Raw genomic sequence first — 556,377 nt, forward strand, 5'->3', positions numbered from 1 at the left:
GCCAGGAGTTTGAGAAAGTAATCTCATATTTCAAATACATGTACCTTTTCCCCCTCCATGATTCACATGGTAGTAAATAAAATCTAACAGAATTTTATCATCTTAACTGATTATACCTGTTCATCTTGTATGTTCTCACAGGTCTTATGACCAAAGGATATTTATGTAATATGAGATCACTCACTTGGTAGCTGCAAACTAGAATTGTGACTTACTAGTCATTACATGCTTTAAAATGTGTTGTTGAATTAAAAAATAATACAGGCCCATACTTTAAAAACATAGAGTACAAAATTATATAAAGTAAAAAATGAGCATTGACCTTCTTAGTCATTTTTAAGTTTCAGATATTTTCAATATAGATATTGACATAAATCGATATACTTAATATGCAATAGACATTTTTATGAAACATCACATAAACATATCCTACTCTAATTTCCACAAATAATTCTATTGATTGGATAGAGTATAATAGTTTAATCATTATTAATGGACATCTAGGTTGTTTCGAGGTTTTTGCTATTACAAAATAAAGCAAAACAATGCGAAACAAAACACACAGTAAGCATCCCTGTACATTACCTTTGTATACTTATATGAAATGTATCTGTAAGGTAAATTTCTAGAAATAGAAATACTGAGGCAGAAGATATATGCACATTTTGAAAATTGATAGATATTGTCAAGTTGCCAGTCAAAATCCTTACACTATTTTATGTTTCACTAACAGAGAATGAGGGTTCCTATGTATACACATCTCAATATCCTTAGGGATTATTAGACTGAAAAATCATTACTATCTGAGCTGAATGTGTCCCCCCAAAATTTATATGTTGAAGTCCTACCCCCCGATGTGTGGAAAGTGATTGGGTCATAAGGGTGGAGCCCTCACGAATGGGATTAGTACACTTATGAAAGAGGCCCCAGAGAGCTGCCTGGCACTCTCTCTGCCATGTGAAGTTACAGGGGGATGATGGCCAGCCACAACCTGAAAGAAAGTCCTCACTAGAACCCAACCATGCCAGCACCCTGATCTTAGACATCCAGCCTCTAGAACTATGAGAAGTAAATTTCTGTTTATAAGCCATCCAGCTTATATTATTTCTGTTATAGCAGACCAAATGGACTAAGACACTCTTTATACATTACTTTTGAAACCACTATGATAGTAAATAGAAGTGCTACAGATGAGCAGAACCTCAAACTCCATTCATAATGAAGTGTGCATCTAAAAAGTTAGGGTGGGGGGTGGGGCAAGAGTGAGTTCACATGAAATTACCCTGGCTTAGATCTCTTGGGATAAATTCCTCCTAAAAGAAAGCCCCAAAGCCCCTGCTAAACTGGCCTGCTGCAGGTTGCCCTAATAATTTGCAAAGCCATCAGAAGTAAGAGACTCACAGGAGAGCTGGTTATATTCCTACCATGGTTACACAGGGGTGAGTGAACCAGCAAGCAGCTTATATTTACCTCCTAGTCACACTAGAGAAAAACACTGCCACCTCCTTACTAAATTCTGCAGATTCTAATCTGGAATGATGCCCTCTAGAGATGAAAGAACAGCTTTATTTTCCTGGCCTATCTATGACCTCTTCTGTGGAACGACAGTACATTGGCACCCTGATTTATTGGTAGGTTCTTATTATATGCCTTGCACATGGTAAGTGTTCAGTAAATGTTAGCTATTATTATTTTTACTATTATCATTTTTTACATTATATTGGAAGCTTCACGCTTTATTCTGTATTTAACTGAAATACCAAATATCTTGAAGCTTCTAAAATCAGACAATAGTTAGTCTAAGAATTTATGAGTACGCAGGCATCTGACTAGAAGCTTGTACAACTGGCTACAAACCAAAGCAGGGCAGTTAGGTGCCAATATCGGAACTTCAGATAAGGCTTCCCTAAATATGAAAATATAGAAGTGTCATGCCTGGAGACCAAAAAAGACATGATAAGGGGAGATGGGATTGTAACAGTTTTTGTTGTCATTACTTTGATTTCAGTATTTTGATCAACCTCTATATGAACATAGCTTAAGAATCAAGCTTAAGTTTCATAAGACTTGCTACTAAATCAACATTTCCTGTTTCCTCTATTCCTTTTTCCCCTCCCTGGAGACATCACTTGGACTCATTTAGCTGAATCTTTTGTTATATTCCTTTACACATTTAACAAAATGTCTACATTGCTCCTTCCTGATTTTTCATTCATAGGCATCATTTATTAAGCTCCTATCCGGGAAGATGAGGCTTTAATTCTCTTTCATCTAAACCACAAGCCTCACCTCCTGCACCTCAATAAAGTTCTACACATATAATTCAGAACTCAATGTTTACATTTTTATGATTAGCAAAAGGCTATTCACAGCTGAACCCTATAAATTATGATTATTTTTCTTTTCCTCTACAAGGGCTTGTTTTTCTGGAAGTTGGTATTTTTCTCCATTTCTTTTATTTTCTTCCTTGGCTTAATTTTTTTCTAGACAAGTGGTGTCTGAGAGAGCTTTCTGCAATAGTTGAAATGTTCTATACCAGCACTGTCCAGTACAGTAGCCACTAGCCCCATGTGGCTATTGAACACTCAAAATGTGGTTAGTGTGACTGCAGAATTGAATTTTTAGACTTTTATTTGACTTAAACTCAAACAGCCACATGTAGCAGGTGGCGATGGTATTGGGCAGAATAATTCTAGACACTTTTAGCACTAACACCTCAAACTTTCTGGCTAAGTCAAGTCTGCTCTTGGTGTTTTCAAAGACATTAAGTAGTGTTCTATAATTCTACCCATTTCCTCTTCTTAGATCTCTCAGGGAGTCTTTTCTTCCAACTGGATCAGTTCCCTGTGCGGCTGGAACTCAGTTCTTTTCTTGAGCCCCCTCCACTGTCTTTCATTCTGGGAATTATCCTCTTCTCTCTTCTGAATTAGATCTTGGGTTTCCTGGATCCCATGTCTTTCTCTTGCTTACCTTTCCTGTTTTGATGGAAAACATCCTCCAGTAGTTTCCTGAGAAAGGATACATATAAGGTATGAACCCAAAAGTATCTGAGACAGGTCTCAATAAATTTAGAAAGTTTATTTTGCAAAAGTTAAGGACGTGCCTGTGATACAACCTCAGGAGGTCCTGATGACATATGCCCAACATTTTTAAAAACTTTTCATCAAAGTATAGTATATACATAGACCTAGACTTTCAGAACTGGAACCAGATGCTCATCCAAAGACTTCTTGGTGGCTTTTGAGCTGCGAGTGTGGGACTGAATGCTGGAGTGTGGGACTTGGGATTTGTTGCTGAGCTTTGGGGCTGGATGTGGCCTGCAGTATATGGCTCCATTCTTCTGGTTCCCTTCATGACTATGGATGTGAATTAGATGAATAAAGGCTTGTGGCAAAAAGACAGTAATGTGGCCCCATGATAATCCCTGCCTCCTGGTGATCATACTTTGGTGAAATCCTGTGCCTGTGCCCTGCTGCTAACCAGTAGAATTTGGTAAACCTGTTGAGATGGCACTCCTATAGTTACATGCAACATATAAGACTCCATCTTGCTAGCCAACTTGCTCAAGAGACTCTTCTTGCTGGCTTGATGAAGCCACGTGGCCTTGATGGGGAAGCTCACCTGGCAAGGAACTGCTGTTGCCCTCTAGGAGCTGAGGACAGCCCCCGGAAGAAGAGAGTAAAAAGCTGGGCTTCCAGTCATACAGCTGCAAGGAAATGGTCCTGCCAAGAATCAGACTAATCTGGGAAGGAGATTCTTCCCCAGTCCAGCCTGCAGATGAGAACAGCCTCACCAACCCAATAACTTCTTTGGAGCCTTGTGAGATCCTAAAGAGGACCCAGGTAAGCCAAGCCGAAACTCCTAATACTCAGAAACTGTGAAACAATGAATATGTCTTGTTTAAACCACTAGGTTTGTGGCAATTGGTTATGCAGCAATAGATAACTAATATACCCTTTAATCAGTAGAAAAGAGATCAAGAATATTCACAAGAATTTGGATATTTTCTTTTTAACAAACTTTATTTTTTAGAACAGTTTTAGATTTACAGAAACAACTGAGGAGACAGTACAGAAAGTTCCCAGATACCTTCCATTCAGTTTCCCCATCGTTGACACTTTACATTAGTATGATACATGTGTTATGATTAATAAGCCAATATTGACACATCATTATTTTTAAAATGGCATAGTTTATTTAGAGATTCTTAGCTTTTATTCAATGCCCTTTCTCTGTTCCAAGATTCCATCTCAGATACCACTTTACATTAAGTTGTCATGTCTTTTTAAATGTGGCAATTTCTCACACTTTATTTTTGATGACCTTGTTAGTTTTGAGGAGTACAGGCCAAGTATTTTATAGGTTGCCTAGTATTGGAATTTGTCTGACGTCTTTCCTCATAGAAAATACTCGGGTTATGAGTTATTGGGAGGAAGACCACAGAGGTGAAGTGCCATTTTCTTCCCATCATATCAAGAGTAACTGCTATCCCCATGACTTACTACTGTTGATGTTGGCCTTGTTCATCACCTGGCTGTGGTGTTTGGGAGGTTTCTGCTCTGTAAAATTACTCTCCCCACCACCTCTCTTCATACCACACTCTTTGGAAGGAAGTCACTAGGCACAGCCAAAACCTAAGGATTGGAGAGTTGTGCACCCCTCCTTGAGGGTGGAGTAACTACATAAATTATCTGAAATTCTTCAGCATGGGAAAATTTTCTCTTTTTCCCAATTTATTTATTTAATCACTTATTTATATCAGTAAGGACTAATGGATATTTATTTTATACTTTGTGTTACAATCCAATACTTCTTTATTTTATTACTCAAATGGTTCTAGCTTTGACCATTGGCAGCTCTTTTAGTTGGCTCCTGCATTCCTTTGACATACCCCCCATCAGTGTGTGTGTGTGTGTGTGTGTGTGTGTGTGTGTGTGTGTGTGTGTGTGAGAGAGAGAGAGAGAGACAGAGAGAGAAAGTGCATTTTCTTACTTTCTGGAACTGCAAAATGCTCCAGGACTCCAGATATAAGTATGCATTCGATCTATAAATTTGAAAGTAATACAAGTTCATTGTAAAAATTTCAAGCAATAAAGGTTCATGTAGATTATAATATGAAATAAAGGTTTATATACACTATAATATAACAATTCTAATTCATTCTTTTAACTATTATTTATTATGTACAATATATGAGGTTCTGTTCTACATGCTTCCTTCATGCAGCAGACATCATTAGTTGCTTAAGCAATATACAGCCCTCCCCCAGTGGGTATTGGGCAGAACAATTCCAATATCCATGGAAGGTTGGTTCCAGGACCTCTAGCAGATATCAAAATTCATAGATGCTTAAGTCCCTGATATAAAATGACACAGCATTTGCATATAACCTGTGCACATCCTCCTGTACACTTTAAATCATCTCTAGAATACTTGTAATACTTAATACAATGTAAATGCTGTTTAAATAGTTGTTATACTGTATTGTTTAGAGAATAATAATGCCCCCCCAAAAGTCTCTATGCATTCAGAATGTTTTCTTTTTCCAAAATTTTCTATCTGTGATTGAATTCGCAGATACAGAACCCACAGATACAAAGGGCCAACTCTATGTGCGTCCCTTCTTGTCTATTAACAGAACCACAGTTTAGTGCAACCCAGAAATACGCCCATTTTAAAAATACACTCCTCAGATTCCCTAACAGTTAGGGGTAACCTGTGACACTGTTTTGCCAATAAGATTTAAGTACAATTCTTGGTGCTGAGGCCGATGGGAAAGCTGTTTTTTGACTGACGAGCAGGGTCAGACTCACCTGGCATGCACTAGTTTTCTTTTGCCATTCTTCCCTTTACTATGCCTGGAACACAGATGTAATGCCTGGGCCAGGGCAGCCATCTTGAGACTAAGCATATGGATCATGCACTAAGAAATGGTGAAGCTAGAGGAGTCTTAGCCTTTACTGATTTTCTTAATTTTTGTATTTTAAATTACTTTTTAATAATGTTAATGTATTATAATTATACAAGTAATTACAATGATTATATGACTTCTCCCTACGTATCAAACATTTTTTCTATTTTTACTTTGCCAATTAATAATAAAGTTGGTTATTTTTTCATATGTTTATTGACCATTTATATCTTTTATTCTGTCTACTATCTGCTCATATCTCCACCCCACATTCATTTCTGGGCATTTGTAATGTACTATAGAAATGATTATTTGCCTCTTGTGTATGTTGTCAATATTTTCTCCAAGTTATTTGTGGTGTCTTTGACCACGGAGATGAGTTGAAATTTATCGTCAGTCAAATATGTCAATCTCTTCCTTCCAGTTTCAACACCATTTATTGACTAAATTGAATTTGAAATACTGCTTTTAACATATATTAAATTAACATGTATTTCTGTTTCAAGAGTCTCATGTCTTTTCTTGTTTTCTTTTCTTTTCTTTTTTGAGACAAGGTCTCACTCTGTCACCCAGGCTGGAGTGCAGTGGCCCGATCTCAGCTCACAGCAACCTCTGCCTCCTGGGTTCAAGCGATTCTCCTGCCTCAGCCTCCCAAATAGCTGGGATTACAGGTGCAGGCCATCATACCTGGCTAATTTTTGTATTTTTAGTAGAGACAGGGTTTCACCATGTTGGCCAGGGTGGTCTCAAACTCCTGACCTCAAGTGATCTACCCGCCTCAGCCTCCCAAAGTGCCAGATTAAAGGCATGAGCTATGGCGCCCGGCCTTCTCATTTTCTTTTCTTTACTTCCTAGGGTTTTTGTTTTGTCTTTGACTTTATTTGGTTTTGCTCTTCTTATGAAATGTAACATGCAGGAAATTATGTAAAACAAGCATACAGTTCAGCAAATGGTGGTAAATGGGGGCAACTATTAATACTACACTAGTACAGAAAGGTCATCTCTTGATCTTGGCAGTAATAATTTCCTTGCTTTTATTTACCACGTATGTATGCATTTCTAAACAATATAGTTTCATTTTGCCTGTTTTTAGATTTTATATAATGGAATCATGCCATACGCAATTTTTTTTTTTTTTGAGATGGAGTCTTGCTCTGTCGCCCAGGCTAGAGTGCAGTGGCACAATCTTGGCTCACTGCAAGCTCCACCTCCCAGGTTCATGCCATTCTCCTGCCTCAGCCTCCCGAGTAGCTGGGACTACAGGCGCCCACCACCACGCCCGGCTAATTTTTTTGTATTTTTAGTAGAAACAGGGTTTCACCATGTTAGCCAGGATGGTCTCGATCTCCTGACCTTGTGATCTGCCCGCCTCGGCCTCCCAAAGTGCTGGGATTACAGGCATGAGCCACCACACCCGGCCTGCAATTTTTGTAACTTAATTTTTTACTTATATCATGTTTGTTGGTTTTTATTATTGTATAACATTCTACCAAATGGCCATACTTCTGCTTACACATTCTGCTGTTGAAAGGGAATTAAGTATTTTCAACTTTTGTCATTTAAGAACAAAGATGAAATGAACATTCTTATACACTGTATTCTTGCGTGGAGGGGTGGAAAACTTTTCCTCTACCCTCTTAGGTTCTGTGACTTGGCTTGAGAATTAAACTAACAACAGAGAGATTAACAGGATAAAAACATATAAATTATACTTGATGTTAATATTCTTACATGTACATGGAGGCCTTCATATTTAAGAAAAGAAGACCCGAGTTCCAAGATGGCTGAATAGGGACAGCTCCAGTCTGCAGCTCCCAGCATGAGTGACGCAGAAGATGAGTGATTTCTGCATTTCCAACTGAGGTACCGGGTTCATCTCACTGGGGCTTGTCAGACAGTAGGTGCAGCCCACGGAGCAGGGTGGGGCATCGCCTCACCCGGGAAGCACAAGGGGTTGGGGAATTCCCTTTCCTAGCAAAGGGAAGCCGTGACAGACGGTACCTGGAAAATCGGATCATTCCCACCCTAATACTGTGCTTTTCCAACGGCCTTAGCAAACGGCACACCAAGAGATTATATCCCATGCCTGGCTTGGAGGGTCCCAGGCCCACGGAGCCTCGCTCACTGCTAGCACAGCAGTCTGAGATCGAACTGCAAGGTGGCAGCAGGGCTGGGGGATGGGCGTCTGCCATTGCTGAGGCTTGAGTAGGTAAATAAAGAGGCTGGGAAGCTCAAACTGTATGGAGCCCACCACAGCTCAAGGAGGCCTGCCTGCCTCTGTAGACTCCACCTCTGGGGGCAGGGCATAGCTGAACAAAAGGCAGCAGAAACTTGTGCAGACTTAAATGTCCCTGTCTGACAGCTTTGAAGAAAGTAGTGGTTCTCCCAGTAGGGAGTTTGAGAACTGAGAACGGACAGACTGGCTCCTCAAGTGGGTCCCTGACCCCCGAGTAGCCTAACTGGGGGACACCTCCCAGTAGGGGCCGACTGACACCTCATATGGCCGGGTGCACCTCTGAGATGAAGCTTCCAGAGGAAGGATCAGGCAGCAACATTTGCCGTTCTGCAATATTTGCTGTTCTGCAGCCTCTGTTGGTGATACCCAGGCAAACAGGGTCTGGAGTGGACCTTCAGCAAACTCCAACAGACATGCAGCTGAGGCTCCTGACTGTTAGAAGGAAAACTAACAAACAGAAAGGACATCCACACCAAAACCCCATCTGTACGTCACCATCATAAAAGACCAAAGGTAGATAAAACCACAAAGATGGGGAGAAACCAGAACAGAAAAGCAGAAAATTCTAAAAATCAGAGCGCGTCTTCTCCTCCAAAGGAATACAGCTCCTCACCAGCAACGGAACAAAGCCAGATGGAGAATGACTTTGATGAGCTGAGAGAAGAAGTCTTCAGACGATCGGTAATAATAAACTTCTCCGAGCTAAAGGAGGATGTATGAACCCATCGCAAAGAAGCTAAAAACCTTGAAAAAGATTAGATGAATGGCTAACTAGAATAAACAGTGTAGAGAAGTCCGTAAATGACCTGATGGAGCTGAAAACCATGGCACAAGAACTACGTGACACATGCACAAGCTTCAGTAGCTGATTTGATCAAGTGGAAGAACGGGTATCAGTGATTGAAGATTAAATGAATGAAATGAAGCAAGAAGAGAAGTTTAGAGAAAAAAGAGTAAAAAGAAACGAACAAAGCCTCCAAGAAATATGGGACTATGTGAAAAGACCAAATCTACGTCTGATTGGTGTACCTGAAAGTGATGGGGAGAATGGAACCAAGTTGGAAAACACTCTTCAGGATATTATCCAGGAGAACTTCCCCAACCTAGCAAGGCAGGCCAACATTCAAATTCAGGAAATACAGAGAACACCACAAAGATACTCCTTGAGAAGAGCAACCCCAAGACACATAAATGTCAGATTCACTAAAGTTGAAATGAAGGAAAAAATGTTAAGGGCAGCCAGAGAGAAAGGTCAGGTTACCCACAAAGGGAAGCCCATCAGACTAACAGCTGATCTCTTGGCAGAAACTCTACAAGCCACAAGAGAGTGGGGGCCAATATTCAACATTCTTAAAGAAAAGAATTTTCAACCCAGAATTTCATATCCAGCCAAACTAAGCTTCATAAGTGAAGGAGAAATAAAATCCTTTACAGACAAATAAATGCTGAGAGATTTTGTCACCACCAGGCCTGCCCTAAAAGAGCTCCTGAAGGAAGCACTAAACATGGAAAGGAACAACCGCTATCAGCCACTGCAAAAACATGCCAAATTGTAAAGGCCATCGATGTTAGGAAGAAAGTGCATCAACTAATGAGCAAAATAACCAGCTAACATCATAATGATAGGATCAAATTCACACATAACAATATTAACCTTAAATGTAAATGGGCTAAATGCTCCAATTAAAAGACACAGACTGGTAAGTTGGATAAAGAGTCAAGACCCATCAGTGTGCTGTATTCAGGAGACCCATTTCATGTGCAGAGACACACATAGGTTCAAAATAAAGGGATGGAGGAAGATCTACCAAGCAAACGGAAAACAACAAAAAAGCAGGGGTTGCAATCCTAGTCTCTGATAAAACAGACCTTAAACCAACAAAGATCAAAAGAGACAAAGAAGGCCATTACATAATGGTAAAGGGATCAATTCCACAAGAAGAGCTAACTATCCTAAATATATATGTACTCAATACAGGAGCACCCAGATTCATAAAGCAAGTCCATAGAGACCTACACAGAGACTTAGACTCCCACACAATAATAACGGGAGACCTTAACACCCTACTGTCAACATTAGACAGATCAACGAGACAGAAGGTTAACAAGGATATCAAGGAATTGAACTCAGCTCTGCACCAAGCAGACCTAATAGACATCTACAGAACTCTCCACCCCAAATCAACAGAATATACATTCTTCTCAGCACCACATAGCACTTATTCCAAAATTGACCACATATTTGGAAGTAAAGCACTCCTCAGCAAATGTAAAAGAACAGAAATTATAACAAACTCTCTCTCAGACCACAGTGCAATCAAACTAGAACTTAGGATTAAGAAACTCACTCAGAACCGCTCAACTACATGGAAACTGAACAACTTCCTCCTGAATGACTACTGGGTACATAACGAAATGAAGGCAAAAATAAAGATGTTCTTTGAAACCAATGAGAACAAAGACACAACATACCAGAATCTCTGGGACACATTCAAAACAGTGTGTAGAGGGAAATTTATAGCACTAAATGCCCACAAGAGAAAGCAGGAAAGATCTAAAATTGACACCCTAACATCACAATTAAAAGAACTAGAGAAGCAAGAGGAAACACATTCAAAAGCTAGCCGAAGGCAAGAAATAACTAAGATCAGAGCAGAACTGAAGGAGATAGAGACATAAAAAACTCTTCAAAAAATCAATGAATCCAGGAGCTGATTTTTCGAAAAGATCAACAAAATTGATAGACCACTAGCCAGACTAATAAAGAAGAAATGAGAGAAGAATCTAATAGACGCAATAAAAAATGATAAAGGGGATATCACCACTGATTCCACAGAAATATGAACTACCATCAGAGAATACTATAAACACCTCTATGCAAATAAACTAGAAAATCTAGAAGAAATGGATAAATTCCTCGACACGTATGTGTCCCAAGACTAAACCAGGAAGAAGTTGAATCCCTGAATAGACCAATAACAGGTTCTGAAATTGAGGCAATAATTAATAGCTTACCAACCAAAAAAGTCCAGGACCAGACAGATTCACAGCTAAATTCTACCAGAGGTACAAAGAGGAGCTGGTACCATTCCTTCTGAAACTATTCCAATCAATAGAAAAAGAGGGAATCCTCACTAATTCATTTTATGAGGCCAACATCATCCTGACACAAAAGTCCGGCAGAGACACAACAGAAAAAGAGAAATTTAGACCAATATCCCTGACGAACATCAATGTGAAAATCCTCAATAAAATACTGGCAAACTGAATCCAGCAGGATATCAAAAAGCTTATCCACCACGATCAAGTTGGCTTCATCCCTGGGATGCAAGGCTGGTTCAACATGCGCAAATCAATAAACGTAATCCATCATATAAACAGAACCAAAGACAAAAACCACAGGATTATCTCAATAGACGCAGAAAAGGCCTTTGACAAAATTCAACAATCCTTCATGCTAAAAACTTTCAATAAACTAGGTATTGATGGGACGTACCTCAAAATAACATGAGCTATTTATGACAAACCCACAGCCAATATCATACTGAATAGGCAAAAACTGGAAGCATTCCCTTTGAAAACTGGCACAAGACAGGGATGCCCTCTCTCACCACTCCTATTCAACATAGTGTTGGAAGTTCTGGCCAGGGCAATCAGGCAAGAGAAAGAAATAAAGGGTATTCAATTAGGAAAAGAGGAAGTCAAATTGTCCCTGTTTGCAGATGACATGATTGTATATTTAGAAAACCCCATCATCTCAGCCCCAAATCTCCTTAAGCTGATAAGCAACTTCAGCAAAGTCTCAGGATACAAAATCAATGTGCAAAAATCACAAGCATTCCTATACACCAATAACAGACAAACAGAGAGCCAAATTATGTGTGAACTCCCATTCACAATTGCGTCAAAGAAAAAAAAATACCTAGGAATCCAACATACAAAGGATGTGAAGGACCTCTTCAAGGAGAACTAGAAACCACGCTCAATGAAATAAAAGAGAACAAAAACAAATGGAAGAACATTCCATGCTCATGGATAGGAAGAATCAATAATGTGAAAATGGCCATACTGCCCAAGGTATATTATAGATTCAATGCCATCCCTATCAAGCTACCAATGACTTTCTTCACAGAATTGGAAAAAACTACCTTAAAATTCATATGGAACCAAAAAAGAGCCCACATTGCCAAGACAATCCTAAGCCAAAAGAACAAAGCTGGAGGCATCACACTACCTGACTTCAAACTGTACTTCAAGGCTACACTAACCAAAACAGCATGGTACTGGTACCAAAACAGAGATATAGACCAATGAAACAGCATACAGCCCTCAGAAATAATACCACACATCTGCAACTATCTGATCTTTGACAAACCTGACAAAAACAAGAAATGGGGAAAGGATTCTCTATTTAATAAGTGGTGCTGGGAAAACTGGCTAGTTATATGTAGAAAGCTGAAACTGGATCCCTTCCTTACACCTTATACAAAAATTAATTCAAGATGGATTAAAGACTTAAATGTTACACCTAAAACCATAAAAACCCTAGAGAAAAACCTAGGCAATACCATTCAGGACATAGGCATGGGCAAGGACTTCATGATTAAAACACCAAAAGCAATGGCAACAAAAGCCAAAATTGACAAATGGGATCTAATTAAACTAAAGAGCTTCTGCACAGCAAAAGAAACTACCATCAGAGTGAACAGGCAACCTACAGAATGGGAGAAAATTTTTACAATCTACCCATCTGACAAAGGGCTAATATCCAGAATCCACAAAGAACTTAAACAAATTTACAAGAAAAAAACCAAACAACTCCATCAAAAAGTGGGCAAAGGATATGAACAGACACTTCTCAAAAGAAGACATTTAAGCAGCCAACAGACACATGAAAAAATGTTCATCACAACTGGCCATCAGAGAAATGCAAACCAAAACCACAATGAGATACCATCTCACACCAGTTAGAATGGTGATCATTAAAAAGTCAGGAAACAACAGGTGCTGGAGAGGATGTGGAGAAATAGGAACACTTTTACACTGTTGGTGGGACTGTAAACTAGTTCAACCATTGTGGAAGACAGTGTGGCGATTCCTCAAGGATCTTGAACTATAAATACCATTTGACCCAGTCATCCCATTACTGAGCATATACCCAAAGGATTATAAATCATGCTGCTATAAAGACACATGCACAGGTATGTTTATTGTGGCACTATTCACAATAGCAAAGACTTGGAACCAACCCAAATGTCCATCAATGATAGACTGGATTAAGAAAATGTGGCACATATACACCATGGAATCTTACGCAGCCATAAAAAAGGATGAGTTCACATCCTTTGTAGGGACATGGATGAAGCTGGAAACCATCATTCTCAGCAAACTATCGCAAGGACAGAAAACCAAACACCCCATCTTCTCACTCATACGTGGGAATTGAACAATGAGAACACTTGGACACAGGGAGGGGAACATCACACACTGGGGCCTGTCGTGGGGTGGGGGGATGGGGGAGGTATAGCATTAGGAGATATACCTAATGTAAATGATGAGTTAACAGGTTCAGCACACCAACATGGCACATGTATACATATGTAACACACCTGCACATTGTGAACACGTACCCTAGAACTTAAAGTATAATAATAAAAAAAATAAATAAAATAAAATAAAGAAGACCTGAAGAAGTGGATAGGCCTGAGAACCTATACTTCATTTCAATGAAGGACAATATGTGGCGGCGACATGGCAAGACAAGGGAAAGACGGGTTTGGGCTATGGATGATAACCTGTGGGAAAGTGACCAGGAAATATATGGGAAAGACTAATGAAAGATAAGCATTATTATAGTAGGTTCATTTGTACAGATTCATCTCAGTGTTGACTTTCCCACCTCAAGTGATAAAAATGTTCTGTTCCTGGTACAGGAAGGACACCTTTTTCATAAGAAATTTATGCTCCACTTCTAGGTAGGAAAGGGTTAGTCAGAGAGCCCTTTCTGCATCTGCTTTTCTTCAATTATCTTCAACTCAAAATAATCAATATGTGCTGGGTGTGGTGGCTCACGTCTGTAATCTCAAAATTTTGGGAGGCTGAGGTAGACGGATTACCTGAGGTCAGGAGTTCGAGACCAGCCTGACCAACACGGCAAAACCCCGTCTCTACTAAAAATACAAAAATTAGATGGGCATGATGGTGGGCCCCTGTAATCCCAGCTACTCAGGAGGCTGAGGCAGGAGAATCTCTTGAACCCGGGAGGCGGATGTTGCAGTGAGCCGAGATGGTGCCACTGTACTCCAGCCTGGGTGACAGAGTGAGACTCCATCTCAAAATAAATAAATAAATAAATATGTTAAAGTAGTATATTTGTGGTTGGCATGTTCTGATCACCTTTAGGAACCACTGACAATGAAATCAGTAAGATATGCAAGTAGAAGTGGAAATTATAGGTTATAGAATATGCTAATCTTCAATTTTCTTAAATAATTCTATCTGTTTCTCAAAGTGTTGGTACCAATTTACATTTTTTCAGTCATGCATGCTCCTAACCTGGCCAACACTTAAGATTAGGCTTTCCTGCAGGGTGTGGGGGGTCACGCCTATAATCCCAACACTGTGGGAGATCAAGGTGGGAGGATCACTTGAACCTAGGAGTCTGAGACCAGGCTGGGTGACACTGCAAGTCCCTGTCTCTACAAAACAATTTAAAAATTAACCAGGTATGGTGGCATGCACCTATAGTCCCAGCTACTCTGGAGGCTGAGAAGAAAGGATCACTTGAGCCCAGGAGTTTGTGGTTACAGTGAGCTATGATCACACCACTGCACTCCAGCCTGAACAACAAAGCCAGACCTTGTCTCTCTCTCTCTCTCTCGATATATCGAGAGAGAGAGAGAGAGAGAGAGAGAGAGAGAGAGAGAGAGAGAGAAGCCAAGGGTTTTATGTATTTTGCTTCCACTCTTTCAATCTCTACAGCCAAGGGCAAAAGTGCTCTTTTGACCCACTATCCACAGTTATTCAATTGTTACAGAGTAAATTATCAAATTTGGCCACAATTTACTCCCCATCCCAAAACAGACTTTGCAAATCATGCAAAATATAAATATATATATTTATATTTATATATATAAATGTTAAAATATATAGATAAATTTATATATATATATAAATTTTAAAAATTAGGCTTTCCAAAGTTTGCCTAACGGGTGTGTAATAGTATAATTGTGACATTTTAATTTGCATTTTCATGACTACTGGTGAGGCTGAACTCCTTTTTATATGTTTGTTAGCCAATTCAATGTTTTGTTGTTGTTTGAGAAGTGTCTGAGTCTCTTAACCATTTTTCTGTTGAGTTGTTGACCTTTTGTTTATTGATCTATAGACCTTCTTTAGTCTGAATATCCTTTGATCATCACATATTCTGCAGATGTCTTCGCCTCTCATTGGCTTTTCTTTTCATCATTTTCATACTGACATATGATGAAAAGTTTTTAATTTTCATGTAGTCAGCTTCATGAATCTTGTTTTTTGTGACTACTGCTTTCAACAAAAAAATACTTTTTACCCAAGGTCACGAAGATATGTTCCTATATACTCTTCTAAAATCTTTAGAGTTTTATGTATTACATTTAAGTCTTTAACCTACCTGGAAATTATTTTTCTATGTTATGAAGGAGAGATTTAATTTTATTTTTAGTATATAGATAGCCAATTGTCTCACATTTTATTGAGAATTCCATCATTTCCCAACAGGATAAAGTTCCTCCTCTGCTATCAATATTTTCTGTTACCAAAATTGTGAGTTCTTTCTGAACTCCCTGTTATATCCACTGGTCTATTTGTCTAGCCTTGCACCAATACCACACTATTTTAATTCTGTAGCTTTGTGGTATGTCTTGATTTCTAGAAGAGCAAGTCCTCTCACCTCATTCTTTATATTCAACAGAGTTTTGGTTATTCCTGTCTTGGATAGTCCACACAAATTTTACAACCAGCTTATCAATTTCCCTGAAAAGTGTAGTCTCTTTCCTCAATCAATCTGTTTCATTGTTCCTAAGTCAGTATCACACTGTTTCAGCTACTGCAGCTCTTTAGTATGCTTTGATATCTGTAGAGCAAGCTGCCCCCATTCTTCTAAAATTCATTTGGATATTTTATATTTTTGTTATTTGTGATATATTTAGCCTATCATGTTTCATTAAAATTATCCTTGGATTTAAAAAAATAATTGCATTTAATTTATAGCTTTGTTTCGCAAGAATTGGTAGTTTTATAATGTAATCTTCCCATTCACTTCCTTTTTTATGTCTATAGCAAAGTGTTAAGGCTGTTCTCTTCTACATATGTAGTGCTTTAATTCAATCAGATATTAGCAAAGTAGAAATATATCAATAATACATTATACAGTATGTAATGAAACATATTCAACTGTGAAACATGCAGATTCAATAACACAGCAGGAATATAGGTATGAATACAAATCTATATCAACATTGAAAAGAGCTTTCTCAAATTATCAAACCTCCCAAGTGTTATCTACTTTTCAAAATCCATGTCAAACACAATAAGTTTCACTAATGCTGCCCCCTCATCCTTCTAAATACTCCTACCTGCTCTTACTGATGTTCCCTAAAATCAGACCCCAAGAAAAACACATCAACATGGAAGAGAAAGGAGAGGTTTCAAAATATTAAATTACCCTCGGATCCATTTCTAGGTTGCTTTTCTGCTGTCGGTGATTTCTTATGGGACTTGGATATAGATTTATCTTCTAAGTGAGGTATTTCATTCAGTTTCATTGTTTGGAGGGTCCTGACTTTGGAATTCTGTGTCTCTTGATTTCTGTATTGAAATCAGAGAAGCCAAGGGTTCTATGTATTTTGCTTCTACTCTTTCAATCTCTACAGCCAAGGGCAAAATTGCTCTTTTGACCCACTATCCACAGTTATTCAATTGTTACAGAGTAAATTATCAAATTTGGCCACAATTTACTCCCCATCCCAAAACAGACTTTGCAAATCATGGGTCTCAAAAAACACCACTCTTAAATTGCTGACTTCTAAGGAGCTTCCAATATGAGATAGAGCAATGCCTATTTCTTGTATGGCTTGTCATCTAACTTTATAGGCAGTACCTCCAACCCTTGGCCTCACACACAAATTATATGTGTGTGTGTATGCACACGTGTGCATATGTATGTATTTGTACATTTTTTTCCAGGAAAATGGCCTCCAGATTTAAGTTTGAATTGATAAGTCCTTACACTGTTGTTAGTAGTAAGTCTTAGTGTTTGAAAATTACACATTGCATGTATCCAAGTATACACATATATGTAAATATGAACATAGAGGATCTGCAATATAAAAGGTGGTTCTAGCTCAGATGACAATTTTTAAAATAGAATATATATTTCCATGTTTATTAATTTTCATAGAGCTGGTCTTGAGGGAGGAAGTTGTTGCATAACCTCTAGTTAGCAAGAGAAGTCTGCGTGGAGTAAGTGGCATTTTATGAAGTCCTGTAGATGCCAAACTAACTCACCTGAGCCATCCTTAACAATCATTTTTTAATATTTTTTTAAAAAATTGATTAAATAGTTCTAAGTGCTTTTCATAAGAGCAATCCAGAGATGCTTAATTCCTTTGACAGACTTTGAACTAATATCTAAGTCACCTTTCCATCATTATTACTGAAAGTATCTGGGACCAAAATGGTTGTTTCACAAGAAAAAGAGAGTAAAGAGGAGAGACTTTGTCAGCAGTAACTTTTCAGGATCCATTATATAGCATCTGATGCTGAAAGTTTGACAACAGCAAATACAAGTAGGTAAATAATGAACAATTGTCCCATTGATTCCTAGATCCATTTCACTCACAGGACACTCTCTGGAGTGTAGGTCCTTTCCTGAAATCTAGTTCACTGTGGACTGTACAGTCTAGCTGACTCATTTAACATAGTTTGGAGGCCACTGAAAAACTAGGTCAGTTCTATCATCTCCAGTGACCTTAGATATACTGAGGAAGGGCCAAGATGGCATGATGGGCCCTGAATTAACAGATAATATCAGACACAAACTGAAGTCCAACTTGATGCATTCCTGGGATTATCATTTCAGTAGACACCTATCCAGAGTGGGCATGACCTGAAACTTGGTTAAACTTGAGAATAGCTTTTTCCAAAATGTAAGACTGGTTCCATAACACCTTTCTGGCTTCCTTTCCTCTTAAGTGAACAAGGGTACTGGGACTGGCCTTTCCCAATATGAGTTCTTGAGAATCATTAGTCTCACAAGTTGGTCCATGAGAAGAGGTTTCCCATTGTTAGCAAGTGTGGGAAATTCTGAACATTAAAACATTTCTGTGGGATTTGTAAACACATTCAATTGTAATGACCCCAAGAAGCAGAGCCTTGAAGTAAAATAAACCTACTGGCTTTGTTCTACTTTGCATATCTGAAAACTACACAACTGCAAAACAATGTATTTAAGTAATATCAGTTCATTTTGTTCCATAGCATATGCTTTGTGAATCCCTACCTTAACACTGTCCAGAGTGGCAACTCCAGACCTGCCCTGGTCTAAACCCAAATCCTTGGGACAGAAAGGGCAGAGGACAGAAATGGCATCCATGGCTGGGGAGAGAGGCTCAGATTACCATCCTCCCCACCTCTGATCTGCGTGCCATTTAATTTACAACTAAATGTGTTACTCTTAGAAGTTACTCCCCTGCTTTGGGATTCATTTTCCTCATCTGTAAAATGAGTGAGCTGAATGACCCTTTCAGCTCTGTCATTGCACCAAATATCCTTCCCATGGGTGAGTTTACTTTAGAATTTGACCTCTTCCCAGCCCCTTGGGCTGTTGAGTGACAGACAACACAGCTAATCCTCCATAAATAGATGTTCCACATCTTGGGTCTCAGGATGAATTTATAGCTGAAGATTGACACTTAGTAACTTTTAAACAAGACTAATTTGACCTCCAAGAAAAAAATGTTATACTGTTTCAAAACCATTATATTATGTTACATTACATTACATAGCAATGTTATATGTCTTATTTAAGAAATATGAATGATACTCCAGATTATTATTATTTATTTATTTATTTATTTTTGAGACAGAGTTTCACTCTTGCCACCTAGGCTGGAGTGCAATGGCACGATCTCAGCTCACTGTAACCTCTGCCTTCCGGGTTCAAGTGGTTCTCCTGCCTCAGCCTCCCCAGTAACTAGGATTACAGGCGCACATCACCATGCCCAGCTAATTTTTGTATTTTCAGTAGAGACGAGGTTTCACCATGTTGGCCAGGCTGGTCTTGAACTCCTGACCTCAGGTGATCCACCTGCCTCGGCCTCCCAAAGTGCTGGGATTACAGGCATGAGCCACTGCGCCCAGCCTGGATTTTTATTTTTTAAAAGTGTTTAAAGCTAACCAATACTTACTGGTCAACTTCTCTGGACAAGACAACATGCAAGAAGAATTTCAATGAAACTTAGAGCTATTCCAGGAACCACTGGGGCTAATAACGACTTTTTACCTAAAATATTTGTTTCCTTTTGCTTTTCCTTTTTGTGAAAAGCAATAAAGGGCCTTTCAACATGACTAGTACATTTCCTCATTGGTCACAGGTGTGCATCATTTGATCACCCCAGGAGCTTAACACGTAGCAGAAATATTTGGTTCCTCTGTCATTTTGCTTAACTCTAAATGGTGGCAAAAGGAATATGATTCCAGCTGATTGAAAAAGATGATTCCAAGGCTGTAGAGACTTGGAGGAATCAAAAGTAAAATGAAAACCCAATTTAAATGCCCAGGAAAATATGAGTTTCAGGAAAGAGTATTTGTTATGGACTGTATGTCTGTGTCCCTCCTAACCTCTAATGCAATGGTATTCGGAAATGGCAGCTTTGGGAGGTTTAGATAAGCTCATGAGAGTGGAGCCACCATGAAGGGATTAATATATCTATCAGTAGAGAAAGGACTAGAGCTCTCTATCAAGTGATGAATTAATCAGAAGACTGCCATCTGCAAACCATGAAGAGAGCTCTCACCAGACTCTAAATCTGCCAGCACCTTGATCTTGGACTTCCCAGCCTTCTGAACTATGAGAAATACATTTCTGTTGTTCAAGCCTCTCAGTCTATCGTATCTTGGTATAGCAGCTCAAACTGACTAATAGTATTCTAAAAGACTATCCAAGGTATGGTATTTTTTAGTGAGAAAAATGAGATAATAAACTAGTAATGTGCTAATCTCAAGTGAATATCCAAAACAAACCCAGGACCTGATTAGCAGTTTGGAACTGACTTCTACTTCCTGGAATAAGAAAAATAGTCCCACATGTAAGGAAGATTAAAATGCACTATTTCCACAGGCTAAATACCTGACATCCTTAGAATACCAAAAGGAATCCTCCTCCCCATCCCAGCTTAACTCACCTTAGTGGCTTTCTCTTTCTCTAGTTGCACAAAATGAGAATGAACACAGGGTCACAAGGCCCATTGTTGCTTTGCCATAGCCACTTAAAGGTTCAGACCAGGAGCCCTAACAGAGACCATTATTGGCATTTAGCTAGAGGTAACCCCAGATGGTGTTTATGTACAGTCTTCCCCTGGACCTTTGAATATATTCCCACCATTTATAAAGCTAGCACCTGCATCTCTGTGCCTGCGGCTCTTTCCCCAGGACTCAGGGAAGCAAGCTGCAGACCAGAAGTGCTAAGGAATTAACACACCTCACCTGTCACCAAATATAGCACTCAATCATGACTCTCAAGAGTTATTGTATTAATACCCCAGCAGCCTCCCACCTTGGTTGGGATCATTTTGAGCTTTGCACTTACCCCAGTTTTCCTGTGGCTTTGTGACTCCACCTTCTCTTCCCTGTACAACATGCCTTTCTTTTCTGGAGTTGCCTGCACTTCTTAATTTCATTTAAATCCTCTTGGCATCTGAATCTGAAACAACTCACACTAAGACTCATTAAATCCAATGGCTATATCACAACATGAGCAAGGGAAGCGCTCACAAACAGATACACTGCAAAGGCACTGGTTATTTAAAAAGTCTTATCTCTACCACACTCAGGCCCTCAAGAGGCCACTTGAACAGGCAGGACACAGTCTCATATTACTGACTGTCCATGCCATTTAGCCCACCTAACATGCTTTCCTCCATCTTCTCAGCCCATCTGCATCTAATTCCTTCCTAGAAGCTACATTGAAACCTAACCACGCTGTTCTCTAGGATAGTGGTTCCTGATAATGTTCCTGGTCTGAACCATTAGGTGGCCATGGCAAAGCAGCAATGGGCCTTGTGACTTTGCATTCACTCCCATTTTGTGCAACTAGATAAAGAGAAAGCCAATAAAGTGAGTTGAGGTGGGGTGGAGAAATAGAGATTGCTGAGCCCCTACCCAAAAGAGGGGCCCACAAATTTGCATTTTTTTAACAAGTTCCCAGGTGATCCTAATGCTGCTGGTTCTGGGACCACACCTGTGAGGATACAAGAGGAAGATGGCTGTCTTCGAACTATGAAGAGAGCCCTCACCCACTTTTGGGTAGGGGCCCAGCAATCTCTATTTTCACAAGCCCACCAAGTGATTCTGATGTTAAAACAAAAAAAGCTTGAGAACCGCTGCTCTATGAAGTATTTCCTGTCAGCTCCAACCCCAGCTCCCCATTATCTTCCACATTCATTCAGTCAACTCTCAGCACTACCTCCTACCTCTCCTCGTGCTAGCCTCTTTTCTTCTCCTCCATTGCTAGTGCTTTAATTCAGACCAATCAATATTTCTCACCTGAATTATCAATACAGCCTCCCTACTCGTCTCCCTGAATCCAGGCCTCCAACTATTCTCCATCAGCTGCTAGAGTTACCTGTCTAGAAAGCCAATGTGTTAAGTTCCTCAAGTGTTTCAAGAAGTGCCTGAATAACTCCATCACAAGTAAATTCTGCAGGGTTTTTGAGGTCCCTCCAGTGGCCCTGCTTAAACAAGCAATGGGCTTGTGAAAAACAGCCCTTTACAGCAATATCAGAGCTCAGAGGGGACCATAGCTGAAAGCAATTCAGGCTGCAGCAGTGAAGGGTGAAGGGGGGCAGAGCTAAAGACAGATTTTTCTCATCTTTCACAGTATTCCCCAGGGCAGTTCTTACCCTCCAGGCTTAGTCAGCCCACCTGGCTTCTGCATCTACCATCCCTGGCTCTAGGATTTCTCATGTTCCTGAACTCTTCGAAATGAACTCCTTTGTAAACTAGACATAAATATTTGCCTTGTCTACTACATGGCACTGGTCCAGGCTCACATGAGAAAACATTTCCCACAGGCTTTGAAAGGTTTGGCATAAGGCAAAAGTAAGGTATTGTTGTTAAAAAAAAAATGTAATAATTATACTAGCCAACATTCAGAGAGCACTATTTTTTTTTTTGCCAGACCCTTATCTAAGAGATTAACAAGCCTATTTTTTTTTTTTTTTTTTTTTTTTTTTTGAGATGGAGTCTCTCTCTGTCACCCAGGCTGGAGTGCAGTGGTGTGATCTTGGCTCACTGCAACCTCTGCCTCCCGGCTTCAAGAGTTTCTCCTGCCTCAGCCTCCGGAGTAGCTGGGATTACAGGCATGTGCCACCATACCCAGTTAAATTTTGTATTTTTAGTAGAGATGAGGTTTCACCATGTTGGCCAGGCTGGTCTTGAACTCCCAACCTCAACTGATCCACCCGCCTTAGCCTCCCAAAGTGCTGGGATTACAGGCGTGAGTCACTGTACCCAGCCTCAACAAGCCTAATTTTATTTACTTCTCTTAACATCTCATGAGTAAGATATTATGATAATTCTACCTCTCTACATAAGAAAACTGAGGCACACAGATGTGGAAAAAACTGGCCCCAGGTTACACAACTTGCGAGTGATGGTACTGGGATTTAAACTCAGGTAGTGTCACTCAGAGTCCAAACTCCTTGCCCCTGTGTGCTGCTCCCTCACAGGCATGTCTGTGACTGTGTGTACTTGAAGGGCCTGACATGTCCTTGAGCAGGCCAATCAAGCTCTCTGTGCCGGGATCAGTCTGTTGCTCTATTGTCCATCCATCCATCCACCCATCATCCTCCATAGGTCATCATCCATCCATCCACTCATCATCCTCCACAGGGCAAGTATGGTCTGAATGTTTATGCCCCACTAAATTCACGTGCTGAAACATAATACCCAGTGTAAGGATATTTGGGCTGGGTGTGGTGGCTTATGCCTTTAATCCCAGCACTTTGGGAGACCGAGGTGGGAGAATCACTTGAGGCCAGGAGTTTGAGACCATCCTGGTCAATGCAGTGAGGCTTCATCTCTATTAAAAAAAAATTTTTTTTTAAAGGATATTTGGAGATGGGCCTTTGGGGGTTGATTAGGTCATGAGGCTTTCATGAGTGGGGTTACTGCTATTTATAAAAGAGGATTGAGGGAGTTCACTTGTCCTGTCTGCCATGTGAGGTCACATTGAAAAGATGGCTATCTCTGAACCAAGAAGACTCTGAACTAGGGCCCTCAGCAGACACCAAATCTGCCAGCACCTGGATCTTGGAACTCCCAGCCCCCAGAACTGTAAGCAATAAATGTTTGTTGTTTTTAAACCACCCAGTCTATGATATTTTGTCATAGCATTCCCAAACAGAGCAGGACAGGGCCAGAGTGATGAAAATTCCTGTTGCTGGGGTCAGAGCACCTGAGAGTGGGTTGCCAGGGTCTGCAAAGATACTAACAGTGTTGGATGGGCATGGTGGCTCATGTCTGTAATCACAGCACTTTGGGAGGCCAAGACAGGAGGACCACTTGAGACCAAGAGTTCAAGACCAGCCTTGGCAACATGGGGAGACCCTATCTTTACAAAAAAAAAAAATTAGCTGGGCATGGTGGTGTGTACCTGTGGTCCTAGCTACTTGGGAAGCTGAGGTGGGAGGATCACTTGAGCCTGGGAGGTCAAGGATTCAGTGAGCCGTGATTGTGCCACTGCACTCCAGCCTGGGTGACAGAGTGAGACCTTGTCTTAAAAAAATAAAATAAAATAAAAAAGATACTAACAGTGTGGCCTTATACAAGTAACCTACTTGCTTTGGGTCTTGGATTCCTTATCTGCAAAGTGAGGATGATATTTGTTCCTGCCTCATAATGTTTTCTGCAGATTAAATGACAGGATTCATATAAAAAGCCTACCAGAGTGCCTAATACACCACAGTAATTGCTCAATAAATAGTGGTTATTGTTGTTATTTCTCTGGGGCAGTAGCAGTGGGGTCAGGTAAAGCAGTCCCTTGCCTTCAAAATGTGGAGAGTATATTACAGGCACAATGCCTCGGGGGAACACTGGCAGCACTGAGAAAATGGTTCTGAGCCCTGAGCCCTCTCTGGGTCACTGGACAAGAACAAACAGGCTTAAGGCCTGGGGTAAGCACAGTGTTGTTTGCAGAGCTCACTGCTGCAAATAGCAGCCACCTGCGGGCTGGACAGTAGCACGTCCACCCTCTGGCAAAGGACGGGCGAGATGCGGATGAGAAAAGGACAGGAGACAGCCAGGCACTGCTCTGAGTCAGGAGCATGAGGACATGAACAGAGTGATGTCAGAGGAAAGGCAGCGTGTGTTGGCTCAGCAGGTAGAAGGGAAGGAATGGGGCACATGTCAATTCAAAAATGGCTTCTTCCTAAGTGCGAGCAGGGTTATCTGTGGGGAGCCGGTCCCTTGGCCCAGCCTCACTATCGCAACAGGCCTCAAATGTAGGAGTCTGAAGTCATGACTAATGAGGCACACGATTGCTGCCTGAGATAAACCCACAGGATTAAAATAAATTGTCTTTTCTTAGGGAGTTGAAAACTTGGATCCTACTTCCAAGAGTACACTGTAAATTAATATTTTCAAAGTAAATTCTGTAATTATCTTGTGAATAACATAGTTGTGTTGCACTCTATTTTTTTTTTTTTTTTTTTTTTTTTTGAGACGGAGTCTCGCTCTGTCGCCCAGGCTGGAGTGCAGTGGCGGGATCTCGGCTCACTGCAAGCTCCGCCTCCCGGGTTCACGCCATTCTCCTGCCTCAGCCTCCCAAGTAGCTGGGACTACAGGCGCCCGCCACTACGCCCGGCTAATTTTTTGTATTTTTAGTAGAGACGAGGTTTCACCGTTTTAGCCAGGATGGTCTCGATCTCCTGACCTCGTGATCCGCCCGCCTCGGCCTCCCAAAGTGCTGGGATTACAGGCGTGAGCCACCGCGCCCGGCCGCACTCTATTTTTGCGTTATAGATGGTTAAAACATTTGAAGTATCCCACAATATGTATAATCCCACAAATCTTGCTACAGCATTTTTTAAAAATTATTTTTTAGTAAGTCAGGAGGCTTCAAAGAGGAAGTGGAATAAGCTAGGAGATGAATCCTGTGAAACTTTGAAAATCCTTTGAAACAAACTGGACCTAAGGGTGTTACGGGTTTGTGTCCCCCTAAAAGATATGTTGAAGTCCTAATCTCCAGGGTCTCAGAATGTGACCTCATTTGGAAATAGGGTCACCGTAGATACAGTGAGTTAAAATGAGGTCATCCTAGAGCAGCACGGGTTCTTAATCCAATATGACTGGTGTCCTTGTAGGAGGAGTAGAGACAGAGAGGAGAATGCCATGTGAAGAGACAGAGACACAAAAGGAGAAGATGGGGTGTGACAATGGAGGTAGAGCTTGGAGTGAGGCATCTACAAGCCAAGGAACTCCAAGGATTGTCAGCAACCACCAGAAGCTGGAAGAGACAGGAAGAATTCACCCCCAAGTTTCAGAAGGAGCCTGGCCCTTCTGACGCCTTGATTTCAGACTTCTAGCACCCAGAACTGCAAGACAATAAATGTCTATTGCTGCAGGCCACCCAGTTGGTGGTACTTTGTTACTTTGTTACACTGTCCCTAGGAAACTGATACAAACAGTTGTTTTTTCATTTGTTTTCACAGATTCAGGCATCTGTTAGAACAAGGTCCCTTGCATTGTATTATGTAACTCAGCATATAATAGTTGCTCAGTAAATGCATGTATGAATGAATGAATGGATCTCAAAGAGCCTCTGGGATTCACCTTGACTGCCTATTTACCTCCAGCCTCTAGCCCTTGAATACTGAACTGCTTCCCAACTTAACAGGAATGCAAAGGTTCCCAGGTGTGAAAAACCAAGGCAGCAGCAAATAGACCCAGAGGGTACTGGGGCATCTGAGACACTGAGTTGGCCACACAGCCTTGGCCTCAGATCTGCCCCTTACCTCTGAGCAGCCTTGAGCTACACACTTGGTCTTTTGGTCTTTTTCAGACTGAGTGTCACTGTGTTGTCCACGCTGGCCTTGAACTCCTGGGCTCAAGCTTCCCAAGTAGCTGGCGCTACAGGTACAAGCCACCATACCTGGTTTCTTTTCCATCTTTTATAAAGTAAGTCATAGACGATTGACTTGACTGGTTGATTTGCCTGGGAAACAATTCCTTGTAATTAAAGATGAGTATCACTTCAATGTTAAGTGCACATTTTGGGTGATAAAAGCTGTAACTCAGTGTTTCTGCTTCTCCATACACTACACACAAACACTTGTACATATACATATGTAGAGTGTGTGTATGGGTTTCTGATTTTGGTGTAAACACCATTTGATTTGATATACTATGATCTTTACAATTAGTCTAATGCAACTCTTACTGTATATGCAACCATTAGATTGAAAATATATTATTAAACATGTCAGCTATGGAAAGATGACATGTAACAAAAGGAAAAGAAATAGTAAAACAAAAATCAACTCATTAAAGCATATGTGTTTTCAGAAGTATTGGACATTTACAATTCTTCAAAATGTGTAACTTCAAACATATCCAATTTATGCCTCACTAGAAAAAGTTGTATTTTGTTATTTATCCTTAGATGGAAATAGGTTAATTTCTAACAAAGAACCATCGTGACTTAGAACTGGCACCCCCAGTCAACCACAGACAGTTGCTGGGAGGATCAGATGGGAAAGAGAATGACTATGTGCTCACCATCTGTTTCCCATATTGCCTGAGAGAAGATCCAGATAATCTGAGTTTTCAGGGCAGCTAGCCTTCACATCAGTTGCCAGAAAGAGAAATGCTTCCTGCCACTTCTAAACTGACCACACTACCATAAGTATACCTCACGTTCAGTGGTCAGAATCTCCATTGCCTGCTGTGATTTGAATAATACGATGCCAAAAAATCTAGAGAACTATGACCCATCTAGATTGTACACTTTTGGGTACAAGTGTTTTAGATGTGACACTTGGTTACTCTGGGGCCTTTCTCTCTGAATTTACACAGGCCTGTCTACCTGCCAAGCAGTGTGGATTTCAGTAGCTTGCCAGAGGGTTAGCCAGACTGGGGTTTAAATTGGGGGCATGTTGCTTAAAATCAGATATTGGCATAGACCTGACATGAACATACTTTTGTAAACATTTAAAAATAATCTTGCCTAGAGGTTTTCTGACCATGGTCTTTAAAGCCCTTGTGGTTGTACGGAGTTCACTTGGGGTTACTCCAGTGGAAGCTTACTGTAGAATTGCTCTATTTCCCGCCCCTCTCTTTTTACGTATCGCGATTTTTCTCTTGAAAGGCAAAGCAGAACTTGGTTTCTAAAATTTTAATGCATGATAGCAGGCATTCGGTAGTTATTGAATGGCCTAAAATATTAAAAATATATGTACTTCGTGAATTTTGGATTAGCAGATGCTAAATAATGTCACTGCTTATGAAAGTGGACCAGACGAAAAGGCCTAGTCACTGAAAGCTGTGTGAATGGTATACAGGTATTCAGGTATACCTTCCTCTTGACACGGTCTTGTGGGTATTTCACACAGCATGGACTGTACCCCCTGGGAAAGAAAGAGGAAACCAAGTGAAGAGAACTCAGAGGTCTTGAGGTCTCTTCATGACCTTTAACTGCTCCTTGTAAATAGGGAAACCAAACACACATGCAATCAAACAACTCCCCAAGCCCATGTGGCTGAAGCCACAAGGCCCAGCTGCCATGAGGGGGTGGGTGATCTGGGTCCATATGTTATTATTCCCATCACCACCAGCTCTGGTGGAGCCCCTCTCTGAGACCCGTCCTCAACACTGCCTAGAGACAAGACACATCACAGGCAGCATCTCCCTTCTGTTGTAGCCAGGCTGAGACCACAGAGAGGTATGGCGGCCCACCTCACTGGGCACTAGGGGAAACCTGCAAGGCCTGAAGTTCTCAAGTTTCCCTCTGTTTGCTGGCCAAATGGGCTCCTCACCTTGTAGTCATGGCTATTTTGCAATTTTCAAAAATCAAGTAAAAGTAGCACTTTTACTAAGCAATTCTTATGCAAATGCACACACATACATGCACACACACACACACACAACCAGGAGATATAATCAATGCAAATGATACCTGCAGGCATGTGAAACGAGCTTGTGCTGGAGACATTGGGTAGACCAGCAAGTATGACTCTGCCCCACAAATCAAAGCATTTTTCCAGCAAATATTTATTAAGTGCCAACTATGTGCTAGGAACCATTTGCAGTGCTACGGATACAGTGATGACTAAAATAGACGACTTCCTGTGCCTCCTGTGCTTACATCCTAATGAAGGAGATAGACGATATGCACACAGACAGATAAATATTCTTACAGGAGGGACAAGCTATCTGGGAGAGCCAGAGAGACCCCAAGAAGGAGAAGTTGGAGCACGGTCCTCAATGAAATGAGAGGGAGCCAAGTGCATGACTGAGGGAGACCCTTCTGGACCAAGGAAACAGCAAATACAAAGGCCCTAGGGAGGAATGTGCTATTCAAGTAAAAGAGAAACCAAGGAGGCTGGGAGAGAACGATGGGAGAAGATGGGCAGGAGACAGCTAGGAATACCACCTGGATCAAATCTTACTGGCCCTTATGATACTTTTGAAGGTTTTGAGTCAGGGAGTGGCATCTATGTGCAGTGTGGTCCACATGGATAAATCTTGAAAAGGGCATTTATCTGTACTGCTGAGGATTGGGCAGTGTCTTTGGTTGAGTATTTAGGGATGGCCAGAGGGCCACTTTTGCTTACAGAAAGCAAGTTCAAGCTCAAGTCTCAGACATTATGGAGCTAATTAGGGAGTGGGCATCACTCTGTCCACATTTCTGTCCTCCCTCCTGCTCCCCATCCTCTGGGACTCACCCTCCACTCCAGGCTTCTAGGGAAGGTGAGCTGTGAGAAAAGACAAAACAAAAGCCAGTTAATTCGAGTCTTTCAACTTGGCCCAAGTTTAGGTAATGGAGGGGCTGATGCTGATTGGAGGTCTGGGAAGTAGCTGAGCAATGTGGGTCTTTTGTGTTTGCTCTTTGCTTTCTTTAGATTCATTTATCCAGCCCCAGCCTTGCTCTTTTATTTGCTTATTTTTTTATTTTATTGCTTCTTTATTTTTGAGCCTTTGAACTCACCCTTCTGGAAAATAGGTTCCCACTTGTACCAGCCCACCCTGTCCACGCCACACCTCTGCCACCTCAGGAAAAACCTGAGGCCAGGAGAGTTGTGATTCTCTTCTTTGATTTCAAAAGGTTTCATGGAAAAAAATGGCTTTGGGAGATAATACAGGAACACTTGATGCACAACACATAATCATTCAGCCTTGCAAATACTTTAAAAGTTAGCTGAGAGACAAATCATAGGCATTGACATCAATTCTCTCTGTGTTCTAACTCCAGGAGAAAATACAAGGGAAAAGGGAAAAGTGGAGGAAATAGGGCTTATCTCCTTCTTCTAAATAGTGACTTCAGAGCTTGGAAATACAAGATGAACTGGAATGCATGCCCTTTCCTGCCTCTTTCCGCTGCCATCAACTCCACATGCTCTCCAAGAAGCCCTGCCAGACCCTCTCCATCCTTCCCTCCTCCTCACCCCAACCTCCGGGTTCCACCCTTCAGTGTCAAAACCACCACCACCACCACCACAGAGTGGGGAAGGAGATGGGAGGAGCAGTGTTTTAACCTGCTGCACATGGACTGAAATACAGCTCTGAAGGCGGAAATAAAAACAAAGCCCTCCCATTAGAATGAAATCCAATCTCCTTGCCTCAGGCCCACTTCCTGCCCCTCCGTGCTCAGGCCACACTCTGGACTCACTGCCTCAAGTGCTTAAGCTCCCTGCTCAAACAGCGCCTGCCCATCGCTCTCCACGCCCCTGCCTCGCTGTATTGCCGTATTGCCTGCATGCTGCTCATCACCTCTACCTTCCGTTGTAGAGCTGTCTATCTGGGTGTGACCTGACCTCTCCCAGGGGGAACGGGCTGCTAAGAGTTGGGACTGCAGGGGCTTGTTTCATGCTGTGAATTAGTTCCTGGCATGCAGAAGGTACACACAAAAACAAATGAGAACAGAAGTTTGAGTAGCATAATACACTAGAAATTACTTCTTATTTATGGTATTCATTTTAGACATGGAGAAAATGAGGCCTAGAAAGGTTAGAGTGGCTTCCCCAAAGCCACATGACCAGGGAGCAGTGGGGTCAGGCCTAGAAGTCCAGGGGTCCTGATTCTTCCAGACTGGTGTTCATCCAAACACCCCACCCTCACCCACAGTGGCCTTTGGTGTGTTCTCTCTGTGTCTCTCTCATGCACACACACACACACACACACACTCCTTCTAATGGGCCACAAGGGAAATCTCAAGTAAATGATATTCAGTAGTAGTTTCCTGCCCCAACATTCAAAATTTGAGCCAAGAGAGAAAGGAAGTTGAGAGCTACTAAGTAAACATTTAAAGCCTACAAGGCAGAGATCTTCTCCAAATTTGACAGATAAAGCACTGGGCCTTGAAGAAGCAGAGAAGGTAAGAGGCTTTGCTCAGTAGCTCCACCAACAAGCTGCGTTGCTGACTCAGAGCCCTTTGTCATAACAGCACTGCTGGGCCCCTCATTAGACTGCCTGCACCAAGGCTGAGGTCTCCTGTTGGTTGTCCCCATCTCTGGTGGATGCCCTTGTGACTGCATGACCTACAGTCTCTCAAGTTCTTAACAAGCCACATCGGCTTTGGGGCAGCAGCCCTACCTTTGATTCAGAGCTTAGGGTGTGTGCCTTCGAGGCTGAGAGGAGTGTGCAGGCATAGCTGGCACTTTCTAGAATGACAGCTCATCTGCCTGCCCACCCCCCCGTGAAGGTGCCAGGGACTGAGATAACCCAAAGGCACTCACCCTCCCAGGAGTACCTCTCATCCTCCCCTGTGCATTAGCTCCTAGGGTCAGTGGATGCTCCCAGCTAGAGATTACTGGGCAAAGCCACCTTTAAAATGAACAAACTTGCACATATAGTTCCCCCAGCTACTCAGGAGGCTGACGCAGGAGGATCACTTGAACCCAGGAGTTGGAGTCCAGCATGGGCAACATGGCAGGTGAGACCCCCATCTCTAAAAAACAAAAAAGAAAAGAAAAATCAATGAGCCCAGCTAGCACTTAGCAAGTGTGGGCATAAACATGCATGTTCAATGTTCAAGCACCAGAGGACACACACGAACACCCCTCACAGTTTTATTTTAGGTCAGAAGTAGGCAACCTTAGAGTTGGAACTTGGAAACAGGCATATGTTAGTGTCATACAGAGGACAGATGAGACAGAATCTGAGGGCCTCCACAGGGCAGAATGAGGCTTAAGAGAGTTCCAGGGAAGTTAATACAGAGAAAGACTTCCTAACAACTAGAGCTGCCTGAAAAAGCAGCAGCCTGTCTGGCACGGCAGTGGCTGCTGTGGCTCAAAGGGTATGGAACATGAATGCACAGCCCCTGAGTAGAAACGCTGAGGGGACTTCAGCCTCCAGGATCCTTCCAACACTAAGACTCTGAGACATCTTGAAATAGTTCACTTACTGCTGTCTGGTGTCAAATCATCATTTCCTAAAGTCACTATGACTCATGGTTCCTGAGGACAACTTTTGTCCCCATATCCCAGAGGTATTCACTTTGAAGTTTTAAGAAAGAAGACAAACTTGTAAGCAGGGAGTTTGTGTTTGGCTGTCAGTGATAACTTACAGATATTTCTCATCTCCCTCTCCCTGTGATATATTTTAAAAGTATATTACTATAGGGAGTATACTTGGAGGAAACTGTCAAAACGTCTTCAAAACCCAAGGAGTTAAAATTGATGTCCTGCTTTCAGAAACAGCCAGGTAAATCCTTCCATTGACTAAAACTCTCTGCTCAGCACCCTCACTCAACTGTCTGGGAGCAATAAGGAGGACTTGCTAATCCTCTTCAAGGAGCAGAGAAATATTTGCCATTACACTTGTGAGCCTGCCATGTGACCCTGGGAAAGCTGCTTAGCTTCTCTGAGCCTCAGTTTCCTCATGTGAAATGTGGAGGTTAGACTAGTGCCTACTGTACAGAGTTACTGGTAGCATTAAATTAAATAATGCATGGAATGCACTTACACTATCAGACACACAATAAATACTAAAAAAAGAGGTTAGCTACCGTTATTATTAACATCATCAGCATCATCCTTATTAGAAATTACTACTGTAAAGAGAGTACAGTACTTATGAATACAACCAGGTCTCTATTCTGGATTTGCCACTCGTAGCATTAGAATAGCACAAACATGTCAGGTTCATCAATGTTTTTCTTGTTGTGCCTGGGATGTCATCCAGGCTGGCACAGGGTGCATGATACTAAGATAAAACACTTCTGAGACAGGTGACATTGCCTACTCTTGCTACCCAAAGTGTGGTCGATAGACCTGCAGCATTGGCCTCACCTGAGAGCTTGCTAGAAAATCAGCCTTGAAGGCTGGGCACAGTGACTCACCCGTGTAATCCCAGCACTTTGGGAGGCTGAGGCAGGAGGATACCTTGTGCCCAAGAATTTGAAGCCAGCCTGACCAATATGGCAAGACCCCGTCTCTAGAAAAAATTTTAAAAAATTAACTGAGTGTGGGTGACATGTTCCTATAGTCCCAGCTACTTGCGGGTACTGAGATAGGAGGATTGCTTAAGTCCAGGGGGTCGAGGTTGCAGTGAGGTATGATCATGCCACTGCACTTCAGCCTGGGCAACAGAGTAATACCCTGATGAAAAAAAGAAAACCAGCTTGGGGAACAACCCTACCTTTGATTCAGAGCTGAGGGTGAGTGTGGGGGAGGGAATAGAAGGGGAGTTGTATAGAGTTGCTCCCTGTGTATTTTTTTAACTGAGCATTAGAGATATTGTTTCCCTTTAAAATGGTCCAACCCCCAACTCCCCACTCAGCCAAACACTCTCATCAACTTGGTATATTCTAGGTGCTCTTGGGCAGTGAAAGACTGTCTTTCTAATAGCATGTGATGAGCCAAAGTAAAATGGATGACTTACTAGATAGAGGAAGCTCATTTTAGAGTTTTAGACCAGTGAAAGGATTTACCTGGCTATTTCTGAAAGCAGGACATCAATTTTAACTCCGGGGTTTAGAGGATGTTCTGACAGTGCCATTCAAGTACACTACCTATACTGATGTGCTTTATAAATATATCACAGGGAAAGAGAGATGAGAAATATATGTGAGTTCTCATTGACAGCCAAACATAAACTCATATTTAAATGAACCACAAAAGCATCTCTGTATTGTGGCCTTCAGAAAATTAGCTGAACATTCCTCCAACATCTGCCACAATGTCTGACATATAATAGTTGCCCAAAATATAACTGATATATTAATTTTTAAATTGTAGCATTTTTTAGTCTCTAAAGAATTAAAGTAATTTATTCTAAAATTCTAGGCCTACCACAATCTGGATACATATGACAGAAAAATACTAAATAACTGTATCTTAAAATTTAAAATTCTCTCTCATATAAAACAAGTGTGGAGATAAGCAGTCTCAGGCTACTTCAAGGCATTATTAATAACCCAGGCTCTTTCTTTTCTTCTCTATAAACTTCAACATATGCCATTCTCAAATCACCTCCTAGCACAAGACGGCTGCTGGAACTCCAGCCACCCCATCTGCAGTCCATGTAGCAGGAAGAAAGGAGGAAATGGATATGCATCTTCCCAGAGTCCCCCAGAATATTTCTGCCTATATCTCATTGTTTAGAGCCAGCCATGTGCCACACTTAATTGCAAAGGAGGGTGGAAAGTGTTATCTTTAATTCTGAGCATTAAGAAGCTCAGCTAAAAATCAAGGTTGGGTGATTAAGGAGGAAGAGAAGATATTGGGATAGGCAACTAGGGATGTCTGCCAAATCTTGAACCCCCTTCCAGCTGAACCTGCCGTCTGCTCGCTCTCATCTGTCCTGCCCTACAAAGATGCTCATGTACTTGTTGTCTTCTGACACGGCACTTCGGTGTCCTGCTCATCGTGTTGTCCTGGCTTGGCATGCCTCTGGCTTCTCTTCGCTGCCAGCGGCTTCCTCCTTCCAGGCTCCTATCAGGACCCTCCTCCTCCACAGAGCATCATGACCTCATTTTCCAGGAGATGCCACTCCTTGCATTTTACCTTGTTGTTAAAAATTTACCTCTAATGTCAGGTGCAGTGGCTCACACCTGTAATCCCAGCACTTTGGGAGGATGAGGTGGGCAGACCACTTGAGGTCAGGAGTTTGAGACCAGCCTGGCCACCAGGGTGAAACTCCATCTCTACTAAAAATACAAAAATTAGCCGGGCATGGTGGCATCCGCCTGTAATCCCAGCTACTTGGGAGGCTGAGGCAGGAGAATCACTTGGACCCAGGAGGCGGAGGTTGTAGTGAGCTGAGATGGTGCCACTGTACTTCAGCCTGGGTGAAGGAACAAGACTGCCTCTCAAAAAAGAAAAAAAAAAAAAAAAAGAAAAGAAAGAAAGAAAATTTACCTCCAAAATGATAGGATGAGCTTGTCAGGCCCAGGACCAATTTTGTTTTTTAACAAAGTTCCTGTCACAGTAAGCTCACCCCTTTTTGTGAATATGCCATACATATTTGGTTTTGTTGTCAATGGCGGTGATAAGCAAGAGCTTGATAAGCAGAGCTGTAAGGTTTGGGTAATATTTCGGTTTGTCAAACTCCCTCGGCTCCTACGAATAATATCACAAAACTGTACTGTCTCTCTAACCCTCTTTGGAGTAGAACTAGTCCAAGGTGCTGTTAGCTAATCTTAAAGGAATATGGAGATGTGGAGAGTGATAAAATTATTGTATAGACTTTACAGAAGACATTAAAAAAATTTTATAAGCCCTATTTGTGGATGAAGTCTGGGTCTCCGGGGTAGTTTTTGGTCTCTGCTTAACTTTGCAGAGTATTGAAGCTCTTAGAATCAGAGGTTAGAAAATTAGAAAATTATCATATTATGAAGTCTTATCTTCCTATTACACAGATGAGCAAACTGAGATAAACTGGGCTTAGAGAGAAAATGTTATGGCCAACATAGAACCAGAGTTAGGAGGCTCTTCTCCAGACACACTCCAGGTTCCTTAACACTGCACCACATCACCAAGTTAGACGACCTTTGTTTCCTTCTCTAAAGACATCTGAGACAAATACTCTATTGGGCCATTTCAGTACCCATTGTTCTTTCTTCTCTAGCCTCTCCTCCTTGTCAGAAGCCCAGACATAGACTCTCCAGTTGAGCAAGGGTAGAGTGAAGAATTTACATGTTAAACTAATCTAGGCCTTTGAAGACCTCGATTTAGAAATGGGGACCCTCAAATCTTGGCTTAGCCTCCCTTTCCTGCCTAGGGCCTGGACACTATGAAGCATTCCCATGATCTAAGCCAACAAGCCATTGTCATTGCCGTATTACATTTACATTTAGACCTTGCCATTGTTTTGGTTTTTTTCTTTTCTCAGATCTCTATTTCTGGACTAAATAGAGAAGTGACATGAAACAGTTCAGCAAACACAGCTGTCTGGGGCAGCCCCATGCCTCTGGGAATGCAGTTGCTTCTCCTCCAGTAACACCAAGGAGCCAGCTCGCACTGAAAGATCATTGGCTACCAAGCTGGCTCTGAGGTGTCTGAAATGCGACAGTTGTTTGGCGTCCACTAATGCTGGTTTTACTCATGAGTTTGGCTTGTTTCTGGAAGCAACCACGGATTATTATGACTACCGAGGCATACTATTTATTGAGTGCTTACGGTGTAAACAAAAAAGGGAATATGCCTGCTTCAAAAAGAAGCTAGCGAAGGCAATGCACATGTCTTGGGAAGAGAAATACATTTCATTTTGGCCGCTCAACAAATGATCCCACAATAGCTCTTGGAGGTCTCCCATCTCACACAAACCTATTCCTCATTCCCTGCCTGAACCAGGGAGGGTGCTGGTACCTGTGAGAGACAGAGGAGGTGTGAAGGAGGTTGGCCACAGCCCGAGTCACACGTCCCCAACCTCTTTTCTTTCCAGAGGGCCACATGGGCTTACATCTCAGCCAAGACAGAATCTCCCTTACATCAAACACTACCCACAGGACATTACAGGGATTCAACAATGCTCCTTCTGAAAGACTGAAAAATGACTCCAACCAGACTCTTCATAGCACCATCAGCTTACTGAAAAGTGGAAGAACTCTAATATCTTCTAATCCAATCTTCCTGGCTTCCACACAACATTCCTATCAGATAATTTTTTTTCCCAAAGACTGGGATTCCCCAGTTTTGTGAGGCAAATTTATTAGCAATGCCCCAGTTTGGTTCTGTAATTGTTCAACACAAAATCTTTGAGTGGCAAAGACTCAGGCTAGAGTAAGAAAGAAACTTAAGACAAACAAATTCTACAGTCTTGTAACTTAAAGATGAGGAGCCAGCTAAGGCTTTTCAGCAGAGGAGTCTCTGGTTCTATCCCTTGCAGCACGTTAGGATCACCTGGGATCTTTGTTCTTCATCTTGCCATTGACGATACGAAGCTTGTACTTCTTCTAAATACAGACTTCTCAACTATCTGGTCCAAGAATGGAACAAAAATGGAAGGCCTCATGTGCTACAAAAGAGGGTTACATTCCATGTCTTTAAAGAAAACCTTCAAACACCTGAAAGTCTCTCTATAAAGCTTCCTCTACTATCTTCCTCAAATGGAATTGACTATTCTCTGCTTTGTGTTCCTAGCATGGCCTAAGAATGTTTTTCATAGCACAACAACAATACTTTATTTGGTGGTATACCAGAGCCGGCTAGTAGCTACTCTCTAAAAAAAAGTAAATCTGAAGAAACTAGCCATATTAGATATTAAACCATATTATTAAACTACAGAAATTTAAAAGAGTTTGTGATATTGCAAGATGACTCAGAAGATCACTGGCTCAGAATAGAGGATAAAATAGAAATGATAAAAGCAGCATTTCTAAGCAGGGTAAGAAAGATTATTCAGTAAATGCTGTGAGGACTTACTGCAATGAAAAAAAAAGTTAGATTCCTATTTTGTTTCTTACATGAATATTAATCCCAGATGAATAATGATGTAAGTACAACATAATGAAACCATGAAAGTACTAGAAGGAGATATTCTTGGCCTGAGGAGATACTTTCTTGAATAAGATACAACCCAGAAATCATAAAGAAGATTGACAAATGTACTACATAAATTTTGCATTAAAAATGCCATAAGTTAAAAGAAAATGAAGTGGTAAAAGATAATTGCAATTCATAGGAGAATGGAGTTAATTTCCCTAATATATAAAGGCCCTTATATAGCAATTTGAAAAAGGGGCATAAATGAATCTTTAAATATATTTTAATGTTTTATTTCATTAAGAATATATCTGTAATATTCTTTAAAAATATTTAGAGGAAAAAAAAAAGAATAAAAAAAAGGAAGACTCATTTGACTCCAACACCCGTTAGTCTTTATAAAAGGGGTTCAATCTTTTTTAAAAATGAGAAAAGGCTTTGAATATGCAGTTCAAAGGGAATAAAAGGGCCAATAAACAATGAAAAGAGTTTTTATCTTATATAAAATTAAAGAAATGCTAATTAAAATGCCATTTTTCACCAATGCTTGTCTAATGTTAAGTCATTTGATAATACCGAGAATATAATAGACAGTCAAACTTTTTGAAGAGCAATTATGTCTTTAAAAATATAAACTGAACAAATCCTTTGACCTGGCAGCTCCATTTCTAGTAATTTAGTTCATATATATACATATATATATATATATATATATATGTATATATATATATATATATATGTATATATATATATATACTTTTATGAGTACATGGAAACATCTTCAGCAATATTTGTAACAAAGAAATGATTGCAATAGGGGAAAGTAAACAATTAAATGCCCATCAATAGGAAGTTGGGGTAACAAATTAAGGTACCTCTAACATGAAATGTACAGCTATTAAAACAAATGAGGTAGATCTGTGTGAATATAAAAAGTTATCTAAGATACAGTAAGAGAACAACACAAGGTGTAGATACATAGAAGCTTATTTCATGTAAAATAGATATGTATGCTTGTATATTTGTAGACATTTCTATAAGAAGACACGAATTATTAGCAGTAGTTACCATTTTTTAAAAATTTAACGTATGCAGAGGCAGTTCTGTACTTCATTTATTGATGCTACATATATAGCAAGTAGAAAGCATACTTGAAACTAAGACATAATATAGTTTATTTTAGGGTGAAAAGAGTGGAATGAAATTGGAGAGGGGCACATAGAAATCTTTAAACATACTTTAATTTTTTTTAAGAATATATCTGTAATACTCCTTACAAATATTTGAAGGGGAAAAAAAAGAAATGACTTACTTGACTCCGACACCCGTTAACCTCTATAAAACTGCTTAAAATAATCAGTGATACAATGATGACTCACTTTTTTTTTTTAATGTGAAAGCCTTTCATGCGTAGGGATTAACATTTCCTTTGAGAAATTGGATCTACTTGGTGGAACATTCTTGTACTGATCTTTCTTGTTTACCAGATTTTTTCTATTAATACAGTCTGAAAGGAACAGTTGTGGTTTTATAGTGTGTCTCTGTTTGTTGTCAAACAGCAGCTGATATTTTATTAAGTTACTAGTAGTGCTGGGGAAATAGCCCCATGAACCCCTTACCTCCCTCACCTGCCTTGGAGATCTCTCACCAAAATTACTGGATCTTTTATAAGACATGGTTCTCCAGCAAAATATTACTGGTAGATATTCTTTGAAACCTAGGAGGGTAAGTCTTCATGTTCTGGAAAAGTTAAAAGTTAAAAATTGTTCACTCTGAGCTGTGGGCTGGGCTCTCAGATCTGCACGGCAGAATTCTCCCTTAAATATTAGGAACTTCTTCCTGCTTACAAATCCCCACTGACACCTTTGGGAACTCTCTGTGCAGGATGGTTCAGAATCCATCACCCAGACTGCTCCCTAAGTGCAAAGAGGAGGGCTGGGTGATGTGGCATTCACTGCCCTCTTGTCTCTCTGATTCAGAAACTCATAGCGACAAAAGATAACAGCACCAAGCAATGAAACTAACATTAGTCAAATGTGGGTGGGAGGCAGCTATTGCTTTGGATACCAAATTAAGTGGCTTATCTTCTTGCACGACACACATTTTACCCTCATAGCATTAAAACGGAGTTTTAAACATGCACGGTGGATTTTCTCCCAAGCACTGTGTCATCAGTATGATGAATATTACTTAGTGAGGGGCACACATCTAAGTCACTTTTTGTATTGTTTTGTTTTGTTTTGTTTTGGAGACAAGGTCTCACTCTGTCTCCCAGGCTGGAGTGCAGTGGCATGATCACAGCTCACTGCAGCCATGACCTCCCAGGCCAGTGATCCTCCCACCTTAGCTTCCTGAGTAGCTGGGACAGAGGCATGTACCACCACGCCAGGGTAATTTACTTATTTTTTATTTTTTGCAGAGATGGGGTCTTGCTACGTTGACCAGGCTGGTCTTGAACTCCTGGCCTCCCAAATTGCTGGGATTACAAGCATGAGCCATGATGCCTGGCCCCTAAAAGTCACTTTTAAGGAGACAGTTTCCTACCCAGAAACCTGGGACAAACTCATTTCAGTAGACAGCCCAGTTGGCTAGTACCAACATCCCAATGGAAAGCATGCTAGCCACAAATTAGCCAAAGAAAGTATTATCGGAAGAAAAAAATTACATTACATATTGCTAGCGTCTGAATATGTCCCCCCAAATTCATATGTTGAAACATAATTACCAATGTGATAGTGTTGAGAGGTGAGGCCTTCAGGAAGTAATCAAGTCATAAGGGCAGTGCCCTCACGGATAGGATTAGGGCCCTCATAAAAGGGCTTAAGGGACCAGGCCCTCACCAGACACTGAACCTGCCAGCACCTTGGTCTTGGACTTCCCAGCCTCCAGAACTGTGAGAAATAAATCTTTATTGTTTGTAAATTACCCAGTCTGTGTTAGAATGTTACAGCAGTAAAAAATGGACTAAGACACATACCCTGCCACGACAAATCCCAGAACAGTACTGTCAGTGAAAAGAGCCAAAGTCTGTAAAATATTTGAAGAGTTTTATTTTGAGCCAAATATGAGTGACCATGGCCCACAGCACTGTCTCAAGAGGTCCTGAGAACATGTGCCCAAGGTGGTTGGGTTGCAGCTTGGTTTTATATGTCTTAGGGAGACAAAAGACATCAATCAATACATGTGAGGTATACATTGGTTAAGTCCCAAAAGGCAGGACAATTTGAAGGGTGGGGACTTACAGGTCACAGGTGGATTCAAAGATTTTCTGATTGGCTGAGAGTTAAGTTATTATCTAAAAACCTGGGATCAATAGAAAGGAGTGTCTGGGTTAAGATAAGGGGTTGTGGCTCCAAGGTTCTTACTATGCAGTGAAGCAGGCAGTTTCCAGTAGTCTATAGGTGGCAGGCCTTTCAGACCATAGATGGCAAATGTTTCCTATTCAATCCTTTAAGAGGTGCGAGACTCTCAGTTAATCTCTTCAAGACTGGGAGGACCTGGTAGAGGAAAGACCTAGTTATGTTAATGGAGATTCTTTACAGAGGCAAATTTCCCCCCCAAAAAAACAGCTTTACAGAGCTATTTCTAAATATGGTGATGAAACATATTTTTGGGGTAAAACATTTTGGTTTCCCTCTTCATCTGTCATGTGATGTTATGAGAGTCAAGTTGGAAAGTAATCCATGTTACATAGGGTTAAATAAAATCCATCTTCTGAGACTTTCTGTTTGTACTGTGTGACTTCTCTGACCCCTTAGGTAGGGATTTAGACAAGAGAGAAAAATGGTCAGAGTTTAGTCCTTGGTATGTTTTGGTGTCTGGGTCTTGCTCTGTCAGCCAGACTGGAGTGCAGTGACACAATCATGGCTCAGTGTAGCCTTGACCTCCTGGGCTCAAGTGATCCTCCCACCTCAGCCTCCCAAGTAGCTGGGACTACAGACACATACCACCATACCTGGCTAATTTTAAAATTTTTTTGTAGCAACAAGATTTTTCACTTTGTTGCCCGGGCTGGTCTTGAACTCCTGAGCTCAAGTGCTCCTTCCACCTCAGCCTCCCAAAGTGCTGGGATTACAAGAGTGAGCCACTGTGCCCAGCCTGGTTTGCACTTTGAGATGCTCTGTTGGCAGACTCCTCAGCAAAGCCTGCTGCCTGCTGTGTCTTCCCACTGGTGCAACAAGCCTGTTGCTCTTTGGGTGTCCTCTGCTCTCCTGTCTCTTTGGGGCTCTGGGAGACACAGGCTTTTGCATATTCACCTCACTCCTGGTCCAGTGTCCTTACTCATTCATCATGGGCACTTTAGGTCTTTCTGCTGTTCCAGATGTTAACAGGTGAATGAAGTCTCATAGTCACCGTATCAACCAGTGGGTACGGCAGCTTTCAGAATAAAACTTTCTTTCTCCAATTCTTTGCATTGTGCTATTATCTATCAACTGGCATATATTGAACACTAGGAGGCTCCAGACCTGCCCTGTCCAGTACAGGAGTCATTAGCTACTTTAGGCTATGGAGCACTTGCAAGGCACCTAATACAAATTGAGATGTGCTCTGAATGTAAAATACACGATGGATTTTGAAGACTTAACACAAAAAAAGTAAAATATCTCAATAATTTTTATACTGATTACATGTTGCAGTGGTAACATGTTAGATATATTGGGTAATTAAAATGTATTAGTAAAATTAACTTTATTGTTTCTTATTACGTTTGAATGTAACTACTCAACAATTTAAAATTACATATGTGGCACACATCTTACTTCTATTGGACAGCACTGCCCAGGACATGTTTATTCAAATGTCTGTTGAGTGCCTATGAGGGTTTAGTCACTAAGCCAAGTGCTAGCTGCATGATGGGGCTTATGAAGAAAATCAAAGCCTTTGCCTTCATGAAGACAGATAGTAATGTAAACACCCTGTGGGTTCTTGCCGGCTTCCCAGATAGAGCCAATTTATCAAGGCAGGGGAATTGCAATAGAGAAAGAGTTTACCACTGCACTCCAGCCTGGGTGAAAGAGTGAGACTGTCTCAAAAAAAAAAAAAAAAAAGAGAGAGTTCATTAGAGTGAATAGGCAACCTACAGAATGGGAGAAAACTTTTGCAACCTATCCATCTGACAAAGGGCTAATATCCAGAATCTACAAAGAACTTAAACAAATTTACAAGAAAAAAACAACCCCATCAAAAAGTGGGCAAAGGAAATAGACACTTCTCAAAAGAAGACATTTATGCAGCCAACAAACATATGAAAAAAAGCTCATCATCACTGGTTATTAGAGAAATGCAAATCAAAACCACAGTGAGATACTATCTCATGCCAGTTAGAATGGCGATCATTAAAAAGTCAGGAAACAACAGATGCTGGAGAGAATGCGGAGAAACAGGAACACTTTTACACTGTTGGTGGGAGTGTAAAATAATTCAACCATTGTGGAAGACAGTGTGGTGATTCTTCAAGGATCTAGAACTAGAAATGCCACTTGACTCAGCAATCCGATTACTGGGTATATACCCAACCCAGTGGATTATAAATCATTCTACTATAAAGACATGCACACGTATGTTTATTGCGGCACTATCCACAATAGCAAAGACTTGGAACCAACCCAAATGCCCATCAATGATAGAGTGGATAAAGAAAATGTGGCACATATACACCATGGAATACTATGCAGCCATAAAAAAGGATGAGTTCATGTCCTTTGCAGGGACATGGATGAAGCTGTAAACCATCATTCTCAGCAAACTAACACAGGAACAGAAAACCAAACACCACATGTTCTCACTCGTAAGTGGGAGTTGAACAATGAGAGCACATGGACACAGGGAGGGGAACACCACACATGGGGGCCTGTTGGGGGGTGGGGGGCTGGGGAGGGATAGCATTAAGAGAAATACCTAATGTAGGTGACGGGTTGATGGGTGTAGCAAACCACCATGGCACATGTATACCTATGTAACAAACCTGCATGTTCTGCACATGTACCCCAGAATCTAAAGTATAAAAAATAAAAAAAAACCTAAAAGATTCAAAGAAACTAGTTAAAAGGCAATAGCAGTCATCCAAGCCAAGTGTTGATAACTTATACTAAGGTGGTAGCAGTAGACATGCTCAGTGGGGAAGTATGTTTCACCTGTCCCCAGTCTTCCAGTTATCTGGGCTCAAATAAATACAAAGACAAGAAAATGTAAATAAATTGATAACGAGGAGAAGCTCAGCTCTCTCTCTACTGTTTCCAAGGAGCTCCAGAGAGGAACTTACATTTTCCCGGTGATCTCGCTCACCCTCGCTCCTGTTCCTTGCTCTAAACTCTGTACTTGATTCTCTGTTCAGCTTGCTCTGAATGTGACCTTCCCGTGCTAATACAAGTCTAGGCGGTGCTAATACAAGTCTAAGGAAGTAGTAAAGCTTCACTGAAGACTAGGGAAAAGGTAACAAAAAACCAGAGTGTGAAAGAGAAAACAACCTTTACTTCATCATCCAACAAGCCTGTTGGCAAAGATCACTTTGGCCATTTCCTCCTCTCTCCTTTTCCTCCAGTTCCAGGGTCCAAACTCCTTTTCTTGAGTTTCAAAGAGAAAATGTAAAAGTCTCCCACCTTCTTACTCAGAGCCAGTTAGTGTTACTGCCCTCTTTCTCTTGACCTTACATCCAGACGCAGCTGGGGCTTTGCCTTCTAGAAGTACATGGCCCCAAAACAGAAGGATACATTTTCCTTGGTCGAGTCCCTTTAACATGAAATCATCTGAAATTAGGTTTTTAAAGAGAATTTTCTTTTTCCCACATTGGTATGACCTCATTTAATCCTCATATGAAGTGGATGTTGTGAAGCAGAAAAGAGAAGCTAAGAGAGGTGGCAGAGTAAGTTGCTCCAAATTATATAACAAGATCAAGAGAAGATTCAAAACTGAATCCAGCTGAAACCCTGGACCCATCACCACCAGCCTACACCACCTCCCCTGCAGAGATGGGCCCAAGGGCAAGGTCATTATTATCTCCTCACAGCACCACCACCTACTCCCTCTCCCTTTTGGAAAGCCACTTTTCACCTTGATGACTAGAAACTCAATAATAAATTTTGCAGAAATTGTATAACCAAAACCGCATTCTAATTTAGTGCCATTTTTCCTCTTAAGGTTGTTATTGTTGTTTTCTCTAAAGGACAATTATCTGTGTGCCCAGGAGCTGGTAAGTCACTCAAATTTATTCTATTTCAATAAAAAGCAATAGTCGGCCGGGCGCGGTGGCTCACGCCTGTAATCCCAGCACTTTGGGAGGCCGAGGCGGGCGGATCACGAGGTCAGGAGATCGAGACCACGGTGAAACCCCGTCTCTACTAAAAATACAAAAAATTAGCCGGGCGCAGTGGCGGGCGCCTGTAGTCCCAGCTACTCGGGAGGCTGAGGCAGGAGAATGGCGTGAACCCGGAAGGCGGAGCTTGCAGTGAGCGGAGATCGCGCCACAGCACTCCCGCCTGGGCGACAGAACGAGACTCCGTCTCAAAAAAAAAAAAAAAAAAAAAAGCAATAGTCACCTATGGAGATCCCAGGTGAAATTGTAACAGAATTCTTTGAATTCTCCTAAACAAGGAAGAGACGGTCAGAGTTCAGAACACTTCCTCTAAGTAGGCAAGGATATACTAGCATCTTAGTGGGAAATAGAAAACAAAAAATTGCAAAGGCTGTGGTGGTGGTGATAATGGTAAGAAGAAGAAAGAAGAAGGAGAAGGAGAAGGAAGAAAGGGAGGAGGAGAGGGAGAGGTAGGGGGAGGGGGAGGGGGAGGAATCATCAACATTTATTGTCACTTGGTGCAAGCAGGAGGAGGAAAAGTCATCAACATTTACTGTCATTTGGTGCCATGCACTGCACCAAGCACTTTACATTCATTGACTCATTTAACTCTCACATCAACTCTGTGAAGTTGTTCCTACTGGTATCCCCATTTTACTGCTGAAGAAACTGAGTCTCAGACAAATTTACCAACTTGCCCAAGATCACAGAGTCTAGATGTTTTATTTTTAAAACATATGAACTTCTGGAGCATTTTAGTAAGATAACCTGGACAGAAACATGTGAAGACTGGTCCTCAGAGCCTCTTCCAGATAACAGAACATCTAGAAAAGACAACATCAATTGGGTGTTACTGAGAATTGGTGTATGAACCAGATGCCACTGCCACACCTACTGATAAATTAATTAGGGCAGCAATTAATTTAGTTTTGGTTGCACCGATTTAATCATTGAATATTTATTCAAGTCATCACAGTGGAATGAATTTGGTTGATGCATTCATTTACTAATTTATTAATTCATTGATTAGCTGACACATGCCAGCTACTGCAAGGCACTGAGGATACAAAGATTCATGAGACTGTACCTGTCTTCAGGTCGTTCAGAGCCTAGAACGGGACCATAGGCTTGGCAGGGTGGGATTTTTCCTGTCTCTGCCCTCTCAAGCTGGCACCTTCAAGGCTAAGGTAATAGAAGGAGTCCTTGTGTATTGCCACAGAAATGCATTCTTAGCATCAGAGAAAGGATTGTGTCAGCAAGTGTGTAACCTTCCCCATTTGTTTTTCAGACTTTGTATTCTGAGGTCAGACCTATACGGTGCTTCCTTTTTCCTTTCTTTTCCGTTTTTAGGAGCAGAAGCTACCTTTCCTGCGTATCCAACAGGAGACCTGTGTGGAGCATAAAATGGAGACAGATGCATGTGGCTGAGACACAGCAGACAGCGAACCTTTGCAGGGGATGGCAGTGAGGATCCAGGAGAAGGGAAGGACCATCCAGGAGGGGAGAGAGGCCTTGAGAGAACTACACTTGGTGCCAGGTATTGGGGGGTGGCCAGGAAGGTGGTCCTGGGGAAGGAGCTGTACCCACAAATGTTTTACATCCAGCAAAATAACATTGTCCATCTTATTAAATAAATGTTGCTTCTTTGAATTGTATTGAATTTGTGGTGTTTAAAATTTAATTTGTAAACGTATTTTGGTTTAAACGTATCAGTAATAAATCTGATTTATAAATAAAAATATACTTGACTTTATATATACAGATAGTCTTCCCTTATCTGTAGTTTTGCTGACCGACAGACAACTGAAGTCCAAAAATATTATACACAATAAGACATTGAGAGAGACACCACATTCACAGAACTTTTATTGTAGTAAATTGTTATAATTGTTCTATTTTTTATTATTCATTTCTTACTGTGCTTAATTTATAAATTAAATTTCATCATAGGTATGTATGTCTAGGAGAAGCTTAATATATATGGGTTCCATACTATCCATGGTTTCAGGTGTCCACTGGGGATCTTGGAACATAACCCTTGCAGGTAAGGGTGCACTACTCAATGTACTAGGATGTGGAAATTTAGTAAAAACAACTCTGGTATTCATAGACTTATTTGAATAATTTTTCCATTTTCAAAATTACAGTATAATTAATATATAGTAAAACGTACCCTCTAGTGTACAGTTCTGTGAATTTCGACAAACATGTATAGTCGTGTGGCCACCGCTGTAATCAAAATGTCAAACGATTTCATCATCCCAAAAATGTCCCCCATGCTACTTTGTGGTTAACCCTGCCTATCACCCTGGCTCCTGGCAACCACTGATATGTTTTCTGTCTCTATAGTTTTGCCTTCATAAGAATGTCACATTAATGGACTTGCACATTATGTAGCCTTCTAAAAAACGAAAAAATCTTTGTTGAGGTATAACTGACATCTAGTAAATTGCACATATTTAAGGATACAATTTGGTGGTAAGTTTTGACATATGTAAACACTCATGAAACCATCATCACTATAAAGATAATGAATATATCCATCATTCCAGAATGTTTCCTCACACCCCTTTGTAATCCCAGCTCCCATATTTCCCTGGTCTCCCATTCCCACTAATCTGCTTTCTGTGACTATAGATTACTTGGCATTTTCTAGAATTTCATATAAATGGGATTATTCGGTATGCAATCTTTTTTGTCTGGCTTACATTCAGCATAATAATTTTGATATTCATGTGTCTTGTGTATCAATAGTTTGTTCCTTCTTACGGCAGAGTAGTATTCCATTGTAGGGACATAACACAATTTGTTTGTACTTGCATGTGCTAAGGGACATTTTTTTTTTTTTTTTTTTCAGTTGTGGACTATTGTAAATAAAGCTCCTATGAACATTTGTGTACAAGTCTTTGATTGGGCTTTTTTCACTTGGGTAAATACCTAGTAATGAAATGGCTGGGTCATACAATAGGCACAGGTTGAACTTTTTGAGAAGCTACTTATTATTTCCCTAATAACTAATGCTGTTGAGCATCTTCTCATGTGCTTATTTGTCCTCTGTATATCTACTTTGTTGAAATGTCTGTTCAGATCTTTTGCCTTTTTTTTTTCTTTGAGACAGGGTCTCTGTCTGTCACCCAGGTTGGAGTGTGGTGGCACGATCTTGGCTCACTGCAACCTCCCCTTCCTGGGCTCAAGCAGTCCTCCCACCTTAGCCTCCTGAGTAGCTGGGGCCACAGGTGCATGCCACCATACCCGGCTAATTTTTTCTATTTTTTGTACAGACAGGGTTTTGCCATGTTGCCCAGGCTGGTCTCAAACTCCTGGACTCAAGCAATCTGCCCACCTCATCCTCCCAAAGTGTTGGGATTACAGGTGTGAGCCACAGCACACTGTTCTATTTTTTTAATTGAGTTATTTTGTGATTTTTAGATATAAGTTCTTTATAACATATGTGATTTGCAAGTATTATTTGTTCCAATGTGTGGCTTATCTTTTGATTTTCTTATACACATCTTTCAAAGAGCAGAAGTAAAATAGCTCCCCCTCATCCAGGAGGAATACATTTCAAGACTCCCAGTGGATATCTGGAATGGTGGATAGTACTGAACCTTACATACTATGTTTTTTTCCTATATATAATACCTACGATCAAGTTTAATTTATAAATTAGGCATAGTAAGAGATTAACAATAATAAATCAGAACAATTATAATAAAATGCTTCTATAAGTTATGTGAATGTGGTCTCTCTCTATCTCAAACATCTTACTGTACGTAACAATTTTGGACCATGGTATTCACTGCGGGTAATGAAACCACAGATAGTGAACTACAGATAAGAGGAGACTACCATACTTAATTTTTATGAAGTTTAATTTTTTTTCTTCTTTTATGGCTCAAATTTTGGTTATACAGCTAACAAATCTTTGCCTAACCCAAAGTCACAAAGATTTTCTTCCGTGTTATCTTAAGAACTTTTATAGTTTCAAGTTTTACAGTTAGGTCTATATTCCATTTTTAGTTATTTTTGTATAGGTTACAAGATACAGAACAAGGTTCTTTAAAAATAGTTTGGGTGAACTCAAGTTTCAGAAACATTATAATGTTTTCTCAAGGCGCTTGGTTGAAAAGGGAAGGGAAGAATCAGGTAGTATCAAGAAGGAGGTATAACATTAAGAGAGTCTAGGATTTTATTTTTTTTATACAGCGGAAAAGTTGGAAATGTCTTAGATCACATAGACCACTCGAGGGGAAGAGATTGAAAAACCAATAAAAAAGATTCTCCTCATTACAATGGAAGCTCAACTTTGACCATCTTAATTATGATGACTACATTCCCAGCATCAGCACAGTGGCATGCATATAGTAGGTGTTCCATAAAATGTTATGGAAGGAGAAAAACAAGGCATGAATGCAAAAGGAAATGGAACTAAGAGTATAGTTATGGAAGGAGACTTGAATCAGCCTCAGTGACTAGAGAGAACAAACTCCCAGAAAATGAGCAAACGGAGATAAAATGGTAGAGAAGTCCAGGAGTTCACACCGCATAGCCTTTATCATCTTTTAAATTATGAAGCAAGGCTGTCTGCTGGGGATGGGGAAAGGAATATGGAGGAGACCTGAGGAGTCCGCAGCAATACCCCATGCGGGCAGGGAGGAAGAGCATCCACTGTGTGCTGAGTTAGGTGTTTCAGGAGACACTGTGCAAGATGGGATTCCCTACCATTCAGCCTTAAAAAAGAAGGAAATGCTGTCATTTGCAACAACACAGATGAACCTGGAGAACACTACACTAAGTGAAATCAGCCAGGCACATAAAGAGGACTACCACATGATCTCACTCATATGTGAACACTCTATTTAAGGGTGTTGCTACTTTGCAGGGCCAAGATCAGTGGTACCAAAATTTGAGAAATGGGAAAGAAGGAGGCAGGAGGTGGAGGGTAGGGAAGATGAATTCACTTTCTGACACACACATTACCTTTCAGACATCATCTGAACAATCACACAGGCAGCATGAATCTGTAGGTTACTAGGGTCTAAATAAACACTGAAAGGTCAAGGATGGAGAGGGAAGTTTGGTAAAACCCTGAGTGACTTGGGGTAGCAACAAGTGGGGGCATGTGATAAGGAATGTCCCACAATACAGAGGTGAAAGAGCAGTAGGCACAAATAAGAAAAGAAGAAAACAAACCTACCCTAATAGAAGAACCAAGCTTGCTACTGACATCTAATAAAAAGTGGAGATGCCCTGGCACTGACCTATTTCTTACAGGCCTTTAGGCTATTTCAAAAGTATGTATGTCAGGAATTTGATTACTAGAAGCAGAAATACTTACCTGTGATATATTTCTAACACCACATAAGCTATTTGTTCATAAATCTGTCCCACCAGATTAAGCAACTGGCAACATACATGGTTTCATTCTCTACATCCCTGACTGCTAGCAGTTTCTAAGTCAGAGTAGCTACTCAAATGTCTACTGACTTTTATTTTGCTATAAATAAAATTTTGCTATTATACATAAGAAGCCAAATGACACAATTTTGGACTCCCTAAGGGGGATGGGGTGAGGAGATACATACAGCATCAAAAGAATCATTTGTAGCTAAAATATTGTCCTCAGAAAACTGGACATGCACTTACTGATTTTTGCCCTGTTGATTGGTCCATTGAACGCTGTATAGTTCACTTGCGTTTCCATTGAGCCAAGGAGGGTAGGAACTCTTGACTGCTTTCAGGCCACTGGGGCTCCTGCATTTATATGCTTGACAGTCTTACACTGCGAGGAAACAGACAACTAACAAATGCCTCTGAAACTCATTTCTTATATGTCTGAAATGAAACGAGCAACGTAGGTTTAAATTCCAGACACCCAAATAATTTTTTTACCCCAAAAGATCTATCTCCAAGGAACTTCTCCAAAAAGTAAAGTAAAATTTTTAACAGTGTCACCTTTTTCTGAATTCCCAATATGGGCTATGCAAGCTGGTATAGCTACACTTTGAAGAAACAAATATATTGAAAAGAAAAAAAAGCACAAGGTTTCCTTTGACTTTAATGAGTAGACTTTCAGCTCATTTCCTTTAAAATGCTGCCCCTGAATTGCAAATTACTTCATGGTCTTTATTTAGTGAGCTCTCTTCCTAGACTGACAGAGCCAGCTGCAGAATTGTACTGTCTATGGAAATAATATCATCAGCACTTTGTCGCTGAATAAGACCACAATCATTACATTTGGCTTCTTTTCACACAGGAGGAACTGAATATATGCTTGTTTACAGCAACAATATTCAGAAAGTTATCACTTTTGTACTCTATCAGTTGGTAACTTAAAATCAAAGGAAAATTTAGCATGAAATACCTGAATCCCTTTTTAAGGTCATTTTAATTTTAGTACATTACTAATACTTAAACTATTAGCTTTTTTTCTAGGATTCAAAGAGCATATTAATTAATTTTGATATTCAGTCAGAGTAGAAAGTATTAAGAAATCAATTTATATTCATTATACATATTTATATTTCTTATCTTTTTCTGTTCCAACTTAGAAATAAAATTTTTGAGAACCACATTCACTGTGAAAAATGTTGTATAAATTTATGTGACATATTTTATTCAAGTGAAGTTCTTATCTAGCAAATATTAGAAAAGTAGCCCATTAAACTATAAATAATTTTAATTTGGCTCTCACCAAGTATGAAAATAAGCAAGTAATTTTATAATTTGAAAAAAGATTTTACATTTTCTTTACAAAATAACCACCACTCTCTCTGACACTATTTAATAAAAGCTTTATTAAAATGAAGCCAAAACATTAACACCATTTATATGTACAAGACCATTAAACATTTTTTCTATCTTTAATAAATGTTCTTCCATTTTTGTCATTTATTACTTTCCTAATTTGAAAAATTGATTAATGTGAAGAAACATTACTAAATTAAACAAATGTAAAGTTTAAATTTAATTATTAAATGGTTGAGTTTAAAGTTGACAGCTAGTTTAAGGTAGAAGACCTTCATAATCCAATTACTTTTACTTGGTTTCAGAACTACCCCTAGGCAAATTCTCCTAAAATAGAAACTACATGCAAGAAAAACACAAGCGATGTTCATCATTTAAGATAAACTTTAAAAGTTAAATTTTTAAAATTAATTTTAATAAAAATTGGTTTGTTACCAGTTAGCTATATAACCTAGAGCCAATCAATCTCTGTGTGTTTTCTCTTTTGTTAAATGTAGAACTTAATTCTTGCTCTATATACCTCTCAGGATTGTGAGAATAAAGATGATACATGTCAAATCAACTTGGAAATTATGGCACTATTGTAGAGGTGGCAAGAAATGGGAAATACTTTAGCAGACATATTGGACTAAGTTCCCAGCCAAGAACCAAATAATTTAAAAAATATTTAAGTGCAAAGAAACCACTAAGGCAACATGTAACCTCCTTTTACTAACAAATAGATGTAGTAATAAGACAAATCCAGGCATATAGTACTTACATCACTTTATGATAATACATGCTAAGGAAAAGTAAAATTGGCCAAACCCTGAAAGTTTCTGTTCTGTATATGTATGGACACCCCCAATGCATGCCATGCTGGTAGTGGGGATATGGAGCTGAATGGGATCGAGTCACTGCCCTCCAGAGGCTTGCAGTCTGGAACGACCTGCTGAAAATAGACAAAAATCCCGCACTATGGCAACAGAGAAAGACGTGCTGAACCGTCTTCCAGATCAGGCCAGGCCTCCCAGGCTGATGGGAGAGCTCAGTCTTCAAGGATATGTCAAAGATTGCTATGTGAGAAAAGGAAGGAAAAGGCATTCTAGGTGGAAGGAACAGGCTAGATCAAGGCATGAGACAGAAAGAATAGATGTTTAGAATACATTTAATTATAATAACCAGTATTCAATATTTTAGAAATTGTTAAAAAGACAATCAGCAAAACCACTATTTATTGAGGTTCCAAAATATATTGGGCTTGTGTTAAGGGCTCTGATACATACTTAGTTAAAAATATAATGAAACTAAGGTCCAGGGATGTTACTTAGCTTGCTGATAATGTTGTGGGCATATTAATAGGGTGTCTTTTTTTCACAGTATCAGGCTGATGATTTTTCTTGGCACCATATCCTACTTACAGTTAGCTTTCTAAGAAAAAGATCAGGTAAAGTTAAAACATTTTTAAAGTTCTCCAGTTTGATTCTTATCTGTAGGCACATCTTTGTAATAAACGTAAAATAGCAGCATTCTTTACATGGCATAAGGTAGTTACAATTCCTTCCAAAGGAATAAGAACTAGGAAATTCCTGGGAATAGTCATTATAGGTCAATTTGACTCAACCAATTGTCTACTGTTTCTGAAGAACTTTTAAAAAGCTTTATTGCTAATCATTCTTCCCTGCCACTTGCCTTCTTACCTCAAATGTAAAAACTGAGTAACAAAAACTTTAAGGCAAAGCTCTTATTTTACAATATCATTTCAGGATTAAAAACAACAACATGAATTGAGTCACAACTATGTGCTTGGATCATAGAACTAGTTTACTTTCTTAATTGAATTAACATAACAGCATCATTTTAAGATTTGTGTAACTAGAGCAGGGTATGGTGGTGCAGGCCTGTAGTCCCAGCTATTCAGGAGGCTCAGGCAGGAGGATCACTTGTACTGAGGAGTTGAAGTCCAGCCTGGGCAACACAGTCAGACCTTGTCTCTAAAACTAAAATAAATAAATAAATAAATAAATAAATAAATAAATAAATAAATAAATATGTGTGTACCTGAGGCAAAGAACAGGCAGAAATACTGATGATCATTCTGCCAAGTTGGCAAAGAAGCCTTGCCCTTTTTTTTTCTATTAGCAGTACTTAATGTTCACTACATTCATTCATTCACGAGTTATTTTTTATATAAAGGTCATTAATGACATTAAATTGCCTATTATAATGGCCCAATGTAAACATCAGCAGTTTGTCAGCAAGAAAAGCTTCATTATTCACAAATGCTGGTCAAGTCTTGCTACTAATTCATTTGATGACAGAATGACCAACTGCCCCTTAAGCTGACAACCCTTCCCCTCCACTGCTATCACTGCAAAAACACATTGTCCCCTATCTGAACATGATAACCGAGTGTCGTTTCTGGGTAACACTGAGGTGATTCAAAACACACTTCATAATTAACAATGTGAATTATTTCACATCATCCCATCTCTTTATCATACCGTCATTCTTCCAGGCAGCAAGCTCCAACTGCTCTGTGCCTCCTTCCTCTCTTTCTCCTCATATCTAGTTACCACAACTCCTCTTCTGCCCAGACCAGTCCTGCAGGAATGTTTTTCTTCTTCTTATCCCCCTTTTTCATGAATTAAAAAAAAAATTATTTTTAGTTGACAAATTGTATGTATTTATGGGGTATAATGTGGTATTTTGATATGCTGGAGTAATTATTAATAGTGCCTTCTTTGACTCTTAAGCATGTCCCATTTTGGCTGATAACTTATATGGTTACTTACCCATATTCCATTAGATATCAAGTTTATCTTTGCCTTCTCTGCCTTGTTTCAGGCCTTCATTTTCTTTCACCAGGGATAATATAATAATCTATTTATGATGTTATCCCCAGTTTCCTCTCTTTTCAACCCATCTTTTAGAAGTTGCCACAATAACTTTCATTTTAAGAGGCTGGCCTTAAACTGTTATTCCCAGGCCAGGTGCAGTGACTCATGCCTGTAATCCCAGCACTTTCGGAGGCCCAGGTGAGAGGATCATTTGAGTCTAAGAGTTTGAGACCATCTTGGGCAACATAGCAAGACCACATCTCTAAGAAAAAAAAAAAAAAATTAGCCAGGCGTGGTGGTATGTGCCTGTAGTCCCAGCTACTTGGGAGGCTGAGGTGTGATGATCACTTGAGCCCAGAAGGTCAAGGATGCAAAGAGCCATGATCATGCTACTGCACTCCAGCCTGGGAAACACAGCAAGATCCTGTCTTAAAACAAAATAAAACAAGCAAACCTTCAGTGGTTCCCCAATGCCTACTACTACTGCCACCTCACTTTAGTCTATAAGGACTGTTGACTCTTGCTATCACTGTCTCTCTTCATATAGCCTCCAGTACACCTGATGTGAACTATTCACTTTACATTTGGAGTGGGTTTTTGTTTGTCTGTTTGTTTGTTTGTTTGAGATAGTCTCATGGTCCCCTGGGCTGGAATGCAGTGTTGCATGTTGCAATCATGGCTCACTGTAGCCTCAACCTCCCAAGATCAAGTGATCTTCCCACCTCAGCCTCCCAAGTAGCTGAGACAACAGGCACATGCCACCATGCCTATTTTTTTTGTTTGTTTTTTGTAGAGATGCGGGTCTCACTATGTTGCCCAGGCTGGTCTCAAACTCTTGGGCTCAGGTTCTCCTCCTGCCTGGGCCTCCCAAAGTGCTGACATTACAGGTGTGAGCCACCACACCCAGCCCCTTTGGGTGTTTTTAAATATAACTTTGGCATTTATAACAAATGCAACCACATGTTAGATCTTATTAGAAGTACTAAACTTTTAGGACACCAGATCAGGTTGAAGAGTATTTTGAGTACAGCAGTTAAACCATTTAAAAAGACCATTACCATTTACAACTAATTCTCTGCGGGCATTTGATGTCATTACTACACAGCCAAAAAGAACCTATCCCACAAACCAACCAACCACCAAACCATCTAAAGCAAAACACATAATATCAAGGCATAAGCTAAAAAGGTAATCTCTTTACATCTGCAATAATTGGTAAGAACTCTGTCAAAATCAGACTTGCACTGAAGGTTGCAAATGGCATTGCATCAGTGAATTTTTACCAATCACCTTTTGTTGTTGTTGTTGTTGTTGTTTTTTAATTTCAACTTTTATTTTAATTTCAGGGGATTTATGTGCAGGTTGTTACCTGAGTGTATTGCATGAAGCTGAGGTATGGGGCATAAATGATCCCATCACCGAGGCACTGAGCATAGTACAATAAAGCTTTTCAACCTTTGGCCCCCTTTCCCTTACCCCTCTAATAGTCCCCAATATTGCTGCCATCTTTATGTTCATGAGTACCCAATGTTTAGCTCCCACTTATAAGTCAGAACATGTGGTATTTGGTTTTCTGTTTCTATGTTAATTCGCTTAGGATAACAACCTCCAGCCACATTGCAAAGGATATTATTTTGTTCCTTTTTATGGCTGCATAGTATTCCACTTACCAATCATCTTGATCTCTGAACTGAGAGCTTCATCCCATTTACTTAATACAACTTTTGTATTCCTTCCCATCCCTATTAGATGATTCTTTAAAGACAAAATGATTCAGCAATGTTTTCTGATTATTGGTATAATGCGCTCAATATAGAATATCTGTAACATACAAAATCGTAATCAGAAAAATACTGGTTGTAATGTTGCCGCCTACAACTCCTAATGTTATAATACATTTCTTTCTTCTTTTTTTTTTTTTTAAAGACATAGTCTCACTCTGACACCTAGGCTGGAGTGCAAACACAGCTCGCCGCAGCCTTGAACTCCTGGGCTCAAGTGATGCTCTCACCTTAGCCTCCTGAGCAGCTGGGACTATAAGGTACCTGTCACCATGTCTGGCTAGATTTAAAAAACATTTTGTAGAGACAGGGTTTCGCCATGTTGCCCAGGCTGATCTTGAGTTCCTGGGCTCAAGCAGTCCTCCGGCCTCAGCTTCCCAAGGTACTTTCCTATCTTTTTTCTATGTTTTTTGTTCTCGCATAATTCAGATGATAGATGTAAAAGTTTATATTATAAAAAAATTGTTTATCCTGTTTAACATGTCACAACCATTAATAATTTCCTCATATTATTTAAATCTGTTAAAATATTTAATGGTAGCATGTTTTATCATATAACTCAACTGTTTTTAATATGATGGACATAAATGGATGGACACTGGGTGACTTTTCTGAATGAACACAGGACTTCCTACACAGGACTGGCATTTAGGGCTGACAGCATAGATGGACACATTGGTGGGAGAGCATCCTAGAAGCAGAAGACTGGCCGTCTATGGTAGATAATAAAAGTTGTTCATTATTCTTCCCCAACATTAAAAAAAGGTCAGCTGAGAGATTGTATACATCTTTTACCTTCTACCCTTCCCAAAAGGAGTCAATGATTAGCATAGGCTGAATACATTATAAGCCGGTTAACAAGTAAACTGCACAATAAAGGCTAAAGATCACAGAAACCTTGTGGGCGGAGGGAAGCTTTGCACTGCCCACTGCTGGAAGGACTGGTGAACATGTAGCATGACCTGAAGATGCCCAGAGTGGTGGTGGCCTGTGACAGTAGTCAACAGGTTTACAAATCTTAATATAAAGTGTCTTAATATAGAGATGGCCGTGTATATGCTGAAGAATTGACCAGGATGTGGGGAATCTTTTCGGAAGACAATTAGGCAACAGGCTACCAAAGCCTTTTAAAAGGCCATATGCTTTGACACAGCGATTGGACTTGTGAGAATTCATTCTATGAAAAATAAATCCAAATGTTAACTACAGTAAAATTACTGCAATGGTAAGAAATAAGGAACAACAATGTACATCAACATTAGACTGGTTAAATAAATTATGTCATGTCCAAACAGCAAACACAATATATCCATTAAAATGTTTTATATGTAAATGATGTTTACAGTATATCATGGAAAAATAAAGAAGTTTTTGGAATTCTGTATTCAAAACAAACTAAGAAATGTATACTCATTTGTTGCATAAGGATGGGGATTTGTTCTAAGAAATGCATTACAAGTGATTTCATCACTGGGTGATCATAGAGTCTATGTATGCAAACCTGGATGGTATAGCTACATGGTATAGCCTATTGTTCCTAGGCTACAAACCTGTACAGCCCGTTACTGTACTGAACACTGTAGGCAATTCTAACACAACGGTTATGTATTTGTGTATCTAAACATAACGTAGGTACAACATATGTTACTTGGGTGATGGATACACTAAAAGCTCTGACTTCACCACTATGCAACCTATAGATGTAACAAAATTGTACTTGTACCCCATAAATTTATACAAAATTTCTTTAAAAGATAAAAAAAATGGTACACCTGTATAAGGCACTTAATGTGACTGCAGTTTGCAGGACTGGAAGTTGCTCTGGGTGAGTCAGTGGTGAGTGAAAGTAAAGGCCTAGGACGTTACTGTACAGTACTGTAGACTTTATGAACACCCTACACTTAGGCTAAATTTATTTTAAAAACAAACCGTGCTACAATATTACAACAGTTACAACATCACTAAGTGATAGGAATTTTTAAGCTCCATTACAATCTTACAGGACCACCACCGTGTATGTCATCCACTGCTAACTGAAACCCTGCTATATGTCCCAAAGTGTTGGTAACGGTTATCTCAATTTGACTTATGTCTCTTTTCTGATTTTCACTCAAAAGAGTCATGTATATCTTATGTAATTTTTTAAAAATTTTATTTATTTATTTTTTTGAGATGGAGTCTCGCTCTGTTGCTCAGGCTGGAGTGCAATGGCACAATCTTGGCTCACTGCAACCTCCACCTCCTGGACTCAAGCGGTTCTCCTGCTTCGGCCTCCTGAGCAGCTGGGATTACAGGCACGTGCCACCGTGCCCAGCTAATTTTTGTATTTTTAGTAGAGACGAGGTTTCACCACGTTGCCCAGGCTGGTCTTGAACTCCTGACCTCAGGTGATCCACCCGCCTTGGCCTCCCAAAGTGCTGGGATTACAGGTATGAGTCACTGCACAAGGCTGATTTTTTTTTTTTTTTTTTTTTTTTGAGACAGAGTCTCACTCTATCATCCAGGCTGGAGTGCAGTGGTGTGATCTTGGCTCACTGCAACCTCTGCCTCCCAGGCTCAAGCGATTCTTATGCCTCAGCCTCCCAAGTAGCTAGAATTACAGGCGTGCACCACCATACCCAGCTAATTTTTTGTATTTTTAGTAGAGAGGGGGTTTCACCATATTGGACAGGCTGGTCTCAAACTCTTGACCTCAAGTGATCCGCCCACCTCAGCCTCTGAAAGTGCTAGGATTACAGGTGTGAGTCACCAAGCCTGGCTGTAATTTTTTAGGCCAGGTGCAGTGACTCACAACCGTAATCCCAGCACTTTGGGAGGCTGAGATGAACAGATCACTTTAGACCAGGAGTTCGAGACCAGCCTGGCCAAGATGGCAAAACTCTGTCTCTACCAAAAATACAAAAAAATTAGCCAGGCATGGTGATGCATGCCTGTAATCCCAGCTACTCGGGAGGCTGACGCAGGAGAATTGCTTGAACTTGGGAGGCGGAGGTTGCAGTGAACCAAGATCACACCATTGCACGCCAGCCTGGGTGACAGAGTGAAACTCTGTCTCAAAAAACACACCACTTTATATGCTGAAAAGATAATTATAAAAATTTAAGCAGTATACTAGGATGTGTTTTGCACACACATCTGCAAAAACATGACAAAAGATAATATATTCACTATTTAAACAGAGCTCCAGTGGTGAAATTGGTTAGCACATGATACTTATATTTACTGTTTTAAGAATTTAATTTATTCACAAGAACACCAAGATTATAATAAATGAATAAAGCAAAAGAACAATTCAGAGGGTATTAAAACAGCAAAGAAAAATAGTCTCAATAACTAAATAGGTGCAAAATATAACAATATGCTTATCTCTCTATTAAATCGGAAAGGGTTTTGTTGTTTAACATATAGTGAAAATTTGAAATAGGCACCCTCAAATCCCATCCTACCATTTAATCCAGTAGTTTCACCTGAGATTACAGCCAGAAGAAATAATTTTAAATATGAAAAAACACACTAAGTAGATGGCCATTGCAATGTTATTTGTAATAATATAGGAAATACAGTAGAATATAATTTGGGGATCTAAATATATTGGAATTGTTTCAAAAAGATTTTTTCAGTAAACATCTATTTTGGTATAGAATAACTGGCTAGAATGCAAAGTATGTAATGATGAAAATAATGGGTCACCTAGGCATCCCAACTCATGGAATCCCAAAAGGGTGGTAATCAATCATAAGGAACACATTCAAAAGGACTGTTAGAGGTTATTCTAATGTTGTGAAAATCTCATCAATTTCATGGGACAAAAGTTATTTACTAGCAAAAAGGGGATATTCCAGATATTAAAAAATGAAGAACAAGCATAAAAGATGAATAAAATGACACAGCTGTTTTTCCAAAAAAGCTGGTATACCATTTACTATTTCAGTATCTGCAGATGCTGACAACAAACTCTGGTATGTTACTTACATTCCTTGATGTAGGCCCACACAGATTTCAAATACATAAAATTTGTATATATCTGCCACTGCATGATGCTTTTAGACCATTTTTAAGGAAATAAGTGCTATTTCTACTGAAAGAATGAATGAGAAAAACATACAGTCACCTAAAAACTCTTTTGAAGTTAGGCAGAATTAAATGAGAATTGAGGTAAGTGTTACGTAAGAATTAAACGAGGCAGTATGCTGCAATCACATAGGTCAAAAAAAAAAACCTACCTATGAGAACAAAAGAGGTAGAAAAAAACAACAAAAACGTTAGTAGTCCATTCATTCATTCGTCAACACATATAAATTGAACACCTGTTACATACCAGGCACTGTGTTCAGCACAGAGAGATATAATTGCCATCCTGGGGCTTACATTCTAGCGGAGGGGACAAACACAACATTCAAGTCAGCATGTCACTGGGGCTGACTCCTCTCTCCCTGCTTTTTTCCCTTTTTTCTTCTGTTTACTATCAACTATGCTCATGAATGTTCGCTTTAATAATATTCATTTTAAATGACTGAACTTTTCTCAGATTTTAAAAGAAATCAACTATGCAAACTGATCATTATTTGTCAGGCTCATTTCCAATTCTAACATTCAGAAATACAAGATAGAGAGCACTCTATAAATTGACCAAGTGCCAGAAAAGTTTCCTAGAGAAGATCAAGACAATCTTTCTGTCATTTGTACAATGCAGCTGTCATACCTTTTCAATTACCATGTGGATCCCAGTCTTTCCAACACTGAATCTGTATGTTTAGAGAATAAACCAGAATAAAAACACTGACAACACAGAGGTGTGAATAGTAATTATAATTAACCCTTTCTAAAAGAAAAGGTATATGTAATAGTACATAATAGAGTAACAATTGTAACTCAAGTCTTTTTTTTTCCTTTTTACTCAAAGCATAAACCAGACACAATACGTTATACCAGATTAACATGCAACTTAAAAAGAGGTTAATGTACATACTAAGCATGGAAATTCACCAGTAAAATCTCATTTGTCATTTTACCCCCACTACCTTGACATTATTCTTCCATTTCATAATCAACAAGGTTCTACTTCTGGTCACCTGATAAATGCCTTGCATTCCTGGAGCTTGACATTTCAGTCAATTATGGACACAAGAACAATGTTACAAGCATAAAGAAAAAATGCATCTACGAAACAGCTGACTGCACTGCTTTCAATGGAAAGGTCCCCACTCCAACCTGCCCACTCCCTCCCTTTTCTCAGCACAAACATAAATATCCCCCAGTCATTCATGAAGCTGTGTTGTCAAAAAGGTCCTGAAGCATTATTTCCCTAAACACCTAACACATCAGCACTGACCAAATAAAAACCACCCAAGCACTCTAAAATTCTCACTTTTTCAAACATTCCTTGTGTGTAAAATTTTCTAAGCATACAGAGAAACACAAGTTCACAAAATGATAAAAAGATAAGACAAAATTTCTGCCTCTTCTTGAATGCAAATCTTGAGTCAAAACCTTTTATTGTTTTGGAAATTCAAATACAAGAAACCTAAGGTTTTCTTATTTGCTTGTCAATATGCATAGAGCCCAATTGGCAGGGATGGAGAGGGGACGGGGGAAGGTGTTATACAAACAGACTAGGTGGAACCCATTTTTACCTAGGCTTCTCTAGGACAATATGATAAACAAGAAAGATTAGTATCTACTAGAAGAATTTGTCATATTTAAAATCAATATGATTAGTAAAATGTATTTTAAGTACAAATTAAAATGATTAGTATACATTTCTCTCATCTCTAGCAAACAAGAGAGCCCTCATTAGACATAGCTGCCTCCTCAATGCTGTATCTTGGACATTAGCCTAAAAAAATATCTTTAAAAGTGCTTTGCAGGTATCACCTCATCTCATGGAACCATAGAGGGATCTAAGAAAAGGCTACTCCAATCTAAAGGACTATTTTCAAGCAAAAATAGAGGAATTCTGTGTATCATCAATGAAAGAAGTTTAGGGGAAGGGTATAGTACATATTACAATAATTTAAAATCATACGCACATTTCACTTTCCATGCACGATGATTTTAACATGAAACAATGTAACTATACATCACTGAAAATACAATCAAGCTTTGCCCCAGAACTTACAGCCACTCTCTATAGTCAGTTAAGAAAAACCCTGGAAGAATATATGATAAATGTATTCAGATTCTATTAGTTTTATTTGTAAGCAGATTCTAAACAAAGAGGATGAATTTGGGCACATATACACATGCACAAATGAAATGGTTCAACATCTAAATGATATGACACAAAATTACCACTATGAGAATCAAGAGGCTACTCTTATGCAAGCAACAAACTTTTACTTATGATTTCAAACATACAGTTTAATTTTCTGTTAAAACTGTTTTAAAAAACAGTACTAGGGTTCAGTTTTCTAGTCTCGGCATGAACTAATGCCAGGGACCTATTTGAATTAGGAAAGAGACAAAATGGTGTGATTCGTGCTTCATTACATCATGGTTTGTTGAGGGTTAGGTGAATATCTTCCATTTCAAGACTTTTTATTTAGGCCAGGCGCGGTGGCTCACACCTGTAATCCCACCACTTTAGGAGGTTGAGGCGGGCAGATTACGAGGTCAGGAGATTGAGACCATCCTGGCTAACACGGTGAAACCCCATCTCTACTAAAAATACAAAACATTAGCCGGGCGTAGTGGCAGGCGCCTGCAGTCCCAGCTACTTGTGAGGCTGAGGCAGGACAACCGGCGTGAACCCAGGAGGCAGAGGTTGCAGTGAGCCGAGATCGCGCCACTGCACTCCAGCCTGGACGACAAAGTGAGACTCTGTCTAAAAAAAAAAAAAAAAAAAAAAAAAAGACTTTGTATTCAAATAAAGCACAAATTGTGACAGAAATCCTCTAGGCTGTGTCATCAGTTAAGACAAGCCATACGATACCATAGAAAATACATATAATTTATTAGATGGGCTTAAAATCAACACAAATCCATTTTTAGGCACTTCTTGAGTACAGACTATGGGAATTTTCTACCAAAGAACAGGATATCTAGCAAGCAACAGCATAAAGATTTAAACTTTAGTTTTCAGAACAATACACAAGGGCTAGACATTGATAAGAAATACTGCATAACTAATCCAAGTGTATCCTGGAACATTTCTTCACAATCTGACAGGACTTTAGGGTTAACTAGAAAGTTACTTTTTAGCATCCAAAATTGTAATTTCTGGCTTTCTTTCCTTTTTACTCTATTATCATGGTCTTAAAATAATCTATCGCACATTCTTTGAGGGAGCATGATATACAAGTTTTATTTTTGTGTAAGTGGAGCTTCAAAGACATATTTCTCTATCTGCATTTACAGTCAATGCATGACAAGTGATTATTTCGATGTCTTTAAAGCCCATTTCAACAGGTTTATTTTTTAAGGATAGGCTTTTCATTACTAACTCCTTTAGACATCTAATGTTTATCTCTGTTTTGTAAGTAAACATGAAAAAAAAAATGGGATGTGGGCAATAGTTTCAAGAATGCCCTTAGATTATAGACTACATATAAATTTGGTTTGGCATCTTTTTCCAAATCAAACTGAACTGGTATTCTGTGAAACATAACCATTCTTGGTAGTGGGAAGATAATACACATAAAACTTAATCCTGCCCATGCCTAACTAGTAGCTCACGGAAGTGGTAGAGTCTGGGTATTTCTCCTATCTTTCTGAATCTACTTCCCAACATGTGAAGTTAAATTAAGAAGCATGAAAATGTTAAATATAATTTAAAGAATTCTAATATTGGCATCTATATGCTATACACACTGCAAGCTGGTCTTCTGATGGACTCCACATCTCTGATAATGCTCTCTAATGAGCAAAGTCCAAATCACTACCTCAAGCCAGTGGTGAGAAGATAGCAAGGAACTAGAAAAGCTACATAGAAACCACTGGTTTGGAAACCATTGTCTATAACAATAGTTACAAAGAAAGTTTAGAATAACCTCCAGGACAGAGATCTCTTCACTAATAGTAAATGAAGATACAGGAGAGCAAAGGATACCTGAGCTATGGGGAAGCTGACCTTGAAAGCAATGAGGTCCAGATTACATTTGGAGAGTGGGAGAGGTCAAAGTTACGAGGAGAAACTTGTCTCTACCCAGCCTTGAAAAAGTGATTGATGACAACATACAACTGGGCAGTTGAGAGAAGACTGGAGTTTGGAGATAACCGATGATGTGGTATTATCTCCTGTATACAAAGCAGAGCCTATTACACGTACATTCCCAAAAATGCCTCCAGAGAAAACTAGAAAGTTGTCTATAGATTTTCTATTTACACTAATATAAACAGGTTTGGAGGTTGTCTGTACTGTATGTGGTTGCTGTAGTGACAAGAAATGTAAAGTGCCTATACAAGAGGGAACAATAGAGTCCTATTTCTAGGCATCTTAATACTATATGCTGAGACAAAAAGGAAAACAATGTCAGGGACTTCATGCCTTTGCTCAAGCTCTGTGCATTTCTCTGGGTCTCAAATGACCTACTAGGCACTTTTTAAAGGCCAGAAAATAAAAACTCTTCTTCCCTCTATTTCATCCCATGCTTCTAAAGTCACTTTCACTGCCTATATTAAAAATGCCAGCCATCAGTGCTAAAGCACTTTTATATTCTTAAGGCAAAATGTCACATAAGAAAATGAATCCCCTATCCACTTCCCCACTATAACCCCTATACAACCTGCCTTCGTTGTATCCTTTGCCCATTATGAGGACCAAGAGGTACTGGGAAGATAAAGAGAACTGAAAATTTCAAACAAGAACCCTCTATATAATGTGTAAGATGTACTTTTACAGATGCTATTATGATAAAATTAAACATATTCAAATGCTTATAGCATATGGTTACTTTTGCCCAGATATCAAAAGAAGTTACATGACTTTCAAAATTAGTATCAAAAACAGGATATTTAAATCCAGCCACATGTACAGAACTATGAATCTTTGTTCTTCTCAGAGCTGAACACAATGACTCCACGAGATGTTTTCACTCAGAAGTGGCATATTAAAAACCCAAAAGCATCTCCCTCTGCTTAATTCCACTTAAACTACATAAAAATTGCCAATATGACTTTTCACCAGCTTCTCCATTTTATTTGAAAATAATACTTTTAAAATGATTTTGACATTTTCATATATAAATTTATTTTTTTCCCAACTATAATTTTGGTTTTATGTACAAGTACACAAGTACCACCTTATTTTTAATGTTTACCTTGAAGGGTAGAAAACAAAATCATGTTTTATAAATGTGGTATAAAATTACACATCTTCTCATGATGTCATGTCAATAATCCACTACACTAAACCAACTGTAACAAGGTAGTACATGCTTTAAACATCCAATTAAGAATAAATCTGAGCCAACACCTTGATGATGACAAGGGAATGTGCTGATATCGTGTTAAACTGATGTGGCAGTAATCCAAGGGACTAAGCACATGATTATTCAAATTAAAACATAAAAAGGACAAAAGGTGTGGATTTTCTGGGCTACATCACATAATATTTGTCTGGCGAAACCATAATACAGATTTGGGTAAAGGAGATTTTTAATAGATAACAAGTAATTCTTTATAGGGATTTGAGAAAGTACGAGAACATATGGGAAAAGCTTAGTAATTTAAGATTTACTTTTGTAAAACCATGTGGACAAATATTAAATGTTATGCTTGCATTTTGAACATTATAAATATAAAACATAAAACATCCAATGTTAAATACTGATATCCCATGCCTGACCTGGATTTAGATATTGAGTATTTCCCATTTTAAAGAAAGAAACTTTCAAAGTTTTGTCAATACTTAAACTATATACTATTATTCCTCACCAAAATCTTCATGAAATTTAAAAGGCTGATATTGAAGGTAGTTTTTTTTTCTCAAATATGCTAAAACATGTGAGTTTGGATTAACCTTCAGATTTTCAAGGCATGAAAGATACATAAATAGAGTACCCAAGAATATGTTTTAACACATTTAGGATAAGTTTGTTTACAGTTGTGACAGGAATACCTTTGACTTTCAGACACTGAAAAAATATACCCTAAGCAAACATAAAAGGTGTTTTGGGTCAAGTTACTTCTTAGTACAAATAATACGTTGTATCAATCAATTTTTAAGCCAAATTCTTAAAATCATTCAAAAAACACTTGCATTTTATAATTGTCAATGCATTTATGTAATAGAAGATACAACAAAATTTAGAAATAAAAAATCTCACACTATATTCCAAGTACCAAAATAAGAAGAAATTTGCAAATTAAGAAATTATCAATGTTGCTCAGAAACATGCCTTACTTTTACTCTGAAATTCACTTTAACTGCTTGACATATAATTTAATACTTAAAAATAATATAGCTAAGTTGTTTAATAGTATTTATAGAATGCTACTTTTCTGGGTAGACATGTTTCACAAAACAGTTTTCAATTAATGCTGAGCATTCATTTGATAATTGTAATCATAATTTGATTCACTGATTAATGGATTAATAATTTATTCAGTAATTTAGATGCCATAAGAACCACTGAAAGGAATAATCTGATAGTTGCTCATTGTACAATCCTGCCTATTAGTAATACTAAGCCAAGAATCTGCTAGCTTTCCCACTCTGTTGAATTACATGTTTCCATGTGTGTGATTTTGGTCAACAACAAAAAATCGATACACAATGTCATGCTTTTTCCTTTTCCTTTTTTTTTTTTTTAAACAAGCAGCTCAGCGATTTGGGAGGTTGGTTAGTACAATACAGAGAACACAGAGAGAAAGTATAAAATGGCACTGAACACTAATGCCAATACTTATCTCATTGTGGTTATAACGAAGGATATTATTATTTGTGTTATTTTTGTCTGGAACATAAATCAATGCCATTAACTTGAACTTGAGGTATATACACAATACACACACAACCTTAAGCAAAATACTTTTCATAAGTAACATTACATTTTAAAATATTGGAAACATTCGAATATCTGTGCTGATTTGTATTCTGACTTAATGGAACAAGAAGAAAATAACATTCAACTAGGGAGGGTTAAACTGATAATAAAGCTCTTAAAATTCAAAATGTCTTCCTCTCCCTTTGTACTTACCATAGGCTACACAATGTCCTGAGAGGATTCATTATGAGAAAAATGTCAATCACAGCTTCAATAACTTACTTTGGAAAAAACTAATGAGAAAGCAAACTGGAAGGTGAGACTTCATCTTTGTTTTCAAATAAGTGGTCTTAATTTTTCTTCTTATAGAAAAAGTTTAAATCAGTTTATTATAAATATATCTAAACCATTAATTTTTGCAGCTTTCAGGTAAAGTCCAGCACTTCATTTATACAAAATCTATGAGAAGAGGTCAGTAGAGATCATCTAATCTTAAGTCGTGACATCATCCATTCAAGTCCTTGGCACAATCTATAAAGAAAACAAAATCATTTGATTAAATTCTGAACTAAGAAGCTATGAGCAGCAAACTATGAACAGCAAACTAAAAGAGAGCATTTTTCATTTAGCTAAATAACAAAGATTTAAAAATCAATAATATTCAGTGCTTGGGCTGCTGCAGTGAAGCCATATTCTCATACACAATACATCTGTGCTTTTTTTGTCTTTCCTCTTTTTTAGACAGGGTCTCACTCTGTCACCCAGGCTGGAGTGCAATGGCACAATCAATGGCAGCCGTGACCTCCTGGGCTCAAGCGATCTCCCCACCTCAGCTTCCCCAGCAGCAGGGACTACAGGCGTGTGCCACCACACCCAGCTAATACATCTGTGCTCTTTTGGTTCAGTTATATCTCTAGCACCCAGAACGCTGTCTGACACTTTAAAAAAGCTTTATAATTATGCAATGAGTGCCCACAGAAAGCAACATATGTCAAAAATATATCTGGCAATACGTATCAAAAATATTTAAAATATCAATACTCTGCATCCTTTTTTCTACTTCTAGAAATGTATCCCAAAAAAGAAAATCAGACATAAACATAGACTTACATACAAAACTGTTCATTAAAGTACTTTTAATAGGAAAATAATTTTTGTCTAAAAATACAGAAAAAAATAAATTACAAGACATTTGTATGATGAAATATTTAAAATTTTCCTTTAAAAAATGATTTCATAATTCTCATCACCAGGAAATGGAGGAAATAAAACCATTTTATAATAGGATAAAATGCTCATGATATAAATGAAAAATGGCAGGATATTCAACAAAATATATATTGTAGTTATTAAAACAAAGTATACACATGTTACATAAATATTATAAAATGTAAGTATGTAAAACTTTTGAAGGCAATAAAATTTCTTATCAGTAACATCAGTTATCACTGAACAACTGGTAATTGAACATAACCCAAAATATAGAAAACGATGTTCACTGTGGGAAAAGAAACTAAAAGTTGAGCAAGAGAGAAATGGTTGTACACATTAAGTTGCAATAAAATGAAGAACTGTTATAAGTATTAACTATTATCTATGACAAGCTTTTGCAGACATAAAAAACTATGTTACAATATTAAATTTTTTTCAATTCAGAGTTTTGTTAAGTATGAGTCTAATAACGTAAAAGAAGACACAAATAGAAAAAAGATGGCAATGAGGTAAATAAATGGTTGTTTTGGGGTGGTTGTCCCATACTTTTCTCCTGTGACTAGATTCATTACTTTTAAACTACTGATAGGAAACAGTACACAAAAATAATAGATGAAGAGATTGTTTAACTCCAAACTGATAAATGAACAGTAGTTACCTAATAGCAAACTAGAAACTAACTTAATATCCATTCTCTTAATTAATCTTTACAACACTGAGATCAGAATCCTTCCAATGTTACAGAGGAAACCCAGGGTTGGCAATGTTAGCAAATGGGAAAAGTAGGAGTCAAATGAAGCCACACACTGAAGTTTGTGATCTCCAATCCACTGAATCAAAACGCTAATCAATACTAAAACCAATAATTTAGATCAAGGTAGCTGAACTATAAAAGAAAAACAGAACATTTCTCTCAAAACCAAACTCATCTATTATTTTCCTATTTTTAAAACAAAATTGCTTTACCTCTTTTTAAAATGAAATTGAGTTAATATCTATACTAATGATACATTTTCCATACAATTATCAAAGTATATAAATTAAATCTTATGTCAATCCTAGATGACGTGTCTTTATTGACAAATATTATAAATCCATGCTTTTGCTTGACAAAGATATATATATTAGACTATTTGACAAAGAAATACTTAACATATTTTTACTTAAATGAATACATGGATAATTGGTATTATCTGTGATTTTTTTAATGAACAGTTTTTTTTTAATTAAAAAACCTTTTTTAAGGTTCTAATTATGCTCTTCCAAATGTCAGTAACAGTGCCTTCTATTAAGATTTGCCTTCAATAATTCGTTATATTTGGTTCACCCTTCATCGTGGTCTTGAAAGGAAAACAATTTCTCCCACTTCAGCTAATTCATCTATACCCCATGCTTTTGTCCTTTCCTAACACCTCAAGAACCTCAACCCCAAACTTAAGACTTCTATTTAGAATTCACCGCTTATTTCTCTTTTCCTCTGCTTTTAAATGCAATCATGCATCATTTAATGACAGGGATACATTCTGAGAAATGTGTCAGGTGATTTCATCATTGTGTGAACATCAGAGTGTACTTACACAAACCTAGATGGTATAGCCTAGTATGCACCTAGGCTCTGTGCCATACAACCTGTTGCTCCCAGGCTACACACCTATACAGCATGTTACTGTACTAAATTCTGTAGGTAACCATAACCCAATAGTAAGAACTTTTGTACTGAAACATATCTAAAAATAGAACAGTTATTGTAAACATATAGTATTTTAATTTTATAGGACCACTGTCATATATGTGGTCTATCACTGACCAAAACATCATTATAGGGTGCATGACTATATATACAGATGCACCATATTTTGGAAAAACAGCAACAAAAATTGTACTTTAGTTTGGTCCTCCTTTTAGCTTTTTATCCTATTTCCAACCTCCTCTATTTTATCTTTCCTTCCTCTTCTTGCCACACTCTAGAGTTTACAAAGCTATTTTTGCTTCCTAAAATCTACCTCCTCTTTAAACTACACTTACCTCATGCCCACTTTCTCAATGCACAGAATTTGTTCTGACAAACTGGTTGAATGTACTCATTTGTTGTTAATTGAATGGCATCCTCTCCATCTTCCTGGTCCTTGACCTTAGATTTGACAATGCTGACCACACCACTTCCTTCTTGAAATACTTTCATCTCTGGGTGCTAGACAGGGCAAACTTCTACTATAGGCACACACTTCTCTTCCAACATCTATCATTCCAGAACCAAGGACCATCATTGCTACACTCTCTCCAATTCCCCCAATCCTTCTTTTGTTTAAGTGCATCAGTTCCAACAGTAAATAAACCCAAAGTAGTCTCAGACATGAATTCTCTTTGATTTGAGCTTCTTTATGCAGAAAATATCACTTAAAAACAATTACTCTGTAGGACTGTTATGGGGATTAAATGAAGCACTATATGGAAAACACTCCAGACATAGGACATGCTCGGCACATGTCAGGTCTTCAGTTCCACTATCATCGTAAAATGTATTTCCTAACTTCTCCAGCTCTCACTGATACTCCCATTTCTCTGAGCTCCTATAGCAATTATAACAGCTACATGCTTCCATGTTCAGTAGGTTTATGTGTATTATGTTTATATTGTTTTACTATTTACAGAACCACCCTAAAAAGTCTCTGATTATAGACATGAACTACAGCTTACGTCTGTCCCTTACGATGTTTTATACACAATAGCCTTAAATATTTAGGAGTTTAAAGAAGATATACATGTTACTAAGCAAAATAAATGTTCGATAACATTTAAGAGGAAGATGTCTTACCCCTCGCCAGTTAGAGCACAGCATGCCTGGATATGCCACTGGTGATCTTTAATAGAAGTTAGCTTCAAAAACTGGGAGATTTCTGCTACAGTCATGCATTCTTTAACATCTTGTTTATTAGCAAAAATCAGCAATCCAGCTTTTCTTAGGTCCTATTAAAGCAAATAAAACTGTAAAGGCCAATACATTTTCCACATATTTTTCAACTTCATTAACAGAATCTTTTTCACAATCTTAGTAAACAAGAATTTCTCAACTATGTGACATAAAAGCATCTCAGTGCCTAGGCTGATAACACATTTTTTATACTTGTATGTGTTTACATATTTCTTATAGTCTCAGACAACAATTTTTTATGGTCCTAAGTGCTGTATTTAACAGTCATGTTTCCCAGTATATACACCACCCACCCCCTAAATCCAAAATTAGGCTTAAATGGCTAAGAACTACCTTTTAGCCTAATACTTGAGAGCTCTCCAAAATTTTATCTTGCCTATACTTTTCTGCTTTACCTCACATCACTCCTATATAAGTACTCTGCTGTAATTAGCAACCTATCCTACTGCTCTCTAAACAGTTTTGGGCACTGCCATCTCTATGTTGTTCAAATCATTTCTCTTGCATGTATTTCCTTCCCTCCAACCTCCTAAACCAGCCTTTCCCAATCAGGATTCCACAAGAGAATTAAGCTCCAAAGAAAACGATGAGTGACTACATTGCAAATCTCCCAATAATGTACACAGCTAGTACCTTCTAGCTGCATAGGAAATAAATGAATTCATTACAATGTATGCCTTAAAACCTTAGGGCTTAATTCTCAGTTGAAGTTCTATCCTAAACCAATCCTATTCACCCTAATTTCTGTCATTGTATATGAAGATTTCTTAGATTTGAATATGTAATACAGCCATCTTGGAGTGGCATTAAACTTATCAAGTTTCCCCAATTAGAAGTTCTATCACTTCAATGCTATGACTCAGAGGCAAGTTCTTTAAGCTTTCTGAATTTGTTCCTCATATCTTTTACTGAGTATCTGATCTGAGCAAGACACCTACTGCATTAACCCTTTTCCGAATGTAATTGTGCACACTCCAAATAACTGGTATAATGTTTTACTCACTAAACAGGCCAAAAGTTCTTAGTCTCTTCCTGCCCCACTCCTCTCTACCTGCCAGTTTTAAAGCCAGGGACTTCCTTGATAATCTGTTCAAAATCACAGATCTTTCCCCCCAAAACACACATATGCATATACACAAAATTTTTTTAAGTTTATGTACAATTTGAGGGTGTTAATAAATAGCCTAAATTCCCTACATGGATACTGGGCCAAGAATCCATGAAGGATGTACTCAATTAGCAAGTGAAACCCTCATAAAATTCTGCCTGTTACATATTAAGAGATATAAAATTAAGGTTTTGGTGCCACACTTGCAAGTTTTCACAACTGTTGAATGGCATTTGTCTTCTTAGGGATTTTACTGAGATATTTTGGTTTCAATAATGTATGTGTTTGAATAAATAAAATCTTCAGCAGATACAAAATGACTTTTGTTAGAATACAGTTTTGATGATTCTTTCTGATGCAAATAAAAACATTAGTAGTATATTTGTATTTCTTATTTGGTTAAAGGAGTTATGTAAAATATTTATATAACAATCAAGACTGACTTTAATTACAGTGCCCTCTGCAGGATGGCAGCTATTAATGCTACCACAGTTTATATAGTTATCTCATTAAGTATGGTCAGAAAGGAATACTGCTACAATGTTTGCAATTTTAAGATTTCATGTTCAACTAGTTTCACCTATATTTCAGTTCACCTGCCTATATCAAAGGCAAAAAACTTGAAGAGATAAAGTATAACTTGTATACATATAGTCATTATCAAGGATATACAGTAAATATTTTTTCTTTTCTCCTAAACAGAAAATGAAACCATTCATCAGCCAGGTGTGGTGGCTCACACCTGTAATCCCAGCACTTTGGAAGGCCGAGGTGGGTGGATCTCTTGAAGCCAGGAGTTTGAAACCAGCCTGGCCAACAGGGCGAAACCCCGTTTCAACTGAAAATATAAAAATCAGCAAGGTGTAGTGGTGCACACCTGTACTCTCAGCTACTTGGGAGGCTGAGGGATGAGAATAGCTTGAACCCAAGAGGTGGAGGTTGCAGCGAGCAAAGATAGCGCCACTGCACTCCAGCCTGGGCAACAGAGTGAAACTCTGTCTCAAAAAAACACAAAGAAACCATTATCAATAGTTGTTATGTGGCTGAGTCAATAAGTAGATGGACTTTCCATGGGATTTAATTCCTAACTTCCTATCTTCTCAGTTTCAGTACATCTTGCTAGTGTGTGCTGAAGTCTTATATAGGTCAAGTTTGCTAATGTTGACATGTTGAAGGAACAACCTTCTGACAAATACTTGGCACAAGTTAGGACACACGGTTTATATTATTATAAGTAATCTGTATTCACTCTTAATGATGAAATTATTTGTAGAAGCCCCTGAACTGAAAATTGAAAAACACAAAAAACAAAGCCATTTAATAAAAGGTCTCCAAATATCTTAAATCAGTTTTTCTAGATCTAAAAGGTTCAAACTTTAATTTAGAGTTCTTGACTTCTAAGAAGTTATTTTATCAATTTTTACATATTTAGAAAGAGAAGAAAATCTTCATTTGCTTTTTATTATATAACCTCAAAACCAAATATGTATATATTAGAACAGTAGAAAATAGATATATTAAATTAAGGCTGTTCATCAACGTGACTTAACAAGAGGTCAAAGTATAAGGTGAACAACGGTGATCTTTTGTACATAAACCATTTCAAACACTTTAAAACCACTTCTGCTACAAATTTCTAGTCTAAGATATATTTTAGTTTTATCAAGGAGATGAATAACAGCAATTGCAAGACACATTTACTTAGCATCTTCTATATACCATATATAGTTGTCAATTTGTTTCTTAAAACTTCATTTGGGGACTGGGCGCTCACGCCTGTAATCCCAGCACTTTGGGAGGCTGAGGCGGGCAGATCACCTGAGGTCAGGAGTTCGAGACCAGCCTGGCCAACATGGTAAAACCCCGTCTCTACTAAAAATATAAAAAAATTAGCTGGCGTGGTGGTGGGCGCCTGTAATCTCAGCTACTCTGGAGGCTGAGGCAGGAGAATTGCTTGAACCCAGAAGATGGAGGTTGCAGTGAGCCGATACGGTGCCACTGCACTCCAGCCTGGGCAACAGAGTAAGACTCTGTATCAAAACAACAACAACAAAAAAAAAAACTTCATTTGTGAAGGTAACTCCTAGAAGTTGAGTCATTCTGAATAAAATTTCAGACTTTGGTGTTTGGAACCATTTTAAAATTAATGAGTTCTAAAGTTGTATACTTCATTTATGATAAAACTTTGAAAATTATTTTAAAATTTTTACAGTTTTGTATTTTGTAATAATGTAAAGAGTCATTATCAGTGATGACAATAAGATTTTGTTGATTTATGTAGTATGTAAGAAACATCCAACTAACATCATGTCTACATTTATTTTTCACTCACACATTCTCACTCTTTGATCCATTTGTCTCTCTGCAGAATTTTGCCTGTTTGGCTCTTCTTGACCCTACTGAGTACCTTGCTCAAACTCCCAACTTCATCTGTAATTCCTTTCTTCTCTGGTCATCTCCTCATTCAGTCTCCTTTCACTTTCCAACTAGGCCCTACTTAGGTCTTCTTTTTACTTCTGCTAATAAAGAGTCTGAATGAGAATACTCAAGTTCAAAACCTGGCTCTTAAAAAGCTAGTCAAGTCACATAACCTTTCTGGGCCCCAGTGTAGTCACCCATAACAGATAACGTTAAGTGACCTATGTAAGTTAATGCCCCCAGCTAGTAAAAATCAAAGACTTTGAACCCTACTACTGGGCTCTTCATATAGTGATCCTGCTGCATATTGGCCAATTAGAGTAAAAATCAGATAGGGAGACTACCTGTCAACAAAGTAAAAGATATAGTCCAGAGACAAATAACATTTGTATCAGTTTTTCTTTTTCCAAAGTCTTCATAAAACCACCCTTTGGAATAAACTGAAAAATGCTGCATTTTTGCAAAATAGGAATTTGAAAAGAAAAAAAAACAAACAAAAAAAAGCCTTTGTCTTCTGCCTCTTTTACGGCTTATTGCTTGTATCCCAACTAGCAATGAATCTGGCGAATGAACACAGAATGGCAAGACGTATTTCTGTAAATCTCCAGGAGGTTTAAACACAGCTGCTGGAATTAGAGTCCAAAATAGGAAAAGGTGCATCTTGGTGGTCATAAGGAAATGAGGAACCTCAATTTACAAAACTACTTTACTAGCTTAGGTTCCCTAAAGCCCTGAAAGGTTGCCTGAAATACACAAAATTCTTAAAGCAAATCTCAAAAGCAAATCATCAAATCAATAACAAAATTAACATAAAACTTCACTACAAAGATATCCGTGTTTTCCTAAGCTTTGCAAAAAATTCCACTGAAATAAAAAACTCTATATATCTAAATATTAACTTTTCTATTCCTATCTATAAATGAGTTGAGAAAGTAGCATCTGCAATAAGATATCCAAAAATAATCAATTTTACTAAATACTATATAAACAGTATAATGTTATAGTTATCAAGTTGACTATATTATTCAGTTTTTTAAATTTATGTTACCGTAATATTTTTCTATTTAAAAAATTTTAATTTTTAAATCTATTTTTATTTCTACTTATTTATTTTTAATTTTATTTTTTGAGACAAGGTCTCACTCTGTCACTCAGGCTGAAGTGCAGTGGCAAGAACAGCTCACTGTAGCCTTGACCTCCTGGGCTCAAGCGATCTACTCGCCTCAGTCTCACGAGTAGCTGGGACTACAGGTGCATGCCACCACACCTGGCTAATTTTGTTTATTTTTCGTAGAGACAGGGTCTTGCCATGTTGCTCAGCTGGTCTTGAACTCTTGGGCTCAAGCGATCCCCCCACCTCAGTCTCCTAAAGTGCTGTGATTACAGGAGTGAGCCACTGTGCCTGGCAGGTTATTTTTCAAGGACTAAGAAAATGTGGCTAGTCATCTAGTTTTGTTTAGTCAAAGGGACAATATCAGAGAAACCTAACAGCAATTACATTTAAATATTAGTCTGCTGAGTAACAATCAAGAATTGCTAAGCACCCAGGTACTTTAAAATCTCATTTCCAATGATAATCCTCTGTATAATTAATCTATTCAAAATGCAAAATGAAAGCCACTTATAGAAATTACTTTTGCCCAGGAAAATTGTGAAACCAAATGTACCTAGGATAAGTGAAATAAAGTTCTGCAACTTACTCCATAATCTTTCTGCTGCTTCTGGATACACTTCCAAACTGGGAGATGTCAGAGTAATTGAGCAGTGTGGCCCGCAAATAACTAATTATTTTTAAAAATTTGAAATTGATAGCACCCTCATGAGAAACTAGAAAACAAAGTATCGATTCCCATACCCTTCCCCATATCTAATGTAAAAAGACTACTTACTTACCTCATGCGCTAACATTTTATAGAGTTCTTCTCTAGTTACAGAAATCCTCTCTCTGTCTGTACTGTCCACAACAACTATTACAAACTAAAATAATTACAAAAAAATTATTAGTGATTATACAATTTGGTATCTGTAAAATTTATAATGTGTTTATTTGACATACAGGCTATTAATATCAAGAAATTGGAATCTTATGGTATTGTTGGAAAATCAGAGCTACCTATACATTGTGAAGCCAAAAGGTCTGATCGATTTTAATATATTTACTAATTTTTAAGAGAAAAGAGAATATGATATTAACATTCTAACTAATATATATAACGCATGTCTGTTTTCTAAACTAGTATCTTGAATGCTAATGGACCTATATCTATCTATTTGCACTACAAATCAACAAGAAAAACATGCAATATGATCCTGAATTTATTACTTCCAGGTAGATATTATTTATTAATATCAATCTGAACACCTAAAAGGGCACGGGTATGGGAGTAAAGTAATGTGACAAGATAAAGAAATCAATTAAAAAAAAATTCAACCAACTGAAAGAATAAATCTCTATCTAAAAACAAGCTCTCTTCCTTACATAAGTATCGCCTGCTACCTGCAAGCACAACCCCTTCATAAACTGATGATGAGACTGGTATCAGAAGGTGCGATGAAAGACTTGTGATTGTTGTGCAGGACTGAGCTCCACCCCAGCTCTTCCTCAACTCCGTGAGCACCCAAAAGCAAGAGATCAGCAGGAACAGATGGAGATTTAACTTACTTACTTTATGATAACATTTATGATGCCCAAGTTGGTTCTGACTGCCTATTAGTAACATGCACTATTTATTTTTGGGACCTAGATCTTAATTTTTAAATAAATTATTATGATTTTCTGGATCTTTTCAATTATTCAGACTTCATCAACCAAAAGGCAGATGTATGAGAGAACTGCTACTTTACCTCTCCTCTCACTTGACAGCTTACTGATAGGTGGCTTTATCACTGTAAGGCCCATTTTATTCCAAGGTATTTTAATAAAACTGTTAATTTTCAGGCTGTTGGCATGAATTTGAAACCTATAGCATATGTATACAGTAGCATATATACCTTTATAATCATACATAACTTCCCTTATTAAAAAATGATTAAATGCCTAATGCAGTGTTAGGAAATCAAGTTGTCAGATACACTTAATGGTTTCTTAATGACTTAAAAGTCAGCTTTATATACTTATAAACCATGCTTTATTAACTTGTAATAATGAACACTACAAAAACAACGGTCAGTCTTTTAATTCACAGGTCTATGCAATGAAGCACTCAAATGTCAAAGGTCTGAAATTTCCTTTGGGAAATAATGTGTAAATAAAAAGATATGACTATGTCTAAAATGCCTTATAATCAAAAGAAAAACAATTATTTAATGTGCAATTGTGTTTTGTAAAAGAAAATAGTAAAACTGGCTAGGATTCAAACCATCAAAACCCTCTCATTTGGTGAGCTAAACTCAGTCAAACATAAATAGAGAGAAATGAAATTATAAACTATGAGATGGAAGTCATTAAAAAAAACTATTAAAGACAAGTTCTGAGATCAATACACAATCAGAACATAATTAACCACCAATTCTCCCTATAGAGGTTCAATGATAGTGGACATATTGAACAATGACCTTGGAATAGGAAATCAGATTTTACTCTGCTTAAACTCTCTATGTATTAACATACTGTGATATTTCAAAAAGATTAACTATAAGGACTCAAATCTAGATGTTTTCCAAGCATTCTGTTTATAGAATTTTAAATATTGTAAGAAACATTACCTCTGTGTTAGTATAGTAAGTGTTCCAGGAAGAACGAAGAGATTCTTGGCCACCAATATCCCACATTAGGAAACGTGTATTATTAATCACTATCTCTTCTACATTACTTCCTATTGTAGGAGATGTATGTACAACTTCATTCATAGAACTGGGGAAAAAAGTTTATATACATTACAATTAGCAAGGAAGCTAACTTGCTTGAACAATTTTTTAATCAAGGACAAATCAGCATGACCTCCTTTTATAATTTATACCTAAATATCTTTTTCCCACTAGTTTACAACATGAGTGAGGGTTTAAACAGGGCTGGAACTAGGTCGTAGGCTATCTGGCATATACTAGGTCATTCCAGGAAACTTTATAGTTTCTACTTTATAGTTTTCTACTTTCTTTTTTTTAATGTTACCCAGGCCGGAGTGTAGTGGTGTGATCATACATAATCAGTGGCATGAGGTTCACTGCAGCCTTGACCTCCTGAATAGGATCAAGCAATCTTCCCACCTCAGTCTCCTGAGTAGCTGGAACTACAGGTGTGCACCACTACATCCAGCTAATTTTAAAATATATATATATTCATATATATCTTATAAAGAGATGGCATCTCACTATGTGACCCAAGCGGTTTCTCAAAGTCCTGGCTTTAAGCGATCCTCCCACCTCTGCCACCCAAAGTGTTGGGATAAAGGCATGAGGCACCGCACCCGGCCATATTTTTCTACTTTCTACAAACAAAAGAGCTTTAGCACAAAACAAGTGGACAACTCAATGCCAACTATATGCTCAATATCATATAAATTTCTTGCTTTCTACTAACTATTGCTGAGATCTGGCTCCAGGTTTATAGCCAACCTGCTTTCTTACAGGGTAACTTAGGTTTCATGTAATTTCTTACTGCATTCATTGATCGACTATCACCCAGGCCAAAAAAGTAACTAGAAATAAAATAATTTTTAAAATAGTTAATACTTACAATTGGTAAAGAATGGTAGTTTTCCCTGCATTATCCAGCCCAACAATGATAACTTTGTGCTCTGAAATAGAGAAAACACCAGTGATTTTTTTTCAAAAAAGGAAAAAAAAAGATTAATTATAGGAAAAAATATACTCTGTATCTCACCCTTCTATCTATGGCATAATTCAGTGCATGGCACTTTATACTTTCTCAGAAGTCAAAAGAACATCCTAGCAAGACCAGCAGAAGTGTGCCATTATACTCACCTTCCCCATCGCCATTATTCTAGAGACAACTCTCATCTTTCCAACCACCTCTCTAGGAAGCCATGGCACTACATTTCCTCTATTCCTAGGCAAGCCTACTCTCAGTAAAGTAGACCAAACATAATCACAATTTACAAATGACTTAAAGTATAAATGTTTCACATTGGATTACATCAATGAGGTTCTAACTGGAACTTAAGGCATCAACTGGGTGCATGTGTGTGGAGTGGAGTGAATGGGAAGGAAAAAGGTCAGTTTTTTAAATGGGTAATCGTAAATTATGAGTACCTTAAAACCACAGGGCCACTGTAACATGAAAAACAAATCTAAGAACCTATGGCTATGGTGGCAGCGACTCCCTCCCCCCATTTGGCTTCTGTGGCACCACTTTCTCCAAGTTTTCTTCCTGTCTCTAGTCATTTATTTTTTTTCAATGACTCCTCTTCCTTGAGTCTTCTCTCAGACATTCACGTTCCCCAGATGTTTTCTTGCACCCTCTTCACATTTCAGCCAGGCATTTGTAAGACCCATCTATTTCCAGCCTGTCCGAAAGCAATTCCCAAAGACAGCACAGCATGTGGTAGAAGCTAGTGTCCAAGATGGCCTCTGGATAGTCATGCCCTTACGTAGCCGCCTCCTCTTGAATCTGGGGTGGCCCTGTGACTTACTTTTAACCCACAGATGCAGCAGAAATGACCAGACGTGATTTCTGAGCCTAAATCATCAGAAACATTGCAGTTGCTGCCTGGCTGTCTTGGACAAGTCCTCCTAGGGTAAGTCAGATACTATACAGCAAGCCCAAGACTGCTGTGCAATTTAATGAGTAAGCCCAAGTTGATCATGTGGTGAGACCCTGTTGAAAGGGATGACCAGTCAGCCCCTATCTCTTCCAGCCATTCTAGCTGAGATGATAGACAGACAAATAAAGAAGCCATCTTGGACGTGCAGCCTGGTTGAACCTACAGAGTACTTTAATTTTAGCTGCTATCTGACTGCAACCAAAGGAGACTCCCCAAGGTAGAACTTCCTAGCTGAGCTTAGTCGACGCGTAAGAAACATGAAAAATAATAAATCATTGCTTTAAGTCATAAAATTAAAGAATAGCTTATTACACAGAAACAGATAACTGAAGGAGATATTAATGGCATTATATGACCTTGAGCAAATGACTTTTATTATTTCTCTGACCTTAAGTTTCTTCATTGTAAGATAGGGGAAATACCACCTATCACTCAGGGTTGTTTAACAATTAAAATAGCACACAGCAGTGCCTAGCACTGAAGAGGAGAGAGTTCTTAACCTGTTTTGCTAGCCCAGAAAAAGATAAAAATTTACTAGAAACTGTACTTCAAAGTTTGAATTTTGATCTTTTCCAAGGCTAGTGATATCTAGTACAACACTCTCAAGACACTGGGCAGTAGCAATAAGCTGCAGCTCCCAGTCGGCCATTCAATAACGAGGGTAAACAACCAATACTGCATAATAGTATACACTGTGCTATCAAATGGTTTTGCCCTACTGGAGGCTAATGTCTGTGTATTGAGCACATTTAAGGTAGGCTAGGCTAAGCTATGATGTTCAGCAGGTTAGGTGTAATAAATGTGTTTTGACTTAAGTTACTTTCAACTTACAACAAGTTTATTGGCACATAACTACATCACAAGTTGAAGGGCATCTATAAACTAAAGTTCAAGTCACTCTCCCTACACAAGCTGCACATATGTTCACAGCAAACATTTCTCTACAGCTACTCATGGTATCACTAAATGTCGGAATTATCCTAATTCTCCATTTAGGGAATTAGACCAATCCTTTAAAGTCTAGCTTTCCATGTAGAATCACTTTCTCCTGCTTTCCCACACTACCTCTACTCTAGCACTTATCCTAATTATTTACATGTGCACTAATCTCCGCTTAATGAGGCATCTTCAACTGTATAGAATACATATTAATCATCTTTACATTTCTAGTGACTACAACTATTCCTGGCATAAAGTAGGTACTCAATAAATGTTGAATTAATATTCATTCTATAAGTAATAAATGTTGAGGATTATAACACCTCAGAGTAAGATCTTTATAATTCAAATGGTAGATGTTTTCCATATAATTGCCACTTACCAGAGGAAATTCCTAATGATCTATAGGCACCTCCTATTATACAAAAATAGGAAGATCAAGTAAATAAAACATTTTAATACAATCCATTTTATCCAGTCATCTATTTCTTTGTAAGAAAGAGCAGGCAGCTTAGAACCACTAGGGTCCTTAAGTGACATGACCACCTGCCCCTTTTATGAGTTATTAAGAATAATTTAAAGACCTAGGGCCCAGGCCAGGTGTGGTGGCTCATGCCTATAATCCCAGCACTTTGGGAGGCTGAGGCCGTCGGGTGGATCACCTGAGGTCAGGAGTTCAAGACCAACATGACCAACATGGTAAAACTCCATCTCTACTAAAAATACAAAATTAGCTGGGCGTGGTGGCACATACCTGCAATCCCAGCTACTTGGGAGGCTGAGGCAGAAAAATCGCTTGAACCCAGGAGGCGGAGAGTTGCAGTGAGCCAAGATCATGCCATTACACTCCAGCCTGGGCAACAAGAGCGAAACCCCGTCTGTGGTCTTTAGTCTCCCAGATCCACAAACAATTCTGCTACTATCCCAGAATAGACAGGACTCAGAGAGAGCAATTCATGGAAATGACTAAGACATAAATAAGAACAGCAAATGAGTAACATACAATAAGATCAAATGTTGAAAAATGAATGACAAGTAACAAGTCTATCCCTGAGGATATGTTACATGATGGCTGAATTAAAATCAGATGATTACTTGGGGAGCATGGAATCCCAACCACAAGGAGTGTTACAGGCTGCAATGACTGATGTGAATCCTTTCTTTTTTTTTGAGACAGGGTCTCACTCTTGCTGCCCAGGCTGGATTGCAGTATCACAATCACGGCTCACTGTTGCCTCAACCTCCCAGGCTCAAGTGATCCACCCACCTCACCCTCCTGAGTAGCTGAGACCACAGGTGTGCACCACCACGCCTGGATATTTTGTTTCTTTTGTAGAGATGGGATGTCCCTGTGTTTCCCAGGCCGGTCTCAAACTCCTGGGCTCAAGCAATCCTCCCGCCTCAGCCTCAAAAAGTGCTAGGATTACAGGTGCAAGCCACTGTACCTGGTCTGAATTCATCTTTAGAGCAAGGCCATGCCTGCATGAGGGCCAGGTAATCGAGTCCTTGGGACAAGGTACCTTTGCACCTAGAAAGTTTTTAAATAGCATGGCAATTCTGCCTAACTCCATTTTTCTATGTCCCAAAATTAAGCATTCCTTTTTTGATGATGTAACTCCTCTTCAGTTTTATTAATACACGCACTCATAAACATTTTTAACACAACTAGAATTCATTATCAGGCTATACTCTGATCTCTGACTTGGATAAGAGTTTTTAGCTTCCCAGGAGAATACTGATTTTTAATCACAGCATTCTCAAAATGTCAGCTTATTTTTAAGTTACGGGAATATATCCCGCCCCCGCCTCCACCCCATTCCCCCAATGTATTAGCTACGGGGCAGAATTTAGATGGGCTTCTCAATACTTGGGAAGAAAATACAATTACTCTGACCAATGAAATACCAGAGAAAATACAACTACTTTGACCCTAAAAACAGTACAAAATTAGCAGGAAAAGTCCAAAAGGAAACAAAAACATAGGCAAGAATCTATAATATATAACAATAAAGAATGACTAAAAAATGTGTATATGTATAAATAATGTACACAGAGACAACGAAGTAAAAAACAGTACTCTCTCAGTTTCTTACAAGGGCCGTAATCAGCTAAGGAGGTTAAACACTTATTCCAACCATGTTACCATTTTTTCAAAATAGTTTGCTACGGTTCTTTTATAATTGCTTTCAGAGCCTGAGGTACACCATTTTGAATATTGCCACCTAATGGTGGCAAATCTTTTAAACTCTGAAGATGAACTTGACTTTAAAGTGGGAGATGAGCCACCTCGTATCATCTTGGTCATAAGGTAAAAGGTATCTAAAATGAGTGCCATTTTTTTTTTGTTAAGTGAAATATGAAGAATTATTTAAAAATTTGTTTCCAAAGAACTTCTGAGTTTCAAAGAATAGATTGAATAATAGTAGGACATACCAGTGGAAAAACTATATAGCCTCCTAAAATGATAGCTTTAAAGTAAAACCTCATCTGGCTTTAGTACAGGTATTTTTTTAAGTGGTCTCCTTACTTCAGCCATGTCCTTAGGACTTGGTTACTATGTCCTAATTCCAAACCTGGTGCTTTTCTAACAGTTCTGTTAGGAAAAACTAGCTAGGCAAAAACTACTGAAAAAAAAAAAAAGACTCTTAGGCCAGGCATGGTGGCTCACACCTGTAATCCCAGCACTTTGGGAGGCCGAGGCAGGTGGATCACAAAGTCAGGAGTTCAAGACCAGCCTGGCCAAGATGGTGAAACCCCATCTCTACTAAAAATACAAAAAAATTAGCCTGGCATGGTGGCGTGAGCCTATAGTCCCAGCTACTTGGGAGGCTAAGGTAGACGAATTGCTTGAACCTGGGAGGCAGAGGTAAAATTCTTTATCATACCTGGCCACTAGCTGAACATGATCACCAAGGTAAAACTGCTGTGAACAAAACCATGTGCTATAACACACAGACAAGTCTAAGATAAAGCAGATGGCAGAAATTACTCATTCCAGGATTTCATCTTATAACACAACTTAGTTGCCTACTGAGGAAAGGAAAAGGTTAACAGTTTCAAGATGCATCATCTTTTACAACCACTGTATGGAATGAACTAGAGTATCAATAAGCTGAAATTAGATAACCTATCCTGTGGTGGATTAGGATTTAAACTGCTTTAAATCTTTCTTTAACAGTGCCTAGAAATAAAGAAGGCACACTGGAGAGAGAAGGTATAGTAGATGATACAGGGTAGGAATCCACATGTCTGGGCCAGGCACAGTGGCTCACGCCTGTAATCCCAGCACTTTGGGGGGCTGAGGCGGGTGGATCACTTGAGGTCAGGAGTCCAAAACCAGCTTGGCCAACATGGCGAAACCCCGTCTCTACTAAAAATTCAAAAATTAGCTGGGTGTGGTGGCACACACTTGTGGTCCCAGCTACTTGGGAGGCTGAGGCATGAGAATCAGTTGAACCTGGGAGTCAGAGGTTGCAGTGAGCCAAGATTGTGTCACTGCACTCCAGCCTGGGCGACAGAGTGAGATCCTGTCTCCAAAAAAAAAAAAAAAAAAAAAAAAACAGAATCCATATGTCTGGCATGGTGGAAAATGTTAATAGAGAAAAGCGTGTCGGAGACAGTGATAAGAAAGAAATGAAGTGGCTAGCCATGGAATTTGGGCCGGGAAAGAAATCCAGTCCTGCCCTACAAGGTTAAGAATGTCCGGAAGTCCTAGCAGGTGAAAGGTTAGGTTATTGTTAGGGTAGAAGGAAAGATGAAAGGTAAAATGGCTATGAACAAGAGGAGAGAAATTAGCCAAGGTCTGAAGCTTTGGAGGACCCATAACCTTCTGTCTGCACCTGAAAGTGAATAACTAAATCCAGGTAAGATCATTAGATAAACATGATGAAAAAGGATGAGTGTGACAAAGCTAGCTAAGCCTTAGCCCAAATCTTCCCCTAACTCTTCTTGACCTACGTACTAAAACTTAGAAAAGCTGCTCTACTCAGTCTCTAGAACATGTCATAAACTTTCCAATCATTTAACTTTGCTCATGCCATTCTCCACACTACAATCTTACTCTTCTGCCTACCTATTTTACAAATTCAATGAATTCCTATATACTTACAAATGCATAAATATGCAACCATGCCCCCAAACTCTTAAGACCTAAGCAGATTTCTAAAGTCAATCAAGGGAAACCAAACTAATATATTTGAACATATCATATTCTTACCAAATGGTTAAAATACTTCAAAAACAAAAAGGAGGAAAGAAACTCCAATCAAACATAAGCAGAACCTGGAAAATATCCAAAAAAACCACATGTAGTCATGTGGTCTGAGATCTCTGGAGGGCCATTCCAATGAAGAATCCATGATCCAGAGGATCTTTACCTCCTTACTCCACCCAAACACCTACAAACTACATTCATTACAAAGTTCTAGTTGCTTCCTCCCAAGACGTAGCTCTATTTGAGTTTTTTTGTATTTTCACAATAAAGCACCAATGACTTTTTTGAGACGCAGTCTCGCTGTTGCCCAGGCTAGAGTGCAGTGGTGTGAGCTTGGCTCAATGAAACCTCTACCTCCCAGGTTCAAACGATTCTCCTCCTGCCTCAGCCTCTCAAGCAGCTGGGACTACAGGCAGGCACTACCATGCCCGGCTTTCTTTTTTTTTTTTTCTTTTTTTTTTTTTTTTTTGAGACGGAGTCTCGCCGTATGCCCAGCTAATTTTTTAATTTATTTATATTTATTTATTTAGAGATGGAGTCTCGCCCTGTCGCCCAGGCTGGAGTGCAATGGCATGATCTCGGCTCACTGCAACCTCTGCCTCCCAGGTTCAAGGGATTCTCCTGCCTCAGCCTCCCGAGTAGCTGGAACTACAGGTGCGCACCACCACGCCCAGCTAATTTTTGTATTTTTAGTAGAGACAGGATTTCACCATATTGGCCAGGCTGGTCTTGAACTCCTGACCTCATGATCCACCTGCCTCGGCCTGCCAAAGTGCTGGGATTACAGGTGTGAACCACCTGCACGTGAATCATCAGAAGTTTACTGTGCCTGGCCTAATTTTTGTATTTTTAGTAGAGATAGGGGTTTTGCCATGTTGGCCAAGCTGGTCTTGAACTCCTGACCTCAGGTGATCCATCTGCCTTGGCCTCCCAAAGTGCTGGGATTACAGGCATGAGCCACTGCGTCCCGGCCACCAATGACCATTTTTAATAGCTTCCTAAATCTAAGACATAGCATGTGGGTCACAATGAGAACTATAAAATTAAGACCAAACTGTGCAATGGGCTCAAAGACAAACGTGTCATCTCAATAATAGGGTCAGATTAGTCACAAAGTTTTTAATAGTAGATCAATTTCCTCTGAACATCCTTACTCTCACCACCACAGCCTGTTCCTTTCATTAGCAAGATGGAAAAGCATCTATACAAAATGTAAATTTGTAGCCAAAAAGTGCTATAATGCACTTCGAAATAAAGACTTCATAGAATCCCAATATGCCTACTACAAGAATGTTATTGTGGACAAATGCAATAAAACTTTCAGCCATTCCAACTCTTTGATGCACAAGAATCATCAGAAGTTTACTGCTTAGTATGATTTTTCTTTTAGACTATGTCACAGCATTCCTGTATTTACTCAAATAAGCCACAACAACTGCACTGTTCTAATGCTTTGATGGAACTGTGAGTTACCAATTAGGCTTTAACATACCAATCAATACTTTACTGTTTTGTCATGAAAATTGCTTCTTGTTTCCCTTTTCCTTCATTTCCTTTTGACACAGGCAGTCTACCAGTTCCATTCATTGCCAGTTTTTAAAAGTTAATATATATTCCCCCAACTCATCAGTCAATAAATTAAGCATAATAATAATTGTTATTGTAGAGAATTACTATCTCTGTGAATCATACAACATCAGAAAACACAAAAACACCAGGGCAAATAAATGGAGAGTCCTCTTGATTCATCATTTTTACCTCATATCTGAACTATCACTAAGCCCTATTAATTCTATGTCTCTCAGAGCAAAAAATTCCATTTGTCATATTCACTATAGTTCTCTTAGTCCATAGGACAGCTCCTGGAATAAAGCATGAGCTTAATATTTTTCATGAATAAATAAATCAGATCTGGAAAATATAAAGGTTAGGAGAGAGATATCTGCTTAAGTCGTTTTGTATTAAAAGTTCAATTTTTAAAACTTAAAAGTCTTAACAATAAAAAGAAAGTTTGAAAATAAACTTGCTATTACAGTAATGGTAAATTAAGTTTCAGGGGAATAACCAAATTTTCTTTTGCACTATGAGGTTGCTGAAAAAAAAAAGCAATGATTACACATGGCAAAATTAGAGATCCAATCAGGAGGCAGAAATCACACAATAATTTGAACTTGGAAAGTTCAACATCAAAAAAATATTACAGGGGACTGGAGTAATGAGAGATTGGCTAAAAGATTATGGGAATGTCAAATTTAAGAAGCACTCACTATCCCTAGGGTTGAGATAAAGGTCCTCCCCCTCCCTCCAGACTTAAGATGCAGATCTCGTTGGAGGGCACAGATAGTGGCTCACTGAATGGCAGAGAAGTAGCTGTGGTGAGGTGCCAGTGGAACCTGCCCAAAAATCCTCCCTCTTCGGTGCTGAGGAAAACTGTTTATTGAGAGGTATTTCACTGGAGACCTTCCATTATGAAACCAACTAAGACGGGTACTAGGGGAAGCTGTTGGCTGCTGCTGACCACTATGCAGTACAAGAGCCAGGCCTTGGAGACGGTGTTCATGCTACAAGCAGAGCCCGTCAAGAAAGCACACTATAACTAAGTACAAACACCCTTTCCTCCTACAATGCCTCTCCAGTGCAGCCTACTGACAAAACTTAACATTTTGCCCAGTGGCAAAAGAAAAACGTTTAAAGGACCTAGCTCCACTTCCACAGAGCATGCAAAAAGGGTTTACAAATGGTCTCTGACTTGTGATGTTGTAAAAGCAACACACATTCAGTAGAAACCATACTTCGAGTACCCATGCAAAGATTCTGTTTTTCACTTTCAGTACAGTATTCAATAAATTACACGAGATATTCAACCTTTATTATAAAATAGGCTTTGGGTTAGATTTTGCCAACCTGTAAACTAACATAAATGTTCTGAGCACGTATAAAGCAAGCTAGGCTAAAGCCATGGTTTTCAGTAAGTCTGGCATATTAAACTCATTTTTTACTTACTGTATTTTCAATTATCTATCTATCACAAATTATCAACTATCACAAATTGAGGAGCATCTGTATTAGAAGCTAAGACACAGTCTACCCCTTGGCTACTCAGCTTCCATATGTACTCTTCTCTACACATTTAAACTCCCTAATAATAATAATAATAATAATAATAACAACAATAATAAGCCAGAAACAGAGGTGGCTTCCTCAGCATCAGGTTCCTGAAGCACAGGCAGCTTCTCCTGCACCCATTCATACTTATAATTCCTTTTCTAGCAACCAACCAAGAGAGCAATACAAGGCTATTAATGAGGAAATTCCACAACTTCTTTTATAGTTCACATCAGTCAGTTCTTTTTATCTGAGTCCTTCTTATACAAAGTCCTTCTTACACGAAGTTGTGTGCAAATGTGCGTGCGTGCATGTGTGTGTAGAACTAACTCTGGCACTAGATAATCTTGTTAAAATCCAGGTGTGTGTGCGTAGGAGAAATAACTCCGGCACTACGTAATCGTGGTTAAAATCCAGGTCTATCACTTTTACCTATAGTGCTTAAAGCAAGTTACCTGTTTCCGTACCCCTGTAAAATAAGGGGAATAATATCTACCTTGTAGGGTTGTTGTAAAGAGTAAATCAACTAAGTGAATATTAAATCAAACAACCTGTGTGAACCTTGCACAAGTGTTAACCACTATTATTTTACTTGTAGAGACAAAGTGAGTTAATTTCCTGTCTCCCAACACTACATGAAAGCTCCATAAAGGCAGTGGAATTTGTCTGTTTTGTTCCCTTATCCCACCATGTAGAACACTTCCTGGACTAAATAGGTGTTAAAATATTTGTTTATTGAGAACAAGTAAACCACTGATCACAAGCTCTTCTATAAAAAAAAGTTACTAATGGCAACTTTTCGAAGTTCTAAAGACAACTTAGAGATTAGCAACTGAAAAAGTTAATGGGGGGAGGAGGAGGGAGGGAAAAATGATGTCAATCTCTTCTTTAAGAGATTCCTTCAGGGTTTTAACTTGCCTGGCTCTGGCATATACCAGTTGCATGGCCTGGGGAAAAAAAATCATTCCACTTAAGCCTCAGTTTTCCCTTTTCAGGGGAAATAACTACTTCAAAAGATTGTTAAAACATAAAATAAAATAAAATAAAATGATTTAAATGACAGCATCTAGGATAAAGTTTGTACTCTACTGAATCTCAGTATCAACTAAATGTGACCTCTGGTTTTTCTAGTTCGAGCGGTATACAAATAGCTTTCACTGTGCACTCAATCTGAGCTTTAACTGAAAAAGCTGTTCTCGAGGGGTTTCAGAAACAGGAGATACTGCATAGTTTAAGTTTCATCAGATGGCAAATTCTGTAATCTCCCGAAACATACTTTCCAAGAGTTTCTATGAAAAGAAAGTAAGATTGCATTCTGAATCCACTGAAGGTAAAACAAGAGCATCCAACACATATCTAACTTATATATGTCCTATACAGAAAAAAAAAAAAACAACCCTGCTGGGCACCATGGCTCAGGCCTGTAATCCCAGCACTTTGGGAGCCCAAGGCGGGTGGATCACGAAGTCAAGAGATGGTGACCATTCTGGCCAACGTGGTGAAACCCCATCTCTACAAAAAATACAAAAATTAGCTGGGTGTGGTGGCACGCACCTGTAGTCCAGCCACTCGGGAGGCTGAGGCAGGAGAATCGCTTGAACCCAGGAGGCACAGGTTGCAGTGGGCCAAGATCACACCACTGCACTCCAGCCTGGTGACAGAGCAAGACTCCATCTCAAAAAAACAAAAACAAAAACAAAACCCAACAAATATCTGGCATTAGATTAAATGGTGGATATTCGGAAAAGTGACCCTATTGATAAGACAGCCACACTGTTTAGCAGAAAATAAATAATTTATTCACACTTTCACAATATTCATATCTAATTTTCTAGAACTTAACTTCATTAATTTCTCTATTAATTTCCGCCAAACTGCCATAAATGTCCCGTCAAAAATTACCACAAAATACAGGTTATAAAAACACTACTATTAGCAATTTGTAGTGATACCAGAGCACACACCCTTATTATTTACTACTCCAAGGAGCTGTTGGCAAAGTTCTCATTTATTCTTAACTTACAGAAACAAATAATTTTATCATTGACTCAAAATAGAAAGTGGTGATAACTCTTTTTCTGGCAGCACTAGAGCTCAATTCACAGTCTTGCTAAACCTCACAGCAGATGAAACACTAGCTTTGCTAAAAATAATACAAAATGATGGATGTTAAAACTAGAATAGATCTTATCTACTATAAGTACCATCAGTCTTACAGCAATGTACGTTTTAATATTTGCAATGTAGAAATAAAGTTTACAAGATTTGGAAGCTCCACAGATCCCTGGTGTTCTAGGTGAGAAAACCTAGACCAGAAAACCTGAGAGTTCAAGTGACTGCTTCCCACTCTCCTGCTCCCAACACTAACAGCCAGTCCAGTCAGAGACAGTGCTGATTAGAACTGATTTTCTCTACTTTATGAAAAATCCTCTTATCAGAAAAATTGATACTGCCCTTTCTTTCGGTATCACGTGACCTACACATCTGTGTGTGTGTGTGTGTGCGTAAAAGATACATTAGGGATCACAAGTTCTAGTTCTGCTTGCTTCCCCTAAGCTTCTTAAAAGAGCAGCTAGATCATGAAGGAGGAGGTGGTAGTAGTAGGTGTACATAATAGATGCCACCATTCACGTAAGTCTTTATTGGAAAACTGGGACGTGACACCATCAGCTTACACAACAGAAAAACACAAACTAAGTTCCTGACAGCGGAATGATGAACCACCCAACTTGAGTTAAAAAGAAACAAAAGTACACCACTGTATCTTAATAAGTATCCAGTCTTTGGGTTAAAATTGTATTCTCTTTCCCCAGTTTTAGTCATTTTGTAACAAATTTTAACAAGCCTGATAGGTATTTCATGGCCATGTCTGAAGTTGGCTGAACTTAAGCATCCCTATATAACACACTTTACACTTAGTAACTTGCTAGTTACCTATGGTTAACAAATGTTTCATATGGTATGTTTTTAAAACTTTCAGTGAAACACTTTAACATTTTTAACCCAGCAAAACAAACAAAAACTGTGTCTAATAACCCACACGAGTAGAAAAATGACCTTAAGCTTAACCTTAAACACAGATATAATAAGTAAAACAAATGGAGAGAAGTCCATCTCTATTCAGGAGGCAGAAGAACCCCCCCTGCCCCCAACACACACAAAGACGGGTGGCAGTGGAGGGCAGGCTCATAAACCAGAGGTGTAATGGACAAGTCGAGCGATTCCTCCCGTTTTCCGCATTCTGCAACCCTCGGTCGCTCAGTGGTGCGGTTAGGGCAGCAATCTATAACCTTCATTCCAGAAGACCCCAGCACTTCTATGTGGTGTCCAAACACAACTGGTGAGCAAAGAAAGGGCTGAAAGACAGGCCAGGCCGTGCTACTCAGGGACGTCGGACCTAGGGCAAGAAACCTTTACCACTCTCATTCGAAATCGGAGCAATGGGTCTATTACGGAAAAGACTTCTTAGGAAGGTCTCCTAAGACAAAGGGCTGCGAGTCAGGAACCATCCCCAAGCTCGGGAGCCGGGACCGAACCGTCCCGGGCCCGTATCCGCGCAGCCTGCACCCCGCGCTGAGCTGGCGCCCGACCGAGCCGCCCACATTCCGAAGTATTCGGAGACCCCCACCTAGCCGGCCCGAGCTGACCCTCTCCCCAACCCGTACGCCCGCGGACCGAGCTCCTCACCCTGGTGATTGAACAGTCTCCATATTCTAGTGAAGAGAATTCCCATTCTCGGGCAGCGGACCCCCCCCCTCCAGACACCCGGGCCGCCTGGCTTCCCCCGGCTCAGGCTGAGGGGGAGGAGAGAGACGCGCTGGAGCCTCCGCCTCTGCTGCTGCTCCCGCGCTGGTCGCGGGCCCGCTTCCAGGGAACCGGAGGGAGGCCGAAGCCCAGGCCGCCCTGCCGCGCGCAAGGCCCCGCCGCTGCCGCCGCGGCACTCGCCTGGCTCGCGGACATCGCCGCCGCGTTGTCTGCGACGAGCCTCGCGGGCCACCGTCCTCCCCCAGCTCCTCTCGGGCGGCTGCGGTGGCGACGACCACGCGGGCGGGGGAAGTGAAGGGGCGGGCCTGGAGGGACGTGAGTGCGCAGGCGCGCGGCCAGAGGGGCGGAGCGTAGGAAAGGGCGCCCGCCCTGTCCTCGCTTATTTGCATAACCAAGACTGCGGAAGGCGCAGGACTTTACCCTGGGACTGAGGCTGTGAAGACCGCAAGTTGGGGCAGATGGCTTCCGACTGCTTGCTGTTGCGTCCCCGAGTATTTATATTTCCCTCGAATCTTCTCCACTGCGCCATAATGTAAACATATAATTGAGTACCCCATGTCCATCCCCAACCCTTCACATACACTACACTTAAAGTTCCACGTCATGACTCTTTAAGACATTGTGTCCCCTGTGGGTCTTTGAGGGAAAAGTCTGCTGCCCTCTGACACTCAGCTGAAGTCAGTGGCCTTACCTAGATAGTCACCTTAAAGCCATTTTTGCACTTCAGGGCTCTTTTCTCTCCAATCTCTTAACTCTCACGTCAGTATTGCCCAAAACAACGATTTTGATCAAGTCACTACCCTGTTTAAAAACCTTTAGTGGCCACCAAAGCTCCATCCCTTTCTGTTCTCGTTAACCTTAGTAAAAAGGAAAATAAAGAAAAATTGGGAGACTTGTAGGAGCCATTTGAACTGCTTTGCACTCCCATCCCCAACAGCTGAATGAAATTAAGCAAAATCAGCAATAAACCGCACCTTCCCAACTCACTTCTCCTAACTACCCAGTATTTTACCTCAAAATATAGAAAAGTAATTTCGTTGACTTCTTTTGGGGCTTTATGGTTAAAAAGCCAAAGTTTAGAGGAGCCATACATGAAGGGAAGGAAAATCATAGTAATCCATATTAATTTATGTATTATCATGTCTGGATTTACTTAATATTCTGTACACTGTTTAGAAGAACAATGTAGTTTGTATAACCAATTTGCATTAACTCTGTAATATTTCCATTCTCGCACACCGTAGGTAATGCTTTGGTAGCTCTAAGACTTTTTCAGACTCCCACACAGATGTCAACTTATGAAATGGATGTCATATACACATTATGTGATGGCGGAGCTTCATATTTTACAATCTACCCAAGGAAATGGTCTCCCAGGTTATTTTCCGAGTGAAGAAAGAAGAGAGAGAGAGAGACAGAGACAGAGAGTTTAAAGACCAATTTATCTATGATTACAGAGAAATGCAAAATGTCATTGGAGAGACTTCTGACTTCAGGCATGAGAGAGTAGGATGGTTTGAATATATCCTCCTACCATTAGCAAATAGAAAACTGCACAAAGTACAGGCAACGACATTTCAGATATTGAAAAACACATCACAGTACTGTGATTCTTTGCAAAAGAGAAAGGAACAGGTGGAGTCTTACCATTTCCTGGACTTTATCCCTAAAAGCAATTCCCAGTCAACTACGGAGGAAGTGGGAACCCAAATGAGAATCTGGAAACCTCTTAGAACTGAAGACGCATATCAGCATTCCCAGAGATCAAGGTGACTAGAATTTGTGAAGCAGAGTAACTGGAAGGAGGGAGCTACACAGAGAAAAGCTCTGGAAACCTGTTAAGGGGCCATTGAGTCTTTGGCTGCATATCAATTTGTGCTCGTGCAGTATGAACCCCCAAGAGGCTGGTCAGTCACAATTCCTGAGGAAAAATAAGTACCAGGAAACTGTAATGCAAATGATTCCCAGAGATTACAACGGGTCAGGAATCATTTGAGTTCCCTTCAGCCAGAGTGAAGAGAACTGAATATATAGGACAGGGGTGTCCAATCTTTTAGCTTCCCTGGGCCACACTGGAAGAAGAATTGTCTTGGGCCACACATAACATAAGCTAACACTATTGATAGCTGATGAGCTAAAAAATAAGTAAAATCACAAAAATACTCATAATGTTTTAAGAAAGTTTACGAATTTGTATTGGGCCACATTCAAAACCATCCTAGGGCCGGGTGCAGTGGCTCACACCTGTAATCCCAACACTGGGAGGCCAAGGTGGGCAGATCTCTAGAGGCCATGAGTTCGAGACCAGCCTGGCCAACACAATGAAACCCCGTCTCTACCAAAAATTACAAAAATTTGCCGGGCATGGTGGCGCAAACCTGTAATCCCAGCTACTCTGGAGGCTGAGGCAGGAGAATTGCTTGAACCCAGGAGGTGGAGATTGCACTGAGCCAAGATCAAACCGCTGCACTCCAGCCTGGGTGACAGAACAAGACTATCTCAAAAATAAATAAATAAATTAATTAATTAATTAATTTTTAAAAAGCCATCCTGGGCTGCATGCAGCCCACAGGCTGTGGGTTGGATAAACTCGATATAGTTGAGTGGACACCACCAGAGACCTTAGAAGAGGAGCTAACTGGCCTAAGAATAAGCCCTACACAAGACCAATCCTAAAGGAGCTTAAAACCAAACCTTGAAAGGGCCAAACTAATTCACAATTGCCTGCCAAAACAAGTATAACATTCTTTAAAGGAATATGAGATCAAGTCATCAACAATGTAAACTTTACATTGTCCTAAATCCAATAAAAAATCACTAGACGTGCAAGGAAACAGGAAAATGTGATCCATAACCAAAAGCAAATCACTCTACAGAAATACCCAGGCATGGGGACATTAAGTGATTGCCCCAAGTTCATGGCTAGTTATTGCTGGATCTGGGCTTTGAACCCAGACAAAGGTTAGATCCACACTCAAACCACTGTGCTAATCTGCATGTTGTATCAAAGTACAAATGAGATGTTTCTCTCCCTCGTACATTTTATTATTGGAAATGTGCTGATGACAGGAGAAGTAGCTTCAGGCATATGGCTGGTAGATGAGTTTCAGATTGTTGGCTGAAATACTTTGATAGTTGAGACAGCCTTATATAATACCTCTCCAATAACTGAGGTACTATTCATTCAGTCAACATTTATTGTATTCCAGGCATTGTTTTGTATGCTTCAGATGATTACCTAGCTTAAAAGTAACATATCAGTACTTTTTTTTTTCTTTTTCTTTTTTTTTGGTGGGGGGATGGACTTTCGCTCGTTGCCCAGGCTGGAGTACATTGGTGCATCTCGGCTCACGGCAACCTCCGCCTCCCGGGTTCAAGCGATTCTCCTGCCTCAGCCTCCCGAGTAGCTGGGATTACAGGCATGCGCCCTCACGCCCGGCTAATTTTGTATTTTTAGTAGAGACGGGGTTTCTCCATGTTGGTCAGGCTGGTCTCAAACTCCCGACCTCAGGTGATCCGCCCGCCTAGGCCTCCCAAAGTGCTGGGATTACAGGCAGGAGCCACCACGCCCGGCTATGAGTACGTATTTTTAAAGAAAAATTCTTGGCTGCGCGCAGTGGCTCACGCCTGTAATCCCAGTACTTTGGGAGGCCGAGGCGGGCGGATCACCTGAGGTCGGGAGTTTGAGACCAGCCTGACCAACATGGAGAAACCCCGTCTCTACTAAAAATACAAAATTAGCCGGGCGTGATGGCGCATGCCTGTAATCCCAGCTACTTGGGAGGCTGAGGCAGGAGAATCGCTTGAACCCGGGAGGTGGAGCTTGCCGTGAGCCGAGATCGCACCAGTGCACTCCAGCCTGGGCAACAAGAGTGAAACTCCATCTCAGAAAGAAAAAAAAAAGAAAAATTCTTTTGAGAGAGAAGTTTCAGTGAACTTTGGTTTCCTCATTTGTATTTGTATCTCATAATCCATGCCCGGCCTACTTTCCTGGGTGATCAGATGAATTAAATGTGATAATTGTGAAATAACTTGACTCTAATAAATCACTGTATAATCCTAATGCAGTGATAAAAATCAACATAGTCCATATTTCTTTGGAATCTCCTATACAGTGAAATGACAAAAAAGTCAAATTCCAATCAAGTCTTAACATAGACAATTGACCCCAAATACATACTATGGAATTCTTACAGGTACAAGATAGCTTTGGAAATGTCTGATAACTGCAATATTAATCATTTTGGAGTGGATGACTTGCGAACAATATAATACTTCATCTAGTATATTTTTCTATATCCAATCCTATTTTGCACATGTATTCGAATGTATTTTATTTCACATGTGTGTGTATTTAACTTATAAACCCTTTCCTAATACAGTACTTATTTTGTGATCACTCACAGCACCTGGCAGAGTATTCAGAAAGTAGTCATTTGATTGAATCCCTTTTTAGGATAAATGTTTAGACTTTTTCTTTTTTTCATAAAAGAGTACCTATTGATTTCCAGTATTTCTTCAATATATTTCTAGAATAATATAAAGGAGAGGTATAACGCTGGTTTCAGTGTTTTTTTCATTTATTATATAAAAGAAAAAAAGTAATGCAGTTGTTTTGTACACATTTAAATTCCATAAAACAAATCCATAGAAATGAGGATACTCTATGCATGCACTCTGCATTTTCTTTGTTAATGTTTTTATTCACAAAAATAACACCACGTTTTTTTCTTTAAAGCCACTAAAGCAGAGGGAGAACAAAACATGCAGCACTGTACACATTTGCATAGTATATTTTACCCAGCATGCCTTGTAGAATGCTACACATACCTAGATAAGAAAAATAAAAGGGGACAAATTATTAAAATAAATAACTAAAATTTAAAGAAAGAAAAAAAATTATTTGACAAAGGCATTTTTTATCCCACTTTGTCAATGGAGATATAGCAATAGCCTGGGATTTCAACAGCCCTCAGAATAGTAGGAAAAATCTTTTTACATCATTTTGCCATATTTCTGTTTTAGTATGTTTTATGTTAATACATTTATTTTTTATTCCTTCCCACCATCCCTACAAAAACACAGCTAATGGCTTTAACTTATGTTTCAAAGTAGTATTCAGTACAAAACAAATTAAAGAATCCCTAACTAATATAATTTTTTGTGGTTGGGACATCTTTATTGATCATTCTGACTCGAGGCTGTGAAAAATACAAAAATCTCACACATGTCCAAAATTCAGAGGAGCCCTATGAGCTCACTTGCTGTGACTTTCTGCTGTTGTTATTGAAAGAGAAGAAATAAGAGGAGAAAATATGGTATGAGTGTTATCACAAAATAAAATTTAATAAATTTTATGGAAGGGAATAAAACAAAAGAAATTACATCCACAGATTGCAAGGCTATGAAATAAATTGCTGGAAAAGTATCAAGCAGCAAGTTAAAAAGATGGTAGATGAAGTAAATCTGACAAAACTTAGAACTAAATCGACATACTTTTAAAAAATATGACTGCCAAATTTAACGGTGGATTTTGTTATAAGTTTGTGCTATAACAAATGTGCTTCTTTCTCCTCAATCTATTTTTATATTATTGGCAAAATATATATTTTATAATTTTGTACTGTACAATATGTTTTTGCTACATTATTTTTCTACTGCTAATGCAGATTATAAGTAACAACATAGATTTATTTTGGCAATAAAATGCTTTCATTTTAATAACATCCCAGAAAATATTGTAAGGCATATGAAAAATAGTATGCAACGATATAGCGTTAATGATCCCGCCTCTTTATTACATCCCTTATGCATACAGAATTCACACTGATTTCAGTTAAAAGTCAAAGTGGCATGCAAGTAGGGCAAGGGTGGCCCCTACATAAATATAGACATAGCCATTTGTTGAGAAATTTAAGTGTTCAAAACATAACCAAGAACACTTATCAGGTATTGAAAAGCTAGAGGCCAGCCACTTCTGGTTCTTAGTTCCCCTTGTAACTCCTTATAATTTTCAAATGAGGAAGTATCAGTGTATTCTCCCAAACCACTCTAAATTCATTAGTAACATTTTCTACCATCCTTCTGCAAACATTTTACATACATCATGAGAAACAAAAGAAAGTTTCATATATAACTACGACTCCCCAAACCAATTGCTACTCACTCTTAATTATACTTTGTTTATGGCAAGTAGAAGTTACAGCCCTTAGGATTATCTGATGAGATACTTTCTAGTCTTCTCATAATGTCCCTCAATTACATGAAGCATTTAGAATTAATCATTACAAGTAAAAAGAGATAGCTGCTATCAGAGGATGTATTTTATTTAAGAAAGTCCATTTTAATAAAAGAAGAAACTTTTAAAAGTAATTTTTGAATGCTGTAGTTCTGGGTGCCCATATAAGCCAATTTTTCTATTTTGACTAACTTGACTGCTTAAGTCAAAAAGAAGGTTATCCTTATTGTCTGTCTAACAGCTAATTGGATTGACTTGACTGGTTTGATCATGATTATTTTAAAGAAGAGGACTGTTCTCTGCCCCATAGACACAGCTTGAGTAAGTAACTTACTAACAGTTATAGTATTGACAGTATTTAAAGGTATGAGAAACTAATAAAACAGATTTTATTACATAATTTCCTATAAATTTTTCATTCATACAGTCATTCAAGGATGAGTTTTATATAATTTAAAAAAACACAACATGCAACATTGTCATAAAAGACAAAGGCAGAAATGTAAAAGGAATAAGGGGTACATAGCATTTATTTGAAACATTGATATGAAGTTTATTCCAATTACATGGGAGTCCAAGATTATGCATATCCTTACCCAGTAAATGGCTAAGTCATGCTCTGTGGAAGTCAAGGACCAACAAAATGTGAATTTGCAAACCAGCTGCTCTTAAACATAAAGTCTTTGGACTTTTACTCCTTTAGACTTAGAACTAGATATTATAACAAGTTGCACACAAAGGCAATTCCCTTGCAGTTTGTTTTGTTCCCTATGATGACTTATTTGTTAAATTAACCTTGCCTCATGATAAACTGTGAACCAATTCAAAGAAAACTTCACTAACGTGGAAGAAATGAAAGGGTGCCAAACAGCATTTTGGAAACAGTTTAAAATCTAAAGGGAAGGCATATTTTAATAATCTATGTATTTAGCTTTGCAGCAAGGTTAGCCAGAATAGTGATAATTTTGATCACTACTTATTGACCAGTGTTTTTCCCTTTAAAGACAGATTGTCTTCTCTAGAGAAGAGGTAGTAAATATATCAGTACATAGGGTAATTTCTACAATGGTATTACATTTTTTAAGCAAATACCAAAATAAAACTGTGTAACTAAGAAAATATATACTAACATGCAAATTAAGGTTGCCAAGACACATTCTTAACGGACATCCTGGGTCTTAACAACATTTTGTGATATGTTCATTTAAAGAATTTAAATTTGCAAACCATCTTTTAGCATAATTTCCTTTTCTTACTTCCTTTCACTGCCTCCACTTCCTATTATGAATTTTAAGGCCCCCACACAAAAGACAAGTTCAAGTATGCAGGTATGAAAAGAGGTTAACATTCCAAAAATACATTTTGCAAACAACGACAATAATAATTAAATAGCAGATTATTTAAAGGAAACAAATAATTGTCTCAGAATTTGTTTTACATTAATAAAATTCATTTCATTAAAGACTAACTGCAATGACTTATATAGTCACAAAATTAAGACTCTTATTAGGAAAGACCATCATCTAAATTGTGAACAATTTCAACCTTCTCTCCAATAGAACTGTATAAAGATAAGAGAGAATCATCATTTATAAACATTTCTAAGTGTTGCTTTAAATATTAAACAAGATAATGTTGTTGGTTATAATATTAGAGTGACATTATACCCTTGAGAATTAACATCAGGATTGACAAATTGCATTCGTTTTTTTCCAGAACTACATTTCCACATTGTCACATGAGTCCACATTATTATATGTCTGTGACTGAAATTACAGAATTCTAGTATGTGGCTTATACTGTAAGTTAAAACAGCCTCAAAACAGTAAAAGACTTGTTTCTCTTGCTTATAATCATTTGCTATCTTTAAATGAAATTAATTAAAAACAAAGTATGGAGTATGTATTTTTCAAAGGTGCTTGGTGTGCTTGGCAAAAATAAAACTTTTCATTTAGTATATATCTAGATTTTAAGTATCATTTACACAATAAACTCTTAAGTCTTTAAAAAAAATAAGATGTATATCCCCTTATTTGAGGAAGATAAACTTATTACAGAAAGAAGGGGAAAGAATATTCCAAATTAAAGTAAACATTTAAATATATCCATCAATAAAATATACATTATACCCTTTCCAAGATTGTCAGCTTTTGAATAAGAATGCAAAGCAAAACAGGTATGGACATCTGATGGTAATTGATAGATTGGTTTTGTGCACAGATATTGAATGAGACTCTCTTTATCGGCATGACATGGAAGACTAAAAACAAGGCTTTGAAAAACCTTTAAAAACAAGTGACTTTTAAAAAGTTGAAAGAAGATGGTAATCTTGATGACTAGGAAATATATTTAAATGCTGTTACAGCTACCTGCCATAAAATGTAAGTATCTTAAAGTAGTTAAATGACCAAACTGCTAATGCTACTACAGAAAAAGCTGAACAGCTGTCTAGTCTAAATTTGTACACCTTGGTGCACTCTTTGCAATTAAATACTTTAATGCGCATAAACAAGAAACCAGTAAAGCATATAGAAAAATGTTTTGGCTAATGTTTTCTTTCTCATGCAAGTATGTGCTGTACATGTAATAAATATATTTTTGTTTGCTGGAAGATGCTCTTCTGTGTTCTAACAAAGTATTCAGTAATGGCAGGTTATATGTTTATTAAAGTGCCTAATGGATATAACTCTTTTAAAATGTCTTAACTGAAAGTTTTATAAGCTTCACTAGATGACAGAAGAATCTCACAAGCCAGTATCACATGTTAACTTTTAAAATTTACTAAGCCCATATTTTTTAATTGTATCAAATATTTGAAATGACTTACAGAATTATAGGTATCCTCATTATCAGCTAAACAGGTTCATAATGGGGTACAAACACTGAACATAAATGCAGGGGGATGTGGTGAGGTTGTAATGGGGTTCAAGATATATATATAACTCATCAGTAATGTGGAACTTATTTCCATGGTCAAGAAGATTACTGAACTGGTGCATGCTTTGAGTGCCTGAATACTGAAAGGCTTGGGGAGAAAAGAAGATACTATAAAATTAATTATCATTATTTTCAAAAATAGGCTTCATGACATGTACTAGCAGAAAAGAACTTTTATGGCTGGACTTATTGGGGTTTTAGAAAATGCATGCACTATGGACATTTAGAAATAAGTTTTTTTTTTTAAAGACATTTGTGTAAAAAGGGTCAATTTCAATAATTTCTTAGATCAGAGTGAATCTAAGGCTTCCTTGATAATATAAAACATAGGTCACCAATTCCATAATTATAGCCACTGGAAAAACTGTGAAGACTTAATAAGATGAAGAGGAGTGTTCATTAGAAATAAGGCAGCTCAATCTCCAAATTCTTTATAATTTTCTGCATTAAAAATGCTATAATTTTAGTCAACAAATATTTGCTGAATCTATGAGTTTATTTTTTACTGCAAGCTTTTAAAATCATTTGTTTCAACTTTTTTCAATTAGTCATTTTGTAAAAACATCTCCTGAATATCAAAGTTGAGTGTGTCCACATAAAACGAAATTCCTTAGCATGATTTAAAGAATTTGTTGAAGGGCCAGAACATTCAGATATTCAAAGACAGAGACTGAGAGAAGCAATGGAAAGATACTCAATCTTGTTGGCAGGAAATACAGACCCTGCGTTTGTGTTAAGTGAAATAGATGAATTCCCACCTGGAAGTGTTTAGCATTGCACTCGGGAGGATTGGTACCACATCCTTACTATCTGACTTCAGATTCCTGGATGTATGTAGTTGTGCTCAGATTGATTAAAGGGAGAACAACACCCCATTTTATATTTCACATAACCAGCTATGCTTGGGCCTCTCTTTACTATTCTCTCTCACTGCTGAAAAAAATTTGAGGTTTTTTGCTTGTTTGTATTTGTTTTTGCCAACTTCAAATGAGCTAACAGTACTGACCAAACAAAAAGCAAAACACTTTGAATACAACAGCTGTGCCAGGAAAGAAATAAAAATATTAAAATCTGAGGAGACTATATAATTTCTGCATTAAGATTTCTGAGATTTTTTTTTTGGCACTATCAATACATTTGGTAAGTCTGAAAAGTCATTCTGGCAACATTAACATATATTAAAATGTTTATACACTCCAACTTTAAGTGTAAATTTAGCTTCCAGCAAATAAATACCAAAGCTGGATTTGGCTTCTATTGGTATTTCGATTTTCTTATTAGTTTTTTTTTTTTCCCCCCAGATTTTTCAGTTGATTACAACATGCTCAAGTAGACTTTCTAGTCAATTCACCCAAATTCCAACAGGAATTGGTTTATAAATTGGTTCCAACTGGAACTGGTCATTTGGAATTTCCAGCATGGGAAATTATTTTATATGTGCCTTGTAAGTACCCTAAATTACAAATTGATGTGTCTAAATCTATGAAGAAAACAAAATGTACTGTTATCATGTAAATGTTGCACTTAAAAATATCTATATGATCGGGCATCTAATATCCATCTAGACTCAAGGGCATAATGTAATTTTTTTTTTTGCCCCTTACTTAGCATAAAATGACAGCAGCCCATTAGCACAGTAAATACTGTGCTATGTTAGCCAAGTTAAGATGATTGGTTTATCCTAGCACTGCTATGGCAAATTGTCAACAGATGAATATTTTTTGTTTCATTAGACTCAAAGCCTATGTCGGGAGTCATGGCTATATCCCCCAGGTGATCCTCGGTTCCTATGGGGTTTGTAAGTGTCCTGGTATGAGTCAGGGTAATCTTCTTCCACAAGAGGGTAATGATCTCGGCTATGCTGAGAACTGGAAGACAAGCGGTTCCTACTCTTCCGAGCCCTTTCATTGTGATAATTTTCATCAGAGGTCATTAGACTTCGTCTTTCAATTGGAGAGTTCTCTGTGGAGTGGTTGCTGTGCCTCATTCGCTGACTCTAAAAATATCAGATAGTTCATTGATTAAATAATGTCAGCTTCATTCATCTAAACATGTAAATGTATGTAAAATCATAGGATCTGTACAATAAGATGCTAAATATCTGACTTAATAAGGCATCCTGATGCACCAATGATCTGCTTAGAATATCTGGTCTTATTTATTTGGGACACAACATGAAAAGATGCCAGAGTGTTGATAGTTTATGAGTTTAATTCCACAGTGCTGAATGACTATGCTTCCTATTACAAATGTAGAATTGAAAGCTAACTGTTAAATGGAACTTAATATATTTAGGAAGTTCTAATAATTCCATTTCTATTGCAAAAATGAAAATTATTTTACTATTGGGAAATAAAGTTCAGAATAGCATTTATTATTTCTCTCTTGAATTGATATAATCTTTCTCCTTCTAAAGTAACACACCTCACCTTGATCTAACTGAATATTCCTTATACCTTTTAAAAACATTTTAATAAAATTATTATTTGTGCTGTTCATAAAATAAAGTGTTTCTGCATCCTACATAAATGTAATAATCTTTCCAAGGGTGTATACAATAATTATGAAGCCAGCTAATTGATACATTTATAAATCTTGCTTCCTCAACTAAAATGTCCTGCAAAATAATCTTCCAATATAAACGAAATTCCTCTAATACCATTAATTGAAATTAGCATCTTAAGATACTTATTTGAAGGCTCAGAAAATGTTATTCAACATTTTTCTCCACTATGAGAAAACATTTATCTACTTGTGTCTACTGGTTTAGGTAGGTCACATCAGTTAAGGCACAGGATCCTGCTGAAACCATGGGCCCAGACACATCTCATCTAAAGTACACTCAGATTCAGGCAGAAGGAAATTCATTTGACAGGTCACAGACTGTGCCTTTAACCTCAGGTGCCTCACAATGAAGTGTCAATTGTTACTGGGAGAAGAAATAGGCCACAGAATAAAGGGCAACACATTAACTCATTAGTGAAACAGGGAGAACCACTCTAGGTGGATGTCTTAGCAGTGATGAGTCAAGATTGTTGTATTCAATATAAAAGTGCAACATTGCATTTCTACGTACATTACAGAAGTGTATTGCTTCATGCATCTATTTCTCATTCTGTAATGTACAATTCAGAGCCAATCCACACTAGTCAATAGTAATGTACACTCAGATCAGCCCATGGGAAGTGAAACAAGGCATGAAATAGTCCTAATGCATGCGTATGTGCTGTACATTACCACAGTACATTTTTCATGTTCATTTCTAGTTTCAAAAGCTATTCATTTGCATGACAGTTTTTCTGCTTACAAAGATGCAATTTTGTAACAGAGTAATACAGCTATAATAGCATTTCAGAGAGTGCCATTTATCTCAGAGTTAACTCTGTATGATCGACAATTAAGACTATCATTATAATCCATTAAAACAAAACTCATCATGATACAAGAGGGCTCAATTGACTACATGTTCCTCAGTTTGCTGCGGGTTTGGCCACATTCCAGCAGCTACTTGATGAATGGTAAATAATAATTGATGTAGAAAGGCAGGCTCATTTTGTACCATAAGGTCTCTGGTTCCCTATCTCTACCTCTGAGTGCAATACCAGAACAGCAGAAGGGAGAACCTCTTGATCCTGTGTTCGTCACCAGCTTCCCTAAAGGACACGTGCCACAGCCACTTACAAAGGTGGGCACCTGCACAGCCCCAAGAAAACTCAGGGATCAGTTACTGTTTCTGAACAGAGCAGCTCTACTTATATCCACATTGTCTTGTGCAAGGTAGAGAGCAGGCCTAGCAACCTGGGTGCGGCAGGATTAATTAAGGGCAGCTGAAAGGCCTATCTGCACCTATATATCTTACTTAGCTATTGTGTAATCCTTAAGAAGTGGCATTAAGAAGTAATGGAGGGGCCAGGAGTGGTGGCTCATGATGGTAATTTCAACATTTTGGGAGGCCAAGGCAGGAAGATTGCTTGAAGCCAGGAGTTTGAGATCATCCTGGGCAACAAAGTGAGACACTGACACTGTCTCTACAATTTTTTTTTTTTAATTATCCATGTGTGTGGTATGTGCCTGTAGTCCCAGCTATTTGGGAGGCTGAGGCAGCAGGACTGCATAAGCCCATGAGTCCAGGAATTTGAGGCTGTAGTGAGCTATGATCATATCACTGCATTCCAGCCTGAACAACAGAGTGAGACTATGTCTCTAAAAAAAAGTAATGGGCAGGTGCATTGAGTAGGCATTACGTTTGCCAGCAGAGTTTAGACATAGGAGGAGTTAATTTACCTAAGTAAAATCCACTGTAAATTCACAGACAGCATAATTCTCAGGAAATTGTCAGTCTCTGGGTAGTTTTCTCTAGGATAGATCATAATTAGATAATATTTAAGATTTTTAAATATAATGTGCACATAGTGTTCCCTCTTCAGATTAAGGATGACTCCAGTCTCCATCCTAATCAAGTTCCCATAGAATTTTACATGTAAGGTTGTAAAAAGCATGAGTGAAAAAGTGACAATACCTGTAACCCAGAAATTGCTGTGGGATATGGTGAGAGTGCCGTGGAGCCCAAATTCCTTCCCAGCAGCGGGGTCATGGGTGTGCTACTGGTTGTGTGGGTGGCACGCCAGTACGCCTCCAGGTACTCCCCTAGATGTTCACATGCATCCTCAAGCTGATTTTCATCCAATATAACATCAAACATTTCCTGTAGATGACAAGAAAATCCACTTTACTTCCATTTTAGGTTTTAGGCAATGAAACCTAAAATTCCACTTAACACAGATAATAGCATTTTTAATAGCTATTAGCTAAAATCAAATTTGAGGTGCTATATGGGCAGTTTCTAAAGTTAGGGTCAAGTGAAGAGTTACACAGTTATCCATGAACGAATGTAGACATTAATATAAAAATGAAAGTGTTCATTCAATATTTGGATCTTTTTTTTTTTTTTTTTTTTTTTTTTTTAAGACGGAGTCTCATTCTGTTGCCCAGGCTGAAATGCAATGGCACGATCTCGGCTCAATGCAACCTCTGTCCACTGAGTTCAAGCAATTCTCCTGCCTCAGCCTCCCAAGTAGCTGGGATTACAGGCGCCTGCCACTGCGTCCAGCTAATTTTTTTGTATTTTTTTTAGAAGAGATGGGGTTTCACCATCTTGGCCAGGCTGGTCTTGAACTCTTGACCTAGTGATCCACCTGCCTTGGCTCCCAAAGTGCTGGGATTACAGGCATGAGCCACAGCGCCCAGCCGGATTTTTCATTATTTAGAAAGAAAAAGATGAAGTAAGTGTAAATGTGTTACAGGTAAAATATGACAAAAACCCACGTGTATTCACATCTTTAGCCATGTATTCCTATAGAGCTGCACTCTACACACTTTGGAATATGAGAGAAGCAAGTTTGTGGCACTGAGAAGGGAGTTCTAGACATGTTTTGGGCAATGACCACATCAATGGAATAAACATTTTTTCTCCTAAGGTAACTATGTTGAAGGGAATAACATTTACTTAGGTAATTTTCAGAATGCTTGTGAAAATAACATTATCTGTTTTATGATAAAACAATAAGGAAAGAAAGTTTAGGATTAATAACAGAAAACCACATGGCAGTGGTTTCTGCTACCACAAGATCATTTTGTGAAATGGTTAAAAAAGAACAAGGGGTGTTTAGTTAGGGAAAGCAGGGGGTCACAAAAGAAGTATCTGCTGTCCACGTTTCGGACAGTAAGGCCATTGTTCAACATCTGGTCTGTACTCAGGAAGTTGTTCTGTTCCAGAGGAGCAGGGTGGCCCCCCTGTCATTGCAGTGTGGCTGGGAACACAGACAGGATATACCCCAGACATATACTCTTCAGAGGGAAACCAGAAAACTTTGGCACCACACAAAGAGAAAAGTCATTCCACAGGTAAGTGTTAGCACATCTCAACTTTCTTTCTTTCTTTCTTTTTCTTTGAGACAGTGTTGCTCTGTGGCCCAGGCCAGGGTGCACTGGAGCAAACACAACTCACTGCAGCCTGGAACACCTGGGCTCTAGCGATCCTCCCACCTCGGCTTCCTGAGTAGCTGGGACCACAGGCATGCACCACTGTGCCTGGCTAACTTTTTTAACTTTTTGTAGAGATGAGATCTCACCATGTTGCCCAGGCTGGTCTCAAACTCCTGGGCTCCAGCGATCCTCCTGCCTCGGCCTCCCAAAGTGCTGGGATTACAGACGTGAGTCACCACACCCGGCTCACATCTCAACTTTCAATAGTAGGATTGACCTTTCCCACCACCTTCATCTGCTTTTATGAACTCATTTTACCAAAATAAGAACCTCCCAGGAATGAATCAAAGACAGGGTCACTGCCATCGGCACTGATAAAGCTGGCTGAAATTAGGTTAATGGCAACTGGATGATGTGAAGTTAGTGGTGTCTCAGTTCAGTCATTCTCTTCTGTGCTTAGAACAAGGACTCCTGAAGCAGAAGTCACCATGGAAACAATCTCTCTCCCAACATTTACTATTTAAATGTTTCATCACATCAATTTTTATGGAAAATTTTGGCCTTAAATTGGAAAGCCATTTGGGGTTCTTGGAACAAGACTAGGAAAAGAATAAGATGACTTCAGTCCAAATGGACTCATGTTTGAGAAGACTTAGCCAGTTCAACTCATGTAGAAAATTCCCCCCAACCAAGAACAGTTATTAGTAGATTTCAGATTATTTTGCATATTTTATTCATTCATAAAATACTCAGTCCCTATTTTCTTCTAGGCACTGTGGGTATACAGTGGCAAGGAAAACAGACATCTTATGCTCAAGAAGCATAAAGTGTGGTGGGAGAGATAAGTATTAAAATCCATAATAATCTATGTCACACTGGGACTTTAATTCAGAAAAATAAAGAGACTGAGCCAGTTAACGTTTGAAGCTGCAGCATAAAGTTCTGGATTTGGAAGGAGGCTTGGAGAGATGTGTGAAAACTGAACTTACAAGGAAGGGGAAGTTACGAGTAAGCCAAAGAATGTTATCTGTAGAGGGACGAAAATAAAACAAAAAAAAAGAGAAGCAGAGGCACAATGGAAGAAAGAGATCATATGGCCATGAGTGCCAAGGAAAGCAGCTACTGCCTAGAGTTTCTGTCAACATATATGCTTACAATAAATCCCCTTTTCCACTAAAGTAACCCAAGGGAATTCCTTGTCTCTTGCAATCAAAAGCCCCTCCCCAACTCATGTAAAAGTTCAACAGTTACAAATATAGAATCTCAGAACTGTCCATGATGCTTTGACATAAATAGAGGCATCGAGGTGCTGACTTGAGTGAGACAAGGACAGCTACACCCCAAAGGACATCCACAGACTCAGATGGCACAGGAGGAAGAAAGAGGAAACGAGGCAGCACCAGAACAAAGGACCAGTCTTTCCGCCATTCCAGGCTAAAGTGTGCTGCAAGTTCTACATTTTATGTGACTTGGAGTTGGTTGTTTATATCATTTTATTTATGTGAACCATAAAATTTGATTACATGGGTCTCATTCTATAATATGGGTTTGATTAGTCTCAACAAATCATTTTCTTGCTGTTTCTTAAAGTGCCAAACTGAAAAACCTTCCAAGGATACCTAGGCCGGATGGGTCCTGACATTCACAGCCAGGATTGCAAAGCCCAAGGAGGGTAAGCAGCACCTATGGCAGAATGTTATTTGAATGAGGTTTATATCTACTTGGCCGTTCTACTTGTTACATTGTCACGGTTGTAGACATAATTAGTGGCACATTTAATTGCCATAAGTTTAATAAAGCACTTCTCTTTGCCAATGAATGGATAGAATTTGTATATATCAGCACATGGTATAAGCCTCAGTCATTTCTAGGAAACTGCTTTTGCACTGCTAAAAGACAGATACAGGTTGGAAGATGACTTGAAACTGCTTTTAGGCTTTCAAAAAACACAGAGAAAAGCAAATTTCTGCTTCTGAATGAATACTGACATATGTGGCTTATTTTCATCTAGGAAGAATTTCACAGCCTGTATATCTGTGACAATTTTTCTCTTTAGCTGTTTAGGAAATAACACAGCTGAGTAGATCAGAGTGATAGAAACTCAGTATCAGGGAAAACAATTTTTAAAAATCATACAAGAAATGCAAAAAGAAGCAACCCAATGAATTATGCAAACCAGCTATGCCAATTTTTCATAAATTTAAAGGTTCAAGTGTAGTCAGCTCCTTACTATGCAATATGTGGCCTGCAGCATGGGCTATGGATGCAGAGAGCTCCTAATCAGCAGAAGTCCCGGGCAGCGAACAGTTACCCACTCGGTGATACCATGCCCTTGGTGCAGCCCAAGAGAAGGGCAACGCTGAGCTGTTTTCAAAGCATGGCCACAGGGAACACCTTTGCCCTTGTATGATGGGATATTCTCTTCAGCTGAGGTAGACAGAATGGTGTGGCTGCCAAAGTAAATAAGTAGTGAATAGGGGAATCAAAACAAACCATCAAAAAAATCAGGCACATTAGGCCCCCTTTCTGGATAAGCTCCTTCAAGAAAATTAAAAAGAAAAGCATTGTAAATAACGAAGAGTGAAAAACATGCCTCTAGCTCATTTAGTGGGTATGAAAGCTAAAATGGCAGAGAAGAAAGAAAGGGGAAGAAAGACTGAAACTGAATAAAATGGAAATGAATACTTGCAAGGTCTTTAAAAAAAAGTATTTAACCATCTGTTTGGTACTCCATTTACAGAGTAAGAAGTAATGCTCTTTACTAGGGAAGCCACCTGAATTAAGGTGACCAATGATTGTGGTTGCTGGGGATCTCAGTGTTTCAGGAGACATGAGACTATCACTGCTAAACCTTGAAAATTCTGAGCAAATGGTGGGTCACCCTACTTTTTACAGAAGATACAGTGCTCTCCGGGTCCTACCTGGAGGAAATGAAGCATATTCCATTTATTTCTTTTCAATTCTTTTTGGAGGGAAGATATATAAAGACACTGGGTAAGTCTTCCTTAATGACTATAAAATACATATTTTCTAGCATGGAGGGGAGAATCTCATTAAAACTAATGCATATTGTCTGTTTTTTTAAATCTAGGAAGCTATTGAATATTTTTAATAAAAAGTTTATAAACTGTAGAAACTAATTTTGCAGTTTAATTTTAACTTTTGTTTGTTTGTTTTTTGTTTTGTTTTGTTTTGTTTTTTGGAGATAGGGTCTCACTCCAACGCCCAGGCTGGAGTGCAGTGGCGTAATCTCCGATCACTGAAGCCTTAATCTCTGGGGCTCGGGTGATTGTCCCACCTCAGCCTCCTGAGTAACTGGGACTACAGATATGCACCACCACATCCAGCTAATTTTTTGTAGTTTTTGGTAGGGATGGGTTTTCCCCATGTTGCCCAGGCTCATATTGAACTCATGGGCTCAAGTGATCCACCTGCCTCAGCCTCCCAAAGTGCTGGGATTACAGGCATGAGCCACTGTGCCTGAACTTCACTTTTTAAAGTTGGCTCATTACTGAATATTAGCTAGACAGGGGATTAAATGTAACAAAACTCTCCCATGCATATAATAATAATTATAATGATACGCATTGCTTTACATTTATTTGTTGTACATAGATAAAACTGCATGTTGGGCATTTTTCTTATTTCTAAGTGGTAAAAAGAAATAATATGGGTGAGCACACTTTTATTTCCTTGCTATTGTAAAATATAGAGACCCTGAAACTGACACCAAAAAAAAAAAAAAAAAAAAAGATTGGGGCAGCACTTTGGGAGGCCAAGGCAGGAGGATTAGTTGAGCCCAGAGGTTCAAGACCAGCCTAGGCAACATGGCAAAACCCTGTCTCTACAAAAAATCAAAAAATGAGCTGGGCTTAGTGGCATATTCCTATGGACCCAGCTACTGGGGAGGCTGAGGTAGAAGGATTGCTTGAGCTGGGGAGGTCATGATTGCACCACTGCACTCCAGCCTGAACAACAGAGCAAGACCCTGTCTCAACAAAACAAAACAAAACAAACCATGCACAAAAAAAGACTGGCAAGTACTGTTCAGTAAAATCAAACGGCTGAATGGTACAACATGTAATGCTAATTATAAAAATAATCAACCCAATGGTTCTTTCATATCAAAACTCCATTCTTTACATTATTAAAGCTTTTGAGATTCTGAGTATTTAACTCACTGGTCAACTAATGATGGGAAATTAGACTCTAAGTTGAAGGGCTTTTAAAAGATCTATGATGGGTGCGGTGGCTCACACCTGTAATCCCAGCACTTTGGGAGAACAAGGTGTGCAGGTCACCTGAGGTCAGGAGTTTGAGACCATCTCTTTTAAAAAATACAAAAATCTCTTTTAAAAAATACAAAAATTAGCTGGGTGTGGTGGCACATGCCTGTAGTCCCAGCTACTTGGGAGGCTGAGGCAGGAGAATCGCTTGAACCCAGAAGGCAGAGGCTGCAGTGAGCTCCGATCGCGCCACTGCACTCCAACCGGGGTGACAATATTACTGGGCTCTAGCAGTTAGTTCCAGGTAGTTTCCACTTTAATGAGCTAAACAGGAAAGATAATCATAATTCTTGCCAGTAATTGGTGAGGTTAAAATGAGGGCAAAAAATATATAACTTTGATTCTTTTGACTTCCTCTCTCTTGATAATTTGTGACACTTGATGTGAACCCAAACATGTTTTCCTCCCCACGCCCCTCCATCTGTCCATTCGTATTCTTCAAAGATAATACCATCTACCAACATTAGTGCCTACAGAAAAGGTATCCCATGCTTCTGTTAAAGTCAGATTAATTGGATGTGCTAGATCATAGCATTGGTGGGAATGAACTACCCCTAACTCGATATACCCAAGTCCAGTGGCTGAAATCCCTGGAAAAGGTGTAGTCCCCTTTGGGCTGAGAGAAATTGGATCCCATGTGGTCTTATTTCATGAAGCAAACATCTGAAATTGATTACCCCCCTTTTCAAAAGCAATGTTAGGAATTAAACTGTGGACATCCAGGGGCTGTGAATAATGAATGCACCAATGAGGAGAGCACTTCAAATAGACAGGTAAATCCACACGATTCTAAATAATTCAAATAAAATGACTGGAAGAGGGCAGTGGAAAATTACTACTGTGAGAGCAATATGATCAAGGATAACTGGGCACTATCATTCGCTCCAGAATTCTTGTGTTTCATAGGATAAATCTGAGTCCATTCAGCAGTGGAAAATAAAGGGCGACAGAACAGAGTGACCATGGTTACTGTAACATTAGAGGTTTGCAAGACTCTACTGAGGAGATGAGTTCCCCTCTCCCAGAAGGAGTGATCAATGTCATTTTACACACAAAAAAACATTACACAGCTCAAACAGCCACAGGGTCAGCTTTGGGTAACACAAGCCAGATTGTAACTAAGTAGGATTAAAGGATTACATTTCATTTATATGTTCAATTGTCTGTCTCTCAGCTTTTCTTCTTATTACCATAGTACTGGGGAAGTTTACACTTGGCCTTCTTAAAAAACATACTATTTTCAACTTATCTGAAGAGAAAAAGAATATCAATACTTGGTAGAAGCAAAAAGAAATAAAAAAATGTAGTGTATAGATGTATAATGGCAATACAAAATCAGGCTGGTCATATTAAAAAAAAAATGAGATGGGTTTGCAGGTCCTGTTCCCCTAGGTCCCCTTTTGTCTGCATCCCATCTTTTCTTCTGTGAATTCCGAATGGGCAACGAGAGGAAAGTCCTTCCTCTTCCAAAGTAGAACTATCCAGTAGCCCATTTTCCCCACTCATCTTACTGTCTATGACAGATTTTAAATGGTCACAAATTCCTTGACATTCCCTCATGGAGATGAAGAGTTATATCCCCTCTCCTTGAATTTAGGCAGCCTCTGTGATTTTTTTTTCTTTTAAGAGACAATGTCTCACTCTGTCGGGTAGAGTGCAGTGGCATAATCCTGGCTCACTGCAGCTCCAAACTCCTGGGTTCAAGCAATTCTCTCACCTCAGCCTACCAAGGAGCTAGGACTATGCCCAGCTAATTTTTAAAAATTTCCTTTTAGAGACAAGGTCTCAGTATGTCTCCCAGGTTAAAGGGCAGTGGCACAATCACAGCTCAGTGCAGCCTTGAACTCCTAGGCTCAAGCCACCTTCCTGTTTCAACCTCCTGAGTAGCTGGGACTACAGGCACTCACCATGCACCCAGCTCTTTGTGAGTATTTTGATAAACAGAATGCTGTGGAAATGATGTGGTCTGGTATCTATGCCCAGGCTGTAAAAGATTGGAATCTTTGCTCATGGAGCCTGGGAGCTGCCACGTAAGAGCCTGTATTCAAAAAGAGCTGGCTGAGCCCAGCCTTCAGCCATTTCTGCTAAGGTACCAGGTCAGCCGCCAGCTGAATACTACAAGTGGCCATTGTTTGAAGTGACTGAGTTTTGGGGATTATTTTATTGCAGAGTAATAGATAACCATAGCTTGGTCCCAGAACAAGGGGGCAAGTTCAGTTTGCCAGCTAAATCAGGCCTGTCTCATGCCTCTACGAAGTTTGATTGGAACACAGCTACACCCATTTGTTTACACACTGTCTATGTTTGCTTTCCTGCTCGAGAGCAGAGATGAGTAGTTTTGCAAAGGAGTCTATATAGCCCACAAAGCCTAAGATATTACTATCTGGCCCTTTACTTAAAAAGTTCACCGATCTCTCTCCTAGAAAAATCCTTACCCATGAAATACATACTTATCTTTTCTTTTTCTTTTCTTTCTTTCTTTCTTTCTTTTTTTTTTTTTTTTTTTTTGAGACAGAGTCTTGCTCTGTCACCCAGGCTGGAGTGCAGTGGCATGGTCTCAGCTCACTGCAACCTCCACCTCCCAGGTTCAAGCAATTCTGCCTCAACCTCCTGAGTAGCTGGGATTACAGGTGCGCACCACCACACCTGGCTAATTTTTGTATTTTTAGTAGAGACGGGGATTCACCATGTTGGTCAGGCTGGTCTCAAACTCCTGACCTCATGATCCACCCGCCTTGGCCTCCCAAAGTGCTAGGATTACAGGCATGAGCTACTGCACCTGGCCAAAACCCATACTTTTCTTTCCAGGAGAATATATAACTGACCTGTTGCCATTCATCATCTAGTCTTGCTAGACTAGGAGAAAGAGATCTTAAGCTGACTTTGGCCCAGGCATACAACCTTTGAAAAGCCAGTTCTCTTGGTCTCAGTTCCATCATTTGTAAAATGAGGAGATTGGACTAAGTCTTTCCCTAGACATGTTCCACTGGACCCATAGGATGCTCAATGGAAAAGCAGATCTGCAGTCACAATTTTAGGGGAAGCTGTGCACACTATTTGTCCTATTGGAGATATAAAATACACATTGGCATATTCAGGGTTCTGTAGTAAAGAAACCAGACTACCTTTGTTCACCTAAGTGTTTTCTCAAACATTTTTGGTATCAGGATTATTTTCCCATAACACTTACTGATATCACATAGGACCCATATTATAAATAATATAGTCTAGGAAATACTATATTGGGTGCTCTTTAAGGTCCCCTTTTGCTTCAACAGTCCCTGGATCTAGGATTAATTCTGGCTACAGCGTTAACTTTTTTCAGAGCTCCTATAGGCTTCCCTTTCCAAAAACTGTTGCCTTTCATTTCTTAGCAATGTGATACTCTGCCAATGTAATTTGCTGACTTTTCATACTGGAGATATGGTGGCCAATTAAGTAAGTCGCAAATTCTCCTAAAGGAATTAAAATGACACAGTGATCACCAATCTTTGGATGACAATTATAATTATGGTCTTGAAGTAAAGCAGGGGCAAATGCAGACACATTTTAAGGTTACTACTGGTTTTTATAATCCAAAGATTTCTTCACACATGCCAAAATAGAGGATACTATTCCTCCTCAGCATTACTACATCTGTGCAGTATCAATTGAACATGTTTAATAAAGTAAACAGTGTTTAGAAAATGCTAAGTACAAGGTAACCTTATCCATCCAGACTGCCTGTTTAAAATTCCAGGTTATCTTACCAATTATATAAAAAGATAAAGTGTTTATCCTACTGAGATAATGGTAAGGCAAGGCTGTCTTTCCAGTCATGGAGCTGTTTGAAATCTCTGACCTGGGTACAAGTCCTAAGGTAGCTCAGTATATTAGTTGCTTTTACAGATGCAAATATCTTTTCTTGATTCCAGCTATTTCAGATGTAACAAACCATATTATATGTACAACTACTCAATGATCAACCCTCTCAGCAGCTAAAATCCCTCAAATTTAATAGGACACAAGAATTTTCTCTAGTAATTATTAGAATAAATGTTAATAAACTTATTTTCATAAAGATAAAATTTCTCCAATAAATCTCTTGCATTTGTAATTCCATTTAGGTGTCTGCTTCCCAGAAGACCAAACTGATATAACTATCCTTATAAGATTGTTCCAAAAATTGGAAATAATAACATAGTTCCCGGCTTTTGATAGCTAGACAACAAAGATTATCTTCCTTCAACTGTGAAACATTAGAAGGTCAGGGCTGGGCAATACATTCCTCTGTCTGTTCAGTGCCTTAATCATACATTCCACTGTGTAATTGGGCTTCACTAACAGGCAGCGTGAAGTGAAACTTAACAGAGCACGCCATGCTCCAAGCTATCAAATTATCTTCAGGGTAGGTAACCAGGTACATGTGTGTATGGGTGGATGGGTTAGGGGGTAGGAAATTGTCTTTGGAGCCAGATAGATCTAGAATAGATTGAATCCTAATTTGCTATGTCACCTTAGGGAAATCGTTTAATGTCTCTGTTTTCAGTTGCCTAAACTATAAAATGGAGATAATATGGCCTATCTCACCAGGTAACTGTGAAGATTAGAGATAATCTATGTAAAGCATCTAGCACACTGTGTGGCCAACTGTAAGCATCTAATGAAAGGATGCATTATTACTCTTATCGTCTGAACATCCTTTCATTTATTCACTCATTCCACAAATATATATTATGGGTCTACTATGATAGGGAACTGACATACAACAGTGAGCCAGAGGGGCACGGGTTCTTACAGAGTCTACTGGACCAGACATGACGTCACACAAAGTGTATCCAGTAATTATAATAAGAAAACTTAGACGGTGCTTCTTATGTTCCTGGCGCTGTTCTAACAGCTTTACCACATATTCACTCACTCAATCCTTACACCAATCCCATGAGATAGGTACTTGCCCAAGATTACATAACTAGTCAGTGTGGATTCAAAACCCAAATATCTGGCTCCAGAGTCTGTGCTTTTACAGGTTATGCTGTGTTGCCCTCTCTAAACATTTGAATCAGATTTCATGCTTCCATAGAGCTTAAACAATCCTACACAAGTGTATAAAACAATCTAGTGAATCCATTGAGTAAGAAGGACAGTTATTTCCTTTACAGAAACATAGGCACAGAAATAGTAAGTCAGTGGGAAAAGTGGAGAGACTGGCCACTGGGGACCCAGTGCCATGTGATAGCAGTTCCATCTCCCACCCCATCCCACCATTGCTCACCTTCTAACCCAGCAGCTGTTTTCTGGCAATGGCACTAGAAGAAGAGTTGCTATAATTTCGTTTTTCATCTGACTCAGCCCTGACTCTTTCATCTACTATAACCACAGGGCCTCTCTAGTTCCAATCAATTCTTGACCTTCAGTGTCATAATCTTTTATGCCTGCTGGAATTTTCTTGCAGAAGAGTTAAAGGAAGATCAAATTGGTATGTTTTCTTTTGTTCTTTTCTTAAGCGTATCCATGTGACTGGAGGCTGAATGCTAAGTGGTTTGCTGCATGTTTGCAAAGCAAACAAGGTAGCAGTGAGAAGAACAGACCCCGGACACTAAGTTCATTTCTTATTACAAGGCAAACACCATCCACATCTGGATGCCTGAATACAAGCAACATAACAGCAGCAGTTTGTTCCAAGAAATCTTTTAGATGACAACATACCATCATCACCATCATTTTAGAATGAAAACAACAATATGAAGAAAAAAAAACCCACCCTCTTCTAACTAGTCAAGAATGATGAAGACAAAAAATGATCATACTTACTGGGGGGCATTGTGCAAGTTTATCAGCTGCCACCAGTTGAACATTCAAGTGTTTACTTTGTGACTTTCCTCTAGATTTAATCAACCGCTGTAAAACCTGATAGAAGAAGACATGAACCTGAGGTATTGTAGATGAGTTGAAAGAAAATCAAATAAGCCAGGATCTTTTTAATGGTCTGCTTGGCCCTGAGTATTATCAGAGAGGAAATGCAGTGTGAGAAATCATATATTTAAACCTGTAATGATGTCATCTGCTTACATTGGCTCTCAGTTCCATGGATTTGATATGTTCATCCTATTCTAACTCTGTGTGAAGTCTCAGGAGGAGCCTGAGTTCCCATCCTAGATTTTTCCCAGAGATTTCAAAGAGAGACCTGTAAAAATGGAGGGAGTGGACTGTACCAGGTCATTTATGTTAAGTAATACTTTAATATTATTCACCTGAATAATGTTTTAGCTCACTATCTCCATGTCAGATAAATGTCAGAGTCATTTTCTGGTTATTTTTGTCACCGATTATTAATGGGACATTTCAGTTTAATTTTAAATTAATCAGACTATTCTGTGATTGGAGACCCAGGCAAAACATTTGTATTAGTATATTGCTACATGTAAACCAGTGATATATCTATGTCTTTTGGCCACTGCTGTAACTGCATTTGGTCATATACTGCCATGTCCCGTGGCCCTTCCCCTGCAAACAATGCTAATCTATGAGCTCTATAATACCCCAGGACATAGGTGTCTGGGAACTCCTGTTCTTGCACTTAAGGACACCACAGTGTCATGGGCAGTGGGAAGGGCTGAACTCTCCTGCACTGCAGTGAAGTGCTTGAACCCCCAGCAGCTCTTTCAATCCATTCTACTGATTCTCAAAAGGCCCTAGTTTGTTCAGGATTCCCAAGTCCACTGCACCAAAGCAGTGTCTGCAGAGATAGATGGAAGGCTAGGATCTCAGAACATCTGGAGGAGAGTACAGCTTCTTTAGACATTCTCCACCCATGAGAGAAGACTGCCATGCTGGTTGGCAGTTGAATTTGTATTTAGGCACCAAAATACACTAGGAGGCACAGAGAAGAAACTGATTATTAAGATAGTACTTCCCAAGGGTAACCATTTCACGTTAACTTTTTAAGAACAACATCCTTTTTTAAAAATGAAAGAACACCCAAATCAAAAGAAACCAATTTGGGGCTATTTCACTTTTATTTTTACCTCCCACAATGGCATAAAGATACAAAGCAAATTTCCCATTGTGCTTATCGTGGAATAACCACATTCTTTCAAGAACTCAACCTAAGCACAAATGTCAGGGTCTATAATGCTTCCATAGGAGATGTTTAAACAGTGATATTCTATTTTATATATGATCAACATAGATGCCTTTTTTGATCAATATAGATGTACTCTCTCAACTAGGTACAGAGTATGGATGACACAGGAATCAACAGGATCCAAGAAATTTACCAATATAGAATTCATAGTCTATGATAAGCCAGAGTCTACTTTTCCACATCTGTCTTAATGTTTTGTTTCTATTATACACTTGCATAACTGTCTTGTTTGGGATCTACAATAGTAGCTTTTAGAAGAAATGAACTATTATATTCTTCACTATCTGAAAATTCATAGAATCTGTACACTGTGGAAAGATTTTAAATGTGCTTATTAATAATCAGCAAGACGTTCTCCTTTGTCCACTAACAAAAAACCACAGAGCAAAACACATTTTTAAAAGATGCACTTCTAAACCTTAAGGCAGAAAGGAGCTAATTACCTTTGGAGATGAGACTTTTACATGAACAATAATTGGTGCTAAGGAAGTCTTTATAAGTTGTGCTGGGTGATTGATGGTGTCTGCATCAAGAACAACCAGTTGCAAAGATCTTGCCAACTCAAAGATTCTTTCAATTTCACTTTGTACTTCCGCTTAAAGGAAAAATAATAAATAGATCCCGGTTATTGTTATGAATTAGTTCTTACATTAGAAAGATATAGTATATTTTCAGATATGTTGGTCTACATTACAAAATAAAACATTTTAAATTTTCATAGTCCTGTCTAATTTAAGACATTTTCTAAATATAGACAGAGATGGGTTGAGTTTTGCATACAACCAGTTGGTAGAAACGTCTGAGATGGCTCTCTTAATTTGCTTCTTCTAGTCAATATAATATTTAGCTGTTTATATAACTACGATGATTATTTTATGTTGTTTTTGATTGTTGTTTTGTTCTAAAGAACTTTAATGTTAGCCATAGAAGCTAAAAGCACATTTAGAAAACAACTGAAATATATGTGCAAAGCAACATCACATGGAAAGCAAATTACACTGAAATATTTCTATCAACGAAGTATAAACTAATACTTTGTGGACATGCTTCTTTTAAAAAAACCCCACAACTCATCTGTTTTGACTGATATGCATATTTTTGTACCACTGGTTAATTGTTCTGAGTCTACCCTTAAAACTAATCATATTACTAAGTCTAGTTAGATTTAAGTACGAAAGCCAATGTACTTGTTCTAAGGCATAATTAGCTTCAGTATTAAAAAAAAAAAAGTAAGGCCAATTATATTAAAACGCTGCAATGCATCTAGATGCAAATCTATCTGGCTGGCTGTAATAGCCAAGTGACCCAAATCTGTGCATGAGTCTAGTCAAATGAAAAATCTACTCTTTTCAAATGTCTGAAGCAATCCAGTTTTTTTTTTTTTTAAGGAAAACAGATAATCAACATAGGACATGGCTTTCTGAAATATAAAAAAGTTTTATATATATATATATTTTATAAATTACCTGACTTATTGGATCATGCCCAAAGTCTGAATTATACTATTTGATTTTCAGAGAAATTGATTTGTTTTCGTTTTTGAGACACAGTTTCACTCTGTTGCCTAGGCTGGAGTGCAGTGGCATGATCTTGGCTCACTGTAACCTCTACCTCCCGGGTTCAAGTGATTCTTGTACCTCAGCCTCCCACATAAATGGGATTATAGGCACACGCCACCATGCCTGGCTAACTTTTGTATTATTAGTAGAAGCGAGATTTAGCCATGTTGGCCAGGCTGGTCTTGAACTCTTGAACTCTTGACCTCAAGTGATGCACCCACCTTGGTCTCCCAAAGTGGTGGGACTACAGGCATGAGCCACTGTGCCCAGCTGATTTTGTTTTTTATTTTTATTTTTTGGCTATAGGTGTGACCAAACAATGCTGTAATCTGGTCCAAAGTACATACAGTACACAAAACTATCTAACTTAAATTATTATTATTAATTTTTAGAGACAGGGTCTCACTCTGTGTCCCATGCTGGAGTGCAGTGGTACAATCACAGCTCACTGCAGCCTCAACCTTCTGGGCTCAAGTGATCCTCCCACCTCAGCTTGCCGAGTAGCTGGGACTACAGGTGCACATCACTGTGCCTGGCTAAATTTTTTATTTTTTGTAGAGACTGGGTCTCACTAAGTTTCCCAGGTTGGTCTTGAACTCCAAAGTCCAAGCAATCCTCCTGCCTTGGCCTCCTGAAGTGTTGGCATCACAGGTGTGAGCCATTGTACCCGGCCTTAAACGACCCTAAAGATGGCCTAGGGAAAAAGGTAATGTTGCTCTAAATATCCTCATTGAAAAGTGTTTGTGATTTGCTTTGCTTATTTAGTATAAATTCAAGTTCACATAGCCCACCAAAAAATTCTCCCTTCCTTAACCAAAAGGATTGACAAGGTGTGCAGGGTCATGAATACTCAAGACTATCATGAAAATCTATTTTCTTATGTTTTGCATGATTGCATAAAATTCTTATTTCCCATAGAATCACTGAAGTTTAAGGCATGATCTGTATTAAAAAGGATTAATTTGAAGAGTCAACATATCACTTTTCATGTTATCCAATACCAATGGCCTGAAAGACTTCACATTGCTTGGAAAGGTGACTAGCTTTCAGAATATTAATGAAAACAAGTGGGCTTATTTGTCAAATTCTTCTGAAATCATATTCTACATTTGTTAGTAATGTAGCATATTTGTCCCCTTTTCTCTCACATGGCAGAAACAGTTTTAAAATAAATTTTCTTCAGAAGGAAGTTTGGAAAATAAAGTCAATTTTTACTGTAGTAAATTTCAGCCTCAGGATGTCAGGGTATGTTTCCCATTTGCTGTTTTCATTAAACTGTCACTGGCTTATGGGAGCTCCTGGCCAGGACTACATGTGAGCAAGCCTATGTTTTCTTAAGCTTCAAATATGAATACAATATTTTCAGAAGCAGCAGAAAGACATTGATGTGAACTGGACTGCCCTGGTACAAATAACCCTCAAGGCACTCTGAGTTTCTGTGTAAATGACTCAGAAATACCTGGGCCTTATTTACTCTGCACCAGCAATGAGGTTAAGTGTGGTTTCTGCCAGGAGCAAGGGCAGCCATACCTACTGCTTAACCAACACAAAACTCTTAGGCAACAGGCACTTGGGCAGAGGAAGAGAGGTGCTTGGGCAGAACAAGCCAGCAGGGATGCTGGAGAAGGCCACATTAAATACTGGGGTGAGCCCAATGTTTGGATAATATGTATACAGAATGTAATAAATATATTTTATCTGTGAGGCATATTTATCTATATAGCTCTTTTTTTGTTTTTTAAAGAAAAAGATCTCAACCAAATCAAAAAATCTTGGCTACCTGGACTGATTCTCAGAGGGGTTCCAAATAAGTTTTCCTCATAATCCTATTCCAGTCAAATGGAGCCCTGGGGAGTCATGGACTATGATGCTGGAGGACCTCGATGAACACTTCTATAAACTGACCATGATGATTTGGGCCCACCTCTCTCCAGGATCCCTGTCACAAATTATATCCCTTATACTCAAACCTGTTCATATTTCTCCCATGCTTAAAACACTTCAATGGCTCCCCAGGGTCCAAAGCAACATTTCCCAAAGTGAGTACTCTGGAACAATAATCTCATAAGATATCCTATGGGAAGAAGGGGGTTTTGTGTAAGGGTTATATTGAATACTATAATAGCTTCTCTTTAGAATTTCAAACATGCATTATCCTTCATATCTTCAAGGCTCTAAGTCTTGCAGAGAAGAAACCTGTCAGTTTAATTCATCATTTCCAAATTTATTTGACAATGGAAAACATTCTGAATGTAACAACTGTTACTATGTTGTAAAATTAACATTGCATGGGATCTATTTTGGAGTTCTCTTTAGCAAGGTGCATTAGAACCCCAACACATTGGCCTCAATCTTTTTCAATCTCTTCTGTTCCTCTCAAATCACACCACCAACTTCCCTGTTCTAAGCATGCTATACACAAATCTACTTGTTTCTCAACAACATATTTTTGTTTACATGTCAATGTCTTTGTACATTCCTGCCTGCCTTGAAGAACCAGCTCAAATATAACTTCTGAGAAGTCTTCTCACACATCTCTTAACCCCTACTCTTCTTTATACCCCTAGTTCCTTGTTCATAATTCCACTGTCACAGGTATTCTAACCATCTGTCTCTTCTGTCTCTTTGCCCATGGGTAAGATACTGTGTGTGGGTTATGTCTTTATTTCCTAAGTCTAGCACAATGCATGGCACATAACAAGTGTTCAATAAACATTTGATGAAGGAATCTACAAATGTGCATTAACAAGCACACAAATGGATCACATTGTGGTTATTATAAAATTAATAGATTGCCATGAAATTAATTCCAATGGTTGTGGGTTTATGACTTTACAGAGTAAAGGTAAAAACCATGAGGTGAGATATACTTTGTTTCTTCTTGTTTACACTAACATGCCCCCCATCCACCCCACTGACTCTGACAGCAGGTGAATGGATTGTAAGGAATGACTTCAGTGAATACACATGAAGCCCTTGGCAGGTGTCAATGGTTAAAGGAGTCAGACAACCTGGCTTAAGCTTTTAATTATCTTTTAGCCTCTCACCATACATTAGAAGGAGTACTTAAAAGCCAAAGACACTATAAGGAGTTACAAAATGGGTAGAAAACAGGAGAGCAGAGAATTGATGTTTGTTTGAGAAACTTCAACCTAACTTAATGTCCCTGTCACCCATGATATTTAACTTTAGTCATTACCTAATAGGATTCACCATCAACACTGCCATTGTACCTCTTCAAGGTCAAAATACTGTGCCTTTGAGCATGTTTCCCTCTGCATGTGGAAGGCTCTAAATACAAGACAAAAGAAGGGACCACTAATCGCTGGGATCTTCCCCTCACAAGCACTGACCACTACTCTATTTGGTATGTTTAGTAATCCTTCACAAAGCAACCATCCCACATTTATTAGCAATTATCACATGCCAATCCCATGTCAGGAACACACAGATAATATTTTGTACCTTCTTTACAAATTGCACGATCTTTGGCTCAAGGTCAGTGGGTTCTTAATGTGATGTTAGGGCATGCACTCTGTCTTGGAAATCTTAATTTTATTTTTCTATTATCTATAGAGCTAATTTCAACAGTTTAAAAAATGTAAGGCATGGAAGAGCCCTATTTATCCTTCCTAGTTAAAACAAGTTGCCCTCAGAATATGAATGTAAAGAGAATCCTAGGAAGTCATGAGTGGACTACACCACCCTTGGCAATCGTGGAGACCATGAACAGGCTTTCCAGATGAACGATGTAATTCACCAGCACTATGGACTCGCTTCTGTGGGTTATGATCCATCCTCCACAGCCCTGCTCACCTATGGCTTGACGGAGCTACTCACTTACAGCCTTTATTCTTCTCCATCATGGGGAATTTTAGGATGCTTTCCAACTGGTACCCCAGGAAAGACATGTTTAAAGTCCCTGCATGTTACTAATGGTCATTGCCATTCACAACACCAAGAACACCGTTATCTAGCTTTTCTTCTAAAGATCTCAGAAGGCTGAACACCTCGTTTCCTTTTATGTCAGCTGTGACTCAGGTATGACAGATATCATTAGCCTTGTTGAGAAGCTGAGCAAAGTGGAGATGACTGGTTTCATGTAGTTAGGCAGGAAAAGACTAGGAGAGCCCATTGAGGATTCTTTCCACCAGACTACTAATTAGCTAATTGACTAAAGCTGAGAGACAGCAAGCTCTCGCTACTGCAAGACTCTGCTGCCTTCTTGTCCATAGCTAGCATTCTTTTTAGGTACTCAGTGCTCCCCCGTTCAGAATGGGGAACAAATTGAAAAAGACATTCACAAATGCACCATGTGTCAGCCCGGTCTGTAAGCACAGCTTGAAGAAGTACCACATTTGAACATCTTACCTAAGCTGGACCGGGTGTTCGAACGTTCAATTATTGCTCTCTTGCTGGGATTATTTAGGACAGACCTCTTAGCAAGAGAAATGTCAGCTGTCACTCTCGTTATTGAAATCCTATGAATAGGAACACAGAACAGAACAAGCCAGTAAAAATGTTATGGGGCTCTCCAAGTGATTTATAACCACAGTACTTAATAACCAATTTACATGCTACAGGGGAACCACAGTATAACAAACATTGGCCACAAGTATTTTAAACAGGCTCTGGCTAGTATCAGAATGCAAGCAGAGCAGAATGGAGGAAGGTTTAAACTGTTTCACACACAAAAAAACCTACTCCAGTAAAAATGTTCTTCCTCCATTATGGCCTGCCTTGCTGAATTCCCTTTATAATATACACCACACCAGGAAGGAATCAAGACATATAAATAAACCATGCTCTTTCTAGGAAGTAGCAATACAATTTGCCACAATTCATAGTTGATTTGCTCTTGAACAAGACCTTCAGGAACTACAAATGCTTTGCTCTGGCATTTAATGATGCCAGTCAAAGCTGGGAAACCCTCTTCATTTTGATTATCAAAGACAATCTACCAGTCTGTGGCTAAGCTGCATTCTTTTGTGATACACACGTGATTCTCCACAGGCCCAAAGGGATACTTCATTTATAAGAATGTGAAAAAATGGTTTTATTTTTTCTGCATGCATAAGATTCTTCAGCATATTTGCATAAGACTTTGAATGCATACGGTGGGCAGTCATAAGGCACTCTAGTTGAAAGTAATGTGAGTATTGTGCCAGGATTTTCTACGTTAGAAAGTATCCTTCGGTCATGCAAGAGAAGAATAAAGCAGGGCCTGGCATGGTGGCTCATGCCTGTAATCCCAGCACTTTGGGAGGCCGACATGGGTGGATCATTTGAGGTCAGGAGTTCAAGACCAGCCTGGCCAACAAGGTGAACCTCCGTCTCTACTAAAATACAAAAACTAGCCAGGCACAGTGGCACATGCCTGTAGTTCCAGCTACTTGGGAGGCTGAGGTGGGGGAGGTCATCTGAGCCCAGGGGGCAGAGGCCGCAGTGAGCCGAGATCACGCCACTGCACTCCAGCCTGGGAGACAGGGTGAGACCCTGTCTCAAAAAAAAAAAAAAAACTGAAGAATAAAGCAAAGACATTGCAAATAAATGCAGAGGGGCATCTATTTGCATATGATTTATCAAATGAGAATATCTGCAACTTAGAATTTAAAGACTATTTTAAACTGAGATTGCTCAACTTCCAATTATCTACCAGTAGAATTCAAAGCTTGCCTCTTTAGGCCAGTTACTGTCACCATGGGCCTTTCTCCATTCTCATCTTCACAGCATGGTTCCCAGAAAGGAGACAAGGAAAGTAGCACCCCTCCCCTTTTATACTCAGTTAGTACACCCATTCTCTTCTGTTTTCAAACTCTTTGGGGATTGAAGCAGGAAGGAGGGTAGAATTATCAATTACTGAAACATATGTCATTTCATACCTGTCTGGGGACAACACTGCCAGCTATGTCAGGAGACTGTACCTGATTTCAGTGACCTAAAGCCTTGGAGAGAATTTAAAATAGTCCTTTCCTCAGATGGTTGGAAATCATTCTTTAAAACAACAGTCTGTGCAAAAGTTCTGGTGCCATTTTAAGCAAAGCACTGCTTGCCTGTGTCATTATGTTTATATGCTGTGGGTTGTCAGGAAGTTTTCAATTCTTAAAATTTTAGAACTGTTAGACCCTTTTCATTATTTGATGCATCTTCAAAATTGTCTCCCGCAGAAACCAAGAGTTTTTGCAGATACACCTCAGGGACTGTTCTGAGGACTAAAGGGAGGTTCAGTGGGCTCCAGCTTCACTATCCTCAGTGCCAGGTAAACATGTCTGCATTTCTGTTTTCTGCATTGGGGCTTTATATATGATTTCACTATAAAAAGCTGTTCAACTGCTAAAAGACACTGGAAAACACTGGTGTAACAACTTTTTCATCTTACCAAGAGGGAAACTGAGACACACACAGAAAGCTGCACATGGTTAGTTACAGCTCAGGTCTAAACTAGCCCCTGGGTATCGGGCCAGTGCCAAGTCACCTGACTCCACCATTCTCTTACAGTTCAGTGTTCTACAAGCCCGAATCTCAAGCTATGAGTCAAGTGGTCAAGCATGGATGCACAGTCAAGTCTTCGCCTTGCTCTGAGATAGTGAGAATTTAAATCAAGTTGAGGTAGAGTAAACCCACACCTGACTTTCTATTACTCCAGTTGGCCACTGCAGCTTTCAGGCATGAAGTCTCATAGGCAGCTCCTTTCCTCTCCAGAATAGGGTTTGTGTGGTTTTTTTTTTTTAATTTAATTTTTTTGAGTCGGAGTCTCGCTCTGTCACCCAGGCTGGAGTGCAGTGGTGCAATCTTAACTCACTGCAACCTCCACCTCCCAGTTTCAAGCGATCCTCCCACCTCAGCCTCCCAAGTAGCTGGGATTGCAAGCATGTGCCACCACACATGGCTAATTTTTGTATTTTTACTACAGATGAGGTTTCACCACATTGGCCAGGCTGGTCTCAAACTCCTGACCTCAGGTGATCTACCCACCTCAGCCTTCCAAAGCACTGGGATTACAGGTGTGAGCCACCATGCTCAGCGATGTGTGTTTATTTTTGTGTTTTTGGGTTTCTGGTTTATTTAAGAATGGAGCTGCTGGATAGAAACATACAGGCATGTTTCAGAGCAATCCAAATATATGACGAGAGACAAGTCGGTGGGTTTAGGGACAGAATTCAACTTTCTAGACCAATGATTTTTGGACTAATGATGTTTGGAGGGCCCAACAACCCAGAAAGTTGAATTCCAGTCTCCTTTAGTGAAAATAAAATTTTCTAGTTCTATACAAACAAGAGACTCTTGGTTCTTCAAATCTGAAGGGATTATCATCAGATTCACACTTTTTTTTTCTGAGTTATAAAAGTACTTTTACAAAGCTATTTTCAAACACGACCAAAGTTTGAAAAAATTCAGAAAAAAACCTTTTCATGTGTTCCAATACAGGGAAAGATGCAGACAATAAAGGGCACGTTTTCTCATTTTATTTGCTAATACAAGTTAGTTTGCTAATACAAGTTATTGATTAATAAAAATACACATGCATAAAACAGAGCTCAGAAGAAGACATGCACAGCCCTAGAAAACCTTCAGTAAGACAAAATAGGAGTTTCCCTTTTCTGTGCATAGATGCTTATTATTATCAAAACCAGACACCAAACCCAAAATTCTTTTTTATAAAAGGCTCTCCAGAAAAGCAATCACATTCACAACTGAATACTATCTAGCTTATATACTTTTTTTAACTTAAAGTGGTATCCTTTCTACTTCTTTTCTTGCTATGCTGAGACCCCCTAGTCTCAGCTAGTCCCCCTAGTTTCAGCATTCCCATGTACCTTGTTTGGTATACATCTCTAAAAAGTTCCCTTGGAAAACTTTCTGTGACTTGCTGGCCAGTAGGTAAAAGACTAATAGGAGTTTAGTTCCCCAGCAGACTGGATGTAGCAGCGAATGTTCCTGAAAACTAGCAAACATCATTCCCTAAATATAGTAAATCTGAACCCCAATTGTTGCTTATTTCCACTTTAGAATTCATCCTAACTGCTGCAATCCATCGTGAGTTGTATTAGTTTTCTGTGATTTTCTGTGGAAAGATATTACTTTCAGTTATGACAGATTCATCAAAAAATAATTTGTATTTCCACGCTGGTAACGTAACAGCTGTAAGATCTGTCTATATTCTATCCTTGCTACATCCAATATGCAGCCCAGACAGTATAATAATTTTTGAAAACTTCTGGTATTAGTAGGGAAGAGTGTTCCGAAGAATGCAACAGTGCACTTTCAGGAGAATGGAAAGGCACAGGAGACCCGAGTATCTTCCTGGATCTTTGTCTTGGTAGTTGCATGAGTCATTCCATCTTTTGACCTCAGTATCCTAATCAATAAAATGGCAATAGTAGCTTTGCCATAACTATCTCATGGGGTTGCCATTAAGAGCAAATAAGGTTATATATAAAAGCGCATTCTTAAATAATTATTCATAGTGTCCTCTGTTAATAAACACATATATAATGTACACAAGGCAAACAATTATTGGAGATTTAAAGACTCGAAGGAGATAGTTTCCTTATGTCCTACTCTCAAAAGTGGGCAGTCTACCATGACCCCTCTCATTCCCAGAGTCCGTGAAATGTGGGTGAGAGAATCAGGTCAGATACACTGTACTCAAAACCTACTAATTTAAATATTCAAGTTTGACACTCAAGTGTTCAATTAATTATTACTGGTGTTTGAGTGGCTGTTTATGAGTCTGCATTTGAATAGAAAACAGTAGGAAGAATGCATAGGAGAATGAAATTGATTACGAAACGGAAGTTGCTGCTGTTCTTTTTCCATTTGTTGACTGCAATTAGAAATTATCTTCATTCTTATATGGCTTGGTTGCCTTGTGACAGCACCAATTGTTCCCATTTCTTTTTATTAATAAATACTATCGCTTTGAGTCTCCCTAAGTTGTATGTTTAGCTTCTTTTCTTTCAAATTCTTTCTCAAGCCCTTTTTTTCCCTTTATGTGTTCTTAGGCTAAAAGCATCCTTTAGCTTGAGATCCTATCTGTGTAGGTTACACGATGTTCATCTAAGATTTTTGGCCATGATCATTATCAGTTACAAATTGTCCAATAAATGTCACAGAGTTGATCTGATCCAGTTGTCAAAAGCCTAAAGTAACAACTTTTTGGGGGATTTGAAATGATTGGCATAGGTCAACAAACTGCAACTGGTTTGACTGCTGGCTGTTCAGCCTGTGAATGGTAGATTCAGCCAGCTGAACAAACCTCATCCAAATGGGTAATCCCCAATTAATATTTGTGGTGTGAAATGAAGAGAGAAGCTCCATGCCCATTGTGTATCCACTGTGTCGTCGTCAGCACAGGAATCATTGCTTCATGTAGATATTCAAAAATACAGAGGGCGCTCAGGAACTGTTTAGTATTGTGTTTTTCTTTTTCTTTCTTTCTTTCTTTTTTTTTTTTTTTATTGAGACAGAGTTTTGCTCCTATTGCCCAGGCTGGAGTGCAATGGCATGATCTTGGCTCACCGCAACCTCTGCCTCCCAGGTTCAAGTGATTTTCCTGCCTCAGCCTCCCGAGTGGCTGGAATTACAGGCACGCGCCACCACGCCTGGCTAATTTTGTATTTTTATTAGAGATGAGGTTTCTCCATGTTGGTCAGGCTGGTCTCGAACTCCCGACCTCAGGTGATCTGCCCACCTGGGCCTCCCAAAGTGCTGGGATTATAGGCATGAGCCACTGCGCCCAGCCTAGTATTCTGTTTTTCTTACATGTATTACAGTTAGGCCCCACAATAGCAGCTACAGCAATAAAATTGTATAATAAGTAGCTCTAAACTGACTCAAATAATTTCTAAGGTATCAAAAAAATCCCAAGTTTATGATTCTGCAATAGTCAAACTGTTGGACTTTCATCCAATTTGTTGAATTATTTTCTACTAAGATCTGAAAAGCAGATTAAAGAAGAAAGCCTCGTAGCCAACAGATCCCTTCTTTGTACTTTCTGAAAAATAATAGGACTTTCTCCTATTTTGTCTAACGTACTGCATTCATAGCCCATGAAACACAGAGTAGGTTTCCATTAGAACATATTGTTTATGCCGTGTCACTGTGCTAAAGCCTTCCTTGTCATTGTTCTCTTGGCTGGTTTCAATTAAAGACTATTTGTTTTTTTCTCTCCTTGTATCAATTGGTAAAACATAATGCAGCATGATGTTATAGCTCAAAACCTAACGATATTCCCCACGAAGAAGACATGTCAGAGTCAGTGTGACGCTACCAGCGAATTTCTTTCTTATCAAAGTCTCCACATACACTCAACCAAGGAACTCCTTATTGTTCATTCTGCTGCCTGGCCTCTTAATATTTGAAATCAAGTCCATTCTCTCACCCCTCACCCCTTTAATATCTACCTATCTTTCTCCTGCTGGAGAAATATATCAGATTTCTCCAGGGCTAAGTCTCTCTCTTCAGCTATTACTTTTGCTACTGCTGGGCTCTTCCTCCAGACCCTCTGCCATGTCATCAGACCCCATGAATACTTGAGATTGAAATTTGCATTCAATTTCTATTAAAACCAACTTCAGTAGTATGTGTACAGTAATGGATGCGACAATTCTACTTGATTCGAGACAAATCTCTGCTGTTACAATTAAATAAATTCCCTTTTTCTGGGCCTCAGGATTGAGGAAGAACATCAGATTCTTCATTCTTGAGGGCAAACCTTTAACAGCACTGTTGCGTATAAGTATGTTATAGACCAAAATAATCTAACACTGTCTTATGGGATGGGATTTGTTCAGATAGGGCTGTTATGGGGCCAGTGGATTCGGCACTGCTCAGAACTGCCTTAGGTAACAGCTCCACAGGTTGAAACCATGTGACTCCATACATATCTGAAGGAACTATGCACGTGCGACCAAGGCATGCTGGCTGCCTTCAATCCACAGGGACCTGCATGAGGGTTAGGGTTAAGGCCAGAGCATCAGACAGCAAGACCAAGACCAGCCCTATTAAGTTACAAAGTCAGAGTTCAGCTATTTTTTTGCAATGCTTTTTTAGAAAGTGTAATCCCAATAACCAAAAGTTTCAAACAGAAGCAGGTTGTCTATCTGATTGTGGTTATTGGAGAAATGATGAGTCTAAAAGACATTTTATGTATCCTTCCAACTCCAATGCTCTAGGATTCAGGGCTTTTAACTTATTTTCTTTGAAGCTACTTCATTATCTGCCTATTTCTTTTTTAAAGAGAGTGAAATGGAACAAATACATCTTTCTTATTAAGCCTTTGTCCAGTAGATGAATGTGACGAAGGCTATTATTGATTCAACAAATTCTATCTCCTCTTCCTCCTGGACTGCAAGAGTGCCTCCGCTGCAATTAAGTATGACCACATAACCAAGTTCTAACCAGTGAAATGTCAGTTGCGCTACCTCCAGGCCGGGCAAGCTGACTAGAGACATCGTACCTGGGCTAAGGGCCCCAAATGACAGAGGGAACAAACTTTCTGCCCAATTCTCCCCTCCCCCAACTCTATCCTCCCTCCCAGCCAAGGAACACCTGCTTCAGACTGTTAAGTGAGCAATAATAAGCTTCCATTGTGTTTGAATCACTACACATTTTGGGGTCTATTTATTAAGGCAGCCTGACCTATATACTAATGTACCTAGAAGCATTCTTATTTCTTAAACTAAAATCTGTTTACTAACTTTCTATATTGTTCCAGAAACTAATGAATATTTTACCCAATTATCCAGAAAGCTTTTATTTTAACAAATGCATACAATTTATATTTAAAGCAATACCATGCTTGTTTTTATTCTTAATATACCAATTTATTAAAATCTATCTGAAGTTTTTTTACATTTTAAAATTATTTTGTGCATTTAGTGGATTCTCATAATTTAGCAAAGAGAAAGTGAATGGCTTAATTACTGCCTTCAAAAATAAAGAATGTGATGTTTTTCTTCAATCCTACAGTAATAAACTGGATGCATTTGCCCATACTTTTTGATGCACCCCATTTAAATTTCCTACATTTCTGATAAATCTCAGGTTTTTTCATGTGGTTATTTTTACATGGACTGCATTCAGCACTGTGAAAGAGCTTAATATTTAGAATTGAGTCAATACAGGCTTTTTACCATTTCTCTGCAAAACAGAGAAACTTTCTTTAGAATTTTTCACAAAACTTAAATGATAAAATTATTTAATGGCTAATGCCTGAGCCATATTGTTGATGGATCATAGTAAAATACATTAAAAAAAGATCAATAAAATAACAAGGACATTTCTAATAAAAACAACCCACAACTATAATAAATATCCAAATAAGTACTATTCCCTACAAAATGATCACTTTGGGAGGCTTATGATTAAAATAATTCTCACTCTCTTCTTTTGAGGAAATTCAGTACTTGACATTTATGCTTTCATATGACACACACACACACACACACACACACACACACATACACAATTCCCAAATACTGCCTAGTTTGACCAGCAAGCCACTATACTCATGAGAAATATTATATATTTTAATTAATATTTTTTCATAAAAAACATTTTGGTATGAAATTATTAATAACTGAGAAAATAAAGATATATACATTTAAATAAAACAAATGGCTTATTTTTCTTCTCATGGTCCTTTCTTCACTGGGGACTCAATGTTATACTTCATATTTTCAGAGTTCTTTTATTATATTCTTCCCAAGAATACTGAGTTAACTTTTAACTAGAGAACTTCTGAAATCTCTGGAAACATAGATCTACAATTCAATTTATCACACAAGTTTGGTTAAAGGAAAATAAAAATACAAAAACATCTATATTTCTCACCTCCCATCAAACCTGTGCTTCAGGAAATCAAAGAGGGCTTTCTGCATCATGTCTGTTACCTTTGCAGAGGTGAGAAAAAAAGAATGAGGCAAACACATGCAGAGAGAGAGAGAGAAGTCAAAAGGGAGAGAGGAGGGAGGGAAGGGTACTATGAGCCAAGACCTTATTGTAGCCATTCGTCTCCTAGGGGGAGGTTACCATGGAAGGTGTTTTTCATGCTTAACCATGTGCAATTGCTAATTTCCACCCCCCTTGGTTCTCCTCCAGGGTGTTGAGGAATAAACCAGCAGTGTTCACCAGACCCTCTTCCCTCTTCCCTCTTCCCTCGTTAGGGGATAGAACTGCTGCCAGGAGACAACAGGCTGGCTTTGTACACAGGTGCCGGGTATCCTTGGCACGCCTGAGTTGTGCCTGCCTCCAGTGAGGAGCAGCTAGAGAACTGAGGCCAGCACTGGACTCAGCCTTCCTGCTAGTTTGTGTATGTTGGCGGAAATTCTCCATGCCCATGGCTGGATTTTTGTAGACCACTCTCCTGCTCATCCCTCTGACATTTCCAACTCTGAGAAAGACAAGAGAGAAAGAGAGGGGGATAGAGCCAGGATTCTTAGATCTGCCTGAAAGCGATTCATTAATTCATTCAGCAAATGTGTACTGAGTGCCTACTATGTGCCACACATTGTCCTAGCTCGATGGGAATGGTGCCCTGGAGGCTGCTCACCTTCAGAGTTTAATGTCACGTTCTACCTATTTTTTAATCCAAGCTAGCACAAAGTCAAAACAAACATCTGAAACGAAGTCTCTACTCTTTTCCTTGTCACATGGTTTTGTTTAATCTCCAAAGTTCACTAATGTTTTTAGTGGTCTTTTAAAACATGTGCCCTTTAAAATAAATAAGCAGAGAAGGATTTGGTGGCATATGCCATCATCTTAAAAACCCAGCAGGGTGAACTCTGTTTGGGCTTTAAAGGTTTGGGTTTGCTGGAAGATTGATTGTTTGTCCTCTTGTGCTGTTCATTCTCTATTACTTCTAATAATAATGAGAATGGTCAAGACAGATAAAGTCCTTTTCTTTGCATTTAATGTACAGCAAATCTTTGACCAGATCTTCCCATTGTGAATATTTTGAGGGAGGTATTTCTAAACAATGTAATACATAAAAGATGAGAAGTGTGCAAGAGAGGAAAGAAAGGGCAGAGGGCCTCATGAGCCCCACACGGTACCCCCTGCCTTCCCATGCTGAGCACTGGCTTCCATCAGGACCCACGTGGAAACAGACCCTTGAGGAGCAAGCGTCAACATGACTGTCTCCTGGGTGCTCGATCAAGAACTGAAGAGTAACAGATGATATTTGTACCTCGTAACCTTTCAGTGACGGCCCCACTAACACCACCGGACGCATTGACGGTACAACATCGTAAGGAGGAATGTGCTCCGTCTGAAAAAGATGATTCGACACGCGTGACAAGGTGAGGTTGAGCATGCCTCTCCACAGCCACAACATTCATAATTTCATAATTCTCAGGTTGAACGACAAATGATTATCAAAGTCCCCACCGAGGAGGCTCTTCCCTTATTTTATAGCCACTTGGGTCACTGAAATGGAGCATTGCAGGCATGTATATATAGGAACCTTAACAGTAGATTTAAAAAGGAAACACAACTTACCACTTTTTGCTTCTGTTTTGCTAAAAGACAATAACGAGAGCCATATCAAAATATGTAAACTCTGCAAATGACAGTACATGAGTTTAAAAGATGGAAGAATGTACCCATTTGTCCCTGTAATTATCTTCACCACCTTCCTATCGCCCACTTTGGAGAACCTGCCTTATGATTTCATTCTGGACACGTCAATTTTGAAGATGTATGAAAAACAGACAGCTTCCTCCCTGGTACAAATGACCTTATATCCTGATTTCTCACTGGGTGGGAATTGGGTACAGGAGTTGAGAGCAACACTGGAAGTTCCGGGCCAGCCAATCACCATGGGTTGTTCCCGTGCTGGACACAGCACAGTGTTGCTGGGAACAAGGTAGACAAATGCAATTTCATAAAAGGAAACAGAATAACCACTTGGGCAAAAATGACTATCACCTCAATCAATAGTTATTTTTATATTTGTTAACTCATAATTCTGCAGTCCCTTGGGCATTTTTGCCCATTTTCTAGAATATTGGCACATTTTTCCTACTATCTTGCTTCTAAATTTCAAATACATTTATAACCAGTTATTCCTCAGATAAATTTATAATGAGTTATTCCTGTTCTTTCCTGTTTGTAATAGCTAAAGTGTTCAATGTCCTGAATGTCCAACAAATGGGAACGAAGCAAAATATACTCAATAACTGATTTAAAGCGATTCTGTGGACATCCAAGCAGCTCCAGTCTAGTTGGGTACAACTCAGAAACCTGGTTTGGTTCAGTGTCCTGTAGATAAGAGGGCTTCACATGAACAAGGACCCAGACACTTAGAACCACTCCAGAACCAATCCAGTTGCCTCCAGTTTTGGTAGGCCAGAATAGGGCCTTGGACTTGCCATTCCAAATTGGTAATACAATTGGAATTGGTAACTAGGACACTGGATGCCCTAATGCAACAGCAGTTCTAGGCCAGAATGAAATTAGCCGATAGGAATCAGGGAATGTGGTAGAAGAAAAATTCCTACATGAATAACTCCATCGTTTCCAAATGTACCACAATTCCCTATTAGGCCACCAATATCTCTTCATTACCATTAATTCCAGGGCTTGGCTGTCTGCTGTCCAAATGTAAACGAGGCCCTCCCTCCTTTGGGCCCTGCCTTACTCTCTGCTTCAACCCTTCCAGCTCGGGCTGTACTAATACATCCTGAAATTCCACATGGAGACTGAAAACAGCATTTTCTTGAGAGTCTGCATCATTTTTTTCCTTTTTTTATTGGCCTTCACCATCTTAAACTCTGTCCGTTCCTTAGGTAAAATAATGAATTTTTTGAATATCAATTTACACAATGGACAGTTATTAACACTGAGGGGTAAATAAGATTTTTCAAAATTATATTCTAATGACATGAATTTTTAATACCATTTTAAATGAAATCAAATTACCATAGAAAACAAATGAGAAATGAAATATTAATTAGAGAATCTTTAAATTAAGCCTTCAAATTGTTTCCAAATTAGCAAAACTACTTGCATGTGTGTTCAAATATTTTTAAAAGGAATACAGTGTATGAAAAAGAGTTTAACTACAACCCTCACCTGTTGATGTGGGAGTTGCTCGGAATGTCCCAGATACCATTTCTCCAAGACTTGAAGAAGAATTTCCACTTGATTTCCTAGGATATAGAAAAGGAACTAAAGACTCACTCCCCAGATTCTTTGAAAATAGAACTTGAGAGTACAAAGCTTTCTTTGGCCCTCATCCTATTAAATAATTCAAAACACACCAAATTCTGCTATAAAGAATTTCAAGAATCTATCCAAATGTTTTCTTTGACCTCATTTCTAAGAGAATGTGGAGAACTAGCCGAGACCTGGAATACTCTGCAAAAGCATCTCTTCTAGTTACTCAGTGCGGAAATCAGACAAAACCATCACTGACGGGAATGGTCTTATGAACTGCTTGTTAACCTAACACCAGGCACCAATGTGCCAGTCAGATGTCAAACACAGCTCAAAACAAGCAGTTAGACCTGGAGAAACCATTTCTTCTTACAAGATGATTATGTGGGCATCAGAATTAAGAACTGATCGTAGGGAATTGGTCACGAAAAATATTATTTATTTAAATAGAAGATCCTCAACTCTGGTCTCCTCAGGTGTGCTCTGGAAGCTTCCCTGAAGCCCACAAATGCCGTCGGGAGCTGCCACCTTCCTACTTTTTGTCTTTGACAAAAAAGTTATATGGCCCATGACTGTAACAATTAAGAAATAATAATAACAATAAAACTTTGAAAATGATAATAATTCAGTTATTTTATTCAACAAATATGGATTGTACATCCCTGTTTTGGAAAGTAGAAATAAGACAGCGGCATTGGGGAGACAAAATCCTTTCCCTTATTGAGTCATATACTAGTAGGACATATCAGTACAGGTTGAATATCCCTTATCCAAAATGCCTGGGAGCAGAAATGTTTTGGATTTCCACTGTTTTCAGATTTCGGAAATTTGCACTATATACTTAGTTGAACATCCCTAATCCAAATGTCTGAAATCGAAAATGCTCTAATGAGCATCTCCTTTGAGCATCATGTCAGTCCTCAAAAAGTTTCAAATTTTGGAACATTCTGGATTTCAGCTTTTCAGATTATGGATGCTCAGCTTATACCAAACAAGATAGATAGGTAAATATATAATATTTCTGAGAGTAATAAGTGCAACAGAGAAAACTAAGTCAGGGAAGGGATGGGAAGTACAGGGAAGGGGAGTGGGTACAATTTTAAATACAATTGGCAGGAAAGGGGTCACTGAAAGGGTGATACCTAACAAAGATATAAAGCAGATGGAGTGGCCGGGTGTAAGTGTGAAGAAAAAGGTTCCAGTAAGAAAAAACAGCAAATGCAAAGACCCCAAGACAGGAACACATGCTCCCCATGTGTCTAAAAAGGGGCATGGAAGACAAAATTTTAGAAAAAAAGGGATAATATGGTTTGGATCTGTGTCCCCCGCAAATCTCATGTTGAGATGTAATCCCCAGTGATGGAGGTGGGGACTGGTGAGAGGTGACTGGACCACGGGGGCAGTCCCTCATGAATGGTTTGGCACCATCTCCTTGTGCTGTTCCTGTGACAATGAGTGAGTTATAGTGAGATCTGATTGTTTAAAAGTGTGTGGCACCTCCCCGTCTCTTCCTCCTGCTCCAGGCATGTAAGACACCTGCTCCCGCTTGGCCTTCTGCTACCAGTAAAATCTCCCTGAGACCTCCCCAGAAGCAGATGCTGCCATGCTTCCTTTACAGTCTACAGAACCATGACAATTAAAGCTCTTTTCCTCATAAGTTCTCCAATTTTATAGAAGTGTGAGAACAGGCCGGGCACAGTGGCTCACACCTGTAATCCCAACACTTTGGGAGTCCGAGGCGGGCAAATCACGAGGTCAAGAGTTCGAGACCAGCCTGACCAATATGATGAAACCCCACCTCTACCAAAAATACAAAAATTAGCCAGGCACGATGGTGCGTGCCTGTAACCCCAGCTACTCAGGAGGTTGAGTCAGGAGAATCGCTTGAACCTAGGAGGCAGAGGTTGCAGTGAGCCAAAATTGCGCCACTGCACTCCAGCCTGGGCGACAGAGCGAGACTCTAAGAAAAAAAAAAAAAAAGAAGAAGTATGAGAACAGACTAATACAAGGGACAAGAGGGATTAATATTAATAATAGTATTGGCAAGTTATATGCTAAAAAAGATTGGTAATTAAAAGTGGGGTAACTATACTTTTGTGATCTCCTATTACAGTTGGTGCGGTTCTTATTATGACAAAGGTAGGCGCCTAAAGAACACAGGAGTTTTTTGAAATAGAAAAGCATTCAACAGAAAACAGAGGTTGAGGGTCAAGAGAAAGAGCTGCTTCTATTTTAGAACTTTCAAAAAAGTGTAACATATCAAATCAATGCTTCAGTGCAGGCTGCGACACAATACATGCAGACTCAGGATGATTTGGTTTCTCTTCTGTCAAGCTGTGCTTGTGTTCCTGGGACCTTTAAATACCTGCACTCTGAGATCTACATGCCTACTTCAGTAGCTCACTAGAGGTTGATTCACCTGAAGCTGTCTTCACCCAAATACCAGGAGACAAGAGATGCCACAAAAAGCCTGGGGTGGAGAAGGTACTATCAGTGCCGGGACCTGCACATACCATCACATTTTTTTTTTTTATTGATCATTCTTGGGTGTTTCTCGCAGAGGGGGATTTGGCAGGGTCACAGGACAATAGTGGAGGGAAGGTCAGCAGATAAACAAGTGAACAAAGGTCTCTGGTTTTCCTAGGCAGAGTGTGTGTGTCCCTGGGTACTTGAGATTAGGGAGTGGTGATGACTCTTAACGAGCATGCTGCCTTCAAGCATCTGTTTAACAAAGCACATCTTGCACCGCCCTTAATCCATTTAACCCTGAGTGGACACAGCACATGTTTCAGAGAGCACAGGGTTGGGGGTAAGGTCATAGATCAACAGGATCCCAAGGCAGAAGAATTTTTCTTAGTACAGAACAAAATGAAAAGTCTCCCATGTCTACTTCTTTCTACACAGACACAGCAACCATCCGATTTCTCAATCTTTTCCCCACCTTTCCCCCTTTTCTATTCCACAAAACCGCCATCGTCATCATGGCCCATTCTCAATGAGCTGTTGGGTACACCTCCCAGACGGGGTGGTGGCCGGGCAGAGGGGCTCCTCACTTCCCAGTAGGGGCGGCCGGGCAGAGGCGCCCCTCACCTCCCGGACGGGGCGGCTCGCCAGGCAGGGGGCTGACCCCTCCACCTCCCTCCCGGACGGGGCGGCTGGCCGGGTGGGGGGCTGACCCCCCCACCTCCCTCCCGGACGGGCGGCTGGCCGGGCAGAGGGGCTCCTCACTTCCCAGTAGGGGCGGCCGGGCAGAGGCACCCCTCACCTCCCGGACGGGGCGGCTGGCCGGGCAGGGGGCTGACCCCCCACCTCCCTCCCGGACGGGGCGTCTCGCCTGGCGGGGGGCTGACCCCCCCATCTCCCTCCCGGACGGGGCGGCTGGCCGGGCAGAGGGGCTCCTCACTTCCCAGTAGGGGCGGCCGGGCAGAGGCACCCCTCACCTCCCGGACGGGGCGGCTGGCCGGGCGGGGGGCTGACTCCCCCACCTCCCTCCCGGACGGGGCGGCTGGCCGGGCAGAGGGGCTCCTCACTTCCCAGTAGGGGCGATACCATCACATTTTGTGCCCACTTAAGGGAGAGTCTCTGTAAGCGAACCAAGAGGAGCCATACTGCTGGTTCAGGTCAGCTCCCACTCACTGTGTGGAGAAAGAATGCCCGAAGTGACTCTCCTAGAGGAAAGCTTGGGTTCCAAGGAGGGCTTGCTGAGGCCACAGAAAACAGTCTCTGCCATGGAATTCATATGGTCTCCAGTGGTGTTAGGCTTCAGCATGCACAGAGGATAGAGAACTATCTGAAACTCTTCTGTGTCAGTTTCAGAAACACTTTGCACACAGAAAAGTATCTTCTACTTTGAAAGTATACACCCTTGAAAATATCACCCAATTTTCTGACCAAAAAAAAGTGCATAGAAAAGATGGGAACGTACCCTCCGTGAAAACGTCCTCTTTTTTGTTCTTGCTGGATCCGTATGTTCTCCAATCTGAGTGGACTTGGAATGAAGCCAATTTCACAGCCCTCTTTCACCAGCCTTCCTATCCACCAATCATTGTTATATTTCTGGAATTCAGAAATAAAATTGCTATCAATAGTAATTCACTTATCTTCACGTTGTTTATTAATCTTAGGGGACAAGAAGAATAAAATGCTATTTATATGATATGATATGCTATATTTTATATAAACTATATTTTATATGTATATGTGTGTATACTATATTTTATATACTATACTATAGACTATATTTTATATGTATATGTGTGTATACTATATTTTATATACTATACTATATACTATATTTTATATAAACTATATTATACTATACATTTTATATAAACTATATTGTATATGTGTATATATCTATATATCTATACTATATTATACTATACATTTTATATAAACTATATTGTATATGTATATATGTATATATCTATATATACTATATTTATATAAACTATATTGTGTATGTATATATGTGTATATATACCTATACTATATATTAATATAAAGTATATTGTATATGTATGTGTGCATATATAGATCTATATATACACATAGATAGCTATATATACACATAGATATCTATATATACACATAGATATCTATATATACATATATATCTATATATACATACTATATATATATATATCTGAGGTAGATGCATAGACTAAAGCAGGGTTCTGCAAACTTTTTCTGTAAAGGTCCAAGTAGTAAATATTTCAGGCTTTGCAGACCACGTGGTCTCTGTTACAATTAGTTGAATCTGCTGTCCTTGTGTGAAAGCAGCCACAGACAAACATCAACAAGTGAGCATGGCTGTGTTTCAATAAAACTTTTCTTTACAAAAAAGAGAGTGGGTCAGACTGGACCTGTGGGCTATAGTTTGTGAATCCCTGGACTAATGTCTGGTCCTAACCTTTGGATTCTTTTGGTCTTTGTCAAGAAGCTCTAACCAATTCTTAAAGAACATATTTTATAAGGATAAATATGCACCAATGTAACTGGAACTCTGGAAGGCAAGACAGATATGTCTGAGATGAAATACATTTAATAGTCCATAATTTGTCAAAAGCTTTCAGTTAAAAATTCCACGATACTATCTGTGGTCTAATCTCACTGGGGAAGAGTCATGATCTTTCAAATATAGATTTGCAAATTAAGGTCCATCTTACTACTTGAAGAAAAAGATGCCTACACTTACAAAGTCTGAGCGTATTATATATTTGTATGTGAAATTTTGCAAATAACTTCCAAATGCTCTGAAGCCCAAGAGGAACTCCAGAATTTCCATTTAAGTTAAGTTCCATGACAAGCAAACTCAAGTCTATGAGAAGGCTTCAACCAGTGTGGGGTGAGAGTCTGTCAATGTGGGCTTATTTGGTGGATTGGCAAAATTGCATTTCTAATTATACATTTGCTGAATTATACAGCAGAAAGCAATTTAGTTCAAGCTCCCTGCCTCAAGGAAAGGTTTCAGCTAGGTCACTTCTACAAAATAGATACCAGCTCTATTGTTTAAACTCTCTGGAGATGATTCTAAAAACTTCCTTTACTGTTTTTATCAGTGTTGGGCAAGATAATTCTCTCCTATTTTGACCCAAAATATATATATTTATAAACATATACTTTTTTCAAAATGTAACAATGATATGTAGTATATTTTGCTGAGCTCATAGAAAAGCGAAATTTATATATATGTCTGTGTGTGTATATATATATATATGATTCTGATACATTATGAAGGAGGAATGGAAGGTTTCATTGAATAATCACACCATGAAGTTCTGGGTAAACTTTAAATTATTCTGAGTAACAGCTTCACACTCATGAGAAATATGTTCTGGTAAGAATTTGGCCTTTGTTATGCACACAGCTTCTCCATGCATACTATATGAGTGGCATAAAGTATGAGATTGCATTGAAATAAATGTAAATTGAGGGCTGGCCATGGTGGCACATTCCTGTAATCCCAGCACTTTTGGAGTCTGAGGTAAGAGGATCAGTTGAGGCCAGGAGTTTGAAATCAGCCAGGGTAACATAGCAAGACCCTGTCTACACACACACACACACACACACACACACACAGTTAGCTGGGTATAGTAGTGCACCTGTAGTCCTAGTGTACTACACAATACTACACCATTAGCTAGCTATACAATTAGTGTAGTGTACTACACAATTAGCTAGTATAGTAGTGTACTACTAATTACCTAGTGTACTACACAATTAGCTAGTGTAGTGCACTATACTAGACTACACAATTAGCTGGGTGTAGTAGTGCACCTGTAGTCCTAGCTACTTGGGAGGCTGAGGCTGAGGTGGGAGGATCACTTGAGCCCAGGAGTTCAAGACAGCAGTGAGCTGTGATTGCATCACTGCACTCCAGCCTGGAAAACAGAGCGAGAACCTGTCTCCAAAAAAATAAAAAAGAAAAGAAAAGAAAAAAATGTGAATTGACCTGATATAAAACCTTGAACAATCTAGGTCTTAGTTGTTTTTCCCCACTTTCCTGTCTTTTAGTATAACAGGCCTAAAATAATAGGTCTGTTTATTTTGGAATTAACAAAGGGCAAAGGGACCCTTTTAGAATCTTGGGTGCATAGGTCTGGAATTTAAATTTTACTGTGTTGAGGACAAAACAGACCATGAGTCATAGTTTCCTAGGGCTTAAGTTACTTCCTGAAATGAAGTGGCATAGCCCACTGGAACACTCATTTGTTAAATGGCACCCAAATGACTTTAAAGGGCTTGCTGAAATGGTTAATTCAACTTCCCAAAATGTTTTAACTTAGTTCTAGGAAACAGCGAAAGCACAGTGAGAATCTGACTCAGGAGGAATGAATTTTTTGAGTTACTAGGGAGAAAGTCACTATGTAAAATCAAGAGCTTAATTTGATCATCATTTGGCTTATGTGACAAGCATAGTTGTAGCTTTTCTCTGCATTTAAGCTTTTTTTTTTTTATTATTGAGAAACTACTTAACATGGTGCATAATAGATGGCCTTCTAAGTGATGGATGAGAGGGAAGGCTATAACTTGATTATAGAAATGTATTCATTTGTGTTGATGTTCTGGGAACTTGTGCCAGCTCTCTACAGAGGTCACCTCGGTGTTGTTCCAACCCTTCTCTATTTGGATTTCCCTAAAATGATTAGCACTTTCTATATCAAAGATGTTTTCTTATCTGATAATTTCAAGACATGAAAACAAGAGGCTCTGGTCCACATAAGATTACCAGCTCAATGTCACATCAAACTGCCAGACTGAAGAGAAAATCACTGATCAACAAGCACATAGCTCAAACAGCAGCCAGGACAAATTGAGACCTTGATACAATGCAGGAAAGCAATCAAATACAAGGTTGGAATGTTGGTGTGAGTGAGTGTGCATGTCACATGTAAGAACATCTCTTACCTTTTCAAGTGGTGCTTCTCCTTGGACACAGTGGGTATTAGCAACTAATGAATATGGCTTGGGCATTTTTGATGGAAATGGTGAGACATAATCAACTTAACCATTCAGATGCCAGGGCACATGTTTCAGGTCAAGAGTTCTTGTCTTCTAGACAAATGTAGACATCCTCACCTCATATACCATCAAGAAAGTAGAGGCCATGGTTGAAGTTGATGGGTCCTCAGTTTCCTATTCCCAAGGCCCTGAAGTGTCTGTGCCTGCACTCATCTTTTCCCTGCATGTCACAATGAATTAGCATTCTTCTTTCTATCAAAGGTCTGTCCCTCCACTAGGGGTCTTGGATCCCACCCTTCTTGGCTACTCAAACACTTTACCCTTTTGCCTTTCTGTTTCCCAGAGCCCTCTGCCCTTTTCTTAGCTGTAAATCTTTCTTTGAATGATTATACACTCTAGTGTTGGTTCCATAGTCAAGGTGCACAGCACTATAGTCTACATGTCTATAATTACAACATCCCCTGTAAACAGTCCCTTCTGGGTAGGTGCCATGACACCAAACTTACATTTTCCAAAGTTGGATCCATATATTTATGGCTCTGCAGTCACAGAAGGGGATTTAAAGGTGCCCAGAGGACCATAGAGGTCTGTCAGAAATCTATGCTATAATTTTAAGGTTGACTGTGATTTAATGTTGTCAGTGTGTGATAATGCAAGCAATGATCTCAGACTTCTCAATCTTAATGAGAATGACTAGATTTGGGAGGCTCAGCAAATTAAATCATGTACTGCACTGGCAGCTCCTTGGGTCTCCTCTCTGGCTAGTTTGGCTCAGAGCTGATTCCTGGCTTCAGCTTTTTGGCAGGTGAAGGGATGCAGTATGTTCTACATTTACCTCTTTAATATGTAGAAAGTCTTTAGCATCAAAGGAGATAGCTGTGCTTGGAACAGGCACATCCTCGTCCAGGGCGCCGCAGTAGCTCACATTTGTCTTCACGGCAAATGCTACAGGTTTGGACTAGGGACAGAACCATGGAATAAGGAATGAGGAAGGGAGGAGAGAGGAGCATTTTTCATATTGAAACTCTGATAGTACCAGGTAGTGAGAAATAACTTTCCAAAGAGGGATCTCAAATGAGTTTTACATTCTCAAGCAATATCAAGAAACCTGCAGAGATGACTCTGAAAATGATTGGTCCTATCAGCCCAACCATTTTTCCTTTCCTGCAATACTTTCCAATATTCCAAATTTTAAAATGTGCTCTAAAGTATTAAGAGGGATAGACAAAGGCAGGGGAGGACAGTCTCTTCTCTAATCTTAAAATCTGTGTTTATTTTAAATGATAACCAATAGCTTCTTAACTTGGAATACAGGAAATGTGTGCAAGGTCTTTTTAAAAAGAAAAAAAAAAAGGTGGGAAGAGGATAAAATAGTATTTTTTAAATAGTCCAGATCTGAAAACGTGTGGGATTCTATACAACAGAATATCTGGTCCTGCCGGGGAAAAGAAGGGTTAGTCAGCGTCAAAGCTGATGGGCAGGGCTCTTCACAGATCACCTTCTCTCTAGCTAACGAAGCTGGTTTTGAAACTCTTTTTACACAAATGCCTCTCAGCAAAGTGCTCTCAGGCTGGCACAGCACTGTGGGGACACGTAAACCACCAGCCTAAGCAAACGGTGCTGCCACCCAAATTCGGGTGACCACACTGGTCACAAAACAGATTCTGAAAGAAAATTTTGTAACAAAAATTAGCCACAGTGAGACACAAGATTCCTGATATTCTGAGCTGCTTTGTTACCAGCTTATGTATTTGTGCTGGGAATCTGACTGGGGAACAGCAGTTAAGGCTGAAACCTCACTGATGTCCCTTCACATGTACTGCAAGAAAAGCCCCTTCCACCAACAGAGTACAGACATCATAGGTGTTGAGGCAAATGAAGACACCTAATTTGACTGCATCATTCTCCTCCCATCTTTTTTTTTTTTTTTTTTTGAGACGGAGTCTCACCCTGTTGCCCAGGCTGGAATGCAATGGTGTGATCTCGGCTGACTGCAACCTCTGCCTCCTGGGTTCAAGTGATTCTCTTGCCTCTGCCTCCCGAGTAGCTGGGATTACAGGTGCACACCACCACGCCCAGCTATTTTTTGTATATTTAGTAGAGGTGGGGTTTCACCATGTTGGCCAGGCTGGTCTCTAACTCCTGACCTCATGATCTGCCCGCCTCGGCCTCCCAAAGTGCTGGGATTACAGGCGTAAGCCACTGCACCGGCCCCTCTTTTTTTTTTTTTTTTTTTTTTTTTTTGGTAGGGTTTTGCTCTGTTGCCCAGGCTGGAGTGCACTGGTGTGATCTCAGTTCACTGCAGCCTTTATTTCCTGGGCCTAGGTGATCCTCCTACCTTAGCTTCCCAAGTAGCTGGAATTACAGATGTGAGCCACCATGCACAGCCTCTCACCTCTAAATATTTTACAATAAAAATAGAAAAGGGAAGGAATTCACTTTATTTGGGCTTCTGTTTTTTCTTCTTCTAAAAATCAGAAGACTGAACCAATATACCTTAGGAGTCTGTCACGTAGGGCAAAGAGGACAGGCCGGCCATGACCTTGTCTTGTATTTTGCTATTGTGCATAAAATTTCATTGGACAAAAAGGGTCGTGCTTCAAAAAATCAAAAAGCAAACAAACAAACAAAACAAAGTTGGAAGCACATGGAATGGGAGATCCCTAGTGACTCTTCTGGTTCTAACTTTCAACCATGCAGTTGGCTCCTTGCTGCTTCCTGTGGATGCAGCGATTTCTATGGAGGCCTCTTCTTGTGGAATATCTGAAGGTCTATTTTGGCAATGGCCTTTATTGCTTGTCTTTGCTGCACTTCTCAGAGTTGTTCAAAGTCCTGAACTTCACACTGAACTTGAGGTGGGATACTGAAAGCGAGAGAGAAGAGTAGAGAAACAAACAGGGCGATCCACAGAACAACAGCACACGTGTGGCCTGTAATAAAGGCTGAAGTAATGGATGAGGAGGGGCCAGGAATAGGCAGGGCCAGCTGGTGCCTGGGGGGCTGTCTGCCAACACTGGGCATGGGAGGTTTGATATTGCTAAGTTGGAAGACGACCAATAATTCACCACCAAACCAAATACAAAAAGGTGAAGGTTCTGAGGAAATGCCTCTTTGGAGATGTTACTAACCTCACTTAGAGGTGAAAGGATCAGAGAGCTTCCCAATCTGGAGCCTTGTTAGAATAATCACAAAATGATTATTCCAGAAATGTGAGGTAAGGGAAGAGCAGCTGGTAGCCACTGAGCAACGACCCACTTTTGAGCCAAAGAGAAGGAAAGAGACTCACCTTTGCTCTCTCAAGCTGGATAGCTGCTTGCTGTTCTCTCTCCTGTCGAATTGCTTCCCGGTCCTCTTCCAAAGAGACATCGGAGTCAGACGGCCTGCTTGTGTAGGAATCCGCTGAACCCTGGCAAAGAAAATAGAATAGTTTCAGATGATGTGTAGCTTCTTAAATTGTCACATCCATAACAGTATCCTGGGGCGAGTTCTTTTTCATTTGCCTAAAATTTGATGCACACACTCCATGCCTTATTGCAGATATAAATTTAGATGGCAGAATATAGTTAAGCATCTGAGTTATTCGGAAAGTAGCAATGTTGTGAAGAAAAATATTTTGACTAGATTAAGTGCTAGGAAGTAAACTGCAATGAAAATTATGTGATACTCAGCACCAATTCTTCTTGTTTTGTGCTATATTAAGCCCATATCACTTGTGAAACGTTAGTTTTCATCCATCTTCTCTTTTGCATATACATCTAAAGGAAAAAGAGACTCAGCTTATTACAAAAGATAAATCCTACCTGTATTTGGGCTATGGGTCATCTATTTGTCTAAGATTTCAATATAGTAAAGCATCATCTTACATTAGTAAAATGATTTTCCAGTTTCAATGTCAACACTATTGAACTCTTTCACTACTAAAACTTCAATCATTGTCCTGCAGCAGCCCAGACGTGGTCAACAAGAACACTGAGCAGAAAAACAACCTTGAGGATGAAAACAGGGATGTTCTCAGTTGAAGCCCACACTAGAAGAGCTATTTAAACAGCACTGAAGGCTGGGCACGGTGGCTCACGCCTGTAATCCCAGCACTTTGGGAGGCCAAGGTGGGTGGATCACCAGGTCAGGAGTTTGAGACCAGCCTGGCTGACATGGTGAAACCCCATCTCTACTAAAAATACAAAAATTAGCCGGGCATGGTGGGGGGCGCCTGTAATCCCAGCTACTCGGGAGGCTGAGGCAGGAGAATCGTTTGAACCCGGGAGGCAGAGGTTGCAGTGAGCCGAGATGGCACCATTGCACTCCAGCCTGGATGACACAGCAAGACTCCATCTCAAAAAAAAAATAAAATAAAATAAAAATAAAAAAATTAAAAAAGGCCAGGCGCAGTGGCTCACGCCTGTAATCTCAGCACTTTGGGAGGCCGAGGTGGGAGGATCACGAGGTCAGGAGTTCGACACCAGCCTGGCTAACATGGTGAAATCCCGTCTCTACTAAAAATACAAAAAAAAAAAAAAAAATTAGCCAGGCGTGGTGGCGGGCGCCTGTAGTCCCCAGCTACTCAGGAGGCTGAGGCAGGAGAATGGCGTGAACCCCGGAGGCGGAGCTTGCAGTGAGCTGAGATTGCACCACTGCACTCCAGCCTGGGCGACACAGCGAGACTCCGTCTCAAAAAAAAAAAAAAAAAAAAAAAAAGTTCTGAAATCCAGTCTGACTGATGTGGCGAAGTTAAAAAGTCAACCCCTTCCTTGCCTCCCCCACCGCAAAAAACCCTGGAGGTTTGTCTTATGGCTGCTACAGGAACATCATCCTTACAGTTTCCTTAAGCTGGCATTAAAAGTTGATATTTGCATAGATGGTAACATTTACACAGCAGAGGTATTGGGAGGACTGGTGTATTTGATTATGTTTCATAAATCATGCACAGGTTTTGAAAAACATAGACCTATCCATATAGCTGAGAATCTGCTGTCCACTGAGTGGGGGAAAAAGCTTTAAGAAATAGTTGACTGCTGAATCTGGTCCTTTGAAAGTTTTTCTACATGTAGAAATGTTGACTTGTGAATTTGTTGCCTTTAAGGGCAACTTTGTCTCTCAGTAGAGGCCATCATTCTAGCAAGGGTAGCATAGATTTTCCTGGCAGCCTAGAACAAGAACTCCTGGTTAGCGGTTTTATCAGAGTGCCCAGTCAAGTCCTGGTTCTAAATTTTGCCTCTGCAACATACTGCAGAAAACTTTATAGAAGTTACTGGACCACTCTGAGACAGTCTTCTTGTCTATTAAAGAGGGACAGTGCCTACTTCACAGGATTAAATGGAACAAGATATAATGAGCAGTAATATTTACTGAGTTCTTGCTATCACACCAGCATGGGCTAGATGTTTTGGACACTTTATCTCACTGAATCCTTGCAGCAGTGGGAAGGCTGAGACTCAAACTCAGGTAGTTCAGCCTTAGAGCCAGCAGATTCACATCCCACACTGAGCTGCATGTGACATTAAAATACCTACTCCAGGACCTGGCACATAACAGGCACACAATAAATCAACTTTTCATCCTCATTTCCTAGTGCTGACATTTTCACATTGATAAAAACAAAAAGCATTAATTTCTCAATGATTATATATGCACAATAACCCATCTTGAAATGTAGCCATTTTTCTTACTGTATTTACTGCATAGAAGATGTACTATAAACCTGATAACCGCAATGTGTCCAAATCCATGAACTTTATATAGTGCTTCTGAAAGTGCCCTTTATAGAGGAAATGTATTTGTTAACTGAATTATAATCAAATTCTTCTGTGCAAATCTACTAGGGAAAAACTTTGGACCTACAAAACGAGTAAGTGCAGGGTGACTTTCATAGACGTATTCATTGCCTAAAAAGAGAGCTATCTTGAAGTCCTTTAAAGCAGAGTTCTCTCAGAATACACCTTTTGTCTGAGTTTAGGTATAGCTGCATAAAATCCAGAGTAAGAGAAAAAAAAACACAATGTTTCAATTTTTATTCATTTTTTCTTTTTTTTGTAGAGAGAGGGCCTTGTCATGTTGCCCAGGCTGGTCTCAAACTCCTAGGCTCAGGTGATCTTCCTGCCTCGGCCTCCCAAAGTGCTGGGATTACAGGTGTGAACCGCTGTGCCTGACCCAGTGTTTCTAAAATATCTACAAAAACAGTTTGGAGTTAGTCCTAGGCAATGCTTTGCTGGAAATGGGATGTGTGATGGACCATTCTAAGGGAGCTGAACTGGCTGCTGTGAAGACATCAGGAACCCAAGTGAGACTGTGGTACGTAAGTCAGGAAGAAGGCACTTGCCTGGTTTTGAAAACATGTCCTGGGGATGGTTAGTGCCTACAGTTCACAAAAAAAGCAAGCTGCCTGCTGAGGTAGTGAGTCAAGCAGCTGAATACACACTCCACTACTGCCACTAGAAGACAGCTGATTTCCTGAAAGTACCTTAACAACTTTTCAAATCCTGGGATTCAATTATCTCTGAGTACACAAGAAGTGACTCAGGGACTCCTACAAATGAACTTTATGTTGAAATGTGAATGACACTGTAAGAATCTCAAATCTAATAAACTCTACTATGGCCAAATATGTAGAAGCAGAAGTTCCTGTTTACTCCCTGTTTCTAAGGATATTGGTAGAGGGAAAAATAAAGCACTGTGATACCCATTTTCATAATTAGTTTATATCATTACAACATTTACTTTGTTGTTGTTTTTTTAATGTCATCTACATTGCTTTGTATATGAAAAAGCAGAAGTCCAACATTCAAGAGCCCACATGTGGCCCATAGACATGCTCTGCTGGCTTGGTACTGGCTTGGTTTCTTGTTTTTATTTATTTTTGGTTTGGTTTGGTTTATTTTGTTTCAACTAGTTGAACATATCCCAGAAAAAAAGGAAGGAAAAGATAAAGGAAAGGATCTGTGTTATTTACAAAGGCACAGAGGGAAGAGCAAGTGAGCTAGAGAGGCCAGAAGGAAACTCCCTGGGCCTGACCACTGGAAGTATCCAGGAAGGGCAAGTGGCCATGCAAGGCTTAGTAAGAGCAGGACAGGTTGGAGAGGCGTCACCCAGATATCTGGCTAAATAGTTAATGATCAAAAAGAGAGAGAGATGGCAAGAAGGAAAGAATGTTAGATGCTAAGAGAACATAACTGAAGACGTAAAGGTTACTAGGCCTGGCCAAAGCTGAAAAGACCTGATGGAAGCCCCATGAGCTTATAATTTTCTAGCATTCTATTCATAAAACAGGTAGGAGCGAGCTACCCAATTTATCAAATGATCTAAAACTGAGCTGTTAACCCACGTGTAAGAAACATGACAGGGACTAGTCCCTCAAAAGCTCTTATGCAGACACCTCTGCAAGTCATACCATGTAGTGATAAAGTCATATTGCAGTAAGCCAAGGTCACAGCACAGCACTCCAGCCTGGGTGACAGAGCCAGACCCTGTCTCAAAAAAAAAAAAAAGAAAGGTATTTTGGTCTAGACTCTTTTCCCTTTAGGGAATCTTCTCAAGTACAAAATGCAAAATGCAGATAGTAACACTGGAAAATCAGCTAGCTGCTGTCTTCTGAGAGAAGGAAGGTGATCTCAAGTGAAACAATGTAAGGGCTTCTTCTCATTCACACAGAGAGGGTGCATAATATCAACAGGACAGCAGCCATGGCTGTTGGATCCAGACAGTATTAGGTTTGACACTGTCACCAGTTCTAGTTGGCTGTGAATCTTAAGCAAGTTATTTAACCTTCTGCATCCTAATTTCCTCCGTTAGAAAATGTAGATAATAATGTATACCTTGTAGAGTTTCCTGGTGCTTGGCTCCAGATGAAACATCATTTCTTTTTCAACATCATGGGGGAAATTCGGAAAATACCAGCAATTAAACTTTGACCCACTAATTAAAGGTTTGGCAGCTTTTTCACATTAAATTTTTGGCTGCCCTAGAGTTTTAGGATTTATATATTGTTCTTTTTTTAAAAAAATGGCTTTATTGAGGTATAACTTACATATGTAAAATTCACACATTTTAAGTGACAATTCAGTGATTTTTAATAAATTTACAGAACATAATTTATACCACAATCTAATAGAACATTTCCAATACCTCAAAAGAAACCTTGTGCCTATTTGCAGCCATTCTCCATTCCCAGCTCGGGACTAGGCATCTACTTACTTACCTTGTCCTTTTAAAACTGAAATAGACTTTCTCACTGTATAAGTAATTTTAGTATTTAGGCAAATCGTAAAATTACAGCAAGGAGAAGCAAGGGTCTACAAAGGTTTGATTTTAAAATGCAACCAGGCTGGGCATGGTAGCTCATGCCTGAAATCCCAGCACTTTGGGAGGCTGAGGCAGGAGAATTGCTTGAGCCCAGGAGTTTGAGACCAGCCTAGGTCACATAGTAAGGCCCCATATCTACAAAAAATAAATTTTAAAAAAAAATTAGGCATGATAGTGTGTACTTATAGCCCCACTACTTGGGAGGCTGAGGTGGGAGGATTGCTTGAGCCCGGGAGGTGGAGGCTCCAGTGAGCCATGATGATGCCACAGCACTCTGCCTGAAACACAGAACAAGACCCTGTCTCAAAAAAATAAATAAATAAAATAAAATGTGATCATACTGGAACAGAATCTTTCCACTGTTGGAAGTGCTGGGCTTCCTAGTCCAACAATCCCAGTCTCTCACAACCTAGCTTAGCTGTCCATTCACAGAACGCTGAGCATCAGTCAGATACTGGAGTGGCCACTACATGAAAGAGAACTGCTTATTTTTCTGGGGATTCTTGCCTCATCTGCAAAATGAGAATGAAGTCCTTCTTTGGGATAGATTTGGGAATCAATAAGATAACACATGTACAACATAGTGTACAAGAGTAATGCTGATACTACTAAACCAGCGCTGTCCAATGGAACTTTTACTGTAATGATGGACATGGACACTGTCTAATATGGCAGCCACAAGCCACATGTGGTTATTGAGCACTTGAAATGTGACTAGAGAGACTACTATGCTGAATTTTTAATTTAATTTTTAGAATTTTAAAGTGTTACTGTCTTTTAATTATTTTAAATTTAAATTCTACCTGTAGCTAGTGGCTACCATATTGGGCTGTGCGGTAGTAGACATTCAAAATGTCAGTTTCCCTTCTGGATTAGATAAACGAACGCTAATCTTGGTGTAAATTTGGCATTTTAAGAGTTGCATTTGGCCAGGTGTGGTGGCTCATGCCTGTAATCCCAGCATTTTGGGAGGCCGAGGCAGACGGATCACCTGAGGTCAGGAGTTCAAGACCAGCCTGGCCAATGTGGTGAAACCGTCTCTACAAAAATACAAAAATTAGCCAGGTGTGGTGGCAGATGCCTGTAATCTCAGCTACTTGGGAAGCTGAGACAGGAGAATTGTTTGAACCCAGGAGAAGGAGGTTGCAGTGAGCCGAGATTGTGCCACTGCACTCCAGCCTGGGCAACAGAGTGAGACTCTGTCTCAAAAAAAAAAAAAAAAAAAAAGTTGCATTAAGTGGACTAAGCGATCATGGAATATTCAGAGAAATATATCACTCCCAGTGGGTTTGTGCCCATTTTTCTCTGTTGTTTGTAATGACTTGACAATGCATTTTTCCACATTGCAGAAGGAACACAGCCCATTCTTGGTGACTTTCCCAGATTTCCCCGGGTAGATGAGTGAATATAACTCACTCACAAGGTTGTCATTAGGCTATCTTTATCTTGACAGGCTGGCCCCTCCCTTTCTTGCAAATGTGCTTCCTTTTCCTTCACCCCCTTTATCAAACATGCCCAGAACTCTTTGCTAGGGCACCTAGCCTAGCAGGGTCCAGGCTGCGTCTCCAAGTACATAGGCCCTACAGTGCCTGGCATGGCAGGACCTCGAGTTTGTTCAAAGAAAGACACAGTCACTCCCATCAGAATCTCTCTCTTCTTTGTTCCATGATTTTAAGTTCTTCTCAGGTGGTTACTTGACCAAGGTTGCTGTGTTTACTTGGTGTGACGCTAATTGTTAGCAACCTCACCCTCATGAGTTTTTTTGTTTTGTTTTGTTCTTTTTTTAATTACAGTCTTCAATGCCTTAATCCAGAGCGCTTGATAAGTATACATTCCCAGCACGTTGGTGGAGTGAGGAACTCTTGAAATTATATCGCCGAGATAACTTTTCTCTAAGGTATCTTGCATGGATTCTCACAAATAGGTTTTCAAAAATGTTGGCTGAAAAAATAAGACAAGTTCTGCTTACAATCACAGCAGCTCACTCTTATTGGATGGAAGACCTAAAATTCAGCCCCAGCTGTTAATCTGACTAAAGCTCCTTTTTAGGTTTCAAAGAGTCGTCAAGGGTAGCAAAGGAGCATGTTCATAAAAGGCTGTTAAAGGGAAGCGGAAGAGAATGAATGTTTGCTCATCCCTTACTAACTTATAGATATTATTATCACATCAACCCTAAGAAGTAAGTTATGATTATCCACCCTGTACGGATGAGGCATCTGAGGCTCAGACAGGCAACAAGAACATCCTCACACACCATTCCACACACCCTCATAGGTCACTACATGGGGAGCAAGGGTGTGGTAGATTCATTTTTTAAAATTTCCCCTATAAAATCTGGTGCAAAAACTTACATTAAAACATCAAACATTTTAGCTGCCTTCAGTAAAACAAAATAACATTCCTCAGTATTTTGTTAATATTAATCAAATACCAGAATCTCACTAATTTACAATGATAGACGTATTTTTTAAAATGCCAGTCTGAGATCATGGGAAGTGAATGGCAGACTGCTTTTCAAAAGACATGTTCACTATTTCTGCATTCACATGGTATCTGTAGGCTACCAAGGTTTTGGTTTGTGAATTTCTTTGAGTTTCTGCTCTAACCACAAAATTTTTCTTCAGCATTTTAGTTCTTGGTAGGTGATTCTAAGGTAGCACTGAGAGTTTTCTTTTTCTCTAAAATGATAATGCCTCCGATTATGTTCACACCACTTATTTACAGATTATTTCTTGTAATTAAATTATAACTATATATAAATATACAGTATAGTTCAAACTAAAGCACAGGCTTTGAATAATCTCATAAATGGAATACAAATTAATGGGTTCTATTACAACTATTTTACATAATTGATTTAACAGGAAGTAATATTAATTTATAAAAGTTGGCCAATCTCACCCTTCCTGTTGTGCTGGCTAGTTTTTGCTATAATTGCCCTGATTTCAGACAGGTTTCTTTTAATTGCTAGTCTGAGGAGACCCATGAATGGAGATAACAGCAGAAGAATTTTAATTGACCCCACAAGTACAAGGAGAGAGGTGACAAAAAGGCCCAGATAGAGATGGAAAGGAAATCTGTACCAGCCATGGCCATTTAGCCACTTCTGAGAAAGGAGAAACTGAGATGTGAGCTACAAGCAGATTTGCAAGTTAAACCAGTGGTAATGATGGTAGCAAGAGGGTAGATTCCTTTTGTTAGGTTGAATCATGAAATTGCAAACATTGCAATTGTAATTTCACGTGGTTCAACATATACATTGGGAAAGAACAAAAAACAAAGATTACTTGATATGGATGCTTTTGGGCAAAAACTGCTGTGATAATCAGCACATAATATTTTACATGTATGTAAGAAGTGCTATATCAATAAGCACAATTAGCAATAAATCAAAAACCTTCTGTGAGACTAAGGAGTAACAGAAGTTGAAAACACCCATGATCATTTTTGCATCCAACAAGAACTTTATTGTAACAGTAGGGACAGTGAGATTGTGGAGCTCACTTTCCTTCTGGGAAAGCGAAAGTGATCACCTACTGGGAGAAGGTGGCCTCCAGCAACCAAGCTTTACTATATACAGGTCACAGAATAACAACATGGGACACTGAGCAGCTGATCTAGAAACCCACCCTGCCTAGTCAAAACTTCATGAGAGCTTCTGATCAACCTACATGACAGGTGTGTGACAGGGTGGCTCCCGCTGGCTGATCCCGGCAGTTGCACTTGGCAGCATTAGACCCGGCACAAGGTCTTCATTCCAGGGTGGCTGCTCAAGCTGCACTAATCTAGTTTCAGCAGAGACGTTAAAAGGAAATCACAGTATTTGTTCAGAAAATCCTGAATATGCTGCTGGTAGAAGCAGTGCTGCATACTGATGAGGCGCTGATCATTGCCTGAAAACACGGACTTCTGTGACTTTTCTGGAAAAGTGATTGACTGAGAGACGCTTTCTTCTCACATGGCCCCCAGAGTGGTTTACAAAGCAGCACACCCAACACTACTTTTACATTGTGGTCTGTTTTCTTGAGAGTCAGATTCTTGAGAGAGAGATACGACAACAGGATATATGTTTCCCCTAAAAGTAGCTTCAGGCAATCACTTGTGTCTTAAAAAAAAAAAAAGAAAAGACTTCCTTCTGTCACATAAAAAAGAATAATATAGCTTGGTTTAGAAGACAGGAAGAAAGTAGGGAAAAGGACTTGAGCCTCGCCCATGTCATTTCTGTAGTCCCAGGAACTGTGTGATGAAAAAATATCTTTAAATAACTCTTTGGAATGATTTTTTTAAAAAACTGGCTAAAGTTTCTCATTAAGGGAATGTGTATGCATGGCTAACTGAATCCAGGTATGCCATCAAAAACAGAAGGAGATCCCCCAGAGGTGGCTGAAGACACAATGGAAACCACAGTAAAGCATCTACACTTCATTTCAGGCAGGAGTCATGTCTTACCAGTTTTGTGGTCCTCAGAGTTCCTAGCACAAAGCTTCATAGGAGCTCAAAACTATTTGCTGAATGAAAGAATCAATGAGATGGCTTCAGGGGGAAGAAGAGAACCTTAAATGGAGACCCCAATACTGCCCAGACTTCACCCAAAGGGTGTACACTCTTCCTGCCTCCAGGGGTTGCTGGAAATTATGTAGGAAAGACCAGTGAAGAATAAAATCAATTTTAACTTGACAGAATGCTACGCAAGTTGACTGAAAAAATTAAAATCCAGAAACTGTTTAGAAAAAAATGTTAAAGGAAGAATAAAAGAGAATTAGCCTTTTTAATAGATATGAAAATATATAAAACTACAAAAGTTAAACATGTTTGGTACTGGCGCAGATCAATGAAATTACAAGGAGACCACAAACTGAGCTCTGTATGGGAGATTAATGCATGATATAGGAAACACTGCAAATCAATGGGAAAAGAATGATTATCCAGTTAATAGTGTTGGGAAACTGAGCTAGCCAACTGGAAAAAAAAATAGATCCCTATTTTATATCTTTTTTTTTGAGACAGAGGCTTGTTCTGTTGCCCAGGCTGGAGTGCAGAGGTACGATCTTGGCTCACTGCAACATCTGCCTCCCAGGCTCAAGCAATTCTCGTGCCTCAGCCTCCTTAATAGCTGGGACTGTAGGCATGTGCCATCATGCAAAGCTAATTTTTATATTTTTCATAAAGATGGGGTTTTGCCATGATGATCAGACTGATCTCGAACTCCTGAACTCAAGCAATCTATCCACCTCAGCCTCCCAAAGTGCCGAGATTACAGGCATGAGCCATCGCACTCAGTCTTATAGCTTATATAAAAATAAATTATAGATGAAGAGATTTAAAGGCAATATTATATATATAACACACATATATTTTAAAAGATATATATGTATATAAACACACCTCTACTACCACTAACAGAAACTATGCTAAAGTTTTAAAATAGCATGCCAAAAAGTTCAGAAGCCATGAAAAGAAAAGATTGATAAATCTGACTACATAAAAATCTTAAACATTTGTCTGGGAAAAAAATACAATAATCAGTCAAAATGAAAATGACAAAAAGAAAACATTGTCACATAAGTGACTTGGGTTTAATATCCTTCATATCCAAAGAACTCTAATAAGTTAATAAGAAAAAGATGAACAACCTATCTCTTCACTCATTAATATGAGAAAGGAGTAAAAATAGAAATAAGGACAAAGCAAAAAAAGAAAACTACAGGCCAATGCCAATATCACTGATGAATAAGACACAAAAATCCTCAACAAGGCTAAGAGTGGTGGCACATGCCTGTAATCCCAGCACTTAGGGAGGCTGAGGCAGGAGAATTACCTCAGCTTAGGAGTTCAAGGCTGTAGTGAGCTATGATCATGCCACTGCACTCCAGCTTGGGCAACAGATCAAAACTCTGTCTCTAAAAAAGATAAAAATAATTTAAAAATCTCAACAAAATACTAGCAAATGGAATCCAACATATCAAATATCACGTGGGATTTATCAAGTGGGATTTATCCCAGGGATGCAAGGATGATTCAACATATGCCAGTCAATAAACATGACACATTGCATCAACAGACTGAAAGACAAAAGCCATATGATCATTTCAACAGATGCAGAAGACTCATTTGACAAAATTCAACACCCTTCATGATAGAAACTCTCAACAAATTAGGGATAAAAGGAACATATATCAATGTAATAAAGCCCATGTATGACAAACCCACAGCTAACATCATACTGAATCCTCTAAGAACTGGAACAAAGATGCCCACTTTTGCTACTGTTATTCAACATATACTGAAAGATTTAGCCAGAGCCATCAAGCAAGAGAAAGAAATAAAAGGCATCCAGATGGAAATCAGAAAGTCAAACTGTCCCTCTTTACAGACGACATGATCTTAAATATATAGAAACCTAAAGACGCCACCAAAAAACTCTTAGAACTGATAAACAAATTCAGTAATGTTGCAGGATACAAAATAAACATACAAAATCAGTAGTGTTTCTATACACCAATAATAGACTCGCTGAAAAAGGAATCAAGAAAGCAATCCCATTTATAATAGTTACAAGATAATAATAATAATAAAATATCTATGAATACTTTTAATCAAGGAGGTGAAAGACCTTTACAACAAAAACTACAAAACACTGATGAAAGAAATAGAAGAAAACACAAATGGAAAGACATCCCACGTTCATGGATCAGAAGAATTAATATCATTAAAATGACCATATTACCCAAAGCAATCTCCAGATTCACTGTAATCCCTGTCAAAATACCAATAACATTCTTCAAAGAAATAGAAAAAAAATCTAAAATTCATATGGAACCAGAACTCAAATAGCCCCACACACACACACACACACACACACACACACACACACACACACACACACAAATCCTGAGCAAAACGAACAAAGCTGGAGGCATCACAAAACCTGACCTTAAAATATACTACAAAGCTACAGTACCTAAAACAGCATGGTATTGGTATAAAAAACAGATACATGTTATCCACGGAAGACATGTTTTTAAAAAGCATGCCTCATTTGTGAAATAGAAGAGCATGTAGCCAGGCACCATGGCACATGCCTATAGTCTCTGCTACTCTGGAGTCTAAGACAAGAGAATTTCTTGAGCCCAGGAGCATGGCACAGACCTCCAACTAATAAAATGTGAAATCATTAAGTCAGAAGATCGCATTGTACAATAATCTAGTATGTTATTTGAAATTGTGTTAAATTTACTGAGAATCTATTATGCATCAATATACCTAAATATACTAGAGGAAGGAAACAGATTTAAGTTCACTTTAAACCCTACCATACAGCTTGAATTTTTACCTTCGGAATTTTTAAAAACAAAAACATTATAAATCTCTATATACCTATATATATTTGTACATAAATATATAAAAATATGCATATTTTTACAGAGTTATACAGCTTAAGATTACCTGCATTAACCCTAAAATAATGATTTGATAGGTGACATTAAATATTAATAATCACTATCAAAACCAATAATAACCACTATTATTTATTGAGCACTTACTATGTCCCATGATTAGTGTTAAGTACTTTTATTAATTGTGTACTTTTTTTTTTTTTTTAGATGGAGTTTCGCTCTTGTCATCCAGGCTGGAGCGCAAATGGGGCAATCTCAGCTCACATGCTCCTCTGCCTCCTGGGTTCAAGCAATTCTCCTGCATCAGCCTCCCCAGTAGTTGGAATTATAGGTGCATGCCATGATATCCAGCTAATTTTTTGTATTTTTTGTAGAGACGGGGTTTCACCATGTTGGCCGGGGCTGCTCTGAACTCCTGACCTCAGGTGATTCGCCTGCCTTGGCCTCCCAAAATGCTGGGATTTCAGGGGTGAGACACCACGCCCAGCCAACTGTGTTCTTTCAAAAAGAATATTTCCTGTGAGAGGCCCAGGGGCCCCAACAGAGACTATATTAGTATGAGTTTTTCTCTTTGATCACCAGTCTCCTAAATTTGTGAAGCCTGTAGGCCTTCTAGGTGATATCGCCTTGTGCAGTAATTTAACTTCAGGTACAAATGCTGTTTTTGAATTAGAAGATGACGAATGGTTGGAAGTCTCTGAAGGTATGGTGGGCCCCTTGTGCACATGCTGCCTCACCAGCAAACACCCAGGGCTCTAGGTAAGAGCTATGCCTACCCCTAGCTTCCTCCACAGAAGAAGCTTATTGTCACAAGACATGCACCCTAGGTTGTGCTACTCCTTACAGCACTGCTTTCCTCGTTTGACTTTTGTGGCCTTGATGGTAACCACACGATACCCACCCCTCCCATCAGCATGGAACAACCCCATTTGGAGTTTGGAGTGGTACAGGCCCATACTCTTTCCTGGGGTAGTGCCCTTCCTCTCCAATCAGTTCACAGGGCAGGAGATGACAGCAAGGCTTGCTTTTTTGATTCCTATCTGCTAATTCTGTGTTCTGTGTGTTAGAGGTCATTATGGCAGAGGAAAAGGTTATTTTTAGTTTAACCTTTGGAACTAGGAAATAGGGTTTTGATTGGAATAAAACAGCACTTTACTGATGTTATCTAATTTAGTCACAATAAAAACTTAAGAGATAGATTTCATTATCCACACTGAAGTAAACAAGGCTTAGAGACACTAAATAAGATGCCCAAGGTCATGCAGCTGGTAAAGTGTGGTGAACCCTGGTTGGACTGGCTCTAAAGCCCTTGCTAATTAACTAATAATCATGCCCAGCAGAAGTGTTGGTAGGCACTGTTGGATGAGCAGATCACTGAGGTTGAAGACATTAAAAAAAGAATCTCTCTTTCTGTCTCTGCATTTAGATTGAACTAAAAATTACTGAGAATGCTAGGTTCTCTCCAGCACATCATCTTGATTTCTCTCCAAAGCTCTTTCGAGGTCCTATGAGAGAAGTCAGGCCACATGCTCAAAGTCACTGGGCCATGATCCACTGGCGAAGCTGAGACTTGCATTTCAAGCAAGAACATCTCTTGGATGATCTCTAAGATTCCTCTGAGGTCTGTTGTTAAAGATGTCAGCCTAGTGCCAGGAATTAGGTCTTCAAGTGCTTGGTGATGGAATCGGTCATTTGAATTGACATCAAAACACATACAATCAACTATTACTAAAGCAGTGACTACCAAACCTTGGATTTTCTCTTCCCTTCCTCCAGTGAATTAGCTCATCAATAGATCCAAGGCGGTCAAAGAGAGAAGCCACGTCTGCTCATCAATTTGTTGGAAACTTTTTTGGACCAAACAAATAGAAAAAAAAGTAACTAGATGAAACCTTGATTTAAATAAGTCTGACAGAGAAGCTATAAGTTAATTTATTCTGATCATTACCTTGATTCTTCATTAGGGAATATAAGGAGAGGAGGTGGTTACTCATACGAGAGCTGGCGTACAATAAGCAGTTTTGAGTGGTGCCATGAAGCTTGACTACCTGGGCTGGAATTCTAGGGCTGCTCCTTACTAGACATTTGCTTTCAAGCACAATACTTATTCTTTCTGGGCTCAGTTTCCTTTCTGAAAGTGAGTATAATAACCTAACTCATGGAGCTGCCATGAAGATTATGCACTCAGAATGTGCAAGCACTCAGCCAAGGAATCACACAATGCAGGTTAATGAGAACACTTCAGTATATGGAATTGTCCTGGCCCTTTGTTTTTTGGGTGAGGCCAATTTGCTGTTGTAATCCCTCTCTTCAAAAAGGGATAGAAATATAAAACTTAATTAATTCAAGTGAGTAGGAATTAAATGCTCTAGTAAGAACTTTGGGACAACTAAAGGTATTGGCTGAAATGAAATATAGGAATCATGTTGGTTGTATTCCTCCATATTTCTTCTGCCTGCAAGAAGTGTGTTTACTCAGAGGCATCACCTTGTTTGGGAATAACAAGAAGACAGTCAGTTCTGGTTTTCTTGGTCAGACAGCAGCATGAATAAGACTGCTGTCCTTTGCATATGAGGCTGACACTCCTGACCTGCTGTCTCCTCTGGGCTGCGTGGCTCTGAACTCGCATCAGCTGGGATGGCTGTGGGTTGCCCCTCCTCTTTATGACCCAGTACCCACTTCAAGACGGCCAGGGCTAGGGACGGTCACCCATCACAGAGCACTGTCGCAACCTCTGCTAGCTGACCCACATACCAAAATTCAAGGCCGGCACTCTCAACAAAACGAGCCAACCCACCACAAACTTTTAGAATCCTAAACAGGTGTGAAAAGTCACCCCTCAGAGACAAAACACTCTATTCCCTCCCAAAAGCTGAATATGAGCTCTCTGGCCAAAGGATGCCCTTTTGTTGTTTCAACGAGGAAAATAAGGCAGCTATTCCTTTTACTTAGCTATTTTTTAAAAATTCTATTTTCTCATTATCTTTGCTTTTCTATGAGATGCATGCCTTAAAAGGAATAATTCCTATTTTAAAGCTAAGACAAATTTATTAAAAATAGGTCTTTTGTTATCATTCTCATGCTGCATCATTATAGATAAATTCACAAACCATATGCATATATTATCCAAATGGCTGGATTTGAAATAAATTAACAAATGTTTGAGTAACATAGACCTATACTGTCTATGGCTGGGTGTGATGATGGGCATAGAGTGAAATCCAAGTCCAGATGAAGGCAAGGGCCTGAGGACAGAGGTAAAGGGTTCAGAGCAAAATACAAGAGGCAGGCAGGATGTCCATTCAGTGGGAAAATTTTTTCCTCCCAGAATCATCCTGAAAGCTCTTCTTCTCCCACCAATATTGATCAAACTCCTTCAGTGCTGCACAGCAAAGATCAGAGAGACCCACAGTGCAGAAGAGGACAGTCCTGAGGATGACAGGTAGCATTCAGCAGGTTGAACTGGAGGAGAGAGGAGGCCCTTCTTCTAGCTGGTGTTGCATGCACCTATGCACTGGCTAGTGGGAACAAGAGAGACGAGTTCAAGAAATTCACACTCAGTACTTTAACAGAGAGTTTAGGGGAAAATGCAGACACAAAGACCAAGAACTCTCTGCTCTTGAATAAATGGTCTTAGATGAGGAAGAAACATTCCAGCAGAGTGGCCTGAGAAATAAAACAGTACTGGATCTGTGAACTATCCAGTACTGCAGAAGGAAGGTCCCTGGAATAAAGGGGCCTCAGAGATACTTCCCTTATATAACTTCCCCAGGGCAAATATGCTACCAACTCCCAAAGACAAGGGACTACAAGTTGGTACTCAACATTCTTGCAGAATCTTTGCAGCTTTCTGTACACATAGTAGAGAAACTATGCTTAATTGTTTAGTTTTAACTTCACAGTATAGCTTTAGTCATTTTTACCGAGCATTTTATTGTCTTTATTAAGTTCTAAATGAAAGAACCCCTTCAGGTGGTCGTATGTGAACCAGGTGAACTGTCGCTAGGTACTAGGTACCCCAAGAGGACAGGGCGGGTAAGTGGACTTCCATATACCAACCATACTCGGTGCCCTAACAACACTAGGTCATGTCTGATTGTCTACTATCTAATATGCAATTCAAATTGACAAATGCTTGTTGAAAAATTAGTATGTATGAGGCCTGTACCTTAGTACAATGGCAGGCAAAAAGATAAATAAGACACGGTCCTTGCCTAATAAGGGCTTATAACCTAATAGGGCTGACAGCTATGTAAATAACCACATTATGAAGGAGAGTACAAAAAGTACCATAAAAGTACCATAACAAAAATACAAATCCAATCAGTGACTAGAAGAGGACAGATTAATTCTGTTTTGGGGGAACAGAAAACCTCAGGGAGAAGGTGAGGGAGGCTTAAGCAGAATTATCAGGAATGGCAGACAGCAAAGCTAAAGGGCAGGAAAATAAAGGCAATGTTTGTAGAGTGATGAATTTGGACAACTCTGTAGTCAGTATGGGGGTAGGAGTTGCAGTGGATGCTAAAGAAGTAAAAGGCATGCTTCTTGCCTTTAAAGAGCTTTCAAACAAGTTGGAGAAATAAGATCTGTGTTCATGAAACAAGGCAGTTCAGTGCTGAACTATGTCATTTAAAAAAAGAAACGAAGGTTACTGACTTTGGAGTTGCAAAAAGGCAGAGGTCAGTCTGAGGTGATGAGGCCAAGAAAGGTGCATGGAGAAGTCAGCGCTGGAACTGTGCCATAAGCATCATCATGATCTGCTGGGGGCAGAGAAAACGTTGCGAAGGCATTTCAAGAAAAGGTGGGGGCAGCATGAACAAAGGCATGAAAGTGGTGCCTTGCCTTATGAGTCGGGGAATGAGAAGTTCAGAGGTTCATGTTGAGGAGTAGCTGGAAATAAAATTGTAGAGTAGAATAAATGCAGATCACAGCAAATCAGGAAAGCCGGGAGGAAGTGTTTGCAGCCATATGGTTGTGAGTAGATGGCTGATGCTGCACTAAAGTAAGTGAATGAGAGTTTCAGATCGAAAAGGATGCACTGGGAAGATCTGCCTGAAAGTGTGAAAAACTGCAGTCAGAGAGACTGACTGGGAGACTGATAGGATAGTAACAGTGGGAAAAGAGAGCAAGAAGTAAACCAGAAACCTATTCCAAAAAGGTCTAAAAATGATCAACAGGATATAGGGGATATACACAATTTACCTACTGCTTAACAGACACTAAGCACAGCATTAGACATTGACTAAAGGGGAAAAAACATCTTTTAATTTAACCATTTTCAACTTGAAGACTTTGGTATTTTTCAGGATTTTCTTTTCTTTTCTTTCTTTCTTTCTTTTTTTTTTTTTTTTTTTTGAGATACGGTCTCATTCTGTCGTCTAGGCTGAAATGCAGTGGTGCAATCACCACTCATTGCAGCCTTGACCTCCTGGGCTCAAGCAATCCTCTCACTTCAGCCTCCCAAGTAGATGGAACTACAGGTGTGTGCCACCACACCTGGCTAATTTTTGTAGAGACAGGGTTTTGCCATGTTGCCCAGGCTGGTCCTGAACTCCTGAGCTCAAGCGATCCACCCACCTCAGCCTTGCAGTGTTAGAATTACAGGTATGAGCCACCGTGCCTGGCCTTTTCATGATTTTTTTGGTAACCGTGTTAAATTTATCAACAAACCATCAGCAGTTTGTCTATCTTCTGATGTTCAGCTGAGACAAGGAGAAACTAATATCAGAGCTGAAAAATAAAATGTAGTAGAGGTGGGGAGGTTTTTAAATATATTGAGTTATTTACTGAAAAGTCCAGGAAATCATTAGTAACCTTAATATTTTGTGGAAAGGTTCTTCACCAATTTTAGCTATGCAGGTCCAAGACAATACAATACCATCTACAATACTACAAAATTACAATTAGAAAAAAAACAAAACAAACAAACAAAAAAAACCTCCTTACTAGAAAAGATCACGAAGGAGTTTTTAAAAATGTGCATTCCGTTTTGAAAATTGCTATTGAAATGTGGTCTGGTGCTTGTTCCAGAAGTTATTTATAACCAAAGAACATAAAAATTGACAATGATGGGCAAGCACAATGCCTCCCTGGGTAGAGGTTGAGGCTTATATTGAGAATGAGAATTTGAAAAACAAGCCTTTCCCATTTTAAGCAATCATTGTTTTACCAAAGAATTCCAGAGAACTTGGTTTTACTGCAAATTCTATTACTTCATTACAAAATTGGAATACAATGGAATCTATCACCTTGCAGAACAAACTGCCAGAAAAATAAGTCTTTTTGAGTTATTGTCAAAGAAGGACAGTCCTTGTGAGAATAAGTAGATGCAGCTGAAGTTGGCAACGTTCTCCCTAGTGGGTAACACAACATCACCTTTTTTTTTTTTTTTTTTTTTTGACAAGATCTTGCTCTGTCACCCAGGCTGGAGAGCAGTGGCACGATCATAGTTCATTGCAGCTTTGACCTCCCTGGCTCAAGTGATCCTCTCACCTAAACTTTTCAAGCTGGGATCACAGGCGCACGCCACCATGTATGACTAACTTATTATTTTTTGTAGAGACAGGGTCTCCCTATGTGGCTGAGGCTGGTCTCAAACTCCTGGACTCAAGTGATCCTCCCCATTCAGCATCCCAAAGTATGGGGATTACAGGAATGAGCCAGTGCACTCAGACTTCACCCATCTTTTGATGGAATGCCTGCATGAGAACTCTATAGCAAAATGCCTTGTACATGAAAGACACTGGAAGCACTTTATTAACCCACTGGCAAAGTCCCCTAGCGAAAATGTTCCTCAAAACATGGAAGGCTGAGTCTACTTATACCTAAACAACTAAATGAAAAAGGGCTCTTCACGATTATTAGAATTTTTCATTATGGATAATAAAAATTAAATCATATCTGTCTTGACATATTCTCTATGAACAATGAGGAGCCTATGATTAATTATATTTTGGTTTTTACATCAGCCACCAGGAAGATCAGAGCTCAGTTCTAGCTTTCTTCTTGGTATAAGATTTTCTGTCTTAATTTATATTTTCTCTGATCTTGATATTTTGCTGGTTACTAACTTTTTTGTGGCTTCATATAGTCTTCTAAGCTGCCTGAAAAACTTGTGGAATGAGTTGAGGATAGAAATTAAAAAAAAAAAATCCACCTAGTTTTCATCAAATTGTACCCTATTGTGTGCAATGAATGAAAATTTCCTCCATTATACAGATGTCTATACAGAATTCTTTTGAACCCTGGGTTGCTACTATCGGGTTAAAATAATTGCTAATAGTTTCTGTTTTCAGACAGGAAGTTTTCAATCTCTCTCGAAGGATTGCTCGCCAATTTCTCCTAGCAATTTGGAAGTTTCCAGATAAGAAATTAAGTACTTTACTGTGCTATGTGTCAGCCTAGCTCTGCTCTTGAATGCTGAGTTTGTGATTCATTTGGTATGTTTGTATATTTACTAAGATTAGGTATAAATATGTATTAATACTAAATCTACTCAAAATCTTTGTTCTGACTACCTTTTATTTCATCAACATTAAGCTAGAACAAAAATAAGAAAATATTCATTTACTTTGAGGCCGGGCATGGTGGCTCACACCTGTAATCCCAGCACTTTGGGGGGCTGAGGCGGGTGGATAACTGGAGGGCTGGAGTTCCAGACCAGCTTGGCCAACACAGCAAAACCGCATCTCTACTAAAAATCCAAAAAAAAAATTAGCCGGATGTGGTGGTGCACGCCTGTAATCCCAGCTACACAGGAGGCTAAAGCAGGAGAATCACTTGAACCCAAGAGGTGGAGGCTGCAGTGAGCCAAGACTGCGCCACAGCACTCCAGCCTGAGCAGCAGAGAGAGATTGTCTTAAAAAAAAAATTCATTTACTTTGAAAAGAAGAATAAAACCGGGAATGACACTATTAAAGTGACATTTGAAATTGTCCCTGTCAATCTCCAGGCCCATCTTTTATCTTTCTCCTCCCACATGCTCTGGCCAATAACATGCTTCTCACACTTTTCCAAACATATCTCATCCACACTGTGTGGCACATAGTAGGCACCCAGGTAAAATACTTGTTGTATAAGGTAGGTACATACTCTGAAAGCTCCCTGCTCTTGCACAGGAGACTGACTCTTATTTAAAAAGCCCCTTTTCTCCTTGCCCATCTGGCAAACTCCATTTCATCCATCCGTTGTGTTACAACTGTACGTGTGGCTATTTTACCTTTCTGACAATAACTCCTCAAGGGCAGGTAGTGTATCTTTTTCATCTTTGTGTCCCCATTGTGGGCTTGGCATATAGTAGGTGTATAATAAGTATGTATAGGAAAGAAGGGAGGGAAGAAGGGCAAAAAAAGAAGGATGGGACTCATATTTCTTTGCATTCATCCTAAAAAATGTATGGCATTTTCCTAGACACTCAGAGTTGCGTTCAATAGAGAAAAAAACGCTTGCCTCCAATTTTTCAAAACCACCGCTGCAAAAGCAGATTGAATTTTGTGTTTCACTGAATCCATCCATTCATGATTAATTGGGTAGTTAAGCACTTCTAGTTACATGTGCAGCTGGGAATTCCTCCAGCTGTCATTAATTTTACTAAAGATTCAAATCCTCACTATTTATCTGCTGAAATGGAGCCATTATTATTCCTCGGCCAATCACAATCAAGTAAATAACTGTCCTGTTATTGAGTGACAATTGAGTAATTTACAAAAGCTACAAGTATGCTAACTCCAGTTGCCCTGTTGGTTACTATCATAATAAATGCCATGTTATTCAACTTCCTATTTTATTCCACTAACCAGGTGGGAAAAAAATCCAGATATACACCATAAATTAGTGAACCCTAACATACTCAACATAAAGACAGTAACAATTAGAGATAACTCTTTTTTTTTTTTTTTTGAGACGGAGTCTCACTGTTGCCCAGGCTAGAGTGCAGTGGTGCGACCTCAGCTCACTGCAACCTCTACCTCCTGGGTTCAAGCAATTCTCCTGCCTCAGCCTCTCAAGTAGCTGGGACTACAGGCACATACCACCACACCCAGCTAATTTATGTATTTTTAGTAGAGACGGGGTTTCACCATGTTGGCCAGGCTGGTCTCAAACTCCTGACCTCAGGTGATCTGCCTGCCTTGGCCTCCCAAAGTGCTGGGATTACAGGCAGGAGTTACCGCGCCCAGCTGAGACATCTTTTAAGAACTGAATTTGAAATAAATACAGTCCATTTATTTGGCTTCCAGGATTACTTAGCTGTGTGGTAAGAGAGGAACTACACTTGAAAACTATGCACTATTGGGCAGTGAAACATTCTGAAATGTAATGCATAGTTTTTCAAAAAGAAGAACTAGAATGCTATCATTTCCCCTCATCGCCTGCAATCAAATAACAAAGTGAGAACAAGGTCCAGCTCATTTTGGCTGTCAGCCTCTCAGCATGGTTCAAGTGCGTGCCAGGATACTGTACTCTTAAATGTAGCCCAGGCCTGCAGATGAACCTAAAATATTAAACCCATTTCCCAAAGAAGGAGAAAACAGAAAGTTCAGCCACTATGCCTAGGATGCCTATAATAATCATTTTCTACCCCCAACCTGGAGTTCTCTCCAGCCCATTGCTTGCTACTCATTGCCATTTCATTTACTAACATATTGTATTATCAATTTACAGTTTCTCACATCGTACAGATAATGCAAAATACATATTGCTTCCCCCTAAAACACATCTTCCCGATGTGCACTCATCTTTCGAACTAAAAATCCAATTCTCTCTGCAGCAGAAGACAACGATTCATAAACTTAAGAACGAGATAATTTGATTGTCAAAACCAAGTGTTTGCAAGTCTTGAGTAGAAAGAAGCTTTGCTCTCTTTAATTCAGAGACCTACAAAAATAATATGATAGAATAGCCACAAATGTATTTTGTACCTGGCAATATAAAGTAGGGATCAGGTTCCGTTTATTTACTCTTTCAAGTATCAGTTGCTTTAGATCAGAGAAAGGTCTTTAGCTAACAAATGGTTATTCTTCACAACTCAAGAAAACATGACATGTAAGGCCCAGCAAGGGAAAGATGACCAGCGAGCTTGACAGCTAAAGAGATCAACCAGAAAGGCAAGGCAAGAAGGGCTAGATTTCAATAAATATTCACTGACAAGAAATGGGAATGTGTCATTTACTGTCTAAAACAATTTCATAATTAAACTTTTCACAAAACTGAAAGAATTCTCCACTTCGTCTATCAAGTTCATATTCAACTCAATGGGAGTAAACCCTGATACAGCCAGATTACCTTTAAGTAAAAAGAGTGTTTAGTCAAAACTCTAAGTTAGCTAGAGTTCCTTCTAGCTCTGTATAAGCAGCTACCTCATCCTGTCTTTCTATACATGAGCACATGCATGCACACACATCACGCTATCCTCTTCCTACTCAGTAGCCTCCAGGAACTGCAATGAAACCAGAATGTAAAACTTGACATTTTTCTCCAAAAAGTTGAGGGACGCTACATCAACAGAAATTACTCAGTTGAATTTTTATTCTTAGCTCCAATTCAAGCATGATCAACAGTGTGACAGCATTTAAAAGAAGCATCTCACCAACCCCTTTAAATAAGAACTTCTCATGTTTCATCACATGAGTTTTCAAAAATAGAAAGCAGTTGAAGCCACTGGTTGCCCTATGAGTAAAAGCAAAACATTTCTTTTGCAGGGGGTGAAAATCACTGTCTTATGCATTATTTGTAAGTAGCAATCATTGAGCATTAGTACCTATATAAACTTTAAAAATAAACCACTGTTCCCCACTGCTAGGGAAGAGGGTAAGAGCCTAAGAGCAGTTACTCTATCTATGAAGCCACTAACTTCCTTCATGGCAAGAATAGCTCCTTTGGGGTTAGCCATATTTTCAGAAAATGCCTGAGCCACTGTAACTGATGGAGAATAAAGGTGAGATGAAACTCTCTGGTCTTTATCTTTTGCTGTCCTACTTTCATCTGCTTATGATTTAAAGGGTGAAACTACAGTCTTGTCCAGCAACAGAAGGCCTTTCTAATTCTGATGGCCCTAAGTCAGGCTCTTGTCTTTTGTCCAGCTTCATCTCCCTCCACATCCTATCAGTCTTCCCTCATGCTATGCTGAAAAGCTTGTCACTCCCTAGCTCCCTGAACACATCATGTAGATTGCTACCCTGACGTGTCTCTTTGGTACATTCATCCTAACTCCTACTCATCCTGAAGGCGGAGGCATGTCACCTTTAGGATGTTTTTTCTGATAACCTTTTTCAGGCTTGCTTAGTTCCCATTAAAATTACTGTGTACATTTGTTATCATTGCACTTACATTATTCAGCAGTTATCTCTATATGTTTATTCCCCACTAGCTTGTGTACTCTGAGGTGAAAACCACATTTTATCCATCTCTTTTTTTTTTCCTTGAGTTAAACTCAGTACCTAGTTTTATAAATGTTTACTGAATGAGAAAACATGGAAATGAGTAAATAACTTACAGGTAATCAGAGAACAGAGGTAGGGAAAACAGAACAAGCAAGGACCCTAATATATGTTCAGGTATTTTCATTTAGGGACCTAGATCAGCTAGCTATAGACTTAACCATTCTTTTCTGCATACAAAAGCTTTAGTTTATGTTCATATTTTTTCCTGAATCAGGTCCTTAATATACTAACCAGTAAAGAAATAGAGGTGAATAACCCAAATTACTGGAAAGAAAAAATATAGGCTATCTTTTAAAATAATCTTATTTTGGAATAATTTTAGATTTACAGAAAAGTTGCAAAGATAGTACAGAGTTCCCATATACCCTTCACCCAGTTTCCCCTAATGTTAACACCTTACATAACCAAGGTGCATTTGTCATAAATAAGAAAGTAACACTGGCACGTTATTATTAATAAAACGCCAGTCTTTATCAGATTTCACTGGTTTTCTACTAATGTCCTTTTTCTGTTCCAGGAGCATTGCAATTCAGAATACCATATTGTATTTAGTGTGTGTTTTTTAAAATCAAATATTGACTTGATTTTGAATAAGAAAAACAGCTTCAAAAAGTGATTAAACATCTTGGCCATTCTTCCTGTTTTCTTTCTCTGACATGTGATGGATAGGCCGGCCCTCCTTTCCTGGTCTCAGCCAGGAAGAGCACAGCAAGGAAAGTCCTCTTCACTGGCTGTCATAGCTGTTCCCTCATGTGGGCTGAGAATATTTCAATCAGGTCAGCACACAGTTTCTAAAGAAAAGAAACTGAGGTAGAGTAGAGATCATTGCAAAGATAACAACCAGGAATAAAAAGCATCCTGAGTTGGTGTTTCAAAAGGGTCACAGGAGGATTGAAAGTTCTCAAATATTCTCCAAGAGGCTTTTGTCCTGAAGCCTAGCTTGCTGCCACGGATTAGAAAAAAAGAGCTGCAGGAGGAGACCGTGAGGATGGTAAGAGTCTCTGCTGCTGTCAAAGCCCAGTCAGAGAGGCAGGGCCCAGGGAAAAGGAACAAAGACGCCAGGAGGGAGTCTGATTGCAGCCAAAGAACCTGTTAAGGTGCACAGGCATTAAAAACAGAAAATAAGGAGATCATTTGCTGCTAATTTCTGTGTTCCCGGGCTTTATAAGATAGACAGTGGTATATTTAGGGAGAGGTGGTAAACTAAGCACTTTGGAAAGTTTGAAAGCAGACACCATGCAGAGACTATTCTGAAGGCAAAGAAAAGCTGACCATTTTGCTTGATGATAAAGAGAGGATTTTATTCCAGTTAGAACAGTCACTTAAGGCCAATCAGGGTACCTGAACAGGTGCTGTGAGTGTAGGCTGTTAGCTAAGGTACCTTCCTGGCATTGTCAACCCTGCTTGGTTTTAGGAATCTGCAACTCAAAGAAAAGTGAAGAAGATCCTGAAGGAAGCATGGGGGAAGCTGCAGATGATGAAAGAGTTATGAAAGTCATGGCAAAAAATCTGGACCAACTCATCTGTAGATAAAAAGCCAAGGGAAGACTTTAGATAACATACTTTAAGAATTTGAAAGGCTCAAACTCAAGGGCTGGCAGACAGCCATTTCGCAGTGAGGGCAGAGTGAAAGAAAACATGCCTTGCTGCAGCTTGAGAGATTTAAGTCAGACATAGGAATACATTTTCTGACTAAGACAGTAAAGGTTATCAGGCACAGGACTAGGTTTCTGAAGCAGGTTATCAAATCCCATGCCCTAAGTGTTTTCTCAAATTCCCTTCATTTGGGGCATATTTAAATGGAAGTAAGCTGGTATTTTAGATATTTCCGCATTTTCTTTGAGGTGCAAAGGTGACAAAGGATTTAATTTTTTTTTAAAGAAAGGGAACAGGTGTTATGCTTGAAAAATATTAATTGGATAAATTTAGAAAGAAAAAAAAACTTTAGGTAAGTTTTTACCATTGACTATCCCTGAATCCTATCTATATATAAATATATTTATAAATATATATATTTATATATATATAATTTCTTCTTTAAAAAAGAGGGGGCTGGTGGGCACAGTGGCTCACGCCTGTATTCCCAGCACTTTGGGAGGCCAAGGGTAGGCGGATCACCTGAGGTCAGGAGTTCAAGACCAGCCTGGCCAACGTGGTGAAACCCTGTCTCTATTAAAAATACAAAAAAAAATCAGCGGGGCATGGTGGCGGGCACCTGTAATCCCAGTTACTCGGGAGGCTGAGGCAGGGAGAATTGCTTGAACCCGGGAGGTGGAAGTTGCAGTGAGCCGAGATCATGCCACTGCACTCCAGCCTGGGCGACACAGCGAGACTCCATCTCAGGGAGGAAAAAAACAAAAAAAAAAAACAAAAAATGGGATACAAGTGCAGATTATGCAGGTTCGTTACACAGGTATATGTGTGCCATGGTGGTTTGCTGCACCTACTGACCCACCCTCTAAGATCCCTCCCCTCACTCCCCAACCCCCAGCAGGCCCTGTGTGTGTTGTTCCCGTTCCCCCTTCTGTGTCCATGTGTTCTCAATGTTCAACTCCCACTTGTGAGTGCAAACGTGGTGTTTGGTTTTCGTTCTTGTGTTAGTTTGCTGAGGATGATGGCTTCTAGCTTCAAGGATATGATCTCATTCCTTTTTATGGCTGCATAGTATCCCATGGTGGATACGTACCACATTTTCTTTTATCCAGTCTATGATTGATGGGCATTTGGGTTGGTTCCATGTCTTTGCTATTGTAAATCGTGCTGCAATAAACATACATGTGCATGTGTCTTTATAGTAGAATGATTTATTTTGGGGGGTATATCAAATGGTATTTCTGGTTCTAGATCCTTGAGGAATCGCCATACTGTCTTCCACAATGGTTGAACTAATTTACATTCCCACCAACAGTGTAAAAGCGTTCCTATTTCTCCACAGCCTCGCCAGCATCTGTTGTTTCCTAACTTTTTAATAATTGCCATTCTGACTGGCATGAGATGGTATCTCACTGTGGTTTTGATTTGCATCTCTCTGATGATCAGTGATGTTGTGTTTTTTTTCATATGTTTGTTGGCCGCATAAATGTCCTTTTGAGAAGTGTCTGTTCCTATCCTTTGCCCACTTTTTCGTGGGGTTTTTCTTGTAAATATGTTTAAGTTCCTTGTAAATTCTGGACATTAGACCTTTGTCACATGGGTAGATTGCAACAATTTTCTCCCATTCTGTAGGTTGCCTGTTCACTCTCATGATAGTTTCTTTTGTTGTGCAGAAGCTCTTTAATTACCTATGCCTATGTCCTGAATGGAACTGCCTAGGTTTTCTTCTAGGGTTTTTATGGTTTTGGGTTTTACATTTATGTCTTTAATCCATCTTGAGTTAATTTTTGTGTAAGGCATAAGGAAGGGGTCCAGTGTCAGTTTTCTGCATATGGCTAGCTAGTTTTCCCAGCACCACTTACTGAATAGGAGATCCTTTCCCCATTGCTTGTTTTTGTCAGGTTTGTTGAAGATCAGATGGTTGTAGATGTGTGGTGTTATTTCTGAGGTTCTTGCCCCATTAGTCTATACGTCTGTTTTGGTACCAGTACCATGCTGTTTTGGTTATTGTAGCCTTGTAGTATAGTTTGAAGTCAGGTAGCATGATGCCTCCAGCTTTGTTCTTTTTGCTTAAGATTGTCTTGGCTATATGGGGTCTTCTTTGATTCCATATGAAATTTAAAATAGTTTTTTTCTAATTCTGTGATGAATGTCAATGGTAGTTTGATGGGACTAGCATTGAATCTATAAATTACTTTGGACAGTATGGCCATTTTCACAATATTGATTCTTCCTATCCATGAGGATGGAATGTTTTTCCATTTGTTTGTGTTCTGTCTTATTTCCTTAAGCAGTAGTTTGTAGTTCTCCTTGAAAAGGTTCTTCACATCCCTTGTCAGCTGTATTCCTAGGTAGGTATTTTATTCTCTTTGCAGTGATTGTGAATGGGAGTTCATTCATGATTTGGCTCTGCTTGCCTGCTGTTGGTGTAAAGGAATGCTTGTGATTTTTGCACATTGATTTTGTGTCCCAAGACTTTGCTGAAGTTGCTTATCAGTTTAAGGAGTTTTGGGACTGAGGTGATGGGGTTTCCTACATATTAAATCATGCCATCTGTGAACAGACACAACTTGACTTCCCCTCTTCCTATTTGAATACCCTTTCTTTCTTTCTCTTGCCTGATTGCCCTGGCCAGAACTTCAAATACTATGTTGGATAAGAGTGGTAGGAGGGGGCATCCTTGTCTTGTACCAGTTTTCAAAGGGAATACTTCCAGCTTTTGTTCATTCAGTGTGATATTGGCTGCGGGTTTGTTATAAATAGCTCTTATTATTTTGAGATGTGTTCTATCAATGACTTGCGTATGTTGAACCAGCCTTGCATCCCAGGAATGAAGCCGTCTTGATCATGGTGGATAAGTTTTTTGATGTGCTGCTGGATTCAGTTTGCCAGTATTTTATTGAGGATTTTCACACTGATGTTCATCAGGGATATTGGCCTGAAGTCTTCTTTTTTTTGTTATACCTCTTCCTGGTTTTGGTATCAGGATAATGCTGGCTTCATAAAATGAGTTAGGGAAGAGTCCCTCTTTTTCAGTTGTTTGGAATAGTTTCAGAAGAAATGGTACCAGCTCCTCCTTGTATTTCTAGTAGAATTCAGCTGTGAATCCGTCTGGTCCTGGGCTTTTTTTGGTAGGCTATTAATTACCCAATTTCAGAGCTTATTATTGGTCTATTCAGGGATTTGACCTCTTCCTGGTTTAATCTCGGTAGGGTGTATGTGTCCAGGAATTCATCCATTTCTTCTAGATTTTCTAGTTTATTTTTGCATAGATGTGTTTTTAGTATTCTCTGATGGTAATTTGTATTTCTTGGGGTCAGTGGGGATATCCCCTTTATCATTTTTTATTGTGTCTATTTGATTCTTCTCTCTTTTCTTCTTCTTTATTAGTCTAGCTAGCAATCTATTTGTTAATTTTTTCAAAAAAACAGCTCCTGGATTCGGTGATTTTTTGGAGTGTTTTTGTGCCTCTATCTCCGTCAACTCTTCTCTGATCTTAGTTATTTCTTGTCTTCTACTAGCTTTTGGATTAGCTTGCTCTTGCCTCTCTAGCTCTTTTAATTGTGATGTTAGGGTGTTGATGTGAGATCTTTCTAGCTTTCTGATGTGGGCATTTAGTGCTATACATTTCTGTCTTAACGCTGCTTTAGCTGTGTCCCAGAGATTCTGGTACGTTGTCTCTTTGTTCTCATTGGTTTCAAAGAACTTCTTGATTTCTGCCTTAATTTCATTATTTACCCAGGAGTCATTCAGGAGCAGGTTGCTCAATTTCCATGTAATTGTGTGGTTTTGAGTGAGTTTCTTAATCCTGAGTTCTAATTTGATTGCACTGTGGTCTGAGAGACTGTTTCTTATGATTTCAGTTCTTTTGCATTTGCTGAAGTGTTTTACTTCCAATTATGTGGTCAATTTTAGAATAAATGCCAGGTGGCACTGAGAAGAATATATATTCTGTTGATTTGGAGTAGAGAGTTCTGTAGATGTCTACTAGGTCCACTTGATCCAGAGCTGAGTTCAAGTCCTGAATATCCTTGTTAATTTTCTGTCTCGTTGATCTGTCTAATAATACTGACAGTGGGGTGTTAAAGTCTCCCACTATTATTGTGTGGGAGTCTAAGCCTCTTTGTAGGTCTCTAAGAACTTGTTTTATGAATCTGGGTGCTCCTGTACTGGGTGCATATATATTTAGAATAGTTAGCTCTTCTTGTTGAATTGTTCCCTTTACCATTATGTAATGTCCTTCTTTGTCTTTTTTGATCTTTGTTGGTTTAAAGTCTGTTTTGTCAGAGACTAGAATTGCAACCCCTGCTTTTTTTTTCTTTCCATTTGATTGGTAAATTTTTCTCCATCCTTTTATTTTGAGCTTTACATGTCTTTGCATGTAAGATGGATCTCCTGAATACAGCACACCAATGGGTCTTGACTTTATCCAATTTGCCACACTGTGTCTTTTAATTGGGGCATTTAGCCCATTTACACTTAAGGTTAGTATTGCTATGTGTGAATCTGATCCTGTCATCATGATGCTATTTGGTTATTTTGCACAATAGTTGATGCAGTTTCTTCATAATGTCATTGGTCTTTATATTTTGGTGTGTTTTTGCAGTGCCTGGTACTGGTTTTTCCTTTCCATATTTAGTGCTTCTCTCAGGAACTCTTACAGGGCAGGACTGGGGGTAACAAAACCCCTCAGCATTTGCTTGTCTGAGAAGGATTTTATTTCTCCTTCACTTATGAACCTTAGTTTGGCTGGATATGAAATTCTGGGTTGAAAATTCTTTTAAGAATATTGAATAGGCCAGGTGTGGTGGCTCACGCCTGTAATCCCAGGACTTTGGGAGGCAGAGGAGGGTGGATCATGAGGTCAGGAGATCGAGACCATCCTGGCTGACATGGTGAAAACCCATCTCTACTAAAAAATGCAAAAAAATCGCCAGGGGTGGTGATGGGTATCTGTAGTCCCAGCTACTCAGGAGGCTGAGGCAGGCGAATGGCATGAACCCAGGAGGCGGAGCTTGCAGTGAGCCGAGATCACGCCACTGCACTCCAGCCTGGGCGACAGAGCGAGACTCCATCTCAAAAAAAAAAAAAAAAAGAGAATATTGAATATTGGCCTCCAGTCTCTTCTGGCTTGTAGAGTTTCTGCTGAGAGATCCATGTTAGTCTGATGGGCTTCCCTTTGCAGGTGACCTGGCCTTACTCTCTGGCTGCCCTTAACAGTTTTTCCTTCATTTCAACCTTGGAGAATCTGATGATTATGTGTCTTGGGGTTGATCTTCTCATGGAGTATCTTAATGATGTTCTCTGTATTTCCTGAATTTGCACGTTGGCCTGTCTTGCTAGGTTGGGGAAGTTCTCCTGGATAATAACCTGAAGTGTGTTTTCCAGCTTGTTTCCATTCTCTCCATCTCCTTCTGGTATCCCAATCAATTGTAAGTTTGGTCTTTTTACGAATTCCCATATTTCTTGGAGGCTTTGTTCATTCCTTTTCATTCTCTCTATTCTTGTCTGCATGTCTTATTTCAGTAAGGTGGTTTTCAAATTCTGATATCCTTTTTTCTGCTTGGTCGATTCAGCTATTGATACTTGTGTATGCTTCACCAAGTTCTCGTGCTGTGTTTTTCAGCTCCATTAGGTAATTTATGTTCCTCTAAACTGGTTATCCTAGTTAGCAGTTCCTCTTACCTTTTATCAAGGTTCTTAGCTTCTTTGCATTGGGTTAGAACATGCTCCTTTAGCTCAGTGTAGTTTTTTATTACCCATCTTCTGAAGCCTACTTCTGTCAATTCATCCATCTGACCCTCTGTCCAGTTCTGTGCCCTTGACAGAGAGATGGTGCAATCATTTGGAAGAGAAGAGGCACTCTTGCCTTTTGGGTTTTCAGCATTTTTCATTGATTCTTTCTCATCTTTGTGAGTTTGTCTAGTCTCAGTCTTTGAGGCTGCTGACCCTTGGATGGGTTTTTTGTGGGGGCCTTTTGTTGTTGTTGATGATGCATTGTTGTGGCTTTCTGCTTGTTTGTTTTTCTTTCAATAGTCAGGTCCCTCTTCTGCAGGGCTGCTGCAGTTTGCGGGGGTTCACTTCAGGCCCTATTCATCTGATTCACTCCAGTGCCTGGAGATGTCACTCAAGGAGGCTGGAGAACAGCAAAGATGGATGCCTGGTCCTTCTTCTGGGACCTCTGACCTCAAGAGGCACCAACCTGATGCCAGCAGGATCCCTCCTGTATAGGGTGTCTGACAACCCCTGTTGGAGGGTGTCACCCAGTTGAGTGGCACGGGGAGCAGGACCCATTTAACAAAGCACTTTGTCCCTTGGTGGAGGGGGTGTGCTTTGCTGGGGGAAACCCACTCATCTGGGCTACCCAGATTCCTCAGAACTACCAAGAGGAGAGGCTAAGTTTGCTGGTCCACAGAGACTGCGGCCACACCTCCCCCTAGAGGCTCAGGCCCAGGGACATCCAGATTCTGTCCCTAAGCCTCTGGCTGAAGTTATTGGAGTTCCTGCAGGGAAGCCTCACCCAATGAGTAAGGATGGGTCAGGGTCAGGCCTGAAGGGACACTGGCCACAAACTAACACAGCCGGTCTGTTGGGCTGTGGGGACAAGTCTTGGGACCAAGCTGTCCAGCCTCCCTGGCTCCAGCAGGGAAAAAGTACAGCCTGGACGTATAGAAATGGGTGCCGCCCTTCCCCCGCCCAGGGAGCTCAGCGTGTTAGGCAGTGCGAATCCCAGTGCAGGCTGCTGTCCCTCCCGCAAGGAGCTCAAACAGCTGAGACAGCAGGCAGCCACAGTGGGTGCTGGCTGCCCCTCCCCTGCGGGGGTTCTGTAGGCTTAAGCTGACTCCAGCTGAGAGGCTGTAAGAATGTGCTCGTGGCCAGGCACAGTGGCTCATGCATATAGTCCCAGCACTTTGGGAGGCCGAGGCGGGTGGATTGCCTGAGGTCAGGAGCTCGAGACCAGCCTGGCCAACATAGTGAAACCACATCTCTACTAAAAAATACAAAAAAAATCAGCTGGGCATGGTGGCAGGTGCCTGTAATCCTAGCTACTCAGGAAACTGAGGCAGGAGAATTGCTTGAACCTGGGAGGCAGAGGTTGCAGTGAGCTGAGATTGCGCCATAGCACTCCAGCTTGGGCAACAAGAGCGAAGCTCCATCTCAAAAAAAAAAAAAAAAAAAAAAGAATGTGCACATTCTGGGGTTGGGACGCTAGGCCCTGGTGGGTGGCTTGGGTTCGTGAGTGGAAAAGCACAGTTTTCTCTGGGGGGATAGTGCGCTCACTCACCACCTCCCTTGGCTGGGGGGAGGGGGTTCCCCTGCCCCGTGTGGCTCTCAGCTGGGCTGCGGTACTACACTGTTCTTCCTTCTCTCCGTGGGTCACGCCAGCCCTCTAGTCAACTTTGATGAGAGAACCTGGATACCTGGTTGCCAGTGAAGGATTCACACGCTTATTATGGGTTTTTTCCATGGGAGCCTCCAAAAGCCGCTGCTTCTAGTCAGCCATCTTGGCCCCACCCCTATTCCTGGATCCTTTCTTAAGGTTTTTCAGGCCTCTTTAAATGATTATATTCTCTTATCTCCTTTTTTATGCATAAAATTAGAGACTTATGGTCCTCTTGTGTGTGATTTCCTGATAAAACCCCTCTCTTTGTTATAGAGAAAACAAATAAATACATGAGATATCAAAAAAGATATAAATTGAACCAGTTTACTCTGTATTTACATAAACACTTGGAAGAATGAAAGTGCTTGAGGCATAAAATTATTCATGCCTATTTTAAAAGGTTTCCATTTATGAAAAAAAAAGAGAATGTCATAGTGGAATAAAGTATCACCAGTTTTAAAATAGTCGACTGAAAAATGTTAAATCTTATCTTGATTACAAATTGTTGAAGGGAAGGAATTATGCATATTTATATTGATATAAGGACTGTGAAGTACTTGATCACCCACATAGAAAGCCAAAATATTGAAACTACGTACAATACCTGACTGCAGAGCCACAAGAGGAAACATCAGACTACTATTCTGGTGCAAAGCAAAGCTTTTTAAACTATGGGTTTAGAACAGTGGTTCCCAGCTGGAGGCAATTTTATTCCCCCAAGGGACATTTCACAATGTCCAGAGACATTTTTCATTCTCACAATTGGGAGGAGGAGTTGGTACTGACATCTGGTGGGCAGAAGCCAGGAAAGGTACGAAACACCCTGCAATGCACAGGACAGGTCTCCCCAACCAATCATTATCTAGTCGGAAATGTCAGCGGTGCCAAAGTTCAGACACTCTGGTATAAAACCACTAGGTCTCCTTAATATGCGGTTTGCTTTTTCAAAATTAAATGGATATATTTAGAAACATGTTTGTGTTTTTCTCATTAACAAGAAACTATTTACCAACCAAACAAATATAGCTTTCCTTTAAAACAAATGCTTCAATAAGAAGGCAGCTAGGATGTGGGGGTATTAATACAATGTTAAACAATATGTATAAACTGAGTTTGGGTCATATGCCCCTTGAATATCATATCCCTGCTATGAAAGACTGAAATCATAATGGATAAAAAGATGACTGCCAATTTGGAAGGCACCGGGAAAACTCAAGCAAAACCTGTTTGGCTCTTAGTATAATCCCTATATAAGACAGGTTCTGGAGTATAAGGAATAGAAAACAAACACCTGGAAGGACTCTTCCCAAGGTGAGCTCGGGTCTAGACATGTGGGTTAATAAAGCGTACTGCCACACAGGATTGTGGACTAAGTAAGGCAATCCACATAAAGAGCTCCGCACAGGGCAGACCCAGTAAATGTTTAAAAATATATTTGCTACAGTGAGGATGATGATGAATACCAGATATACACAAGATTTCTGGCCAGGTGCAGTGGCTCATGCCTGTAATCTCAGCACTTTGGGAGGCTGAGGCAGGTGGATCACCTGAGGTCAGGAGTTCGAGACCAGCCTGGCCAACATGGTGAAACCCCATCTCTACTAAAAATACAAAATTAGCAAGGCATGGTGGCAGGTGCCTGTAATCCCAACTACTTGGGAGGCTGAGGCAGGAGAATTGCTTGAACCCAGGAGGTGGAAGTGCAGTGAGCTGAGATTGCACCACTGCACTCCAGCCTAGGCGACAAAGTGAGACACTGTCTCAAAAAAAAAAAAAAAAAAGAACATTTCTGAAATGAACACTGTAGTTTACCCCTAAACTTCTCCTTCCATATGCTTTGGCTATGCACTACTAGAAAGGCATTAAAGAGAAAGTTGGCTGGAAACCCCAATGCACTGACAACTAAAGGAGGTCTTTTATCTTAACTCCCCCTCTCAATATGGCAGAAACAAATGTTTTGAAACAAAAGTGAAAAAGGCTGGGGGGGAAAAGGGTGCTACTGAGTTCCACATTAAGATACAACAGCCACCCTCAACCATATGTACTGGTTTGTTATCTGCCAAAATATGTAGTTGGCCATTATGAAGGCATTGCCCATGCTTTCAAGTTGCCACAAAGCATATATTAATATTTATTTTTTATTACAGTAGTCATTCAGCATTGATTGAAGTCTATTATATCATTTGCTCAGTCAACAAGTACGTACTAAGCATTCAACTACAGGTAGGACACCATGGGAGTTGCAAAGATCTATACAATTTTGTCTTTCCTCCCAAATTGCTTACAATCAGGTAAAGAGAACAGTTAACCTGTGGTTAGCAAGAGACAAATCTGGGTGGCTCCGGAGACTCATTTCCTTCCCTCTTTTGCTAGCTTAGCAGAAAGCTGGCTCAGCTAAACAAATGAACAAAAAAATAGGCTGATACCAACCACTGGGCTCCAGGGGCTTTCCTTCTCCAATAAGGGCACTTCCCTGATCAGAGAGCCTCCACTGTTACACAAGCACATAGATGCTCCCTGCCTACTGACCCTATAAATAGTAGAGCTTTATCTACCAGAGCTGTGGCTATGGTGCATACAGATATCCATGCCTAGCCTAGGATGCAGGTTGAGAGTTCAAGGGATTGTGTGCGTACTGCTACATGGCTGCTTATGAATTCTCCTCCAAATCAAACCTATATCTGCATTGTGTAGCATTAGCACTGCATGCAAGCAACCCCTCGCACATAGGCAGAACTGACAAAGGCAGCACATCCAGAGATGCAAATATCATGTTCACCATATCAACATTCCGACTTCATACAGATTTTATAAAATTTTAAATGTTTCCATTTGTATAGTACAAATTTGGATAATCATTCACTGAAAGCCTTCCTAAATCAAAAGGTATGTAGGAGGGCTGAATGAATCCCTGTTCTCTGAAGTTCCGTAATATATGGAAGGTGTGATTTCGCCTAGAGCCAACCACAGGGGTAAGTTCTCTTTAGGGGTGAGCCTTGAACCTTGACCAGGGTAGCCTCAGGAGGGGTGTTTCAAAGGAGAGATCATGTTCAGTTCTACATTGATCTGGGGCCATACTAAGTTAGGCCTTCTGGGAATTCTCTCTAACAGTCCAGGTTTTGCCAAAGAGGGATGGCATGAGGATTGTCTTCTCTTTTTACTTTTCTTTTCTTTGAGTGAGACAAGGTCTCACTCATTCATCCAGGCTGGAGTACTGTGGCACAGTCATAGCTCACTGCAGCCTCACACTCCTGGGCTCAAGTGATCCTCCTGCCTTGGCCTCCCAAAGTGTTGGGATTAGAGATGTTAGCCACCGCGCCCAGCCTGTATGAGGATTCTGAGGACAAAACATGCTTTCCAAGCTACAGGCAGGCTTATATCCCTCATTACAGCCATCACCAGCCATGCTGTCACCTCCAGGGTGAGATTGAGGCAAGAGAGGTCTAAGATGCAAAATGTAACAGGGCACTCCTACCTCACTCTTAAGGGGGCACTCCCCCTCAGGGTCCTGCAAGTACAGGGATGGCTTGTGATAGTCCAGAGAGAGAGCGCCTCCTCAAATGTCTACTTAGGCTCCTCACTGCCTCGCCATACTCCCAGCCCTGTTTACCTCTCCTTTTTTGCCTCCCTCCTACCTTGACGCCCCCCTTAATTTGTACATCATTCCTCCATGTACACTTTTAATAACCAGGATCTAGCCATGCCAAAAGAAATCATTAAGACTGGATCCACCTTAAAAGAGGTATGACTTAAGTGCAAGTTTGGAAAACAAACAAACAAACAACAACAACAACAACAAAACCTGAATTATTTCCTCACACAAAAACTAGAATATATCTTGGAAAGTTCAGACGAGACTCACTTCCTAAATAGCTCATTTTTCTTCCTGTCCATGACAACCACAAAAGCCAACTATAAAGCCATTTGGCAATGGTTGTGATTTCCAAGTTAAATGCCTTGCAATTAGCTCCTCCTATATGTTTGTTAATCCTATTATGGCAACCTAATAAGTGTCACACCAATTTAGAAATTATTAGGTGTCAGAATGTGTTTTTCCTTTGTAAATAGAAATAGAACAATTTCTATTTCTATTGTAATAGGAATAGAACAATTTCTATTTCTATTGTAATAGGAATAGAACAATTTCTATTTCTATTGTAATAGGAATAGAACAATAGTAAAATGATTTCATTTTATGTTTATTTTTTACTTTACCAGTCTAGAGTCTTTTCTTCTTCTTCTTCTTCTTTTTTTTTTTTTTTTTTTTTGAGACAGGTTCTTGCTCTGTTGTCCACAACGGAGGTACAGTGGCACAATGTTGGCTCACTGCAGCCTCGACCTCTTGGGCTCAAGTGATCCTTCCGCCTCAGCCTCTTGAGTAGCTGGGACTACAGGCACGTGCCACCACACCTGGTTAATTTTTGTATCTCATTTATTTATTTATTTGTAGAGACAGGCTCTTGCTATGTTTCCCTGGCTAGTCCTGGCCTCAAGCAATCCTCCCACCTTGTCCTCCCAAAGTGCTGGGGTTACAGGCATGAGCACTATGCCAGGCCCAGTCTAGAGTCTTTGTAGTAACCTCAGCATGTATCAGTCTATTGTACTTTGTAATTTGGTTCCCTCTTTACCAAAGAAGAATTTCCATCTAAACATGCAACCATATTTTGTGATCAGGATCATAATTGACAAGTAAGACAGTGTTAAGTGGCAAGGTCATAATGTATCTTCAGGATTTTGAGAGCTGCCTTAGAATCCTTAGCTTTTGCCATCTTAAAACTTACTTGAGGCCAGGCACGGTGACTCACGCCTGTAATCCTAGCACTTTGGGAGGCCAAGGCGGACGGATCACGAGGTCAGGAGATCAAGACCATCCTGGCTAACACAGTGAAACCCCGTCTCTACTAAAAATACAAAAAGAAATTAGCTGGGCATGGTGGTGGGCACCTGTAGTCCCAGCTACTTGGGAGACGCAGGAGAATGGCGTGAACCCGGGAGGTGGAGCCTGCAGTGAGCCAAGATCGTGCCACTGCACTCCAGCCTGAGCAACAGAGCAAGACTCCGTCTCAAAAATAAATAAATAAATAAATAAATAAATAAATAAATAAATAAATAAGTTAAAAAAAAACACCTTACTTGATTGGTTTAGGAATTTGAGAGCTTCACAAACATTATCCCATGAAAACAAGGCATAGTTTCATCATCTAAAAAATGATGACAGCTGCAAATGCCAAATAATGAATATCAAATGGTGAATCTTGGTTTAAAACAACATGAACGACAGCAGATGAGCCACACTAATCTAGTCATGCCTCACTGACCTTTCTTCATCTAAGAGTTTATTACTTACCTATTGCTGCTGTAAGAATGACCACAAACTTAATGGCTTAAGCCAACACAAGTTTAATATTTTGTAGTTCTGGATGTCAGAAGTCCAAAATGTATCTCACTGGCCTAAAATCAAGGTGTCAGCAGGACTGTGTTCCTTCTGGAGGCTCTAAGGGAGGATCTGTTTCCTGGCCTTTTCCAGCTTCTAAAGCCAGCCACCTCCCTTGGCTCATAGGCCCCTTCCTCCATATTTGATATGGTTTGGCTCTGTTTCCCTACCCAAATTTCATGTTGAATTGTTATTCCCAGTGTTGGGGGAGGGTTCTGGTGGAGGGCGATTGGATTATGGGGCTGATTTTTCCCTTGCTGTTCTTGTGATAGTGAGTTCTCACGAGATCTGGTTATTTAAAAGTGTGTGGCACTTCGCCCTTTTCTCTCTCTCTCCTGCTCCACCACGGTTAAGATGTGCCTGCCTCCCCTTCCCCTTCGCCTTCCGCCATGATTCTAAGTTTCCTGAGGCCTCCCAGCCATGCTTCCTGTACAGCCTTCAGAACTGTGAGTCAAACCTCTTTTCTTCATAAACTACCCAGTCTCAGGTAGTTCTTTATAGCAGTGTGAGAATGGACTAATACAATATTCAAAAAAGTAATGTCAGACTGAGTCATCCTCACAATGCCATCTCTCTTGTTCTCTCTCTTCTGCCTCCCTCTTCCACTCACAAGAACCCAAGTGATTACATAAGACTCACTGGGATAATCCTGTACAATCTCCCCATCTCAAGGTCAACTGATAAGTAAATTTACCTTTTTATTTATTTTATTTTTGAGATGGGGGTCTCCCTCTATTGCCTAGGTTAGAGTCAATGACATGATCATAGCTCATTGCAGCCTCATCCTCCTGGGCTCAAGGGATCTTCTCACCTCTGCATCCTAAGTAACTGGGACTATAGGCGTGTGCTGCCTTGGCTGGCTAATTTTATAATTTTTTGTAGGGATGGAGTCTTGCTGTGTTGCCCAGGCTGGTCTTGAACTCCTGGCCTCAAGCAATCCTGCTGGCTCCACCTCCCAAAGTGCTGGGATTAAAAGCGTGAACTATGATACCCAGTTAATAAGCAACTTTAACTCCCATTTCTCATGAAACCCAACATATTCACAGATTCCAGGGATTAGTATGTGGACATCTTTGGGCAGCCATTGTTCTGCCCAGCATGAGGAGTTTAGATGAAATTTGCCCTGTGTGAGGCAGGGGCTTATATGATTCATGACATTTCCAGTATCAGATCTTTGGCATGTATAGTCTGAAGTTTTCTGACAATCAGAACTTTCCAAAAGATATTTACCAAGACAGTTGCAGTTTGTGGACTCCAGCAGCTGGTAAAACTCACAAATCCTGTTTTCATTCTAATATTTTTTAGACCTTTTGAATTTTGCAAGTCAGTTTCATAAAACATTGAGTTGATTCCTAAAAGATCAAATGTAGTCAATACTGAGCGTTTGTTGATTTTGCCTACTGCAAAAGAACCTCAAGTTGGAATCTCTCTACATTCATATTTGTGAGTCTATGAGGATTGCCAGCTTGTCTTAAGGAACTGTGCTCACTCCCTGCCCAGTTGTGCAATACCCAGAACTCTGAAGAAACAGCAAGGCTGGGCTCATTGCGGACTTGTCTGAATGGGTGTGAGGCAACAGGTGGAACCATGGTGAAATGGAGAGCACATGAAAGTATTTCAGGTAAGCATTATTTTAAGAAATAATAACAACTATGCTCAACCAAACAAAAGCAACTGCAAGTCAGAGTTAGCCTCCAGACTATGTGGTGGCTCCTCCTCCTAGCTATTGCTTCTATTCTGAAACTGGGTCCAACACCTAAACTCCAGAGGACTCCACTACTTTGCTTTTAGACCTCACCTCATTTGCCCTCTCAGTTGCATAGGGCAGGGTGTCCTTAAAGACTCTGCCATCCCATCTTGGTCTTTATTTATGTGCTGGATCTCTCACCTGCTAGCTTGGCTTTCAACACATTGCTGTCTAGACTTGAACTTCCATGCTTTGCTCCCCAGTCTTGGCAGCAGGCCCATGACCCCGTGTAGCCCCTTGCTGAGCACATGACTTGCTGTTATAGAAACTAGGTGCAGGGAGCTGGAGGAAGCCTGGGTGGAGGCCCGGATGGCATCTAGCTGACATTCCATTCTTCAAGTACAAAATATCAGTCTTGGCCAGATAATTTCAGACTGGCCTACAGAATTCTAATGGGAAACGTTTTTGCTAAGCATCAGCCAATAAAAGCTCATTTACAAAATGCAAGAAGAACCATAAGACTAAGGAAACTTGGATTCTATTCCTAACCCTCTTGCAGATTGGCTGGGTAACCCTAGGAAAGTTCCTCACCTCTAAAAATTGATCTGTTTCCTCACGACTAAAATGTGGAAGACTGGGAAATTGTTTCCTGATTTCATGGACCCAACACTAAGTAAAGTAAAATTAAAGCAAGGTAATACTTTCACATACTCAGGCAGTATAATTCGGTAATTTCTAGTAATTCTCCATGAGTTTCCATCTCATCTCCATTCAGAGGGACTGGTTTTTTAATGTGACTCTATGATACATTATATACCTACATAGATACATGCATTTATACATGCATACATACATACGTGCGTGTAATCTATTCTGAAATCTTTTTTTTTTTTTTTTTTTTTTTGAGACAGAGTCTCGCTCTGTCGCCCAGGCTGGAGTGCAGTGGCGCAATCTCGGCTCACTGCTAGCTCCACCTCCCGGGTTCATGCCATTCTCCTGCCTCAACCTCCCGAGTAGCTGGGACTACAGGCGCCCACTACCACTCCCGGCTAATTATTTGTATTTTTAGTAGAGATGGGGTTTCACCGTGTTAGCCAGGATGGTCTTGATCTCCTGACCTCGTGATCTGCCCGCCTCGCCCTCCCAAAGTGTATTCTGAAATCTCTTAAAGTAGATTATAGAAAATTGATTCTGAAATCTCTTACATTGCAGCTATTACTACTATACAATATAATTTATATTGCCACTATATAATATAATTTGTATTATATACATATAATAATATATGGAGGGATCTTCTTACCTCTGCATACTGAGTAGCTGGGACTACAGGTGTGTGCCATCATGGCTGCTATAGTATATATATATAATTACATCATATAATATGTATATATTACACCACCACAGAGAAAAGTTGTAATATGATGAAGGTGAATTACTTATATTAGGAATCCCTAAGAAGCATTCTCAATCCCTGGATGAATAAGAGAAGTTCTGGAATATATTTACCTTAGAAAGTTTTAGGAAGTTTCAGAACAGATTCCACTTTCTGGAATGCCAGACTGGCATTTTTTCAACACAGGGTGTTTATAACACATATGATATCTGTTTTTCATCCTTAGAATTCCAAGCCAACTCCTTTTTGTAACACGGTTGAGGTGTGGTAAGGATAGGTACCCTTTACACATTGTGACAATGATTCTATCGTTTTTTTCAAGGAATCCCACGCAATGCTTCCGGATGAAACTTTCTGACCTATTTAAACAGAGCTGATAATTCCATTTTTATCACCTCTATTATGATATGGATCATATTTGTATTGTACTCAGCTGTTTATTCCTCTGCCTCTCCCACTTATCTGTGATCTCTTTAAGAATATCCATTGGATTTTATTCTTCTTTGTATCCCCAGCACCCAGTGGAGTACCTGGCACATAAAAGCCATTAAACAGTGGTTAGTGAACAAATGACTTAATTAATTGTTAAGGAAAGTTACCTGCACTCTAAGCTACTTGAAGCATTTCTATTATTTTCTGATTTTATAACAGAGAATGAGCAGTAGAAGAATACAGCTATTAGCTAACACATTTTGTATTATTTGGTAGTCACATATCAGAAATAATTCCTTTATATTTGGAGGATGTACGTCCCAATTTCATTTGTACATGTGAAACAATTTCTGAACGTCCTTTAAAAGTAAGGTCCTAAAGTTGAAGTACCATGCTTTTGAAACTGTCTTTCTATGGGTACCAAACCTACAGAGCTGCATTTAAAATCCTATCAAGTTAATGTTTTTGCTGCTGAATGAATTCCATAAGTCACTTATAGGAAAACATCTATCATTTTGGAATCATGTACATTAGCAATCCCTGGTACCTGGAAGAATTTTCAATTTTGTTTGGCAACTGTGCATATTTCTTCTGAATTCAAAGGAGTAGGGTGGATAGGTTGTTTGTAGGATTTGCAAACATCCAAATATAGGGATAGAAAAGAGGAGCAGGGAGGGGGTGGGGAGGGTGGGGAGGCTAGGGTGAAATTCCAGGGAAAGGGCCTTAGAGGCTGGTGTAGGGGGCAACAGCAAGGTGGTGGAGAAGGGTAACATTCAGAATATACTGTGAAGACAGAACTGACAGGACTTGCTGATGGATTGGATGCAGGATGTGAGAAGGAGAGTTAAACCTGAATCCAAGGTGTTTGACCCAAGCAACTAGAAGAATCGACATACCACTTGCTGGGATGTGAAAGACCACAGGAAAAGCAGGTGAACCCAGATCTGGACATGATTAATTTGTTTGCCTATTAAACAACCAAATGGAGGTATTGAGTAGGCAGTTGGAATTCAGGAGATAGGTTAGGACCAAAGTTATAATTTTGGGAGGAATGTTAGAATACATTGAATATTTTAAAGCCTCAAGGATGGATGAGATAAATGAAAGAATGTATATAGGCAGAAAGAGAAGACATTGAAGGACTGAGTGCTGGGTCTCCAAAATCTAGCAGTCAGAAGATGAGGAATCAGTATAGGTATCTGAGAACTAGTTGCCAAAAAAGCCAGAGGAAAACCAAGAGAGTGTGTATCCTTGAAGACAAGTGAAGAAAAGTAAAGAAGAATGATCAGTTTTCTCAAATACTGCTCATAAGGCAAGCAAATCATGGGCCACAGCAATATGGAAGTCATTGGCAACCCTGACAAGAACAGTTTCACTAGATTATGGGGGCAAAAGCCTGATCAGAGCAGACTCAATAAAGGGTGAAGAGAAGTAGAAGGCAGGGAATAGAAAAACTCTGAAATGGAATTTTGCTATAAAAAGCAGAGTCTCTAAAATGAGGGTCCCCAAAGAATCTATGGATAGAATTCAGAGAGCTCAGGGATTTTGATGGAAAAAAAATTACATCTGTATTTTGACTCCTCCCTAATGCAGCATTTTCTTCAACTAATAATATAATAGCAGCATCTGTTACTTCATAGCCTATAGAAATTGTGGATATTTTCATATTACATTATAGTTGTTACATATATCTCAAAACATCATGCTCATTACTATTTCAAATTTACAGTAATTACTGTACCCATCACTAGGTCTCATGTGACTGTGCTCTTCTGCTCTACAAGTGCTCCGATGGAAGGAAACTTCTTATACTGAAGAGTGACAGGTTTTGGAATCAGAAACCTTGATTTAAATCCTTGACTGCTACTTACTAACTTTGCCTTTGGGTGTCTAACTCTCTAAGCCTCAGTTTCTTCATTTGTAACATGCTACCGTATCACAACAGTGGAAAGTTATTTTGATCAGTATATTAATATCCTGTGTTTCTTTTTTAGCCTTATGTTTCACTTTAAGCACTTTAAAACATTATTCTGAGAAGGAGTCCACGGCTTCACCAGACCATTAAAGGTCTTTATGGCACAAAAAAGTTAGGAATTTTTTTGGAAATGTTTCTGAAAATGTAAGGCAGAAATGGATAGGAGAAGGAGAAAGAAACATCCACAGAGGATTTTCTAACATGGGAGAAATAAGAGAATATTTGTATTGCAGATAAGAATGATTCAGTAGAGAGAGGGGAAATTGGTGATGCAGGAGTAGGGAAAACTGCTAAAGCAATGCTCTTGAGCAGGCACAAGGAGATGAATCTAACACACAAGGGGAGAGGCTGGGCTAAGATAGGTATGTGGGCCACTCGTGCAGTTATAGGAGAGAAGGCAGAGAATATGGGCAGAGCCACTCGCTGGGAAGATGTGGTGGAAAGACCCTATGTGGGCTCTATTCTGATTGCTCCCATCTTCTCATTAAAATAAGAAGCAAGGTCATCAGCTGAGACTGAGGATGGGGGAAGAGGTGCTGGAGTTTGGGGAAAGAGCAGAAGGTATGAACAAATTGGTTGTCTAGAAAAGTAGCACAGTGAATGGACTGGTGAGGGGTAACACAACTGGTGAACAGCACTGAAAACTCACTTGAGATCAATGATCACGAACTGCAGGTGAGTCAGCGCAATTGCGTGCTTCACCCAAGTCTTATCCAGCTGCAGCAACGCAGGTGCTGAGTAGGTGGAGGGTTGGATATAATCAGGGTTGTGCAAGTGAAGACAATGCAACAGAACAGCAAGACTGCAAAGAGAGGCTGATGGGCTGGAAAATAAAAAGCTCTGGCACAGTAGCGGTGAGCTTGACCAGACAGATTTATTTCTGCTTTCTGCTTTTCCCCTCACTCCTTCTTTCTTGAGAGTCAAACATAAGAAAAAGGAAAATCTTTGCGCAGGCAGCAGCAGAAACTGAAAGGCCACAGAATGGAGAGGCAGGAGTGGGCTGTGAGTAAGCACAAGCTGGAGCTGGGTATGAGGCAGCAGAACCAGCAGCAGACTTGGCCATGTGAAGGGCTGCACATCAGAGAGAAACTCCATCAGCTCCGGCTGCTCAGGGCATGGCAGAGAACCTGGTTCCTGGGGCTGCTTTGAACTCTAAGTATGAACAGCTATCTATTTCCATTAAAGAGTATAAAAGCAAATGATAGTCATGTATTGCCTAATTTTAAAAGAATACCTTTCTATTACTGAATGACTATCGACTTACAAACAGGAGCTTTTGACCAGTTTGATGCTCCCTTTTACAGCGCTTTCTACATTTTGTGTTAAATTGTAGATACCTGAATACTAAATAGAAGTGTCTGAATAACTCTAATGTAACAGAACCAAAAGCAGCCCCATAAAGGCAAGGACCATGCCTCATTTATTCCTGTGCCTCCTAGGACATCCCTTTGTGTTTGGTAGGCAGTCCCTAAAGGGACAGGTGTGATAACTCTCAAGGGATTACACCCTGATTATATCTCACCCATTTCTACCTCCTTGAGAAACTGAGTTGCCCAAGTAGTCAGAAAGGTAGTTGCGAAATCAAGCTGTGGATATGCAATCTCTGTGCTTCGTTTGGTAAATAGTTCCAAACAAACAAACAAAAAGGCTGGGTGCAGTGACTCATGCTTGTAATTCTAGCACTCTGAGAGGCCAAGGTAGGCACATCACTTTGAGTTCAGGAGTTTGAGACCAGCCTGGGCAACATGGTGAAACCCTGTCTCTAAAAAAATACAAAAATTAGCAGGGCATGGTGGTATGTGCCGGTGGTCCCAGCTGAGGCTGGAGAATCGCTTGAACCTGGGAGGCAGAGGTTGCAATGAGCTGAGATTGTGCTACTGTGCTCCAGGCTGAGTGACAGAGTGAGACCCTGTCTCAAAAAGAAAAAAAAAAAAAACATAATGCAAATGGACTCACTCACTATACTGTCTGAACTCAACAAATAGTTCTTCACTTTCTGCCTCTTTTCAGTAAGCTGGCTTTGGTCTCTAACTCGTGGAGATTCTGCTGAAGATATTGCATTCCAACCCAGAGCTTTGGCTACCTACTGTCATTCCATCTAAGGCTGAAAAGCCATCACAGTGCTTACATAATTCTACTCAGTCCTCCTACTACTCAGGGGGAAGCAAGGAGAGATGGAACCAAGAGGAGACACTATCCTCTAACTTCCAGAAGATGAGGAAAAGTATCTGTAACTTCCAAAAAAAAAAAATCACTGATATGAGTACATTTCAAACATATTTTTACTGCCACTTACAGTAAGAAATTTTACCATATGACCCAGTAAATGCACACACATACGTAAAACTAAAAGGTAAGACTCATAACCCTTACTATATGTAATGTTCTCTGATATTTTTCTATTCTACTTTTACCTCATTTTTAAAAAACTCTGGTCATAATATACCAGAAGGCTTTAATGACCCACAAATGGGTTATAACCTGCAGTTTGAAATCATTAGCCTATGTGAATTAGGAAACAAAAGATACCATTGTCTTTGTTCTGTAATAGCACACAACATTTATCAACATGGAAAATAAATCTCCATAGTGGAAAGGAAGGGGCAACAATTACCATTATTTGCAGATAATATGACTGTATACCTGGGAATTCCAAGAGCATCAACTAAAAAAACTAAGAACTGCATAAATTGATTACTACATTAATATGTTAAAACTAATAGTTTCCTTTTATCCAACTAATAACCTGACAGAGGACAAAGAGAAAAAAACAGCAACCATTTAGGATAAAAACAAAATATGTAGAATACTTGGGGAGAAATTTCCAGGCTCTATATGAAGAAAAACAAATCTCCCCTGATAATCATAAAATAATTGAATAGAAGGTCATGCTTTGTTCTAGGGTGAGAAGACTCAATATAATAAAAATATAATCTTTCCCATATTAAATTTAATATAATCATAATCAAAATACAAACAAGATTTGGGGAACATTTTCACAAAATCATACACAGATTTATACAGAAAAATAAATTCGTGATAAAGACCAGGAAAACTGTCAGGAAAAAATAAGTGAATGGGAGAACTAACCCTGCCAAATATGAAAATGTATTATAAAGCTACAGTAATTGAAACAGTTTAATACTAACCCAGAAACAGACAAAATAACCCTAAACAGAGTTCAGAGAAAGTTCTACGTGTCATATATGGGTGTTTGAATATGGTAAATGAAGCTCTTCAAAACTGAAGTGGGATAAGGAGATGACAGATTAATGATAGATGTTGCAAAAGCTGGCTGGCTTTTGGGGCGAAAAAGTTAGGGTGGATTCCTACTTTGTTATTCTCCTAAAGACTTAAAGGGTAAAAAAATTAAACTAAAATAGTGTCAGAATAAAGTATATAAAACTAAAATTTTTTGATATGGGGAGTATTAAAGCATGATCCAAATCCTTGAAGTCTTAAAAATCATGAATGAATTTGTCAATATAAAATTTAATACACATGACTGCACAAAGATAGTTGTGTAAGGATGTTATCTGCAATATTGGTTGTAATTGCAAAGCACTGAGAACTGCATACCTGCTCATTAGTAGGGGATTGGTGAAACAAATATTATGACACAACCCAGCAGAGGATTGCTAGGCAGAAGCTGATAACAATGGGGTAGATCTAGAAGTACTGATATGGAAATGGGTTAAAGGTAATATTGTTTACTGAAAAGGAAAAGTTCCAGAACACTCTATACTCCTTTATTTTTTAAACCCATTTATTTTTACATATGTATGTATATGTACATGCATATATTTACATACAGTATATATGTAATATTTACATATAGTTCATTATGTAATATATGTAGCATAATACTCTCTATAATATTCTACAACATTCATTTGCCCACTTAATACATCATGAAGATAGGAAGTGGTTGTTATCAACTACTTATGGGAATTAGAATTATGGGACTCTAGATCTTTACTTGATAGTTCATATCCTTCTACACTATTTGAAGTTTGTTTTTATCATGATCTTTTAAAAAGCAGAAAACACAAAACATGCCAGAACCATATCTAAGTAAGGCATACTCCCTCTTCCCCCATTTTCTGTTTCATCAGTTAAAATATATAAACCTATAAACCCATTTCCTCTGGTTGAATTCTCAGGTTATCCCAGGTCACTGCAGTATACCAGCTGGCTATTGATCAAGAATTGCTAAGGAATCTGTCCTGTGCTTGCTCCAAAAGTAGAACCAGTTTATATGAGTAATGCTAACTAGTCACTGGAATACAGTATCTGGAAGCCTATTACTGATATTTCTATAGACAAACTAAGCCCCGAAGTTGCCCTAAAGTGGCAAGTAACATTTAGTTAAGCTTAGCTTTAAAATCCAGGGTCTGTTTACTGTGTTCTAATTATTTTTCCTGAATGGCCTGCTTATCCAGTCTAGTTGGCAACAGCATGTGTAGTATGTGACACATAAAGGCTTACTTTCAGGCTCACAAAAGGAACATGGCAACATCAAATTCATGACATTCAGACATCATTAAATTACAGGCTCAAAGAAGCTCCCAAAGCACATTTGGAAGCTCCCCCTTGGTCCCAGGAACTCTCTGGCATTTTTATGAAGGCATAAGGCAACCAAGTGGCAATGGGGGGGTGACCTCTTTCATCACTCTAGGAAATCCTTCTAGATATTCCTGTAACTGTTAAGAACTGACATTTCAGGATTTTTTTTCTTTAAAAATAATATTGTTCAAGTTGCACAGTAAGCAAACAAAAAAGATGAGTTCTACCTCTTCTCAACATTTCATACAGCTCAAAATGGAAAAATGGCAATCTAAATTTCCATTAGTAAGTTAACGACTAAAAAACTATAGTATACCAGTATATTATGCAACTATTAAAGAGAGATAACTCTCCCTCTATTGATGTGGAAGCAAGCTAAGTATGAATATGACACAATACCATTTTCTGTAAAAATAAACAACCAAAAATATGACAAGAGGTATTTGCACATGATTGAGCATGAAGAAACATACAGAAGGAGAGACACCAGGCTGTTAATGTTGACTTTAATATTGGAGAAGATAAAAATGGAAGGAAGCTGGGGAGAGACAGCTAACTTTTGCTTTTATATATCACTGAGTTGTTACAATAAGCACATAAAATATAAAAACATTTTAAATAACTTTTATAAATTGTAATAAAATATATATTTTAAAATATAACTAAAATTACAAATTATAAGAGTGGGGGAACTCAGTAAAATGGGCCACTGAGAAAGTAACACATCTTGGAAGAAAGAATCTGTGCCAGGATGACAAATTTTTACCAGATCTCAAGGCTACAGATGAAACATGACCCATAAACTCTGAAATATCCAGTTAATAGCAGTCGATATACCCCACAAGAGGGAAGGAGCTTCACCAGTGGAGCTCGAGGTTATAGACAATGCTAGAGAACACATATCTGATATGAGTTGAATTATGTCCCCTGAAAAAGATATGTTGAAGTCCTAACCTCCAGTATCTCAGATGTGATCTGATTTGGAAACAGGGTCCCTATAAAGATAATCAGTGTTGAAATGCAGTCATTGGGGTGGGCTCTAAACCAGTATTGGTGTCTATTAAAAGGGGAAATTTGACCCGCCTGGCCAACATGACAAAATGTCTCTACTAAAACTACAAAAATTAGCGTGGTGGCGTGCAACTATAATTTCAGCCACTTAGGAGGCTGAGGCACAAGAATCGCTTGAACCTGGGAGGCGGAGGTTGCAGTGAGCTGAGATTGCACCATTGCACTCCAGCCTGGGCAACAGAGACTGGATCTAAAAAAAAAAAAAAAAAAAAGGTGGGGGGTTGGGGAATTTGGACACAGGGACAGACACTAGAGGGAAGAGAATGTAAAGTGGCACAGAAAGAACACCATTATGCTGCCACAAGCCAAGAATACCTGGGCTATGAGAAGCTCTAAGAACAAAGGCAGGCTCCTTCCCTTGCAGGCTTTAGAAGGAACATGGCCCTGCCAACACCTTGATTTTGGACTTGTAGCTTTCAGAACTGTGAGACAATAAATTTCTGTTTTCAAAACCACCCAGTTGGTGGTACTTTGTTATGGCAGCTCCAAGAAACTGATATATTAGGCTGGTGCAAAAGTAATTGTGGTTTTTGCCATTAAAAACAAAAAAAAAGCAAAAACCATAATTACTTTTGCACCAACCTAATAGTATCCAATAAGGTAAACTAGAAATCTCAGTGTCTCGATGTTGGCCTTATTAGATATTTTACATAATTTAGCATGTTATTAACAGGATATTCTCTGCTTGTTCTGTGGACACATGCCATCTCTTCAAAAGACAGTAAGGCATCCTGACCATGTCTCACTTTACAATGAGCTAGTATTTTGATTATTTACTAAATAATCAACATTGAGCTGTACATGCATTATTTTATATATGCCTCACCACAACCTTTGAGGGTGTTGGTTTTATTGTAACTGTCATCCCTCTTGTAACAGATAGAAAAACTGTGGCTCAAAAAGACCAAGCAATGCATTCAAGATCACACAACTAGAAGCCTGGACTCAAAGCTGGGTCTGAGCAACATCAAGTCTTCTGTGTGAACCACCAGACCCTACTACTTCTACTCAGGCTCCCCCTCACAGGCCCAGAAGGTGGTGCCATGGTCAGTAAAGCACAGTTTTGCAATATTTTCATTCTTTAATCAAGTTGTACTGGCACTTGATATCAAACTCCATATATTTTGAGGGTTTTAAAAAAAATTGTAGGGTCACATTAAAGAAACTATTGAAGCAATTTTTTAAATGATGGATAAGATTTTCTAAGGCAGCTATTCCTAAGACATAGCAACTCAATATATAAAATTTCAGTGATCAAATTCATTAAAGCAGGCACTGCTGTGGAATATGAAATCTGCAGTCTCATGGCTATAGAATCAGAAGCCTGAGGAGGACAACACCCTGACGACACTCCTGTCCTACTCTGAAGAGAGTTATAAGGTGCCTGAGAAGGAAGGAATAGCTGAACTATATAAAGTTTGCAAAATGCAGACAGAAAAGTTTTCCGGCCCTGAGGGAAAGACCAGCTAGCTGCTTTCTAGGTTGAATAATAAGAACTTGAGGTCACTGTCTCCACCAGTGTGATCACAGGGGACAAAAGGGAAAGGGAGTGTTACCTATGTGAAACCAAGACTATTCTGCTCTCTTTCTATGTCATGTAAACTTTGTAAACTTGGGAAATGTAAAAATGTCCAAGGAAGTGAATGTCGCCGCTTGGTCAGATTTAGAGGCCAGTGAGAGTTCAGGGGAGGCTATGCCTACCGACAGATACACATCCAATTGGATACACAGGTGAAGTGGGCAAAGTATGGCAGAGTGCTTTATTTTTCAGCCAATCACCTACCAGATACTGTTCTAGGTGCTTAACAGCATTGTCTCGTTCATCTCATTCCACTTTACAAAGGTTCAAAGACATAAGTAACTCAGCTAAAGTCCAGAACTGAAGAATGACAGACGTGAGACTCAGTTAAAAATTCTTATTTACGGCTGGGCACGGTGGCTCATGCCTGTAATCCCGGCACTTTGGGAGGCCGAGGTGGGCGGATCACGAGATCAAGAGATGGAGACCATCCTTGCCAACATGGTGAAACCCCGTCTCTACTAAAAATACACAAATTAGCTGGGCATGGTGGTGCACACCTGTAGTCCCAGCTACTTGGGAGGCTGAGGCAAGAGAACTGCTTGAACCCGGGAGGCGGAGGTTGCAGTAAGCCGAGATCGCACCACTGCACTCCAGCCTGGCAACAGAGTGAGACTCCATCTCAAAAAAAAGAAAAAATCCTTATTTACCATTTCTATGATCCACATTCCATACAGAAATTCAATAATATGCATTGATTAACTGTTGATTAATTCATGTTATGACTAAACACACACATCCACTATGAATATGCCACACATATTTGCTTCACACTTTCCAAGTAAAGGTAGCAGTGATGTTTTTCTTTGTATAGTTAATACAGAGATCTGTGTACCTTCCTAGAACTCACCTGGAACATCACAAGTGAGTGAAAAATAAATGTCTGTTGACTGGCTGATTAACTAAGGTAGAACTCTTAGAACCATTAGTACTTCAAAATAATGACTCACTTGCATAGTATTATACAGCTTCAAACAAGGCTTTCTTGTGCAGATGGAAGGAAGCTTCTTAAACTGAAGAGTGACAGGTTTTGGAATCAGAGACCTTGATTTAAATCCTTGACTGCTACTTATTAACTTTGCCTTTGGATATCTGACTAATTTTCTAAGCCTCAGTTTCTTCATTCGTAATAAGGCAACTCCTATTACACTTATATACCACAAAGGATTTCTTGAGTAAAAGTGAGACAATGCATCAAAGCCCTTAGCATGAGGCCGAATTCATGGAAATTATCATGTTGTCTCTGAATATGTGAAATTTAGGCTTTGATTTTTAGCCTGTGTAGTCTTTCCTATTTTTAACACAAAAACAGCCTAAATACAACCTGGTTATCTGAACCTAGCGAAGCACACTGTGTTACTATAACTAAATTTTTAGAAACAATCATTACAGTAGTTACAGACAAATCCATATGCGGATAGAAATCCACTTTACTTGAATGCAGATGCTGAACTCACTCAAGAAAATTCAAGTTATTCTGTGTTTACATTCTACTACAAATTATCAAAACATGCAATGTCAATATAAACATGAGACTTCTGATAACATTTGAAGAAATAGCATTGATAAGGCTATTAGATATTCTTCAAGATCGGATGTGTTCTTTTATTCAACTGAAGTATCAACTTTTCAAAAAGCTTTCCCTTCAAGGAATATAAAATGCCTAGACAAAGGAGATCTGGATTGCTTTCCAAAAGACTAAATCCTTTTGTTATAATTTTCCTTATAACTGAATCTACCCAGTTTTCAAATTCCCAAACTAGTATAGATTTAGTTTTCAGGTGCTGGTGAATGAAGGAAGTCTTAAACCAGCCGTCAAAAACAAAACTAACAAACAAAACTATATCAACTTTAAGATTCCCAAGATTTGGTCAACTAAGCAACTCAGTCTATAACAAATTTCAGTTGTAAAGTGCAATTCATGGATTTTTCTGTGCTGTTTGAAACAGAAATGTAAACAGCTTTTGCATAACGCAGAGTGCCAGAAAGCCCACCTTAATTTCCCAAGGAGCAGAAGTTCAAACAGCTCGCAGATAGTAATCCTTGACTGGAGAATTCTGGGGAGCAGCCAACTCTGTTTATTACACAGAGAACTGTGACTTTCTTGCAAGGAAAGATCATGTTTAGTCTCCCAGGAACATTCAGAGATCATAGCACATTCTGCTTCTTTGCCACTTCCTTAGGGAATCTCAGTCAAAGACCTTGGCCAAAGAAGCATGAAATGGTAGTCAGAACTCCAAAGAAATCTTGTACAAATAACTTTGCTTTAATGGTTCCCACCCTACAAAGAATAGTAAAAGGCTGTGTCATGTTGTGAAAATGATTGCTGAAAATGAAATCATGTTGTTTAATTTCAGCTCTGTGTATGAACGTGTTCTGTGCCTCGGATGTCCTGTGGTATTTAATTCCTTGGTCATTTGCCTATCACCTGCTTCCTTCAGGGATAAAAGGCAGCCTTGCAGGGAGCAGGTCTACAAAGGTGAAAGCCTCCTCCTCATCTTTCTCTCCCAGTAATACGTGGTTGGGAATGCCCTAGGGCCCGGACCACCTCTCATTAGGAAAACAAAATGCCTATTACATCATCAGTAAAAATGAGATTCTCTCCCTGCAGACCACTATGATTCTGTCTAACATGAACCAGAACTGCCACTACAAACCTTCGAAAAACCCTCCTATGTTTCAAGATTATAAATGCTCTCTGGGCTCTCAAAGCATAAATCATTGAAGATGCTTTAGTTGATTTATGGTGGCCATTACATGAGAATGTATTTGGTATTTTTATGCGTCTCACTGAATAAGTTTTCTTTGTAGGACTCAGAGAGGCCTTCTCAGAGGAGACATTCAGTAGTCATGGAAAAGGCACAAATTACATTTCAACCCAGTTTCAGCAACAAATAAGTACCACTCCATATTCATTGTTTTCTCATCGGAAACCACTGAAATTAACCCATTTCAATGAATTCCTATCCGAGCAGGCCTTGTAAGTGGCTGGGTGTAATAACTATATGCCAGGAAGGCTCTTCTCCTTTCCAATCCCCCTCTCCATCAAATCTCTTTCTGCCAGTCCCAGGGTCAAGCTCTACCATTGGTGAAGTATTCTTTTTAAGTGTTAGAGTTTCATTTAATGCTGCCTTACACTATGAAAATGCAAAGAACTCTGGGAGAGGCATTATATTAAGCTTTTTTTCAGCTATTAACTCAGAGATTACTTCCTGGCTACCTGGAGATAAAGGGAGGGATCTGAGATGCCAAGGCCTCCCAAAAAGAAGGAAGCCCTTCTCAGTTTATTTATATTTGACATGTGCTTTTGCATATTATGGATAAACAGGATATTCTGGAATGGTACCAGCTCAGAAATCAGAAAAAGCTGGCAAGGTTTCTAAGGAACCAGTGCATCACATCTACATCTACAATCTGGGGAATGTTCTGCTGGGGGTCATTCATGCTCCCCATTTCTGTAGACAGTGGATAAGTGGTGACTTGCAGATTTGCAATGGAACAATGAAATCTCATGTCATGGTGCCATATTTGATGGCTGCTAAATGGCCACCAATGTAATGGTCAAATTCCAAAGTCCGACTTCTAATTGGCACACATGATCACTAATTTCAAGGTTAGAGGGCACTTTAGAGAGTTCATCTGCCAATTAAAGAACTGAATTCCATCTATATAATAAAAGCCAAGTGGTCTTCCAGCTTTTGCTGGAACATCTGCAGGGCTGAGGAACCCACCCATTCCATTTTCAGAACGTTCTGAAATTTTATTCTTATATTTTACAAAAATCTGCCTCCCTAAGACTTCTATCCATTGGTCCTAACCCAATATCTTGAGTTCCCACATAATAAGCTAGACACCCTTTACACATGACAATTATTCAAAGAGCTGAAGACAGCTATCATGTCCCCTGAGTCTTTCATGTACCAGAAATGGTGAATAATAAACACACTGCTTTTGACTTAAAGAAACTGTAGCACATTCTCAGCAACTGTTAGTTAATAAGGAGAGTAAAAACCTTGCCAGAGGTCTTCTCTCAAAGTGTAATGTGCTAATAGAGCCACCTGGCCAACTATGTCAACTCTGTCCAGCAGACATGGGAATATAGCTATTTACATCTGCTATTTAGAATGAATATGAAATAGAACATTGTGAAATCTTGGACCTACTTACTTAGCCTCTGATGAGTTATATGACACCCTCCCCAATCAAAGTTTCCATTGCCCATCTGTGTCTTTCCAGAGTAGTGTTGTATCTGGGTGTAGAGGTGGTGTCAGGAAGGAATGGACCCTGCTCCACTTGCACACAGATGAGCACAGGGTATCATTGGTGCTTGGAAAGTCATTCATTTCTACTTTCACCTAGGCTGGATTTCTGTAAGTAAGACCTTTCGTGTCATTTCAAAGTTTTACCTGGATGTCAGAATGTCATCGAGAATACAAGATTTTTTTAAAAAACCAATGAGTCATTTGAAATATGAGAAAGGCTAAACTGCTATTCTTCGTCTCCTCACCAACCCTCCTACCCCCAATACACAAAAATAAGAATAATCAGCAATTCTCTTGTTTTTGGAGCATGGGGGGAAGGGATGGTAACATAGTTGCAAACACAGCATCAGATGTCTGATTTTGTTGTAAATACAATGGAAAGGTTCAAGGATTCGAACTGGCATGGATTTCTGTTGAAAGGAGAGATGGATTGGGAATCAGGAAATTTAAGTTCTATCAGCTCTGCCGTGTTGGCTCTGGGACCTCTGTCAGATCTCACAACTCCTTTCTCTATCTGCAGATATAATACCTTCCCTGTGTACTCCTATGAGAATCAAAAAAAGCTAGTGGATATTGTTGCAAGACATTAACCTTTTGGCTTTTCTTTTTTGCCCTTCTTTGTTGGAGATGCTCCTCCTCAGTCAGCAGCACCCACAGTGCTTCAAGAGGAATTATTACTGGCATCCAAAAAGCAGGAAGGCAGGGAGAAGAAAAGAGTCTACCCTCAGTTTTGACTTCCAAAATGATTGTGTTTTTATACACCATGTGTTTTTGTTCACCACGAACAACAGCTTTGAAAGCCAAAATGCTTGTTTTAAAGCAGTGGGTTTGGTTGAGAGAATAAAGCGCCCTTGAAAATCAACAGGAAGATGTTCAAAGAGCAAAGCAGAGGACAGTCACCTACCATTGAGAGTCAGGAGGAGTGGAGGTGAAACAAGGCCTGACCTTGGAAGAGGTTTGCAGGAGGCCCCAGACAAGGGGATCAGACCTGAGGGTCCATGCAAAATAAATGAAAATGGCCAAGGACTTTCCTTAAAAGAAAAGGTCTGGAAGTCCCCAGACAAGGCATCACCCGTGACCATTTCTGTAATCTCCCTCTGTCTCTGGGCTGTGCTCTTCTCTCTGGCAGGTGAGGAACTTGCACCCATAGTTACGGGCACTGCATGCTGGAATGAGCCCACCAAAGTGACTACCCATGACCCAACAATTTGCTGAGTGCCTTCCAAACTGCTCCATGTGAATACCCCTCTCTTTGCAGTGACCCAAGGCACTTATTTACTAGCACCCCACACTACCCAAAAAACTGATTAATCTAGACAATGGTGAAATTCACCCTGTTATGAAAGTTCTTGGGAAAGCAAAAACAAAAGCTATACAAATGGAAGGAATTAAGAAACAAATATGGAAAAAAATGATTTCATATTTCTTAAAGAAAAAAAAACCTAGCCTCTTTGGCTTTTAAAAGAGCCTGGCTGAGAAGTATATAAAATTTTATATCCAAAAATCTGCCTAATTTCTAAATTTTACTCGTTAGTTTTGAAATCAATCTAAAAAAATTGTTCTAGCCTAATAAAATTTGCCCAAATAATGATTCTTAGTTTATCTACATGATTGGCAAGTGTTAACATAAATATATGTGCACAAGCAAAAAGCAGATTAATAATAATGGAATCAAGTTTTCTTAAGAGGTATGGCTCTTTCTAGTTAATGTAACATTTATAAACAGATCATGTTCTGAGTCCTTACTCTATATACTGGAGACATGAGGTACAAGGTGCTAACTTCAAACCAAACAGCATGACACAGGAGCCTCCTTGAATTTCTAGAATCTCCCCCAAAGAGGAACCTCTGAACTTCAGTAGGATTTATACAGAAAATGGGTAAGTGGTACCAGAAGAGAGAAATGACATGAGCAAAGGTAAAAAGGCAGGAAAGGGTTAAGTGTTGAGGAAATAGAAAATTGTTGCTAAAACTGCTTCTCCAAAACAGTATGCTGGAGTAGGAAGCCATATTTCTGACCCCTCATGGCTTGGGCACATCTGAGTGCTAGTAGTTTCATCAGGACATCCACAGACTTGGGAGGTTCAGGATTGAATTTAAGTCTCAGGTTCAACATATACTAACAGTTGGGCTCTGGGCAAGAAATTTATCCTATCGGAACTTCAATTTCTTCATGTATAAAATGGGGGTAATCTTTGAGGTGAAGATCTTTTGTCAACTATAAGGCATTAAGGAATACAAGGGAGGGTTATGTGATATTAACTGTCTATGGTGGGCAAACATACCTTTGCCAAATGGTGGTATGATTATAAAGGATCTTGGAATAGAGATGCATGAATATATTGTCACCAGGGCTATAGTGCTCTTCTTTTAGGCTGTCCAAATAGACTAGGAAAACAGCCGAAACAGAGTATCTCTTGTCCAACTCAGTCCTGGTCTGGCTGGGTTCATTTTTGACATTTCCTTGCAGGTAGTAAATGGGAATGTACCTTCTAAGTGCTACTTCCTCATCCAGAAGAACTCTCTGTCTCTATGGCATGGGAGTGTCTAATACTTTCAGAATAAGGCTTCCTAGAGTCTACAACTTAGAGTTTCTAAAAGTAAAAAACTGGCTATGTTTATAAATCCATTTCAAAGGATCTGGGTAATTAGTTATTAGTTACTATCTAGTCACAGCATGCTATGGAGGAACCATCAGGTAATTGTTAGCAAATGCCTATTTGAGCATCTTCTGTCCAGTTGTCATGCATTGTGTAAAAGTTTAAATTATAAGCACTGAATTGTTCAGTTTAAAATGGTTAATTTTTTTTTTTTTTTTTTTTTTTTTAGCTTGCGTCTCGCTCTGTCGTCCAGGCTGAAATGTAGTGGTGTGATCTTGGCTTACTGCAACTTCAGCCTCCTGGGTTCAAGCAATTCTCCTGCCTCAGCAACCCGAGTAGCTGGGATTACAGATGCCTGCCACCATGCCTGGCTAATTTTTGTATTTTTAGTAGAGACAGGGTTTCACCATGTTGACCAGGCTGGTCTTGAACTCCTGACCTCAGGTGATCCGCCTACCTCAGCCTCCCAAAGTGCTGGGATTACAGGCATGAGCCACCGTGCCCAACTTCGTCTCAATTTTTGAAAAGGGAAAAAAAAAAAGAATTGTAAGACTAGCATCTCCCCTCAAGAATCTTATTGCTATGGTCTGATCAAGATGATAAGACTTACCTTCATTCATCCAACAGGTATTTACCAAGTGTGCATTTCATCCTGGACATACACATAATACCAAGTAATGTACAAACAATGCAAAGCACCTTAAGGTTATGTGCTAAATTGTGTTATGTACCAAAAATTAATGCCTAGAATTAATGGAAAGGAGTGAGTGCTGGCTTCTTGAAGGAGATACAGCTGTTCTGGCCATGGAAGATAATACTATGATTGTAAATAAAAAATGAAAAAAAGAGAGCCTTTAGACAGAAAGGATGAAAAAAGGCCCCAAAGTAACCCTAACATGGAGGGGATGCTAGGCAGCAAGGACTCCACCATGATTTCAATGCTCTTCTTTTCTAAGTCAGCTATAAGAAATGCTATCTAGAACTCATCAAGACATTTAACAGAGTCATTCACAAGATGGTAAAACACAAACTGTGTGAACAGATAGATTCTCCAGTGCCTGAACAATCACAGGATGCCTACCACTGTAACAAATACCAGGCTATCTAGATAGATCTAGATCCATAGTTATCTAGAACTGTGCTGTGTTGCAGGAAGTCAGGGACCCCAAATGGAGGGACTGGCTGGAGCCGTGGCAGAGGAACATAAATTGTGAAGATTTCATTTTAATATGGACATTTATCCGTTCCCAAATAATACTTTTATAATTTCTTATGCCTGTCTTATTTTAATCTCCTAATCCTGTTGTCTTCGTAAGCTGAGGATGTACATCACCTCAGGACCACTGTGATAATTGTGTTAACTGTACAAATTGATTGTAAAACATGTGTGTTTGAACAATATGAAATCAGTGCACCTTGAAAAAGAACAAAATAACAGCGATTTTTAGGGAACGAAGGAAGACAACCATAAGGTCTGACTGCCTGCAGGGTCCGGCAAAAAGAGCCATATTTTTCTTCTTGCAGAGAGCCTATAAATGGACGTGCAATTATGGAAGATATTGCTAAATTCTTTTCCTAGCAAGGAATATTAATATTAATACCATGGGAAAGGAATTCATTCCTGGGGGGAGGTCTATAAACGGCCGCTCTAGGAATGTCTGTCCTATGCGGTTGAGATAAGGACTGAGATATGCCATGATCTCCTGCAGTACTCTCAGGCTTAATAGGGTTGGGAAAAACTCTGCCCTGGTAAATTTATGGTCAGACCGGTTCTCTGCTCTCGAACCCTGTTTTCTGTTGTTTAAGATATTTATCAAGACAATATGTGCACTGCTGAACATAGACCCTTATCAGTAGTTCTGCTTTTTCCCTTTGCCTTGTGATCTTTGTTGGACCCTTATCAGTAGTTCTGTTTTTGCCCTTTGTCCTATTCCCTTAGAAGCATGTGATCTTTGTTCTGCTTTTTGCCCTTTGAAGCATGAGATCTTTGTACCTACTCTCTGTTATTACACCCCCTCCCCTTTTGAAACCCTTAATAAAAAACTTGCTGGTTTGAGGCTTAGGTGGGCATCACGGTCCTACTGATATGTGATGTCACCTCCGGCGGCCCAGCTGTAAAATTCCTCTCTTTGTACTCTTTCTCTTTATTTCTCAGCCAGCTGACACTTATGGAAAATAGAAAGAACCTACGTTGAAATATTGGGGGAGGGTTCCCCCAATAGTGCTGCTGGTTCTGAAATGTGTTCTGCCCAAATTGTCATTATCACAAGCTTTGCTGAAAACATAAATGGAATCCATGATCAAATTTAGGGTTGACCATGACACTGGAAGAGAACACTCACACATAAGATGACAGATGGAAAATCTATAAAGAGGTCTTCTGGCTAAAATGTTGGCCAGATTGGATAAGATGGAGTAAGTACAGATTAATGCACTTATTTCTGGAAGAAAAAAAAAACTATCCAAGTACAGTCATGAAAGGCATGGCTTAAAAGCAGTACAAATATTCATTGAAAGGGAATGTGGTTTTAACTGACTAATATTAATCATGTCATCCCACTTCCAAGGGCTAATAAGGGGTTCGTCCAGTTCTGGGTGCCTCATATTAGGAGGAGCTCCACCAACTGGGAAAGCCTCCAGAAAATAGCCAGGAGGGTAAAGGATTTTTGATGATCATTTGAAGAAACTGATTATGCATCATTTGGAGAAGACAACACATGATAGCCTTATGCAAATATTCAGAGGCTGGCAGATGAAAAAAGGACAGAACAAAGGCTGATGAACAATTATTAGAGACTCCAATTTTACCTACATTCAAGAAAGAACTTTCTGACAAAATGTGTAAATGAAATGTGTTTCCATAAGTTGCCTGTCATTGGAGGTGTTAAAAATTGCCCCTGAATGATGGTTTGTGTGGAACACTGATTATCGGATACAGGATTATACTTTCTTTCTTTTTTTTTTTTTTTTTTAGAGAAAGGGTCTTGTTCTGTTGCCCAGGCTGGAGTGCAATGGAGTGACCACAGCTCACTATAGCTTCGAACACCTGGACTCATGTTATCCTCCTGCCTCAGTCTCCTAAGTAGCTGAGATGACACAACAAGCACACGCCACCACACCTGGCTAATTTTGTTTTTAACTTTTTTTGTAGAGATGGAGTTTCGCTTTGTTGCCCAGGCTTGTCTCAAATTCCTGGCCTCAAGTGATCCTCCCACCTCAGCCTCCCAAAGCGCTGGGATTACAGGCATAAGCCACCACGTCCGGCCTGGGATTGTACTTTCTAAAGTCCTTTACAGTGCTGAGCTCCTATGATGAGAAATACAGGAGAATACAGTAGACAGAAAAAATTAGTCTTGAGTTATTTGGGTCTGATCTGGAAGAAAAAGAGAGTATAGGTATTAAACAGGAGAGAGACATGATAAAAGTTACAACTGAAGGCCGGGTGTGGTGGCTTACACCTATAATCCCAGCACTTGAGGAGGCCAAGGCAGGCAGATCACCTGAGGTCAGGAGTTCGAGACCAGCCTGGCCAACATGGAGAAACTCCATCTCAACTTAAAATATAAAAATTAGCCAGGTGTCATGGCACACGCCTGTAATCCCAGATACTCAGGAGGGTGAGGCAGAAGAATTGCTTGAACCCGGCACACGGAGGTTGCAGTGAGCCAAGATCCTGCCACAGCACTCCAGGCTGGGTGACAGAGCAAGACTCTGTTTCAACAACAAAAAGTTACAACTGAAGACAGTTCTAGCAGAAACTGTCTTCTTGGAAAGAAGAGGAGGAGGAGGACTAGAACCCAGGAAGTCAAAAATGAGGCTGTAGCAGTAATCCAGTTGTGAGACAATAGGGTCTAGATTGGGCCAATATTAATAAGAATAGGAAGAAAATGGCATAATACATTAACATAACATAAAATGTCAGGATTTCCTCATTAGCTATTCACAGGAGATGGGGTAGGGGTGTAAGCTTCGCTTGCACTCTGGGTTTCTCTGTTCTCAGTAGAACTTCCAGTAAATATTGAACTTAGTCCCAATAAGTGACTGAGACACTCGGTGTCTCAATGTATTTGTTTGTTAAAATGATTTCCAAACAAACAAAAAGTTCATCAAAAGGAAAGCTATCTGGGATAGTGGAAAATACTCAGGTTTTGAAGATAGTTTTATCCCAGGACTACCTCTTGCACAGCAGCCTTACACACAGGTAGAACAGGCAGACTCCTGCCAACTTTAGAAATTCCAGAAATCCTCCTCTCCTGCCTGCACTTGCCCAGGGGTGTCTCTATTTCTGTTTCCTCATCTTAACAATGGGGATAGGCCGGGCATGATGGCTCATGCCTGTAATCCCAGCACTTTGAGAGGCTGAGGTGGGGACTGCTTGAGCCCGGGAGTTCAAGGTGGTGAAACCTTGTCTCTACAAAAATTATAAAGATTAGCTGGGTGTGGTGGTGTGTGCCATAGTCATAGCTACTCAGGAGGCTGAGGTGGGAGGATCACCTGGTCCCTGGAAGTAGAGGCTCCAGTGAGCTGTGATTGCACCACCACACTCCAGCCTAGGTGACAGAGTGAAACCCTGTTTCAAATAAATAAATTTAAATTTAAATTTAAAATGGCGATAATGTTAGTACATAGCCCGTAGGGTTGTTGAGAGGAACAAATGAGTTAATATATGTAAAGTAGCAATAGTACGCGCCTGTAGTCATAGCTACTTAGGAGGCGGGAGCTGAGCCCAGGAGTTCAAGGCTGCAGTGAGCTAAGATTATTGCACTTCAGCCTGTGTGATGGAGCAAGATGACCCTGTCTTTAAAAAAAAAAAAAAAAAAGAATTACATGTGTGTGTGCGCGTGTGTGTATATACAAAGAAGTTAGAACAGCACTGGCACAAAGCACTACATAAATGTTAGCTATTATTATTACTACTGCTGCTGCTACTATTGTTGTTGTTATTATTATTATTATAATAAAATGCCTCCCAAGGCCAGGTGCGGTGGCTCACGGCTGTAATCCTAGCACTTTGGGAGGCGAAGGCTGGTAGATCACATGAGGTCAGGAGTTCAAGACCAGCCTGGCCAACATGGCGAAACCCTGTCTCTACTAAAAATACAAAAATTAGCCAGGCATGGTGGTGGGTGGCTGTAATCCCAGCCACTCAGAAGGCTGAGGCAGGAGAATCACTTGAACCCGGGAGGTGGAGGTTGCAGTGAGCCAAGATTGCGCCATTGCACTCCAGCCCGGGCAACAAGAGTAAAACTCTGTCGCAAAAAAAAAAAAAGGCTCCCAATGAGGCTTCAGTGACCAACCTTCCTGGTTTGCCTGGGACTTCAGTGTTTCCCAGGACACAGGACAGTCCCAGGCAAACCCTGATGGCTAGTCACCCTAAGGGGCCTCAAAATCCTACATTACTCACTCCACTAAAGGTTGTTACTGAGATGCAAATGTTATCAGAAGGCTGTTGGATGCACTTTAAACCATTAGCATTCCTTAACAATATATAATGAGATCATCAATTTAGCAAAATTCTGAGAACGTGAGCCACATGACAGATACATTCTGATGGACAACCAGCAGAGAAAGATCAGAGCTTCAGGGTGTGTCCTGAGCACCCCAGGGCTCCAGCAGGGCACAAGGCACCTGGTACAATGGGGTGGAAAGCAGGGCCAGCATGTCCCATGGGGAGGAGAGAAAGAAAAAAGAAAACACCGTCCCAGGGATATAAGCTGTTTCTCTCTTATAATTTCATCAAATTTCATACAAATTTCAGTGATGAAATTTCATCAATACAATTTCATCAATCTCTTCAATAGATCCTTATGGAAGGAATATTATGACTCTGAAGGACGGTGATTCTGAGTCCTTTAGAAAACAAAATCTGAGTAAATTCTGGTGTCCTGTGCCATAAATCCTGGTGTGACATGTGCTCACAGCCTGAAATTTGATTTCAGTCCAATTCCCCAAGGAGAGACACCAGATGAAAAACATTCTGTGTATGGTCAATGTGAAAAAAAAGAGCAGTCCTCAGAAAAAGCAACCCCATGAAAAGAATGGATTAAACCGGATCCCCAGAAGGAGAGCCCTCCACAGCCTGCAGAAGGCACTTCATGGCTGGTAGCGTCATCCTGTAACACAGGGTCACCCAGGTGAAACAACAGGGATGGGGCTATGCAGGCAACAGAAGATGGAAAGAGAAGATGTCCAGGGCTTGCTTGCCTTTCAAGATCTGCTGTTCTGTAAACCTGCAAAACAGTGGTTCTGGAACTTAGGGGGCAAAGAAGAATCACGTGGGGTACTTATTAAATATACTGCTCCCTGCTGCCCCTAGCGGATTCTGAGTGGAGTTCTAGAAACTGCATTCCTAACCAGTTTCCCTAGGCAGGGGGAGTGGGGGACGGGATTCTATTGCAGAGTGGCCTGTGGACCACACTTTAAGAGTCGCTGCTATAAGAATTCCGCATCACACATAGAATAAGTAACTTCAGAAACAGGTCCCAAGTGGCCTGAGAATGTCTATGCACTTTTCAAAAGCGCTGCCAGAAACGTTTACTGCACGGCTCCCTTGGTAGGGAGAAGGTTCTTTCATTTGCAAAAAGCTGCGAGGTCGTCCGGGTCTGGCAGCAAGGCTTCTATTTGGGAATGGACACTGCCAGTTCCACTTGCCTCTTCTGAGACCACCCAGCACTTCCTGCAGGCACCTGCCCCGGAGCCCAGCAGAAAGAGAGATAAGATCAGATTTCACTCACTATTATGAGAATGTCTATTTGTTGGCTAATAAGTCCCTGGTTTATAAAAAACAAGCAGCAGTAGCTTAAAAAGGGAAGAGAAAGCAAACCAGAGTGCAGAAATGGCATACTGAGGAGTCTTGGCCGAGGCTGCCGGAGGTAGGCGAGGGCATTCTGGTGCTCCACTGAGGAGCTCAGGCCTTCAAGAAGCCAATGACTCACTTGGCGGCTTTCTTGGGCTTTCAGTTTTTGGCATGCATAAGGCAATGTGGGTATGGATGATAGTGTCATTGGTGTATTTATTGCATTTGGATTGGTTGCCTTAAAATCTCTCATGAGAAACTAGGAACAAACCGGGTGTCATTTTTTTCTTAGAGATCTACATTTAAAAAGCTCTCCTACCCCAAAGCCAGCATTTCCTAAATGAGCCTTGCAGTTTAGCTGCAATCAAAAGGCAGTGAGTGGCATCACTAGCAAAGGTGCAAATTATATAACCTGGAACAGGTAAGCAAAAGGCAGAAGACAGCCACTCCCACTACAGTCTTGAATGTCCCTTTCTGTGCTCTGACCTGAAGGTCCTAAAAACAGTCCAGACCAGGTGCAGTGGTTCATGCCTGTAATCCCAACACTTTGGAGGCCAAGGAGGGTGGATTGGTTGAGCCCAGGAGTTTGAGACCAGCCTGGGCAACACAGGGAGACTCCTGTCTCTATAAAAAATATAAAAATTAGCCAGGCATAGTGATGCATGCCTGTAGTCCCAGCTACTCAGGAAGCTGAGGTGGGAGAATCATCTGAGCCTAGCAAGTCCAGGCTGCAGTGAGCCAAGATCGTGCCACTGCACTCCAGCCTGGGCAACAGAGTGAGATCCTGTCAAAAAAAAAAAGAAAAAAAGTCTAAAATGACAGATGTAATGGAAGCAGCAGTTCCTGCCAAGTGCCCTGTACCCTTGGGTATTTTGAAACTACTAGTTCCCCTGCCCCTGGCCACAGTACAGAGTGTAAGTGGAATAAGGTGGGACTGGGAGGCATTCATTCCTGGGATTTAAGCCCTCCACTTCTCCAGCTTCTCTCCTCCACCCTTCTACTCTGCAAGCACACAGTTTAATGTAATAATTATGAGATCTAGAGAATAAATGGAATGATAGTACATTTGTTTAAAGGTAGATGTCATTGGTATCTACTTCCTGTCTTTCCCAGTTTCATTCATTCCCCTACCTCTTTCTGCTTGCTCTCTTTTTTGGTTTTTGGTCTTTTTCTTTGCCTGACCTGCTTTCTTCTTTCCTCTTCTTCTCTTCCTACCTTTTCTCCCTGACTTCCTCCTTCTTTGTCCCTTCCTCTTTCCTTCCATACTTTAATTCAATTAACACGTATGATACCTATTGCTTTCAAATAGGTATCAAAATAAATAGGTAACAAAAAAAAAAAAGTGCCATCCTGACCTAAGAGGACTGACACTCAGTTCAGTCAACAACTACTTTGTGAGTTTCTTTTTGCCAAGCAAGGCTGCAGGTATTTCAGACACATGATGGACTAAACAGAGTAAGCATCCCTGCCCTTACGGAGCCTAGTAAAAGATACAGAGAAGCAAACAAGGAGTTAAAGTGCAGAGGAAAGTACCAAAAGTTCAGACTAGGGAATTATGAGAGGCTTCTGGCAGGATGTGATGTTGAGTCAGGCCTTGAAGGAGATGGAACAGTTAGTTCGTAGCCAAAAGAAGACACATATGCAAAGGCAAGAAGGTATAAAACAGCATGGTCCGTTCAGGGACCTACCAAGTAGGTGATGTGGCTGATATGCAAGGATGGCTGTGAGAAAGAGGGAGAAGCCGAGGCTGAGGTCCTAGCAAGGGCCATGATGTCAAGGTCCTGATGTGCCAAGGAAAGGCATCTGCAATGGGTTCTGAAGGCCATGGAGGACTACTGAAGGGTTTCATATAGGTAAATAACATGATCAGATTTGCATTTTAAAGAGACAGTATTCTGGCCAGGTGCGGTAGCTCACACCTGTAATACTGGCACTTTGGGAGGCTGAGGCGGTGGATCACTTAAGGTCAGGAGTTCGAGACCAACATGGCCAACATGGAGAAACTCTGTTTCTACTAAAAATACAAAAATTAGCCTGGCATGGTGGCACGCGCCTGTAGCCCCAGCTACTTGGGAGGCTGAGGCAAGATAATCACTTGAACCCGGGAGGTGGAGGTTGCAGTGAGCTGAGATGGCATTCCAGCCTGGGCAACAGAGCAAGACTCCATCTCAAAAAATAAATAAATAAAAAATAAAATAAAAATAGAAAATAGTCTTCTGAGAGGAAACCACCCCAAGAGAAGGACTGGAAAGAAAGGGACAAGGCCAGAGAGATAGAGATGAAAGAAGAGATTATTTCCATCATCCTAGTGGGAGATGGACCTGGGGAGACATTAAAAAAAACCTCTGCCCCTACACATACAGAGCCATATTTTTATTTCTCAATAAAGGCATCCTAATGTACATTTTTAGCCTTGTTCCAAGATGCACAGAGTTTCTATAGAGACAGTCATATGTCCTTTCCTGACTTCATTGATGTCTGCTCTAAAGATCTCTATCAAAACTAATGGCCCATGCTTCAGGCCCTATGGAAAGTCTTCTGGCAGTTTCACAAAAAGTTAAACAGAGAACAACCATATGTCCCAGCCACTTGACTCCTAGGTATATCCCCAAAATAACTGAAAACAGGAACTCAAACGAATACTTGTCCATGAATGTTCCCAGCAGCACTATTCACAATCACCAAAAGGTTGAACAAACCTAGATGCTCATCAGCAGATGAATGTGGGCTATCTAACCATAAATGGAATATTATTCAGTCATAAAAAAGGAATGAAGTACTAATACATACTCTGACATGGATGAACCTTGAAACATTACACTACATGAATGTCTGACTAAAAGGTCACATATTGTATGATTTCATTTATGTGAAATATCCAAAATAAGTAAATCTACAGAAACAGAAAGCAGATTGGTGATTGCCAAGAGTAGAAAGAGAAGGGAGTGGGCAGTAACTGCTTAATGGGCACAGGGTTTTATTTTGGAGTGATGAAAATGCTTCCGAACTAGATAGAGGTGGTGGTCAGACAATATTCTAAATGTACTAAATGCCACTGAATTGTTCATTTATTTATTTATTTTTTTGAGACGGAGTCTTGCTCTGTCACCCTGGCTGGAGGCTGGAGTGCAGTGGCACAATTTCACCTCCCTGCAGCCTCCGTCACCTGGGTTCAAGCAATTCTCCTGCCTCAGCCTCCCGAGTACCTGGGACTACAGGCTAATTTTTGTATTTTCAGTAGAGACGGGGTTTCGCCATGTTGGCCAGACTAGTCTTGAACTACTGACCTCAAGTGATCCACCCACCTCAGCCTCCCAAAGTGCTAGGATTACAAGCATGGGCCACTGCATCCTGCCTGAACTGTTCATTTTAAAATGGTTAATTGCATGGTTTGTGAATCTCACCTGAATTTCTAAAAATTAAAAAAAAAAACAACTAATAACCAAATGTCACCCTCTTCTTTCCCCTACCCAATTCCCCCTCTAATCGATCTCTGATGACTCAAGTGCTAGATGGCTGACATTGACTGAGGAAGCCCTCCAGAGCCAGCACACAGCCCCAGACGACCACATTTTCCAATTTCTTTTAAGGATGCTAAGAATTTAAAGGAGCCAGCAGCATCAGAAAGATCAGTGAGAATAGGTTTCGGTGTGCTCCTTTGAGTGATGGAACCTGATAGTTTAAGAGAATGAGATATATCATAAGTCAGGGCAATAAGATGAGGTCCAGGCAAGGGGAGACATGGAAAGAAAGCTTAGCTCCCACTGCAGCTTAGCTCCCATCACAGAGGCCGGCCCACAGGCTTCAAGGAAAGGCATCTTGAAAGATGCCTGCAGACTGCAGCAGTTGGCTTCTGCCACAGATGCACCTCTGTTTCTTCCTAACATAAAAGACTAACGAGGAAGCTGGAGTCCTCTGCACAAGGAAGCTGATTAAACCTCCTTCCTCTGGTCTTCAAGAAGGAGGCTTTCTGAGAGAACTTTCTAGTAAACAAAGCTGCAAAAAAATTCCTTAGGCATACTGAGAACTGAAAAAGGGCTTTGTAGGGCTTGGAAAGTAGCAAGGCATAATTGAATGGCCTGGAGGCTCTGGGTATGAACATCAATTCTGCCATAGACTGTGTGTCATTTACCTTCTCTGTGCCTCAGTTTCCTCAACTGTAAAACAGGGATAATAACACCTACCTCAACTACTCTTTTGAGAATTAAATGATATATGTATATACACCATCTAGGGTATTCAGAATAGTGAAGGGCACTATTCACATTATTTAATAACTACTGTGATACAAATATCAACTAATCAGAGTAAACAACGATCTAAACCATCCACTCAGAATGGAATCAGCCACGTCCTACCTACGAGATGTATAAATAACATACAAAGCAGCCCTGAAACAGTCCACGGCTCATAGAAAGCCTACAATGGGGAGTAATGATTTTGAAGAGACAGCTAGAAATAGGATTCTGAGGGTTATTATTTCTGCAAAATACAGACTACTCTTTGATAGCTCTAAGACAGACAGACAGAGCCATGCACAATCTAGAAAAGACTCTGAAGGTCCCTCTTACTGGGGGTCTCCTCTTTCTCTGTCGCTTTACCATACTCCGCCTCTGTAGAGAGGTGATCTCCAGGAAGGGTGGCAGAATGGATCCTGTTTCCCAGATGGTTAAAAGGAATGCGCAAAGAAAATGTAAATATGACTGAGGTATATTTAAAACTAATAATATGCCTTAGAACGCTAGAGGCTCCAAATAATGGGACCCGAGAAGCAGCTAGTCCAGAACTTAATGGGCTGCCCCAGAAGGAAACAGGAGCGAATGCACCAGAAGGCAAATCAACGCCCTGATTCCTTCATCGAGAAAGGATTGTGACAGGGGAAAAAATGTCAGCTGAACTAAAAGCCTGTTTTATGATGTAATTGATTCACGTTCTGGCACCGTTACTCAAAAACATTTGAAACACTTATATTCCTGGGAAGAGGGGTGAATTTCAGGGAATCATGTGAGAAGGATGAAAACCGGTTTCTAGCTTTCTTTGCTCATTGCTTTGCTAGCACGGTCTTCAAGCGTTCAGACTGGGCTGAATGAATAGATGAATAAGTCAGAATGACTTGTGGAGAAAAGAAGACTGGGTATATGTTTACGGAGAGGAAACTGAATACTAGGTGGGGTATTAGGAGTGCAATTTCTGTCATAAACCTAAGAAAATTAGGGATGACTGAGCTGAGATGAGCGATTTTATCCTGACACAGAAAATGAATATGAAGTGGCTCAGTCATCATCAGTAGGAATTCAAAAAGGAAATGGAGGCAGTAATGTGAGACCAACATGTTCTCAGGATTCTGCCAGTGCAAAGGAAGCTCCCTCCTGCCTACGGGATCTGTCCAATACCTGCTGGTGTGGGTCCCACGGCCATGTCCGACACCAGCAGGTCCCCATCCTTACTCGTGTGCCCGTACCTTGTTTGCTCCTTCTCTTGTTCTGTTTCCTCATTCAGCCTGCCATGCTCTCCTTTCAAGCCCTCCAACTCCTCCCTTCCCTGTTTTAGGAAGACAGTCTAGAGTAGGACACTTGGGTTCAAATCCTGGCTTGTCTTCTAGCTGTATGACCCTGGACGAATCATATGACTTTTTTTATGCCTAGAAAATGTGTGACAAAAATATCTACATCATAAGGTCATTGTGAAAATTAAGGGAAAGAATTTGTGTGGAGCACAATTGTCCAAATCCAAACAGTTAGTAAACGGAAAGCATTGTAAGTCCAGTTCTTTTTACAAACACAAAGTCCATCCTCTTACTCTATGCTCCCTCCTGGTGGTTTCAAATGCACAGATCTCCTCCTGATTTCACTCTAAGAATTTTTCTACTAGGAATATTTTCTATTTCTATGACTCTTTTAAGAGTTATCATCTCTAGCACAGTGTTGGAAGTTCCATAGGTACTTGTGAACTTTTCATTTAGATGCTCAGAAAAGAATGCATCTGTAAACAGTCCTTTGGTAACACTCTGACAAACGTGTTCACCCCACATGAAGGCCATCAATAGATATATCCAGGATTAATTTACAAAGCTCAGATGTCTTTACAACAAATTCTATCTGTCTTTTGAACAAATATGTCAACATATCTTCACAGTAAGAACTTAAGGAAGTCACCCAGATGCCTCCCATCTTAACATGAATGACCATGGGGATACAAGGACACATACCTGTGGAAGGGATCTGCCATCTACCTCTTGCAACTGTGACCAGGGTTATCAGTGTGTCCCTGAAGCAACAACCGCAGCTTCACTATAATGTACACTCTGCCTCTCCAACCTTCAGCAAGCTCCTCGTTCTAAACCAGAGTGGCATGGTTTATTACTACCAAAGGAGACCGTCCTATTCCTTAGTTCTTTTCAACATCACACAAAAATTAAGGCTATGAATTAATAGAGTAATTTTATTTAGGCAGAATTATTTCCAAGGAATGTTTCATAAGCAGCTCATAAAGAACAAACTGGGATGATTTGCTTAATTCTGTCATCCATGGGGAAATGTCTGAAGAGCAGATTTTATAGAGAAATTTTCATTGCCAAGAGTGAGAAAAACTAAAATATCTTTGTTCTGTTTCAAATTATTGTACCTTTATGTGTCTGATTTCCTGAAATTTGTTGTTTGTTTGTTTCCATTTGGCTTTAGAGATTAACATGAGAAAGTTCATTTGCGGGGTTCATTCAAATAACTAACCTTGCCTGAAAAGTCACAGAGATTTCGGATATGGCCATCACAGACATAATAACTCTGATAATAATACAGTCACTAAATTATGATCTGAACTTGGAAATAAAAGAGAAGAAGTTGAAAGAATCCTATTTTCAAGACAATATATCTGAATATGTCCTTGCAAATGAGAACAAGAAGAAATAAAGAAACTATGATACACAGACAAGATTATTTCTAAATAGAATGCCTTTCAGCATTTACTGTGACAAGTCAGCACTTTTTTTTTTTTTTTTTTTTTGAGATGGAGTCTCGCTCTGTTGTCTGGGCTGGAGTGCAGTGGGGCGATCTCAGCTCACTGCAAGCTCCGCCTCCCAGGTTCATGCCATTCTCCCGCCTCAGCCTCCCGAGTAGCTGGGACTACAGGCACCCGCCACGATGCCCAGCTAATTTTTTTTGTATTTTTAGTAGAGACAGGGTTTCACTGTGTTAGCCAGGATGGTCTCGATCTCCTGACCTTGTGATCCGCCCACCTCAGCCTCCCAAAGTGCTGGGATTACAGGCGTGAGCCACCGTGCCCAGCCAACAAGTCAGCAACTTTTAAATAAGCACCTCACAATTTCAGAGCTGCACCTGGTTTAATTAATTACACTCGTCATTTCCTCACTGGTTGGTGCAAACCATTCCCATCTTACTATGCACTGAGAACATCAATATCATAGAGCTATAGCATTCATCCACTCATTCAATATTAACTTATTGTGTATTATTGTGCTATGTCTTTTTTAATTCATTCTCTACCCTTGCATAGTTGGAGTTGAGGGAAGGAAGGCAGAAAAGAATGGTAAGACTTGATCCTTGCCCTCTAGAGTCCTATGTTTGCAGAAATAAGATGCAGACACATGAAATGGTGAAGAAGCCATCCAAGACTGCAGGTGGCTAATGCCCAAGTGAATGGGGCAGATGCTGCTATGGGAATTCAGAAGAGGCTGGAAAAGCAGAGGAACCTCATAGAAGAAGTGGAATAAGAGTTGGACTTTGATTGGGTGCAGTGGCTCACATCTGTAATCCCAGCACTTTGGGAGGCTGAGGCGGGAGGCTGAGGTGGGAGGCTTGCTTGGGCCCAGGAGTTTGAACCAGCCCCGGCAACATAGTGAGACCCCATCTCCACAAAATAAAAAATTAGCCAGGTGTGGTGGTACACGCCTGCAGTCTCAGCTACCCAGGAAGCTAAGGTGGGAGGATTGCTTGAGCCCAAGATGTCAAGGCTGCAGTGAGCCATGATTGCACTACTGCCCTCCATCCTGGGCCAACAGAGCAAGGCACGGTCTCAAAAATAAAAAATAGAAAAAAAAAAAAAGAATTAGACTTTGAGCAATTCAAAGTCTATAAAGTCTATAAAGAGGATGTGGGAGAAGAGAGATTCTCAAAAGGAGGGAGTAATGTCCACAATTTTTGTACTTGAGACTGAGCATTGCTTACTCGTACAAACTGACAAGAGCAGGATTATATGGAAATAGCTGAGATATGGCCATTCAGGCCAGTGGAGTGGGATTCTAAAACACCTTGTATCTTCGATATACTTGTAGTATACATCAAATTATTAAAGATGACGCATTTTGATGTGACTGGTGAAGAAATTTATGATCCACACATACCCAAGAACTTGTGCATGAATGTTCACAGCAGCATTATTCATAACAGCCACAAAGTGGAAACAGCCCAAATGTCCATCAATGGATGAATGGATAAAATGTGATATATCCATGTAATGGAATAATATTTGGCAATACAAAGAAATGAAATGCTGATAAAAGCTGCAACATGGATGGATCCTGAAAACATTATGCTAAGTGAAAGAAGCCTACAAAAGGCTGTCTATTGTGTGGTTCCCAATGTACGAAATATCCAGAAGAGGCAAATGCACAAACACACCCTAGGGCTGAGAGAGTTGGAAGGAGATGGGGAGTGGCTGCTAATAGGTATGAGTTTTCTTTTTGGGGTGATTAAAATGTTCTAAATTGGTCGTGGTGATGATTGTAGTTGTACCACTCTGAATATAGTAAAACCCCTGAATTGTACACTTTAAACGGCTGAATTCCTTGGTATGTGAATTATATGCAGTGAAGCTGTTATTAAAGAAACAAACTATCAAGTGTTTACTCTAGGGAATAGGGTCTAGGATTGTAGGCGAGGAGGGAGACTAACACTACCACCAATTATTTTTACAATCAATATAGCTGAGTGTCTCATCATATTCTGGCTCTTTTAAGAATACAGACCTTTTAATTTCCAGCCGGGCACAGTGGCTCATGCCTGTAATCCTAGCACTGTGGGAGACCAAGGCGGTGGATCACCTGAGGTCAGGAGTTCAAGACCAGCCTGACCAACAAGGCGAAACCCAGTCTCTATTAAAAATACAAAAATTAGCCGTTAGCTGGGCGTGGTGATGCATGCTTGTAATCCCAGCTACTTGGGAGGCTGAGGCAGGAGAATCACTTGAACCTGGGAAATGGAGGTTGCAGTGAGCCGAGATCGTGCCACTGCACTCCAGCCTGGGCAACAGAGTCAGACTCCATCTCAAAAAAAAGAAAGAATATAGGCCTTTTAATTTCCTAAACCTGCTAACCCCCAATTTTAAATTCACTTTGATTTTTTCAAAGAAAAAAAAAGTAGAGTGGCTGGGCGTGTGTGTGTGTGTGTGTGTGTGTGTGTGTGTGTGTGTGTGTGTCCCTTGGGAATCCCTGATAAAATATATTGTGTTCAATCATTTCTGACCATTCCCTAGATTCCTCTTGATTCCTGGAGGAATTAAAGTTATTGAATTTCAATTCATTCCAACAACCATTTATTGAGTGCCCATCTTGAGGCAAGCAAGGGTAGGGTAAGGATAGGGAGATGAATAAACCAATTACATTTTATTTAAAGAAAGACATTCATACTTCAAAGTGCTTACCACCCCAAATAAGTGGACAAGAAGCTAAAAGAACAGGGAAACTAAGTGCTGTGTGCACTGTCACAAACTCTCGAGCTGACCAAGACAATAATTTGACCCAGTATTTCTCAAAGAATTTACATGAAAGTGATTTGGGGAGCGTTTGCCAAAAATATGAATCCTAAGCCTTACTCCAAACTAACTGAATCAAAGTCTCCTAAGAGGGAGGCCCCAGAAATATATATACTGTATCTATTTAACGTTAACTTCACTCTGTCCCACAAAATCCTTCCAGTCTACAACACTGAGATGGTTTGCAGTGATTATGAGGCCTGGTGTAAATAACTAAACCAGCATTTCCCTAATTGTATTCTGTAGTATACTAGTTATTCAAGTACTTAATAGGTATTCTTTAGGGAAAAAAATGGATTCTGAGATCAAGTAGGTTTGGAATATCTTGGGGTTAAATAAAATTTAATTGGTTTATTTATTGTGGAATGCTAACAGATATTAGTGGGCTACTGGGTGCTGTGAATCTTTTGAGAAAGGGACGGAGTATGGTGATTATCAAGCTTATTTGACTAGGGACCTGTTTTTTTCACATGTATCAACAGGCGCATAAATTAATGGCTAGAAACTCATCTACCACATATAAGAAGTATGAGAGACTCTGGAAAATGTTACAATCTACTTCTAAATAGAAAAAGAAATATTTAATGTAAAAGGATAATATATGGCAAGCTTCCTCTATAGTTTCCAAACATGGCATAATAGGGTATATGAGGATAGGTACAGGCCCGGAACAGATAGAGCCATAACCGATTATTTGGCAGCAAGTTCCTGGTAACCGGGAGTCCCAGCTGTCTAGAACGAAACTATTTCATGATCTTGGGATGAAGTCAGTAACTTTCTTAGCCAGAAACCAATGGCTAAAGGGTTGAGGCCTTCAATCCGGGACCTGGCTTCTAACCTGAGATCCCCAGGGTCAGTGGAAAAGATATCAGAAGAAATGGCCTAGTTTTCCAATCTCAGTGGCATCACTGTCCAACCGGTCAGTCACCTAAGCCGAAAGTGGGAGTTCCTCTTCCTTCATAAGCTAATTAGCCATTAAACCTGCTGCATTTATGACTTAAATATTTTTTCAGTTCACCTCCTCCTCTCCATCCCCACTACTGCTGCCCTAGTTCAGGCTTCCATCAGCTCACACCTGTACTATTTCCACAGCTTTTTATTTGGACTCCCTGCCTGAATTCTTCCTCTCCTCAAATCCATCTTCTACCCTGACCAATGCACAGCTGATCAAACCACTTTCCAGTTTAAAAATCTGTGAACGGCTCCCAATTACCTACTGCAAATAATTTCTCTCACAGTATGTTCTGCGAAACATCAATACAGTATGTGATCACAGAAAAAGGGCTCCTTTCAAATGGGAGGCTAGGTATTTTTAAATGTAGGTACAAAGATAACAACTACCTATCAGTGTCTGATCTGTTCCCAGTATAGCAGACAGGTCCAATAATTCCTTGGAGTCTAAGGACCTCGAGGAAGGCCCAATCAGTAATCTGGGAAATGCTTCCAAAGTCTATCAACATCCTTGATTAGAGAATCTCAGAAGTCATTTAACACAAATGCTGATAGGATAATGGACACTTTTTATACTTCTAAAGAAATGATATAGTTTATAGCCAGAGCCTGCTGAATGTCCTCATTTTCTGCCGGAAGTCAATCTGGAACTTCAAAACTATACATCTTCCATTAAATACATGGAGGTGAGGCTTTGGGTTCACAGTATCTTTGCAAGCTCTAAATTAGGAACTGGAAATTCAAATACCCTAAGAATCAGATGAATCACAGCTGACAAAATTCTGGCTGAGTTTCCAGAACAAGGTGTCCCATGCGTACCCTTCCCCCAACCTCCTCAAGACATCTTACAAAACTAGTCACTAAGTTAGACTCAAATATTCCACATTTGAGTTGGCTGCTGGCTGGCATTTTGAAAGCCAGCTTCTCTATGTAAATGCAGCACTCAAATGAAAAATGTAACAACTAGTTGTACATCTTACAGCCAGAACATATTTTAGTTAAAAGCAATATAAATCAAAACATTCATAGAATCTAGATTATGCATTTCTCATCCTTTTTCTATCTTATTTGTATCCGACTCTTTTTTTTCTTGCTCTTAAATTTTAGGGGTAAATTTACCTACTTTATATTTGGAATGTGGGAGGAACAATTTTTTAGCTATTTTTATACCTGTGTAATTTCAAAACCAAAGCAGAACAATATCATATTTATCAACATACTATTCAATCTTAATAAAGTCCTGTTATAATATCTTGCATAATTTGCATAGTTCTTTATATTGTAGCTCTGATTCAAGGAGTTTCACAGACACACATAGTTATTCAAAATATTACAGCTGAACTGATGAAAAGCACCCATAACAAATGGTAACAGTGTACTTCAGTTACAAGATCTGCCTCACCGTTCTTATAACACTGCACTCTACACTAGTAATAATTTAAGAATTTGAGTTATAAAAATTAGAAATCAATTTTAAGTAGATTATTTTAAGTCCTTAAACTGTGAAAATGAAACAATCCAAGCAGTCTTCATGTAACATGTATGCTAGCTTAGCTTTCAGAAAGCCCCTTAAGTATATTTAAAGACATATGCAGTACCTCTCTAGTGAGTGTCTCTGTATACCATATGCCAGGCACACACCCTTCCAGGAGTAAACATCTGAACCTTAGAATCTTATCAAAATAAACCACAACTGAGACTCATGGCAATCATTTTATTCCTTATTGCTGGAATTGACTCTCTCTTGTGGCCGCTGGCACAGTTCTGTAAGCATAAGGACCAGCTCTCACCACTGAGAACAGCCTGGCTTTGACCCTGCAGACACTGCTAAAAGCAAGGAGAAAATCTACTTCCCCCGAGTTCGCCTTATCTTAAGAATCATGGCTATTCAGAGAGGGGAGGTATCTGCTGGCTGGGCACATAACCACCACCATTGCGATCGGTCCCAGGGAGGGCAGTGAAGCAAAAGGCCACCATGAACATCACCAATGAGAGCACCTTCTGTTCCAGAGACTGGAGGGGCATGCTCTTACCATATCCCAGTGATGGGTTACATGTCCCAATCCTTGGCCAACTGGTCCACCAGTCAAGGGTTAGTGCTCTTTCTGCACTCAGGATTCCAGCATCTAGTGAGGGCATGAATCTACTCCCTTCCACATTTTGTAAGTCTTAGCAATGGAAAGTAAGGGCCTTCATTATATCCATCCTAATCCTGATCACAGCTTTCAGAATTCCATTAGTTTCACTTGTTTCCCCAAAAGACACTCCCAAAATTTCTAATTAAAGTATAACACATGTATAGAAATGTGCACATATCATACATGTAGATCAATGGATTTTCACATATTTTACACACCATAAAACCAGTAGCCAAAGTTGATTTTTAAATACAGACACATGGGGTCTGTTTTAGCTTGACTAAAAATGGCAAGACTTGGCCTCCAAGCTACTATCATCCATGTAAAGGAAATGCTCCTCTTAGCATTCCCACCCCTGCCCGGTCAACATATCTTTTAATAAGGAGGCTGTCATCAGAAATGTAAAAATCTCACATTGCTAATCCCTGTTCCCACCACTCCTCTCACTATTATATGTGGTGGGAATCACAACGTGATGACATTTGGAGAGATCCCAAAAATTATTCTGGCCTGGCCATGACAATGGAGCACATCTAAGACACAAGTTGGTCTCATTCGCACTTTCCTTTATCTTCTCAGTCTCCACAGAGACCTCTGGGTATTTGAAGGCAGTCATGGAAGCCCTCTTAGCTTAGCTTCTCAAGCTTTCTCCACAAAACTAACATTTAAATCTTTTATTTGCTCCTATTGCTAGACATTTTGTTGAAGTGCTGAAGGTCTTCGTCAAAGCAACAGTACAGGAATTAAAACCCAGGAGACTGATTGCAGTGAAACTATTCCCACATATGAAAGCCAACACACATCTCCAAAGGAAGACGACCAACAACAGCTCCTTCAGAGCCTCACCAGCATCTTCAGAGGTGTGCTTTAAGAATGGCTTCAGGCTGAGCGCAGTGGCTTATGGCTGTAATCTTAGCACTTTGGGAAGCCGAGGCAGGAGGACTGCTTGAGCCCAGGAGTACGAGATCAGCCTGGGCAACACAGTGAGACCCTACCTCTACAAAAAAATAAAAAATTAGCCAGGCATGATGGCATGCACCTGTAGTCCCAGCTACTCAAGAGAATGAGGTGGGAGGATCACTTCAGCCCAGGAGGTCCAAGGCTGCAGTGAGCCATGATTGCGCCACTGCTCTCCAGACTGGGCAACAGAGGAAGACCCTGTCTCAAAAAAAATAAAAAAAAGAATGTCTCCCAATTGCATGCTTTCATCAACTTGTGTGAATATACACTCAGACAATACAGTAATACAGATGGAACCAAATCACCTCTCTAAACCACCCTTCATCCTTCCCCACTCTGCTATTGCACTGCATGGCTAACCGGTAAGCTCTGCTCTTTGGCTTCTGGCTGAGTTTGGCCAAAAGGCACCCTAGCAGGGATCAGAGTAAGGGAGACTAAGATTAGGGTATTTATTCTCTGGCTTCCTCCTTGTGGGATGCTTCAAAGCTGGCTGTATCCATCCACAGGGAAAGCTGCATCCTTCTCAAGGTAGCTTTCTGGATGCAACTCAGTCCTCCCAGGTTCCTATAACCACACCCTTTCTGGGAATGCACTTACTAGCCATGGGGGTACAGCACTATCCCTTGTGGTTTCCTTGCACCCTACCAATACCTTTTCATTTTATTAAACCCTCTCAATTTATCCTAATTTGAGCATGTTGTCAGGGACACTCTCTCCACCCCCACCCCCAGAACTTACAGTTCCTCGTACCTTTTACAAATACTGCTGTTCCTTTTACCTTTTAAAAAATATTGCTACTGAATCATGCAAATGTTTCTTTGAATTGGAAGCTCATGGAGATGAATCATAAATGAGAAAGGCAGAGAATAAAAATGAAATTCGGATGCTCATGGCTAAGGCCAAACGTAGCAGTAACTTGCAACTGTCATCAAGACCTGCATACAAATCATGAGAACACTAACATTTCCCTAAAACACAAAACGTCTTTGTGACATTCTCTAGCATTGAAATTTTATGTTCATTTAAGTTTTATGGGTGTATTATCATTCTAATCCATCAGCGACTTGGGACTTCAAACCATATCATAAAGCAACATCAAACAAACGCTTGAAAGAAATTGGGAAGCAAATCTGGTCTACAAGTAGATAAAGTTCTCACCATTTGGGTCAGAGAGCAATCCAATCTCTGTTTTGGAGATTCTCCCAACTCCCAACTGTTTTGTAAGCTGTCAAAAACCATACAAATTATACGATTATACCACTCTTCAGGTTTATTCCAGTTTTTTATAGTACTAACCTTGGAATTTGGCATCCTAAAAAGAATATTGCTCTAGAAAGAAACGTGGGCTGGGCGCGGTGGCTCACGTCTGTAATCCCAGTACTTTGGGAGGCCAATGCGGGCAGATCACAAGGTCAGGAGATCGAGACCATCCTGGCTAACACAGTGAAACCCTGTCTCTACTAAAAATACAAAAAATTAGCCAGGCGTGGTGACGGGCACCTGTAGTCCCAGCTACATGGGAGGCTGAGGCAGGAGAATGGCGTGAACCTGGGAGACGGAGCTTGTAGTGAGCCGAGATTGCGCCACTGCACTCCAGCCTGGGTGACAGAGAAAGACACCGTCTCAAAAAAAAAAAAAAAAAAAAAAATGTGAGGAAGGCTCTAGGTCCACTTCTACTACAGATTGCGTCATTCTAAACAAGTGGCCTAATCTCTCTGGGCCTCAACTGTTTCATCTTTGATATGATGAGGGCATATGGAACTTCCCAAGTTTTTGTGTGTTATTTTTAAACCAAAACAAATTATCACAACAGAGAGTAAATAAATTCTTCCTATAGAATCTGGAGGTCATATCCTAAAGTTGCTCTCCACAATCAAGAAACTTCTTTGAAGTCTTACATTTCAAGTTAAAAAGGTTGAACTAAATTGGTTTTTTTCTGAACCAAAAAAGAATGTATAATGTAAAAATGTTTTACAATGCTCACCAATATATATACGTCTTAAAATGTGTTAATCCTTTGATCCAGTAATTTTGCTTCTAAGAAGCTGTTTTGGAGAAATGCTCCATGTGTACACAATGATTCATGTAAAAGAATGTTGGGCCAGGTGCGGTGGTTTACGCCTGTAATCCCAGCACTTTGGGAGGCCGAGGCAGGTGGATTACCTGAGGTCAGGAGTTCGAGACCAGCCTGGCCAACATGGTGAAACTCCCGTCTCTACTAAAAATACAAAAATTAGCTGGGCATGGTGGCACACACCTGTAATCCCAGCTACTCAGGAGGCTGAGGCAGGAGAATTGCTTGAGCCCGGGAGACGGAGGTTGCAGCGAGCCAAGATCGTGCCACTGCACTCCAACCTGGCCAGAGCAAGACTCTGTCTCACAGAAAAAAAAAAAAAAAAAAAAAGAATGTTAACTGTAGCATTTAACTGTAGGACTGAAAAATGAAAAATAGTCTAAATCTCTATCAGTGGGAAAAATTCATCATGGCTAAACCACGCTGCACAGCAATTATGTCACTTTTTATTAAGAAGAATCCATTGATATGAAAAAAAATCCACAGTACATTTTCAGGTAAAGAAAGCAAGTCAGAATAATAATATTTATTATGATCTTATGTGCATTTTTAAAGATTACAAATATGACACGTTTGCTTGTAAGTACATTTTTCTAAATATTCCTGTTTGTCAATGCATAGAAATGGATATCCACTGAATTGTTAAGAATGGCTACCAGTGGGGAGGACAGCAGATTAGGATGTCATCAAGGAAGACTTATTTTTTACAGTCTATGGTTTTGTATTGTTTAAAGATTTTTCCCCCAAATATTCCCATTTCACTGAATTTGAGATATCAATATTTTTAAGATTCAACATTAGATTATGTACCACTAAGGGGAAAAAGCTGCCAATATAACTGCAAGACAACATTAGTTTTAAGATGTAGCCCTGTGTTAGACATGTTAAACATGGGAGGAAAAGTGTGCCCTTGGATCAATAAAGTACAAAATATGACTTTAGGGATATGACAATACAGAAAAATACCGCCATTGGCACTCTAGGAATATGCATTATGTTTTACGTACCAAATTTTTGGGTTTTAGTTAACTAAATATGAAATGTGACTATCATGTGGTCTTTTCTTTTTGAAATCTAATGTCTACCCAGCCTTCCTTGATCTGTGTGCTTTCATTCCTTACCCTGCTCTGCAATATCCTAGCACTTCACAAAGGGCCCTGTGCATCATAATTAAATTTTCTGTGCTCCCTACCTTATCAACTTCACCTTGGTTCCGTTCCTATATTCGAAGCGTTAACAACATGATCAAGTGAGATGATTTGAAAATTTGATCAACAGGTTCTTAATTCTATCACTTGGATCAATAGAACCATTGAATCAAGTAAACCCCAAGACATTAATCTCCAGGACATCATTTGAAGTTAGATGATATTAAGCTATCAATAATAACTCTTTGGAAATAAGCTAGGGAACTAATCTGTTTATGCACTAACCATTTTAGCATGACATTCGCCATAGTTTTCTAGCTTGACAAATACTTGCCTCCAGCCCTTACTTCATGCGAACATTATTTAAAGGGATGTTTGAGAGATTGGGCTCAAGTCAGGACTGACTTTTTCTCTCTCATCTTTGCATCCTTTCACTTTATCATAGAGGGAACTTAACCAGGTGAGGCACAATTATTCCTTTTAAAAGTAATGAATGACTTTTAAAATTAATGACTGTCTCCTAGAATTGATTGTATTCCTGGGGTTTTTCAACTGATGAATTATTGGTTTTAGGACATCCCAAAGGATAATAATAATGAGCTGAAGAAAATTCTGTAAAGCAAGAAAACACTGAACAACAAATATTCTTGATGATTAAGCAGGATAATCACAAAACAATAATTTAAAATATTTTTATATCAATACTCTGGTAGTGTAGAGCTCAGATACCTTAGCCAAGAAGGAAAAATAATTTAAAGCAGAATTACCTTTCCTCAATCATTAGTAAGAGTTAGGAGAAATTTACTTCTCAGAAAGCTTTTGCTTTTGATTTTTTTTTTTAGAGATGAGACTCAAGTGTTTCCAAGCTCAAATCACTGTGGGCTGGAAGTGCACCATGGGTATTGGCAAGCGAACAAGCAATAGACAAAGCATCCTTTTTGGCTTCTAGAATTAAAAGTCTTAAATAAAACATTTTCCTTTTCAAACATCTACTCTACTCAAAGATATGTACCACATATACCTGCTTCCTTCAAAGATTCTGAATAGGCCAAACATCCAGACTCAAGGTCCGAACACTGATACCTTACTCAGTATGTACAAAACACCGTGGTAATTGATCATTTTAAAAAGCAAATGGCATATGGTGACATTTTTATCTTAATTGAAGAAACTGCTTATCAGCAAAAAGTACAAAATTTTGCATGTGAAGAAACCTTAGAAAATGATCTACTCAAATGTCTTCATTTTATACGAGGGAAAAACTGAGGATTACAGAGTCAGAGATTAAGTGACTTGCCCATGGTCACTGTTAAGAAGTGGCAAAGACCAAGATTCCCAACTCCCAGCGTTCTTTCTTTCTTTCTTTTTCTTTTATTTATTTATTTTTTAAGATGGAGTTTTGCTTTTGTCACCCAGGCTGGAGTGTAATGGCGTGATCTTGGCTCACTGCAATCTCTGCCTCCCAGGGTTCAAGTGATTCTCCTGCCTCAGTCTCCTGGGTACCTGGGATTACAGGCACCCACCACCACGCCCAACTAATTTTTATATTTTTAGTACAGATGGGGTTTCACCATCTTGGCCAGGCTGGTCTCAAACTCCTGACCTCACGATCCACCCACCTCAGCCTTCCAAAGTGCTGGGATTACAGGTGTGAGCCACTGCGCCCAGCCTCCCAGCATTATTTCAATTACACTTTACCACATGCTTTTCTAAAACAAAATACAATGAACTAATCATAAGGCCTTTGGGGATTACTGAATTCTTTCACCTGTCAACCACTATAAGATTGTTGGAAATCACTGTCAAAAACCATGCAAGGGCTCTGAAAATAAACCAAAAAACTTGGTGGGACTATCAGAACCTATAGAAGGAGGAGCATATTTAGTTACTGAAACTGTAAGTATATTCATTATATGTATAACAATAATGGCAGATAATATATATCTGATTTTAAGGGCTTTATACACATTAACTAACTTAATCTTCAAAACCACCCAAAAAGTAAGTTCTATCATTATTGACAGGGATGAGGAAACCAAGGCACAGAAAGTTTAAGAAATATGCCCATGGCCACAAAGTAGGAAAGGGAAAGTCAGGATTCAACCCCTGGCAATATGGCGCTGTCTCCACATTTTTTTTTTTTTTTTTTTTTTTTTTGAGACAGGGTCTCATTCTGTCACCAAGCCTGAAGTGCAGTGGCATGATCAGGCCTCACTGAAGCCTCAACCTCCTGGGCTCAAGCGATCCTCCTGCCTCAGCTTCCTGAGTAGCTAGGACTACAGGTACATGCCACCATGCCCCACTAATTTTTTTTATTTTTATTTTTTTGCAAAGATGGGGTTTTGCCATGTTGCCCAGACTGGTCTCAAACTCCTGAGCTCAAGCAATCTGCCCATCTGTGCCTCCTAAAGTGCTGAGATTACAGGTGTGAGCCACCGCGCCTGGTCTGTCTCCACTTTCAATCATGACACTATTATACTACAACATTTTTTCATAATACAAAGTACAAAAAGTAAAATAGAAATTTTCCTGGCTGATAGATATGCCCAATAGAAGGCAAAATTTTTTAAGTCTTATGGAGATTTAAAAAGATCTAGAAACAATTTCAACTACAACCTTATCACTCACCAAACTTTTCAACAAAGCTGCCAATAGAGTAATAACGTAGAAGGTCAGAATCTTTTTCCTATATGATGCTCAGGCTAAAAAGAAAAGGGAGATTAAGGAATAACAGGCATAAGAAAGGCAAAATAAGAGAACTGTTGTTTTTTTTTTTCCACAAACTACACAGACAAGCTCCTGAGTAATTGACAGTTGCCAATCTCCATGTCTGAGTGGATACCTTGGATCAACTCCTCTGAATGAAAAGGCTAAAAGCAAATTCAAAACATCCTGTTTTAAATATAAGACTTTTCAATATTTCTCATGACAGACACAAAAGAAAAAAAAGGACACAGGAAGTACTGATAATGTGGCACCATTTAAAAAGAGAGGAAAATATTTATAACTAAAACTATATAGTTATGTTATAAAAGAATATAAAATGTAGAGCAAGAGCAAGTATTGGTCTATTTAGATGTCAAAAATTGTCACGTGAGCTATCTGGGCTACCTTCTTTTGGCATACCAATACATGCTGTAAAAATAGCCACACAGTTTTATCTTAGACTCACGCCCTTCAAAGTCTTAAAAAGCTCAAAGTTGTCATTATTTTATATGAACTGTAAGCTCCTTTAGGTTTTACACACTAAGTTGTTCTGAGGGCAGGGCGCTAGCTTTACACGGCAGTGCCCCAGCCTCCTGTGAGAACTCGGGGATCCACCCAATGAATGTATTTTTTCTAGTGTGGCAGGTTACAGCTGTTGCTGTTTTCACAGCCGCCAGAGCCTGATGCAAACACATGAAAGGCCCCTAAATCAGCCGATGTAGATGAGAACACAGAGCCTATATCTGTAGCGCTTCCTTGGTACAATTTTTAACTTAATGTTATGGATATCTGAGTTCATGGCTTCATGATTATTTTAAAGGACAAGTGGGAGAGGGAAGAGAAGAGAATGAACGATGATAACCAGTCCAGTTATATCCTCTTGTCCTCCTTAAGTGGCCTTGTTCACCTGGGTAAGAGACGGTAAAGGGGAGACAGTGACCAGAATGGGAGAACTGTTGACATAGAAATAAGGTCCAAGCTGAACCCCACAGAAAGAGAAGAGCTAAGGTAATGGGAAGCCTCCCCACCTTCACCCTAAAATAATGATTTTTCACGGTTATTGCTGACCCTTTTACAGAATGTCTTGCACCACAGAATAATGGAATGTCCATTGAGTACATACAAAGGGAGTCACAGGGCCATATTCTAAAATCCTGGATTGACTCATCATAATCTAATAATAATAATAACAGCAGCAGAAAAGGAGACATGGAAGTACCTGGCGAGGATTGATCCGAATTCTTGCCTCTGTGACTCAAAAATAGAAAATTAACAAGAAAGCAGCAAGATTGACAAGCTGGAACAGCAAATTCATGGGATCTGATCGATTCAAGGAATTTCTCTCTTTGGCTCCATGCCAATTATATCTAGAAATAATTTCAATATATATTTTAGAAAACCATCATTGCTGATTGAAGAGAAAGCCCTGTTTGTCATTTACTTAACACACCCCTAGCCAAACACCAACACAGCTCAGCTGAGTAAAACAACTTGATTTTTCTCAGTCAAATTCCCTACACAAACCAGGAGCAACATTTGGTTTTCTTCTGTGGTCAGAGATGCCAACATCCAGTCCTTGGATTCTCTTACAGATCAGTCCTCATTCTCTATAAATAGGCCAGAAAGACTTTTTGACTCCAGAAGAGATGCTCTGATCCACCAAACCATAGAGACCTCTGGCCTTCTTGTTTCCAAAAGAAATCTAATCCTTAAATCCCTAAAGTGTCTTCTGAAGGCCCCTAAACATATAAATCCTTCTGTCTGAAGTTTATCCGCCTCCCTAGCAAGCACAAGGATATATCTTCATATTTAAAATAACTTTACTATATCTTTGAAAGGAGCAATCCTTTATTCTCTTGAGGCTGCTTTGCCTTTCAACTCTCTTGGGTATCTTTGTTCACATCAAAAGCAGCTAATTTTCCATCTCCAAAAGCTCCACAGTAGACATCTCCCACTTAGCATTAACCATCAATTAGCGATGCATGGAACATATCTGTATATGAATGTAGGTGAAGGTACCAGGGTGAACAGTACGCATGCATGCAGAGGTGCACAGACATTGAGACAAACATACATAGTTCCACAGCTTATAGAAAATAAATAGTTTAACACAAAGCTATTCTTATAATAATGTGTACGTACATGTAAATTTAAGTATGTGCTTTTATATATACACTCAGATATTGTTATACATACATATTAAGTTTGTAAAATTTACTTTGCTGTAACTTTTACATACATAAAATTTCTAACAGTATTAATCAATATATTATGATTCCTTTCTATGATTGAAAACACTTAAAGACTATATTTTCCTCTCTGGAAATTGCCCTGAATGATGATCTGATCATCTTTTTCACAGGAAAAGATCAGGTCCCTCTTTCTAAATGCTTTAGAATTTAAGCATTTGGAAATGGAAGCAATTGTGTCAGAGAAATGAACTATTACTCCTATGTGCAACTAACCCCGGCATCACCGTACAATATACCCTAAGAATCCGTATTTCAAGCTACTCACAATTCCAGAAGGTCCATGTAGGAGCTTTAAATTTTGCAAAGTGTCTCCTGTGCAGGCCAGTTCTAGTCCTAGTATGCTCAACATTTTCTCAAGTAAGAACAGCATTTGACAGAATAGGGTGCAACACACAGTAGCAGGTTGAGACTGACCTATTTACATATATGTGGATTGATCATCTGAAAGGGTGTGTAGCAATATATTAACAATGACTATTTCTGGGTGGTAGGTTTTTGGTAACTTTCTCTGCTGCGTCCATGGATCCCCATAAGAACATCCCTCGGTTTGTGTAATAAACCTGATGAATGAAAAAATAAATCTATTTCCAGAATAATTCCACAAACATCAAAATACACAATGAATCCATTTATGAAATACACGTACACACTAAAGAGCAGGTCTAATGAAATCTACTGCAAATCAGATGAAAACACATAGTATAGTGTACATGGGGGGCTCAGTCCATGAAAAAAATCTTGGCCACTAGAACTTGTATTAACACACAGTGGGGACAGTGAAGGTAGAATAGGCAGCTCTTATATAGCAGCTAATGTAGGAAGAGTCGATGTGCATGATCCACTGGAACCAGCCTGGGCTAGGTATGGGTTCATCTGGAAGCACACACTCCATCATCTATGTCAAGGTAATACAAGAAGTAAGGTGACGTTCTGTGTGAAATCTCCTATTCGGAAGTGGGGCCCTGCTGTGGGGCACTGAATGATCTTTTGCACTTCCTTGTAATCCAGATTCTTAACTACCCTCCTGGACACCAAAGCAGAAGTTAATGGACTTGCCCAAAAAGGCTCCACAGGACTCAAGAATCTAAAATGTCCAGCCTGGGCGACAGAGCGAGACTCCGTCTCAAAAAAAAAAAAAAAAAGAATCTAAAATGCCTGACTCAAGTGTGTTTCGGCATGTTTCTTTTTCCTCTCTCTTCACATATAGAGTATGTGAAACACGGAGGTTACAAACTAAAATCTAGGGCACTGGGAGCATAACATCTACTTTTGGACCAAACTCTTAAGAAAGCCTTGCATCACAGTACCAACATCTCTCTCCTACTGTGGGGATGTGAGGTGCTAACAGTGTATAATAATGGTTTACTCTTATTCGGAATAAAATTGTCCCTAGGCAAGATGATCTTATTACAAGCTTACTGTGTGAAAACATTGAAAATAATCACTTATCACAAGTTAACCCCCACACACCCCACAAAGACATTTTCAACAGCACAGAACGGTAGGACATATGCGGATGGTTCCCCAACCCCCACCCCCAACCGAAGTGCCGTACTCAGCTTTTAGTGCCTATATATTCTCGGACTGCAGCTAGCCATCTGAGAAAAGCCTTTCCACGCCTATCCACCAGACCTGTTCCGAGAGCTCTGCTTCCATCTGGACAACCCCCCACACTTACAGCCATAAATGCATTGGCACTGAGAAAGACTGCTGAGGAGGTGGCACTCCAGGTGTGGCTTTATGTGTCACTTCACCAGGTCAGCTATTTAGGCCTAGTCTTCTCCATTGGCTTGAAGCTCTGTTCACACCATCTTGGGTAACACATCACATTATTCTTCCTTATAAAAACAAATAAACTCAAATGAGCATTCAGAGTCAGTTCACCCCTCCGAACATCTCTCTCTTCCCCTGATTTATGTGACACGGTTTCAATCCCGCCCACCTGAAAGCCTCCCATACTCTCAACTGAGGATTGGCCAGATGCCCAACTCCACTCCTCATGTTTCCCACCTTCCTCACCTCCACAGATGTGCACAGCCCGGAGGATCTCAGCCTGCTGGCCACCACTGAGTCACCAGGAGTACAGCACTGCAGTACCTAGCACTACCCGCCATCAACTACTGCCACCGAGTCAAGTCACTGCACTCTTCACTTCCCATCTTACAGAAAAACTCAGCTGTCCTGTGACACTGGACCCAAAGGCAAAAAAAAAAAAAAAAAAAAATGTTTTCATACTTATAATGGCTCCCCTCTGAACCAGTGCATCTGAAATGTATACAGTTCTGGAGAACAAGGAGCTGGATTTATTAGTTCCTAGCCAACTCTTCACAGCAGCCAGTTTCTACAGGCATTTCTAAAATGACTCCAGTCCACTTCGGTGCAATTCACTGCCTGCCCAAGTTTAAAATCAATGGCCGAAAATAAAACTTACAATTCACAAGGCATCATAGGTTTCATAACTGAGTGAGCAGAGAAGGGGTAGAAGAAGTGATCAGGCCTTCTGAAGAAACCAGCCCAGGAAGCTGGCTTACTGAACTCCTGTAATTGCCTTTGCCATTCCCCCACCCCACCTGCAAGTGTGGACCTTCTTGATTTCAGCCACCAATGTTTCAGACTACAGTCCCTTACAATACACTGACAGTCTGATCATTTATGAGCACGTTGGGCAACACGCAGAGAGACTTTGCGGAAACAGAGTTAGAGTTAGAGAAAACACACAGACAGGAAGGAAAAATGGAATGCCTTAACAGAACTGAGGATTTCTATCTTTCATGGATAGCACATCATTAGACATATACGTCTGCATTGACGTATACCACAGGGTTTTTTTTTGTTTTTTGTTTTTTTTTTGTTATAACCTGTTTATTTGGTGGTTTAGCCAGAGAATCTTATATAACACACTCCTGTTTCAAATGTAGCAACATGTATTGGCACTGCACTCACATAAAATTCAGACTCCCCACAGCACTTCCCATTAACCACCCCCAGCCATTCTACCTTGCGAGGTTTCTGTGTATTGATGAAAAAAATAGGAACTACCACCAGCAAGAGTCAAAAGAAAGATTCAATTATCAGCTTTACCTTATATTTAAAAGCTAGCACTCTATGGTATGATTTCAGGGATTTCAGGAAATTATTTCACCCTGATTTTAACAGATTGCATGAGCCTGACCTAGGGGGGAGAAGGAGTCCAGTTCTCTAACCCAAAACACACGTGAGTCTGCTTCGCTCTTCCAAGGTAGAGTATAGGAACACTGCCCACTGCCTCTGCACTGGATTGCTGTATGGCCACAAGCCTAGCATCTGATTTCCTTAACAAAGAAGCAGTATATCTGCACTGCTTGTTTGGCCAGAAAGCACATAATAATACAGCCACAGCTTAGGAACTTCCATTCATGCTAGCTCAACAAACAATGTGTATTATATAATGAATGAGGCTTTTCTATGAACCCTGCTATTGGAAAACATAGGCACTTTCTGCATAGTTTAAACCAGTCTGCAAGGAGCAGTTACCCCTGGTGAGATCAAACGTGGACCCGGTAATGTATAAATTCAAACAGCCTACACTCTTGAATGCTTTGCCATCACCCTAATTTCTTTTTTGCTTGACAATAAATAATTTTAGTTACCTATAAACTACACAGAGAACATTTACACAGCAGCCAGCAAGCCCCAGAATGATGTTAGCTTTCTGCTCCATGTTCCCTGCGTTGCCTAAGAAATAAGAAGCGGGGGGGTGGAGGGGATAGTGGGAGGAGGAAGAGGAGGGGAGAGGGAATTAGCTATCTATGAAAATACTTACAGCCTCCGAGTCTTCAATTCCATGCAGGTACAAATTGTCATACATGGAGGTGTGATAATCCAGAGCACCTCTTTCAAGGCAAAAACAAAATTGCTGCAGAAACCACAGCTACAGCTTAAAGAGAAAAGGCCTGTTTGGGAGAACTGCGCCTGCCTTATCAATTCCTGTGGATTTACCAGGCAAGATGCTATTCATTCACATCCCACAGGGTGAGGTTATCCCCAGAGGCAGTCCAGACCTGGCATTTTATCTGCCTTCCCAATACAGAGCACAAAAAGCAAAACCCTTCCTCAACCACAGACTGGTGACTGAGCTAGGAAAGCGGCCTCTGATTGGCTCGGCTTCCCTGCTTCAGTCAGCTGAAGAGCGTTCCCTCGGAGAGTGGAGGGCGCCTCGGAGCATCCTACCCAGCAAAGAGCTGCTTCCTGTTTCGCCTGTATTGTTAGTTCTACAATAAACACTTATCAATATCCAAAAGGCTGCGTGGAATGTTTGGAAAGGCAAACTATTGAATACTCCAAACACAACTGCTCATCTTCTTAATTAAATTCACAATTGGAGAAGGGAGCAAAGGAAAGATTTTATTTTCAGAGAATATCATGTAAAGACAGGTAAACAGATACTAATCTCATCCAACATCTGTACTTAACAGATGCATTTAAGTCAAAAGGGCAATGAGTCATAAAAAAAATCTTTACACCCAATGTGAAGAAAAAAATGACTAGAATAAACAGATGGTAAGATTTCTTGTGGGAATTTCTATAGTAAAAGTTTTCAATATTCTCGTTGAAGTCTCTCTGCCTCACTGGCAAGAAAAGAGCTCTGTGTCCCAACTGGTGAAGTTTGAAAAGGAAGCCAAAAACTTCTCAACTTTTAGATGTGAAATGTTTAATGCTCTTTAGTTGAATGTTTTTAAATCAACTTTAAGCAACAGCCAATGTCTTCACGTAAATTCTTCATCCCCTTCCCATGCACAAATCTTTAATAATCCTGAAGTGGCATTGGTCTTTTCCCCAAAACCCAAATAGAAACGTCAGACTCCCTCCACCTGCTGCTCCACACCGCAACTCAGGTGACCTAGGACAGGTCCCACATTGCAGCAGCCTGGGATGAGTTTCTCTAGGTACTTAGAACTTTCTGGTCAACCAAAAAAAAAAAAAAAAAAAGCTGCAGCTTTGAAACAGGAGAGCTTTATGGCCCACTCTAAAAGTAGCCAGCTAAATTCAGGAGGACAAAGAAGCTGGTGAGGAGCACAGAACATATTTTAGAGAAGCTGCATGACTGACTGGGTAAGTAATGACCCAGAAACTCAGAGGCTCTAAGTCCCCTGTATCAGCTTTGCCACTAATTGGTCAGATGACTCTGGACCAGTCAGTCACCATCTTGATGGGCTCTGGTTTCTTCACCCGCCAAAATGAGGTAAGAAATAACTTAGGGAAAGAACTCTGCAAATCTAAAGTGCAACATAAACACTTACCATTGAGAAGCTGCTTTGTCAGCTGGAAGGCACTGGCTGCAGTTCATGGGAGCTCAGCACAAGAGTAACTGGCTGGCCCTGGATCTAGGAAAGGAGGCCTGTCCTTCCAGCCAGTATCTCTGAAAAGCGTAACTCTTAAAGGAACAAACCTGAGTCAAAATAATAACACAACAGCTACAACAGCTGAGCAGAGCATAGTTCTTCCAGGTCTGTGCTGACCCGTTCATGTCTTTCAATCACAGTCGCACATCTTGGGAGTGGCATCAATACCTAGTCCACTGTCAAATATAAATGATAGCAAGAAGATATTGCTGTCCTTCAGAATCCTAAAATGGTAGGGTTTGAACAGATTGTCACCTCTGAGATTGTGCCCCCATGGAGGGAGGACAGCAGCAGGGGATGAGTGCAGTCAACGGGATTCCATAGAGAGAAACCCAGTGCTGGCTCTACCTGTCGACAAGGATGCATGTTGGAGAAAGTCCCTGGCCACGTGGAACCTCGGTTCCCTCCCCCATACACCAAGAGGACCAGATCAAAGGGCTGCTGTGCTCAAATTCATGTGTCAGACTCTTATTTTAATTATTAACTCTCTAATTACAGCCATACGGTATTTCAACCAGAATCAACAGAAAACTGAGACAAGAGGTTCTTTTTTTCTCTTAAATTCTCCAGATCATTTCCCGACTTTACCACTTCAATTGCAAGTATAGATATTCCCCGATTGTGTTAAAATGGACATCTAAATTAAGGGGAGAAGACAGAGGCAGCCCACTTTCACAATTCACCAAGATGAGACAAATTGTTCCCAACTGGATAAACTGTACATAGCTCGGCTCTTCTGTGGATGGCTGCCGTGGAGCGCTCCCTATAGCCAATGTGAGGGCCTAAAGGAAGTTTTAAAGAGCAGGGGCGCACTTTACGGTACCCTAATGCATGCAGTCAGCGAGTCTGACCAGGGAGGGATGTTAGCAGGGAGGCACTGGATCACATATAGCAGCCTGTGGTTGCTCCTGCACCCAACCCCTCTAACTAAGAATAGATGTGAAGGGGCAGGCTCTGCCTGCTTTCCAGGAAGTCAGAAATGTGCTGGACTCAGAATCATAAACTGTAAGAGGTGGGAAAACACCAGGAGTTGCCTTATCTGGCCTTTTAGTGCCTACAAAGGTTCAATTACTTTATTCAAAGCCATATGTTCTATACTGGAGTGTTCCTTCCCCCACTTCCTCCGTGATAAGAGTTTTCAAGATGAGGGGCAGTAGGCGTGTTCCCAAGAGGAATTTGGTGAAATAGAGAGAAGTCACTTTTTTGGGGAAATTCCTATTTTTCCCACGCCTTCCATTCTAAAAAATTATCCCATCAGAAGTCATTTTGTTCACCCACAGCTGATAACTAAAAATCAGATCACAGGTTGGGGAGTCTTCCCCTAGGGTCTGGATCTACACAGAATCAGCACCACACCTGTGAGTCACCTAAGGGTTTCAACCCAATACTCGGGCTGATCCCAGAGTTCCAGAGGAACCCCAGTGAGACGCTCAGCTCTGAACCTCCCCAGAGGAACTCTAAGGAGTTCCAGAAAAGTGAGCTCAGAACTCTAGAAAGATCTTAGAACTGACTATCTCTGCCCCAAGATTCTCTAAACTGAGACCAGGCTGAGAAGTAGTGAGACGTCCCTGGGAGCTTCCCGAGCCTGTTTCAGATCAGCTCCAGTCCCCAGCTTTTAGTAAAAGGGTCTATGGATTCCAGCAAGTTCAAGTTCCTAGGGCCAAATTTCACACTTCACTGCAGCAGGTAGTGAAAAGCAACCAAGACACTGGCACCTTCTTGGTTTTGACTTTAACAGTTCTCCAGCTGAATGATGGTCAAGAAGATGAAAGAGAAACCACCCCGTTTCTGGCCTACTTCTCCCACCTGAGGTTACAGTGAGAACAAGTTTGAAAACCTTGGGGCTCATCTTGTGCTGGTGCTTCCCAGGAACCCACCTACCTCTCATTACTGAGTAGCCTCCAAAACTGCATAGCCTCAAGGAGGCTGCCTCTGATTCTGAGAATGCCCTGTTAAATGTGTTTCTGACTCAACTCTTTTCCAGTTATCTCTCATTATGATCAACAGTTCAAAGTCAAAAAAAGCCCTATGAAAAAGCATCATCTCTATGATTCTGTTTATAAATGCCACGTGATTCATGATGGGGAAGGTATCCTTGCAATTTGACAAATGCCTCCACTGAGCTAAATTAAGTGGAGGAAATGGCATGTCCCTCAACAAATTAGGACAGCTCTATTTTGTATCACAAGGACACATTATTTTCAGTTCTTTTTCATGGGCTTCAAACTTAGGGATATTAAGTCCCTTTTCCTTACCCGTGCTGGGCTTTATCATAGAGTGAACCCATGAAATTGACAGTAGAGTACAAAGGACAGGTATTTCTGTTTTCCACTTGTTTGGACAGAGAGAAGAAGGAGAGAAAAGCCAAAGTGAGAAGATTAGCTATTAGCTATGAGATTTAAATAGCCATGATCAAGACAAACTGGTGCAGATTTAGAAGCAAAAGGCAATTCTGATTCTAATTTTCCACCTAAATTTCTCGGGAATTTAACTTTTCAAAGCCAGTGTAGTTATGCGTTCTATAGCAGAACTGCAAGAACTCAGAGAAGAGACAAAGGAATAATGTTGGGACTCAGCCAAGGCTAGCCCTCCTGTTGGCTCCACGGGCTAGAACACAAGCCCAAGGTCTCTGTTTGCCAATTCAGCCTTGGGAATTATTTTGTTGTTTGTTTTTGTTTAAATTTTACTAAGTGACTACAGTGTGCTAGATGAATTTTCTCATCTTCTGCTCTGCAAGTAATAGTACTCCACTCCTTTGCCTCTAGAAATCTGTGTGGCATTGCAAGAATGAATATCATAACCCTGTTTCCTCCCTGGAGCCCATCAGATAGGTGGTAGCAACAGGGCAGACAAGGGAATGAAAACAAAACAAACAAACAAAAAAACTACAGACAACAGATTCCACTTCTATTAGTCCTCTGCTGTAGTTCTCTGAGGCGGAGCTCAGCTTACCAACTAGGCAGGCATGTCCAGAGTCTCTCCAGGCCCCATGAAGACCATGGAGATAATAGTTTTGAAATTAATGAGTTAAGATATGAAAGATACATAGGAGGCAGTGTGGAAGAATTGGCCTTTTTAATTTTTTTAAGGGAAGAAGTATGGAATCAGGGCAGCCCACATTGCCCAGCTCCAAGGGCCCCATGCACCCCATGTGAATGGTCCTCCCTGTGATATGTAACAAGAATACCATGAAGCAAAGTGCTTATGAGCAGGGACCCTGGAGCCAGACTGCCTGCATATCCCAGCTGTGCCACTTCCCAGCAGGGTAACGCTCAGTAAGCTACTCTACCTTCCTGTGCCTCCATTTCCTCACTTACAAAATGAGGATTCTATCAAGAAGATTGTGCAAATTAAAAGCCTTGGTCTAATAAAACGTTCGGATGGGTACCTGGCACCAACTGTGCTCCACAAGCAAGCACAGGGCTGCTATGGTAGTTCTCATCATTCTCCGCCTGGGTTCTGGCCTAAAGCCCTGATGCCCTTGCCTCTAGGGTGGGATTGCTAAACCTTGCCCCTGATGCCGGCCTGGTCCTCTCAATCCCACCAGAGTCTCAGGTCTCAGCCGCCAGAGCTGAGCCCAGCCTCCTGCTGCCCTCATACCTTCATGCCAGCTCCTGCCGGCAGCCTACCTGCTCTATCTGGCCAGGCTGACTGCTCCTCGTGCCAAGGCTGTCATGCTTGCCCAGACCTCCTCCACCTAGTGACAGCACCCCCGCCCTCAGCCACCCCACTGAACGCTGTGTGTTTCCTCTGTACCTGGGTGTACCCAGCGCTCTCCCACTGGCCTCCTCAATTGTCTGGAATCTTGCTCCATCATCCCCACCAGCCACTCCTGGACCACCCCACCCTGTCACAAAACACTGCCCAGAAGACCGTCCTCATGAAAATCCTGTAACAAATGCTACTGCTGGTTCATGCCAAAGAGGCAAAAGAAGAGGAAGAACAGCAGAGAGAAACAAGCGGAGACAGGGATAAAGAGGCAGAGACAGAAAACCCTAGAGACGTGCAGAGGAAAAGTGAATATATGGACTAGCTCCCCTCCTCCCTGCCATTCTTGATGGCTTCAGGAAAAATAATACTTCATAATTCATAAGAGAGTGAGTGTAGGCAAGGTAAAAAAAATTCCCATGGCCTATTCAACTTGCCAGAAAATGACAGATCCCTCTCTGTGATTGACTTATTACTCAGAAAGCTCTTTCTAAAATTTCAGTTAAAAAAAAAAAAAAGAGCCAATCTCTTAGAAAACACATTCCATAAAGCCACAATTTTCATGAATGCTACCCAACTTTACTTTCCACTATTCTCCAAAATGAATCTAGGAGATTAGTTCAGCTGGTCACCTTCCCATTGCCTATATATTGTTTAGCTGATATTATTATCAGTGCTGATCTACCAATTACAGCTTCGAATTGTTGACTGGTCCACACTACTGGAGAGACTGGAATGTGAAGATCAATGAGAAATGATGGCATCTCCCTGGGGACAGACAGGGATGGCGTGGCAGCAACACTGAAGATCCTGAAGACAGAAATTGAACCAAGGAGATGGTTGCAATCAAAGCTCTCACATTTTGAGAAGCTCTGATGAGAGCCAGAGAGTAATTTGATTCCTTATCTGCAAAGCTTCAGCAGGAGTGGGAGGCAGGAAAGGGGGAAGGAAAGGAACAGTGTCACTCATGGAGCAGGGCAGAAATAAATCAGCCACCAACTTACTACTCAGCCTTGCGCAAACCACCTCCCTAAAAGGTGGGACTCCTTCAGTTCCATGATTCCAGATTTGCTATAAAGAGTAAACAAAACTGTTTAACGTAAAATTAGTAAAACTTTATTTTCTATTTTGTTACTGCTTTTAGGTAACAATTTATGTTTTTGCCTCCCAGGAGTTTTTCTCTTTGATTTGATAACACGATTAATAATAAGCATCCATAAATGCTTGTTTAGCACCTAATATTTCCTCTAAACAAAAATCAGTCAGCTCCATTTCAAAATCTTTCGGTGGCTTCCCATCGAAAAACCCAAATCCTTAACAAGGTCTAGTGTGTAGTGTGGCCCCAACACTTCTCTTCTGACAGCCCTCATTTTGCAAGCCTTTCCCCTTCACTCTCTCCAAGTTGGCCTTCTTGGACACATCACACCCCTTCCCACCACTGGGCTTTGTTGCTTCTGAGCCCCTTGCCTAGAGCCCCACACCTCCTCTCAATCTGCCCCCATTAGTTTGCATTAGTGCAATTGGTGAATTAATAGCTGTCTTTTAAATGTGAGTTCTGTGGGAAGACAGACCAGGATATCTTTTTACACACCATTATATCCCCACTGCCTAGCACATAGGCTTTCCACAAATACGTGAATAGTTAATGATGGCCCTGAGCTCCTTGGCTACCTTTGCACTTTGGTTGACAAAACAGTGCAGTGACTGGCAAAAGAGCTCACAAAGTGAAATATGGGTATTTTTTAGAGCTAAGAAAACCCAGAACATGAGCATCCCTAAAGGGTCCTTACCAAACTATCTTCATGTCCTGATTGGGACACAATGGTCCTGTTCAGATTCAGATTCTTACGAACTAAATAATCTAGGTGTGACATAGAGTTGTTTTAACAGAGTCTTTATTTCAAGGGAAACATCATTTATAGTGCGTTGATGGAGTTTTTGGTTTTGGTTCTTGGTTTTTTAGTGTTGAGGACAAGAACCCATGATCTTTCACACTTCACCCTTTGCACAAGATGTCCCCTCTGTCAGGGAGGCCACCTTCACTCTGTCCCCTACCCCGACTGCTTCTATTTGGTGAACTCATTCCTTCTTTAAGGTCAAATGTAAATGTCACTAACTTCTCCAACCCCTCAGACATTAGCCAGTCCTTCTCCCATACTTCCATAACACTCTATCTCCCACACCTCTACCAGTGGGCGAATCACATAATAGTGTAATTCTTTCATTACAAGATGAACAGCTCAAGAGCAAGAACCATGTCTTACTCAGCTTCACACCCCACATGCTTCATTCCATAGAAGATCCTCAACAAATATTGGTTAAGGAACTGAACAGCAAACATGAAAACAAAATTCACACTGTGAGCCTTGATGTCGTTGCCTCCATCATAATGCATGCAGCCTAGTCTAGTAGATATTTGAGGCCTTAAAGTCAGTCAGTGAGCCAAGGAAATCTGTGAGGTCAATTTCAGAGCCGCTGCAGATTTAGAAAACAAATACAAAATGGAAACTGATGTCAGGAATTCAGGTCTGAGCGGAACTCCTGTCGGTGGTAGGGGCTCTTCTTGGGTGGAATCTATGGGAAGAGGGGATATTGGTAGATAATGGATAGATGGTAGCAATAAGGTCCTGAGGTATTTTCCTCAGAACATATTTTTGGAGAAACACTTATTTACCTTTGAAAAAGTGTGCCAGAGCATGTATCCCTTAAAGGCAGGAACTATGTTTTACTCATCTTGTTGATATACCCCTCTTTTGATGCAGTGCCTATTACAACTTAAAAATAGTTAAAGTTTAATAACTACATTGCAAAAAGCCAACTAAGCTGGTATAATATAGATAATCTTCACAGTAGAGCATTCACTGAAGGAACCACATGTCTCAAGCACCAGGCAGCAAGCGTGCTAAAACCTCAACAATGGAGTAGAAAAATCTAGCTGACTCTAAAATACTGAGCTTAGAGTAGCGACACTCATTCTAGATCCCTCCTGCAAGCAGATCTAAAGCTTTTAAAGTACTGCTAAACATGGATAGAATTATCTCAAGCAATGGATTAGTCTTAGCCCTCAGGTTGCAAGCTTTCAGTTTCTGCAACATGGTGTCAGGTATGAAGAAAATGGAGGTTTGGGTGCACACTGCTGAACTTTGACCTCTCTATTATTCTAGGTGGCAGAGATGACTAAAAGCTCCAGTATTCTTTCTCCATTTCCCCCATTTAGCATTAAGCCATTCCACCTTCAATTTTAGCAAGGCTAAAATTTAGCAAGGTTCTTCAACTAGAAATTATACCTCACAGCCTCCCTTGCAACTAGATGTGACTGTGTTCTTGCCAATACAATAGGAGTGAAAGTCATGTGTCCAACTTACACATTACACCCTTAAAAAGATACTGACTGCCAGCCGGGCACAGTGGCTCACACCTGTAATCCCAGCACTTTGGGAGGCCAAGGCGGGCAGATCACGAGGTCAGGAGATTTAGACCATCCTGGCTAACACAGTGAAACCCTGTCTCTACTAAAAATACAAAAAAATCAGCCAGGCGTGGTGGCTGGCGCCTGTAGTCCCAGCTACTTGGGAGGCTGAGGCAGGAGAATGGCCTGAACCTGGAGGCGGAGCTTGCAGTGAGCTGAGATTGCACCACTGCACTCCAGCCTGGACGACAGAGCGAGACTCCGTCTCAAAAAAAAAAAAAAAAAAAAGATACTGACTGCCTTCCCATTCCTTTGGATGTGGTGCTGATGAAACAACTTCCAGCATACAGATGAGGAACTCACCTTAGGGAAGAAAAGTTAATAGGATAAAGAAGCTTCTGCATTGTTAGATGAAAGAGAAAGTCATTTCCATCTTATTGAGGCAACTTTATTTAGGGGTCTCTTGTTGAGCGGCTCAACCTGACTAATTCCAGCTGCAAAAGTAAAAATATTGAGGTCAGTAGAATAGGAATAAAGACAACCAGAAAAATACATACAGAAAGTAAGAACTGGACTCAGAAAAAAAGACCTCACTAGGTTATACTGTTTCTTCTAATTCTCCTTTCATGAAATGCTGACAAGCCCAAGATGGTAGTCAGTGACTGCAAATCTCCACCTAAACCCATCATCCCCATTAAAAACACAACAGTGCTATGCACATGTTAGCCTGCTTACTTTCTGAAACCAAAGACTATGGGCCAAAACAAAATGTTTGTGAGCTAAAAACACATACACAGATAAATTGCCAATTTTACACAGCTTTTTCAAAGCCCAAATGAATTCAAAGAAAAATCTTCAACTCTATTGAGTTTTTGAGCTTAAGTAGATCATTACAAAGAGAAAAATATCCGCCACCTTTTAGCCAAGTCCATAAGTAATTCCTCATGAAGATTTGGATTTTTGATATAATTTCTCTTAGTTCTCAGTCTGATTGGTCATTTCCTTTGCAGTATTGGATGGAAAATTAGTTGGAGCACTAAGTCCAAAGCCTTTCCCCAAGAGGCGCAAATGGAAACAAACTGAATTACTTGATCTAAATGCCAATTCTCAGAAGTGATTCTTGCATCAAATATTTAAGGAAAATAACATTCATCTACATAGAAAACAGTATAAATTTGGAGCCAAATAATAAAAATAATGTACATTGGTACTGATAGAAAGTAGAGGAGAATGTAAAAAAAATCAAGGACCTCTTATATTTGTAGGTATGTCTCGTAAGTCCAAAAGTATAAAAAAGCCATAAACTTTGGTCACACACACACACACACACACACACACACACACACACAGGGCTTTGCAAGTTATTTAGTAATGCATTTTTCTTCATAACAGAAAATGAACTCTCAAATTTTTAAGATAGATTGAAAAATTTAAAATAGCAAGATCCAAATAAATCTTTCGCAGCCATGTATCTCACGGCACCCCTATAGTCACTGGATTTCTGAACTTTGCGTGGGAGAGCAAGCTATAAATACTACCTGACCCTCTGGTCTTGTGTACTTCAGAAATCCATTCTCTTTTAAACTAAGAAAGGCAATAGTATCATAATTTTCAAAAACATTAGTTTTAAAAAAATTATTTCTAATAGCTTGTTACTCTTTTAATATCAAATTAGCTTTAAATAAATGTGCAATACCACAAGATAGGAAAGTAATAACCAGTCGGTCCAGAGCTCTATCGAATCATAATGCCCCCTGAATTTACTGGGCTCCCCTAACCAGCCATTTAAACCTACGAATTGCTTGAACATGGAGCAATTGTTTTAACATGCTTTGGAAATGTTGACATGCAACGAAAGAGATACTAACAAACACAAACAGTCCATTCCAAAAACCCAGGGAAAATTCATAAATACATTGTTATGGCTCTTAGTAGCCTTTAGGAAAAGGGCTATTGTCAGTAAATGATCGGATTTACCTAACTTAATGAGAAATTATGAGCTTTTCTCAACCAGGTACCTTTAGAGCTTTCCATCAAAGTATTGACTAAAAAAGACAATGTCAGACAGATGGCCTGTGAGCCTCAACTAATACAGGTTCACTTTTGAAAGAGATATCTTCTAGAATACTAACATATTAAACAACCAGCAACTTTGGGAATCATTATCCTATCCCCAACCAAGCCTATCAACTTCTTAAAGTTTGGGGAGAAGAACAAAAGGCCTAGAAGAAGAAAGTCATTTCAGAACCAGTAGAGTCATCTGCTTCCTTTCACATTCAGCCTTTGATGGTTGTGTTTACTTCATTTAACCATATACTTGATGAATATAAACAAATCATGAAGATCCAAAGGGTTAGGAAAGTTTCCTAACATCACACAACTCTGAAGACATAAAAGAAGAGAATGAAATATATTTTTCATTATATCCATCCAGCATCAACTTGCCTCCTGCCATCTCTACAACATACTTCTCATATTTCGTATTTCAGCCACTCATTATACTTTCCTCAAAACACATGCTTATGATCCAGCTTCCTGTTTCTTCTTATGCTGGAAAACAACTTAAGCATTTTTCTGGTCTACTGAAATTTTTCCTCAAATCTCTTCCCTTCACAGATCGATTCCCCAATTTATGAGATCTTCCACAGCCAATTCTTCCACAAAATACTTGCCTTTAAAGCATTTCCCATGAGTGTATTTTTTTGCTGATTATAAAAGTAAAATATGTTTTTTAAAAAGTGGTATTGCAGAAAACTTGGAAAATTCAAAAGAGTAAGAAGACAAGAATTAAAATTTGTAGTCTTAGTACTAAAATATGATTACTGTTAATATTTTGGTGTTTTTCTATCTTTGTAGGCATTTGTTTTACATCTAGAATATGCTATATGTAAACTTTTGCATTCTCTTAGCAGTAACAACATAAGTGTTCCCCACATTACTAAAAACTCCTCAAAACATAATTTATTACAATTACAAACTATTGCACCATATAGATGTCCTATGCAGTTCTCATTGTTTCACTCATGTAAATAATGCTGGAATTCTATTAGTCTGCAATTCAGATTATTTTCTTGGGCTAGATTCCCATATATTCTTGGGTCAAAGTATATGAATGCTTTTAAGCCTCTTGATCACATTGCCAAAGGTTGTACAGAAAAACTCTGCCAATTTACATACCTATTAGCTCAATGTGAAGTACCAACTCTCAGCTTTATCACCAACAATACGACAAACAGGGACCTAAGGGTCTAATTTTTTAATCTGTTAATTTGATATGCCAATAGTAGAAATCCACCGCTGCCTTAATTTTCTTTTTTTTTTTTTTGCCAATGAGCAAGAATGTGAGTATATATAATGCTACGTATTTTCATAAGTATACTTAACCTACTGTCTCTGAGTGAGGAATGTCCATCCACATCTAAATAACAGAGACTGTGGTGTTCATGTCTCTAATCTCTTTTTGGAAAGTCTTATGACATTGGCACCTAAGGTAATGGCTCTCAACAACGGCAGAAAATCTGAATCATCTCTGGAGCTTTTGAAAAATCCATTTACACTCCAGAAACTCAAGCTCAGTAAAGGTTCTAGTATCTACATTTTCTAAAAATTCCAAAGTCGTTCTATTAGGCAAATGAATGAGACGACTGAGCTAAGACTACCCTAGTTAGGTATCATATCTGGTGGATGAAAAAGCTACTACATGCACTTCCTTAGGCATATGAAGAAGAGCATTATTCCCTAAGCTATCATCTTGTTCTACGGTACTGACCTTACATCAAAATAAAGCACTTATTTACCTTGTGTGATCTACTTTCACAAGGTGGCACAATAGTGCCCATTGCTGTTAGTCTCATTTCTAAGAATGCTCTTGTTTCATATGAAAAAAAAGTAATCTAAACACTGATATGCCTTTTACTTATATACCCAACACCTGGAGGAAATATTTATACAGTAGACAGAATAAGCATCTGGTTTGAATTTCCAAAATGGCTCCTTCCAACTCAAGAAGAGCCTCTGTCTGTATTTTATGGGTCAGTGATAAGTGTTCATATTATTTACCGATTTATGATGAGGTTTACCAAGATGTGAAATCTCAGCTAACCCTTCAACCCACTCCCAATCCCACTCCCATCTCTAAGACACCAATTATTCCACTCCACATTATTAAGCACCATACTAGAATCATCTATAGCTATTGATATTGGGGTCACATTTAGCATACTCATCAACCTCATATAACCTGGACTTAGGAAGTACCCTTGATTTACTTTCAGAGCTAGGTTAGTTAACATTCTAATGAAGAAAAAATATATAGAGAAAAACAAAGGCCTGGTATTAGAGAGAAAAGTTCCCTTCATATCAGACTTTGGTACAATGCCATCTGACGGGGATATGCTAGCATAAGAGCAGCCTGGCCCAGTCTGATTCTCCTAGCATTGCTTGGACTGAGTGCCACCTCCAGACTAATCTCTTACTGGGGTTGGGGGGAGTCACACATTGAATTGTTACAAATCACCGGTATAAGAAGTTCAGCAGGAGTTGCTTCAGAGATTGTTTTTTTCCCTCTCAGGTGCTCAAAGTGGTCATCTCCTACCACCATACAGAGACCCTTCTGGAAGGAAGAGATGGAGGAACACCAAGTGCTGACAACCAGTGCGCTGTTGGGTCAAATGCAAAGAGGAAACTGAATTCCTCAACAAATCCATTAGTGGGAAATTCATTCCAATTTTCCAACATGAAAAGTAAGGGATGGATTTTCAAAATTAGGTAAAGTATGAATCCAAATGAATTATTCTATTTGCTCTGCAGACAACCTCCGCAACATATGAGCACTACTACACCAACCACCTTGAGCTCTTGGTACAAATTAATTGACAATGATGGATAGGCTACCTGAACTTCAAAACGTAAGTCTTAATATGGCAATGATATTCTTTACAGTATACTCCCGTAGCTCAGTGGGGGGCAGCACTACAATCTCTGGGCTTGGTTGAGTTCAGAGAACACTCTGTTCCATTCTGTTTCTCTCTCTCCATGGGCTATTTTGCCTGCCTTTGGATGGTCTCTACCGCAGACATCATCCTCAAAAAAGCCTCAGGACAGAAAAGCCTGGACATTCCTGAGCATAATAAATCGGGATGATGGATCCAAAAGAAAGGCACTTTGTTGATGTTTTGAATTAAGTCAAAGAAAAAAGCATTAACAAGTGTACCAAACTTGGTGACTGGAATTAGCAAAACAGCACATATAGCCAAAAGTGTAATCACAAGGTCACACATTCACATCTCAGCATTAGCTGTGTGTCACTGTAAATCGCCATGCCAGCACTTTCCCTCCTCTTCATTTTATTTTATTTTTCTAAATTTGGAGTCATTACACATGCTGCTAACTCAGATAACTTAGTACCTAGGCACAGGGAGAATGAATCACAGTTTCGATGCGACCCACCAATTTAAATGTCTTCCCTTTGTATATTTCCATTTCCAATGACAATATCTCCGTCACCATGTATCATTTTCTGGTGTTCATTCTTGAGGATTTATGCATCTGCATGAATTTGCCTGAAAAATCTCTACATATATTCATTAGAAACTGTAACTTTCCTTTTGAAAATGATTCCATTAAATAATTTTTACACTCCCATTTTCTTACCAAGTAATTTATCGCCAACTGAAATACTTTTTTTAAGATCTGAAGCTTAAGATGAAAACACATTGTTAAAATGATCTAGAAATCAAAGTAAATTAAAATTCTAATGGGAAGTTGTTACAAGTGATTAGCTGTAAATTACTGCTACTGTATTTTTTTTTCTAAAGAAAAGTCAAAGTGGACAACGGTTGCGGCAAAGGCTTAGACAAACCAGTCTCCCTACCCAAGGACGTGACTTCCACTACTAATCCCTCTAAATTTCTCTCTCAGTTGTTCATATTCACTTACATTCTGGACCCACTGAGCTCTCTAGGCCCTAAATGCCTCCAATTTTACCTCATACATCTGCCTTTCCTGTGCTTACTTCACCCACATCCTGGCGGATTCTAAAAACCTTCCCCACCCTACATGAGAGTGGGTAATCAAATAATAAATATATATAATAAAATCATGCAGTGCAGCCTCATAACCTTGGGCCTCTACTAGTCTCTCAATACTGCTGTTTTAGTTAGCTGGAGCTGCTATAAAAAAAATCAAGCACTGAGTGGCTTAAACAACAAAGATTTATTTCTCTGAATTTTGGAGGCTGAGAAGTCCAAGACCAAGGTAGTAGAGTCGGGGTCTGGGGAGGTCCCAGTTCCTGGTTTGCAGAAGGCCACCTCCCTGCCATATCCTTGAGTGGTAGAGAGAGGAGGCTCTGGTTTCTCCTCTTCTTCTATAAGGACACTAATCCCATCATGGGGGCTCCACCCTCCTGGCCCAATCACCTCCCAAAGGCCCCACCTCCCACTACCATCACTTTGGGCATTAAGATTTCAACCTATGAACTGGGGAGAGGGAGGCATAAACATGTAGTTGATAGCAATTGCCCAGCACCCCTTCCATATCTATTATGAGTTTTTTCCCTCAATCCACAAAAGTCTTCACCAATCGCCTCAAGACTCTTACCTCATCTCTCTTCTTTTACCATTAGCAGAGGTGAATAGAGCAACTGACAATTCCTCAATATCCTGTTCCACCCCACAAATACCTCTTTTCATTCCATTTCAGTGGAAGAAAGTATCCCTTCTTCTTCTAAGATTGATCTTCTCACCTGTGTTTGGAATCCCAATTTCTCTGGCCTCAGTACGAATCTGGTTCCATATGCTCTCTTGACTATAACTTCAACCCACACCTCTCTTTGAGCTGTTAGCCTTAACACACAAACACTTCAAAGAATAACAACACTTCCCTGGCCTTGCCTCTTCCAGCTATCAACTTACTTCTATCTGTCCTTCATAGCCAACATCCAAAGAGTGCTTCTACACTCTGTCTTCATTTCTTCTCCATTATTCATGTTTCAATAATCTGGCCTTTATCTCTATCTCTGACTCAAACTGTATTTGCCAAGGTTGCCAGTGACCTCTTTGTTGCAATTTCTAATAGAACCTCGTCTTATGTGACCTCTGACACTATTGACCTTTCTCCCGTTGGAAACTCTCCTGCTCCTTGGTTTCTATGGTATGGCTCTCCATGGTTTCTCTTCTACTTCTCTGGCCATTCTTTCTTGATTTCCTTCATGGGTTCTTCACCCTCTGGCCACCTCTCAAATTTCACAGTTTCACCTCCTCTCCCTTAGCTTCAACTACGTTCCATCTTCTGATGATTCATAAATAAACACATCCAGTTCAAATACAGGTCTGAAGTTCAACAACCACATATTCAACTGCCTACCAGATACCTCTCCTCAGATGTCCCATGGTCCACATATATTAGACTCAACATGTGCAATAGTGAACTCACCTCCATCTCCTTCGAAAATCAAGTCCTTATATTCTAAAACAGAGTGACTACCCACCCAGTTGTCCAATTTGGAAATCTAGGAATCATCCTTGATGCTTCCCTTCCCCCTCTCCACTGACTTTATGTTCTGTTGGTATTCCCCCTAACAACTTTTGAACCTCTCCTCTTTTTTCAGTCTCTACAGTTGAGGCTCTCCCAATTTGTTCCCTGTGACAGCCTCCTTACCAGTCTTCTGCATCCAACTGTGCCCACCCCTCAAGTCCCATATATCTTTCCATTTGAATACCAAAATATTCTACAAGTCCAATCAGATGACTCTGTTGACACAACATCCATGACACCTCCCTTTCTTTAAGATAAAATTTGAATTCTTTCAGGAAAAAATTACAAGCCACTTCTGGTGTGCCCAGCCTCATCTCTTGCCATAATTTCCTCACACATGCTCCAGCCATATCTCATTGTATCAAATTCTTGCACTTCTTGTCCTAGGCTTCTGAGCACATTGAACCTTGCTCCTCAAAAACTATCTCACCACCTAATTCCCTGTGCATAACTTCCTCCTACTGGTTATTCAAAAGTCAGCCCAGACATCTCCTCACTTCCCTACCAAAAGCACAACCCTCTCCAGTTAGAGATTACACATCCCTGCTGTGGGGTCTCTCAGGTGCCACCACATCACAGCATTTCCCACGGTTCGCCCTCCTCACTCAGGCAACAATGTGAGCTCCAGGAGGAACAGGGACCGGGTCTTGTGCACTGTTGCTTCCTTAACAATTACCATAGTGCCTGTGACATAGAAAGTGCCCCCCAATCTTTTAACAAAGAGTTCTGCAAATTCTGGGATTAATCTCATGATCAGTGAACACATTCTGATCCCTTTTACCTTCTGATTCTATCTAATACACCATGGGCACAACTCTGACCAGAAGTCACAATTTCAACTGAGTGAGCAAACAGGACAAGGAAGCAGTCAGTTGATTACCTTAGAAAGAAAGAGATGTCTGTAGGCAGAGACTCTCCCAAGGAATGAGAGAATATTCAAAAATTAGTTTAATAAGATGACAGATAAGCCCATTCAAAACCTTGCTAATATCTGTTTGAAAGGTCATTTTAAAATGTTGTCTTCTGATTGGGAGATGGTGAATTGTGTGGCTATATAAAATGGCATTATCCAGCAGGAACAAATTTGCAGTGTGTTACATATGGAATACAAATTATACTAAATTTCTTTCAACAAAAATTGCATGTCTAAGTCCTATTTATCTTAGACCTTTGGTTACATTTGAAAATATCTCAGAGGAGCCTGCTCCTGATGAAGCTCAGATTCTCTCTAGCATGCTCCCATCAAGCTAGCAGTGATGAACTCTCTTTAGAGAGAAGGCTTGGACTCTGAACACTGGAGGTGAGCAGCTCATCACCTTCTAACTCAGAGTTCGGCTCCAGACTAGTCTTAGGACTCTGAGTACAGTAGTTCCATTTTGGAGATCCAATTTAGTTCTTATTAATCAATAACATTTAATCCAAAATCCAAATTCTGGAACCCATCCTGAAGAACCAGTTTTCCCAGAAGCTGGTCTGCACAGTTCTGCTAAGCTCACTGTGAAATCTCTTTACATGTTTTTCTCTAACCTGAGTCCTCCTCTCACCTGAAGATGGAGCACTGAGCCAGATGACTTTTCATTGTCTCTTGTTATAATTTTCCACATGTGGTTTTGAACTGGGAGTAGCCATTAGGTGACGAATTCTGAAAATGGGCTAAATGACATGCCAAAAACTGAAAAATGGGGTGTGAAGAATGTGCTTCTTGCTTTCTAAAGCATAACCATAGGAATGCAGGGCTTCTGAATGTCTTCTTTTTCTTAACATGACAATAAGAAACAAACAATCTTTTTCTTCATCTGTCTATTTTTCTGGCTTCCATTTTTTAAAAAAATCGTGAAAAACTATCTTTCTCTATAGGGAGTCAAAAGGAGATGCTAAAAGAGATGCTTCTAGTGATTTGTTTATCATTCTGTAATGGCGATTGTCTTAATTTGGCCTCCCTCAAAGCAGAACCTAAGATAACGACTTTCGGAGGGGATCTTAGGAAGCAGGAATGAGGGAAACAAAAGAGCGAATCCAGGAAGGAGGAAAAGTCAATGAAGAATACATAACTGATTTCCGATTGCAGAGAGGTAACTGGGACTCAGTCCCACTGAGAACTTCTAAGCGAGAGTAAAATGCTCTCCAGAATGGCCCCCCTGAAGGACAATGAGCTAGAGTACTTAATCCTCGACCCCCCTTCACCATTGGTGGAGAGGGCATTAAGTTTCCTCTATTTGGAGACAGGCCTGGATGGAGTAAACTCCTTCAAGGGAGAACCGTGAGGCAGAAGAGAGAAGGCAAACAGGCTGGATGCATAAGCACTGTCCACCACAGCTGCAGCTGAAGTCTACAGTGGGTCAGGGAGATGCATGCAGCCTGGCACCCAAAAAGTGCCAGCCAGAGTTATGTGTGGGTATAAGACAATGCAGCATGGCAAGCTACACCTACTTTTCAAAAAGCACGATTTCCTTCAGTTTATCCCGTGTCCCGGGGATTTTAATTAATAAACAGTGCACATTTACTCCCTGTATTATTAGTTTATCTTACAAGAATTAAGAACAAAATGCAAGAGCAACTATAGCTTTGGGACGTTGTTAGCATGTAACTATGGCAAGAAAAGAAGTATGATAACCACTGGAAGGAACAACTAAGTGTATACCTATGCTGGAGGGCTTTTACTTACCAACACAGAGTTCTAGCTTTTTCTGTAAATGGCGTGGCTGTTGCATGTCATTATGACAGTTGCTGAGATATGTGAATGCAAACCAGCACCCGGGGGAGCAGAGCAAATTTAAGTTTCTGGGAAAGCTACAAGCTAGCCACCATTGCAATCAGGAAGCAATCCTTAGTCCCATTTCTCACCTCATTCCAACTGGGACCCATTCAGTCACCCCTAGAGAAACTTGATGCTATGAGCACTTAGCCAATGTAAGCTGAGTATTTCACATCCTTTGACTGACTCTTACTCCTCCAAAGTCAAGGTTAAGCCATGTCACTAAAGATGCTTTGGAAATATTCCGCTTCCTAAATTGCAAATAGTTCTGCAAGCAATGCAAACAGAACATTTAAGTTCTCAGGACTGTCAAAATGACACCTTCATCAGCTTCCAAATCTGGTAATTATTGTCTTCCTCACACCCACGAAAAGGACTGAAATTGAGTGGATCTCACAAGGTTCTCAGCTCTGGTGTCTTTTTTGGTAGGTGTGGGAAGAAGGGACAAGAAAACATCTTGAATAAGGTCAGAGTCAGAGACAGTAAGCCACGTTTTTTGTTTTTTTTTTTTTTAAACATCTTTTTTACTATCAAGGCTTTTACCCACAAGCTTTCCTCCTTGTTTGGAAGCACATTTTTGATCACTAACTATATCTAGAAACACTCCTTGAGACAAAGTAATTTGTAGATACCATTTTTGTTTGACCCAAGAAGCCCAGACCTACTTTCAGGGACAGGAAATAGGAGCCTGGGGCCCAGGAGAAATGATATTCATGGTAGCCAATGAAAGTGGAACTGGACGAGAAGGTACACAGGGCAAAGTGCCAAAGCAAGGATGAAACACACAGCAGTGAGAATTCATAGGCCAGATGAGGCACACAAATTACAAGAGGGGCCAGGTAAGGAACCAGAAAAACAGGATAGTGCCAGAGACTACTTCTCTGAACACGGAGGCATAGGTTGGGGAGCACTTTTTTTTTTTTTTTTTTTGAGACGGAGTCTTGCTCTATCGCCCAGGCTGGAGTGCAGTAGCACAATCTTGGCCCACTGCAACCTCTGCCTCCCAGGTTCAAGCGATTCTCCTGCCTCAGCCTCCCGAGTAGCTGGGAGTACAGGTGTGTGCCACCACGCCGGGCTAATTTTTGTATTTTCAGTAGAGACGGGGTTTCACCATGTTGGTCAGGCTGGTCTCGAACTCCTGACCTTGTGATCCGCCCACCTCGGCCTCCCAAAGTGCTGGGATTACAGGCGTGAGCCACTGTGCCCAGCCGGGGACCACTTTTAAAGTTGAAAAAGTGGCCAGGCACAGTGGCTCATGCCTGTAATCCCAGCACTTTGGGAGGTCAAGGCAGGAGGATTGCTTGAGCCCAGGAGTTTGAGACCAGCCTGGATAACATGGCAAGACCCTATCTCTACAAAAAATTTAAAAATTAGCTGAGTATGGTGGTGTGTGCCTGTAGTCTCAGCTACTTGGGAGGCTGAGGTAGGAGAATTGCTTTAGCCCAGGAGTTTGAGGCTGCAGTGAGCTATGCTGGAATCACTACACTCCAGCCTAAGTAAGAGAGAAAGACTCTGTTTCTTAAAAAAAAACACCACCGAGGATTAAATTTTCCTGTCTGGAATCCAGAAAAAAAGGGTCCCTTTTCTTTTTTTTTCAGACACTGTCTCACTCTGTCGCCCAGGCTGGAGTGCAGTGGCATGATCATGCTTTACAAAGCGATTCTTCTGCCTCAGCCTCCCAAGTAGCTGGGATTAAAGGCGTGTGCCACCACACCCAGCTCATTTTGTATTTTTAGTAGAGACGGGGTTTCAGCATGTTGCCGGGCTGGTCTCAAACTCCTGGCCTCAAGTGATCTGCCCACCTTGGCCTCCCAAAGTGCTGAGATTACAGGCGTGAGCCACCATTCCCAGCCAAAAGGGTCCCCCCTTTTTTTTTTGAGGCACAGTCTCACTCTGTCGCCCAGGCTGGAGTGCAGTGGTACAATCTTGGCTCACTGCAACCTCCACCTCCTGGGTTCAAGCAATTCTCGTGCCTCAGCTTCCCAAGGAGCTGGGATTAGAGGCGCCTGTCCCTTTTCTACAGGCTGCCTCATAGGCTCCTTAAGCAAATATGACTGCCTGCCCCACCTACATCTAGGAGATACATCATTTAGGCCAGGTTTTCCTTTTAGCCTCCTGATTTCTATTAGCCTTGCAAATGCATTTTTCTTTTCTTTCTTTCTTTTTTTCTTTAGAGACAGAGTCTTGCCCATGCTGGTCTTGAACTCCTGGCCTCAAGTGATCCTTCTGCCTCAGCCTCCCAAAGTACTGAGATCACAAGTGTGAGCCACCATATCTAGCTGCCTTGTCAATTCTTGCAATAATTTTTGTTCCCAAGTGAAAATAGAAATTAAATTTAAACTTGAGGTCCAGTTTGATGCTGATCAAACAAGGAATTAAATAAATTTGCAGAAACTTTGGTTTTTACATCTCTCAGAAGTATATGCTCAACAAGACATATTCCAAATTATTACTGGCCTACTCAGTTGGCAAATATAAGTGCCAAAAAGGTTGCAAGCATAAATGCCAAAGTAACTGCCCCCTCCCCCCGCCCAAGGCTATCCCTTAGACACACACCAGGAGTGTTTTGGGTACTTTATATGACAAAAATAAAAATGTACCTCAAAAACACTCCCAGGCCATAACAATAAACCACAAGGCCAAAGTCATTACAAGGTAAAATGAGAAAACATCATGTGAATTTTTTGAGTGTAAGATTTATGGCTCACAGCCTTTCAGTCATGTGCTTAGCACAAAAAGAAGCAGAATACATTAGATTTAATAGGCATTAGCCAAAAAAATAAGGAAGTAAGTTCATACACAAAATGATTCAAAGCATAATATCACTTAACAGACATGCTTTATTAAAGTCTGTACCATCCTGGCTAACACAGTGAAACCCCGTCTCTACTAAAAATGCAAAAACAATTAGCCTGGCATGGTGGCGGGCACCTGTAGTCCCAGCTACTCGGGAGGCTGAGGCAGGAGAGTGGCGTGAACCCAGAAGGTGGAGCTTGCAGTGAGCCAAGATCACGCCACTGCACCCCAGCCTGGGTGACAAAGCGAGACTCCGTCTCAAAAATAAAATAAAATAAAATAAAGTCTGTCATTTAGAAGTCTGCAGAGCCTACCAACATTGCCTGGCAGTTGGGCCCTATGTTGGGAAACTACCTACCAGTACCTGGTAAAGCTATCAACTTCTCCTGAGACAAGGCAAACTGCTCTTTGGGCTGGTTTACTTCAATATTTACTCCAGCTCTCCAAATAGCTTTCATTCTCCTGAACTAGTGGAGGGCTGACCTTGCAAACAAGTTCAAAGCAGTTCAAAGTCTGCAAAGAGAAAATCTACTTTTAGATGAATGGTCGGAGCAAGTCCTTATGAAGAAGAAAGGCTGGCTTCTGTTTGTTGTTATTTTTCCTATATAAGTCTACAAACACCAGCACCAGACATGGTAATCCTTCAGACAATTCACTTGGATTCAAGAACGGTATTGCCCGTAATAGATACTAGTATGAAATTTTAAAAATCCATTTGCTTACAGGCTTCTCACTACTGGCTAGCTTGGAAACAAGTTGAATACAACCACAGCATTCATTTCTTTTACTCATTTATTGAATGAAGATCAAACACAGCAAAGTCAAGGCTTAACCTCTCCTGTGTGCTCATTTGGCTGTGAGTGTCAAGACCCTCATATACTGCTTAGACAACCAAAGATTAATAGAGTGAGACCCCCTCAAGAGTCACTGTGATTCAGAAGCTCAGAACAGAGAACTCATCGGGGCTGCAGTGAGCTGTGATCACGCTGCTGCACTCCAGCCTGGGCAACAGAGCAAGACCCTGTCTCTTAAAAAAAAAAAAAAAAAAGAATAGAGAACTCAGAAGCTCTTAGTCTTAATGCTATGTCAGCCCACAACTTGCCAAGTGACCTTACATAATCCTTCTGGCTTTCAGTTTTTTCCATTTTCAAACTGAAGAATGTGAGTGACTCAAAAATAAATAGCCCAATATCCCCTCCTGTCCCAAGGTTTTTACCTTTCTTTCCAATCTGGGCTGAGTAAACCTGCCATTCCTTTCCATGATTAAAGAAGGCAGAAACCTCAGAATATTTTTCTTATTTTCTGTCACTTGATTTCCTCCCTTTTGAATACCAGTTTCTAAAATCCTAGTGTCTTGCCCAGGAAACTAAAGAAAAGGAGGCAGAGATGGAGTCACAGAAATGTCATCACAGACAGACACAGGAAAGGCTCAAGAGAAGCTCCTGCTTTCAAACTGGCAGCTGTTACCTGTTGGTGTTTAAGAAAAAAAATAACACAAACCTAGTCCCTAGGGATGAGGTGTTCCAATGGTTGTATAAATATACATCACAGGGTATAAGGGCCAAGGGGTTTTTTCATTTCACTATGAAAATGTTAAGTAAATAAATACACCCTGTAGTGAGCTGAGTGATGACCCCACACCAAAAGATACATCTGCATTCAAATCCCTGGAACCTCTAAATGTGACCTCATTTGGAAAAAGGGTCTTTGCAAATTTAAGTTAAGGATGTTGCAATGAGATCATCCTGGATTACTTGAATGGGTCCTAAATCCAATGGCAAGTGTCCTTATAAGAGACAAAGGGGGCCAGGCGCAGTGGCTCACGCCTGTAATCCCAGCACTTTGGGAGGCTGAGGCAGGCGGATCACGAGGTCAGGAGATCGAGACCATCCTGGCCAACACGGTGAAACCCCGTCTCTACTAAAAATACAAAAAATTAGGCAGGCGTGGTGGCGGGCGCCTCTAGTCCCAGCTGCTCAGGAGGCTGAGGCAGGAGAATGGCGTGAACCCAGGAGGCAGAGCTTGCAGTGAGCTGAGATCGCGCCACTGCACTCCAGCCTGGGAGACAGAGTGAGACTCTGTCTCAAAAAAAAAGAGACGAAGGGGACAAAGGGGAGAAGACACAGAGGACAAGGTGACATGAAGATGAATGCTGAGATTGGAGTGATGTAACCATGAGCCAAGAAGTCACGGAATGCTAACGGCCACCAGACGCTGGAAGGTCAAGGAACGAAATTCTCCCCCAGAGCCTTCCAAGGAAGGCAACCCTGCTGACACCTTGATTTCCAACTTCTGACCCCTACAACTGTGAGAAAATAAATGTGTGCTATTTTACACCACCGGCTTTGTAGTACTTTGTTGCAGCAACCTCAGGAAACAAGTATGTCCTAAACCCAACCACAGTCAAATTCCTAAATTAATCCCTTTTTAATACATGATACTATCTTTTTCACTTTCGTGGGAGCCATCATTTCAGAATATTTCTCAATGTTTTTCAGCCTCATTACTCTATTACACTGGCACAAATTTATCTACAGATCCCGAAGTCTACTCTACCTTCCAGAAATGAATGTTTATCAAAAAGTTGAAATAGGCTGGGCATGGTGGCTCATGTCTGTAATCCCAGCACTTTGGGAGGCCAAGGTGGGGGGATCGCCTGAGGTCAGGAGTTCAAGACCAGCCTGGCCAACATGGTGAACCCCTGTCTCTACTAAAAATACAAAAAAATTAGCTGGGCATGGTGTTGCACACCTGTAGTCCCAGCTACTCAGGAGGCTCAGACAAGAGAATCGCTTGAACTCAGGAGGCGTAGGTTGTGGTGAGTGGAGATGGTGCCACTGCAATCCAGCCTGGGCAACTCCATCTCCAAAAAAAAAAAAAAAAAAAAAAAAAAAAGTTGAAATTAAGTAAATTATGTAAACTGGAAAATATGCGATAAGTAGAAAGAGAATATCATCTGAGGTAGCAAAACCCAGTTTTGGTTCCTTACTCTGCTACATGTTACCTGAATGAACTTGATCAAGTCCCTGAACTTCCTTAACTTCTCAGAACCTCAGCTGTCTTATTGGTAAAATGAAACCATAAGTGCCATTTGCCTCACAAGATTGTTATGAGGCTCAGATGAAAGATGTGGAAATGATAAGGCCTGTACAGAAATCCACGGTGCTTATTATCCTTCCTCTCAGTATTCTGTCTCCCCTCCACGGGGGCACTAAGTCCATCTAGCAGGACCAGCAATGCATACAGCCAATAATAGGCTGGTCATCCCACATCTGCATCATTGGAATGCTGTATTCAGCACACCCCCCAGAAAATCTATTTTCACAGTGAGCCTCTCCCCTGCGTTCGAGGGCTGTCTACCCTAGTCTATGAGAATAGGGACATCGGTGGGCAGCCAGGTCTCCCAATGGATGTCTGAGCAGTGAGCAAGAGGGTGACCCACCTCTCCACCAAAGTGTGAAAAGCTTTCCCCTGGAGCTTGGTGAGCTTCACCCTCACGAAGATGCAAAAGTACCTTCTGCTTCTCTGTCACCTTGGTGCCAATGTAGGGACTCACACCCCGGGGCTGAGCCTGAATTTTATTTGGAGAACAGTTCTTGCAGCTTTAGCCTGAGAACAAATGCGGCTGTCAGCTGCTTGGCATAAGGAATCAGTAGGAACAGGGTGTCTTTTAATTAATTATCCAGACAATCAATCACTCACTCCATGGCCTACTCATGACCTCCACTAGATGGCGCAGGTGGTGCTTCTTCCCAGCTCCAGCCCAGAACGGTGCTCCCCTTGGACAGTTCATGTCCGCCCCCTCTGGGTTTTTTGCTCTATCTTTTAAAATCCAGTCCCCAGTCCCATCTGCTGGTACCTTCGGGACAATCCTCAGAATTTCTTTCCAGTTGATGGTACCTTATTCTGTCTGCCCGCCCTGTTATGGTTTTTTTTTTTTCTTCTTATACCCTTTGGGGGAATCATTTCAGTGAGATTCTGGGATGAAAAGGAAATAAATACTTATGTCATTCCAGCATCTTGACAAAGGAGCACCTATTTTTAAAATGCACAACAACAGCCCCAGTCCACTCCTTTACCTCTAACCCAATTTACCCAACGGAAATTTGCAGAGGTGGGGCCTAAGAATGCAGTTTCTTAAAGCCCCTTGGGTGATTCTGACGCACAGCCAGAGCCGAGAGCCAATGTGTTAATCCTCTTCTTGGTATAATTAAGGCAGCTTGTAGAGTAAAAATAAATCATTAGCAGCCATTTCATTTTGTTTAGGTACCAAGGCTATGCCACCCAAAAAGTTAATTGAAAATTACTAACCCAACTCCAGGACATAACTAGTACTTTGCAATCTACACCTTCTATCAGTGTGTGCTTTGTTAAATAAAACTCTTGGCGGGGAGAGTCTGGCTAGGATTCTATTCCCAAATTCATTTCTTCCTGTGTACCCTCAGTAATAACACTTCCCACCTACTTACCTCACAAGAGTGTTAATCAAAGGAATTTGAAAGCCATCTGAGCAAACTTTGTTGACTGAAATGGACACATAAGTATTGTATCAAAGCATTGTGTCATCAATCCTATAGCCTTTACTTAGAGATATTAACAAGAATATCATACTCCGACTTGACCTTTCCTCCCAGTCATACCTTTTATTGATCCTGAATTTTCAACAATGATGCTCATTTGCATCAGCAAATTGAGTTTCTTTCCTCCACCACCCACCTCACTCTTCAGGGGCTTTCGAGCTATGTCCTCCCTGCCAAGGCTTCACCACACCTACATGTCCAGACCTATCCTCCCAGAAACGAGATGGAGGGTCTGTGTAGAGTAGCAGCAAAATGTGGGGGCTATCTGGGACCAGACTACCTGGGTCCCAATCTCTGCACCATCTCTTGTTAGCAGTGTGGCCTTACACAAGTAACTAAAGCACCCTGCATCTAGTCTTCTCATCTGTAAAATGGGAATAAGAATTGTACCTCCTTCATAAGGTTGTTGTGAGAATAAGTGGATTCAAACCTGTGAAGGGCTTGGAACAGACACTGGAACATGATATTCCATATATGTTCTCTGTTGTCATTACAACTGGATGGCTCCATCTAGATGCATCCCGGATCCTGCAAACCCAAGACGTCTGTAACTAAATTCATTACCAGCCCCTCTAAACCTGTTCCAACTCTTGGTTCCTTTCTCAGTTAACAGCATCCATGTCAACCCAGTTGTCCAAACTGGAAACCTGAAAGGAATCCTTAACTCCCCATTTACTTTTCGTATATCCAATTAGCCACCAAATCCTCCCTCCCAGTGACAGCACTCTGTACCTACTCTCCCCTCCCAGCACTCACACGCCCCTGACCTCTTGGGCTGGGACAAGACTGCAGCGAGGACTGATGCTCATGGCCTGGGCGGAGGATGTGCAGAAAAGTGCGCGGGCTCTTGAGCCAGCGCAGATGTGGCTCTTCCACCGTCACCGCCCCAGAGGCCTCCTCATGGGCCTCCAGCCTCCCACCTCCAGCAGATTCTTCCTGAAGCATAACAATAGGTATGGCTTTTATCATGCCTACTGCATACCAGACACCATGCTAAGCAGTTTTCACATCAAATCTCACCGAATCTTTTCAACAACCCTACGAGGCAGGTACCATTAGGATTTCCATTTTACAGATTAAGAGGCTGAGCTACCAAAGGTCACGGTCAGTAAGTAGCAGTCAGGATTCAAACCTAGGAGGTCGGGATCAGAGCACATGGCCTTAACCACAGCCTCCTGCCTCTTGCCTCTCAACAAACTGGGCCTGGCCAAAGGCTGAGTGCCAAGGGGTGGTGGAAGGAGAGGGCAGCAAGAATGGGGCCTGAGACTCAGGCCCTGCCCTCTGGAAATTCACACTAAAGGCAGGGAGATGAAATGTGTATGTACCTGAATAAAACCACCATCTGGCAGGGTAGCGTCCATCAGTTAAAGAACGAGTCGGCCAGGCACGGTGGCGCATGCCTGTAATCCCAGCACTTTAGGAGGCCAAGACAGGTGGATCACCTGAGGTCAGGAGTTCGAGACCAGCCTGACCAACATGGTGAAACCCCATCTCTACTAAAAAAAAAAAAAAAAAAAAAAAAAAAAAATACAAAATTAGCCGGGCATGGTGGCACATGGCTATAATCCCAACTACTCAGGAGGCTGAGGCAGGAGAATCGCTTGAACCTGGGAGGCGGAGGTTGCAGTGAGCTGAGATCATGCCACTGCACTTCAGCCTGGGCAACAAGAGCAAAACTCTGTCTCGAAAGAAAAAAAAAAAAAAAGAGAATGAGTTTTACGGGTAACAAGTGCTTCCGGAGGATGATGTTTACATGAGTCTGGGATGTCAGGGAAGGAGCTTAGGAAAGCTGGCTCTTATGGGCTGTGGAATAGAATGTAAATAAGTGTAAATGGTCAGCAAGAGCTATCCTCATCAGGAGGATGCCAATGCAAAAATAGCAGGGAGGTGCGGGAGAGGTAGTCATTTTAGAAAGCTGGCTTCTGCCATTCTGCCAGCAAAAACCTAACTGTGCTAACAACGAGCATTTCTCCAAGGAGTGATCCACAGCACACCAAAGTCTTCACATGCCACACACCCCTACAAGAGGGACTGCTCACAACCTTTCCGTGTGTGCTTCAGGCATGATCATGGATATGAACAGCAATGCCGCACCTCCACGATCTGCAAGTCCCAGGAGATTTTAAAACAAAAGCCATCTCAGAGTTTCAGCAGTGGCTGACTTGCAGTACAGCAACATTTTTAAAGAGAAGAGGCTTTTTTTGTTCCTCTGTCCTCTTTCGTCCTCTTACTTGAAACACACACACACATACATATACACACACATGTGATGGCACTTCTTGATTCAATGAATTGGGAATATGATTTTTTTAGGAAGACAATTTTTTTAATACCAAATCATGTGGAGCTGATATAAATCAAAGATGTATCTGTGTGGGTCTTTCTCTGTTCATATATACAGCAAATACTGTCGAGGTTATACAGCGACCATGGCCTAAATAGCTGCAGTGGAAGATTTTGCAGATACTTCCCCAAAGCAAAATGTTATTGGAATCTATTCATTTTAATAAGAATTCTTCTGAGATCAAATATGCAACTTATCCAACTAACTAATTGTTGCCTTGGTCAAGTTAATTCACCTCTCTGAGACTTGGTTCTATCATCTATCAAATATATTTAACAATGTGTACCTTATACCACACAGAGTTGCTGTAAGAATTCAATGTAACCACATGTGATAGTGTGATTCAAATGTGCAGTATGGCTATTATCATTCACACCAAATAGATACAGCAGCATCAAAATGAGCTTGATACCATTCTATGTGGTGTTAGTGATGACCAAGGACTCAAAAGGAAGCATCTGTGGTTACATGCAATAAAGAGGTACTAGTGTTAGCAGGATTCCTATTTGAAATAACTTAGTATTTGCATTTTTGAGTTTAGCAGAAAGTCTCCATTTGAATTAATAAGGGTAGAAAATTTGAGAGCCCCAATTAGGTTCTGCATTTTTAAAATACATTCCATCAATGAACATCATGCAAAGCATGCTTTCCACTCCCAAGCAAATGAATTTCCATCTCCAGGGCCCATGGAAAATATAAAGTTTTGCCTGATACCATTTTCTTCCTGTAATTTAAAGACATTCATCTATACCATTTGCTTTATTATCCAGATTTTAAAAACATATCTCGGCCGGGCATGGTGCCTCACACCTGTAATCCCAGCACTTTGGGAGGCTGAGGCAGGCAGATTGCCTGAGGTCAGGAGTTCAAGACCAGTCTGGCCAATATGGTGAAACCCTGTCTCTATTAAAAATACAAAAAAAATTAGCCGGGCCTGGTGGCATGCACCTATAATCCCAGCTACTTGGGAGGCTGAGGCAGGGGAATTGCTTCAACCAGGGAGGTGGAGGTTGCAGTGAGCCAAGATTGTGCCACTGCACTCCAGCCTGGGCGACAGACCAAGATTCCATCTAAAAAAAAAAAAAAAATCTCTACAGCTGTTCTCATAACTTACACAGCCCCATTTTTCAAAACAGCTCTTGATGCGCTTATTATATTTTGACCTCCTCTCCAAAAGAAAGGAGACACATTTCAGTGAAAGCTTTAAGGTTTTTCTGCGGCAGTTCCCTCCTCCCCCTTCTCTGCTCTATTTTGGTATGGGTTACCTTTCACAGTGTTCTAGAGAAACCTCTCTTCGTTTTCCAGCCTCAAGGTAACTGGATAAAAATGTAATTCATCATTGTATTGACTATATTTAGATATACAGAATTCTTGAAATATTTACAGTAAAGAAGGAAGATTTTTAAGTTAGTTGAGGATGCTGGGATGGAGGAAAAGGAATATTTTAAAGAGAAATTAATAAAAAAAAAAACCTTACTTTAAAAAAAAACCAAACAAACATGGTCTCTGTCACCCAGGCTGGAGTGCAATGGTGCCATTAAGGCTCACTGCAGCCTTAAACTTCTGGGGTCAAGCAATCCTCTCACCTCTGCCTCCCAAGTACTCGGACCACAGGCACATGCCACCATGTCTGGTGACAGGATCTCGTTGTTACCCAGGCTGGTCTTGAACTCCTGGGCTCAAGTGATCCTCCTGCCTCAGTCTCCAAAAGCGCTGGGACTATAGGCATGAGCCACCGTGCCTGGTTGATTTGCTCAACTTTGACAAATCTTTGTAGGTACCTGAAGAACATGTACATTCCATAGCTATATCCTGAATAAGTAAGTCGGGTACCTGTGAGGAGGGCACCATACACCTTCCTTTATTTCCCTCTGAATGAACCCCTGGCAAACTCTCCTCTACCTACCCACTGCCCTGAGAGGTTCAGGCACTACCTAGTCCCTTCCAAGATCCTCCTCTCCTTTTCGATGTTCTGTGCAGAAGCCCCATTCCTGCCCTTCTGTGCAACTTAATTTAGCATATATTGGTCACACTTCTGCCCTGTGCAAGCCCCATGTTAAGGAAGGTCTTAGTTGAAAGCACTAGACCAATGTGCAAGAGCAGGTCCTGAGTTATTCAAAACTGGAAACAACCCCCGTGTCCCCCCTACTTTACATACATACACACACACACACACACACACACACACACACACACATGCTAACAACCAAAACCTCCTTCAGTCAATCCTGCCCCTCCTGCCTTCAGTGGAGTGGGCAGCTGATGCAGGAAGGAGTTGACTTATGAAATGACAGAGTCCCTTCTAGTTTTCCTGAAATTACAAAATCTACCAGCAGAATAGGGCTCCCGCAGCACCACTTAGCTGGGCTGGACAATGGGGATAGGGGAGGAGTCAGAGGCACTGTGGCAACCAGGTCACATCAGCATTCTTCAATAGGAAGACCATAAATATCAGTGGTTAAGCAGTTTTTCTGTTTCTTCAAGGCAGAGCCACAGCGGCGTTTCTTGTCTGTTTCTCTTTCTTAAGGAGCACTGGGTAGTGACATCTAGTGGTCCCTATTTAAATTACTCTTGGATGCAAATCAAAACCACAATGAGACACCATCTCACACCAGTCAGAATTGCTATTATTAAAAAGTCAAAAAATAACAGATGCTGGTGAGGTCGTGGCAAAAAAGAAATGCTTATAAACTGTTGGTGGGAATGCAAATTAGTTCAGCCCCTGTGGAAAGCACTTTGGAAATTTTGCAAAGAACTAAAAATAGAACTACCATTCAACCCAGCAGTTCCATTACTGGGTATCTACTCAAAGGAGAATGAATCTTTCTGCCATAAAGACACATGCATGTGTATGTTCATCGCAGTACTATTCACAGTAGCAAAGACATGGACTCAACCTACATGCCCATCAGTGGTGGATCAGACAAAGAAAACGTGGGACATATACATCAGGGAATACTAGGCAGTCATAAAAAGAACAAAATCAGGTTCTTTGCAGCAATGTGGATGCAGCAGGAGGCTGTCATCCTAAGAGAACTAATGCAGAAATGGAAAATCAAGAACTGAATGTTCTCACTTATAAGTGAGAGCTAAAATTTGGGGTCACACAGACATAAAGATGGGAACAAGAGACAATGGAGACTTCAAAAGGAGGGAGTGAGGGGGGCGGAAAAACTTCCTATTGGGTACTATGTTCATGATCTGGGTGAAGGGATCCATAGAAACACAAACCTCAGCACCACACAACCTCGTCCTTGGAACAAACCTGCACATGTATTTCTAAATCTACAATAAAAATGGAAACATTTCTTAAATTACTCTTGGACTACAGTGCCATGACAAAATAAATGAGAAACAGCTTTCAGGAAACTCAGAGTTAATTCTAAGTGCAAGTGCAACCACCACTGTGTCCCAGATTTCTGTCACAACCATTTCGGGCAAGTTACTTCCCCTTTCTGCACCTCCATTTCCTTATTTGTAAATAGGGATAACAATGGAACCAAGTACATGGGCTATTTGGAGGACTGAAGGAGATAATATATGCAAAATGCTCAGAACGGTGCCTGGCACATAGTCAGCATTCAACAATGTTCGCTATCATTAGTATTCTACTCCACCTGTCTTTGTCATACCATAAAAATCATTTTTTAAGTACTTAGTGAAAGTGCATCAATTTTTACCCATAATCTTCTAGTGCTATTGACACAGCCAGGAAGATATGCCTCATATACCATGTGGTCTTGCATATGCCCTCGACACCACTCTGCATGCCTTCAAAGGGCACAGCAACCTCACCATCAGAAGTTCAATGTCATCCAAGCCCATCAGTGGCCCACATTGCCCAGGATTTATGTTTGAGATCTGAATGTCTCAGGTGGGATGTGCTCTATTCAGCTTGCCACAGTCCATACTACTCCCTGTCACCTGGACTAAGCCACTTGTCTCACATTTGTTACCTGCTGGCCTCTGAAAACACTTGAGTTTGAGTTTGATGCCCCCGTTCCATATCTCTCTTTTTTCTTTTCTTTCTTTTTTTTTTTTTTTCTTTGAGATGGAGTCTCACTCTGTTGTCCAGGCTGGAGTGCAGTGATGCAGTCTCGGCTCACTGAAACCTCCGCCTCCTGGGTTCAAGCGATTCATGCCTCAGCCTCCCAAGTAGCTGGGACTACAGGTGTGAGCCACCACATCTGGCTAATTTTTGTACTTTTTAGTAGGGTTTTGACATGGTGGCCAGGCGGGTTTCAAACTCCTGACCTCAAGTGATCCACCTGCCTTGGCCTCCCAAAGTGCTGGGATTACAGGCATGAGACACCACGCCTGGCCCTATATCTCTTACTCTGGGATTGAAAGCCTTTCATTATCTGCCCTGGTAGTCACGTTTCATTCATACGAACCCTACATACCAACCATCGTCATGGCAGCTGAATATTTAAGTTCCCACCAGTTTCTGGATCTTTCCTTAGCCAGCTCCTATCTATCTAGAATACCTCCTATCCTCTTTCCACCCCAATCCTGCCTCTCCTCCAAGGTCCACCTTCAATTACACGGCTACCTTAGAAACTTCCCATTGACTAGTAGAGCCTTAAGTAATCTTCCCTTTCTCAGTTGTGTCATCTATAAAGCAGGGCTAATAAGTACCTGTTTCAGAGGGTTGCTGGAGATGAGCAATAAGTTAGATGAGTTAATAAGTACTTTGTGCCGGCAAGTCACACCTGGTCTGTCAATAAGGCCTTACTGTTACCATTTTATCCCTCTCCGCTGACAACTCTACCACCTATTGTATTTTTGTGTATGTGCCTTTTTTTTAACCATTTTTCAAATCATGGGAAAATATGCATAACAAAATGTAGCATTTTAACCATCCGTAAGTGTGCAGTTCAGTGATATTAACTACATTCAAATTGATGTGCAACCATCATCACTATCCATCTCTAGAACTTTTCCATCTTCCATTTCAACTTTTCAAAAAGAAACTCTGTACCCATTTAACACTAACTCTCCATTCTGTCCTCCCCCAAACCCTGGCAACCACTATTAGAATTTGTGTCTCTGAAGTTGACTACTCTAGATATTTCATATAAGTGGAACCATAAAACATTCTTCCTTTGGGGCCTGGCTTATTTCACTTAGCGTAATGTCTTCAAGGTTCACCTATGTTGCAGCACGAGTCAAACTTTTCCCTCATTTTCAAGGCTGGATAGTATTCTGTTGTATGTGTATCCTACATTTTCTTTAGCCATCCGTCTGTGGATGGACACTTGGGTTACTTCCACATTTTGGCTATTGTGAAGAATGCTGCTGTGAACACAGTTGTACAGATACCTGTTCAAATTCCTGCTTTCAGTCCTTATGGGCATATATTCAGAAGTGGAATTGCTGGATCATATGGTAATTCTACGTAATTTTTTTTTTTTTTTGAGACGGAGTCTCGCTCTGTCACCCAGGCTGGAGTGCAGTGGCACCATCTTGGCTTACTGCAACCTCCACCTCCCGGGTTCAAGTGGTTCTGCTGCTTCAGTCTCCTGAGCAGCTAGGATTACAGGCACCTGCCACCATGCCCAGCTAATTTTTGTATTTTTAGTAGAGACAGGGTTTCACCATGTTGGCCAGGCTGGTCTTGAACTCCTGGCCTCAAGTGATCTGCCCGCCTCAGCCTCCCAAAGTGCTGGGATTAGGTGCCAGCCACCATGCCCTGCCAATTCTACATAATTTTCTGAGGAACTCCTGTACTCTTTTCCACAGTGGCTGCACCATTTTACATTTCCACAAGCAATGCATAAGAGTTCCCATTTCTCCACATGCTTTCTAACACTTGTTCTTTTTTTTTTTAAGCCATCACAGTGGTGTGAACTGTCTACTGTCTATTGTCTTCATCTCCATTTTGCAATTTACTTTTACTCCCTTGCTTTGTTCAGTCTTCTTTCTTTTTCTTGAGATGAAGTCTCACTCTGTCGCCCAGGCTGGAGTGCAGTGGTGCAATCTCAGCTCAGTGCAACCTCCGCCTCCCGGGTTCAAGTGATTCTCTTGCCTCAGCCTCCCAAGTAGCTAAAATTACAGTCATGCACCACCACGCTCAGCTAATTTTTGTATTTTTAGTAGAGACAGGGTTTCACTGTCTCTACTAAATATGTTGGCCAGGCTGGTCTCGAACTCCTGGCCTCAAGTGATTCACCCACCTTGGCCTCCCAAAGTGCCGGGATTACAAGCATGAGCCACCATGCCCAGCCAGTCTTCTTTATTTTTCTGATAGAACCACGAACTTCCTGAAGGCAGAAACTGTGATATATAATTTATCTAACTCTTCTCTCATCTCCCACCTGGCCCCCTTGCTCTCACTGCCACTTAATATGGAGTCTGGCCCAAGTCTAGGGTCTTGATCCTCCAAGCATGATCTCTTGCAGCCTGGGTGCAGCGGGGAGCTTGTTGGGAATGCAAAATCTCAGGCCCTGCCCTGGAACTACTGAACAAGAATCTGCATTTTAACAAGATCTCCAGTGAAGCGCTGGGCAGCACTAGCACGGGGAAAGGCAACTTCCCTTGGTTCTGTCATTAAGTTCAGTGACCTCATCTGGTAAGTACTCTGCAAATGTTTGCTGACTGGAGGATTAATGAAGAAAATGAACAGCGCTTTTAACCACCACCATCAGGCCTTTATCAAAAATGTGAAAAAGGACCAGGCATGGTGGCTCACACCTTTAATCCCAGCACTTTGGGAGGCTGAGGTGGGAGGATCGCTTGAGCCCAGGAGTTCAAGGCTGCAGTTAGCTGTGTTTGTGCCCCTGCACTCTAGCCTGGGAAACAGTGAGACCCTGTCTCAAAAAAAAAAAAAAAAGAAAGAAAGAAAGAAAGGAAAAAGCATCTCTTGCAAAGTAGCTCAAAGCAGATTGAAAAATAGGGCACAGAAAACTGTCACAGTCAAGAGGAGCCTAAGGAGACATAATGACAAAATGTCATGTGGTATCCTGGGTGAGACTGTCATGTGGTATCCTGGATGAAATCATGGGACAGAAAAAAGGTCATTAGGTAAAAGGTAGGGAAATCTGAACAAAGAATGGACTTATTTCATAAGAACATATCAATATCAGTTTACCGATGGTGACAAATGTACCATAGTAAGGTAAGATGTTACTAACGGGGGAAACTCGGTGCAGGGTATAGAGGAACTCTCTGTACCACTGTCACAGTTGGTTGTATATCTAAAACAACTCTGAAACACAAAGTTTATTAAAGAAGGGGAGACAGAGAAGAGGCAGGTATCAAGATGACCCTCAGCAGCAAACGTGCAGGAAGTAACCTTTGTGCCATTAATTTCCTGCAGTGCAATGCACGGGTGCCTCCAGGACCCTATGGAATCAAAATGACACATTTGTAGCTCTGAGGAAAGACGGTCCACAGCTGGCTGTCTCTGAATCTGAGGTCAGTTTGGCCTCCCTCTGCGGGGACAGGCCTCTGCTTTCTAACTGGCTCCTCACCTTTTTCCCTAGAGGAGGGAGCCACCTGCTAAAAAGGCGTCAAGAAACTGGGGCTGGGGACACAGCAACAGTGAGAAATCTTCCAGCACTCTCTTCTCTGCCTTCCCTGTGTTGAAATGTACTTTCTTGAGATTAACATTTAAGTTATATCTGTTCTTAAAAGAAAACATTAATACTGAGTCACAACCAAAGTCAAGGACCATAGGGAGCTAAGTTTTATTGGGAGGCCACTACCTTCCTCCAGATGTTGCGCTAACCTTTAACTAAGCTCATTCTAACAGGGGTGACTTCTTTCTCTCTAAATTTCTCCAATAAGCTTCTTCGTTGAATATGACACACTTTGTTGATATCAAAATGTAGATGTTAGGGAAGTAAGCACCATTAAAATCAATCTGCACTAAAACAGGTAGTCATAATAAAGTTTTACAGCTAGCATTTCTTCTTTGTACTATGTTCTAGACATGGCAAGCGTGTTATTATCTCCATGGAATACTTGCTACACTGGCAGGATAGAAGAGACGGGTTTAACGTGGAAGGCTTTGGGACTTGAGATCATTACAAGTTCGGTGTGGCACAGGGGAGATATGGCTAACCACAAAGCTGACATAATATTATACTGAACTAATAAAAATATAATGACTAGGGCAATGGGAAGGCAAATATTTACTGAGAAAAGATTATTTGCCATACACTGATATTAGAGACTTCACACATGTCATTGCCTTATTGTGTATAGCACCCCTTAAGTGGAGGAATTATTGTTCCCTCTCTACAAGATGAATAAACTTGAGATTCGAAGAACAGATAAACGGTGCATGGGTCACTCTGCTAGCAAGTGGCAGAGCTGGATCTTGAGCCCAGGTGCATCTGAGGGCAAAGCCTGGGCCCCTTCCATGAGGGCCACCCTGCCCAACCAGGGTCAATGATGGCCCGGCGGCGTTTGGCACTGGGGTCCTGCATCTGTTCCCAGCCCAGCACTGTATAGGGTGGAGGCTGGGGATCTGTGGGAACACACCTCAAGGACAGCAACCAGCAGGGAGGCAAAACTAAAACGTTTCCTGTAAGAGATGGTGAGGGAGAAAACGTGGCCCAGAGATGAGATGTTACAAGGAGATATGACTGCTCCCCTCATATTTAAGAGCTCCCAAGGTAGAAAAAGGAACAGACACCCTTGGGTGATCAAAGAAAACAGAAATAGGGTCGAAGAAAATCAAAACTAGAGGGAGACAGAGGTAGGTTCAATACAATGAAGAACACAGAACAATTATTCCAGAAGAGTCACTGTCTCATGAGGTAGCAAGGTCTGCATCTGTACAGGTGAGAGCCCACCTATCATTGAGATGAAGTCATCTAGAATTCAAGAAAAACTTTCAGCTCCCTTCTAACTGAAACTCCAGGCTCAGTTATCTGGTATAGAACCCTCCAGTAACCCCCAGGTCCCTCCACCTTCTTCCTTTGAGGTCCTGACCAAGAAACACGGTGCCTTGATCACTCTGTGACCTGGACACCTGCATGTTTTCCACTCTGGGCTCGAACCCAAGCTGGGGTCTTGAACATTCCCAGGCACTGATAAAGTTGTTGAGGTTATTGCTTGAAGCACGGAGAAATCAACTATGTTGCTAAACACAGAAATTACCCCTGACCCTGAGCCAAATTCTTTGAACCCTCATAGAACCCTGCCGTCCCAGTAGCAACATACCTGGGTAGAATATCTCTTTTCTCACTGTCTGTCACAAAGATGCTAAAGCTCCCTAAGTTCCCCCTAATAAATGTTTTTGACTGATCACCCTGGTGTTTGATGCTTCTTTCTTTGGAATCCCAAACGGTCCCATTTCTGGTCTGAGACAGTCCCTTGCAGGAATTCCCCTGCTGCCACTTTTGGGGTGACTCCAGGGCAGGTTCAGTGGACAGAACATCCTAATACAGTCATGCGCCACATAATGATGTTTCAACATTTTGGTCAACCATGGACCAAATATATGACAGTGGTCCCATAAGACTGTAATGGGGCTGAAGAATTCCTATCACCTAGTGACTCTGTAGCTGTCCTAACTTCATAGCATGAGGCATTACTCAGGTTTTTGTGACGATGCTAGTGTAAACAAACCTACTGTGCTGTCAGTCATATAAAAGTATAGCACAGATAGTTATGTACAGTACATCATATTGACAATAAACAACTGTGTTTCTGGTTTATATATTTACTAAACTAGGCTTTTTATTTTTATTTTAGAGTATACTCCTTCTATTTATTAAAAAAAAAAAAAAAGTTAACTGTAAAACAGCCTCAGGCAGGTCCTTCTGGAGGTATCCCAGAAGAAGGCATCATTGTCATAGCAGATGACAGCTCCATGTGGGTTACTGCCCCTGAGATCCTTCCAGTGCGAAAAGATGTGGAGATGGAAGACAGCGAGACTGATGAGCCTCACTCTGTGGAGACCTAGGCTAATGTGCATGCTTGTGTGTTAGTTTTTAATTAAAAGGCGTGGTGGCTCACACCTGTAATCCCAGCACTTTGGGAGGCCGAGGCAGGTGGAGCGCCTGAAGTCAGGAGTTCCAGACCAGCCTGACCAACATGGTGAAACGCAGCCTCTACTAAAAATACAAAAATTAGCCGGGCGTGGCGGCGGGCACCTGTATTCCCAGCTACTCAGGAGGCTGAGGCTGGAGAATTGCTTGAACCCGGGAGGCGGAGGTTGCAGTGAGCCAAGATCGTGTCACTGTGCTGCAGCCTGGAAGACAGAGCGACGCTCCATCTCAAAAAAAAAAAAAAAGTGTAAAAAGTAAAAGAAAAAAGTTCATATAAGGATAAATAGAAAATATATTTACACAGAAGTATAATGTGTTTGTGTTTTAAGCTAAGTGTTATTCCAAAACAGTCAAAAGGTTAAAAAGAAGTTAAAGTTTATAAAGTAAAAAAGTTATACTAAGCTAAGGTTGATTTATTATTGAAGAAAAAATTCTTAAAAATGTAGTGTAGCCTAATTGTACAGGGATAAAGTCTACAGTAGTGGACAGTAATGTCCCTGGCATTCACGTTCACTCAGGACTCACTCACTGACTCACCCAGAGCAACTTCCAATCCTGCAAGCTCCATTTGCAATAAGTGCCCTAGACAAGTGTACCATTTTAATCTCTTACACCATACTTTTACTGTACCTTTTCTATGTGTAGATACATTTAAATATACAAACACTTACTATTGTGTTACAATTGGCTACAATATCCAGTAGCTCACATGCTGCACAGGTTTGTAGCTAGGAGCAACAGGCTATACCACATAGCCTAAGTGTGTGGTAGGCTACACCATCTAGGTTTGTGTAAGTGCATTTTGTGATGTTCACACAATGACCAAATCACCTATAATGATGTGTTTTTCAGAACGTCTCCCCATCACTAAGTGGTACATGACTGTACAGAGTTTTATCACATAACTCATTTGGACAGAATATACACAGGCCATATGAGGATTACACAATTTCAAGACAGCAAATTATAAACATGTCTAATTCACACCAAACATACAGAAGTCTTTGTCAGCACTTCAAGGATATCATTATGAATACGGAATGTCATCAAGCAGCAGGTACACAGAAATGCCCATGACAGAGAGTACTAGGTTGCTCGGAGGGAGGGCAGGAGAGGTGCCTTTAGACCTGCTGGAGCCCATTAGCCTGTGTCCTTGTGAGTCCCATGATGGAATCCTGGGGTTCACATAGCAGAGAGGCTCTGCAGAGGGGATACGCAGGGGGCCAAATTGAGCACGAGATCCTGCACAAAAGCATGCCCCGTGCAAAGGACCCTTCCCCCAGGATATAGAGAGGTCCTCTTTGAACCTCTTCATGCAACCATTACCAAGGAATCAGCAAGAATGTGAGAGCTGTTGTGTTATAATCGCAAAGCCCTGGTAACTCTGGTAAGGAGGCTCACTCTGCTACTACTCATTATGGGATGGGATAGTGCCTTCCTTCGGAAGAATGTAATCTTCCCAGCATACCTTTTACAGACTTCCCAGCTTTGCTCCATATGGATGAAATGCTTCTAGGTCTCCAGAGCCAACACGGCTCTTTCACTTAGCAGTTCCATCTGTTCTGCAGGTCAGTTCACTGGTTAAGCAAGTCACACCTTTCCTAGCTGGCTGGGAAAACAATGACACTACCCTGTTACATGATGGGATGTAGTGAGCAACACTCCATGGTCCAAAAGAGTCCTTCTTAGCCTGATGTGGTGGCTCATGCCTGCAATCCCAGCACTTTGGGAGACCGAGGCAGGAGGATCACTTACTTGAGCTCAGGAGTTTGAAACCAGCCTGGCCAACATGGTGAAACCCCATCTCTACTAAAATTACAAAAATCAGCTGGGCATGGTGACGGACACCTGTAATCCCAGCTACTCCAGAGGCTGAGACAGGAGAATCACTCAAACCCAGGGGACAGAGATTGTAGTGAGCCAAGATCACACCACTGCGCTCCAGCCTGGGTGACAAAGTGAGACTCCATCTCAAAAACAAAAACAAAAGAGTCATTCTTGGTCCAGTACAGGCCTCTTTCTAAAGCTTTCTTCTTACAGATAATTTGCGTAGAATCTAAAGAATCATAATTTTTGGCTGGACATGGTGGCTCTCACCTGTAATCCTAGCACTTTGGGAGGCTGAGGTGGGCACATCACTTGAGGCCAGGAGTTCGAGACCAGCCTGGCCAACATGGTGAAACCCCATCTCTACTAAAAATACAAAAATTAGCTGGGTGTGGTGGCAGGCACCTATAATCCCAGGTACTCAGGAGGGTGAGGCAGGAGAATCGCTTGAACCCAGGAAGTGGAGGTTGCAGTGAGCTGAGATTGCACCACTGCACTCCAGCCTGGGTGACAGAGCGCAACTCTGTCTCAAAAAAAAAAAAAATCATAATTTTAAATTAATATGGAAAAACTGTCTTAAAAAAAAGTCTTGTTGGCCATTTTCATTTCTTGTAAGTTTTGTGCCTCAGAGAACCAATTATGAAAACATTTATGCAGTCACTGTGTTCCACTATTAGAAATTTAAATGTTTAACTTAATTTAATTATCCAAAGGAATGTTAATCAAAAGGACAAAAACAAATGGAAGGCAAGGCGCTGTAAACCAAGGCTGAATGTGCTCTCTTGTACAAAGTGCTCGTTTGTCAAAACCATGAAACCAAGCTTCCTAATTCTAGAAAGAAAAGAATGTAAGCCCCAAAACCTTCATGAACCATTTCCTCCAGCTCTAAAATTCTGTGATTCCACCATTACTCCCCTCAACCAGCACCTCTAAAACAATTTTTTTTTTTTGAGATGGAGTCTCGCTCTGTTGCCCAGGCTGGAGTGCAGTGGCACGATCTCGGCTCACCGCAACCTCCGCCTCCAGGGTTCAAGTGATTCTCCTGCCTCAGCCTCCTGAGTAGCTGGGATTACAGGCACCCGCCACCATGCCCAGCTAATTTTTGGATTTTTAGTAGAGACGGGGTTTCACTATGTTGGCCAGGCTGGTCTCGAACTCCTGACCTCATGATCCACCCACCTCAGCTTCCCAAAGTGCTGGGATTACAGGCGTGAGCCACCATGCCCAGCCAAAACAATTTTTTTTAACTAAAAATATATCATCTGTAAGTTCTAGTGTCCCCCTATGGCACATCTTCTTAGCACAACTGGGGACACACTGCCTTGCAGAGGGATTCTATTTACCTAACCAATGGATTCAGGCAAGACATGGGATTTGCTTTGGAAAATGAATTGTGAGCAAAAATGTACGTTACTTCTGGATGGAAGATTTAAGAGTCAGTAGTTGCTTCATTGCACTCTTCTCCCTTTGCCGGGCAGTGTTCCAGATAGGGGCTGTTCTGTCAGCCCAGGTCCCAGAGCGAAGATGACAGAGAGAGCAACTACAGTAAACCTGCACGGGCAGAAGCAACAAATGAGAAATAAACTCTGGTTGTCATAAGCCACTGAGACTTTCCACTGTGTTTGTTACCACAGCCCAACATAGCCTTTATACTTGGAACTGCCCACCCAGTTAGTCAATATCTGCAACAGACTTTGTCTTCAGGATTACGAGATCCAATTTTAAAATACTTCCAGACAGATATGTGCTAAAAATACATCGTTTACAAAAATTAGGTATTTACGCAAAAGCTTTTTTTTGTAGTTGCCACTAAAAATAGGCTGACTTGCTAACCTAGGAATTCTGTAACAGGTTTTCTCTCCTATTACCAATTGCTATAGTATTAGAAAAGTAAAAACTATATAGTGCATCTGCTATAAACGACAAAGTGAAACATCAGCTATTCATAGCAAAACAAGCACTTTAGGGTGGCTTGAGATTCTCATTCAGAGATACAGAAAGAATGTAGGAATGCAGTACTACAAAATTGTTAAAATTATTAATGGCAAGAAAGTAAAAAGACAAAAGTTCCATTTAGAAAATACTTTGTACAAACTATATGTTCCATAACTACAGAAAGAATGAAACTTGCTTTTTCTACTCTGAAGAGGCTTCTAACATCCTATTTTGAATTCAGGTTGCCATAGAAACCAGTAGACTTCTGTATGGGATTCCATCAAAATTACTGTATAATTTGATGCACACAGAAGAACCCTGTCTCACTGTCTCAACTTAAAACAAAGCCACTACTCTGGTTTGAATCCTTTGATGAGTCTCATCGTTTGAGGCTAAACCAATCTATTAAAAAAAATTAAGGCTCATGACAGTGATATTCCTTTGAATTTAGACATTTTGCTTTCCAAGAGATAGGAGCAATGTTGACATGACCATGACCCACAGTCACGTTATCTGAAGCCAGGTCACGATACATCACTCACCGTTCCAGGCATGCATGTCTACGTTTGCACGCTCAGGCACAAATGTGGCTAGGAGGATATCTTTATGTAGAGCCACAATAACTGTGCTTCGGATAAGCCACAAAATATATGGTACAGCCACTATACAAAAATATAATATTCATAGTAATAATAGCTGCCATTCTGTGTGCTTACTGTTTTAAATTATTTTTCTATATTAATGCAACAGCCCTATGAATCAGGCTTTATTATCATCTTCCTTTTATACACAGGGGAAATGAGGCAAAGAGAGTTTTCACAGATTGCCCAATATCATTTAGTTGTTAAAGGTAGAACTGCAAGTTTAACCCAGGTGTTGCTCTTTAGAGTTTGCACTTTTAACCACTAGGCTTCCTTCTCCAGGCATTTCATCTTAATTTACAACTACAAACATGAGACAAGCTTAGCCCAGATTAAGAACACAGGCACAGCACCCACTCCAATAGTTATCAAGCTCTAGGGCATACATATAACTAAGGCTGTTTAATGAAAATGTATATTCCTGGGTCTTCCATCCAGATATTCTGATTCAACGTATCTGAGAAGGGACCTGTGCACCTGCATTTTAACAGCACCCCTAGTGGTTCTGACACAAGTAGTTCTGCAGACCACATTTGAAAAATAACAATTTATTCAAACTCAGCTAATGAGTCATTGCAGATAGATAAATCAACTTCACTGATCCAGAGAAAACCTGAGAAACAGAAGGAAGCCTTAAAAAAATGAGATGGGCCGGGCGCGGTGGCTCACGCCTGTAATCCCAGCATTTTGGGAGGCTGAGGCGGGCGGATCCCGAGGTCAGGAGATCGAGACCCATCCTGGCTAAGACGGTGAAACCCCATCTCTACTAAAAATACAAAAAATCAGCCGGGCATGGTGGCGGGTGCCTGTAGTCCCAGCTACTTGGGAGGCTGAGGCAGGTGAATCACTTGAACCCAGGAGGCAGAGGTTGCAGTGAGCCGAGATCATGCCACTGCACTCCAGCCTGAGTGACAGAGTGAGACTCCGTCTCAACAACAAAAAAAAAAAGAGAAAAGCAGAAAATAAAAGTCCTAAAACAATAAAGCTCTCATATACTGTATTCCTTAGAATTTCCTCAGACCTTTGATCAAAGACTGTTTCTTTTAATTTTACACACAATTCTTTTCTTTTTTTTTTATGGAATTTCGCTCTTTTGCCCAGGCTGGAGTGCAATGGCATGGTCTTGGCTCACTGCAACCTCTGCCTCCTGGGTTCAAGCGATTCTCCTGCCTCAGCCTCCAGAGTAGCCGGGATTACAGGTGCTCACCACCATGCCCAGCTAATTTTTGTAATTTTAGTAGAGACGGGGTTTCACCATGTTGGCCAGGCTGGTCTTGAACTCCTGACCTCAGGTGATCCACCCGCTTCAGCCTCCCAAAGTGCTGGGATTACAAGTGTGAGCCACCATGCCCGGCCTTTTTTACACACAATTCTAAGAAGCTATTTAGTTTTCAAAATCACAGAAGATTAGAAGCGAAAATAAACAAAAGATGAAATGGGCTGGAGGAATTAGGGACCTCAGGCAGAAACACAGCCAGCAATGAAAGAAAGCAGGTAGAAAAGGGAGGGAGGAGGCAAGAGAAGAAAGTTTAAAAATACCAACATTCAAAGAAGCACTAAGACCTGGGAGCATCAGGGTTGAGACCCTGAGCCCTCTACACACCTGAAAAAAAGGACTATTTCTCATAACGTGGTAAAAATAATAATAATAATATTCCTGATGTTGCACCATCCAAAAACAAAAAGAAGGGGTAGTCAAATATTTATTAGATTTTGCAGACTATTTTCAAAAGACAAATAAAAAGGTCAAGCACAGTGGTTCATGCCTGCAGTCCCAGCACTTTGGGAAGCTGAGGCAGGAGAGTTACTTGAGCCCAAGAGTTCGAGACCAGCCCTGGCAACATAGTGAAACCCCATTGCTACAGAAAATACAAAAATTATCTGAGCGTGGTGGCAAGCACCTGTAGTCCTAGCTACTTTGGAGGCTGAGATAGGAGAATCACTTTGAGCCCGGGAGAGCCAGGCTGCAGTGACCCATAATTGCACCACTGCACTCCACCCTGGGCAACATAGTAAGACCCTGTCTCAAAACACACACACACACACACACACACACACACACAGACAAAGGTATCAAATATTTGAGGAAACTTTCCATTTAAATAATTGATACTACAAAAACTGGAGTGCTGAAAAGCTAGTATGAGGTCATTCTCTCTTAGGCAAGAGAGCTGCTAAGAAATTTATTGATGGGGGTGGGTGAAGTCAAGGGGGAAAGGTTTGGTTAGTGATTGGTATCTGGGGGCCAGGAGAGGGGAATTCACACACCACAGTGTGTTTTGTCCTCTGCTGCTTGGAAAATGTAGGTTGCATTCACAATGGCACAGTGGCCAGGCTTTCATGTTGAATAAAGACCAGTATTGCATTAGTGCTTGCACCTGAGAGTATTTTTGACTTGTGCACAGGCCTTTCAGGACAGTTACCCAGATAGTAATTTTCAACCACACTTCTTTGCCTTCAGTAAAATTGGATGATAGAAGTTATTTCAGATCATTTCTGATTACCTCTATGCCTCAGGAATATGATCTTATATATAAGCATCTTTTCAATCTCACTTCTACGTTTGATGGTCAGTTAGCACTAATTCAAAAAGTTAGATGTATATGAGTGTATGATAGATGAGATAGCAAAATGAAGGGAAATTATTCTCAGATTTTGAGCTCCCTATATCTGGCAGTAATGGCACATCATAGCTACTCAGTACATGTTTAATTGGTGAATGATGGGTGGATGGGTGGGTGGGCAGATGGATGAATGAGTGGGTGGATGGTGGATGGATGGATAAGTGGATACATGAACAGGTGGATGACTGGAAAGACTAACGGAAAAAATAAGTGAATAAAAGTGTTTTCTGATAACAAGAAAGATGATATCTCCCCAAAAAATGGAAATAAAGGTTAAAAGAGGTTAAATGGCAAGTGGACTGAACAGAGTTAAGATGACCACCAAATGTGTGTGTGCATACACATAATTGTGTATATACATTTATACAAAGGCTCAGGGACAGAGGTGCTCCTCAATGAAATTAGTTTTCTCTTTCTTTTATTAATTATTCTGGAAATGTCAAACAACTCACACAACTGAGACAGGCAGGAGGACTGTGCAGTGGGTATATGGGCAAGTCAGCTGTACCTATGGTTGCCAAAAGAGGAAGAGGAATCTTTAGATTGAGAGGCAGTCAGAATGAGAGTGAGAGGGCAAAGAAGGCCCAGAAGCAGATGAAGCTCTTAAAAACTCAAGGAAAAACCACTGTGTTTCTATGCCTCCACTTCCAGGATTTTCACCCTGCAGCCTATGTGTACATTCCCAAATCAATGTCTCTGGAACCTAGAGATCCTGGTCCAGTCCTGTTTATTGTGGGCTCTACCCTTTAGGGAAAGGAGAGCCTTTGCAGACTAAGAAGTACCCAACAGCATCGATTTGAGATGCTGGGGCCATGACAGTTTAATTGAAAGAGGCTATCAGGCATTTCTATGTCCATTTGGGTTTTGATGGGATCAAGATGGTGGGTGGCATTCTTCCCCTATTCTTCCAGGATTTCTCCCATTAATGGCTCCTGGGTGAGAACTGGATAAGTGCCATTCTCTAAAGGCTTCCAATTTGGCAATGAAGTTGTGATGATGCTTCAGAGAGCATTTCAGTATAGGGTGAGGGGGCAAGAAGCCAGGTGCTCCTGTCTGAGAAGTGAATTGGACGTGAGGAAATAAAGGAAATGGGTAGAAGATTTCTCTTTTGTGATGTCTGATGATAAAGAAAGAAAAGAAAGATCCAGCAGTAGTTTGAGAAGGAAATTGTGGGGAGTTAGTAGGTTTTTGTGTTTACTATTCTTTTGATTTCAGAATGGGATGTACTTTGGTGCCATGAAGCCAAAGGAGAAGTTCTCAGAGGACAGGGAAAGACTGAAGTTGAAGAGCATAACCAACAGTGATAATTAACAGGTGGCGATGCTGGTAACGGGGTTAGAATTGAGAGCACACCCAGAGGAGGAAGCCGGGGAAAGGAAAGCACAAGGCATTCCCTTGTCTGAAACACTGCTGGAAGCAGGCAAAAACCTAACCTCGGGCACCTAAATTGTGCTTTACATAAATGTAAATATTTAATATCCTCCACCTGCATTCAAGGCTTATCCCCAAAATCAACGCTTAAAATAACTCGGAAACTACTAGCACAGAGACTGAAGAAAAAAATAACTCTAGCTGGGTGCGGTGGTTCACACCTGTAATCCCAGCACTTTGGGAGGCTGAGGCGGGTGGATCACGAGGTCAGGAGATTGAGACCATCCTGGCCAACGTGGTGAAACCCCGTTTCTACTAAAATACACCACACCAGGTGTGGTGGCGAGCGCCTGTAGTCCCAGCTATTCTGGAGGCCGAGGCAGGGGAATCGCTTGAACCCGGGAGGCGGAGGTTGCAGTGAGCAGAGATTGCATCACTGCGCTCCAGCCTGGTGACACAGCAAGACTCCATCTCAAAATAAATAAATACATAACTCTGAAACATTAAAACAATTTTTTTTCAAACTATATTCTCTACCTTATATTTAAGCAAGCAGAAAAACACATAATCCATTTTAGAATGATTTCAAATTTAAAAAAATTATAGGTCAGATACTCAAAGGGTTAAAACTTCAAATAAGGAGTAATGTTACCCTTCTGGCAGCCAAAGTTTGACTCAATAAAAACAGGCATATTCATTGCATCAACCCATAATCTCTTAACATTTGATTTGCCTCAAAATTTCAGTAGACTATTGGTGAAAACATGGTGAAAAATCTCTTCATATGAAAATATTTTGCTTTTGAAAATACTGTCAAAACTTGCATAAATATTTGACATTCATTCTAAATAATAAAACAATGTCTCTTTTTCCCCTTCTCATACGTATGTAAATCAATGATGCTTTATCAAGGATAAAAATACCATTAGATTTAGACTTCACAGAATTGGAGACAACTCACAAGGAACTAGACACTGAATCTTAAACATGAAAGGAAGAAAACTGAAAAGCTAAAAGTAATTTGATGTTTCTTTTTTTCTTTCTTAATTCAACTCTCACATCTAACTCTTAAGAAAGGATACAGCTTATTCTTTTATCTTGCTGAACATTGGCTTTTTACGTTTTATCTTCTTCTTGAAAAGATTTTCTCTACTAGAATAGGTATTTAAAGTCAAGGCTATATACATTCAAGAAGTATAAGCGTCTAATCTTTAAACATGTCATTTTGATCCAGCATCCAAAGTTGTATTAAAAAGCACATTTACAGATAAGTTCCTTCACAGTTGTAGTGACTGCACATGAGCTCATCAAGTAAGCCTTGGGGAAACAAAGAACCTCTCTCCTCCTCTCTTTGGCAATCGGCTTATTGCCTATTACTTGCATCTCTCCCCTTCAACCACCTCTGCATCATCTTCAACCAAATATACACCACTCAAACTGCTACCCTTAATTTCACTCCTACAAATAAGCCCTGTTTGTTTACTGTTCACCATTCATTATACCATGAGTGAAGGACAGAGATGAATCATACTCAGCCCGTAGCCATCAAGGAGAAGTGGTGGAGGGAATGTGAAACCAATAACTATTTCACAAAGGACACAATCCATGTCTCCAATGATATAAAAGCGAAGTGCTTCAGAGTGCTTTGCAAAAAGCAACTAATTTAGTCAAACACAATATAAAAACATCAGCAGTAATCAAGAATAATCCCTATTGCTACAATTTTTCTAAAATTCCCTGGTTTTAAGTTGGACAAGAAGTGCAATATTCCTTTCAAAGAGATACCAGCATGTCACAGATCTCTATTTTTAAAATATGCTTGATTTGCATATACGAAAGCATGGGCTTTATTTTAATGACCTGCAATCTCTACATTTGTTTCAGTCCTCCATGCAATATGCATGTTTACCTCCTACACTTAGACTCTTGGTATGATTTTTCCTTAATGAAATAACATAAAGCAAAGAATCATAGAAAGCATAATATTCTACTGGGATCCACAGCACCCCCATCACCTACAATGTTGTTGCCACAACTCTCCTACTTGATCATGTACAGGACTCAAAACTGTAATCATTAAAACCCAGATGATCAGGGTAAAGGAATTTAGGGTTGTTTTGAGGTTGTTTGACAATATTTACACTTGGAAAAGTTAAGGAACATATTAGTCTGTTTTCACACTGCTACAAAGACATACCCAAGACTGGGTAATTTATAAAGAAAAGAGGTGTCATTGACTCACAGTTCTGCAAGACTGGGAAAACCTCAGGAAACTTACAATCATGGTAGAAGGGGAAGAGGCATGTCTTACATGGTGACAGGTGCAGGGGGTCCATGAGGGGGTGAGAGAAAGGAAGGGGGAAGAGAGAGAGCATGAGCGAGCACAAACAAGTGAAAGGGTAAGAGCCCCTTATAAAACCATCAGATCTCGTGATAACTCACTATCAGGAGAACAGCATGGGGGATACTGCCCCCATGATCCAATCACCTCCCACCAGGCCCTGCCCTCAACACGTGGGGATTATGGGGATTACAATTCGAGATGAGATTTGGGTGGGGACACAGAGCCAAACCATATCAAGGAGGCCCAAGAAAAATAAAACTGAAATAAGTTTGGACAAAGAGAATGCGCTCTGGATAAAGGCCACCGTAAAAGTGAGAGGTGCTTTTTTTTTTTGGTCAGACAAAGTCTCACTCTTGTCCCCCCGGCTGGAATGCAATGGCGCGATCTCAGCTCACTGCAACCTCTGCCTCCCGGGTTCAAGCAATTCTCCTGCCTCAGCCTCCCAAGTAGCTGGGATTACAGGCGCCTGCCACCACGCCCAGCTAATTTTTGTATTTTAAGTAGAGACAGGGTATCACCATGTTGGCCAGGCTGGTCTCCAACTCCTCATCTCAGGTGATCCGCCTGCCTCAGCCTACCAAAGTGCTGGGATTACAGGCGTGAGCCACCACACCCAGCCAGTAATAGCATTTAATATGAATTTCTGGACTTACATTTTAAATAGCTTTCCTCCACCGAAGCAATGTGTGAAAACAACAACTTAGGCGTACAACTCAACGAATTGAAAACATTTATGTTATCACAAAGTCAAAACAAGAAACTCTAAAAGCACAGATCAATTAGAACTGTGTCCTGGAGGCACATATCTGTTTACCATGGTGACAATTTACATTTAAGATGAAGAAGCACAATGAATGGATTGTGGTAGGAGTGCTTAAAATATCAGGAGCACCCTAACATGTTTAGTTTAAGAACCAGTGTTGGCTGGGCACAGTGGCTCACGCCTGCAAGCCCAACACTTTGGGAGGCTGAAGGAGGAGGATTGCTTGAGGCCAGGAGGTCAAGACCAGCCTGGGTAATATAATGAGACCTGTCTCTACAAAAAATACAAATAAAAATTAGCCAGGTATGGTGTCACGTGCCTGTAGTCCTAGCTACTCAGGAGGCTGAGATGGAAGGACAAACTAAGCCCAGGAGTTTAAGGTTGCAGTGAGCTATGAATGCGTGCCACTGTACCTCTGTGCCTGGGCAACAGAGCTGTCTCAAAAAAAGAACTAATTGTTTACCAGTTCAAGGTAAATTGAGCAAAATACAAAGTGGTTAAAAAATGAATATATGCAGACTGATTTTGTAATTATTTAGCTGACAATGGCTACTCTTGATCATTTCTGTTTGTCTGTTTCTTTTATATTTAAGTAGCTTCCATAAAGCCTTTGCATAGACAACAATGTAATTTTCTTATTGGATAGCCCTAAAAAATGGCACTAAAAGATTATGTATTACTTTGGCTTTGAATTGTGAAACAAAGCAGTAAGAAATACTTGCCCCAATAGTTGCTTACTAACATAGCATACCAACTATGATAGGGATCCACAGCATCATTGTATATTTCCCCACAAGCAAATCATTACACAATGGAAGGCTGCTACACCCTTAGGGACTTGCCATTGTTTGCAACAATATGGTGGGCATCACACATTTAAATATTGCAAAACCAGGGCTAGGCGTGGTGGCTCACGCCTGTAATCCTAGCACTTTGGGAAGCCAAGGTGGGCAGATCACCTGAGGTCAGGAGTTCAAGACCAGCCTGGCCAACATGGCGACACTCCATCTCTACTAAAAATACAAAAATTAGCCAGGCGTGGTGGCACGTGCCTGTAATCCCAGGTACTCGGGAGGCTGAGGCAGGAGAATCACTTGAACCTGGGAGGCAGGGGTTGCAGTGAGCCAAGATCACACCACTGTACTCCAGCCTGGGCAACAGAGTGAGACTCTGTCTCAAAAAAATAAAAATAATAAATAAATTTTGCAAAACCAGAAATCTGAGGCCCGATATTAACTTTCAACTAATTTGTCATTTTGGCTAAATTATTTGCAAATACTAGCTTATCTATTGCTAGACAGTGAGCAAATTCTATTCTCCTAATCCTACACTACCTCTGAAACCTCTTCTTTCATATGTGTAAATTAAGTTTGATAGCTTTCCTGAAAACAGGAAATTGTTCAAAAGACTTAATTTTTTCTTTCCTGTCATAAAAAGTGTAATAGCTCAAGCTTCAGAGGCGAGAGCTGGGGAACGGTGGAATGAGAACCAAGAAAGACAACGACATTTTCTCTCAAACTGTCTACTTCAGACAACCTTATTCCAGATATGAGCACAAACTGGACTCGCTGCTAGCTCACAGCCTCTATTGTAAGCATAAGAAAGAGCAGAAATAAGACAAATATGCATTGTGCCTTAAATGCAAAGGAAGTGGCTGTAACACTAAAAGAATGATTGCCCAGGGGCCAGATTAAATAAAAAATCTAGGAGTTTGGAATATCTCAAATCATCTATGAAGTACAGAAAATATTTTGTTATTGTGACACAACAGCCTCTCTTCTAAAAGGAAAATAAACTTCAGGAAATTGAACTTCAAAGATGCCACTGTTTCAGTCATCAAAATTGGACATACCGTACTGTGTATTTTAAAGGAATAGTGCCCCCGTGTGGTTTTTGACAAGATTTCAGAAAATGTTCAGCGTTGTCTCAGAAGTCACAGTTACACTTGTTATACAAGAAACAGTGAATTTTTCTTGTGTGGATTTATTTTTAAATGTGATTACAGATGTGTTTGCAGTATAGTAGAAAAACGTCAGAGCTGTGAAGAGCTGTGTTTGCAGCGGGAGGGTTGCTCCATCTATCTCCGTGTTTAGTAAAGAGGATGTGAGAACAGGACGTGCACAGGGCGCCCCCTGCAGGTGCTGATGCAGCCGACACCTCTGGAGGCGCAGGGCCGAGGCCACCACAAGTCACTTGGCATGAATGTCCACAGAGCTTCCTAGGAGCTACCAGAAGTGAACCACATCTCCCCTCTTACCTGCAGTGGGTTCACACACTCTGCCTTTTCTCGTTGTTGTGAACAAACTGACCAAATCCCTTACAGACCGGCCCTTCCACTCGAGCACTGGATCTTACTCCAGGACAGGGCCCCAGCAATTTTCCTCCTTCCCTCCTGAATCTTCAGCGTCTTCCTTTCCACTGGACTGTTTCCATCAGCGTCAACATATAAACATGCTATCATATTAATAAAAACCCTCTCTGGGCTCCACTTCTCTAGTCCCTTTTTTTTTTTTTCTTCTTCTTTGAGACAGGTTCTCGCTCTGTCACCCAGGCTGGAGTGCAGTGGTGCCATCTCTGCTCACTGCAACCTCTGCCTCCTGGGCTCAAGCGATTCTCATGCCTCAGCCCCCTGAATAGCTGGGAATACAGGTGCATGCCACCACGCGCAGCTAATTTTTGTACTTTTAGCAGAGATGAGGTTTCTCCATGTTGGCCGGGCTCGAACTCCTGACCTCAGGTGATCTGCCTGCCTCGGCCTCCCAAAGTGCTGAGATTACAGCCATGAGCCACTGCACTCGGCCTCCACTCCCTTTTACTGCTATAGTACCTAGAAGAATTGTCCATATTAACTGACTCTAACTTCAATCTTTCCATTCTCTCTTGAACCCATTCCAATAAGGCTTTTCTGCTCACTACTCCAGACCAAAACTGGTCTTACTGAGGTCACCAATGGTATCCATATTGTTAAGTCCATTGGGGAATCTTGGGCTCATCTAACTTGACCCATTGACAGCATTTGACACAATTATCTTTCTTTTTTTTTTTTGATACGGAGTTTCACTCTGTCACCCAGGCTGGAGTGCAGTGGTGTAATCTCAGCTCACTGCAACCTCCACCTCCTGGGTTCAAGCGATTCTTCTACCCCAGCCTCCTCAGTAGCTGGGATTACAGGCACATGCCACCATGCCCGGCTAATTTTCGTATTTTTAGTAGAGACAGGGTCCACGTTGGCCAGGCTGGTCTCAAACTCCTGGCCTCAGGTGGTCCGCCCACCTCAGCCTCCCAAAGTGTTGAGATTACAGGCGTGAGCCAGGGCTCCCAGCCACATTCCTCCTTTCTTAGAATCATTTCTTCTGTTGGCTTTCAGGCACCTCCTCCCATTTTTCTGGCCACTCCTTCATCTCCTTTGTATTGTTTCAGCAAATATCTACTGAGAGCCTCTGACTGCCTGGGGCAGTTCTCAGCTGTGGAAATTGGATGCTGAACAAATCAAAGAGCTTACAATCTAGCAGAAGAAACTGTAATTAGATAGATTTTAAATATAAAATCAGGTATTCACAAGTTATGGTCAGGAAAGCCTCCCTGAGTTTTCAAGCTCCTCCCCTGCCACCTCCCCTCCTGACTCACACCAAGGGAAGTGACAGGAAAGCCATGTGCTACCTCTTTGGCTCCAGTGGGAAGCTCAAACCACACAAGCTTTGGCCCCAGCCCAAACCACTGACCACCATAAAAGCCAAAGCCGAGGCGGGCGGATCACGAGGTCAGGAGATCGAGACCAGCCTGACCCACACGGTGAAACCCAGTCTCTACTAAAAATACAAAAATTACCTGGGCTTGGTGGCGCACGCCTATAATTCCAGCTACTCAGGAGGCTGAGGCAGGAGAATCGCTTGAACCCGGGAGGCGGAGGTTGCAGTGAGTCGAGATTGTTGCCACTGCACTCCAGCCCGGGCGACAGAGTGAGACTCCGTCTCAAAAAAAAAAAAAAAAAAAAAAAAGCCAAAGCCAGTTGCCCTTGAGGCTCTCAAGCCATTTTCTAACCTGCCTGAGAGCCTGCCCAGCTCTCCTCAGAGAGCTTCGATTTGTGAGTAACAGATCTTTTTATACCTTCTTAGTGCACAGGTGGCACCCTCAGCCTCAATATCACAACTAAATTTTAGGTCAGAGGTTGACACCTGCTCCCTTCTACAAGGGCAATCACAAGACAAGGATCGCCTGAGCAGAAACCTAATCAAATGAGGGGATGAGGGAAGAGCAAAGAGGGCATGACCTACAATCCCCTCTAAACTCAAAGCAACAATTTAGGACTGGGAACCCCAGGAATTCAGATGATGGATACTGAACCAAAGGGTTGTGGATTTGTTCATGATTACTGCCATCTCCAGACCAGCAAAGGACACAACTGGGAAAAGCTGCACTACAAAATTTAAATTACCTAAAATATGGAAGTGGAACATGAACAAGTACTTCATCAGGGCCCAGATTTACATGTGCCCCGAATGAGTCAACATGAATTCTCCCGACACCCACTGATACCTTCGTGTGTAACAGCACAAGCCTAACTAGTTCTACTGTAGCCTGTGGACAAATCTCTCCATAACTGCACCTTTCAATACTTAACCTATATGATTTCTAGATAATGATATAATCATGTAATCATGTTATCACAATGATTATATATAACCATATCATTTAAATTTGTCTTTCTGCGAAAGAAGAAGGGAGTATTATTTTAATTTGTTTTCCTTGGAATCTGACCAAGGCTGAGACCAAATGAGCAATCTGTTGGTCAAAAACATTTCATTTATAACCACGTGGTGAACAGCTTGCAGTGAGATTTGGGAGAGTCACAAGGAAAGGAGGAGCAGATCCTTGCATACAGTGTTTAAAATCTAATAAGCAACAAGGAGCTCACACAAGTGGGTATTAGCCAAAACATGATAAATATATACAAATGCTCCAGCTATTTTTGTTGTGTACAAGTGCTAGGGATGGAAAACTAAAGAAAGTATTTGTCCAAGAAAGCTTCATAAAGGATGGCACTTCTGAGTAGCTTTGAAGAAGAAAAATCCAAGTAGCTTGGGAAGACATTCCATCCAGAAGAAATGGATTAAGGCCAAGAAGATAGAGTGTGTTGGTGACATGGAAACAAAGGCATGTTATGGACTGAACTGTGTCCCCTGACAAATTCATATGTTAAAGACCTAACCTCCAATATGATGGTATTTGAATGTATTTGGGAGGTAATTAGATTTAGATGAGGTCATGAGGGTCTTATAAGGACACTAATCCCATGATGAGATTAGGGTTCTTATAAGAAAAGAAAGAGCCCAGGGCTAGGCGTGGTGGCTCACGCCTGTAATCCCAGCACTTTGGGAGGCTGAGGTGGGCGGATCACGAGGTCAGGAGTTCGAGACCAGCCTGGCCAACATGGTGAAGCCCCGTCTCTACTAAAAATACAAAAAATTAGCCAGGTGTGGTGTTGTGCACCTGTAATCCCAGCTACTCAGGAGGTTGAGGCAGGAGAATTGCTTGAACCCAGGAGGCAGAGGTTGCAGTGAGCCAAGACCACGCCACTGCACTCTAGCCTGGGCAACAGAGCGAGACTCGATCTCAAAAAAAAAAAAAAAAAAGAAAAGAAAAGAAAAGAAAAGAAAAGAAAGAGCCCAGAGTTTGCTCTCTCTGCCACATGAAGACACAGCAGGAAGACAACCACCTGCAGATTAGGAAGAGGGTCTGCTATGGTCTGAATGTTTGTGTCCCCTCAAAATTCACAGACTGAAATCCTAACCCCCACGGTGATGGTATTAGGAGGTGGGGCCTTTAGGAGGTGCTTAGGGCATGAGGGCAGAGCCTCATGAAAGTGATTAGTGCCTTAATGAAAGAAGCCCTGGATTGACCCCTTGCCCCTTCTACCATTTGAGGACACAGTGAGAAGAAGGCACCATCCATGAACCAGAACGTTGGCCTTTGGCAGACACCAAATCTACCAACACCTTGATCTCGGACTTCCCAGCCTCTAGAACTGTGAGAAATAAATTCCTGTTGTTTAAGCCACCTGGTCTACAGTATTTTGTTGTGGCATCCTGAGCTGACTAATACAGTCATGCATCATGATAACAAGAAAAGAGCAAATTACACAAACAGGTGCACTGAGTAGAGAATGCTGAAGTGCAAATTCAAGAAGCCTCATTTTCTTTTTGAGGCAATTGTGAGCACTCTTACCTTCTTTTTTTTTTCTGATTACATTTCTACTCTTCACTTTATTCACTATTTAGTTGCTTCTAAAATAGTTTGAGGATTATATTAACACAGTCTTGAAAAAATAAAATTCACACATAGTCAAATAACACTGTAGGACATGTTTGTTAAGACAAAAGAAACACAACATTGAAAATACTTGGACATTTTTCATGCTTATAAGACACTAGATTTATGTTTACATTTTTTCATCAATATTAATAGTATAATTCACTATGTATAGATGAAATTTTACACAAGATCATCATTAATTTTTACAGATATGATCTCATAATTTTAGAAAATTTTGTTTCCATTGTTATTGAAAAGAATTTTATGTATTTATTTATTTTTCTTATACTTTAAGTTCTAGGGTACATGTGCACAACGTGCAGGTTTGTTACATATGTATACATGTGCCATGTTGGTGTGCTGCACCCATTAACTTGTCATTTACATTAGGTATATCTCCTAATGCTATCCCTCCCCACTTGACAGGCCCCAGTGTGTGATGTTCCCCTTCCTGTGTCCAAGTGTTCTCATTGTTCAATTCCCACCTATGAGTGAGAACATGCAGTGTTTGGTTTTCTGTCCCTGCAATAGTTTGCTGAGAATGATGGTTTCCAGCTGCCTCCATGTCCCTACAAAGGACGTGAACTCATCCTTTTTTATGGCTGCATAGTATTCCATGGTGTATATGTGCCACATTTTCTTAATCCAGTTGGAACCAACCCAAATGTCCATCAATGATAGACTGGATTAAGAAAATGTGGCACTCTCACCTTCTAAAATTGATACTGATGTCAAGCAAGGTTGGGGAAAGATGATTCATTCACTGCACAGCCTCAGCCCTGGGCAGAAAACACAGCAGTAACAGGGAAGTGGATACAAGCAGTCCAGGAGAAAGGGTACTTGGGGTAGACAGGCGGTATTGCCACGGGACTAGCAAGATATTTTACAGATGAAGAAATAACAATTTACAGAGAAACTTCCTTCCAGAAAGAAAAAGAGGAACCAAGAGAAGAATGACCATCATCCTGATGTGCCCAGAACTCTTTCAGTTTTAGCACCTAATATTGTACATCCTGGGAAACCCCTCAGTCCCCAGGACTGTTGGTCACCCCACAAAGGACACTTCACAAATTATTAAATCTGAACAAGTAACAGGTACAAGATATTATGATGATGACTTAATGACCGAATAAGACTCTGAGGGTAAATCAAGATTTAAATTGCAGTTACGTGTTATACAATGCATGTAGTTCAGGCTGGTAGGAGGACCTTCCAGAAACTGGAAACATGGGACTCTGAGGATGAGAGAGCACACGCAGGTGAGCGGAGACTTCTTCTCCTCCTAATATCCCACTGTTGACGGGTGCTGTGTTATCTGTACTGTGGCCCCTCTGCAGCACAACCTGAGGGAGGAAGGCAGGTCAGACACAGCCAGGGGCTTGCTCAAAGGCCTGGGACCAGGCAGAGGAGGATCCACAGATGGAGCTCAGGTCTCCTCATCCTTAATCCTAGGCTTTCTCCCCTGCCCATCAGCCCCTCCCGGCCGCCATTAATCCTCGGATTTCAGAGTCCTGATGGCCTCTAAGGAGTGAGAGGACAGTCAGCAGGGTCTCTGCTAGACCCTGAAGAGAGACCTGGAGTTAATGGTAGAGAACTAGGCAACAGGAAAAAGAGGAGGTTTTAAAAATTATCCATATTTTTGAAAACTGATATTTTCCTCCATTACTAGAAAACTGCCCTTTCTGTTGGCATTAGGCTCTCTAAAAGGGAAGCACCGTGCTGACAGTCTTGCCAAGCCAAGGGTGAAAGCCTCACAGCCCGTGGCTTGCTTGAACGAAGGCTCCATCAGGGGACAGCAAACTCCCTCATTTCATATTCAGGCAAGAGCGGAGAGCAACAGAGCCTTGATGATTCGAGTGTCTGGATCCTTCTATAGTGTGGGGAAAGGATGTGGCAAATAGAGAGAGAGAAAAAAGGAATAGGAGGCACATGACCAAGTCTGATTTTTTCAGACCTTCTGTTAAAACTGCCCCACAGATGGCTTCAAAATATAGAACCAGAGACTGTGGAGAGCTGGAAGGAATCCCCTTCCCCCCGTCCATTATCTTTGCTCCACGGATAAGAAATTGGCCTGAGAAGGGAAGGGACTGACCCAGGCCACACAGCCAGGAAGGGGCAACAGCCATGTCTCCTGACTCTCAGTGTAACATTTTTTCCCCTAAAATACATTGGACCAAAATCTACTTAGCAGCCCATGGAAATGAACAAGTAAATTGTTAACTTGCTACTAATTTTAGCTATCAACTATTGATGGTGGCACATCTAACTCAGTCGGTCATGATTTTAAGAAAGCCACAATTAATTACAAATTCCTTAAAAAACACAAATAGAGACTATGGTTTAACCATATATTACCGAGACATTTTAATACAACTTTATTTTTAATAATAGGGAATTCAAAAAAATCTAAATGCTTTTTTGCTTAATGCATTTTCTCTCTCCAAAGAAAGTCTCAATATACTTTATATGTTTCCATCTTAAAAAGATTTTTTAGGCAGGGTGTGGTGGCTCATGCCTATAATCTCAGCACTTTGGGAGGTTGAGGCAGGAAGATTACTTCAAGACCACCCAGGGCAATATAGTGAGACCCCCCATCTCTACAAAAACAAAAAAATTAGCTGGGTATGTTGGCATACGCCTATAGTCCTGGCTACTCAGGAGACTGAGGCAAGAGAATTGATTAAGCCCTGGAGTTCAAGGCTGCAGTGAGCTATGATTATGCCACTGCACTCCAGCCCGGGCAATAGAGCAAGACCCTGTCTCTTAAAAAAAAAATAAATAAATAAAAAGGTAGAAAAATGAACTAGTTTGGTGTAGACAGGTTCCCCTGCAGAGGTTCTGCTTCAGGCCTAAGTGAGGCAGTGGCAGCCAGGCAAGGCCCTGGAGAACAGCATGCCAAACAAGAGGAACAGACAGGGCCAAGGTCCCCAGGTGGGGAAGGGACTGGCATGCTTGAGAGCAGAAAGAAGACCCAGGCGGCTGGTTAAATAATGAATGAGGAGAAGCGGGGTGGGGGAATGAGGATGAAGAGGCATGCTTACACGTTTTTACAAAAGGGCAGCTTTTGACTTGCTGAAGCAAATGAAATGCTTCCATTAAATCCCCGCTTGGTGGTGTAGACGGGCTGCCACCACCTCTCTGAAGTGACTGAAAACAACAGGGAGGGGACTGAGGGGATGCGACCAGCATCCTAGAAGAGCAACTTCAGACTCCCTCCTTCAACTCCAGCAGCCACAGTTGCTTAGATACCCTTGTAGTTCAGGTCTCCTGAGGTCTCCACATGGCTTCCAGCTGCCTTTCTAGCACGTGAAGATCCTACCCTATCATCCTCTGCCATTTAAGGCGAGAGGCAGATTCACTGTGATCTGGGTAAATACCATTTCCAAAAAGGAAACCGGCACCCAAACCTCCCATCTTTTTATAAATTCTCCTGCACAGACGGTATAGTCTCAAAGGACGTAGGAGCCAAACTTGGGGAAAAAAAATTTTCTCCCCTATTTAGAAAGTTCTAAATAATCTGACACAACATTCAGCTAGTGGGGGTGTGAGAAAGTGGGAAGGAGGACTTTAAGGCCAAAGTCACATGAAATAAAGAGAAAAATGAAAAATGTAAGCTTTTGCCCTTTTGTGAGGACTTCTCTAATTCTCGTGGTATTTCAGATTTCCCTCAATCAAATCATTCACTCCTTCAGTTTGTAGGTAACAGACATTTCCCTTCCTTATTAACAAGATGCAGGTAGTTAGCAACATAATAGAAGCAAGAACTTTGTATTGCTTGGTGTGTCTGGGTCACATACTATTTTTAATTCCTGTCTCCTAACACCTGGGGGGGAAAATTAAGTTCAACAGTTCCTTACACAGGAAAAAAAAGAAATGAGCATTTCTCCCTCACTAACAGGCAGCACTTCCAAATAAAACCTGTCAGGCTTAAGAGCAAGATGGACTCGGAGTGGCTTTCTCCTCATTACTTGTCTCCCAACAGGTCTATTAAATGATCGGAATGCCCAGGGTTGGTACATTTAAATTTCATTTCAAATTAAAATCCCAACAGAAGTCACGTCTTGCAAAGTAGGTCTTAAAAATACTTCTATGCTGGACACATGAGACCTGCAGGGGAAGGAAAAGCAGAGAGTGGATGCAGGTGGCAGTACCTAGTGAACTAAAAGCTCTTGAAGTCTCCATTAGGGCCCTCACACAGGGCTCTGGTGAAGGGTGATAACAAGGAAGGGACCAGGCCACACAGCAGGGGAACTGAGAGCAAGGACAACGCTTATCCTGCAAGAGCAAGCTAACCTTGCTGCCTGCTCCGGCCTCTCCTTTATTTCAAGCCGTTACCACAAAATGGGCAAGCGGCTTCCCTTGCAGAAAATCCCCCATCATGAAAAGCATCGCATAAATTCCATTCTCACTTAACGATCTGTATATGAATTAGAGAATGTGGGTTTTGTTTTTGTTTTTTGTTTTCCTCTCTAGATGTTTGTAATCCTGCCTTTAAAACACCAGGGGATGGCATCCGATACAGAGTTGCTGCTTTCTACAACAGCACCCCCACAGTGCTCTTTTAAACACACTAACCCCTGGGGTAAGGAAAAAAAATTATGAGGAAAAGTGTTCCCTGGCTTCTTAGTCTCTAATAAGTACTGTGTGGTGCTGCTTCACTGGGATCAACTGGTTTCAACTTTCTATTCTCAGTGGCATCTACAGCAGGCTTGAGGCAGAACAGTTGACCAAAGGAATCGTGAGTGCAGCTGGAGTCCTGGGAAGTCCGCGGCAAAAGTATTGGCAGTGGTTGATCAAGTGGCACCTGCTGTTAAATGAACAAATTCCCCATTTCCAGACCTAATCACAAATTGGCAAGTGCACTTTATAATCCAATGCCCTTCAAAATCCCAAACCTCCGGGCAGGAGAAGGAAAGTGACGTTCAGTGAGAGACATAATGTCTGACATCAACTCCACCATGTTACAAGCAATAGCCAGATGCTTCACAGAAAGCAAGCACTTTCTTAAACGGATGATTTTCTTTTGTATATTTATTCACTGTCTTGCTCCAAAAATGATTCAAGGCAACTTTAAAAAATATATTCGCAGGCCGGGAGCAGTGGCTCATGCCTGTAATCCCAGCACTTTGGGAGGCCAAGGCAGGCAGTACACCTGAGGTCGGGAGTTCAAGACCAACTTGGCCAACATGGAGAAACCCCATCTCTACTAAAAATACAAAATTAGCCAGACATGGTGGCACATGCCTGTAATCCCAACTACTCAGGAGACTGAGGCAGGAGAATCGCTTGAACCCGGGAGGCGGAGGTTGCGGTGAGCTGAGATCGTGCCATTGCACTCCAGCCTGGGCAACAGAGCGAAACTCCGTCTCTCTCTCTCTTTCTCTCTCTCTCTCTCTCCCTCTCTCTCTCTCTTTCTCTCTCTCTCTCTCCCTCCCTCTCCCTCTCTCTCTCTCTCTCTCTCTATATATATATATATATGTATGTATGTATTAAGATGCACCTGATATGGATTAAGATTGTCCTTGTTAGACAAACCGCAAGAATAGCTCAGATTAACCAACAGACACTTCTCAAGCTTTTACCCCTCAAGCATTTGAGTTTAAAACTTCAAGAATAAATTAAATTCTCCATAAGATTTTTAAACTCCATCATATCATTGAGAATAAAACTGTTAAATGTGCACACTGTGTTCACCGCAGCATTATTCACAATAGCCAAGATGTGGAAGCAACCTAAATGTCCATCTATGCATGAATGGATAAACAAAATGTGGCGTATGCAGACAATATTATTCAGCCTTAAAAAAGGAGGAAATCCTGCCATATGTAACGTGGATGAAACTTGAAGACGTTAAGTGAAATAAGCCAGTCACAAAAAAGATACTGCATGATTCCACTTATATGGGGTATCCAAAGCAGTAAAACTCTTAGAAGTAGAAAATATAATGTGGTTGCCAAGCACCGGGAGGAGGTGGTAACAGGTAGTTGTTGTTCAATGGATATAGAATTTCAGTTTTGCAAGATGAAAAAGTTCTAGGGATCTGTTGCATAATGGACTGCATATAGTTAACACTGCTGTACTGTACACTTAAAAATGGTTAAAATGCTAAATTTTATGTTTTGTTTTGTTTTGAGAGTCTTGCTCTGTCTCCCAGGCAGGAGGGCAGTGGCAGAATCTTGGCTCACTGCAACCTCTGCTTTCCAGGTTCAAGCAATGCTCTTGCCTCCGCCTCCCAAGTAGCTGGGATTACAGGCGCGCGCCACCATGCCTGGCTAATTTTTGTACTTTAAGTAGAGACAGGATTTCACCATGTTGGCCAGGCTGGTCTCGAACTCCTGACCTTAGGTGATCTGCTCTCCTAGACTTCCAAAGTGCTGGAATTATAGGCATGAACCACTGTGCCTGGCCAGTAAATTTTATGTTACATGTTTTTTACCACATTAATTTTTTTTAAAGTGTTAAGTGTGGTGAAAGGCAGATTTCAGTGAGGATGTCGACCTCTAGAAGCAGACTTTCCAGAGTCTTGGAAGTAATATTTCTGGGTTACTTTAGGCTACTCAGACCATGTTTAGAGTATTCTGTCTTATTTTGGACACAACGGCCTTGGACCATGGCTGGAGGACATGTCAGTCTTGGCTATGCCTTCTAGTGTAACATAGAACAAGTATACTCTGCCATGACATGAGATTCCTTCGAAGAGTTTCACCTGACAAATATTAATTGAGAATCCCAGGAAGTGCACTAGATGCTAGAAAGCAGCTATCATGAACTTCAGCTTCAAAAAGGCAGTGAACCTGAGCAGAACTCTTATTTGGGTGTTTCTATCTCCAAACGTTCTTGATGGCCTTAGCCACAAGATGGCGCATGTAGACCATTTCCACACTTGCGGCTCAGGCCAGTTGATTCTTGCGGGGGCATAGGTTCCCAAGCACTTATGTAGGGTATTCTTCCCTGGGCTTCTGTTTTGTTACCTTCTCAATGAGTGATGTCTGAGAAGCTTGGTTTGGTTAGAAATAATATAATATCCTGCTTATCTCCTTTGAACAAGTACTCAAAGGTGGATATTAACAATAACACACTTGCTATACCTAATAATATAACAAGACTCTCCTTTGAATATGAATCAGGGAAGTGCTTCTGTGGCAATCTATATCCCGTCAATTTACAAACTGAGTGATTGCAAGAATAAATAAATCCTGCTTTGGCCCAAATGTCAATCTTTGCTAAAGAAATATGTCTGTGGACATTACAGAGGAATCGTGCCGTTCTTAAATCTACTTACACCCTGCTTCTGCAAATGCTTACGTATCTGACTTGTTTTAAGGTATTTCAAAGCCAAAAGAGAGGCAAGAAATAAATGCTCACACATTTTGAAGTATTCCATGAACAACTGAATAATGTGACCTTCTGACTCCCAGTGAGCCTAAATTTTTCTCATTCTTCTTGCTTAGACCAAAAGCACATATCCCCTCTCAGGTGAAGGCACAGCATTTAGGATGACACTCTTCTTTTCCTAAGGATGGGAGGGAGAGAAAGAAATGCTCTAGGGAGACATGGCCTCCCTCTGAGACCTAAAGGGAGGAGGGAAGATTTTTCTTCTCCCATTTGGTCAAAAGTCAGCCAGGGGAGCCACCGTGAGCCAAGACCTCAGCAGGCCTGCAGCACTGCTGCTCCCCCCTCATCCTTGGAGCTGCTCACCAACTGCTACAGCAGGGAGCTGGCCGGGCCCCAGCCTGCAGTGAACACAGAGCCAGGCTGCAACAGCTGGATGCAGAAGGGAACCACCCCCAAGGAGGCCGTGACAAAACGCAGGGCCCAGGGAATCTTCAGCATTCATCTGGCCAGGAAAACTGGGGAGGATCAGAGGGCCCCCAAAGAAATGCATGTCAGGAACCTACTGGGATCTACCATGCTGTATTTGGAGGCAGGAGGTGGGGGTAGCTTTCATAAATCCTGCCAATGGCAAAGTTCCTAAATTCTTCAAAGCATCAAGGATGCTGGCCTGCAATGGGAATGCAGAACAAAAAGTCTTGTAAAGTAAGGGGTTGGTGAGCTTGTAATTCTGGGGTTTGGTAACTCTCACACCAGAGTGTGCACAAGTTGCTGAGAACCACGCAACAGCCCTCCCCGGCCTTTTCCAAGTTCTGCTGCTTGCCTTTGGCCTAATGAGCCAAATTCAGACTGTATATCCCCAATGCAGCTTCTACTGACAGACAAGGGTTTGGCAAGAAGCTGGAATGCAGCTTGATTGCAGATAATGAATGTGTTCAGCAGAGATGATGAGCACCTGGGACACAGGCTTCTACCTCAGCACCGAGTCTGGCTGGGAGATGGAAGAGGATAGGTGTGCGTGAGCAGCTGGAGGCACAGAAGAGGAAAGGCCCACTACTCTGCTGCAGCCTGCTGGCTCGTATAACAGCTCATTAACAGCAGAGGCTGAGACTTCCTTTTCCTCTTTCCACAAAAGACATGGCAATAAAAGCAGGACAGGCTGCAAACTCAGCCATTTTCAAAGACTCATGGCATGTGAGATTGGGAGGAGGGTGACCAGCTGTGGCCACACAGATGGGGACAGAGGCCCTGACTGGTGCTAGGACACGTTAGTGGTGGAGAGGGACAGTTCCCTCAGGCCTTCCACCTCCCAGCCCAGGACACTCTGGACAGGAAATCTCCCCCTCTCTTCCCAGCCCTGTATGTCCCCACCCCAAGAGGGTGTGACACTTCCTCATGTTCCCTGCTGGCCCATTGGCTAGAGCTCTGGACGGATATAGAGGAAAGATAATACAGTAATTCAGAACTGAGGTCATTGCTTGCTTAGTTAATATAGGGATAATTAAACAGCATTTAAAGAAAATGGTTTAGCTGTATAAGCAAACATTTCCTTGTATTTAAAAAAAAGCAAGAAACATAGTTTTCTGAGGTCTCTACTTAAGAATCTTATTATTGGGCCGAGCGCGGTGGCTCACACCTGTAATCCCAGCACTCTGGGAGGCCGAGGCCGATGGATCACGAGGTCAGGAGTTCAAGACCAGACTGGCCAAGATGGTGAAACCCCATCTCTACTAAAAATACAAAAATTAGCCAGGTGTGGTGGTGGGTGCCTGTAATCCTAGCTACTCGGGAGGCTGAGGCAGAGAACTGCTTGAACCCGGGAGGCGGAGGTTGCAGTGAGCTGAGATCTCGACACTGCACTCCAGCCTGGGCGACAGAGCAAGACTCTGTCTCAAAAAAAAAAAAAAGAATCTTACTATTCCCTCAATGCTGAACCCAAACCTTCCCCTGACCAGTCTTTTGGAGGAAGCCTACACTTCTCCTACTCTGTTCACTTGCCAAGCAGCATATGGAGCCCTAGAATATTCTTGTTTTCATATAGGTTTTATCTTACATTTCCAACTACATTATTTGTTCTATGAGGATAAGAGCCTTGTTATATGCTCTATGTCTTAATGAAAACATCTGATAAAACATGAGTGATCACTCTGTGCATGGCAGGCAGGCAAGGCAAGGGAGTAGGGTGGGACCAAGCACTGATCACAGAAATGCAGGTATTCCTTCCAACCCTGGAAAAGTAGAGCGAAGCTCAGGGAAAACTACGTAAGTCCTCAGAAACATAGTCGAAGGCATGAAGTAAGCACTGAAGCAGACCATATGGAAAATAACATCTATTTTTCAAAAGAATTTAAAATAGAGAATGCAGAAAAAAAGAAGAAGTTTATGGCAATATGATTCTTGTGTACACCGAAGACATAATTTGTTGACAAAGATTAAAGTCACTTAATGGTCTTAAGGCAATGAGTATACTTTATATCCAAAAAGAATAAGAATTTTAATTCCACCTTCTATTTCTACAAAAATTGTACTGGCTGATAAGTGATGGCCCCCAGTTTTCATTGCGGCTAAATGGGAATGTCTCATTTATGGGCTATTCTGAATAAATTAGCTGGGAGTTTTTTTAAGTATCAAAAATACCAAGAGGTCTAACCCATATACTAGTTAAAAAGTAGAATTTTATACATCTGCTGAATCTGAAGGCTCATGATTCTCCTATCTCACAGTATTTAACTCCTACATTTTATAAAGAATTCAATGACATCTAGAATCTTTAAATTTATAAATATCTATCATTAAATCTGGCTCAGATAATAATTGAACCAAAGCATATAATGCCATGTCTATTCATGCCCTCACATTTCACTGATACTTTCTTCAGCTAATTAATTTTATTTATCTATTTGTATTATTTTATTTTATTTATTCATTTATTTTTTTGAGACACAGTCTTGCTCTGTCACCCAGGCTGGAGTGCAGTGGCACATTCTCGGCTCACTGCAACCTCCGCCCCCTGGGTTCAAGTGATTCTACTGCCTCAGCTTCCTGAGTAACTGGAATTACAGGCGCACACCACCATGCCCAGCTAATTTTTGTATTTTTAGTAGAGACGAGGTTTCACCATGTTGACCAGGCTGGTTTGAACTCCTGACCTCAGGTGATACACTCGCCTCGGCCTCCCAAAGTGCTAGGATTACAGGCGTGAGCCACCGTTTCCAGCCAGCTAATTAAATTTAAAAAGAAGTTTTCAAGATTAGCAAAACCTTTACAACTCATCTAACAATGTAGTCCTTTGTTCACATCTAAATGCATATGCTGCCGGTGCCAAATGATGGTGATTAACCCCTGGCTGATATTTTCTGTGAAACAAATTGGTATTTTCAAGACAATTTCCTAGTGAGAAAATGTCCACATAAACAAAATTGCATTTTGATCAAATCCCCATGTTGGTCATCTTGGCAAAGCCCTCAAAGACCATGGCAAAACAGCCACGACTGCATCGCCTGACCTCAGCCTTTTGGGCCCTTTGGGAGCAGACTCCCCACACTCCATGGGAGAAACACCATTAGGCCATTAGGATTTCAACCTCGGATAAAGCTCTTCCTCCTGTTTCTCCCCACAAACTTTTGGCACTCAGTATAATGATTGTGAGACACTAAGAAAGACAAATGATTTTTCTCTCTCTCATTTGCTAATCCCAAAGTATTACTTTATTCCCCTTTGGAACTTTTCACTGCAGAATCCTTTGTGTATAGAGAGATCTGTGTTCTTAAGCTCAAGAATCTGTTTAATAAACTATGAATTTAGAAGTCATCATCATGTTTTAGTTGCATAAGCTCAGTACTTATGGGAAACATTTCTGGAAGAAGGTAAAGGGCAATCTGTAATGGGGGCTATAAATTTCTGTTTAAATTTGCCACGAGTTATTAAATCCAGTTAAAATCATAATATGACAGTGGGAAGAAACATGAAGGTAGGCAGTTGGCCAGGCCAGGGGCTGAAGGGATATTATTGCTGGTTATGAGAGTTTACTAAAATCATTACCATGAAAGTTCTGAGTTTTGATAGGAGACTGGGGCACAGAAACTGCAGGAAGAAAGAAGCATCTGGACAAATCAGTCCATCACCAAAAGACATGGAGATTATATTGTCGGAGACATCTTCAGAAGTCCTCTGATTTTCTAAGGAAAACTGAATTAAAAAAACGGCTTTGGGTATGACTTCTCTTTCTTCTTCCAAAACCATCAAAAAGGGAGATATCTTGCAAGTGATTAAAAGATAGTGTTCTGTCTAGCACTATTGCAAGTAACATCCACATAGAAGTCAGAAGACCCTGCGTGAGCACTAATTCCCCTGTTACTTCCACCAGAACACAAACCCAAACAGGGCAGAGCCTCTGTCCTGCTCACGCCATCATTCCCAGCACTTGGAATAATGCCCAGCACATAGGAGGTGTTCAATAAATAGTTGAAGGAGTGAAAGAAAGAGCAAACTATGTGATCTGTTCAGTCTGCCACACTTCTAGCCAAACCTCACCCTAAATGCAGAGCCAGAATGGGCCATGCTGGGAAACAATACTCTATCTCCCCAGTGCCTAGGGCCAGGTAAATGACTCTGTAAGGGACTAAGTCCCAGAAGCTTCCAAACTAATTGCTACTAAGCATGGAGAGAAAGCCATAATGCCATTTTTTAGGTTCCCCTACTAACTAATCTAGGGTCACCAGCAAGGCCTCAAACAGCATCTTGCTCCTCTTCCCGCATAACCCTAGGAACGCTTTCCAATTCCATTTCCTTTCATCCGTCTGCTCCCTCCCCAGGTCTGGTTCTTATATGTCGTAGCTTGCCAGGGGGTTGGACCATATTTCTTGGAGCCTCTACTTCTTCAGGCTCCTGCTTAACAAAGGTCTGGACCTTTCGGGCCTCTGAGGATCCCTGAGTGAGTCCTACAGACCTGGCAAGCTACTCTTGGAAGTCAGGTTGAAGTCAAAACAGCTAGACTAGCAGTACCATTGACCCAAATCACCGGCTAAATGTACTACATTATTTACTGCTCATATTGTGTGGCCATCTGCTGATAGCAGATAATCATTTTAAAAAAAGATCAAAAAAAGAAAAATGGCACTTTATATCTTATGTTCCCCCTTCTGGCTGAAAGTGTTGTTAATTTTATTTATTTTATTTTTTTAGAGATGTTTTCAGACGCGTTTGAACCAGAGCAACTCCATCTTGAATAGGAGCTGCGTAAAATAAGGCCGAGACCTACTGGGCTGCATTCCCAGGAGATTAAGGCATTCTTAGTTACAGGGTAAGACAGGAGGTCGGCACAAGATACAGGTCACAAAGACCTTGCTGATAAAACAGCATGCAGTAACGAAGCCGGCTAAAACCCACCAAAACCAAGATGGAGAGGAGCGTGACCTCTGCTCGGTCTCACAGCTCATTATATGCTAATTACAATGCATTAGCGTGCTAAAAGACACACCCACCAGCACCACAACAGTTTACAGATGCCATGGCAACGTCAGGAAGTTACCCTGTATGGTCTAAAAAAAGGAGGAACCTTCAGTTCAAGGGAATTGCCCACTCCTTTCCCAGAAAACTCATGAATAATCCACCCCTTGTTCAGCATGTAATCAAGAAGTAACAATAAGTATAAGCAGCTGAGCAGCCCGTGCCACTGCTCGCCTATGGAGCAGACACTCTTTTATTCCTTTACTTTCTTAATACACTTGCTTTCACTTTATGGATTTGCTTCTAATTATTTCTTGTGCAAGATCCAAGAACGTTCTCTTGGGGTCTGCATTGTGACCCCTTTCCAATAACAATGAGGTCTCACTTTGTTATCTAGGCTGGAATGCAGTGGCATGATCATAGCTCACTGCCACCTCAAATTCCTGGGCTCAGGGATCCTCCCACCTTAGCCTCCAGAATGGCTGGGACTACAGGCACACACCACCATACCTGCATAATTTTTAAAATTTTTTGTAGAGATGAGGTCTTGCCATCTCCAGGCTGGTCTCAAACTCCTGGTCTCAAATGATCCTCCTGCCTCAACCTCCCAAAGTGCTGGGATTACACGTGTGAGCCACCGTGCTTGTCCCAGTTTTTTTTACCTTCACACTTAAAGTGAGAGGGACTATGTGCGTGTATACACGTATACATACATACATACACATATGTACACCTACTGGGGTTCTGTAACATATTTGTGGCAAGATGTCTCAAATTCACTTATTTCTTTTGTTAAATAAATTGACTGATAGAAACCACTTTTCAAGTATTAAATTGCTCAACTGAGCAACATCATTCTTCAAATGTTAAACTGTTAAATTGAGAGGGCTTCTTTTCCAGGCTTCACAAACATTTGATTCTATCAGATTTCAGTTAATTAAAAAAACCAAAAGAGCCGGGCTTGATGGCACATTCCTATAGTCCCAGTTACTCAGGAGACTAAGGTGAGAGGATCACTTGGGGCAAGGAGTTCAAGGCTGGCCTGGGCAACTCAGCAAGACCCTGTCTCTTAAAAATTTTTTTCAAAATCTTTCAAAAACCAATAGAATTACAAGAAAAAAATCCAACTAAATTACTGATGTAAAATATACTAAAAACAAAACGTGCTTCTTTCTCTGAAGCATGGAGAATATCTAAGATTACATCAAACACAAATGCACTTCTTTTAAAACAGATTTTATTTATTTTTATTTTTATTTTATTTTTCTGAGACGGAGTCTTGCTCTGTCGCCCAGGTTGGAGTGCAGTGGAGCAATCTTGGCTCACTGCAAGCTCCGCCTCCCAGGTTCAAGCAATTCTCCTGCCTCAGTCTCCTGAGTAGCTGGGATTACAGGTGCGCATCACCATGCATGGCTGATTTTTGTATTTTAGTAGAGATGGGGTTTCACCATGTTGGTCAGGCTGGTCTGGAACTCCTGACCTTGTGATCCGCCTGCCTCAGCCTCCCAAAGTGCTGGGATTACAGGCGTGAGCCACCGCACCCGGCCTTAAAGCAAATTATTAAAGGGAAATTTTCTATATAAAATCTACAACACAGGGTGGAGAAATCACTATTACTCCCAGGTAGGGAATTTATCAAGCACATCCTAATAATTAAAAACATTTAAAGGCCACATACAAATAAAAACTACTTAAAATGAAATATGTCCAATATTTTCCATCCCACACCCTTTGTTTGGGTCATTTTCTTTGGCTGGAATGAGTTTTCCCTCATCTTTGCCATCCTTTCATGAGCCTGGCCACCATGGCAGGTCCACAGCCTGACTCACTCAACTGCTACCGTGGGTCTCGTCTCCAATAAGAGACCATGAAAAACCCAAGGCCAGTTTCATTCTTCAAAATTTCCAGAGCACTTTGCACCCAAAAAGTTAACAATAATAAAAGTGTGCTAAACTGAATTGAAGCAGGGGAAAGAGAAGATGGGGAAGAGACGGTGGGGGGTTGGTGGGGCGGAGGAGAGAGATTTAGTGGAGAGAAAGGAGGATGTGAAGCAAGGGCATGAGATGATATTGGTCTGGCTTACAATTTCAAGCCAGAAAAAAAATGATTGCCACCACATAACTATGCCTAGCACATACAACTACATAAATACATGTACATATGTATGGATATGGAGAGGCATCATTGGCCAATTTTTTTTCAGTGCTTTCACATGCAGATATGCTTTTAAAGATAAGGACTGGGAATATACCAGTGTTTACAGCAGCGTTAGTCACAGTAGCCAAAAGGTAGAAACAGTCCAAGTGTCCATCAACAGAGGAGTAGCTAAAGACAATGTGGTATATACATACAACAGAATATTATCTAGCCTTAAAAAGGAAGGAAATCCTGTCTCATGCTATGACATGGATGAACCTTGAGGATATCATGCTACGTGAAATAAGCAGTCACAAAAGGACAAATATTGTGTGATTCCATTTATATGAGCTACCTACAGTAGTCAAATTTATGGAGACAGAAAGTAGAAGAGTGGTCACCAGGAGCTGGGAGGAGGAGCAAAAATTCTGCATCTAATGTACTTAGTGCCATTGAATGTATACTTAAAAATGGTGAAAATGGTAAATGTTATGGATATTTTACCACATTTTAAAAAAAAAAAGACAAGGAATGAAAAGGTGGATCAAAGTACACCCTCAAAGTCTTATAAGTAGCCTCTTCTCCCTCTCCCTCACGCAACCTCCAAGAGCACAGACTGGAATTCCCAGTCCTACAGTTCCAAGAGAGTTCAGACGGTACCTTAGGCATAGCTGTGCATCCCGCAGCTCTAAATACAGTGACTCGCAGCTAGCAGGGATTCATTAAACATTTGCAGATTCAATGAAAAGGAAAAAAACACAAGTAATGAACAGTTGGAAAGATTTTTTTAGAACATAGCTTGAAATAGAGGGGATGAAAAGTTCTGATAAATGAGCTAGAATGTAGGCAGATTGGAAATCAACAAGTCTTGGTCCTTAGAGTAACTGAGAATCAATGGAAGGATGGAAAACTTTTTCTTTAATAACAACCTCTATTATAATAAGAGAAAAATAAATTGATCATATAGAAATAAAATCAACATTAGTTAGCTTTTTAGATAAACAAGAACAAAAATGAGTTATTAAGAAGGAAGTGGCAATTATTTTACCTGGAAACTCTGATTATATAACAGTATATTTTTATATCATATGGATTGTCCATTCAGGGGAGGCTAGAATGGCCCAGAACACGTAGCACCCCTTTTCTATATGTGAGCACAGGCAGAAACATCACCAAAATTCCTTCCTGGAAAAAGACAGCTTATTAGAAACACAAATGCACACTGTGGCTCAGGAAGGTAAAAAGAGGTTAAATTACAAAAATGTGAAAGCAGCACCTTTGGCCTAGAGCAATTTTACAGAACAATCACTAAGATGATAATCTCTCTATAATTTCTTGCCTACAGCTATGGCTGGTTTCAACTTGACTGCTGCAAACAGGAGAATCTATTTTGCCTTTTATAAAATCTGTCTCTCCTCCTTCCATCTCACCCTCATTTCCTTTCTGGTTTAATTCTCCACCGTGACTACTCACAGAGTTCTATCTATTCAGCACTACACTTTGACCACTGGAAGTCCACACCTAAGACAGTCCTTATTTCTGCCCTTTTAAGATGTCGCCCTAAGCAGAGGAGAAGCAGGTAAGCTCTGCCTGTTGAGCTGTAGCCAGGGGAAAGGAGATGAGAATTCTGCCTGGTTTTCAGCAAACCTTGACTTTTTAAATTAATTAACCCTGAAATTCATCACAGGGTTATCATCACAGGCAGCTTGTCCAAGCTCAAGTATCTGCACTGAACTGTCTCCAGGCGCTACCACCCAGTTAGGAAAAAGGGTCTCTGACTATCCTGGGCTATGAGCACTGAACTTCTGCTAAAAAAAGATTCAGGCAAAGTGAAATTTCTTCACCTCAACATTATTGAGATGGAGTAGGGATCCCTCTTAGGGGCCTCCCCAGCTTCCTCTCAGCCTGAAAATAAAGAAAAATTTGAGTCCCTTCAAGGGAAATTCTGGGTACCTAGCTAGCCATGCAGCCAGCAACTAAGGAAATGAATAAATAACCTGCTAAGCAAGAAGGTAAAAATAGCGTAACAATAGTCACCCAAGTACATTAGACTCACGAGATGCTTGGTTCCCTATAGAAACTAAAAATAACATCTTGACATATGTCCCTGAGTCGTTTTTCAGAAACCCAAACCCTTACCAGATGGAAAATGTCAACCGCTGTCACACAGACCTCAAATAAGGGGGAAATGAAGACTGAACCCTGAGGACAGTTCTTTGTTGTCAATTTCTTCCTGAGGGGCCTAGAGAGAGTTATGCCCACAGGCCAAACCCTGACATTCCTTCCTGCTGACCCCAAGTTTTCAGATGAATTCTTACTTCCTTAACCAATTGCAAATCAAAAAATCTTTGAATCCACATACGACCTGTAACCTTCACTTCAAGATATCCCATCTTTTTGGGCCAAACCAGTGTATAATACCCATGTATTGATTTACGATTATGCTTGTAACTTCTGCTTTCTTGAAATGAACCCCTGCCTTTAAAACTAAAACCCCTCAGTTGTAGCCAGGCACGGTGGCTCACGCCTGTAATCCCAGCACTTTGAGAGGCCAAGGAAGTCTGATCACTTGAGGTCAGGAGTTTGAGACCAGTGTGACCAACACAGTAAATTAAAACCCTATCTCTACTAAAAATACAAAAATTAGCTGGGCATGGTGGCAGGCACCTGTAATCTCAGCTACTCAGGAGTCTGAGGCAGGTGAATTGCTTGAACCTGGGAAGTGGAGGTTGCAGTGAGCTGAGATTGAGCCACTCCACTCCAGCCTGGGTGACAAGGCAAGACCCTGTTTCAAAAACAAAACAAAACAAAACAAAACATCTCTTGCTTGTAAGCTATTGGAGAGTTCAGGTCTTAAGCATTCGCTGCTCAATTCTCTGTTTGGCACCCTGCCACAAACGCCTAACTTTCTCTCCCTGCAAATCCTAGTATCAGTGTTTGGATTTTTGTGCATGCTGGGTGAGAGGACTCAAGTTCAGTTGGGTAACACTGCTGACATCGTGGACCAGATGACTCTTTGTTATGGTGGGCTGTCTGTGCATTGGAGAATGTCTGACAGCATCCCTGGTCTCTACTCACTAGATGTACTACTCACTAGCACCCCCTAGATGTAACAACAAAAAATGCCTCTAGACATTACCAAAAGTTCCCTGGGGGGCAAAATCACCCCAGCTGAGAACCCGTGGGTTAAAGTGAGATTCCACCCTGCTGCCCACTACCATCAGAAACTTCTATCTGAATGCTCTTCACCCATCCCCACCTGCGCTATTCCAGATAACATGTGTTACATCCAGAAGGGGCCATCAGCAGACGGCCAGGCAGAATCCAAGGGAGAAAGAGAATCTGTCCAATAGGAAACCAACTGGCCTCCACTTCATCCCCACACTAAAAGGGAGAGAATAAAAAGTACCTGCAACACTTGTCTCCTGACGATGAGAGAAGTTGGCAGAGCTAGCACTTTGTTGGCCACCTTCTCTCCCACCTTATTCTTTGCCAATAAGGATTTACCCAGGATGTGAGCAGGAGAGACAGCTCTCTACAGAGAGAAGCGTGTCCCTCAGGACCTGGCCTGCACCCATGGGATGGAAACTCTGCCCTCTAGTCCAGCCTTGCAGTCCACTGGTTATAGGACCTTGGGCAAATCATTTAATTTTGCTGGATTTCTTTTTCTTCAGCTGTAAAGTGAAAGAGCCAAATCTTAGCCCTTCTCTGAGGTTGCTTCTAGATCTAAAGTACTACTATTTTAGGGACCAACTGTTGGGGAGGGTAAAAGAAAGAAGAGAGCAGATGGAGGCAGAAGAACCAAAGAAAGCACTGGAATACTCTCAGGTGACTGTATGGTGTGCACAAGAGAGGGCATGAGCTAGGTTTTTAAGAGAAATATGCAAGCTCCAGGCCATTGGTAACAATCAATTGCAATTTCTAGGATAAAGAAGGAAGAATTCATAAGCGGTAGCCTTGTATGTTTTTCAGCACTCCCTATATCTTTACCCATCATAACTTGTTTTCCTGTTCATACCTTGATACCATTCTCTCCCCCATTTGCATTCTCTCTTTTTTTTTTTTAAACTTTTTTTTGTTTTGAGTCTCACTCTGTTGCCCAGGCTGGAGTACAGTGGCACAATCTCGGCTCACTGCAACCTCCACCTCCCAGGTTCAAGCAATTCTCTTGCCCCAGCCACCCAGGTAGCTGGGATTACAGGTGCATGCCACCAGTACTGGCTAATTTTTTTATTTTCAGTAGAGATGGGGTTTTGCCATGTTGGAACTCCTGACCTCAAGTGATGTGCCCGCCTCAGCCTCCCAAAGAGCTGGGATTACAGGCGTGAGCCACTGCACCCGGCCTGCATTCTCTTTCCCTCTCGTTTCACAACCGTATTTCTCCTTCTCATTCTTTTTTCAGATCCCTTTATTTCTTCTCATTCATTATAATGATTATTTTTCTGTGGCTCTCTTGCTCACTCTCTCTCTTTCCTTCTTTCCTTTTTTTCTTCTCCCTTCCTCATTTTCTCTCTCTCCCTGACCTTCTTCACCATAAGAAGGAAGTAGGTCACCAGCCACAGCCCTAGATTCTGTCTCCCTATAATATCCGAATCTACAGAAAGAAAGAAAGGCTGTGTTCTAAAGCATGAATCTTCCACATGGAGCAGCAAGGGCTTACACAGGTGCCCAGGCGACAAGCTAACTTCCTCTTTTAGGCTATGAATTGATAAACCAATAAAAGAAACCATTTTATTCCTTTTAGAGCGTTCAAGTTAAGACCATGTTGGTTTGACTGGTGACTGTCATTAACCTACAGTGAGGAACTTCTACTGAGGGCCAAATGTGTCGACTTGTCTGCAAGGCAACTGCATCTCAACCAACCAGACCACAGTATGGAGATGGGACACCCAAATGTTTTAATCTGGTCTGCAGAATCCCAGCATGGGTCAGTCTGCTGAGTGGATGTATCTTGGCCAAGCTGGCATTTGGCATGTTGGGTGAAAGCCCCAGGTTTTTTGTGAAATACCATTATCACAGCTGCCCTGGACAGATGACTTTCCAAAGTGACATAGTGTGCTGGGCCCGCTGCCTGTCACGTAAAGACGAGGAAAGAAAGTTTCCGGGTTCTCCCACACACAATTCAGCCCTCACTTTGCCTTCCATCCTTTTGGCACACTGGCTGGTCAGAAATGTGATCATCTGCTATTGATGAAGCGGACACAACCTCTAAAAGAGAGCTCTTTGGAATGCTGGACATAAGAGGAGAGAAAATCACCCACTAGATTTACTCTAAATGAGCCACATCAAATGCAACATGAACAAGAACCTCTAATCAGTTGCAATCAAATGAAAAGAGACTTCCTGGAGAGTAACAGCCAGATGGAAAGTTAAAGTCGTTCAGACCATTAACATTCCACTAATGCTCACTGCTTTTTTAACAAGCAAATGGAGCCAGGTTTGGTAGAGGAAAGGAAAATGCAAGACCAGTGCAGCGGCTCACACCTGCAATCCCAGCTCTTTGGGAAGCTGAGGTAGGAGGATCACTTAACCCCTGAAGCTTGAGGCTGCAGTGAGCCATGATTGTGCCATTGCACTCCGGCCTGTGTGACAGAGCAAGACTCTGTCTCTAAAAAAAATTTTTTTTTAATGCAGGCATATCCACTTGTGGGGTTTTTCTGCTTGTTTGTTTGTTTGTTTTGAGACAGGGTCTCACTTTGTCACCCAGGCTGGAGTGCAGTGGCACAATCTTGGCTCACTGCAGCCTCGATCTCGATCTACCGGGTTCAAGTGATCCTTCTGCCTCAGGTCCCCAGGTAGCTGGGACTACAGGTGCACGTCACCACATCCAGCTAATTTTTTTTATTGACACAAGGTTTCACCATGTTGCCCAGGCTGGTCTTGAACCCCTGAGCTTAAGTGATCTGCGCACCTCGGCCTCCCAAGTGCTGGGATTACAGATGTGAGCCGCTGGGCCCAGCCCACATCCACTTTTTCTAAAACACCACCACCAACCACAGAAAAAAACCCTCAAAAACCACATACAATGACCTAATGGAGAGACAGGTGACTGGTGAAGAAATTTACCCAGGGAGGTCCTTTTCCTTGACCGCCCCCCATCCCTACCCAGCGGCCCAGCTTTCCCTTTGGCTTTTTACTATCAACTTTTTTTTTGAACAGTATTATTGAAATATAATTCACATACCATTCAATTCACCCATTTAAAGTGCATAATCAACAGTTTAGTATATTCAGAGTTGTGCTGCAACTATCACCACAACCAGTTTTAGATTATTTTAATTACCCCAAAGAGAAATACTTGGTATGGACTGAATATGTCCCCACAAAATACATATGTTAAGCCCTAATCTCCAGTGTGATGGCATTTGGAGATGGAGCGCTCAGGAGGTGATCAGATCATGAGGGTGAAGCCCTCCTGATGGGGTTAGCGTCCTTCTAAGAAGAGACAGGAGAGGGCTTGCTTCCTCTCTCTCTGCTCTCAGCCATGTGAGGATGTGAAAGTACAAGAAGAAGACAGTTGTCTGCAAACTGAAAGAGGGCTTTCAACAAGAACCCAAACATGCTGGTACCAGTATCATGGACTTTCAGCCTCCAGAACTTTGAAAAGTAACTTTCTGTTGTTTAAGCCACCCATCTATGGTAATTTGTCATGGCAGCCACAGCAAACTAAACAACTCTGTTCCCTTTACCAGTCACTCCCCAATCCCTCCACTCCCCCGACCTTGGCAATCACTAACCGTTCTGTCTCTCTAAATGTGCCTATACTGGACTTTTCCTATAAATGGTAACATAAAATATGTAGTTTTTGTAGTTTATGTAGCATTAAAGTACATATAATATGTAGTTTTTCATAATATGAAGCCCTCTTGTATCTGGCTTCTTTCAGACATAGTGTTAGCATAATATTTTCAAGGTTCACACATATTGTAGCACATCATCAGTACAGCTGCTCCTCCGCTTATGGCGGGGTTACATCCCATTGAAAATACCATAAATTGAAATTGCATTTAACACATCCAGCCTACTGAACATCATAGCTTAGTCTAGCCTACCTTAAGTGTGCTCAGAATACATATGTTAGCCTACAGGTGGGCAAAATCATTTTAACACGAAGCCTATTTTATAATAAAGTATTGAATGTCTCATGTAATTCATTGAATACTGTACTAAAAGTGAAAATCAGATTATTCACATTATCTCTTTTTGTTTTTTGAGACAGAGTCTCACTCTGTCGCCTAGGCTGGAGTACAGTGGCGTGATCTCGGCTCACTGTAACCTCCACCTCCCGGGTTCAAAGCAATTCTCATGCCACAGCCTAAGTAGCTGGGACTACAGGCACACCATTCCTGACTAATTTTCGTATTCTAAGTAGAGACAGGGTTTTGCCACGTTGGCCAGGCTGGTCTTGAACTCCTGACCTCAGGTGATCCGCCCGCCTCGGCCTTCCACAGTGCTGGGATTACATGCATGAGCCACCACACCTGGCTGTTCACATCATCTTAAAGTTAAACCATCTTAAGTCAAGGACCCTCTGTACTTCATTCCTTGTTATTGCCAAATAATATTCTATTGTATAGAAATACCATATGTGGGCCAGGAGCGGTGGCTCACGCCTGTAATTCCAGCACTTTGGGGGGCTGAGGCAGGTGGATCCCAAGGTCTGGAATTCAAGACTACCCTGGCCAACATAGTAAAACCCCATCTCTACTAAAAATACAAAAAAAAATTGGCTGGGCGTGGTGGCAGGCACCTGTAGTCTCAGCTACTTGGGAGGCTGAGGCAGGAGAATCGCTTGAACCCGGGAGATGGAGGTTGCAGTGAGCCGAGATCACGCCACTGCACTCCAGCCTCGGTGACATAGCAAGACTCTGTCTAAAAAAAAAAGAAATATCATATATGATAGTGAGATATAATAAGAGACATATATTTTGTCTCTGCCTCTAATTCCTGGCACATAGTTCCTAAAGCCCTTGGAATCTCTAGAACTCTGGAACTATAGTTTTGAATATAAAAAAGATATTCAAAAGTGAATATCTGATGGCTGAGAACCCCTAGGTAGCTTCAAGAAGGGGGCTGGTCAGGAAAGACCAGGACATGTCTAGAGGCCTGTAACTTTCAACCTCACCCTCAACCTCTGGGAAGGGAGCGGGAGCTGTAAGTTGAGTTGATCACTAATGGACAGTGATGTAGTCAATCATACCTACTTAATGAAGCTCCATAAAAAACCAAAGGGCAGGGTTTGGAGAGCTTGTGGATTGCTGAGTTTGTGCCTAGAGGGTGACACGCCTGGAGAGGGCATGGAAGCCCCATGTTCCCCACCCATCCAACTAGCTGTTCGATTGTATCCTTAAAATATTCTTTATAATTAACCAGTAAATGTAAGTGTTTCCCTGGGTTCTGTGATCTGCTCTAGGAATTTTTTTTTTTTTTTTTTTGAAACAAGGTCTTGCTCTGCCACCCAGGCTAGAGTGCAGTGGTGTGATCACAGCTCACTGCAGCCTCGACCTCCTGAGCTCAAGAGATCCTCCCACCTGAACCTCCAGACTAGGTGGCACTACAGGCACATGCTACCATGCTCAGCTAATTTTTCAATTTTTTGTAGAGATAGAGTCTCACTATGTTGCCCAGGCCTGTCTCCAACTCCTGGGCTCAAGCAATCCTCCTGCCTCACCCTCCCAAAAGTGCTGGGATTACAGGCATGAGCCATCACACCTGGCCCTGCTCCAGCAAATTAACTGAACCCAAAATGAGGGTCATGGGAATCCCTCAGTTAGAAGTATAGGTAACAATCTATTACTTGCGATTGGCATCTGAAACTGGGGGAGAGGTGCTGACTGAGCCCTCAACATGTGGGATCTGATCCTGTCTTCAAGTAGCTAGTGTCAGAATTGAGTAAAATTATAGGATACCCAGTTTGCACCTGCTGGAGGATTGTTTGGTGTGTGGAAAAAACCCTCTACACTTAAGAAGTATTGTGTTGGCCGGGCGCGGTGGCTCACGCCTGTAATCCCAGCACTTTGGGAGGCCGAGACGGGCAGATCACGAGGTCAGGAGATCGAGACCATCCTGGCTAACGCGGTGAAACCCCGTCTCTACTAAAAATACAAAAATTAGCCGGGCGTGGTGGCGCGCGCCTGTAGTCCCAGCTACACGGGAGGCTGAGGCAGGAGAATGGCGTGAACCCGGGAGGCGGAGCTTGCAGTGAGCCGAGATCGCGCCACTGCACTCCAGCCTGGGCGACAAAGCAAAACTCCGTCTCAAAAAAAAAAAAAAAAAAAAAAAATAGTATTGTGTTGAGTGACTGTATGACAGTAGAGGAGAAAAATTGTTTATTTTTTCTTCAGACCATATTTTACTTATCCACTCATCAACTGATGACCATTTGGGTTGTTTCCTTTTTTGTCTATTACGAATAATGCTGCAAAAAACATTCTTGTATAGGCTTTTGTGTGGACACATGCCTTCATTTATCCTGCATATGTACCTAGTAGTGGACTTGCTGGGTCATAAGATAACTCTATACTTAACCTTTTCAGAAACTGCCAAACTTTTCCATGGTAGTTGCACCATTTTACATTCCTACCAGCAGTGTATGAGGATTCCAATTTCCCCATATTCTTGCCAAAAATTATCTGTCTTTTTTATTATAGCCATCCTAGTGGGTGTAAAGTGGCATGTCATTGTGGTTTTGAATTGCATTTCCTCCTGGTGACTAATGATACGGAGCACTTTTTTTTATGTGATTATTGGCCACTGGTATGTCTTCTTTGGACAAATGTCTATTCCTATCCATTGCCTATTTTTGAAACGTCTTTTCTACTGAGTCTAAAAGTTCTTTATATATCCTAGACACAAGTCCCTTATCAGATATAAGATTTGCAAATATTTCCTCCCAGTCTGTGGGTTGTCTTCTTTTTTGTTTTAAGACAGAGCCTTGCTCTGTCACCCAAGCTGCAATGCAGTGGCACAATCTCAGCTCACCGTAACCGCTGCCTCCCAGGTTCAAGGGATTCTCATGTCTCAGCCTCCCGAGTAGCTGGGACTATAGGCACATGCCACCACACTTGGCTAATTTTTGTATTTTTAGTAGAGACAGGGTTTCACCATGTTGGCCAGGCTGGTCTGGAACTCCTGACCTCAAGTGATCGGCCTGCCTTGGCCTCCCAAAATGCTGGGATTACAGGTGTGAGCCACCATGCCTGGTCTTCTTCTTACTTTCTTGATAGTAACCTTTGAAGCACAGAAGTTTTTAATTTTGATGAGCTCCAAATTATTCATTTTTTTCTTTGGTTACTTGTGCTTCAGTGCCATATCTTAAGATCAACTTTAAACAAGCTTTTTTCAGCTTGTATTGTCAGTTGTAGGCATTGATTCTTTTCCACTTTAGCAGCAGGGCCTCTCCTTACCCTGACTCACTCACTTATGGAGACATGGCAGACCACACAGCCCACAGGCAATGCAAGACATGAATGGATTTGCACACCCCACTGAGTCCTGCTGTGCTCTGATTATCACTTTGATTATTACTGAACACTGCAAAGTCTAGATAAGGCTTTTAAGCTTCTGGAGCCTTTCAGAATTGTTAATTAATCCTTAAAATAGCTTTGAAGGCTGATTTCCCCCCTGATTCTAAGAAGATAATTAAGAAGCTATTGCCAAGACAAATAACTTTTTTCGGAGGAACTCTAACCTCTGAAATTTTCAAACTTTGACTACTAAGGAGGAAGGAGACAGAAACTGGGCAAAGTGTGACAAAGAGCAGTCAAGGCACAGCAAGTGAGTGGCGACCGAAGCTCAGTATGTTTATATCCTCACTCGCCTGTTACTATCATCACCTCCTCACATGGTTTCTACTCACCACCACGCCCCTGTGACTACCCACCACACTGAAGCCAGAAGGACCATATTTAAAAATCTGGTTATACCAATTGGTTCATCAATACCCGCAAGATTTTTTAGAAATTAGATATTTTCGGCTGGGCACGGTGGCTCACCCCTGTAATCCCAGCACTTTAGGAGGCCAAGGCAGATGGATCACGAAGTCAGGAGATCAAGACCATCCTGGCTAACACGGTGAAACCCCGTCTCTACTAAAAATACAAAAAATTAGCCAGGCATGGTGGCAGGGCCTGTAGTCCCAGCTACTTGGGAGGCTGAGGCAGGAGAATGGCATGAACCCAGGAGGCAGAGCTTGCAGTGAGCCAAGATCACGCCACTGCACTCCAGCCTGGGTGACAGAGTGAGACTCTGTCTCAAAAAAAAAAAAAAAGAAATTAGAAATTTTCAGAAATATCGTGTCCCCAAATGCTTTGTCAGTTTATCCGCTACAATTATCTCCCATGTTTCACACACTCAAGCCTCATCAACTTTCTCCAGGTTTACTAAAACCACTGCACTACTAGAAACTCCTTTGCTCTGGAAGGTACCTTCCTTCTGCTGCTCACACGGGAAGACCTAGACATGCCACCCCCTAGTGACGTCTTCCCAGCTTTGCTAGGCAATTAATAGACTCTACCTGTGTGTGATGCCCTTGGCATTTTCTTCATAGTTCTATTATTATTATAACCCAGATGGCAACTGGAATCATGCTGCTCTTTATGCTCCAGTTACCACTGCTTGCACCACAACTCCACATCCTGTGGAAAATTTAGTACCCATTCAGGATGTCTGAAATCCCTAGACAATAAGGCGAGAATGGTGATTATCCTATGGATACTGTTACCTCCAACTTTCTGCCCTCATTGACTTCTTGTTCTCTGCTATGTGTCTTGTGACTATCCCTTACTTTTACAAACATAGACCTCAACTCCTTATGCTGATTTCCACTGAAAGCTCTGATAGCAAGCCTCTAAGATGGCCCCCAAAGATCTCCACCTCCCAGTATTCCTAGTCATGTACAATCCTCTTCTCATGAGTAACCAACAGAATACGGCAACATTGAGGGATGTCACTCCCCTAATCAATACAAAAGATAGTGATTGTCATCTTGTTATTAATAGCAGACTCTCTCTCACTGGCTGGAGGTCCATGTATTAATAGTAAGGAACTTAGGGTGGTCTCCTGTCAACAGCCAGCAAGGAACCGAGACCCTCAGTCCAACACACCTTAAGGAACTGAATGCTGTCAAAATCCATGCAAATGAGCTGAGAAGCAGATCCTTCCCACAAATCCTCAGATGAGACCCCAGGTCTAGCTGACACCCTCATTGCAGCCTTGTGACTACAGGTGATACAGAAGACACAGCTGAGCCATGCTTAGATTCCTAAGCCACAAAAATTAGGAGAAAACAAATGTGTGTTATTCATGCAACAATAATTAAGGAATACAAAAACCTAAAAATAAACAAACTGCCCCTTCACTTGTGACTTCTGTGTATACAGAAGACTTTATTCATGGGCTAGGGAGACAGGGAGGCTTTACATTACAAAAATCCTAAAAGCACAAAACTGAATACCGGACATTTAGTCTGTAAGAATCCTTTGGCCACTAGATTGTATTACTCAGTCTCTCCCTCTCACTCCCCTTCTATTCCATGACACCCATTTCAGGTTTTAAAATATGTATATACATACACACATGCACACACAGAGGCATATGCACACGCACAGATCTTCAGCAGAGACTTTGAATTGAACTGACCCCTGAAAAGTCCTAATGAGGTACACTGACAAAGTCCCATTCTTCTCTCTAGTCTCTGCCTATGGCAGGCAGAGGGAAGGAAACTTTTATTTTTCCAAGGACATACTATAATACAACTTACCATGATGTTTGATATGGTTTGGCTGTGTCCCCACCCAAATCTCATCTTGAATCGTAATCTGCATAATCCCCATGTGTCATGGGAGGGAGCTGGTAGGAGGTGATTAGATCATGGAGGCAGTTTCCTTCATGCTATTCTCATGATAATAAGTGAGTTCTCACAAGGTCTGATGGTTTTATAAAGGGCTCTTCCCACTTTGCTCCTCACTCTTCTCTCTCCTGCCACCATGTAAAAAAGGTCCTCACTTTCCCTTTGCCTTCCTCCATGACTGTAAAGTTTCCTGAGGCCTCCTCAGCCATGCAGAACTGTGAGTCAATTAAACCTCTATCCTTTATAAATTACCCAGTCTCAAGTATTTCTTCACAGCAGTATGAAAACAGACTAATACAGTAAATTGGTACCGCAAAGAGGGGGGTACTGCTATAAAGACACCCAAAAATGTGGAAACAACTTTGGAACTGGGTAATGGGCAGAGGTTGGAATAGTTTGGAGGGCTCCGAAGAAGACAGGAAGATGTGGAAAGATTTGAAACTTCCTAGAAACTTGTTGAATGGTTTTGACAAAATGCTGATAGTGATATGGGCAGTGAAGTATAGGCTGAGGTGGTCTCACATGAAGATGAAGAATTTATTGGGAGCTAGAGCAAAGGTAACTCTTGCTGTGCTTTAGCAAAGAGACTGGCAGCATTTTGCCCCTGTCCTAGAGATCTGTGGAACTTTGAACTTGAGAGAGATAATCTGAAATTGGAACTTATGTTTAAAAGGGAAGCAGAGCATAAAAGTTTGGAAAATTTGCAGCCTGATGATGTGGTAGAGAAGAAAAACCCATTTTCTGGGGAGAAATTCAAGCTGGATGCAGAAATTGGCATAAGTAACCAGGAGTCCAGTGTTAATATCAACAGAATGTGGAAAATGTCTCCAGGGTATGTCAGAGACCTTCACAGTGGCCCCTCCCATCACAGGCCCAGAGGCCTAGGAGGGAAAAATGGTTTCATGGGCTGTGCCCAGGATCCCCCCTGCTGTATGTAGCCTCTTGGTGCCTTTTGTCCCAGTCACTCTAGCTGTGGCTAAAAGGGGCGAAGGTACAGCTTGGGCCATTGCTTCAGAGGGTGCAAGTCCCAAGCCTTGGCAGCTTCCATGTGGTGTTTGTCCTGTGGCTGTGCAGAAGACAGGAACTGAGGTTTGGAAACTTCTGCCTGGATTTCAGAGGATGTGTGGAAATGCCTGGATGTCCAGGCACTTGTGTGCTGCAGGAGTGGAGCCCTCATGGAGAACCTCTGCTAGGACAGTGCAGAAGGGAAATGTGGGGTTGGAGTCCCCACACAGAGTCCCCCACTGGGGCACTGCATAGTGGAGCTGTGAGAAGAGGACCACCATTCTCCAGACCCCAGAATGACAGATCCACTGACAGCCTGCACTGTGTGTGTGCCTGGAAAAGCTGCAGACCCTCAACGGCAGCCGTGAAAGCAGCCAGGGTGGGAGCAGGGGCTGTACCCTGCAAAGCCACAGGGGTAGAGCTGCCCAAGACTGTGGGAGCCCACCTCTTGCAATAATATCACCTGGATGTGAAACATGAAGTCAAAGGAGATCATTTTGGAGCTTCAAGATTTAATGACTGCCCTGTGGGATTTTGGATTTGCATGGGGCTTGTAGCCCCTGTTTTGGCCAATTTCTCCCATTTGAAATGGCAACATTTATCCAACGCCTGTATCCACATTGTATCTTGGAAGGAACTAACTTGCTTTTGATTTTACAGGCTCATAGGCAGAAGGGACTTGCATTGTCTCAGATGAGACTGGACTTTGGACTTTTGGGTTAATACTGAAATGAATTAAGGCTTTGGGGGACTGTTGGAAAGGCATGATTTGTGTTTTGCAATGTGAGGACATGAAATTTGGGAGAGGCCAGGGGCAGAATGATATGGTTTGGCTCTGTGTCTCTACCCAAATCTCATTTTGAATTGCAATCCACACATGTCTAGGGAGTGACAAGGAGGGAGGTGATTGGATCTTGGGGGTGGTTCCCCCATGCTGTTCTCATGATAGTGAGTGAGTTCTCACCAGATCTGATGGTTTTATAAGGGGCTCTTCCCTCTTCACTCCTCACTCTTTTCTCTCCTGCCACCATGTGAAGAAGGTCCTCACTTCCCCTTCACCTTCTGCCATGTTTGTAAGTTTCCTGAGGCCTCCCAAGACATGTGGAACTGTGAGTCAATTAAACCTCTTTCCTTTATAAATTACCCAGTCTTGGGTGTTTCTTTATAGCAGTGTGAAAATGGACTAATACAATGTTATATAATTAATTGCTTACACATCTATCTCCCACACTAGACTGTTTTTCAAGGAAAATGACTTGAGTTTTATTCATCTTTATAGCCTTTGGTGTGTAGTAAAAAGTTAATCAACAGTTGGGATTCAGTAAATGTTTGCTGAATGTTGATTCATTTCATACCATTACATTAAAAGATTTAAAATTATTAATGCATTATTAATTCACAGGAGAACCACTGCTGAGCTACAAGTAAAACTATGCTATAATGAGGTCTTCAGATTTTTTAAATTAAGCATACCTCCTTTGAATAGGTTCAAGGAAAACTACTGCTCTGATAAATCCAATGTTATAGCATGCTATGAGGCTCAAAATGTATCAAGGACTGTAAAAAAGCATACAATCTACATTATTAGCTATTCCACAACTCATGTCAAGGGGTGAGGGAGCAGTGTACATTAGATTTTCAACTTAGAAAACAACTGCCCAGGAACTCCAACTCTATACATTTATCATAAGAAAATAAAACATCAGCATCAAGAAAATATAAGATATTGGAAAACCAAATCTCCAGCAACAGGGGCAAGTTAAATACATCACGGTACATCTACACATCAGATTAACAGTGATGAACTAGATCTTATTAACTGGAAAAGATGTCTACAATACAGTCTTATATGAAAATATCAAATAACAAAACAATACATAAATTTTTGTAAAAAAAAGCATTGTCTATATCTATGTGTGCATATACACAGAAAATATGAAAAGATGTAACAAAATGTTAATATATAGCAGTTGCCATATTATAGGTGATCTTTATACTTTTCTGTGTTTCACAGATGTTTTGCAATGAACATATATTTCTTTTTAATCAAAAATATTTAAAACTGGCTGGGCAAGATAGTTCATGCCTATAATCCCAACGTTTTGGGAGGCTCAGGTGGGAGGATCTCTTGAGGCCAGGAGTTTGAGACCAGCCTGGTCAACATAAGGAGATCCCGTCTCCACAAAAAATTTTTGTCAATTAGCTAGGCATGGTGGCACATGCCTGTAGCCTCCCAGCTACTCGGGAGGCTAGGGTAGAAGGATTGCTTGAGCCCAGGGGTTGGAGGTTGCTGTGAGCTATGATCGTGCCACTGAACTCCAGCTTGGGTGACAGAGCAAGATCCTGTCTCTAAAAAAAAATTAATTTAGTTTTTAAAAATATCTGAAATTTTTAAAATAGAGAAAAGAGGTAATTAGTATTGTCCAAATTTAGCAAATGATTACTAATTGAATATTTACTATAGTAACATCTAGACTGCAAAAATAACTCATGTAATCTATCACATTTTACTTTTAAAAACAGCTTTAAGTAAGTAGGCTTATTTGAGCCTCCCAAAACTTTGTGAAGTAAAAAGAGCATATTACATCAATTTCATAGATCTTAAATGACTTGCTCAAGTCATAAACCATGTAAATTCAAAAATCCAAATCTAGCCACTGTGATTTCTGCTTCTCAAAGCAAAAAAAAAAAAAAGTTATGAATGTTTCCAGATATGACTGTCATCTCAAACAGTAGAATAAAGAATGATCATGTAAATAATGATTAGGGGCCAGGTGCAGTGGCTCACACCTGTAATCCCAGCACTCTGGGAGGCCGAGGCAGGCGGATCACCAGAGATCAGGAGTCCAAGACCAGTCTGGCCAACATGGTGAAACCCTGTCGCTACTAAAAATACAAAAATTAGCTGGGTGTGGTGGCACACACCTGTAATCCCAGCTACTCGGGAGGCTGAGAGAGGAGAATCACATGAACCCAGGAGGCAGAGGTTGCAGTGAGCGGAGATCGCGCCACTGTACTCCAGCCTGGGTGACAGAGTGAGATTCCATCTCAAAATAATAATAATAATAATAATAATAATAATAATAATGATTAGGAATGCTTTCTGGATTTCCTGATACCCTGAGTAATTCTTTTTCAGCAAATACTTAAGATTACTAGATAAATTCACTTTCTATGTACCTTATTGTGAAAATTTCCCCTAATTTTTGGTTAACTACTCATTAATTCAGTGAATAAACACATGCTAATACATGGAATTCCTAATGCATTACAACAGATAGAAAAAAAAACTAGCTAGAGAGTTTAGGAAAAACAGTATTCAGGCAGCAAAGACTGTGAACATCCCCTCAGCCAGAGGCCAGTCCAGTCACACCACTGAGTTGACACCGCCATTGAGTTGAGACCAACACTTCACTGACCACTCTTCTAAATCATTTTATTTCATTTTTGATCCAGTCTCTCTATGTACTGTGTCAGTTGCATAAGGATAGTTGCTTTAAACCACCAGAACAAAGAAATTTCCAGAAAAACAGCACTTCTGACAGATACATGCATTCCTAAAGCAAGCCAAGGGGGTACATACACAGAATGGGCAAGATCTCTGTGGCTAAGCCAAACTGGAAACCACCTAGACCTAATCACCTCCCCATCTCAATAGTGGAAGCAGCTCTTCACGGAGCACTGAACGTGGAACGGCTCTCTTTCCACCAGCTTTGGAGCAGCTCCTGGCCTCTCCCATCATGGCAAGACAGAGCCTTTGCCAATGACAGACGGGAAGCATTTGGCAGAGGACACGGGAGGAGAGGGAACTTCCTTAAAGTCTGGCTTTGCACAGACCTGTGTAATGCCAAATTAGGAAGGAAACAGAGCAGAAGACAAGACATGAGGTGTGAACTGTGAGCAATTTTAGACAGAAAGGCTAGCACTTCTCTGAAATTAGCATATCAACTTTTGGACAAGAAAATGCCCCTTGGGACTCAGATTAGCTTTAGGGTGTGGGCCAGACATCCACGCAGAGGAGGATCAGCAGATGAGTCAGAAGCATCCAGATGGACTTGGACAGAGACAATTCCCTCAGCTGCTCCATACTAAGGAATTCACTAACCTCTTAGGGAGAAGGGATTAGATTCCATTCCAGACATATCGCAATGTCACTGGGAGTTTATTGCACATATATTGGTAATCAGTTAACTGTTCAGTGAACTGTACATAGATGATTCTACAGTGTAAATTTAGTTATTCTCAACCAGTTTAGATAGCCTCTAACAGTTCCAAATCTGTTCAAAATCATTACAAAATACCCAATTATAGGAATTGGTAAATTAAAGATAACAGCCAACACATACTAAATGCTTACTATGTGCCAAGCAATGTTATTAGCCTGTTATTTTACATCTATTCATTTATTAGCTCCATTATGCAGATAAAGAAACTGAGGCAGAGAGTGATTAATGTGCCCAGGGTCCCACAGTTAGAAAACAGCAGAGTCAGAACCTGAACCCAGGCAATCTTGCTCTAGAGGCTGTTTGGAAAATCACACTGCACCAAGCCAGCTCCAGCCTGTGCATGCAATCAAGCTCCTGGGGTTCTCAGCAAATAAACCAGGTAAACAGCACTCCTCACAGATTGAGGTTTGAAGAGTTTTCTGCATATTACATAATTTCAAGAAGCCTGTGTTAATATTAACACTTGCAAAATTTAGACCAAAGCAAACAACTTAAATTCTACAGAAGACACATAAGTAATATAAGTGAGTGAAGCACACTGGCTGTGAGGCGGGGGGCAGGGTTAATGAGGACCAAGAGGGCAGATGCCTACCTAAAAGAGGCAGCCACCCATCAGCTCCGAATGTCTTCCTAGAAGAATGAAAAGCCAGTTTTGCCATTCCTCACAATTTTTCCAGAAAAGTTGAAAATTCAGACTCGTGTACAAAATCCCCCAACTTTCAAATCTTGGCAGTCATTCAAAATTATTTTTTTCTGAATGATGAGCCAAACAAAACCTATCTGCCAACACAGGCTGACACCCCTGTTCTAAATTCATTGTAATTCTCAGCAGACAATGTAATAACAGTCTTGTGAATGATAGAGTACTGGAAATTAACAGAAGTTCTGAAATGTTAGGAAGACAGTCTTCAATATATAACTACACACAGAGGTTAGTTTAGGTCTAGCTATGTCTAACGGTGAGTACATGGGTCCAAACATCTCTTAAAATTCACATTGTTGAAGTGCATGAAGGGAGCCATGGACATCTGAATCGGATGTCTCCCACGTGGACTTTGGCAGCCCAGGGAGAAGGCAAAAACATTTGCTGGAGTGCAGGAAGAAAATATTCAAGTCTCTATTTCCATATTCAAATCTATATTTTATTCTTTAATATTTCATTTTTGTATATGCACCAGAATGTTTATAATGTACTTTATTTACTTATTTTTGAGACGGAGTCTCGCTCTGTCACACAGGCTGGAGTGCAGTGTTGCGATCTCAGCTCACTGCAACCTCTGCCTCCCAGGTTCAAGCGATTCTCCTGCCTCAGCCTCCCAAGTAGCTGGGATTACAGGCACGCCACACCATGCCCAGCTAATTTTTGTATTTTTTTAGTAGAGACAGGGTTTCACCATGTTGGCCAGGCTAGTCTCAAACTCCTGACCTCAAGTGATCCGCCCACCTTGGCCTCCCAAAGTGCTGGGATTACAGGCATGAGCCACCACGCCCGGCCCTATAATGTACTTTAAAGTAGTACATACATATGTTCTTCAAATAATAAATACAGGTAAGAAAGAAAACAGACTTTTTCATAATTATCACCTAAGACAGTTACCCAAAAACTGGTATCAAAATATATCCGGGCAAAGAAACTAGACCATAAAATCTAAGAAATTCTGTCTAGATTGTCATAAAATCCAAGAAATCCTCTCCACCTGTCATAGAGAGAAACTAGACCCCCAATATTAAATCCAGAGAAGCTTGACCCTTGAGTTCACAATCAGCTGCTACACAGCAGCGCTCCTATGAAACTTCAAGACCAGCAGAAGGAATGGCTCTTTAGGGCAAGGACTGATTCTTATTCACCTTTCCATGCATACTCTTGCTTGTGTGGTAAATGTGATTTACTTGCATGTCTGTCCCCCAACCCAAACCCAGAATAGTTCCAACTTTAAGAGAAGTTAGCACTTTGGGAGACCGAGGTGGGCAGATCATTTGAGGTCAGGAGTTCGATACCAGCCTAGCTAACATGGTGAAACCCTGTCTCTACTAACAATACCAAAAATTAGCTGGGTGTGGTGATGCACGCCTATAATCCCAACTACTCGGGAGGCTGAGGCAGGAGAATCACTTGAACCCGGAGCCAGAGGTTGCAGTGAGCCAAGATTGTGCCACTGCACTCCAACCTGGGTGGCAGAGCAAGACTCCATCTCAAAAGAAAAAAAAAAAAAAGAGAGAGAGAGAAGTTACATGCTTTTTCCCCAGGGAACTTCACTTAGGGCTTGGTTAGATCTGCTAAAGTCACATGGATCACCCCCGCCCACTGAAGTATGAGGGAAAGAAAGAGTGCTGGGAAGAAAAGGTTTTAGCAATGTGCTACTTTGACTAGGTCTTGAAGGACTTCACACAGGACAAATTCAGGCTCTTGGCTATAGTGTTTAACTTTCCTACATTCTACTTGGAAAGTAACAGCAAGCAGAAATTTACTTACATCATTGATTCTCTCTCTTCTACACTCTCCACTTGTCCTTTCCTCAGGTTGTCCTATATGTCCTCACATTAAGCCTAAAATCTTTATGTAAGGGGGTAATTTTTTTAAGATGGGTTGTCACTCTGTTGCTCAGGCTGGAATGCACTGGTGCAATCACTGCAACCTCCAATTCCTGGGCTTAAACGATCCTCCTGTCTCAGACTCCCAAGTAGCTGGGACTACAGATGTTTGCTACCACATCTGGCCTAAGGGGGTATAATATTTTTAAAGTAACACTATTCTTGGTTACAAAAGTTAAATATATTTATATCAGAAATAATAGAAAACAAAGAAGAAAAGTGGATACATTTAGTGAGCACAATAAATGAATGCATCTTAAATCAATCAAGTGGAATAAAGCCTATACAGGAAGCCCTTCAAGTACTTCGCAACCTCTCAGCCCCACATCTTACTCCAGCCTCTGCTGACGTGGCCACGTACATGCAGGCTCAACCAGATTCAAACAGGTATAATCAGACAGCACCTTGCCTCTGCCTCCCTCTCCCCCTTCCACATACCTTTCACCTCCTGCTCCAGAGCTTTCAAATGCCAACTAAGGCTTAGGAGCAGCTCCACACTCATGCATTTGCAACCCAGAAGAAAAACAAACAACCCCATCAAAAAGTGGGCAAAGGACATGAACAGACACTTCTCAAAAGAAGACATTTATGCAGCCAAAAAACACATGAAAAAATGCTCACTATCACTGGCCATCAGAGAAATGCAAATCAAAACCACAATGAGATACCATTTCACACCAGTTAGAATGGCAATCATTAAAAAGTCAGGAAACAACAGGTGCTGGAGAGGATGTGGAGAAATAGGAACACTTTTACACTGTTGGTGGGACTGTAAACTAGTTCAACCATTGTGGAAGTCAGTGTGGCGATTCCTCAGGGATCTAGAACTAGAAATACCATTTGACCTAGCCATCCCATTACTGGGTATATACCCAAAGGACTATAAATCATGCTGCTATAAAGACACATGCACACGTATGTTTATTGTGGCATTATTCGCAATAGCAAAGACTTGGAACCAACCCAAATGTCCAACAATGATAGACTGGATTAAGAAAATGTGGCACATATACACCACGGAATACTATGCAGCCATAAAAAATGATGAGTTCATGTCCTTTGTAGGGACATGGATGAAATTGGAAATCATCATTCTCAGTAAACTACCGCAAGAACAAAAAACCAAACACCGCATATTCTCACTCATAGGTGGGAATTGAACAATGAGAACACATGGACACAGGAAGGGGAACATCACACTCTGGGGACTGTTTTGGGGTGGGGGGAGGGGGGAGGGATAGCACTGGGAGATATACCTAATGCTAGATGACGAGTTAGTGGGTGCAGCGCACCAGCATGGCACATGTATACATATGTAACTAACCTGCACATTGTGCACATGTACCCTAAAACTTAAAGTATAATAATAAATAAATTAATTAATTAAAAAAAAGAAGTGCAGGGGAGTAAATGCCTGTGGGCCACTCTTGGCCAATGGGGACAGAAGCAAATGGACACATGCTTCTGCATGTCAGCCCCAAGGCAGACAGTTCTGAGATATATTTTATATGGCTCCTCAAAAGTGCCTGAGATCAAGTACCCAGTATTCTCAGCAGTGGTCAGTTTGATAATGTATTCTTTTTTGTTTTTTATAGAGATGTGTGTGTGTGGGGGGGGGGGTGCCTCTCACTGTGTTGCCCAGGCTGGTCTTGAACTCCTGGACTCAAGCAATCCTCCCACCTCAGCTTCCCAAAGTGCTGAGATTACAGGTATGAGCCAATGTGCCCAGCCTGATAATGTATTCTTGTACTGGCTTTTTCTCCTTCCCTTTTCTCTTCCTAGGTCCTTTACTCCAATTGGGATCTCATCCCAAATAAACTACCTGAATGCAAGCAATTATCTCAGGATCTGTTTTTGCAGGGACTTGAGCTATAAAGGCAAGTGGCCTTAGAAAGCAGCCCCTCTGGATCATGGAGCTAGATCACCCGCCCTATTGCTGGTGGTAAGTAGGATAGCAATCATCGCAGGCATACAGTAGCATCACATCTACTAAAACTCTTACCTGTGGTGAACTGGGATGAGGTACATATGGAAAGGGAAATAATGAATTAAGTGGTAGTTGTGGTACTTGAATGACATAGGGTCAATGGTAATTATAAGAATCATGGAGTTGTATGGCTTTTATTAACTGCTTTGGAAGCCTTGAAGAGGTAATATTAAAATTATATGTTTAGGTGCATTAACTATTAACTCAAAGAGGATTGTGAAAGGCCTCCTTGACAGTGTTTAGGTTGACTCATTGCCTGCAGCCATGGGGCTGAAAATCAGGCTCAGGAACTAACTATAAAGCTGAAAGACCTGCAAAGGAAAATGAAGGCACAGTCTCAGTACGTCTCTCATGTCAAAGTCAGAGCCCTCATAGGAAAAGAGAGGATTCCAAGACCTGGAATCAGGGCATCTGGGCAGACATCTGAGAATCTTTAATCCTCAGGTTCCTTTGAATTCTCCAAACCATTAGCAACTCTCCCTTCCTCTTGCTAGAGGAGAGCAATATCCCCTTGCCTAGAGACCCTGCAAAGTCTTCACATGAGGTAGCTGCCTAACAAGGAAATTTTTGTCCTTTTTAAGATCTGCTGCCAGTTAATCTCTTTGCCTCTGAGCCAGTAACTACAGTCAGGTCCCGGCACAGCCCAAGCAGGGAAATATAGTTCCTGCTGCAGAAGTAAACTGCTTATTCATCAAAGGAATATGTATCAGTGGGAACCAGAGGAAGATCATCGGGAGTGGTTTTAGACCAGGGGCTACAAAATGCTAAGTTGGATAAAGAATAATTTATTGATATGGGGGTACTCTTCCATGACTCTGGGTTCAAACTCCTGACAAGGACACCTGAAACCAGTCCTAACACCCAGATGGAATGGCTCCAAGAAGCCTGGATAGGAAGATGGTTTCCTGTTAATGAGGTGGAGATGCTGGATCTGAGGAGGTGATTAGAAGGGTCAGGGTGGTAAGATCATTAGTATAGATTTATTATATGAGACCGAAGAATCCACACCTATGTTTTCTGGAAGGATAGAAAGGAGAATTCTCCTTTCACAGAGGCTATAAAAAAGTGAACTGATGAAAGAGATGTTGATATCTTTGAGATGCACAGTTGGTCCCTTTGGGAACCATGTCATGTCCTCTAGGCCCTACCCCTCTAGCCACTGGCAATAATCAGGCCCACATAGGCTTTGACCAGCTTCACACTGAGGCGGTGACCTTTGGCTTTCTGGCCACAAAGAGGTGCCGGATGCTTGGCACTCACGCATGTGCAACTAGGTAGTATGAGGGAGCTAACCCCTGTGAGGCTACTCTCAGTCAATGGGGAACAGATGCCGGTGAATAAATGCTTCCCCCTACCGCTGTCCAGGGTGGACATTTCTGATCCACATTTCATGGGGCTTCACAGAGAGGCATGGTATCACCAATCACTAATTGCTCCCAGCACTGGCCAACTTGTTAATATATTCTGATATTAGTTCTTCACCCGCTCCAATCCCACTCCATGGAATCAATTCCCAAATAAATACCTGCATACATGCTATCACAGAAACATGGGATAAAACAAAGCCCAATAGTTTGGAGGGCAGGGGAGGAGTATTTTTATGTGGGTCAAGACCTCAAAGCCTCCTAGGAAATTGATCTTGCAGCAGAAGTGGCAGTGATAAGAGCATCATCACCAGATACTCACCCCCAACCAACCTCCCACTGAATCTCATCACAAGCACATAAAGAACACGCCTTTTTTTTTTTTTTTTTTCAGTAGAATCAAATTCTTCCTTCACACATACCCTCCACACTGGGTCTTTTATAGCTCAGCCTGATCAGCTGACAGCAAAGTAAATAAATATAGAGACACAACAGTGGAAAAATGAGGTGAAAAAGTTTTAACAGATATATAAATGAAACTCTCAGGTGATCTTGTCATAGGATTTCAGCTCCAATCACATATTAAAAAGAGCCCATTGCAGGGCCAGGCACTCCAGGTCTGCTTAATTTTCTTAATTTTCTGCTATTGGACAGAAAATATTCTCCTTTATTCTAGATCTTTTGATAGAACAACGACTTCATCAATCTTTTTTTTTTTTTTTTTTTTTTGGAGATGGAGTCTCGCTCAGTCGCCCAGGCTGGAGGGCAGTGGCACGATCTCGGCTCACTGCAAGCTCTGCCTCCCGGGTTCACACCATTCTCCTGCCTCAGCCTCCTGAGTAGCTGCGACTACAGGCACCCGCCACTACGCCTGGCTAATTTTTTTGTATTTTTATTAGAGACAGGGTTTCACCGTGTTAGCCAGGATGGTCTCGATCTCCTGACCTCGTGATCCGCCCGTCTTGGCCTCCCAAAGTGCTGGGATTACAGGCGTGAGCCACCACGCCTGGCCAACTTCATCAATATTTACAGCTAAACAAGCAAGAATATGTCATGACTTCACAAAAATAAACATTTAAAAGTCAATCCAAAAATAAGAATTGATTTTTCTGTGGGAGGTACAAACCACACTGTATCAAGAACAGGGCACTTCTTAGGAAAATGCAAGAATTTTAGCAAACCAAATATACCCGTCTCTTTAAAATATCTTTTCATGCTTTATTAGTGTACTTGCCTTAGAGAATCATTTATGTATTAGCTGGTTTGGGGTTGTAATTCTTTATGCATATCAAAGATACTAGAACCCAATCAAGTCAACATGGGCTGTGGCCCCATGAAGTCATACATGCTTTTTTTATAGTTGGCAAAAACACTACACTTAACACAAAAATGGGTGTTCACGGAAACCACACAAGAAGAAGACAGGCTTGGTTTTGTCTTTCACATCGATAATGAAATAATGCAATGCACTATTACTATGCTGTTGACCCCTAAGTGAAGTGTAGTACATAATCTGATTTGGCTAGCAAAAAGGAAGTTGGGAAAGAGAGGCTAATTTAAACAGGTATCCAATAGTTAATCATTTCAGCAAACCAATTGGCACATCCTAATCTGCATGAATATTAAAATTATATTCATATATGCTTTTTTATTTTGAGGCAGAGTCTCACTCTATTGCCCAGGCTGGAGTGCAGTGGCACACTCTTGGCTCACTGCAACCTCTGCCTCCCGAGTTCAAGCGAGTCTCCTGCCTCAGCCTCCTGAGTAGCTGGGACTACAGGCACACACCATCACACCCGGCTAATTTTTGTATTTTTGTAGAAACAGGGTTTCGCCATGTTGGCCTGGCTGGTCTCAAACTCCTGACCTCAAGCATCTGCCTGCCTCGGCTTCCCAGAGTGCTGAGATTACAGGCGTGAGCCACTGCACTCAGCCAACTTATATTCATACATGCTTAATCACAGTTGCTATATATCACAAATGATGCTGGATGAAGAAACAAGTAATCAAAGGCTGTATACTTAATAACTGTTGTTCACACTGAAATTTCTTAGGCTATTAATATCTAAGTTCTCTTCTGTGACTTTAGGCTATTTTAAAAAGGGGGAAAAATACAGAAACCTTGTTACCATGGAGACTGTAAGCCGGTCAGCCCATCTGCTGAAGAGGATATATAATTTTGTAAGTAGAATTTTTAAAACCTTACTATGAGAAACACTTCCTCAAACATAGCAGGGGTGAGAGAGTTACAGAAGATCTGGCAAACAGCCATTTGCAAAATTTGGGGCTATCATTATTTTGATACTAAACATGAATTTGCAGTAATTCTTATTAAGGGGAAGCTTTTAATATCTACACATTAGGCTGCTAAAGACATGAAACCTCTCGGCATGTTCTATGTTAATGATGGTTATGCCAATTTTTAGGGAAAAAAATTAAGAATTTACATTAAAAACTAGTCAAGGGAAACCTAAGATTTGGTTGGTTTGGTTTTTAAAAACTGCTCCAGATGTTTATTGCAGGTTTTTATAAAAATAGCAATTGGGCCTATAGTAACCCGAAAACAAAATTAGAATTATGCAATGTAAGCAATTATAGTGTGGAAGTACAATGGTATCTTTAGTACCTTATAATATTTAGCCTTTTCCTTCTATTTTCTAAAGGCATCTAATATTTCCTAATCCAGAAATTTATTCATTCAACAAACATAGTGCAAATATACCAGAGCCAGGCCTTGACCAAGATGAATGTGTAAGAAACATCAATGTAAACCACTCCTGCCATTTAGGAACTGGTAGAGGTGATTTAATTTCATTCATTCATCCATTCATTCATTTATTCCATAAGGGTTTACACTGAGCACCCACTATGTGCCAGACACAGTTCTAGGCATTGGGAATTGCAGTGATGAAATGCAACAAAAATTCTTGCCTTCCTGAAGCTTGCAATCAGGTTTAATTTACAGTTAGATGACAATAATTGAGAGGGGCAGTTTAGAGATAAGAACAAGGAGCTGTAAGATGTCAGAATGACTCCTTTTGCCTGGAGCAGTTAGTTCAAGATTCCAGAGAAGTGACTTTTGAGCTAGGGCTTGAGAGATGAGCAGTAGGACACCAGCCAAGAATGGGGACCATCATTCCAGACCAAGGGAGCACAGTCTGGAGGCACAGATCTGGGGGAATGTCCATCACGGAGCTGGCTCCAAGACAACTTGAGAGATCCAACGTGGCTAGGGGAGCTTAATGAATATTAAATTTTAAGGAAATGTGTGTATGAAAAGCAATTTAAGAGTATAATTATTTTCACAAAGATCTGTAATACTTACTTTTCCTAAACAACAAAATTCCTAGTTAAAGAGCATTCATGCCTCAAGATAATATCGTAAGTCAAATTTAGTAACAGTTATAGTAATCTTTTAACATTATAAACCTTTTTCACTGGTAATATCTCAAACAAGGCTTATGAAAACCTTATGATGAGGCACAGAAGTTGATTACCTCCATTTCTTTTTCTTTTCTTTTTTTTTTTGAGCCAGAGTCTTGTTCTGTCGTCCAGGTTGGAGTGCAGTGGCATGGTCTCGGCTCACTGCAAGCTCCGCCTCCCGGTTTCACACCATTCTCCTGTCTCAGTCTCCCAAGTAGCTGGGACTACAGGCGCCCACCACCAGGCCCAGCTGATTTTTTTTTTTTTTTGTATTTTTAGTAGAGATGGGGTTTCACCGTGTTAGCCAGGATGGTCTCGATCTCCTGACCTCAGGATCCGCCCGCCTCGGCCTCCCAAAGTGCTGGGATTACAGGCGTGAGCCACCATGCCTGGCCAATTACCTCTGTTTTATAGGGTTGGAAACTAAAATTCAAGTTCAGTGGCTTGGTCTAGTATATGGTTAAGCTAGACCTTGAACTTACGCTTTTGCTGAAAATATCATGCTCTTTCTACTACCAGAATTTAGGGCCAATTCAAGGATTTTCATAAAATATCAGGAAAATGCTTTCAGGGAGCAATATATCACAAATGGCATCAGGAAGAAATCTATATAGATTTACTTGTGCAGTTGGCAGAGAGAATAAGGTCCAGGAGAGCAGACGGAAGTCAGCTATCAGCAAACTGAAACATCTCAAATCCAGCATAATGATTTCCTTATTGAAGGGAGCCAGTCGAGAAGGAAAGACCATCTTCCTTGTCATCCAAGGTCCAAACACATCTCCCTCTCCAACCCTCACCCATCACCCCATGCCAAATTCAATATACCTAGAAGCATCCTCCTCTTTGAAGTGAATGCTTTAGCTCAATGCCATTCGCCTGTGTAGTAAACTGGCAATCGTGCTTTGCTATGTTTACATGAGAATTTAGCCACCACCCCCAGATTCTAGTGCCATCCCCAAGGCTGGCATAAGTTAGCATAAGAATGGGATGATTATGAATTGGAACAAGCAGAGATTGCTAAGTATTTAAATAAACAGGTTAAGTAATGTTAAGGGATTGGAAAACAGTGCAGGATAATGAAAACAATCTACAAAAATAATTAAAAATACATTTTAAAAATGGAACAAAAGAGATAATGGTGGGCAGATTTGTCAATCTGCTTTCACTCTTAAAAGAAAGTCCATTCTCCACTGCCAGCTGTGTTCTCCAAGAGCAGGGCTCTCAGAACTTGGAGCATTCCCTTCAATAACAAATGCAATCCTCTAGCATTAAACGCTCTTATTTGACAACAATGCAACGGCCTCATCTAATGAGGAAATGTCCCTAGCTTCTAGGTGAAAAGCAGTGATGTAGGACCAGAAGAGGCAGGACTGTAAGAGGCAGGGGATAGGGGCAGGCAGGATAGGATGCTGTGCTGGATCCAAAGCTATTGTCCAGGGTCAAAGGCTGAGAATCAGCTGAAGAGTCCTAGGTAAGCCCATGTGAAGGGGACTGAGTTCAGAATAAGGCAGGCAGGCAGGGGAGGAATGGCAAAACAAAAGAAAACAATGTTATGCAGTCATCACTCCAGGAGGCTATGAATCCCAACAGGCAGGCTGAGCAACAGAGGTGAGGAACCCAGGGTAAGAACCACCAACACTACCACCATCACCACCACCATCGTTGCCATCTCCACCACAGCTACCATCAGCACCCCCCCATTTATACCAATACCACCATCACCATTACCAACATCACCACCATCACCGCTTTACCACCATCGCCGCCACCAGCACCCTCACCACTACCATCATGGCATAATCACTACTACCATTCCCACCCTCCTCTCCGCCATCACCAACATCACCATCATCACCACCAGCAGCACCACCACCATAACCATCACCAAGCCATCGTGGCATAATCACTACTATCACTACTACTGTCCCCACCCTCCTCTCCGCCATCACCACCATTACCGCTACTGCCACCACCATCACCACCAGCAGCACCACCACAACCGTCACCACTGTCACCACAGCATAATCACTACTACCGTCCCCACCCTCCTCTCCACCATCACCATCACCCCCTCACCATTACCACCTCTATCATCACCATCACCCCCTCACCATTACCACCTCTATCATCACCATCACCCCCTCACCATTACCACCTCTATCATCACCATCACCCCCTCACCATTACCACCTCTATCATCACCATCACCTTCACCTCCACCCAACCCTTACCAAGCACCATCACCATCCTACAGTCACCACTATTGCCCCATCTTCATCATCACCACCCCTGCCCTGACACCCAGGACCATCAACAGCACCATCATAACCACTAATATCACCGTGATCACCACAACCACCCTCACTGCCATCACCAGTATTACCATCATCACTCTAGGATGTTCCCCCAACAAACAGAGAAACAGGCAGAGGCTTTAAAATGTCAGACTTCCCACCAGTCTCTGAAAGTGGAAGGCAAATACCGATACATATTATGGCCACCACCCTGCTTGAAAAGAAGAGCTACAGTGAGATGTGCTTTTAAATAGAATAATTTGCATCCAATATCTACATATATTATTTCATTTTTCAAAATTCTGACACCATCCTACAAGGCAGGCATTATCATCCTTATTTCACATTATTACTTGCCTAAGGTCACACAAACAGAAAGTGATAGAACATGGACTCAGTCCATTCACCTGATGCCACAACTGATTCCATCAACAGCTCTGCTGGTGTTGCTTCTGAAGAAAATTAAGTCACAACCAAGTCCTTGGGAGGTTCACTGTCAATGGGAGAGAGACCTGTAAACATATCACTGCAAAACAATGTGAGAGTTACTCTGAGCGTATTAAGGGAGGAAGAAACAAATCCTGCCCAGGAGTGTCAGATGAGGCTGTACAGAGGCTGTGACATATATGCAATCATGAAGAAAAGGAGTTAAGAGTCACCAGAAAAAGCAACAGAAGGGAGAGCATTCCAGGTGGAGACCAGCCAACCTGAAGGACACGGGCAGTGTGGACTCACTGTTGCTGGCTCTGCTGACTTTCCCACGTTTGACTTGGCCTGAGAGCCTCAGGTCTGGTCAGCTGAGCCATACACCCCTCAGCCACACACACAGACTCCTGCTAAGCCTAGCCTTGCCCTGCCTCCAGCTCAAATTCCAGAGCCCAATAAGTCTTTGCCTCCTGAGGAGGTCTGGGACTAAAAGATCTCAACTACAGGAACTCAGGCATCGAATACTGGGCCCCAGACCAAAGCATCAGCCACCAGAAGATTAAGAGCTGAGGCCAAAGTCAGTGCTGCCCACAGTCTCCCTGGATGCTCTCTATTAGGGTGGAAACTGTCCTGAAGCAGGTCAAGGATGAGGCATCCAAACAAAACGAGAGTAAAATATTTGCTCACCTGCATTTCACCAAACTGTAGCTAATATCCCTGAAATCCTGTCACCTAATTCAGTGTGTGGGGTATGCATTTTGTCATAAGGTCTTTTTGCAAAGTAGATTAGGAAGGAACTTGCTGAAAGCTAGTAGGCCTTGGCAGGAGCTAATAAGGAGGACATGTGATTACCACCTCTTTTCTTTTTTTTTTTTTTTTTTTTTTTTGAGACAGAGTCTAGCTCTGTCACCCAGGCTGGAGTGCAGTGGTGCAATCTCGGCTCACTGCAACCTCTGCCTCCCAGGTACAAGCAATTCTCTGCCTCAGCCTCCCGAGTAGCTGAGATTACAGGCTCCTGACACCACACCTGGCTAATTTTTTGGGTTTTTTTTTTTTTTTTTGTATTTTTTTGTAGAGATGGGGTTTCACCATGTTGGTCAGGCTGGTCTTGAACTCCTGACCTTGTGATCCACCCGCCTCGGCCTCCCAAAGTGCTGGGATTATAGGCATGAGCTACTGCGCCTGGCCGCTTTTCATTTTTGTCCATGCAAGAAGTCACTGTAGTTTGTGTTTGGGCTCGAAACTATGGGTCCATGGACATCTCTTTACATAGTTTCAGGTAAACTCCAAATTACTTTCTGAGAAGACCCTCAGCCCTTGAATCATCTCTAAGCCTTCTTTTCAGGCACACGTATTAAAAGATATCTTAATTCTTAAAGGAAGACATCCTGTCTATCCTTGTGTAATACCTCACTCAGCTGATAATAAAGACTAGGACCTACCCAGATACTGATCTCAAAAGTCACTGTCATTCTGTTCAATTTTCAGTTAATATTTACTAAACTTATATGGCGTTCCTGATGCCTATTCTGTCAACCTGGAAAGTGCAATGACAAGGATGTACCAGTTCTTTGCCTCTTTGGAGCTTACATTCCAGTGAGAATTGACAGAAATGAGTAAGTGAAAAGAAAACTACAGAAGGTAAATTCTGATAGTAATGGAATGTGACAGAGAGTAAGCAGGGAGGGGGGCTGGCCGCCATGGACTGAGCAGCCAGGGGAGGTCTCTCTAAAAAGGTAATGTTTGGGTTGGGGAATGAAAGAGCCAGCCATCTAGAGAGCTCAGGAAGGAGCATTCCAGAAGGAGAGCAGAAGTGCTAAGGCCTGGAGGCAGGACTAATCTTGGCTTATTAAAAGAACATAAAGAGCCGAGCACAGTGGCTCATGCCTGTAATCCCAGCACTTTGGGAGGCCGAGGTGGGTGGATCACCTGAGATTAGGAGTTCAAGACCGGCCTGGCCAAAATGGCGAAACCTTGTCTCTACTAAAATATAAAAATTGGCCAGGCACGGTGGCTCATGCCCGTAATCACAACACTTTGGGAGGCCGAGGCACATGGATCATGAGGTCAAGAGTTCGAGACCAGCCTGACCAACATGGTGAAATCCCGTCTCTACTAAAAATACAAAAATTAGCTGGGTGTGGTGGCACGTGCCTGTAATCCCAGCTACTCAGGAGGCTGAGGCAGGAGAATCACTTGAACCCGGGAGGCAGAGGTTGCAGTAAGCCAAGATCGCGCCACTGCACTCCAGCCTGGGCGACAGAGCAAGACTCTGTTTTTAAACAAACAAACAAAAAAATACAAAAATGAGTCACACGTGGTGGTGCACACCTGTAGTCCCAGCTACTCGGGAGGCTGGAGGCAGGAGAAACGCCTGAACCTGAGAGGCGGAGATTGCAGTGAGCCAAGATTGTGCCATTGCATTCTAGCCTGGGCGACAGAGGGACACTCCCTCTCAAAAAAAGAACATAAAGAAAACCCGAGACTGAGAGGAGAAGGGTTAGTAAGCTGAAACACGAAGATGAAGTAAGAGAGTCTGACAGGAGTTATATCACTGCAGAGCCTTGGAGGCCACAATAATGAATCTAGATTATATTTTAAACCCAACTGAAATCCATTAGAGGGTTTTAAAACAGAAAAATGGCCTGATCTGATTTCCTTTTTAAAAAGATAACTCTGGCAGCTGCGTAGAGAATGGACCTGCTGGCATATGGACAGAGGGAGATTCTTTCAGTAGGTCAGAAGAGAGACGGCGGTGGCGCAAGCTGAGAACTAGGGCAGCAGGAGGAGCGATGGAGGGAGGTGGCTGGGCTTGGGATGGCTTTTTGCGATAGAACTGACTAGAAGGATGCAGTTCCATTTTCAATATCAATCCAAAGTCCTTCTGCGAGGAACAATATTCTGGGAGGATGTTCTGCTGCATATGTAAATCATCACTTCATCTGCATCCATGATTTTCATAGAGCCCTCAGGGTCCCTGGAGATGCCTCTAGAACTGCTGCAGAGAGTATGAGGAGGAAACTGGGAGGGCGGTCCACACAGATCCCCTCACCTCATCAAAGCATCTCCAAATATGTCGACTACCAAAGACAACATCCACAATTTCATTTGAAGGAAATGCTTCTACGTGAAAACCAAACTTTGAAACTATTATCATCATGAGGCATAGTCTGCATAACTGGCTCCAACATCCATTCTCTCCTTCCTTCCAGAAATAGAGCTGTCCCAATTTTTAGCCTTCACATGGCAACTCAGCTAGAGACTGCATTTCTCAGCCTCCTTTGAAGCTAGATGTCGCCTCATGACAAAGTTCAGGCCAATGGATTATGAGCTGAAGAAATCTGTTTAACTTCTGGGTCATCCCTTTAAAAAGGAAGCTGCTTATCCTCCTTTTCCCCTTTTGAGCTACCTAGAAAATGGTAATGACTGTAGGGGTCACACTGGATCCAAAGATGGAATCTAAATGTTGAAAATGGCAAAGCCACCCAACAGCCTACGTCCTTGGACCACTGATCTCTTGGAATACAGCCAACCACCCACGCTGAACTGCCCACCTTCTTGTAGACTGTTAAGTGACAAAGAAATATATATTGATCTTTTGGTTTCAGTATTACAGCAGCTTAGCATAGACCCAGGCAGAGTTTCACAAGCCAGTGTGTGGTCCACCATGTCTCTCACACCCTCTTCTGCAGCAAACAGTAATGTTCTACATGGTGCCTGCTCTACTGGAGAAAGAACAGTGAGTTAACCCCAGCTAACCCACCAAGAGGCATGCAGAGTGAGTGCAAAATAAACCTGTGTTGTGTTGTTGTTGTTATTTTTGTTGTTGTTTTGAGACACAGTCTCACTCTGTCGCCCAGGCTGGAGTGCAGTGGCTCGATCTAAGCTCACTGTAAGCTCCGCCTCCCAGGTTCACGCCATTCTCCTGCCTCAGCCTCCCGAGTAGCTGAGACTACAGGTACCCGCCACCACGCCCAGCTGATTTTTTGTATTTTTAGTAGAGATGGGGTTTCACCGTGTTAGCCAGGATGGTCTCGATCTCCTGACCTCGTGATCCGCCTGCCTCAGCCTCCCAAAGTGCTGGGATTACAGGCGTGAGCCACCACGCCCGGCCGTGTTGTTGTTGTTGTTGTTATTGTTTTAGAGAAGTATTTATTATTGCAACATCACCTAATGTATCCTGACTGATAAATCCTGGCTGAAAAGAGCTGCTCTAAAATCTCCCTGCTTGGCTGGGCATGGTGGCACACACCTGTAATCCCAGCACTTTAAGAGGCCAAGGCAGCGGGATCACTTGAGTCTAGGAGTTTGAGACCAGCCTGGGCAACATAGTGAAACCCTGTCTCTACAAAATATTGTAAAATTAGCTGGGCGCAGTGGTGTGTGCCTATAGTCCCAGGTACCTTGGAAACCAAAGTGGAAGGATCGCTTGAGCCCAGGAGGTTAAGGCCGCAATGGGCGGTGATGGCGCCACTGTGCTCCAGCCTGGGTAACAGAGCGATATCCTGTCTCAAAAAAATAAAAAAATAAAAGTAAAATCTCCCCCTGAATTACATCAGACCAGAAAAGTACATCCATCACCTAGAGTTCTGAAAAAGGCTGATGTCTGAGTCCCACCCCTAAGAAATCCAGATATCATTAGGCTGGGATGTGGCTTGGACATGGGAATTCTAATGTACAGCCAAGGTTGAGAATCACAGGCATTTCTGAACCATACAGCAATAGCTCCTACATAATTGCTTTTATTGAATTGTACTCCAGCATGATGAGAAGTATAATCTATATATTGAAGTATATGATAAGAAACAACTCTAGAATTATAAGGTTTAATTATTCAGGGTTTAATTTACTGTCTTTTTTTTTTTTGAGGCGGAGTCTCGCTCTGTCGCCCAGGCTGGAGTGCAGTGGCATAATCTTGGTTCACTACAACCTCTGCCTCCTGGGTTCAAGCGATTCTCCTGCCTCAGCCTCCTGACTAGCTGGGATTACAGGCGCACACCACCACACCCGGCTAATTTTTTGCATTTTTAGTAGAGACAGGGTTTCACTATGTTAGTCAGGATGGTCTTGAACTCCTGACCTCGTGATCCCCCTGCCTCGACCTCCCAAAGTGCTGGGATTACAGGTATGAGCCACTGCGCCTGGCCAATTTACTGTCTTATACAGTGTCAACTCTATGAGAACATGGGAGAAGTTTCTCTCTAGTTTCAGGGTGGGAAATTTGTGTAGTTTTCTTAAACAAGTTTACTTTTACCCTTGGACATTGAAAAATCTCATAAATGACCTTGCTTTCCTCTCTAGGTAGTTTCTAGAAAGTTCAGACTCAAATCAGTGAATAAGATTAGTGGCATATATTTTGTGTACTCTGTCTCATCTGTATTTTTTCCATCAGTTCATTGTATTCACCTACTGGTTTGGATGTTTTGTCCCCTCCAAATCTCATGTTGAAATGTGATCCCCAATGTTAGAGGCAGGGCTTACCTAGTAGGAGGTGCTTGGGTCATGAGGCATATCCCTCATGAATGTCTTGGTGCCCTGCTCAGGGTAATGAGTGATTTCATGCTTTGAGTTCATGCGAGATCTGGTTTTTTAAAAGAGTGTGGCACCTTCCCCCTCTTGCTCCCAATCTCGCCATGTGATATGTCTGCTCCCCCTTCACCTTCCACCATGACTGGAAGCTTGCTGAGGCCCTCACCAGGAGCAGATGTGGGCACCATGCTTCCTGGACAGCTTGCAGACTGCAAGCCAAAATATGTGAGCCAAAATAAACCTATTTTCTTTATAAGTTACCCAGTCTCAGGTATTCTTTTATAGCAATGCCAACAGTCTAACACTCTTGTGATATCATACACAAGCTAACTTAAGTCATTTCCAGAATAAAGCAGGATATAAATATAATGTTTACATAATGAATAAGGAGCATGTGCTACTGACTAGAAGGATGAGAAGGAAAATAGTCAAGTGCACCAGCTTACCAAGTGAATTAGTCAACTTGAGCTGCTGTAACAAAATACCACAGAATGGGTAACTTAAACAATGTGAGTTTATTTCTCACAGTCCCAGAGGCTAGGAAGTCCAAGATCAAGATACTGACAGAGAGCTGGGCTCAGCGTGCATGCCTGTAATCCTAGCTACTTTGGAGGCTGAGGTGGGAGGATTACTTGAGCCAGGAGTTCAAGTTCAGCCTGGGTAACACAGCAAGACCCTGTCAATAAAAAAGAAAAAGAAAAAAAAAAGATCCTGACAGATTTGGTTCTTAGTAAGGGCCCTTTTCCTGGCTTGCAGACAGCCACCCTCTAGCTATATTCTCACATTGTGGAGACAGAGAGAGCTCTGGTCCCCCTTCTTCTTCTTACAAGAGCACTAATTCCCTCATAGGGGCCCTACCCTCAAAATCTCATCTAAACCTAATTACCTCCCAAAGGCCGCACCTCCAAATACTATCACATTAGTTAGTGCTTCGACATATGATTTAAAAAAATATATCCACCAGAATCTACTTATTAAATAGTTAATGTTACTTAAAAACAGAAATTCCTACCTCATCTTTGCAATAAAGGCAACTTTGCTGAACTGTATGTGCAAATATCAGGCCCGTGGCAAACACGGAGTAAGCAGGAAAGTCAGTATTAAAAGTCCCTAATGCAGTGTTTTCAAATGATGAGAATCAACCTTGTGGTTCCACTCACCTTCAGCAAAGTTCCAATATGGCAACTTGTGTTATTCTTTATTATAGATTTAAAGCCCCATTAGCTACTTGTTCTTCCTGGTGGCTATAATAATTATAATAGCAGGAGCTATACTATTCCTCAGCAGACTTCCTCTTAATAACTTCCAGGATGCTTATCTGAGAACCATCTCACCACATTTCACAAATACTTCATCCTTGACAGCCCACTCTATTCTTTGCACATCCTTTCATGCTGCATGCATATACTTGAAAGAGTTATAAATTCCAGCTCTATCCCAAATTATCTTTCCTCCTGTAAACTCCACATCATCTCTTTGCTACATTATAAAAGAATGTCCTTATCTGAAGTTTCCAATATTTGATACTGAATGGCCGTATGTTGTATGAGTTCATCTCAGCACTTAAGTGACAAAGGCTTTCTGCCAAAGCTGCAAAATACAGTCATTCCTCAGAATCAGTAGGGAATTGGATCCAGGACCCTCCATGGATACCAAAGTCCTTGATGCTTGAGTCCCGCAGTCAGCCTGCAGAACCCTCAGACCTGAGAGCTAACTGTACAGTATATTCTACCAAAATGAATGAGTTGACCACATACATCTGTGGACACAGCCATAAAGTCCTATAATATTAGAACGTGATGGAATCTTAGAGGTTACCTAGTCCTCCCCATTCTCACCCCCGTTTTGCAACAAGGAAAACAGAGGCCTTAAGAAGTATTCATTCAGGCAGTCTCCCCTGTATCAATAGTTATGTGGTGTCCCAGAACTTCACTGTTTAGTCAGTTATTTGAAACTTGCTACATATTTTCCCATTAAAATAAATTGTTACAACAGAAAGCTAGGCTCCCAGATTAGTCCACAAAATCCTATTTAGGATAGATGGTGGTGATGTTGGTAGGCACGACCATGTGAATGTACTTAAATGTCACTGAACTGTACACTAAAAAATGGTAAAGATGGTAAATTTTCTGTTATATTTATTTTACCACACTTAAAACAATATCTAACTCATGAAGTGACTGAAAGTTGTGGTACCAGAGGAAGGAGGAGCAGAAGGAAGAAGTTCCCACGATCCTGCCTGGGTCCAAAATTCCCTTAGGAAACTGCCCTCCCCAATCTCAGCCACTGTGGGGCTGACCTCAATCTCATCTCTAGGTAGCCAACTGCTGCCTTAAGACAGTCCCCCTGGCCATAGTGTTGGTTTATGAGCCATTTCAGTTCAATGAGATTCAAGAAATGTGTATATGTATGTGTGTGTATGCATATGTGTGTACACATGCACACAAGCACGTGTACACATGTGTGTGTGTGCTGCCAGGGACAGTATTTAAAGCCCCATTAGCTGCAAAAAGAAAGCAAGCAAGGAAAGCAAGGAAGGAAGGAAGGAAGGGAGGAAGGAAGGAAGGGAGGGAGGGAAGGAGGGAAGGAGGGAGGAAAGAAGGCACCTCTCCTTTTTTATTCTGCTGGAACTATTGTAAGGAAGCCTAACTGGACAGGATCGTGGATAAATGGGAGATCCTGAATCACTGTGGCCACTGCTACCACAATAACGGGTGCTAAACTGAGGCCTAGACCAGCACACAGAAGAACACACAGTGTTAAATGAACCGCACAGAAAGAGTAAAGCTGCTGATGAAGCCACGAACTTTGGAACATACAATATCTGAAGTATAAAGTTTGCCTCTGAGCTTTCACTTGCATGAGTCAATAATTCCATATTTTGCGGTAGCCAATTTGTGCTGGCTTTCTGTTTGCTTGCAATGAAAAGATTCTTATCAGATACACTTCAAGAATAAAGTTTGAAATAGACCAAGTTTGATCCTCATCCACTTCCCTTTCTGAAAGCATCTTCCACAAGTCACTCTCTTTCTGCCCAGGCACCAGTGCCCTCCTCTGTCCCAAGGATCCCATTCCGATATCCTACTCAGGCCTGCACTAACTTTGAAAACGCTTCAGGCCCTGACATCACCTTCTCCTTTCCTCCTCCTCCTTTTACTCCCTGCTCCACCTCCACCACAAGTACAAATGCATAAAACAAAAATATTTTAAATATATAAATTACTGTGAGTATGGCGTAACTGAGCCTAAAAGAGGACGAAGAGTTTGTGTCTACATCAGTTCGTGTGGGTCGACATGAATGAGTACAAAAGTCACTGCTAGAAGCAGGTTTTAGGTGCAGTTCGGGGCAGAGGCTGAATGATGTCTGTTCCCCACAGAGAGATGCAGGTCATGCTGCAGAAGCTGGCTTTACAAAAGAATCTGGGAGACACTGGGCACAAGAAGAGTCACTCGAGGACCCAGGGGACACAGAGTGACCCAGAGTTGCGAAAGTCTGGAACACAGGTTGTCCAGGGAGGCTGAAGAGTACAGTGCTGAAAAACAGCACCTTAGAAGGAAGAAGCTGTGTTCTCACTGAGGAAGGCACAGCTCCTGCAGCAGAAGCCTCTTCAAAGGCTGGTGGCAGTAGACATCAATGAGCAGGGGAGCTGTGAGCACACGTTAAGACACTTACTGGACTCAGAAAAAATGGGCAACAGGTTAGGGGGAAGGTGTTAAGGTCCTATGTCTCTAGGTGAGAAATGTGAGCCAGCAATATATGGACTATTAATGTGGATACATGACAACTTCTGCTGCTGCTTCTGCTTCCTTTGTTTTTTGTTCTTTGAGGCAGGGTCTCACTGTGTCAACCAGGCTGGAGTGCAGTGGCACAATCATAGCTCACTGCAGCCTCAACCTCCTAGGCTCAAGCAATCCGCCTGCCTCAGCCTCCAGAGTATCTGGGACCACAGGTGCATGCCACCATGCCTGGCTAATGTTTTTTTTTTTTAATTTGTTTTGTTTTGTAGAGACAGGATCTTGATATGTTGCCCAGGCTGGTCTCAAACTCCTGGGCACAAACAATCCTCCCACCTCAGCTTCCCAAAGTGCTGGGATTACAGGCGTGATTACGGGCATAATGTCAATGTATACCCACAGGCTAGTGGGACATAGGGACATTTAGATTATACAAAGGAGAATTTAATAAGTGAACAGCCAAAACACAGTATAAGGGCCATGACAGAGAAGGAGACCTAGTGCCACATTAAAGAGATTCACAGAGAATATTGAAGACGGATTTTGACAAGTGGGAAGATTATCAAGTGGAAATGGGGAAAGCACTTTAAGGTGAAGGAATGGCATGATCAAGGGAGTGGAGGGATGAAAGCAGGGGTTACGTCCAAGTCTAGGTACCTGCGGCCGCCATGCAAGTACAGGCAGAGGGGAGGGAAGGGGAACACACTGGCATGAAAGGGCAAACAGATCCGGGGAGATGGGAGCACGGCTGCTTTGTTGGGGTGCGCTTTGTTAAGATGGTAAAATGAGCATACTTGCAAGCAATAAGTCAAATTCCCATAATGTATGAATGAATAGAGCCTCCAAAGACTGCTGGGAACATTTATCTTTTTAAAATAGGCTGCTTGTTAACCCAAATCATCTTGGAACTGTCTGAACTTCAGACAGTGGAGGAAAAAGAAAAGCAGTCAGGCAGTGTGAAAACAAGTATCTGGGGGCAGAACTACCCCTGGGCAGCCTCATCCTCCCACTCCTACCTTCCCATACCCACCATGAGGGTCCCGGCTGGTCTCCACAGCTCTTGCGGCTTCCTTTCAGCTTGTTCCCTTCTCAGCTCCCAAACCCACACTTGGGTGTGGCACTCCAAGGTCTGGCTTTGTGTTGCTGTTGTTGCTTTAAATAAGACCACAGTTGTGGAGGGAGGCCACAATAATGGCGGATGTTTTTAACATACGTGTATGTTGGACATACGTTTTGCCTGCCTGCACTGTCTTTTTGATAACCTGCTGCAGCCATTAAAAAAAAAAAAAAACAAACAAACAAAAAGCAGTGAATGTACTGAATGCTACTGCACCTATACTTTAAAATAAAATAGCAAATTTTATATTACATTTATTATACCACAATAAAAAATAAATAAATAAAACAATTGTTAGAAAACATACCAAGGTCCTTGTTTTTTATTCAACAATTAGCACTCTTTGGTGTCTTCTTACTAAAGAGGGGAAATAAATAAATAAATAAAATACTTGTAAATATGACATTTGCCTTTGATTGGGTTGGTTTACACCCTTGGTGTCTCTACTAATGGACAAACAGTCATAACAGTAATATCCATGGTACACATTTCTCTTACAATATCGATTTGACAGAGTTTTTAAAAAGATATTAGATATAGTTTAATTTTCATTTTGCATGAGCAAGAGAAATATGTATATTGTAATAAAGTAAATGAATACGACAATCAATACTACATGAAAAACAGAGCCTTCCCTATCAGAGTCCTCAACAAAGAAACAGAAAGAATAAAACACATCCTCAAACTAAATCACCCCTCAAGCTTTCTGAAATTAGCAAAGAATGTTTGCAGCTGACCTATTTCTCTCCCACACAACTGTGTTGATAATTGACTTTTGTCCCCCAGGGAAGTACTCAAATATAATTGAGAAGCACCTGCCACATAGAGAGTACAGTTTTATATACCTAATAATTCCCTTAAATATTGTATTTAGCTTGGAACTCAAGCACTCCGCTTTCTCCTTAATTGTATTTCTCAAGAAGGAAATGTTATAATTACCAAAGCAGAGTTACTATGAACATCTAGACAAACTAAAGGAAGCATTTTGAATTGTAAGTACCCAAGATATTTCTATTACTAGAAATTATTGAAAACGATGACAATAACCATTTCTATTGTTCATATACTTTTCTTTAATCCTGTCGATCACATCCTATTATAAAAACCACCCCCCTCTATAGATGGGAGCCACTCCAGGAAGACAAGAAGTCCAGGGTCAGGGGTTTGATTTCCATGCAGGTTAAAGAGTTTTGTGGCCGGGCGCGGTGGCTCACGCCTATAATCCCAACACTTTAGGAGGCTGAGGTGGGCGGATCACCTGAGATTGGGAGTTCGAGACCAGCCTGACCAACATGGAGAAACCCACATCTCTACTAAAAAATACAAAATTAGCCGGGCATGCTGGCACATGCCTGTAATCCCAGCTACTCGGGAGGCTGAGGCAGGAGAATTGCTTGAACTGGGGAAATGGAGGTTGCGGTGAGCCAAGATTGCACCGTTGCACTTCAGCCTGGGCAACAAGAGCAAGACTCTAACTGAAAAAATAAAAAAAAAAAGGCTAGGCACGGTGGCTCATGCCTATAATCCCAGCACTTCGGGAGGCCAAGGCCTGATCACCTAGGAATTCAAGACCAGCCTGGTGGTTTCATCAACATGGTGAAACCCCTTCTCTACTAAAAATACAAAAATTAGCCAGGCATGGTGGCACGTACCTGTAATCCCAGCTACTTGGCAGGCTGAGGCAGGAGAATCGCTTGAACCTGGGAGGCGGAGGTTGCGGTGAGCTGAGATTGTGCAACTGCACTCCAGCCTCGGCAACAGAACGGGACCCCATCTCAAAAAAAAAAAAAAAAAAGAATTTTGCCAAAAAAACACATTCAGCTTTATGAGCTGAGACTGAAGCTCCAAAATAAATAAGAATATGATCCATCCTATTCAATACTGTGACTGGAAAAGCCATCTCTGACACTGACTTAAGGAAAGGCAAGTCCATTTCTATCCTCACGCCAGCATCTACACATTTAGACCAGGGGCTATAACTGAAACTTCTCGGGCTGGTGTGAACAATATGTTAATGAAAAGATTTGAGCCTTGGCAACATAGCAAGACCCCATCTCTACCAAAAAATAAGAAAAATAGCCAGGCATGATGGTGCACGCCTGCAGTCCCAGCTACTTGGGAGACTGAGGCAGCTTGGGCCCAGCTTCTTGGGCCCAGGAGTTCGAGGCTGCAGTGAGTTGTGATTGTGCCACTGCACTCCAGCCTGGGTGACAGAGCGAGACCCTGTCTAAAAAAAGAAAGAGACAGAGAAAAAGAAAAAATCTGAAGCCAGTCACAAAAGACCACATGTTAATTTATGGTTCCATTTATATAAAATGTCCAGAGTGAGCAAATCCAAAAAGATAGAGAATAGATTAGTGGATGCCTAGGGCTGGGAGGTGGGGAAGAGGATGCAGAATGACTGCTAACAGGGATAGGTTTCTTCTCCAGGCCATGAAAATATTAGATTATGACATGCCTGAAAAAAAGAATGCCTTCCCCACTTAACACACACACACACACACACACACACACATACACACACACACACGGCAAATTAAAAAGCAGTGACTAAGGAACATTCTACTGGTAACAATGATCATTTTACCCACCTGTTCGATTCTAAACAACAATCAGCATTAAATTGTTAGCAATAGCATTGGGCCATTTAAGAAGAAAAAAAAGGAAGACGATATATTTATCTGCACAAGTTACTATGCATTTCCATTACTGCTAGATTTTCCATATGTTATCAATGAAACTGCTAAAAAAATTTTCCATAAGGAATTTTAAAATCTCATCATAATATATGGACACAGTAAGCACTATAAAAGTTAACCACCTCTAGTGATCCTACAACCCAGAAATGCATATTCTTTTCAAGTTTATGTTTACAAAATATTTACTCCCAAAACAAATACTACAACAGCAATTAAACTGCAACCTTGGAGAAAGATACATCCATCAACATAGAACAGAAAATGAGAAATGAAATAGACACGATTTGTCATCCAAATGATTACAGTGAGATGATCAGAAAAATTCAGTAGCCGTCGAATAAGTTTTACAGCCCTTACCTAACTAATGCTTTCAGATCGTGAATGCCATCCCTTCAGATTCAAGTAATTACCTCTGCTCTATTTATGTGTATAATAAGAAAAGACACGTTAAAGAAAATAGGGAAGTTTACAAAGGCGCATGTTTACTCTACTAGAAATGAGAACTATCTTTAAGGAATTCCAAAGCACTGTTTATATTCAAGCTAGATGATAATATATCAGCCTCATCTATTTCTGAAGGCAGGGTGCCCTAGCACACAGCTTGTCATTATTGTTACTTGAAAGCAGTAAAGCTACAGTATACCCTTAAAATTGAATCTATAATTCAGCTTTTTCATGAATTTCGGCTTCTACTTACAGTCCTACCTCCCTGAGTGCCCTCCTGTCTCCTCACAGTACACATGGTTAAATCCATGTGAAATTCCTGATGTGTCCATGTAGTCAAGTTCAGAACTGACACTCTTATAGAATGAAGAGCACTGGATTCACCTCATTGTTTTCCTGGTTCATGAAGTACAAGGGCAACTGTGCAAAAGCAGGACAATACTGACTGCTTCAACCAGAGTGTGTTTGGATTGGGGTTCGTTGGGGATAACAGCCCAGCTCTTCTTGAGACTTACCCATTGATGTATTCTAAGATGCAGAGGTATAGCAGAGTGTGTTCCCAGGGGTGGTCAAAGAGTGCTTTGCAAGCTTTGTCTTGCCATAGCCCACAAAGGAAATAATTGTGCAACACACCGGATTCAGTGGAAGTGAAAAACAGTCCAGAAGCTCAGCCTACACCAGGCTCACCCCACTGAAGGATCATCTCAGAGGATACATGTTTTGAGGCCTGTCACCCATTCTCTGCTCACACACTCTGCAGGGAAGAAAGCTCCAGCAAAGGGACAGAAAATAGAGAGATGGCACTGTTCTAGGAAGCTCTCTCTTCCAAAATATGGCTTAAAAAGCATGCAAAGCCAAGCGCAGTGGCTCATGCCTGTAATCCCAACACTTTGGGAGGCTGAGGTGAAAGGACTGCTTGAGCCCAGCAGTTTGAGACCAGCCTGGGCAATATGGTGAGACCCCATTTCTACTAAAAGTAAAAAAAAAGAAAAAAAAAAGCCAGGCTTGGTAGTGCACACCTGTAGTCCCAGCTACTTGTAGGCTGAGGTGGGAGGATCCCGTGAGCACAGGAGGTTGAGGCTGCAGGGAACACGACCCTGTCTCAAAAAGAAAAAAAGAAAGACAGAAAGCAGAGGCCAAACACAGAGGGTCACTGAGCAGAATGGGACCTGCATGCCCCACTCTCCACATGTCTGTAGAGTCTTCATGAATGTGAGTGAGTTGCAAGCTGTTCACCCTGGTTAGGATTTATGCTTTATTCTGAGTCAGAGCTTCAGAAATGAGACCAAAAATGGGCCAAGCTTTGAGGAAGATGAGTATGGACAATGCCAAGACCACACCCAGAAAAGATGGGTCAGACCCAGATTTGAGTGGCCAAAGGAAGGCCATTAAATAGCATTGCCTTTTGTTTAAACCTTGTTTGAAAGGGCAGTCTCTGCTTCCTTAATATCCAGGGTTGACCCTGTCTGGGGCAGCAGGTGGAGCAATTAAGGGGAGAGGGCCAAAGCCAAAGTCATTTTCAGCTTACATTTCCACACAGCTTCCTATAATTTTCTAGAAAAATTAAAACTTGAAGATGGGCGCAGTGGCTCATGCCTATAATCCCAGCACTTTGGGAGGCCGAGGCGGGCGGATCACCTGAGCTCAGGAGTTCGAGACCAGCCTGACCAACATGGTCTTGTCTAAAAATACAAAATTAGCCAGGCGTGGTGACACATGCCTGTAATCCCAGCTACTTGGGAGGCTGAGGCAGGAGAATTGCTTGAACCTGGGAGGCAGAGGTTGCAGTGAGCCAAGATCGCGCCACTGCACTCCAGCCTGGGCAACAACAGCAAAACTCCATCTCAAAAAAAAAAAAGAAAAAAAGAAAGATAAAAACTTGAATCAGAACTTACCTAAGTTTCAATAAAATTGTACCATTCTAAAACTAAAGGATAAATATTTATTCTACAGAAATGAAATTTAGGGTTGGGCATGATGGCTCACACCTGTAATCCTAGCACTTTGGGTGGCTGAGGCAGGTGGATCACTTGAAGTCAGGCATTCAAGACCAGCCTGGCCAACATGGTGAAGCCCAATCTCTACTAAAAATAGAAAAGTTAGCCAGGCATGTTGGCAGTCCCGTTATCCCAGATACTCGGGAGGCTGACGCAGGAGAATTGCTTGAACCTGGGAGGGAGAGATTTCAGTGAGCTGAGATTGGGCCACTGCACTCCAGCCTGAGCAACAGAGTGTGACTCCATCTCAAAAAAAAAAAAAAGTGAAATTTAGGCAATTCTATCCATCAGGAACAGAGACTCAGACATAAGTAAAAATGACTGGTTAACGGGTTAGCTACCCAGTAATTAGATTTCTTTCTTCATAAGCTCAGTTCAATTTATTTAAGCCCCAAAACAAGAAGAAGCACAGTTTGCCAAGAGCGACAGAGTTCTTTCTTGCTCTATCAGAGCAAGAGAAGATTCATTGCACAAAAAACTCACAAAGGAAATAAGCGCGAACTTTTTAAAGTTCATTGTAACTGGATTACACCATTTAGCAAGGAAGGTCTACTTACAGAGCAAGTAAAAACTTCCAACTTTGCAGATGAAAATGATTCAATACTGTCTACCATGCAGCTAAAATATAAAAATGGTTGTGCCCCAGCTTAGCCAACATGGTGAAACCTGGTCTCTACTAAAAATACAAAAATTAGCCAGATGCGGTGGCATGCACCTGTAGTCCCAGCTACTTGGGAGGCTGAGGCAGGACCAGCCTCCCAAGAACCCAGGAGGCAGAGCTTGCAGTGAGCCGAGATTGTACCACTGCACTCCAGCCTGGGCAAGAGTGAGACTCCTTCTCAAACAAAAATAAACATAAACGTAACTGGTTGTGCCCCTCCTTGGCTGTTTCCCTCAGATCCACTCCTCCCACTCCGCTGCTCTACTTTCCATCTCAGAGGGCCACTGCCTGCAGCTTGTTTCCCAGAATCCCAGGTCAGTGGGCTTCCAGAGAGGCTCAGCCAATGGGAGGAACTGGTAGAAGACTGGAGGGTGGAAGGAATAATCCTACAAGAAGCTAACCAAGCAAACAAAAATTCCATCCATGATAGAATTGGGAAGAAACCACAGTCTCTAAATTCTTCAACTGATGCTATGGTTCTTCACAGCAACCACGCAGATTCAGAACGTTTCCAGGATCTGAGAGGAATAAGCTCCATATGTCCTTGCATGTATCCACACCTGTGTGAGTTTGTGTGTTTGGCTTGTTTATTCAGGGATAAAGTGGATTGTGGTGAAAAAAACAGTAGAGTCTGAGCCAGGATCCCTTGTGTCTGTTCTACCATTATCTATTGGTATGACCTTTATGTCCTTGGGCCTATGTTTTATTCATCTGAAAAAAGAGACTGAAGTATTTTCTTTCTGCAATCTCTTCCTGTTCTAAAATTCTGTGATTCTAAGTTTATGGATAAATTTTGCATATATACATGCCTGTAGGCATATGATTATTCTTAGAGCTATGCGCAAAGCATATACCTTCTGTTGATGAATTTGCATTTCATCAGAGAAACATATCTATAACTGGTGCTCAAATTATAACCCCAAGAATTTGTTTGCCAACTTGTTTTATTCTAGTATCAACCTAAAAATCTGAATGTTTTAGATCTCTAAATACAGTGTGGTTCATTGAATTATTGTAACGATCATCTGATTAGCATACCTTAAAAAATACGAGGTTCCTTGTTCCAAGGTAGATGGTTCCAACAATGGCTGCAACCATATCTTCCATTCCATATGCTCTTTTTTTTTAATGAAATATTATTATACATTATTCTGTAACTTACTTTTTTCACTTGAATGCATTTCAAATGAATGTCTTAAATGCATTTCCATATCATTACACGCAGGGTGGCTTTATTTTTTTCTTTAATGGCTGAATAGTACTCTGTAGTATAATATATAGTAGTCCACCCTTAACCGTGGGGGATACATTCCAAGACCCCAGTGGATGCCTGGAACTACAGATAGTAACAAACCATATATACATTTACATATATATACATATATATATATAATGTTTTTTCCTATACATATATACCTAAGATGAAGTCTAATTTGTAAATTAGGCACAGTAAGAGATTAATAACAACTAATAATAAAACAGAACAATGTTAACAATATGTCATAATAAAAGTTATATGAAATGTAGTCTCTTTCTCATTCTCAAAATAGCTACTGTACTGTACTCACCTACATTCAGACCTCAGTTGACCGCAGGTAACTGAAACCAGGGAATGCAAAAATATGGATGAGGGCCCCAATGTACATTATTTGCTCATTTACTGACTGCTGCATACATATATTGTTTCTAGTTTCTCTGCTCAGTGTGATGTTTGCTGTGGATTTTAGTAGATAATTTTTATTAGATTTAGGGAGCTGCCTTCTCTTCTTTTTTTAAAATCACGTGCCTCTAGATATGCTCTATTCTTAACTTACAAAATTTATCAAATACTTTTTTGGCACCTACTGAAATCAACATATATTTTTCTTTAATTTGTTATATAAATTGAATAATCTTTACATTCCTGTTTATACTATTGGCACTGAATTTGACTTGCTGTTTTTTGGTGTGTGTGTGTGTGTGTGTGTGTGTGTGTATTTTTACCCATATGCTCTTTTATAACGTGACCTTGTTGCACCCCATCAAAAGATAGTCTGTTTTCTCTTTTGTTGCAACTGAGCAGGCTCTTGGACCTGTTTTGACTTGAGTTTGCAAGACAAGTGATACAGTGTAGCTTTCAAAACTGGGTCTTAGGAGAGCTGTGGCTTCAGCCTTCACTTCTTGGAACCTAGCCACCATATTATCCGGGAGCTCAAGCAACCATGTTGAGAGGCCCAGGTGGAGAAAAACTGAGCCGCTGCCAAAAGCTCTAGTTGAGTTCTCAGCCAGCAGCCAGCACCAACTGCCAACCACATGTGTGAGGCCACTCTGGACCTTCCAGCCATCCCAGTGCCCATATAACATCATACAATGCAGAACTGTCTGGTTAGTACACAGAAATAAAAAATTGTTGTTGTTTCAAGCCACAGAGTTTTGGGGGAGGTTAGGAGGCAATTTCTCCCCACTAAACAAAGCATTTAATGTTGGAGCAGAACCTCATGCCTAAAATATATCAAGTTAGTTCTCCATCCATCCACTGCTTCATTCATTCAAGTGTGTGTTTATTGAACATATACTATGCTAGATGCTGAGGACACAAAGATCAAATGCAGACATGTCCCTGTCCTTGTGGAACTCATACGGATGGGGAGACAGAATGTAACAGAGAAATCTAAGTACATGTTAAATAAAAGCGGTGGTGCTACTGAAAACTGGCACAAGGCCCTCTGGGAGCCCCTTGTTGGGGAACTGACTTTATCAGGAAGGTTAGAAGAGGAAGTGAAGACTAAACCCCCAGATCTCAGGGAAGATTAAAAGTTAACTAGGCAGAAGGAAGGACAACAACCTGCCACACAGAGGGCTCAGCATATGCAAAGGACCAGTGGCAAGAGGGAAGACAGTGTGTTCAAACTCTGTGTCCAGAGCTAAGAGATCATGGCTCAAGATGAGGCTGGAAGCAGGCAGGGGCCAGGCCAGGTATGACTTTGCTGGCCTCATAAGAGCAGACTTAACAAGGAAAAGTCAACAAACTATTCCCACTCTGATCAGATTTTCTCTTCAAACCCCAGTGGGAAGAGGACTAACTTGGAGTACTCAGCCGTATAAACTGTATGTGTAGTGACACCCATGGGTAGATATACTTATGGATATATAATAGATACTCGGGGTACATGGTCATTGAGCCCGCCCTCTCGTTCCTTGTTACATGTCACCGTACTGTTTGTAGACATCTCTGTCTCCATTGCTAGATTATAAAAATCTTTGAGTACAGGGGCTGTGTCTCATCCATCTTTTCATTCCTCCCCTACAATATCTAACATAGTGCTAGGCACATAGCAAATACTTAAGTGTTTCCTAAAACTTTAAAATATGACTAGATAATCCATTCATAAATAGCCTGTAAGAAGGGCTCTCCTGAAAGAAAATTCTATGGCCTCATTTGGAAAGCCACTCCAATGATGGCAACACTCTTAGGAAGGTCTTGCTGTAAAACATCATTCCTTTCTAATTTGGGCCAGTTCTTGAGTTTCATCCCCAATGAAGAGTGAGAACACTTCATCACATTTCCAAAGAAAGCCTTTGTGTGTACTTTGAAGATCATTTCTGGGTCACTCCTAGCTTTCTTTCCTTTCAGCGGCAAAGTACTTCATCTTCTCACCTTTCCTCAAAGAAGCCATTTATTTGCTCCCTGGATTCATTCCAAAACCTCCATCCCTCCTAAATGGTGGAAGCCAGAAATCTTGTAGACCAGAAACAAGGTCAAAGATTCCTGAGGGGCTTCATGAGCAGTCCTCAGAGTGGAAGCAGGCTCTCTTTCTCAGTCTGCTTGTTTTCCAGCCAATTCAAATGTTCATGTGTGTGCATGCACACATATGTGCATATATAGTCTCAGAAACACTGAAACTTTTTAACAAGCTCAAAGAACAAATATTGTCTTATTGGGTGAGTTGCCAACTGCCTTCTCTGCTTCACCAACAGCCCAGTCTTCCCCATCCAATGTAACACATCGATTTTTTTTTTAATGAAAGCTTTTCTCCATATTTTTGTAAATAATATGATAAAGAAACTAGCAATATATATATTTTTTGGTATTCCACTATCTTCTTCAAAGGCATCACAAAGACTGTGAAACAGCACCAAGAAATTTCATCACTCCAATGTATCAAGAATTCAAATATCAATAAATCACTGGTCATTCTACAAATAATGAGACTCTGTTTTTGTTTGTTTGTTTGTTTGATGGAGTCCTGCTCTGTCGCCCGGCTGGAATGCTGTGGAGCAATACTGGCTCACTGCAACCTCCACCGCCTAGGTTCAAAAAATTCTCCTGCCTCAGCCTCCCGAGTAGCTGGGATTACAAGCACACACCACCACGCTTGGCAAATTTCTTTGTATTTTTAGTACAGTCGGGGTTTCACCATGCTACCAGGCTGGTTTGAAACTCCTGACCTCAAGTGATCCGCCCACCTCAGCCTCCCAAAGTGCTGGGATTACAGGCGTGAGCCACTGTGACCAGCCCAAGGCTCTGTTAACGTAAGCAGCTGTTATGCTTTCATAAAAAATATTTTTTGGCATTGGGGTGATTTCAATTTTATCCGAAAGTTATTGTTAAACTGCATTTGTAATCATTTTCCTTATCTCATCAAAGAAATGTAAATCCCTCAGTTATTTTTATTGTAGCCAATACAGAAGTCTGTATGATGTCATTTGAATGAGATCATGTGTAGTATACTCAGTGAGTTGTAAAGTGCTCATAAAAATTAAGTAGCCCGGGCATGGTGGCTCACGCCTGTAATCCCAGCACTTTGGGAGGATGAGGTGGGCAGATCACGAGGTCAGGAGATAAAGACCATCCTGGCTAACACGGTGAAACCCTGTCTCCACTAAAAATACAAAAAAGTTAGCCAGGCGTGATGGCGGGTGCCTGTAGTCTCAGCTACTCGGGAGGCTGAGGCAGGAGAATGGCGTGAACCCAGGAGGCAGAGCTTGCAGTAAGCAGAGACTGCGTCACTGCACCCCAGCCTGGGCGACAGAGCAAGACTCCGTCTGAAAAAAGAAAAAAATTAAGTACTATTTTTGTGCCGAAAAATAAGATTGTGTATATAATACAATTACAATTAACTCCTGAATTTAAATTAGACCATTTAATCAAACCAATGAATTCCCATTTCATAGATGAAATATATTTATTTAAAAAAATCTACTTTGCTTTAAATTATTCCCAAAATTATTTAGCATGCAATACTTTTAACATTTCTTAAGCCAGCACATAGCAGCACGCTTTACAAGAACTTATATATACATCATCTCAATCAGTTACGGGCATAAATTGAGAAAAGAGTAAGAATATTAGAATATTATTTTGTTTGTGCTTGGAAGGAAGAATAAAGCATTAGTGCAGTTATGTAGATGAACTCAAAAGTTTTAGTCAAACAGCTTATGGAAAGAACTGCTGTGTAATTAGTATTTCCAAGAATTTGCAACAATGAAACACCACTAAAAATAGGCACCTACAAAATAAACACCAGCAAGACCTCAAACAGTTGCATAACAGAAAAATGTTTTTAAGATAAACAATATGTTTGCCTTATCAAATACATAATCTAAATACTGCAAAGGGGATAGAATGCACTTTTAGAATGAATTCGGAATCCAAAATGCATTTATTTCCATAATGTACATGCTTAGTGCTCGCTGAATTAAATGGTAGTCAAAATTTCCGCTTCTGCAGAAAGTGAAATTCTGCATAATAAATATCATCTAAATATGCTTTATAGACCCTTTTAGGAGAGGTCTGAGTTCAATTTTGATATCAATTCCTCGTTGATATGTTTAAATTGATGATAATCACTAAAGAAACACCAGAGCTGCCATCATAGGTTAGAAAACACATTACACAATACTGAGTGACCTAGAGGGAAAAGAACTTCTCAAGGTCACTCCAGCAGCCCACAGGAAGACCTGGGATAAAAGCCTCTTGGTGCGATGACCAATGTCTTCCTAGGTCACCCGAAACCTAGGACACACCCCGACAATTTCTGTTCCAAAGAAAGATCAAGGTGACTCATTGCATGATCTCTCTAGCACCCAGCAGCCAGGGGTGGTTTCATTAACAGCACATGGACAGTTGGAAAACTGAGGACCAATTTCCTGTGCCAAGGTGAAAGGCACCTAAGCATTGAGCATTACCAGCGATCCGGAGATCCCGAGCACAGACAATTCGCACTAGAACCACGCAGGAGAAAGCAAGCACTAAGAAAACAAACACGAAGTGAAGGCGCACCCAGACCCGGAGCTGAGTGCTGGCCTTCGTTAATTCCTATTTAACCAGATACAGCTGTCTTTCCCTAACTAAGCGAATCCAAGAAGCGGTCCTAAAGTGAGAGTAAACTTTCTGCTCAGTGTCTTTCTTTTGACCGGAGCTTGACGATCTCTCCCAAGATCCAGACAGATAAGAGTATTCAAATTAGGACAAAACAGAAGAAACCACTAAATCTCAACTCGAATCAAACCAGGTCCCCGGCCCCGAGGGGTCTGGTTACTCTAGGTCGAGTTATACGAATTAAAGACATTTCTCCACGCACCAAAGATACAACCAGACATATTTCCAGCTCTTAAATTCAACGTCCCTGACTTAAGCCAGGTCCCCACCGAACTGTCCACACACATGCACAAACTAACTTCCCGGGGCGGTGCGGAGACGCCGGGACGCGAAGACGTCAAGAGCCCAGGCTAGAGGGAGAGGGACTGAGCCCGAGCACCGGCCGAGGCCGGGAAGAGACGCGCGCGGGCTTGACCCGCAGCTCCCGCACGTGTGGGCCACGGCCGGCTCCAGGACCCCCGCGCCGCGCGCTCGGCCTCCTCCCCATCCTGGTCTCCCGCCTCCTTCTCATACCTGTCTGAGGATGAAGCTGGTCGAAGTGGTGCTGCCATCGGATCTTTTCAACCTGCTCCTCCGGGTTGTGGTGCCTCGGGCCACCTGGACTCGACACACGGGGGCCAGAGAGAAGCCGGTGAGGACCGCAGCGCAGAGCGGGGCGACCACCCCCGGCTGGAGTCCGCCTCCGGACCCGCTCCCTGGGGTCCCCTAGAGCCCGCACCCAAGTCTCCTCCGCGACTCCCAAATACAGCCCCCACCCCCACCCACCCACTGCAAGCCTCGACTGCTGAAAAGATGCTCGAGAAGAGCAGCCCGCAAGCACCCACCACATCCATTAACAAAGACTCTCAGGGTGCGGGGTCCGAGTCCCCGGCATCCGCTGGGGGAGGCTGCGGGCTCCGGAGCGGGAGCGCAGAGACCCGAAGGAGGGTGAGGAGGAGGAGGAAGAGAAGGAGGAGAAAGAGGAGGAGCGGGAGGAGAAAGGGACGTGGAGGAGGGGTGGGGGGAGCGGGGCCGCCGACTCCCGGGACTGGGGCCCCGCACGCCCGGCACGAAGGCGGGGCGCGCTAGGGCGGCGGAGGAGGTGTGAGGAAGGAAGAGGAGGAAGAGGAGAAGGGGGAGGAGGGGGCGGTACCTGCGAGGTGGGGGAGTGCGGCCCGTCCGCGGTCCCGTTCTTGGCGTAGGAGGAGGAGGACATCGTTCAGAGCCGCCGCATGGCCAGCCCGTGTGCGGTGGGCGGAGGGGGCTGGCCCCCGAGGCTGGGCTGCGGACGGAGGGGGAGGGCGCAGGACTTCCCCACCCGGCTCCAGGACCCGCGCCGGCGCCCAGGCTCCCTGCCCGCACTTCGGAGAGCGCGGCACCTTAAAGGGACCGAGGCGCTTCCCCCGCGCTCGCGGCGGGGTCCCGGGGAGGGGGCTTCTCGGAAACTCGCCTACCCGAGCGGATTGGGAGAAGCGCTCTCCCACCTAGCAAGCGCTTTACATCAGAGCTTCCAGAGGATGAAGGGAGGGGGAAATCTGGGATGGGGGTGGCAAGATTAAAATAGTCTGCACAGTTTAAAATGAGACAAAGGTGGCACGGTTCATGAATCAGGACTTGGGGACGGAAGCTGGTGCAGTGTGGCGGGAATGGGAAGAACCGAGCGGGTGTGTGTGTGTGTGTTTGCTGCACTGGAATTTTAAAAGGGCAAGAGCAGAGCCACCTTCCGCGACTTCACTCATCAGCCTAATGTGTAAGGCATGGGGTTTTGTGGCTTGCTTTTCGTCCGTGTTTTTGTATTGCTTTGGCAATTCTGTCCTTAGAGCTGCGAGTCACACACATCCAGGCAGCTGTGAGAAACCCAGCCAGCCTGAGTCTGACGGGAGATGCTGCCCCGCCAAAGACCAGTATGTCCTACGGAGTTTTGAAGGTCATGTTAGACCTGCTAAGAAGCAAGAGTTGGTCACTGTGCCTCCCATTTCTATGCGAATGGATATTTTCAAGGGGGAGAAACTCATCCTTGCAACCATACACAACGTTTGCCATTGGTTTCCTCCTGTAAATACATACAAGAGATTAATTTGTGATCAAATTAAAAGAGAGGGATTGCGGAAAGGAAGAATAAGTGCGAGGTATTGACAGAGGAATAAGAAGAGGGAAGAAAAGTATATGCAAATTCAAAAATAAAGAGACTCCGTTTAAATTAAAATATACTTACTATCTCAAATCGCTAAATCAGCTTGCATTCTAGGACTTTATGTTTATGGACACAACTACCATGCTTGTTTTAATAATTGCTTGGCTTTATTGAGGTCCTGGTTATATCTTACCATCCACCAGACACTTCCTTTCCATTCCTAATCCCTTCACTTAATCCAAACCTCTGTAACAATCTTATAACTAATGTCCTTGCCTCCAGGCTTCCTGGTGCATGTGCACGTATGCACATGCACACATACACACGCAGAGATTTCATTCCATCTACACACTACAGGCAAAACCATTTTCCTAAAATATCTTGCCCAAGTCACTCTTCTCTAAGATAAAGTCCAAACTCCATGGTCCAACAACTCAGCCTCTCCTGCATTTCTGATCACTCTCCATCTCATTTCTCCATCTTGATCTCTCTATACAAACCTTCCAGCAAGCAGGCAGGTCTAGTCATCAATACCCAAGTATTCCAAATACAATCACATTTGAGCTCTTCTGCTTTGGAATGCCTCCTTGGAATATGCCCTCCCAACAACCTACACACCCGGCTGAATCCTACCTTTCTTCTAAATGGGACTCAGCTCACGCTTCCTCCACAGAAATCCTATCTGACTACTCCAGTCCCACATAATTCTTGTGCTTCTGAAAAACTGGAGCATGTATTCTCTGGGCACTTAGAATAGGCTGCCTTAGCTTATTAGTTTGTTAGTTCTGTTTTTGTGAAAATCTCCTAATTTTCAGAATTTTTAGCGGTTTATCTTCTATTCCTATACCTTCCATATAGTAGATACTCCATGAATTTATGGGGAATGGAGGTCTAACCATGCAGGACTCCCTACTTTAGTTACTGTCAACCCAATCCGTATTTAGTTCTGAGCCATTTTCATAGTTGATACGTGTGTGCATATTAAATTACTATGTGAGCACTGGACTTTGAATTGTGTGGTTTTCCACTGTCCACATTCTCACTGACTTTAAGTTATTGAAACAGAACCCACAGAGGCATAACAACATGAGAAGCCCTGTACACCCAGCTCAAAGCAAAACTGGTGAAAATTATATGTTTTATATATAAGCAACCATTTAAATTTCTAAAAATGGTCCTAAAGGTGCACAACAAATGAAGGAACATTTATTCAAGAAAACCTACTGAAACCCAGTAAGAAAAGTGAGCTTGAGGTATTTGAACCAAGACCTACTCACTCTTTTCATGCTTCCAACTCAGAGAGGGCTCCACGCTATACTGGTGCAGCCAAGAACACAGGGCTCCCTCACCCTTCAGCTCCCAGTTGGAGGGTCAGCTTCCTAGGAGGGACAAAACATCAGCATTTGTCATCCTCCCCGCAGCTACCTGTTGTTGAGACTAAGTTCTAAGCAAGTATGGCAGAGGTGGGGGCTCCCTTCTTCTGCCCAGTTGTACCTGGAGGCTGTACCTTGGCCACAGCAGCACTGAGTGTACTTGGGCCTTGATCACCTTTGCTTCTGGCTCATCGAGAAAGAAGTCAGGAAACGTGGGACTGCTTTGAGTGCTTCTGCCAGAAACATTCAGCATCTAACATGGTGATGTCACTCAGAGAGAGGTGCATCATTGTCCCTACCTCTGACACCAGAGTGGAAAAAATGATGTTGAACCCTGACCTTACATCAAGGATCCCCAACCCCCAGGCCACAGACTAGTACCAGTCTGTGGCCTGTTAGGAACTGGGCCACACAGCAGGGAGTGAGCGGTGGGGCAAGTGAGCATTATGGCCTGAGCTCCGCCTCTTGTCAGATCAGGGGTGGCATTACATTCTCATAGGAGTGCAAACTCTATTGTGAACTGCACATGCACGGGATCTAGGTTGTGGGCTTCTTATGAGAATCTAATGCCTGATTATCTGTCACTATCTCCCCTCACCCCCAGATGAGACCATCTAGTTACAGGAAAACAAGCTCAAGTCTCCCACTGATTCTACATTATGGTGAGTATGTAATAATAATAGAAATAAAGTGCACAATAAATGTAATGTGCTTGAATCATCCCCAAACCATCCTCCATCCCCGTCCCATAGAAAATTGATCTTCCATGAAACCAATCCCTAGTGCCAAAAAGGCTGGGGATTGCTGCCTTATATCATATACAAAAATTAACTCAAAATTAATCAAAGACTTAAAAGAGTTAAAAATATAAAACTATTAGAAGATAAGGGTAAATCTTCATGACCTTAGATTTGGCAATAAATTCTTAGACATGACACCAAAAGCATGAGTAGGAAAAGAAAAAAATGTTAGACAGGCATGGTGGTGCGTGTCTGTGGTCCCAGCTAACCAAGAAGCTGAGGTGGGAGGATTGCTTAAGCCCAGGAGGTCGAGGCTGCAGTGAGCTGTGACACGTCACTGTACTCCAGCCTGGGCACCACAGTGAGACTCCATCTCCGGCTCAAGCAATACCTCAGTCTTCTGAGTAGCTGAGACCACAGGTGGGCACTACCATGCCTAGCTAATTTTTTATTTTTTATAGAATTGTAGTCTCCTTGTGTTGTCCAGGCTGGTCTTGAACTCCTGGACTCAAGCCATCCTCCCACCTTGGCCACCCAAAGTGCTGGGATTACAGGTGTGAGCCACTGCACCCTGCCTAATTGTATACTTTGAGTGGGTGAATTGTATGGTATGTGAATTATATGTCAATAAAGTTATTATTTTTTTAATCTTCAGATCTTACAGAAAAATTAACTCAAAATGGATTACAGACCTAAGTGTAAATGCAAAACTACGAAACCTCTAGGGGAAAACAGAAGACAAAATCTCCATGAGTCTGAGTTTGGTGTTGAGATTTTACACCACCACCAAAAGCATGATGCAAGAAAATAAAAATTGATATTCTGGGTTTAATTAAAATTAAAAATTTCTGCTCTGTGAAAAACTCTGTTAAGATAATAAGAAGACAAAGAACTTGTAAACAAAATATACAAATAACTCTTAAAACTCAACTATAATAGGCCAGGCTCGGTGGCTCACGCTTGTAATCCCAGCACTTTGGGAGGCCGAGGCGGGTGGATCACAAGGTCAGGAGATTGAAACCATCCTGGCTAACATGGTGAAACCCTGTCTCTACTGAAAATACAAAAAATTAGCCGGGCATGGTGGCAGGCGCCTGTGGTCCCAGCTACTCGGGAGGCTGAGGCAGGAGAATGGCATGAAGCTGGAAGGCAAAGCTTGCAGTGAGCCAAGATCACGTCACTGCACTGCTGCCTGGGTGACAGAGCGAGACTCCGTCTCAAAAAAAAAAAAAAAAAAAATTCAACTATAATAAACAATTCAAATAAAAAATGGACAAAAGTAGCAGGGGGTTGTGGCTCATGCCTGTAACCCCAGCACTTTGGGAGGCTGAGGAGAGAATTGCCCAAGAAGCCGGGAGATGAAGACCATTCTGAGCAACAAAGCAGGACTACATCTCTACAAAAAAAAAAAAAAATTAGCCATGCGCAGTGGGTGGCATGCGCCTGTAATCCTAGCTATTTGAGAGGCTGAGGTGGGAGGATCCCTTGAGCCCAGGAGTTTGAGGCTGCTGGGAGCCATCATCTCACTACTCTACTCCAGCCTGAGACACAGGAGACCCATCTCTAAAATTTGAAAAAAAAAATGTATTTAAATGAACAAAATATTTTAATGGATACTTTACCAAAGAAGACACATAGATAGCAAATAGGCACATGACAAGATGTTCAACATCATTTACTTTAGGGGAAATGCAGATTAAAACAACAATGCAATGCCACTATACACCTATAAGGATGACTAAACATAAAAATGATAATAGCAATGGCTAGTAAGGATAAGGAGCAATAAGAACTCTCATTCATTGCTGATGGTAATGCTAAATGGTACAGCCACTTAGGAACATACCTGAGCAGTTTCTTAGCAGTTTCTTAACAAGCTAAACCATCTTATACAATCCAGCAATCGAGAACCTAAGTATTTATGCAACTGATCTGAAAATTTGCATCCACACAAAGACCATGCAAATGTTTAATAAGTTTATTCACAATAACCCAACACTGGAAGCAACCAAGGTGTCCATTAATGGGTAAATGAATAAACAAAGCATGGTCTAATCATATGATAAAATGATAAAATACTATTCAGCTATCAAGTCATAAAAAAAAGGGATAAACCTTAAATGCATATTGGTAAATGAAAAAAGCCAGTCTGAGTCTATATACTATTTGGGATTCTAGAAAAGGCAAAGCTATAAAGACAATAAACAGATCAGTGGTTCTGGAGGGGGTGATGAAGACGGCAGGTTGAATAGGTGGAGCATGGGGGGTTTTTAAGGGTGATGAAACTGTTCTGTATGATACTGTAATGATGGATACCTAACATGGATCTGTCAAAACTATAGAACTTCACAGCATAAAGTAAGCCTTAATGTGGGTGAATTAAAAAGAAAATCATTGAAGATGTTGAGAGATCAGGATGGAATGCAGAATGTGACAAAAGAATATAACTGTATTACAAATATATTAAACAATGTCACTGAAGAATGTGGAGAAAATGGCTGCTGGCCTAAGTAACCCTGGAAATGAGTGGCGCCTGTAAGACTAAAAGGAACTGTGCATAAGCATTGTACTACGGTTGATACATTGTTTCTGAGGAGTGTGGGTTAACTATTCTGAAATCACTATATGTATACACTGGAACTGAACAATTCATTACATAGATGGCAAATGATGGGGGCCAGGTTTCCCACTGTTGGAGTGGAAGGTTACATAGAAGCAAGGGGAGGAGACTAAAATGATCCATGTGGTAATGGACTGGAGTCAGAGAATCTGCATGAACTCGAGGGTAACTTAAAAGATACAGATGGTTATATACAGAAATATTTATAGGGCCCCATGCCAAGGGTCACGCCTGTAATCCCAGCACTTTGGGAGGCTGAGGCAGGAGGCTCAATTAAGCCGAGTAATTCAAGGCCAGACTGGGCAACATAGTGAGACCTATCCCTACAAAAAACTTTTTTCTAAATTACCAGGGCATGGTGGTGTGTGCCTGTAGTCCCAGCAAATTGGGAGGCTGAGGTGAGAGATCACTAGAGCCCGGGAGGTTGAGGCTGCAGTGAGCTGTGATTGTGCCACTGCACTCCAGCCTGGGCAAAAGAGTGAGACCCTGTCTCAAAAAAAAAAAAAAAAAAAAAAAAAATTAACTTTTTAAAAAGAAATATTTGCCGGACACGGTGGCTCATGCCTGTAATCCTAGCACTTTGGGAGGCTGAGGCGGGTGGATCACCTAAGGTCAGCAGTTGCAGACCAGTCTGGCCAACATGGCGAAACCATGTCTCTACTAAAAATACAAAAATTAGCTGGGCGTGGTGGCTCTTGCCTGTAATCACAGCTATTCGGGAGGCTGAGGCACAAGAATCACTTGAACCCAGGAGGTAGAGGTTGCAGTGAGTCAAAATCATGCCACTGCACTCAAGCCTCGGCGACAGAGTAGGACTCCGTCTCAAAAAAAAAAAAAAAAAAAAAAAGACCCGGCGCGGTGGCTCAAGCCTGTAATCCCAGCACTTTGGGAGGCCGAGGCGGGCGGATCACAAGGTCAGGAGATGGAGACCATCCTGGCTAACACAGTGAAACTCCGTCTCTACTAAAAATACAGAAAATGAGCCCGGCGTGGTGGCGGGAGCCTGTAGTCCCAGCTACTGGGGAGGCTGAGGTAGGAGAACGGCGTGAACCTGGGAGGCGGAGCTTGCAGTGAGCTGAGATTGCGCCACGGCACTCCAGCCTGGGCGACAGAGCAAGACTCCGTCTCAAAAAAAAGGAAAAGAAAATAAATATTTATAGATAGCTGTATATACATGAGTTAGCATACATATATATATTCTCTTGCTTTCAGCTGAGGGCCTAGAAGCAATGACCCCTTAGTAGCAACAAACACATCTAGTACCAAGACGTTGGTTTCTAATACTATCCTTTAATAGAAGAAATCAGGGCAACCTTGGACAAATGGCTAATTCTAGGACTGGGGCAGGAAATATACAAGAGGAGTCTGGAGCATCTTAATAGTGTCAGAAAGTAAGGTAAGTGCTTTAAAAAAGAACCCCAGAATCAAAACCACAATGATGGGTATGTCAAAGGGCAATAGGAGCAAACTGAAAGAGCTCCTAATGGCCAAAGCTCGAACAATTTGAGTAATAAAAGTAGTATTGAATTAAAACCCAAAGTATAAAAGAAATACCCATGAGTTCATAGTGATAAAAATAAATGATCAAACAAATAAATACGTGGGAGAAAAGAGACAAACCTCCCATGTGGAAAATTCCACATAATTTATGTAGAAACTCTACCCTCAAGAAAGAGAAGAATAACTTCTCACCCTGTAAAGTGTGGGCTGCATATAGTGACTTCCTTCCAAAGAGTATAGCAGGAAAGGGAGGAGTGCAGAAACTCCACAAACGCTGCCTGAGCCAGGTGATCAAGATCAACATCAACAGCAATGTCGGGGTGATAGTATGTGCCCTTGATAGAATGCGACGAGAATCGCACTTCTGGGGTGAAAATCCACAACCTCAGCCTAATCATGAGGAAAATGTCAGACAAATCCCAATTGAGAACATTCTACAAAATATATGACTAGTACTCCTCAAAATTGTCAAGGTCATCAAAAACAAGGAAAGTCTGAGAAACTGTCAGAGCCAAAAGGAGCCTAAGGGGATATGACTAAATGTGATGTATACCCTGGATGGGATCCTGGAACAGAAAAAGGACATTAGGTGAAAGCTACAGAAACCTGAATACAGTATGAAATTTAATTAATAATAATGTATAATACTGGCCCATTAATTATGACAAATTTACCAGGAGAAGTTGTTAATAATCAAGGAAACTAGGTGTAGAATTCTGTGTACCAACTTAGCGATTGTTTGTGAATAAATCTAAAACTATTCCAAAATAAAAATTTATTTTTAAAAATTCTAAAATTTTAGAGCTGGAAGAGAATTTAGTAACTGTTTAGAAGAAACGCCACATTTAGCAAATTAAGAAGCTGAGCTCAAGAGAACGAACTGTTCAAGAGCAAGTGGCTGCTATTAGACTCTGCTTCTTTCCTAAAACATTCAATACGGCTGAATCACTTTGTCAGCTACAGATTCTCTCTTCATAAACTTTATTGTCACTTAATAAATACTTTCGTTAAGTGCTTCCTAAAGTCAAAGTCTTGTCCAAAGAGCCGTTTAAAAAAAAAAATGATTTGCAGAACTCACAGAGCTCAGGAATATAAGATGACAATGTGTTTCTTAATTAAAAATTAAATCGTCCGGATGTGGTGGCTCACGCCTGTAATCCCAGCAGTTTGGGAGGCCAAGGCAGGCGGATCACCTGAGGGCGGGAATTCGAGGCCAGCCTGGCCAACATGGCGAAACCCCGTTTCTACCAAAAATACAAAAAATTAGCCGGGCGTGGTGGTGTGTGCCTGTAATCCCAGCTACTCAAGAGGCTGAGGCAGGAGAATCGCTTGAACCCAGGAGGCAGAGGTTGCAGTGAGCCAAGATGGCACCACTGCACTCCAGCCTGGGCAACAGAGGGAAACTCTGTCTCAAAAAAAAAAAAAAAAAAAAAAAAATTAAGTTAAAACACATTTTGTCTAGGGTCCATGCATATCTAGTGTGTTGTATTTTTAATCTAGGAGCATACAAAAATCACAATAGTGGCACATGTGCTTAGTTACATATTATAGATTTGTGTAATTAACCTCTTACATTTATGTCCAACTAACCATGGCATAAAGTTTCAGAGTTTTCATCTTACAGGTTCTATTTTCTCTTGTTCTAAAGAATTTCTCCAGAATTACCTCTCCCCCTTCCCCTGTGTTCTGGTCCAAACTGAAAATCTGTTCAAAAGGCACATAAGCCATGTACTTTCAGGATATTAAAGGTTAAGTTTTCAAGAATTGGATTTAAAATGTTTACTTTCCTAACCCTAAAAAATTTACATGCTATAAAACCCAGTGAATCCTTGGCATGGTGGTGTGTGCCTGTAGTCCCAGCTACTCAAGAGGCTGAGGTGGGAGGATCTCTTGAACCCAGGTGTTCAAGTCTGCAATGAGCTATGGTTGTGCCACTGCACTCCAGCCTGGGTGACAGAGTGAGACCTGGTCTTTAAAAAAAACAAAAACAAAAACACAAACATAAAACGAACAACAACAACAAAAAAGTGAAAATGCTATTCTCTTGGTACAATTTGTTGTTGTTGTTATTGTTTAGACAGAGTCCCACTCTGTCGCCCATGCAAGAGTGCAGTGGTGCAATCACGGCTCGCTGAAGCCTCAATCTCCTGGACTCAAACCATCTTCCCACCTCAGCCTTCTAAGTAGCTGGGACTACATATGTGCACCACCACACCTAGATAATTTTTAAATTTTTTGTAGAGATAGGTCTCACTGTGTTGCCCAAGCTGGTCTCAAACTCCTGGCCTCAAGTGATCCTCCTGCCTCAGCCTCCCAAAGGCTGGAGATGTGAGCCACCACAACCAGCCATACAACTTTGAAAGGTACAAATGATTCAGATTGGTAATGGAAATAAAATCCAAAATCTAAGTTGTAAGTATAGTCACTGTGAAGATGAATCATACACATCTTTTAAGTGGTGAACTATATTAAGATGCTACCTACTAGCTAATTTAAATTTAATTTACATTTTAAAACCTACATTTATTTTACCAGGCATATTTGCCATCTTTGCTATGGTAACAACTCTAAAATCTCAGTGGATTACACCACCATATAGCCTGTTGCTCTGGTCCACACTGCAGCTCTGTTCCCCTTGTCTTCCATTTCCCAGGTTGAAGAAGCAGCCACAATCTGGAACATACTGGCTCTGAAGAGACAAGAAGCTAGAGAGCTACAGGAAGTTCATGATGCCTCTTAAGCTTCTGCTTAGATGTAGGCATCTGTTGCATCTGCTCATATCCCTTTGGCCAATGTATGACATAGACATACAACCAATTCCAAAATCACTGAATGAGGACATAATACTCCAGAAGTCAAGTGCATGGGCAAATACAAACAGTCCTCTTACAGAAAAATGGGAGAGTAAAAAACTGCAAACAACAATACAATCTTCCACCCGAAGGATAACTTGCTTAAAACAGACAACTATAAAATATAATCACCTCTATCTTTCATCTTCATTCTGCCATTTTGGGTGGTTGTCATAAATTATGCAGTTTTCTATAAAGTTTAAAGGAAGTATTCCTCTAAAGGTTCAAATTAAGGTACTGAAATATGTGGGTTCCAAATATTAAAATTCTTGTCCTATTTTGCCATGATATAGTTTTCTGTCACATGTCAGAAAGAAATGTTCACTGTGCTTCTTCCTCTGCTGCAATCTCTGGACTCAGAATGCAGAAAGGAGCATTATTTGATGAGAACTAGAGACACAATATTTATTTTTATTTTTTTGAGACAGAGTCTTGTCCAGGCTGGAGTGCAGTGGCATGATCATGGTTCACTGCAGCCTTAACCTCTCAGGCTCAAGTGATCCTCCCACTTCATCCTCCCAAGTAGCTGGGACTATAGCTGTGCCACCAGACCTGGCTTTTTTTTTTTTTTTTTTTTTTTTTTAATATCCCTATGTTGCCCAGGCTGGTCTTGAACTCCTGGGCTCAAGAGATCTTCCTTGGCCTCTCAAAGTGCTGGGATTATAGTTGTGCACTACAACACCTAAGATATTTAAAAAACAAAGCAAAGCCATTGGGTTTCCTGACCCTCAGACTGGACCCTAACCTCCTTTGTTTCTTTTCTTGTTGAGACAGAGTCTCACTCTGTCACCCAGGCTGGAGGACAGTGGCATGATCTTGGCTCACTGCCTCCCAGGTTCAAGCGATTTTCACGTCTTAGCCTCCCTGCAAGTAGCTGGGATTACAGGCGTGCGCCACCATGCCCGGCTAATTTTTGTGTTTTTAGTAGATATGCAGTTTTGCCATGTTGGCCAGGCTGGTCTTGAACTCCTGACCTCAAGTGATCCGCCCACTTCAGTTCCCAAAGTGCTGGAATTTCAGGCATGAGCCACCACACCCGGGCCCCACTTTGTTTCTTGATAGTTAAAGTAATGTCATATTCCTTTGATTCTAAAAGACCATGGATTTTCAGATGTATCAGTGAAATAGCTTTAAGAGAATACAATGAAGTCCTGTAAAACATGCTTATCCACTGTAAAATAAATCTTGATTTTTCTTTTCTTTTCTTTTTTTTTTTTTTTTTGAGATGAAGTTTTGCTCTTGTTGCCCAGGCTGGAGTACAGTGGCATGATCTTGGCTCACTGCAATCTCTGCCTCCTGGGTTCAAGCGATTCTCCTGCCTCAGCCTCCTGAGTAGCTAGGATTACAGGCTCCCGCCACCATGCCCAGCTAATTTTTGTATTTTTAGTAGAGACGGGGTTTCATCATGTTGGCCAGGCTGGTCTCGAACTCCTGCCCTCAGGTGATCTGCCTGTCTCGGCCTCCCAAAGTGCTGGGTTACAGGCGTGAGCCACCACACCCAGCCAAATCTTGATTTCAGCAATGTTAAAATAGAATGATGATAAGCACAAAGATAAGGTCAAAGAAAACTCAAATTTACTAAATAGCAGGCACCGTGAGGTGCTAAATCCATTTTCATTCTTTATTCCACAAATGTTTTATGTATCTGTGCTAGGCCCAGGAACTACAACCAGTAAAAGTCTGAAGGCTTTTTTAGACCTAGCGGGGGTAGAAATGCTTTCAGATACAAATAGCAAAACTGTACCAACCATAGTTTAGACCAATAAGGGTAACAGATGATAGGGGCTTTTCTTCCCTTGTCACATATGAAGAAGTCCAGAGGAAGACAATCTAGAACGAAATAGTCACTCAAGGATGTCATCAAGGAGCCAGACACCTTCAGTGTTTCTGAGCCATCATAACTTTCTTTCTCATAGTCACATGGTTGCTATATCTCCTGGGATTACACCTGCTTTCTAATCCAGAAGTGGAAAGAGCCTTTTCTTTAAAAGTTTTTTCTTTCATCCTAGGGAGTCCTCCCCAGGAACTCTGAGCTAAATCTCATTGGCCATAACCATGTTATGTGGCCACCCTTGGCTGCAAGAGTCTGGGAAGGCAAGTACTATTATCTTGCATACTGACTTCCTTGCAGTGAAATCTAAGTAAGGGGATGGTTGGAAATGCATGCTGAGTGAGCCAAACTACATTCCAATGCCACAGGGCAACCACTATAACACTATTACAAGATACTTCAGAATCACAGCACGGTTTTGGGATCAGTGAAATTTGGGCTGACACTTGAAAGGATAATTTATTAGGTGGACAAAAGTATTCCAGGCAGAAAAAAAATAACAGGGCCAAACAGGCACAAAAAAAGCCAAATTGTCACCTGTGGTATTTTGGGTTTGGTGGCTAGAGTCTGGAGAGTATGTGAGAGTGAAGAAGAGGTTAGAAAAGCTGCCAACGGAAGCTCATGAAGACCCGAACATGTGATTCTAGAGTTTAGCCATCATCCAGAATATAACAGAACCCTGGCGAAGGCTAGAATTGTTTTCTCAGCAATCTTGGTTCTTGGTTCTTGGAGAAACCAGGCTATGTGTGTGGGCTTCAACTTAGAACTACTGTCCTCACAACCAAATTAGCCTCAAGTAGTCACCTGCTTTTTCCTCACAGCAACTCCTTGAATTTAGCTCTCTTCTGTTCAGAAAACAGTACTCTGAAACCTTTGCCCATTTGCCAGATGTTGGACCCATCCTGTGTGACAGAACCACATGGATTCTCAGAAAGAGTCAGTCTGTTTGCATCAAGCTTTGGTCTCATCAGCCATCTGTGACAGAGCTAACTGTACTACAATGTACACATTAAATAGATCCATCTACTCTAATGCTCTTCCTTGCATTAGCATTCTCATATCTGAAGGCATTTTATAGCTATATGAGCCCTCTGCAGCTCCATCCATCTTAGTGAGTTGTGGGAAAGGGAGCTGAAAGATTCTGACAACCTTAATAAAGAAATTATTTCTAGTTAACAGTCACATTAGTACAGTGAGGACACATTCTTAGCATCAAATAGAGCCTCGGTTGTAATTCCCGCTTTGTCGCCGCATGGGACCATGTGAAAGCTATTTAACTTCTTCACCTACTTTTCTACCTACAGGAACTATGAGAATTCAAAGGTAATGTATATGAAAGTGGTTTGAAAATCAAAGAGTAATGTCTGATGTTATGCAACTAGTTAGTGCATGGTGAAACCGCAAATATAACTTTGGCTTGGAAATGCAAATTTTTTTTTTTTTATTGAGACGGAGTCTCGCTCTGTCTCCCAGGCTGGAGTGCAGTGGCGCGATCTCGGCTCACTGCAAGCTCCGCCTCCTGGGTTCACGCCATTCTCCTGCCTCAGCCTCCCGAGTAGCTGGGACTACAGGCACCCACCCCCATGCCTGGCTAATTTTTTGTATTTTTAGTAGAGACGGGGTTTCACTGTGTTAGCCAGGATGGTCTCAATCTCCTGACCTTGTGATCCGCCCGCCTCGGCCTCCCAAAGTGCTGGGATTACAGGCATAAGCCACCGCGCCTGGCCGGAAATGCAAATTCTTAGCATCCCCAGTGTACAATAATTATGTTATTGAATAAATTAATGAATGCTAATAAAACTTTAACTTTTCCATCTGTTTCAAAATAGAGAGACAGGGGCAGTTTGAAGCTTTTATCTCCCTCTTCACTTCCAGGGCTTTCTCTGTGTCTCCCAAGAAAGTGTTTAAAACAAAAAGTCCCGGTTATATGAGGTCAGATGTAAATACGTTATTTCTAGCCTCCACTGACTAAAAACTATGGTATGGTATGCTTTTATTAGAGAATCTTAACAAGAGTTTATTTGGTCATGGAATTGCCACAACCAATGCAACTTCAAATTTATTTACCAGTCACACAAAATAGTAACACCATGGTGTAAACACATTTCAACAGGTCTGTCCCTGTGGCAGATTACTATCAACAATTGTTTCACTCTACATTTCCCCAATCATCATCTCCTTTGCCCTCTCTATATACAGGACGGACAGCAAAATTCTCACCTTCCCAAAGGCATGTGCAGCTAAGTGTCCTTTCATACAGTTCTGACTAATAACATGTAGATGAAAATCTCTGGAGACGGTTTCCCAGGACAGAAGTATGATGAAGATTATTTTTGGCTAGGGCACAAAGTCTAAGTCTCTTTTTTCTATTTAGACAATGCACTTTTCACCATACAGTACATGTCTGAAGTTGCTTGGAGAAAAAATCTATGTGACAGTTAAGAACTATCTCTACACTGACACCTAACATATCTGTTCCTAGACATCATGGAAAGCTATGTCCTAACAAGATAGCATTGTCTCCCCTTTAGGTATATGATAGAAGTAATCAGATTAGGACGAAGCTGTCCTCTCTTAGAAGTGCAAATTATACAGCTATGGGTTTGATGCATCACAGCTGGAGAACCTAGGTCCTAGAATTGACCACCACTAGGGTATGTTATAGCAGTGTCAAAAAGTAGCTGGTAAAAGAATAGTCTCTTCAACAAATGGTGCTGGGACAACTCGATACCAATATGCAAAAAATGAAGTTGGACCCTATACCTCATACCATGTACAAAAATTAACTCAAGTGGATCCACAACCTAATTATAAGAGCTAAAACCATAATAGTCTTAGAAGAAAACAAAGGAGGAAATTTTCATGGCCTTAGATTTGGCAATGGATTCTTAGATATCACACCAAAAGCAAGAGCAATAAAAAAAGAAAAAAAAAAGAACAAAAAAAAAGAGGAAATAAATTAGACCTAACCAAAATTTCAAGCTTTGGTGTGTCAAAGAACATTATCAAAACAACTCAACAACAGAGACAAAAAACTTGATTAAAAAATGAGCAAAGGCAGCTCCTGGGGAGGCTGAGGCAGAAGGATCACTTTAGTCCAGGAGATGAGGCCAGGCTGGGCAACACAGCAAGACTCCACTTCAAAACACAACAAAAGCAATGGGCAAAGGACTTAGACATTTCTCTAAAGAAGATATCAGACCAGGCGCAGTGGCTTACGCCTGTAATCCCAGCACTTTGGGAGGCCGAGGTGGGCGAATCACAAGGTCAGTAGATCGAGACCATCCTGGCTAACACAGTGAAACCCCGTCTCTACTAAAACTACAAAAAAAAAAAAAAAAAAAAAAAAAAATTAGTCGGGCGTGGTGACAGGTGTTTATAGTCCCAGCTACTCGGGAGGCTGAGGCAGGAGAATGGCGTGAACCTGGGAGATGGAATTTGCAGTGAGCCGAGATCACACCACTGCACTCCAGCCTGGGCGACAGAGCAAGACACTGTCTCAAAAAAAAGAAAAAAAAGATATCTAAGTGGCTAATAACATATGAAAAGATGCTCAACATCACTGGTCATTAGGAAAATGCAAAAAAAAACCCACAATGAGGTATCAACAACTTCACACCCAGCAGCATGGCTATAATAAAAATAAAAAAAAAAGGAAATTAACAAATGACAGTGAGGATGTGGAGAAATTGGAAGCCTTGTGCATTGCTGGTGGAAATGTAAAATGGTTCCGCTGTGGGAAAGTTTGGTAGTTCCTCAAAAAGTTAAATGTATAATTACCATATGACCCAGTACTTCTACTCTTATGTATCTAAAAGAATTGGAAACTGGTATTCATATACACGTACACACACGTTCATAGCAGCATTCACAACAGAAAGTAAAAATAGGCCAGGTATGGTGGCTTATGCCTGCAATCCTAGCACTTCAGGAGGCTGAGGCAGGCAGATCACCTGAAGTCAGGAGTTCCAGACCAGCCTGGCCAACATGGCGAAACCCCATCTCTACTAAAAATACAAAAATTAGCCAGGCGTGGTGGCACACACCTGTAATCCCAGCTTTTCGGGAGGCTGAGGCAGGGGAATCACTTGAATCCAGGAGGCAGAGGTTGCAGTGAGCTGAGATGATGCCACTGCACCCCAGCCTGGGTGAGAGAGTGAGACTCCATCTCAAAAAAAAAAAAAAAAAAAAAAAAGTAAAAATAGCACAAGTATTCACCAAAAGATGAATAAACAAATTGTGATATATATAATGGCGTATTATTCAGTCATAAAAAGAAATGAAGTATTGATATATGCTACAATAAAAATGAACTGCAAAAACACTAAATAAAAGCCACACAAAAAACTGCAAAAACATTAAAAAAAAAAAAAAGGCAGTTGTGCCTGCCCAACACTGTGAATGTATTATTAGGTTGGTGCAAAAGTAATTGCAGTTTTTGCCATTACTTTTAATGGCAAAATGCCCCTGACCTGTTCACTTTAAAATGGTTAATTTTATGTGAATTTCACCTCATTTTTTTTAAAGAAGTAGTCAGCTCCTGAGACCAAAATGTAATCAGTATGTCACTGATTTAGTGTAAGGGTACTGGAAAACTTTTTTTTTTTTTTTTTAAAGAGATGGGGTCTCGCTATGTTGACCAGGCAGACCTCGAACTCCAGACCTCAAGCAATCCTCCCATCTCGGCCTCCCAAAGTGCTGGGATTAGAAGTGTGAGCCACCATGCCCAGCCAACCGGAAAGCCTTTATTAGGATATTAAATGGTATAAAGCTAAGAACAAAACCAAACCTCCATTCTTGAGTAGCTTTTGAGGGGGAATATCCTCCAGTTTTTTTTGTTTCTTCTTCATCTCTGTTTGGCTTTGAACATTTCTCCTGTCATTCAATAACTACTGCTCAAGATGAGCAGAGGAGTAGATAAAAATGCAAATCAGTTATAATCTTGCTAACTGTAAACACCTCTGGCATAATGAAATCAATTATTGAAATGTAGATGTGCTATTTAAAAATCAAGAAATAGGATTATGGGATTAATAGAGGTCTTAGTTTCATCTATCCATGCAATATCCTTATAGTTTAGCAAAGATAAAAAGACTGTCACTGGACTACAGACATCTTTCTCAGAATTCCTCCGTCAATTTTAAGCAATCTTATCAAAGTCTTGAGTACTTGGTACTCAGATTTCACTGTACACTCTTACCCATGTCTGAGTTCCCCAGGACTGCTGTAACAAACAACAGAAATTTGTTCTCTCACATTTCTGGAGTCTGAAATCAAGATGTTAGCAAGGCCATGCTCCCTCTGCAGGATCTATGGAGGAATCCTTTGCCTCTTCCAACTTCTGGTGATCCCAGGTAGTCCTTGCCCTCTGGCAGCATAACTGCAACTTTCACTGCCATCTTCACATGGCCTCTTTTCGTCTATGTGTGTCTTCTCCTCTTCTGATAAGGACAGTAGGCATTGGATTTAGGGCCCACCCTAAATCCAGGATAAATTCGCCTCAAGATCCTTAAATAATTGTATCTGCAAAGACCCTATTTCCAAATACAGTAGTCAGCCCTTAACCATGATTCCACTTTTTTTTTTTTTTGAGATGGAGTTTCGTTCTTGTTGCCCAGGCTGGAGTGCAATGGCATGATCTTGGCTCACTGCAACCTCCGCCTCCCAGGTTCAAGCTATTCTCCTGCCTCAGCTTCCCAAGTAGCTGTGATCAGTTATGCGCCACTACGCACAGCTAATGTTGTATTTTTAGTAGAGACAGGGTTTCACTATGTTGGCCAGGCTGGTCTCAGACTCCTGACCTCAGGTGATCCACCTGCCTCGGCCTCCCAAAGTACTGGGATTACAGGCGTGAGCCACCACGCCCGGCCCATGATTTCACTTTCTGTGTTTTCAGTTACCCAGATTAAACCATGGTCCAAAAATATTAAATGCAAAATTACAGATAACAATACATACATTTTAAATAACTTTTATTAGAGTATATTGTTACAACTCTTTCATCTTATTAGTTCTGCTGTTAAGTGCCAAATTCATAAACTTTATCATAGGGATATGTATGCATAGGAAAACAAACAGTATATATAAGGTTCAGTACTATCTGCGGTTTCAGGCATCCACTGGGGATCTTGCAAATGTATCCACCACAGATAAGGGCGGGGGTGAGGGGTGGCTACTGTTAAGTCACATTGTGACATTCCAGGTGTACATGAAATTTGGAGGGACACTATTCACTATATCACACAAGCAACATAATGCCTCTTTTGACACAGTAAGATTTTAAAAAAAAGACTCTCAAACTTTAATTCAGCTTGATAAAATTAGAATTCTTCTTCTGGGGAATTTTCTTTTTGAGACAGGATCTCATTCTGTCAGGCCGGAGTGCAGTGGCGTGATCACACCTCACTGCAGCCTCAAGCAATACTCCCACCTCAGCCTACTGACTAGCTGGGACTACAGGTGCACTACCACACCTGGCTAAGTTTTAAAATTTTTGTAGAGATAGGGTCTTGCCATGTTGCCAGGTTGGTCTCAAACTCCTAGCCTCAAGCAATACTCCTATCTCAGGCTCCCAAAGTGCTGGGATTATAGGCATGAGCCACTGTATCTGGCCTCTGGGGAAAACTTTTAGAAATATACTTTTAATTTTTGAAAGAAAATTAAACCAAACAAAAATCAAATCCCTAAAACTGAGTATTCCCATTTACTAACTGGCTAAAACTGATGATGAAAGAAGAAAAAGTACCTTCCGATAGAAATAAAGCATTATAGATCAGTGCTATTTATAATTTATTACTTATCAAAGTAACTCCAGCTTTCTTATAGCAATTCAATAAGCCCTCTCCTAGAACTCAGGGGCTTTTAAATTTATGTTTTTACTAAGAAAACCTTTTTAAAAAAAATCCCTAAGCTATATGTTTTTAAAACATTTAAAATTGATTTTTTAAATTTTGAAAGTGAAATTATAACCATCTTCAAAACATACAGTAAAATGTATTACGTAGACAAGTATCAATTATTTCAAACAGCATGACAATTTAACTACAAATAATTTCAAATCCTAACAAATATAATTACCTAATGTTTAAGTAATTTTATAAATAAATTACCAAATTAGAAGACAGTATTGGTTGACTACATTTTACAAACTATAAGAATATATCCCACACTTCATATATTTTAACACCCTGGGGTATTTTTCTGCATTAATAAAATTCATTCTATTATAAATTTTCAGGAATTCTTTCTGATGTACCAAGATTTCATATGAAAAAGCAGAAGCTATTTTTTTATTTCTGATATAAAACAGTAAGTATGAACCCAATGTAGAAATCTGAAGTTAGACAATTCCCTTTGGCAGAAAACAATTATAAACAGGTCTTAATATAAATAGAATCCATAAGCCCATAAAAAGGGAAGTACACAACCCTGTGTTTCTTAACACCGAAAGAATCATCAGTACACAGATTTAAAATCATTTTTATCTCTCGACAGCCTGCAACACAAAATTACATATGGCAAAAAATAATTTTTAACTTGAGAAAGAAAAAAACTTCTGCACATATAAACTTTCACCGATGTGCCAATATATACTATATATTTATATATATATATATGTGTCATGTTTTATTATTCTAAAACTACATTATTTATAATGGCTGATCCCAATTTAGTGGGTGTGCAGTAATTATATTGGCTCAAAGACATGCTGAATTAAACTTTTATAATTGAGATCACAATTATACATGAAATACACAAACATTAAAATAAGTTTATTAAATAGAGTTTGGGAGAAAAAAAGTAAGAAATTCCATATATATGCAAATGTTGACTATTATCGAGAGCAGCTTTGGATTTTTTTTAAATGTTTTTTAAAAATTATTATTTTGTAAATAACAGAAGATTTGTTTCCAAAAAGTAAGGTGCCATTCAGAAGTATATAATTGAATTAACATAAAGGAAAATACTGAATAAAAAACAGAACATGAGATATTAAAGGTTAAAACTTTCTGTTCAGTTATTTGTATCTGAAGTTAAGACAATGACATAAACTGAGCTTTCAAATACTGCTAATTTTTCCACTTAAATGTAGATCAAGTACCATATAGACTATTTTGTTCTAGAATAAAGTTTCTTTGAAAAAGGAACATATTTATAATCAAATTTCTGTAGATAAATGGCAAAATTTTCAGAGAACTAGCTTGAAATGGATTTAGTAGAAAGAATGACTGCTTCCTTTAAAAAAACAAATATAGAAATCTTGCTTCCACGTAACTTTTTAAAAACTAATGTCCATTGTTTTTCCCAATCTGAATATGTTTCCATACATGTATGTATTTGCAATTTCTATTTTCCAATATGTAAAAAGTTGGTAGACAATGAAGTAGTGTGCAAATTTTTAGGAGAGAAAACAATCCCTACTGGTTTACTACCAAACTCTCACAGTTATATAGAATCTATTAGCACTATAAACTAACTCAAAATGCAGGCTTCAGAAAAACTGCTTCAATAGCCTCCCTATCAATCTGTCGCCTTCTATGAAGTCTTCACCTGCTATTATTCCACAGGCTGAGAATTACTTCTGAAAGAAATGGTCAATTTTTTCAACAGCTTGGTATGTTGACAGCTTAGCAACGGTACTTGAATCACCTCTTTAAAAAAACAACACACCACTAAAAACACACTTATCATCCATGCTTGGTATATCTCACAACAAATTATTAGGAATGTCTCATGGTTCAAATTCACACGCAATCCCATAAAAAGGATATGCAGCATCTCTGCACACCACATTGCAGGAAGAAAAACAAATGGACCATATCTTCATTAGAGAATAGCCAAAATCACTTGAAAAGGTTATTAGTGACAATTCTAAATACCAGAGATACATGTAGGAAAGAAAATGTTTTTCCTCAGGGAATGGAAATGTTTTGTGGGACATTCCTTCACAGTTGGCATGACTGTTTGGGGGACTGACTAAATGCTTTATCACACATCTGCATTTACAAGGTCTTCACTGTTAATCACAGAAAACATTTTTGTTCCTTCCAGATTGCTCTTGCTTCTGTAGACAATTATATGCTAATTATTATTCAACATAACAGTGAGAGCAAAAGTGACAATACTGCAAACACAACCGCAATTTAAGGAGCCAAAAAGAAATATGCTGGCAAGCTAAATGCTTACACACAAAAAAGTTAGACTTTTAAAGTGTGTGAGAAACTCTGAAAAAAATATTTCAAGTTCTTCAGTGCTCTTATGACATTTTAGGGGGAAACAGTGGTTTCTTTAAAATAATATTTTAATCCTCCTATCTCATACTGTTTATAAGTATGAGATACTTTTGACAAACTCACTCTGTCGATCATGCTACTGCACTCCAGCCTGGGTGACAGAGCGAGTTTGTCATAAGTATCTCATACTGTTTGTCATAAGGCTACTTAATGAGTATCTAGATTTATGTAGAGAAATCTGAAAGTAAGACAAAACTAACTGAAAGCATCTTTAAGCTGCCTCTGATGAAAAGATTGACTTCAAACAAACTGGACTGAAAAAAAAAAAAAAAAAAAACCTTTTATGGCCTTGTAGAATAAGAGAGGTTTTTGTGCTTTATTTATTCATGGTCCTTTTGAGTTGAGAGGGAAAAAAGTTTTAATATTTTCAGGTTGGTATCACAAGGACTGAATAATACACTTATGAAGGCTTTCAAGAAAATGCTTGATTTGTTTCTAAAGGAGAGGCTGCTGATGGTAATTTGTGTGCTGCTGTGCAACTGGATGAGCTGGAACTGTCACCGGAAAGCCTGCCAGTTGAGGCAAATTGGAAGTAGTGTTCTGATAAGATGACATATCCACAGACATCCCCATTTGCTGTGTGTAAGCAGTTGTACCAGTAGCTGACTGTAGGTTAGAGTTCTGGTTCATATAAGTAGGATTGGAAACAGTGTCTTGTCCAGTGCTACAAACAAAATTTTAAAAAGAAAACCATATTTACTTTGCAATATATAAGGTTAGAGATCAATCATCATGACAAAAATGCCTTTTCCATCTTCTTTTTAAGCTTACGTAGCTCTGCTGTTCTGATTACAATTTAATCATTCCAGCCATTGAATACTGTTAATCAAATTTTCTTCTTCTTATTTTTGAGATGGGATCTTGCTCTGTTGCCCAGGCTGGGGTGCAGATCATAGCTCACTGCATTCTCAAACTCCTGGGCTCAAGCAATCCTCCTGCCTTAAGCCTCCTGAGTAGCTGGGACTATTTAAAAAAAATTTAAATTAGTCCCAACTAATTAAAAAAAAATTTTTGTTGTAGAGACTGGGTCTTGCTATGTTGCCCAGGATGGTCTCAAACTACTGGGCTCAAGTGATCCTCTGGCCTTGGCCTCTCAAAGCGTTGGGATTACAGGCATGAGCCACCATGCCGAGCTTGTTAATGTAATTTTTATATTTGGTAAGAAGAGAGAGGTACTTGAAAACAAACAAAATGTAAGATTCTAAGGCCAATTTAACTTCCCTTCTCCAGAATCTCTAACTAAAAACATTCAGAAACCACCTGAGGAGATGCAAACTGTTCCTGACAGAAGTACCCTTGGCCATTTGCAATGAGAATGGAGCCCTGGCTCAAGATGCCACTTTCAGCCCATATTCTCCCTTCCCCATCTCCCAATCCAGCACAAAGAAGTCCACCTCTTCTCTGTAAACATCCTTCAAGCTTTCCTTCAGTAAGGACTTTCTACTTTTAAAAGGAAAACAGCATAGTCTGTATAGGGCCCAAAATCAACCCTCAGGATAGTCCGAAACTATAGTTTCTTTATTGACACTTCACAAACTAAGCTGAAAAATCACACCAAATTGCAAGACTTGTTTGTTCCTATAACTACTGTGGCATACATTTCTCTTAAAATATATATACTTTTGGCTGGAAGCGGTGGCTCACACCTGTAATCCTAGCACTTTGGGAGGCCGAGGAGGGCGGATCACGAGGTCAGGAGATCGAGACCATCCTGGCTAACACAGTGAAACTCCGTCTCTACTACAAATACAAAAACAAAATTAGCTGGGTGTGGTGGCACGCGCCTGTAGTCCCAGCTACTCAGGAGGCTGAGGCAAGAGAATGGCATGAACCCGGGAGGTGGGGCTTGCAGTGACCCAAGATCATGCTGCTGCACTCCAGCCTGGGTGACAGAGTGAGACTCCGTCCCCAAAAAAAAAATATATATATATATATATATGTGTGTGTGTGTGTGTGTGTGTGTGTGTATACACATATATATACATACTATGCCCAGCGGTTTTAGGGCTGAGCTTGGAGGCTTATGGCTTTAATCCCAGCATTTTGGGAGGCCAAGGTGAGAGGATTGCTTGAGGTCAGCCTGCTTTGAGACCAGCCCAGGCAACATGGCAATACCCATCTCTACAAAAAATTAATAACATTAGCTGGGTGTAGTATGCGCCTGTGGTCTCAGCTACTCAGGAGTCAGAGGTTGGAAGATCCCTTAAGCCCGGGAGTTGGAGGCTGCAGTGAACTATGATCACACTACTGTACTTCAGCCTGGGTGATAAAACCCCATCTATAAAAAAAGTTTCAATAAAAAAAATTATGTAATTTTAAATTCCACCAAATATACTGCTTGCAATAAAAGAGAATTAGTTTCAAAACTACACCAGTTTTTTCTCCACAGTTCCTAGTGTTACCAAACATAGCAAAATTTTATATTTTATTCTAACTGAACACTAATATAAACAGATTTATTTAATATTCATATAATATCTAAAATTCATACTCATGGAGTTTGAGGGTGAGAAGAGACCTTATAGATCATCTACATATGATTATATTGAATGAACATTTTGTATGGTTAAGCAAAATGAATAGAAAGAAAGATTTAAATACAACTCTTAGAGTAAAAGTGTTTTTATTTAAAAAAAGAACTATAGGGCTGGGTGCAGTGGTGCATGCCTGTAATCCTAGCACTTTGAGCAGCCACAGCAGGCAGATCCCTTGAGCTCAGGAGTTTGAGACCAGCCTGGGCAACATGGCGAAACCCCACCTTGACAAAAAAATACAAAAATTAGCAGAACATGGTGGTGCTTGCCTGTAGTCCCAGCTACTGGAGAGGCTGATGAGGGTGGGTGGATAGCTTGAGACCGGGAGGTCAAGACTGTAGTGAGCTGAGATCATGCCACTGCACTCTATCCTGGGCGACTGAGTGAGACCTTGTCTTAAAAAAAAAAAAACTTGGCCAGGCGTGGTGGCTCACACCTATAATCCCAGCACTTTGGGAGGCTGAGGCGGGTGGAACATCACGAGGTCAGGAGTTCGAGACCAGCCTGACCAATATGCTGAAACCCCGTCTCTACTAAAAATACAAAAAAATTAGCTGGGCATGGTGGCGCGTGCCTGTAATCCCAGCTACTCAGGGGGCTGAGGCAGGAGAATCGCTTGAACCTGGAAGACGGAGGTTGCAGTAAGCAGAGATCTAGCCACTGCACTCCAGCCTGGGTGACAGAGGGAGACTCTGTCTCAAAAAAACAAAACAAAAAAACCTGAACTACAAATTCCACAGTTCAAACGCCCTTCTTAAGGGTCAAAGTAACAACAGTTTTCTAATTTTTAGGAGTGCATGCAGATAAATAAGTCTGGGACTACTTCACAGGCTGATTATAGCACAGTGCTAAGCACATCATGGGCTTAGTCTCATAAAGGACAATTAGCTTTTGCCCCAAGGATGCAGACTGTAAGCTTAAGGGCGGGCAATAATCTCAGTATGGGTAGCAAAGCTAAGGTAACACCATTCCACTTCACAGGATTATGAATAAACAGTTCTGTAACTTCATCTTAATAAGGGTCTATATATTCTCATTCTGAAAATCTAGGAAAATTAACACATATAAAATTAACACAGCTCCCAAAACTTACCTTAAATATGAAGTTTGAGCAGGCTGTGCTGTCACTGAGGAATTCACATTTGGAGGCAGAGATCTCAGTGGACCAATTTGATCGGGTCCTAGGCTATAGCTTTGGGCAACAGTTACTTGGTGAATGCTCTGACCCATATAGTTTCCACCATGTGATTGAACTGGATATGTCTATTAATCAGAAAGAAAAAGTTGATTCACTCATCTCCCAAACATGTGCCTAATAATATATTTAAAATGTTAAAAGACTTAAAGGAAAGAAACTATACTTCTTTGGGAAGCAATCTGATTCTACCAATCTATCCATCTTAGAACTAAAAGTGGAGAGCTGTCAAATCACAGTGCCAAATCTATGGAAATTTGATTTGTTTGGCTGTTCTTTTATTTTTACAGAGAGCTGGGAGAAAGACAGGTGGTGTACTTTTAAGTAGTGGATTGCAATCTATCCAGGTTGCCTATTACTCAGTAAAGATGTCTTGCTGTAGAGCCACAGAAAACTATACACTCCCTTGAAGGGAAGCCCACCATCACTTAAAGTCACTATAAGAATGATAACCTTCTTTACCCTCATCCCTGGATGACTCATCCAACTCCTTCCTAAGAAAGAAACTTGAGAGAAAAAGCTGAAAAAGAAATGGTATAAGGGTGCCAGGGCTTCCCTGGCAATGTCTACCTTATTCTCTACCTTTAAGACAAACAGGACAAAAGTAAAGAAGAGTTATGGGCAAAAGACATGTATCCTCAGGAAACAGCAAAAATGGTTTAGGTCTCTTTGGACATTTATATGTGCCCTACTTATTTTCAGGACAACAGCTCCTTAAGGACAGGGTCTACCACCTGTCTACTAAATATAGCATCAAAACAATGCATACATTTAATATCATATCATACCATAATGATCATCAATCCAGTTTTAAATTAAGCTATTTTTAAAGTAAATACCATTCATCTGAAAATTTAGAATGCTAGAAATGCCAAATAAGCTATATTAAGTACAATCACATTACCTCCTTAGTAGACATGTAACAATCTACTGACAATAGGCTGAGACTGTGAGAATCAGCGTCTTCTGCAGTTTAGGGTTCCTGAGTAGCCTACACAATATAACTAATGTGTTACCCCAACTGCTTCTAGTAGAGATATATTTTTGTCAAATTAGAATAGAAACTTTTGAATATTTCAAATGCTCTTGAGTGAACAGTGTAGGTACAGATTACGTGAGGAATCAAACAGAAAGTTAACTTTTTAGAGACATGAGTTGTGCTTGGCAAAACGCAGTAAGTAGAATGCAACTAAACACCAAAACCTGACACAGAATGGCAAATAACCCTTTACAGACACACAAAAAAGCAAACATAAAGTTTTATCATACAATGATGCAGACACTGCTGTTTTGTTCCACTTTCACAGCAGCAGCGAACAACTCTGAAAACAGAAGCAAACTGAATAAATCCCAAAGGTCTTTTGCAGCCAGAAAAATCTTTCCTACCCTCCTAATTTTCAAAAAGATCAAGGCATGGCATATTTGATAAATGTATCTTGTCTGACGTGACAGTTACCATAGTGACTATTCTTTTTTTACTTAACAATTATGTTGTGTCAAGTCATCTAAATTATGCACCCACATTCTACCCTTTCTCCTTGGTGTCTCCTTCACATGCACCTTTACATACCAGTTTTCATAAATTAACATGAATTTTGCTCATCCAAGCTCATTCTGAATTCAATTGGCTAATTGGCTGAAATTTCAAAAAACGCTTCCGAATGGGGATACTGACAAATGTAAGTATTCGCTTCACATGGCAAGCACACAAAAAAGGTGAAAAGTACTGGAAAAAGATGGCTTATGGATGTTCATGGATGGCTTACGGAGTCTGTACCTCCTAGACATGTATCATATCTTTGCTATGCACAGATTTTTAACAATGTAAGTCATGCAGCTAAGTAAAGGAAGTATAAAGCATACTCTAGAAGTTCATTGTGCCTGTTAATAATCATGTAAGTCAAATAAATCTTTATGGAAATTTGTAAAGAAATGTTAAATCTTGTTGAGCAGCAGGAAAGCGTTAGTACCTCACCTGGGGAACTTCTGATATGTCAGGTATTGTCCTAAATCAAAAGATTTATACTCCATATTTACAAAAAGGATTTATGTTTACATAAAAGATTTATGCTTTATACTTACAAAAGCATATGAAGAACCAGAACTACCCTCACATATTTAATGGTCTTTTCATCCATGTTAAAACTGAACTAAAATGTATTTGTGAAATATCAGTATCTGTCTAATTTGCTCTGGTGAATGTTAATTGTTTAGCCAATATTTACTGAAACAATCAAAGATAAATTTTATAATTTTATTCACAGACAAAAGAAATCTTAATACTATGCTATAAAACATTTTCTTTTACTTTTAAAAGTTGTTTATAATTTAGAAAATGTTCTCAAAAAACATGCTCACCTGCATTGGAACCCCAGATGATGCAGGTGGGTAATGTGCTGGAGGGTGGAGCTTTGAATAGACTGAGTACACTGGTGCTTCATTCACCAATTTGTTATATAGTTCCAGAGCTTCCAGGACTTTAACATTCAATTCAGACAATTCTGAATGCTTCCTGATGTAGAAGAAAAGTATTATAATACTCTTCTAGTTTTTAGCATGTATTTAGTAATATAAATTATTTTTTTAATTTAGCACAATTTCTATTAATATATTAAAAGGCTTTTTTATATTTAATGAAAGAATATTCACAAAGGGAAACTAAGAGGAAGAACTGCTTAATCCTTGTAATAGCTAGGCTGATATTGAGGCAGGAGAATAGGGTCTGGAGGCAGGGAATCTAAGGCTGATTTTCAAGCTGACTTCTTATAACTAAATTGAAAGGAAAACCAACCCTAACTTTCCACACCTAAGTAACAAAAGGACCAGAGGCTACTTCCTTTGCAAACCCCCCACGTTTTCTGTGCAGCAGATGGGAAATTGGGTGTCCGAAAAAAATCAGACTGATTACAGGTCCAGTCTCCATTTGCAACTTTGTAACTTCAGCCTCTGAATGGTTGCTGTCCACAACCAATCAGACTGACTGTGGGCGGAGTCTTCATTTGCAAAGAAATATAACTTTGTAACTTCACCCTAGCCTCTGATTGGTTGCTTTTTGCAACCAATCAGATGTTTGCACAGCAGTGTTACCTTTGTAACTTCATTTCAGCCTCTGGTTGGCTGCTTTCTGCAACCAATCAGACTGATTGTGAGCTTCCACTTCATTTACATGAGGTGAGCACGAAAAGGCCAATGGGAAACTTCTAGGGGGTACTTGGACCCAAGAAGATTCTGTATCCTGGCCCTTGAGCTGCTGCTCAGGCCCACTCCCACACTGTGGGGTGTACTTTCATTTTCAATAAAACCCTGCTTTTGTTCTTTTGTTGCTTCCATCTTTCTTTGCTTTGCTGGGCATTTTGTCCAATTCTTTGTTCAAAATGCTAAGAACATGGACAACTTGCAGTCACAATCCTCTACTGGTGACAATATGACTTTATAATATTAGGGAAAAGTCCTTCCACACCTCATAAAATGCAATCAATTCATAATTTCGGTGCTGAGAGAATTTACTTTCACACATTCTAGGTTTTTTGTTGAGAATTCAATTATTAAAAAGAAAATTCTCAATTTGGGTAAGAATCTGGGCCTTAATTAAAAATCTCAATAAAAGAAAGTACCCAGGCAAGGCTCAGAACCTCTATGAAGTACAATATGATGGAAATTTAAAAACACTTGTTAAAAAAAAACCACACACACACATTTTCATTTGTTTATATCCATGAAAGTGTCAACTGAAAAAAAAAAAACCTACTTAAATAATTATCCTTGAAAATCCAAGTAAAAACAATGTGTAAGTAAGACTAATCTCTACAGCTCATTTGTTGGTTGGTTGATTTTGAGAAAGTAAACCAATGCTTTATTATGTAATAACAACAAACCCAAATAAAAGCATCTTCAAATTTGCCCAAGAAGCTTCAGAGCAAACTCTTTCTACTTGATAGTTCCCCTGGGAGTAATAAAGAACTCTCTTTGCACTGTCAAATTTACAAAAGCTAAGCAACCACTTTTCATCTGGCCTGAAACATCCACAAGCCTTTTTACTGAATGTGGTTCTTTCTACATAAACACAGAGAGGCAACAAGCAGAGGCACACAGACAGACACAGGACTACCAAGTAAATAGCCTGGACTGAGTCCTATCAAGATTTGTCACTTTTCCTCTACTAGAGTCTGTTATGTCTGAACTACAACAACGAAAAGTCTTCTCTCTCTGGTAAGAATGACTGCATTAAGCAGGTCAAACTCTATTATCAAAAATATCAGGCCGGGCGCGGTGGCTTATGCCTGTAATCCCAGCACTTTGGGAGGCCGAGGCAGGCAGATCACGAGGTCAGGAGATCGAGACCATCCTGGCTAACACGGTGAAACCCCGTCTCTACTAAAAATACAAAACATTAGCCAGGTGTGGTGGCGGGCACCTGTAGTCCCAGCTACACGGGAGGCTGAGGCTGAGGGAAGAGAATGGTGTGAACCCAGGAGGCGGAGGTTACAGTGAGCCGAGATTGCACCACTGCACTCCAGCCTGGGCAACAGAGCGAGACTCTGTCTCAAATTAAAAAAAAAAAAAATCAGTTACAAGTCACCCAGAAAGCTACAGAAATTAGTGCCATGCTAACAAATGCATAACTAAAATGTAACCGTAGGAATTTGATCCACAAAACCCAGCATGCTGATGAAACACCAGGAAAATGCAGTAGAAAGACATGATCACTGTGTTTGAAATCCCCTTAAAGATTTGAGACACAATCCCAGAGTAATAAGGCAAAAGAGCAACTTGATCAGGTGGTAGAAAATTACCTTTGGAGGACAGGAGGAAATAAGATTAGAATAGTCTGGAACATAGTTAAGTCCAGACTATGAATCTCTCTTCAACAAATCTACCTAAACTTTTATGGAGTCAATTTACATGTTTACTCAATATAATTTCTTAGGCTGATAAAATGCTACAAAATTTCATTCTGTACAATGACAAAAATGAAATGTACAATTTAACTTTCTAACAGTAGAGATGTTTTTCTTAGTAGGAATAACAAACATGATCCATTCAAGGGAAAAAAGGATATTTTATTCATCTTTGAATACTTGACAAGGGTAAATAATAGTCAATAAGAATTTGTTGAAGAACAGGAAACATTTCCCAGAACAGGAGCTGCATCTGCAGCTGTGGCCATAGAACAAGAAAAAATGCCAGTTGGCCTATTCAAAAACTGAAACTGGTAAGAAAAATGGTTAATGGTTGAGTTCTCACTCAAAAAATTAACTAATATCAGAATGGTCACTTTGATTTTTTTTTCTTTTGAGAGCAGATCTCACTGTGTCACCCAGACTGGAGTACAGTGGTGCAACCGTGGCTCACTGCAGCCTCCTTGACCTCCCAGGCTCAAGTGATCTTCCCACCTCAGCTTCTTGAGGAGCTGGGACTACAGGCGCACACCACCAAGCCCAGCTAATCATTAAAAAATTTTTTTGTAGAGATGGGGTCTCACTGTATTACCCAAGTTGGTCTCAAATTCCTGGGCTCAGATGATTCTCCCACTTCAGCCTCCTGAAATGCTGGGATTATAGGTGTGAGCCCCCACACTGGCCTCAATCTGACTTCTAATTCTTCTAGATCTTTTCCTTTAACAAAATTCTTTTTATGAACCAAAAATAAGATTAAATTGTCATAGTTTCTGCCTTTTTTCATTATATAATATCTGCTCATATCAAGGGATAATTATCAAGGACAATGATTTCCATTGTAGAATGTGTGGACATACACTCAGCCCTCCATGTCCATGGGTTCTGCATCCGTGCACTCAACCAACTTCAAATTGAAAATACAAAAAATTAAAAAAAATTGTGTCTGAACTAAACATACAGCCACATCTATCATAATACTTTTTAATCTTTTCCAGTTTGATTATTCACTGAACATTAACATGCTGCATTGAAACAAAGTAGATGTGTAACGAGATATTTAATGCTTTCTCTAAAATATGGCAAAACTACTGTTAATTGCCACACAGATTTTTCATTTCTTTAGAAAACACAACAAATTTATTTTTAAAATGTCCCCTGGAACAAAGACGACAATCTCTGGTGACTAGGAAAAGTCCTGCTGCTACTGCACTTCTCTGGCAGAGGCAGAAAAGAAGTAGTTTATATTCTCCTTCTTATTTTGGTCCTATCTAATCTTTTCTTCTTGTGCTGCTTATATATTAATTCAATAAATACCACTAGAAAGGGATGATGATGGAATACTAAGCCCTATCCCTTGTTTTCCTTTCACTACAGGTTCTCCCTATGACTTCAGATAGAGAGCTGAGAAATAAGGGAGCAGAACCAAGTTAAAAGCTCAAAACCCTGAAAGTCTACCCCCTTCAGTGTTGCTCCTATTTTATTTTTATTTATTTATTTATTTTTTGAGACCGTGTCTTGCTCTTTTGCCCAGGCTGGAGTGCAGTGGCGAGATCTCGGCTCACTGCAAGCTCCGCCTCCTGGGTTAACGCCATTCTCCTGCCTCAGCCTCCCGAGTAGCTGGGACTACAGGCCACCACCACCACGCCCGGCTAATTTTTTGTATTTTTAGTAGAGACGGGGTTTCACCATGTTAGCCAGGATGGTCTCGATCTCCTGACCTCATGATCCACCCGCCTCGGCCTCCCAAAGTGCTGGGATTACAGGCTTGAGCCACTGCGCCTGGCCGCTCCTATTTTTAAAGGACAATAAGGGACAGGCACAGTGGCTCATGCCTATAATCCCAGCACTTTGGGAAGCTGAGGCAGGAAGATCACTTGAGGCCAAGAGTTTGAGACCAGCCTGGGCAGCACAGCAAGACCCTGTCTTTAAAAAAAAAAAAAGCTGGGCATAAGGCTGGGTGCAGTGGCTCACACCTGTAATCCCAACACTTTGGGAGGCTGAGGTGAGCGGATCACGAGGTCAGGAGTTCGAGATCAGCCTGGCTAATATGGTGAAACCACATTTCTACTAAAAATACAAAAATTAGCCGGGCATGGTGGCAGGCACCTGTAATCCTAGCTACTTGGGAGGATGAGCCAGAGAATGGCTTGAACCCTGGAGGTGGAGGTTGCAGTGAGCCGAGATCGCACCACTGCACTCCAGCCTGGGTGACAGGGCAAGACTCCATCTCAAAAAAAAAAAAAAAGAAAAAAAGAAAAACAAAACTATGTAGGATAAAATTAAAAGAGCAATAGAAACAAATACAAGGACAAGAAATGAAAAGAGAAGGTGTGATTTAGCTTCAAACACTAGAGAAATTTCATTTAAAATTTTTATAAGTACCACTTCTCATAAGAATTCAATTCTTGGCCAGGCACAGTGGTTCATGCCTGTAATTCCAGCACTTTGAGAGGCCAAGTTGGGCAGATTACAAGGTCAGGAGTTCGAGACCAGCCTGGCCAACATGGTGAAACCCTGTTTCTACCAAAAATACAAAAATTAGCCAGGTGTGGTGGTGCACGCCTGTAATCCTAGCTACTCAGGAGGCTGAGGCAGAAGAATTGCTTGAACCGGGGAGGCAGAGGTTGCAGTGAGCCGAGATCATGCCACTGCACTCCAGCCTGGGCATCAGAGCAAAAGTCAATCTCCAAAAAAACCCCAGAAAACTGTTACCTAAATAAAAAACACCAGGCTCCCCAGCCATCTTGGCAGCTGCTCTTAGTTGGGGACCCTCCTGGACTTAAGGCAGGATGGTCTCAAAGAGGAAAAAGTCAGTGGAGTTGATTAACTCTAGGCTCCAACTTATGAAAAGTGGAAAGTATGTGCTGGGGTAAAAGTAGACTCTGAAGATGATCAGAAAAGGCAAAGCAAAATTGGTCATCCTCACTAAAACTGTCCAGCTTTGAGGAAATCTGAAATAGAGTGCTATACAATGTTGGCCAAAACTGCTGTCCATCACTACAGTGGCAATGATGGGCACGGCATGCAGAAAATACTAGAGAGTAGGCACACTGGCTATCACTGATCCAGGCAGTTCTAATATCACTAGAAGCATGCTAGAACAGACTGGTTAAAAGTAAGCCATGCAAAATTTTTATTTAATAAAACTTGTCAGAGCTTGTTTTTTAGAAAAACAAAAACAAGATAAAAAGCACCACCTTGCTATAAATTTGTTAAAAGCCTGGGAAACTGAAAAACAATTTCCATGAATTGTACAGTTCCACAAAAACTTTCCCTACTTTACTGTTTGCCAAAACACAAGTGAACCCCCCAAAACTATACTTTTTATTCCTGCACGAAAAATCTCACCTATCAATTTCTTCAAGTTTTTCATCTATCATTGGACCCATCTGTTGGCAGATATCTGTAAATACAAAAATACTTACAAATATAGAAACTTAATCCAGTTTAAGCCAATTTCAACAATTTTTAACAATATAGCACCAATATACAACACTATGCATAATACACACAGATTAAGCTCATGCTAGAGAAAGACTACTATTCAGCACTACTACTACATATTACTATCATGTGACTAAAAGCAAGGTCAACTTTAAAATAAAAACCTCATTATGTTTTCTTGAAACTATTAACTAAGTTGACAGACTGTGAAATCTGGAGTTATCCCAAAGTCTTAAAGACATCTAGAAAACTATGATTAGTTAACTAAAACAAACTTAAGCCACAGTATATAAACTATGTAACCTTTGCCCATCAGATATGAAGATTTTTCATTTACTTAAGACATTTCAAGATTAAACATACTGTGTATTTCCCAATGTGAACACTGACACAATAAAGAGCACAACGCTGTATTCTATATTCATAACCAGATGTTTCTTCTATATAAAGATTTAAGAAGAATTATTTACCAGAGATTCTTATCCCAAAAGATTTTTTTTAAAGCATAAAAAACACGTTTTAATTGTTCTCACATTTCTTAGAGACTAAAAGACACATCAACATGCATCAATTGACTATGTTATGAAGTTAACAATTATCATGTATAATTTTGTCCTTTAAATTCATAATACAAGAACATTAAACAGCAATAAGCATTTTAAACATTTTGACTCAATTTGATGTACTGTTATTTTTAATTCTGTCCTTTTTTGGACTGCAAAAATCTTCAGCCAATTTTACTAGTGGGCTTAAAGAAATACAAATACTTGCTTTATGAAAAGGATTTGCAGGTTTATGACAATGCCTTCCAAGTAATACTTTTACTATTTTACTGTACTAGTCTGTTCCCCACCGGAGATTTCTAACCTCTAGAGGCAAATACAAGGCAGAAGAAACTGAAGACATCATGAATAGCTAAAATATTAAATAATATTAAAATAATATAAAATATTCACTAAGTACCTTCTAAATCCAAAAGGTCTTGGGAGTCTGGTTTTGAATCTGTTGGATCTATACTCTGAAGTACCTGCAGGGCTCTATCCATCTTATCCTAAAAAAGTAACAGGACACTTTTCAAAAACTCAAGAGTTTTAACTTCAGTAAATATGAAATTACTCTTTCCAAGCATTCTCAAAGATAGTACATTTAAATGTCTTGATAGTTTAACTATTAAACAAAAGAGGGACCCTACCTCATCTATATAAACAGGCTCAGGCTCTGATTTCTTAATTTCCTCCACATCATCATCAATTACATTCAATTTGTCCACAGCCGCTATAGAAACAAAGTAATTTTAAGTTCCTCAGCATTTACTTCAGTAATTTTAGTCATTAATTTATAAGTGGCCTATGATTGTCCATAAGAAAAAAAAATAAAAGTCCTTCAAATATTCACCACATTTTATAATCAATATTACATACGTTTATTACATACGTTTGGTCATTTATTTCACAAACATTTATTTAGTACTCATTATGTGCCAGGCATTGTTCTAGGCATTTATACAGACACCGGTGAATAAAACAGACAAGAATCCCTAACCTCTTGGAACTTAAAATTTTAGTGGAACAAGTGTACAATATAAACAGCAGCTGACATTTTAGGCATTTTCCTGAAAACTGAGTGTTACCACTGGGGTGAATAAATATATGACAGCAGACTATTATCTAGCAGATTATTAACTAGCTAATTTCATAGTTACATCTACGAGTTCCTTCTACACTCTTCCCTTCTATTTAAAAAAACTATTTCCTATATGAACAAAAAATAAAACTTATTTTAAGCTAACTTCGATAATAGTTAAAACAACACTAAACACAAAAGTTTTTCATGAAGAGAAGGTTGAAAAAAAACTTACAAATACATAAACCCAGAAAACTATTTAAATGTTCCCTGGAGTATTGCTAGAATGTACCATATTTTAACAAAGTAAATTTTGGTAAAAATAAAACTACAATAAAAACCTATGTAGCCAAACAATTTTAAATCCCAACTGTTAGTCATTTATTTCAAATATTTGGCTAACTTTCAAAGAACAGAAGTCAGCATAACACAAGGATAAACTGAAAATCCACAATATTTTTTCCTCTTAATACTCTCCAGCCTATGTCAAGGAGAAACTGCTATATAGAATCCCCTGAGCATGATCTATAAAGTTATTTTTTAAAGGTATCTCCAATATTCCTATCTACTTAGAGAGTCAGTTAAAAGGAATAAAATTATAAATAATGGCAAAGTACTCTATATTCAAATCAGTGAGTATCAACCTCTCACGACTTCATTTTTCTGAATGTATCACTCTACACATACAAAGACGATGTTACACATGCATAATGCTTTCATTTGAAGTTCTTTCTCCTGAACTGGCAAGGACTAGCACTGATATATCCCTCAGTGAGTCATTGTTAAGGTCAAACTGACTGACTTTAGAATCCTGGCTCAATCACTTACTAGACACATAATCCCTCAGCCTCAGTGTCCTTATCTGTAAGACAGGGCAACAAAAGTAGCTATCTCACAGAACCGTGAGATTGAAATGCAATAGTACAGATGACTTAGCACAATGCCTGACAAATAATGAATGCTCAAAAACCAGTAACTATTTCTGATTACCATCATTAGTACTATTACGAGCTGTTCCTTTACACTCAGATCCCCCCACCTCCCTACCTGAATAACAAATGGAATGCTTTCTCAGCATGGTTGACAATGGCTAAAGTGACTAAAATGGAACTGTCTGTGGCTGCAGACTGACTAAAGTTCAGCAGATCTGAAACAGGAAGCTTAGTGGCTTGATTACATTACTTTGTTGTTATTGTTTCAAGCTCCCTAGGATCAAATCAAGGTGAGGAAAGGTCTAAAATTTAGGAGTACTCCTAACCCCAGTAATCATATTCGGCACTTGCCAACCACAACCTCCCCACACCACTCCCGCTTTGCCTCTGTGGTTCACTGATGAATCAAAACACTCTTTGTACAGAATAGATATGAACTGCCTCTTACACTACATAGTTAGGTTGATTTAAATACCTGCATGGTCACAAATGATTTTATGCCTGACATTTAACTATGTATGCTAACTCTCAGAGGATGTAAAATAAGAGGAAATAATTCTTGGGATTGACACAGGCTAAATTAACCCCTTAATTTGGTTAAAAAGTAGGTTAGATTGTCATGCCTATAAAGAAATGATTTAAAACAAAAGTTAAATGCCAATCTACTTTACATCCAAAACTGAAACATAAAATTTAAGTGAAAAAAACTTAAATAGATCTAATGTCGTCTAAGATTTAACTTACCTGCCTCAGTCTCTATGTTTAAATTAGTTGTTACAAAATTGGATGGGAAAAGTCCTATTCCTCTGTGATTTTCTCCTTTCCACCAATTGGCATCACTAAAAATACAGTGCAAAAAATATCATTTGTTCCCCACATTTTAATACAATAAGCAAAGATGAATTAAAAATTAAATTTAGCCTCCTTTGAATATATCCGTTTACAAGCAGCTATAATTGAGTCATTTTTCTTAAATTTAATAAACGATATTAAAAAGTACAAGTAAAACAAATATCCACATCCCTATATCTAAACTTAGAACCAGCCAGGCGCAGTGGCTCACGCCTATAATCCCAACACTTTGGGAGGCCAAGGTGGACAGATCACCAGAGGTCAGGAGTTTGAGATCAGCCTGTCCAACATGGTGAAACCTCATCTCTATTAAAAATACAAAAATTAGCCAGGCATGGTGGCACACACCTGTAGTCCCAGCTACTTGGGAGGCTGAGGCAGGAGAATCGCTTAAACCCGGGAGGAGGAGGTTGCAGTGAGCCAAGATGGCACCACTGCACTCCAGCCTGGGTGACACAGCAAGACTCGTCTCAAAAAAAAAAAAAAAAAAAATTAGAACCAATTAGCAATTAATCATTTTTTATTCTGGACTTTAAAAAAGTAAGGCCGGATGCAGTAGGTCATGCCTGTAATCCCAGCACTTTGGGAGGCCGAGGCGAGTGGATCACCTGAGGTCAGGAGTTCGAGACTAGCCTGGCCAACATGGCAAAACCCTGTCTCTATTAAAAATACAAAAATTAGCCGGGTGTGGTGGCAGGTGCCTGTAATCCCAGCAACTTGGGAGGCTGACGCAGGAGAATCGCTTGAACCAAGAAGGCAGAGGTTGCAGTGAGCTGAAATCACGTCACTGCACTCCAGCCTGGAGGATAGAGACTCTGTCTCAAAAAAAAAATAATAAAATTAAAAAATTAAAAAGTAAACAGGAAACACAAGTGCCCTTTAGTAATGACCCCAAATCCCAGCACCACATCCATCTTACCACACTGCCACAATAAAGTTGGTAGCCTTCTTGTCAGTCTGTTTTTTGTTCTTTTACACGTATCTATAGCCAAGTCCATATAGAAACAGACACAGATGCTAATCCATACAGACCTTTTTAATTTTATATATTAATACTTTCAAATTTTGCTTATTCCTTTTAAATTAAAATTCCAACACACGAATAGGCCATATTTATCCATTCCTGTAGAGATGGACATTTAGGTTGATTCCAGTCTTTCACCATTACAAAGATAAGGTAATGATCATCCTAGACTTGAGGACACCCATGCAACAATTTCTCTGCGCTTATTCACAGACGTGAACTTGCTGGGATTTAAGAATATAAACATTTTTCTTTTTTTTTTTTTTTTTTTTGAGACGAGGTCTTGCTGTGTCACCCAAGCTGGAGTGCAGTGGCACGATCTTGGCTCACTGCAACCTCTCCCTCCCAGATTCAAGAAATTCTCCTGTCACGGTCTCCCAAGTAGCTGGGACTACAGGTATGCACCACCACACCTATTTTTGTATTTTTAGTAGAGATGGGGTTTTGTCATGTTGGCCAGGCTGGTCTCAAACTTTATCTTAAGTGATCCGCCTGCCTCAGCCTCCCAAAGTGCTGGGATTACAGGTGTGAGCCACCGCACCCGGCCATAAGCATTTCATTTTACTAGATATTGCCAAATGTTCCCTAGAATGGCTGTGAAAATTCACCTTTCTCCTCCCCCCGGTTGCATGTAACAATGTCATCTTCCCTTATATGTGATAATTTTCCCAACTAACACTTGATAATCAGACAGGAGAGAAATCGTATTTCATTGTATGCACTTGCATTTCCCAAGCATCTACTTGTGCTTGCTAGCTATTCAGATTGCCTTTTCTGTAAACTGCCTTTTTTTTCGTATTTTTGCCCACTTTTCTTATTCTACTGGATCATTTGTCTTTTTTCATGGATCTGTAGAAGTTCTTTACACATTTTGGACAGCAGTTGTTTGTCTGAATTATGCAGAGAACTTCTTCTAGGCTGTCGCTGTCTTTTCAGCATATGTTTATGGTTTCTTTAACTGTACAGTGGTTTTTTCCCCTATGCAATCAAATTTGGCAATCTTTTCTTTCATGGCTTATGCTTTTACCCTTTTCTACCCTTAAACTCCTAAATCTATTCTCCTATATACTTAACTGTAGTTTTAGTTTTTTTATTTTTTTTTTCCCTCTCCCATGTTTAGGTCTTTAATTCATTTGGAATGAAATTTTAATGTACTATGTGAAACTGATCAAAATTTTATCTGTAGTATAAAAAGAGCCATTCATCACAGCAAAATTTATTAAATAGTCCACCATTTTTTCTAGTAATTTATAATACCCTACCTTTCAAACAGTAATCTATTCATGAGCCTATTTCTAGACTCCATTCTGTTGCAATAGTCCATGTATCTGTTCACACATCTTGTTAATGTACCTTAATATCTGCCAGGGAAAATACCCTTTCTATGTTACTCTTTCTCATTTATTGCACACCTTCAAATTTCCACATTAATATTAAATTACTTTTCAAGTTCTCTGGGGAAAAAGTCCTGTTGGGATTTGAACTGGAAATGCACTGAAATTATGCAATAATATAAGAAAAAAGAAATCTTTGCAATATTAAGGTTTCTTCCCTATGAACATGGTATCCTCCATTTACATTTATGTAAAACATAATATGTAAAAATATATTTATATTCTTTTATAGCTTTCAAATAATTTTATAATTTAATCCATAAAGACCTTACATATCTTTGTTAGGCTTATTCATTTCTAGATCATTTATATAATTTTTGTTACTACTGAGAATGACTTTTTTTTACTACATTTTCTAAAAAGTTGTAATTAAAGCATACTACTGAGTTTTGTATGTTGAGCTTGTATCCAACAACCTTTATGAACTCCTACCACTTGTAATAGTTTATCCATCGGACTCTTGAACTTTCTATATGGAAAATCATAGTATCTGGAAATAATGATAATTTTATCTATTCCTTTCCAAAAATCTGACTTATTGAATAGACATTCTTAAGTATGAGTCTTATGGATGAATTAATGTCTATGATTATGAAACATCATTTCATTTATGAGCACTAGAAAGAGACGAAAGAGTTATATATCATCCAAGTTCTTAAAGCCAGAAAATAACTGATGTATTGATGTACTGACAGTTCTAAGATATCATATCTGCAAATATCTATGGAAGATAGGAAAAATTTTCTTTCTCTTACAAACACATTTTTAAGTTAACTTTTCATTTTGAAAAGGAGAGCTGAACTTGAGAAATTTTTGTATAAAACGAGAAAACCCAAACCTGTGAAATGGATGCAAGCGTTTTATATGAACCTACCAACAACTGTATGTGTGTACCCTTCCTTAGTGGTTCTACCAATATAGGATAATTTTCCTCCCAGCCACTACTACAAACTCTTTGATGAAGCATAAAAGTAGGCAAAGCAACCAAATTGACAACTCCTTCCCAGCCCTAATCCAGCTCTATATTCTCTCCACTGACTACAAGTTGATTCTATGGAATGTTGATAGCAAAAAAACATTGTTCAAGCTTAAATTCTCAAATTAAAGAAATTGGCACTCTAATTTTACACAAACCATTTAATAATTAAAGAAAATTTTAATGTAGCATTTATATTTAGAGCTTTTTATATTAAAAAAAGAATAAATCACAACTGAGTGAAAAACAAAAAATGATACAAGTGTAAAGAACATAAACCTCACCTTCAACAAACATTATTCAGCTAACATTTATGAAAACCTACCATGGAGAAAATAGTACCTTCAGGCTAAGCACTGAAATTACAAAGATAATTAAGACACCATTTGTGCCCTCAAGAAGTTTAAAATCTAGCACAAAGCTGTAGTCCCAGCTACCCAGGAGGCTGAGGGAGGAGGCCTGCTTGAGGCCAGGAGTCCAGGCTGTAGCGTGCTATGCTCACGCCTGTGAATAACCACTGCACTCCAGCCTCGGTAACCCAGTCATACCCTATCTATAAAAACAAGAAAAAAAAATCTAGCAGTGTTTTACAATCTCTCCTACAGAACTGACTAAAAATATGTTATCTTGCTTTACCTTCAGAATTTTTCTCCTTTCTCCTTCCTCCCACCCAAGGAAGTCATGAGCCTCTTCAGAATCAACTGATTTAGTAGAGAGACATACGTAAAGAAGCGCAGTTTGCCCTCTGTATCTGGCAAGTGCTACATCCATGGACTCAACAAACCCCAAATCAAAAGTATTCATGAAAGATAAACAAAAATGACAATAGAACAACAAAAAAAATTTTTAATACAATATATTGTATTTAAAAATACAATATAATGATTTGCATAGCATTTACATTGTATCAGGTACTATAAGTTATCTAGAGATAATTTAAAGTATACAGGAAGATGTGTGTAAGTTATATGCAAATATGACGCCATTTTATATCGAAGACTTGCATCTGTGGATTTTGGTATCAACAGGGGTTCTGGAACCAACTCTCTAAGGAACTGAGAAATGACTCTATTTAAAATACAGTATGAGAAATGCTGTTACATATGTTCAGAGAGCTATAGCTCAAAGAAGAGAACTCTTAACTCCACTGGGAGCTAAAAAGCAGAGAAAGGTTGAAAGGCTTCTCAGAGGATATAAAATCTGACACGGGTTTTGAAGGTTAAGTAGGCACTTGCCAGGAGGAAAAGAAAATTAAGTCTGTGGAAATAAAAATGACATTTTGCCCTCCTGCCATTATTGATAAGCAAGAAAACAAGGCACGAACAAACAAAAAACTCTGCACTCTGAGATAAAACAAAAAATGTTACCATATTTAGTTTTAGGTCTCAAAGTACATAAAAACTTGAGCCTTTCCTTTTAACTACTGATTTCTTAACAAAAAGTACTCACCTGCTAACTTTTGCAATGACAATGACTGAAGGTAGTGATGTCCTTTATGGATATAATTATCACGTGAGAAAACTGCTATTTCTACCATGAACATATAAATAGCAAACCTGGAAAAACCTGGTAACCTTGTGGGGGTCTTTTCCTTAAAATACCTGTTTTACTTTTTAACATGGGGAGGCAACTTTTCTAAAGCCTGGACTCCCTTGCAAACTGTCCTTGAAAGTAAAGTTCTTTTCCTTTTCTAAATGCTTTTACCTCCTTCAGCAGGGCTTTCCAGGCAGACAGAACCAAAGGTGCAATGCTACAGAGGACTAAGCAGAAAATGGCATTTTTGGAACTGCAAGAATTCCACTTGATTATTTGAAATGGTACACAGAAAACAAACATGGAGTGGGCCAGGCACAGTGGCTCACGCCTGTAATCCCAGCACTGTGGGAGGCTGAGGCGGGTGGATCACTTGAGGCCAGGAGTTTGAGACCAGCCTGGCCAACATGATTAAACCCTGTCTCTACCCCTAAAAATACAAAAAATTAGCCGGGCATGGTGGTGCACACCTGAATTCCCAGCTACTCAGGAGGTTGAGGTGGGAGAATTGCTTGAACCTGGGAGGTGGAGGTTGCAGTGAGCCAAGATCACGCCATTGCACTCCAGCCTGGGCGACAGAGTGAGACCCTGTCTCAAAAAAAAAAAAAAAAAGAAAAGAAAAGAAACATGGAGTGGTAAGATAAAGCTAAAAGTGTAGAAAGTAAAACGCTTTTCTTGATATACTCCATTAATAAAAAATGTGCGCCTTTGGGCCGGCACAGTGGCTCACGCCTGTAATCCCAGCACTTTGGGAGGCCGAGATGGGCAGATTACCTGAGGTCAGGAGTTTGAGATCAGCCTGGCCAACATGGCGAAACCCTCTCTACTAAAAATACAAAAATTAGCTGGGCATGGTGGCGCATGCCTGTAATCCCAGCTCCTGGGGAGGCTGAGGCAGGAGAATCACTTGAACACAGGGGGCGGGGGTTGCAGTGAGCTGAGATGGCACCACTGCACTCCAGCCTGGGCGATAAAGCAAGACTCTGTCTCAAATAAATAAATAAGAAATGTGCACCTTTTCTATCAGCTCAATGTTTTTTTGTTTGTTTGTTTGTTTGTTTTTTTGAGACAGAGTCTCGCTCTGTCGCCCAGGCTGGAGTGCAATGGCACGATCTCGGCTCACTGCAACCTCCGCCTCCCGGGTTCCAGCGATTCTCCTGCCTCAGCCTCCCAAGTAGCTGGGACTACAGGCGTGCGCCACCATGCACGGCTAATTTTTGTATTTTTAGTAGAGACAGGGTTTCACCATATTGACCAGGGTGGTCTCGAACTCCTGACCTCGTGATCCGCCCGCCTCAGCCTCCCAAAGTGCTGGGATTACAGGTGTTAGCCACCACGCCCTGCCAGCTCCATGGTTCTTAAATGGAGATCCAAGAATGATATATTTTCAAGGGACTTCAAGGGACTTCTGTGTGTGAAAATTTTATGCTTCAAATTCCACAAAAGTATAAAAACAATGAATAGAGTCATTTTCTGGATGACTTCCTTTTAACCGAAGACTGTCATTTAACTTTAGCATGCAAGTTTGCATTTGTCTACCAGCGATTACCAATCACCTAAAATGACAATATTTTACCCATAAGCATGCTTACAGCAACTATAAAAGTAGGGTGTCCTATCGTCAAAATGACAGCAATTGACCTACAAATTCCATCACATTCATGTTGAATTCTCTTAGCAGTTACAAATAAAAAAGTTCTTTTTTGAGGTGATAAATCTTAACTGAAAATTGTTTTGTGAGCAGTAATTTATTTTAGAAAATTTTGTTATATAAAGTAATGCTCTAAATTAAAATCTTAGACAAAACCACTCATTTTGTTTTTATTTTATAAATATCTTTAACTTCATAGTTGTATAAGAGTATCAAAACGGTAAACCTAAGTTCTTTTGTAAGTACTCTAACTAAAAGACACTCATAAGCCTGACATTTCAGACTGTCAGTGTTCAGAGCCCACACTATCTCTCCATCTTTACAGACAGTGTCAAACTCATGATGGCATGACTTACGATGGTGCAAAAGTGATACACACTCAGATACCCATAAACCATTCTGGTTTTTACTTTCAGTACAGTATTCAATAAGTTACATGAGATATTCAATACTTTATTATAATAAATAGGTTTTGTGTTAGATGATTTTGCCCAACTGTAGGCTAATATAAGTTGAGAAACATCTGTATTTCTATCTATTCTCCTTCAGGGATCATGGTGTTCCACTCCAAATGATTATTTAAAAAATTTTTCTTTATGGAAAAAAGATTTTCTAAGTGAAGATGGTACTATCTTGATTGCCTAAGAGACCTTCCTTTTCCCATCCTCAACTTCTTGCAAAATTTTTTATCTTATCAAAACCAATCAAGATACACACCTGAAATGGAGCCGCAGGATAAGCCTTCTTTGCCAGATGCTTGCACCAAGTGTAAATCTGCTATCTGGGCTCCAACAGCACCTCTTTTATGGTATTCACCACATTCTGCCTTCCATACAATTGTCTATATGGTAATTTTAACTCCCTTATTTTATTCTAGGTTTTATGAAGACAGAACTGTGTCCTCATTTGTTATTAAATAGTTGATTACATAACATTTTCTCAAGAAATATTTACCACAGTAAAGTAAAACCATTATTTATCTACCCTTTATTTAAAAAATACTAGAAATATATTAGACTAGTGTGTTATAAATAACTAAGTTATTTATAATGGATACCAAATACATCTGCAATCTGTGTTCACAGCAACAAGCTTACTTCTCACTCTTGCTAAATTTCATGAATTTCTTTTAAAAGTACAGAACAGTATTAAGCTCTACAGAGATTGATCTATTTTTTATGACAGCTTTAAATGGCAGAGAAATTCTGAGGAGAATACAGTAGTAGATTAAGAATTGGGGAGGAGCCAAGTATAGCTTTTGGTGCTCTGATCAAGGGTATATTGCTGTATTTCTTCCTAAAGTTTTTCTGCCAATAATTTCAGTACACACAACTGCCAACGTAAACATATTCAAGTAACTGAGTATTTACATGTTTCCCAATTGTGGTCATCAACAATATTATTTAATACATCTTTCATCCAAGATATAAATTATCAAATATAACAAACATAAATTATCAAATATAACGAGAAGAGGCTCACATTACATGCCTAACTTTTATTTTAGAAAAAACAAGGTATGAAATGGTTCTATTATGATTTAAATACACTAAAAGTCAAAGAACTGAATACTCTGGATTCTAAATTAAGGGCATTACACTTTAAACCTTCCCATAAAGATTTAAAACTTACCTGTCATCCAAAACAATAATTATTTCACCATGTTTAAAGGTGAGTTCATTGTCCTCAACAGCTTCAAAATCATATAAAGCTCTCACTTTCCGTGCAACCTTATTATTTAACTGAATTTCTGAAGATGGATATAAGGATTTTGTTTCTGTGTGTTGCTGTTTCTGTTCTTGCAGCGATAATTCAATAGCTAGTTTCAAAAATTAAAATGCAAAGAAACTGGAATTAATTTTGATAAAATAAACATTAGATGACAATGTAAAATTTAATAAGAATAAATCAAGCATTTTATTTGTCTAATTACATGCTACAGTTAACTTTCGGGAGGGTGGGGCAGGGCAGGGAACCATGACATTTTTAAAATAAAGTTTTTGCTCATTCTTTATTATCACGGTCTGTCATACACAGCAGCAATTATTTTTATAGCAAACAGATTGTGACATTATAATATGGGTAGCTTTCCATATAGGATAAGCCATGAACATATTTCTCTGCTTGACTCATAACTTTGGCATTAAAAAAAGGTGAAATGTAATCTCTCCAAAGGTAGCACATCAAATACATATTACTGAAAAAAGATAATGAATTAAATTCATTTGATAGCATGTCATTTGTTTTCCTTACTTTTTGGATGCTACTAGTTTTTAGATTTGAGGTAAAAATAAAAGTATGCTAGTTTTATTATCATTTTTATTTCAAAAAAATGTTCTGGCAAATACATATATATATTTTTTGAGATGGAGTCTCACTCCATCGCCAGGCTGGAGCACAGTGGTGCCATCTTGGCTCACTGCAACCTCCGCCTCCTGGGTTCAAGCGATTCTCCTGCCTCAGCCTCCCGAGTAGTTGGGACTACAGGCGCCCGCCACCACGCCCAGCTAATTTTTGTACTTTTAGTAGAGATGGGGTTTCACCTTGTTGGTCAGGCTGGTCTCGATCTCTTGACCTCATGATCTGCCCACTTCGGCCTCCCAAAGTGCTGGGATTACAGGCGTGAGCCACCGCGCCCAGCCCTGGCAAAGATATTTTAAGCAACACTAAATTACATGTGCTTGATCATTTACCTTTAGCTATGTCTTCATCCTCTTTGTTTTTGTTCGATGACGTACCATTCTTGGCAGCAGCTGAGACAGTCTGTAAATGTATGAGTAAAATGAACACAACTATCTTTTCAAACAAAACACAAGCTCCATAATTACTTGCAGATGGTAAATTTTAAAAAATACTGATATAACTGAGTTTCATTTAAAAGTGAAGTTCTTTTTTGAGACAGGGTCTCATTCTGTCAGCCAGGTTGCAGTGCATGGCACAGTCATAGCTCACTGTAACCTCCAACTCCTGGGCTCAAGTGATCCTCTTGCCTCAGCCTCCTGGGAAGCCGGAACTAGAGGTGTATGCATCCACAACCGGCTAATTTTTATTTTTTGTAGAGACAGGGTCTCACTATGTTTCCTGGGCTGATCTGCAACTCTTAGCCTCAAGTGATTCTCCTGTCTCAGCCTACCAAAGTGCTAAGATTACAGGCATGAGCCACCATCACTGGTCTAAAAGTGAAGTTCTTTATAATAATTTTAAATAATTGTTTTCAAATACTAAAATAAAACATCAGATTTTTCAAGAAAACATTATAAACTCACACAGGGATCAAACTGGCTTAGATTTTGCATAAATGTAACACAGAACTTGGCATACAGAAAGTACTTAAATATTAATAGAATTTAAAAAAGACTCTTTTCTGATTGTATTCCCGATCTCAATTGTCCAAGGTCTCTTAGTGAGAGGAGCTCTGCTATAGGAGTACAGCTACACGAGGAGTGCCAGCAAGAAGTCATGATCATCACTGAAGAGAGAGGAATGGGGACAGAGACAAGAGGTGCAGTTCTAGGAATATGTGTGAAGTCCTTTTACTAGTTATTGTGGCTGGGTGGCAGTGGTCTGCCAGACATAGCAGAGAAGTAAGGAAGGTCATGCTTGAATTTAATAAACAGCATGTAAGACAGGTATCCAGGACTGATCCATCAACCGGTTCTTTACATAGATTTTTCAGAAAAATATGCAGAAAGGACAGAACAGGAAAATGTTTCCTTTTTATTACTTATAAGACTCTTATCTCAAAACGTTACCTTGTACCCTTAGGTCTGGTCAGCTATAAAGAATCTTTTTTCGGCCAGCGTGGTGGCTCATGCCTGTAATCCCAGCACTTTGAGAGGTCGAGGCAGGTGGATCACCTGAGGTCAGAAGTTTGAGACCAGCCTGGTCAACATGGTGAAACCCCGTCTCTACTAAAAATACAAAAAATTAGCCGGGCATGGTGGTAGGCACCTGCAATCCCAGCTACTCTAAAGGCGGAGGCAGGAGAATTGCTTAAACCCGGGAGACAGAGATTGCAGTGAGCTGAGGTTGTGCCACTGCACTCCAGCCTGGGCAACAAGAGCAAAACTCCATCTCAAAAAAAAAAAAAAAAAAATCTTTTTTTCTCTTTAATCTATGATTTAAAATAAAAGAAAATATAGTACTTCTCATCGTCTCTTTCCCTAGCCCATATCTTAATATTAATGGGAAGGAATAAGGTACTGAGAGCAAAACCCAAGGAATAGTATTTTTCTCCCCTAGACCTAAAAAAACCAGCCCACTCCATGAGTCAACATCCCTGCCTCCACACCCCAGTTCTACTAAAGCTATCCCTTCTCCCAGCAAATAAATTTCTAGTCTTACATTTCCATCCATCTTGTATGTGAAGCATTCACTCTAGGCATATTCACTCTTGAACAAACAAGTCTTGAGCCTCTCAATTCCATGAATTTGTTCATTTCACTTACCTCCTGATATGACTTCTTCACTTCTCTCTAACAAAATATTAATACATTCAAGTCTCAAAATTCTACCTCTTTACCTTCTTCACCATTCCAATCTGTAGTCACCTCTTTCTCTCTTTGGTATTAAGATAGACAGTATGCAGTCTATTCCCCTCATCCTGTATTTGTCACTTACAATCTAAATTAGTTATTTTTCACATGTATAAAGCTATCATTCAAATTTGCTACAAATTTCTTGAATATAAGGGGTATGTCATATACCTATGCCTTTTGCATGACTGTAGACTTAGAGGAACATTAAATACACTATGTCTGATTAACTTCACAAGGTTCTGATATGTGGAAGAAATACACATAAAAACTAGAATGTCTACTAAACGTAAGGAAGGCACTATGCTAGAGAGTCATTTGGGAAGTAAAGGTGGAAAATGATAATCTAGACATACCTTGCCTAGTCTTTACATAACATACATACCTTCAAAATATTATAGGGTCAACCATGGGTCTGAATAAATCTCTCACCTGAGAACCTGCTGGAGGAAAAGTAATTCCTTCTTCTTTCATAGATTTAATAGTTGCAGATATCAGACTAAACTGAGGGTCCTTCTGAAATTCTTCTGACCACTCCACCATTAAAGATTTCAGTTTTTCACATACTTTAGGATGTGCCTTTTAAGGAAAAGGAAAGGAAAATAAACAAAAATCTACGGTTAAAATAAGTACTTAAATTATTTAACAAGGAGAATTACCATCAAAATTCTCTTTAATTATATGAACATCAACAAAAGTCCTGAAATTTCTAGCCTAGTTGAGTAATTGATAGATGCCTATTTACATGTTGTGATATAGTTGTTTCATACAAAATGACTGTTTTTAACACCAATTCCTAAGTCTTACTATAATGACAACAGATCTTTTATATTCAGAGATTATTTCCTCCATGTTTCGGAGAATGGAGCCAGAGAAACCTGGATGTAAATCATGGCTATTCCAGTTACCAGCTGCATGACCTTGGACAAGTTACTTCTAAGTCTCAGTTTTTGCATTTATAAAATAAGAATGATAAGGGAATCTAACTTCCAAGAATCTAATGCTCCAAGGGTAGTTAAGAGCATTCAACAAGACAGTATATGTAAAATGCTTAAAGTAATGACTACTTACTAGCCCTCAAAAAGGATTTGCTATTATTTACAGTATATATACTTTGGGGAGAATAGTTTTTGGTGCTACACATTAAAAAATCAAATTTCAGAACAGTTTATTTCATTTCAATGATCTAAAAATGACTTCATTTATAATACTTTAGTAATGCCACATATAGTTATAATGACACACAATCTACATTTTTTTAATGACTTAAAGTTCTTCTGTTTTTAAAATTTACCTTATTTTTAATCACAGCACGTACTTCTGTTGCAAAATCACGGGAACATACTTCTAAATGAAATATCTTTCCACAGTTTGCCACACAAGCCCCAAGAAGCTATTAATTGAAATAAAAATATATGAATATTGAAATATTAACTTACTGTAATTAAAAACACATTTAAAATTTGCGTCAAATAATAACATGCCTTGTACTCACAGTTAGTGCTTGCAGAGCAACATGTGGAACCTTATGATTTACCCTTTTCATTATGGCTTTTAGGCAATCTTTCGCTCTAAAAAAAAAAAGAGAGAGAGAGACAGTTAAGTATTTACTGATAAATTTAATTCAAACATTAAGGTATTATTCTATTACCAAATAATTTTATATTTAATGGCTCATGCCTGTAATTCCAACACTTCGGGAAGCCAAGGCGGGAGGATCACTTGAGCCCATGAATTTGAGACCAGCCTGGAAAACAAAGTAAGATCTCATCTCTATAAAAAACTTAAAAATTAGCTGGGCATGGTGGCATGTGTCTGTACTCCTAGCTACTCAGGAGGCTGAGGCAAGAGGACTGCTTGAGCCCAGGAAGCTGCTGTGAGCTGTGTCATGCCACTATACTCCAGCCTGGATGACAGAGACCGTGTCTCAAAATAAAGAAAGTATAAAATAAAAATAAACTAAACTAAAATCCTGGAAATTTCATATTGTTAAAGGAATAAATCTATAAAATGATTTTACACAATATTTTGTTTATAGGCTCATAGAACTTTAAAAAAAAAAAGCATGTTGCAAATGTTGTGTATTCCAAAATTAAGAGACAAACCATTTCACAAAAGATCTGTCAACACAAGAGACGTATACCAGATCTTTCTATTTCTTCAAGACAGGTTTAGCTTTCAAACAGCAAAAGCTTATCTTGAAAAAAATCTAACATGATATACAATTTTAAGAGGTTCAAGTATAAACATGTGAATGTACTATGAAAAGCTTTAATGTTAAAACAAATGCTTTCATCACTCTTCTAAATTTCTAACATATAGTTCAGCTAATTGCCACATCTCCCCAAAAGCACTTTTTTATATTCACTTTTTTCATTGTTAATCTATTATATTTATATGTATATTATTTGAAGACTTTTTTGTTATATTATCTACTGTGTTATCTACTTCATTATTTAAAAGTTCCCATACATATAGAAGTCCCAGAGGAATTCCTTAAATAACTCACCTATACATTGTTATCATGTATCCTATTGTGTCAAGGCTTTAATTATGTGTGTTACTATAGCAGATTTTCAGTTGAACTCTTTTTCATGTAAATTAATCCCATAAATCCAGCATTCAGGCTTTTTTAACTTTTATGTCCCAAAAGTAAAACAACTGACCCTTTAACTACATGAAAGTTAAGGACACCAACACCCCACGCAGCCGAAAATCTGTGTATAACTTTTGATTCCCCAAAAACTTCACTATTAATAGTCTACTCTTTTTTTTTTTTTTTTTTTGAGACAGAGTCTCGCTCTACCGTCCAGGCTGGAGTGCAGTGGTGCCATCTCGGCTCACTGCAAGCTCTGCCTCCTGGGTTCAAGCGATTTTCCTGTCTCAGCATCTCAAGTAGCTGGGATTACAGGCGCACACCATTATGTCCAGCTAAGTTTTGTATTTCTAGTAGAGATGGGGTTTCACCATGTTGGCCAGGCTGGTTTCGAACTCCTGACCTCAAGTGATCTGCTCGCCTCGGCCTCTCAAAGTTCTGGGATTATAGGCGTGAGCCACTGCGCCCAGCCAACTAACAGCCTACTCTTGACCAGAAGCCTCACCAATACCATAAACAGTAGATGGACATATATTTTGTATATACATAATATACTGTATTCTTACAATAAGGTAAGCTAGAGAAAAAAAAATGTTGTTAAGGAAATCATGAGTTGGAGGAAGAGGGGTTGGTCTTGCTGTCTTAGAGGTAGCAGAGGTGGAAGAAAACCTATGTATAAGTGAACCCTCGCAGTTTAAATCTGTGTTGTTCAAGGGTCAACTGTGATAAAGTCTCATTTTCCTCTCAAAGTTACATCACAAAAAGAGACACTGGTTATCAAGTTCCTAGACATTCACTGAGCATGACTGGACATCTTACCCATTAGGAGTACTTCCAACTTTGTCACATATGTCCATAATAAGACTCCAATCTTCTGTAGTGTTGTACTCATTCGTGGCTTTTTCTATAAAATATATTGGCATACACAACAATGAGGACACATCTCATATAACACTAAAATACCAGTAAAGGTCCAACAGTTAAGAAATCCTACCTTTTCTATTGCCGAAGATACTACAGACGACCTTCAGAAGACAAAAGTACTTCTACTAACTTCAATTTTAAATTGTATAATTAAATGAACTAAATATCTTGAGGTAAAGCAATAAAATGCCTTCTAAATAAACAAATTACTAAGTATCAATAATCCCATCAAATTCTAATTTGGAAGAAAGTTTTAAAGATGTATAATCCAGGCCGGGCATGGTGGCTCATGCCTGTAATCCCAGGCATGGGAGGCCAAGGCAGGAAGATCGTTTGAGGCCAGGAGTTCGAGACCAGCCTGGGCAATATAGATAGACCCTGTTTCTACGAAAAATAAATTTTAAAAATTAGCCAGGCATGGTGGCAAATGCCTGTAATCTTAGCTACTTGGGAGGCTGAAATGGGAGGATTGCTTGAGCCTATGACCTCAAGGCTGCAGTGAGCTATTATCATGCTACCGCACTCCAGCCTGGATGACAGGGTGAGACTCTACCTCTTAAAAAAATTAGAAAGTATATCATACAAGTAAATATGCACTACACTGTCCAATAAAGCATTGGTTTTGTAAATTTTTTTAATAGATAAGGGGTCTCACTATGTTGCCCAGGCTGGTCTTGAACTCCTGGGCTCATGGAATCCTCCTTGGCTCCCAAATGTTGGGATTACAGGCCACTGCACCCAGCCTGAAGCACTGTTTTCAATAGCAAAAAGGAAAATTGATTAATAAATTCATACAACGAAATATGAAATGAGGAATACAAAATTAAATGAACAAAAATTTATGAATCTCAAAATATGATTTGCTTGGGCTTATAACGCTGAGTCAAAAAAGCTAACAGCAGAAGAATTTATAATATTTACATGAGTTCTTTTTTTTTTTTTTTTTTCGACAGTGTCTTGCTCTGTTGCCCAGGCTGGCTGGAGTGCAATGGCACGATCTCAGCTCACTGCAACCTCCACCTCCCAGGTTCAAGCAATTCTCCTGCCTCAGCCGCCTGAGTAGCTGAGACTACAGGCGCCTGCCACCACACTCGGCTAATTCTTGTATTTTTAGTAGAGATGGGGTTTCACCATATTGGTCAGGCTGGTCTCAAACTCCTGACCTTGTGATCCGCCCACCTCAGCCTCCCAAAGTGCTAGGACTGATTACAGACATAAGCCACCGCACCCAGCTACATGAGTTTTTTAAGACAGCTTTATCGCTATAATTCATGTATCAATACAATTTACACATTTAAAATGTACAATTCAATGTTTTGACTATATTCATAGAGTTGTACAACTAACACCAGTATCTAATTTGAGAACATTTAATCACTTCCAAAAGAAATCCATACCCATTGGCAGTCACTGTTCATTCTCCCCACATATTCCCAGCCCTACGCAACCACTTGTCTACTTTCTGTCTCCAAAGATTTACCTATTCCGGATTTTTCATATAAATAGAACCACACAATATATGTTCTTTTCTGACTGGCTTCTGTTATTTGGCATAATGTTTGCAAGGGTCATCCACGTTGTAGCATGTACCAGTACTTCATTTCTTCTTATGGCTAAATAATATTCCATTGTATAGATATACCACATTTATTCATTCACCAGTTCATGAACATCTGGGTTGGTTGGTTGGTTGGTTGGTTGGCTTACTGAGACAGGGTCTCACTCTGTTGCCCAGGCTGGTGTGCAGTGGTGTGATCACAACTCACTGCAGCCTTTATCTCCCGGGGCTCACGTGATCCTCCCACCTCAGCTTCCCGAGTAGCTAGGACTACAGGTGTGCACCATCACGCCCAACTAAGTTTCGTATTTTTTGTGGAGACGGGGTTTTGCCATGTTGCCCAGGTTCGTCTCAAACTGCTGGGCTCAAATGATCTGCCCACCTCGGCCTCCCAAAGTGCTGAGATTACTAGTTTGAGCCATCATGCCCAGTCAACATTTGGATTTTTAAAAATGTTTTTGGGCCAGGAGCGGTGGCTCACACCTGTAATCCAGCACTTTGGGAGGCCGAGGTGGGCAGATCACGAGGTCAGGAGATCAAGACTATCCTGGCTAACACGGTGAAACCCCATCACTACTAAAAATACAAAAAATTACCCGGGTGTGGTGGCAGGCGCCTGTAGTCCCAGCTACTCGGAAGGCTGAGGCAGGAGAATGGCGTGAACCCGGGAGGCAGAGCTTGCAGTGAGCCAAGATTGCGCCACTGCACTCTAGCCTGGGTGACAGAGTGAGACTCTGTCTCAAAAAAAAACAACAAAAAAAAAACTTTCTGGCTAATATAAATAATGCACTGATGCGATGAACATTCATATACAAGTCTCTGTGTGGACATTACGCCTTCATTGTCCTTTGGTGTATATCTAGGAGTAGAAATCCTGTGTCATATGGTAACTCTAAGTTTAATTTTTTTAGGAATGGGCAGTTTCCCAAAGGAACTATACTATGGTACATTCCCACCAGCAATATGTGAATGTTTCACCTGAAGTTTCACAACATCCAAAAAATACACCATATTCTTTAGGGATATATACACAGGTAGTAAAAATATTAGAATGCAGGAGAATGATAAACATCAAACTTGAGGGGGGCTCAAAAGAAGACAGGGGCTTCATTGTATTTATAAAGGTTTATTAAGTTGTACAGTATGTATGTAGAAAATATTTTCAATATCTTTTTTTGTGGTCTGAAATATTACATGATCAAAGTAAAAACTGACAAGTAATTAACCTGCATTGTGAGAAATAAAATAAATTAATTAAAGGTAAACTGTTAAAAAGCATGATCAGAATATAATGATTGAGTTACAGAGCATTTTTACTTTATTAACTTTTACAAAAATTTCAATATCAAAGAATACAATTTTTTCTGCTAGTATGGAGAGGTGGAGATATAAAAAGTACCACTTTAGAAACACTGTATCACATTTTATGTCTTTTCCTCTTTATTATATATACCTTGTAATTTCAAATATAGAATAATCTAGCAAAACATACATATATATATATGAATGACAGGTAATATCACAGTGATCATCAGGAAAGATGGTAGGAATCCAGAGTAATTTCTTTTTTTTTTTTAATAGCAAGGAATAATCAAAAGAAGCCAAAAAATGAACAGGCTTAGCAAACAACTATACTTCGTGAGTAAAGAGAAACACACCAATGCAGTTAACCTCAGTTAAATACTGGAACTCGCTTTAAAAAGCCATGCAAATTGCCTACTACTTATGGATGGAAAGCAATTGTTTTGACATGTGATGAAATGACAAACCAGGGTTTTTAGAAAAGTAATACATTTTTGCCTACTGAAAGTTCTAAATCCAGGCACCAAATGCTACGCAGGCAAAACATACCTACTCAGGTTTTCACCTTCTTCCCTTGTGCCAAAAAGACTATTGCTTTGGAAAGTCAGAGCAGACTATACTGTTTTAGAGGCTTAAAAGGCTTAACTATTTCTGAACTACATATCTAATAAATTCCATGAATTTAGAAGTACAGACAAGGAAAAACCTCCTAATTCTACGAATCCTTTTTCCAATCCCTTTTAAAACTATGATGCATATCCTTCCAGACATTACATACACACACACACACACACACACACACACACACACGCAAAAATAATAAAAGTTAATGCAAAATTAAATAAAATAGTATAAGGTGTATAAAGGCAGCACCCAAAAACAGACAACTCCTTCCTTGGTTAAGCTATGAACAAGACGAGAAACAAAACAGAATAAAATAACACTTTTGTTATTAACAGAAGCTTTAGATACACTAGCCAAATGAATTTGTTAATAGTGAACCCCAGAAGTGGGCATGCCTTAGCACTAGAGAGGGGAAGGCCTCTCCCTGCAGGGGTAAGGCTCTGCATAACTTATTCCATGGAGAAGCAAATGAAAAATCACTCAGTGGTGGTGGAAAGACTAGCTAGTCCTACACAGAAGGGCATATGTAAGACCAGTTACTCTCAAACTTACCAATCAGGTGTCATCACACCAGAGACGAAGTGAATAAAAAAGCAAGGGCAAACTAGGTGAGGTGGCACACACCTATCATCCCAGCACTTGAGAGGCCAAGGTGGGCAGATCAGTTGAGACAGGAGTTCAAGACCAGCCTGGGCAACATGGTAAAACCCTGTCTCTACAAAAAACACAAAAAAGTTAGCTGGGCGTGGTGGCACGCGCCTGTAGTCCCAGCTACTTGGGAGGCTGAGGTAGGAGGATGGCTTGAGCCTGGGAGGTCGAGGTTGCAGTGAGACAAGATCGCACCACTGCACTCCAACGTGGACAACAGAGTGAGCCCCTGTCTCTACAAAACAAAACAAAACAAAGGGCAGGCTCAGGGTGACACTAATGGAACTCCCTTCTCACAAAGGAAACCACAGGGGTAGAGAAAAAATATTCCCCACTAACATTGTGATCATACTAAATGTATCAGTTCTTAACATGCATTTCTACTCATAATAAACATCTGCCCACATTCAGAAATATACGTCTATACCAGTATTTTTAGTACCTGCATAATGTACCATTACATACAGAGTGGCCACAAAGTCCCAAAACAAGCTAGAGAAAAGTTATCAGCAAACTGGTTCTAAATCCATTAGGTACTCAATCTGTCTTCTTTGTTATACTTATTGGTATCTTTCATATTGGTGACTCACATAGACTAAATATAAAATAATTAGGAAGGCAGGATTTTGTGCATAGTCCTTTCTAAAGATGTTTCATAGCATTTTTTTGTTTAGCATCTGTCTTTGCCACAACCTTTCACCACATTCCACCCCCAGAATGAATGTAACCATCATGGCACGAATTTTTGTTTGTTTTGTTCACTATTATTATTCTTAGTACATAAACAGTATTTAGGGCACGAAGTAGGTGCTCCATAAATATTTGTTTCATGAGTGAATGAATGATGTTGGTTGCTCCTCCACATCCCATTAGCCTGGTACAATGTGTAAGGTGGGAAACAACAGCAGAGCTTTTGAGTACACGAACTAAAAGGGCTTTAACTCTGATGCCCATCTGTGGACATAGTTTGGCTGATGTGTGCAAAGTTCTGGACCAACCAAAGCTTCACTGCTGAGCATACAAATATTCAACGGGCTACATAGGATCAAACTTCAATAGCAACACCACATGGCAACAAAACGTAACAGCACTAGTGAGCTTATGAAGTTCTAGTTCTCCTCTTGTTTACTGAAGAGAAGTAACTCTCCGTTTGGGAGTCTCAACAAGGAGACAGGGTAAGTGGGGAAGGCAATGCTTCAAAAGCTTCTTAGATAGGTAACTAACTTTATATACTAAGTCTGAAAAGCAAATCATATATATTACAGCTTCATGCTAATCTTTCCTGTTTGTTTATGATGCAGTTTTTGCTATAACAGAATCTACCATTTTTCTTTTTATAGTGTCATTTAGCATACTGTTTGAATTACCTGAAGATTAAATATCTACCCACATTCTTTTCTGTATATTATTCCCCTTTCACATGTAAATCTTTAATGTATTTAGAACTTCATTTAGTGTATCTGGAACCTCACACGTGGTGTGAGGCAGGAACAGAAAAATATTTTTACGAATTTTTTGTCAGTTCTATTATTTAAGAATCTATCCTTTCTTCACTGATTTGAGGAGCCAGTATCATCAATTATCAAATTTTATGAGTATGGATATGTATGAGTACAAAGACACACACATAATCACGTGAATCTGATTTTAGACCATCTAATAACCTACCTAGTCCAGCTAGAACTCAACTTTTCATGATATTTTTCCAATTCTGGTCATGTAATACATTAAATATGAAGCCTATCTCATGCCTTCTAAAGCCGCCCAACAATTTTTAAAATATCTAATTAGACTATTGTTTATTTAATTTCCATAGAAAATGGGAAATTCCTGATTTGAATACTCTATCAAGCATAGTTTAGTCTCTACAAATATAAGACTCACAATTACTCTTTTTAAAAATATAAAATCTGAAGACTTCATAATGGCCTGCCAAAAAGGACTTTGTTTTTCAAGGGAGCTAAATAACATTTAAATTATGCACTTAGGAGTATTTTAAACCCCTGGAAAATTTTAAATATTATAATTAAGAAACCATTCTTTTATAGCATGTCACTTTGCCCAATGTTGGGGCCCTATATCACATTATTCTGTGTCAAACGCATAGAGAGGTAGAAAATTAAAAGAGCCCTCCTGGGGCCTAAATGCTAAATCGCCGGCATTTGGTGGGTGTAAGTCATAACATTTCATCACCAGGCTTTGATTACTGTATAAAAAGAGCCTCAAATACAATGTGAAATAGCTTAGAAAGATTCTAACAATATGATAAAGAATAATTCCATCAATATCTACCTACAAGGAACAAAAAGGCTCCCCCCCTTACAGTCATTATGTTCAAAGTACAGCTTTAAAAAGAATCTAGCTCTACCCATAAAACTTTTAATAAAATAGGCTCTATCAGTAATAAACAACTTAACTACATAAAATAAGAATGCTGCAAGAAAACTTTAAAGCTCCTCCTATTATGTTTGCAAATAAAAATTCATGACTAGTCTTCTGCTTCCAAACATGATAGAATATCTGGTACCAGACTTGCGATCCTACCAAAAACAATGATAAAACAGGCCAAAATCAATGAGGCAACTGTTTTCAGGGAATGAATAGCAGGCAGAGCAGGTCCCAGATCTTTGAGGGAAGGGAAATATGTAGTGAGCCTCACGATGGCCTCAGCTTTCTGCCTTGGAATACTTTCCCATCCAGCACAAGGAGGACTAGCCCAAGTAGAAGAGGACTAGCCCAAGTAGAGAAGGACTAGCCCAAGAAGAGCGAGAGATGGCGACCAGGTTTCTAAGCACAGTGATTAACCAGAGGCCCTTGGCCAAAGGCTGGGCTACACAAACACACTTGAGATGAGTCTCTATGGGGTCTAGCAGAGATTACCTGCTATGGGGCTGAAAGGTCAAGCAGCACTGGGAGTCATCCTCCCTATTATGCATGGAATGTTTGTGTTCCTCCCAAAATTCTTATGTTGAAGCCGTAATCCCCAGTGTGGCTGTATTTGCAGATGAGGCCTCTAAGGAAGTAATTGTTGTTAAATGAGGACAAAAGGATGGGACCCTGATCCAATAGGATTAGTGTCCTTTTAAGAAGATACACCAGAGAGCTAGCACTCTCTTTGTGTACACACAGCAAGGAAAAGCCATATGAGGGCACAGCAATAAGGGGGCTGTATATAACCCAAGGGGTGAGCTCTAACCAGACAGCACCTCTGCTGGCACTTTGATCTTGGACTTGCAGGCCCCAGAACTGTGAGAAAATAAATTTCTGTTGCATAAGCTACCTAGTCTATGGTATTGTTATGGCAGCCCAAGCAGGCTCATTAACACTGTCCAAACAAAGCAAGAGAACACTTCATGCATTTAGTTGAAAATCCAAAAAGGGCACACCTTAGGAGGAAAAGCCCTCTAGAATTTAGTTCAAAACCAAAATAGGCCTCCCTCACAAAGAATAAAACCAAGCCTGTCAAAACGTAAAAGATCCCCCCAATAATATTACAACCTGACAGAACAAAACTCAACACCATTTAAAGGAAGACAATGTAATTTAGCCTCCCTACAAAGAATAATCACAATGTCCACCATAATATAAAAAATTACTAAATAAGCAAACAAGTGTCCCAAAATCAAGATTAGTCAATAAAAATAGATGTCAGCATAACCCAAATGTTAGATTTGGCAAGAAAGAACTTTAGAGACATTATTATATTTTCAAGAATGCAAACATTGGTGAATGCTCAGCAGAGAAATGAAAACTATAAAAATGGAATGTCTGAACTGAAAAGTACAATATCTCAATTTAAAAAGTCATTAAATGGGCTGGGCGTGGTGGCTTATACCTGTAATCCCAGCACTTTGGGAAGCCAAGGGGGGTGGATCACGAGGTCAAGAGATCCGAGACCATCTGGCCAACATGGTGAAGCCCCGTTTCCACTAAAAATACAAAAAATTAGCTGGGTGTGGTGGTGGGCGTCTATAGTCCCAGCTACTCAGGAGGCTGAGGCAGGAGAATCACTTGAACCTAGGAAGCGGAGGTTGCAGTGAGCCAAGATTACATCACTACACTCCAACCTGGGCGACAGAGCAAGATTCCATCTCAAAAAAAAAATAATAATAATTGTAATACCCGATCACGTGGAAACTTAACAATCAGGACATGTGGATAATTTAGAGTAAACAGAAGGCAACATAAAAATGTATTATGATTAAGATATTACATATTAATACCTTTGGACATGACTAAAGCAATTTAGAACTTTGTCTTAGTCTGTTTTACACTGCTATTGAACAGAATACCTGAAACTGGGTAGTTCGTAAAGAACAGAAATTTATTTCTCACAGTTCTGGAGGCTGGAAAATCGAAGATCAAAGCACTGGCATCTGGTCAGGGCCTTCTTACTGTGTCCTTACATGGCAGAAGGTAGAAGGACAAGGGAGAGTGAACCCACCCCTGTAAGCCCTTTTTATTGCAGCATTAATCCATTCACGAAGGAGGTACTCTCATGACGTAAACACTTCCCAAAAGTCCCCATCCCCCAATACTGTTGCATTGGGGACTGTCTCCAACTCGTAAATTTTGGGGGATACATTCTGACCATAGCAATCTTAGGAAAAAAAATTGCCTTTTATCTATTAATAGGAGGAAAAAAAACCTCAATTGCTTCTACACCTTAAAATTGCAGTATAAGAACCAAGAAAAGCTAGCCAAAAAAAAACCATATATATATATATATACACACACAGATATATATAATTTTTTTTCTAAAGCAGAAACAAGAAGCTGGGCACCATGGTGGTGCACACCTGTAGTCCCCACTACTTGAGAGGCTGGGGTGGGAGGATTCCTTGTGCCCAGGAGTTTAAAGCTGCAGTAAGCTATGATCAAGCCACTACACTCCACCCACACCCTGGGTGACAGGGTGAAACACTTGTCTCTAAAACAAAAAAAGAAAAGAAAAAGGAAAAAGAAAAAAACCAGAAAATGAAAAACAAGTAAATGAGTAGAATTAATTTGCATACATTGCAGGAAACCACAATGATAGCTTTTACTAAAGATAGAAACATTCTTTCTTTGGACTAATTCATTAAAAAACTAAATTCTTCAAAAATGTAGAAAAGCCACTTTTTTTCTAGTCTATGAATAAATTGTATATATTTAGACTATTAAAATCATTATATAGAGCCTAATCCTCTATCATCTCCTGAGCGTCCCTCATGAGTGATCACTTCTGAGTCCTCCCGCATGGAGAGCTCACCCACTGGGGGCATATTTTTCCCATTGGAAAAGTATGGTTATTGAAAGTTTTCCTCGTTTTTAAAAGAACAGGATTGCTCCCTCTCCCTCTCCCTCTCCCCACAGTCTCCCTCTCCCTCTCTTTCCACGGTCTCCCTCTGATGACGAGCCAAAGCTGGACTGTACTGCCGCCATCTCTGCTCACTGCAACCTCCCTGCCTCATTCTCCTGCCTCAGCCTGCCCAGTGCCTGCGATTGCAGGCGCGCGCCGCCACGCCTGACTGGTTTTCCTATTTTTTTGGTGGAGACGGGGTTTCGCTGTGTTGGCCGGGCTGGTCTCCAGCTCCTAACCGCGAGTGATCTGCCAGCCTCGGCCTCCCGAGGTGCCAGGATTGCAGACGGAGGCTCCTTCACTCAGTGCTCAATGGTGCCCAGGCTGGAGTGCAGTGGCGTGATCTCGGCTGGCTACAACCTCCACCTCCCAGCCGCCTGCCTTGGCCTCCCAAAGTGCCAAGATTGCAGCCTCTGCCCGGCCGCCACCCCGTCGGGGAAGTGAGGAGCGTCTCTGCCTGGCCGCCCATCATCTGGGATGTGAGGAGCCCCTCCGCCTGGCTGCCCAGTCTGGAAAGTGAGGAGCGTCTCTGCCCGGCCGCCATCCCATCTAGGAAGTGAGGAGCGCCTCTTCCCGGCCGCCATCCCATCTAGGAAGTGAGGAGCGTCTCTGCCTGGCCGCCCATCGTCTGAGATGTGGGGAGCGCCTCTGCCCTGCCACCCCGTCTGGGATGTGAGGAGCGTCTCTGCCCGGCCGCCCCATCTCAGAAGTGAGGAGACCCTCTGCCTGGCAACCGCCCCGTCTGAGAAGTGAGGAGCCCCTCCGCCCGGCAGCCGCCCCGTCTGAGAAGTGAGGAGCCCCTCCGCCCGGCAGCCACCGCGTCCGGGAGGGAGGTGGGGGTCAGCCCCCGCCAGGCCAGCCGCTCCGTCCAGGAGGGAGGTGGGGGGTCAGCCCCACCCAGGCCAGCCGCCCCGTCCGGGAGGGCGGTGGGGGTCAGCCCCCCGCCCGGCCAGCCACCCCGTCCGGGAGGGAGGTGGGGGGGTCAGCCCCCCGCCTGGCCAGCTGCCCCATCCGGGAGGTGAGGGGTGCCTCTGCCCGGCCGCCCCTACCGGGAAGTGAGGAGCCCCTCTGCCCGGCCAGCCGCCCCGTCCGGGAAGGTGGTGGGGGGGTCAGCCCCCCACCCGGCCAGCCGCCCCGTCCGGGAGGGAGGTGGGGGGGTCAGCCCCCCGCCTGGCCAGCCGCCCCATCCGGGAGGTGAGGGGCGCCTCTGCCCAGCCGCCCCTACTGGGAAGTGAGGAGCCCCTCTGCCCGGCCACCACCCCGTCTGGGAGGTGTACCCAACAGCTCATTGAGAGTGGGCCATGATGACGGTGGCGGTTTTGTGGAATAGAAGGGGGGGAAAGGTGGGGAAAAGATTGAGAAATCGGATGGTTGCCGTGTCTGTGTAGAAAGAGGTAGACATGGGAGACTTTACATTTTGTTCTGTACTAAGAAAAATTCTTCTGCCTTGGGATCCTGTTGATCTGTGACCTTACCCCCAACCCTGTGCTCTCTGAAACATGTGCTGTGTCCACTCAGGGTTGAATGGATTAAGGGCGGTGCAAGATGTGCTTTGTTAAACAGATGCTTGAAGGCAGCATGCTCGTTAAGAGTCATCACCACTCCCTAATCTCAAGTACCCAGGGACACAAACACTGCGGAAGGCTGCAGGGTCCTCTGCCTAGGAAAACCAGAGACCTTTGTTCACTTGTTTATCTGCTGACCTTCCCTCCACTATTGTCCTGTGACCCTGCCAAATCCCCCTCTGCGAGAAACACCCAAGAATGATCAATAAAAAAAAAAAAAAAAAAAAAACATTATATATACTTACTAGGTTTCTAGACTACACAATTCTTGTGTAGTGAAATTTAGATTAAAATATTTAAATGCCCAATACCTCAACCTGATAGACTGTAAATAATTCTACTCCTTCTCTCCCTTAAATGACAATGACTCTATTTAGCATTTTATAGTTAAACTTAGGTTTACCATAAATTTTCTCACTTAATTTTCCACCCCATTTAATGTTCTGTTTGGGTTAATGTTTATCGATGCAAATCTTTACCCTGGGGAAAGCAGCAATACACATAGTTCTTAAAAATACATTCTGCATACCATTTTTTTTTCTTTTTTTTTTGAGATGGAGTTTCACTCTTAGCTGCCCAGGCTGGAGTGAAATGGCACGATCTTGGCTCACTGCAACCTCTGCCTCCTGGGTTCAAACGATTTTCCTGCCTCAGCCTCTGGAGTTGCTGGGATTACAGGCATGTGCCACCACACCCGGTTAATTCTGTATTCTTAGTAGAGATGGGGTTTCACCATGTTGGCCAGGCTGGGGGTAGAACTCCTGATCTCAGGTGATCCACTCATCTTGGCCTCCCAAAGTGCTGGGATTACAGGTGTGAACCACTGTGCCCAGCCCAATCTGCATGCCTTCTAAAATGAAAACCTACTTACAGCTCTGAGTACTGAATGACAGATAGCAATTTAATTAAAAACAATAATAGCAATTAAGCAATAACTCCTGAGCATTTTACATAAGCTAAATCACTTGCTCCTCAATCAAATGAAGGATCCCCATAAGTGGGGACTGGGCCCGGTGGCTCACAGCTGTAATCCTAGCACTTTGGGAGGCCAAGGCAGGAGGATCACTTGAGAGTCCAGGAGTTCAAGACCAGCCTGGGCAACATAGTGAGATCCCTCACCTCTTAAAAAAAAAAATTGAAATAGTAGTCTGGTACGGTGATGCGCACCTGTAGTTCTAGGTACTCAGAAGGCTGAGGCAGGAGAATACATGAGCCCAGGAGTTTGAGGTTACAGTGAGCTATGATTGTGCCACTGTACTCCAGCCTGGGCTGGGTTATTTTACAACTTTGCATATAAAATAAATAAATAAAAATAAAAACTATATAAATGGGGAAGCTGAGACACAGAAAATTATTCTTATTATTATAATTTGAGATACAGTCTCACTCTGTTGCCCAGGTTGGAGTATAGTGGCGCGATCTTGGCTCACTGCAACCTACGCCTCCCTGGTTCAAGTGATTCTCCCGCCTCAGCATCCCAAGTAGCTGGGATATAGGCGCACGCCACCATGCCTGGGTAATTTTTTTTTTTTTTAATTTTTGTATTTTTAGTAGAGACAAGGTTTCACCATGTTGGTCACACTGGTTTCGAACTCCTCCTGACCTCAGGTGATCTGCCCGCCTCAGCCTCCCAAAGTGCTGGGATTACAGGCATGAGCCACTGTGCCTGGTCCAGAAAATTATTAAATAACTAGCACAAGGTTATACAGCTAGTAAGCAATAAAATAGATTTCAATTTGTGCCATCTGGCTCAGGGTGTGTGCTCCAGGTTCAAATCACTATATTAAACTGCCTCTTGAGAGGAATTTTTGTTCAAAATTGCCAAATTAACATAGTTTTTCTGTTTCCCTATGTATATACATTGTTGCAAGAAGTCAGGGACCCAGAACGAATGGAGGGACTGGCTGGAGCCGTAGCAGAGGAACATAAATTGTGAAGATTTCATGGATATTTATCAGCTCCCAAAATTAATACTTTTATCATTTCTTATGACTGTCTTTACTGCAATCTCTGAACATAAATTATGAAGATTTCATGGACATTTATCAGTTCCCAAATAATACTCTTATAATTTCTTATGCCTGTCTTTAATTTCTTAATCCTGTTATCTTCGTAAGCTGAGAATGTATGTCAACTCAAGACCCTGTGATGATTGCATTAACTGTACAAATTGATTGTAAAAGACGTGTGTTTGAATAATAAATCTGATTGTAAAACACGTGTGTTTGAACAATATGAAATTGGTGCACCTTAAAAAAGAACAGAATAACAGTGATTTTAGGGAACAAGAGAAGATAACCATAAGGTCTGACTGCCTGCGGGGTAGGGCAAAAAGAGCCATATTTTTCTTCTTGCAGAGAGTCTATAAACAGATGTGCAAGTAGGAGAGATATTGCTAAATTCTTCTTCTAGCAAGGAATACTAAATATTAAGACCCTAGGAAAAGAATTGCATTCCTGGGAAGAGGTCTATAAACGGCCGCTCTGGGAGTGTGTGTCTTATGCGGTTGAGATAAGGACTGAAATACGCCCTGGTCTCCTGCAGTACCCTCAGGCTTACTAGGATTGGGAAACTCCAGCCTGGTAAATTTTGGTCAGACTGGTTCTCTGCTCTTGAACTCTGTTTTCTGTTAAGATGTTTATCAAGACAATATGTGCACAGCTGAACACAGACCCTCATCAGTAATTCTAATTCTGCCCTTTGCCTTGTGATCTTTATTGGCCTCAGAAGCATGTGATCTTTATGACCTACTCCCTGTTCGTACACCCCCTCCCCTTTTGAAATCCTTAATAAAAACTTGCTGATTTTGCAGCTCTGGTGGGGCATTACGGACCTACGGCCCGTAATGACCTGGTGGCCCAGCTGTAAAATTCTTCTCTTTGTACTCTTTCTCTCTATTTCTCAGACTGGCCGACACTTAGGAAAAATAGAACCTATGTTGAAATATTGGAGGTGGGTTCCCCGATAATACATATCTTAAACACACTGAATAGGAAACATGCAAATTCAACTCTCGTTTACAAGCAAAGAATCAGGCAGAATGCCATGATTAACTTTTTTTTTTTTTTTTTGAGATGCAGTTTCACTCTTGTTGCCCAGGCTGGAGTGCAATGGCACGATCTTGGCTCAATGCAAACCTCTGCCTCCCGAGTTCAAACGACTCTCCTGCCTCAGCCTCTTGAGTAGCCGGGATTACAGGCATGCGCCACCACGCCGGGCTAATTTTGTATTTTTAGTAGGGACAGGGTTTTTCCATGTTGGTCAGGCTGGTCTCAAATTCCCGACCTCAGGTGATCTGCCCACCTTGGCCTCCCAAACTGCTGGGATTAAAAGCGTGAGCCACTGCGCCCAGCTGATTAACTCCATTTACTAAACCATATAATAATACAATATATTTAAGAGCTGCTTCCTCTGATGGAATACAGATCAGTCATTGCCATTCTATTCATTTCTCATGTCACCACCAACATTTCTGGGGCGACTAGGAGGAGTTGAGAGAATTGAGCATAAGGGGAGCCAGGACGAAAAGAAGGGGGAAAAACACATAAAAATTACCTTTTACTGTCCTTTAATATTTTAAACCATCTATTAAAAAGGCAAAAATCCTGGGGCCAGCCTTTATTTTCCTACAAGTTCACTTTCTTCTTGGCTGATATTTCCAAAATACCCTCTGTAATCCTGTTAGGTGAGAACCACGTCCCCCTAACTCCACAAAACGAGCACACTCATTTACACACACCCTTACTCAGGAGACAGGGCAGAAGCATACATGTTATAATTTCCATTGTAATAGGCCTATTAGGAAGCATAATGTGCTAGACATTTTCTAGTGGCTGGGATAAAGGAAAAATGAGTCGGTCGGGCGCGGTGGCTCATGCCTGCAATCCCAGCACTTTGGGAGGCCGAGGCGGGCAGATCATGAGGTCAGGAGATCAAGACGAGCCTGGCTAACACAGCGAAACCTCGTCTCTATTAAAAAAAAAAATACAAAAAATTATCTGGGCATGGTGGCATGCACCTGTAGTCCCAACTCCTCAGGAGGCTGTGGCAGGAGAATTGCTTGAACCCAGGAGGCAGAGGTTGCAGTGAGCCGAGATAGCGCCACTGCACTCCAGCCTGGGCAACAGAACGAGACTCTGTCTCAAAAAAAAAAAGTCTCCAAGGCAGCCACTAACATGCCAAAAAGTTACAGATAGAGAATCAAAAGCAAACAGGCCAGGCAGATGATTACATTACCTCTGCAGACTGAGAAAACCATTATGCACACTCCGTATGCACCTGTGGAGTACTGTCAGGCTTCAGGGGGGTGGCGCGGGATACACATCACCAATAAAACAACGAGGACCTGCCTTGCCTACATCCATCTCTGAAGCTTTCTTACTAGCTTATAAGCTTTGGAGTAGTTCACCTCCATTCTGACTCAAACCCAAATCCATGTTCTCATTTGTCAAATGGAGATTAAAATAGCTGCCGTGCTTAAAAGAGTTGTGAAAATTAAGTGAAAAGAAAAATGGACAAAATATTTAAACAAGTAGTACTTTGAAAAAGAGAACATTCATTTAGCAAATAAATATATTTAAACGTGCCCAAAATCAAGAGTTATCAAGTAAATGCACATTAAAACTACAATGAAGGCCGGGCACAGTGGCTTATGCCTGTAACTCCAGCACTGCGGGAGGTCAAGGCGGGCGGATTACATAAGGCCAGGAGTTGCAGACCAGCCTGGCCAACACAGCGAAACTCTGTCTCTACTGAAAATACAAAAACTAGCCAGGCATGGTGGTGCACATCTGTAGTCCCAGATTGAACCTGGGAGGTGGAGGGTGCAGTGAGCCCAGATCACGCCACTGCATTCCAGGCTGGGGGGCAGAGCAAGGCTCTGTCTCAAAAACAACAACAACAACGACAAAGCCCACAATGACATACCCACTAGAATAGCTAAAAATTTTAAGACTACATCATCATGTAGTGACAAATTTCTGACATAAAACTGGAGTAATATGACAAAATGAAAAATCAAGGCAGGGGAAGAAGAGGAGTGGTCAGATTCAGAGACAAAAAACAACCAAGGAGGAAAAAAATAACAAGAGATAAAGAAATGATATATCCTTAAGTTTTATTTTGATATCTGGGTGATAGATGGTTAGAACTGATAGTTGTCAAGTAACCAGAGTTTGATATCCTACCCTACATACATATATACACAGCCTATTCTTAACACCTATAAGCAGGTGGCCACTTCAGAATGTCAATAATTTTCAGGGGACAATGGCCATTCCCAGATATCTGCCACAATGACCTTCTTAGGTTCAATCTCTCCATTAAATATAAAGGTTTATTCATTATCAGGTAACTTAAGAGAACCTAATAAGGTATTAATGTTTGAAAAAAAAAAAGTTCTTCCCCTTCAACCCTCCACCTCAAGGACTTAGTACTGCTGGGGACAAACCAAAACACTGCACATGCTAGATTTCTTTAAGCAGATCTTTTTTTAGAAGAGAAGGTTAAGATAATTCATCCCATGACAAATGAAAGTAAAAGCTGCTGCTCCAGATAAGAATAAAAAAAACTTTTAGTACAAATGAGAAGTAAAATTCTGAGTCACTACAATTCTCATATTGCAAATGAAAATAAGCAAGTGCTTACTAAGGGTACGTTTACCGACCAAGAAAATAGTTTGCGAGTTTTCAGATACAATAACAATTTCACTGAATAACAGATTTTTCATCCAACTGCTATCATTTAAAAATTACACTAAATATGAGGGAGACTGTACATAATAAAATTTTTTAAATCCTTCATCATTTCCCTTCATGCTTTTTTTAAATATGAGATTAAACACAGTTCTGAGCTTGCATTAAAAGTCAGTAAGAACTGGAACTACTTCACAAGACACTTCATTTTCAACATTTCTTAACTGGAGGAAACTAAAGAAAGGCCTCCCTGAATGCAACAGAGATCGCCATAACAGGTCTCCATGGTGAAGAACTGTAAATGTTCCACAAGGTGCTATAGGGACAGAGAGGTGCTTGTCCTTTAAGCATAGCAGCCACAGACCCATTAAGAAAATAACGCTAAAGGAAGTCTAAAAGCTGGGAGCAACACTTACTACACCAAAAAAGATAGCAGATGCCAATAAGTCAATGTGAAACTTAATCCTAAAAAACAAAGGATGAGGGAAAAGAATGTTTCAACAATACCAAAATGCCTCAGGAACTAATATCCTTCTCACCCATGGTGTTGGACAAATATTGCCAATTAGCTGATATTTTTATAACAGGAAAAAGACTGTAAGCAAAAACACTTTTAAAGACTTTGTAACTTAGGCCAGGCATGGTGGCTCACTCCTATAATCCCAGCACTTTGGGAGGCCGAGGCAGGTGAATCACTTGAGGTCAGGAGTCCAAGACCAGCCTGGACAACATGGTGAAACCTCATTTCTAGAAAAAAATAAATAAATAAATAATTAAAAATTAGCCAGGCATGGTGGTGGGTGCCTGTAATCCCAGCTACTCAGGAGGCTGAGGTAGGAGAATTGCTTGAACCCAGGAGACAGAGGCTGCAGTGAGCTGAGATTGTACCACTGCACTTCAGCCTGGGCGACTGAGTGAGGCTGTGTCTCAAAAAAGAAGAAAAAATAAAATAAAATAAAAGCTTTTTAACTTAAGACAAAATGAAAAATCAAGGAAGGGGGAGAAGAAAAGTGGTCAGATTAAAGGACAATAGACAACCAAGGAGGAAAAAAATAACAAGAGATAAAGAAATGATATATCCTTAAGTTTCATTTTGATACCTGGGTAATAGGTGGTTAGAACCATCACTTGTCAAGTAACCAGAGTTTGATATCCTACCCTACATACTTATATACAAGGCCTATTTTTTTTTTCTTTTGAGATGGAGTCTCGCTCTGTCGTCCGGGCTGGAGTGCAGTGGCGCGATCTTGGCTCACTGCAACCTCTGCCTCCCGGGTTCAAGTGATTCTCCTGCCTCAGCCTCCCGAGTAGCTGGGACTACAGGCATGCACCACATGTCCGGCTAATTTTTGTATTTTTAGTAAAGATGGGGTGTCACCATGTTGGTCAGGCTGGTCTCGAACTCCTGACCTTGTAATCCGCCCACCTCGACCTCCCAAAGTGCTGGGATTATAGGCATGAGCCACCGCGCCCAGCCACAAGGCCTATTACACGCAACACCTCTGAGGTCCTTTATTTAAACAAAAGCCATGCTAGAGACACATCCACCTAACTACACTGCTATAGTATTATGTTGTATATTCACTGGCAGAAAATCATTCTCTTCTTGACTTACTTACAAATTATACATAAGCTTATCATTAAATGTTATTAAGGAATAAAAATATATTTTAAACCATCAATATCAGCTGATGTGAAACAAAAATAAAATTATAATGTCTTTTCTCTTACATCCTAAAAACCTACAAGAAATTCCCTTGTATAATGATTTTAACCAATCTGTCATATAATCCATTTGAAATGCCCAAAATAGCTAAGACAATTATAAAACAGTGGGGAAAAAACAGACAATTCAATCCACAGTGATTAGACAATTGATTATTGTCTATTGTCAACTGGTTATCCAATTCAATTCCTCCGCAGACCTTATACAAAAATTAATTCCTGGTGGATCAAAGACCTAAATGTGAAAATCAAAAGTTTAGTAAAACTTGCAGAAGAAAATATGAAAATATCTGTATAACCTCAGGGTGGAGAAGGGTTTCTTTTCTTTACTACAGGTGTGAGCCACCACACTCAGCCCTGAAGCCTTTCTTAAGAAAAATAAAATTAAGGGAGAATGACAAATATCACTAAGTGAAAACCCACATTTTCTTTACAATAAAAGACAGCAGAAACAAACAGAACTAGAATACAGATTTGTAACATACATACCCAACTAAAGATTAGTAAGAAATGTATCTGGAACTCTAAAAATCAATTTTGTTTTATTTTTTGGTGTTGGTTTTTGGTTTCGTTTTTTTGTTTTGTTCGGGAGACAGGATCTGGCTCTGTCACCCAGGCTGGAGTGCAGTGATGCAATCATGGCTCACTGCAGCCTCAACCTCCCTAGCTCAAGCCATCCTCCCACCTCCATCTCCCGAGTAGCTCGGACTACAGGTGCGCGCCACCATGCTCAGCTAATTTTTGTATTTTTTGTAGAGATGGGGTTTCATCATGTTGCCCTGACTGATCTCGAACTCCTGAGATCAAGCAATCCACCAAGTGTTTGGATTGCAGGTGTGAGTCACTGCACCCTGCCATCAATTTTTAAAAAGTAACCCAACAGAATAATAAAAGTAATGAGCAGGCAATTTATAGAAAAAGAAAACAGAATGATGAAGAAACATATGAAAAAATGCTCATCTTCACTGGCAATGAAGTAGAAATAGAAAATGAAATGAAAACAATGTCTTACTTCATATTCATCAGATAGGCATAAATTAGAAAATCTGACAATGCTCAGCATTAGTGAGGATGTGGAACAACAGGAATTTCACTGCTGACAGGAGGGAAATCAACAAACACTTGGAAGGGCAACTTTGCAAGAGCTACACTTTTTTTTTTTTTTTGAGATGGAGTCTCACTCTGTTGCCCCAGCTGGAGTGCAGTGGCACAATCTCCGCCTCCCAGGTTCAAGTGATTCTTCTACCTCAGCCTCCCGAGTAGCTGAGATGACAGGCATTCACCACCACACTCAGCTAAGTTTTGTATTTTCAGTAGAGACACGTTTCATCATGTTGGCCAGGCTGGTCTCAAACTCCTGACCTCAGAAGATTTGTCCACCTCAGCCTCCCAAAGTGCTGGGATTACAGGCATGAGCCACCACACCAGGCCAAGAGCTACACTTCTACTGAAGAATTCCCCTTCAAGACGACAACCTTTAAGAATTTTGCACTCCACTGGGCACAGTGGCTCATATCTGTAATCCCAGCACTTTGGGAGGCCAAGACGGGCGGATCACGAGGTCAGGAGTTCGAGACCAGCCTGGCCAACATGTGAAACCCCGTCTCTACTAAAAATACAAAAAAAAATTACCTGGGCATGGTAGCAGGCGTCTGTAATCCCAGCTACTTGGGAGGCTGAGGCAGGAAAATCATTTGAACCTGGGAGATGGAGGTTGCAGCGAGCTGAGATCGCGCCACTGCACTCCAGCCTGGGTGACAGGGCAAGACTCCGTCTCAAAAAAAAAAAAAAAAGAATCTTGCACCCATAAACACAAGAAAACATAGATAAAAACTTTCAATACAGAGCTGTCTGTAGGTGCAAGAAATTGAAAACAAAGTCATGTTCGTCAATAGGACAACAGATAATGCATATTCATATAGTAGTATAGTATCACGCAGCCATTAAAATTTATAACCTAGAGCTACAAACATCAACATGAATAACTCTCACGAAGAAATGCTGAATGGGCCAGGCACGGTGGCTCACGCCTGTAATCCCAGCACTTTGGGAGGCCAAGGCAGGCAGATCACCTAAGGTCAGGAGTTCGAAACTGGCATGGCCAACATGGCGAAATCCCATCTCTGCTAAAAAATGCAAAATTAGCCGAGCATGGTGGTGCGCACCTGTAACCCCAGCTACTCGGGAGGCTGAGGCACAAGAATTGCTTGAACCTGGGAAGCAGAGGTTGCAGTGAGCTGAGATTACACCACTGCACTCCAGCCTGGGCGACAGAGCAAGACTCCGTCTCAAAAAAGAAGAAATGCTGGATGACAAAAGTTGCAGAATGACAAAAAGACACCATTTTTAAGAAGTTTAAAAACATCCAAACAATATATAGTATATTTGTAAGTGTAGTATTATACTATTAAAGAGAATTTCTATCTATTTATAGAGTGTTTAACTCGGAGAAAGGAGGAAGAATGGGATCAGGTAGCTGCTAAAAATACTAAAGTATTTCACTGCATCTTGAATGTTCCTTTCTTAAAAAAAAAGAATCAAGTATATCAAAATATTAGCACTTGACATAATTGCCTGGCAGGAATGGGAGTTCATATTTTCTATTTTATGCTGAAAATATTTCATAGTTTAAAAAGCTACAAAATATATTAGAAAAAAAACTGGCTGTTAAGTCTACTATTCTTATTCAAAACCAAAAAACTTTTTAAAAAAATTTTTACTTTTACAAAGATTTTAACTTATTGTACAAAGAGTGGCCTAGTTAAGTAAATGTTATAAATTTGTGTGTATGTTATGAATTTATATTATTCTTATGCTATCAATATCTATTTTTATATTGGGATTTCTTATAAAATTTCACTGGAGAAAAGGACTGCATGACTGCATTTCACTGGAGAAAGTCCCAAGCTACTTCCTGGTCAACTTCTTCTAACACAGCAAAAGTCAGAAACACAGCAATACACACATTAAAATGTCACTTGGAAATGTATTCTCTTAAAAGCTAACAATTCAAACCACTGCGTCCACAGAGTTTTGTAGAGGTAGAATTTGAGCTCAGCTTTGTGGGACACAAGCGTATCTTTAAAGGAAATACCAAGGTTGAAAAGAGCAAACATTTAGCAATGAATGGTAAATAGCACAGAGGCAGAAAACTGGCAAGAAAGATTGCCTGGCTTGAGTAAAGGGAAAAAAGATATGCAAACAAGAACCGGAGTTAAGGCTTAGAACAGACAAGTCATGACTTGGAAATCAATGAATAAGGAAATGACATCTTCTCTGTTAACACTAACCACTGTGGCCCCGTCCCCCATGTTTCACTTTCCCCTTGGAATTCTACAAGAATGGCTACTCCAACCAGGCTCTACCTCAAGATCCCTGTACCCCTCTAACACTTGAGGCCCAGCTGGGGAGAAGAGGTGGGACCTAAGGATATTTTCTTTTTTCCCCTCAGAACACATCAAAGAAATCTTATTAAACAAAACAAAAAAATGAATCTAGATAAAATGTTTAAAGAGTTCTAACACTACCAAATCTAGTATATCCTTCAGGGCTTGTAGGTTCTGATGCCAAGAAAAGACAGGAATTTGCCAGAGTTCCCTACTTCCTAGCCTTTGGCCTGCTTCCATTTGACAAGTCACATATCATCATCAATTCATGAGTGCCTTCCTAAGACATCTTGACCCATCCTTTTCTCAGCCCCTGAGAAAAGGATTCCTTCCTCATATGACTGTCAGAAAGACTGCTCACCCTCCTGCAAGACTCTTCACCTACCAAAAGAGATTAATCTTTAAAGGCCTTTAATCATAAAATGACCATATCATACATTAGCAAAAGGTGGTTACTTCCTGTTGGGAAAGTGCTATCAGAGAAGGGGGGGAGGAGGCTGGGCACAGTGGCTCACGCCTGTAATCTCAACACTTTGGGAGGCCGAGGCGGGCAGATCACTTGAGGGCAGGAGTTCAAGACCAGCCTGGCCAACATGGTGAAACCTCCATCTCTATTAAAAATACAAAAAATTAGCCAGGTGTGGTGGTGCGCACCTGTAGTCCTAGCTACTCGGGAGGCTGAGGCAGGAAAATCACTTGAACCCGGGAGGCGGGGTTGCAGTAAGCCAAGATCAGGCCACTTCATTCCAGCCTGAGAGACAGATTCGTCTCAAAAAAAAAAAAAAAGAAAAAGAAAAAAGAAAAGGTGGGAAGGAGAGGATAGTGTCAACACCTTTACAGAGAAAGCTCCTATCTGAAGGTCCTTGTCTTTTCTTCAGGGACTATGACTATTTTAAATAAAAGAGGATTAAAGCTTCTTGTATATTTGTAGCACTATACTTATCGTACTAAATTACAGGTCTTATGTCTCTCTGTTTCCTCCATTAGATTGAGAGTTCCTTGAAGGCAGGAACTCACAGTCTATTTACTCATTTTGTGTCCATAGATTAACACAATGCTTGACACACAGTAATTATTCAATGTATGCCTGCTGAATGAAGAGTGAACAAAGGAATGACCAAAAAAAAAAAAGGGTAACAAAAATCTGACTGAATCAAAGAGAACAAGTGAAAAAGACAATGACAATGTAAAGTAACATTTCCTGTAGACATCTCAAGTCAAATAATGACTTGCTTTGTGTATGCGTGTGTGTCTGTGGGCGTATATACACACATATATATACATATATATATATATGTATACATATATATATATATTTTTTTTCGAGACGGAGTCTTGCTCTGTCGCCAGGCTGGAGGGCAGTGGCGAGATATTGGCTCACTGCAACCTCCGCCTCCCGGGTTCAAGTGATTCTCCTGCCTCAGCCTCCCCAGTAGCAGGGACTACAGGCACGCGCCACCATGCCTGGCTAATTTTTTGTATTTTGGTAGAAACGGGGTTTCACCATGTTGGTCAGGCTGGTCTCAAACTCCCGACCTCCAGTGATTTACCCGCCTCGGCCTCCCAAAGTGCTGGGATTACAGGCGTGAGCCGCTGCGCCTGACCCTTGCTTTGTATTAACGATTTGAAATGAAAAGTTTTAAGATATTAAAAACGTAATATATAATTTTTCTTCTATGATATACGTGCAAGTCCAATTTGAGCTCTTTAGTATTTCATTCTACTTTTTCTAATTCCATTCTCTTGTCCAGAAGTTACAGGAGGGCCTCAAATTCATTCTTTCACCCTTAAAATGCCTTTGGGGTTCTGAATTCAGTCATGCTTAAGCTAATATGTAACTACTTGAAGCTCTGGCTTATGGCACTGGCCATAAAATAATCTAGACACAGTTTTTTTGTTTGTTTGTTTTTTTAATCTCAACAGCAGTGCCTCCTTTACAACTGTAGGACTAAACTGTGATCCACTAAACCAATGCTGGGGCCTCGGGAGCCAGGCAGGGAAAGGTTTAGAACAGAACAGACAGAGCAACTCTGCCTACTTGTACCAGAGAATTTTTCCATCAGAAAACAATGAACTTTCAAGAAAAATTTATATTGAAGAAAAGAATTCACGGTTTTTAAGTTTTAAAATCATTTGTCTAATTCTATTTTGCGCCTTCTGTTTTATTTCATTAGAACAGAATCAAAGTGTTCATAATAGCAATTTTTTAAAAGTACAGGTTGCACAAAGGTTGTATGATTCAAACAAAAGAATACTGCAATGAGGCGTTCCAAAAGGAAACAGTGAGCCTTAAGAGTGATGTTTCCCAGATTTACGCCAGTCACCTGTATTCATCCACCAAAAAAAAAGTTTAATGAAGTAAGGAACATACATATTTGAACTATTTACATATATTATTTGACTCAAACATGTTTTTTAAAATGGCTTAGGGGATTACACAACGTATCAGAATAGGGCACTTTCTACAGTCTCCTAATAACCAAATGTTAACTATGAAACAGGGGAATTACTGCTGAGATGTGCAGTATTCTTCTGAGTCTCCCCGCCCCAACCCCATTTCCAAGTTCTAAAAATTTACCTAGGGTTCTGTTAACTACTGCTACAAAAACAAACAAAAAACAAACCTGTAGTCCCAGCTACTCGGGAAGGGGAAACGGAGGTGGAGGCTGAGGTGGGAGGAATTCTAGTCGCACCTGGGCAACATAGTGAGACCCAGACTTTCGAGAATACATACATATATTTCTCAGTTTGTTTTAGTGTTACTCAAATTTCCTAAATAATTTCGTATATATCTTATCCATGTTTTTCTCATTCTATAGTCACTGAGAGACCAGCGCTTTATGACTGCAACATGTAAAATACTTGTTGTTCTGGAGTGTTTTGAGACTGGAGATTTCCTTTTCATACTCTAAAACCGAACATCTCCTAGCACCCGCGCAATCTTTGCAATCCGGGGATGAAGAGCAACACCTTTACAATTGTAATAAATCTTAAAGCTACCCTATCAGGGATTGAATGCATGAGTAATATAAATAATGGGGAAGTAAGTTCTTCCTATTCAATGCGGTTGTCTAGGTGTCAAGTGTCTAGTGTTGGGCTTCTCTAGACAGCAGGGTCTCCACTGCTGCATCATCTTCAGAAAACGATGGGGCAAAGACGGAGGTAACCAGCTGTCGAACGAGCAGGAAGTTTTTAATCACCAACTCCACAACTACTTAATCAGTCCAGTCTCCAGCGAGCCCTAGGCTCTTCCCAAATCCTACGCTTGGCAAGGAGAACGGCCCTTTGAGGGTCCCCAAACTCAGGCGGCAGGAAGCACTCCCCAGACCGCTAGCGACGCGCCGAGGTTGCCCCAGAAAAATCCCAACGTCGAAGGAGCGGGCGGCACCGCCCCTCCCCTCCCTTCGCTTTGCTTCCTAGTCCCCGGAGTCGCTACCGCCCACTTTCTAGCCGGACAAACAGCAGTCCAGGGCCAGGCACACAGCAGTCCAGGACCGGGCACAGCACTCACCCACGTCTTGCTCGAAGGGGTTGGCGGTGAACAAAGGCATCTCGCCGGCGCCCGAGCCCTAGTCGCTGCTGTCTAGCTGACACTCAGCAACTGCTACCCGCCGGGTGACCCGCGGCCGCGGCTCCCTAGACCGCTCCGCTTCGGCCTCCGTCCCTGCACTTCCGCCACCGCACCTGCCCGGCTCTTGCCTGACAGGCCGGCTCGGAGTCCACCCTTCGATCCCGCGCTCCTGTCCCAACTTTTCTCCCGGGGCGAGATCCCTCCGACCATGGGCGTCCTCCCAAGGCCTTTGTCGCTGCCCCTGTCCCAGACTTTTGTAGGGGTCAGGCGGCCGCTACGGCCACCTTTCCAGCGCTAGGACCCCGGCTAGCCACGAAGCCGGGGACCTTCGGAGCCGGAAGTAGTCCCGCCTGGAACTGGACGACCCCGGAAGCTGCAGTGCCAGCGGCGGCGCGGCAGGGGGCGCGGTTACCCGTGGTTTTTCGCGTTGGACGACGGGCTCTGAGGGCCAAGTTCTTGTCACGAATTTAGTTTGTTTCAGAGCGGCAGGACTCGTAGCTAGAGAACGAGGACCCACGACGCGTACGCGTTACAGTCCTGTTTCCCTAGAAACGGAGCTGCCGGCGCGGAGGTGGCTTTGAGATTCTGCGAAAGACCTGACTGCTCTTCAACAATTATTGTGTTGCACCCTCCCAGGCGCCCAGTCCAAACCCCGTCAGAATAACCACCCGGGACAGCGGTGGTCGAAGTAACTACGCCTAACTTTTCGCTTTCCATCGTGTCCCCTCCATAAAAACACTGCTGGGCCCCCGGAATCCAAAGGCGAAGGAGGCACACTCCCTGCCTTAGACTTGTTGAGAGTTTTATAGGGGCAGTGCATAACGTACATGATGGTGTATGACGATTCGGATGGTAGTACGAGTCATAAACTCAAATTCCAACAGCATCCAGCCAGGTATTTAAATGAATGCAAAAGCCCAAGCACCCTTCCCACCCACATATTCTCTGTTCCTCTTAGAAAACTGTAGTAATGATTATGTTGCCTGTCTCTCCTCCTCATTAGATTATAAACTCCCTGATAAGTTTTGGTCACTACTATATCCCCAGCGTCTAAAACAGTGTCCCAAGTAATAGACGCTCAATGCTTTTCGAATGAAGCTGTAACTTTCTAACTGAACAGTGCGTATCTAAAGATGTCAACTACTGGTAAATTGCAGCCATTTATTGAAATGTGGGTCCTACTAGAGTTTGCAATTTTTCAATGATGTTTAAATGTTGAGAATTACTCCAACATTTTAAATAATAGATTAATCAAAACCATTTTACAAACTCTAGTATAAAGACCTGATGCTATAGAGAGCTCATACACATTCAGAAAGGTGGTTGCATTTTATAAAGTTCGGGGCACAAATGAGAAGGAATCGTGCAGAAGGGGCTGTTTTTCATAGAACGTTGAACCTAGGGATGTTCAAGATAAATTGGGAGGCCGGGCATGGTGGCTCACGCATGTAATCCCAGCACTTTGGGAGGCCAAGGCGGGCAGACTGCTTGAGGCCAGGAGTTCAAGACCAGACTGGCTAACATGGCGAAAAACCGTCTCTACTAAAAATACAAAAATTAGCCAGGCATGGTGGCGCAAGCCTGTAATGCCAACTTCTTGGGAGGCTGAGGCACGAGAATCACTTGAGCCCAGGAGGCAGAGGTTACAGTGAGCCAAGATCAGGCAACTGCACTCCAGCCTGGGCAACAGAGCAAGACTCTGTCTCGAAAAAAGAAAAAAAAAAAAGACTTAGAGATTTTTTGGACAGATAAAGACTTTTTGTCTAAGACTTAGTGTTGGAATGGAAAACAAGGCTGACTAGGTATAAGAGGAAACAGATTGACAAGAATTTTAAAGGGCAAGCTGGGAATTTTTTATTTTGATTAAGGCACTCAATAATTATTTAAGGATATTGGGTAGCAGAATAGTAAAAAAAAATTTTTTTTGAGATGGAGTCTCACTCTGTTACCCAGACTGGAGTGCAGTGGCGCGATTTGGGCTCACTGCAAGCTCCGCCTCCTGGGTTCACACCATTCTCCTGCCTCAGGAGAATGGCCAAAACTGGCCATAGACAAAATCTCTGCAGCACTGTGACATGTTCGTGATGGCCATAATGCCCACGCTGGAAGGTTGTGGGTTTACTGGAATGAGGGCAAGGAACCCCTGGCCCTTCCAGGGTGGAAAACCACTTAAAGGCCTTCTTATGCCACAAACAATAGCATGAGTGATCTGTGCCTTAAGGACATGCTCCTGCTGCAGTTAACTAGCCCAACCTATTCCTTTAATTCGGCGCATCCCTTCGTTTCCCTTAAGGGATACTTTTAGTTAATTTAATATCTGTAGAAACAATGCTAATGACTGGCTTGCTGTTAATAAATACGTGGGTAAATCTCTCTTCGGGGCTCTCAGCTCTGAAGGCTGTGAGACCCCTGATTTCCCACTTCACACCTCTATATTTCTATGTGTGTGTCTTTAATTCCTCTAGCGCCGCTAGGTTAGGCTCTCCCCGACCGAGCTGGTCTCGGCAGCCCTTGTTGAAGGAATACTTATGGCAATGGTGATCACCGCTATGGTAGCTACCATTAAATTACTCGTTGTGATTGGTTGTCCCGCTTTCCTCAGGTTTTCTTCTGCCATCTGTGACAGCTTCTTGGTCTGTCCCCAGGTGGGTGGCTGTGTTTGATGGGTATAGCTCACGACAGTTGGGGTCCTTCTCAGTGTCAGTCTCAACATGGCTGCAACCGGGGGGGGGGGTCCTTGGGATCCTCCCAGAATCTCTTCCTTGGCATCTGGCTAATGATAAGGTTTCAGGTGTCTTGATGGTATCCAAATCGGCTGTTGATTTTGGCCTGGAGAAATACAGCATAACCTCTACCCCAAGTTATTATTTTACCTATTTCCCAACTTTTTGTTACCGGATCTCTCCACCAAATCAGTTGTTCTGCTTCTGTCTTTGCATCTGGTTTCTGTAGATGCTGTTCAGCTGCTGATAACATCTGGCCTTCTTTGGGCAGGCTCAAAACATTTAAAGTTAATAATGCTAGATTCAATTGTGTATGGGCTGTCCCATAATCCCTATTTCTCCCCCTTTTTTGTTTTTGTCATTAGTTGTTTATCTGTATGAAATAGTAACAGCATTTTTAATTAATTGTGTGGAATGAACCACGTATGAAGCAGCAGAAATGACATTAATAGGCATATTAAAAGCAGTCCATACCTCAATTACAGCTACAAGCTCCGCTTTTTAAGCTGAAGTATAGGGCGTCTGGAAAACTTTACCTTTTGATCCAGAATAAGAAGCTTTGCCATTACTAGACCCATCTGTGAAACAAGGAAAACACTTAGCAGGCTGCAGGTTGTTTACTGCAGGAATTGTAAATGCAAACTGTTCACAGTCTTGCTCAGCTAAAGGGATAGTAAAGAAATAGTCTTTTAAATCTATGACTATTAGAGGCCAATTTTTTGGAATTATAGCAGGAGAAGGCAATCCTGGCTGTAATGCTCCCTTAGGTTGTATAACTGAATTGATGGCCCTTAAGTCAGTTAACATTCTCCATTTACCTGATTTTTTCTTAATTACAAAAACTGGAGAATTCCAAGGGGAAAATGTTAGAGCTATGTGCCCATTTTCTAATTGTGTAGTAACTAATTTCTCTAAAGCCTCCAGTTTCTCTTTACTTAGCGGCCATTGTTCTATCCAAATTGGCTTATCTGTTAACCATTTTAAAGGTATAGGTTCTGGAGGCTTAACAATGGCCATCAAAAATGATATCCTAATCTTTGGCAGGAATTTTGTCTTTCTGCTTGAAGCAGTTCTTGCAAACCTTGCAAATTTTTTTTTTCTAGTCCCATACCAGGGACATACCCCATTTCATGCATTGTATGTTGACTTCGAGGGCTATATAATTGTTCTGGAATTAGAACTTGTGCTCCCCATTGTTGTAACAAATCTCTTCCCCATAAATTTATAGGTGCAGAAGTTATAATTGGTTGAATAGTCCCAGGTTGTCCATCAGGCCCTTCACAATGCAAAATATAACTACTTTGATATACTTCAGGGGCTTTACCAACTCCAACTATGTTAAATTGAGCGGGTTGAATTGGCCACACAGACGGCCACTGCTGTAGAGAAATGATTGAAATGTCCGCTTCTGTATCTACCAAACCTTTAAATTTCTTTCCCTGAATAGTTATTTCACAGGTAGGACATTTATCAGTAATTTGATTTACCCAATAAGCTGCTTTGCCTTGTTTATTTGTGCTTCCAAATCCTCCTGTTCGTTTAATTTCACTTTTTCCCATTCCCACATACGGCACGATCAGGAGCTGTGCTATGCACTCTCCTGGCTCTGCTTTCCAGGGAACAGAAGTAAATATAACAATTTGAATTTCCCCATTGTAATCTGAATCAGTGACTCCTGTATGTATTTGTACCCCTTTTAAACTTAAATTAGACCTTCCTAAAAGTAATCCTATTGTCCCCATTGGCAAAGATCCACAGACTCCTGTTGGAACCTTTTGCAGGGATTCCCCAGGCAGAAGGCTCACAGCTTTTGTGCAGCATAAGTCTACCGTGGCACTACCAGCTGTGGCAGGGGACAGACATTGTACAGGGGTGAGGGAATGGCCTGAGCCATTCTGGAATCCCCTATATGGCAGCCTGACTCGCTGATTATTTCTATATCCTTTTTTAGTATTAATAGCTTGTTTAAATTTTTTTAGTAATTTAAAAGGAAAAGGCTCAAATGTAGCTATAATATTTCCCTGTTGATCTGGGGGGTGTATTCTAACAGCAAAATGCCAAGCCTCTAAATCAACCTCTTGTGTAGCTTGCTAAATTCCTGCTTGAATAGAACTGAGAGCAGTCGCTTAAGGCACTTCTCGAACAGTCACTGGGGCAACTACTTTTCGCCCAGTGTCTTCCAGGAAAGAAAGATCTGGAGGGTCATTTTCTTCAAAATAATAGGGAGGGGATGCAGAAGGGTGGGGATGAACCTCTCCCTGCTTTGCCGCTTTAGCTTTAGGTGGCAAACAAACCTGCTCTGTAACCTCTTCTGTTATTTCGTTATACTCTCCTTCCTCCTCATCATCAGCGTGAAAAAGTTCCAAGATGGAACGAACCACACCCCGCACTTGTCCCATTGTTACCCTGACGCTTCCGAGCTCCCCTTCTTACTCACCACGGGGATTGCTTTAAGAGTACTTGGGTGTCCTCCAGCTAGTTCCATGTTTTCCAACTGTCACTCTGGCGACCCTTCAACCTGGATTCGAGCCCCCCACAATGGATGCCACTTGCCGAGACCAGCTTGGTCAGGGAGACCCTAACCCAGTGGTGCTAGAGGAATTAAAGACACACACATAGAAATATAGAAGTGTAAAGTGGGAAATCAGGGTCTCACAGCCTTCAGAGGTGAGAGCCCCGAACAGAGATTTACCCACCTATTTATTAACAGCAAGCCACTCATTAGCATTGTTTCTATAGATATTAAATTAACTAAAAGTATCCCTTAAGGGAAACGAAGGGATGGGCTGAATTAAAGGAATAGGTTGGGCTAGTTAACTGCAGCAGGAGCATGTCCTTAAGGCACAGATCGCTCATGCTATTGTTTGTGGCTTAAGAATGCCTTTAAGCAGTTTTCCGTCCTGGGTGGGCCAGGTGTTCCTTGCTGTCATTCCAGTAAACCCACAACCTTCCAGCGTGGTCATTTTGGCCATCATGAACATGTCACAGTGCTGCAGAGATTTTGTTTATGGCCAGTTTTGGGGCCAGTTTATGGCCAGATTTTGGGGGCCTGTTCCCAATAGAGGTGGGAAGATCACCTGAGCCCAGGATTTCAGGGTTACAGTGAGCTATGATTGTGCCACTGCACTGCAGCCTGGGTGAAAGAGTGAGACCCTGTTGCAAAAAAAAAAAAAGAAGTAATTTTTTATAAAGAGCAGAAAGCTGAGGATTTGCCTTTGGAAAGCATTCATTTTTATTTATTATTATTATTATTATTATTATTATTATTATTATTATTATTGAGACAAGTTCTTGCTCTGTCACCCAGGCTGGAGTGCAGTGGCGCAATCTTGGCTCACTGCACCCTCTGCCTCCCAAGTTCAAGCAATTCTTCTGCCTCAGCTTCCCATGTAGCTGGGACTACAGGCGCGGGCCACCATGCCTGTCTAATTTTTCTATATTTGGTAGAGATGGAGTTTCACCATGTTGTCCAGGCTGGTCTCAAACTCCTGACCTCAAAGTGATCTATCCGCCTCGGCCTCCGAAAGTGCTGAGATTACAGGTGTGAACCACCGCTCCCAGCCACATTCGTGTTTTAAAAAGACTCTTTTAATTCCTCCTGTTTAAAAGCAAGTATACTCAAGGATCTATAGGTATTTTTTTTCTATGTATATACTCAGTTCCTCAGTGAGTTCCTCTAATTAACAAAGTTTTTTTTCATCTTTTGTAATTAACAACATTTTTAATAGTTACCGGGAGCAGACCCTGTGTTAGAAACGAGGATACAATAATTGTTCACTGTTGCTTCATCTTAGGAAGTAATTGGGCAATTAAAAAATATTTCAGTGGCAGTCTAAAAATTGTGGTGTGCAAAGAATTTGAAAACCAGTTTACAAAAAAAAAAAAAAAAATCTAGAGGCTTGGTGGCATGCACCTGTAGCATCAGCTACTTTGGAGGATGAGGCAGAAGGATTGCTTGAGCTAGGGCAGTCAAGGCTGTAGTGAGCCATGATCATGTCACTGCACCCCAGCCTGGATGACAGAGGGAGACCCTGTCTCAAAAAGAAGCAAAAAAAAAAAAAGAAGAAGAAGAAGAAAAAGAAAAATAAAATATTTTATTTACCTTTATTTATCTTTTTTTTTTTTTTCTGGAGACAACATCTCTCTCTCTGTGTCACCTGGGCTGGAGTGCAGTGGCACAATTATACCTCATTGCAGCCTCAAACTCCTGAACTCAAGCAGTCTTCCTGCCTCAGCCTCCAAAGTAGTTGGGACTACAGGTACGCACCACTGACCCTAGCTCATTTTTTTTTTTTGTAGAGACAGGGTCTCACTATGTTGCCCAGGCTGTTTACCTTTATTGATTCCTTCTCTAATGCTCTTCGTTTTTAAAATGTTGATCCAAGTTTCTGACCTGCATCATATTCTTTCTCTCTCAAGGACTTTTAAAATTCCTTGCAACGCAAGTCTACTGGTGACAAATTCCCTCAAATTTTGTTTGCCTGAGAAAGTCTTTCGCCCTCACTGTTGAAGGATAATTTCACTGGATACAGAATTCTAGGTGAGTGGTTTTTTTTTTTCTTTCAATACCTTAAATATTTCACTTTTCTCTTCTCTTGCTTGCACAATTTCTGAAGAGAAGTCTAATGTAATTCTTATCCTTACTCCTCTGTAGGCAAATTGTGGTTTTTTTTTCTCCTTTTTGCTTCTTTCAAGATTTTCTGTCTTCAATTTTCTACAGATTGAACATGATTATGGTTAGGTGCAGATTTTTTGTTATTTATACTGTTTAGTGTACTCTGAGCTTCCTGGATCTGTGGTTTTGTATCCTTCGTTAATTTGGGGAAATTCTCAGTCATTGTTGCTTCAAATTTTCTTCTTTTCTTCTCCCTCTGGTATTTCTGTTATGTATATGTTACATCTTTTGTAATTCTCCTCCCATTTTTGGATATCTGATTTTTTCTTTTTTTCTCTGTGCATTTCGGTTTTAGAAGTTTTTTTTTTTTTTTTTTTCAGTTTTAGAAGTTTCTTGTGACATTTTTTCAGGCTCAGATTCTTTGTCTCTGAAGTTTATTGATGGAGCCCATCAAAGACATTCTTCCTTTCTGTTAGTGTTTTTTATCTCTAGCATTTCCTTTTGATTCTTTCTTAGAGTTTCTATCATTCTGCTTACACTACCCAGCTGTTCTTGCATAATGTTGATTTTTTTCCATTACAGCCCTTAACATATCAATCATAGTTAATTTAAATTCCTTGTATGATAATTCTATTATACATATTCTAATAACATTCTTGCTATACCTGATTCTGATTCTGATGTTTGCTCTGTCTTTTCAAACTGCATTTTTTGTCTTTTGTTAAGTGTTGTCTTTTTGTGAAAACAGGACAACATTTACTGGGTAAAAGGAACTGAAGCAAACAGGCCTTTAGTATGAGGTTTTATGTTTATTTGGCTAGGGATTAGGCTGTGTTTACTGCTTGCTATAGCATTAAGTGTCAAAGGCTGATTTCCTTGTTTTTGTCTCCTCTGTTGTCTTTGGGTTCTTGAGACTTAAATAAGGTCTGAGAGTAGGTCTCAATTCTTTAGTGAGCCTGTGCCTCTGCTATGAACTTCACAAGTGCTTTCTGGCCATGTGTGGTGGCTCATGCCTGTAATTTCAGCACTTTGGGAGACTGAGGTGGGAGGATCACTCGAGCTCAAGAGTTCAAGACCAGCCTGGGCAACATAGCAAGACCCTGTCTCTACAATAAATTAAAAAAAAAAAAAAGCTGGGTATGGTGGTGCACACCTGCAGTCCTAGCTACTTGGGAAGCTGAGGTGTGATGATCGCTTGAGCTAGGGAGATGAGGGCTGTAGTGAGCCGTGATCGCACCACCTACACTCCAGCCTGAGCGACACAGTGAGACCCTATCTAAAACAAAACAACCACCACCACCACAACAAAAACACAGGTGCTTTCTGTCCCTCTCCCCCTACCTACCTCCCCATCCCCAGTCTCCAGTTTTGGTGAGACAAGAAGGCTTAGGGGAAGCTAGAGTTGAGAATTTCCCTTCCACCAGCTAGGTTAGGCTCTGGTAAAACCCTAATTGCTTAGGCTCGGGTCAGATAGTTTCTCTTGAGGATGTTCTTTAAGAACATAATTCTGTGGGATTATTCAGAATAATTTCTTTTCCTCTCCCCCTTCCAGAAACACACAGTGATTTCTCTTACTGTGAACCAGATTGAATTCCTGGAGGTAAAACTCACAAAACCGTGGGGACCCTCCAATAACTAGGCCCCCATGGAGTTTTTAACTCTCAGACTTGTCTACACTGAGCCTCCAGCAATCTGTCAGTGGCAGTTCAGGTTTTCCTACCCCAGCCACTGGTCCCCAAGGACGTTTCTGCTCGTGGGTTTCCTCCAATAAATTGTGATCCTCTGTATCTATCTATCTCTCCAATTTTGAGGGCAGTAGTTTGCCCTGTGACCTTAGCTCTCTACTGGGTATAAAATGCTCCAGAAATAAACGCTTGGTGCCGTGAAGTAAAACCAGCACTCAGGCAAAAGTTTAATTCTCTCAGCAAGGCAATTTACTTCTGCAGAAGGGTGCCACTTGGGTCAATCAAGATCACAGGAGCACAGAGAACAAAGGAGACCAGGGGGTTTTTATCCTTAATGCAGTCCCTATCTCTGTGTCACTCCTCCATGGGCTGAGGTCAGACTGCACAATCTGAGCTGACCCGATTGGCTACTTGTACATATTTTCCTAAATATAGAAGGGGAGGGGGATGTGAGGTACAGAGGTGGAGCGTGTGGGATGTGCAGTTTTGGGGGAACAATTGGTACAGGTAACACGGGAACAGATGTGAGTTATTGATTAGAGCTGACGGGAAGTGGGTAGGCTGTTTACGGTAACTAGGGGCAAGGAAGAACAAGAAAGCTGAGTTTGAGAACAAAGGATAAGGAAGTTAACAGGCTAAACCCTTGAAGAGAAACTCAGAAAGATTTATTGTATCTTACATTCTCTGATGGATCTAAAAAGAGTTATTGATTTTTACTTTGTTCAGTTGTTTTCCTTGTGTGGATAGGAGTGGTGACTTCTAAGCTTCCATGCCCGATTAGAACCCAGAAATCAGCTCCCTTTCTTCTATCTCTCTCTTTTTTTTTTTTTTTTTAAGACAGGATCTCAGTCTGTCACCCAGGCTGGAGTGCAGTGTGGCACAATCTCAGCTCGCCGCAATCTCAACCTCCCGAGTTCAAGAGATGCTCCTACCTCAGCCTCCTGAGTAGCTGGCACTACAGGCATGCACCACCATGCCCTGCTAATTTTTGTGTGTGTGGTTTTTTTTGCTTTTCGTTTTTTTTGAGATGGAGTCTTGCTCGTTGCCCAGGCTGGAGTGCAGTGGCACGATCTTGGCTCACTGCAACCTCTGCCTCCCTGGCTCAAGTGATCCTCCTGCCTCAGCCTCCCAAGTAGCTGGGACTACAGGCGTATGCCATCACGCCCAGCTAATTTTTGTATTTTTAGTAAAGACAGGGTTTCACCATGTTGGACAGGCTGGTCTTGAGCTCGTAGGCTCAAGTGATCTGCCCCCCTTGGCCTCCCAAAGTGCTAGGACTGCAGGCATGCACTACCACACCCAGCCCTTTCTATCACTTTTCTATTATAAGTGCCGCAGTGTGTTAGACCAGCATACTGGAAACCTTGGAATAAACTCTGACTTTGCTCTGATTTTGCCATTTTAAAAATTTTTTAATTAAATTTTTAATTTTTTGGATTTCTTTTTTCAAATTTTGTTTTTGCTGTTTTTTCTCTTTCTTTTGGCATTGCCTCCATTATAGCACAGGCTTCCATTTCCTCCATGCCTTCCAATTTCTTCGTTTTAAAAGAGAGTGCCCAAACTTGGGAGTGAGAAGAGGCTGGAGTCTACTTCGTGCTCTGTTAACTAAGTTAAATACCCATAAGGCTGCATCCTTCCTAGACAGGGAGGCTTTTTTTCTAGTCATCGAAAGAAATCATGTGGGCTAGCCTACCCCTGCACACAACAGTCTACTTAATATCCTGAAATACCACTTTTGTAATTTTGTTCTCTTCCTTGAGAGTCTACTGGATTTTACATGCCATAAAAAGGTCAAGCTGGGGTGTCACTGTCTCTGGTAAATGACTCATTTTTCCCTATCTAACAGGCTTATTTTCTATAGCTTAAAGCTTCCGTTTTTGGAGTCACATAAAATTTCAAATCACAGCTGTGTTTGAACAAATACTTAAGTTTTAGGGACTTCAGTTTTCTTTCTTTTCTTTCTTTTTTTTTTTTTTTTGACAGAGTTTCGCTCTTGTCACCTAGGCTGGAGTGCAATGGCGTGATCTCAGCTCACTGCAACCTCTGCCTCCCGGGTTCAAGCAATTCTCCTGCCTTAGCCTCCTGAGTAGCTGGGATTACAGGCGCCCGCCACCACGCCCAGCTAACTTTTTGTATTTTTAGTAGAGACAGGGTTTCACCATGTTGGCCAGGCTGGTCTTGAACTCCTGACCTCAGGTGATCCACCTGCCTCAGCCTTCTAAAGTACTGGGATTACAGGCGTGAGCCACCGCGCCTGGCCCTTTAACTATATACGTTATTATTTATTTATTTATTTATTTTGTGTTTGGAGACAGAGTCTCAAAATATAAAACATTTAATATAAATAAAATATATTAAATTTAAAAATACTTTATTTATTTATTTATCTTTTGAGACAGTCTTATTCTGTCACCCATTCTGTCACACCCAGTGGTGTGATCTCAGCTCACTGCAGCTTTGACCTCCGGGGCTTAAGTGATCCCCCCACCTCAGACCTCCAAGTAGCTGGGACTACAGGCACATGCCACCATGCCTGGCTAATTTTTGTATTTTTTGTAGAGATGGGGTCTCACTATGTTGTCCAGCTGGTCTTGCATTCCTGGGCTCAAGCAATCTGCCCGCCTTAACCTCCCAAAGTGCTGGGATTACAGGCATGAGCCACCACACCTGACTACTATATACTTTATAAGGTTGCCGTGAAAATTAAATGGGATTATGAGAGCTTTTTGTATAGTAAATACTCAATAGCACTCACTATAGTACAATAGAACTTTTTTGCGATGATGGATGTGTTTTTTGTTCTTTGTTTTTTTTTTGTTTTTTTTTTTTTTTTTTTGAGAAGGAGTCTTGCTCTGTTGCCAGGCTGAAGGGCAGTGGTGCGATCTCAGCTCACTGCAACCTCTTCCTCCCGGATTCAAGCACTTCTCCTGCCTCAGCCTCCCGAGTAGCTGGCACTACAGGCACGCACCACCATGCCCAGCTAACTTTTTATATTTTTAGTAGAGATGGGCTTTCACCAGGTTGGCCAGGATGGTCTCGATCTCTTGGCCTTGGGATCCACCCACCTTGGCCTCCCAAAGTGCTGGGATTACAGGCATGAGCCACCGTGCCCGGCCGGATATGTTTTATATTTGCATTGCTCAATACAAATACCAACAGGCATATGTGACTGTTGATCACTTGAAATGTAACTATTGCAACTGAGGAACTTAATTTTTAATTTTATTTCATTTTAAATGCAAATACCCACATGTGGCTGCCTAGTAGCTAGTGTAATAGAGTGCTCTACACCATACTTGAAAATCAGTTCAAGGAGAAATAGGAGTGTCTTCCATCTCTGTTATTTGCTTTATGATATTTCACTTTCCAAAAATGCATGCTTACTTCTTTCACCTATCTTCATCTTTTATCTCTTTTCATTTTTCACATCTGGAAATTTAAGAATCCATTCAACAGCCCATCTTCTCCAGAAATATTCCTCAGTTGATCCCAATCTACATGTTTTTCACGTTTCTGAAACTTTTATTGAACATGGGTCAACATTGCACTGGTTAGCACTTAATATTCTTCTAACCTATCTTGTGTGATTGTTGGAACTTCCCAAGAGCACAGTATCAGGATCTCTGTGGCTTTTAATTCTGTGTCCTCCCTTTCAAGACCAATTAGCCCATTACTTAGAATACTTAAACACTGATTTGTGTCTCCCCAACACTCACATGTTGAAATCCAATTCCCAGTAAGATAGTATTTGAAAGTGGGATTTGGGGGAGGTAATTAGGTCATGAGAGTGGAATCCTCATGAATAGAATTAGTGCCCTTATAAGAAGAGGCCAGAAACCTCTCTTGCTCTCTTTACTTCATGTTAGGACACAATGAGAAGTCAGCAGTTTGCAACCAAAAGAGTGTCCTCTCTAGAATCTGACCAGGCTGACACAGCAATCTACAACTTCCAGCCTCCAGAACTGTGAGAAATAAATTGCTGTTATTTATAAGACACCCAGTCTGTGGTACTTTGTTATAGCAGCCTAACATGACTAAAACACACTGAATAACCCAATGTTTGAGTGATTACCTGTCCTTTACTTCTCTTATCCATTCCTCTTGCCTTCCAATTCCTGCTACCATTGTCTAGAAGTTGGCTGAAAGGAACAAAGAGCACCTGATCAGTTATCTAATAACATTTATTACTTTTTTATTTCCTACATTGTGTTACTTTATCTCTCTCACTCCTGCATGATGAATAAAATCATTTTTTTCAGAGGCATTACGCTTTTCACACTTTATTTAGTAAATATTGGGCACCTACCATGTCCAAAATACTAGCAGTAGGGGCAAGGGTTGATTAGAGGGGAGGCATGAAAATAACGTAATCACTGCCCTCAGTGACTCATATTCAGGCAAGGAGAAAATGATTTATAAAAGTAGTTAATGGAAGAGAATACATAGGAATAAGGGGAATTCCATGTGGAGGCCAAGTGTAGAGTAATGGTATTTTGCTTTGTACCCACTGGAAATTATATTTTAGTGCCCAGTTGAGGTAGTTAGTCCAACAAATTTGATGTTGGGAATACTTCTGATTGTAATTGAGAACTATTATCTCAAACTAAATTGTTACAAATTGGAGTTTGAATCTTTAGAAAGAAAAAAAGAGAGAGAGAAGCTATGTATAGACCATCTAGAAAAAAGTCATTTTGGAAATCAGCTTATGAAAAAGGTAATATGGGAAAGTAAAACATAAGCAGAAATGATAATAAAATTGATTGGTTAGGTGAAAAGAGTTGAAGGGAAAAAAATGTACAAATTCAGGAAATTGTGTGTACACGTGTGTATTTAAAAAAACCCAAAAACCTTCAGCTAGGCATGGTGACCTATACCTGTGGTCCTAGCTATTCTGGAGGCTGAGGTGGGAAGATCACCTGCAGGAGGTCAAGTCTGCAGTGAACTGTGATCACGCAGCTGCACTCCAGCATGGGCCATACAGCGAGACCCTGTCTCAAAAAAAAATAAAAATAAAAAAATCCCTAAACCAAAAACTTCAAGGAAGGCTATCTTAAAAGCCCATAGATCCTTAGCCAGGCATGGTGGTGCATTCTTGTAGTCTCAGCTACAGGGGAGGATCACTGAGCCCAAGAGTTTGAGCCTAGCCTGGGCTACATAGTAAGACCCCATCTATTAAAAAAAAAAAATTCCCACAGCTCCAAAGGCCTGGCTTCACAGGACTCCTAGCAGACCTGGTTCATTCTATTCAGTAACTATTTTTACTGGCAATTCAGTTCAAGAGTACTGTAACTTGTATGGATGGATCCGCTTAATTTTTACTTCATAATTTATTTAAAACTCTATTATTACTCTCTGTTCATTTTCCTTTGTCATCATCATTACCGCACTCTTCACAGTAGGTGGCAACAGTGCTTCACTCCCAGAATCGACTGAACGGCCTAGAAGTACAAAACAGAGGCAAACATTGAAACAAATTTCAGGATCCTAATTTGGCCAAAAATAAAAGCATTGCCTTATAAGGTCATGTCAGTAATATGCCATTATAATATGCCAATTATGTGCCAAATTGTTATATATTCTACATTCAGTGTTTAGTAAAAATTCATATGTTGAATAATTCATTTTGCCAGTGAATGTCAATAAACCAGGATGTGCTATCTTAAAAATTAATATTCACTTAATCTTTCTTATCATAATATAATAAATTATCTCCTTTATAGTTTAATGTAAAGGTAGGTATTTATTTCTACTTAATTTCACGCGTGCTGGTCATTCAGCAAATGTTTATTATGTCTACTATGACAAGAACTTCATTTCTGCACATGTGCAGAGAAAAGCAGTTATCTGGGTGGTGCACTAAAGACAGATATAATCCAAATTGCACAACATAAGTTGACATTTAAAACATCACTTTAAGGCAATATATGCTATAGAGTAGTAAATTTTAGTTATCCTAACATTTACCTCTTTTTTTTTTTTTTGAGATGGAGTCTTGCTCTGTCACCCAGGCTGGAGTGCAGTGGCGCTATCTCAGCTCACTGCAACCTCCACCTCCCAAGTTCAAGCGATTCTCCTGCCTCAGCCTTTGGAGTAGCTGGAATTACAGGCACATGTCATCACGTCTGGCTAATTTTTGTATTTTTAGTAGAGACAGGGTTTCACCATATCAGCCAGTCTGGTCTCGAACTCCTGACCTCATGATCTGCCCACGTCAGCCTCCCAAAGTGCTGGGATTACAGGCGCGAGCCACCGTGCCCGGCCTAAAGCTTCTTTTAAAATGGCTTATATACTAAATATATACTAAATAGACAATTTTTTAATTTTTTGGTAGAGACAACATCTCACTATGTTGTCCAGGCTGGTCTGAAACTCCTGGGCTCCAGCAATCCTCCTGTCTTGACCTCCCAAAGTGTTGGGATTACAGGTGTGAGCCACTGCATCCAGCTAATTTCAAAGAATATTAAGATCAATGTATAGATGATATATACGTAATGAGTTGCTAGGAAAAAATAGAGGACAGTGTTTTTCAACAAAGCATCTCCATGGTCTGTGGTAGAGCCAAACCTGAGATGCTGAAAGCAGATGTCACATGGAATTAAGTACATTGCTGTATTCACCTAAATATCCTGTTTGCGAATCTTAATACACAACAAAATTACTCCATTAGGACTAACCTTCAGTCATAAGATTCCATATTCCATCTTCCTTATTCCACTTACTCAAAATGAGAACAACCATTGCTTTGTAAATTCATTAGCACCTTAGTAGAATCCAGGCCCATCCCTGGTTAGAGAAATGGCAAAATGAAACCCTAAGTGTAACAAATGAATGACTTTACCACACAAATACTCAACACATGTATTCCCTGTTCTGGCTTCAGTTAGAAAATAAAATGTTTGTGATTTTTGTGTTCATAAAGGGATCTGGAGGCTTAAAAAAAAAGAAAAATGGGCCCTGCACAATGGCTAATGCCTGTAATCCCAGCACTTTGGGAAGCCAAGATGGGAGGATCATTTGAGGCCAGGAGTTCGAGACCAGCCTAGCCAACATGGTGAAAACCCGTCTCTACTAAAAATATAAAAATTAGCCAGGTGGGATGGTATGTGCCTGTAGTCCCAGCTACTGGGGTGGCTGAAGCATAAGAATCACTTGAACCCAGGAGGTTGTAGTGAGCCAAGATCATGCCACTGCACTCAAGCAACGATGTCAGAGCAAGACTGTGTCTTGAAAACAAAACGGAACAAAACAAACAAACAAGACAAATGAAAAATATATCTCTGCTTTAGCTAGTTCCCAAATACCTTTTTTCAAAAGCCTTTTGACTACATCTAATCTAACTATAATACAAATCAGGCTGTGATATTGGGCCAGAGCTAAGAAAAGGATAGTTTTAAAGTACTCCACCATAATCTGTAGTTGACACTTTTTAGTTATGACGACATGAGGTGTTAATATCTGTTTCATAATAATCTGTCCAGTACCACTCATTTAGCCAAATCAAACAACATTGAGATGGCTTTTCAGGTTTTTTTATGCAAAGATTTGCATGACATGCAAGACAATGAAAACAAAGTGTTTAGATATTTTTCACAAATTATCTTAATGTTCTTAAGACATGCAAAGAGAGTGGAACACAGAAGAGGCTCTTCAGAGCATTTAACTTTTTTTTTTTTTTTGAGACAGGCTCTTGCTCTGTCACCAGGACTGGAGCGCAGTGACGCGATCATGGGTCACTGCAGCCTCAACCTCCTGGGCTCAAGCAGTCCTCCCACCTCAGCTTCCTGTGTGTCTGGGACTACTGGCATGTGCCACCATGGCTGGTCAATTAATTTTAAACTTTTTTTTGTGTGTGTGTGGAGATACGTTCTCACTGTGTTGCTCAGGCTGGTTTTGGAACTCCTAGGCTCAAGTGATCCTCCTGCCTTGGCCTCCCAAAGTCCTGGGATTACAGGTGTGTGCCCGGCCTGATTTTTTAAGCAACACAATCAAGTATAAATGATTTCGAATCACTGGAAACAATATGACTCAAAGGACTTTGAAGCTATAATTTTACAGACATGTATACAAGGTCTACAATAATCAGAGCCTTGTGTCTGTTTTACCCTTCCCACAACTCAAAGGAAAGTTGAGGAAAGATCTCAGGAGATGTGCAGGAGCCAGTAGAAATGTGATCTGAGGAACAAGTGCAGACTCTTGCTGAGAAGTAGAGGCAAGGGCAGCACCAAAGAAGCAAAAGTAGGCATCTGTCTAGTCCAGAGGGAAAGACTACAGAAAGAAGACTGGTCAACAAGTCAAGAGCAAGGAGACAAAGAGCAGGCTGGCAAACTAGTATGAGACAAGACAGGGCAAGAAACTAGAGGCTTTTTCCGGAGGGATGCTGCAGGTTTATACACCTGCAGAGAGTAAAGACAGACACTCTGGAAGATAAGAATAGCATCAAACAGTATAAAATGAGGTTGCTGATCTTAAGAAATGGACACTATAGTTGGAGAGACAGGGTTTACACCAATGGAAAGAGAAATAACACCGAACAATAATTCAAGTGGTGTTGCAAAACCTTGTATGATTAGTTAAATACCAAATTATTAGTCAGGGAAGGCTTCAAAGTAGAGAGGAGCTTTGAGTTCAGTCTTTGATGAATGAGAAGAGTTCAAAGAGGTAAAACAAATACGGGGATTAACAGAGTTAATAAAAGGAAGGGGTTCGAAATATATCTGGTATAAGATCAACTAAATGAAATAAAGCATGAAGACAAGATTAGAAAAAAAAGAATGAAAAGGAATGAACAAAGCCTCCAAGAAATATGGGACTATGTGAAAAGACCTAACCTCAGTGATGGGGAGAATGGAACCAAGTTGGAAAACACTCTTCAGGATATTATCCAGGAGAACTTCCCCAACTTAGCAAGACAGACCAACATTCAAATTCAGGAAATACAGAGAACACCACAAAGATACTCCTCGAGAAGAGCAACCCCAAGACACACAATCGTCAGATTCACCAAGGTTGAAATGGAGGAAAAAATGTTAAGGGCAGCCAGAGAGAAAGGTCAGGTTACCCACAAAGGGAAGCCTGTCAAACTAACAGTGGATCTCTTAGCAGAAACCCTGCAAGCCAGAAGATAGTGGGGGCCAATATTCAACCTTCTTTTTTTTTTTTGAGGCGGAGGCTCACCCTGTCACCCAGGCTGTAGTACAGTGGCGTGATCTCAGCTCACTGAACCTCCACCTCCTGGGTTCAAGCGATTCTTCTGCCTCAGCCTCCCGAGTAGCTGGGACTACAGGCACGCAACACCCTGCCTGGCTAATTTTTCTATTTTTAGTAGAGACGGGGTTTCACCATATTGGCCAGACTGGTCTCGAGCTCCTGACTTCGTGATCCACCTGCCTCAGCCTCCCAAAGTACTGGGATTACAGGTGTGAGCCACCACGCTCAGCCTCAACATTCTTAAAGAAAAGAATTTTCAACCCAGAATTTCATATCCAGCCAGACTAAGCTTCATAAGCGAAGGAGAAATAAAATCATTTACAGACAAGCAAATGCTGAGATATTTTGTCACCACCAGGCCAGCCTTACAAGAGCTCTGAAGGAAGCACTAAATATGGAAAGGAAAAACTGGTACCAGCCACTACAAAAACATACCAAATTGTAAAGACCATCGACACTATGAAGAAACTGCATCAACTAATGGGCAAAATAACCAGCTAGCATTATAATGACAGGATCAAATTCACACATAACAATATTAACCTTAAATGTAAATGGGCTTAATGCCCCAATTAAAAGACATGGACTGGCAAACTAGATAGAGTCAAGACCAACTGGTATGCTGTATTCAGGAGACCCATCTCATGTGCAAAGACACACATAGGCTCAAAATAAAGGATGGAGGAATATTTACCAAGCAAATGGAAAGTTAAAAAAAGCAGAGGTTGCAATCCTAGTCTCTGATAAAACAGACCTTAAACCAACAAAGATCAAAAAAGACAAAGAAGGGCATTACATAATGGTAAAGGGATCAACGCAACAAGAAGAGCTAACTATCCTAAATATATATGCACCCAATACAGGAGCACCCAGATTCATAAAGTGAGTTATTAGAGACCTACAAAGAGACTTAGACTCCCACACAATAATAGTGGGAGACTTTAACACCCACTGTCAATATTAGACAGACCAACAAGACAGAAAATTAACAAAGATATTCAGAAATTGAACTCAGTTCTGGACCAAGCGGACCTAATAGACATCTACAGAACTCTCCACCCCAAATCAACAGAATATACATTCTCAGCACCACACCGCACTTATTCTAAAATTGACCACATAATTGGAAGGAAAACACTCCTCAGCAAATGCAGAAGAACTGAAATCATAACAGTCTCTCAGACCACAGCGCAATCAAATTAGAACTCAGGATTAAGAAACTCACTCAAAACCTCACAACTACATGGAAACTGAACAACCTGCTCCTGAATGTCTACTGGGTAACTGAAGAAATTAAGGCAGAAATAAGTTCTTTGAAGCCAATGAGAACAAAGACGCAACATACCAGAATCTCGAGTACACAGCTAAAGCAGTGTTTAGAGGGAAATTTATGGCACTAAATGCCCACAAGAGAAAGTGGAAAAGATCTAAAATTGACACCCTAACATCACAATTAAAAGAACTAGAGAAGCAAGAGCGAACAAATTCAAAAGCTAGCAGAAGACAAGAAATAACTAAGATCAGAGCAGAACTGAAGGAGATAGAGACAAAAAAAAAAAAACCTTCAAAAAATCAATGTATACAGGAGCTGGGTTTTTGAAAAGATTAACAAAATAGATAGACCACTAGCCAGACTAATAAAGAAGAAAAGAGAGAAGAATCAAATAGACACAATAAAAAATGATAAAGGGGATATCACCACTGATCCCAAAGAAATACAAACAACCATCAGAGAATATTATAAACACCTCTATCCAAATAAACTAGAAAATCTAGAAGAAATGGATAAATTCCTGGACACCTACACCCTCCAAATACTAAACCAGGAAGAAGTTGAATCCATGAATAGATCAATAACAAGTTCTGAAATTGAGGCAGTAATTAATAGCCTACCAGCCAAAAAAAGCCCGGGACCAGACGGATTCACACCCGAATTCTACCAGAGGTACGAAGAGGAGCTGGTACTATTCCTTCTGAAACTGTTCCAAACAATAGAAAAAGAGTGACTCCTCCCTAACTCATTTTATGAGGCCAGCATCATCCTGATACCAAAAACTGGCAGAGACACAACAAAAAAAGAAAATTTCAGGTCAATATCCCTGATGAACATCGATGCGAAAATCCTCAATAAAATACTGGTAAACCAAATCCAGCAGCACATCAAAAAGCTTATCCACCACGATCAAGTCAACTTCATCTCTGGGATGCAAGGTTGGTTCAACACGCACAAATCAATAAGCATAATCCATCACATAAACAGAACCAATGACAAAAACCACATGATTATCTCAATAGATGCAGGAAAGGCCTTCAACAAAATTCAACAGCACTTCATGCTAAAAACTCTCAATAAACTAGGTATTGATGGAATGTATCTCAAAATAATAACAGCTATTTATGACAAACCCACAGCCAATATCATACTGAATGAGCAAAAGCTAGAAGCATTCCCTTTGAAAACCGGCACAAGACAAGGATGCCCTCTCTCACCACTCCTATTCAACGTAGTATTGGAAGTTCTGGCCAGGGCATTCGGGTGAGAGAAAGAAATAAAGGGTATTCAAATAGGAAGAGAGGAAGTCAAATTGTCTCTGTTTGCAGATGACATGATTGTATATTTAGAAAACCCCATTGTCTCAGCCCAAAAACTCCTTAAGCTGATAAGCAACTTCAGCAAAGTCTCAGGATACAAAATCAATGTGCAAAAATCACAAGCATTCCTATACACCAATAATCGACAAACAGAGCCAAATCATGAGTGAACTCCAATTCACAATTGCTAAAAAGGGAATAAGATACCTAGGAATATAACTTACAAGGGATATGAAGGATCTTTTCAAGGAGAACTACAAACCACTGCTCAAGGAAATAAGAGAGGACACAAACAAATGGAAAAACATTCCATGCTCATGGATAAGAAGAATCAATATCATGAAAATGGCCATACTGCCCAAAGTAATTTATAGATTCAATGCTATCCTCATCAAGCTACCACTGACTTTCTTCACAGAATTAGAAAAAACTACTTTAAATTTCATATGGAACCAAAAAAGAACCCATATAGCCAAGACAATCCTAAGCAAAAAGACCAAAGCTGGAGGCATAACACTACCTGACTTCAAACTATACTACAAGGCTACAGAAACCAAAACAGCATGGTACTGGTACCAAAACAGATATATAAACCAATGGAACAGAACAGAGGCCTCAGAAATAATGCCACACATCTACAACCATCTGATCTTAGACAAACCTTACAAAAACAAGCAATAGGGAAAGGATTCCCTATTTAATAAATGGTGTTGGGAAAACAGGCTAACCATATTCAGAAAACTGAAACTGGGCCCCTGACTTACACTTTATACAAAACTTAACTCAAGATGGATTAAGGACTTAAACGTGAGACTTAAAAACATAAAAACCCTAGAAGAAAACCTAGACAATACCATTCAGGACATAGACATGGGCAAAGATTTCATGATTGAAACACCAAAAGCAATAGCAACAAAAACCAAAATTGACAAATGGAATCTAATTAAACTAAGGAGCTTTTGCACAGCAAAAGAAACTGTCATCAGAGTGAACAGGCAACCTACTGAATGGGAGAAAATTTTTGCAATCTATTCATCTGACAAAGGGCTAATATCCAGAATCTACAAAGAACTTAAACAAATTTACAAGAAAAAAACAAACAACCCCATCAAAAAGTGGGCAAAGGATATGAACAGACACTTCTCAAAAGAAGACATTTATGTGGCCAACAAACATATGAATCATAAAAAAGCTCATCATCACTGGTCATTAGAGAAATGCAAACAAAACCACAATGAGACACCATCTCATGCCAGTTAGAATGTCCATCATTAAAAAGTCAGGAAACAACAGATGCTGGAGAGGATGTGGAGAAATAGGAATGCTTTTACACTGTTGGTGGGAGTGTAAATTAGTTCAACCATTGTGGAACACAGTGTGGCAATTCCTCAAGGATCTAGAACCACAAATACCATTTGACCCAGCAATTCCATTACTGGGTATATACCCAAAGGATTATAAATCATTCTATAAAGACACATGCACACATATGTTTATTGCAGCACTCTTCACAATAGCAAAGACTTGGAACCAATCCAAATGCCCATCAATCATAGACTGGATAAAGAAAATGTGGCACACATACACCATGAAATACTATGCAGCCATGAAAAAGGATGAGTTCATGTCCTTTGCAGGGACATGGATGAAGCTGGAGACCATCATTTTCAGCAAACTAACACAGGAACAGAAAACCAAACACTGCATGTTCTCACTCATAAGTGGGAGTTGAACAATGAGAACACATGGACACAGGGAGGGGAATATCACACACCGGGGCATGTTGTGAGGTGGGGGTCTAGGGAAGGGATAGCATTAGGAGAAATACCTAATGTAGATGACAGGTTGATGGGTGCAGCAAACCATCATGGGATGTGTATACTTATGTATCAAACCTGCACGTTCTGCGCATGTATCCCAGAACTTAAAGTATAATTTTAAAAAAAGTGAAAAAAAAATATATCTGGTATATTATGGGAAAGTAATTAAACCAACCTGAGAGGTGTATTAATCATGTCTTTCATTTTCTATATTTTGTGAGGCTTTGACATATTGGGGTTTTGTGGATTCAGGGAGGGACTGCCCCTCTCAGGGATAGCAAATTCCTAGAGATAGCAAACAACTTGGCTTTGAGAATGCCTTTGATATACAAACCAACCACACCCCCAGCTCCTCCTTCCATCAGACTCCTGCAGTGTCCTCCTGACCTCAGCCACCCTAGGGCCAGGTACTGGACAACTAGAGACCACCCCTATAGTCCAGAGCCCGCCCAAATTATTCAAGCTATCCAATCCTAAGCCTGCCTAGCTCCTTATCCTGCCTTGCGCATTCCTTCACATGAAAACCACAATAAAGGCTTTTGCCCATGCCTCCTCCTTGCATCTTCTGCTGCCTAACTGACCCTGGTGGCTTCCCCATGTGGCTCTGCATGGAATGGAGTGCCCCCTTCTCTTGAGAGCTGTGAATAACAAATTATCTTTTTCAGTGACAATTGTCTCCTGCCTGACCTGTTGACCTCACCATACCTGAATAAAAACAAAATCCCAGGTACATTTTAGAACGAGAAGTACAGAGAGTTCGTATAGAGCAGTGGTTCTTGAAATGCAGTCTGAGGAACCCTGGGATGCCTGAGACCCGTCAGGGAGTCTGTAAGATCAAAATCATGCACAAGTATCCTCACACAATGCAAAATAGCCAAACGGATTTTAATATAACAGAGCATGGAAAGACCATTGATACGGTTACAGATTCCTCATTGCAGCTAACCTTTGAGAAACTACCATTTTTTGAATATTAGTGTTGTATCGTAGAAAAATATCTATAGCTAACCATAAAGATTTAAACTACTTCTCTCCCTGTTCCAACTACTTATCTGTGAGAGGCCAGATTTTCTTCATATACTTGAACCAAAACAACATGTTTGTAACATATTGAATGCAGAAGCAGATATGAGAATGCAGCTGTATTTTATTAAGCCAAATATTAAAGAGATTTGCGAATGTGAAAGTGATGCTCTTTTCGTGAAATTTGTTGAATTTGGAAAACATCTTTATTTTTTAATAAAACCTATGGTGTTCATGATAATATGTAATATGTTTATTTTTGAATGAATCAATCTTTTCAACGTTTCTCAGTTTTAATTTCAAATATGGTACATATCAACAGATATGATCAATGTAAAAGAAAGCCCTTTGGGGGCCTCAATAATTCTTACAAACAAAGAGAAGTTCTGAGAGCAAAATTATGAGAGCAATTGATACAAAGGAATAACAACAGTCACAACTGGAAAGACTAGGAAGAGCCAAGCTGTGAAACCACTTGAATTGCAAGCTAACATAGGGATTTTTGTTTTAAATCATGGAAATAATGACTTTGAGCAGAGAGATAATATGATGAAAAAACTTTTTAGGACAAAAACTCTAGTATATATGTATATATGTGTGGAATCATTTGAAAAAGTATGTGTATGAGTCTGTTTACTATGTTTTGATGGAGGGAGACATGGTGAGAAACTGGAGAAGCCAGGCAGGAAACTGATGGAACTCTGTAGACACAAGGTAATTGAGGTCTTAATGAAAGGTATAGTGAGGGAATGAAAATATTAGCTAGTATTTGCTGAAATTTGTGAAGTGCTTACTATGTGTCAGGCACTTGGTGTGGATTATCTCATTATCTTCTCAACAATCTAATAATTAACTTTTACAAAGTGCATTTTAAAGATGAAGATAATAAAGCACAAAGATGCTAACGGAAGATAGCAAGTAAGGGATGAAACTAAGATTTGAAGCCGCACAGCCTGACTGCAGAGCCTGGACAGAAGAGTGTCCAGCATAGAGGATGAATCATTTCAGACACCGCTGATTTTTAAATGAATCAATCTTTTCAGTGTTTCTCAGTTTTAATTTCAATTATGGTAAATATCAACAGATGAAATCAACATAAAAGAAAGCTCTCTGGGGGCCTCAATAATTCTTAGAAACGAAGATAATTCCTGAGACTAAAATTATGAAAACAGCTGATAAAAAGGAATAAGAACAGTTAAAACTGGAAAGGCAATGAAGAACCTTTTCATTGAACTTTATGTGACAGTTCATTTCTTTATGTGACAGATGCCTTCAGTGTCCTCCCTGATCCCCTTACTGGGCAGTGCACCCAACCCCAGCCACTGTGAGTACTGGCTGCTCCTGACTCACAGCTGCACCCTTTGAGGGAGTGAGGGGCGTTACCCTTGGCTGACAGGATATGATTAGAAAGCCTGGAAGGCGGCTGGTGGTGGCCCATGGCCAATGAGTCACTGTGCGAGTGTATACTAGCCCAGCCCTCTTGCCTCCAGGCAGGAAAACCTCTGTGTGAAGTGCTCTACTTGCTCCATGCTCTGGCGCTCTCTGTACCTACGCAGGCTGAAGCTGAGCCTAGACATCTCCTGAAACCACACCTTTGACTCGCTTCTTCCCCTTCCCTCACTCCCTTACAATGTCTCAGGAAAGCACTCTCTCAGTAAATCACTTGCACATGAATTCCTGTCTAAGCTCCGCTTCTAGGAACCCAACTAAGACACTGAAAATTCTGTTTTAAAATATCTTTCGGAATTCCTTTTTTTGGTCTCAGCTTTTATAGCTATCTCTGAGATGGATCTATAATGTGGTCACTCATTAACATTTTTGGAATCTGGATCTCTTGAGAAACTCATTAGATATGAGGTGGGGGTTTTAAATTCATTCCAAGTCATAACTGCAGTTAGAACCTTGAGTACTTTATTTTTTTTCTTAATCAAGCCATTCTGGGCACTCTACTCTTCCCTTAGCAGAACAGAATCACTTTGAGTACAGAAACCTCCATATTAGTCATCTTTTTATTTCCTCAGCACCTAGCATAATGTTCTGAACTTTGGAGGCATATAGTAAATGTATTAAATAAAAAGAAAAACACCTTCAGAACTTACTAAATCATTTTACCGTGATTTTTTAAAAAGACATTTTTTAGACTAGTTCTAGGTTCATGGCAAAATTGAACAGAAGGTCAGAGATTTCCCATATACCTCCTGCCATCACACACACAAACTCCCAACTATCAAAATATCCCACCAGAGTGATACATTTTTTACAACTGATGAACTTACATGAACACATCATTATCATCCAAAGTCCATAGTTGACATTACAGTGCACTCTTGGTGTTGCACACTCTGTGGGTTTGGACAAACGTATAATGGCATGGATCCACCATGTAGTGTACTCTGTGTAATATCATATAAAATGTTTTCGTGGCTGTAAAAATCTTCTGTATTCCACCTATTCATCCCTTCCTCCACCAACCCCTGACAACCACTGATCTTTTTTTTGAGACGGAATCTCACTCTGTCGCCCAGGCTGGAGTGCAGTGGCGTGATCTCGGCTCACTGCAAGCTCCGCCTCCCGGGTTCATGCCATTCTCCTGTCTCAGCCTCCCAAGTAGCTGGAACTACAGGCGCCTGCCACCATGCCCAGCTATTTTTTTGTATTTTTAGTAGAGACGGAGTTTCACCATGTTAGCCAGGATGGTTCGATCTCCTGACCTCATGATCTGCCCGCCTCAGCCTCCCAAAGTGCTGGGATTACAGGCGTGAACCACCACACCCAGCCAACAACCACTGATCTTTTGCTGCCTCTACAGTTTAGCCTTTTCCAGAATATCATATAATTGGAATCATGCAGTATGTACAGCCTTCTGAGATTGGCTGTGTCTTTTTCATGGCTTGACATTTCTTTCTTGTATGATCTCGATACTGAAGAAATCTTTCTGAGAATCTAATATAATTATTTTCCTTCATGTGAGTGAGACTCACCTAGAAGAATGTGACAAAACTCAAGTAGAAAGGTCCCATCCCTTCTACCCCTCCTATTCGGGGTCTTGATATTGCAGGGCTGAGGTAAGGTTAGGAATGTGCATTTTTAGCAACACCACAGGAGATTTTAATGCATTAAAATAATTGGGCCACATTTTGAGAAACAGTTGTTAGATATGAGTTCTAAATTTCTTTTCAAAGAGTTAATATGTCAGTATGTTCAATTCTTTGCCTTCTACTTTTAAACTTAACTTCCTCATAAAGCAACCTTTTTCGATCACCTGCTCCACCCTAACTCATTCCGATCACCTGCTCCACCCTAATTCATTCCGATCACCTGCTCCACCCTAATTCATTCCGATCACCTGCTCCACCCTAACTCATTCTGATTACCTGCTACCTGCTCTGCCTTGACTCCCGCCAAAGCACTCACCCTGTCATTCTCTTTAAATTAGCCAATCGGAATTAGTTTACCCTGTGCAGTCTAACCCTAGCCAATAGGGGAACGACACAGAAGCAGGGGCCACGTGCGTCAGGGATAAGAACCCCTTCCCCTCCCTTGTCCAAATGTGTGTTCACCATTGCTCCATCTGTAAGGGCGCACCCTTCTATAGAAGTACCTTGCCTTGCTGAGAATTAACAAGAAAATTTTATATTCGAGTGCTATTTCTTTTGTGGCACCAAAACTTTATATATAACACATTGTTATAAAATATACTTAAACATGACATGAGATACCTATTTCAAACAACACAATAAGAAGATTTGAGATCTAAAGGGCATAGCCTTCTCTCACCATCTCCTACCTATAACTATTATTACCAGAATTACAGGCCAAAATAAGGATCTTAGAACATTTTCAAACTTGCCAAATTTTATTGAGATTACTTTGTTAGTAAACTTGGGAACAATGAAAAACATAATGTTTACGACAAGTCGGCATTTAAATATATGTCCAACATCCTATACGATCTGTCATTAGTCGCCTTCTAACATGCTATTAGGACTCCTACGGACCTTGGTTATCCCACCATACATTAACCACAGTGATTTGTGCAGCCTTCAGGCAATTCGCCTTCCATCCTTTTTTTTTTTTTTTTTTTTTTAAATACAGCAATGAACACTTTTGAAGTGTCTCTGAGGTAAATGACCTCTGCCATCTAGAAAGCACTATTAAAGTGATGTCTGCTCTGGGAAATTGTTGCCACAACATTGTAAATCCATTAGTGATTGGTGACCGTGAAAAAGCAAGAGGTTCTGAACAGTCTCAAAGGGGCTAGTTCTTCATGCTGACAATCAGCGATTTACAGGGGACTATGCTATAAGGGACATCCAAAAGGCTTATGACAGAATCATCCCCAGCTTATTCACAACCCTTATTGCCTTTAGGAACAACCCTAAAACGACTGCAAGTAGGTTAGTCCGGCTACGGCATAGCTATAATAACGGGAGAAAGCTCTTTCACTGTCTCACCAATAAACGTGTAATGGTGTGCCAGGGCATACTTTATTTATGTCAACTGTCAATAAATTGTAAGCATCTGTTCAGCTAACATTGCTTCTTAAATATGACTTTGAAACTGAAGATATGGAAAAGTTCCTCTTTTAGCATAGTGGCATAAGCTCCTAACAGACTGAAACTCCCTCAGATAAAAACATAAAAACCAACTAACTACCTGAGAGTTCTGAAGAGTGAACAAAAGGCAGCACATTTTGGAGGGAAATTAAAACTTGGAAGATGTGACCAGCATGGGTTGAATTTCCTGTTTTCTTGTGGTGTGGCTTCAAGCCTAGACTGCAGACAAAGCAGCTAAGACTGACAGAAAGTCAACCATTTTCTGGCATGAGCAATCAGGGGACAGAACTTGGGGTATCAAGGACTTCCAGATAGTGAGACAGAAATCTCAGAAAGGCAGGGCGTGATGGCTCACACCTGTAATCCCAGCACTTTGGAAGGCCGAGGCAGGCAGATCACCTGAGGTCAGGAGTTCAAAACCAGCCTGGCCAACATCTCTACTAAAAGTACAAAATTTAGCCGGGCATGGTGGTGGACACCGGTAATCCCAGCTACTTGGGAGGCTGAGGCAGGAGAATCGCTTGAGCCCAGGAGGTGGAGGGTGCAGTGAGATGAGATCTTGCCATTGCATTGCACTCCAGCCTGGGTGATAGAGCAAGACTCCGTCTCAAAAAAAAAAAAAAAAAAAAGAAAAAAAAGAAAGAAAAAAGAAAAAAGGAAAGAAAAACGCAAGAGGACAGTATAAAAAGGGAAATTTATAAGGCAATATCATTCATGAATTGAAATGCAAAAACCCTAAACAAACTATTTGCAAATTGAATCCAGCTAAAAAAGAGGATGTATCCTTTTTTAGCTCTTGGGAACTTGGTTAAAAAAGAAAAAAAGAGAGACAGAGGATGTCTCCTTACAAAATTGGGTTTAACGAAATATAATATTTAATTTATATTTTTAACAACTTAATGGAGATATATGATTATCTTCATAAATGCAGAAAATGTATTTGCTAATAACATTTATTTATGATAAAACTCTTAGAAAACTAGGAAGAGAAGAGAACTTTCTAAATTTGACAAGGGTTATATATAAAATAAGACATCAAATGTTATTTGTGAAACAATGAAAGTACACTTTCTAGATCAGGAAAATGACAAGGTTAGCCACAGTAATTATTGCTATTCAACAATGTACTGGCCATCCTAGGCAAAGCAGAAAGGCAGAAAGAAAAGGAATCGAGATTAAAAGGAAGAAACAGAAAGCCCACTATTTTGCAGGTGATATGATTGTCCACATAAAAAACCCAAAATAATCTACGGATTACTGATTGGAATTACCTTTAAAAATTAAGCAAGGTTGCTAGCCACATCAATATTTATACATTGTTTCCATGAGCAAAGTGTTAGTTGAAAAAAAAAGTATACATTGCATTTTTGTAAACCATCAACAAATGCTTCAAAAATAAAAAAAATTTAAAATAATATTTATAACAGCATTAAAGATATTAAATACTTAGGAATAAATATAAGAAGAGTGTTATAAAATCTTTTTTTTTTTTTTAAGACAGGGTCTCACCCTGTCACCCAGCCTGAATGCAGTGGTGAGAACACAGCACACTGCAGCCTCAAATGATCTTCCCACTTTGTCCTCCCATGTAGCTGGGACTACAGGCACACACCACCATGCCTAGCTAATTTTAAAAAATGTTTTTTAGAGAAAGGACCCCACCATGTTGGCCAGGCTGGTCTTGAACTCCTAGGCTCAAAGAGATCCTCCTACCTCAGCCTCCCAAAGTGCTACAGAGCAAGACCCCATCTCTTAAAAATAAATAAATAAATAAATAAATACACAAGTAAAAATGAAATAAAATAATACAATTTAATTTAAAGGCATATTTTTAAAAGACCTTGAAGCCATGAGCCTGGTTAAAAAAACAAAAACAAAAAACAAAAAACAAACAACAACAACAAAACAAACAAAAAAACAACTAAATTAATGGAGAGATGCCATGTTCATGGTTGAAAGACTCAATATTGTAAAGATGCCATTTCTCCCCAAATTGCTCTATAGGTTTTATATAATTCCAATCAATATCCCAGAGTATTTACTTTGTTAAATTTGAACAAACTAATCCTAAACTTTATGTGGAAGAGCAAAGGCCAGTAATAACCAACACCCTCTTAAAGAAAATAAATAAGAAGGAGCATACTTAACCTATCAGTTATAAAATTATTTTATAAAGTTGTAGCAATTAAAATGGTGTGGTGTTGGCTGGGCGTGGTGGTTCGTGCCTGTAATCCCAGTATTTTGGGAGTCTGAGGCGGGCAGATGACCTGAGATCAGGAGTTCTAGACCAGCTTGGCCAACATGATGAAACCCTGTCTTTAGTTAAAACACAAAAATTAGCCAGGGGTGCTGGTGGGCACTGGTAATCCCAGCTACTCAGGAGGCTGAGACAGGAGAATCACTTGAACTTGGGAGGCGGAGGTTGCAGTGAGCCGAGATCATGCCACTGCACTCCAGCTTGGGCAACGAAGTGAGACTCGGTCTCAAAAAAAAAAAAAAAAAATTATGTGGTGTTTGTATAGTGACAGGAAAAAAAGACTAAGGGGCAGAACTGAGAGCCTAGAAATAGACCCTTGCAAATACAGATATTTGATACATGAATGAAATTATCTTGCAAATGAACAAGGAAAGAGTGGTCTTGCCACAAATAGATAAACATATGGGAAAAAAAGAAATTGCACCCCTTCACACCATACACACAAGAAAGACAGATTAGAGACCTAATGGAATAACAATACAATTGAGTTTTCAGAAGGCAAAATTGGTTATCTTTATAACATCATAATGGGGAAAGATTTCTTAAAACAGAGAAGTGTAAAAAATAAGGGGAAAATGGTGAATCAACTACATTTAAGTTTAGAGCTTTTATTCCTCAAAGGACACCATGAAGACAGTGAAAAGACAAACCATAAACTGGGAGAAGATAATTGCAGCACGTATAACCAATAAAGGATTAGTCCAAAATGTATAGAGAATTTTTATGATTTTAAAAATTTATTTATTTATTTTTAATTTTTATTTTTGAGACAGAGTTTTGTTCTGTCTCCCAGGCTGTAGTGCAGTGGCACAATCTTGGCTCAGTGCAGCCTCTGCCTCCCGCTTCAAGCGATTCTCCTGCCTCAGCCTCCCAAGTAGCTGGAATTACAGGCTATTTTTTGTATTTTTAGTAGAGAGGGGGTTTCACCATGTTGGTCAGGCTGGTCTCAAACTCCTGACCTCAGTGACCTGCCCACCTTGGCGTTCCAAAGTGCTGGGATTACAGGCATGAGGCACTGTGCCTGGCTGAATTCCTGTGATTTTAATAAGAAAAATACAAACACTCCAATAGAAAGACGGTCAAAAGAAATGACCAGAAATTTCACCAAACGGAAACAGAAATGGCCCATAAACCTATGAAAAGTGTTTAATCTTTTGGATATCATCATGGACATTTAAAATAAAAGCATTATGAAACCATTTCACAAACCAGATCAAAAAACAAAATCACTAACCAAATATATTTCCTCCCCAGATTCATTCCTTGTGATGCAACTGCTTTGATTTTCATTAAAAATTCAACATTGTCTTCGATTCCCTTCCTCATATATAGGTGGGAAGAAATTCACTTCATAGAATGATTCTTGCTGCCTTCCCTGTTTATAGCTCTTCTTGATTGCTAAATGGAAAAAGTGTGGCCAATGCACCATGATGACTTTTCTTTCTACTTTTATTTTTTTTTTTTCTCCACACAGAGTCTGGCTCTGTTGCCCAGGCTGGAGGGCAGTGGCACCATCTCGACTCACTGAAGCCTCCATCTCCTGGCTTCAAGTGACTCTCCTGCCTCAGCCTCCTGGGTAGCTGGGATTACAGGCATGTGCCACCATGCCCGGCTAATTTTTGTATTTTTAATAGAGACGGGGTTTTACCATGTTGGCCGGTCTAGTCTCGAACTCCTGACCTCAGGTGATCCGCCTGCCTTGGTTTCCCAAAGTGCTGGAATTACAGGGCATGAGCGAGGGTGCCTGGCCTGTTTTCTTTCTACTTTTCAGCCATATCTTTGCACCACACTTATTTCTATGTTGATGGCATTTTCTTATTTAAGCACTTACAGCTATATTAACAATGAGCACCTAATAAAGTTAGGTTTATTGTTTAGTTGTAATTTTTTCTAATATGCTGGGAGACTAACCACATTGGAAATCAAATTTCAACTAGAGTTTTGGGAGACTAACCAGACCATGTGAATCCCAGAACTTTAGGAAGCCAAGGAAGGCAGATAACTTGAGGTCAGGTGTTTGAGACCAGCCTGGCCAACATGGTGAAACCCATTTCTACTAAGAATACAAAAAAACTAGCTGGGCATGGTGGCAGATGCCTGTAATCCCACCTACCGGGGAGGCTGAGGCAGGAGAATCATTTGAACCCGGGAGGCGGAGGTTGCAGTGAGCCAAGATCACGCCACTGTACTCCAGCCTGGGTGACAGAGGGAGACTCCATCTCAAAATAAATAAATAAATAAATAAATAAATAAATAAATAAATAAATAAATACAATGAAGTTTCATAGAGGGACAACTTCAGGTCACTGGCATCTTAATTTGAATTCGTTTATTAAGCAATTCTCTTCCCAAACAGAAAGTATGGCAGCGTGGAGTCTGAAATGGAATCGAGGTAAAGGAGGTGTGGGTAGTAAAATGAGGGAAAGAGAATCAAGAAGCAAGTGTGGGAAGCACAGCAGAGCACAAGCTTCACCATTTGCTTAGCCCTACTGTCGAGTCTTATGGTCAGGTGGTGCATTGTATTGTCTCTCCTAATAATCCCTATGAAAATATTACAGATGAAATAAGTTAAAAGACATTTAAGTGTTAGTTTTATTTGGGAAAACAGAGGTAGGTTGCCAGGATATGAATTCTTCTTGGGGGAGGATGCTGGAATCTCCAGGCATTATTGTTTTGCAAACTTTTGGATAATATTTTGTGTTTAGTCATGTAGTACACCAGTTTTCTCAATGAGAACAAATCCTAGTCTTCATTAGCCAAATTCTCTTCTACGGAGAAACCTCTTCCTGATGTTACATCATAATTGTAGTGGCATGTGCACATGATGATACATTAAGACTTTGAAACAGAACCTTAGGTCAGGTTGCTCAGAAGAGATTATTCCTGATAGAGCAAGGTATCCTGATTATAGACTCTTAAGTCCCTGTACACCCTGGTCTTTTGTTCTGGCTCTCAAAGCAAGTTGCTTTCTTGCATATATACCAGTTTTCTGCAAATGGTAAGTGGGTTGGTTTTCATTTTGCCATTTTATTTTAAAATATCAAACCTACAGCACACAACTGGATATTAAGAATCAGACCGGGATCATATATCATCAAAAGTAATCCTAGGGTTCCATATTTATTCCATAATATACACCGACGAATCAAAGTTAAACCATCTGTCATTTTCAAAAAAGGGTTCACATCCATTTTTATATTGCATTCAAAACAAAAAATTCAAAGCTTACAATTTGACCTATCCACAGCAAGTCATAATATTGAAAACATAAGTTTCATTATTTCATGCTAGCTTCATAGCTAACTTGGAACAAAGTCCGAATGCATTAACAGGGGAATATCTCTCAATGTCCATACCTACCACAAGCTGATTCTGACCCTAGTTATCAGAGAGACATAATATGTTTCCAAACTTCTGGGACTATCTTATTTTCTGGATTCAGGTTCTCATGATACGTTCAGCTAAACTAAATTGTAAGTAAGTAGCAAAATCACCAACTCATTTTCTATCACTAAGTATTAAGGCAATAAAGTAAGTTAAAGTTTTTCTTTTTTAACCGAAATTACATGTATTCCCCTTTCCTTAAGTGTAATCCCAAGTAAGTTCAGACTCCTTCACTTTCTCCCCAGATTTTGCTTTATTTAGACTTTCAAGATTACATTTGCACTCAAGATTACATAATGCACTTTCTGCACTAATGTTATTGATCTGACAGTGATATATTTGATGAAAAGGGCTCACTTTTTAACATCTAAATGTTTTTGGTAAATCTTTATTAAGATATAATCACATACAATCTACCTACTTAAAGTATACAATTAAATGGTTTTTAAACCTACAGCATACAGCTGGATATATCACAGATATATGCAACTATCACCACAATCAATTTTTGAACATTTTTATCACCCTAAGAAGACCCTGTACCCTTTAGCTTTTACCCCTCAATCTTCCCACTCCTTGCTCCCACAATAGATAACCACTAATCTACTTTCTATCTCTATAGATTTGCCTATTCTGGATATTTCATATAAATGGAATCATATAATATGTGGCCTTTTGTGACTGGCTTCTTTCACTTGACATAATGTTTTCTTTCTCTCTCTCTCTCTCTCTCTTTTTTTAAGACAAGGTCTTGCTCTGTTGCCCAGGCTGGAGTGCAGTGGTACAATCATACTTACTGCAGACTCAACCTCCCAGGTGCAAGTGATGCTCCTGCCTCAGCCTCCTGAGTAGCTGGGACTACAGGCTCATGCCACCATGCCTGGCTAATTTTTAATTTTTTTTTGAAGAGGGGTCTTGCTATGTTGCCCAGGCTGGTCTCAAACTCTAGGCCTCAAACAATCATACCCCTTGGGCTTCCCAGAGTGCTGGAATTACAGGCCTGAGCCACTGTGCCCAGCCAGCATAATATTTTCAAGGTTCATCTATGTTGTCATATGTATCAGTATTCTTTTTTATGGCCAAATAATATTTCATTGTGTGGATACATCATGTTTTGTTTATTCATTCATTAATTGTTGGACATTTGGGTTGTTTCTACCTTTTGGCCGTTATGAAAATCGCTGCTATAAACATTCAGGTACAAGTTTTTGTGTGGACATATGTTTTTATTTTCATTCATTGTATACCTAGGAGTGGAACTGCTCCATGGTAGCTTTCGAGCCAGGCTGTTTTTCAAAGTAACAGAACAATCACATTCTCACCAGCAGCGTATGAGGGTTCTGATTTCCCTACATCCTCACCAAAACTTGTATTTATCTGTCATTTTGATTGTAACCGTTCTAGTGAGTATGAAGTGGTATGTCATTGTGGTTTTGCCAACTAATGATGTCAAGCATTTTTTCAAATGTTTATTGGTTGTTTGTATATCCTCTTTGGAGAATTGTCTTAAGATCCTTTGTCCATTTTTAAATTGGATTACTTATCTTTTTATTATTTAATTGTAGGAGTACTTTATATATTCTAGATACAAGCCCTTGTCCAATCTTGTCCAATGTATGAATTGTTAGTATTTTCTCCCATTCCGTGAGTTGTCTTTGCACTTTTTCTTGAGACAGGGTCTTACTGTCACCCAGGCTGGAGTTCAGTGGCACAATCACAGCTGACTGCAGCCTTGACCTCCTGGGCTCAAGTGATCCTCCCACCTTAGCCTCCCAAGCATCTGGGACTACAGGCACACACCACCAAGCCCAACTAATTTTTTTTTTTTTTTTAGAGCTGGGATCTCACTATGCTGCCTGGGCTGGTCTTGAACTCCTGGGCTCAAACGATCCTCCTGCCATGGTCTCCAAAAGTGCTAGGATTACAGGTATGAATCATTGCCCTTGGCTCACTTTCTTGACAGTATCCTTTGACACACCAATGTATTTAATTTTGACAAACCTCAATTTATCTATTTTTGTTATTTTTCTTGCTCATGCCTTTAGTGTCGTATCTAAGAAAATGTTGCAGAATCCAAGGTCATGAAGATTTACTCCTATCTTCTCCTCTAAGATTAGGAGATTTTAGCTCTTAGGCCAGGCCTGGTGGCTTATGCCTTATAATCCCAGCACTTTGGGAGGCCGAGGTGGGCGGATCACCTGAGGTCGGGAGTTAGACCAGCCTGACCAACATGGTGAAATGCCATCTCTACTAAAAATACAAAATTAGCTGGGTGTGGTAGCACATGCCTGTAATCCCAGCTACTTGGGAGGCTGAGGCAGGAGAATTGCTTGAACCCAGGAGGCGGAGGTTGTGGTGAGCGGAGATCGTGCCATTGCACTCCAGCCTGGGCAACAAGAGCAAAACTCCGTCTCAAAAACAGAGAAGATTTTAGCTCTTACATTTTATAATTTTGACATTAATGTTTAGGTGTTTGATCCATTTTTAGTTAAGTTTTGTATAGTATGAGGTAGGAGTCGAAAATAATTCTTTTGCCTGTGGCTATACAGTTGTCCCATTGTTGTTTGTTGAAAAGACTATTTTTCTCCATTAAATTGTTTTGGGATCCTTGCAGGCAGGTAATAACTGTAAATGAGAGGGTTTAGAGTAAATTCTCAGTTCTATTCCATTGATCTCTATGTCTGTCCTTATGCCAGCATCACATTTTTTGGGGGGGGTCTTACTCTGTCACCCAGGCTGGAGTGCAGTGGTGTAATCTCAGCTCACTGCAACCTCCATCTCCTGGGTTCAAGCAATTCTCCCACCTCAGCCTCCTGAGTAGCTAGGACTACAGGTGCATACCACCATGACCACCTAATTTTTGTATTTTTTGGTAGAGGTGGGTTTCACCATGTTGGCCAGGCTGGTCACAAACTCCTGACCTCAAGTGATCCACCCCCCTCAGACTCCCAAAGTGTTAGGGTTACAGGAGTGAGCTACCATGCCTGGCCGCACGTTGTCTTGATTACTGTTGCTTTGTAGTAAGTTTTGAAATTGGGAAGTCCCCCAACTTTGTTCTTCTTAAAAGATTGTTCCAGCTATTCTGGGTCCCTTGAGTTTCCATATAAATTTTAGGGTCAGTTTGTTAATTTCCACAAAGATGCCAGCTGGATGCTGAGAGTAATTGCATTAAATCTGTAGATCGGTTTGGAGATTATTGCCATTTTTCTTAGTCCTGTTTAGTGTTGCTGTCACTGAATGCTGGGTAACTTGAAAAGAGATTTATTTGGCTTATGATTCTGGTGGATGAAAAGTTCAAGATTTGGCAACTGCATCTGGTGAGGGCCTCATGCTGCTTCAACTCATGGTAGGAAACAGAAGGGGCATAGGTATGTGCAAAGAGATCATGTGGCAAGAGACGAAGCAAAAGATAAATGGAGGAAGCCAGACTCTTTTTAACAACCTGCTTTCCTAGGAACCATTCCACTCCTGGGAGAGTGAGAATTCACTCATTCTTATGAGAGGGCATTAATCTATTCATGAGGGATCTTCCCCTGTGACCCAAACACCTCCACTAGGTCCTGCCTGCCAACACTGCACACTGGAAATCAAATTTAAACTTGAGTTTTGTCAGGATTGCCACATCCAAACCATAGCACCATCTTAACAATATTAAATCTCCTGATCCGTGAATATGGGTTGTTTTTCCACTCACTTAAATCTTCTTTAATTAATTTCAACAGTTTTGTAGGTTTCAGAATTTAAGTTTTTCACTTCTTTCATTAAATTCATTCCTAAGTATGTTATTATTTTCAATGCTATTATGATGGGATTGTTTTCTTAATTTCATTTTCAGATTGCTTACTGCAAGTTAGAAGAAATACAATTGATTTTTGCATATCGATCTTACATCCTGCAAACTTGCTGAACTCATTTATTAGGTCCAATAGTTTTTTAGTGAAAATTTTAGGACTTTCTATATACAATATCTTGTTATCTGAGAATAGATTTAGTTTTACTTCTTTTCCAATCTGCCCCGGCTAGAATCTCTAGTACAATGTTGAATAAAAGTGGCAAGAGTGGATATCCTTGCCTTGTTGCTAATCTTATGGTAAAATCATCTAGTCTTTTACCATTAAATACAATGCTAGCTGTGGATATTTCTTTTGTTTTTTTTTTTTTTTTTTGAGGCGGGGTCTTGCTCTGTGGCCCAGGTTGGAGTGCAGTGGCACCATCTTGGCTCACTGCAACCTCCGCCTCCCAGTTTCAAGCTATTCTTATGTCTCAGCCTCCCAAGTAGCTGGGATTACAGGGTGGGGGCCACCACATCTGGCTAATTTTTTTGTATTTTTCATAGAGACGGGGTTTCGCTGTGTTGTCCAGGATGGTCTTGAACTCCTGACCTCATGTGATCCACCTGCCTCCACCTCCTAAAGTGCTGGGATTACAGGCATGAGCCATTGTCCTCAGCCAGCTGTGGATTTTTCACTGATGCCCTTTGTGAGGTTAAGGAAGTTCCCTTCGGCTTGGTGCAGTGGCTCACACCTGTAATCCAAGCACTTTGGGAGGCCAAGATAAAAAGATTGCATGAGCCCAGGAGTTTGAGACCAACCTGGGCAACAAAGTGAGACCTTGTCTCTACAAATAATACAAAAGTTATCTGGGCATGGTGGCATGTGCCTATGGTCCCAGTTACTCAGGAGGCTGAGGCAGGAGGATTGCTTGAGCCCAAGCAGTCAAGGCTGCAGTGAGTTATGATTGTGCCACTGCACTCCAGCTTGGGTGACACAGTGAGACCCCATCTCAAAAAAAAAAAAAAAAAAAAAGGTTTTCTTCTATTCCCAGTTTATTAGGTTGTTTTTTTAAAATCATGAAATGGTGTTGAATTTGATAAATATTATTTCTGTATTTATTGAGATGACAATTTTTTCCTCTTTATTCTATTTATATGATATATTACATTGGCTAATTTTCATATGTTGAACCAACCTTGTATTCCTGGGATAAATTCCACTTGGTCATGGTATATAATCCTTTTTATATGCTGCTGAATACAGTTTTCTAGTTTTTACTGAAGATTTTTTTCTCTTTATTTATAAGGGATATTGGAAAGTATATTATAATTTTATATGTATAGGCCCAATGACATATTTTATACATATACTTTACATATACACATACAATTAAATATGTATTTATGCATTTTACGTATGTTTATGGGCACAACTATATAATTGCTTTTAAATCTGTTAGGTGAAGAATTTAGAAGAAAAGAACGTGTTTAATGTTTTGTGGTTTTCTCTGAATTTCCTACTTAGAATTCAGAAAAATATTCAGATATATTTTCTTTTAGATTACTATGATTTCATTATTTCCACCTTTTTTATTTTAAAGAGACAGGGTCTCACTCTGTCACCCAGGCTGGAGAGCAGTAGCACAATCCTAGCTCATGGCAGCCTCAAATTCCTGGGCTCAATTGATTCTCCCCTCAGCCTCCCAAAGTGCTAGGATTACAGGTTTGAGCCACCATGCCTGGCCAATTATTTCCACCATTAACTCTGATCCCCAGAATTCATTTTAATGTTTTGTCAAAAGTAATGAATTTTTTTTTCAAATTGCTAAGCAACTATCCCAGATAATTCCTCCTTTTCCCTCTTTCATCATGTAATAAAGTACATGTAAAAAGGTGTGTGTCTCCATCATATTGTTGGTGGTACATATCTGATGTTTTCTTCCTTATTTCCTTTAAAGAACTGCTCCTTCATTTTCCACCAAATTCTGGTGTAGCTGCCAATCATTTTGCCACCACCAGGACTGGATGTAGGGATGCACATATGGTAGCTTGGTCCAAGTGATAGGTATAGGACACAAGCAAGGCTAAGAACACTTCTCTGTGATTAAATGTATACTTTTTCAGAAAACAAGGAGTTCTCTCTAAGATTGTTAACTTGAACAGTGTCATTCTTATTTCCTGTAAAATAGTAGCTGTATTGGAGGTTTGATCAGACTGAGGTTCTATATTTTTTAGGTAGGCTTCTTCTGTTAGTTCATGATGGATGTAAATGGTGATATATTAGTTTTATCATTCCTTTGTCATATATTAGCTTGAATATTTCTTTAAAGAGAAACTTCCTTCCACCGATTGTGGTATAATTACAATGTGCAAATCAAGAATCAATTTAGGCTTTAATTTTATGAGGCAAACACCTAGGGAGAGTCTATCCATTGCTAGAGGCCAATTTTAGCCTAAAGGATGCCTGTCAAACATATAGAGACACTGCAGAATACCCAATTTCACAGTGATCATGAGAACTGACATTCCACTTCCAATTTATTCATTCTAGAGCAGAATCAAAGTCCCTGATTGGCCCTCAGTTGGCTTACATTCCTGAATAATTGGGAGTTTCCAGAAAAAAGTATTAGATTGAGGATAAGGTGATGGTTAGCAATCTCCAAAACTTCTGTATTTATCTTTAGCTGACTACATCTAAAATGCCTAACTCCCAGATCAACTTCTACAACCAGTAATTAGGAACCAAGTAATTTGGACCAGCTCTTCTGAGGACAACCTGAAAGGCTGGACAAATGCCCAAACCAAACCAAACTTTAAAATTTTTGCTTGAAGACATCAAAGATCAAATAAAATAAGACTTTTAGGGCAATATTTGAGAGAAGTGGAAAATCCAGAAAGGTAAGCTTGTCTCTCTTTTTTTTTTTTTTTTTGAGATGGAATCTCGCTGTGTCTCCCAGGATGGAGTGCAGTGGTGCGATCTCGGCTCACTGCAAGCTCACCTCCCAGCTTCACGCCATTCTCCTGCCTCAGCCTCCCAAGTAGCTGGGACTACAGGCACCCGCCACCATGCCCGGCTAATGTTTTGGATTTTTAGTAGAGACGTGTTAGCCAGGATGGTCTCGATCTCCTGACCTCGTGATCCGCCCACATCGGCCTCCCAAAGTGCTAGGATTACAGGCTTGAGCCACCGCACCCGGCCAGCTTGTCTCTTTTTACAGTGACTTTTCCCCCAGGGACATTTGCTAATTAGAGAAGAGAAGCCAAGAGTCTGATCAGTGCTTTCAATAACCTCATGGAGTTAGGATAGTAAAAGTTGAAGTCTAAGACCTGCAAGTAGCAGAGTAGCTATGGTAAACCTATGAACCCCAAAAGGCTGAGCCATGGAAACACTGGTGAACAGGAAATAGATTAGTTCTCACAGGAACTAGTTTTACATAGTCCCAATCTGCAGAATGTGATTGTTTATTCATAGTTGCTAGCGTCTCACAGCTTGCCTGAAGGTAAATAAATACACTATGCAGTAAGGTGATTTGTTTTTTGTTTTTGTTTTTTTTTTTGAGACGGAGTTGTGTTCTGTTGTCCGGGCTGGAGTGCAGTGACGCAATCTTGGCTTACTGCAACCTCCAGCTCCTGGGTTCAGGCGATTCTCCTGCCTCAGCTTCCCAAGTAGCTGGGATTACTCGCATGCCACCATGCCCAGCTAATTTTTGTATTTTTAGTAGAGATGGGGTTTCGCCATGTTGGCCAGGCTGGTCTCCAGCTCCTGACCTCAAGTGATCCGCCTGCCTCACCTCCCAAAGTGCTGGGATTACAGGCCTGAACCACCGCGCCCAGCCACAGTATGGTGGTATTATCCTAGACATCAAATTATTTTTATAAACATTTTCAGATACAATGTCCAGTATACAATAAAAGAACCAGGTACCCAAGGAGACATGACAATACAATTGAGAACCAGCAGAAACAATAAACAACAGAAACAGACTCTCAAGGTTTATTAGAGTTATCAGAAATAGACTTTTTTTATTTTTTATTTTTTGAGACAGAGTCTTGCTTGGTTCACTGCAACGTCCACCTCCCAGGCTCAAGTGATTCTTGTGCCTCAGCTTCCCAAATAACTGGGATTACAGGTGTGCACCACCATGCCTGGCTAATTTTCATATTTTTAGTACAGATGGGGTTTTGCCATGTTGGCCAGGCTGATCTCTAACTCCTGGCCTCAAGTGATCCGCCTGCCTTGGCCTCCCAAAGTGCTGGGATTACAGTCATGAGCCACAATGCCCTGCCAGAAGTGGATTTTAGAATAAGTATGTTTACCATGCTCAAGAAGGTAAAAAGACACGATTGGTAGCTTTGGGAGCTATAGAAAATAAAAGACTTGAAAATCTTACCAAATATAATCCTATAAATGAAAAGTGAATAATTAAAATTAAAACTTAGATTCGACATATTATGTAAAAGAAACTATTGAGAATGAAGCACAAAAAGACAAAAGGATGGAAAATATAGGGCAAATGGTTAAGAATGATAAAGGATAACATAGGTATAGATGAAGTCCCAGAAGAAGAGGAGAGAGACTGAGGGTTAGTATCTGAATAGATAATAGCTGAGAATTGTCCCAAAACTGATGAAAAATAAGTTAAAAATTCAAGAATCTCTAAAAGCTCTAAACAGGATAAACCAAAAAAAATCTACCCTTAGGCCCATCACAGTAAAATTTATAAACATATAAGTAGAAAATATTAAAAATCAAGTGGGATGAGGAGAAGCAGCCAGAGGGGAAAAATAGATTACCTTCAACGAGCAATAATTACATTAAGAGCCAACAGCTAACCTCCCAACAGAAACAGTAGAAGCCCGAAGACAATGGTAATGAAGGCAGTTAAAAAAATAATAATGACCAAGTAGAAATCTGTACGCAGTCAAAGTATTCTTCGAGAATGAAGGGGAAATAAAGACATTTCAGACAAATAAAAACTGGGAGAATTAGTAACTTGCACATCTACATTAAAGGGAATACCACAGAGGTTTTTTGTTGTTGTTTTAAGAGAGGGTCTCACTGTGTCTTCCAGGCTAGAGTGCAGTTGTGTGATCATAGCTCACTGCAGCTTCCAGCTCCTGGGTTCAAGTGATCCTCCTGCCTCAGCTTCCTTTGCAGCTGGGACTACAGGCACTCACCACCGAGCCTGACTGATTTTTAAGTTTTTTGTAGAGACAGAATCTTACTATGTTGCCCAGGCTGGTCTCAGACCCCTGGCCCCAAGTGATTCTCCTGCCTTGCCTCCCAAACTGCTGGAATTACCAAAGGCATGAGCCACTGTGCCTGTCCCAGGATATTCTGTAGGTAGAAAAAGAATGATCCCAATTGGAGTGAAAGCAGTAAAATTAAAACATTTGGATAAATCTAAATGAGTATTTCCTGCACAAACAGTAATAATAATGACATTCAGTCTTTAAAATATGGAAAAATACAGAACAATAGTATATTAGGAGAAAGAAAAATATTGTTAAAGTGTTCAAAGGTTCTAACACTTTCTGGAAAAAGGGTAAACATATTAATAAACATCAGATTTTGTTAAATCACAAATGCCTGTTATAATAATTATGGTAACCACTAAAAACATAATAAAATAGCAAATACTTTTTTAGTTAATCATGGGTCAAGAATAGGGAGATTAGGTTTATCTAATAACTAGAAATATGATTAAGCAAGAGAAATTTTAATGAAAAATACATATTTCAGAAGACACGAACTCATTTTAGGTAATCAAAATCTTGAATAACTGGCACTTATTTAGCATTCTACTTTTCATTTATGGCTATTTCACCTTTTCATTATAATTTCTGAGAAGTCAACTGTTTCCCAAAAGATTTGTTTAAAAATATCTAACTTCATGCATTTTATTCGCAACCAAAAATAAAATGGAATTAAACATGTGCAAAGTAACTGAATGCCAAGTAACCAGTTATGCAGCCAGCTCATTTACACTGAATTAGTAATTTGTTCAAACAATCTGCAATTTATGTTAAAGAAAGATTATCTTATGTTATACATTTACATAATGACATAAATGTCTCATTCTTCTTTGTAAATGTTATTATTATCTTAAGTTTTCATTTTTCCCACTATTAGCCTGTTAGAGTAATCCATCTAACGTCATTTTCATTATACATTTGCTGGCATTGTAGTTGGGAGAATATTCAACTTAAAAATTAAATAAGTACTAAAAACACATAGGATTCCCTTGGCTTCAACAATATGTGTGATATTCTGCATAAAATTACAGTCATCCTTCGGTATTCATGGGGAATGGGTTCCAGGACCTCCCACAGATACCAAAATCTGCTGATGCTCAAGTCCCTTATGTAAAATGGTGTAGTATTTGGAATAACCTATGCACGTCCTCTCATATACTTTAAATCATCTCTAGGTTACTTATAATACCTAATTCAATGTAAACACCATGTAAATGGTTGCTATACTATGTTGTATAGGAAATAATGACAAGAAATAAAGTCTGTACATGGTCAGCACAGATGCAATTAAAATAAAAATTTCCATCCACAGTTGGTTGAATTCACACATTCAGAACCTAGAGACATGGAGGGCAGACTGTATATATTAAAGATTAGACATCCACTGTGATATATTTAGTTTTAAAATATAAATAGGCTGTTATGCTTTCTAAAGTTTTATATCTTTTTAGTGTAATTTTGTTTTTATAAAATCTTCTTAATAAAAAAAATTTTTTTTTTTTTGACAGGGCATCACTTTGTCACCCAGGCTGGAATGCAATGGCTCAATCTTGGCTCACTGCAACCTCTGCCTCCTGGGCTTAAGTTATCCTCCCACCTCAGCCTCCTGAGTAGCTGGGAGTACAAGGGGGTGCCACTGTCACTGGCTAATTTTTTGTATTTTTAGTACAGATGGAGTTTCACCATGTTGCCCAGGTTGGAATTGTAATCTTAATAGTAAAATATTTGTGAAGTATGTTGCATTCTTTTTTCCCTATATTGCAGAGAGTAAACATTGACTTGTGTATTAATCAGTGTTTTCCAAAGAAACAGAACCAACAGGATATATATAGATTGAAAGGTAGATATACAGGTTGAATATCCCTTACTTGAAATGCTTGGGAACACAAGTGTCTCAGATTTTTTCTGATTTTGGAACATTTACATATACATAATGTGATATCTTGGGGATGAAACCCAAGTCTAAACATAAAATTCATTTATGTTTCATAAAGACCTTATACACATCACCTAAAGGTAATTTTCTACAATATTTTAAATAATTTTGTGTAATATTTTGACTGTGTTTTGACTGTGACTTGTCACATGAGGTCAGGTGTGAATTTTCCACTTGTGGTGTCATGTGAACACTCAAAAAATGTCAGATTTTGGAACATTTTGGATTTCAGATTTTCAGATTAGGGATGCTTAACCTGTATTAGAGGAGATTTATTTGGGGAATTGGCTCATGCAATTATGGAGGCGGAGAAGCCCCACAGTCTGCCATGTGCAAGCTGGAGAACCAGGAAAGCCAGTGGTGTAATTCCGTCTGAGTTTAAATGAGAACCAGGAGCTCCGAGAGAAGATGGATGTCCCAGCTCAAGAAGAGAGAGCAAATGTGTCCTTCCTCCACCGTTGTGTTCCACTTGGCCCTAGGTGGTTTGGATAATACCTCACCACACCGGGCAAGGCAGATCTTCCTTATTCAGTCTATAGATTCAAATTCTGGAAACACCCTCACAGACACATCTAGAAATAAATAATAATGTTGTTTTTTGAGACAGAGTCCCGCTGTGTCGCCCAGACTGGAGTGCAGTGGTGTGATCTCAGCTCACTGCAACCTCTGCCTCCCAGGTTCAAGCGATTCTCTTGCCTCAGCCTCCCGATTACAGGCCTGAGCCTCCCTGCCTCAGCTGGGATTACAGGCGCATGCCACCACGCCCGACTAATTTTTTTGTATATTTAGTAGAGACGGGTTTTCGCCATGTTGGCCAGGCTGGTCTCAAACTCCTGACCTTAGGTGATCCGCCTGCCTCGGCCTCCCAAAGTGCTGGGATTACAGGCAGGAGCCACCATGCCTGGCCGCAGGATAATGTTTTATCAGCTATCTGGATATCACTTAACCCAGTCAGGTGGACACATAACACAGCTTGGTTATTTTCATTTGTTCTGAATCCGTGTCTAGCCAGTTAATTTTATGCATATAGTTGGAGGCCTCAATCATTAGCTAGGATGATCTGAGGGAAATGGGACATTTTACTGATAGTCTAGACTGCATATATTCACCAGATAATTGTCAACTCTCTGAAATAGGTAGACCTAAATTTCAGTTTGATCTTGATTTCAGTTTGACTTGCTTTTGTCAACTCAATTTACTTCTCTAGGCTTTTTAGTTTTCCTCTTTGCAAATTGTCCTTGCCTATAATGAGTAATTTGGTCTCTTGTTGAAAAGGATTTTGGTGACTCCAAAGTATTATTATTCTTCTTCATTGGAATACTCATATCTAAAAGTTTTGGCTGAAAAAGAGCCCAAGTGTTTCCCTGAGCATATTAAGAGCCTCCCCACAAATTCAGGCCTCAACATAAAGCATATGCAGAGCCCAGCAGCCTCTCAAAATAGTCGAGTGAGCCTGTGAAGTTTGTCGTCTTATTGTTCATTGTTTCCTGAGCGTGTCTGTAAGAGGCTGCTTTTCCAGCATTCCCTGCTAACATTTCTTTCTGCTGTCATGGCATCTTTCCACCCAGCATTTTGTTTATTGTGAGTCAGAAAAGCATCTACAATAGAGAACTTAGTTTATCCCACTAGAAACTTCAGGCCAAGAGCTGAAGTGCCAAGGAAATTCTGGAATGAGCAAAGCCTAGACATGAGTAGCTGCTAAACAACATCAATGTATATTTTATTATGTCCAAAGACTTAGGTGACTTCTACCTGCGCAATCAAGGAGTCAGGCTCTGCACAAGAGTGAAACTTGCAGAACCAAGAAGTAAACTAAATGCTAAAAATAGATTAATTCAAATAATACCACTAGATTAGGAATATATGTAAATCACTAAAATTTGAGTTTTATAGTCACTGTCAAAAGAATTTTTAATAGTAAAAACTGTTGAATTTTTCTCGATGAAAAAGAGAGGGCCAGGTCAATAAAGGTCACTGCAACAGCACTGTAAATAAAAGAAATAAAGAAAAAAGCACCATAGGCATTAGGTCTAGGAAAAGGTCAAATCTGTCCTATGAGCGTGTAGGGGATTAAAAAAAAAACCAAAAAGAATTCCAAAAGTGAGACTTTCGAAAGTGCCAGGATAAGAAATATTGTACATACGTTTGAAGGATTAGGTCACAAAAGTGCTCTAATAGTGAGAATGGAGAAGAAAAAAGGGTTTGAGGAAATAGAAAACAGAATCAATGGACAGTATATAAAAAGAGAAAGGCTGGGTACGGTAGTTCATGCCTGTAATTCCAGCACTTTGGGAGGCCAAGGTGGGAGCATCACTTGAACCCAGGAGTTTGAGACCAGCCTGGGAAACATAGTGAGACTTTGTCTGTAAATTTTTTTTTTTTAAATTAGCCAGGCATGGCGGCACGTGTCTGTAGTCCCAGCTACTTGGAAAGCTGAGGTGGGAGGATTACTTGAGCCGCAGGCTGCAGTGACCGTGATCACACTACTGCATTGCAGCCTAGGCGATAGGGTGAGATCCTGTCTCAAATTAAATAAATAAGTAAATAATAAAAAGAGAAAGATATGAAGAGAGAAAGGACAAAAAAAGAGATTTAAACACACATAAGTATACTGACGAGAAGTGTACATTCTTAGTGATTTTGCAGTGCTTTGGCTGCTGTGATTTACAAGATGCCTTGAACAATGATCATATCCTGGAATTTCATCTTCTATAATGTCTGTTTATGGAAGAAGGAGTTTGCTAAGTAAGCATGCAGGGTCCGCTTGGAGCATACTAACAAAGATATCATGATTTCTCAAAGTTAAAGTCCTTGAAAGATTAAGCCATAGCCGGGAGACACTTGTGTCTGCCAGAAACAAAGATGATGGGCTCCCTTGCTGGGATTACTATCCTAATTATCAGAGAACCATTGTTTCTTTCTGCTCCTGGGCATCAAATATGCTGACCCCCCTCAACTTCAAATAACCTCCCACCAATACTGAGAGCATTCTCTGGCTCCTACTTGCCTTCTCCAAAACCAAAGGCACTTGGCTGTCATCCAGTTCTTAGTATTACAGTCCTTGGCACATTTCCATCAGCACTGAACTTTAAAACACACACGCGCGCACACACACATACACAGGCAATTCAAAAGTTCAGTTCACAATTTTTTTGCATTAAAAAAAGAGAAGTCCTCAGTATTTTTTTAATGATCTCTTACCACTGAGATATCTTATAGGAAAAGCCTTCTTATGATGGATTTTTTAAAAATGGAAATTTTAAAGTAGTATCTTTGTGAGAGATCAAAAAACAACTCACTTTCAGGCAAACTGTGTTACTACAGAATTGGAGACTATAAGCACTACTGTCAGCCAAATTTCTTCTGAAATAGACCTTTATCTTAAAATTCTAAAAAATTTAAATTTATACAAGCGGTACATGTACTTATTTGCCTTGGCTTTAAATGGGACCTACCTTCATCTTTCTTCTTTCAAGCTAAATAACCTCCTTAATGAAAAAGAGATATGATTCTAGATATTTGTCTCTTGGGAATAGAATTGCATCCACAGTTGGGATATTTGCATTTTATACTTTTGATACTTTATTTACCACCCACTTTGTTTTCCCTCCTCTTAATACAGCTGTGTTCCCTCCACACCCAAATATGGCCTGAGTCCTGATTCACAAGAATAAACTAACTTCATTACGGCTGTTGTCTGGCCAACTCTTTCCTCCTCCACCAGGCTCTTTCCTTTCCAGGGACCCTGGGTCATGGCTGAAGCAGTGAGGAATAGTAAAAAGAGTGCTGGAAATCCGGAGCCTCAGATTTTAGTCTACTGATGAGACTGACTGGCTGTGTTTTCCAGTTAAGCTTGGTCACATCTGTGGGCCTCAGCTTTCTCAGCCATAGAATCATGAGGTTAGACTACTTATTATCTAACATGTCTTCCCTTTCTAAATTCAGTGATTTTAATACTGCTTTCTAGTTCCACTGTTTCTAGAAGAGGGGAGAAATAGTCCAAAAATCTGAAAGATGCCTTTCTGAACAGAGACTATGTAGCAAGAGACCTCTGTAATTAATTCATTATTCAACAAATGTTTGTTGAACACCGACTGTCCTCCTGGCACTATGCTAACTAGGCATTGAATGTTAATTGCACTTACTGTTGTTCATTCTCAAACTGTTATTTTTATTGAGGTAAAGTTCATATAACATAAAATTACCATTTTGAAGTAAACAATTCAGTGCGTTTTGTACATTCACAATGTTGTACATACCCACCTCTATCTGTTTTCAGTTTTTAATATTTTAAATCTTTTTTTTTTTTTTTTTTTTTTAGATGGAGTCTTACTCTGTCGGCTCACTGCAACCTCCACCTCCGGAGTTAAATTGATTCTCCTGCCTCAGCCTCCCGAGTAGTTGGGATTACAGGTGACTGACACCATGCCTGGCTAATCTTTGTATTTTTAGTAGAGACAGAGTTTTGCCATATTGGCCAGGCTGGTCTTGAATTGCTGACCTTGGGATCTCCCCGCCTCGGCCTCCCAAAGTGCCAGGATTACAGGCCTGAGCCACTGCACCCAGCCAATATTTTATTTTTTCTTGCTATGGAGTCTCACTCTATCACCCAGGTGGGAGTGCAGTGGCGTGATCTTGGCTCACTGCAACCTTTGCCTCCTGGGCTCAAATGATCCTCTATCCTCAGCCTCCTGAGTAGCTGGGACTACAGGCGTATGCCGTCATGTTTGGCTAACTGGCTAACACCACCTCTATCTGGTTCCAAAACATTTTCACCACTCTAAAAGGAAATCCCATACTTGCTAAGCCATCAATTCCCATTCTCCCCTCTCTCTGCCCCTGCTAACCACAAATATGCTTTCTGTCTCTGTGGGTTTACCTGTTATGGATATTTCATGTAGATGGATCCATATGATATGTGACCTTTTTTGTCTTTCTTCTTTCTCTTAACACAATGTTTTGAGAGTCATCCATATTGTAGCATGTTTCAGTAACTTTCTTCCTTTTTATGGCTGAATAATATTCCATGATATGTCTATATTACAATCTGTTTATCCATTCTTCTATTGATAAGACATCTGGCTGTTTCCACTTTTTTGCTATTGTGAATAGTGCTGCTGTGAACTTGTGTGTACACCAAACTCTTTTTAATATCTAGTCAAATATGGCTCAAATATAGTTTATGGCCAGAATGCTTATAAATACTTTTGGAAGCAGTTAACTATCTTCCTGAGCTGGATTCAATCAAGACCACTACACTGTTGTCTAATCTCTGACTTTGTTTATGTCTTTGTTTCTAGTTTTACTACTCAATAAATTGAGAAAGTATATAGAGTATCTCCTAATCCTTGCTGTGTTCCTGTAACCATATAAGTATAAAACTAAAATCTGACAAAGTCTTTATAGTCAATGTCACATTCAGTCACTTAAGGAACCATTAACATCAGAAAGAGAAAAGACCGTGTTTTACAAAATGTTTCCAACTGATCAATTACTTACTGGGAAGAAAAGTAGGGTGAAAGTGCCAGGCTATTCAGATCAGTTAGGGTAACAAAGATGTAAATATTTTTCTTCTTTGAATTGCAATGGTGGGGATCATTTCTCTTCTTCAGTATGTAATAATATAATAAAAACTGTTTTTTCCGCATTATTTTTGTTGTTGTGTCCAGCAGCCCTGTTGCAAAATCACTCTAAAGGTTGGTATAATTTTCAGAAAAAGCTTCATGCCAATTCCTGCTGCTCAATATCTAAGACATCTGTGATTCTATTCCAGTTTCTTTGCTTATCCATCCTAAATTATCTGTGTACTGCTCCCATTCTTAGGTTCATTGGCTCAATGTACATTTGCAAGAACTACAGTGGTTGGCCAAAACCAGCTGTCACATTAACACACATATACACACACACACATATTCAGTGTTCTCTTTTCTATTGTCTTCATCAATCTAAAGATTTTGGCTTCATGTGGTTTGCTACTTTAGAACAATTTCTTTTAAATAACTCTGAGTAAATTCTGACTTGGACTAGGTGCAGGCTTAAAAATGATAAAGAGAAATTTTGCAAACTGACAAAGAGGATTGCCTTTATGAGTCACTAAGACCTTTCTACTTTTCTAAAACAATAGACTCCATTATTTCTAGTATAGTACAATTCGCTGCTCTGGGTAGTATAAATTCTTTTTTCTTTTTTAAAATTATTATTATTATTATTATTTGAGACAGTGTCTTGCTTCGTTGCCCATGCTGGAGTGCAGTGGTGTGATCTCAGCTCACTGCAACCTCCTCTTCCTGGGTTCAAACGATTCTCGTGCCTCAGCCTCCTGAGTAGCTGGGATTACAGGTGCATGCCACCATCCCCGGCTAATTTCTCTATTTTTAGTAGAGACAGGGTTTCGCCGTGTTTCCCAGGCTGGTTTCAAACTCCAGAGCTCAAGCGATATGCTCGTCTTGGCCTCCCAAAGTGTTGGGATTACAGGCATGAGCCACCATTCCCAGTCTAGTGTTAATTCTTTCAGTCCAATCATAAATGCGTGCTTTTTACTTACACAAAGTGCTGCAGCTGCGACTCTCACTCAGTGGGGAAAAACAGTTAAATTAGTTCTTTGAATTGAGTTCAATTAAGACTTTATCTCAGATAGACAAAAATGGAACGATCATCTACGTATTAAATAGAGTCCAAGATCACTTAAGTTCGTAGTAAATTGCCAGCATACGGAGCTTTATATGGTATTTGTGCTTGTGAGAAGCCATGTACTCATGTAATTTTGAAATACTGAATCATCTTAAGTATACTAGGGTATCTCAATAACTGCAGAAATGTCATCCTGATATCTCTTATAAAGCAAAGAATCATCAAGAAATGTAAATTATTTCTTATTTGATCTGTTTTGCAAAGTTGAATTTTCACACTGGGTTTGTTTCAAAAGTGAAGTACTAATATCTTAAGTAAAACACATATGAGTTAGATGTCTTAAGAACTTGCTGCTGTAAGTGTGGTCTGAGGACCAGCTTCATCAGGACATGTTTGTTAGAAACGCGGGACCTCAGGCACTCCCCCACACCCCTGCTCCACCCACGCCAGAGCTACTGAATCAGAATCTGCATTAAGAAATATCAGGTGAGGCTGGGCCGGATGGCTCACGCCTGTAATCCCAGCACTTTGGGAGGCCCAGGTGGGTGGATCACTTGAGCCCAGGAGTTCGAGACTAGCCTGGCCAACATAGTGAAACCCTGTCTCTACAAAACATACAAAAATTACCTGGGCATGGTGGTGGGCACCAGTACTTCCAGCTACTCATAATGTTAGACAGGAGAATTGCTTGAACCTGGGAGATGGAGGTTGCAGTGAGTCGCGATCATGCCACTACACTCCAGCCTGGGTGGCAGAGAGAGACTCTGTCTCAAGGAAAAAAAGAAAAAGAAAAAAGATGAAAGTTTGGGGGCATACCTGCCGATGGTAACAAAAAAGACAATATAGTTCTATAATACTTTACCGTTTCAGATTGTTTTCCCTTGCTTGTTCTTGTGGTGATGAGGTAATGAGGCTGGGGGAGACAGAAAGAAGCAGGAAGAGCCTCTGAGAGGGGAGGGTTTGAGCCTGGCCGAGGAGACACAGTGAAAATTTGAAGAAACCTTTCCTTGGGATTCTGTCCAGGAGAGCTCTTTGGGGTGTTTGCCCAGCTTGGGAGCAACTGTGAACATAAGTCTGCATTCACAAAGGAAAGTGCTATCCCCAAGGGGCAATCCTATAAGACTTTGATCTTCATATTTAAGCCACCACTCTCTTAATTGACTTAGGACAGTGAAATTCCTTAAGAGAATATCTGTCTTTTCAAACAGAGGAATGAATATTTCAGAGTCTTTTAGTCCCTTTTTACTGTTTCTTCCTGGGTTACCCTAGAGAAAGACTTTCTAAAAAAAAAAAAAAGGAATTTTAAATGCTGGAATGGGTCACAAGGAAGGTTGTGAAATCAACATAACTGAAATATTTAAAAATAAAATAGCATCCAAGGCCTTTGAGATGGTTAGATAGACACTGTCTAAAAGCAGAATGACAGACCAAAACAGTGTTTAAGTACCTCCGCCCAGCAACTCACATAGATAAACGCAATGTTTATGTTTAAAATGAGGCTTTAGCGTCGAGTTCCTAAACATTCTACAGTTTCACGGAAGTGTCTTTCAAATTTTGTATTTGAATTAGTAGTTTGGTTTGCAAGAGCTACAGTGTAAGAACACTTAATAAAACAAGTATATTTGTACATTCAAGATGATTCTTATTAGAAATCAAGATTTCCTTTTATGTCTTTTTAAAAATCCAATTACTCTTTGTGTGTTTTTTATGTGTTTTAGGATTATAAATATAATTTATTTCTAAAGTATGAGTGTCATATGACAGAGAAGGATGGAATCTTAATGAATTATACATAAATAAGGAAAAATATTCTTAAATTTCTTTGCCGTTAAAGTTCTTTCTTACATTCATTTGTTTCAAGTTGTAGATGCTTTAATTTACCTATGGAAAGAGACTCAAGTTAATAAGTTACTCTTAAATTACAAAGTATGCAAATTTAGCAGACTTTGATCAAGGCTGTTTTATACGTTTTATAAACTTGATCCACTTTATGAGACTAAAAACAACTTATTATGGAAAACATATTTTTTACATATGTCAAATGCCTTCCTATAACTTTAAGAATATTCTGTAATGCATTCAGTCTGGTGGAGGTTTTTTTGTTTGTTTTTTTTTGAAGTGGGTTCTTGCTACGTTACCCAGGCTGGTCTTAAATACCTGTGCTCAACCCATCCTCCCATCTTAGCCTCCCAAATAACAGGGACTACAGGAGTGCACCATTGAGCCAAGCTTCGTCCTGATTTTTTGAATCAAATTAATTAAAATAGCAAACAACAATATACAATTAGTGACATTGCTATTTATTAAAATTAAATGTAAGGTGATTAAGTGTTAAAAGAAACGTCTTAGGCCAGTCATGGTGGCTCATGCCTGCATCCCAGCACTTTGGGAGGCTGAGGTGGGCAGATCACCTGAGGTCAGGAGTTCGAGACCAGCTTGGCCAATATGGTGAAACCCCGTCTCCCTACTAAAAATACAAAAATTAGCCAGTTGTGGTGCCAGACACCTGTAATCCCAGCTACTCAGGAGGCTGAGGCAGGAGAATCACTTGAACCTGAGAAGCGGAGGTTGCAGTGAGCCAAGATCGTGCCATTGCACTCCAGCCTGGGTGACAAAAAAACAAAAAAAACAAAAAAAAACAACTTCTTAAGATATCTTGCATGTCATATCTCCTAAAATTTTATAGTGTGTATTTGATAACATATTTAGAAAATGGTAAGAACTTTAGTGGCTAAAAATATTAAAATAGATGAGGTGATTCTATTTTTGTATGAGTAAGCAAATGTTGAGAATTCTGTTTGATAATATATACACTAATCAATTTATAATTCCATATATAACTATGTAGATATATATGTATAAAGATTTTTTAAAAACAGTCTCAGTTTGCACATGATGTTGACATACTACAGTCCCCGACAGGGAAGAGTGAATATTATTTTTATATATATATACAAAATGTCAATATATAGTATATATTTGTATGTATATTCGTCCTCCCCAAAACATACAGATACACACACCACAAATCTGCCAAAGTAAAGAAAAATTAATAGGCCCATGAATCCTGGACTATTTTTCAACAATACTTGCTTTAAAATAGAACTCATTCATCAATTAAAAAATTAAAACAAAACTATTAATCCAAGAAGTGCTCAGTGAGCATAAATCCCTGTTAACTATGTACAAAATGTGGGAATTCAAATTAGATGTAAAAGTATTTATTAAGGAAGGCTACCACTTTGAGTAGGTCTAGCATTTGACTTAAAATCATAAACTAATTATTTTGTATATCAAAAGAGTTCCAATTAGTGAATGTGCCAGTTGAACTTTCTTGGCCTGTTGTGACATTATCCATTTGCCTGACGTCTTTCTGAAAGCAGTTATTTTATTCATTCAGCTCTTATATTGGGCTAGGTTCTTATACACTGTTTTTGCTCCACAAAATAAAAGGGACATTTAGCACATGACCGGTCTTTGTTTCTTAATTTGAGGCACAAAGAAATTTAGTGTCTATAATCTCACCATTTAGATTTCACCCCTCTCTGTCCTCCTCTCATCATTTAGCAGTATTCTCAAGAAGAACCCACTGTTAAAAAATTTGGTGCATACAAATTCTTTTCCATTTTCTCCATTTACACAGCTAATCAATCTATATATACAGTTTTTACAAAAATGGATCAGGCTATCCATACTGATCTGTGACACGCTTTTCCCCCTTATACATCTGAACATCTTTCTATATCATCATACATAGATTTCCTCACTTTCAATGACTGCATTGCATCCCACTATGTGGCTGTATTGTAATTTACGCAGGCATCCTCCATTGATATTTAAATCGTTTTAGGTAGATTTATTTTTTCTTTTTCCTTTTTCTTTTTCTTTTTTTTTTGGACACGGTATTGCTCTGTCACCCAAGCTGGAGTGCAGTGGCCCGATCACAGGTCACTGCATCCTCAGCTTACCAGGCTCAAGCGATTCTCCCATCTCAGCCTCCTTAGTAGCTGGGACTACAGGCATGCACTACCATGCCCAGCTAATTTTGTATTTTTTATAGAGATGGGGTTTCACCACATTGCCCAGTTGGTCTGGAACTCCTGGGCTTAAGCAATCCTTCCGCCTCAGCCCCCCAAAATGCTGGGATTACAGTTTGTGAGCCCCCACACCCGGCCTTTTTTTTTTTTTTCTTTCACGCTACTGACAACACTGTTTGAGGGAGCATTATGTGGCTTTATGTGTTTGTGGTAACATTTATATAAGACAGATTCCTCCAGAGACAAGTTCTTGCTAAGGTCACCATGATCAGCATGTTAAAGCCAATGGGACATTTCTTATCTTTAACACATACTTGACCATCCTCTCTGTTCCTTGGAATCTTTTGCTTTTCCTCATACCATTTTTGCTGCTGCTTCTCAGTCTACTTTGCTCCCACCTCTTCCACAATGCAACTTCCTCCAGTTTTGCCTCAGCACTCTTCTCTTTGCATATTATATTCTAACTCTAGACAACCTCATCAATGCCTGAGGCTTCAGTTACCATGTAAACTAGAATGGCACATATATTTGTATCTTCATCCTAGACTGATATGCTTTGGTTGTGTCCCCACCCACATCTCATCTTGAATTGTAGCTCCCATAATCTGCATGTGCCATGAGAGGGACCTCATGGGAGGTAATTGAATTGTGGGGGTGGGTTTTTCCCATGCTGTTCTCATGATAGTGAATAAGTCTCAAGAGATCTGATGGTTTTATAAAGGGCAGTTCTACACATGCTGTCTTGCCCACCGCCATGGAAGATGTGCCTTTGCTTCTCCTTCACCTTCTGCCATGATTGTGAGGCCTTCTTAGCCATGTGGAAATGTGAGTCGATAAAATCTCTTTTTCTTTATAAATTACCCAGTCCCAGGTATGTCTTTATTAGCAGCATGAGAACAGACTAATACATACACGAAGACTCTGTATTCCACAACCATGAAGAGTGAAACACATCTGTTAACTTTTAAAATTACTTTTGATTTATTTTTCCACTCCATACCTCTCTTCATGACCCCTGACCCATAAATCCTCCTGCCACAAACTCATTATATCTAAAACTAAACTCATAATACCATCAAACCCAGTCCTCCTCAGTATTTCTATCTTAGTCAGTGGTACTGCCATTCAAACAGTTGTACAAGCAGAAATAAATACCCTTATAAAATTAATCACCCAGCATAGTTTTACCCCCTAAATATTTCTTTCTTTTCTTTTTTTTTTTTTTTTTGAGATGGAGTCTTGCTCTGTCACCCAGGCTGGAGTGCAGTGGTGTGATCTTGGCTCACTGCAAGTTCCGCCTCCCAGGTTCACACCATTCTCCTGCCTCAGCCTCCCGAGTAGCTGGGACTAGAGGCGCCTGCCACCATGCCTGGCTAATTTTTTTTTTTTGTATTTTTAGTAGAGACAGGGTTTCACCCTGTTAGCCAGGATGGTCTTGATCTCCTGACCTCGTGATCCTCCCGCCTCGGCCTCCCAAAGTGCTGGGATTACAGGCATGAGCCAGGGTGCCCGGCACCCCTAAATATTTCTTTGGTCCATCCACTTTCCCCATCTCCACTGCTACCCAACTAAGTCATGCTGTTACCATCACTCACCATTGTAATATCTCCCTAGTTGAGCTCTGTCACTCACTCTTATCTACTCTAATAGAGTTTCCATCTATAGCCAGATTGACTTTCCCACCTTACTTTCTGCTTTTCAGCCACACCAGCTTTCTTTCAATTCCTCCAATGTTCTCCCATGCTCCCTCCATCTGCAGAACATCATTGTTTACTTCAAGGTTCAAGTAATATCAATGAAAATACAGGCAAGGCTTCTGTTCTGAATGGTGCTTACTTCTAGTGGAGCAGGAGAAGACATACAAAAGACAAACACAAAAATAAATATGCAAGACAAGTATCAGATAGTGATCACTGTAAATTACTATGCTGAGAATATATTGAAGCTGATATAAGAGAAAATGATTGGCTGGGCGCGGTGGCTCACGCCTGTAATCCCAGCACTTTGGGAGGCCAATGCTGGCGGATCACGAGGTCAGGAGATTGAGACCATCCTGGCTAACACGGTGAAACCCTGTCTCTACTAAAAATACAAAAAATTAGCCGGGCGTGGTGGCAGGCGCCGGTAATCCCAGCTACTTGGGAGGCTGAGGCAGGAGAATGGTGTGAACCCGGGAGGCGGAGCTTGCAGTGAGCCGAGATCGCGCCACTGCACTCAAGCCTGGGCGACAGAGTGAGACTATGTCTCAAAAAAAAAAAAAAAAAAAAAGGAAAATGATTAACTGGCTCCTTATTAAGTTGGCAGAGGTGGGATTTCTTATAATTTGTTATAATACCTTATGAAAAAGTAGCCAGCCATGCAGAGATGATGGGGAAGAGCATTCAGACAAAGGGAACAGAAAATGCAGACTCTCATATGGGAATAAGCTTGGCTTGCTGGACCTGTGTAATAGGTGGATGTGGTGAGATCGAGGAAATGCTTCTATATGCTGTTCTTTCTGTCTGGAATGTATGTTTCCCCTCCTTTACACCCACTTTACTCCTACACTTTTCCCTTTTGCTCTGCTTATTCCTACTCATTCTTTGATCGCACTTCCACAGGGAATTCTTTCCTGACTCTGCAGACTTGATCAGTCCCCTCATGTGCATGTATTATGCATTTTCCTTCATAAAATACATCACAATTGTAGTTTAGTAACATCAGTCTCTTTGGTGATTTGATTCATTTTTCTATCTCCTTCATGAAAACTTGCTCCATGAGGGTCTGGACCAATCTCCTTGCTCAATATGGTTTTTCTGGTTTTTAACTTGATAAGTATTTGTTAAAGTGGGATTGTTAGGTCAAAGGTATGTGCCTTTTAAATTTCAATAGATATTGCCAAATTACTTTCTCCCAAATGTGTACTGCTTTACATTTCCATTAATCATTTATGAAAACACTCATTTCCTCTCATTCCCACCAGTCCTGTACATTGGCATTCTGTTTGATTTCACCACTTTAGTAAATCATCATTTGCATTTTTTCTTCTTGAGCACCTACATTTTGGAAAAATTTAATTATATTAGCTCAGGTTCATACCAGACATTTTAGGCCTAAATTAAATGTGTTCATTTGGGGAATGCTTTCCTCCTATCTAACTCTCCAGTTTGCATGTGACATACTGAATACTCCTTGTTTGGAAATTTCTGTACTGTAAACTATATGCTACTTTGGCAGTCATGCTCTATACAGCTAGGAGAGGTTAGGTGCCAGTGAAAGACAGGTGGGTTCTGGGCATCCAAATGAGAAGGATGCAATAAATTAAAAGGAGAATCAGAGAAAGGGATGAGTCAGAGTTAGGAATGAGCAGAGTCTTGTAAGACTGGAGCCAAGGTAGGATCTGATGGTATAAAAGATCTTGAGCAAAGTGTTCTGGAGATCTTGATAGCACCTTAAGAACTTTGTAGGGCCCTTATTTCTTCAGTGCCTAGGAGAATGTAGAGCACAGACATAAGATGGAATTAGAAAGAGAAAGTAGATTTGTTGGGCAGTAAGACAATATAGAACCCAGATCTGAAAAGCTTGGATTGAGGAAATTGGGCAAGTAAATCTAATACCAAGGACCACTAAGATCTTGCCCATTTGGACAAACTTGGACCTAGATATTCATAAATGTACCCTAGTAGATCCTCAGTCTTGAATAAGGTGGTGTTCTTGCAAAGAAATAGTACATTCTCTTTTAAGAAGGGACCTGGGAGGCATTGGGGGAAGGGTTCTGTTTTTAGCATCTTAGCCCATGAGTACAAAGCCATAGGGCCGTGGGTGGTGACGGTAGGAGATGTCAGCAAAGGTAGTCATTGCTGGGGACTTGGGCATAAGGCATGCACAATCATGGTTGTACTTATGGTCATAAGAAATAGAGATCTCAGATGCTGGAAAAGGAACCCAGAGCTGCAACAGTAGTAATTGAGTCTCTAGAACCCTAGGCTGGTAATGAACTTAATAATATTAAGTCCTAACAGACTGGGGGCAGGGAAGAAGTAGAGGGGGGCAGGATTTTTTTTTTTTAATTTGCTTAAGAACCGAGACAAGGCCTAAGCAAATTGTGGACCAATCTACAGAAAGCTGAGGGATGAAGGCAGAGAGAAATGAGGTGGAGTCTAACAATGGCCAAGCCTGGAGATTCATCATAGTCTGCCCCAATGTTTTCTATCACCTCAGCCTTCACTATGGGCTGGAGCAATTTTATAATTAATTTTTGCAGGATGTAACAGTTTCTTGTGCTGAGCTATGTATATGAAGAAATGATCTCCTTAGGAACATTCAGTCCTAGAATTCTGAAATGGGGTGAATGCTGAAAAGGGATAAAATGGGGCCCTCGAGTACTGAGGGTGTATGAAGTTTGGTTAGTCCTTTCATTTCCCCATTGTCTGGTGAATATTTCAGTGTACAGTTTCTAGTGCATTGTCCAGGCTGGTTTTCAATGCTTCATTTAATATGGATTTATTTTCCCTGGCAGAAGATACCTTACTATTAAATAAGTCTCACTACTAGGAAGTCAGATAGGCTCCCTACATTTTCCCATTTTGTTTCACCTCATTACTTGTAACTCATAATAGTAAATAATTCCTCTCCCAGCATGGTACTTTGAAATAAGCACTATCGTATTTTGACAAAGCTCGGTAAGATTTTCTATTGTGTTCCAGTCCCATATTTTACGTACAATCTCTCCTGATTCCAATTATTACAACCAATTTGAGTCAGCATAACATACTTCAGCCCTCACTATCTGTTCTACCTAGATGAATGTTTGTAAATGTCTCACCTTTAGAATATAATAAAAAGCCCTTTGAATATCTTTGGAATTATTGGTGTTGTAAATGAGGAAAAACATCTGTTTAACATGTTTTTATGCATGTTCAGAAATGGGAGAGTTCTAGTGAATTTTGACTCTTTAAAAAAATGCCAACAGCAATAACAACAATAAAAAATTTTTAAACATGCTCCCAGAAAATTAATTGGCCTGGCTGTCTTTTTTTTTTTTTTTTTTTTTTTTTTTTGGAGTGCAGTGGTACAATCTCAGCTCACTGCAGGGTTCAAGTGATTCTTGTGCCTCGGCCTTCTGAGTAGTTGGCACTACAGGCATGTACCACCATGCCCTGCTAATTTTTATATTTTTAGTAGAGACACAGTTTCACCATCTTGTCCATGCTGGTCTCAAATTCCTGACCTCAAGTGATCTGCCCGCCTCGGCCTCCCAGAGTGCTTGGATTATAGGCGTGAGCCACCACACCTGGCCAGCTGTCCTGCTTTTGCTGATGAAGACAAATATAATCTTCCTATTAGGCTTTCTATTCAAATTGAGCCAGTGTAATTTTCAGTGTATCTTAGTAGCAGCAAGAATATTTCACATATAGCTAATTTTTAAAGAGGGAATTGATAAATAATATTTTCCTACAAGAAAAAAAATCAGATCTCTAAATATGAGAACTCATTGTCAGGGCAAAAAAGCTAGCCAATTGCTGAACAAAAGCTGGCTGCTGTGTAGGCAGTTTAGTTGGCAGTCCTATCACTACCTGCTATGTGTATTTGTGTCCAGATGGCCAAAATGCCAAGCAAATCCTTAAAGCACAGGTGGTGTTGAGATGCTGATTATGCATGGGAGATTGTGGGTGAGCACCCACCTTCCACAGCAGGTAGGCTCTCTAAGTGAACCCTGGCAACCCATAGAGTCATTGCTATCCATGTGTGGGTGGTGATAGATGATGCTGAATTAGGGGATCCTTGGGTAAGGAACAAGGCAACTGAGTGAAGAGACACTTTCCTTCCCTGATCTGAGATAATGTTTCTCAAGGTGTGGTCTATGGACCACCTGAATTGTTATAATCTGGGTGCCTATTAAAATTGCTAGGTGAGTCCGGTCCTATTTCTGACTTAATCAATTTTTACAGATACAGTTCAGGAGTCTGCATTTCTTAGAAAGATCATTTTTTTGTTTGTTTGTTTGTTTGTTTTTTTGAGACAGGGTCTCACTCTGTCACCCAGGTTGGAGTGCAGTGTTGTGATCTTGGCTCAATGCAGCCTGGACCTCCCGGGCTCAAGTGATTCTCCTGCCTCAGCCCCTGGAGTAGCTGGGACTACAGGCACATGCCCCGACGCTTGGCTAATTTTTAAATTTTTGTAGAGAGGGGGTTTCATCATGTTGTCCATGCTGGTCTCAAACTCTTGGACTCAAGCGATCTACCCACCTCGGCCTCCCAAAGTGCTGGGATTACAAGCGTGAGCCACCGTGTACGGCCAAGATACACTTTTTTTTTTTTTTTTTTTGAGACGGAGTCTCGCACTGTCACCTGGACTGGAGTGCCGTGGTGCCATCTCCACTCACTGCAACCTCTGCCTCTCAGGTTCAAGTGATTCTCCTGCCTCAGCCTCCGGAGTAACTGGGATTACAGGCGACTGCCACCACACCCAGCTAATTTTTTTGTTTTTGTTTTTTGTTCGTCTGTTTTGTTTGTTTTGTTTTGTTTTGAGACGGAGTTTTGCTCTTGTTGCCCAGGTTGGAGCGCAATGGCACAATCTCGGCTCACCGCAACCTCTGCCTCCCGGGTTCAAGCAATTCTCCTGCCTCAGCCTCCCGAGTAGCTGGGATTACAGGCATGCGCCACCATGCCCAGCTAATATTTTTGTATCTTTAGTAGAGACAGGGTTTCTCCATGTTGGTCAGGCTGGTCTCAAACTCCTGCCCTCAGGTGATCCGCCCGCCTCAGCCTCCGAAAGCACTGGGATTACAGGCGTGAGCCACTGCACCTGGCCAATTTTTTTTGTACTTTTAGTAGAGACAGTTTTTCACTATGTTGGCTAGGCTGGTCTGAAACTCCTGACCTTGTGATCTGCCCGCCTCGGCCTCCCAAAGTGCTGAGATTACAGGCCCGAGCCACTGCACCTGGCCCAAGATACCTTTTTAAACAAGTTCTCAGGCTGATTCTTCTGAGCACTATATTTAAGAACCATTGATTTGACATTAATTGGATAACGCATGCAGACACATGCTTATGAAATTTAAAGAAAGCACAAAGGCCCATCTGTCCATTGGCACAGGATACCTAACTAGGTGCCTAATCACATAGCTTTCTCTGGCTACTGATGATCTTTCCCAAATAGTAAATTCCCTCAATATTTTCATATATACGATGCAACCTATGGCAACTACACAATTGGATTTTCTAGGACAGTTCCAACTTAATGTCGGTTCATTCTTTTCAATTAGAGAAAAATATTTTAATATTAAATCATGTATTTGGAAAATCTCATTTACCCCTGCTTTTTCCGTATCATCCAAGTATTAATAGTATCAAGAACACTCTATAAGGCTGAGTGCAGTGGCTCAGGCCTGTAATCCCAGCACTTTGGGAGGACAAGGAGGAAGGATCACTTGAGGTCAGGAGTTTGAAACCAGCCTGGGCACCATAGTGAGACTTTGTCTCTACTAAAAAAAAAAAAAAAAAAAAAAGAAATTAGTAGGATGTGGTGACTCATACCTGTAGTCCCAGCTACTTGGGAGGCTGAGGTGGGGGAAGATCAGTTGAGCCCAGGAGATTGAGGCTGTAGTGAACCATGATCATGCCACTGTACCCCAGGCTGGGCAACAGAATGAGTACCTGTCTAAAAAAAAAAAAAAAAAAGAACACCCTATATCTATATGGACTCTTCTCTAGATTGAGGTGTCACAGCAATTAGTGGAATTCCTGGTTTTCAGGTTTTAAGAAGTTGTTATAAATACATAATAGAAACAATAGTCTAAAAGCCAAAGCATTTTTTAGTTGCATGAAAGAGAATCAGAGAAAAAGAAGTGTTGTTTTGTGGATTGTTTTTAATCCAAAAACAAAATTTTGAATATCAAGAGTCAAGCTTAGTAAGTGGCAGTGACAAGATTCAAACCCAGATCTGTAATTGCAAAGGCTAAGCTCTTGAAGTCAACGTTCTGCCTGCATCTCTCTTTTGCTTGCTTTCTATCGCAGTGTGGTCTGTGCTAAGGTATATCAGACTCTTACTACTTTTTGCAGGGTTTTTTTTTTTTTCAATTTCTGTTTGTTTCAATTTCCAGGTTTTCCTGAAACATCTCTCACAAATCACTTACCTTCCCAGTAATTACCTCTATTTGCCTATCAATAATGAGGGCCCTGTGTTTTCTGGCCAACAGCATTTTCATTCTGTTTATATTGCCGATGGAACTGGAGTTTATTTTTGTTCCTTCTGGAGGGAAAAGTAAGTTCATGATTGAAATCTGAGCTGAAAATGGATCCCCCATTGGGTAAAATATCGATACTACTTTACTGCAATCCCATTTGGAATCTTCCTAGGTGTTCCATAGACCTAGTGCTATGGTCTGAATGTTGATGTTCCCCCAAAATTCATTTGTTGACATCCCAGCCCCCAAAGTGATCGTATTAGGAGGTAGGGACCTCTAGGAGGTGATTACATTGTGAAAGCACAGCCTTCATGATTGGGTTAGGGCCTTTATAAAAGAGACTACAGAGAACCAGCTAGTCCCTTCCAGTATGTGAGGACACAGGGAGAATGTGCCATCTATGAGAAGGTGAATCCTCACCAGAACCCGACCATGTTGGCACTCTGATCTGGGCCTTCCCAACCTCCAGAACTCTGAGAAGTAAATTTCTATTGTTTATAAGCTATCTAGTCTGTGGTCTTTTGTTATAGCAGCCCAAACAGACTAAGACATCTGGCTGTAGAAATTCTGGGATATTATTATAAACAATTTCATACCCTATGTGATGAAGCCTGTTCTAATTATTTGCCACTATAGATAACTACCTAAACAGTCAATGACTTAAAAAATACTTTATTCTCATATCTTCAATTTTGTGGATTTTAGGGGTTCGGCTGGGCAATTCTAACTTGGAGTCTCTTATGCAGTTCATATTAGATGTTGGCTGAGGCTGGAGTCATCCAAGAACACAATTGGCAGTACAAGAGAGGTTCTTCACTCATGTCTCGTACCTGGGCTGAGATGGCTTGAATAGCTGGGGGCGGCCTGGGCATATCTCTCCATGTGGTCTCTCCATGTGGCCTCTCCATGTGGCTAGGTTGGGTTTCCTTACAGCATGGAAATTTCAGGGTAGTGAGAGTCCATATATAGTAGCTGTCTTTCCCTGGAGTGAACATTCCAAGAGACCAAGGTGAAAACTGCAAGGCTTCTTCTGACCCTGCATTGGAAACCATGCAAAATCACTCTCACTGCATTCTGTTGATCCTGTGATAACTAATGGATTTTAAGAGAACAGACTACAAAGAGGAATGAATACTGGGAGGCATGGTTCATTAGGAAACTGCTATGGTTTGAATATGGCCCCCCAAGTCTATGTGTTAGAAATAAATCCCCAGTGCAGCTGTGTTGAAAGGTGGAACCTTTAAGAGGTGATTATATCATGAAGGCTCTGCCCTATGAATGGATTAATGTCATTATCGCAAAGGTGGGTTCATTATTGAGGGGAGTGGGCTCCTGACATAAGGGTAAGTTGGGGTCAATCTCTGCTCTTGCTAGTGCTCACACTTCTGCCTTTTGTCTTTTGCCCTGGGATGACCCTTGCGAGATGCTGGTGCCATGCTCTTAGACTTCCCAGCCTCTAGAACTGTGAGCCAAATAAACCTCTATTGTTTATAAATTACCCAGCCTGTGATATTCTGTTACAGCCTCAGTAAAAAGACTAAGATAGAGACCATTTTTAGAGAATAGCTACCACACAGTCTAGACCTATAACTGTTTTCCCTCAGGCCACCCCAACTGAAGGGAAAAGACAAGGATATGACTAAGACTTCTAATGCTAATAGAAGTAGCTTTTCAAGTTCACTCACATCCTTTGGCTGGTTTCCAGAATATGTCCCAAGTTTTTCTGCTTCAAATGTTAATGCTGTTTTCTGCCATCTGTTAACTTTATTTAGCAACTGCTTCTTCTGTTATCTCAGAATATGACCTTGATATTATTGCTGAGATCTGACCTTGCTATTTGAATGATATCAGTCTTACTGCTTCTCCTTGAGGTGTGACAGTCCTCTGATTTACTTGGAGGAGTCTTTCCTTCTGTATCAGTGTTACAGATATTTTATTTGATTCCCAAAAGTGTAGTTTAGTTTCCTCAAAAATCTTAGGATAATTTTATCTGTATTTTATTCAATTCCTCCAGGTCAAAGGGAATTTGGTGGCATCACTCAAAGACACATTCAGATTTATCTTTCAATTCCCCAGCTTGAACGAGCAGCCTCTGTTTCCTGGGGATTCCTCTCTTGACTCTATATATACTTCACTGCTTAACTCAAGATCTCTTTAAAGAGGTGCAGTGAGTGAGAATTATTGGGGGCCTGGGAGGCAGCAAATGTGCAACTTTGTTGATCCTAACTCATCATTCTGTGATGCTGGGCATTTTAGGGGTCTAAACTAAGATTGCTGAGTTTGAATCACATGAAAATGAAGGCACAGAGATAAGAAGATGAAGATTGAAAAGTTAGCTTCATTACTAATTTACACCCATAGTTTTAGATTTGTGGCTGAAAGAGATTGTAAACAACCGTCTGGCTTTTTCCCCAGAAATTGAACTTCCTACTGCAGAAAACTTCCTGCTAAGGTTATCACCTCTTGGAGAACAAACTGGAATGACAGAGTCGTGTGTCCAGGCTGGCTCCTCAAAAGATCCCAGAAGAGGTGACCCAAGCCCAGCCAAACATGTCCTTCAAAATTCACCCAGTCAGACAAGTCATTTCTCTCATGGGGTAGAGTAAGTGAAGAGTGGAAGGAGGCTGAAAGCGATCCTCTTCTACTCATCCCTTCATGGAAAACATTAGGAGAGGTGAATATATGTTTTTCTCTATTGAGTCCTAGGACATCTCTCTGCCCAGGGATGTTAGGGAAGAAGCACACAGCACTCTGAAATTCCCAACATTCGTGCCTCTCATTGCCAGGAGGGCTGTTGGCCTGTGGCGGCATGCCAGACATCCTGAATTAGGCATGCCATAAGTACGTTCACCTACCTCTGAATCTTTTTTTATACTGTTTCAAAAATACCATTGTAATTACCAAATAAAACCACACCTACATAAGTGAGGTAGAAAGATAAGGATAAACACAGCTTTGAATTTAGGGACAAGATCCAGAGTCTGATGAGACCCTTCACTATGACCTAGTAATTCACAGTTTTCTTCCCATCATGTTTCATTTGAAGAACTATTTGTTATTGTATAGTACAAATGAAGTAGGAGTAAGTTTCATATGTTTTTATCTAGATATATGAATAGGTATGTGCATGAATATGTATGTAAATTGCCTGTTCATGGCAGAATATGCATATGTAAATGTGTTGCCTGTGCTTTCCTGACATAAATATTTCATTGATTTCTGTTATGAGGTTTGAGACTGGAGGTTTGGACCCCTGTGTGTTGCCTTTGAGCTCTTTCTCACATGTAATTTGCACATTAAACATGTATGTATGCTTCTTTATAGCTCTATAATTGTCACATCTACATAATATATGTGCTGAATAGACAGCTTCTTTTCCTTTTGAATTAAAATTTCAAAAATACTAATCCACCTCTAGAAGCAAAAACACTTATCAAAGCATGCAATAAGATACTCATTAACACTGACAAATGAAAAACATGTTGTAATTATGGTGCACAATAAGTTCTGATGGTGGGCACAGAGAACTATGCAATGGGCTTTACAAGCCATAACACCACCTCAGCACTGTCTGACAAGCAGCCAGACCCTACCCTGGGTCTACTGTATTTACCCAACATCCCAGGAATTTTGTGCAAATTAGTTTCTGAGAAACATTTTTAAAAGATCGTGTGAGTAGATAAGGAGCAAAACATAAGATCTTTACCATCCCATTGTATTTTATGTTTAATAAACACTTACATAGTACTGATCAGATATTGTTCTAGGAACCTGAAATAGATGAGCTCATCTAGCCCTCATAGCAAATCTGTAAGTTAGAAACTACTATTATTCCCATATTGTCGGTTGGGATTGGGGGGATTGAGGCATAGCGAAGTTAAGCAGGTTGTCTAAGGTCAGCCAGCTGAGACTTGAATGCAGACAAGGCTGGTGCTAAAGGTCAGGCATACAGTCACTCCACCTCCCTCCCTCCAGCCTGAGCATGTGATACCCAACAGCATTCTAGTCCTAGTGATCCTACTGCTCCCTTAACCCTCTGGGCCTTCCAGTCTCCCTCTTTAAAAGAAGATTGATTTATAGCTATTTACTAAACCCATTCCAGTAGTGGGATGAGAACAAATGAAATGGACCTTGAGTTTCTCAAAGTTTTTACCCTGATTCAATATATAATTTTAATTGTCTGCAAGTATTTTTTTAATATCTTAAGATAAACCTATCAATTGGTTGAAAACTTATAAACAAATTCTAACTTTGTTATGCTATTTCAGTTGTTGCAAGTAAGATTTGAGGCAAATCGAATGAGTTGATGGATGTAACATGAAAAGGCTTTGATAGCTTCCAACAGTGAAGCTCTAACCCCCTGAGTATTTAGTCTTGCAAATTGCTTCCTCCATGTTCTAGCAGATGCCTTCTTAGTAGTCTAGTTCCTGAAATGAATCCATCTTCTCAGTTGTGTTCCTGGGTCCAGACCTTAAACCCTGGCCACAATTACGAACACTAATTGGTAGGCTCAGCAGAGAGGCTAAGGGTTGAATAAAAGAACAAAAGTAGGTTCTCTCTTTAGAACTGTGTGAATGAAAAGGGTGGGAAAGGTCAGCTTGCTGCTGCCTGCACTGAGTCCACTCTGGAAGAGAGGACTTCAGTCTGGCACATCTCCCAGCAAACAAAACAGAAAAGAAATCCCACAAGGCAAAATTTTCTCTTTGGATTTTGCCAGATGATACAGATCTTACAGAAAAGCACACAAAAAAGAAACCAATCTACCCCATAGTTTTTGGGCCAAAATGAGATTATATTTAGACAATGGCCCTGGGTCCTACAAATTGTCTGAGGAGCCCTTGCCCTGTGACTTTGCTTCACTGAGAGCTTACTGTTGAACCCAGCCAGCAACTCACTGCAGGATCCTAGGGTGGTCTGGCAGGCATAGGTCTAGGGCATTCTGTGCCCACCGTGCCAAGGACGAAAGGACAGGAAGGCAGGAGCAGGATGAATAAACAGACAGGAGGCTCTCAATGATTTCGATGGGAAAAAGATCACACACAGCTTTTCTTTTGAAGTGGCAGTGACATTATGAAATGAATAGTTTTTCCTCTCAGGACAAAATGGGAGCAATTTCCCTGGGGCATTTTTGCTCAGGTTTTGGACCGACAGGAATGCATGGTCTGGATTCAGGTGAAAGTAGAAAAGTACTTAAATGTCTAATGGATTCCAAGACTACACCTTTAGCTGGTCATCATTAGTTAAAAATCCGTATAGTTTGATTTCCGAAAATTTCCAAATGAAAATCGTGAATGGATTTTTCCTCTATCCAGAAGAGTTCTAGGTGTAAGAAGTTTGATATGTGTGGCCCATGGCAAAATATTTTAAAACAGCCCAAAGCCTTTCATCAAATGACCAAATTAAATGATCATATTGAGCACAGGGTCATTTATCTCAATCATGATATTCAGACACACAGAAACACAACGAAGATAACATCTCATATCTGGAGATTGTAACCAGAGAAACTCTCTAGTTTGTGATTGATTGTTTGTTTTTTGTTTTGTTTTTTGAGATGGAGTCTCCCTTTGTCACCCAAGGTGGAGTGCAGTGGCACGATCTTGACTCACTGCAACCTCCACCTCCTGGGTTCAAGCGATTCTCCTGCCTCAGCCTCCCAAATAGCTGGAACTACAGGCTAATTTTTTGTATTTTTTTTTAGTAGAGATGGGGTTTCACAATATTGGCCAGGCTGGTCTCGAACTCCTGACTGCAAGTGATCCGCCTGCTTTGGCCTCCCAAATTGCTGAGATTACAGGTGTGAGCCACCACCCCCACTGATTGTTTGTTTAAATTAAGCTCATCAAACACTTGAAACAAACATGATTCAAAGCACCATTAGGTGTTGGAGTAAATTTGAATAGGACCATAAACTCAAAGAGCATTCATGAATACTTTTTGATAATAAAATTGGAATTCCCCAGGGTTAATGATATATGCAGCAAAAGAATTGCCAAATCTTTTCTAAATCTAGGCTGGCGTTTTCTAAACCTGGACCCCCATTTTCCTTTGTAATTTATTTGTCTGGTCTTTACGCCTGGGTGAGTTTATCAGCTCTTTCCACCCAGATTCTCTATCCCTACACCAATTGAGAAACTCAAGAAAGGAAAGTTGAACCTTGGTTTAACTCTTAATGCCCTGGCGTGTTGAATCACTGTTACTGCTGAACACAAAGAATTTGCAGCCAGGTGTAGTGGCTCACGCCTATAATCCCAGCACGTTGAGAAACTGAGGTGAGAGGATTGCTTGAGCCCAGGAATTAAGCTCGCAGTGAGCTACGATCATATCACTGCACTCCATCCTGGGCAACAGAGCAAGAGTGAGATCCTGTCTCCAAAAAAGAAAGAAAGAAGGGGGAAGAAGGGGAAAGAAAAAAAGGGAGAAAGGGAGAAAGAAAGAAAGAGAGAGAGAGGGAGGGAGGGAAGGAAGGGAAAAGAGAGGGAGAGGGAGAAAGATCTCTGGCTAACTAAGGTATTTCACAAATATTCCAACTTTGGGGTTCTTATGTTTTATTATGTTGTACTATATTATACAGAAATACTGCAATCATATTGTAGTAGATATCATTTAATTGATCTGTATGAATGCCTATAATGTAGGACATAATTAGCAATACAAGGAATACACTTTAGTTGTTCCTTTAATTCTGAATACAAAGTTTACATAAATATAGCACAAAGGAATTTTCTGGAAGTGTTGGCAGCTAAGCAGCTGGACCAGTGTTATTTATTTATTTATTTTTTTGCCTCCAAAACTGTCTCTTCCTATAAGAATTCCATAGCATAACACAGGCATCACCAGAACCTTTGTTCAACAAACTGACATTAAAACTCTAATAAATAAAGTCAAAGAAAAGGGAGATGTGTTTCTGAAGCCAAGTGGTGAGACTAACATCCTAAAAAAATGTTGATTCTAGCAGATGTACTTCACCTTTCAAAATGATAAAATCTAGAAAGCTTTCATTTCTCTTGAGGATCACAACAATTTGGCTTTCGGACATATCACGGAGAGTGTATTCTCCAAAGGCACAAAAATAACTGTTTTAGTGAGTGCTGGCACATTATTTGAAGTAAGCTAGCAGTGTTTTCCTTTTCTGGAGAAAACAGCCTGAACCACACGCTGCCCCTACCGTCTCTGAGGAACTCATGCTTCTGAGGCCCTGCTGCAGAAACCTTTTTTTTTTTTCTTTTTTGAGACAGAGTCTCGCTCTGTCGCCCAGGCTGGAGTGCAGTGGTGTGCTCTCAGCTCACTGCAACCTCTGCCTCCCGGGTTCAAGTAATTCTCCTGCCTCAGCCTCCCGAGTAGCTGGGATTACAGGCATGCGCCACCATGCCCGGCTAATTTTTGTATTTTTAGTAGAGACTGGGTTTCACCATGTTGGCCAGGCTCGTCTCAAGCTCCTGAGCTCAGGCGATGTGCCCACCTTGGCCTCCCAAAGTGCTAGGATTACAGGTGTGAGCCACTGCAGCCAGCAACAGAAACTCTTTAATTCTTCAAGTCTCCTTCCTCCGCTATGGTAGTACTGTCTGGGGCAAATGGATCAGATGAGTGAGGAGGAGTCCTGGCCCTCTGGCTACAATTGTGGGGTGTGGCATCTCTATCAGTCCCACTGATATTTCATCCTCCTTCTAAATAAACAACAAGCATCACCATTTACAAAAAGTATATATTACTTCAAGGGCTACTGAGATTCATTCCTCTGACAAATACTAGCCTGTTGATCTTGCTCAGGACTCCCTCACTGTAAAGCCCATTCCCCCAAACCCCCCCACCCTACCCCCTGCACAGTGTATTCTAGGCAATTGCAGTTAGTAGGTTAACTAGGAGGCTGTTCAGACTGAATGACCCAGAGTCCTAGAAAGACATTAAAGATCTAGATTTATGCTGTCCAATAGAAATGCAAGTCACATATGCACAGTGGTCCCCCTTATCCACAGTTTCTGTGATTTCAGTTACCCACAGGTAACTGTGGTCTGAAAATATTAAATGGTAAATTTTGGAAGCAATTCATAAATTTTAAGTTGTGCACTGTTTGGAGTAGCGATGAAATCTCATGCTGTCCTGCTCTGTCCTACCCAGAATATGAATTATCCCTTTGTCCAGTGTCTCCAAGCTGTCCACACTCCCAGCCTGTTAGTCACTTGGTAGTCATCTCGGTTATGATGTTGGCAGTCCTGGTATCCAGTGCTTGTGTTCAAGAAACCCTTAATTTACTTAATAGTGGCCCTAAAGCTCAAGAGGAGTGATCCTGGTAATTCAGAAAAGCCCAAGAGAATTCACAAAGGGCTTCCTTTCAGTGAAAAGGTGAAAGTTCTTGACTTAAGAAAAAAAATTGGCTGCGCAGGGTGGCTCAAACCTGTAATCCCAGCAATTTGGGAGGCTGAGGCGTGTGGATCACCTGAGGTCAGGAGTTCGAGACCAGCCTGGCCAACATGGTAAAACCCCTTCTCTACTAAAAATACAAAAATGAGCAGGGCGTGGTGGCGAGCACCTGTAATCCCAGGAATTTGACAGGCTGAGGTGTGTGGATCACCTGAGGTCAGGAGTTCGAGACCAGCCTGGCCAACATGGTAAAACCCCTTCTCTACTAAAAATACAAAAATGAGCAGGGCGTGGTGGCGAGCACCTGTAATCCCAGCTACTCGGGAGGCTGAGGCAGGACAATTGCTGGAACCCGAGAGGTGGAGGTTGCAGTGAGCCAAGATTGTGCCATTGCATTCCAGTCTGGGCAACAAGAGTGAAACTCCATCTCAAAAATAAATAAATAAAAGAAAATAAAAGAAAAAAATCAGCCAGTGCAGTGGCTCATGCGTGTAATCCCAGCACTTTGAGAGGCCAAGGTGGCCAGACCACTTGAAGTCAGGAGTTTGAGACCAGCCTGGCCAACATAGGAAACCCCATCTCTAATAAAAATACAAATATTAGCCAGGCGTGATGGCGGGCACCTGTAATCTCAGCTACTTGGGAGGTTGAGCAGGAGGATCGCTTGAACCCAGGAGGTGGAGGTTGCAGTGAGCCGACATCACCCCACTGCACTCCAGGCTGGGCAACAGCATGAGACTCTGTCTCAACATAAAAAAAGAAAAAAAGAAAAAAAATTCATATGCTGAAGTTGCTAAAATCTGCAGTTAGAATGAGTCTTTTATCCGTGAATTGTGAAGAAGGAAAAATAACTTTGTGCTAGTTTTGCTGTCACATCTCAAACTGCAAAAGTTACAGCCACAGTGTATGACAAGAGCTTAGTTAAGATATAAAACTCATTAAATTTATGGGTGGAGGACAGGAACAGAAACATGTTCCGATTGATGGCACTCAGGTTTGGTACTATGTATGGTTTCAGGCAGTCACTGCGGGTCTTGGAATGTATTCCCTTGGATAAGGGGGACTGCTGTAATTTAAAATTTTCTAGTAACCTTGTTTAAAGGTTTTTAAAACAACAGGTAAAGTTAATTTTAATAGATTATTCTTAACCTAATATAGTCCAAATAATCTATGGATCTTATTCAAAATGTCACCAATTGTCCCACCAATTAATTTTCTCTGGTCCAAGATCCGGACTACCAGACTAGAGTTTCCTTTAGTCTGGAACCATTTATCGGTCTTTGATTTTCCTGACCTTGACATTTCTTAAGAGTCTTGCTCAATTATTTTGTAGATATATGATAATTTGGGTTTGTGTGAGTTTTCTCGTGATTAGATTGAAGTTACGTATTTTGGGCTGAAAAACTACAGAAGTGCTGTTGTCTCTTTCTTGGAGTAACTGATTTGTGGAGAGATACTTTAAGACATTGTAGGCAAATGGCTTACTATACTTTTGTCCTCGAATTTTAGCATCTGCTGATGAGTCTTGCCTGAAACAATTATTACTGCAGTGTTCGCCAAATGGTCATTTTCTATTTTTACCATTGCTTCTACATTTATTAGTTAAAATTCTGTTGTAAGGGAGAACTTTTGCTTCTTCCTCATTTGTTTATTTATAATAGTTTGAACTCAAATTCTTACTTTATTCAATGGGTTGTAAATCATTCCTAAGATTATATGTTTTGTTGCTCAAATCGTCCCAGATTAGCCATTTGGAGACCCTTAAAGTTGGTTCATGTGTCCCTTCAAGATGCCCTTATCCAAGAGCACTTCCTAAGTTTTTGGCACTACACGTTATTCTAGGCTCATCTTGTATTTTCTTTGCCCAGACCTGGAACCAGCCATTGATAAAGAACACCAGTTCCATTTGATAGAGAATGGCGTTTAGAAGACAACCATTGAACAGTAGGTGTGCTCATTACCGTGAGATATTACTGTTCCCAGAACCTTTCTGTGAACAGATCCAGATAGCATATGTACATATGTATGCATGTATGTATGTATATGCACACACACACTCATATTTATATCTATATTTATTTCTCTATATTTCTATATAAGTGGAAAACCATGAATTCACAACGCCTTCAATTCCAATCAACACCATAGGGTTCACTAGTTTTCTCCTTTTCCATATCTATAGCTCTCTTCAACAATAATAAACTTGGATCCTGTTATTTGTAATATATTACTTTTTTTTTTTGAGATGGAGGCTTGCTGTGTCACCAGGCTGAAGTGCAGTGGCATGATCTCAGCTCACTGGAACCTCCACCTCCCGGGTTCAAGTGATTCTCCTGCCTCAACCTCCTGAGTAGCTGAAATTACAGGTGCTCACCACTATGCCTGGCTAATTTTTGTATTTTTAGTAGAGATGGGGTTTCACCATGTTGTCCAGGCAGGTCTCGAACTCCTGACCTCAGGTGATCGCCCATCTCAGCCTCCTAAAGTAGTGGGATTACAGGGATGAGCCATCGCGCCTGGTTTGTAATATATTAGGTCTTTGATCATTGCCCTGAAGGTAATCATCCTCTCACAGGCCATCACCAACCCCTTCTTTGCATGGATGCCCTCTGCACTCAATACACTTGAGCTGCGACATGTTGTCAGTGTTGTCTGTGAACAGGATGCCCCCCGACATCCTACTTAGGCTCTGACACTTTGTACCTGGCTGCCACTCTACTCTCTTATCCCTTATCTAAGCCCATAGCCACATGGAGGAGAGTAGATAATTAAACATAGTCAGGGTTCAGTTAGCAAGGAAGAAGAGGAAAGTAGATTTTGGATAGGCAGCCAACAGTGCCTACTACAAACATCCATTACCATTTTGGTATCAGTAACGACTGTCTTTTGGGCAACTTTGCAGCTGTTCAAACTGTCCTTGTGGTTTGAGTGAGGTCGGATCCATCTTTGGCTCCCATGAGGGCCAGTTAAACATATTTCAAGCCCTTGACACTGTGGCTGGTTCGAGAATGGGCATAGGACCTAAGTCAGGCCAATGAGAGCCTTGCCTAAAATTGCTAAAAGGATTATGTAGAAATTGAATCTCTTTCTACTAGTATTACCAAACCTGGGGCTGCTAATAATCATCTTGCCACCACATCAGAAAATGAATCCAACATAAAGGAAAGCAGATCTGTGACTTGGAGAAAAAGACAGATTCCATGCATTATCATGTAAGCACCTTGATCCAGCCATGCCTGAAGCTAGATATACTCCTTGGCTTTAGCTATATGAACCAATAACTTCTTTTTGCTTAAACCAATTTGAAATGTATTTCTGACTCTTTTAATCAAAAGAATAACTGATACAGCTGGACCTTAGATGGCTTTTATATTCTTGGGGAGGCTTAGGTGCTGTAATTCTTAGCCTAATATAGTGGGATGAGGCAAAGATAATAACTATGAACTTTAAGTGAGAACTTCATGAAAAAGTTGAAGGGTCAGTAATGGTTAAAAAACATTTCCTTGGACCCTGATACATTTTTACATCGCATGCCAGGCTTGCTTAACTAGTCTGCCTCCTTTCCATATCTGAAAAATGGTGACAACAACACTGAAACTTTCAAACTACTCCTCCCAAAGATCAGGCAAGGAATTCTTAGCACATGTTTTAAAACAACTTCAATTCCTCAAGAGATGCAACTGTGTTCTTTATCGTATTTTCCTATGCTGCACTTCTATTCATCCCCTAGCTTGCAGCCAAGAAAAAGAACTGTTATTAAACACTTGAACATATGGCATATATCACTTTTTGGAAAATAAACTTATTCAAGAAAGAGCTTTGGAGGCCACATGTGGGCATCTCAAGATAGTGATCCAAAAGGAAGTCAGAAGCCTCAAATGAACGAAATAAGTGTTTTAGTCCAAAGACAATGATTTGGTTCTCTAGGCTTGTTTTAGTCACCTGTTTGGTACCGGGACGGAGGTCACTCTTCCAGTTGTTCACTGCAGCATCTTGCAAAGAAAAGCGTTAACAAAGAAAAGTGAGGCAAAGAGAAACAGTCAGCAGGACTCAACCGGCAACTGTGTGTGACCAGAAATGTGGGACATGAAGCAGCTTTTCTTACAGCTGTGCATGTCACATTGTCTCTTTAAACCTAAAAACTTGGAATTTCAGGAGACTTCTTTCTGTTCTTTATTCTTTTTTCCTTTCAAATGACAGATTTCTCCTTTCCTTTGTCCCTTATGATTTCCAGTCCCCACTGTGTGTCTGCCCCGCCCTTGGTTTGAGGATGTGGTGCTGTGATCCAGCCATGTGGCAGAACCACACGGTTGCTACTAAACTGCCACTCACTCCCCAGGGGAAAAGACTTAGCTATAATCCTGTAATCTTTTCTTCAAACAATGACTCCATTTCACTTGAAGTAGACAAAAATGAATGGCTTTTGTCATTTGGAATCTGAGCACATATGGATGATTTTTAAGTTAAAAAAAAAACTAACTGTAAAGATGGCAACAGTATTTTTCTGTGTTGAGGACAAATGTGATCTCATTATACTAAAAACATGTTGGAATGCTCTACTTACTCTTATTTCCTTATCCTGATGAAGCTGCAAAGAAGACTGAGCTTACTCTTGCCTCACGTTCATCAGATAAGGTAGATATTATAGGAGCTGGGATATAGGTGGAGTAGCTCTAGCCATATAGCATTTTTTAAGATCTGACAAAAAGAAGGAAGCTAAAGCTTCAGTATATGGCTGTATAAGATGATTGGCAATTCATTTTTCATTATCATAAAAAGAATACGTTTAGTAAATAAATTTAGATTCCTTTAAAAGACAGCCTGTCTAAACTTTCTTCTGTAAACTACAAGCCCAATAGCACAAACCTAGGGAAACTCACCCTGCCCTGGATAAAAGAGAAGCTTCATGGCTCAACTTTTTACTTGAATTTCACACTTATAAAGTGACCTGTCAAAGGTATAAATTGACTTTATACCTCCAGTGAGATCTTTGGTCTTTTAAGAAAAAGAAAAGGATCACCTGGTTTCTTTCCTCCATAAGTTCTTAGATAGCCAATTACCAAACCTAACAGACACTACTTCCTAAGCAATTGTAGTGTTTGTTTCCTCTTTTACCTCCCCATCTGTTCAAAGTCCTATAATTTCTCACCTGAATGACTGCAAAAGTTACCTAACTAATTTCCTTAACCAAATCTTCCGCCCTGCCATAAGATGCTTAAATTTTATCAGTGTCTCCAAGGTGCCTCCAGTGCACTGCAGAACTCAGTCTTTTGAATCTGTCCCTGCTAATCCCTCCTGCCTCAACTCTGTCACTTTTCCCATTTGATGCTCCAAGATGCCAAATCACTTGGGGATTCTCTTACTGTCCCGTGTAGGTCTTTCTTTCATTTGAACCTTTGCATATGCTGTTACCTCCTCCAGTAACCCACTCTGCCAATTCGTAGCTGGTTAAATAACTGCTCCTGGAATTTCGAAACTTAGCTCAGATACCAGACATCTTTTGTGACTTCCCATCTGCATCCAAGCAAGGAACATTTGCCTATTTGCCCCCTATGCTGTCCTCCATCATAGCACTAATATTATTATCTTTTACTTGTTTGTCTTACCTATACACCTGGGAAGAGTTGGGCCTTTCATTTCCACATTTCCATCACCTACCATGGTTCTCAACTTATAGTTGGTGCCCAAATGTTGAATGAATTAATGAACAATGTAGAATGTGGAGAACTGATTGTGGTTATATAAAGTTTAAGCATTTGGGGGGCTTTCTTTTCTTTTCTTTCTGTAGTGATGCGATCTTGGCTCACTGCAACTTCCACCTCCCAGGTTCAAGCAATTCTCGTGCCTCAGCCACCCAAATAGCTGGGATTGCATGCGTGCGCCACCACGCCTAGGTAATTTTTGTATTTGTAGTAGAAATGGGGTTTCACCATGTTGGCCAGGCTGGTCTTGAACTCCTGACCACAAGTGATCCATGCAACTTGGCCTGCCAAAGTGCTGGGATTACAGGTGTGGGCCACAGCACTTGGCAGGAGTTTGATTTTCAATTGACAATGGCTCTGACCAACTCTAGGTCCTTGTGTGAATTTATTGAGTTGGACATTTTTGGTTAGGTTGTTAGAAACTTTGAAATATATATTGAATCTCTGTTCCAGTTAACTGTAACAGCACTAAATTCTTCAACACAGAACACTGTAAGGCAAACACATAAATTCACCATAGGGAGCCAATAAAAGGTGTTAGAAACAGGAGGAAAGTTACTGATAAAATGTGACAAGGTTTTCAAACAGAGGCAATATTGTTAATTTAAATTGCAGAGACCTTATTCACACTCACCAAAATACAAAGGAAAAAGATTGCAACTCATTTTGGAATATTTGGAAGATGAAACAGTCCTTGAACTCCCTGTACCTGAGTCAGAGTACATAGTCTAGCAACACTTATCAAAATTTATGCTCTACCACTAAGGAAATTGAACTTTATATCCTAGTAAGGCTGGTTTCCTTAGTCTTTTCTAAATTCATTATTTTTAGTACAGATTCCACATCCTTACTCATGTATCCTCTGATTTAGAATATTCTATGTCCTATCTTTAGTCTAATCAACTTTAGTTCTTCTATGTTCTTTATTCTCAGCCTAAATCCTGCCTTCAAAGAAGCCTCCCCTAACTACCTGGCCCATATGAACTGTGCCTTTTCTGATTTTCTACCACACACACATAGACGCTACTCACATGGCTCCTCTTGTACCCTGACTCCAACACTCCTTTATGCCTGTTGCGGTCTACAATCGAATGACAACTTTTCATTGTCCTCACATCTCTCATCTTCCCTCTGTACCTGGTGTAAGTGACCTCCATGGTTGATCATTAGAATCATTCCTTTGACTATATTTTCAACTCTTGCTTATAATACGTGCTTAACAAAACCCTGATCCAAGCAGTTTCAACTTTCTGCCTATGGTGCAACCGCCTTTACATAGCTGAGCATGACTGACTGAAAGAAAATGTCACCATGACACCTGGTCTCATTTTGAATACATGATCACTAGCCTCGAGTGGGTTCTGCTTGACAATCTTTTCTTAGGTCCCTATTCCATTCACTCTTCCATTCTCCTAGACATCTATATCATGTTGTCTTGTGATTGTTTATTGGCTTGATCCCCAGTTATTTGAGAGTTTTTGCAAGTTATAAATGACTTGTGGGCAGGAGCCCATTGGCCCATGCCCCTGTTATATCCTTAATAACGCTAAGCACATGAGTGGTGCCCATGTAAATAGGCCAAGATCCTCTAATAGATTCCCTATCCCACTCTCAGTATATGGCAAGGAATTTCTGGAGACTAGGAAGTTTGACTAAGTGTAGAAGGCCCCAAAGTTATTTGAAATTTACCCTGATAGAGAATGCTGACAGTGAGGGTGGGGGGAAAGAAACAAATGAGGCTCCTTTGTATTCAGTGGGGGATAGCCAATCAAGGCAGCAAAAAGCTAATTGTTGGGAGGACCAGCTCTAGAGTCAGGTTGCCTGGGTTTTTCAGTTGGCATCGCTGGCAGCTGGCTTAGGGGATAATAAAATTGGTTGAAGTGAATTGCATTTTGAAAAAGCATGTAGGCAATTGGCCCTACTTTGGCAGTGGTGGAATTACTTTCATTTTACATCAAGGTAATCTGTTTTACAAACACAAATACAACTTCTGGGGAGGACAGTGATTTCTACAACTGGCCAGTCAAAACCTTGGGAAGGTGACACAGCTGGTGACCTGAACCAAGAAGGGCTTTGGTGCTGTTTGAGTTCAGGGTAGAACAGTCATCTATGTTCATCTGATATGTCCTCCTCTTAACATTCTACCTCTTGTTGAGTTTTGTGCTAGGCACGAAAGAATATATAAGCCAAGTATAAGACATTGTCCTGTCTTCAAAAAGCTTAGCCTGGCTATGTAAGAGATTCTCAAAGGCACGTACTCTAAGTTGGGGACATGCTGCACAGTCAGGTGTTAGGTTGTGCGAGGTAGTAAGTGTTCAGAGAAGAAGGCAAACAGAATAGTTAGAAGCACAGGAACCTGGCCTAGTTAGCTGATGGGCTAATTTACTTTTCTGTGTTATCTGAGTACTGCCAAGGAATCCCGAGTTAATACATTTGTGTGCCTAGGTGTGGGAGGGGGCAAGATGATCGGCAGAGCCCAGTCCGTGATATTACTTCTGTAACTGTTTTGAAGTTTGTGTGTGAATGTCTGCAAAATTTAATCAAAGTATTTGATCTAGAGATCTAATATTTTGGTAAACACTTGCTAGGGTAGCTTTCTGCTTTAAAAAGTAACATAGGAACTTAAGGATCCATCAATGTCATGTGCATATAAAATTCTTACCATTTTCCTCACTGCCAGACACACATACAAATGCTGGACTATTCCATATATTCCCCAGGGAAATCTTGATGATGTCATGCATTTAAAGGTAAACCTTAGCTCTGGCTCTATAAGAAAACACATATAGCACAGATGGGTAACATGAGGGAAATAGATGAACTGGGACCAGTTGCCCAAGGACATACTCACCAACATTCACATTTCCTTTTGCTGCTCTCCATTGCTGTGGCCCTTAGAGCTGGCTTGGATGGAGGATGAATAGTATTCTGATATGACAGTCTCTAAAATCCCTGCCCACAAGGAAAGGGAGAGAGTAAGTTGTAGCTCAGGAGGTAACCAAGTTTAATAATGAATTTATTTTTAATTGTTCATTCTTTTTAAAAATTCAGTCACTGACTCTTTAGTCTCTTTAATGTTTAAATGTTATATTAGTTTGGGCAGAGACAGAAGGCAAGAGTGACATCAATAATTAAAAATGAACTGTAAGGAGAGGCAGGAATGAAACACATTGTCCTTAGAACAGCATTTCTAACAAAGGCATGCCTGGGCTGCAGTTTCTCACTGAAGTCACCTATTTCAAGAAGTTCCTGCCTGCCACCCCCGAATTAACTCTGCCAGGACCTGATGTAAACCAGTCCACATTACACTCTATGAGATTTCTTTTGAAAAGTAAAAAAAATTTCCTCTGTTCAAGGGAAGCATTCCTAGACTATAATACTGGATGAGGGAAAAGCCAATACCCAGTTAACATCAGCATATTTTGGCAAGAATCTGAGATCTGCATCCAGTTTGAATTAATTGGGATGGCTAGTAAGTGTTATTTTACCCTTCTTTGTCAAAGTTGGTCCCAGCAGTTACTAGTTCACTATAGTTTACATCATGTATTGCTAGTAAAAATAATAGCTAAGTTTTATTGAGCTCTTATTATGCACTGGTTGCTTGCTGAGCAAGCAGTCTAATTTGTACTGTTAATGTCAGTGAATGGCAGGTTTAACGAGGTTGACCGGAGATTGGTTGTGGATCTTCTAATCAAGGAGGGTTGAGTAAAGTGAAAATCCCAAGAAAGTGATGCACATATACCTTAAAACATGTAAATGTATATTTATCTGCCAACATTTTGATGTTTAGCCAAGATCTTTTCTTCTAGTATAGATTTGCTGAGTGGAGTTCTGCTTTGTTTTTTATTTTGTTTTGTTTTTGCCTTTCATAAGCCACACCCATAATTAGCAGTCAAAAATTTCCACATTTCCTTTCTTGAAAGAGCAGCAGCAACTTTAGTACACTTGGGATGCATCTTGATTGCAAAAGCTTTCTAGATTTTTACTATTGTTTCCATGATCTTTTCCATTCATCTAATTCACACAATTACTTTTCAATGATTTGCTTTTTCTGAAGTTTTTTGAGACTGAGGTTAGCTCTACCACCCAGGCTGGCATGCAGTGGCACGATCTCAGCTCACTGCAAACTCTGTCTCCCGGGTTCAAGTGATTCTCGTGCCTCAGCCTCCCAAGTAGCTGGGATTACAGGCACCTGCCACCATGCCTGGCTAATTTTTGTATTTTTAGTAGAGTCGGGGTTTCAAGATGTTGGCCAGGCTGGTCTCGAACTCCTGACCTCAGGTGATCCACCTGCCTTGGCCTCCCAAAGTGCCGAGATTACAGGCATAAGCCACTGTGCCTGGCCCTTTTCTGAGTTTTTCTAAAGCAGTTCAGGCTATTTTTTATACGTTTGCATGCATTTTCATCTCTTTAATTAAATGAACTAATTATAATAACAAGTACAATGGGCATAAACAGTTTTAAGAATAAACACAATTGGCTGCTCTGCCTAGGGAGTAGCCATCCTTCATTCCTTTAATTTGTTCATAACAATAACAACAACAAAAATAATAAACACAATGACTTATTGAGAATTTGAATTTAATTGGTAGAAGCAGAAATGTGCACACATACAAGAGAGTAGACTACTAGTCTCAAGCAGTCAGTAATTCTGCATTTATTCCCAAGAACATTGAGAAGGCCAGTTTCGTTTTCTTTCTTTCTTTCTTTCTTTCTTTCTTTCTTTCTTTCTTTCTTTCTTTCTCTTTCTTTCTCTCTCTCTCTCTCTCTTTCTGTTTCTTTCTTTCCTTCTTTTTCTTTTTTTTGGTTGTTTTTTGCTTTGAGACAGGGTCTAACTCTGTCACCCAGGCTGAAGTGCAGTGGCACCATCACAGCTCACTGCAGTCTCAACCTCCTGGGTTCAAGTTATCCTCATACCTCAACTTCCCTAGTAGCTGACACTACATGGGAGAGCCACCACACTCTGCTAATTTTGTGTGTGTGCGTGTGTGTGTGTGGAAATGAGTTAACCCCCATATGTCCAGGCTGGTCTTGAACTCATGGGCTCAAGCGATCCACCTACCTTAGAGCTGGAATTACAGGCGTGAGCCACCGCGCCCAGCCACAGCTAGTTATTTAACCTCTCTAAACCTTAGTTTCTTCAAAATGAGAGAAATAATGTTCCCTACTTTCAGTGTTGCTATATTGGGATCAAGTGAAATCACTTAGGTAAGCACTGGCACATGGAAGGAGCTCAACAAACAGCACTTTTGAAAGAAATAAGAGCCAATCCATTTCTGTCCTTTGTTCACTATTATCAACAGTGCCATTTTTCTTACCTGAGAAGCCTTCCCTGCTCATGGTTTGGCTTAATCCTCACTTTTACCTTCATTTGGCTGTTACTCTATATTAATTCTTCCTTTTTTTTGAGACAGGGTCCCTCTTTGTCACCCAGGCTGGAAAGCAGTGGCATGCTCTCAGTTCACTGCATCCTCCACCTCCTGGGCTCAAGCAATCCTACTGCCTCAGCCTCCCAAGTAGCTGGGACTACCGGCCCGTGGCACCACACCTGGCTAATTGCTGTATTTTTTGTAGATACGGGTTTCGCCATGTTGCCCAGGCTGGTCTTGAACTCCTGGGCTCAAGCAATCCCCTGGCCTGGGCCTCCAAAAATGCTGGGATTACAGTCATGAACCACCACACCCAGCCTGATTATTTCCTTCTCATAACTTGCTATGCCACATCGTAGGCAATTTGACTCAATAAATATCTAATTCTCACTCTAAACAAGACTGTAGTCAAAACTTTGAGATATAACAACAAATATGACACAGACTCTGTCTTAAATAATTTCCAGTCTAGTTAGTGATATAAAAGAGTACACCAATTCTATTATATGATGTATAAAAGCAGATGAAATTAATCTATGCTATGTCAGAATAATGATGACCTTTTAAAGCAATGACAAAGAGGAAAATTAAAGGAAGCCTCTGAAGGGCTGTGTGACTGATCTTCATGGTTATAATATAGATGTGTTCAATTTATTTTTTAAAAATCAAGCTATTGACTTATGATTTATTCACTTTTCTGTGTGTACATTATATATCAATAAAAGTCTTTACCAAAAAAATCAAAAGAGACCAGGCATGGTGGCTCATATCTGTAATTCCAGCACTTTGGGAGGCCAAGGCAGGAGAATTGCTTGAGCCTAGGATCTAGAGAATAGCCTGGGCAAAACGGTGAGACTCCATCTCTACAAAATGAAAAATAAAAAAATTAGTCAGGCATGGTGGCCTGCGCCTGTCCTAGTTACTTGGGAGGCTGAGGTGGGAAGATCACTTGAGCCCAGGAGGTTGAGGCTGCAGTGAGCTGTGATTGCGTCACTGCACTACTCCAGCCTGGACAACAGAACAAGACCCCATCTCAAAAAAAAAAAAAAAAAAAAGAAAAAGAAAAAAGAAAGAAAGAAAAGAACAAGAAAAAGAAAGAAAAGAAAAGAATTAGCTCTTTAGTGAAAAATAAAAGATGAGCATGAGAGGAGGGGCCAAGATGGCCAAACAGGAACAACTCCGGTCTGCAGCTCCCAGCGAGACCAATGCAGGAGCTCAACTCAATCAGACTTCATTAGAACTCGCCTGTAAAAGTCAAATACCTGTCCACGCCTTTCAACTCCAGAGAAGATATATCCAAGCTTTCTGAACATGCACAGTGCTCCTCCTTTCAGATGCTCTGCTTCTCTCAAAATGGACACTGACCAGGATCTTCAGAGAATTCCTCCATAGAGGTATCTCCCATCAATTCTCACTGCAGTTTAGTGGGAAGCAACATATGGCAGAACACACTTTATAATTTTTCAGCATGCCCTTCCTGCAAGGTTTCACATAACACTTTAGACTTTAGGAGCTGGTCTGAGTTGGGAAGTTCGAAACAATAAGAAACTGGTTTGGAACCTGAATGGCAAAAATGTCTGAGGTTTATGGAAATCCAAAGAAACAGGCAATGATATTGGTCTTCTAAAGACTTCTAAACCTGGAATGTGGTCAATAGAAGCTACATAAAGGCAAAATGTTACCATTTCTATATTCATACATAGCATAAGTATCCCTTGTGTTTATATTTGCTTTTATATTTGGAAAACAATAAATGACAAAGAAATCATCTCAATAAAAAACAGGCAACCTACAGAACAGGAGAAAATATTTGCAAACTATGCACCTGACAAAGGTCAGATATCCAGCATCTCTAAGGAACACAAACAAATTTACAAGAAAAAAACAAACAGCCCCATTAAAAAGTGGGCAAAAGACATGACACTTTTCAAAAGAAGACATATATGCTACCAACAAGCATATAAAAAAAGTCTCGACATCACCAGTCATTAGAGAAATGTAAGTCAAAACCACAATGAGATACCATCTCACTCCAAAATTGCTTTTATTAAAAAGTCAAACCATAACCAATGCTGGCAAGGTTGGAGGTAAAAGAGAATGCTTATACACTGCTAGTGGGAATGCAAATTAGTTCAACCATTGTGGAAAGCAGTGTGGCAATACCTCAAATAACTAAAAACAAAACTAACATTCAACCCAGCAACTCCATTGTTGGGTATATACCCAAAGGAATATAAATCATTCTGCCATAAAGACACGTGCACATGTATGCTCGTTGCAGCACTATTCACAATAGCAAAGACATTGATTCAACTGAAATGGCTGTCAACAATAGACTGGATTTAAAAAAAAAAGTGGTACTTATATACTGTGGAATACTACGCAGCCATGAAAAAGAATGAGCACATGTCCTTTGCAGCAACATAGATGGAGCTGAAGGCCATTATCCTTAGCAAACTAACACGGGAACAGAAAACCAATTACCACATGTTCTCACTTATAAGTGGGAGTTACATGATAAGAACTATGAACACAAAGAAGGAAACAACAGATACTGGGGGCTACTTCAGGGGAGAGGGTGGGAGGAGAGAAAGAATCAGGAAGAATACTTATTGGGTACTATGCTTATTACTGGGTGATAAAATAATCTGTATATCAAATCCCCATGACACGAGTATATCTGCATAACAAACTTTGCACATGTACCTCTGAACCTTAAGTAAAAGTTAAAAGAAATAAACTATTAAAAAATAGGCTGGGCACAGTGGCTCACGCCTGTAATTCCAGCACTTTGGGAGGCCAAGGCAGGTGAATCACCTGAGGTCAGGAGTTCAAGACCAGCCTGGCCAACATGGTGAAACCCCGTCTCTACTAAAAATACAAAAATTAGCCAGGCATGGTGGCGAACACCTGTAATCCCAGCTACTTGGGAGGCTGAGGCAGGAGAATCATTTGAACCTGGGAGGTGGGGGTTGCAGTGAGCCGAGATTGCACCACTCCACTCCAGCCTGGGCAATAAGAGTGATTCCATCTCAAATAAAAAAGAAAGACAATACATACTTAGCGTAATAGGTTTGTGGAATTGAATTTATGGTTGCAGTCATGAATAATGAAACTCGAATTGTAAAATATTTTTTAATGATTTTTTTGATGATTATTTTGCAAATTAGTTACTATAGAGATCAAAATTTCTGGTAACTATTTACTGAACACCATAAGAAAAAAAATATGGTATACTTTAATCAAACCAAAGTACTAGGGTTTGATAAAGCTTAATCAAATTTTTTTTTTTTTAGATGAATTCTCGCTCTTGTCCCCCAGGCTGGAGTGCAGTGGCACGATCTTGGCTCGCTGCAACATCTGCCTCCCAGGCTCAAGCGATTCTCCTGCCTCAGCCTCCTGAGTAGCTGGGATTACAGGTGCGTACCACCACACCCAGCTAATTTTTTGTGTTTTAAGTAGAGACGGGGTTTCACCATGTTGGCCAGGCTGGTCTCGAATTCCTGACTTGAGGTGATCTGCCCACTTCGGCCTCCCAAAGTGCTGGGATTACAGGCGTGAGCCACCACGCCCGGCCTCAAATTTTTAAATAACTGTGTACCTTAGATTTTTTATTTAAAGTTATTCTCTTTAATAAACAAAATTTTCAGTTACCTAAATTCTTGCATATTAAATCTGTGAAACCGGTTTGTGATGTGTGGATTCATCTCACAGAGTTAAATTCTAGGGATATCTGGATGTAAGAGTTAAGATTGTTTCCCAAAGAAGCTCTTCATTCAACCAACACGTATTTAAGTATCTTCTGTATGTCAGGCACATTAAGGAACTCAAAGAATTTGGAAAATGTTTCTTAAGTAAATTGATGGGGTTTCAAATTGTAGACATTAGCAACAAAGATGTGGATGGGTACCTTTAATGACAGTTGTCAGATCATGGGATAATTTAAAGTGGTCTCACAATCAACTTGGTTCAATGTTCTATAAACGTAGTGCTTGGGCTTTTTATTGTTTTTCTGAAACTAGCTTTAGCACCTGGGTTTTATATGAAGCCAGAAACTGACTTGCTAAAATACCCTCTGAAAAGCAGTGTGGGTATTGGGTTTACAAAACAACCTTGAATTATTTTTTAATTACTGAAAGGTCGTGGGTTTTATTTCCTGTGCTCTGGACAAATGCTGCCCAAAAGAACATTTTGCAGTGATAGAAATATTCATTCTGGGCTGGGTGCGGTGGCTCACGCCTGTAATCCCAGCACTTTGGGAGGCTGAGGCTGATGGATCATAAGGTCAGGAGTTCGAGACCAGCCTGACCAACATGGTGAAACCCCGTCTCTACTAAAAATATAAAAATTAGCTGGGCATAGTGGTGCGCACCTGTAATCCCAGCTACTCAGGAGGCTGAGGCAGGAGAATCGCTTGAACCCGGGAGGTGGAGGTTGCAGTGAACTGAGATTGTGCCATTGCACTCCAGCCTGGGTGACAGAGCGAGACTGTCTCAAAAAAAAAAAAAAAAAGAAAAGTTCATTCCAAGCTATCTACACAATAGCCACTAGCCACATGTGACTGCTAAGCACTTGAAATGTAGCTGGGGTGACTGCATAACTCAATTTTGTTTAAATTTAATTAATTTTGATTTAAAATTTAAATAGTCACATGTGGGTATTGACTACCATAATGGATAGAAAGCACAGTCCAAGATATTAGTAATTATCTTTCCCAAGGGTGCTTGATCCTCCCAACAGCACAATTTAATGCTGAATACATGTTTTGTACAAAGAATACTGACATTTTATGTCAATTATTTGGCTGAAGTTTCTCAGGAACGTGGTGGGGAGAATAAGGACTCCTGTATCATTAATTCAGTTAGATTCCATATGTATTTATTGGCCACTTACTAAGTGTCAAACTCTGCTAGTGTAGGGAGTACGTTGGGGAAGATGGTCTTTGTTTTGGAGAAACTCATAGGCAATTGGGTTTCATTTAAGAATTATTAATATATTTTTATTTTCCCCATAGAGTACTATATAGCTTACAATTATGTTGATAGTGAAATGACTAGATGTTCTTTCATTTGCACATTGCTTCAACTAATGTTTATTGAAGACTCTTTTTGAATTTAAGCTCCTTAAGAGCAGAAAAAAATACCTTTCATCTCTCTCTCCCCACATATGAAGTCCAGTATACAAAGGAGTCAAATAATATTTATTGAAATAAAAAAGAATGAATAAATAAAAGAATGCCAGGCAGGTACTAGATGTTATGATTTCAATATGATGGCTTCCATTGGCAAGTTCACAGTTTAACCACAAGATTAAACATATGTTATCTACCTAGTATAACACTGTATTTCCCAGAATGTGTTCCATGGAAACTCTAGCCTTGAGGAATAATCTAAGAAAAGATAAGTCCATAGTCAAATTAAGTATGTGGAAATTTATGTGTAGATTTGCAATTCACTCCAGGATATTCAAGCCTCTGAGAAGTCCTGAAGTAAAGAAACTTAATTAACCTACTATTTGCCAAATTAATTTTATTTGCTCTGTTTGCATAATATCCACTAACATGTCACAGAGCTAATGTTCTGAAAAAACACACTTCAGACATCTACCATAGAGAAATGATAATTATTGTCTATTATTATGAATGCAGGGTATATTTAACATTCAAATTCAATCAATGTTATTGACCATAACAACAGACAAAAGAAAAACAATATGATCATCTTAATATGTATAAAATAAACAATAAAGATTGCAGGATGTGAGATTAGTACATAAAAATTATACTTCTATACACTAGCATTGAAAATCAGAAATGGGGGCTGGGCATAGTGGCTCATGCTTATAATCCCGGCACTTTGGGAGGCCGAGGCGGGCAGATCATGAGGTCAGGAGATCGAGACCATCCTGGCTAACACGGAGAAACCCTGTCTCTACTAAAAATACAAAAAATTAGCCAGGTGTGATGGTGGGCGCCTGTAGTCCCAGCTACTCGGGAGGCTGAGGCAGGAGAATGGCATGCATCCGGGAGGCGGAGCTTGCAGTGAGCTGAGATCATGCCACTGCACTCCAGCCTGGGCGACAGAGTGAGACTCCATCTCAAAAAAAAAAAAGAGAAGAAAATCGGAAATGGAAATAAATGAAAATTATATCACTTACAATAGCATCAAAAATATAAAATGCGTAAGAATAAATCTGCAAATTACAGAATGTTGTAAGATAAAGAAAAAACATAAATGGAGAGATATACCACGCTCATGGATCAAAAGTCAATATTGAAAAGACATTAATTCTCCCAAATTTGACCTATAGATTCAAAGCAATCTCAATCAAAATCTCAGCAGCAGTTTTTATAGAAGTTGACAAGTCAATTCCAAAATTCTAAAGGAGGCTGGACATTGTGGGTCACATCTATAACCCCAGCACTTTGGGAGGCCGAGGCAGGAGGATTGTTTGAGCCTAGGAGAACGAGACCAGCCTGGACAACATAGCAAGACCCAGCCCCTCAAATAAATAAATTTTTAAAAAAATTAGCGAGGCATGGTGGCTCATGCCTGTAGTCCTTGCTACTCAGCAGGCTGAGGCAAGAGGATCGCTGAGCTCAGAAGTTAGAGGCTGCAGAGAGCAATGATCTTGTGAGAGCATGTCTTTAAAAATAAAATTCTAAAGGAAATGCAGACAACAGTAACACAGGGTACTGAGGGCAGCAGGGAGGAGAAGTTAAAGTTTTTGTGTGCAATTCAACTCAAGTTGTTATCAGCTTAAATTAGACTGTTATAATTACAAGATATTTTATGTAAATCCCAAGTTAATCCCCAACAACATATCTATAAAAGTAACACAAGAGAAAAAGAGAAAGGAATCAAAGCATATCGATACAAAAAATCAACAAAACACAAAAGGATGACAGCAAGAGAGGAAGACAGACACACACACAAAAAAACTACAAGACTAACAGGAAACAATTAACAAAATGGCAACAGTAAATCTTTCCCTGTCAATGAGTACTTTAAATGTCAATGGAATAACTATCCAATCAAAAGACATAAAGTGGCTGAATGGATTTAAAAAAAAATACCCAACTCTATGCTATCTACAAGGAACTCACTTTGGATTTAAGGATACATATAAGCCTGGGCGACAGAGCAAGACTCCGTCTCAAAATAAATAAATAAATAAATACATGTACACCCAACATCGGAGTACCTAAATATGTAAAGCAAATATTGACAACATATTAATAATAGTAGGAGACCTTAATACTTTACTTGCAGTAATGGATAGGACATCCAGATAGAAGATCATTAAGGAAACAGAGAACTTGAACAACATTATAGACCAAAGGGGCCTAACAGACATATATAAAACATTCCATCCATCAGCAACAGAATATACATTCTTCTCAAGTGCACACGGAATTTCCTTCAGGAAAGATCACATTAGGTCACAAAAAAATGTCTTCACAAACTTAGGAAGACTGAGATATCATATATCTTTTGTGATCACAATGGTATGAAACTAGAAATCAATAACAGGAGGAAAACTGAAAAATGTACTAATGTGGAAATTAAACAATATACTCTTAAATAACCACTGGGTCAAAGAAGAAATCCAAAAGGAAATTAGAAAATACCTTAAGATAAGTGAAAATGAAAACACAACATACAAAAACTTATGGGATACAGCAAAAGCAATACTAAGAACAAAGTTTATTGTGATAAATGTCTACATTAAAAAGAAGAAAGATCTCAAATAAAGATGTCAAATAAAAAACCTATTTTTACACCTCAGGGAGTTAGAAAATGAATAAACCAAGCCCAAAGTTAGCAGAAAGAAGAAAATAGGAAAGATTAGGGCAGAATTAAGCATAATTGAATTTTTTTTTTTTTTTTTGACACAGAGCCTTGCTCTGTCACCCAGGCTGGAGTGCAATGGTGCCATCTCATTCACTACAACCTCCAGCTCTCAGGTTCAAGTGATTCTCCTGCCTCAGCCTCCCAAGTAGCTGGGATTACAGCCACGCGCCACCAAGCCTGGCTAATTTTTGTATTTTTAGTAGAGACGGGGTTTCACCATGTTGGCCAGGCTGGTCTCGAACTCCTGACCTCAGGTGATCTGCCTGCCTCAGCCTCCCAAAGTGCTGGGATTACAGATGTGAGCCACCACACCTGGCCGGAATTGAAAACTGGAAAAACAAAAAACAAAAAAATCTACAAAACCACTGAGTTGTTTTTTGAAGAGATAAACAAAATTGACAAACTCTTAGCTAGACCAATTAAGAAAAAAGATAAGGAGAATCAAGTAAATCAGAAATGAAAGAGTAGACATTACAATCGATACCACAGAAATAAAAAGGATCATAAGAGACTACTATGAACAATTATATACCAACAAACTGAATAACCTAGAGGAAACAGATAAATTTCTGGAAACATATAACCTACTAAAACTAGAAGATATAGAAAGACAGAGAAAGACTAGAAGACATAAAAAGACACAGAAAATCTGAACAGACATATAAGTAGTGTGAAAATTGAATCAATAATCAAAAACCTCCCCCAACCAGGAACAGATGACTTAACTGATACCAAATATTTAAAGAATATATTCTTTATGTTATATATATATGGAGAGAGAGAGAGAGAGAGAGAGAGAGAGAGAGAGAGAACAGATGGCTTAACTGATACCAAATATTTAAATACCAAAGATTTAAAGAAGCATTAATGGCAATCCTTCTTAAATTCTTACAAAAAATTGAATAAGAGGAAACACCTTAAAACTTGTTTCATGAGGCCATGAAACAAAGCCTGATACTAAAGCCAGACAAGACAATACACGAAAACTACAGGCCAATATCCTTGATAAATAGAAATGCAAAAATTTTCAACAAAATAGCAAACCAACTCCAACAGTACATTCAAGGTATCATATGCCATGACCAAGTGGGATTTATCCCTGGGATGAAAGGATGGTTTGACACACAAAAATCAATTAATGTGATTGATATGGTTGGCTATGTCCCCACCCAAATCTCCTCTTGAATTGTAGCTCCCATAATTCCCTCATGTTGTGAGAGCAAGCCAGTAAGAGATAACTGAATCATGGGGGCAGTTTCCCCCATACTGTTCTCATGGTAGTGAATAAGTCTCATGAGATCTGATGGTTTTATAAGGGGAAACCCCTTTCGCTTGGCTCTCATTCTCTTCTCTTGTCTGCCGCCATGTGAGGTGTGTCTTTTGCCTTCCACCATAATGTGAGGCCTCCCCAGCCATGTAGAACTGTGAGTCCATTAAACCTCTTTCTTTGTAAATTGCCCAGTCTCAGGTATGTGTTTATCAGAAGCATGAGTGAAAATGGACTAATACGGTGATATACCACATGAACACAGTAAAGGGTCAAAATTCCATGAGTATCTCAATACATGCACAAAGATCATTTGACAAAATTAAGCACTCTTTCATGATCAAAACTCTTAACAAACTAGGAATAGAAGGAAAGTATCTGAACATAATGAAGGCCATATATTAAAAGACCACAGCTAAGATTATCTCAATGGTGAAAGCTAAAATCTTTTCCTCCAAGATCAAGAACAAAACAAGGATGCCTATTCTTATCACTTCTTTTCTTTCGTTTTTTTTTCTTTTTTTTTCTTTTTTTTTTTTTTGAGACAGGGTATCACTCTTTCACTCAGGCTGGAGTTCAGTGGCACAATCATGGTTCACTGTAACCTCAGCCTCCCAGGCTCAAGCAGTTTTCTCACCACAGCCTCCTGAGTAGCTGGGACTACAGGCGCATGCCCCCACATCTGGCTAATTTTTGTATTTTTTGTAGAGGCAAGGTTTCACCATGTTACCCAGGCTGGTGTCGAACTTCTGGGCTCAAGCCATCTGCCCTCCTCAGCCTCCCAAAGTGCTGGGATTATAGGCATGAGCCACTGCAGTTGGGCTAGTTCTTTTCTTTTTTCTTTCTTTGTTTTCTTTCTTTCTTTTTTTTTTTTTTTTATTGAGATGGAGTCTCGCTCTGTTGCCCAGGCTGGAATGCAGTGGCACAATATTGGCTCACTGCAATCTCCACCTCCCAGAGTCAAGCAATTCTCCTACCTCAGACCCCCAAGTAGCTGAGATTATAGGTGGGCACCACCATGCCTGGCTAATTTTTTATTTTTAGTAGAGATGGGGTTTCACCTTGTTGGCCAGGCTGGTCTTGAACTCCTAACCTCAAGTGATCTGCCCACCTCAGCCTCCCAAAGTGCTGGGATTACAGGCACGAGCCACAGTGCTTGGCCTAGTTCTTTTCAACATAGTCCTTGAAGTCCTAGCCAGAGCAATCAGACAAGAAAAAGAAATAAAAACATCCAAGTTGGAAAGAAAGAAGTAAAATTGTCCCTGCTTGCAGACTACATAATATTTTATATACATAGAGAAAGAGAAGGAGAGAAAACCCCAAGACCCCATAAACAAAAATGATTAGAACCAATAACCTAATTAAGTAAATTTGCCCGATACGAAATCAACATAGAAAAATCAGATGCACTTTAATACACTAACAATGAACTATCTGAAAAGGAAATTAGGAAAACAATCTCATATATAAAGCACCAAAAAAATAAAATATTAATGAATAAACTCAGCTAAGGAACTGAAAGATTTGTATACCGAAAACTACAAAATACTAATTAAAGACATTAAGAAAAATATAAACAAAACAAAAGACATCCTGTGTTTATGGCTTGAAAGACAATATTGTTAAAACGTTCATACTATGCAAAGTGATCTACAGATTCAATGAAGTTCCTGTTAAAATCCCAACAGCATTCTTTGCAAAATTAGAAAAAAAGATTTATAATTCATATGGAACCACAAAAGACCACAAACAGTCAAATCAATTTTGAGGAAAAACAAAGCTGGAGGCATCAGACTTCCTGATTTCAAAATATATTATAAATCTATTATCATCACAACAGTATGGTACTGGCATAAAGACAAACATATAGACCAATGGGACAGAAAAGAGAGCCCACAAATAAACCCACATATACAGTAAACTGGTTTTCAATAAGGGTGCCAAGAACAGGCAATGGAGAAAGAATAGTCTATTCAGTGAATGTTGTTTTAAAAACTGGGTGTTCACATGCAAAAGAATGAAATTGGACTCTTACTCCATACCCAAAAATCTACTGAAAATGGATGAAAGATATAAATGTAAGACTTGAAACTCCAAAACTACTAGAAAAAAAAAGGAAGAATAGCAGAAAAGCTTCATGACATTGGTCTTGGCAATGATTTCATAGAAACGATACCAAAGCACAGACAACAAAAGCAAAAGTAAACAAATAGGACTAAATCAAACTAAAGTTTTTGCGCAGCAAAGAAACTATCAACATAGTGAAAAGGCAACTTCAGAATGGTTTTTGCTAGCCATATATCTGATAAGGAGTTTATCTCCAAAATATGTACAGAACTCATGCAACTGAGTAGTAAAAAAAAAAAAAAAAAAAAAAACCATCAGATTTAAAAATGGGCTAAGGACTTGAACAGACACTTATCCAAAGAAGGCATACAAATGGCCAACAGGTATATGAAAAAATGCTCAAGGTCACAAGTCATCAGGGAAATGCAAGTCAAAACCACAATGAGATATTAACTCACGCTTGTCAAGATGGCTATTCTGAAAACAAAACAAAACAAAATACAACGGCAAGGGGTAGTACTGAACGCCTGTAATCCTCCACTTTGGGAGGCCGGAGTTGAGGGTCACTTGAGCTCAGGAGTTTGAGAACAGCCTGGGCAACATAGTGAGACCCCGTCTCTGTAAAATAAATAAACAAACAAACAAATAAATAAAAGACTGTAAGTGCTGGCAAGGATGTGGAGAAATTAGAACTCTTGCACATTGTTGGTGGGAGTGCAAAATGGTGCAGCCCCTGTAGAAAACAGTATGTAGATTCCTCAAGAAATTAAAAAATAGAACTGCTATATGATCCAGTAATCCCACTTCTGGGTATTAATCTAAAACAATTGAAATGAAATTCTTGAAGAGATATGCTTTATTGCAGCCAAAAACCAGAGAAAAAACATGTTCATATTTATTGCAGCACTATCCACAATATCCAAGATATGGACACAACCTAAATATTCACTGACAGATACATGGATGAAGATAATGTGTTATAGGCTGGGTGCAGTGGCTCACACCTGTAATCCCAACACTTTGGGAGGCCAAGGCAGGCAGATCACTTGAGCCAAGGAGTTTGAGATCAGCCTGGGCAACATGGTGACACCCCATCTCTACAAAAAATACAAAAATCAGTTGGGTGTGATGGCATAAGCCTGTAGTCCCAGCTACTTGCAGGGGCTGAGGTGGGAGGATTGTTTGAGCCCATTAGATGGAGGCTGCCATGAGCTGTAATTGTGCCACGGCACTCCAGCCTGTATAACAGAGTGAGACCCTGTCTCCAAAAAAGAAAGAAAAATATAATGTGCTATATACATACAATGGCATACTATTCAGCCTTAAAAAATGAAGGAAATTGTGCAATATGTGATAATATCAGTGAACCTTGAGGACATTATGTTAAATGAAATAACTAAGTCGGTCAAAGAAAGACAAATACTGCATATTTCCACTTATATGAGCTATCTAAAATAGTCAAATTCATAGCATCAAAGAATAAAATGGTGGTTGTTAGGGGCTGAGGAGAGGGAGAATTGAGGAGTTACTGATCATTAGGCATAATGCAAAACAATAGATTAAGCAAAAGAATAAGGCTTAGAGATCTATATATTATATCTACAGTCAACAATACATTTAAAACTTTGTTCTGAGGGTATATCTCACGCTGTGTTCTTACCACAATAAAGTAACATTTTAAAAATGGTTTAATTAAATAAAAGCAAAAATTGAAAAAAGGAAATGCAAAGGACCAATAATAGCCCAAATAAACCAACCAAAAAATCTTTGAAAAAAAGGAACAAAGTTGAAGGATTTGCAATACCTGATGGTAAGATTTATTGTAAAGCTACAGCAATCAAGACAACGCAGTATTGACATAAAGATATTTTTAATAAATCAGTGGAACAGAATATAGAGTTTAGAAATAGACTGATATTTATATGTGTGGTCAGTTGACTTTTGACAAAGATGCAAAAGCATATTTAAGAAAACAAAAGTCTTTTCAACAAATGGTACTGGAACAACTGAACATCCATATGCAAAACAATGAACTTTAATTCATAACTTATACCATATATGAAAATTAATCCAAAATGGATAATAGGCCCAGAGGTAAAACTTAAAATGATAAAAATTTTTAGAGAAATACCAGAAAATGTTTGTAATCTTGAGTTAGGCAAACTGTGATCTAAAGCATGATTCATAAAGGAAAAAATAAATTAGATTTTACCAAAGTTAAAAAATTCTGCTTTTTAAAAGACACTCTTGAGAGAGTGAAAAGACAAGCCACAGACTGGTAAAAAATATTTGCAAATCACAAGTTTTAAAAAAAGACTTGAACCCGGAATGTAAAAAAAGCTCTCGGAACTATATTTTCAGAGACAATCTTGCTCTGTCGCCCAGGCTGGAGTGCAGTGGTGCGATCACAGCTCACTGCAGCTTCAACCTCCTGTGCTCAAGTGATCTTCCTGCCTCAGCCTCCTGAGCAAGTGAGACAACAGGCATGCACCACCATGCTGGCTAATTTTTAATTTTTTTATTGTGATGGGGTCTTGCCACGTTGCTCAGGCTGGTCTCAAACTCCTGGGTTCAAGTGATCCTCCCGCCTTGGCTTCCCAAAGTGGGATTATAGGCATGAGCCACCGTGTCTGGCCACGACTATTTTAATAACCAAAAAAACCCCAATTTTTTAAATGGCTAAAACATTAAATAAAAACTTCATAAAAGATATGTATGGATAGTAAATAAGCACATGAAAGATGCCCAACATAATTTTTCATGGGGGTAATGTGAGTTAACACCACAATGAGGACCCACTACACAAATTTTAGAATGTCCATAATTAAAAAGCTGATGATATCAAATGTTGTGAGGCTCTGGAGTAACTGAAAGTCCCATATGCTACTGGAATGTGTAGTCGCCACTTTGGAAAGAAGCTTGACAATTTCCTAAAAAGCCATTCTAGTCTGAAGAGACAGAGTAGGCATTTTTTTCCCCTATTCTTCCCATTTTTGTTCAGCAAACCTCCCTGAACAATGCATATGAAACAAACATGAAAAGACTCTGAAAGGTGGGAAGAAGACAGACTGACTAAAGACCTTGGCTCTGATGTGGCAGTGAGTTTCCTGGGGTTTTAAAAATTGCTTTATATATTCCAGATTGGATGCTGGAGAAGCCAGTAACACAGAAATGCCAATACGTGCAGATTTTAAAAAGCCTTAAGAAAAGCTTTTTCTCACTAGCTATGATGGCTAATTTTATGTGTCAACTTGAATGGGCTAAGGGATGCCCAGATAGCTGGTAAAACATTATTTCTGGGTGTGTCTGTGGGAGTGTTTCTGGGAGAGATGCGCATTTGAATCAGTAGACTGAGTAAAGATCTGCCCTCACCAAAGTGAGTGAGCACCACCACATCCATTGAGGGCCTGAACGGAACAACAAAAAGGGAGAAGAATGGTGAATTCACTGTCTGTTCCCGAGCTGGGATATCCATCTTCTCAGTCTTTGGACATTAGCACTCTTGGTTCTTGGGCCTTTGGACTTGGACCAGGAGGTTCACCAACAGCTTCCACAGCTCTTGGGCATTCAGACTCAGACTGGGGCTTTCAACACTGGCTCCACTAGTTCTCAGGCTTTGGACTTGGACTGGAACCGTAACACTGGCTTTCCTGGGTCTCCAGCTTGCAGATGTCAGGCTGTGGGACTGCCAAGGCCAGCTCGGTCAGGGAGACCCTAACCCAGCGGTGCCAGAGGAATTAAAGACACACACACACAAATATAGAGGTGTGAAGTGGGAAATCAGGGGTCTCACAGCCTTCAGAGCTGAGAGCCCTGAACAGAGATTTACCCATGTATTTATTAACAGCAAACCAGTCATTAGCATTGTTTCTATAGATATTAAGTTAACTAAAAGTATCCCTTATGGGAAATGAAGGGATGGGCTGAATTAAAGGAATAGGTTGGGCTAGTTAACTGCAATAGGAGCATGTCCTTAAGGCACAGATTGCTGATGCTATTGTTTGTGGCTTAAGAATGCCTTTAAGCAGTTTTCTGCCCTGGGCAGGCCAGGTGTTCCTTGCCCTCATTCCAATAAACCCACAACCTTCCAGCGTGGGCTTTAGGGCCATTATGAATATGTTACAGTGCTGCAGAGATTTTGTTTATGGCCAGTTTTGGGGCCAGTTTACGGCCAGATTTTGGGGGGGCCTGCTCCCAACATGTCCCCCTTCTTTGATTTGCAAATTGATAAACACAAAGGCAGCTTTGTCACAGTGAGCTACTTCTTGCAGGAGTCAGGATCCACATCTGCAGTCTATGCAAAGACAAACAACACAGATCAAAAGCACAATTATCATTGAAATCCCAGAGCTTCCAAGTGTTTTTATCCATTTTCACCTCCTTTAAGCACTCCAGTTCCTGGCATTAAGGTCAGGTGTGCCTGGGATGTTTTAAGTGTTTGTTCTTTTAATTTTAAATCCTTCTGTTAAGCTCCTAGAGCAAGCCATATCATTTGAGGTTGAGGTGCCACTATACTGCCATGGTTCCAGATAAAAGGAACTTCTGACGTACTTCTTCTTATATCTACCATCTGACCATTTTGTTCAGATCATCTGAACATAGTGTGGCTGTGGCACACAGACTGAGAAGTGCAATTTAAGCTAAACATCCCCTTAGGGGACCAATTAATAATGATTTCATAGGAATCATTGTGCAGCACCTCTGCCTGTTCTGCAATGTAATCTTCCTAAACGAGTACATTCATTTTTTCTAGCCAGGTTCAATTTTGTTTACAAATAGGTTTTTGAGGGCGGTATGCCTCAATTATAGAGGCAGATTTATTATGGCAAATACTGAAATCAGAAAGCATGTATAACTATGTCATAGAGTGATTGCATCCAGGCATTATTACCAGCCAAGATTGATAAATATGCCCAATAAGTGTAATTGTTCTCTGTATCAGCCCTTGTTGAAGGAATACTCATGGCAGTGGTGATAACCGCTGCCATAGCTACCATTAAATTACTCGTTTTGACTGGTTGTCCTGCTTTCCCCAGGTTTTCTTCCACCATCTGTGATAGCTTCTTGATCTGTCCCCAGGTAGGTGGCTGTGTTCAGCGGGTGTTGCTCGTGACAATTGGGGTCCTCCTCAGTGTCAGTCTTGACATGGCTGCAATTGAGGTGTCCTTGGGATCCTCCCGGAATCTCTTCCTTGGCATCTGGCTCATGATAAGGTTTCAGGTGTCTTGATGGTATCCAAATCGGCTGTTGATTTTGGCCTGGAGAAACACAAGCATAACCTCTACCCCAAGTTATTATTTTACCTATTTCCCAACTTTTTGTTATCGGATCTCTCCACCAAATCAGTTGTTCTGCTTCTGTCTTTGCAGCTGGTTTTTGTAGATACTGTTCAGCTGCTGATAACATCTGGCCTTTGGGCAGGCTCAAAAAATTTAAAGTTAATAATACTAGATTCAGTTGCATCTGCGGTGTTGCATATTCTCTGTCTCCCCCTTTCTGCTTTTGCAACTGCTGTTTTAGGGAGAGATTCATTCTTTCCACTATGGCTTGTCCTTGAGAATTGCATGGGATACCAGTAATGTGTTTAATATTCCACGTAGAGAAAAATGTAGCTAGAGCTTGGCTAGTATAGCCTGGGGCATTATCTGTTTTAATAGAAGCTGGAATGCCCATCACCACAAAACACTGCAAAAGATGACATTTAACACAGGTAGAAGACTCTCTTGTTTGGCATGTAGCCTAAACAAAGTGAGAAAAGGTGTCCACACATACATGTACATAAGCTAGTCTCCCAAATGAGGGAACATGTGTGACATCCATTTGCCAAAGAGAGTTAGGTTCCAATCCTCAAGGATTAACTCCTCTTGTAAAAGATGAGGAATGTACCATTTGGCAAGTTGAGCATCGCTGGATAATAGCTTTAGCTTCTTTCCAGGTAATGCTGTATCTGTGTTTGCGACCAGAGGCATTAGCATGGGTTAAATTATGAAAATGTCTAGCATTAGATATTGCATTAGCAACTAGGTGATCAGCCATTTGATTCCCTTCAATCAAAGGTCCTGGAAGAGGTGTATGAGCCCTGATGTGAGTGATGTAAAAAGGGTGCATTCTACTTCTAACTGCTGTTTGCAATTGGGTAAATAAAGTCACCAGTTGTTCATCTGTATGAAATCATAACTGAGCATTTTCAATTAACTGTGTGGAATGAACCACTTATGAAGAATCAGAAATCACATTAATAGGCATATCAAAAGCAGTCAATACCTCAGTTACCACTACAAGCTCCGTTTTTTGAGCTGAAGTATAGGATGTCTGGAAAACTTTACTTTTTGAGCTAAAATAAGGAGCTTTACCATTACTAGACCCATCTGTAAAAACATTCTCAGCACCTTCAATTGGTTTAAACTTAGTTATTTTGGGGAGAATCCAATTAGTTAATTTCAAAAACTGAAACAGCTTCATTTTAGGAAAATGATTATCGAGAATACCCACAAAGTCAGCTAAATGGGTTTGCCAAGTAAGACTATTTATAAAAGCTTGCTGTATTTGTGCCTTCGTGAGAGGGATAATAATTTTTCCAGGATCATATCCATGTAATTTAACAATCCAAGTTCTGCCAATCCCTATCATAGTAGCGATTTGATCTAAATAAGGAGTTAGAGTCCGTGAATTAGTATGTGGAAGAAAAAGCCACTCTACTAAGTCCTGTTCTTGGACAATAACACCAGTAGGTGAATACTGAGTTGAAAAAATTAGCAAATGTAGAGTCTTCTCTGGATCTATTCTATTTATTTGAGCTTTATGGACTTGCTTCTCAATTAGTTGTAACTCTGCCTCAGCCTCCTTTGTTAATTGCCGAGGACTAATGAGACTAGGATTTCCTCTAAGGACAGAAAACAGATTACTCATGGCATAGGTAGGAATGCCTAGAGCAGGTCATATCCAATTAATGTCCCCTAGTAATTTTTGAAAGTCATTTAATGTTTTTAATTGATCCCTACGTATGGTTACTTTCTGTGGCACAATGGTAGTGTCATTTACTAAGATCCCCAAGTCGGAGTAAGGAGTAGTAGTCTGAATTTTGTCAGGAGCTATAATTAAACCAGTGTGAGAAATCGAATTTTGCAAGTGACCATAACATTGGAGTAATATTTCTCAAGTGGGGGCAGAACAAAGCATATCATCCATATAGTGAATAATGTAACACTGTGAAAATTTTTTACGTCTAGGTTCAATTGCTTGCCCCACATACGTCTGGCAAATTGTTGGACTGTTTAACATGCCCTGTGGCAACACTTTCCGATGATAATGCTTAGCAGGCTGCAGGTTGTTTACTGCAGGAATTGTAAATGCAAACCGTTCGCAGTCTTGCTCAGTTAAAGGGATAGTAAAGAAACAGTCTTTTAAATCTATGACTATTAAAGGCCAATTTTTTGGAATTATAGCACTAGAAGGCAATCCCAGCTATAATACTCCCATAGGTTGTATAACTGAATTGATGGCTCTTAAGTCAGTTAACATTCTCCATTTACCTGATTTTTTCTTAATTATGAAAACTGGAGAATTCCAAGGGGAAAATGTTGGAGCTATGTGCCCATTTTTTAATTGTTCAGTAACTAACGTCTCTAAAGCCTCCAGTTTCTCTTTACTTAGTGGCCATTGTTCTATCCAAATTGGCTTATCTGTTAACCATTTTAAAGATATAGGTTCTGGAGGCTTAACAATGGCCACCATCAAAAATCATATCCTAATCTTTGGCAGGAAGTTTGTCTTTCTGCTTGAAGTGGTTCTTGCAAAGCTTGTGATTTTTTTTTTCTAGTCCCATACCAGGGACATACCTCATTTCATGCATCGTATGTTGACTTTGAGGGCTATGTAATTGTTCTGGAATTAGAACTTGTGCTCCCCATCATTGTAATAAATCTCTTCCCCATAAATTTATAGGTGCAGAACATTTTGGACATATTTCAGGCTCAACAGTTTTCTTGTTTCCCCTATCTGATGGCCTGACTCGCTGATTTTTTCTACATTCATTTTTAGTATGACCATGCTTCCCACAGTTAAAACAAGCTCCAGGAAACGGAGTATTTCCTTTATCCACAATCAGCCCTGCCATTGCCAGTGCCAGCAAGGTAGCTTTATGCAGATTACCTCTGATATCATCACAGGCCTTGATATAATCAACTAAATGTGCTTTCCCTCTAATAGGTTGCAGAGCAGCCTGGCAATCAGGATTAGCATTGTCGAAAGCTAATAACTGCAACTCTATATCCTGAGCAGCTGAATCTGCAATCATCTTTTTAAGAGACTCCCGTAACCGAGCTATAAAATCAACGTATGGTTCTCTTGGTCCCTGTTTTATAGCACTAAAGGAAGGGTATTGTTCCCCACCTGAAGTGAGTTTTTCCCAAGCTCTAATGCACACTCCTCTAAGCTGTTCTATAGCATCTTCCTGCATGACCAGTTGTGCATCTAAACCAGCCCAGCTGCCAACCCCCAAAAGTTGGTCTGCAGTTATATTAATTTGAGGTTGGGCCTGGGCATTGTGAGCAGCCTGAATGGAAGCTTCATCTGCCCACCAAGTTTTAAATTGTAAGAAATCAGCAGAAGTTAGACAAGATTGAGTAAGAGCGTCCCAGTCAGTAGGAATCATCCAACTGGAAACAGCAGCATTCTTTAACAGTCCCACTACAAAAGGCGAACCTGGTCCATACTGACTTATAGCTTGTTTAAATTCTTTGAGTAAGTTAAAAGGAAAAGGCTCAAATGTAGCTGAAATATTTCCCTGTTGATCTGGGGGGTGTATTCTAACAGGGACTGCCAAGTGTCTTAATCACCCTCTTGTCTAGCTGCTGAATTCCTGCCTGAATAGAAATAAGAGCGGTTGCTTGAGGTGCTGCTCGAACAGTCACTAGGGCAACTACTTTTCGCCCAATGTCCTCTGGAAAAGAAAGATCTGGAGGGTCTTTTTCTTCAAAAAATAAGGAGGGGGTCCAGAAGGGTAGGGGTGAACCTCTCCCTCCTTTGCTGCTTTAGCTTTAGCTGGCAAATAAACCTGGTCTGTAACCTCTTCTGTTACTTCATTATACTCTCATTCCTCCTCCTCATCAGTGTGAAAAAGTTCCAAGGTGAAACGAACCAGACTCCACACTTGTCCCATTGTTACCCTGATGCTTCTGAGCTCCCCTTCTTCCTCACCACGGGGATTGCTTTAAGAGTACTCGGGGGTCCTCCAGCTAGTTTTCCATTCCAACCGTTGCTCTGGTGACCCTTCAACCTGGATTCAAGCCCCCACGATGGACTTCACTTGCCAAGACCAGCTCAGTTGGGGAGACCCTAACCCAGTGGTGCCAGAGGAATTAAAGACACACACACAGAAATATAGAGGTGTGAAGAGGGAAATCAGGGGTCTTACAGCCTTCAGAGCTGAGAGCCCTGAACAGAGATTTACCCACGTATTTATTAACAGCAAACCAGTCATTAGCATTGTTTCTATAGATATTAAGTTAACTAAAAGTATCCCTTATGGGAAATGAAGGGATGGGCCAAATTAAAGGAATAGGTTGGGCTAGTTAACTGCAGCAGGAGCATGTCCTTAAGGCACAGATTGCTGATGCTATTGTTTGTGGCTGAAGAATGCCTTTAAGTGGCTTTCCACCCTGGGCAGGCCAGGTGTTCCTTGCCCTCATTCCAGTAAACCCACAACCTTCCAGCGTGGGAGTTAGGGCCATTATGAACATGTTACAGTGCTGCAGAGATTTTGTTTATGGCCAGTTTTGGGGCCAGTTTATGGCCAGATTTTGGGGGGCCTGCTTCCAACAGGACTTCTTAGACTCCATAATCGTGTGAGTCAATCCCTCATAATAAATCTCTTTCTGTATATCTCTACGTATCCCACTGGTTCTATTTCCCTGAAGAACCCTGACTACTACACTTGCAAAAGGATCAGGAAGGGGGAATCTTGCTAAGACAGAAAATTTTTAGGCAATAACTGCTCTATTGCAGCCAAACACCACAAAAAAACAAAAACCAACCAAACAAAAAACAAACGACGACAAAACTGTGGCCCTACCCCCACTCCTGCCAACAAAGGCTGCATGGAGAGCCTAGACTTGTACCCTTGCCAGATTATAGTGCACTGCCCCAATGCCACTGCTGGGGTGATCCCAGAGGCCAAATGCAGAACTGAGACCTTCATCCCCACTAGGGTAGAAAGAAGTCACCTTTTCCCCTGGAATATCAATAGAGATCACCTGGGGCTCCTGGATGTTTACCTCCACACAGCAGTAACGAAGTGTCCCTCTCCCCTTCCACTGTTATATCAGAGAATGTCTGGTGGAGAGTTAGGACTTTTGCCATATCCCAGTGCTAAAAGGGACCCCTCTCCCATGGTGTCTGTGGAGGCCACAGTGATGGGCCAGAGCTCTCACCCCTGCCCAGCAGTAATAAGGCTGAATGGAGAACATGTAATTCTATCTATATTTGCCAGTAACAAGGCATTAGCCATCCCCTCCCCTGCTGAAATGGTATGAGAGGAAGTCAGCTAAACAGACAACTTAAATAAAATCTGGAGTCTTATATGTTTATATTTCCTCATTTTTTAGTAAAAAGAAGAAACAGGAAAAATTCAAACTGAATTTTTGAAAAAAATCAATAGCTACCATATCAAGATGACAGGATATTAGAATTATCTGACAAATATTTTATAGTAGACATCATAAAAATGCCTTAACAAGCGATTATAAATATGCTTGAAACAAGTGGAAAAAATAGCATCTCAACCAAAAATTAGAAAGTCTTAGCAAAGAAATAGAAGACATAAAGAAGAATACTTGAAACATTTAGAACTAAACAATATAATAACCATAATTAAAAACTCATTGAACAGGCTTAACAGCAGAATAGAAAGGACAGAGGAAAGAATCAGTGAACTTGAAGATAGAATAATAGAAATCACCCAAACTGAACAACAGAGAGAAAATAGACTAAAAGAAAAGTGAGTTTCAGGAACCTGTGGGAGTATAACAAAAGATCCAACACTCATACCATTGATGACTCAGAGAGAGGAGAAGGAGGACAGGCTGAAAAAGTACTCAAAGAAATATGGTTGAAAACTGCCCACATTTGACAAAAGAAAAACCTACAGATTCAAGAAGCTGAATGAACCCAGAACGGGATAAACCCAAAGACATCCACACCAAAACACAGTAGAGTCAAGCTTCCAAAAAGTAAAGACGAAACAAAAACAAAAACTTGCAATATCTGGTGGAGTATAGGACTACAAGATAATTTTGATATACTTCTAACCCAGAAGGAAAATTGTGAAAGAGTAATGCCTTGGGAACCTTTATATAAGTCTCCATATTTTCATTCCAAGTTTCTAATATAGTCTCCAGGCATGGGATAGAGATATGACAAGTAGAATCGTTCATCATAGGTGAGCACTTGCTTAGAAGCAAGACTCTGTCTAGATGGGACAAATTCTTTTTTTTTAATTGAGAAAGTAAAGAAACAAAAGAATGACTACTCTATAGGCAGAGCAGCCTAGATGGGACAAATTCTCAAAGTCTCTTCCAATAATTTGTACTCACTGGAGAAGGAATCAAAGACTATGGAATAGAATGGACCTGATTGCATTACATGAACCCGTGCATATGACAATACCTTCTGAAACAGACCTTCTAGGTAGTGCTAGTTGGCATCACACTTCAAGCCACAATTAGTTTCTACCATTGAAATATAAACTAGAAAAACAGCCTTTTAAATAATAAAGTTATACCATATCATGGTATACGTACAGGAGGTCATAACTACCAATTGCTTAATGCTTATTGTGTAGGTGGGAATTGCTTAAATATAGCATTATAAATGCTGGGATTTTTTTAAAAATAAAGATGGGGTCTTGCTATGCTGCCCAGGTTGGTCTCAAACTCCTAGCCTCAAGTGATCCTCCTGCTTTGGCCTCCCAAGGTGCTGGGATTACAGGTGTGAGCCACTGCATCTGATTTTTTTTTTTAAATCCCACTTAGAGTAACTGATAACAGGGAGATAATTTAATTCTCTGAAGGAAAATTCTTATCGTTACCTGTTCTGGCTTTATCTATATAAAGAAGTCAAAGCCTTTTCCCTTTCTGTGGCTTTGGGCTGGGGTTCCTTCAGCTTTGAGCAGATGCTTAATCATGAATGACTGCTTTCAAATCCCATCATTAATTCTGCGATTTTGCTGCAAGCAAAGGTGGAGCTTTAGGGAGCTATCTTGTTCTCTTTTTGCTTTGGACAATGCTTCTAGGTCTTCATTTATCTGTAAAACATGGACTATGGTCATGCCCTCCCATGCTTCATAGCTTGTGGTGATAATAGTAATATCATGTATTTTACATAGAGCATTTATACATATTTATTGTCCTCATATTACTTTAACATAGAGATTTTGTCATTTGTCCAAGTAACACATTAAACTCAATGGCAGAACCAAAATATGAGCCAAGATTTCTTCAATTTCACTGTTTTTTCTCATCACAGTCCTAATTTTAAGGACATTTCAAGTAGGAATAATGGAGAAAATGAGGTAGCTTAGTGAACAAGGTAATGATGTTTTTTCTAGTGACAAAGAAAATTTAAGTGAGAAGGAAATACAAAGTGCTGCCCACTCTTCAGCTTTGTCTCATGCCATTCTCCCCATGTGCTTTTTCTACTCCAGCCCCACTAGCCTTCTTCTATACCTGGAGTAGATTACATTTTTTCCCCCACTTCCGGACTTTCACAGAAAATCTCCTTTTGACTTGGACCATTTCTTTACCCACGCAGTTTCCCTCCCCTGATTATTAAGGTTTTCAATGACCTGTCTCTGCTTCTCAATCCAAATAAGACCCATGTCTGACTTAGGTCAAGTGTTCCCCAAAGCAGAGCCTGAGACAAAGGCTTTCTTGTGACTATATAGCAAGAGCGAGAACAGGGGAGTGAAAGAGGAAGAAAGATGAGCCAACATAAGGATACATTATTGAGTTGACCTCTGCTATGGGCTACTAGTTGCTTGATCACCCAGGACCTTCTGAGAATCTTATGAAATATATCCCAGAGCCTTTTGGCCATTTATCCATTTGCTCTTATAGGGCATTTGGTTAAAAGAGGTTTGGCTGTCAGCTCAATGTTATATGAGGTTTAAAGTTCCCTAGATGACACACTTTTTTTTTTTAATATAGTACAACCTTGAAAACAGATGAAGCTGTTGGTCTCTGGGCACTCCCTCACCTTTGAGCCCCTGAAATACAGCCAAAGCTCTAGCAAATGGGTAGAATCAAGATCTACAAGCTCCATACTCCTTGTATTTATCATAGCAATCCTTATAATCCGTATAATTATCATAGCCCCTACCATTCAAGCATTACACCCACCACATAACGCAATGCTTCATCTTCCATTTGCATCTCATCGCAGTCACTCAGGTAAGAGTCTTAGTAACTGTGATGCTACTGCACACCAAGGTTTATAAACACCCTCCCTACTGCTATCTTTTTGGTGAGTTATCTAGCTCCAAATTCCTATTCTGAGGGTCGACTTTCTACAGCCACACCTGATTACAATGGTCTCATCCTGGGTTGACCTCAAAGCAGAGTCTCTGAAACAAAGACTTATATGAGTAAGAAGCAGTGGGGTATTGATGAATGTTTAGCAACCTGTTCTTCAGGAAAAAATGCAGGCATGTATGTACATGTACAAAAGTTTATTATAAATTTTACTGACATAGATTATGTATAGTGCATAATTTCCAAATAACAAAATGTATATTGCTTTTTATGGTAAATTCTATATAGCTGATTGATGTTCACAGAATGCTTTCATTGATTTTTGCTGGTCTTGTATTCATAGCTAACCTATGTTTGTGATTGACAGCAAGTACAATTACAATATAAATGTTGATTCATCTACACTAATAAGATGAAAGTGAAAATAGGATGATGTGTGTTGACTTTACTCGTTCATCAATGATGTTTGTTTTTTTCTGAGTCAAATAATAGTTTAGACATGCTTTTTTGTGCTATTCATAACTGCTATAGACATAACATACCTTGAAGTTTAATCTATTTTATTAACATTTTTTCTATCATTTTCTTAAGCTTAGACAATCCACAAAACAATTAGATCCTAATTTGTAGCATTTGCCTATTTTTGTGATGTAAATACTTCCACCATGGCTAATGTCAAGCTATTAATGTGGTGTTACTGAATGTGGACTTGGGAAGAGATGCAACATAGCCCACCATTAAAAAGCATCTCCACCAAACAGACACAATAGATGTAAATAGCTTCAAGAGTACAGATAATGGAGTAAAAGAATTAGGAAGTGATGAATCTTAAGTTTTTATTACTGTAGTTTTAATATAATTTATGAATTTTATTTATTTATTGTAAGACTAGTCAAATGCAGTATGAGAAGGGGAGAAAGAGTAGAAAAAGGAGCTTAATCTGTAACTGAAAGCGAACAATCAATTGAGATAACTCACTACCTTCGGCCAGCTGACTTCAAAAAGAAGTAAGCATTTATGCAGTGGCTCCTCCTAGGGTATTAGCTCTTCCATGCTCTGAGTTGCATGTGTGCAAGTGGATTTCCTCTGGGATAGGAGCCTGGGAACTGGAGGCTTGAGGTGAAGTCAGATTGCACTTGTGGGAAACTGGTGGAAGCTGGCAGTAGATCTGGTTGCCATAGCATCCCTGGAATTGGAAAAGAGGCCAAAGGGATTTGAAGTGGCAGGCAGGAATCTGATAAAGCCCTCTTGGACTGTCCACAGCACCCAGTTATGTTTTCCCACAACATTTATCACAGTTTGTAATTATGTATTTATTTATATCAGTATTTTATTTATATACCCACTCCTCTATTTGACTGCAAGTTCTATGCTGTCAGGACTGTGTGTCTTTGCCCCTTTCTGTTCCCAGGGCCTGGCACTTGCACCTTGCACATAATAGGTGACAACAGTCAATAACAACATGAGTGGGAGGTGACAGGCATTCTTCAATGCCTTCTAGCCTCCCCTTCCTCCCACAACTATGCTCCATCCTGATTAACAGCAGTAAAATAGAAAGTGTTCGCACATGGTCGACATTACTAACGCTGGGGGGAATAGGAAGATGCATCCACATCTTTTTTCTCTTCTCTGCCCATTTTCTGGGGGCTCCTCTCATTAATTGAAAAGTAATTAATCTTTCCTCCCCCAGTTCGCTCTTTGGCCAACTGTTCCACTTCCACAGCCTGTAACGTGCTCCTCCCAACAACAGTCGAATTACCTCCCGCCCAGAGGGACTGAAGTTCCCTTCTTTCCGTTTTCTTCTCTCTCCCACAAGATTCTGCTTGTGGAAATGAGCAGAGATTCATTTCTCCACTGATGTGAATTATGACACCTCCACCAGAAGGAAAAAGCACTGATGGTTAATTTGGGTTTTAATTGTCTTTTCCCATTTTCATAAAAAATGCCAAGTGTATGGGAGAGAACTTGACACATACCAGTTCTACCAATAAATACCAATTCTGTTTCATTTTGCCAGTGTTTCTCAAACTTCAGCCACTCCTGTATAATTTTCACATATTTATATCCATTAGATCTATTATTTACCTCCGAGTTTTCTTTAAATCACCTTTATTTTTACCTAAATAGGTTTATTAAAACATTAAAATGTATATACCTACCACAAATAAAACTTTTTGAATCACCTGTCTAAATAGGGAATAATTGCAAAACATATATAACAAAACAATTTATTAATTAAATACTAATTTGAGAAATACCTGATAAATGCCTATCTTAAGGGTGATTTCTGCTCTCACTTTGTTTTAAAAAAAAGTAGATTAGCAACTGTTGGAAAGATTTTTAAAAATATGAGCCTTGGGGCGCAGTGGCTCACACCTATAATCCCAGCACTTTGGGAGGCCAAGGTGGGTGGATCGCGTGAGTCCACGGGTTCGAGACCAGCCTGGGTGACATGGCGAAACCCAGTCTCTACAAAACAAGAAGAACAACAACAACATATAAGCCTTGAAGAGCTTTTTCTCCCTGACATAATCAGAAGGATTAAAATAGAATAAAAAAGGGAATGATTTTCTCATACAGTTGTCCATGCTTTTCAAGGTTGTCTCTGTACTCCCCCAAGCTGTCTCGTGTGCATCTCCTAGAGTCTGGGAAGCACTGGCCTACATTCTTGCTGTCCACAGGGGTGGACATTTGGGAAGGCAGTGATCAGTTTGTACTCTGGTGCTCATTTGCAGGAGAGAACTCCAACTTTAAATTTTAATCTTCTGCTCCCTTTAATGAACATATTATTTGATTATCTCAGTTTCAGTGTTGGAGAGGTCTTATGGTAAACCATAAAAACTACTGGGAGAGAAGTAGGGGAGGCCCACATAAATTCAGGTTGCGTAAATTGAACAGATGCTCAACCTTCCCAGCTTCAGTTGTGTTGTCTATAAATCAGGTAGCATGATCAGTGGGAGAAAAAGAGGTGAAATCACAGATAGGGGATGAAGAAACTGGGCCTCACCTGTATTCTGCTTGATCTATATCAAAGCCTTTAAAACAGCTGCATATAACCATGGCAAAGTGCCACACTGGGAACACCACCTATCTAGTTATTGTAGCAGAAAAACTTCAGGGAATGCTGAACCAAATTCTTCCTAAACTGTGACAGGCATACTTCTGCAAATTGATTTGAGGTGTTAGACATATGCAAACATTTTATTTAATTTATTGTTTTTATTTTTCAAGACAGGGTCTCGCTTTGTCACCTAGGCTGGAGTGCAGTGGTGTGATGTAATCACGGCTCACTGCATCCTCAACCTCCTAGGCTCAAGTGATCCTCCCACCACATTTCCCCAAGCAGCTGGAACCACAGGCACATGCCAGCACTCCAGCTAATTTTTTTACTTTTTGTAGAGAGGGGGATTTGCCATGTTGGCCAGGCTGGTCTTGAACTCCTGAGCTCCAGTGATCCTTCTGCCTCAGCTTCCCAAAGTGCTTGGATTATAGGCATGAGCCACCGCACCTGGCCTCAGACATTTCAAACTGTAATACTTCCGCATCTATGTTTACGATTGCCTTCTTAGTTATGGAATAGACAAAGTTTCTTTTTTAAATAAATGTATTTAAGTAAAAAAGGTGGATTAGTTTGAAAAAAAAAAAACACTGAAATTATGAAGTAGGTATGACATATGTATATCACTGAATCTGTCAGGTAGAACCCAACTGGCTGAAACTTAGGGAATATCAACTTGATCTTTAAGATTCTTTTGCTCAAAGTAGTAAAATTTTGTGCCATGTTTTCTCTAAAAGCATTATAAGGAGTAAGAGGCTCATCTATTTTCTAGGGATGCTGTGAAAAATAATAAATAAGAATAGCAGGGGAGGGCAGGGAGTATTTTCTGTACTTTCTAATCAATTTGGCTATGAACTTAAAACTGCTCTAAAGTCTATTCAAAAACCAACAAAAAACAAAAATAAAGTAAAAAATGGTAAAGTATTTCATGGTACAGGCACAGAAAACTTACAGTACTCTCTATTGCAAAGTTATATGAATGGTGACAAGTTGTGTGTTTTGACCTCTAAACATGTGATCTTAATGTCTCGCCTTTTATTATACAATTGAAAACTTATCCATCTGAGGTCATATAAGTTATGTAATTTATTAATGAGGAATTTTGTGCAGTATTACGCTATTTTTTTTTTTTTGAGACAGAGTCTTGCTCTGTTGCCCAGGCTAGAGTACAGTGGCATGACCTCAGCTCACTGCAAACTCCGCCTCCCGGGTTCACGCGATTCTCCTGCCTCGGCCTCCCGAGTAGCTGGGACTACAGGCATCTGTAACCACGCCCGGCTAATTTTTTGTATTTTTAGTAGAGACGGGGTTTCACCATGTTAGCCAGGATGGTCTTGATCTCCTGACCTTGTGATCCGCCCACCTTGGCCTCCCAAAGTGCTGGGATTACAGGCATGAGCCACCACACCCGGCCAGTATTACACTATTGTCTTGTGTACTTTATACATTTATCCCTGTCAATGTGGCCTATATTAGATTGTAAACCCACGAAGGGGAGAAGACCTAGCTGATGAAGTTGCTCTTTTCTTTTCCTTTTTGAGACAGAGTATCTCTCTATTGCCCAGGCTGGAGTGCATTGGCACAATCTCGACTCACTGCAACCTCTGCCTCCCAGGTTCAAGCAATTCTCCTGCCTCAGCTTCCCAAGTGGCTGGGATTACAGGTGTGCACCACCACACTTGACTAATTTTTGTATTTTTAGTAAAGATAGGGTTTCACCATGTTGCCCAGGCTGGTCTCAAACTCCTGGCCTCAAGAGATCTTCCCGTTTCAGTCTCCCAATTACAGACGTGAACCACTGTGCCCAGCCTAAATTGCTCTTTTCTGTAGCTGAACAAAATGTTCTGGTGTAAAAATGATGGTAGTAACATTGTATTTTTGAGGAATGTGAACCAAGATCATAAATATATAAATTTGTTACCTATGGGAATTTTATCTAGAAGCTGCAACGGTGGTATATTATAAAGTCATAAAAGGCAATAATTCAACATATTTTTTCTGAGCCCCAATACAGTTTTAGCCTTTACTCGTGTACAGAACTGACTTCATGGGCCCTGTACTTAGTTGAATGTCTATCATGAAAGTTTTAATTACTTTGTCTTTGAACTTATGTTGTATAAAGTGAAGTCTGATCTGACAGTGGGGCATGCACATGAGCAGAGGAGAAATGCACAACACATGTTCACTGTTTCTTTCTATCTTTTTTTTTTGAGACAGAATCTTGCTCCGTCACCCAGGTTGGAATGCAATGGTGTGGCTCACTGCAACCTCTGCCTCCTGGGTTCAAGTGATTCTCCTGTCTCAGCGTCCCAAGTAGCTGGGATACAGGCACCTGCCACCACGCCTGGCTAATTTTTAGTAGAGTTGGGGTCTCACCATGTTGGCCAGGCTGGTCTCAAACTCCTGACCTCAGGTGATCCGCCCGCCTCAGCCTCCCAAAGTGCTGAGATTACAGGTGTGAGCCACCGCATCTGGCCTTCATTGTTTCTTGATGCCCCATTTGCATATGGTGTTTCCAATACCAGATGAACACAGAATTCTGGTGAACCTGCAGTGAGACTCAAAACAAGTGGATGCTAAGTGTTACATCGTAGCCCAAGTGGAGGTGCCGACAGGCCTCAAGAGGCTAGGCTTTCTACTTGAACCGGAACTTGTTTAGAATGCAGAAAGAAGGCAGTGGCATTCTAAGAAACATGAAGACCAAAGAACGTTTTATATCCTTTCAAACTCATATTACTACCCTGGATTAGCCAGCCATTTACATTGAAAAGGACAGAAGGAAAGGCAAGATAGGGCAACCCACAGTTTCTTTTACTTTTTGATCTTCCTTTCTCATCAGTCAGCCAAAGATAGAGTGTTGGTAGAAGGTACTCATATCAAGAAGTGAAATAAAAAGATTGAGTTAGTTTTGTGCAGCATTTCCATTGTTCTGGTAAGAACAAAATACATATGTGTGTACAAGCTACAAAATAAAAATTGTGTCATTTCTGATTCCACACACAAGTTAATGCTTTTATGTTTGCAATGAAAACTGGCATTGAAAAATGTAAAAATGAACAGTAAGATTCAAGCTAACAATTAAAAAAGAATTTTACTTAGAACAACAATAAATTGCAAATAAAAACCATCACAGGTCAAAAGAGAGATCACAGAAGAAAGGGAAAATCCTTTAAATTTTAATGCCTTTTACACCATTTTATTCCCTGCTTTTTGAACAAAGCATTCCACAAATTATGTAGCCTGCCCTGTTTGCAGGAATGGTCTATAAATGTTGGCGGGATGGGGAGGGTTGTTTGTGTGTTTGTTTTGAGACAGAGTCTTACTCTGTTGCCCAGACTGGAGTGTAGTGGCATGATCTCAGCTCACTGCAACCTCCGCCTCCAGGATTCAAGCGCTTCTCTTTCCTCAGCCTCCCGAACATCTGGGACTACAGGTGTGTACCACCACGATCAGCTGATTGTTGTAATTTTTGTAGGGATGGGGTTTTCACCATGTTGGCCAAGCTGGTCTTGAACTCCTGGCCTCATGTGATCCACCCATCTCGGTCTTCCAAAAGTGCTGGGATTACAGGAGTGAGCCACTGTGCCTGGCCTATAAATCTGGTGTTAACTAAATGTAGAAAGATAGACTATTGTGGTTTCTAAAGATACTTTTTGGTCCAAATATTCTCCAATTCCATGTACCTTACATAGGTCTCATGGATCCTTAAAAAGATCGGCTAAGCCTGCTTTACTGAGTAAAATGTTAGAGGCCTTCTCTGAGCATCTCTGCCCCAAGGTAAAGTTTATCACTATCCCTCTGTGCTGCTGCTATACCCTCCACTCAGTTTTATTGTTGTGCTTAGCACATGTTATCGTTAATCTGTTTATAGATGTAGCTCCCCTTTTAGGCTGTGGGCATCACAAGACTGGCTCAGAGTAGATATTTAATAAATATTTGTTAATAAATCATTCAAATTGGCTAGGTATGGTGGCTCACACCTGTAATTCTAGCACTTTGGGAGGCCAAGGCAGGAGAATCCCTTGAGCCCAGGAGTTTGAGATCAGACTGGGCAACATGGTGAGACCTGCCTCTACAAAAAAAAAAAAAAAAAAAAAATTACCCATGCATGGTGATGCACACCTGTTGTCCCAGATACTTGAGGGGCCTAGGTGGGAGGATCACTTGAGCCCAGGAGATCGAGACTGCAGTGAACTGTGTTTGTGCCACTGCACTCCAGTCTGGGTGACAGAGCAAACCCCTGTCTCAAAAATAAATAAGTAAATTAAATTAAGAACTGAAAAAAAATCAATAAATAAGTTATTCAAATTACTTTTAAATTCCTTGTGAATAGAAAAGATTCATAAATGTCCAAGAATAGATTAATTTTCCCCTAAATTATCTGTCCATTTCCTTTGGAAGACCTCTGCACCGGCACAATACCAAAGGTAGTGTTGGAGTTGGGATTTGGGTTCTTAATGTCTCTGAACCCTGGGTTCTTCTCACTCTATGGCACTGCTTGCAATCAGAGAAGAGCCAAGTGGAAAAGCAAGAGCTTGTGCATCGTGATTATACCCATGTGTGAGAGTTTTAGTTATGCCTCAGGGGCCTAAAGGTAGAGTGATTCCAGTGACCAGCAGCTTCATCTGCCTTCCAGATTGCACTGTATATAAAACAGAGGGTCATTTGTCACTTAGTGACCCTTAAGCCCCATGCAACATTGAGTTGAGAGCCAAACCTACTTCAACTAAATGCCCTACATTTGGAGATGCTCATTGATTAAAGTTTCGTTAGCTGCAACAAACTTAGATGAATTATGCACATTGTATGACCTACATGGGAAAATGCAAATGGCAGTGGCGACAAAGCCAATGCAGAGCAATCCTAGGGCTGCTGAGAGCAGTCACCATGCCCTCACCTCTTGAAGAGACTTTAGGACTTTTGGTTTTTTTGGTTGTTTTTGTTGTTGTTGTTGTTGTTGTTGTTGTTGTTGTTTTTGAGACAGAGTCTCACTTTGTCACCCAGACTGGAGTGCAGTGGCACGGTCTTGGCTCACTGCAACCCCTGCCTCCTGGGTTCAAGCAATTCTCCTGTCTCAGCCTTCCGAGTAGCTGGGACTACAGATGTGCACCACCATGCTCGGCTAATTTTTGTATTTTAGTAGAGACAGGGTTTCACCGTGTTGGCCAGGCTGGTCTCGAACTCCTGACCTTAGGTGATCCACCTGCATTGGCCTCCCAAAGTGCTGGGATTACAGGGGTGAGCCACCTCACCTGGGCAATTTTAGGACTTTTGGACTTAATAATAATTGAGTAGAAATTTCTTGAATGTATTATCACCAAATAGATCAGGGGTCCCCAACCCCAGGGCCCTGGACTGGCATCAGTCCATGGCCTGTTAGGAACCAGGTGGCACAAAGGGAGGTGAGGGGTAAGCTAGTATTACCACCCGAGCTCTGCCTCTTGTCAGATCAGTGGCAGTGTTAGATTCTCACAGGATCACACACCCTATTGTGAACTGCCATGCGAGGGATCTAGGTTGTGCACCCCTTATGAGA

The 556,377-nt window shown here is 40.5% G+C and overlaps 3 protein-coding genes, 2 long non-coding RNA genes and 1 pseudogene across 31 annotated transcripts, besides 26 other annotated features; 2 read left to right on the forward strand and 4 right to left on the reverse strand.

Moving 5' to 3' along the window:
• Positions 24,577–25,066: a transcriptional cis regulatory region, noted in NCBI's record as "candidate enhancer chr2.5074 targeted for multiplex CRISPR interference". NCBI's record gives its function as "positively regulates FMNL2 gene expression in K562 cells {active_cell/tissue: K562}" and the evidence as "EXISTENCE:mutant phenotype evidence [ECO:0000015][PMID:30612741]".
• Positions 31,333–31,392: a silencer, noted in NCBI's record as "silent region_12007". NCBI's record gives its function as "represses an Ori minimal core promoter by ATAC-STARR-seq in GM12878 lymphoblastoid cells {active_cell/tissue: GM12878}" and the evidence as "EXISTENCE:reporter gene assay evidence [ECO:0000049][PMID:35858748]".
• Positions 35,589–36,589: an enhancer, noted in NCBI's record as "amplified fragment containing the chr2:152627787-152628787 (GRCh37) CAGE-defined region". NCBI's record gives its function as "transcribed enhancer in B cells {active_cell/tissue: B cell}" and the evidence as "EXISTENCE:reporter gene assay evidence [ECO:0000049][PMID:24670763]".
• Positions 36,318–36,497: an enhancer, noted in NCBI's record as "active region_16638". NCBI's record gives its function as "activates an Ori minimal core promoter by ATAC-STARR-seq in GM12878 lymphoblastoid cells {active_cell/tissue: GM12878}" and the evidence as "EXISTENCE:reporter gene assay evidence [ECO:0000049][PMID:35858748]".
• Positions 46,971–47,265: an enhancer, noted in NCBI's record as "tiled region #4301; K562 Activating DNase matched - State 5:Enh". NCBI's record gives its function as "activates a minimal TATA promoter and a strong SV40 promoter by Sharpr-MPRA in K562 cells {active_cell/tissue: K562}" and the evidence as "EXISTENCE:reporter gene assay evidence [ECO:0000049][PMID:27701403]".
• Positions 63,113–92,737, reverse strand: ARL5A (ARF like GTPase 5A). Of its 3 annotated transcripts, none has more exons than NM_177985.3 (6): positions 92,705–92,737; positions 79,455–79,515; positions 78,485–78,632; positions 76,673–76,756; positions 71,137–71,288; positions 63,113–67,640 (listed from the first exon to the last, which is right to left on the reverse strand). In NM_177985.3, exons 3-6 carry the CDS (start codon positions 78,626–78,628, stop codon positions 67,592–67,594), a joined length of 429 nt encoding a protein of 142 aa, NP_817114.2. In that variant the 5' UTR covers positions 78,629–78,632; positions 79,455–79,515; positions 92,705–92,737; the 3' UTR covers positions 63,113–67,591. The 3 variants fall into 3 exon arrangements, with proteins under 3 accessions (NP_817114.2, NP_001032251.1, NP_036229.1); NM_001037174.2 differs by having other exon boundaries at positions 79,455–79,513; positions 92,701–92,737; NM_012097.4 differs by having other exon boundaries at positions 92,447–92,737.
• Positions 88,139–88,198: an enhancer, noted in NCBI's record as "active region_16639". NCBI's record gives its function as "activates an Ori minimal core promoter by ATAC-STARR-seq in GM12878 lymphoblastoid cells {active_cell/tissue: GM12878}" and the evidence as "EXISTENCE:reporter gene assay evidence [ECO:0000049][PMID:35858748]".
• Positions 92,353–92,402: a silencer, noted in NCBI's record as "silent region_12008". NCBI's record gives its function as "represses an Ori minimal core promoter by ATAC-STARR-seq in GM12878 lymphoblastoid cells {active_cell/tissue: GM12878}" and the evidence as "EXISTENCE:reporter gene assay evidence [ECO:0000049][PMID:35858748]".
• Positions 92,453–92,962: a silencer, noted in NCBI's record as "silent region_12009". NCBI's record gives its function as "represses an Ori minimal core promoter by ATAC-STARR-seq in GM12878 lymphoblastoid cells {active_cell/tissue: GM12878}" and the evidence as "EXISTENCE:reporter gene assay evidence [ECO:0000049][PMID:35858748]".
• Positions 93,013–93,062: an enhancer, noted in NCBI's record as "active region_16640". NCBI's record gives its function as "activates an Ori minimal core promoter by ATAC-STARR-seq in GM12878 lymphoblastoid cells {active_cell/tissue: GM12878}" and the evidence as "EXISTENCE:reporter gene assay evidence [ECO:0000049][PMID:35858748]".
• On the reverse strand, positions 97,087–363,483 carry CACNB4 (calcium voltage-gated channel auxiliary subunit beta 4). Of its 24 annotated transcripts, NM_001330117.2 has the most exons (15): positions 237,985–238,294; positions 235,861–236,020; positions 234,597–234,742; positions 147,567–147,686; positions 145,116–145,238; positions 140,742–140,872; positions 136,733–136,809; positions 135,158–135,177; positions 134,847–134,927; positions 133,493–133,551; positions 125,027–125,136; positions 119,540–119,691; positions 117,764–117,859; positions 106,219–106,404; positions 97,087–103,695 (listed from the first exon to the last, which is right to left on the reverse strand). In NM_001330117.2, exons 7-15 carry the CDS (start codon positions 136,770–136,772, stop codon positions 103,435–103,437), a joined length of 1,005 nt encoding a protein of 334 aa, NP_001317046.1. In that variant the 5' UTR covers positions 136,773–136,809; positions 140,742–140,872; positions 145,116–145,238; positions 147,567–147,686; positions 234,597–234,742; positions 235,861–236,020; positions 237,985–238,294; the 3' UTR covers positions 97,087–103,434. The 24 variants fall into 24 exon arrangements, 23 of the variants coding, with proteins under 23 accessions (NP_001317046.1, NP_000717.2, NP_001005746.1 ...); NM_000726.5 differs by lacking the exons at positions 234,597–234,742; positions 235,861–236,020; positions 237,985–238,294 and adding exons at positions 362,646–362,729; positions 363,265–363,360; NM_001005746.4 differs by lacking the exons at positions 234,597–234,742; positions 235,861–236,020; positions 237,985–238,294 and adding exons at positions 362,646–362,729; positions 362,957–363,079.
• Positions 139,263–139,936: an enhancer, noted in NCBI's record as "OCT4-NANOG-H3K27ac-H3K4me1 hESC enhancer chr2:152731461-152732134 (GRCh37/hg19 assembly coordinates)". NCBI's record gives its function as "activates a minimal SCP1, AML or CMV promoter by ChIP-STARR-seq in naive H9 embryonic stem cells {active_cell/tissue: H9 hESC(naive)}" and the evidence as "EXISTENCE:reporter gene assay evidence [ECO:0000049][PMID:30033119]".
• Positions 178,016–178,219: a silencer, noted in NCBI's record as "fragment chr2:152770214-152770417 (GRCh37/hg19 assembly coordinates)". NCBI's record gives its function as "represses an EF-1alpha promoter that drives an FKBP-Casp9 reporter gene in an ReSE screen in K562 erythroleukemia cells {active_cell/tissue: K562}" and the evidence as "EXISTENCE:reporter gene assay evidence [ECO:0000049][PMID:32094911]".
• Positions 179,163–179,664: an enhancer, noted in NCBI's record as "H3K4me1 hESC enhancer chr2:152771361-152771862 (GRCh37/hg19 assembly coordinates)". NCBI's record gives its function as "activates a minimal SCP1, AML or CMV promoter by ChIP-STARR-seq in naive H9 embryonic stem cells {active_cell/tissue: H9 hESC(naive)}" and the evidence as "EXISTENCE:reporter gene assay evidence [ECO:0000049][PMID:30033119]".
• Positions 243,235–243,779: an enhancer, noted in NCBI's record as "H3K4me1 hESC enhancer chr2:152835433-152835977 (GRCh37/hg19 assembly coordinates)". NCBI's record gives its function as "activates a minimal SCP1, AML or CMV promoter by ChIP-STARR-seq in primed H9 embryonic stem cells {active_cell/tissue: H9 hESC(primed)}" and the evidence as "EXISTENCE:reporter gene assay evidence [ECO:0000049][PMID:30033119]".
• Positions 263,424–263,503: an enhancer, noted in NCBI's record as "active region_16641". NCBI's record gives its function as "activates an Ori minimal core promoter by ATAC-STARR-seq in GM12878 lymphoblastoid cells {active_cell/tissue: GM12878}" and the evidence as "EXISTENCE:reporter gene assay evidence [ECO:0000049][PMID:35858748]".
• Positions 265,193–265,693: an enhancer, noted in NCBI's record as "H3K4me1 hESC enhancer chr2:152857391-152857891 (GRCh37/hg19 assembly coordinates)". NCBI's record gives its function as "activates a minimal SCP1, AML or CMV promoter by ChIP-STARR-seq in naive H9 embryonic stem cells {active_cell/tissue: H9 hESC(naive)}" and the evidence as "EXISTENCE:reporter gene assay evidence [ECO:0000049][PMID:30033119]".
• Positions 290,447–290,516: an enhancer, noted in NCBI's record as "active region_16642". NCBI's record gives its function as "activates an Ori minimal core promoter by ATAC-STARR-seq in GM12878 lymphoblastoid cells {active_cell/tissue: GM12878}" and the evidence as "EXISTENCE:reporter gene assay evidence [ECO:0000049][PMID:35858748]".
• Positions 298,646–299,221: an enhancer, noted in NCBI's record as "NANOG hESC enhancer chr2:152890844-152891419 (GRCh37/hg19 assembly coordinates)". NCBI's record gives its function as "activates a minimal SCP1, AML or CMV promoter by ChIP-STARR-seq in naive H9 embryonic stem cells {active_cell/tissue: H9 hESC(naive)}" and the evidence as "EXISTENCE:reporter gene assay evidence [ECO:0000049][PMID:30033119]".
• Positions 314,438–315,059: an enhancer, noted in NCBI's record as "OCT4-NANOG-H3K4me1 hESC enhancer chr2:152906636-152907257 (GRCh37/hg19 assembly coordinates)". NCBI's record gives its function as "activates a minimal SCP1, AML or CMV promoter by ChIP-STARR-seq in naive and primed H9 embryonic stem cells {active_cell/tissue: H9 hESC(naive and primed)}" and the evidence as "EXISTENCE:reporter gene assay evidence [ECO:0000049][PMID:30033119]".
• Positions 315,720–315,799: an enhancer, noted in NCBI's record as "active region_16643". NCBI's record gives its function as "activates an Ori minimal core promoter by ATAC-STARR-seq in GM12878 lymphoblastoid cells {active_cell/tissue: GM12878}" and the evidence as "EXISTENCE:reporter gene assay evidence [ECO:0000049][PMID:35858748]".
• Positions 315,920–316,099: an enhancer, noted in NCBI's record as "active region_16644". NCBI's record gives its function as "activates an Ori minimal core promoter by ATAC-STARR-seq in GM12878 lymphoblastoid cells {active_cell/tissue: GM12878}" and the evidence as "EXISTENCE:reporter gene assay evidence [ECO:0000049][PMID:35858748]".
• Positions 318,045–318,546: an enhancer, noted in NCBI's record as "H3K4me1 hESC enhancer chr2:152910243-152910744 (GRCh37/hg19 assembly coordinates)". NCBI's record gives its function as "activates a minimal SCP1, AML or CMV promoter by ChIP-STARR-seq in naive H9 embryonic stem cells {active_cell/tissue: H9 hESC(naive)}" and the evidence as "EXISTENCE:reporter gene assay evidence [ECO:0000049][PMID:30033119]".
• Positions 363,269–363,558: a silencer, noted in NCBI's record as "silent region_12010". NCBI's record gives its function as "represses an Ori minimal core promoter by ATAC-STARR-seq in GM12878 lymphoblastoid cells {active_cell/tissue: GM12878}" and the evidence as "EXISTENCE:reporter gene assay evidence [ECO:0000049][PMID:35858748]".
• STAM2 (signal transducing adaptor molecule 2) lies at positions 381,117–440,079 on the reverse strand. The gene is made up of 14 exons (NM_005843.6): positions 439,919–440,079; positions 414,461–414,545; positions 412,541–412,616; positions 412,340–412,438; positions 411,478–411,624; positions 409,204–409,273; positions 408,143–408,329; positions 399,825–399,919; positions 397,718–397,800; positions 397,489–397,576; positions 396,430–396,484; positions 390,542–390,695; positions 388,082–388,251; positions 381,117–385,118 (listed from the first exon to the last, which is right to left on the reverse strand). The coding sequence occupies exons 1-14, from the start codon at positions 439,956–439,958 to the stop codon at positions 384,890–384,892; spliced, it is 1,578 nt and encodes a 525-aa protein (NP_005834.4). The 5' UTR covers positions 439,959–440,079; the 3' UTR covers positions 381,117–384,889.
• On the forward strand, positions 395,814–396,205 carry RPL30P2 (ribosomal protein L30 pseudogene 2; annotated as a pseudogene).
• Positions 439,617–439,666: an enhancer, noted in NCBI's record as "active region_16645". NCBI's record gives its function as "activates an Ori minimal core promoter by ATAC-STARR-seq in GM12878 lymphoblastoid cells {active_cell/tissue: GM12878}" and the evidence as "EXISTENCE:reporter gene assay evidence [ECO:0000049][PMID:35858748]".
• Positions 439,717–439,856: an enhancer, noted in NCBI's record as "active region_16646". NCBI's record gives its function as "activates an Ori minimal core promoter by ATAC-STARR-seq in GM12878 lymphoblastoid cells {active_cell/tissue: GM12878}" and the evidence as "EXISTENCE:reporter gene assay evidence [ECO:0000049][PMID:35858748]".
• On the forward strand, positions 439,849–455,003 carry LOC105373689 (uncharacterized). Of its 2 annotated transcripts, none has more exons than XR_923477.3 (3): positions 439,849–440,873; positions 447,121–447,241; positions 454,986–455,003. It is a non-coding gene; the product is annotated as an uncharacterized LOC105373689 (long non-coding RNA). The 2 variants fall into 2 exon arrangements; XR_923476.3 differs by lacking the exon at positions 454,986–455,003 and adding an exon at positions 452,868–453,327.
• Positions 440,017–440,436: an enhancer, noted in NCBI's record as "active region_16647". NCBI's record gives its function as "activates an Ori minimal core promoter by ATAC-STARR-seq in GM12878 lymphoblastoid cells {active_cell/tissue: GM12878}" and the evidence as "EXISTENCE:reporter gene assay evidence [ECO:0000049][PMID:35858748]".
• Positions 440,017–440,540: an enhancer, noted in NCBI's record as "H3K27ac hESC enhancer chr2:153032215-153032738 (GRCh37/hg19 assembly coordinates)". NCBI's record gives its function as "activates a minimal SCP1, AML or CMV promoter by ChIP-STARR-seq in primed H9 embryonic stem cells {active_cell/tissue: H9 hESC(primed)}" and the evidence as "EXISTENCE:reporter gene assay evidence [ECO:0000049][PMID:30033119]".
• LOC105373688 (uncharacterized) lies at positions 443,176–445,034 on the reverse strand. The gene is made up of 2 exons (XR_923475.1): positions 444,996–445,034; positions 443,176–443,279 (listed from the first exon to the last, which is right to left on the reverse strand). It is a non-coding gene; the product is annotated as an uncharacterized LOC105373688 (long non-coding RNA).
• Positions 455,004–556,377: the final 101,374 nt, after the last annotated feature.

The sequence above is a fragment of the Homo sapiens genome, chromosome 2 (genome assembly GCF_000001405.40).
Source record: "Homo sapiens chromosome 2, GRCh38.p14 Primary Assembly".
Classification (NCBI taxonomy): Eukaryota; Metazoa; Chordata; class Mammalia; order Primates; family Hominidae; genus Homo; species Homo sapiens.

What these genes read in the sequence shown, in the direction of transcription:
- ARL5A (NM_012097.4), bottom strand. Translation starts at nt 92,492, where the DNA reads ATGGGAATTCTCTTCACTAGAATATGGAGACTGTTCAATCACCAGG. An exon ending in GAGACTGTTCAATCACCAGG is followed by an intron (nt 79,516 to 92,446) that starts GTGAGGAGCTCG and finishes TCTCTATTTCAG; the next exon opens with AGCACAAAGTTATCATTGTT. An exon ending in CTTACTATACTAACACAGAG is followed by an intron (nt 76,757 to 78,484) that starts GTAATGTTTCTT and finishes TAATTATTTTAG; the next exon opens with TTTGTAATAGTTGTTGTGGA.
- CACNB4 (NM_000726.5), bottom strand. Translation starts at nt 363,327, where the DNA reads ATGTCCTCCTCCTCCTACGCCAAGAACGGGACCGCGGACGGGCCGCAC. An exon ending in CAAAACAGAAGCAAAAAGTG is followed by an intron (nt 134,928 to 135,157) that starts GTAAGTTGTGTT and finishes CATCTTTTTCAG; the next exon opens with ACGGAGCACATTCCTCCTTA. An exon ending in AACTTGCACAATGCCCCCCA is followed by an intron (nt 106,405 to 117,763) that starts GTAAGTATGATC and finishes TGTCATCTACAG; the next exon opens with GAAATGTTTGATGTTATATT.
- STAM2 (NM_005843.6), bottom strand. Translation starts at nt 439,958, where the DNA reads ATGCCTTTGTTCACCGCCAACCCCTTCGAGCAAGACGTGG. An exon ending in GTTGGAAGTACTCCTAATGG is followed by an intron (nt 412,617 to 414,460) that starts GTAAGATGTCCA and finishes TTTTTTTTTTAG; the next exon opens with AGCGAAAGATTGCCTAAAAG. An exon ending in GTGCTGTGATTAAAAATAAG is followed by an intron (nt 411,625 to 412,339) that starts GTAAATTTTAAA and finishes TTTCCTTAAAAG; the next exon opens with GCACATCCTAAAGTATGTGA.